General features: G+C 43.1%; 12 protein-coding genes, 2 long non-coding RNA genes and 82 other non-coding genes across 128 annotated transcripts; 86 read left to right on the forward strand and 10 right to left on the reverse strand.

The window, feature by feature from the left end:
* Positions 1-311: 311 nt before the first annotated feature.
* cenpj (centromere protein J) lies at positions 312-15,182 on the reverse strand. Of its 2 annotated transcripts, XM_048978272.1 has the most exons (18): positions 15,065-15,156; positions 14,793-14,852; positions 14,336-14,707; positions 13,964-14,084; positions 11,390-11,689; positions 11,039-11,210; positions 8,593-8,698; positions 6,802-8,386; positions 6,231-6,363; positions 4,402-4,567; positions 4,006-4,257; positions 3,645-3,729; positions 3,397-3,494; positions 3,161-3,265; positions 2,859-2,999; positions 2,516-2,600; positions 776-896; positions 312-660 (listed from the first exon to the last, which is right to left on the reverse strand). In XM_048978272.1, the coding sequence occupies exons 3-18, from the start codon at positions 14,678-14,680 to the stop codon at positions 468-470; spliced, it is 4,008 nt and encodes a 1,335-aa protein (XP_048834229.1). In that variant the 5' UTR covers positions 14,681-14,707; positions 14,793-14,852; positions 15,065-15,156; the 3' UTR covers positions 312-467. The 2 variants fall into 2 exon arrangements, with proteins under 2 accessions (XP_048834229.1, XP_048834230.1); XM_048978273.1 differs by lacking the exon at positions 14,793-14,852 and having other exon boundaries at positions 15,065-15,182.
* Positions 15,183-15,605: 423 nt separating this feature from the next.
* LOC125709638 (zinc finger protein 184-like) lies at positions 15,606-58,220 on the reverse strand. The gene is made up of 3 exons (XM_048978293.1): positions 58,071-58,220; positions 55,925-56,811; positions 15,606-19,456 (listed from the first exon to the last, which is right to left on the reverse strand). The coding sequence occupies exons 2-3, from the start codon at positions 56,668-56,670 to the stop codon at positions 16,789-16,791; spliced, it is 3,414 nt and encodes a 1,137-aa protein (XP_048834250.1). The 5' UTR covers positions 56,671-56,811; positions 58,071-58,220; the 3' UTR covers positions 15,606-16,788.
* On the reverse strand, positions 23,681-68,079 carry LOC125709635 (zinc finger protein ZFP2-like). 17 transcript variants are annotated; one of them, XM_048978276.1, is made up of 4 exons: positions 67,840-68,076; positions 63,164-64,126; positions 53,458-55,858; positions 23,681-24,298 (listed from the first exon to the last, which is right to left on the reverse strand). In XM_048978276.1, the coding sequence occupies exons 2-4, from the start codon at positions 63,976-63,978 to the stop codon at positions 23,912-23,914; spliced, it is 3,603 nt and encodes a 1,200-aa protein (XP_048834233.1). In that variant the 5' UTR covers positions 63,979-64,126; positions 67,840-68,076; the 3' UTR covers positions 23,681-23,911. The 17 variants fall into 17 exon arrangements, with proteins under 17 accessions (XP_048834233.1, XP_048834232.1, XP_048834235.1 ...); XM_048978275.1 differs by lacking the exon at positions 23,681-24,298 and adding an exon at positions 31,644-32,671; XM_048978280.1 differs by lacking the exon at positions 23,681-24,298 and adding an exon at positions 41,678-44,372 and having other exon boundaries at positions 55,426-55,858; positions 67,840-68,075.
* Positions 24,305-82,680, reverse strand: LOC125709641 (zinc finger protein 571-like). 8 transcript variants are annotated; one of them, XR_007382787.1, is made up of 3 exons: positions 82,532-82,647; positions 81,368-81,462; positions 80,036-81,265 (listed from the first exon to the last, which is right to left on the reverse strand). XR_007382787.1 is itself a non-coding variant. In XM_048978299.1 (2 exons), exon 2 carries the CDS (start codon positions 27,394-27,396, stop codon positions 24,967-24,969), a length of 2,430 nt encoding a protein of 809 aa, XP_048834256.1. In that variant the 5' UTR covers positions 27,397-27,410; positions 82,386-82,630; the 3' UTR covers positions 24,305-24,966. The 8 variants fall into 8 exon arrangements, 2 of the variants coding, with proteins under 2 accessions (XP_048834256.1, XP_048834257.1); XR_007382785.1 differs by having other exon boundaries at positions 82,386-82,637; XM_048978299.1 differs by lacking the exons at positions 80,036-81,265; positions 81,368-81,462 and adding an exon at positions 24,305-27,410 and having other exon boundaries at positions 82,386-82,630.
* Positions 69,524-71,488, reverse strand: LOC125710284 (gastrula zinc finger protein XlCGF7.1-like; the record flags this gene model as incomplete). The annotated part of the gene is given in 2 exon segments (XM_048979851.1): positions 69,524-70,876; positions 70,879-71,488. Coding segments are annotated over 2 exon segments (744 nt in total), but the record flags the coding sequence as incomplete, so codon positions are not given.
* Positions 71,486-76,147, reverse strand: LOC125709643 (zinc finger protein 345-like). The gene is made up of 2 exons (XM_048978301.1): positions 75,937-76,147; positions 71,486-74,428 (listed from the first exon to the last, which is right to left on the reverse strand). The coding sequence occupies exon 2, from the start codon at positions 74,287-74,289 to the stop codon at positions 72,142-72,144; it is 2,148 nt and encodes a 715-aa protein (XP_048834258.1). The 5' UTR covers positions 74,290-74,428; positions 75,937-76,147; the 3' UTR covers positions 71,486-72,141.
* Positions 82,681-83,919: 1,239 nt separating the features above from the next.
* Positions 83,920-88,678, reverse strand: LOC125709639 (zinc finger protein 471-like). The gene is made up of 2 exons (XM_048978295.1): positions 88,338-88,678; positions 83,920-87,384 (listed from the first exon to the last, which is right to left on the reverse strand). Exon 2 carries the CDS (start codon positions 87,223-87,225, stop codon positions 84,367-84,369), a length of 2,859 nt encoding a protein of 952 aa, XP_048834252.1. The 5' UTR covers positions 87,226-87,384; positions 88,338-88,678; the 3' UTR covers positions 83,920-84,366.
* A 27,482-nt stretch (positions 88,679-116,160) lies between these two features.
* On the reverse strand, positions 116,161-124,978 carry LOC125709651 (serine/threonine-protein kinase pim-1-like). Its single transcript, XM_048978313.1, has 6 exons — positions 124,823-124,978; positions 124,303-124,397; positions 124,113-124,157; positions 123,651-124,029; positions 116,404-116,580; positions 116,161-116,312 (listed from the first exon to the last, which is right to left on the reverse strand). The coding sequence occupies exons 1-6, from the start codon at positions 124,935-124,937 to the stop codon at positions 116,215-116,217; spliced, it is 909 nt and encodes a 302-aa protein (XP_048834270.1). The 5' UTR covers positions 124,938-124,978; the 3' UTR covers positions 116,161-116,214.
* An 18,090-nt stretch (positions 124,979-143,068) lies between these two features.
* LOC125709650 (serine/threonine-protein kinase pim-1-like) lies at positions 143,069-354,997 on the forward strand. Of its 5 annotated transcripts, none has more exons than XR_007382795.1 (7): positions 143,069-143,230; positions 143,664-143,758; positions 143,904-143,948; positions 144,032-144,410; positions 150,867-151,043; positions 151,135-151,451; positions 354,984-354,997. XR_007382795.1 is itself a non-coding variant. In XM_048978312.1 (6 exons), the coding sequence occupies exons 1-6, from the start codon at positions 143,116-143,118 to the stop codon at positions 151,230-151,232; spliced, it is 909 nt and encodes a 302-aa protein (XP_048834269.1). In that variant the 5' UTR covers positions 143,069-143,115; the 3' UTR covers positions 151,233-151,600. The 5 variants fall into 5 exon arrangements, 1 of the variants encoding a protein (XP_048834269.1); XR_007382794.1 differs by lacking the exon at positions 354,984-354,997 and adding an exon at positions 218,108-218,121; XR_007382796.1 differs by lacking the exon at positions 354,984-354,997 and adding an exon at positions 151,550-151,647 and having other exon boundaries at positions 151,135-151,313.
* Positions 159,649-175,878, reverse strand: LOC125709653 (uncharacterized). Of its 2 annotated transcripts, none has more exons than XR_007382798.1 (4): positions 175,770-175,878; positions 166,949-167,073; positions 165,554-165,772; positions 159,649-160,370 (listed from the first exon to the last, which is right to left on the reverse strand). It is a non-coding gene; the product is annotated as an uncharacterized LOC125709653 (long non-coding RNA). The 2 variants fall into 2 exon arrangements; XR_007382797.1 differs by lacking the exon at positions 159,649-160,370 and adding an exon at positions 161,710-161,838.
* LOC125709633 (uncharacterized) lies at positions 167,636-174,729 on the forward strand. Of its 2 annotated transcripts, XR_007382782.1 has the most exons (3): positions 167,636-167,834; positions 168,048-174,386; positions 174,600-174,729. XR_007382782.1 is itself a non-coding variant. In XM_048978271.1 (2 exons), exon 2 carries the CDS (start codon positions 168,251-168,253, stop codon positions 174,137-174,139), a length of 5,889 nt encoding a protein of 1,962 aa, XP_048834228.1. In that variant the 5' UTR covers positions 167,636-167,834; positions 168,048-168,250; the 3' UTR covers positions 174,140-174,589. The 2 variants fall into 2 exon arrangements, 1 of the variants encoding a protein (XP_048834228.1); XM_048978271.1 differs by lacking the exon at positions 174,600-174,729 and having other exon boundaries at positions 168,048-174,589.
* On the reverse strand, positions 233,878-443,253 carry LOC125709654 (uncharacterized). Its single transcript, XR_007382799.1, has 4 exons — positions 442,893-443,253; positions 234,504-234,996; positions 234,322-234,414; positions 233,878-234,191 (listed from the first exon to the last, which is right to left on the reverse strand). It is a non-coding gene; the product is annotated as an uncharacterized LOC125709654 (long non-coding RNA).
* Positions 247,950-248,031, forward strand: trnal-aag (transfer RNA leucine (anticodon AAG)). The gene has a single exon. It is a non-coding gene; the product is annotated as a tRNA-Leu (tRNA).
* trnal-uag (transfer RNA leucine (anticodon UAG)) lies at positions 249,494-249,575 on the forward strand. Its single transcript has one exon. It is a non-coding gene; the product is annotated as a tRNA-Leu (tRNA).
* Positions 250,729-250,810, forward strand: trnal-uag (transfer RNA leucine (anticodon UAG)). Its single transcript has one exon. It is a non-coding gene; the product is annotated as a tRNA-Leu (tRNA).
* trnal-uag (transfer RNA leucine (anticodon UAG)) lies at positions 251,656-251,737 on the forward strand. The gene has a single exon. It is a non-coding gene; the product is annotated as a tRNA-Leu (tRNA).
* On the forward strand, positions 252,889-252,970 carry trnal-uag (transfer RNA leucine (anticodon UAG)). The gene has a single exon. It is a non-coding gene; the product is annotated as a tRNA-Leu (tRNA).
* Positions 253,507-253,588, forward strand: trnal-uag (transfer RNA leucine (anticodon UAG)). The gene has a single exon. It is a non-coding gene; the product is annotated as a tRNA-Leu (tRNA).
* trnal-uag (transfer RNA leucine (anticodon UAG)) lies at positions 254,125-254,206 on the forward strand. The gene has a single exon. It is a non-coding gene; the product is annotated as a tRNA-Leu (tRNA).
* trnal-uag (transfer RNA leucine (anticodon UAG)) lies at positions 254,743-254,824 on the forward strand. The gene has a single exon. It is a non-coding gene; the product is annotated as a tRNA-Leu (tRNA).
* On the forward strand, positions 255,052-255,133 carry trnal-uag (transfer RNA leucine (anticodon UAG)). Its single transcript has one exon. It is a non-coding gene; the product is annotated as a tRNA-Leu (tRNA).
* On the forward strand, positions 255,670-255,751 carry trnal-uag (transfer RNA leucine (anticodon UAG)). Its single transcript has one exon. It is a non-coding gene; the product is annotated as a tRNA-Leu (tRNA).
* trnal-uag (transfer RNA leucine (anticodon UAG)) lies at positions 257,524-257,605 on the forward strand. The gene has a single exon. It is a non-coding gene; the product is annotated as a tRNA-Leu (tRNA).
* trnal-uag (transfer RNA leucine (anticodon UAG)) lies at positions 258,142-258,223 on the forward strand. Its single transcript has one exon. It is a non-coding gene; the product is annotated as a tRNA-Leu (tRNA).
* Positions 259,688-259,769, forward strand: trnal-uag (transfer RNA leucine (anticodon UAG)). The gene has a single exon. It is a non-coding gene; the product is annotated as a tRNA-Leu (tRNA).
* trnal-uag (transfer RNA leucine (anticodon UAG)) lies at positions 260,306-260,387 on the forward strand. The gene has a single exon. It is a non-coding gene; the product is annotated as a tRNA-Leu (tRNA).
* trnal-uag (transfer RNA leucine (anticodon UAG)) lies at positions 261,852-261,933 on the forward strand. Its single transcript has one exon. It is a non-coding gene; the product is annotated as a tRNA-Leu (tRNA).
* trnal-uag (transfer RNA leucine (anticodon UAG)) lies at positions 262,470-262,551 on the forward strand. The gene has a single exon. It is a non-coding gene; the product is annotated as a tRNA-Leu (tRNA).
* trnal-uag (transfer RNA leucine (anticodon UAG)) lies at positions 263,398-263,479 on the forward strand. Its single transcript has one exon. It is a non-coding gene; the product is annotated as a tRNA-Leu (tRNA).
* trnal-uag (transfer RNA leucine (anticodon UAG)) lies at positions 264,635-264,716 on the forward strand. The gene has a single exon. It is a non-coding gene; the product is annotated as a tRNA-Leu (tRNA).
* On the forward strand, positions 265,253-265,334 carry trnal-uag (transfer RNA leucine (anticodon UAG)). Its single transcript has one exon. It is a non-coding gene; the product is annotated as a tRNA-Leu (tRNA).
* Positions 266,799-266,880, forward strand: trnal-uag (transfer RNA leucine (anticodon UAG)). The gene has a single exon. It is a non-coding gene; the product is annotated as a tRNA-Leu (tRNA).
* On the forward strand, positions 267,417-267,498 carry trnal-uag (transfer RNA leucine (anticodon UAG)). Its single transcript has one exon. It is a non-coding gene; the product is annotated as a tRNA-Leu (tRNA).
* Positions 269,581-269,662, forward strand: trnal-uag (transfer RNA leucine (anticodon UAG)). The gene has a single exon. It is a non-coding gene; the product is annotated as a tRNA-Leu (tRNA).
* trnal-uag (transfer RNA leucine (anticodon UAG)) lies at positions 270,199-270,280 on the forward strand. The gene has a single exon. It is a non-coding gene; the product is annotated as a tRNA-Leu (tRNA).
* Positions 271,744-271,825, forward strand: trnal-uag (transfer RNA leucine (anticodon UAG)). The gene has a single exon. It is a non-coding gene; the product is annotated as a tRNA-Leu (tRNA).
* Positions 273,598-273,679, forward strand: trnaq-uug (transfer RNA glutamine (anticodon UUG)). Its single transcript has one exon. It is a non-coding gene; the product is annotated as a tRNA-Gln (tRNA).
* On the forward strand, positions 274,216-274,297 carry trnal-uag (transfer RNA leucine (anticodon UAG)). Its single transcript has one exon. It is a non-coding gene; the product is annotated as a tRNA-Leu (tRNA).
* Positions 275,762-275,843, forward strand: trnal-uag (transfer RNA leucine (anticodon UAG)). The gene has a single exon. It is a non-coding gene; the product is annotated as a tRNA-Leu (tRNA).
* On the forward strand, positions 276,380-276,461 carry trnal-uag (transfer RNA leucine (anticodon UAG)). Its single transcript has one exon. It is a non-coding gene; the product is annotated as a tRNA-Leu (tRNA).
* Positions 277,616-277,697, forward strand: trnal-uag (transfer RNA leucine (anticodon UAG)). The gene has a single exon. It is a non-coding gene; the product is annotated as a tRNA-Leu (tRNA).
* On the forward strand, positions 278,234-278,315 carry trnal-uag (transfer RNA leucine (anticodon UAG)). The gene has a single exon. It is a non-coding gene; the product is annotated as a tRNA-Leu (tRNA).
* Positions 279,471-279,552, forward strand: trnal-uag (transfer RNA leucine (anticodon UAG)). Its single transcript has one exon. It is a non-coding gene; the product is annotated as a tRNA-Leu (tRNA).
* trnal-uag (transfer RNA leucine (anticodon UAG)) lies at positions 280,089-280,170 on the forward strand. Its single transcript has one exon. It is a non-coding gene; the product is annotated as a tRNA-Leu (tRNA).
* On the forward strand, positions 280,707-280,788 carry trnal-uag (transfer RNA leucine (anticodon UAG)). The gene has a single exon. It is a non-coding gene; the product is annotated as a tRNA-Leu (tRNA).
* On the forward strand, positions 281,944-282,025 carry trnal-uag (transfer RNA leucine (anticodon UAG)). Its single transcript has one exon. It is a non-coding gene; the product is annotated as a tRNA-Leu (tRNA).
* On the forward strand, positions 284,109-284,190 carry trnal-uag (transfer RNA leucine (anticodon UAG)). The gene has a single exon. It is a non-coding gene; the product is annotated as a tRNA-Leu (tRNA).
* On the forward strand, positions 285,655-285,736 carry trnal-uag (transfer RNA leucine (anticodon UAG)). The gene has a single exon. It is a non-coding gene; the product is annotated as a tRNA-Leu (tRNA).
* Positions 286,582-286,663, forward strand: trnal-uag (transfer RNA leucine (anticodon UAG)). Its single transcript has one exon. It is a non-coding gene; the product is annotated as a tRNA-Leu (tRNA).
* trnal-uag (transfer RNA leucine (anticodon UAG)) lies at positions 287,201-287,282 on the forward strand. Its single transcript has one exon. It is a non-coding gene; the product is annotated as a tRNA-Leu (tRNA).
* On the forward strand, positions 288,129-288,210 carry trnal-uag (transfer RNA leucine (anticodon UAG)). Its single transcript has one exon. It is a non-coding gene; the product is annotated as a tRNA-Leu (tRNA).
* Positions 289,056-289,137, forward strand: trnal-uag (transfer RNA leucine (anticodon UAG)). The gene has a single exon. It is a non-coding gene; the product is annotated as a tRNA-Leu (tRNA).
* On the forward strand, positions 289,675-289,756 carry trnal-uag (transfer RNA leucine (anticodon UAG)). Its single transcript has one exon. It is a non-coding gene; the product is annotated as a tRNA-Leu (tRNA).
* Positions 290,912-290,993, forward strand: trnal-uag (transfer RNA leucine (anticodon UAG)). The gene has a single exon. It is a non-coding gene; the product is annotated as a tRNA-Leu (tRNA).
* On the forward strand, positions 291,839-291,920 carry trnal-uag (transfer RNA leucine (anticodon UAG)). Its single transcript has one exon. It is a non-coding gene; the product is annotated as a tRNA-Leu (tRNA).
* Positions 292,458-292,539, forward strand: trnal-uag (transfer RNA leucine (anticodon UAG)). The gene has a single exon. It is a non-coding gene; the product is annotated as a tRNA-Leu (tRNA).
* On the forward strand, positions 294,004-294,085 carry trnal-uag (transfer RNA leucine (anticodon UAG)). Its single transcript has one exon. It is a non-coding gene; the product is annotated as a tRNA-Leu (tRNA).
* On the forward strand, positions 294,623-294,704 carry trnal-uag (transfer RNA leucine (anticodon UAG)). Its single transcript has one exon. It is a non-coding gene; the product is annotated as a tRNA-Leu (tRNA).
* Positions 295,241-295,322, forward strand: trnal-uag (transfer RNA leucine (anticodon UAG)). Its single transcript has one exon. It is a non-coding gene; the product is annotated as a tRNA-Leu (tRNA).
* On the forward strand, positions 295,550-295,631 carry trnal-uag (transfer RNA leucine (anticodon UAG)). The gene has a single exon. It is a non-coding gene; the product is annotated as a tRNA-Leu (tRNA).
* Positions 295,859-295,940, forward strand: trnal-uag (transfer RNA leucine (anticodon UAG)). The gene has a single exon. It is a non-coding gene; the product is annotated as a tRNA-Leu (tRNA).
* Positions 297,095-297,176, forward strand: trnal-uag (transfer RNA leucine (anticodon UAG)). The gene has a single exon. It is a non-coding gene; the product is annotated as a tRNA-Leu (tRNA).
* On the forward strand, positions 298,022-298,103 carry trnal-uag (transfer RNA leucine (anticodon UAG)). Its single transcript has one exon. It is a non-coding gene; the product is annotated as a tRNA-Leu (tRNA).
* On the forward strand, positions 298,639-298,720 carry trnal-uag (transfer RNA leucine (anticodon UAG)). Its single transcript has one exon. It is a non-coding gene; the product is annotated as a tRNA-Leu (tRNA).
* On the forward strand, positions 299,257-299,338 carry trnal-uag (transfer RNA leucine (anticodon UAG)). The gene has a single exon. It is a non-coding gene; the product is annotated as a tRNA-Leu (tRNA).
* trnal-uag (transfer RNA leucine (anticodon UAG)) lies at positions 299,875-299,956 on the forward strand. Its single transcript has one exon. It is a non-coding gene; the product is annotated as a tRNA-Leu (tRNA).
* trnal-uag (transfer RNA leucine (anticodon UAG)) lies at positions 300,493-300,574 on the forward strand. The gene has a single exon. It is a non-coding gene; the product is annotated as a tRNA-Leu (tRNA).
* On the forward strand, positions 302,347-302,428 carry trnal-uag (transfer RNA leucine (anticodon UAG)). Its single transcript has one exon. It is a non-coding gene; the product is annotated as a tRNA-Leu (tRNA).
* On the forward strand, positions 302,656-302,737 carry trnah-aug (transfer RNA histidin (anticodon AUG)). Its single transcript has one exon. It is a non-coding gene; the product is annotated as a tRNA-His (tRNA).
* On the forward strand, positions 303,583-303,664 carry trnal-uag (transfer RNA leucine (anticodon UAG)). Its single transcript has one exon. It is a non-coding gene; the product is annotated as a tRNA-Leu (tRNA).
* On the forward strand, positions 303,892-303,973 carry trnah-aug (transfer RNA histidin (anticodon AUG)). The gene has a single exon. It is a non-coding gene; the product is annotated as a tRNA-His (tRNA).
* On the forward strand, positions 305,128-305,209 carry trnal-uag (transfer RNA leucine (anticodon UAG)). Its single transcript has one exon. It is a non-coding gene; the product is annotated as a tRNA-Leu (tRNA).
* trnal-uag (transfer RNA leucine (anticodon UAG)) lies at positions 305,437-305,518 on the forward strand. Its single transcript has one exon. It is a non-coding gene; the product is annotated as a tRNA-Leu (tRNA).
* On the forward strand, positions 307,600-307,681 carry trnal-uag (transfer RNA leucine (anticodon UAG)). The gene has a single exon. It is a non-coding gene; the product is annotated as a tRNA-Leu (tRNA).
* trnal-uag (transfer RNA leucine (anticodon UAG)) lies at positions 308,838-308,919 on the forward strand. Its single transcript has one exon. It is a non-coding gene; the product is annotated as a tRNA-Leu (tRNA).
* trnal-uag (transfer RNA leucine (anticodon UAG)) lies at positions 310,074-310,155 on the forward strand. The gene has a single exon. It is a non-coding gene; the product is annotated as a tRNA-Leu (tRNA).
* Positions 310,692-310,773, forward strand: trnal-uag (transfer RNA leucine (anticodon UAG)). Its single transcript has one exon. It is a non-coding gene; the product is annotated as a tRNA-Leu (tRNA).
* On the forward strand, positions 311,001-311,082 carry trnal-uag (transfer RNA leucine (anticodon UAG)). Its single transcript has one exon. It is a non-coding gene; the product is annotated as a tRNA-Leu (tRNA).
* trnal-uag (transfer RNA leucine (anticodon UAG)) lies at positions 311,928-312,009 on the forward strand. The gene has a single exon. It is a non-coding gene; the product is annotated as a tRNA-Leu (tRNA).
* trnal-uag (transfer RNA leucine (anticodon UAG)) lies at positions 312,562-312,643 on the forward strand. Its single transcript has one exon. It is a non-coding gene; the product is annotated as a tRNA-Leu (tRNA).
* LOC125709646 (uncharacterized) lies at positions 337,111-342,758 on the forward strand. Of its 3 annotated transcripts, none has more exons than XR_007382791.1 (10): positions 337,111-337,451; positions 338,040-338,226; positions 338,801-338,912; positions 339,312-339,502; positions 339,761-339,853; positions 339,935-340,090; positions 340,247-340,464; positions 340,765-340,902; positions 341,509-341,648; positions 342,657-342,758. XR_007382791.1 is itself a non-coding variant. In XM_048978308.1 (10 exons), the coding sequence occupies exons 1-10, from the start codon at positions 337,431-337,433 to the stop codon at positions 342,672-342,674; spliced, it is 1,296 nt and encodes a 431-aa protein (XP_048834265.1). In that variant the 5' UTR covers positions 337,115-337,430; the 3' UTR covers positions 342,675-342,758. The 3 variants fall into 3 exon arrangements, 2 of the variants coding, with proteins under 2 accessions (XP_048834264.1, XP_048834265.1); XM_048978308.1 differs by having other exon boundaries at positions 337,115-337,451; positions 340,743-340,902; XM_048978307.1 differs by lacking the exon at positions 342,657-342,758 and having other exon boundaries at positions 337,113-337,451; positions 340,743-340,902; positions 341,509-342,323.
* Positions 387,313-387,394, forward strand: trnal-uag (transfer RNA leucine (anticodon UAG)). The gene has a single exon. It is a non-coding gene; the product is annotated as a tRNA-Leu (tRNA).
* Positions 390,094-390,175, forward strand: trnal-uag (transfer RNA leucine (anticodon UAG)). The gene has a single exon. It is a non-coding gene; the product is annotated as a tRNA-Leu (tRNA).
* Positions 391,639-391,720, forward strand: trnal-uag (transfer RNA leucine (anticodon UAG)). The gene has a single exon. It is a non-coding gene; the product is annotated as a tRNA-Leu (tRNA).
* trnal-uag (transfer RNA leucine (anticodon UAG)) lies at positions 393,802-393,883 on the forward strand. The gene has a single exon. It is a non-coding gene; the product is annotated as a tRNA-Leu (tRNA).
* trnal-uag (transfer RNA leucine (anticodon UAG)) lies at positions 394,420-394,501 on the forward strand. The gene has a single exon. It is a non-coding gene; the product is annotated as a tRNA-Leu (tRNA).
* trnal-uag (transfer RNA leucine (anticodon UAG)) lies at positions 395,965-396,046 on the forward strand. Its single transcript has one exon. It is a non-coding gene; the product is annotated as a tRNA-Leu (tRNA).
* On the forward strand, positions 397,510-397,591 carry trnal-uag (transfer RNA leucine (anticodon UAG)). Its single transcript has one exon. It is a non-coding gene; the product is annotated as a tRNA-Leu (tRNA).
* On the forward strand, positions 399,055-399,136 carry trnal-uag (transfer RNA leucine (anticodon UAG)). Its single transcript has one exon. It is a non-coding gene; the product is annotated as a tRNA-Leu (tRNA).
* Positions 402,145-402,226, forward strand: trnal-uag (transfer RNA leucine (anticodon UAG)). Its single transcript has one exon. It is a non-coding gene; the product is annotated as a tRNA-Leu (tRNA).
* On the forward strand, positions 404,308-404,389 carry trnal-uag (transfer RNA leucine (anticodon UAG)). Its single transcript has one exon. It is a non-coding gene; the product is annotated as a tRNA-Leu (tRNA).
* Positions 404,926-405,007, forward strand: trnal-uag (transfer RNA leucine (anticodon UAG)). The gene has a single exon. It is a non-coding gene; the product is annotated as a tRNA-Leu (tRNA).
* trnal-aag (transfer RNA leucine (anticodon AAG)) lies at positions 405,544-405,625 on the forward strand. Its single transcript has one exon. It is a non-coding gene; the product is annotated as a tRNA-Leu (tRNA).
* On the forward strand, positions 405,853-405,934 carry trnal-uag (transfer RNA leucine (anticodon UAG)). The gene has a single exon. It is a non-coding gene; the product is annotated as a tRNA-Leu (tRNA).
* Positions 443,254-461,259: 18,006 nt separating the features above from the next.
* trnal-uag (transfer RNA leucine (anticodon UAG)) lies at positions 461,260-461,341 on the forward strand. The gene has a single exon. It is a non-coding gene; the product is annotated as a tRNA-Leu (tRNA).
* A 10,374-nt stretch (positions 461,342-471,715) lies between these two features.
* On the forward strand, positions 471,716-482,030 carry LOC125709649 (serine/threonine-protein kinase pim-1-like). The gene is made up of 6 exons (XM_048978311.1): positions 471,716-471,952; positions 472,380-472,474; positions 472,622-472,666; positions 472,750-473,128; positions 481,412-481,588; positions 481,680-482,030. The coding sequence occupies exons 1-6, from the start codon at positions 471,838-471,840 to the stop codon at positions 481,775-481,777; spliced, it is 909 nt and encodes a 302-aa protein (XP_048834268.1). The 5' UTR covers positions 471,716-471,837; the 3' UTR covers positions 481,778-482,030.
* Positions 482,031-496,701: the final 14,671 nt, after the last annotated feature.

Here is a 496,701-nt window from a genome sequence, read left to right on the forward strand (position 1 = left end):
TATTGGTTTAAAAAGTCAGTGACAGATTGACTAGCTGTATGAGTTGTGCTAGCGGGCAAGTCAAAAAATACATGGCTGCACTGGACGGTCGCTGCAAATACTACGATGATTTTAGCAGAGGTTCTGAAATGGCGAAGCTGACACACTTTGACAGGCATCATATCATAGTTTTACACCAACACGAGGATAATCTAAACATCATTTTCTTTGCCTGCCTAAGACTTTTGCACAGTACTGTATGTACTAAAATAAATGGGATCACCTACAAACAGAAAGTTCACATGCATTCAGCAATATTAGAAAACTCCGCACATTGTTCAAAGTTTTTATTTTACACAATGTACACTAAATAATTTAATATTTGTTATGTACACATAATTATAAAAAAGGTAGATATACACACACATTTTCCACAAAGACCACTCCAAGGGGAGGCGAATCCAATCACGTGCAGAACGGGCTAGGGTCTATGTCATGGTATCCATGACGACGTGTCCGTCTTTATCCTTGACGCGCAGCCGGCCTGTGGGATAGCTGGTTTCCTGACGGCCGTCTGCATAAATGGTCTTGGCTGTGCCATCTGGGTACTCTCTCCGCTTGAACGCGGCTGTGTGTACCTCCCGCTGCCCGTTGTTAAACCGGATGACCTTGGAACCATCCCTGAATGGGTGGGGTGGGGGGAGCATTATCATTGCTGTCTATTCACCACTTATGTCATCATGTCATTGTAGTAGTTGCCAAAGTTCACTGACCAAAATACTAAAAGGCAACTTACGGTTCTGCTTCTATGACGGTTCCGTCAGGGAATATGCTCTCCTCCTTCCCATCCGGAAACAGGTTCTTCACTGTCTGATCGGGAAAAGTGATTTCCTTTCGACCATCTGGAAAATGCTTTTCTGTTAAAAGGGGGAAGAAGAGTTTTTTTTATTGATGCATATACAGATTAACCATTGAGAGTCTATGTGGTTACAGACAATGTGCACACAGCACAATCTCTTGGATACAGCCTCACAATTTACCACCAAAGTCAACTTATGCTGTGATCAGAAATATTATTCAATGTCCAATTTAGGGCTGCAAAGAATCGATTAGTTGGGCCTAAACTGGGTTTAAAAGAAAGGGCAAAAGCTTTATTTAAATAAAAAAAAGAAAAAGGTATTTTTTAAGTCACAGTTGCAATAACTCTGCGCAGTGTACAGAATCTCTGTGGTATAGAAGCAAAGATCTGCCGAGTGCACCATATTTAGATACATGCTTTAGATTGTACTTTATACTGTGGTATACAGAACTCATTTAAAAGCAAGAGTATTCTATCCAAATGTGTGTGTGTGTGTGGGGGGGGGGAGGGGGATCCTTGCTAATTTTAGCGCCAAAATTTCAAAATACCACTGTTTACTGTATTACCATTATACCACTCAGGCCTAGTATCAACATTGCAACTGTTCATAATCGTTTAGCCATTACAGTACACATTGTGCCAGGTGTTTCCTGGCTGAATAAGTGGTTACAGAAAACCGATGAATGGAAGGATACAATGAATTTCTAAAGCTCCAATTGGACGGGATTAGTTACCTGGGGACGTAATGTAAATGAACCAATTAACCATGAGGTCCATAATTTCAATCCAGTCCGAATGTGCCACGTCTGTAATCATTACAAGCCTCCACAGTACAAATTCAGGAGTGAATCTCCTTCTGTATTTCAGCAAACATGGACTTCTTTCAGTAACAGCGGTCCAGTGTGAGCTGTCATCTCATATTCAAGGCAGAAGCAGCATTTATATGCTAAAAACGCAGCTTGAATGGGTACCAAGTTTTCTAGCATAAATGCCTAATAACCTACACCTGCAGCTTCTTCTGCGTCAAGGTTTTCTGCAGGTGCAGACCAGTGCAACACTACGGAATACACCAATTTGTAAGATACTGTATGGTCGGGAGTAAAAAGTTCTGTTTATATTTTGTTTGATTAGTATGTTAAAGTGATAGGTCACCCAAAAATGAAAATTCTGCTATTTGCTTTCTAGACATTTCATTTCATCTCTGTAATTTGGGAAATTACACAGGCTTCTTATCCAGGCCAAACAAAACACTTTATCAGCCACATACTGAACCTCCATATGTAAAATTAATCCTGTCTGAACAGGGCTTAAGACTCTAGTCTTAGTAAAAATGCATAATTTGAAACTTTATAGCCGGGCGAGTGGAGCGCTCCTATACTCTTGAGCATATAGTTTGAATCTCTCAAGTATAATATTCAGCAGCATAAATGTAGCAAACTAGGAAGAAAAGAAATTAAAACAGGCTGTCGTAAAATGTAGGAAACAAATAAAAACTTATGTTGGATTTTATATAATTAGACCAAAATGCACTGAAGTTTAATTTACTAATTTACAAAAACTCCACACACATTTTTCCTTTCAAGTTCTTGGTGGATTGCATCAATTCATGGAAAAAAAAAAACCTTAAATTTATATAAAATATTCCACTTAAATGTATACTTGGGTAGGTCTACTCACCAATTTGGTTATTGGGGAACCTTAGCACCTCCATGCCATCTGGGTATGTGGTGTGAGTGGTTTGGGCCTCTGCATAGTAGTAAATCTGAACACATTGAGATCCAGGATCAACTTAGCATTCATCGCTGACTAAACCAGAATTACATGAAGGCATCGGAATTCAGGAAAATTAAGTATATTAGAAGCCATGCACAATTAATCCTTGATTCACACTTTCATTCTTAGGATGGAAAGCTGGCAATCGTAAAAAAATCACATTGCTGAAAGTAAAGTTCAAGCTTTTAGGATTTAATGTCATAGACATGCGAAACCAGAACAGGGTCCAGACGCCAAGACTCCTCACCACCTGCTGGTCATCTGTGACCTGCTTGACATCCCCATTGAAGAAGGTGATCTTCACTGTTCGTCCATCAGCTGATACTTCTTTACGGGTTCCATTCGGGAAAAGTATAAGTCGTCCCCCCCAGCGAAGCACATGCTCTATCTGAGGGACAGGGACACACGCCCTCTTAGCACGGGGAATCACCTTTATTCTGAGCAGTAGCTTCAGGTGATTACTTACACAAACATTTATGGTCAGTTAGGCAAGACCCAGTATAACAGCAGACTCACCGATGACCTACTCCATACCTGTACTTTTCTTACCTTTCCATCAGGGTGGGTAATTGTCTCCTGGCTTTCCACTTCATCCTGTCTCCGATCTTCTTCATTCTCATCCCCACAGCGTTCCCTTACCAATGCTCCAGAGTTCTGTACAAAGCGGAGACAAGCTTCGGTTTAAAGCAGAACTCCAACAATACCTACCCGAGTAATGACTGCCACTTCCAAACTCATTATCTGCAAATCTAAGCAGTTCAGCTCCAGCTGGTTCATCTACTCACACGAGGGAGACAATCAGGTGACACTGAATTCTCCACCACAGTCCCTCTGCCAAGATCCGAGGCTTTTTTCCCTTCTGCCCAGTGGACAGAGGGTTTACCTGTAATAATAAAGACCAAATCAAAACAGGTTTAACAACAGACATCTTGAGAGGGAAGAACTCCTTCTCATTATAATTTTACAAAAGTCACACTCAACTGAAAATATACCAAACTTAATAAAAACTGTAAATAAAGTCTCATGAAAATACCTGTGCCAGGAGGATTATGGCCCTGTACGCTCCCCCTAGTGGATGAGGGCAGTAATGTAGTGTCACATGTCGTACCTGTGGGACTCTTAACACCAGAAGATACACAAAGAAATACTATTTAAAACTCACAAACCTGCTAAGCAGAAAGGAAACAAACCCTTGGCCAACCTTGAAATAAAGTTTGTCATAGTATTGAAATGTCCATTAGACTTATTTTACGAATATCAGCAGTGTCAAGCAGATCACCCAACCTCACTGACAAAGGTCATTCAACAGAGCAAACGAAAAATTGACAAAAAAAAAATGTATACAGCTGAAAAAGTATTAATACTAGCAATAATACAAATACAAGCTGACTCACGTCAGATTTGGACCTCCTAGAGCTAGCCTGGAAGCTTTCACTAGTCTGCACTGTGCTTTTCTCCTTCTCCCCTTCCGCCTTCTTCCAGGTCGCTACTCGCAACTTCTCCAGAACCCGGACCTCATCCCGCAGGGCGGCATTCTCCGCGCTGACAGTCTCCAGTTGCTTCCGGAGACGGCTGTGAGTGTTGGACCAGCGGGCCTCTCGGCGCCGGAGCTCGTCCTGCAGGGAGCTCAGCTGCTGCTTCAAGGCCTGGGGGAGCAGGTCGGGTCAAGATGGGACAGGTACCAAGCAAGCAAGAGCAAGCGCATAAAATGTTAATGTTTTATCATTAAATGATAAGGTCTTCCACAGTTTCACTCCAGAGATGTCTGAAGAACAATGTAAGTGTCTCACCTGGATCTCCTCGCGCTCCTTCTTGTCAGGCATGGCTCTGGCGGCAGAAGCGTGTCTTTCAAACACCTTCCGCTCTCGCTGCAGCTTCTGCGCCTCCCCTTTCTTCACCTCCTCTAGGTCAGCTAGCTCCTTCGCTTTCCTCTGCTCAAAGGCCACCACGTCCTTCCTGTCACGCATCCACACACTGACGTTTATTTTTCTGACATCGAAGGAGACTCCGTTGTGGGTAGAGCTACCGGAAAGATCTCAGCACATACAATCGGGGTATGTATACTGCCCAATCCACCAAGCAACCTCACCAGACCAAAGACAATATATATACAGTGCATATCTAATCAATACGGTGTTAGGGCCGCGATATACTTCATGCAAGGCGCATGGAACGCAAGCAGTATGGAACACCAAACAGGTCAAAAACACATGAATTTTAACATGTAGAATACATGTTAGTGATACACTAACAACACGTAGTTAACGTGTTCTTAATGTTTATTCTACACATTGATTTTTCACACGTAGAATATACGTTGACAGCACATGTTTTTACGTGCTTTTGACCTGTTTTGCGTTCCATACACCTACGACGTGTGGAATGATGGCAGAAAACGCGTGGTGGCCATGATGCGTGCGCGTATTCATTGTGGACCTCAAGTATAATTCAGCCCTTATCCATCCTTCCATCCATGTCAGGTCAGATCCTATCCCAGGTAGGCCTGTCACGATTATTATCATACTGACTTATCGCACAATACATAGATATAACCTCAATCACTTTTTTCTGACCTTGATATTGGCCTTCACAAACCTGGCCAGGCAGTGTAATGCCTGTTAAGGAACAAATGACTCTCTATACCCCTGTACCAAATGTTTAATATACAATACAGTTTCTGTTAACAGAGCCTAAGAGTACATTTTATGTTTCTTTTTGGTTGTGTGATTTTTATGTATGTTTTATTTATTTAGGATATTTATTTTTTCCAGTTCCACTGTACTTGTAAGAATTAAAATGTCATTGCTTTTTAGAAGGGTGTAGCTGCATTATTATGCTATTATGTTATCACTATATCAGTGGTAAAAAATTATCTTAGAAGGAAAATAATATCACTTATCACAATTATTTCTGGACAATATGTTGTCCAACAAAAGTAGTTATCAGACATGCCTAATCCCAGGAAGCACTGGGTACAAAGCAGGAATACACCCTTGATGGGATGCCAGATCATTGCAGTTTTGACACATGCAGACCCAAACGTATAACAATTGGTGCAATTAGACCACAGAATATGTTGCAGATTAGCGAGTCAGTTGCGTTCTTTCCATTCCTCAGATGTTCTGCGTTTGTTTTTAGTTATTTAGCAGAAGCTTTTATGCAAAGTGACATACAACTGAGAATGCAGGGGCAGCCAGTTCTACAAGCATTTAAGATTAAGGGTCTTGCTGAAGGGTCCAATGGTGAAATCAATCTGACAAGCCGGGGACTTGACCTGGCGACCTTCTGATCAGGCACAGAGTCCTAATCCACAGAGCTACACACTGCCACTCTCTTATATACAATGTAATATTGTTTTATGGCGGCTGATTTTGAATTTCTGACAGTGACAGACTATGAATTGTCCAGGAGAGTCACAATCTACAGATTCTCTTGGCCTTGGAACCAACCCAGCTCTGGCTATTGTCATGTTGCATCCCATCTTATCCTGTGCTACATATACAGACACTGCCTATGTGTCTGTGTCCATAGTGAATGTCATCCTGCACCACAGGCCAAGGCCTCCGTCTACCCCAAAGCCCACATGCCTAAGTATCTCCACATCATGAACAATGCTCACCTAAGCGCCTCCAAGCCAGCCTCCCTCTGCTGCTTCAGGTGGGCCAGCTTAGCATTCTCTTCCTTAAAGCGCTCGATCTCAGTCTCCAGCTCAACCAGACGTTCCCTCAGCTGTCGTGACAAGGGATTAGGCCCTACATGGGGACAGGAATGCATACATTAAGAGGCAAGTCAAAGAGATATGATGGACATGCGGGCAATGGGGGAAGTGCATAGAGAGGGCCCCCAAATTGCTCATAGGCAACAGTCATCAGAACTGGAAAGGAGCGAGCATGTTATACTCAATACTGCTGTTTTCATTGAAAATATACACAAACCTTATTTATGAATTATTCTGAAACATTTTTCTTTCTGGACTGAAGAAAATTAGTATTGAAATGAATAATCTTAGGTCAAACTGTACTTAAAAGGTACCAGGGGTTTGACCTTGCTGCTGCTCAGTATGACAGTTTCCTTTAAACATTTCCCATTAACTTATTTGCCCATTAACAGCACAATAATTGCTTGGGTTTTTCCATAGACCTGACTATAATGATTCACAGATATGGCCAATCCATGGCATGATGCCTCACCTGCCACCTGCTCAGCCACAGCCTTTGGAGGCTCCACAGCTGCTGCTGGGCCAAGCTTCACCTTGGGCTTTACAGACGGGAACAGTTTAGCTACCAGCTGGGAAGTCGGGGGAGGGGATGAAACCTGGTCTCCCTCTTTGGGGTACAAACCCCGGTCCTCCCCCTTCACAGCAGCAACCTTCCTTTTAAGTGCCCCATCCGATGGGACATGGCTTATAGCTTCTATGCTGACATGGTCTGAATCTCCCATTCTGGTTTCATCATCATCATCATCATCACCATCTTCATCATCTCCAGCAGTCTCTTCCTCTTCCTCCAAGTCTCCAGCATCCTCCACATCATTCCACGTGTCGTCATCGTCAAACACAATGTGATCTGCAGTCCTAGTCTCTCCATTCTCAGTGAGGATTGTACCTGCATGCTGACTGAATTCAACCTCACAGCTCTCCTTTCCTTTACTGTGGTTTAAATCGATGTCTCTGTCCTGGTAGGACATCCTGTCATATAGGGCAGCAGAAGGTACAGGAAAGCAGAGATGTCCATGCAATGCTAGCTCAGCTGGGGCTACTTCTACCTCCCGGACAGTGTCATCTGGGTCCCCAAATTCCAAGCTACTGTGACTCGATGCTCTGGTGGCAGCCGTGTTTGTCGCGGCCTGCGCCTCCTTCACTTTCAGGTTATCACTCTTCTTCTGCCCTGCCGTTCCAGGCTGAGGGCCTCCAGGCTTTAGCCTGGCTGCACCCGTGCAAATGGGTGGGCGACATCCTTTTTCAGCAGACTGCCTTCTTTCTAGGCTCTTGATAGGAGTAGAGGATAGCCTGCGGTTATGGTGGCCTCCTCTGCTGTTCTGGCGGTCGAGCTGCAGCACCTTCATGACGAAGGAGGAATTGCTGGAGAAGGACAGCTCCTCAGCAGCCTGTTCCAGCAGCTCAAACTCACCCAGCTCCGCATTCTCCTGCAGCTTCTCCGAGGCCCAGCGCTCCAGCTTCTCCTGGAAGGACAGCTCAAAGGAGTGCTCTGGTGGGGGTTGGGGTGCTACTGGCGTAGGCCTCATCTGCATCTGCCTCTGGACTCCACTTATCTCCTCCCCACTCACGTACTTTGTTACCAGCACAGCCTTTGACGTCGGTGGACGAGAAAGCGGAACTAGCCTTCTGCCTTGCAATCCACTGCTAGTCGTCTCTTTTCCATTTCGCTCTAGTGTTTCCCCAGCCTTAGACCTCCCCAAATCTGGAGCCCCTATATTCTGCCTTTGATTTCTGCCGAGGACCTTGGTTTGTGGTTGGACAGCACCCTTGGTCTGCGGTCTTCTGGGTTCTTGGCCCACAGGCTGGTGTTCTGGGCGGTTCTCCTTGTTCAGGACAGTAGTCTTGCGCTGGATGGCAGGGCGCTGGGAAACTTTGTTTTTCTGAATGTTTCTGCTGGGTCCTGTATCATTGGAAGTGCTGGACTTGGGGGACATGTGGATGACAGCATCTTTATCTCTCCTTTTTGGAAGGGCAGCTTTTCCCCTAGTGAAGCGAGCAAGGCCCTCTCCCCGCCGTAGAAAGGTTCTCTTTGGGGGGGCTTTTACTTCCACTGTAGTCTAGGGAAACAAACAGGGAAAAACAGCAAATAACTTATTCACGAATTATTCATACTACAAACTGTTCAGATCATCTTAATACATGGTGACAACACAAACTGGATTGGGATACATGTCCATTAAGAATGCTGGATAAAGCCTGTTTACCTGCATGAGGTTCACTGCTGGTCTAATTCCAGTGAAGCAAACTTAACACAAGTACAGACCTGCCCCAGCCGGAAAGCCTTCATCCTCTGCTCCTCCAGCTGCAGTTGCTCTTCTAGAAGCTCCTCAAAGGTCTGCTTCTTGCTCCCAACCCCTGGTTTGATGGGCCTATGCCATTTCAGCGAGTAGAAGCAAAATTACAAACCAGCTGGCAGCTGCTAACCTGCTAAAGCAGTATAACATACTAGAGATGCACTGATTCTGATATCAGTATCAGCACCAATCCAGACCCATCTGATGCATCGGGTATCAGCCATACATGATTGATCCAATTCCGATGTAGTTTTTGGCAGTATGTAAAAACATAGCTCCTGTTTTGTGTTAAATCTGTTTGAACAATCATTCGCGTGACATTTGACATCTGTGACATCATGCGCATACCCTCTGCAGTAGGAGGAGCATAAGAATATTAGATAAGAGGGTGACGATCTGGAAGCATTTTATGCTTTTTACAACAAATAGCAGCATGGTGATTTGCAATCTTTGTAAAGGTTTTGAGAGGTGGAAGTAGTGTTTAGTGGAAAATCCCACTAAACAAAGTGTATGCAATTGTGCAAGACAGCACGAGTAACATGAGAAAAGCAATGGATGATTTGGGAGTCACTGGCTTGGGCTGTTTTGCACATTTGCCACAGCTTGTGATATATGAGGGACTGCTATCAGAACAAAGTGTTCTGTTGCCAGGGGGAGAAAAATTGTGGGGCATTTTATGCATTCATCACATGCGTATCCTCGCTTGGGAGATATTCAAATTGAACCGCAAAATGGCTTAAAAACACTTAATTCAACATGTACAAATGAGGCTTAACAGTCCGTTGTGTATATTTCTAGTAGCCTAATTAAAGATTTTTTGCCATACATTTTTTCATTTGAATTTACTAGCTTAAAAACATCGGTAATATCCATCCATCCATCCATTTTCCAAACCGCTTATCCTACTGGGTCGCGGGGGGTCCGGAGCCTATCCCGGAAGCAATGGGCACGAGGCTGGGAACAACCCAGGATGGGGGGCCAGCCCATCGCAGGGCACACTCACACACCATTCACTCTCACATGCATTCCTACGGGCAATTTAACAAGTCCAATTAGCCTCAACATGTTTTTGGACTGTGGGGGGAAACCGGAGTACCCGGAGGAAACCTCACGACGACATGGGGAGAACATGCAAACTCCACACACATGTGACCCAGGCGGAGATTCGAACCCGGGTCCCAGAGGTGTGAGGCAACAGTGCTAACCACTGCACCACCATGCCGCCCCCCACACCGGTAATATACAAAGTATAAATATACACTCGGTGACAAAAAAAGTCAAGAAAGATCGGGGGACCTGTCTGGCCACAGGAGGATCTCAACATGACACAGACAGTCCATAGACACACATGCAGTGTGAACGGGCATTGCTTTGTTGAAAGACTATACCAGGGTGCTGTCTCAGGATGGGCAAGACATGCAGATGCAGGATGTCGCTGACGTAGCACTGGTCCATCAGAGCCCCCCAAATCACTATCAGAGATGACCTGAAGTCATACCCTATGGCTCCCCACAGCATGATGTCATACCCTATGGCTCCCCACAGCATGATGTCATACTGTGCCAGTCATTGAGACACGGTGCGGGATGACACGGGGTGTTGTAGAGAGTCCAACACCTGTGTCACCGTGACAGCCCCAGATTTCATGGGGTTCTGTAATGCCAGGCGCACAATACGATGATCCTCCCTTGGCGTGGTCTGTCTTGAGCGACCAGAACCTTCACGACGTGTGTGGGTGCCCTTATGTGCCCGGTTCCAACATCGGGCGACTGTGACATCTGCATGCCCCACATGCCGGGCAATTGCTCGAAACGACCACCCAGCCTCATGCAAACCCACAATGTGACCCCTATCAAACTCCGTCAAGTGCTGGTAATGCTGTCTAATGCATCTACGAGGCGTCCTGTGTCTGGTGACTAGACATGCCAGCTCTTAGCAAATCGAATCATTTACATACCCACTGCTACTCTGCACGTATACCAAATTACAACCAATTTGGACCATTACTTCCGGATGCTTAACTTCTTTTGTCACTCAATGTATATGATATTAAAACATTAAAGTAAATAGAGCTCTTGTATCAGAATCTGTATCAGAATGGGCAGTTGCGTATCACAATCAATTGGAACTAAAAAAATGTGGATTGGTCCGTCACTATTACATATTCATTGGCCCATATTTGGTTACACCTGGTCCCAGAGCTGCCTCACAGGTCGGTTATACATTTGGAGAAGCCAGTCTGCATACTACTGTTGTACAGAGCTGATATTTTTTGCACTTGTAGTCATACTTTCATCTTTAAAAAGATCTGACTCCTCCTCTGATCTCTCTCATTAACAAGGCATTTTTGGCAATTATATAATAGCCTAAGACCCTGAACTCCACATATCTGCCCCGCTAGGCTGACGTGTTTACCTGTCTTCTGAGGGTGGGACACTCTGTTCATCTTCTCTGCCAGGGCTCGGGAGCTGGTCGTTGCTCGTAGAGGTTGTCAATTCTCGATCATCATTATCGCTTTCAGCATTTTTGTAGCTTCTGTCGGCACTATGCTGGTCACGGTTGTAACTCTGTTCCCACACATCTGCTCCTGTTAAATTGTGACTGATTTTACAAGCGCCTTCCAAACAACGCACAGGCTGTTGTACCGGAGAGCAGTGAACTTATCCAAAATTTATTGTGGGCTATACTCAAAACACTTATTCACTAAAAGCACTTTGGTTGAAAGCTACAGTTACTAATATATGTACAAATCAGGAATATTCCTACCCAGGGTGGTATCAGAGGCTGCCTCTCCTTTTTGTGAGTACAGGTTTGTCTCTGGGTACTGTTGGGAATGGGGGCTTTCCTGTTCCCCCACAACATCCAGGGATGCCCTACCAGGGACGGTATTTGGATCCCACTGAAGAGATTGGACAGGCAAAAGTGGCAATCCAGGTCTGACTGCTGGCGGATTGCTTATGGTCTGCGGGGGAGTGGAAATTCCAACACAGCCAGCCAACAGCGCCCACTGAGAGGGCTCCTCAGTCACAGAGCCTTCTCCTGCCAGCGATGAGGACCCCGCAAAATCTGAACAACATTAAAAACAACCGATGGACAGTCCATATCATGTCTACAAAGACAGAATTGGCATTACATCTGAAAAGAAACATAGACATTCCTAAAGAGGTTACTGGAAATGTTTTTCCCATTATTTAGTTAAAAAGGACAGATGACACAATGCTGAGGTTAAAACCAAATAAACACTGCTGAGCTTATCAGACATAAAATGAAAATGTAGATGATTATACCCAATGAACAGATACCATATGTAAGAACACAGGTAATGACACAATGGCAGAATGCAAGCAGCAATAGCAGAATGTCTAAACCTCTTGACTCATAAACCCACCATATAAATACGCATATAAAACTAGGACATGTGAAATTGTAATTAATTAGCCATTCCAAAAACGTTGGAACTAATTCTCACTTATACAAGCATGTAGTAGGCATTAAAGTACAGGTCGAGAGCAGCAACATTATAATTCATGAATTATGAAACCATGAAACTTAAGAACACAAGAAATTTACCAACGAGAGGAGGCTATTCGGCCCATCAGACTCATTTGGGGAGAACTTAACTAATAGCTCAGAGTTGTTAAAATCTTATCTAGTTCTGATTTAAAGGAACCCAGGGTTTTAGCTTGCGCTACACTAACAGGAAGACTATTCCATACGCTAACTACATGCTGGGTAAAGGAGTATTTTCTCAAATACAGTTCAAAATGTTCTCCCACTAATTTCCACCTATGGCCATGAGTTTTAGTATTTAAACTAATATTAAAAGTAGCCACTTATTCTGCTGAACAGTATCAAGACCTGTTAGAATCTTATATACCTGGAACATGTCCCCCCTTAGTCTCCTTTGCTCGAGGCTAAACAGATTCAGCTCAGCTAACCTCTCCTCATAAGACCAGGAATCATTCTTGTAGCCCTACATTGAACCTTTTCCAAGGCAGCCCTGTATAGCTTAATTCTTTCCCTGTTCCACCACAAATGATTCAGCTCAAGAGCTGTGTGGTGATTAGCACAAGGAGTTGAATCAGGTGTGTTAAATGAGGGGAAACCCAAAAATGTGCAGGATTCCAGCCCCCTAGGACTGGAGTTTGACATCCCTGGCATAGAGCACAAAAGTTTAACTATTTAAGGGTCAGTCCATGCCAAATCAACCAGGGGCTCCTTTGGCATCATTCCTGATTTTGATGAAAACTTAGTATTTTGATCCTTATAGAGAACACTGAAAATTCCCCAAGTTTTACTGAAAATTCTGATGCAGTCCAAAGCCCTTTCAAATTTGGGTGCCACGCCCCTTTTTGCACTCGCGAATTGAACATATAATTTGTAAGGGTTTTCAGGAGATCATATCTTCAAAGTTCAAAGTTATGGACCTGAAAAATCAGCTGTGGGGTCACCACCACACCTACATCCAATATTCTTCTATATTTTTGTTATTTGAGGAAGATACTGTAAGCAGATGCAAATTCATTCTAAATAACCATTTATTCTTTGATATATTGCTATCTGAAAATGGTCACAGGTGAGAAATCCCCCACAGGACTGTGTGGTTGACTGTGTAGATAGTTAGTGATGGGAATGTAGCTTATACAGTTGAAAGAAGCATATCTGAACTATAAATGCTGAAAATATAACTATCTCAACTCAACTCCTTCAATATAAACTCCCAGGATCAAATATGACATTTTCAAGTCTTTCCGTTCAGCTGCCAAGAAGTCATTTTTGAGAATACACCTCTTGAAATGTGAATCTAATGAGAAGGAGCACTGTCAGACAGAGATACTTAAATCAGATCTTAAATTTGAAAAACCTAATAGTAGCATCATTGAATTAATGAGAAGCCATGTTCACAGTTCTTAGATATTCTTTGGTCAATCCAATCCAGATTCTGAAAGAGCAGGGAAAAGCATGCCAGGAAAGCAATTTTCAGCTCTCTAGCATGCTTAGAAACCAAGATATGAGCTCCTGAAAACTCTTACAAATTATATGCGCTATTCGCGAGTGCAAAAAAGGGCGTGGCACCCAAATTTGAAAGGGCCATAACTTTGGACTGCATCAGAATTTTTCAATAAAACTTGGGGAATTTTCAGTGTTCTCTATAAGGATCAAAATACCAAGTTTTCATCAAAATCAGGAATGATGCCCATGGAACTTTTCTGGACATTGGTTGATTTGGCACGGACTGACCCTTAACTCAGCACAAATGACTTTTGTTTGCTGAGCACTAATATGCAAGTCATAACTGACCTTAAGGAGAACACTCAGAAGTGAAAGAAGTGACCATACCTGTACTGCTATGCTGGCCAACTGTACCCAGGAACCTCTGAGGCTCCGGCAGTGGCTGGTGGAGCTGCTCCATCCGATGGGATTTCAGCTGCTCCTGCATGGCTCTCTGCAACTCCTTTAACTGCAATCAAATGTGACCGTGAGCTTTTACCAAACTGGCTATGTACTTAACACACTAATTTGTGTCATGTCCATATTACACACCCAATTATTTTCTAAATAAACATACTATCCCATAGTTAGGCAAAACATATGTCTAGCTTAGACTACGACTGATTTTTTTTTACAATGTTTTATATGGATTTGTGGTTACTACACGTTTTTAACAAAGTTTGACAGTTGAAAATTAGACTCGTTAGAATGGATAGTTACTTCCTCTAGTTTCTGCGCTATTGGACAATCGCTGGTCTTTCTGTCAGCGGCATCCAAGCACACCCTCTCCACAGCGATCCCGTGTGCGTCCAGCAGCTTCATTTTCCCCTGCTGGTCCGGGTCTCCAGTGTCCGCCAGCACCAGAGAATCAAGGCTTACGCAGCTGCTGCTGTTTGACGCGGGCAGGGGGACGAACTGCGAGGCGAAGGAATCGTCCCAACTGTCCCTCGGCGAGCCGACTCCGTCCAGAGAAGGACTCAGAATGACTCCGGCTCGGTGTCTGCTCGGTATCCAGCGAGCGAGGATGCTGATTTCCGACGGCTGCACGCCAGCTGAAGATGACATGACGGCTTACCCTCTCGGATGTTAATCCTGGTTAGGTGGATTTAGAAACCATAGACGCAGCAGTTATTATTAGCCTCTAACTTCAAATGGCCCTTTAATTAAAGTTGCTTACTTTCTGAAATCGGTCCACGGACAAAGTTGACACTTCACCGCTCAGTTGTAATTCGCTGTACTAGTCATGATGAAAACTACCTCAGTGACATGGGAACAAGATGAAGCCCAGCACCAAGTGAACTGTGGCATTAGCTAAACTTCCATTGTTACCTACATTACGCATCGATCTTAAGTCTTAATTGTACTACACTACAAAATATTTAGCTTAAGTAATTAGGCGTACCAAAGCCTGAATAAATGGCTGCAATTCACATAACACGTATCACGTACCTCTGACATGACTGTAAACTGCCGTGGAGGTATTTAAAGTTGGTGTTGAAAACGGACAACACAAACTTCCAAATGTACCGCCACAACAAAACAAAGCCCGCGAGAGAGAGGAAGTTCGCGCTAACGCTATGCATTATGGTCAGAGTAGTTCTTAAAATGTTAACATGGATGTTTGTGTTCGCTAGGGTTCGGTTTAGAACTACATCACTAACAAGGCAATGCAATTGTTCGAATGTACACGGCGATAATTATTTTTCACGCTTCTGTCATGTAGCGGTACGGTCACAGGTTGTGTTTCCGCGTTCTTCTTAAACACAAAACAGCCACGCGTATGCTGGCACTTATTTACAAAGGACCAACAGCGTAAAATAAAATGGCTGCAGGGCCGGACTGCGAGGCTTGATGAGGCCAGGAAGCTGGGGTAGGGGGACAATGACATTTTCCAAGCGGTACGAAACGATGCTGGTTCCAACCGCGACATACCCTTGTGTTTCAATGCGGGATGATTGAAAAATAGTGATGTTACAAGAAATGAAATCAATTTAAGGTGAAAACGTAGTTTATTTTATATGTCACTTTAAAGTACCGTGAAGTGAGATACACGGGGCGGGACCATTTTACACTACAGCATCTGGTTTGTTTCAGAGGGAAATATCCCGGTATTCCCAATGGCCAGCTCGGACCTGGATGGATGTATAAGCCATTAGGGAAGATGAAAGACAATTTAAGTGTCCAGAATCAGTTGGCACTAAGATGCTTAATTTAGAAAAAAATACATGAGATTTTATCTAACATTCTCTTACTAAGTTATGTGTACTTTATAGTGACGTAACGTTTGTACTCATTGATCTAACCAAAAATAAAATAATTTTTAAAAAGACGTTTAATCTAGCCTCATTTTAATTAAATGACAAGAATGCAATAAAAAAAGCATCATCATAAGGCAGTTCAAAAACGAAAATACAACATTCCCCAAGTGTTATTGAAATGTATTCATTTTTATGGGAAAACTAGCGTTTTGAGTGAAAGAAAATGCAGTGGAAAATCTTAGCTGTGCAACTCTATATTTCATATGACTGCAGATTCACAAGTAATGCATCACGACATGACCCGTTTGGCATGAAATTGACAGTCACTTCTTCCTGCAATGGCACTAAAAAGTCACAGAATTTTCTAACTATTTGTACAACAGAATGAATAATAATAATAATAATAATAATACATATTTCACTTTAAAATCTCCCATATCTGACACCACTATAACCGTACTGTCCGAAAAACCCTAAATAAAATTAAGGGAAATTAACATTGCAGCAAAACCCTCCAAAATACATATCAATACATAATTACAATTATCCAAACTACCCATTAGAAGAACAAATACAGGGTAACAATATAAAAGTATATCATTCATAAAAGTTAAAATGCCCATTTTAAGTGCATGTAACTACCATATGAAACATTAGCAGGTTAAATGAACATCCTTCAGTAATGTTGTAATGCTAAATGACACACCAGCATGTTAGCAATACTCCTCAAGTCTTTGTGAACATGACTACATTGCACAAAATACCATTTAGTATACACAAATAATGTTATATGTTTTAAAATTAATCTAATTTTAAAGTGTCACTCAAAACTCTTATTTTATTGACAATAAATAATTTTATTGACAATAATGAAAATGATTTCTCTAAAGTGGGTTGGATTTCATTATCATCTTTTTAGTGTCCTTTTAAGAGATTATCTGTAGTTAGACTGCAATGTTCACTGTGACAGTGAGTTGCCTGATGTTTCTTTAAGTTACTGGTGTCTGCAAACCTCTTTCCACAGGAAGCACAAACATGTGGTTTATCTCCTGAGTGAACCTTAAGGTGCCTTTTTAAGTAGGACATAGCCTTAAAACGTTTCCCGCAATGAATACAAATGTTTGGTCTTTCTCCCGAATGAATCCTCATGTGTACCGTTAAGCCACTTAACTGCGTAAAACATTTTCCACACAGAGTACAAGTGTATGGTTTTTCACCAGAATGAACTCTCTTATGTACTTTTAAGTTCATAGCTTGGCTAAAACTTTTCCCACATTCAGAGCAGCTATAAGGTTTTTCACCTGTATGAACTCTCTTGTGTACAGTTAAGCGAAATGATCTGGTAAAACTCTTTCCACATTCATTACAAATGTATGGCCTTTCGGAGTGACAATGTCTTCTTAAGGCTGCTGCATTTTTAAAACCTCTACCACATTGAGCACAGACATTTGGTCTTTCTCCAGAATGAATTAAAACATGGTTCTTGTAGGTTGCTCGGGTATAAAACCTCATCCCACACTCAATGCAGTGATATGGTTTTTCGCCAGTATGAAATCTCATGTGCACTTTTAAAGAATCTGCTACTGTAAACCTTTGTCCACATTCAGAGCACATATAGGGTTTTTCACCTGAGTGAATCCTCTGGTGCTTTCTCAAGTATGACTGACTTGTGAACCCCTTCCCACACTGATCACAGATGAATACTTTTTCAGTTAAATGTGTTTCTTTGTGTTTTGATAAGTAAGTGGGATTTGCAAAACTCTTACCACATTCCCTACAAGTGTACGGCTTTTCACCAGAGTGAACTGAAACGTGGGTCTTGAATGATGATCGACTGAAAAACCTCATATCGCATTCAGGGCAATGGTACGGTTTCTGACCAGAATGAACCCTCATTGTGTGAACCTTTAAGGAATCTGCCACTGCGAACTTTTTGCCACACTCTGAACAGCTATGAGGTTTCTCCCCCAAGTGAACCCTATGGTGTTTTTTCAAGTACGATGGCTTAGTAAAGCTTTTCCCGCACCAATCACAGATGTGTGTTTTTTCAGATGAATGGGTTTTTTTGTGTTTTGCCAAATAAGTGGTTTTTGCAAAACTCTTTCCACACTCATTACAACTGTGAGGTTTTTCATTCAAACAAATTGCATTGTGCTCTTTAAGGCTTGAAAAAGGTGGTCCATTTTCAGAGCCTGCACTTGAATCTGATATTTGGGAATTAAGGGGATGGTGGTGTTTCATGGTTTGTGTCTCAGGTAAAATCATTCCAGGCAGCATGGAAACCAAGCAATCGGCGTCTTCATGATCGACATTCTCACCCTGCTGGGAGTCAGACGATGGCTGTTTTGCATCTTGAGTTGATAAACCTCTTTCAGATCCCTCTTCCTGACTCTCCACACACCCCTCTATCTCACTATTAGCTAGAAGCCGTCCAAAACCCCCCATCTCATGACTTGATTCAGAGCTCACGTCTGCTGCTTCACCTTCAAAGCACTGCATAGCAATTTGCCGTCCCACCAGAACATCTTCTGGATCAACAATCCTAGTTTTAACTTCTTCCGATTCCTGACTGACTCCTGATTCTATATCATCAACAATATTTTTTTGCACTGTAGGAATATCCACTGCTTGGGAGTAGATTTCCATTCCACTCCCTGAAATACATTTTATTTTGTTAATTACTATTTTGTTACCAATAACGTGCCGTGCCTCAGTGTTTTGCTGCTGCTGAAAGTTGTCTGGATCCATAATCTCAGTTTTGTGTTCAAAATTTGAATATAATGCTGACTCCAAGGCATCATTATTAAGATCCTGTTCCATAGAATCTAGAGTATAGTTAGGGTTACGTCCATTTGACTCACAGTTCATTTTGTCAACATGCAGTGCCACAACAGTATAGCTTGGGTCAGTCTTTTCCATTTTTATTTCTTCATAGTTTAGACATAGTCTTGATTCAATCTCATCTATGGTGAAATTATGCATCGTGGCTGAATCCACTCTGCTGTAAAACCCCAGATGAGATTCATTTTTAACTGTTACACCCATAACACTATTTACATATTTTTCTCCAGAATGAACTTTAAGGTGCCTTTCTAAATATGACGAACGCTTAAAGCATTTCCCACAATGATTACAGATGCTTGGCTTTTTTTCTGCATGAGTTTTCATGTGCCCTGTTAATCCGCTCGACTGTGTAAAGCTTTTCTCACAAAAGGTACAGCTGTATGGCTTCTCACCAGAATGAATTCTCATATGTATCTTTAAGTTTGCTGCTTGAGTAAAACTCTTTCCACATTCAGAACAGCTATACGGTTTATCGTCAGAGTGAACTCTCTTGTGTGTAGTTAAGCGAAATAGACGAGTAAAACCCTTTCCACATTCAGTACAACTGTACGGTTTTTCAGCTAAATGAATTTCACTATGTCTTCTTAAAGAGGCTGCATCCTTGAAACCCTTTCCGCATTGACCACAGACATTTGGTCTTTCTCCAGAATGGTTTAAAATGTGGTTCTTGTAGGTTGCTCGGGTAAAAAACCTCATTCCACATTCGGTGCACTGATATGGTTTTTCACCAGAATGAAACCTCATGTGCACTTTTAAAGAATCTGCTACAGTAAACCTCTGTCCGCATTCCGAACATACATGGGGCTTTTCACCCGTGTGAACTCTCTGGTGTTTCTTCAAGTATGCTGGATGGGTGAAACCTTTTCCACAATGTCCACAAATGAATTTTTTTTCAGTTGAATGTGTTTTTGTGTGTCTTGTTAAGGCAGCTATATTCGTAAATATCTTTCCACATTCATTACAGCTGTGTGTTTTTTCACCCAAATAAGGATCCCTGTCTCTCCTTGTAGTCCAAAATCTTCCATTACTCAAATCAATTCCATTCAAGTAAAGATGCTGGTGCTGTTTCTTATCAAATGCATTATTGGAACTTACAAACTGCAAAGAGCCTAACCAATCAGTATGAATGTCTTTCCTCTGAGATGAAGGAATGGGCTGCTCCTCTTGATGTGCTCCTTTTGATCTCTCTTTACAATCCCATTCTAGTCGTGCCTCTGATTTCTCCTCTATAAATCCACTGGAAACTACTATATCTCCACTTGATTCAGACTTTATTTGGTCGACTGTAATTTCACCCCCATTAGTGCACTGAGAGTCATTGTACTGTGATGAACAAACTGAATCAGGACCAGTCCCTCTCTCCGTTTGATGATACTCCAGGCAAACTCCCAATCCCATCTTCTCAGTCCCGGGATTCTGCATAGCAGCAACATCCCCTGTATGGGCGCAGCCCAGATCAGATTCATTTTTAACACACAAGGCCATGATTCCTCACTTCACAGGCCAGGGCGTCAAGTGTAACATGCTCAGTCCCTCACTACGCTGTTCTCTCAGCTCCTCTTCCTTGTACGTTGTTTTGCTTGTGATAGTCTCTGTGAGCTGCTGTGAATATACACTGTGATTCACCTGTGATGGAGGAGGATTCATTTTACATAGAGCCCCACACTCACCAGAGACTCATCAACCCACACAGCAGTGTTCAAGTCCCTGCCACTGAAGCCTATGCTGAATCAGAAAAAGGTTAGCGTTTTCATCATTATTCTTTTTTTTGACCAACGTAGTTAGATACTTGAAGAATAGTAGCAGTTTAGTACCAAAATATATCCCTGATCTTAAAAAAGGGAACTTGTCACGATCTTTCCTGTGAACATTAGTTGCATTAAAAATCATACAAATGCAACTATTTGTGTACAACTTTGGGGGTATTCATTCCAATTTTTGCTGTATATGCAAATATATACTAATTACTATTAAAATACTGAAGAAAAGTATATACTGAATGCAATCCAAATTTAACTTAAATAAATTGAACACGGTCTCAAACAGGGAAAGAGCTGATTATTGTGAGTGACAGGCTTCCGTATTGTAATTTTTTAGAATGAACTCCTATTGAAAAAAAGAGGTTTATTCTCTCATTTATGATCCGAAGCATCTTTACTCAGTAAACACAACGACCGTGGATATTAAACATTTTGAAATTCCGTTGCGCTCACTAGAAGCTGAGTTGTTTGTCCCAGTAATGTCTTACTAAATTCTGACAGATCTTTACCGCTAAACTTTAAAGGTACCTTTAAAATGGTCAAGGCACAATATCCATGTAACAATTAATATTAGGATATATTTAAATAGAATTATAATTTTATTAACTAAGCATTTCAATTATTTTAAAATATAACACTCAGGAAATTACATATAAAATTGTTAAACATGTTCAGTATTCTGTTTGCTAAAAATTGCTGAAATTTGGAAATAGCCTAACGCATATTAACTGCATAAAAATAGTTTAGATATCGTGGAACGTGACAGTTGTCTACGAAGTGTAGCCCTGTACGGTTCTTACAAATAAAAAGCGCAGCTAGATACTGGAGCAGCGGCTTTGCACCTCCTGTAACTCATGGCATAAATGCAAAAGCCCTCAGACTGATAATGCTGCTGAAAATCTGTCCGCTTCACCATAAACATTTCCTAGCGGATTCCCGGACTGATACTTAATTTTTAACCTTAAACTAATCATTTAGATATTCATGTAGCATTTGCAGTCGGGAAATGATTTAATAACAAAAACATGCAAAATTTACCTTTAGAATAAAGAACGTGATCCCCTTCTTAAAAACTGTATGGGAGAACAATGTCACGACAAAAAAATAAAGGCAAAATGTGTAAGTAAGCAATTACGGCCAGTACCATAAAAATTGACAAGCATTTGTTTTACATTTGAATCGCCTGTACCCTTAGAATTAAGTGGTATTGTAGTAATTCTGCGCATAAACTTCCGCAGATAATATACCACAGAACGTAACTTCTTCCTCCTTATTCTGGTAGAGGGCGCCAACGATAACTAGGTGCATTACCGCCACCCAGCGGCGTGGAGAGTGAACTAAGAACTGACAATGAACTGCGCTCTAACTCAGGGGTGCTCAGTTGTTTTGGATTCAAATTGCATCATTGACACAAAAGATGGTCCCTCGCTGGGATTTCGCTAACCGAAGGTAGTTTATGAAACGCGAGAGGAGATCAATCACATGACCTATCTTGTTCTCTAACTGTTCTGTACGTATACTCATCCATTCATACATGTATGTCCACTGTAGCACACACATAGACACTTCCTTGTTAAATACAATAAAACCTTACTCAACGGGGCTCCATGTTAGGATTGGAAAATTTAGGGATTAACGATGCTTGATATAATCAAGCAGTTCATTACATTACAATGCAATCGACAGACCAGCGGATGACATGAACGCAGCACAAGAGAAACAGAACAGAAACTGAAGCTTAATATAAAATTCTAAACAGTAACACATGCATGCTTTGAAAACGTTACATGGTCTCTTGAGCAATGAGGAGGAAAAAATAATATACATTTTCTCTCTCTGCTGTTTCGACCAATTTACCTGTCTGCAAATGCCACTGTCAGGTATGACGACCGGCAAAGGAGGACACTTGCGCAGATACAAGGGGGTAATAGCGGAATTTATTCAAGAGCAATCAAAGCCATAGTCCACAGCCCTAGTTGAAACCAGCGAATGCCAAAGCAGGATCCAAATCACAAACGAAGCCGTGGTCAAAGAACTTGTGAGGATCGGGCGATGAGCGTCAGACAGTTGGAGGTCGAGAGAGAATCAGGACTCAGGCGATGGACGTAATCAGGCAAGAAGAACTGGATGGTCTCGTGGTCTGAATACAGGCGGGCACAACTAAGATATAGGAGGACTGAGATACAGCAAAACTGAGATATAGCAGGACCGAGATATTTCAGGACTGGGATATAGCAGGACTGAGATAAAGGAAAACGCTCGAACTCTGGAAAAATTAGAAAGATCTCGTGTCTTAGCGCAAGATATGACAGTCTTCACTGATAAGAACAATTAGAATCAGCTGTGAGAGGGTAGCTACCCAAATCCGAAAAAATATCGATGCAGACACACGTAACCTGGGCGGGCACCGAATTCAGGAGGGTCAGACCAGTCGGGGTTTCCCTGGGGGCGTGGACTTCGTGACATTATCCGGGGGTCCCCGGGGCTGATCCGTCACAGTTACAACCCGCCCAACCCCAATAGAATGCTTTAACATCTCAGCGTTTACTTACCTATTTTAGATAACTGACTAACAAGAAATGAAACCAGTCAAACACATCATTATCGATTGGAATAGAGTCCCAAACTTTAACGACAAACTTACAGTTTACTACTAAAGGTTTTCACCTTTCACCTTTATGCTTGCCTTGCCTGTTTCCTGCCTGTGTGCATTACCCGCGCCGTGGATCGTGACACCAATGACAACAAAGTTAAGTCAGTACTAAGAATTTAGTGTATTAAGATGGATTAAAAAATAAAACAATGAATGATAGGAAAGTTTAGGTCTTAAATTCAAAAATTAAACGTTCAAAAATACAAATTGATATAAAAAGTAAATTATATAATTGCATTGCGTAAAACATAAAATTGATATCTCCCCTTAAAAAATGCCTATATTCTCATCCCCGAACTGTACCGGTTTTGTGTAAGATTCCAGAGAGAAAAAACAGTTGAAAGGGGCCCACTGGGTGATACTTAATGCGTGTGCTCAGGTGCTTAAGTGGCATGAATGTTTAATGAAATACATACCAGTCACCATGACATGTATGATACAGACAAAATCCATGCGAAAACCTTTCCAGCAGCAAATAGAAAAGCATTTAGGTTCTTTACAAAAATATAAAGACATATGAACTTTTTTTTTATTGACAGATTAACAAATTAAACATTTACAAGTTCATGATTATTGTTTGTGAAAATGTTATAATTGTAATTCCATCTTCATCTGTGGAAGAGGTAGTACACAAAAATATCTGAACATATTTCAAATACGATAAATTTAAGTTTCACAAATTTCTAGTCCCCATTTACATAACAGTATGTGTGATGCATGTGTTCATTTTCTTTTCTTCAAGAGTTGAGGTCTAAAATCTGTTTTTCCTACATCACCTTTGTCAATTGAATGGATTCTCATGTTTTTTTAAGTTACTAATATTGGAAAATTTCTTTCCGCACACAGTGCAACAATGATGTCTTTCCCCCGAGGTCACTTTAAGATGTCTTCTTAAATATGATACATCGGTAAAACATCTTTTCACATGTTTTTTTAAGTTACTAATGTCAGAAAAACTCTTTCCACATACTGTACAAGTGAACGGTTTTTCACCAGAATGAATCCTTTTGTGCACTGTTAGGTGAATTGCTCGAGTAAAACTCTTACCACATTCAGTACAAGTGTAAGGTCTCTCAGAGTGACAGTGTCGTCCTAAGGATGCAGCATCCTTAAAACTCTTCCCACATTTGCCACAGATACTTGGCCTTTCTTCAGAATGCTTTAAAAGGTGTTTTTTAAAAGTTGCTCAGGTGTAAAACCTCATGTCACACTCAGCACACTGATATGGTTTTTCACCTGAATGAAATCTCATGTGAACTTTTAAGGAATAAGCTACAGTAAACCTCTGTCCGCACTCAGAACAAATGTGGGGCTTTTCACCTGAGTGAACCCTCTGGTGTTTCTTTAAGTAGAATCTGGTTGTGAATCCTTTTCCACACTGGTCACAAATGTATGTTTTTCTGTTAAATGAGTTTCTTCGTGTTTAGCCAAATGAGTCTGATTTGCAAAGGTCTTCTCAAATTCATTATAACTGTGCATGTTTTCACCTGAATGTGTTCTGTAGTGGATATTTAAGCTAGAAGAGCTTTTAAAACTCTTTCCACAATCCAAACAACCATGCTTATTCATATTTGAATTATCCTGCTGGTGCTGCTCTATTTGGAATGAGTCGACACAATAACTTTCTTGATTATTGTGATCACTTCTGGAAAATCACAACTGTCCAGTATCTGGAGTTAATAAATCCCCTTTACATCTCTCTTCTTCATCCTCTTTACACAGCTCAGGCTCAGAAATAATTGCAAACTCAATGAAATCTGTTAGCTGTCACTAAGTTCACACTTCACGCCTGTTATTTTGTCACCACCATCAAACTGTGACAACCTTATGTCTCACCTAATCATAGCCTGGATCAACTGTTTCAGTTTTGATTTGTTCAGATTCCAGAAATTCTTCTAATCCCACCTTGACAATACGGAGATCCTGCTTTGCATTTGAATTTTCTATGTTCTTGAAAATTGCTAGACATCCTCTTGACTCAGGTTTGGATTCTATAAATTTCTCACTATCGACACACTGTGTATTGGGGTCTTCTGCCATCTGAACATAATCTGGATCAATATGCTCAGATTTCATTTGTCTTGCATTTGGAAAGACTTCATCAGTATCACCATTCTGTATAATGGTTGTATTTGCTGTGTTTGCACAAACCGAATCAGATTCAGTCTTATCAGTCATTAACAATCTGCCTTGTGATTTTTTACGAAAATGAACTTTAAGGTGTCTTTTTAAGTAAGACATACACTTAAAATGTTTCCCACAATGGTCACACTTGCTTGGTTTTTCTTCTGAATGAGTTCTCATATGTACTGTTAATCCGCTTCCTTGAGCAAAACTTTTCTCACACATTGTGCAACTATACGGCTTCTCACCAGAATGAATTCTCATGTGTATATTTAAGTGCACTGCCTGGGCAAAACTTTTTCCACATTCGGTACAGATGTATGGTTTTTCCCCAGAGTGAACCCTCTTGTGTACTTTTAAGCTAGAAGGGCTTTTAAAACGCTTTCCACAATCCAAACAACCATATTTATTCATATTTGAGTTATCCTGCTGGTGCTGTTCTATTTGGAATGAGTTGACACAATAACTTTTTTGATTATTGTGATCATTTCGGGAAAATGACAACTGCTTGGTATCTGGAGTTAATAAATCCATTTCAAATGTCTCTTCATCCTCATTACACACCTCAGTTGTAGAATTAGTTGCAAAATCATTTAAATCTGTTACGCCTTCACTAAATTCACATTTCACACCTGTTCTGTCACAATCAGCAAACTGTGACACAACATTATGTCTCTGGTCACAGGATGGATCAGTCGTTTCGATTTTGATTTCCTCAGAATCCAGACATTCTTCTAGTCCCACCTTGACAATACTGAGATCCTGCATTGCATTTGAATTTTCTATGTGCTTGAAAATTGCTAGACGTCTTCTTGACTCAAGATTGGCTTCAGTAAATTTCTCACTATCGATACACTGTGTATTGGGGTCTTCTGCCACCTGAATATAATCTGGATCAATATGCTCAGATTTCATTTGTCTTGCATTCAGAGAAACATCATTCATATCTGCATTCTGTATGATGGTTGTATATGCTGTGTTGGCACAATCCGTAACAGATTCAGTCTTAACAGTTCTTGTCAATCTGCCTTGTGATTTTTCACCAGAATGAACTTTAAGGTGTTTTTTTAAGTAATATGTACACTTGAAATGTTTCCCACAATGGTCACACTTGCTTGGTTTTTCTTCTGAATGAGTTCTCATATGTACTGTTAATCCGCTTCTTTGTGCAAAACTTTTCTCACACAATGTACAACTATATGGCTTCTCACCTGAATGAATTCTCTTATGCATATTTAAGTGTGTTCTGTTAGTAAAACTCTTTCCACATTCAGTACAGCTGTACGGTTTTTCCCCAGAGTGAACTCTCTTGTGCACAGTTAAGTGGAATAACGTGGTAAAACTCTTTCCACATTCACTACAGCTGTAAGGTTTCTCAGAGTGACAATGTCTTCGTAGAGAGACTGCATTCTTAAAACTCTTTCCACACTGACCACAGACATTTGGTCTTTCTCCAGAATGGTTTAAAATGTGGTTCTTGTAGGTTGCTCGGGTAAAAAACCTCATTCCACATTCGGTGCACTGATATGGTTTTTCCCCAGAATGAAACCTCATGTGGACCTTTAAAGATCCTGCTACAGTAAACCTCTGTCCGCATTCCGAACATACATGGGGCTTTTCACCTGTATGAACACTCTGGTGTTTCTTCAAATACTCTGAACGGGTGAAACCTTTTCCACACTGTCCACAAATGTATTTTTTTTCAGCTGAATGCATTTTCATGTGTTTCGTAACGGCAGCTACATTGGGAAATATCTTTCCACATTCATTGCAACCATATCTTTGTTCAACCGAATAAGGGTTACTGTCTGTCCTTGTAGTCAAAAGTCCTCCATTGCTCAAATCAATTCCATTCCTCGGAGATGAAGGAATGGGCTGCTCCTCTTGATGAGCTCCGTTTGATCTCTCTTTACAATCCCATTCTAGTCGTGCCTCTGATTTCTCCTCTACAAATCCACTGGAAACTACTATATCTCCACTTGATTCAGACTTTATTTGGTCGACTGTAATTTCACCCCCATTAGTGCACTGAGAGTCATTGTACTGTGATGAACAAACTGAATCTGGACCAGTCCCTTTCTCCGTTTGATGATACTCCAGGCAAACTCCCAATCCCATCTTCTCAGTGCCGGGATTCTGCATAGCAGCAACATCCCCTGTATGGGTGCAGCCCAGATCAGATTCCTTTTTAACACACAAGGCCATGATTCCTCACTTCGCAGGCCAGGGTGTCAAGTGTAACATGCTCAGTCCCTCACTACGCTGTTCTCTGAGCTCCTCTTCTTTGTATGTTGTTTATACGTTGTACGTTGTTCGTCTCTGTGAGCTGCTGTGAATATACACTGTGATTCACCTGTGATGGAGGAGGATTTATTTTACATAGAGCCCCACACTCACCAGAGACTCATCAACCCACACAGCAGTGTTCAAGTCCCTGCCACTGAAGCCTATGCTGAATCAGAAAAAGGTTAGCTTTTTCATCATTATTCACGTTTTTTGACAAACATAATTAGGTACTTGAAGAACAGTAACAGTTCAGTACTGGTGAAGTTGAAAAAGACATATTTAACAATATCCATTTAAAAACAAAAGATTACCCGAATATATCCCTATCATTAAAAAGGAAACTTGTGACGATCTTTCCTGTGAACATTAGCTACATTAAATGTCACATAAATGTAATTATTCATGTATCATCTTGGAGGTATTAATTCCATCTGCATTTTGCTATAGCTTGCAAGTATGCGAATTACTATTAAGATATTGAAGAAAAACGTTATATATGCTGAATGATTGAATCCAATTTTAACATTCACATTATATAAACTAAACACGGTTTCAAAAAGTAGTCGTAACTAATTATTTGTTAGTATTGTGAGTCACTAGCTTTAGAATTGTCATCTTTTAGAAGTCAAAAAGTCAAACTGATGAAAAAGGTTTATTTCTGATGCGAAGCATTTTTACTCAGTAAACACAAAGACCGTGGATATTAAACATTTTGAAATTCCATTGCGCTCACTAGAAGCTGAGTTGTTTGTCCCAGTAATGTCTTACTAAATTCTGACAGATCTTTACCGCTAAACTTTAAAGGTACCTTTAAAATGGTCAAGGCACAATATCCAAGTAACAGTTAATATTAGGATATATTTAAATACAATTATTTTCATTGCTTTAACACAGCATTTCAATGCTGAAAACTTCTTGATCATGAAAAATTTTAATAATTAGAAAGTTTTGTTGTTTATAAAACTCAGGACATCATAAATAAATTTTTAAAAATATTTCCAGTAACGTGTTTGCTTAAAATGGCTGAAATTTGGAAATAACACATATTACACCGTATGTAAATAATTTAGATATCGTGGAACGTGACAGTTGTCTACGAAGTGTAGCCCTGTACGGTTCTTACAAATAAAAAGCGCATCTAGATACCGAAACAGCGGCTTTGCACCTCCTGTAACTCATGGCATAAATGCAAAAGCCCTCAGACTGATAATGCTGCTGAAAATCTGTCCGCTTCACCATAAACATTTCCTAGTGGATTCCCAGACAGATGCTTAATTTTGAACCTTAGACTAACAATTCGGATTTTAGTAGCATTTTTAATCGGGAAACGAGTTCAATAACGAAAACATGCAAAATTTACCTTTAGAATAAAGAATTCGATCCCTTTCTTAAAAACTGTATAGAAGAACAATGTCCGGAGAAAAAATACAGACAAAATGTGCAAGCTCAATGTTATAAAAATGAACAAGCTTATGTTTTACATTTCGCCCGTATCCCTATCATTAATGGTTTTGTAGTGATTCTGCCCATAAATTTCCGCAGACAATATACCACAGAACATAACTTCTTCCTCTTTATTCTAGTAAGGGCGCCAACAATAACTAGGTGCATTACCGCCACCCAGCGGCGTGGAGAGTGAACTAACAACTGACAATGAACTGCGCTTTAACTCAGGGGTACTCAGTTATTTTGGATTCAAATTGCATCATTGACACAAAACATGGTCCCCTCGCTGGGATTTCGCTAACCGAAGATAGTTTATGAAACGAGAGGGGGGATCAATCACATGACTCATCTTGCTTTCTAACTGAATATACACTGTTTCTGTACGTATACTCATCTATTCATACATGTATGTCCACATTACAGCCCATAATTAAAATATAAAAGGAAACAGAAAACTGATATTTTGTATCATTATCTTCTTTATAGAGTGGCAGGATGGTGCAGTGGTTGCACTGTTGCCTCACACCTCTGTAACCTGGGTAGGAGTCTCTGCCAGGGTTCCATGTGTGTGGAGTTTGCATGTTCTCCCCATGCTGTCGTGGGGTTTCCTCAGCGTGGTTTGGTTTTGCCCAATTGTTCAAAAACATGCTGATGCTGATTGCAGTTGCCCGTAGGTGTGTGCGTGTGAGTGAGTATGCTCTGTGATGGGTTGTTGCCCCATCCTGGGTTGTTCCCTGCCTTGCGCCTGTAGCCTCTGGGATAGTCTCTGGACCCCCTGTGACCCTAAACATGATAAGCGCTATAAGAAAATGGATGAATGGATATCCTTTTTTATCCCCCCCCCCCCCCCCACAGCACCCCTGATTATGTGTAATGCTGTCTTCTGAGGACTGTGGAATATTTTCATCTGAAGCTTAATGTAAATTTATAAAAAAGTAACACATACATGTTTGAAAACTCTACATGGCCTCTTGAGCAATGAGGAAGGAAAAATGGTATAAAACTCGCAATGGTATCTATGTTCTCTCTGTACTGTTTGGATCAATTTATCCGTCTACAAATGTCACTGTCAGGTATGATGACCAGCAAAGGTGGTCACTTGTGTGGATACAGGGTAGAAAAGCGGAGTTTATTCAGGAGCAATCAAAGCCATAATCCACAGCCTGAGTCGACACCAGCGAATGCCAAAGCAGGATCCAAATCACAAACGAAGCCGTGGTCGAGTAACATGCGAGTAACGGGTGATGACTGTCAGATAGTTGGAGGGCGACAGAGAATCAGGACTCAGGCGATGGACGGTCTCGTGCTCTGAAGACAAAAGGCAGGGTCAGGAAGCAGGCAGGCAGGCAGGTACTGAGATATAGGAAAACACTCAAACTCCAGGAAAATGAGGAAGACCTTGTGTATGAACACAACATCAGGTGAACTAAAATAGTCTCCACTCATGAGAAAAATTAGTATCACGTGAGGGCGTAGCTACCCAAAACCGGAAAAATACCAATGCAGACACATGTAACCTGGGCGGGCACCGTATTCAGGAGGGTCAGACCGATCAGGGCATCCCTGGGGGTGTGGGTTTCATGACATCATCCAGGGATCCCAAGGGTTGATCATGTGTCACATTATGGGCAAAGGCAGGTATAAGGAAAATCGAAAGGGGCTTTATTACACAAGACTACAAGCAAGGCCAAAGGAAAGGGACCACAGGGGGCCAAAATGGGGTAGGATCAGACCAGAACACAGGGCACACTGGGGAGCATAAGCAGGCAACAACATCAATCACTGGACTGGGGAGCTCAAGACAGGGAGGCACTATATACACCACTGACGAGGGAGCAGACGAGAGGCACCTGGGGTGATCCACACAAAGGCTGTACCGAGAGGAAAGATTAAACAAGTAACAGGTGTGGCTCAAATGAGCGGAGAGAACAGAGGGGAAAGGAATGCAGAGCGTGACACCGTGACAGACCTCATACAATGTTTTCACACCTAAGAGATTACTTACCTGTTCATGTTAATAGAAAATGAAACAAACACATGATTATTGATTGGAATACAGTCCCAGACATTAATGACAAATTAACAGTTTACTACTAAAGGTTTTCACCTCTAACACTAATTCAAATGTTATTCACAAATAAGACACCATAGGCAAAAATCCAAGTCAGGACCCAATGAAAACAAAGTTAAGTCAGTACTAAGAATGATAATTTAGTGTATTAAGATGGATTAAAAAAATAAAACAATGAATGATAATAGGAAAGTTTAGGTCTTAAAAAAAAATCAAAAATCAAATTAATAGCAAACGTAAATAACTGCACTGAGCAAAATGTATAAGTGGCATCTCCCCTCTCTGTGAAATTGCTGGTAAAAATGCCTATATTCTCATCCCCGAACTGTACTGGTTTTCTGTAAGACTCCAGAGAGAAAAAACAGTTGAAAGGGGCCCACTGGGTGATGCGTAATGCATGTGCTCAGATGCTTGAATGCTTAATGAAATACATACCAGTCACCATGACATGTATGATACAGACAAAATCCATGCAAAACCCTTTCCAGCAGCAAACAGAAAAGCATTTAGGTTCTTTACAAAAATATAAAGACATATAAACTTAAAAAACCAAAGAATAAAAGTAAGGACAATATATATATATATAAAATGTATATAGGTAAAATAAGTATTTATTAATAAATTAACAAATTGAGCAGTTACAAATTCATGATTATGCATGAATTATAATTTTATAATTCTAATTCCACCTTGATCACTGTTTACAAAAGGCTAGTGGACTTCACTTACACAGAAAAACATTCTGAGGGTAGTACACAAAAATATCTAAACATAATTCAAATATGATAAATTTAAGTTTCACAAATTTGTAGTCCCCTTTTACATAACAGTATGTGTGATACATGTGTTCATTTTCTTTTCTTCAAGAGTTCAGGTCTAAAATCTGTTTTTACTATATCACCTTTGTCAATTGAATAGATTCTCTCATGTTTTTTTAAGTTACTAATATAGGAAAATTTCGACAGATTAACAAATTAAGGCGTTACAAATTCATGGAAATCTTTTGTAATTTCTAATTCCACCTTCATCTGTGGAAGAGGTGACCGCTATTTACAAAATGCTAGAGGACTTCACTCACACAGAAAAAAATTCTGAATAAAGTACACAAAAATAGTTGAACAAATTTGAAATGTGTTAAAGTTCTCCATTTACACAACAGTATGTCCGATGCATGTGTTCATTTTCTTATCTTCAACAAATCCCAGTTTTTACTATATCACCGTTGTCAACTGAATGGATTCTCTCATGTTTTTTTAAGTTACTAATATTGGAAAATTTCTTTCCGCACACAGTGCAACAATGATGTCTTTCCCCTGAGGTCACTTTAAGATGTCTTCTTAAATATGATACATCGGTAAAACATCTTTTCACATGTTTTTTTAAGTTACTAATGTCAGAAAAACTCTTTCCACATACTGTACAAGTGAACGGTTTCTCACCAGAATGAATCCTTTTGTGCACTGTTAGGTGAATTGCTCGAGTAAAACTCTTTCCACATTCAGTACAAGTGTAAGGTCTCTCAGAGTGACAGTGTCGTCCTAAGGATGCAGCATCCTTAAAACTCTTCCCACATTTGCCACAGATACTTGGCCTTTCTTCAGAATGCTTTAAAAGGTGTTTTTTAAAAGTTGCTCGGGTGTAAAACCTCATTTCACACTCAGCACACTGATATGGTTTTTCGCCTGAATGAAATCTCATGTGAACTTTTAAGGAATAAGCTACAGTAAACCTCTGTCCGCACTCAGAACAAATGTGGGGCTTTTCACCTGAGTGAACCCTCTGGTGTTTCTTTAAGTAGAATCTGGTTGTGAATCCTTTTCCACACTGGTCACAAATGTATGTTTTTTCTGTTAAATGAGTCTCTTTGTGTCTTGCCAAATGGGTCCGATTTGCAAAGGTCTTCCCACATTCATTACATCTGTGTGTTTTTTCACCTGAATGAGTTTTTTTGTGTATTTTTAAGGTAGAAGGGTTTTTCAAACTCTTTCTACAATGCAAACTACCATGCTTATTCATATTTGAATTATCCTGCTGGTGCTGCTCTATTTGGAATGAATCTAAACAATCACTTTTTTGATTACTGTGATCATTTCTGGAAAATGACACCTGCATGGTATCTGAATTTAACTGTGACTCAACAATATGTCTCACCTGATTATAGCATGACTCAATTGTTTCAGTTTTGATTTGCTCAGATTCCAGACATTCTTCTAATCCCACCTTGACAATACGGAGATCCTGCATTGCATTTGAATTTTCTATGTTCTTGAAAATTGCTAGACGTCCTCTTGACTTAGGTTTGGATTCGGTATATTTCTCACTATTGACACACTTTGTATTGGGGTCTTCTGCCATCTGAACATAATCTGGGTCAATATGTTCAGATTTTATTTGTCTAGCATTTGGAAAGACTTCATCAGTATCACCATTCTGTATAATGGTTGTATTTGCTGTGTTTGCACAAACCGAATCAGATTCAGTCTTATCAGTCATTAACAATCTGCCTTGTGATTTTTTACAAAAATGAACTTTAAGGTGTCTTTTTAAGTAAGACATACACTTAAAATGTTTCCCACAATGGTCACACTTGCTTGGTTTTTCTTCTGAATGAGTTCTCATATGTACTGTTAATCCGCTTCCTTGAGCAAAACTTTTCTCACACATTGTGCAACTATACGGCTTCTCACCAGAATGAATTCTCATATGTATGTTTAAGTGCACTGCCTGGGCAAAACTCTTTCCACATTTGGTACAGCTGTATGGTTTTTCCCCAGAGTGAATTCTCTTGTGTACTTTTAAGCTAGAAGGGCTTTTAAAATGCTTTCCACAATCCAAACAACCATGCTTATTCATATTTGAGTTATCCTGCTGGTGCTGCTCTATTTGGAATGAGTTGACACAATAACTTTTTTGATTATTGTGATCATTTCTGGAAAATGACAACTGCTTGGTATCTGGAGTTAATAAATCCATTTCAAATGTCTCTTCACCCTCATTACACACCTCAGTTGTAGAATTAGTTGCAAAATCATTTAAATCTGTTACGCCTTCACTAAATTCAAATTTCACACCTGTTCTGTCACAATCAGCAAACTGTGGCTCAATAATATGTCTCAACTGATTAGAGCCTGCATCAATCAATTCAGTTTTAATTTGCTCAGAATCCAGACATTCTTCTAGTCCCACCTTGACAATACTGAGATCCTGCATTGCATTTGAATTTTCTATGTGCTTGAAAATTGCTAGACGTCTTCTTGACTCAAGATTGGCTTCAGTAAATTTCTCACTATCGACACACTGTGTATTGGGGTGTTTTGCCATCTGAACATAATCTGGATCAATATGCTCAGATTTCATTTGTCTTGCATTCAGAGAAACATCATTCATATCTGCATTCTGTATGATGGTTGTATATGCTGTGTTGGCACAATCCGTAACAGATTCAGTCTTAACAGTTCTTGTCAATCTGCCTTGTGATTTTTCACCAGAATGAACTTTAAGGTGTTTTTTTAAGTAATATGTACACTTGAAATGTTTCCCACAATGGTCACACTTGCTTGGTTTTTCTTCTGAATGTGTTCTCATATGTACTGTTAATCCGCTTCTTTGTGCAAAATTTTTCTCACACAATGTGCAACCATATGGCTTCTCACCCGAATGAATTCTCATATGCATATTTAGGTTTGTTCCGTTAGTAAAACTCTTCCCACATTCAGTACAGCTGTACGGTTTTTCCCCAGAGTGAACTCTCTTGTGCACAGTTAAGTGGAATAACGTGGTAAAACTCTTTCCACATTCACTACAGCTGTAAGGTTTCTCAGAGTGACAATGTCTTCGTAGAGAGACTGCATTCTTAAAACTCTTTCCACACTGACCACAGACATTTGGTCTTTCTCCAGAATGGTTTAAAATGTGGTTCTTGTAGGTTGCTCGGGTAAAAAACCTCATTCCACATTCGGTGCACTGATATGGTTTTTCCCCAGAATGAAACCTCATGTGGACCTTTAAAGATCCTGCTACAGTAAACCTCTGTCCGCATTCCGAACATACATGGGGCTTTTCACCTGTATGAACACTCTGGTGTTTCTTCAAATACTCTGAACGGGTGAAACCTTTTCCACACTGTCCACAAATGTATTTTTTTTCAGCTGAATGCATTTTCATGTGTTTCGTAATGGCAGCTACATTGGGAAATATCTTTCCACATTCATTGCAACCATATCTTTGTTCACCTGAATAAGGGTTACTGTCTGTCCTTGTAGTCAAAAGTCCTCCATTGCTCAAATCAATTCCATTCCTCTGAGATGAAGGAATGGGCTGCTCCTCTTGATGAGCTCCGTTTGATCTCTCTTTACAATCCCATTCTAGTCGTGCCTCTGATTTCTCCTCTATAAATCCACTGGAAACTACTATATCTCCACTTGATTCAGACTTTATTTGGTCGACTGCAATTTCACCCCCATTAGTGTACTGAGAGTCATTGTACTGTGATGAACAAACTGAATCTGGACCAGTCCCTTTCTCCGTTTGATGATACTCCAGGCAAACTCCCAATCCCATCTTCTCAGTCCCGGGATTCTGCATAGCAGCAACATCCCCTGTATGGGCGCAGCCCAGATCAGATTCATTTTTAACACACAAGGCCATGATTCCTCACTTCGCAGGCCAGGGCGTCAAGTGTAACATGCTCAGTCCCTCACTACGCTGTTCTCTGAGCTCCTCTTCCTTGTATGTTACTTTGTTTCTTATTGAAAAAGGGAACTTGTGACGATCTTTCCTGTGAACATTAGCAGCATTAGAAATCACATCGCAATTATTTATCTATCACTTTTGAAGGTATTCATTCCAAGTGCATTTTGCTATAGCTTGCGAGTATGCAAATTTATATAAAAATATTGAATAAAACGTTATATATACTGAATTATTGAATTCAATTTTAACATTCACATCATATAAACTAAATACGGTCTCAAACAGTAGTCGTAAACGCAACGAATCGTCAGTTTTTACAATGAAGTCTAATTGAAAAAAAAAAAACGATTCGCTCAATTATAATCCGAAGATTTTTACTCCGTAAACACAACCACCGTGGATATTAAACGTTTGGAAATTCCGATGCTCACTAGTTGAGTTGTTTGTCCCATTAATCTTACTAAACTTTGACAGATCTGTAAGTCGCTCTGGCTAAGGGCGTCTGCCAAATCCTGTAAATGTAAATGTAGATCTCTAACTAGAAACAGCTAAACTTGAAAGGTATTTTTAAAATGGTCAAGACGCAATATCCAGGAAAAAAATTATATTAGGATATATTTAAATATAATTATGGTTTCATTATTTTAACACAGCATTTCAATTTTTTAAAATTCTTCATAACTTCAAATTTTAATAAAGCAAAAAGTTTTTGGTTTCTTATATATAATGTCCTGACTTTTACATTTTAACAATGTTAAATATTTCCAGTAACGTGTTTGCCTAAAATGGCTGAAATTTGGAATTTGCGAGTATTACACCGTATGTGAATAGTTTACATATCGTGGAACGTGACAGTTGTCTACGAAGTGTAGCCCTGCAAGGTTCTTACAAATAAAAAATGCATCCTGATACTGGAGCAGCGCCTTTGCACCTCCTGTAACTCATGGCATAAATGCAAAAGCCTTCAGACTGATAATGCTGCTGAAAATCTGTCCGCTTCACCATAAACATTTCCTAGTGGATTCCCAGATGCTTAGTTTTTAACCTTAGTCGGGAAAATAGTTTAATAACAAAAACATGCAAAATTTACCTTAAGAATAAAGAACACGGTCCTCTTCGAAAATAATGTGTAGAAGAATAATGTCACCACAAAAACGCAGCCCACATATATAAGTAAGCAAACTATTTCAGTGCTACAGAAAACCAACAAGCTTGTGTTTTACATTTGAACCATTCGTATCCCCACCATTAATGGTTTTGTAGTAATTCTGCCCATAGACTTCCGCAGACAATATACCACAGAACGCAACTTCTTCCTGTTTTACAGGGTAAGATGGCGCAGATATCAACTATGTGCATTACCGCCACCTAGCGGCGTGGAGAGTGAACTAAAAACTGATAATGCACTAGGGCAGGGGTGGCCAATCTTATCCGCAAAGAGCCGGTGTGTATGCAGGTTTTCGCTGCAACTCCCTAATTAGATAACTAATTAGAGGATTGATTGGCTGAAGAGTCCTCACACCTGGGTTTGAATAGCTGACTTAAAGGTTATCCTTAAAACCTGCATACACACCGGCCCTTTGTGGATAAGATTGCCCACTCCTGCACTAAACTCTAACTCAGCGGTACTCAGTTATTTTTATCACGAGATTAAAATTCCATCACTGACCCAAAAACCATGGTCCTCTCGCTTTCGACGACCGGGGGTGGTTTGTGAAACGGGAGAGGGGATCAGTCGCACGATCGGCTCTACTTTCTAACTGGATATTCACTAGTTCTGTACGTATACCCATCCATTCATATATCCATTCATTTTATCCATGTCCAGTGTAGCACACACATAGATAATTCCTCGTTAAAGTACAATAAAACCTTACTCAACGGGGCTCCGTATTAGGATTGGACAATTTAGGGATTAACGATGCTTAATATAATCAAGCAGTTAATTACATTACAATACAATCGCCAGACCAGTGGATGACATGAACACAGCACAAGAGAAACAGAACAGAAGCAAAAACCATCACAGCCCACAGGAAACAGAAAACAAATATTTTGTATTTTGAATCATTATATCCTTTTATATCCTTGGCACTCAGTATATCATGTGTAATGCTGTCTTCTGAAGACTGGATTATTTTCACCTGAAGCTTAATGCAAAATTTTAGTAATAGATGCATGTTCTGAAAACATTTTGAAAACTCTGCAATTCTTGAGCAATGAGAAGTAAAAAAAATGGTATTCTTTCAACTTTCAATGGTATCTGGATCAACTATGTATTGTTATGTATTGTTATGACACGCAGGGCAGGGACAACCAACAGTGCAGCTTCTTGCTGAAAAATCCCACAAAGACGACTTTATTCAGGGAAGCGAAAACAGGAACTGAAACACAGACAAACAACAATGACCAAACTAGTGAGTACCGGACGAGGGAGCACTCAAATATACAAGCCATACGAGGTCTAACACACGGCAGCTGGGAGTAATTAACTACAGGGGCAGGTACACTAACAAAGAGACTGACACACCCCAGGTGTGGTCCGAGCTAGGAGAACCGAGAACCAAGGACAAGGCTGACAGGAAGGGCAGGACATGATATATATAAGGTTCTCAAATTAGCAAAAAAATGATGCCGCAGTGGGGTGGCATGGTGGTGCAGTGGTTAAGATAAGATAAGATAAGAAAAAACTTTATTTATCCCGAGGGAAATTCTTTTGTCCTTTACATGCTCAGTGCAACAATAGGAGTAAAGGTAAGGTGAAGAAAAAAATAGTGCAAAATAGCTATGAGTGATACTGTATTGAATGAGTGATACTGTATTGAATGAGTGATACTGTACTGTATTGTTAGCACTGTTGCCTAAAAATATCATTATTTATCCATCCTCAGACTGGCAGAAATACACTATATTGCAAAAAGTATTGAGACACCTGCCTTTACACACATGAATTTTAATGAAATTCAATTCTTAATACACAGGCTTTAATATGGCCCCACCCATTGCAACTACAACAGCTTCAACCCATTCTGCGATTTTACATGGCCTACCACTTCGTGGCTGAGTTGCTGTTGTTCCCTATTGCACCTACTTGGGTAAAATACCACTAACAGTTGACTGTGGAATATTTAGCAGCGAGGAAATTTCACAAATGGACAGGTGGCATCCTATCAGGGAACCACGTTTGAACTCACTGAGCTCCTGAGAGCGACCCATTCTTTCACAAATGATTGTAGAAGCAATCCGCATGCCTAAGTGCTTGATTTTATACACACCTTTGGCTGTGGATGTGATTGGAACACCTGAATTCACTGATTTGGAATGGTGACCCAATACTTCTGGCAATATAGTGTATAACTACCCAGAAAAAAATACTTTTATTTTAAAGGCAACATATTTGATGTGTCACAGGTACATCTCAAAATTTGTGGAAGATTTTTAAGAAAAAATCCTGTAGGTTGTGAGTTCAAATCTTCCACCTGTTTTTGTATTTATTAGTTTTCTTGTTTTCTTAGTTTCCTTGTTCTAGGTTTCTCCCTACTTGTGTTCCATTTTGTTCTTTTATAGTTTTGTTTAATTATCCTTGTTTTCTGTTCCTTGTGTTTTATTCCCAGTTAATGTTTTCTAGTTTTTGGTATTTGTAAAGATCCCTGGTTTCCATCCATCCATTTTCCAAACCGCTTATCCTACTGGGTCGCGGGGGTCTGGAGCCTATCCCGGAAGCAATGGGCACGAGGTAGGGAACAACCCAGGATGGGGGGGCAGCCCATCGCAGGGCACACTCACACACCATTCACTCACACTTCCTTGTTAACCCTGTGTATTTAACTACCTGATTCTGCTCTGTTCCCCATGGAATCATTGACTGTGGTTTTTGACTCTGTTAGTTTTACTTCATACCCCTTTTTTATAAGTGAATGAGTTGTGACCCCCAGTGGTCCATTTTGTTTACAGTGCTTCCAGTGTTTTCAGTTTCTGTAATAAAACCCTTGTGTTCCTGTGGAGCCGCAAGTGGATCGTTCCCTTCCATTCCTGCCTGTACCGAGTCCGTCATAGAAACCCTTGAGTTCCTGACAAAAACCATATTTCAAATGAGCTAACCAGCTGAACTTGGATCACTTCAATATGACATAGAGAGCAAGACGGAGAGAAATGTCTTGTATGCAACACACATAGAGAACCTGGGTTTTACAGTGCAATATAGTTGAACTATATAAAATAATCAATTACAGCGTAAGTGCAGTGCAAAAAAATTTAACTGCAGTGTAATTGTGCAACTGAATATGATGTGTTACCCACCCAGCTATTGTATCCTATTCTGTTGCTGACAGCAGCATGGAACCATAAAAACAATACCTATCTTCTACTGGCTAGTCTTTCCTGTCTAGAAATTAGATCAGAGTTGATCTTTTGTCTGAAATACGTTAAAGTGTCACAAAATAGTTCAAAATGACAGTAAATACGAATGTGATATAGTAAATATGAATTGCAATGCTGTAAAATATGGGACAGCAAAGCTACTGCCATTCAGCAGAGCAGGTGGCATTGTGGTCTGACATGAAACTGTTGGGCTGAATGACAAAAGCGTGATAGTGAAGGACGGATTTCATACGTAATCATACCTAACACGCAGTTCCTTGGCCACCTATATCTAGTGATGACCTTGACCTAATAAGATTATCCAAAATTCTCATACTTAACATTTTATAACATTAAAAGTAGGTTTTCTGTGTTGTGTCTCTGTTCCAATGGTTACCACCGTGTAAAAATGTAAAATCGTCAAATATTTGAGAGAGATTTACTCACGTCAGCACATAAACACAAGGTCTCCAAGGGGTCCTCTTTGTGATGTCACATACTGCCACGTTACCATCCTGATATGCATTGAATGGTTTTTTTTTTAACCTTTGTTACACTGAATGAGATCGATGAATGGCAAAAGTTGGGAAAAACGTTATTCAAGTTTTAAGATGTTTTTTTAGATACAGCTTATAGCCCATCATTCGATGTACTCTAACAGTATATCACTAACAGTATTGTGCCGTAGGTGTTCATTTACATTTTAATTTCAAAAACACTTCTGTCATTACATTTTTAATCAGGACAGTTATGCTGAAGGACATTTTGACACTTGAGCTTATTAATTCCTTAATTTAATAGTTTGCAACACAAATACATCTGAGTCAACAAATGTTATGAGTTGAGAGATTTAATATTATATTTATATCTTTTTATGTTAAGTTAATGGCCTTGGAACAACAAATTAACATTGTGTCTTTGACCCCTCTATGTTTTCTCTCTGCTGTCTGGACCAAGTCACCTGCAAATGCACCAGTACATAACTTTCACCCAAACCTCGCATACCTTTTCATGCTAACTAATTAACAGGAAGTGGCACAATCTAACATAGCATTATCTATTGGAATAGAGTCCCAAACATTAAGTACCAAAAATGAAAATACACTAAATAAAGATGGATTAAAAAATAAAATATTGAATGTGGACAAGAAAATACAGGGTTTAAATTTAAAAATCAAACATTCAAAAGTATGAATGAAATTAATAGCAAACGTAAATAACTGCACTGAGTAAAACATAAAAGTGAAATCTCCCCTTTGTGAAATTGCTGGTAAAAATGCCTATATTCTCATTCCCGAACTGTACTGGTTTTCTGTAAGACTCCAGAGAGAAAGAAACAGTTGAAAGGGGCCCACTGGGTGATGTATAATGCGTGTGCTCAGGTGCTTAAGTGGCATGAATGCTTAATGATATACATACCAGTCACCATGACATGTATGATACAGACAAAATCCATGCAAAAACCTTTCCAGCAGCAAACAGAAAAGCATTTAGGTTCTTTACAAAAATATAGACATATGAACTTAAAAAAACGAAGGATAAAAGTAATAACAAAATAATAAAATGTAAATAGGTCAAATAAGTATTTATTGATAGATTAACAAATTAAACAGTTACAAGTTCATGATTATTCTTTCTGAAAATTTTATTTTAATTCCACCTTCATTTGTGGAAGAGGTGATCGCTGTTTACAAAATGCTAGTGGACTTCACTCACACAGAAAAAAATTCTGAATAAAGTACACAAATTGCAAATGTGTGAAATTTAAGTTCTCCATTTACACAACAGTGTGTTCATTTACTTTTCTTCAAAAGTTCAGCAAATCCCTGTTTTTACTACCTTTGTCAATTGAATGGATTCTCTCATATTTTTTTAAGTTACTAATATTGGAAAATTTCTTTCTGCACACAGTGCAACAATGATGTCTTTCCCCCGAGGTCACTTTAAGATGTCTTCTAAAATATGACACATCGGTAAAACATATTTTTACATGTTTTTTAAAGTTACTAATGTCAGAAAAACTCTTTCCACATACTGTACAAGTGAACGGTTTCACACCAGAATGAATCCTTTTGCGCACTGTTAGGTGAATTGCACGCGTAAAACTCTTTTTTTAATTAATTGATACTTTATCGATCCCTCTGTGGGGAAATTGTCTTTACGCCTCCCTCAGCTTCCTCCATGTAGAGTAAGCTGTCGGCAAAGGGCTGCCACCCGCAATGGCGCCCAGGGAGCTGGGGGTTACAGGCCTTGCTCAAGGACCCACAGACATGCTGTGGCTGGGTTTGAACCTGTGACCTGCTGCTTACAGGAACACAGGCTTAGCCGACTGCGCTACCACATTCAGTACAAGTGTAAGGTCTCTCAGAGTGACAGTGTCGTCCTAAGGATGCAGCATCCTATAAACTCTTCCCACATTTGCCACAGATACTTGGCCTTTCTTCAGAATGCTTTAAAAGGTGTTTTTTAAAAGTTGCTCAGGTGTAAAACCTCATGTCACACTCAGCACACTGATATGGTTTTTTGCCTGAATGAAATCTCATGTGAACTTTTAAGGAATAAGCTACAGTAAACCTCTGTCCGCACTCAGAACAAATGTGGGGCTTTTCACCTGAGTGAACCCTCTGGTGTTTCTTTAAGTAGGATCTGGTTATGAATCCTTTTCCACACTGGTGACAAATGTATGTTTTTTCCATTAAATGAGTTTCTTCGTGTTTAGCCAAATGAGTCTGATTTGCAAAAGTCTTCCCACATTCATTATAACTGTGCATGTTTTCACCTGAATATGTTCTGTAGTGGACATTTAAGATAGATGGGCTTTTAAAACTCTTTCCACAATCCAAACAACCATGCTTATTCATATTTGAATTATCCTGCTGGTGCTGCTCTATTTGGAATGAATTGACACAATAACTTTCTTGATTACTGTGATCATGTCTCACCTGATTTTAGCATGAATCAATTGTTTCAGTTTAAATTTGCTCAGATTCCAGACATTCTTCTAATCCCACCTTGACAATATGGAGATCCTGCATTGCACCTGAATTTTCTACGTCCTCTTGATTCATATTTGGCTTCAGTAAATTTCTCACTATGGACACACTGTGTATTGGGGTCTTCTGCCACCTAAACATAATCTGGATCAATATGCTTAGATTTGCCTTGCATTCGGAGAGACTTCATCAATATCAGTTTTCTGTATGATGGTTGTATATGCTGGGTTGGCACAATTCAAATCAGATTGATTGTCACCAGTCATTAACAATCTGCATGGTGATTTTTCGTGAGAATGAACTTTAAGGTGTCTTTTTAAGTAAGACATACACTTAAAATGTTTCCCACAATGGTCACACTTGCTTGGTTTGTCTTCTGAATGAGTTCTCATATGTACTGTTAATCCGCTTCCTTGTGCAAAACTTTTCTCACACAATGTGCAACTATACGGCTTCTCACCAGAATGAATTCTCATATGTATCTTTAAGTTTGGTGCCTGAGTAAAACTCTTTCCACATTCGGTACAGATGTATGGTTTTTCCCCAGAGTGAATTCTCTTGTGTACTTTTAAACTAGAAGGGCTTTTAAAACTCTTTCCACAATCCAAACAACCATATTTATTCATGTTTAAATTATCCTGCTGGTGCTGTTCTATTTGGAATGAATTGACAAAATCACTTTCTTGATTGTTGTGATCATTTCTGGAAAATGACAACTGCTTGGTATCTGGAGTTAATGAATCCCTTTCAAATGTCTCTTCTTCATCCTCATTACACACCTCAGTCTCAGAAGTAGTTGCAAAATCAATTAAATCTGTTAAGCCATCATTAACTTCACACTTCACACCTGTTCTGTCACAATCAGCAAACTTTGACTCAACATTATGTCTCAACTGATCATAGCCTGGATCAATCAATTCAGTTTTAATTTGCTCAGATGCCAGACATTCTTCTAGTCCCAATTTGACAATACGGAGATCCTGCATTGCATTTGAATTTTCTGTGTGCTTGAAAATTGCTAGACGTCCTCTTGACTCAGGTTTGGATTTGGTAAATTTCTCACTATCGACACACTGTGTATTGGGGTCTTCTGCCACCAGAATATAATCTGGATCAATATGCTCAAATTTGATTTGTCTTGCATTCGGATAGACTTCATCAGTATCAGCATTCTGTATGATGGTTGTACATGCTGTGTTGGCACAATCCGAATCAGATTTAGTCTCAACAGTTAATCTGTCTTGTGATTTTTCACCAGAATGAATTTTCAGGTGTTTTTTTAAGTAATAGATACACTTAAAATGTTTCCCACAATGGTCACAAATGCTTGATTTTTCTCCTGAATGTGTTCTCATATGTACTGTTAATCCGCTTCCTTGTGCAAAACTTTTCTCACACAGCGTGCAACTATATGGCTTCTCACCAGAATGAATTCTCATGTGTATGTTTAAGTGTGCTGCCTGAGTAAAACTCTTTCCACATTCAGTACAGCTGTACGGTTTTTCCCCAGAGTGAACTCTCTTGTGTCTAGTTAAGCGAAATAAACAAGTAAAACCCTTTCCACATTCAGTGCAACTGTACGGTTTTTCAGTTAAATGAATTTCACAATGTCTTCGTAAATAGATTGCATCCTTAAAACTCTTTCCGCAATGACCACAGACATTTGGTCTTTCTCCAGAATGGTTTAAAATGTGGTTCTTGTAGGTTGCTCGGGTAAAAAACCTCATTCCACATTCGGTGCACTGATATGGTTTTTCACCAGAATGAAACCTCATGTGCACTTTTAAAGAATCTGATGCAGTAAACCTCTGTCCGCATTCCGAACATACATGGGGCTTTTCACCCGTGTGAACTCTCTGGTGTTTCTTCAAACACTCTGAACGGGTGAAACCTTTTCCACACTGTTCACAAATATATTTTTTTTCAGGTGAATGCATTTTCATATGTCTTGTTAAGGCAGCTACATTGGGAAATATCTTTCCACATTCATTGCAACCATGTGTTTGTTCACCTGAATAAGGGTTACTGTCTGTCCTTGTCAAAAGTCCTCTATTGCTCAAATCAATTCCATTCAAGTAAAGATGCTGGTGCTGTTTCTTATCAAATGCATTAGTGGAACTTGTTACAAACTGCAAAGAGCCTAACCAATCAGTATGAATGTCTTTTCTCCGAGATGAAGGAATGGGCTGCTCCTCTTGATGAGCTCCGTTTGATCTCTCTTTACAATCCCATTCTAGTAGCGTGTCTGATTTCTCCTCTATAAATCCACTGGAAACGACTATATCTCCACTTGATTCAGACTTTATTTGGTCGACTGTAATTTCACCCCCATTAGTGTACTGAGAGTCATTGTACTGTGATGAACAAACTGAATCTGGACCGGTCCCTTTCTGTGTTTGATGATACTCCAGGCAAACTCCCAATCCCATCTTCTCAGTCCCGGGATTCTGCATAGCAGCAACATCCCCTGTATGGGTGCAGCCCAGATCAGATTCATTTTTAACACACAAGGCCATGATTCCTCACTTCGCAGGCCAGGGCGTCAAGTGTAACATGCTCAGTCCCTCACTACGCTGTTCTCCGAGCTCTTCTTCCTTGTACGTTGTTTTGTTTGTGATCGTCTCTGTGAGCTGCTGTGAATATACACTGTGATTCACCTGTGATGGAGGAGGATTCATTTTACATAGAGCCCCACACTCACCAGAGACTCATCAACCCACACAGCAGAGTTCAAGCCCCTGCTACTGAAGCCTATGCTGAATCAGAAAAAGGTTAGTTTTTTCATCATTATTCACAGTTTTGACAAACGTAATTAATTGCTTGAACAATATTAGCAGTTTAGTACTGGTGAAGAAGAAATAATCTAGCAATATCCATTTAAAAACAACAGAATACCAAAATATATCCCTGTTATTAAAAAAGTAAACTTGGGGCGATCTTTCCTGTGAACATTAGCTGCATTAAAAGTCACACAAATGTAACTATTTCCAACTCCATTTTGTTATATCTAGCTTGCAAATATGTGAATTATTAAAATATTAAAGAAAAACGTCATATATACTGAATGACTGAATCCAGTTTTAACATTCACATTATATAAACTAAACACGGTCTCAAACAGGAGTCGTTATCGATTATTTGTTAGTATTGCGAGTTAGTATACTTTCGAATCGTCATGTTTTACAATGAAGTCCAACTGGGGAAAAAAGGAATATTCGCTCATTTATGATGCGAAGCATTTTTACTCAGTAACCCCAACGACCGTAGATATAAAACGTTTGGAAATTCACTAGAAGCTGAGTTGTCTGTTCCACTAATTTATCTTACTAAACTCCGACAGATCGTTAGAAACAGTTGAACTTCAAAGGCATTTATAAAATGGCAAAGGCGCAACATCCAGGTAATAATTAATATTAGGCTATATTCTAATAAAACAATGAAAATGATAATTGTAACACAGCATTTCAATGCTGAAAACTTCTTGATCAGGTCGTTTTAATAATGCAAAAGTTTCGTTTTTCATAAAATAAAATATAAAATATAAAACTCAGGACATCATATATAAAATTGTTAATTATTTTCAGTAATGTGTTTACTTAAAAAGGCGTAAATTTGGAAATAACGCATATTACACCGCATGTAAATAATTTAGAAATGGTGGTACATATATTACTGCACGATTTAAGGAAAATATCTAATCGCAATTTTTTGACAGACTTTGCGATTACGATTTGAGATTAAAATTTTTCATGTCATGATTCAGTTCAATATTCAGTGTGTAGTAATTTTCAAACATATGACGCAGCATGAGATACGATCAATATTAATTGATCTACATTCTAATGCAAGGATGACAATTTAAAGATGTGGTGTGTCAAGTTAAATAAAGTAATAATGAAAACATTTGGGGGCGACATTACATGTGTTTGGAGTTTGCATGTTCTCCTCATGTCGTCGTGGGGTTTCCTCTGGGTACTCCGGTTTCCCTCTACAGTCCAAAAACATGCTGAGGCTAATTGGACTTGCTGAATTGCCCATAGGTGTGCATGTGTGAGCGAATGGTGTGTGAGTGTGCCCTGCGATGGGCTGGCCCCCCATCCTGGGTTGTTCCCTGCCTCGGATAAGCTCCGGACCCCCCGCGACCCAGTAAGGATAAGCGGTTTGGAAAATGGATGGATGGATGAAAACATTTGCAAAGGAAAAAGAAAAATCTTCGAATCTTGCAGGTAACGGTGATTAGCCCCTATTAACAACAGCAGCTAACAACACTCGAAAAGCCGTAATGTTCATAACAGAGTGGCTGTTCTGTCCGTAAAGCTGGAAATTTTTAGTATGCATTTTATAAAATGCTGAATAAATAGAAGTCGTTTATTGGTAATTTCATGTCACTTCAGGTAGAAGTTTCTGCTTTTTAACAACTGTATACTGTTATTTTTTACGTGTTCAATGTTGCAAACTTTTTCAGACTTTCAGACTCAAGAAATCTTACAGAAAATCTATGTTCCATTCTGAACTTAAAATTAGCAGCATCAAAAACGTTACGGCAGTCTGCAAACCCTACGGACTATTTACAAGATAATTAAACTTACATACATGTAAATGTATGTGCAGAACAGAGAACATAAAATCTCACTCCATTCAGCTGACCAAAGTTGCCAGCCCGGCATTTTATTTAAACTGCAGTTTTCGACTGAATCGGCGTATCATTCCTTTGCTTTTTTACTCGGACAAATGTAAAACGAATGAATAAACATTATATGCGTCTCTTCTCGTACCTTTTTTAAATAAGACCGTGTGCCCATATCCAACTGTAATAGCTATCTATTCTTTTAGTATTTATGTTAAAGCAAGGCTTTTTTTATCACTGTCGTGGGATTAAAATTAATATTTGGAAATACTTAAATTAATAAGCACACAAACATATGACATTCTGCTTCCGACATTACGTCTCACTCCGTCACAATTTGAGGTTGCCGTTCATACAGTCTATGCTTTCGTTCGCCCCTGGTAGTTGGCTGACTTTTGGTTGAGAAAGGGCTCGATTTGACATGCAACAGAGGAGAGAAATGTTAATATCACCGACGATCATCTTAATTTAACTTAATTGTGGCAGCCAAAATCGTGATCGTGATTAAAATTCCATTAATTGTGCAGCCTTAGTGGTACGTGACAGCTGTCTACGAAGTGTAGTCCTGCATGGTTCTTACAAATAAAAAGCGCATCTGGATACTGGAGCAGCGGCTTTGCATCTACTGTAACTCACGGCATACATGCAAAAGCCCTCAGACTGATAATGCTGCTGAAAATCTGTGCGCTTCACCACAAACATTTCCCAGTGGATTCCCGGACTGATGCTTAAGACCTTAGACTAACCATTGGGATTTTCAAGTAACATTTGCAGTCGGGAAAACATGTTACATTTACCTTAAGGATAAAGAACACGGTCCTCTTCGGAAAAACTGCGTAGAAGTATCACAAAAAATGCAGACAAAATTTTTAAGTGAGCAACTTAAAAAAATAACAAGCTTGTGTTTTATATTTTAATCGTCCCTACCTTTACCATTAATGGTTTTGTAGTGATTCTGTCCAGAAATTTCCGCAGACAATATACCACAGAACCAAACTCCTTCCTCTTCATTCTGGGTAAAAGGGCGCAGACGAAAACTAGGTGTATTACCGCCACCCAGTGGCCTGGAGAATGAACTAAGGACTGGCAATGAATTTCGCTCTAACTCAGGTACTCGATTATTTTACCCCGAGATTCAAAATCCATCCCTGACACAAAATCATGGTCCCCTCACTTTCGCCAAGCGGGAGGGGGGATCGATCGTATGACCTGTCCTGCTCTCTAACTGAATATAAACTGGTTCTGTATGTATACTCATCCATTCATACATCTATTCCTTTTTTCATGTCCATTGTATTGCACACACAGATACTTCCTCAATAAAGTACAATAAAACTTTATAAAACGGGGCTCCAAAGTAGGATTGGACATTTAAGGGATTTACGATGCTTGATATAATCAAGTAATTCATCACATTACAATACAATCCCCAGATCAGAGGATATGAACACACAGCACAATAGAAACAGAACAGAAACAAACACATTACAGCCCATAATTAAAATATAAAAGGAAACAGAAAACTGATATTTTGTATCATTATCTTCTTTATAGAGTGGCAGGATGGTTGCCTCACACCTCTGTAACCTGGGTAGGAGTCTCTGCCAGGGTTCCATGTGTGTGGAGTTTGCATGTTCTCCCCATGCTGTCGTGGGGTTTCCTCAGCGTGGTTTGGTTTTGTCCAATTGTCCAAAAGCATGCTGATGCTGATTGCAGTTAACAAATTGCCCATAGGTGTATGTGTGTGTGTGAGTGAGTGACCCCTGTGATGGGTTTGCACCCCATCCTGGGTTGTTCCCTGCCTTGCGCCTGTAGCCTCTGGGATAGGCTCTGGACCCCCTGTGACCCTAAACATGATAAGCGCTATAAGAAAATGGCCGGATGGATGGATATCCTTCTTACCCCATCCCCCCTCCCTCTCCCCTATAAGGCGCCCCTGATTATGTGTAATGCTGTCTTCTGAGGACTGTGGATTATTTTCATCTGAAGCTTAATATAAAGTTATAAAAAGTAACACATGTATGTTTGAAAACTCTGCATGGCCTCTTGAGCAATGAGGAGGAAAAAATGGTATGAAACTCACAATGGTATCTATGTTCTCCATGTGCTGTTTGGACCAATTTATCTGTCTGCAAATGTCACTGTTAGGTATGATGACCAACAAAGGTGGTCACTTGTGCAGATAGAATAGTAGAGTTTATTCAGAAGCAATCCAAGGCGTATTCCACAGCATGAGTCCAAACCAGTGAAAGCCAAAACTGGGTCCAAATCACAAACGAAGCCGTGGTCGAGTGACGTGTGAGTGTCAGGTGATGAGCGTCAGACAGTACGAGGGGGAGATGGACTTGGGACTCAGGTTATGGACATAATCAGGCAACAAGGGCTGGACGGTCTCGTGGTCTGAAGACAAAAGGCAGGGTCAGGAAACGGGTAGGCAGGCAATCAGGTAGAAGTGAGATATAGGAAAACACTCAAACTCCAGAAAAATCAGGAAGATCTCACCTCTGAGCAGAACATTAGATTAACTAAAATAGTCTCCTCTCAGGAGATCAGTTGGAATCAGCTGTGAGGGCATAGCTACCAAAAACCGGAAAAATACCAATTTAGACACACATATCCTGGGCAGGCACCGTATTCAGGAGGGTCAGACCAGTTGGGGTTTCCCTGGGGGCGTGGGCTTTGTGACATCCAAGGATCCCTGGGGTTGATCCATGACAGTCACAGTATGCCCAAACCTCATAGAATGCTTTAACACCTTAGAGCAGGGTTGGCTAATCTTATCCGTATGCAGGATTTCGCCGCAACTCCCGAATTAGATAACTAATTAGAGGAGTGATTGGCTGAAGAGTCCTCACACCTGGGTTTGAACAGCTGACCTATAGGTTATCCCAAAAACGTCCATACACACCGGCCCTTTGTGGATAAGATTGGCCACCCCTGCCTTAGAGCTTACTTACCTTTTCAAGCTAACTGATTAACAGAAAATGAAACAAACACATGGCTATCGACTGGAATACAGTCCCAAACTTTAATGATACATTTACAGTTCACTAATTCAGGTTTTCACTTTCAACACTAGATCAAATGTCATTCACAGATAAGACACCTAAGGCAAAACATCAACCCAGCTGTCATGCCCCGCATTCCTCTCCCTTTGTTCTCTCCATTATGTGGTTCTAACAAGTCACACCTGTTATTCGTTTAACTCTTCCTCTCGGTATAACCTTTGTGTGGATCACCCCAGGTGCCTCTCGTCTGCTCCCTTGTCAGTGATGTACATAGTGCCTCCCTGTCTTGAGCTCCCAAGTCTGGTCAACTTTGCCACCTGTGTGTGCTCCCTAGTTTACCCTGAGTTCTGGACTAATTGTTTCTACCCCATTTTGACCCCCCGTGGTCCCTTTCCTTTCGCCTTGCTTGTTGATTTAGTTGAATAAAGCCCCTTTTGATTTTTCCCATGCCTGTCTTTGCCTCCCTTTCACCGTGACATGACAGAATGACCTGACAAACTGACAAAGCCATGTCAGCTCCCCAGCTCTCTTGCCGTTCGACAGTCCTTTCATTCCGTGAATGATCCCAAAGAACAATGTGTTGTGTAATCCCTGTTTATACTGGAGAGACGTCAACCCGAGACCAGAACTCGAGGACCGCGGTGTACCTCGAACGATGGCTCACTCTTCAGTTTCATCAACACAGACCCTGGCAAAGTTGGACTTCACTCTCCAGGATCTGTACTGGCGGATGCAGGATGATCCAGGGGTTCTTCCTCCTGTCCCCAGGAGGAGTGGAGTTCCACCCAATCCCAGAGCTCCACCTGCCTCCAAAGACTCCTGTCGTGCTTAGCCCATTTCCCGAGGTACCTGAACTCCTCCTGTTCTCTAAGATGTTAGAGTTCCCTCCGTCTACAGAGATTCCTGTCATGCATGACCCGTCGCCCAAGAAGCCTGAACGCCACCTGCTTCCTGAGGTGTCGGATGTCCGCCTGTCCCCAGAGGTGTGCCTGTCCAGGCCTACCAACCCTGATGAGGCCTCTGCAGTTCTGTGAAGTCTTGGCTTCGCTATGACCTCCGTCTTCCCACAAGTGCCCTGCTTTGCTGGTTCTCGAAAGCTCTGGTTCTGGTCTGCTCTCCGCCTGATGCCCAGGTTGTGCCCTATTTACAGACGGCAGCCCCTGCCTGCGGGCGGGCTGCAACCATCGCAACCTGACTTCCGGGTTGCTGCTAGCTCCAAGGAGGGGTATACAGGGAACGACCCTCTGGATGACCTAGAGTGGGAACGTCTAGGTCTGGCCCTGAGTTCTGCACTAAGATTCCCAGTTCCTGCCCCAGACTCAAGCTACCCAGTTCTCCCATCCTGAAAGAGCCTCTGGTGTACACAGGGATCCAGAAAGGGGGCCAGCTGAGTCTCGATCTCCCAGAGAGAGAGACTGGGGCACACTATCCTTGGCCACTACTTCGGTGCCTTTGGGCCCTCTTGCCCTGCTCGCCACTCGGGTCCCTCTGGTTCCTGTTCCTGCCGCCACTCCTGTTCTAGCCCTACAGGTTCCCCCTCAGTAACAAGTCCCTGCCCCAGCACCCAATGACAATGCAGTTAAGCCAGTACCAAAAATGATAATACACTAAAGATGGATTAAAAATAAAATATTGAATGTGGACAAGAAAATATGTTTTAAAATTAAAAAATCAAACATTCAAAACTATGAATGAAATTAATACCAAACGTAAATTATATAACTGCGCTGAGCGAAACATATAAGTCTCCCCCCTTGTGAAATTACTGGTAAAAATACCTATATTTCTCATTCCCGAACTGTACTGGTTATCTGTAGGATTCCAGAGAAAAAAAACTCTTCAATGTGTGTGCTCAAGTGGCATGAATGCTTAATGAAATACATAAGTCATCATTACTTGTATGATACAGACAAAATCCATGCAAAAACCCAGCAGCAAACAGAATAGCATTTAGGTTCTTTACAAAAATATAAAGACATATAAACTTAAAAACCGAAGGATAAAATTAATGACAATATTATAAAACATGTGTAGGTAAAATAAGTATTTATTGACAGATTAACAAATTAAACCGCTACAAGTTCATGACAATCTTTTGTGAAAATTTTATATTTCTAATTCCACCTTCATCTGTGGAAGAGGTGATAGCTATTTACAAAATGCTAGTGGACTTCACTTACACAGAAAGACATTCTGAATAAAGTACACAAAAACAGTTGAACAAATTTCAAATGTGTTCAATTTAAGTTCTCCATTTACACAACAGTATGTGCGATGCATGTGTTCATTTTCTTTTCTTCAACAAATCACAGTTTTTACTATATCACCTTTGTCAACTGAATGGATTCTCTCATGTTTTTTTAAGTTACTAATATTGGAAAATTTCTTTCCGCACACAGTGCAACAATGATGTCTTTCCCCCGAGGTCACTTTAAGATGTCTTCTTAAATATGATACATCGGTAAAACATCTTTTCACATGTTTTTTTAAGTTACTAATGTCAGAAAAACTCTTTCCACATACTGTACAAGTGTACGGTTTCTCACCAGAATGAATCCTTTTGTGCACTGTTAGGTGAATTGCTCGAGTAAAACTCTTTCCACATTCAGTACAAGTGTAAGGTCTCTCAGAGTGACAATGTCGTCCTAAGGATGCAGCGTCCTTAAAACTCTTCCCACATTTGCCACAGATACTTGGCCTTTCTCCAGAATGCTTTAAAAGGTGTTTTTTAAAAGTTGGTCGGGTGTAAAACCTCATGTCACACTCAACACACTGATATGGTTTTTCGCCGGAATGGAATCTCATGTGAACTTTTAAGGAATAAGCTACAGTAAACCTCTGTCCGCACTCAGAACAAATGTGGGGCTTTTCACCTGAGTGAACCCTCTGGTGTTTCTTTAAGTAGAATCTGGTTGTGAATCCTTTTCCACACTGGTCACAAATGTATGTTTTTTCCGTTAAATGAGTCTCTTTGTGTCTTGCGAAATGAGTCCGATTTGCAAAGGTCTTCCCACATTCATTACAACTGCGCATTTTTTCACTTGAAGAAGTGCTTTTGTGAACTTTTAAGGTAGAAAGGCTTTTCAAACTCTTTCCATAATCCAAACTACCATGCTTATTCATATTTGAATTATCCTGCTGGTGCTGCTCTATTTGGAGTGAGTCGACAAAATCACTTTCTTGATTATTGTGATCATTTTTGGAAAATGACAACTGCTTGGTATCTGGAGTTAATAAATCCATTTCAAAGCTCTCTTCTTCATCCTCTTTAGACAGCTGAATCTTAGAATTAGCTGCAATCTCAATGAAACCTGTTACGCTGTTGCTAAGTTCACGCTTCACACCTGTTTTCTCACCATGTGACTCAACCTTATGCCTTACCCGATATCCTGGATCAATGGTTTCAGTTTTAATTTGCTCAGATGCCAAACATTCTTCTAATCCCACTTTGACAATATTGTGATTCTGCATTGCATCTGTATTTTCTATGTGCTTGAAAATTGCTAGACGTCCTCTTGATTTAAATTTGGCTTCAGTAAATTTCTCACTATCGACACACTGTGCATTGGGCTCTTCTGCCACCTGAAAATAACCTGGATCGATATGTTCAGATTTGATTTGTCTTGCATTTGGAAAGACTTCATCAGTATCAGCATTCTGTATGATGGTTGTATTTGCTGTGTTGGCACAATCCGAATCAGATTTTTCACGAAAATGAACTTTAAGGTGTCTTCTTAAATATGTTATACACTTAAAATATTTCTCGCAATGGTCACACTTGTTTGGTTTTTCTTCTGAATGAGTTCTCATATGTACTGTTAATCCGCTTCCTTGTGCAAAACTTTTCTCACACAATGTGCAACTATACGGCTTCTCACCAGAATGAATTCTCATGTGTATTTTTAAGTGTATTCCCTGAGTAAAACCCTTTCCACATTCGGTACAGATGTACGGTTTTTCCCCAGAGTGAACTCTCTTGTGTACTTTTAAGCGAGAAGGGTTTTTAAAATGCTTTCCACAATCCAAACAACCATATTTATTCATGTTTGAATTATCCTGCTGATGCTGCTCTATTTGAAATGAGTCCATACAATCACTTTCTCGATTATTGTGATCATTACTGGATAATGACAACTGCTTGGTATCTGGAGTTAATAAATCCCTTTGAAATTTCTCTTCTTCATCCTCATTACACACCTCAGTCTTAGAATTAGTTGCAAAATCAATTAAATCTGTTAAGCCATCATTAACTTCACACTTCACACCTGTTCTGTCACAATCAGCAAACTTTGACTCAACATTATGTCTCAACTGATCATAGCCTGGATCAATCAATTCAGTTTTAATTTGCTCAGATGCCAGACATTCTTCTAGTCCCAATTTGACAATACGGAGATCCTGCATTGCATTTGAATTTTCTGTGTGCTTGAAAATTGCTAGACGTCCTCTTGACTCAGGTTTGGATTTGGCAAATTTCTCACTATCGACACACTGTGTATTGGGGTCTTCTGCCACCAGAATATAATCTGGATCAATATGCTCAAATTTGATTTGTCTTGCATTCGGATAGACTTCATCAGTATCAGCATTCTGTATGATGGTTGTACATGCTGTGTTGGCACAATCCAAATCAGATTTAGTCTCAACAGTTAATCTGTCTTGTGATTTTTCACCAGAATGAATTTTCAGGTGTTTTTTTAAGTAATAGATACACTTAAAATTTTTCCCACAATAGTCACAAATGCTTGATTTTTCTCCTGAATGAGTTCTCATATGTACTGTTAATCCGCTTCCTTGTGCAAAACTTTTCTCACACAGCGTGCAACTATATGGCTTCTCACCAGAATGAATTCTCATGTGTATGTTTAAGTGTGCTGCCTGAGTAAAACTCTTTCCACATTCAGTACAGCTGTACGGTTTTTCCCCAGAGTGAACTCTCTTGTGCCTAGTTAAGCGAAATAAACAAGTAAAACCCTTTCCACATTCAGTGCAACTGTATGGTTTTTCAGCTAAATGAATTTCACAATGTCTTCGTAAATAGATTGCATCCTTGAAACTTTTTCCACACTGACCACAGACATTTGGTCTTTCTCCAGAATGGTTTAAAATGTGGTTCTTGTAGGTTGCTCGGGTAAAAAATCTAATTCCACATTCGGTGCACTGATATGGTTTTTCACCAGAATGAAACCTCATGTGCACTTTTAAAGAATCTGCTGCAGTAAACCTCTGTCCGCATTCCGAACATACATGGGGCTTTTCACCCGTGTGAACTCTCTGGTGTTTCTTCAAATACTCTGAACGGGTGAAACCTTTTCCACACTGTTCACAAATATATTTTTTTTCAGCTGAGTGCATTTTCATGTGTCTTGTTAAGGCAGCTACATTGGGAAATATCTTTCCACATTCCTTGCAACCATGTGTTTGTTCATCTGAATAAGGGTTCCTGTCTGTCCTTGTCAAAAGTCCTCCATTGCTCAAATCAATTCCATTCAAGTGAAGATGCTGGTGCTGTTTCTTATCAAATGCATTATTGGAACTTCTTACAAACTGCAAAGAGCCTAACCAATCAGTATGAATGTCTTTCCTCTGAGATGAAGGAATGGGCTGCTCCTCTTGATGAGCTCCGTTTGATCTCTCTTTACAATCCCATTCTAGTCGTGCCTCTGATTTCTCCTCTATAAATCCACTGGAAACTACTATATCTCCACTTGATTCAGACTTTATTTGGTCGACTGTAATTTCACCCCCATTAGTGCACTGAGAGTCATTGTACTGTGATGAACAAACTGAATCTGGACCAGTCCCTTTCTCTCTTTGATGATACTCCAGGCAAACTCCCAATCCCATCTTCTCAGTGCCGGGATTCTGCATAGCAGCAACATCCCCTGTATGGGTGCAGCCCAGATCAAATTCATTTTTAACACACAAGGCCATGATTCCTCACTTCACAGGCCAGGGCGTCAAGTGTAACATGCTCAGTCCCTCACTACGCTGTTCTCCGAGCTCTTCTTCCTTGTACGTTGTTTTGTTTGTGATCGTCTCTGTGAGCTGCTGTGAATATACACTGTGATTCACCTGTGATGGAGGAGGATTCATTTTACATAGAGCCCCACACTCACCAGAGACTCATCAACCCACACAGCAGAGTTCAAGCCCCTGCTACTGAAGCCTATGCTGAATCAGAAAAAGGTTAGCTTTTTCATCATTATTCACAGTTTTGACAAACGTAATTAATTGCTTGAACAATATTAGCAGTTTAGTACTGGTGAAGAAGAAATAATCTAGCAATATCCATTTTAAAACAACAGAATACCAAAATATATCCCTGTTATTAAAAAAGTAAACTTGGGGCGATCTTTCCTGTGAACATTAGCTGCATTAAAAGTCACACAAATGTAACTATTTCCAACTCCATTTTGTTATATCTAGCTTGCAAATATGTGAATTATTATTAAAATATTAAAGAAAAACGTTATATATACTGAATGACTGAATCCAGTTTTAACATTCACATTATATAAACTAAACACGGTCTCAAACAGGAGTCGTTATCGATTTTTTGTTAGTATTGCGAGTTACTATACTTTCGAATCGTCGTGTTTTACAATGAAGTCTAACTGGGGAAAAAAGGAATATTCGCTCATTTATGATGCGAAGCATTTTTACTCAGTAACCCCAACGACCGTAGATATAAAACGTTTGGAAATTCATTAGAAGCTGAGTTGTCTGTTCCACTAATTTATCTTACTTAACTCCGACAGATCGTTAGAAACAGTTTTTAAAATAGCAAAGGCGCAATATATAGGTAACAATTAATATTAGGCTATATCCTAATACGATTATCATTTTCATTGTTTTAACACAGCATTTCAATGCTGAAAATTTCTTGATCATGTCATGTTTTAATAATGCGAAAGTTTCGTTTTTCATAAAATATAAAACTCAGGACATCATACATAAAATTGTTAATTTTCAGTGACGTGTTTACTTAAAAAGGCTGAAATTTGGAAATAACGCATCCTGCACTATATGTAAATAATTTAGAAATGGTGGTACGTGACAGTTGTCTACGAAGTGTAGCCCTGTACGGTTCTTACAAATAAAAAGCGCATCTGGATACTGGAGCAGCGGCTTTGCACTTCAAGTAACTCATGGCATAAATGCAAAAGCCCTCACACTGATAATGCTGTTGAAAATCTGAACGCTTCACCATAAACATTTCCTAGTGGATTCCCGGAGTGATGCTTAATTTTTAACCTTAGAGTTAGACTCGAATTTTCAAGTAGCATTTGCAGTCGGGAAAAGAACTTTCCCGAAAAACATGCTAAATTTACCTTAAGAATAAAGCAGAGTCCTCTTCGAAAAAACTGCGCAGGAGAAGTATCACAAAAAATGCAGATAAAATCTGCAAGTGAGCAATTACTTTCAGAGCTATAAAAAATAACAAGCTTGTGTTTTATATTTGAATCGTCCCTACCTTTACCATTAATGGTTTTGTAGTGATTCTGCCCAGAAATTTCCGCAGACAATATACCACAGAACCAAACTCCTTCCTCTTCATTCTGGGTAAAAGGGCGCAGACGATAACTAGGTGCATTACCGCCACCCAGTGATCTGGAGAGTGAACTAAGGACTGGCAATGAATTTAGCTCTAACTCAGGTACTCGATTATTTTACCCCGAGATTCAAATTCCATCACTGACACAAAATCATGGTCCCCTCACTTTCGCCAAGCGGGAGGGGGGATCGATCGCATGACCTGTCCTGCTCTCTAACTGAATATAAACTGGTTCTGTATGTATACTCATCCATTCATACATCTATTCCTTTTTTCATGTCCATTGTATTGCACACATAGATACTTCCTCAATAAAGTACAATAAAACTTTATAAAACGGGGCTCTATAGTACAATTGGACATTTAAGGGATTTACGATGCTTGAGATAATAGTAATTCATCACATTACAATACAATCCCCAGACCAGAGGATATGAACACACAGCACAATAGAAACAGAACAGAAACAAACACATTACAGCCCATAATTAAAAGATAAAAGGAAACAGAAAACTGATATTTTGTATCTTTATCTCCTTTATAGAGTGGCAGGATGGTGCAGTGGTTGCACTGTTGCCTCACACCTCTGTAACCTGGGTAGGAGTCTCTGCCAGGGTTCCATGTGTGTGGAGTTTGCATGTTCTCCCCATGCTGTCGTGGGGTTTCCTCAGCGTGGTTTGGTTTTGTCCAATTGTCCAAAAGCATGCTGATGCTGATTGCAGTTAACAAATTGCCCATAGGTGTGTGTGTGTGTGTGTGCCCTGTGATGGGTTTGCACCCCATCCTGGGTTGTTCCCTGCCTTGCGCCTGTAGCCTCTGGGATAGGCTCTGGACCCCCTGTGACCCTAAACATGATAAGCGCTATAAGAAAATGGCCGGATGGATGGATATCCTTCTTACCCCATCCCCCCTCCCTCTCCCCTATAAGGCGCCCCTGATTATGTGTAATGCTGTCTTCTGAGGACTGTGGATTATTTTCATCTGAAGCTTAATATAAAGTTATAAAAAGTAACACATGTATGTTTGAAAACTCTGCATGGCCTCTTGAGCAATGAGGAGGGAAAAATGGTATGAAACTCACAATGGTATCTATGTTCTCCATGTGCTCTTTGGATCAATTTATCTGTCTACAAATGCCACTGTCAGGTATGATGACCAACAAAGGTGGTCACTTGCGTGGATACAGGGTAGAAAAGCAGAGTTTATTCAGGAGCAATCAAAGCCATAATCCACAGCCTGAGTCGACACCAGCGAATGCCAAAGCAGGATCCATATCACAAGCGAAGTCGTGGTCGAGTGACGTGTGAGTGTCAGGTGATGAGCGTCAGACAGTACGAGGGGGAGATGGACTTGGGACTCAGGTTTTGGACATAATCAGGCAACAAGGGCTGGACGGTCTCGTGGTCTGAAGACAAAAGGCAGGGTCAGGAAACGGGTAGGCAGGCAATCAGGTAGAACTGAGATATAGGAAAACACTCAAACTACAGAAAAATCAGGAAGATCTCACTTCTGAGCAGAACATTAGGTGAACAAAAATAGTCTCCACTCAGGAGATTAGTTAGAATCAGCTGTGAGGGCGTAGCTACCAAAAACCGGAAAAATACCAATGCAGACACACGTAACCTGGGCTGGCACCGTATTCAGGAGGGTCAGACCGGTTGGGGCATCCCTGGGCCATGGGCTTTATGACATCATCCAGGGCTCCCCGGGACTGATCCGTGACTGTCACAGTACACCCAAACCTCTTAGAATGCAATGAAACTCTACTTACTCACTTACTTTTGGTCTGCTCTCCGCATGGTACCCCAATTGTGCCCTATTTACGGACAGCAGCCCCTGCCTGCGGGTGGGCTGCAACCATCGTAACCTGACTTTCGGGCTGCTGCTGGCTCCGAGGAGGGGTATCCAAGGAACGACCCTCTGGATGACCTAGAGTGGGACCCTCTAGGTCTGGCCCTGAGTTCTGCACTAGGATTCCTAGTTCCTGTCCCAGACTCAAGCTACCCAGTTCTCCCATCCTGAAAGAGCCTCTGGTGTACACAGGGATCCAGAAAGGGGGCCAGCTGAGTCTTGATCTCCCAGAGAGAGAGACTGGGGCACACTATTCTTGGCCACTACTTCGGTGCCTTTGGGCCCTCTTGCCCTGCTCGCCACTTGGGTCCCTCCGGTTCCTGTTCCTGCCGCCACTCTCCTGTTCTCGCCCTACAGGTTCCCCCTCAGTAACAAGTCCCTGCCCCAGCACCCAATGACAATGCAGTTAAGCCAGTACCAAAAATGATAATAAAGATGGATTAAAAATAAAATATTGAATGTGGACAAGAAAATATGTTTTAAAATTAAAAAATCAAACATTCAAAACTATGAATGAAATTAATACCAAACGTAAATTATATAACTGCACTGAGCAAAATGTATAAGTCTTCCCCCTTGTGAAATTACTGGTAAAAATACCTATATTTCTCATTCCCGAACTGTACTGGTTATCTGTAGGATTCCAGAGAAAAAAAACTCTTCAATGTGTGTGCTCAAGTGGCATGAATGCTTAATGAAATACATAAGTCATCATTACTTGTATGATACAGACAAAATCCATGCAAAAACCCAGCAGCAAACAGAATAGCATTTAGGTTCTTTACAAAAATATAGAAATATAAACGTAAAAACCAAAGGATAAAATTAATGACAATATCATACAACGTATGTAGGTAAAATAAGTATTTATTGACAGATTAACAAATTAAACCGCTACAAGTTCATGACAATCTTTTGTGAAAATTTTATATTTCTAATTCCACCTTCATCTGTGGAAGAGGCGATTGCTGTTTACAAAATGCTAGCGGACTTCACTTACACAGAAAGACATTCATGCATTCATTCATTTTCCAAACCGCTTATCCTACTGGGTTGCGGGGGGTCCGGAGCCTATCCTGAAAGCAATGGCCATGAGGCAGGAAACAACCCAGGATGGGGGGCCATCCCATCGCAGGGCACACTCACACACCAATCACTCACACATGCACATCTACGGGCAATTTAGCAAGTTCAATTAGCCTCAGCATGTTTTTGGAATGTGGGGGGAAACCGGAGTACCCGGAGAAAACCCCACGACAACATGGGGAGAACATGCAAACTCCGCACACATGTGACCCAGGCGGAGACTCGAACCTGGGTCCCAGAGGTGTGAGGCAACAGTGCTAACCACTGCACCACCATGCTGCCCCTACACAGAAAAACATTCTGAATTAAGTACACAAAAACAGTTGAACAAAATTTCAAATGTGTTAAATTTAAGTTCCCCATTTACATAACAGTGTATGTGTTCATTTTCTTTTCTTCAAATTTCAACAAATCCCTGCTTTTACTACATCACCTTTGTCAGCTGAATGGATTCTCTCATGTTTTCTTACGTTACTACTGGTGGAAAATTTCTTTCCGCACACAGTGCAACAATAAGGTCTTTCCCCCGAGGTCACTTTAAGATGTTTTCTTAAATATGTTATACACTTAAAACGTTTCCCACAATGGTCACACTTGTTTGGTTTGTCTTCTGAATGAGTTCTCAAATGTACTGTTAATCCGCTTCTTTGTGCGAAACTTTTCTCACACAATGTGCAACTATACGGCTTCTCACCAGAATGAATTCTCTTGTGTACTTTTAAGTGTATTCCCTGAGTAAAACCCTTTCCACATTCGGTACAGATGTGCGGTTTTTCCCCAGAGTGAACTCTCTTGTGTACTTTTAAGCGAGAAGGGCTTTTAAAACTCTTTCCACAATCCAAACAACTATATTTATTCATGTCTGAATTATCCTGCTGATGCTGCTCTATTTGAAATGAGTTGACACAATCACTTTTTTGATTATCATGATCATTTCTGGAAAATGACAACTGCTTGGTATCTGGAGTTAATAAATCCCTTTGAAATTTCTCTTCTTCATCCTCATTACACACCTCAGTCTTAGAATTAGTTGCAAAATCAATTAAATCTGTTAAGCCATCATTAACTTCACCCTTCACACCTGTTCTCTCACAATCAGCAAACTGTGACTCAACATTATGTCTCACCTGATCATAGCCTGGATCAATCAATTCAGTTTTAATTTGCTCAGATGCCAGACATTCTTCTAGTCCCAATTTGTCAATACGGAGATCCTGCTTTGCATTTGAATTTTCTGTGTGCTTGAAAATTGCTAGACCTCCTCTTGACTCAAGATTGGCTTCAGTAAATTTCTCACTATCAACACACTGTGTATTGGGGTCTTCTGCCACCTGAATATAATCTGGATCAATATTCTCAGGTTTAATTTGCCTTGCATTGACTTCATCAATATCGGCATTCTGTTTGATGGTTGTACATGCTGTGTTGGCACAATCTGTATCAGATTCAGTCTTAACAGTTAATCTGTCTTGTGATTTTTCACCAGAATGAAGAGTCAGGTGTTTTTTTAAGTAAGACATACACTTAAAATGTTTCCCACAATGTTCACAAATGCTTGGATTTTCTCCTGAATGTGTTCTCATATGTACTGTTAATCCACTTCCTTGTGCAAAACTTTTCTCACACAGCGTGCAACTATATGGCTTCTCACCAGAATGAATTCTCATATGTATCTTTAAATTTGCTGCCTGAGTAAAACTCTTTCCACATTCAGTACAGCTGTACGGTTTTTCCCCAGAGTGAACTCTCTTGTGCCTAGTTAAGCGAAATAAAGAAGTAAAACCCTTTCCACATTCATTGCAATTGTACGGTTTTTCAGTTAAATGAATTTCACAATGTCTTCGTAAATAGATTGCATCCTTAAAACCCTTTCCGCAATGACCACAGACATTTGGTCTTTCTCCAGAATGGTTTAAAATGTGGTTCTTGTAGGTTGCTCGGGTAAAAAACCTCATTCCACATTCGGTGCACTGATATGGTTTTTCACCAGAATGAAACCTCATGTGCACTTTTAAAGAATCTGATGCAGTAAACCTCTGTCCGCATTCCGAACATACATAGGGCTTTTCACCCGTGTGAACTCTCTGGTGTCTCTTCAAGTATACTGGATGGATGAAACCTTTTCCACACTGTTCACAAGTGTTTTTTTTTTCAGGTGAATGCATTTTCATATGTCTTTTTAAGCCAGCTACTTTAGGAAATATCTTTCCACATTCCTTGCAACCATGTGTTTGTTCACCTGAATAAAGGTTACTGGCTCTCCTTGTACGGCAAAGCCTTCTATTGCTCAAATCAGTTCCATTCAAGTGAAGATGCTGGTGCTGTTTCTTATCAAATGCATTAGTGGAACTTGTTACAAACTGCAAAGAGCCTAACCAATCAGTATGAATGTCTTTCCTCTGAGATGAAGGAATGGGCTGCTCCTCTTGATGAGCTCCGTTTGATCTCTCTTTACAATCCAATTCTAGTCGTGCCTCTGATTTCTCCTCTACAAATCCACTGGAAACTACTATATCTCCACTTGATTCAGACTTTATTTGGTCGACTGCAATTTCACCCCCATTAGTGCACTGAGAGTCATTGTACTGTGATGAACAAACTGAATCAGGACCAGTCCCTTTCTGTGCTTGATGATACTCCAGGCAAACTCCCAATCCCATCTTCTCAGTGCCGGGATTCTGCATAGCAGCAACATCCCCTGTATGGGTGCAGCCCAGATCAGATTCATTTTTAACACACAAGGCCATGATTCCTCACTTCGCAGGCCAGGGCGTCAAGAGTAACATGCTCAGTCCCTCACTACGCTGTTCTCTGAGCTCCTCTTCCTTGCACGTTGTTTATACGTTGCACGTTGTTCGTCTCTGTGAGCTGCTGTGAATATACACTGTGATTCACCTGTGATGGAGGAGGATTCATTTTACATAGAGCCCCACACTCACCAGAGACTCATCAACCCACACAGCAGTGTTCAAGTCCCTGCTACTGAAGCCTATGCTGAATCAGAAAAAGGCTAGCTTTTTCACGATTAATATTTCACGAACATTATTCACGATTCTGACAAACGTAGCTAGTTACTTCAACAATATTAGCAGTTTAGTACTGGTGAAGAAATAATCTAGCAATATCCATTTAAAAACAACAGAATACCAAAATATATCTCTGTTATTAAAAAAGTGAACTTGTGGCGATCTTTCCTGTGAACAACAAATGTATTAAAAGAACATAAATTTATAAATGAGAGGAGACCAATCTGCCTACCAAGCTCATTTGGGAAGAAATTAACTAATAGCTCAGAGTTGTTAAAATATTATCTAGCTCTGATTTAAAGGAACCCAGGGTTTTAGCATAAGAACACACAAATGTAACTATACATCAATTTGGAGGTATTCATTCCAACTACATTTTATTATATGTAGCTTGCAAATATGCAAATTACTATTAAAATATTGAAGATAAACCTTATATACTGAATGATTAAGTCAAATTTCAACATTCAGATTATATAAACTAAACATGATCTCAAACAGGAGTCGTTACCGATTATGTGTTAGTATTCAGGACTGCTAACTTTTCAGTGGTATGTTTAGAATGAACTATAATTTATTTGCTCATTCATGATCTGAAGCATTTTTACTCAGTAAACGCAACGACCTTGGATTAAACATTTGGAAATTCCGTTGTGCTCATAGAAGCAGAGTTGTTTGTCCCAATAATTTATCTTATTATACGTCGACAGATCTTTAAAAATAGCTACACTTTAAAGGTGTTATTAAAATTGACATGCCGCCATATCCAGGTAACAGTTATATTAACTGTTACCTGGATATGGCAGCATGTCAATTATAATAAAATATATATTATTATGTATATATTTCAACACAATTATTTTCATTGTTTTAACACAGCATTTCAATGTTGAAAACGTCTTGATCGTGTCAAATTTTGATAATGTGAAAGTTTTGATTGTCAAAATATAAAACTCAGGACAGTATATATAAAACTTAAATATTTTCAGCAACATGTGTACTTAAAAAGGCTAATGTAGCTGCAAAGGAAAGCAGAATGTTATTTGACGATATTAGGATTATGAGTAACAAAAATGATGTGGTGGTTATGGGTGATTTTAATTTACCTAGGATACAGTGGGACATGGCTCTGGCTCTTCTGTAAATGAACTTGAGATGGTGGAATTAGTACAGGATCATTTTTCTTTCTCAGTTTGTTAACACCCCTACCAGGGGAGAAGCCCTTCTTGATCTTGTTTTCTCTAATAACCAAGATAGGATTGGAAAATTAGAGGTTTTAGAACCGCTGGATGGTAGTGATCACAGCGTGGTTAAATTTGAGGTTAATTTTAGTGTCTGAAGAACAAAGTCCAAAACAAAAATATACAATGTTAGGAAGGTTAACTTTAATGGAGTGAGACTGAAACTAGATACTGTAAACTGGATGGAGTTAAATAGCAAAACTGTTAAATGGATTTTTTAAAAAGCACATTATTGCAAGTGCAAGAGGACTTCATACCTGTTTCCAGCAGAATTAAATCTAGGAAACTCTAACCAAGGTGGTTTACTACGGAAATTAAGTGAGGAGAAAAAGTGCTCTGTTCCACAAATGGAAAATAATTAATGATTTTAAAATAAACCAGGAGTATCCAAGTCTACAGGCTGAGTTAAAAAATAAACTCTCCAAGAGGAATATAGATTGACTGCATTGGAGGCTAAGAATGACAATAAAAGTTTCTTCTAATATTTTAACTCCAAAAGAGCTCTTAAAGCTGAAGTCACTAATTTGCAGGATAGTAAGGGCCTTATAACTGAAAATCAAATTGATATAGTAAATAACTTACCACCATTTAGTACGAATACAGAGTTTATGACCTCTATATATATATATATATATATATATATAAAAAACTGTGGCTGATGTGGTACAAAGCCTAGCTAAGTTCAAAAGAAATAAATCGCACGGCCCTGATGGCATCTTATCTATAGTTTTAAAAGAGATGAGGGAAATTATTAGCCAACCTTTAACTTTACTATTCCAAAAATCACCAAAATGGATTTAGGAGCAGTAGATCCTGTTTAACTAATTTACTTCAGTTGAGGAAGCCAGAACAGAAATTGATCACAAAAAGGCCTACAATGCGATCTACTTAGATTTCCAGAAGGCCTGTGTTGTCCCCCACAAACGGCTCTTGCTTATGTTCAAAACTTCAGGGATTTTAGGAACTGTAGCAGAAACTGGTTAACAGACAGAAATTAGTGAGCAGTTATTAGAGGCACAATGTCACAGTGGGCCTGCGTTCATAGTGGGGTACCTCAGGGTACAATTTTAGGACCACTATTGTTCCTAATTTACATTAATGATATTGATACCAATACATACAGCAAACTGGTTAAATTTGCAGATGACACCAAGGTGGGTGGTGTAGCAGATACTGATCTAGCAGCATAGAGGCTACAATGGGATCTGGATTTAATTAGCGACTGAGCTGATACCCGTCATATTTAATTTAACATAGAGGTAATCCTTGTAAGGTAATCCATGCAGGGAGCAGAAATATACAGTACAGATATTTTATGGGTTCCTCTGAAATAAAGGTAGCTGATTACGCGAAAGACCTCAGTGTGTATGTTGATGCTTCCATGTTCCACTCTCATAAGTGTGGGGAAGCAATAAAAAAGGCCAATAGGATGTTGGATTACATCACTAGGTCTGTGGAGTTTAAGTCAAGGGAGGTTATGCTACGATTATATAATTCCTTGGTAAGACCCCACCTAGAATATTGTGTGCAGGTTTAGTCACCATTCCTTAAGAAGGACATTGCTGCCTTGGAAAAGGTTCAACGTAGGGCTACGGGAATGACTCCTGGTCTTAGAGGAGTGTCTTATGAGGAGAGGTTAGCTGAGCTGAATCTGTTTAGCCTCGAGCAAAGGAGACTAAGGGGGGACATGATCCAGGTATGTACAGTAAGATTCTAATAGGTCTGGATGCTATTCAGCCAAATAGCTATTTCAATATTAGTTTAAATACTAGAACTCGTGGCCATGAGCGGAAATTAGCGGGAGAAAGAAATTTGAGGAAGCACTTCTTCACACAGCGTGTAGTTAGCGTATGGAATAGTCTTCCTGTTAGTGTAGCGCAATCTAAAACACTGGGTTCCTTTAAATCAGAGCTAGATAAGATTTTAACAACTCTGAGCCATTAGTTAAGTTCTCCCAAAAGGAGCTTGATGGCCTCCTCTCGTTTGTAAATTTCTTGTGTTCTTATTTGGAAATTTACGCAAATTACACCGTATGTAGTAAATAATTTAGATATCGTGGAACGTGATAGTTTTCTACGAAGTGGAGCCCTGTACGGTTCTTACAAATAAAAACAGCATCTAGATACTGGGCCAGCGGCTTTGCACCTCCTGTAACTCATGGCATAAATGCAAAAGCCCTCAGACTGATAATGCTGCTGAAAATCTGTCCGCTTCACCATAAAAATTTCCTAGTGGATTCCCGGACTGATGCTTAATTTTTAACCCCAGACTAACAATTCGGATTTCAAGTAGCATTTTCAGTCGGGAAAACAATTTAATAACAAAAACATGCAAAATTTACCTTAAGAATAAAGAACACGGTCCTCTTCGAAAAAAATGTGTAGAAGAATAATGTCACCACAAAAACTCAGCCCACATATATAAGTAAGCAAACTATTTCAGTGCTACAGAAAACCAACAAGCTTGTGTTTTACATTTGAACCATTCGTATCCCCACCATTAATGGTTTTGTAGTAATCCTGCCCATAGACTTCCGCAGACAATATACCACAGAACGCAACTTCTTCCTCTTTGTTCTGGGTAAGATGGCGCAGATATCAATGGTATGTGCATTACCGCCCCCTAGCGGCGTGGAGAGTGAAATAAGAATTGACAATGAACTGCGCTCTAACTCAGGGGTACTCAGTTATTTTATCCCGAGATTAAAATTCCATCACTGACACAAAACCATGGTCCTCTCGCTTTCGCCGACCGGGGGTGGTTTGTGAAACGGGAGAGGGGATCAATCGCACGATCGGCTCTACTTTCTAACTGGATATTCACTGGTTCTGTACGTATACTCATCCATTCATATATCCATTCATTTTATCCATGTCCACTGTAGCACACACATAGATAATTCCTCGTTAAAGTACAATAAAACCTTACTCAACGGGGCTCCGTATTAGGATTGGACAATTTAGGGATTAACGATGCTTGATATTATCAAGCAGTTCATTACATTACAATGTAATCGCCAGACCAGCGGATGACATGAACACAGCACAAGAGAAACAGAACAGAAGCAAAAACCATCACAGCCCATCATTAAAAGATAAAGGGAAACAGAAAACTAATATTTTGTGCTTTTAATCATTATATCCTTTTATATCCTTGGCACTCAGTATATCGTATATTGCCGTCTTCTGAAGACTGGATTATTTTCATCTGAAGGTTAATGTAGAATTAAAAAAAAAAGATGTTTTCAAAAGTTTACATGGCCACTTGAGCAATGAGGAGTAAAAATGGTGTAGAACTTCCAATGGCATCTACAACCTCTATGTGCTGTTTGGACCAATTTGCCAGTCTGCAAATGGCAAAGCAGGGCCAAACTGCATAGAATGCTTAAACATCTCCGAGTTTACTTACCTTTTTATGATAATTGAGTAACAGTAAATGAAACAGTCAAACCCATAATTATCGACTGGAATACAATCCCAAACATTAATGACAAATTACAATGTACAAACTGAGTTTTCACCTCCAACACTAATTCAAATGTTATTCACAAATAACAATACACCTTAAGCAGAAAATCAAAGCAGTACCCAATGACAACAAATTTATGCCAGTACTAACAATGATAATACACTAAATTAAGATGGATTAAAAATGTAAAATACCGAATGTTGACAAGAAAGTTTAAGATTAAGGTTAGCTTTAAGGTTTATGTTAAGTTTTAAAATTAAAAAATCTGACGATCAAAACTATGAATTAAATTAATATGACAAGTAAATTATACAAACACACTGAGTAAAACATAAAAGTGACATCTCCTCTCTTTGTAAAATTACTGATAAAAAATACTTATATTTCTCATCCCCGAACTGTACTGGATTTCTGTAAGATTCCAAAGAGAAAATAACAGTTGAAAGGGACCCACTGGGTGATGCTTAATGCGTGTGCTCAGGTGATATGAGTGCCTAATGAAATAGTATATATCTGTCATGGCCAGACATGTCAAAAGGGAATGAAAATCCACAGAGTGGCTCCAAAAAGGGGTTTATTAAGAAACAGAACAGAACGTCAAGAAGAAACCAGAACATAAAGGGACCGTAAGGCGTAAAAACCAAAGCAGGTGATACAAAACACTAACTAAATGAATTATAAAGAAAACAAACTACAACTAGACAGGGAGCAATACCAGGAATAACAAAACCACAGATACGTAGGAAAGCAAAGGGAGGGGGGGAAAAAGCACATCTACAAACACGCAGAACAACTACAATGACTGACTAAAGAACAGAATGAGGGCAAGCACTTAAATATACACACTAAGAAGGGTCAACAAAGGGCAGGTGTGGACCATAACCAAAATCAACCAATCAGTTAAGGCACTAGGGAAAAACAAGCAGGTGGAATGAATTACAATTAACGAGTACTGGATAATATGAGCAGAACATGATTACACAAGGCACGGGCAGGGTAGACCATGAACAGGGACACAAAGCAAAGGCATAGACAAACAATACTAAGTGCTAAGGATGAAATAAAACCAATATATTAAAAAGGTGAGGCTCCCCTCAAGCTAATCTCAAACTCATGACTGGAGGAACGGCAGACCCTGAGGCACACAGTGAATCCATTAAGCTACAAGGGGGCTGAGAGAGCAGGCAAACACAGTAGAGAAACTGGGAAAAGACATATGGGACAGAGCCGGACAGGCACCGATCCAGACATATACCAGTTGACATTAAAAGTACAATACAGACAAAATCTATGCAAATATAACCTACCCAGCAGCAAATATAAAAGTATTTAGGTTCTTTATAAAAATATTAACGCTCTAAAAAAAAAAAAAAAAAAAAAAAAGGGAAAAAAACTAAATATAAAAAAAACATATATACAAGATCATGATTATCATTTGTGAACATTTTATAATTCTAATTACACCTTCATCTGTGTAAGAGGTGATCACTATTTACAAAAGGCTAGTGAACTTCATTTACACAGGAAAACATTTTGAATAAAGTACACAAAAATATTTCTATAATTTTCAAATAATTTAAATTCAAGTTTTACAAATTTCTGTAGTCTCCATTTACATAACAGTACGTGCAATGCATGTTTTAATTTTTTTCTTCAAGAATTCAGTCCTTAAGTATTTTTTTACTACTAAGTGAATGGGTTCTCTCATGTATTTTTATGTTACTAATGTAAAAAAAACATTCTTTCTGCACACAGTTCAACGATGAGATCTTTCCCTCAGGTCAACTTTGAGATGTTTGAGATGAAAAATATTTTCCAATGTTCACAGCAGTTGGGTCTTTCACCTGAATGTACCATCAAGTATTTTTTAAAGTAGTTTACTTCTGTAAAACCTTCCCCACAAAAGGTCAGCTGTATGTTTTGTCACCAGAATGAATCCACAAGTGATTTGTTAAGCAGTTTGCCTGCCTAAAACATTTACCACATACTGTACAAGTGTATGGTTTCTCACCAGAATGAATCCTTTTGTGCACTGTTAGGTGAATTGCTCGAGTAAAACTCTTTCCACATTCAGTACAAGTGTAAGGTCTCTCAGAGTGACAGTGTTGTCCTAAAGATGCAGCATCCATAAAACTCTTCCCACATTTGCCACAGATATTTGGCCTTTCTCCAGAATGATTTAACAGATGGTTTTTAAAAGTTGCTCGGGTGTAAAACCTCATGTCACACTCAGCACACTGATACGGTTTTTCACCTGAATGGAATCTCATGTGAACTTTTAAGGAATAAGCTACAGTAAACCTCTGTCCGCACTCAGAACAAATGTGGAGCTTTTCATCTGAGTGAACCCTCTGGTGTTTCTTTAAGTAGAATCTGGTTGTGAATCCCTTTCCACACTGGTGACAAATGTATGAATTTTCCGTTAAATTAGTGTCTTGGTCTCTTGCCAAATGGGTCCGATTTGCAAAGGTCGTCCCACATTCATTACAACTGTGTGTTTTCACTTGAATTAGTTCTTTTGTGCATTTTTAAGCTAGAAGGGCTTTTAAAACTCTTTCCACAATCCAAACAACCATGCTTATTCATATTTGGATTATCCTGCTGGTGCTGCTCTATTTGGAATGAGTCGACACAGTAACTTTCTTGATTATTTTGATCATTTCTGGAAAATGAAAATCGGTGGATCTGAAGACACTATATCCCTTTCACACTTCTCTTCTTCATGCTCCTTACACAGCCCAGTCACAGAATTAGGTGCAAAAAAATTTGAATCTGTTACGCCCTCACTAAATTCAGCCATTATTTTGTCACCATCACCAAATTGTGAATTGACATGATGCCTCATCGGGTCACAGCCTGGATCAATTGTTTCAGTTTAGATTTGCTCAGATTCCAGACATTCTTCTAATTCCACCTTGACAATATTGAGGTTCTGCATTACACCTGAATTTTCCATGTTCTTGAAAATTGGTAGACGTCCTCTTGATTCAAATTTTGCTTTGGTAAGTTTCTCACTATCAACGCATTGCGTATTGGGGTCTTCTGCCATCTGAACATAATCTGGATCAATATGTTCAATTTTGATTTATTTTGTATTCGGAAAGACTTCATCAGTATCAGCATTCTGTATGATGGTTGTATTTGCTGTGTTTGCACAAACCGAATCAGATTCAGTCTAATCAGTCATTAACAATCTGCCATGTGATTTTTCACCAAAATGAACTTTAAGATGTCTTTTTAAGTAAGGCATACACTTAAAATGTTTCCCACAATGGTCACACTTGCTCGGTTTTTCTCCTGAATGAGTTGTCATATGTACTGTTAATGCACTTCCTTGTGCAAAACTTTTCTCACACAGCGTGCAACTATATGGCTTCTCACCTGAATGAATTCTCATATGTATCTTTAAATTTGCTGCCTGAGTAAAACTTTTTCCACATTCAGTACAGCTGTATGGTTTTTCCCCAGAGTGAACTCTCTTGTGTATTTTTAAACTATAAGGCCTTTTAAAACTCTTTCCACAATCCAAACAACCATATTTATTCATATTTGAATTATCCTGCTGGTGCTGTTCTATTTGAAATGAGTCGATACAATCACTTTCTCGATTATTGTGATCATTACTGGATAATGACAACTGCTTGGTATCTGGAGTTAATAAATCCCTTTCAAATGTCTCTTCCTCATCCTCATTACACACCTCAGTCTTAGAATTAGTTGCAAAATCAATTAAATCTGTTAAGCCATCATTAAGTTCACACTTCACACCTGTTCTGTCACAATCAGCAAACTGATGATAGCTTGGATCAATCGTTTCAGTTTTAATTTGCTCAGATGTCAGACATTCTTCTAATCCCACTTTGACAATATTGTGATTCTGCATTGCATCTGTATTTTCTATGTGCTTGAAAATTGCTAGACGCCCTCTTGATTTAAATTTGGCTTCAGTAAATTTCTCACTATCGACACACTGTGCATTGGGCTCTTCTGCCACCTGAAAATAACCTGGATCAATATGCTCAGATTTGATTCGTCTTCCATTCAGAGAAACATCATCAGTATCTGCATTCTGTATGATGGTTGTACATGCTGTGTTGGCACAATCCGAATCAGATTCAGTTTTAACACTTAACCTGCCTTGTGATTTTTCACCAGAATGAACTTTAAGGTGTTTTTTTAAGTAATATGTACACTTGAAATTTTTCCCACAATGGTCACACTTGCTTGGTTTTTCTTCTGAATGAGTTCTCATATGTACTGTTAATCCGCTTCTTTGTGTGAAACTTTTCTCACACATTGTGCAACTATATGGCTTCTCACCAGAATGAATTCTCATATGCATATTTAAGTTTGCTGTCTGAGTAAAACTCCTTCCACATTCAGTACAGCTGTACGGTTTTTCCCCAGAGTGAACTCTCTTGTGTCTAGTTAAGCGAAATAAACAAGTAAAACCCTTTCCACATTCAGTGCAACTGTATGGTTTTTCAGCTAAATGAATTTCACAATGTCTTCGTAAATAGATTGCATCCTTGAAACCCTTTCCGCACTGACCACAGACACTTGGTCTTTCTCCAGAATGGTTTAAAATGTGGTTCTTGTAGGTTGCTCGGGTAAAAAACCTCATTCCACATTCGGTGCACTGATATGGTTTTTCACCAGAATGAAACCTCATGTGCACTTTTAAAGAATCTGATGCAGTAAACCTCTGTCCGCATTCCGAACATACATGGGGCTTTTCACCCGTGTGAACTCTCAGGTGTTTCTTCAAATACTCTGAACGGGTGAAACCTTTTCCACACTGTTCACAAATATATTTTTTTTCAGTCAAATGCATTTTCATGTGTCTTGTTAAGGCAGCTACATTGGGAAATATCTTTCCACATTCCTTGCAACCATGTGTTTGTTCACCTGAATAAGGGTTACTGTCTGTCCTTGTAGTCAAAAGTCCTCCATTGCTCAAATCAATTCCATTCCTCTGAGATGAAGGAATGGGCTGCTCCTCTTGATGAGCTCTTTTTAATCTCTCTTTACAATCCCATTCTAGTTGTGTGTCTGATTTTTCCTCCACAAATTCATCAGAAAGTACTATATCTCCACTTGATTCAGACTTTATTTGGTGGATTGTAATTTCAACCCCATTAGTGCACTGAGAGTCATTGTACTGTGATGAACAAACTGAATCTGGACCAGTCCCTTTCTCTCTTTGATGATACTCCAGGCAAACTCCCAATCCCATCTTCTCAGTCCCGGGATTCTGCATAGCAGCAACATCCCCTGTATGGGTGCAGCCCAGATCAGATTCATTTTTAACACACAAGGCCATGATTCCTCACTTCGCAGGCCAGGGCATCAAGTGTAACATGCTCAGTCCCTCACTACGCTGTTCTCCGAGCTCCTCTTCCTTGTGCGTTGTTTTGCTTGTGATCGTCTCTGTGAGCTGCTGTGAATATACACTGATTCACCTGTGATGGAGGAGGATTCATTTTACATTGAGCCCCACACTCACCAGAGACTCATCAACCCACACAGCAGTGTTCAAGTCCCTGCCACTGAAGCCTATGCTGAATCAGAAAAAGGTTAGCTTTTTCATCATTATTATTCATTTTTTGGTTAATATAATGAGTTACTTGAAGAATATTAACAGTTTATTACTAGTGAAGACCAAGAAGAAAAAAGACTATTCAGTCATATCCATTTAATAATCTCAGAATACTCCAGTATATCCCTATCATTAAAAAAGGGACCTCGTGATAATCTTTCTTGTGAACATTAGCTGCATTAAAAAGTGACATAATTATTCATGTATCACATTGGAGGTATTCAAATTGCATTTATTATAGGTTGTAAATATGCGAATTACTATTAAAATATTGTAGAAAAACGTTATATATATTGAATGACTGAATCCAATTTTAATATTAAAATTAAATGGGCAGTGGTGGCTTGATGGTTAGGGAAGCGCACTTATAATTGAAAGATTGCAGGTTTGACTCCCTGACCAGCAAGGCACCACTGAGGTACCCTGAGCAAGGTACCGCCCCCAAACACTGCTCCCCGGTCGCTGAATTAGCTACCCTCTGCTATGCCACATATGGGTTAAATGCAGAGGACACATTTCGTTGTTGTGTGTCAACACTGATCACCAAATTCTAAATAAACTAAACAGGAGTAGTCGCTGATTCTTTGTTAGCATAATGTTACTAGCTTTTCAATCATATTTTTTTAGAATGAACTATTATTGAAAAAAGCTTTATTCGCGTATTTATGATTCAAAGCATATTTATTCAGTAAACACGACAACCGTGGATATTAAACATTTGGTAATTCCGTTGCGCTCACTAGAAGCTGAGTTTTGTGTCCCACTAATTTACCTTAAGATAGCTTTTTACAAACAGCTAAACTTTAAAAGTATTTTTAAAATGGTCAAGGCGGGATATTCAAATAACAATTAATATTAAGATATTTTAAATACAATTATTTTCACACTTTTAATACAACATTTCAATGTTGAAAGCTTCACGATTATGTCAAATTTTAATGATGCTGAAGTTTTGTTTTTCTTATGTATAATATCCTCAATTTTGTATTTTAACAACGCTAAATATTTTCAGTAACGTGTTTGCTTAGATTTGCTGAAATTTGGAAATAACGCATCCTGCACTATATGTAAATAATTAAAAAACGGTGGTACGTAACAATTTAACAAAAGAAGCGTAGCCCTGCATGGTTCTTACAAATAAAAACCGCATCTGGATACTGGAGCAGCGGCTTTGCATCTCCTGTAACTCATGGCATACATGCAAAAGCCCTCAGACTGATAATGCTGCTGAATCTGTCCGCTTCGCCACAAACATTTCCTAGTGGATTCCTAGTGATGCTTCATTTTTAACCTTAGACTAACCATTCAGATATTCACGTAGCATTTGCAGTTGGAAAAAAGAGTTTAATAACAAAAGCATGCAAAATTTACCTTAAGAATAAAGAACACGGTCCCCTTCGAAAAAACTGTATAGTAGAACAATGTCAATACAGACAAAATGTGTAAGTGAGGAAACTAATTTTAAGTCCTAGAAAAATCAACAAGCTTCTGTTTTATATTTAAATAGCCCGTATCCCTACCATTAATGGTTTTGTTACATTTCTGCCCACAGACTTCCGCAGAAAATACACCGCAGAATGCAACTTCTTCCTGTTTATTTGGGGTAAGAGGGGGCAGACGATAACTAGGTGCATTACCGCCACCTAGCGGCGTGGAGAGTGAACTAAGAGCTTTCAATGAACTGCGCTCTAACTGATGGGCACTCGGCAGTGCTGCCAGATTGGGCAGGTCGCAGTCCATCCATCCATCCATTTTCCAAACCGCTTATCCTACTGGGTCGCGGGGGGTCCGGAGCCTATCCCGGAAGCAATGGGCACGAGGCAGGGAACAACCCAGGATGGGGGGCCAGCCCATCGCAGGGCACACTCACACACCATTCACGCACACATGCACACCTACGGGCAATTTAGCAAGTCCAATTAGCCTCAGCATGTTTTTGGACTGTGGGGGGAAACCGGAGTACCCGGAGGAAACCCCACGACAACATGGGGAAAACATGCAAACTCCACACACATGTGACCCAGGCGGAGACTCGAACCTGGGTCCCAGAGGTGTGAAGCAACAGTGCTAACCACTGCACCACCATGCCGCCCCCGGTCCCAGTCCAATTCGGCTTCTTTTTATTTCCTTCAGCGGGTAAAAATTGACTTTGGAAATGTGGAAATGAAATTTTGGGCTATTTTGCTTAGCTTGAGTTTTCATTTTTATACAAATCATTGGGGGAAGTATTTGACTGGAATTGGTGGATATTCTTAATCTCGTGGATTTTGGAGAAAGTTAAGAAAGTGAGAAATAGAGAATTATAAAGCATACCAAAGTGTGTGTGTGTGTGTGTGTGGGGGGGGGGGGGGTTGGGAGCACAAGAAATATGGATTAGGAAACAAACCCAGAACTTAAAATGTTGATCATCCCCGTGGCCAATGATGGATGTAAGGCAAATTGTAATTATTGTAATACTGAAATCAGAACTCAGCTCAATGACTTAGAAGTGTGTGCAGCCACAAAGAAACAAGCATCTTGTTACATCAGGGTTGTCAACTCTCATGGGTCTGGCCTGACACTCACTAAGACCTTAAGACTGTCATGCTCATGTAAGTAATCTAACGGCAAATCAGTATTCTTGCATTATAACCCAAAATTAGCTACATTGAATGCGTTGGGGTAGTTTGCAAACCCTGCTGACTGCTTACAAAGTAACAGTGTAACATATGTGTAAATGACAGAATGACAGAATGCAGAATGGTCTCGAATTTAAAATCTGCCAGTCAGCTGAGTAAAGTTGGCAATTGGAAAAAGTGCATCTGTCTACGTGATGTCATTGGAAACATGGCATTTTGATTATTTGAACTGATTAAGAAGCAGCATTTTCAACCGGGATTTGGGGGGGGGGTCTTATTCATCTTGGCCCATGCAAATGTATAGTATATAGTACATAGCAGATAGGCCTCTGTTAGGAAACACTGAAATTAGCTTGACCAAGGTTGACTGGATTGGTTTTCTACCCGAAAAACAGCTGAAAATGTGGCGATTTCAGTATTTCAGTTGAATAAGAAGTCACGTTTCCAATTGGATTTGAGAATCTTGCTGATCTTGGGCTACACAAATGTGAATTACATAGCAGGTAGACTTATGTTAGGAAACACTGAAATTAGTCTGGCCAAGGTTGGATTTGTGCCTGAAAAACAACAGGAAAACATGGCATGCTGGGAAATTGTGAACATTGATTTGAATAAGAAGCCATGTATCCAACTAGATTTGGGTGACATTCATCTCGAGCCAGACTAAATTCAGTGTTTCCTAACAGAAGTCTTCCTGCTATCTACAACCGAGGGAATTCTCAGTTGTGTTTTTGGCTGCTGTTTACATCCCGCCGCGAGCTAACTCCACAGCAGCGCTCGGAAAACTCCACGACATCATCGGTGTGTTAGAGACGACTCATCCAGATGCTGTTTTCATTGTTGCTGGTGACTTCATCCAGTATAACTTACGGACTGTACACCCCAAACATCACTAACACATGGACATTCCCAACTGTGAATGGACCATCGTTTACATTAACATACACGGCACATACAGGTCTGCACCCTGCCCCCACTTCGGACAGTCAGAACACATTTCTCTGTTCTTGTTCCCGGCTTACAGAGACTAAAACAATCAAACCTTGTCACCAAACTTGTGAAACGATGGACCCCAGAGACTGAGAGCATCCTGCAGGACTGATTTGCTCAGACAGACTGGAATGTGTTCAAAACTGCAGCCATTATGGAGGACTATTCTGTCAGCATACAGGACTATGCTGAGTACGTGACTGGGTACATTAGCACTTATGTTGACAGTATTATGCCCACCACAAAAGTCAGGAAGTTCACCCAACACTGTGTCACTTCCCACAAAGACATCATCATTCTGAAGTTTGCGGATGACACCGCAGTGATCGGTCGCATCACTGGAGGGGACGAAGCGGCCTACAGGAGAGAGGTGGCCGGTCTGGTGTCATGGTGTGAGGATCACAACCTCACCCTCAACACGGACAAGACAAAGGAGATGATAGTGGACATGAGGAAGAGGAGGAGGCCTCATCAGCCACTGTTCATCTGGGAACTTGAAGTGGAGAATGTGAGGAGCTTTAAGTACCTGGGCGTCCACATCAGTGAGGACCTCACCTGGGCACTGAACACCACACAACTGGTCAAGAAGGCTCAACAGTGACTGTACATCCTGAGGAGGCTGAAGAAGTTTGGTATGTCAACCAAGATCCTCAACAACTTCTACAGCTGCATTGTGGAGAGCACACTGATCAGCTGCATCACCGCATGGTACGACAGCACTACAGCTATGAACTGTAATCACCTGAGAGATGAAGACTGCGAAGAAGATCATCAGGACTCCGCTGCCCTCTTTACAGAGCATCTACATTGACAGCTGTCTCCATCCTCAAAGACCCCACACACCCCCAACACGGACTGTTCACACTTCTGCCCTCAGGACGGAGGTACAGAAGTGTGAAATCTAAAACCTCCCGGTTTAACAACTTCTTCCCCACTGTCATCATACTCCTTAACAGCTGACAGGAGTATGATTAACGGACACCATACTACCATACTACACTACCTCATACTGTAATTTTTTGCACATTAAGCTCTTTTGCACATTACACTTAAAAGTATTTTTTATTTTTTCTATTATATTGTACCTTGGCATTTCGTGTGGACAGCAAAGTAAGAATTTCACTGCATAGAGAAATGCACTTTTCTACTGTACATATGACATTGAATCTTGAATCTATGCAGTATTTCACATTTGCCTCATGCAAGGTGAATAAGACCCCCAATTCCAAATGTAAACGTGCCTTCTTATTCAATTAAAATGATCAAAATGCCATCTTTTTCCTAGGTACCAAGCCACTCTGGGCCATGCTAATTTTAGTGTTTCCTAATACAGATCAACCTGCTATGTATTATGCATTTCACATTTGCCTGGTCCAAGATGAGTAACATTCCCAAATCCCAACTGGAAATGTGGCATCTTATTCAATTAATGTTTCCACATGCTCACCATGCCATGCTGTCAGTTGACTATCATGAAAGAAAAAATATCACCCTATGCCTGGGTAATCCTTCCATTAACATTACAGGGAGACATGGGAAATACATTTGTGAAATAAATAAAGGCATTACAGCTTAAATTTTATTGTTGTTTTATTTTGTGTTTTCAAAATGAACACTCTGCGCTATGGAAGTTGTGAATAAGCTAAATTCAGCCTTGTCTAGTTCTGTATATATACTAATCCATTCATTTTGTCCATGTATAGTTGTGGCTGCTCACTGGCCGGCGTAACGGGTGGAGACAGTGAAAGGATGTGACTACACCACCGTGGGAGTATCACCCAAGGAAATATTTAAGTTCCGAAACAAGAGCTCAACTCACTCAGTAAGGACACAAGTTCCTCGCGAAAAAGGCAGAGAGGTGGTTACCAGATATAAATAATCAAATTTATTTAACAATTAAAAACCAAATCAATCTCTGGCTGCTGTCTTGCATAAAACTGGCTGGGAATATATTACCAAAAGTAAATAGTTAAGCACAAGAGGTACCCAAACCAGAAACAAGCATGCAGTGTTCCACACATTTACAATAGCACTCATGTTAAAAACGATTACGTTGCGACTTTATGGCGTGGATTGGCATCACGAATCGCCACTGAACCTGGCTAACCAGGCACGGGACAACTCTGAGCTGTTCAGTCCAACCCATCATTAAAGGATAAACAGAAAATAAATATTTTGTATTTTGAATCATTATATCCAAATGATAATACACTAAATTACAGTCATGGCCAAAAATATTGGCACTTCCGCATTTACATCAGAAAACGCATCACTTCTCCCAGAAAATTGTTGCAATTACAAATACTTTGGTAGTGTCATATTTATTTCTCCTGTTGACACTGGAAGAACACAAAAAGCAGAGGGAAAAAAACGAATCAGACATTCCACACGAAACATGAAAAATGGCCTGGGCAAAATTATTGGCACCCTCAATACTTGGCAGCAAACCTTTTGGAACAAAAATCTGATTTTAATCACTTTCTGTAACAATCAATGAGTCTTTTACACCTCTGTACTAGGATTTTGGACTACTCTTCCTTTGCCAGGTCTCTCATATTTGAAGGGTTCCTTCTCCCAAATGCTGTTTTTAGATCCCTGTACAGGATTTAGACTCATTGCTGGACACTTCTGAACTATTCAATATTTTGTAAGATGGATTGAAAAATAAAATACTGAATGTTGACATGAAAATTTAGGTCTTAAAAAAATAAAAATTTAAAATATCAAAAGTAAATCAGTACAACCTGTTATAAACTGCAAAGAGCCTAACCAATCAGTATGAATGTCTTTCCTCTGAGATGAAGGAATGGGCTGCTCCTCTTGATGAGCTCCGTTTGATCTCTCTTTACAATCCAATTCTAGTCGTGCCTCTGATTTCTCCTCTATAAATCCACTGGAAACTACTATATCTCCACTTGATTCAGACTTTATTTGGTCGACTGTAATTTCACCCCCATTAGTGCACTGAGAGTCATTGTACTGTGATGAACAAACTGAATCTGGACCAGTCCCTTTCTCTCTTTGATGATACTCCAGGCAAACTCCCAATCCCATCTTCTCAGTGCCGGGATTCTGCATAGCAGCAACATCCCCTGTATGGGTGCAGCCCAGATCAGATTCATTTTTAACACACAAGGCCATGATTCCTCACTTCACAGGCCAGGGCGTCAAGTGTAACATGCTCAGTCCCTCACTATGCTGTTCTCTGAGATCCTCTTCCTTGTACGTTGTTTATACGTTGCACGTTGTTCGTCTCTGTGAGCTGCTGTGAATATACACCGTGATTCACCTGTGATGGAGGAGGATTCATTTTACATAGAGCCCCACACTCACCAGAGACTCATCAACCCACACAGCAGTGTTCAAGTCCCTGCCACTGAAGCCTATGCTGAATCAGAAAAAGGTTAGTTTTTTCATCATTTTTTTTTTGACCAACGTAGTTAGTTACTTGAAGATTATTAACACTGTATATTAACTATATTAACACAATGTTTATTCGTTCATTTATGCTCGGAAGCATTTTTACTCGCAACGACCGTGGACATTTATTAAACGGTTGGAAATTCTGATGCGCTCACTAAAAGCTGAGTTGCTTGTCCCACTAATTTATCTTACTAAACTTTGACAGATCTTTAGAAACAGCTAAACTTAAAAGGTGTTTTTGAAATGGTCAAGGCGCAATATACAGATAAATAATATCAGGATATATTTAAATACAATTATTTTCATTATTTTAATACAGCATTTCAATGTTTGAAAACCTCTTGATCATGTCAAATTGTAATAAAGCTAAAATTTTGTTTTTCATAAAATATAAAATTCAGGACATCATATATAAAACTGTTAATTTTCAGTAACGTGTTTACTGAGATTTGGCTAAAATTTGGAAATAACGCATATTACATTATTATGTAAATAACTTAGAAATGGTGGTACGCGACAGTTGTCGACGAAGTGTAGCCCTGTACGGTTCTTACAAATAAAAAGCGCATCTAGATACCGAAACAGCGGCTTTGCACCTCCTGTAACTCATGGCATAAATGCAAAAGCCCTCAGACTGATAATGGTGCTCAAATCTGTCCGCTTCACCATAAACATTTCCTAGTGGATTCCCAGACAGATGCTTAGTTTTTAACCTTAGACTAACAATTCGGATTTACAAGTAGCATTTGCAGTGGGGAAAGGACCTTTCCCGAAAAACGTTACATTTACCTTAAGAATACACAACACGGTCCACTTCGAATAAACTGCGTACACACGATTCGTCACAAAAATGCAGACAAAATCTGCAAGTGAGCAATTACTTTCAGAGCTATAAAAAATAACAAGCTTGTGTTTTACATTTGAATCGTCCCTACCTTTACCACTAATGGTTTTGTAGTAATTCCGCCCAGACTTCCGCAGACAATATACCACAGAATCGAAACCCTTCTTCTTTATTCTGGGTAAAAGGGCGCAGACAATAATTAGCTGCAGTACCGCCACCTAGCGGCGTAGAGAGTGAACTAAGAACTGATAATGCACTAGGGTCTAACTCAGGGGTACTCAGTTATTTTAATCACGAGATACAAATTCCATCACAAACACAAAACCATGGTCCCTTCGCTTTTTGCCGACCGGTTGTGGTTTGTGAAACGGGAGGAGGGATCAATCGCATGATCTGTCTTAATCTCTAGCTGAATATACACTGGTTCTGTATAAAACCAACATACCTTTGCCACAATCACACACATTTTTTGGATGGGTATATTTTCACCATCAAATCATTGTTTGGAGCACCGGAACATCTAGGATTAGTAATATCTTTTTTAACACTGGGGCTCAGTATATGTGTAATACTGTCTTCTAAGGACTGCACATTATTTTCAGCTGAAGCTTAATGTAAAATTATAAAAAGTCATAGATTAATGTTTTGAAAACTCTGCATGGCCTCTTGAGCAATGAGGAAAAAATGGTATAAAAACGTTTGATGGTATCTATGTTCTCCTGTGCTTTTTGGACCTTTTGCCTTTCTGCAAATGCCACAGTACGTAACTTTCGCACAAACCTCACAAAATACTTAAAAACCTCAGAAATTACCATTTTATGTTAATGTTAACAGGAATTAGAACAAACACATGATTATCTATAGAAATAGAATCCCAAACTTTAATGACAAATTACAGTTTACCAAGTCAGGTTTTGACCACCAATATTATTCACAAATAAGACACCTTAGGCAAAAAACCAAGCCAGTACTGAATGACAACAAAGTTAAGTCTGTACTAACAATGATAATACATTAAATTAAGATGGACCAAAAATAAAACAATGAACGATGATAGGAAAGTTTAGGTCTTAAAAAAATTCAAAAATCAAACGTTCGAAAATACAAATTGATATAAAAAGTAAATTATATAACTGCATTGAGTAAAACATAAAAGTGAAATCTCCCCTTTGTGAAATTGCTGGTAAAAATGCCTATATTCTCATCCCCGAACTGTACTGGTTTTGTGTAAGACTCCAGAGAGAAAAAACAGTTGAAAGGGGCCCACTGGGTGATGCTTAATGCATGTGCTCAGGTGCTTATGTGGCATGAATGTTTAATGATATACATACCAGTCACCATGACATGTATGATACAGACAAAATCCATGCAAAAACCTTTCCAGCAGCAAACAGAAAAGCATTTAGGTTCTTTACAAAAATATAAAGACATATGAACTTAAAAAATTGAAGGATAAAAGTAATGACCATAAAATGAATATAGGAAAATAAGTATTTATTAATAGATTAACAAATCAAACAGTTACAAATTCATGATTAACCTTTGTGAAAATTTTATCATTTTAATTCCACCTTTATCTGTGGAAGAGGTGATCACTTAAACTTAAAAAAATTAAACAAACGATGAAAACAATGACAATGTAAACATACATAGGTAGAATAAGTATACATTGATAAACAGATTAAATAGTCACAAGTTCATGATTAGCATTATAAAATTTTCACAAAGAATAATTAATTTATCTGTGCAAGAGGTGATCACTCTTTACAAAAGGCTAGCAGACTTCACTTACACAGAAAAATGTTGAATAATTTAAAACACTTAAAATATTTGAACATATTTCAAATGTGTTAAATTTAAGTTTTAGAAATTTCTAGGGTATCCATTTACATAACAGTGTGTGATGCATGTTTTTAATTTTTTTCTTCAAGAGTTTAGGCCTAAAATCTCTATATCACCTTTTTCAATTGAATGGATCCTCTCATGTTTTTTTAAGTTACTGATGTCAGAAAATTTCTTTCCACACACAGTGCAACAATGATGTCTTTCCCCCAAGTGCACTTTAAGATGTCTTCTTAAATATGACACATCCGTAAAACATTTTCCACAATATTCACAGCAGTTGGGTCTTTCACCAGAATGTACCCTCAAATGTTTTTTTAAGCAGTTTACTTGTGTAAAACCTTTCCCACAAAGAGTGCAGCTATATGGTTTTTCACCAGAATGAATCCACAAGTGATTTGTTAAGCAGTTTGCCTGCCTAAAACATTTACCACATACTGTACAAGTGTACGGTTTCTCACCAGAATGAATCCTTTTGTGCACTGTTAGGTGAATTGCTCGAGTAAAACTCTTTCCACATTCAGTACAAGTGTAAGGTCTCTCAGAGTGACAATGTCGTCTTAAAGATGCAGCATCCTTAAAACTCTTCCCACATTTGCCACAGATATTTGGCCTTTCTCCAGAATGATTTAACAGATGGTTTTTAAAAGTTGCTCGGGTGTAAAACCTCATGTCACACTCAGCACACTGATACGGTTTTTCACCTGAATGGAATCTCATGTGAACTTTTAAGGAATAAGCTACAGTAAACCTCTGTCCGCACTCAGAACAAATGTGGGGCTTTTCTCCTGAGTGAACCCTCTGGTGTTTCTTTAAGTAGGATCTGTTCGTGAATCCTTTTCCACACTGGTGACAAATGTATGTTTTTTCTGTTAAATGAGTTTCTTCGTGTTTAGCCAAATAGGTCCGATTTGCAAAGGTCTTCCCACATTCATTACATCTGTGTGTTTTTTCACTTGAATGAGTTTTTTTGTGTATTTTTAAGGTAGAAGGGCTTTTAAAACTCTTTCCACAATCCAAACAACCATGCTTATTCATATTTGAGTTATCCTGCTGGTGCTGCTCTATTTGGAATGAATCGACACAATAACTTTCTTGATTATTGTGATCATTTCTGGAAAATGACAACTGTCCAGTATCTGGAGTTAATAAATCCCTTTTACATCTCTCTTCTTCGTCCTCTTTACACAGCTCAGGCTCAGAATTAGTTGCAAACTCAACGAAATCTGTTACACTGTCACTAAGTTCACACTTCACATCTGATATTTTGTCACCATCAAACTGTGAATCAACATTGACTCTCACCTGATCATAGCCTGGATCAATCGTTTCAATTTTAATTTGCTCAGATGCCAGACATTCTTCTAGTCCCACCTTGACAATACGGAGATCCTGCATTGCATCTGAATTGTCCATTTTCTTGAAAATTGCTAGACGTCCTCTTGACTCAAGTTTTGCTTCAGTAAATTTCTCACTATCGACACACTGTGTATTGGGGTCTTCTGTCACCTGAACATAATCTGGATCAACATGTTCAGATTTGATTTGTCCTGCATTCAGATAGAGTTCATCAACATTGGCACTTTGTATGATGGCTGTACATGCTGTGTTGGCACAATCTGAATCAGATTCAGTTTTAACAGTCATTGCCAATCTGCCTTGTGATGTTTCACCAAAATGAACTTTAAGGTGTCTTTTTAAGTAAGACATATACTTAAAATGTTTCCCACAATGGTCACACATACTTGGTTTTTCTCCTGAATGAGTTCTCATATGTACTGTTAATCCGCTTCCTTGTGTAAAACTTTTCTCACACAAAGTGCAACTGTACGGCTTCTCACCGGAATGAATTCTCATATGTATCTTTAAATTTGCTGCCTGAGTAAAACTCTTTCCACATTCAGTACAGTTGTACGGTTTTTCCCCAGAGTGAACCCTCTTGTGTATAGTTAAGCGGAATAACCTGGTAAAACTCTTTCCACATTCACTACAGCTGTAAGGTTTCTCAGAGTGACAATGTCTTCGTAAAGAGGCTGCATCCTTAAAACTCTTTCCACACTGACCACAGACATTTGGTCTTTCTCCAGAATGGTTTAAAATGTGGTTCTTGTAGGTTGCTCGGGTAAAAAACCTCATTCCACAGTCGGTGCACTGATATGGTTTTTCACCAGAATGAAACCTCATGTGCACTTTTAAAGAATATGACACAGTAAATCTCTGTCCACATTCCGAACATACATGGGGCTTTTCACCTGTGTGAACTCTCTGGTGTTTCTTCAAGTATGACTGATTAATAAATCCTTTGCCACACTGAGCACAGATGCATTTTTTTTCAGTCGAGTGTGTTTTCGTGTGTCTCGTTAAGGCAGCGGTATTTGTGAAACTCTTTCCACACTCATTACAACTGTATGTTTTTTCACCCGATAGGGTTTTCCTCGATTTTGCTGAGGTCAAATATGATCCATAGCTTACAAAATCCGAAGCAGAGAGAATTCCATTTGAGCTATGTTGCGTGTATAATTTTATATTAAATGCATCAATAGAACTACTTCTGGATTGGGTAGAGCCTGACCAATCAGATTCTTCATGAGTGCAATTCTTATTCAGAAAGGAAAAAGCAGGCTGATCATCATGAAATAATGCATCTGCTTCTGATCTCTCTTTGTGATCCTGTTCACAGAGATGCACCGCACTTTTTTCAGCTGTAAATCCGCGTGTGACACAATTGTTTTGGTGGATGGCAACTTCATCTCCATCAGTGTACTGAGAGTCAGCATGTTGTGATGTCCAGATAGTGTCATGGTCAATAATCCTTGTCTGTGCATGTTGAGATTCCACACACAATCCCAAGCGAATTTTCTCAGTATCAAGATTCTGCATGGCAGCTGTATCCGCTGGACGGATGAAGCAAAGTTCAGGTTCACTTTTAATACACAGGGCCATGACCTCTGAAGTCAAGTCAATCTGTCACCTGTGGCATTTCACTCCCTTATTTGGGTCAACTGCTGTCCGCTAACTGTCTTCTTTCTATCTGATTCTGTGTTACTTGTCGATTTCCTTTGTGAGCCACCGAGACCCTCTAAGCATGTGACCATGCTTACCCTAGAATGGAAAAGATTTTACACAGAGCATCAGACAAAAATAACCTATTCTACAGAGCAGATTTCAAATACAGATTCCAAAATGTAGAAAAATTTTAGGTTTTCTTTTATTGTGTTTTTCATTTACGGATTTTTGTTTCCTTTAGCAGAGCACTAGTAACCTGGAAGTCGAGAGTTCCAAAGTTCCAAAAGAGATAGAGATGTAGGCCTAGTGTCTCTAAATAATGCACTTCCACCTCATTAAAATATACAGCTGTGCAAATGGATAAAAGCAAAATATTGTGAATACTAAGCTTAATATTGCAGACATCAGTGCTATGTCAAATACCACAATGCATCATTCTAACACTGGCAATCAAGCCTGGTTAATACAATGCATTGTAAACAGCATTCCAAAGGGAATGCTACAAAATTATAAAACATTACTAATGTAACTAGGCTATTCCAATACATCACACTTATTACTGTGATTCAAATCAAAGCGTAACACTCGCTAGTCGTTAAGCACACAGCTATCACTTTGAGTTCAGTATAAAGCATCTGTAAACTCCCTAACAGGGCGCAACAAAACATATACGCTTATTAACAGAAAATCCACGATGTTAAAATGACCTGGACACACGTTAGTTTGAGTATTATTGTTACTGTTATTATTATTTTATAAAGAGGTTAACGGTTTCTTTGCATGTAGTACAAAATTAACACTGCTTCTCGCATTCAACAGCTGGTTATAAAAGAGACCAACCTTGCACGTTGTACCATCTGGTTGATGGCTACCGTAATTAATAACACATTTTCATTACTGCTACAACCGATATGAAAATGCACAACGTACGTCTCAGCGCCAGTCTTTTCAAATGGAGTTGCATATTAACGCCTGATCTCAATCGCGGTGTTAAGTCTGCAGATGCGCATCTTAGCGGCTGGATAATAACCAAAACATGCCTCATTTACCTTGGGAAGCCATGAAAGAGCCCGTTGTTCGAAAACGGTGGTGATGGGCATCATCAGAAAAAGCACAGAAGTGCCAACCAACAGGGTTACTACTGCCAGTCGAAACTGCCCAACATACTACGCCGTTTTACGGAATCGCCATACCTGCCCTTTAGATCAAGTGGTTATTAATAATCCGGGACATAAAATTGCACAACAAATTAAAAAAAAAATCTAAATAAATAAAATCACACGAGATGCAGAGTCTTGCTCCAAACAATATGACCGAGTATCTTGGCGACTTGTGAAAGATTTACTGCCGCCTACAGCACTGGAGGACGGACATTGGCAGCCTATTATTTACACCCCTCATCCCGGGATTGCTTTTTGGGGAAATTTTTACTTTACTTTTCCGTCACAGTGAAATTACACAAGACCTAGTACTGCAGCGCTTTTATAAAAGCAGTTTTCGCAATAATTCCTCTGTAATACTGTGCTCAGAAACACCAGAAGCTAAATCTAAATATGCTTTGCTTGTTAAATCTCGCATCTCTCGGACGCCCTACTAATCCATTAATGGTAATAGAAATAACGTGGAGGTATATAGAAATAGTGTCTTTTCAGCAGTGTCGCCCCAGTGGTGAATGGCTGCAATTACAAACAACGCAAATAGACGCGCAATCCTACTCCACCTGCAGGGACCTTACTTACTTATTACATGTGCCATTACTGGGAATCACACCCCAAGAGGTGTAAATCAACACCGCTAACTACAGAGCAATCTGCATCATTCGATTAAAATATGAGCAATTTAAAAACACGAAACAATTGCTGCTCTCCATCTTTCAACCGCTTGTTGTGGGGTGGCAGTGGCGCAAAAATGTGGTATGCAGTATATGCGGTGCATATGGGCCGGGGTGGGCGCCAAAACAAGGGAGGGAGAAAAAAAAATATCATTAACATGTATGTTTTAAAACTGTTCTTGTGCTTTTAACTCATGACTATGCTCTAAATATGCTGTTTAAAATATTTAAGAAACTGGCAGTAGATGTTATGAGCAGCGATGTTGCTGCGACTGGCACTGTCTCCTTTACTTCCCTCAGTGCTTGGGGGGCGGAAGGGGGGCGTGGATCGTGAATGAAACGTATCGTTAACTTCGGTCGGACTGGCACCTGATCATGTAATCATCGTTCATGGATAGCTAGCTAACACATGGCTGACAGAAAGTCGGATGAAAGTAATACGTAGCATATTGGCTAGGCTGACCAGATAATCCACGTCAGGGAGGAAACTTTAATCTACTCCAGGTTTTACAAACTACTTTAAAACTGAAAGGCACCTGTGCTTCGCCAAATAGCTCACTTCTTCTTGTGCTTTGACTGCTTTAATTGAAAAACTCATCCAGCTGTTACACATTAACATTAGTGGCATATGCATGATTATAGGAGACTGACCAATCAGTACGCAGCAAGAACTCTAGGTTCTTTTAATTAAAATGGTATTTTAAAAATCTTGTTCTAGCTCAATATGTCCTCCCTGACATGGATTATCTCGTCACCATAATTTTGGTAGACTTTGTACTCCACTTTCTTACTTTTTTCCCTTTTTAATGGTGAAAATGTGAAATCTGTTTAAATAGGTTTCAGTAAGCGAATTGTAAAACAAGCATGTTTTTTATACCTTTGTTTTGGGTGGGTAGTGGCGCCCCTGACTCTGAGGAATTCAGACTACAAATTATTAACCTACATCTTTGCCTCTCGTCTTCAGACAGAGATTTCAAATCTTATTGCAGAATCACAATCTGGATTTTTAAAAGGCAGATTAATTCACAGTAATATGACTGGTAATAGATATTATTGAATACCGAAAATTGATTGAAGATAATGGCTTCATCTTCTTCTTGAACTTTTATAAAGCCTTCGACTCGGTGGAACATCCATTTATTCTGTCAGTACTTGAATATTTTGGTTTTGGGGCCAGATTTACAAACCTGGTTTGCGGTGTGTATCAGAATATTAGCAGTTGTGTTATTCTTCCTAATGACACCACTCCAAGCTTTAAGACTGATGTGGGAATCCCTCAAGGATGCCCCATCTCACCATACCTGTTCATATTAGTCACTGAAACGTTAGCCATATATCTTAAAAACTGTAATGAAATCCATCCATCCATTTTCCAAACCGCTTATCCTACTGGGTCGCGGGGGTCCGGAGCCTATCCCAGAAGCAATGGGCACAAGGCAGGGAACAACCCAGGAAGGGGGGCCAGCCCATCGCAGGGCACACTCACACACCAATCTGTAATGAAATAAAAAAAAAAATGAAATCATCATTAGCCAGCTGGCTGACGACACAACATTATTTCTAAAAGATGAAAATGAAATTCCATCGACTATTTAAAAAATAAAATAATTTTCCAAAGCCTCAGGGTTTAAACCAAAAAACCAACTTTAAACCAAAAAAATGTGAATTATTAGCTGTTCATGAGACACCATTAAAAGAAATCTGCCACATTCCTATTAAATCAGAAAGCAAATACCTGAGTATTCATATTACTAACGACCAGAAACTGAGCCAATTAATTAATATAGAAAAGAAACTTCATGAGTGCAAGTCAAAGTTAAATTTATGGCTACAAAGAGATCTTTCAATTCTAGGTCGGATTTATCTGACAAAAATGGAAAGTTTGTCGAGATGCATTTACCCAACTTATTCTAATGCTATCCCGAATAAAATAATAAAATCCATCAACCAAATTAATCTGAACTTTATTTACTCACTATATGAGAAAAAGTGATATGGTTAAAGAAATAAAGGATGGTGGTATGAAGGCTAGGGGTGGCATGGTGGAGCAGTGGTTAGCAGTGTTGCCTCACACCTCTGAGACCCAGGTTTGAGTCTCTGCCTGGGTCACATGTGTGTGGAGTTTGCATGTTCTCCCCATGTCGTCGTGGGGTTTCCTCTGGGTACTCCGGTTTCCTCCACAGTCCAAAAACATGCTGAGGGTAACTGCCCGTAGGAGTGCATGTGTGAGTGAATGGTGAGTGAGCAAAATAAAATTTGTTTATGGAACTCCGATAATGTTATAGGAAGCTTGTATAAATTCCATAAATAAATTTTATTATATTGGAAAATGTTGTATGTACATAATTTCTCACCACACTCTATTATAATTTGGAACAACAGATATATACTGCATTGCAACAAATCCTTATTTTATAGGGAATGGTTTGAGAGAAATATATGGTTGGTGACTGATGGATGTTGATGGAGAATTGTTACAAAACACAATTTTAATCCCCCCATCTCAGAATTCTTAAAACTACGTAACGCTCTTCCCCTAGAATTTGTGTTTCTAACTAAAAACATAATGATACACCAAATTAGACAACCACAATTGGCCCCGTTATCAATTCAAGACATTTCTCTCCTGGACATAAAATGTAATAACCCTGTGACGCCCGCTCCGTCCGCTCCTCGTGTGTGCCACGCCCCCTGATTACCCACGTGTGCTTACCTGATCGTCTCCATCTTTGTCCACTTACTTTGCTTGGTCCTGTCTTATTTAAGTCCTGGTCTTACCTGTTTGCCTTGTCTGTCATTGGTGTTAGTCGGCGTGCCATGTTCCCGAGTCCGCGTCATCCCAATAAATCCCCGTTTGCCCTGATTCTGCCTGCTCGCCTGCTTCCTGCCCGCTCGCCCCGTCCGTGCGCCTCACCCGCAGACGCCGGGCGTGACAGAATGACAGACCTTAAAGAAGCAGCTTCCGTGACTGTGGAGGACTACCGCGGTTACGTCGATCAGCTGCTATTTTGGATCGCCCAGCCCGGCATCCGGGAAGATCCCCCGGCCTGGGATCTCATCAGCCGGAGCTGGGACATCCTGGACCGGCTGTCCCTGGAAAGGGACGCGCACCTCGCGGAGGAGGTGCGCGATAACTTCCAGCGGGTGGCCAAGCTCCGTAAAGAGCGGTGGGTTGCGCTACACGAACCGGGGACCATCCTCCCGCCGTCCGCTTTCTCGTACAGTGCGCAGCCTACCTCCCCGACGGTGAAGCGGAGAAGGAGGAAGAAGCAGACGGTCGCCCGGACGATCGTCCTAGGGGCGTGCGCTCTCGTCCCCGCCTCCTTTCCAGCTGGTGAGCTGGAGGACTCCCTGAACGACACGGAGGCCCTCAGCGCTGCCAAGCTGCCTTCCCAAGCAGCTTCCCCGGTCCGGAGAACACGCCGGGTCACGGTACAGCTGGGACAGCCGCCTCCGCGACGAGCGGCAAAAGCCGAGTCTGAGGAGCTCCCTCTGCTCTTGCCGCCCACGCAGCCGCCGCCCTCGGACTTTGCTACCACGCGGCCGCCTACGCCGCCTGCGCGGCCGACTGCGCCGCTCGCGCAGCCGCCTGCGCCGCTCACGCAGCCGCTCCCGTCTTCGCCTGCTACAGCCGCTTCCGAGGCGCCCCCACTGCAGTCACCTGCAGTGCCCGGGCCGGCGCCCCCACTGCAGCAGCCTGCAGCTCCCGGGCCGGCGCCCCCACTGCAGCAGCCTGCAGCTCCCGGGCCGGCGCCCCCACTGGAGCAGCCTGACCGTGTTCCTGTCCCGGCGCCCCCACTGGAGCAGCCTGACCGTGTTCCTGTCCCGGCGCCCCCACTGGAGCAGCCTGACCGTGTTCCTGTCCCGGCGCCCCCACTGCAGCAGCCTGACCGTGTTCCTGTCCCGGCGGCCCCGCAGCCTGACCGTGTTCCTGTCCCGGCGGCCCCGCAGCCTGCAGCAGCTCCAGAGGCGCCCCCGCACCCTGCGCAGCCCGGGGCGCTCCCCGTGCCGGCAGCAGCTCCAGCACCCACGCCCGAGACGCTCCCCGTGCCTGCAGCGGCTCCAGCGCCCACGCCCGAGACGCCCCTCTTGCCTGCAGCTCCAGTCCATGACCTCACTCCAGTCCCTTCTGCCCTAGTCCCCGAGGAGGTCCCAGAGGACTCCATCTTAGCTCCTCCCTCTTCGGAGGTGGAGGAGCTTGAATGGGACCCCTCGGGGACCCTACTTGTGACTCCTTCACCCTCACCCCGGCGACATCGACCCCGACCGGGGGTCGGTATGTCTGTGTCCCGCAAGGGGAGGGGGCACAGACGTCGGACTGGGGTCCCTCCCACCCAACCCCCTGGCTCGTCCTCGCTCGCCGGCGCTATGGCTGGGTCGGCGCCTGCGGGTCCTGGTCCGCCTGGTCGGCGTCCGCCTGCGGGTTCCTCGTCCCGGCCTCGTCGCCCTGCCTCGCTCCCTCCGCTGGTTCCTCGGCGGTCGCCTGCGGGTCCCCTGAGGGCGGCTCCTCGGTCGCGTCCGGGTCCTCCCGCTCCGGCGCGGCGGACGACGTCGCCGCCTGCAGCGGCTCCCCCCCTCTCCTTGCCTTCGCCAGGGGCCCTTCCTGCTCCCTCGTCCCCTTCCCTGGTCTCCCCTCCGGCTCCCTCCCTCGTCCCTGCGTCGGTCCCTCGCCCTGTCTCCTCTGCCCCTCCGAGATCCCCTCCAGCTCCGGCCTCCCGGCCGCCTGCGGCCCCTCCGGCTGCCTCCCGTCGCCCGCTGGGGCTCCCTCGGGCTCCCCTTAGTTCCCCCTCCTTCTCTCCCTTCTTTCCTGCCCCGGTCCTGCCTGTGTTTGTTCCTCCTCCTGCCTCTGTCCCGCTGTCCTCTGTTCCTCGTTCCTTTGGTCTGCCCCGCTCCGCTCCTGGTTTCCCGTCGTTCCCTCCCGTCACTCCCACTCCTTTTGTCCCGCCTGTTCCCTCTATGTCCCCGTTTCTGGTCTGTCTGTCGGCCTTTCCTGTCCTGTGTGGTGTCCTGTCCTGGCTCCTGCCACTTTGTCAGTTTTGCCTGTCTGTCTTGTTCCCTGTTCCCCGTTGATTTGGTTTTGCTTTTGTCTTTCAGGTTCTGGTTTCCCGGTCTCGTCCCGTCCTTCGCCTCCTCCCGGGCGCGCCCGGTGTAGCGCGCCTTTGGGGGGGGGTTCTGTGACGCCCGCTCCGTCCGCTCCTCGTGTGTGCCACGCCCCCTGATTACCCACGTGTGCTTACCTGATCGTCTCCAGCTTTGCCCACTTTGCTTGGTCCTGTCTTATTTAAGTCCTGGTCTTACCTGTTTGCCTTGTCTGTCATTGGTGTTAGTCGGCGTGCCTTGTTCCCGAGTCCGCGTCATCCCAATAAACCCCTGTTTGCCCTGATTCTGCCTGCTCGCCTGCTTCCTGCCCGCTCGCCCCGTCCGTGCGCCTCACCCGCAGACGCCGGGCGTGACAAACCCTCTTATCAGAAAATGTTTTACCGAAAGGATATTTCCTGCACGACAAAATAAAAATAATATATTGCATAAATTTGACAAAAACAGTTACTAAATTAAGGTCTATGTATATAAAATTCCCTATACCCCCGAAAGCAAAAGAAACACACTTCAGAATTATGAACAATATCTATCCTTCGAAAGAGTTACCTATCCTTAATGTTAAAGCGCAGTTTAACAACTGTTCATTTTGAGAAGACAACATTGAGGACACCAAACATTTATTCTTCTCATGTATTGCAGTTCAAATCTTCTGGCTGGATGTGCACAAATGGTTAAAAAATGAATTCCCATCCCATTGAACTTCCTTCTCAAAAGATGACATAACATTTGGCTTAATATTGGAGAATAAGGAAGATGAACTCTGTATTAATGTTGTTTTATGTTTAGCTAAGTTTTTATACATAAAAACAGAATTCAAAAATGTCCCCCCGGCTTTGTTTCTTTTAGAAACGAGTTCAATATGTACATACAATCCCTGAAGTTTGTTAATGGATGTAATGCCCAGAAATATGATGAGTAACCATCACAACAATTAGAAAACTGAACTTACATCATATTTGTCATGCCCGGCTCGTCCGATCCTCGTGTGTGCCACGCCCCCTGATTATCCACGTGTGCTTCCCCAAACATGCCCAGCTGTATCTTATTTCGCCCTGTCTTTTGTCTATATCAGTCCACATCTTGCCCTCTCCGATGTCCGTCATTGATGTTAGCTAATGTTAGATGATGTTAGTGATGTCCTGTTCTGCCCGTAGCCGTCTTCCCCTTAATAAATCACCAGTTTTCCCTGTCTTTTGCCCACCTGCCTCGTCCTTCCCTGCCTCCTGCCCGTCCACACCCGCAAAACCTGACAATATTCTCCTTGTATTCTATTTGTGTCATGCCTGGCTCGTCCGATCCTCGTGTGTGCCACGCCCCCTGATTATCCATGTGTGCTTCCCTGATCTTGCCCAGCTGTGTCCGATTATTTTCGCCCAGTCTCGTCTATTTCAGTCCATGTCTTGCCTTGGTTTTGGTCCGTCATTGATGTTAGTCTATGTCAGATGTTTCCTGGTCCCTGTTACCTACTATTAAATTCCTGTTTACCCTGACTTCGCCTCCTTGCCTGCTTCCTGCCCACTTGCCTGCCCACTTGCCTGCCCGTGTGCTTACCCGCTTTACCTTGCGAATCCCGACAGAATGACGGACCCGAAAAAAGAGGTAAAGCAGCAGACCGAGGACCAGCGTCTCGGTCTGCTGCATGAGGTATACTACTGACTGAACCAGCCCGACGTCCAGGAGGACCCAGTCGCGCTGGATCTGGCCAGCGAAAGCTGCAATATCCTGATGACGATCTCCCCACCTGAGGGCAGGCACAGCCTGGGAGAGGTGCGCGCCATCCTCCATCAGCTGGTTCAGTGCCTGACAGCACGGAGGTTGGGGCTGGACACACCGTGCGTCGCGGAGGTTGTTTCCCAGTCGTCCGTCCTGTCGGACGTGGAGCAGCCTCCCGCGGCACCAGTGACCCGAAGGTGGAGGAGAAGGAAGAAATCGGCGATCGCCCCGACGATCGACCTGGGGGCGTGCGCTCTCGTCCCCACTTCCCTCTCAACCGGTGAGCGGGAGGACTCCCCGGCCGAGCCTGTTGAGCGGTACTTCTTCCGGCCAGCGCGGCTGGCCAACAAAGGGGGCAGCGCAGTCAGGGACGCTATCCCAAGAGTACCCAGGACTCTTAAAGGGGCCACGCCCATCTTGCCTACGCGGGACCTGCCAGTCCCGCCACCTGCTCCCTTCGTCTCTGCCTGCTGCAGCTGCCGGCCCCGAGGCGCTCCCTTCACCTCTGCCTGCTGCAGCTGCCCGGCCTGAGCAGCCGCCTCTACCTCCGGCACCTAAGCCTGAGCAGCCGCCTCTGCCTCCGGCACCTGAGCCCGAGCAGCCACCTCTGCCTCCTCTGCCTGCTGCAGCTACGCCCGAGGCTCCTCTGCCTCTGCCAGCGGCTCCGTCCGCACCAGTGACTGTAACCCCTCCAACTCCTGTCCCTGTCCCCACTCCGGTCCTTCCAGCCCCAGTCCCTGAGGAGGTCCCAGAGAGCCCGACCACCGCTCCTCCCTCTGTTGAGATAGAGGAGCTTGAGTGGGACCCCTCGGGGACCTCCCTGCTGTCTCCTCCACCCTCGCCCTGGCGAGATCGACCCAAGCCTAGACCCCGCATGTCTGTGTCCCGGAAGGGGAGAGGACACAGACGCGGGGTTAGGGTCCCACCCGCCCTGCCCCCTGGCTCGCCCTCGCTCACCTTGACCAGGGCTCGGGGGGTGCCTACTGGTCCTGGTACTCCAGGCCAGCGGTCGCCTGCAGGTCCCCCTCCGAAGCTTCGTGACCCTGCCTCGGTCCTGCCTCCGACTCCTCGTCGGACGCCTGAGGGTTCCCCCACCGCGGCTCCTCCATCGCCTGTGGATTCCCTCACTCCGGTGCATCGGAAGACGTCACCTAGGCCGGCTGTGGCATTGCCTTCGCCTGCTGCTACCCCTCCTTCCTTGCCTTCCCCGGGTTCCCCTTCAGCTCCCTCGGCACCTCCCCTGGTGCCCCCTCCGACTTCCTCTTCATCCCCTGTGTCTGTCCCTCGCCCTGCCTCCTCAGCCCCTCCGAGGCCACCTGCGGCCCCTCGGCTGCTTCCCGTCACCCGCTGGGGCTCCCTTGGGCTCCCCTTTATTCCCCCTCCTTCTCTCCCTGGTCTCCTGTCTCTGTTCCTCCTCTCTTTGTTCCTCGTCCCTTTGTTCCTCCCGTCTCTGCTCCTCGTCCCCCAGTTTCCCCTCCATTCACTCCTGGCCCTTTCGTCCCGCCTGTTCCCTCCATGTTGGGGGAGGGTTCTTTCATGCCCGGTTTGTCCGATCCTCATGTATGTCACGCCCCCTGATTATCCACGTGTGCTTCCCTGATCTTGCACAGCTGTGTCCGATTTATTTTCACGCAGTCTCGTCTATTTCAGTCCATGTCTTGCCTTGGTTTTGGTCCGTCATTGATGTTAGTCTATGTCAGATGTTTCCTGGTCCCTGGTACCTACTATTAAATTCCCGTTTACCCCAACTTCGCCTCCTTGCCTGCTTCCTACCCGCTTGCCAGCTTACCCGCTTTACCCAGCGAACCCCGACAATTTGTTTGTTTACCTTTTTTTTTTTTTTAAGGTCTTCCCGATGTTTTCTGACGCTGCTATTGTTATGCACTGCTAGTTGACACTGCCATGTTTGTCCTTTACTTTGTATGCATGTGTTAAAGTACATAAAGCATTGAAAAAAAATTTTAAATTAAAGCAATGCATCATGGTTAGAAACCCTCACATGGTACAAAAAACTTGCGAGAGCCAAACTTAGGAGAGAAAAGAAAATTTAACAAAACACTGGGGAACAGAAAAGCAAATAATTTAAATAGATAAGGCTGGTTTACGGCCTCAGACTCATGACAGGAGGGTTACAGCTTCTGTGCTACACGCTCAAGCCATACGGCAGTCTAGGGAGCAGGGAAAACACACAAGGGTCTGGCACGAAAACACAGGTGGGAACAGAATGGCCAGCAACACCTGCTGGCCGAATGGAGAAGAGACATGAAGGGCAGGGTCATATGGGCGCTGACCCTGACAGTGGCCACCATAGTTTTTTGCTACTACATGTCATGTGTTGACAAGGAGTTTATCCGCTACAACTAAACAGAAAAAGTTTGTGTTGACATTTGGGAAATTTTAGCATCAAACAATGTTTCTATTGCCCGCTTTTTAGCATTAGTGTTTTTGTGCATAAAATCTCTTGAATAGAAACCTGCTTACTGGGGAAGGAAACAGAAGCACTCGCTAGCGAGAGCGTGACAAAAGGCAGGTAATGTACCTTAATATCAGTGAGAAATCTATAGTATCACAAATACAAACACAGTGAGATGGCCTGACATTGTATACTGTATGTCAGAATCGGAGATTTCTTGTTGAGTCCTGTGTGAGATTTTCCAGGTGCATTTGCTAGTACAGGGGCCATCATTCAATCAGGGGGTGCCAAAGTGCACATGAAAAAAACTGAGGAAATACCTAGGGTTGCTTTCCATGACATTACAGTTATTTACACTGTGGAAATAGTGACATATATTGATGGGATAATCACCTGCAGGTCCCTGTTAAATATCAGAATAATACGTCATTCCTCAATTACTGAACTGGCAAGAAAATGAAACGCTTAAAACTATCTGGGCCTCAGGGGGAAAAAACACACATATATTAAAACAATAAAGAGGTGTTTTGTTATTGCAGCTAGTTAAGATTTTTAATTAAAAGAATCTAATTGGTTTTAATATTTCACTACATCTCATGTGAAGCAGACGCAACCTATTTAGTTAGCAGCCAGATACCCAGGGCTAATAAAATCTTTCTTAAATAATTGAACTAACTCTGTATGTTGATGTTCATTTCACCCTGCAGTGTATAAACATACCATACAAGTATATAGAGAAATACATGGAGCATACGGTTAGATTCCATCCATCCATTTTCCAAACTGCTTATCCTACTGGGTCGCGGGGGGTCCGGAGCCTATCCCGGAAGCAATGGCCACGAGTCAGAGAACAACCCAGGATGGGGGGCCAGCCCATCGCAAGGCACACTCACACACCATTCACTCTCACACGCATACCTACGAGCAATTTAGCAACTCCAATTAGCCTCAGCATGTTTTTGGACTGTGGGGGAAACCGGAGTACCCGGAGGAAACCCCACGACGACATGGGGAGAACATGCAAACTCCGCACACATGTAAACAAGGCGGAGACTCGAACCTGGGTCCCAGAGGTGTGAGGCAACAGTGCTAACCACTGCACCACCATGCCACCCACGTCTAATTTATACAGCATTTTTGTATTGGTAATTTAGTATTTGCATAGTGACGGACATGTATCCATTCTAACTACAGTGATCCCCCGCTTTATCGCGGTTCAGCTGTCGCGCCCCCACTATATCGCAGATTTTTTCCCCGAGGCATTACAGTTCTCTTCGATGTGCGTGTGTGTGAGTGTGGGAAGGGTATTTTAAGGCTCCAGCTCTCAGGTGGGCCTGGAAGATTTTTTTTTTGGGGGGGGGGGGGCAATTACATATTAAACAAACGGATGTTTGAGACAGAAGTCCTATGACAGCAAAGAATTCTATGGGGCTCCTAATTTCGATGCATGTACACCCTAAAGCTATCTGGCATCTTACCCACTGTGTGAATGTGTGCAGATGCGTATGAGTGTAGTTATGTGAGTATGTGTGTATGTTTGTATGCATGCATGCATGGGTCTGTGTGTGTGCGCACCTGTGTATGTAGCTTAGGTGTCTGTGTGCATGCATGTATGTGCGTGTGTGTGGATCAACCTCCATCATATATACTTTAAGTAGTACACAACATATCTACTAAAACAGAATATTTCAGACAGAAAAAACTTCTGCACAAAATGCTGCCTAACTTGGCTACTTTATTGGCTACTTTTAAGCTATATTATACACAGAATACAACTAAACCTTAAATACTGCTTGTCATGACATGCGGGACTACTAAATACCCATCAGGGAGAGCAAAAGCAAGCATCTTTTTTGAAGGAATATTCAAGCCAGGGTCTAGACTTACACCATGTAGCAGAGAAACATCTCTCTCTACCACCGATTTCTCGCCGCGGATAACTTTTTACAACCGGCTGGCTTGGAGATTGTCTGTTCAAATAACCGGCAACACCGCCATCACAGCGAGACGGACCAGCAACATCATCACTGCAAGAAACATCAACCGAACTGGAGTGAGAGTCCGATCCACTAAGATGAACATTAAAGGCTCTCACACTATCTGTGGTAGCTTTTTTCGGTACCAGAAATCTACACATTTCTAGCTTGTAAATTTAGGCTAAACTCATGTGACTAGCTAGCTAACTAGTGTGTTCAGCTAACCAATATAGTTAGCTAGCAACCTATCAAAATGTCTAAATGTTTAGCTGAATAATAGATCTAAAACTGGTACAATTAATTCAGATGACAAATAAGATGGAAAATATTGTTGATATTATGTTCAGTTAATGTACAGACAGCAAAGTCTCTTTGTAGACACACTTACAGAAATGCACATAGCAAACTGGGTGACCGCCGAAATGTGAAGGTTAGACTCCAACGTCAAATAAAAATATCAAGGTTAACACTGACTGGATGATCGTCTCTGTTCGTATGAATGGTAACTGTATGTACAGAGTCCAAGAATATTTCTATTTTTGTTACATCCATCCATTTTCCAAACTGCTTATCCTCCTGGCTCCCGGCTATGGTGGGAGGTTGAGCATCAATATCATTATTACTGCTTTTAAAAGTAACTCATAGATATAGGAATTGAAATATATGTGTATGATCACATGTGTGCATGCTACATAAATATAATACCTACTTGTAATATTATTACTATTGTTTTAACTTTTTATTGTTGTCATCATTATCCTGCTATTCCTGTTTTGTTGTTTGATGTCCTTGTAATGGGTGTTGTGTGTGTTATGGTTGTTTGTACTCTGCATTCCCCTACACCTTTTCTCCATCCCACCTTTATTATTATTATTTGTATTTTTTTTCTCTCTCCCCATGGTGATTAAAGTCTGTTATTGTTATAATTGTTGTTTCTGTGTGGTCCTTGTCATGCCCGGCTCGTCCGCTCCTCGTGTGTGCCACGCCCCCTAATTACCCACGTGTGATTTCCTGATCGTGCCCAGTCGTGTCTTGTTTCCTGCTGCCTTGTTCCATGTATTTAAGTTCCTGTTTTGTACTAACCCGTGGTCTGTCATTGATGTTTGTTTGCGTGAGATCCCCGGTCTTGTTATTAAATTCCTGGTTTACCCCGACTTCTGCCTGTCCGCCTGCTTCCTGCCCGTTCGATCGCCGCTCTGCCCGCGATCGCAGCGTATCTCCTGTGACAGTCCTCCCCTTTTTTTTAAATTTAATTATTTTATTTATCTTAGTTTTTTTTGTATAATCACTGTAGTAGGGCAGGTGAGTTCGGAGTGGCCACCCTGGAATTGAATATCTCTATACTGTAACTTTAAAATAAAGGGGTGGGGGTGGTAGTGGCCTGAAAAAAAGAATAAAAAAAGAGATAAGGCAGAATCTGCAGGTGTAGGTTTGTGCCCTCTTCTATACCATGTGTTATGAACAGTGGTGTACATTTGGGTATAGACAGTAGGGACATGTCCCTACCAATATTGTGGGAGTACTGCATTGGTTTAGGGCAGCGGTGGTCAGTCTTATCCGCAAAGGGCTGGTGTGTGTGCAGGTTTCTGGGATAACCTATAGGTCAGCTGTTCAAACCCAGGTGTGAGGACTCTTCAGCCAATCAGTCCTCTAATTACGAATCTAATTACGGAGTTGCAGCGAAGACCCGCATACACACCGAACTTTTGGGAATAACATTGGCCACCCCTGGTTTAGGGGGTTAGGGTGGTTTGGGGCTGATTTTGTCACTACCAGTTTTACATCCAAACCTACACCCTTGATGACGAGTGACTGTTAACTCCTTTGCATTGTCTGCATGTTATTTTTCCTCATTCAACAGTAAGCAAATGCTGAAAGCTGTGGACTGGACCGATGATGACTACTGGGCAGCCTGGGACAAGTGGTATGAAGTCATTGACTGGGAAGATAACACTGAGGAGTGCTCCCCAGAAAGACCCCCCTCTGACCAGGCTCACAGTAACACCTCCTCGACACAAATTTCATAGAGGTGTGCAACCTTGCAAAGACGATGTCTGTGTCAGTAATGTGCTTTGGCCGCATCTCTGCTAGACATGGTGATGAAATGTACGGCAGATTATCATTGCTGTACCGCTGGCTGTTGGAATGGTTGGAAGTTTTAATGGCTAAATTGTGTTTTCTGCGCCTTTTTCAGACAGGAGGAGATTTGTGTGGCTATGCCTAGAAAACAACGTTGTTACCAGTGTGGAGACCGTCAGAGTTTTACCAAGGACAAAAATTCCACCTCCAGCTGCCTGCCCATCTCATCCATTTCTGTTGCAGAAATGACAGTGTATTGTCTAAGTGAACAGGGTATAGGTTAAATAGTGTGCATGCGCCGTCTCTCTCATTCTCATAATGCGTCCATGCATCCGGGTATAGCCCATTCAGATGTCATGTAGCCTAACTTTTTATACAATTTAGACAGCAGAAAATCATTAACCTGCTTTAACGCATTTATTTGTACAACCACATATTTCCCACATTTTGACATGAGTGATGCAGTGAAGATACAGTCTCTTTATTTCCCTCCCCATTAATCCGGGCTTGGGACCGGCACCTAATTGAGCTGGCTTGCTCCGTTAAGTGGCTGGGATAGGCTAAACTATATACATATTTACAAAGACAACAATAAAATATCCCGAAATATGTAGTCTAACAAAACGCACTGTAAAGAAGGTAGCCTACCTGGCGAAAATGCAAACAAACAAATTAAAAGGCCCGTGGCATATCCAACAAAAACCAAAAACTGCAAGCAAACAGAAGGCCTGCGGCATATAATAGCCTATTAGAACAGAACTTGCTCAAAGTTTTTTTTCTTTTCCTTCCTCTTTTGTGCCCCACTTTCACTTTCGAACATGTTGAATTACTTTCTGGAACAACAAACGCAACCAGGCATGAACATTACGCACCTTCCTATTCTTGATGGATGTCGTCAGACGGATGAGGAGGTGAGGCAGCCATTAGGTCCTACCCATCATGCACTGCAGGTTTTTGCAAATTCCATTTAATACAAAAGGAAGAACTTAGTGTCACGCCCGGCTCGTCCGCTCCTCGTGTGTGCCACGCCCCCTGATTATCCACGTGTGCTTCCCTTATTGTACCCAGCTGTGTCTAGTTATTTTGCGCCGTCTTGTGTATTTCAGTCCGCGTCTTGCCCTGGTTCCTTGTCTGTCATTGATGTTAGTCAGCGTCTGATGTTTCCTGCCCCGAGTCCTTTTAATAAACCCCTAGTTACCCCGTGTTCTGCCTGCCTGCCTGATCCATGCCAGCCTGCCTGTCCGTGCGCCTTACCCGCGATCAGCGAACATAACAGAATGACAGACCCTAAAGGAAGAGCAGCTTCCGTCACTGAGGAGGACTACAGCAGTTACAGTACGTTGACCAGTTGCTATTTTGGATAGCCCATCCTGGCATCCGGGAGGATCCCCTGGCATGGGGTTTCATTAGCGGGAGCTGGGATATCATGGACCGGCTCTCCCTGGAAGAGGGACGTGCACCTCACGGAGGAAGTGTGCGCGAACTTCCAGCGAGTGGCTGAGCTGCAGACAGAGCGGTACGTTGCGCCAAGCGAACCAGGGACTATCCTCCCACCATCCGACTTTACGGACTTCGCGCCGCCTCCCGCCACCGCCGTGCGCCAGAGGAGGAGGAAGAAGAGACTGGCGATCGCCCCGACGATCACCCTGGGGGCGTGCACCCTCGTCCCCGCTTCTCTTCCTGGAGGTGATCAGGAGTGCATCCCGATTACCACGGAAGTCCCCAGCGCTGCTAAGCTGTCTCCCCGGGCAGCTTCCCCTGTCCGGAGAACATGCCGGTCCGCTGCGCAGCTTGAGTAGCCGCCTCCGCTGCTCGCTGCAACCTCCTGGCCTGAGGAGCTCCCTCCGCTCCTGCTGCCTGCGCAGCCCGAGCAGCCGCCTGCGCAGCCCGAGCAGCCGCCCCCTCTGCTTGTGGCTCCAGCGCCCGTGCAGGTGCCCCCTCTGCCTGCGGCCCCAGAGCCCGTGCAGGCGCTCCCTCTGCCTGCAGTTCCCGCGCCCACGCCCGAGGCGCTCCCTCTGTTTATGACTGTGCCCCCTGTGACCCCTGCCCATGACCCCACTCCAGTCCCTTCTGCCCCAGACCCCATCCTTGTGACTCCTCTGCCCTCGCCCCGGCGAGCTCAACCCCAAACGAGGGTCTATTGTCTGTGTCCCGGAAGGGGAGAGGACACAGACGCAGGGCTGGGGTCCCTCCCACCCTGCCCCCTAGCTCGCCCTCTCTCGCCGGTGCTGAGGCTCGTTCGGCGCCTGCGGGTCCTGGCCCTCCGGGTCGGCTGTCGCCTGCAGGTCCCCCTTCACAGCCTCGTCGCCATACCTCGCTCCCTCCTCCAGCATCTCGTCGGTCGCCTGCGGGCTCCCCAATGGCAGCTCCTCAGTCGCTTGCTAGTCCCCCAACTCCAGCGCGTCGGAGGACGTCGCCGCCTACTGCGGCTTCCCCCCTCTCCTTGCCCTCGCCTAGGTCCCCTCCAGCTCCTTTGTCCCCTTCCCTGGGTCTCCCTCCAACTCCCTCCTCGGCCCCTCCGTCGGTCCCTCGCCCTACCTCCTCGGCCCCCTCCAGCTCTGGCCTCCCGGCCGCTGCCCGTCGCCCGCTGGGGCTCCCTCGGGCTCCCCTTTATTCCCCTTCCTTCTCGCCCTTGTCTCTCCCTCCTTTTTTTTGCTCCAGCTTTGTCTCTCCTGTTTCCATTCCTCGTCCCTTTGTTTCCCCTCCATTCACTCCCGACCCTTTTGTTCCGCCTGTTCCCTCTATGACAAAATAAGCTATAAGGACTAGCGTATTCCTCAAAAGTTGGCATAAGCATGGCAGACGCACTTGTCAAGAATTCTGAAAAAAAAACTTGGTTCGCTGGACAGTTAACGTGCCATAATGGCGCTTGAAAATTTGAAATTACATGAAAACTCCTTAACATTCGCTAAAAAAACTGTTTACTTCGTGCGGAGGCCAATATTGAACTAAATGTCAAATACAGAAGATGGCGTATTTCACCATTTGATCACGGCTTTAGAACCCAAGTCGGAAGTCCGAACTGTAAATTAGGCTATGTACTGAAATTAAGAGATTACTACCTATATACATATTCATGTACTGAATCCAAAGAAGGTTTTTGGTCGGCCGACATTTCAGTGCACTGTGACCTTCAAAAATGGCTTTATGCAATAACGATCGCGAGAATGGTGAAATTCCTGCCTTTCCAAGGTTGGAACAGATGCGCTGTACATAAATTATGATAATGTATAGGTCGTACGCAGTTTAATAGTGTCAGGAATCGACTAGAAGCGCCTAAGAGGTATAGGTCGGCATTAACAGGAACTAATTGATGGAATCGTTAAAATTCTAAGACTTAATTATTATCAGTTCTAAATGCACATTAAATCATTTTCTGTTAATATCATTTGATGGAATGTTAGTGTAATATTTTGCCACTCAAGCTTCTGACGTCGACCTAAACCTTCCAAATTCGCTTCCTTACAAACACTTTCATCTACGATCTGTAGTTTCCTTTGTTACGTTTTATCTACGATTTATTGATTTGTGAACGAGGCAAGATATTTTCAAGAGAGCACACACTGAGAAGAGAATGCACCTTCTAAACTCCGGTGATGTTAGCATTCCAGCCACAAACAAATTTCGAGTTCAACAAACGTAAATCTGTCAATCAAAAGGCTAGGCCCAAACAAACTGAAGACTATAAATTTAACATATTAACGTCTGAGGTCTGAATAAGGTCACTGAAAAACACCTACTCAGCGGCCTCGTCAGCTGCCTCCTCCCAAGGCCACCGGAGGGCATCAAATATGTTTCGGTAGACCGCAGGGGTGGGGGCAGGGGCTGGTTGTTCCATAGGGATGGGGTCTGACTCTGATTCCAATTCCTCTATGCCGACAGGTGTGCTAGTGTCTTCGTCTTCTTGCTCAAGATAAGCCTCCACATACAGGCAACCTCCACCGCGACGATGACGTGTAACAGCAGCCTTAGATGGAAAATAAATATGACATTTCTTGCACACTCAGCTTTCAATTTCCTTCACTATAGTTGGACAGTAACTGTCGTAAGGTATTTCTCGATACTTCATTTGAAGAGTGTCAGGAATTCTCCTTTCAAGAGCAGGTCTTTGCCAGAGGTTTACGAATCTGTCAGTTGGGCGAACATCCTTCCCCAACCGCAGGAAGGAAGCGGTTCGGGAATATTTCATTCCATGACGTACGCATCTCACCACAGCAGGCGTCTGAGCTGCATTTGACTATTTGTAAACAATACTGCGTTACCCTACAGTGCCTCATTACCCATTCGCTTCATCGATTGGACCGAGTTCCAGGGACTGATTTACAACATACTCCGCTGTAACAGGGAAATTGTCCAGGGTCATACTTCCCCATATGCGCGACAGAACCTCTCCAGTGTTTTGAAAGTTCTCACGTTCCAGATTATCATCTACGGTGATACCACATGCGTCCAGATGGGAACCGCATGTGTCATATGGCAATATTACTTCGGCAAGCTCTTTACTAAGAGGGACCATCCTTCTTTCTACGTAGTTAAAGGCAGACATGCCTGGGACAAGCGTAAGTGAAATATAAACGTCAAGGTTGTAATGCTTCAAATGGTGGATGGCAACATCCAACGTCTTCGGGAATCTCGGATTCTCGTCCGGACCACCATCAGTGAGAACGAATACAATAGGTTTTACATCATCACCGATCTCTCGAAATGAATCCAATGAAAGTAGCCTATCCATATCTTTGCCATCGGTATATGCAGTGCTGCTTTCGTGTTTGGTGCTTCGTATGGCAATGTACATCGGACCTGAATATGAAACCTCATAATCTGCCCTGGCTGATGGCTTGCGAATGGCACAACCAGCGTACACGGAGGGAGTAAGTTTGTGGTTACCGGCAATCATAAAGTCATGGTTGGCCAAGGGAATTTCGTACTCAAGACACATCAACAGTGGTGCTTGTTTGGTGGCAGCAGTCAGGCCAATCAGTACCTTCGCTTTGTCATCCACTGAGACGACGAAGACGGATTCTGGCCCGAACACAGATGCAATGTTCTTCAGAAATTCTCTAGAAGCAAATGTAAAATCAGCATTCTCATGCTTTTTACGGAGGGTATTTGCTGCCTGCTTAAGTTTGACGGGGACAGTTCGTACATGTTTCACCCCTTCAGTACTGTCAACTCTTCTGGGAATAAGCCTGAGATAGAGGGCCGTGCGACTAAGGTTGTAGCCCATTTTTTTAAGTTCTGCTTGAAGATCATCTAATGTGGTACAGCTGTTAAGAATTTCGGTTCTGCGCCGATGGTCCGCGCCAGCATTATGGGACACAATTTGAAGAATGACGTCATGTAGATCTTGGAAATCTGCCTCTAGTGGGGGTCGGCCAGTTTTTCCTCGGTAAAAACATTTAAAAACAGGATGTCTCCGTCTTCTGAGAGTTCTCTCATCGTGTCTTTCAAATCTGCTTCTCTCTTCCTCTGTCTCTCTGCCTCGCTCTTCTTTCGTTTAAGGCTCATCTCATCTGTACGCAGTTTCTTGCTCGCTTTTTCAAGCTGCTCTGTAGTTTCCTTTGTTGCCAGACCGAAATCCTTCAGCTCAGACAGCTTTACAATCAGCGCCTTGTTTTTCTCGATTGATGTAAGGAGTTTATCCTGAGCTGGGGTTTCACGTGTGGTCAACGATTGGGTGGCGTCCATGGCATTAAACTTAACATCCACGGCCATCTGCATCGCATCACCGGAAGGAGTGCCTTGAACGGCAGCTGGCTCGTCATCCAAGTGAACTTGGCCGGCAGTGGCTAAAGGGAAGAAATTTGGCCCTCAATATATTATCATATAATGCATTTAATTTAATATTTAATTATTATATATATATATATATATATATATATATATATATATATATATATATTTAAACTAATGGGAGTGAACTGCTCTGATTCATGCAGGGTGACATTAGCAGGGGGTACTCCACTTCATAACAATAGTCTCGCTTCGGGGTTAAAGGCGAAGCGTTATGGCTGATATCTCATAAAATGCAGAGCACCACAGTCTGTGTGATATTTATTTAACCAGGAAATAAAATCTGGCCATGAAAAAATGGAAAATTAGACCATTAAATACTATCCCTAATTTTGTGCTGGTGCAATCAGCCCGAAGGCAACATTTCAGCCGGCTGACCAAGTTCCCCATTAGTGTCAACTTTCATATTACAATGGCAAAACTTTACTACTCGTTCCTTGACAATTTTATGGTGCACCCTGTATAAGTTTTCAGGACTAGCTAGTTTCACATACACCCGCTAGATGGTGAAAGTGTCAACAAATGCCACAGGCACACACTGTGTGCAGACGTCCTGTGTAAACAATATAAACGTTGTTTATGAAGCCTAATAAATGGGTTAAATTAGGCAGAGATTATAACCACAATCGATGCTACGTAAATTCATTATTTTTATCACAAAACATGTTTTAAAATTATCGTGAGACAAATGCAAAAAACAGCAGTTAATACCTGTCTCACCTGACTTGGATTTTGAAGGCAACGTCGCCCAGAAATTGATCAACGTAGATTTATTTTTTTGTTCAAGTGATTTCAGCTCTAAAATTCGCTTTTTGTAAGCGCTATCATCGTCTTTCAGCTCTTTCCACTCCTTAGCAGCTATGAATTGTACATCTGCTGGTCTCTTGGAAGGATGTTGTCATGCCCGGCTCGTCCGCTCCTCGTGTGTGCCACGCCCCCTGATTACCCACGTGTGCTTCCCTGATCGTCTCCAGCTTTGTCCGCTTACTTTGATTAGTCTCGTCCTATTTAAGTCCTGGTCTTACCTCTTCCCCTTGTCCTTCATTGTGGTTAGTTGTGGTTTGGTGATGGTGTTCTGCCTGTTCCCTGCTCCTAGTCCTCGTTCCCCGAATAACCCCCTGTTTTGCCCCGATCTTTGCCTGTTCTGCCTGATCCTTGCCAGCCAGCCAGTCCGCACGATCGCCCTTTACCCGCCAGTGATCGTGATAGATGTATCGCCTGTAGATGTTTTAAAAGGACGGAGTATTTGTCATACTTTGGACACGACGCCATCTTGAGAAATTGGGGGGGGGACGTGAAAAAAGTGTGTCACGCGAAAACGGGTCACCATTTCCATAATGTTACAGCGCCTTTTAAACCAGATATTTCGGAGGTCCGTGGTGCATTGCAAACCTGTTTTTTTAGATCGTTTATGAGATATTGTTTAAACAGACACTGATCGTCCTAAAAAACTCACGTCGCACTCAGGAGCTGTGGCCGTGTAAAAGCTAGACGTGATGTGGGGAAGCCCTGACCATGGTCGTTTTTTCTGACGGCGTTTGCACTTCCCGCCTTAAAGTCTTAAACTCGGCCCCATTGTCATTTGTTACGTTGCATTCAGGGGCGATGGGGCGTGGCTGTAAGAGAGTGGTCATTTATAACAGACTAAAAATAACGTTAAACTTTCTATTCAACTTGGATTTATTTGAATATGTATGTCAGGCGAACAGTTGTTACAGACATTAATAATAATGGTTAGTGTTGCATGCTTATAACTCTACTTGCGTGTTGATTCGATGTTGATGGACTATCCGCCGGCCGGCCGGCTGATGATCGGGAGATGAACTAAAGACGTTTTGAGTTATATGCACGTATGGAATGCAGTCCAGCAGGTCGGGTACACTTAATTTTGAAATTTCTCAAGTTTATTCACCCCCCCCCCCTTCCATGCGTACGTACTAAGAGTATGGCCTCTAACTCAAAGGTGGAAATTTTAGCTTCATAAAGTACAAATGCAGACTGTAATTTAGTTTCAACCAACCTTTTGAGTATAAAGACACACAAAGTACTCCACTGGTTGGTTGAAACAAAATCCTAGTCTGGATTTGTACTTTTTGGACCTGAAACTTCTACCTCTGGTATAACTTTGTGTGTGTTTAGTATATGGGAGGGGCTTCTTATGGCTCAGGGGAGGGCCCAGGGGATGATGGCCCTGCCCACCCTGCCCTTATCTCCTGCCTTCAACCTTATATCTGAAGCCTCATGTGAAAGTGAACTTGAACCGGTAACTGTGAACAAGGTGAAATCCTTTCGAAGCATTCTAGATCTTGTAACTCCACTTAACAAAATTAAACATAGAGTTGAGAAACCTGCCCCCAGATACTCTGAACTTAATCATGTTTTGCACAAGCTAGAGCACAGCTACCAACCTTCTACTAGTCCTGTTCCTACTGATATTGACAGTTTTGAATCTTTCTGTCCTAAAAAAACAATCAGAACTTTTGAGCTTGGTTTTGAGCACGACCCTGTTAAACTTGTTAAACTCATCTCTTAGGCTTGGATATATTACGAAACTTATTTCCTATTACTATTAAAATAGCTGTTATTAGACCTGTTCTAAAGAAACCAAATCTAGAACCTAGTGATTTAGGAAAATATAGACCCACCCCAGGATCGCAAATCTTCCTTTCATTTCAAAGATCTTACAAAAAGTTGTTCATCAGCTGTCTTCTTTTCTACTGAAAAATAATAATAATAATGAATTATATCAGTCTGGCTTTAGACCAAACCATAGCAAAGACAGCTTTAATCAAAGTAATAAATGATTTGCTTATGGCTTCTGACCGTGGCTAGATACCTTTGTTGGTATTACTAGATCTAACTGCAGCATTTGATACTGTGGACGATAATATTCCCTTGGACCACCTAGAAGCTGTGGTTGATATTAATGGAACAGCTCTCTCTTGGTTTCACTCTTATTTAACTGATTATTAAAAGTTTGCCCATGCAATATAATTTCCTTCCAGACAAGTAAAGAATTATTAACACTCATGTCTCATGCATAGTAAAATTAGCTTTAGCTTACACAAACCTTAAGACAAGCTAAGCATGAGTGACCTTGGGTCTAAGGCAGACGCAAAGCCATTGATGTGCAAATCATTGTAGCTCTTGCAGAATATGGTACTCAGCAAAAGTGCTACTTATAATATATAACAGACTCTGAGTCTCAGTCATGCTCAGTCCAAGGTAAGGTATCCAACACTTGACACCTCAAGATTTTTGGCCCAGCCCTCGTCTTAATTAAGGTCAAATCATTATGATATGACTTGGATATTCTGGGAACCTGAATTTGGTGCATCAACTAACCACTGTTACTGAGAAACCAGAACAAATGAAAAACACATATACAGAGCATCTGCATAAATAAATCTGTATTTTAATAACAGATAATAATAATAAAAAAATAATAATACATGTATTTTATATAGTGCTTTTCTAGATACTCAAAGTCACTTTACAAAGGCAAATCAGAGAAAAAGAAACACACACACATTAGGCAAACAAACAGGACAAAGTTCTATGAACAATTACAGGCTATTTTGAAAAGAGGCTCTTAAGAGAGTCTTTAAATGATAAGAGAGATGAGGAGTTCCTAATGTCACTAGGAAGGGAGTTCCATAGAGAGGGGGCAGTAACAGAAAAGGTCCTGTCATGCCAATAGTAGTAATTAGTGATTTTAGGAGATTACTGGAGATTACTGTCAGCAGAATGAAGGCAATGTTTGGGGGAATGTCTATGTAGTAGATCAGTTAGATATGATGGGGTAGGGTAAGCGGTTTGGAAAATGGATGGATGGATGGGGCCAGATAGTGAAGAGATTTGCAGATAAAGAGCAAAACCTTAAACGAAATGCGCTGCCAGATAGGAAGCCAGTCATACATCTGCTGTGCGATGTGTAAGGGAGTAAGAGAGCACAGCAGATGTGTGACCTCTAGGTCTGTTCCCTCTGCAAATATTCCCCAATCTGTAGTGTCAAAACAGCCTTATACAGTAGGGCTCCGGCGCGGCTTCCTCAGTCCACACCTCAATAAGAGAGCACAAGTTCTCAAGGACATATAGACTGGCAGACTCCACCGGAGAGCCAGTGACATCATCAAAGACTCCTCACACCCTGGATACTACCTTTTCTCCCCCTTCTCCTCTGGCAGATGATATGGGTCAATCAAAGCAAGAACAAAGAGACTGAACAAACTTTTACCCACAGGCAGTTAAATACATCCATCCCCCTGAATGACTGTATGCAATTTTTCTTTTTATGTGCTGTTCTTATTTATTATTTATTACTTTAACTTATGCTACTAAACTGATAGCTGCTAAATTGTTTTTTACTGTTTTTGTAATAGAGATCTATCTTATCTAATCTGATCTTATGTTATATAATCTTCCATCCATCCATCATCTCCAACTTATCCGAGGTCAGGACACAGGGGCAGCAGTCTCAGCAGGGAAACCCAGACTTCCCTCTCCCCGGCCACTTCAGTCAGCTCCTCCGGGGGAATCCCGAGGTGTTCCCAGGCCAGCCGAGAGACATAGTCCATCCAGCGTGTCCTGGGTCTTCCCCTGGGCCTCCTCCCAGTAGGACATGCCCGGAACACATAACCAGGGAGGCATCCTAAGCAGATGCCTGAGCCACCTCATCTGGCTCTTCTCAATATGGAGGAGCAGCGGTTCTACTCCGAGTCTCTCCCGAATGACCGAGCTCTTCACCCTAAGGGAGAGCCCAGCCACCCTGCGGAGAAAACTCATTTTGGCCGCTTGTACTCGCGATCTAGTTCTTTCGGTCGCTACCCATAGCTCATGACCATAGGTGAGGGTAGGAACGTAGATTGACTGCTAAAGCGAGAGCTTTGCCTTTTAGCTCAGCTCTTTCTTCATCACGACAGGCCGATGCAGTGCCCGCATCACTACTGACGCCGTACCGATCCGCCTGTCGATCTCTCTTTCCATCCATCCCTCACTCGTGAACAAAACCCCGAAATACTTAAACTCCTCCACTTGGGGAAGGACCCCCTTCCCGACAAGGAAAGAGCATTCCACCCTTTTCCAGCTGAGGACCATGGTCTCAGACTTGGAGGTGCTGATTCTCATCCCATCCGCTTAACACTCAGCTGCGAACTGTCCCAGTGAGAGCCGAAGGTCACGGTTCGATGAAGCCAACAAGAACCACATCATCTGCGAAAAGCAGAGACCTAATCCTGAGGTCACCAAACCGGATACCCTCAAAGCCCTGGCTGTGCCTAGAAATTCCATCCATAAAAGCTATGAACAGAATCGGTGACAAAGGACAGCCCTGACGGAGTCCAACCCTCACCGGAAATGAGTCAAACTTATTGCCGACCATGCGGACCAAGCTCTGACACATATAGGGACCGAACAGCCCTCATAAGAAAGCCCGGCACCCCATACTCCCGGAGCACTCCCCACAGGACTCCCTGAGAGAGACAGTCAAATGCCTTCTCCAAGTCCAGAAAACACATCTAACTGGTTGGGCAAACTCCCATGAACCCTCCAAGACCCTGCTGAATATATAGAGCTGGTCCACTGTTCCACGGCCAGGCCGAAAACCACACAGCTTCTCCTGAATCTGAGGTTCGACAGTCCGACAGACCATCCTCTCCGGAACCCCCGAATAGACCTTACCAGGGAGGCTAAGGAGTGTGATCCCCCATAGTTGGAATACACTCTCCGGTCCCCTTTCTTGAAGAGGAGGACCACCACCCCGGTCTGCCAATCCAGAGGCACCGCCTCCGATGTCCACGCAATGCTGCAGATGCGTGTCAACCAAGACAGCCCCTCAACATCCAGAGCCTTAAGGAACTCCGGGCGGATCTCATGTACCCCCAGGGCCCAGCCACTGAGGAGCTTTTTAACCACCTCAGCAACCTCCGCCCCAGAGATACGGGAGCCCTAGTCCCCAGACTCTGCCTCCTCATTGGAAGGCATGTCAGTGGGATTGAGGAGGTCTTTCAAGTATTCCCTCCACCAACCCAAAACGTCCTGAGTTAAGGTCAGCAGTGCCCCATCCCCACCATAAACAGTGTTGATGTTGCACCGCTTTCCAATCCTGAGACGTCGGATGGTGGACCAGAATCTCCTTAAAGCCATCCGGAAGTCGTTTTCCATGGCCTCGCCAAACTCCTCCCACACCCAAGTTTTTGCCTTGGCGACCGCCGGTACCCGTCAGCTGCCTCTGGAGTCCCACAGGCCAAAAAGGTCCGATAGAACTCCTTCTTCAGCTTAATGACATCCCTCACCACCGGTGTCCACCAACGGTTCAGGGATTGTCGCCACGACAGGCACCGACCACCTTATGGCTACAGCTCCGGTCACCTGCCTAAACAATTGAGGCGCGGAACATAGCCCATTCGGACTCAATGTCCCCCGCCAGCCCCAGGACATGGGAGAAGTCCTGCCGGAGGTAGGAGTTGAAGCTCCTCCTGACAGGGGATTCCGCCAGACGTTCCCAGCAGACCCTCACTATACGCTTGGGCCTGCCAGGCCTGGACGGCTTCCTCCCCCACTAGCGGAGCCAACCCACCACTAGGTAGTGATCAGTTGACAGCTTTTCACCTCTCTTCACCCGAGTGCCCAAGACATGCCTACAAGACTACAAAGCCGATCATCGAACTGTGGCTTAGAGTGTCCTGGTGCCAAGTGCACATATGGACACCCTTATGCCTGAACATGGTGTTCATTATGGACAATCTGTGATGAACACAGAAGTCCAATAACAAAACACCGCTCAGGTTCAAATCAGGGGGGCCGTTCCTCCCAATCGCGCCCCTCCAGGTCTCACTGTCATTGCCCAAGTGAGCATTGAAGTCCCCCAGTAGAACAAGAGTGTCCCCAGGAGGAGTGCTCTCCAACACCCCTTCCAAGGACTCCCAAAAGGGTGTGGGTATTCTGAACTGCCACTTGGCGCATAAGTGCAAACAACAGTCAGGACCCGTCCCCCCACCTGAAAGCGAAGGGAGGCTACCCTCTCGTCCACTGCGGTAAACCCCAATGTACAGGCACCAAGCCAGGGGGCAATAAGTATGCCCACCCCTGCTCGGCGCCTCTCCCCGCGAGCAACTCCAGAGTGGAGGAGGGTCCAAGCCCCCTCAAGCAGACTGGTTCCAGAGCCCAAGCCGTGCGTCGAGGTGAGCCCGACTATATCTAGTCGGAACCTCATAACCTCATGCACCAGCTCAGGCTCCTTCCCCGTCAGAGAGGTGACATTCCATGTCCATAGAGCTAGCTTCTGCAGCCGAGGATCGGATCGCCAAGTCCCCCGCCACTGCTCAACTCGCACTGCACCTGACCCCTATGACCCCTCCTACGGGTGATGAGCCCATTGATGTACTTTGTGCCTGACCAGGCTGCATGGGTGCAGGCCTGGCCACCAGGCGCTCGCCATCGAGCCCCACCCTCAGAACTGGCTCCGGGGGGGGGGGGGGGTCCTCCTTACCATAAGGTGTCTAGTGAGCCGCACTTTGTCTGGTTCCTCACCCTGGACCTGTTTGCCTTGGGTGACCCTACCAGGGGCATAAAGCCCCGGACAACATAGCTCCTGGGATCATTGGAACATGCAAACCCCTCCAACACGATAAGGTGTCGGCTCAAAGACATCTTATCTTATCCAATCATATCTTAACTAATCTTATCTTTTATAACCTTATCTTAACTTATATAAACTTAACTTATATAAACTTATCTTAACTTATGTAATTTTATCGTATATAATTTTATCTTATATAACCTTATCTTAACATATATAATCTTATCGTACATAATCTTATCTTATATAACCTTATCTTATATAACCTTATCGTATATAACCTTATCTTATATAAATGTATTTTATATAATGTTAACTTATATAACCTTATCTTATATAACCTTATCTTATCTTGTATAACCTTATCTTACATAACCTTATCTAATCAATCTTAATCAAAACAATAAGAAAATAATTGACAAGACCCAATAATAGTCAGCAGTCACTTCTGCTGCAGCCAAAGATGGCGCTGAATCTGCTCCAAGCTCCGCCGGTTCGACGCCTTGCGTCTCAGGCACCCGCGAATTAGATTGCAGCAGCCTGTCAGAGAATAATTTGGCACATAGTTAGTCAGAAAAGAACACTCCCCGTCAGGAGACTCAAGTTACGGGACAAAAAGTAAGCTGCTCACCAGATGAGACCCATGGGGGGAATTTCAGGCGGCCTGAAATGATTGCCGTCTGGTTGTGGAAGGGTAGGTAGCCGCACACTAGATTAAATAGTGTAACCCCCACAGACCAGACTGTGGCGGGGCCAGCCAGATACTCTCTGCTCAGGAACCACTCTGGGGAAGCGAAGATCTTTGTGCCTGAAACAACAAAGCAAAATCTTTCATAAACTCACAAAATCTTTCATAAACCTATATTTTTACTGAAACGAGTTAGATTAGGACTCATGAACACAAATCCAACTCCCCTGCAGGAAGTTTGATCACATGTCCAGATTTGTTGATCACTGCAGTGTTTCCCCTGGGTTTGCAGCTATTTTTTTTTTGTTTTGGGGGGGGGCAAACGGTCACCGACAGGATTCATGGTCTTCATGTGTTTCTTTTAATGACAGCAGTCTATTGACATCTGAACTAAACATCAGAACATTTCTTTTTATGACAATTATCTATAAAATGTCACTGCAGTGTATCTTTCTGGGCTTCTGGAAGGACATTTCTAGAGCCTCTTGATATGGGAAGTCAGAAACGTCCGGCCCATTTATTCCCGATCTGCAGGCAGGCTGCAAGATGGTCTTCCTTGCAACCTATTGCGGATGTTTGTCCTCCACCCTGGGAGCAGATATTTTTGTCTGCTTTTCAGGTGGTTGACGCGACATATTTTCCAACGTGTGCTCCCTGTCTGCTGGTGGGAGTGTGCTCACCTGTGTGCGTGCACGTGTCTGTGTGTGTGCATCGGGGCAGAACTCCGCCATGCGCGATACAGAGAGCAGAGGACAATTGTAAACGCAAGACCGTGTGGAGACAAAAATGACAAGCTGTTGTGTAAATAAGATGAATAACATAAGGCTATTTACTTTTAATAAAGGCACAATGTATAGCCCTGTTCTATAGGAAAGGTAACCTTAAATGACTTCTGTTGTGATCTGGAGCTATATAGAAAATAAAATTCAATAAAATTTAACGGGGGGTGGGAGGTGCCCCTCTAATATAATGGTAGACCTGCGTGAAGTTGGTCCCCCATATGCTTCAGATACTGGTCTCAATCGTATGTGCCACGTTTGTGCCGTTAAAATTTTTTTTTGTGCTGTTTTATTTTCTGACATATAAATGTTTGTTTACATGTTGACGTCATCAGTTTGAAGTTTGCCCCCCATTTCCAGCAGACCAATTGCAATCGTGTGTGTTGCATTTGTGCTGGTTTGTGCCATTAAAACTGTCCTTTGTGCTGCTTCAGTGCAGAGATATTTATTTACATGGTCACATGACTCTGCCGTTAACTTAGCCCCCCATTTGCTTCCGAACCGGTCTCAGTAGTGCCCTTTAAAAATTCTGTACTATTTTTTCTGAGTTATACCTCTTAGTTTATGCCTTTACATGATTGCGTTTGATGACTCCGCGACAAAGCTGGACATAGACTTAGTCAGCCCCACCAGCCAGATACTGCATTTCAGGATCCTGCTGAATAAATTCAGATTTTCAGCGACTGACAGCCATATGCATTTCATATGTAGCACTTTTGTGCTGCTATTTAATAAGGGAACGCTGAATTTTCACATGAGCAATGCCATTTTAGAAATAGGGGGGGGAGCGTTAATATTTGTGAGGTCTATACGTGTGCATTAACTATACACACACACACAGACACATATATAGTCAAGCCCAAAATTATTCATACACCTGGCAAATTTTGACTTTAAGTTACTTTTATTCAACCAGCAAGTTTTTTCTTGATTGGAAATGACACAGGCGTCTCCCAGAAGATAATAAGACATGTACAAGAGGCATCATTGTGGAAAAGAAATATTTCTCAGCTTTTACTTACATTTGAACAAAAAGTGGCATGTCCAGAATTGTTCCTACTGTACCTTTTGCAAACTTGGCTAAAGAGCAGATAAAAATATCAGCGTCTTATTCGCGTTGCGTACCATGTGATAAGAAGGGACCCCGATGGAAAGAAATTACAGATGTGGTGACATTTCATATCGCCAAAGATATGGTGCCCATTTGCACTATTGAAAAACGGGGTTTTCCAGAAGCTAAAAACAATCGACCCCAAATATTAGCTCCCAAGCCGAAAGTATTATACCGAAGTAGCCCTACCACGTTTATATAGCAGTACAGTGAAAAAAATCGCACAGCTGCTGGAGAATGTGCTGTGTTACTCAACTACCTCAGACCTGTGGTCCAGCCGAAACATGCAGCCATACATGAGTTTGTATGCTAGTCTTTCGTATACATTAATGAAATGTAAAGAGGGGAAGTATTTAGGCATCCTATAAGTAAACAAATGTCTGTGCTGTACAGTGTGTAATTGTAGTTCGCCTTTTTGCTGTACAGAGAATGGTGTAAAGGACCCAAGAATTGACGAGCCACTGGTGTTTCTAAAAAGGCTGTCAGTGCCTCACATTCAGCTGGACAAGAAGAAGAGATATGGCTGTGGTACAAGCCGAGCTCGGCCTCCCCACCCACCAGCTTATCACAGAGGGCCCAACAAGGTGGGCTTCAAGGCAAAGGATGGTAGAGCGAGTTCTGGAACAGGAAAAAGCCATAGCCCGGATCTTGGGGTCTGAGAAGAAAACTCGGCACCTCATGCCGACATGGCAAGACATAGATATTTTATAATCAGTAAACAAAGCTGTGAAACCACACCAAGAATTCACTGAGGCCCAGTCTGGGGAGACTTATGTCAGTGTCTCTTACCTCAAACCGATGCTTCATCTGTTCAGAAGCAGTCTCTTACAGCCAGATGAGGGAGATACTGAACTAACAAAACTAAACAAAAACAACATACTGGGGTACCTTAATAGAAGATGAACTGTCACAGATGAACCCTTGGACATGTCTTCACTAATGGAGCCCAGATTCCGGATGACTTACACTGAACATAACAAGGTGGATCAAATTAAGGAAAGAGCTGTTATGGAGCTGAAGTTTCTCCTTGCTGACGAAGCCACACCACAACCTGACCCTACTTTGCAGGAGCAAGATGAAGAAGCAGCACAGCCTGAGCTGAAGAAGAAAAAGACATTGGCAAGCTTCTTCAAGAAGAAAGTGCCTTCTACCTCCCAGTCCAAGTCAGAAAAAGTCAAAAATGAGTTGGCAGCCTATATGCTGTCCCCTGACATAGACCCAGACACAGATACAAGTAAAAAAATCGGAGATTTTAGCTTTAGACAATATCGCCCAGCCCAACATACAGACATACGTATTTTTCGCTGTATTTTTACAAAGAAAGTAAAACTTCATTATTGGACATTTTTATTTAACCGCCATGTACAACAAGTAAGAGGGTCCATGGGAACCAATTTTCCCCTCCAAGGCGGCTGCCTGCCAAAAGCCAGCCAAAGGGAGTAACCCCCCTCCTTCTGGGGGTGTGCCTAAATTCTCGTCTAAACCCACCCATCTGTTCACTTGCAGGGTGTTACCATGAGATGGCGCTTTCTTTACTAAAACACAATTTAGTTGTGGTCACAAGTTTACACACACAGGTACAACAGGTATCAACCAGAATCTTTTGGTATCCATTAGCAAGCTTCTGGCATAATTCTGGCTGAATATTTGACCACTCTTCTTTGCAGATTTTCTAGTTAAATTAAACTAGCTGGGTTCCTGGCACGGACCCGGCTTTTAAGCATAACCCACAAATTTTCAATAGGGTTGAGATCGGGGGTATTTCACAAAGCAGGATTTCTTGCTTAGCCGAATAACTTGTTGTAGTTAAGGTGAACTGAAGACACAGCCGAAGTTTTTACACCAGAGACAAACAGGGTTAGGTACTTGGCTAGCGCTCATGCTGGTACATACTAATCCAGTGCTATGATATTGTACAGTACATACAAAAACCCCTCGGAAGTGCAAAGCATGTGCTTTCAATCTCTGCCTTCAACCAGACAGGAACTGTTTTGAAGCTTGGCATCTTGATCAGGAGTGAAAATTTGTTGTTCTAATATTCATTTATTGTTTTGTATTAGTCCTGTAATATAATGTGATTGCATATTTTATTTATCAACGTTTAATCTGTTGCATGTTATAAACTGTAAAAAGGCTAGTATTGTGTCTTTTCTTACAGTTTTTTTCAATCGCTAAAACAGAGTAGAATCTAGGGTAGTATCTCTTCACATGCCTGATCCATCCTTGGCATTTCTCTGGAGAAATATCTTGGCATCCAGCATTCATTGTTTGGTCTTGCGTCAATTTTTTAATATTATGTGGCTTTTACCATCTATTTTAGAAAGGGTCTTGATAGTAATTTAAGAAAATTACATATTTCAGTTTTGACAGTCTTGTTAGCAGTTTTAGGGTCAGTATGTTGGTATCTGCAAAATGGCCTCTGAAAATTTTATGTTGTGAGTGACACAGGAATCCATGACTTTTAGTCATGACTGCATTTAGTCATTGATTGCATTTTGTATAAGATAATGTTGTGGTGACTGTTTGAAGAGTTTTGAGAAAGCAACTCCAGTATTGCAGTATCTGTCTTAGCAATTGAAAAAAACTGTAAAATTCACACTGCCTTTCCAAACTGATTGGTGTGAGGAGCAGTGACAGACATTCCATGGGCCATTGACAGTATGCAAAGGTGTGGTGACTCCAAAGTCACTTCAAAGTTGTAACACTTTAGTAATCACACCAAATACAATTTTGTTTGTGTAGCCAGCCCCAATGTCTATAAGCCTCAGAGCTCAAAAGTCTTGGCTAAAAATGTTTATGATGTGATTTTTTACAATTTGTCAGCACCACTGAAAATAGGTTTTAACAAAAAGATAGAATAATCACTCTCTAAATGATCTCCGATTATTGGTGCTGAATAAAAGTATTTGTAGCAATTTGGGATAAATGTTTTTTTAGATAGGTGAAATATTTTAGTTTTTCCAAATTGTTGAAATAATAAAAATCATTTTGGGAACGAAACTGCCAATTGCCAAAAGTCATTTATTGAATCAGTCACTTGTTTGATGAAACTTTAAACCTTTCTCACCTAGTTAGACACAACTTGCAGACTTGTAACTTGGCTTCTGATGAGCCACACCTGTTCCTGATATTTACCTGAGGACAGGTGTGGCTCATCAGAAGCCAGGTAGGATAGAAAACCTGCTGGGCAGTAGCCCTCCAGGACCGGAGTTGGAGACCTCTGCACTAAGGAATGTGTCTGTTTTATTCAAGCACCGTACAGAACCATATGTTTTTTTTAATTTCATTTTCCACTCTGTCCACCTTTATTCTCCACAATCATCCTTATTACTTTGTTTAGGCCTGTAATTAGTCTGTTACACACATCTTGGGTCACTCTCCTTTTCCAAAACTACTCTATTGCTTGGACACGCTGCTACTTTGTACCTGGCTTGGCCTCCTTGCGCATGAAGTATTTCATCATGTGCCAAACAAGCTTGATGGGCTTCAAATCTGTTTCATTGTCATATACCACACTGTCCCTCATTGCTCGATATCAGTTTATTACTTTGTTTAGGCCTATTATTATTGTATTGCACACATTTTGGGTCCACCTCAAGTAAAATACAAAATTCTATTTTCATATATATGACTTAAAACAAATATTGGTAGTTATAGGCCGTCTTTGCCTCACAACAGAAACAATTTCTTGAATTTCACAGGCCATTTATTACAGCGTAGTCAGTTTATTAATGAAATTGGAATTTTGTCTAAATATAAGAAAATTATACTTGCTTAGATTTTCATTTTCTGCAGTGGAGTTACAATACCTGATTTCAGGCATCTTACCTGATTTCTAGTAAGTCACTTCAGCTTTCATAATCACTGCTCTCCCTGGTGGATGGATAAATCATTGCAAGTACTTTACGGACAGAGGTAAGGGGCAGATCATGCCGGCCCCCTTGTTCATTACATCATCGTGGGGGATCTCATTACAGTCAATGTCCCACCCAGGACCCAGCAGGGGCCAGTCATGGACCAGCCAAGGCCCCATCATGGAAACAGGGGAAAATTCAAGTGGCTACATCTGTAGACATTGCAACACACAGTGCAGGCAAAATGACAAGAGTTTATTATACACTGTTGTACAGTATTAAGCATTAACTGGTCGCATTTGCTGCCGTGGCGTTCACTAGCTACCTTGTAGCAAAACGCTATGTACGTCTGCACGTAATTTAGAGTTATGTGATGTGCTTTACCACTGTAAATGGCACACAATCGCTTTTCACACCGCAAGAGCCACTTTACATATTGTCGTTTTGCTTTTTCACTCCCACAACTCAAGAAATGGACGTCCTGTGCTGTGCTGAGTTGGTAGAACACATGATAACCTGGGTCAAGCCTGCAAGTAACGAGGCAGTATGTAACGGTCGGTCATTTGTGAAAATATCTAGCAGGATCCTGAAATGCGGTATCTGGCTGGTGGGGCTGACGAAGTCTACGTCCAGCTTTGACACGGAGTCATCAAACGCTCCACCTTCTGTTCACATGAGAAACACGAGCCTGAGCACTATACGGCGATCATGTGAAGGCGTAAAGTAAGAGGTATAACTCAGAAAAATAACAGCACAGACAATTTTTAAACGGCACAAACTACTGAAGCAGGCACAAAGGATAGTTTTAATGGCACAAACGCAGCAAACGGGATTGCGATCGGTCTGGTGGAAATCAGACGCAAATGGGGCACCAACTTCACGCTGATGACGTCACCATGTACACAGACATTAATATCTCAGAAACTAAAACAGCACAAAGGATAGTTTTAATGGCACAAGCCAGCACAAATGCAACACACACAGTTGCGATCGGTCTGGAGGAAATCAGAGAATAATGGGGCGCAACTTCATGCTGATGATGTCACCATGTAAACAGACATTAATATCTCAGAAACTAAAACAGCACAAAGGATAGTTTTAATGGCACAACCCATCACAAATGCAACACACACAATTGCGATCGGTCTGGTGGAAATCAGAGGAAAATGGGGGGCCAACTTTGCGCTGATGATGTCATCATGTAAACAGACATTAATATCTCAGAAACTAAAACAGCACAAAGGATCGTTTTAATGGCCCAATCTGGCACAAGCGCGGCACATACGATTGAGAGTTTGGCTGAAACCTGAAACATATGGGGGGCAACTTCACGCAGGTTAATGGTAGGGGAAACACTGCACTGGAAAACACTGCACTGGACTACCCGCCACTTGCTATTGAACCAGGGGTTAGTTTGACAGGTTTTAATTAGCCTCTCTCACTGACCTGAATATTTTGTGTAGTGGGAATCTGTCCAGATATCGCCACAGCCAAAGTCGATGAGCTTGACCTCCAGAGTGTCTGTCCTGATCAAAAGGTTCTCTGACTTCAGGTCTCGATGGAGGACGCCTGAGTCCTGGCAGTGACGCAAGGCATGGAGGACCTGCACCATCACGTGCCTGGCAACACCTTCTGACAGGAGGCCTCCTTTCCTTTTGCAAAAATCAAAGAGATCTTCGCATGGGTCCGGTCTTTCCAGGATCATAATATAATCCTGTGGTCCATCAAACCAGTTGATGAGCTTGAGCACGTTGGCACAAGATGACTCATTGCTAACAAGCTTCATCAGCGCCACCTCCAATGGCATGGGCCCGTCAAGTCCAGGCTATGAATGGGAGGGAAGGATATACATATATTTAGACAGAAATTCTTCCAAATAAACCCAGCTCTATGACTGTAAACACTTACCAGTTCTAGCTTCTTTTCAGTCTTTCTGGCATATTTGATTGCCACCTAGAGGTAAAAAAAACCACAAATTTAGTGTAGGATTTATTGAGAAAGCATCACCTTTTATAGGTGCCTGTAACAGGTGCAATAAAAGGGATCCCTATGAGAGATATTACTACGCATGTCGCGGCTACACCATTTGGTCACTTACTGGGAAGCCATCTGCCTTGCGAATGCCGGCGAAAACTGCCCCATAGCCACCCTTTCCAAGTAGATGGCCCTGGAGGTACAGGTCCTCCAAATGTTCTACAACATTAAGCAGGTACACTTCAGAAAAAGAGTCCATACAGCATTTTCTACAGGATAACACAGTTGAAGACACTTCACTAATAACTTTAAATAGCATGCATTAATATTTCTTTACCACATGTCAATCCTAAACTTGGCTTTTAAATTCAGTATTATCATTAGTTTGCCTTTTAGATGCTGCAGTCAGAGTAAGATCGGGTTCAGAATCAAAACGTATTGAATCAATTTGGGTATGTTTGCTTTTCAAACGTTCAGCGACATTTTTTTTATCAATCAATGAATCAATTGTTGCATTTATTTGTTTAATCTATAAGTCCAGTACACTGTTCGCATCTGCTTTTGCAGCAAGCCTTATGAAAGAGATTTACATGGCTTTCTTAGGTGTCATTTTCATTCTCTATCAAAAGACTTCAACTTCCAACCTTTGCGGGGAGTTTTGGACCCGACTTCGCCGGTACTCCGGACTTCCGTACTCTCTCTCCTTCTTTTCGCAGGAGATTCATCAGCGGAATCGGAGTGGGAGCGTTTTTTACCCATTTTTACTAATATGAGTAATAGATCATGAAAGAGTAAAGACGTCCTTCTGCAATGCTAAGCAAGAAGCAATTAAATGATGCTTTTGTGGCTGACCAGTTACGGATGGATGGATGAGCATCATTCAAATATTGTTGATTTTTGAACAACAGACGGCATCATGCACGGGGTTACATGGGCTGAAGCCCAGAGGTCCCTCACTCCCCCCCCCCCCCCTACCCCCCCCCCCCCCGTCGTACAATTGAAAAAAAAGAAGAGACATTTAAATATATTATTTAGCAATAATATAATTAGTTTTTAATTTGCATATTCTCCCCCTGTCATCGTGGTGTTTCTTCCGAGTTCTCCGGTTTCCCTGTATTTGAAGAACATGCTGAGGCTAATTGGACTAGCTAAATTGCCCGTAGCTATGCATGTGTGAGTGAATGGTGTGTGAGTGTGCCCTGCGATGGGCTGCCCCCCCATCCTGGGTTGTTCCCTGCCTCGTGCCCATTGCTTGTGGGATAGGTTCTGGACCCCCGCGACCCAGTAGGATAAGCGGTTTGGAAAATGGATGGATGGATAATTAGTTGTGAATTTGCATATTGGTGATTCTTCCGGGTTCTCTGGTTTCCCCGTAGTCCAAAATCATGCACGATTATTGAATATGGATGAATTGTTAATTGTTCTGTGATAAGCTGTGGTTCATTCGTTCTAAAGCTCAAAATATCTCCAAGTAGTACATCAGAAATCACGGAGTGACAAGGAATCTGCCATTACGATTAAAACGCAGAAACAACTTAACCGATCACATAGGAAATGCAGTCTAAAGTTTCTGACTCAGTCATAAACAGCGTGGCTGGTTTGTGGGAATATTTAACAAAAATGATTAAGGAGAAAAAAGCGAACCAGATCACCGAAAGGCAGTCGTATTCCGCTGAATGGGAATACACTGGGCACCGCATCTAATGATCACGTTTGTCTGGGAGAAATTGATCATTATATATGCGGATGATGGTTATTACCGCTTTTTTCTGCTTCTTAATTATGTCTCAGACAGATTACCATCTGATTCACATCTGTATATTTATTATATTAAAATACGGACAGCGTCGCTATTTACTTCATTTTATTGACGATTTAAAACTACAGTTGTTGTCTCAAACGCTTTTCAAATTACAGTACCTTACCAATTAAATTTCTGAAGTGCGTATAATGCCAATACGTTATAACACAATACAGTACTGTACATAATATTCAATTCAATTTTATGTATACAGCGCATCTTCGTAACCTTACGTTGTCTCAAAGCATGATATGTTCCCAAGGCAGTCTGTGTTTCTCATCTTTCTGGCTCTTTACTGTAGGCTGTGAAAACGATCGTTTCTATTTATGTAAGCTCCTGAAACGTATGTAATATATTACCTATATTGTTAAAATACAGAAAACAACACACAGACAAATAAAAAAAGGTCATGGATCTTAAAATGGTTTGTTACTTAATACTCAGGCGCTTGTTAATATTGATTCAAAAGTTCAAAACAACAGACATGAACTTGGCACTTGCTACATTATAAGTGTGTATCAGATGTATAGTAACACTACGGAGCCCCTGTGTCTCCAAATCTCTGCATCGGAAAATTAGATGAATAAGCAATACACTTTTGTCCAATATTGCCGGTGCCAGCCCAGAAATTAGCCAGAGCTTATTAGCGAAATAACGTTACATCATGTATTATTCTGTGGGAAACAAAAGATCGATCTGCTGAATATTTCATCTGCGCTCTCGATTCTGGGTCGGTGCAGCGTGGGCGAGGGACGTGGATTTTGAATCCCTCCCTTTTAAAGGACTGTATTGTTAGTGATAGGGTCTCGGCGATGCAAGATGAGCTGGCTCTCCTCTCTGAGCGGGGGTATGCTGGGGTGGCACTGCGGAGTGGGGTGCGTTTTGTCACCCTGGGAGAACTCTCCCCCCGCTATTTTAAGGCGTTGGAGGAGTCCAGGGGTGCTGCATGGCTGCTCCGGTCGGTGCGCTGCCCTGATGGCCTTCTGGTGACTGACACGCCCGGTGTTCTGCGCGCAGTGCATGATTACTGGGCTGCCATGTTTACCAGCGAGTGCCCTGATTTGGATGCCCTCTCCCCCCTTATGGACCTGCTGGAGGGGCGCCTCACTCCGGAGTGATGCCCCCTTTTCCTCGGATGTGATTGGGGCAGCCATAGACCGGCTTCAGCCGCGTAAGTGTCCTGGCTCTGATGGTCTGATGGCAGACTTCTACAGGGCCTTTAAGGGTGTTATTGTGCCTGTGTTGCAGGCCGTTTATAGCGCCGTTCTCGCCCGTGGTGAGATCTGTGGCTCCATGCGGCTGGGGTTGGTAAAGCTGCTTTTTAATCATACGGGAGACAGGGGGCATCTAGCAAATTACCGGCCCCTCACCATGCTCAATACCGATTACAAGGTGTTGGCATCGGTCTTGGCCTCCCGACTCAGTCGGGTGGTGCTGTCTCTCATCCGCACCACCCAGACGTACGGAGTGATGGGACGCAGCATCCTGGACACCATCCGGGATGTGCAGGCGGCAGTGGGTTACATGGAGACGGCAGGTACGCCTGGTTACTTGGTGAAGCTGAACTTCGCCAAGGCTTTTGACAGGGTCGAGCACCCATACCTTCTGCGTGTGCTGGAGGTATTTGGTTTCGGCCCAGGCTTCCTCACCTGGATGCGCCTCTTGTGTGGTTCCGCCATGTCCGCAGTCGCCTGTAATGGCTATGTGACAGCCTCCTTCCGAATGACGCGGTCAGTGCGGCAGGGCTGCCCCCTGTCGGCCGCCTTGTATACCTTGGCGGTCGAACCCCTCGGCCTCCTGGTGGCCTCTGCCCTTGGTGCTGCTAGGGTGCCCATCGGCCTAACATGTACTGCCCCCCCTGTCTTTCAGTACGCTGATGACACCACCCTACTCGTGCCCAATGCGGCCAGTGTGGGGGCTGCGTTGCGCAGCGTTCAGCGGTACTGTGACGTCACTGGGGCCAGGGTTAACCTGCATAAGTCGGTCTACCTGCGTCTGGGCTCGGCTGAGCGTCTGCCCGCTGAGCTGGGCCTGACTGAGGCTGTGGGGGAGGTGCGCCTCCTGGGCGTCCTGCTCGGGGGGAGCACTGAGGTTGCTATGGGGAGGATGTGGGACGACCTGACGGGTGATGTGGAGCGGCGGCTGGCCGGGTGGTCAGGCCGCATCCTCTCTCTGCAGCAGAAGGTGTTCCTGCTCAATGCTTTGGTGTTATCAGTCCTGTGGTATCACCTGAGTGTTACTCCCCTGCCCCACGTACATTACGCCAGGTTGCGGAAAGTCATCCTGCACTTCCTCTGGGGGGGTGGGGTAGAGTCATGGTGGCTTACGCGGCCTTGATTGGCCCCCGGACAGGGGTGGACTGGGCCTCCTGGACCCCATGGTTCGGTCGAAGGCCCTGTGTGTGCGGATGCTACAGGCCTTTCTGGACGAGGGTCGCCCCTCCCTTTGGAAGGAGGTGCTCTCGCTCCGTCTGGTACAGTGTGCTGGGAGTGAGCTGGCTGAAGACGCCCTATGGATGCGCCTCCAGCCCGGCATGATGCATGGCATCCCCTCCCATTATGAGAAGCTCTTGCTGGCGTGGGGTGAGTTCCAGGAGCACACTGTTGTGGTGCCTGAGGGGCGGCAGCTTCTTCTACGGCAGCCGCTGCTGCTGAACCCGCGCATCCTCTCCGGGGGGCGGCCCCTCAACTTCCGACACTGGTGGGCGGCCGGAGCGCGTCAGGTGAGAGACCTCTTCTATGAGGTGCGCCCTGGCTTCTTACCGCACGCAGCGATTTACGACCAGGTTGAGGTGGTGTTCGGGAGGGCCTCTAGGGTCACTGTCACCAGGTAGTGTCTGACTGCTCGGGCTGCCCTCCCTCCTGACTGGGTGCGCGCCATTGAGCGCATTAGTGGACCCCGCGATGTGGCCCCTCGTTTTCCCACGGTGTATGTGAGGCGGATGGCCGGGTCTCTAGTCCCTCTAGGGGCGTGTGTGACCCACGATTTCAGCCACCTCTGCAGGGAGCGTGCTTTTGTCCCTCCGGTGGCACAGGAGTTTTGGAGCACCCGCTTCCCCGCCCTGGAGCCTGTCCTGCTGTGGGGTAATGTGCTGGCCTGCCCAGTGGACCCAGCCCTCGCCTATTTTGATTACAGACAGAGGCACAATGCCCTACTGACAATGTGGAGCCTGCATAGACTGGGCTTCGCCGCGTCTCCGCTCTGCCCAGTGTGCCGGGACGTGGAGGAGGGCCTCACACACATGTTCTTTGGCTGTAAACAGTTAGTGGATTTTATTGTCTGGGCTCTGGGAGTGGTGGACAAGGTTGCCGGGCGGTGGGGCCTGTGCCTGCTTTTACTGAGGCGGGGTGGCAAGTCATGTTTTTATTTGGAATGGAAAAGTGTCACCCCGCCAGCACCTTTTTAAATTTGTTTTTAACCGTAGCCAAATACGCTGTGTGGCTGCGGCGTAACAAGGCTCGCTACGCTGGTGTTGTTTTAGACCCTGTTTTGATTTGTAAGCGACGGTTGCGGATGGTTTTAACTAAGGTGCTTTTATTATCTGCCGGGCCTCATGACTTGCCCCGGTTTTTGCATGATTATGTAAACCGGGTTCTTTTTCTTTCTTTTGTGGGTGGGCGTTTGGTTTGGGATGTTTTTTAGGTTTTTTTTTCTGTCTGTATTCTTTTACTATTTGTTTTGCTTAATTTGGTAAATTGGTAAATTGGCTTTTCATTGGATTATTTAATTATGGTTTTATTCATTGACTTTTTTTTATTAAAGCACGCCTCCATGATGAAGACTGCTGCACCCTGTGAGTGGGGTTCTGGGCGGTAGGCTTGCCCCTGTCCCGACCCTGCCTCCCTGTACTGCCCTTTGCTGGTGGCATATGTGCAGCGCTGTCTGTCTGAGTGTTTAATAAAAAAAAAAGAAAAAAAAGGCGCTGGATTAAGGCTCCAGTCTCTTCGGAGGCGTGGGTTCGAATCCCAGCGCTGCTATATTTAACTTCTAAGAAGCCTGGTTGCCTGTATTTGTCTAGAGAAAGTTTCCTTGCACTAGAAACGCATGTGGGTGTCTAATGTGACTTTCTCTTGTGGTCGACTCATTGGAGTTCGACCACGGTTCAACACAAATCAGCATACAAGACCTCTTAGGATACCTATTGTATATGAAGGTTCTTTGTATGAGCCGAAACGTAAAACAAAGAATGACGTGGGTAGTGTGGCGGAGCTGTCCAAGGTGCTGGATTTAGCTTACAGTCTCTTCGTAGGTGTGGGTTAGAATCCCACGACTGCCATATTTACAACATCGTGTTCTCGCTTCACCAGCAGAAGGAGAAGATGCAGTCTGCGGCAGTGCTGCAAGCTCGGGTCCGGACGATGGCGATGACTTTTAACTGAATGCTTTGTGGTTTTCTGTTTCCTTTTTTTTGATGTATGTTTCTTGTCTATTTATTTTGTTTGGTTTATTTTTATGATTTACCATCATCCCTTAGCGCCCCATCCCCTGTTTTATGTTTTTGTTGTCTGCGGGTATACTTATTTCTTGATCATTTATTTATCAGTTTTATTGTTTTATTTCCTTTTTATCCGGTGCGCTCTGTGTCTTTTATCCCTGACGTCGCCCGCTCATTGAGTTGGGTGGCAGGTGGTGGTGCTGGCGGTTTTATCTGGTGTGGGGACGTCTCGCTTTCAGTGCTTTTGTGTGTCTTTTAGCTCCGTGCCCCGGTTTCACTGCTTTTATCGTGTCTCCTTGTGCCTGCTTTTAAAATGACTCTTTTATTGACATCCTTGAATGCCCGGGGGCTGTGCTCCTGGGCGAAGGTGCAGGCTATTTTAACAATGTGCAAAGACACTACCGTTTTATGTCTGCAGGAGACTGGGTGGGATGGGGCTTTTATTGATCGGGTGCGAGACGTATGGGTGGGCGACGTCTTCTTCTCCACCGCCTCCGTTAGGCCGGGTATCATTGGTTGGGGAGTCACGCTGCTCTGTCGTGGCCCCAAGTCGAGTCAGCATCACTGCTGTACTTGGACGGTGGGGGTAAGTGCCTGGCAGTCAGACTGCTTTTAGGGGGCGGCTTCGCCTGTAGTATAGTAGTCGTGCACGCGCTGACTGATGGGGCCCGTTGTGCCTCCTATTTTGACTGTCTGGCTGTGCGTGTAGCACAGTGGCCCTGTCCTCTCGTCATCGGGATTTTTATTTATTTTTTATTTTTTTTCCCTCCACCACCCCCGCTCTGCGGAGGACTACTTTATTTCTATTTATTTATTTTTATTTATTTCCTCATGAGAGGGAGAAAGAGGGGGAAAGAAGGACGAAAACTGAGAAGAAGGGAAATAGAGAGGGAGGGAAAAGAGGAAAAAAAAACACAGACAATCTGCTTCAATACCTGCTGATGAGAGAAAACAACCAACATCTGTACGAATCACAATGACCATGTTAAGAAGCAACAGCCGAGACAGTGTGTGTCTGTGAGTACCAGTTTGTACACCTGTGTGCACACCTGTGTGTGTGAGCGCGCTGGTGTTCAAAAGGTTTCTCCATGTAAATGTCTAGTAGTGTGTGTGGGGAGCCACAGCCCCACCCCTCAGGACATGAAGCAGACACAGAGGAGACCCGGGCCCCAGACATGCAGAGGCCCCCCAGGGCATGGGAGCCCCCGGAGGACCACCACAGGGAGAATAGCAGCCCTCACCCAGAAAAGGGCAGAGGAGAGCTCCGGAGGGAGGCCATCCGGCAGCCACAGTGCAGGAGCCCCAGGGGGTCTGGAGGCGAGCCCGCAGGCTCCACCAGCGGCCGGCCCCACCAGGGCAGACCGGGCCCCGAGCCCAGAGATCCAAGGGCGCCCCAACCCGCCAGCAAGGGCCCGACCGAGCCAGGAGGGCAAGACCCCGCCAGGCAACCGCTGAAGGTGAAACCAGCACCCACCCGAGCACCCAGTCCCGGACATCGAGAACCACCAACGCACCAGCGGCCGGGGGCCCCATCCACCAGCAGGGAGTGTGGCGGGGGGGAATAGAGTCCGAGATGTTATTTCAGGTGGAGTCTAGGACCCAACCTGACATGTGCGTATATCAAACAGGCACACACATATACAAGCATACGTTCCCACCCTCATGCACACATAAACAAATATTTACACATTCACCCAACATTTAGACACACAGAAATGAATGCTGTACACATACTCTCACTCCCCATATATACGCTATGTGGACCCCTATTGTTTCCTCTGGCGAGGAGACCAGAAGACCACCCAGGACCCCGCAGCAGCCGAGAAGCCCACCAACCCAGACCCAGGCCAGACGGCCAGGTCTTCCTCTCAGCCCCCAGCTCCAAATGGCGAACAGAGAATGGGGGTGTGAAAAGACCCCATGCCCCCCTTCACCCGCTCAAATGTGGTGTTGGTGCATGTTGTTCTAAAGGGCTTTTAAAACAGGTGAAAGGCATGGCGCTAACCACCCCCTGCCGCGCAACAGCTGGTGAGATGCTGAGATGTGGGGCTTGGCACTAGAGGTAAGGCTGAATGAACAGACCGCCCTCTGGATGCCATTCTGTGTTCTCACCCCCAAGGCCCTAACAGGAATAATCCTAAAAGATGATCACTTCTAGTTTCAGAAGCACCGTCAGAATAGAATGCAATCAGTTTATTATATAAAAAAACCCTGACAAATCCATCCATCCATCCATTTTCCAAACTGCTTATCCTACTGGGTCGCGGGGGGTCCGGAGCCTATCCAGGAAGCAATGGGCACAAGGCAGGGAACAACCCAGGATGGGGGGCCAGCCCATCGCAGGGCACACTCACACACCATTCACTCACACACACACACCTATGGGCAATTTAGTAACTCCAATTAGCCTCAGCATGTTTTTGGACTGTGGGGGAAACCGGAGTACCCAGAGGAAACCCCACGAGGACATGGGGAGAACATGCAAACTCCACACACATGTGACCCAGGCTGAGACTCAAACCTGGGTCCCAGAGATATGAGGCAACAGTGCCAACCACTGCATCACCATGCCGACCCTGAGAAATGCTCATCAGTTTTAGTTTAAGGTCTGGATCCTGCTGCATCCTCTGTTCCAGACTTAGTTGATGATGGTCTTGCAGGAGCAGCAGACCTTCGTCAATGCCTAGGTCCAACAACTTAGCCCAAGACCAATAATGATTTTTTGTTGATCAAACACCATCTCAAGTTTCATAAGAACTTCCCTAAGCAATGCTATGAAAAAGAAGTTTAATATATTAAAATGAAACGCATACACACACCATAATGCCCTATGATAGCCGTCATCTTAAAGTACAGTCAGCCCAGCAATGTCTAGGCAAATAAAACTGCAACAAAATCCATTTAGTTGTATAGAATACATGCTTATACCGTGTGTCCCCTGGCCAGTGGATATGTAAAAGAGGTGGGGTAACAAAACAATCTGGCCAAGATGACAGAAGCTAATGGCTTGGCAACATGCAGCATGAAAACATTTAGAGTACATGTTGGAAAGCTATCTGGGAGACCAAGTTTGTCTACGTCAACACTGACTACTGTTTATATGTTACATTACATTAAATGAAGAGAAACAGACCTCTGTACATCTTCATTTAGGTACTCAAGCTTTTGAGCTGACTGACAGGCCACCCACTAATGTTATATGACGGACTGATAGCCGAGAATCACTGCAATCCAAAACAACATAGTCATCGATGGCAACGGCTATTTGTTATTGATTTGTTAATTGATGGCTTCTAATTAGTTTATTTCCTTATCAAACATAGAATCGAAATTATGTGTTATTTTCCTTCATCCATCGATTTATTTTCTTCACATTTAAAAATTTCATGAGGTTAACTTATTCGCTACTGGTGGTCAGTCGGCACAAAGATTTCTGGTTGACATGTATCTTTGCTTTATGGCCTCATTAAATAACGTCCGAAAGACGTTATGAACTTGTAGCTGCCTAATTCATCTATATCAACAAAGTGTCCATGAATTCCAGCAGTGCAGTGCGGTTATACCGAATGGTTGGTTCCTCCAAACTCAACTGTGAATTTCCGTGAGTTTGCAAATGTGAGACTTAAATGGGATTTACCAATTACCAATATCACTTAGTAACCTGTATTAGAATGCACGTCCAGTGAGCTGCATTACCAGATCATGTAAATGATTGGCAGCAAAGTTCCCCTCATGGCTGTTGAGAGAGTCTCGTGATATTTCAGGCGAGTTTGAGGTTTCAGAGCGTAACAGCCAGTTCGCACAGAGGCAGTGAGCACTCAATGAACGGAGGCTGAAGTTGTGTAAAAAACATGCATTTATTCTGAACTAACACGACAACTAACATGACAGATGTAGTATATGGATCTGTTTCTTTAGGTGGATGACAGTAGGTTGTAGAGGTGATGAGCTGAGGGAATGGTAGCACTCCAGAAGGTGCGGTGTTTTGAGCGGTTGTTGGAGTGGAGCCCCTTTGAATTTCTCTCTTTGTGAAGGTTTAAGGTGAAAGGTTTTGTCTTGGGGTTGCAGTTCACTGTTGGGTAGCAGGTCTTCACCAGCAGGCTTCAGGACTGGTTTCTTTACTGGGCTTTGCGGTGGTCTGGCGATTTCTTGATGGTATTCTCATCAAGTTCATGAATAGGGATGACCAGGAATCCAACACCTGAACCAATGGCTGGCCATCTAGTTGCCGGGCAGATCAACATCAAACACACAAATACCACACTAGTAACAAACTGTGTATTTTAATAGGGGTTATATCAAAGGTCACATGACCGAACCAGAAACCAGGTCTCATTACATCCACTTGTCTGAGAAGGAGAAAGCTATTGGTTTTTATTGTTGGCATTTTATTGGATTTAAATATCCAAATGTTAGTGAGAAGAAGAAAATGTACTTGTCATGACCAGTAAAGTTCTAGAAGTGGGACAATCCTAGCAGTGATTTCTGCTGTATATTATAATGCACAAAATCAAGGAATTTCAACCATAAGTTTCCATCACATGAAATCTTTGGATATTATGGATATATAATGTGAGACATGAATTTATAAATAGGGGAGAACCACAAATATGCCATAAAGAACCATAATATTATTAGTCAAGGGGGCCGGGTCATGATCACTGATCATTCTACTCCTACTTATATCCTGAGACGCTTGATAAATACTGTCCCTGAACTGGAACAGACTGAGAACTCCAACAGAACACTCAACACATCCCTAAAGTTACTCTCAGGCTGTGTGGCTTCCTCATAGCCATGTGACAGGCCAGGCTGCCCAGGTGCTAACATCACCACTCAGCCTGTCTTTGTATGATACTGGGGGAAAATAAGCGACAGCAAGACTATGAAGCTCAAATAGCTAACAATAAGAAATCAGAAATTTGCAGAGAGTTCTCTATCGGTTAAGATTAACTTGTTGGTGTTCGATTGCTATCGTACTGAATTATCCCCATTCAGGACTACTAACGTTAGCTAACATAAGCAGATACATTCCCTTGTAGTTGCTTATGTATGAGGAAGCGTATAGCTTAAAGCCCTTATCCATTTTGGTGGCAGGAGTTTTAGATGTCAACCTGCACCCATCTTTGGTAGCTTGTGAAAGCATCTCTTGAATAAAACAGCAGCATATTCAACTTAGATCGTAGCGCAGACCTGCCCTGGAAGCAATGTGACCTGTTTTACAGAATAAGAAAGTCTGTTGTGCCTAAACCCCATACCTATTATATTAGAGTAGACCAGTGGTTCTCAGACTGGGGGGTGCACCCCAGGTATTGCAGGGGGGCAGACCAATAGGATAGCCTACGCTCCACTCGAACACTGCTAGCAAAAACATGGACAAGTTTGTGCACCCAGCCAAGCCTCCAGCAGAGGCTGACTCTTCATCAGCTGCAACTTCAAGCTCCAAAGCAAAGAAGAGAAAATATGATGAGTCATATCTGGCCCTTGGTTTCACAACGACAATGGTGGGTAACCAGGAGAGACCACAGTGTGTTGTGTGTCTGAAAATACTCGCTGCTGACAGTCTGAAGACAAACAAATTAAGACGTCATCTGGAGACAACAAACCCTAAGCATAAAGATAAGCCAGTTGGTTTCTTTAAAGGAAAACTCACAAACCGCCGTGCACAACAAAGCATCATTACTAAAGTTATACAGTATCTTTGCCTAAAAACGCTCAACTGGCATCATATAAAGTTGCCTACTGAATTGCTCACTGTCAAACACCACACACAATAGCTGAGGAATTAATATTTCCCTCCACCATTGATATGGTTGCAACTATGATTGATGAAGCAACAGCCAGCAAGTAAAAGGTAATTCCGTTATAAAACAATATGATCGCGAGCTGCATTCATGACATGTCAGAAGACATAGAGGAGCAGCTGACTGACAAGGTGCGGGACAGACGCCACTTCGCGCTGCAGGTGGATGAAGCTACTGACAGTGACAGAGACTGTTTATTCATAACATACATCAGATGTATCGATGCTGAGGATTTCAAGCTGCAAATTTCAAGGATTCTGTAAGCAAATTACTGGCAGAGCCACTGCAGAATAAATGCTTAAAATCATAAACACCGACGGGGCTCAGGCTATGGCTGGGAAACGGGGCGGACTGCAAGCACTCGTGAAGCGCATCTCCCCCAATGTGCGATGGACACACTGTATGATCCACTGAGAAGCGTCGTGTCTAAACAGCTGAGTCCCGAGCTAAACGATGTAATGACGGATGTCATCGCTACAGTAAACTGCATTAAAACACGCCCCATCAAAGCCTGGATTTTTCCTGCCCTGTGCGAGGAAATGGGCTCCAACCACACAGCTGCTTTGTTTCACAGTGAGGCTCGTTGTCTGTCACGCGGGAAAGTTTTTACCAGAATATTTGAGCTCCGAGATTGTCATGCCCTGCTCGTCGGCTCCTCCTGTGTGCCACGCCCCCTGCCTACCCACGTGTGTTTCCCGGATTGTACCCAGCTGTGTCTGATTCTTTTCAATCAGTCCTGTGTATTTCAGTCCGTGTCTTACCCGAGTCCTGTGTCCGTCATTGATGTTCATTGATGTTTGTGTGCGTGAGATCCCCGTATTCCCGATTAAACCCTGTTCGTCCCGTATCCTGCCTGCCTGCTTCCTCCTTCCGCACCTTCGCCGCTCTCCGCCGCGCTCGCGCACCACGACCCGTGACAGAATGACGGACCTTAAAAAGAAAAGTAAGCGGCGAAGAAGGAGGATCCCGGAGGAGCCGATCCGCCTGGGAGCCTGCTCGCTCTCCAGGCTTTGGATCGCGCCGGAGGAAGAGGTACCCGTCCGGTCTCCAGCCCGGGGGCCGCTCCCGCGAGGTACCTGCCCAGTCTCGATGTTCTGGCCCTCGAGTGAGGACGAGGAGGAAGAGCCCTTCCTCTTCCCTTACCTGGAGCGGGAGCCGGTGTTTTCACCGTCTGTCTTGGCAGACTTTGCGCCACCTCCCGCTGCCACCAGGCGCCAGAAGCGCAAGGAGGAGTCCATCGAATACCCGGACCCACTGCTCATCCCCCCTGCAGCAGCCACCCCGGAGGCGCCGTCCGCGCCTCAACCAGGGAAGACGGCCGACTGCATCTCCCAGTTCTTCGCCCTCCAGGGGCTATTCTGGAGGGTCTGGGAGGGACTGGGTACTCCAGTGAGTCCGGAGGCTGAGGACATTATAACGCGGCTCCAGAAAGACTTTGCCGCGTTTACTCCCGCCTCCGACCGGGGGGATCTGGAGAAAATGGCAGAGGGAGTTCGGCAGCTCCTCCAGCTCCAGAGGGCTGCGGACCCCGCTCCCGTGCAGCCGCCATTGCCGGCGGACCCCGCTCCCGTGCAGCCGCCATTGCCGGCGGACCCCGCTCCCGTGCAGCCGCCATTGCCGGCAGACGCCGCTCCCGCGCAGCCGCCTGCGCAGCCGCCTTCGCAGCCGCCGCCGCCTGCGCAGCCGCCTTCGCCGCCTGCTGCAGCTCTCGGGCCGGCGCCCCCACTGCAGCAACCTGCAGCTCCCGGGCCGGCGCCCCCACTGCAGCCGCCTCCTGTTCCTGACCGCGCTCCAAGTCCTGACCGCGCTCCAAGTCCTGACCGCGCTCCTGTTCCTTCTCCCCCAGTGACAGTTTCTCCCTCGCCCCGGCGAACTCGACCCCGACCTGGGGTCATGTCTGTGTCCCGTAAAGGGAGGGGACACAGACGCAGGGCTGGGGTCCCGCCCGCCCTGCCCCCTGGCTCGCCCTGCCTCGCCTGCGCTGGGGCTCGGTTGGCGCCTGCGGGTCCTGGCCCTCCGGGTCGGCTGCCGCCTGCGGGTCCCTCTCCGGTGCCTCGTCGCCCTGCCTCGCTCCCCCCTCCGGTGCCTGGTCGGTCGCCTGCGGGGCCCCTACCTGCGGCCCGTCGGAGGACGTCGCTGCCTGCGGCGGCTCCCCCCCTCGCCTTGCCTTCGCCCTGGCCCCTTCCAGCTCCCTCGTCCCCTTCCCTGGTGCTCCCTCCTGCTCCCTCCCTGGCCCCTCCGCGGGTCCCTCGCCCTGTCTCCTCTGCCCCTCCGTGGTCCCCTCCGGCTCCGGCCTCCCGGCCGCCTGCGGCCCCTCCGGCTGCCTCCCGTCGCCCGCTGGGGCTCCCACGGGCTCCCCTTTGTTCCCCCGCCTTCTCTCCCTTCTTTCCTGTCTCCGTCCCGCCTGTCTTTGTTCCTCCTGCCTTTGTCCCGCCGTCCTCTGTTCCTGGTCCTTTTGTTCTGCCCCGCTCTGTTCCTGGTTTCCCGCCGTTCCCTCCCATCACTCCCGCTCCTTTTGTTCCGCCTGTTCCCTCTGTTTCTCCCTTCCTGATTTGTCTGTCTGCCTTCCCGTCCCTTTGTCAGCTCCTGTCGCACGTCCTGTCACTTGCCCTGTTTTGTGCCTCGGTCCTGTTTCCCGTCTCTTGTTGATTCTGTTTTTTTTTTTGCTCCAGGTCCCGGTTCCCGTGTCCCGTCTGTCGCCTCCTCCCTGGCGCGCCCGGTGAAGCGCGCCTTTGGGGGGGGGTTCTGTCATGCCCTGCTCGTCGGCTCCTCCTGTGTGCCACGCCCCCTGCCTACCCACGTGTGTTTCCCGGATTGTACCCAGCTGTGTCTGATTCTTTTCAATCAGTCCTGTGTATTTCAGTCCGTGTCTTACCCGAGTCCTGTGTCCGTCATTGATGTTCATTGATGTTCGTGTGCGTGAGATCCCCGTATTCCCGATTAAACCCTGTTCGTCCCGTATCCTGCCTGCCTGCTTCCTCCTTCCGCACCTTCGCCGCTCTCCGCCGCGCTCGCGCACCACGACCCGTGACAGAGATGAGATCAGCGCTTTCATGGAGGAAGAGGGTCACGAGTTTGCCAAGAAGTTTAAAAATGACAAATTCCTCCTGAAAGTTGCATACTTGAGTAACATGTCTCAGAAACTCAGTGAGCTAAATCTACAGATGCAAGGCACCGATACACACCTTCCACATCGGGCAGATAAAATCACATCATTCACAAGAAAACTGGAGATGTGGGATCAGCGAGTTACTGAGGGAAATATAGACTCATTTGGGAACCTGAAAACATTCATTGAGCTCAACAAACTTCAGAACACAATGATCCCATGCATGAAAGCTCACCTCTCCACTCTACAAAAACGTTTCCAGGAGCCTAAAATATTTGACTGGATCGGAGACCCCTTCAGTGCTACACCAGATGAGGATTTCAGCACTGCAGAGGAGGAACAGTTCATTGCAGTTTCAGGCTGCAGTTTAAGTCTAAAACACTGGCTGCATTTTGAATTGGAGTGGAGAAGGATTACTCAGTGCTAGGAGGGAAAGCTGTGGGCACACTCCTTCCTTTTGCTACATCCTACCTGTAAGCTTTTCTGCTGTGGTCTCTATTAAGACAAAATACAGATCAAAGCTGCACATTGAAAAGGAACTAAGAGTGACTGTTTCCCAGCTGCAACCCTGAATTGAGAAGATGTGCAGCACAAAGCAAGTCCACACCAGCCACGGAAAAGTGTGAGACTTGAGATGATCCCCTTTTACGTTTTCTTCTGACTGGGAGCTGGTTAATTTCCCAGCCATTCGTGTGGAGACAGCTGTTTATTCTTCTTTATAACTTCACTATGCTCTTTATTTCTCCCACAGTGATGAAATTGCACCATTTGTAATTGCATTTGTTTCGCTCGATTAGAAAACTTTATTAAATAAAGTTTGATTCTGAACCTGTGTAGATTGAATGGGGGGGGGGGGATCAATAATGTTCCTATCTGGGAAAGGGGGGCCCTGCAGAGAGAGTTTGGGATCCACTGGACTAGACAATGTTATATTAGACAATGGCTTGGCTAATGATGCAGCTGTAGATCTAGACTCTAGATCTTTCTTGGGCTAAACGATAAGGTTTCAAGGGACAATAAATAAGACATTCTACTTTTAAAATGTTCAATTAAATCAAGACTGACATTTCTGAGTAAACTCATAATCTACGTGCTATATCTACTGCATCATGGGCTACAGTGTGAGACGATAATAGCCAAAATATATACTAAAATAATGAATATTGAATATATAATTGATTTTTTATTAGATAGTTTTATTATTTATCAAATTATTTATCAATAGCAAATTGAATATAAATATGAGTAACAGTGTTTTTTGGTTTGGTTTTTGGGTTGTGGGTGAGCTTCAAGTTCAGCCATGTCTTTGGCATGGAGCTGGGTAATCTCAACATTTACATGCTAAAAGATCACGTGTTCCTATTACAGTAATGTAGTTCACTGCATTCATTAGCCGTCAAACTGTCAGAAATATTCTTACAATATTCTTCTCTTACAATATCGCAACACAGTTTCTATTACACTATACATCCATTTTCTGAAACCACTTGTCTTATTTAGGGTCGCGGAGGGGGGGAACTGACCTGTCAGTCAGAAACGTATTAGCCAATGGGGACGCGACCCTGAAAAAAAAACCCGCCCACGCGAGACGTTTATGTCAGAACTATAAACAAAAAAGTCGGGGAGCGAGAGCGAGTAAGCTTGCAACGTAAACAAATGAAAACATAATCAAAAGACCAATCATGTGTTTGAAAGTTATAATTTTTACTTTTGAGATGACATTTTTTTTTGCTTCAGTTAGTTTTTTTCTTTAGCCTTGTTTTTGCTTGATGTCAAAAAAGTTTGCTTGATAATATTGGCACAAATCTGATTCCATATGTAAGGCGCTTTCACAGCGAAGTTACGGAACCTGGTCCCGGTTTACAAGTTCCTGGGTTGTCATGCCTTTTGTAACTCCTGGTCACTTTCATGTATCACACCGCACAATAGAAACAGGGAACTTTAAGATCGTAGCTTAAACTCCAGACATAATTACACCGCCAAGCCGAAACAACGGAGGATAAATAAGTCAATCACTTTGTTAGTTAATAATTTATTAGTTATTTGGGGGATCAATTGATCAAAACGGAACACAGTCTTTTATTTATATTTTACTTTACTTATAATACATGATGTAACGTTATTTCGCTAAAAAGCTCTGGCTAATTTCTGGGCTGGCACCGGCAATATTGGACAAAAGTGTATTGCTTATTCATCTAATTTTCCGATGCAGAGATATGGAGACACAGGGGCTCCGTAGTGTTACTATACATCTGATACACACTTATAATGTAGCAAGTGCCAAGTTCATGTCTGTTGTTGTGAACTTTTGAATCAATACTAACAAGCGCCTGAGTATTAAGTAACAAACCATTTTAAAATCCATGACCTTTTTTTATTTGTCTGTGTGTTGTTTTCTGTATTTTAACAATATAGGTAATATATTACATACGTTTCAGGAGCTTACATAAATAGAAACGATCGTTTTCACAGCCTACAGTAAAGAGCCAGAAAGATGAGAAACACAGACTGCCTTGGGAACATATCATGCTTTGAGACAACGTAAGGTTATGAAGATGCGCTGTATACATAAAATTGAATTGAATATTATGTACAGTACTGTATTGTGTTATATCGTACTGGCATTATACGCACTTCAGAAATTTAATTGGTAAGGTACTGTAATTTGAAAAGCCTTTGAGACAACTACTGTAGTTTTAAATCGTCAATAAAATGAAGTAAATAGCGACGCTGTCCTTATTTTAATATAATAAATATACAGATGTGAATCAGATGGTAATCTGTCTGAGACATAATTAAGAAGCAGAAAAAAAGCGGTAATAACCATCATCCGCATATATAATGATCAATTTCTACCAGACAAACGTGATCATTAGATGCGGTGGCCAGTGTATTCCCATTCAGCGGAATACGACTGCCTTTCGGTGATCTGGTTCGCTTTTTTCTCCTTAATCATCTTTGTTAAATATTCCCACAAACCAGCCACGCTGTTTATGACTGAGTCAGAAACTTTAGACTGCATTTCCTATGTGATCGGTTAAGTTGTTTCTGCGTTTTAATCGTAATGGCAGATTCCTTGTCACTCCGTGATTTCTGATGTACTACTTGGAGATATTTTGAGCTTTAGAACGAATGAACCACAGCTTATTACAGAACAATTAACAATTCATCCATATTCAATAATCATGCATGATTTTGGACTACGGGGAAACCAGAGAACCCGGAAAAAACACCAATATGCAAATTCACAACTAATTATCCATCCATCCATTTTACAAACCGCTTATCCTACTGGTTCGCGGGGGTCCGGAGCCTATCCCGCAAGCAATGGGCACGAGGTAGGGAACAACCCAGGATGGGGGGGCAGCCCATCGCAGGGCACACTCACACACCATTCACTCACACATGCATAGCTACGGGCAATTTAGCTAGTCCAATTAGCCTCAGCATGTTCTTGAAATACAGGGAAACCGGAGAACCCGGAAGAAACACCACGATGACAGGGGGAGAATATGCAAATTAAAAACTAATTACATTATTGCCAAATAATATATTCAAATGTATCTCTTTTTTTCAATTTTACGACGGGGGGAGTGAGGGACCTCTGGGCTTCAGCCCATGTAACCCCGTGCATGATGCCGTCTGTTCTAAAATCAACAATATTTGAATGATGCTCATCCATCCATCCGTAACTGGTCAGCCACAAAAGCATCATTTAATTGCTTCTTGCTTAGCATTGCAGAAGGACGTCTTTACTCTTTCATGATCTATTACTCATATTAGTAAAAATGGGTAAAAAACGCTCCCACTCCGATTCCGCTGATGAATCTCCTGCGAAAAGAAGGAGAGAGAGTACGGAAGTCCGGAGTACCGGCGAAGTCGGGTCCAAAACTCCCCGCAAAGGTTGGAAGTTGAAGTCTTTTGATAGAGAATGAAAATGACACCTAAGAAAGCCATGTAAATCTCTTTCATAAGGCTTGCTGCAAAAGCAGATGCGAACAGTGTACTGGACTTATAGATTAAACAAATAAATGCAACAATTGATTCATTGATTGATAAAAAAAAATGTCGCTGAACGTTTGAAAAGCAAACATACCCAAATTGATTCAATTCTGTAGCTGTTTTGATTCTGAACCCGAGCTTACTCTGACTGCAACATCTAAAAGGCAAACTAATGATAATACTGAATTTAAAAGCCAAGTTTAGGATTGGCATGTGGTAAAGAAATATTAATGCATGCTATTTAAAGTTATTAGTGAAGTGTCTTCAACTGTGTTATCCTGTAGAAAATGCTGTATGGACTCTTTTTCTGAAGTGTACCTGCTTAATGTTGTAGAACATTTGGAGGACCTGTACCTCCAGGGCCATCTACTTGGAACGGGTGGCTATGGGGCAGTTTTCGCCGGCATTCGCAAGGCAGATGGCTTCCCAGTAAGTGACCAAATGGTGTAGCCGCGACATGCGTAGTAATATCTCTCATAGGGATCCCTTTTATTGCACCTGTTACAGGCACCTATAAAAGGTGATGCTTTCTCAATAAATCCTACACTAAATTTGTGTTTTTTTTTACCTCTAGGTGGCAATCAAATATGCCAGAAAGACTGAAAAGAAGCTAGAACTGGTAAGTGTTTTCAGTCATAGAGCTGGGTTTATTTGGAAGAATTTCTGTCTAAATATATGTATATCCTTCCCTCCCATTCATAGCCTGGACTTGACGGGCCCATGCCATTGGAGGTGGCGCTGATGAAGCTTGTTAGCAATGAGTCATCTTGTGCCAACGTGCTCAAGCTCATCGACTGGTTTGATGGACCACAGGATTATATTATGATCCTGGAAAGACCGGACCCATGCGAAGATCTCTTTGATTTTTGCAAAAGGAAAGGAGGCCTCCTGTCAGAAGGTGTTGCCAGGCACGTGATGGTGCAGGTCCTCCACGCCTTGCGTCACTGCCAGGACTCAGGCGTCCTCCATCGAGACCTGAAGTCAGAGAACCTTTTGATCAGGACAGACACTCTGGAGGTCAAGCTCATCGACTTTGGCTGTGGCGATATCTGGACAGATTCCCACTACACAAAATATTCAGGTCAGTGAGAGAGGCTAATTAAAACCTGTCAAACTAACCCCTGGTTCAATAGCAAGTGGCGGGTAGTCCAGTGCAGTGTTTTCCAGTGCAGTGTTTCCCCTACCATTAACCTGCGTGAAGTTGCTCCCCATATGTTTCAGATTTCAACCAAACTGGTCTCAATCGTATGTGCCGCGCTTGTGCCAGATTGGGCCATTAAAACGATCCTTTGTCCTGTTTTAGTTTCTGAGATATTAATGTCTGTTTACATGGTGACGTCATCAGTGTGAAGTTGGTGCCCCATTTGCGTCTGATTTCCACCAGACCGATCGCAATTGTGTGTGTTGCATTTGAGCTGGCTTGTGCTGTTAAAACTATCCTTTGTGCTGTTTTGGTTTCTGAGATATTGCTTATTTACATGGTCACGTGACTCTGCTGTTAAGTTAGCCCCCCATTTGCCTCCGAATCGGTCTCAGTAGTTTGTGCCGTTTAAAAATTGTCTGTGCTGTTATTTTTCTGAGTTATACCTCTTACTTTACGCCTTCACATGATTGCCGTATAGTGCTCAGGCTCGTGTTTCTCATGTGAACAGAAGGTGGAGCGTTTGATGACTCCGTGTCAAAGCTGGACGTAGACTTAGTCAGCCCCATCAGCCAGATACCGCATTTCAGGATCCTGCTAGATATTTTCACAAATGACCGACCATTACATACTGCCTCGTTACGTGCAGGCTTGACCCAGGTTATCATGTGTTCTACCAACTCAGCACAGCACAGGACGTCCATTTCTTGAGTTGTGGGAGTGAAAAAGCAAAACGACAATATGTAAAGTGGCTCTTGCGGTGTGAAAAGCGATTGTGTGCCATTTACAGTGGTAAAGCACATCACATAACTCTAAATTACGTGCAGACGTACATAGCGTTTTGCTACAAGGTAGCTAGTGAACGCCACGGCAGCAAATGCGACCAGTTAATGCTTAATACTCTACAACAATGTATAATAAACTCTTGTCATTTTGCCTGCACTGTGTGTTGCAATGTCTACAGATGTAGCCACTTGAATTTTCCCGTTTGCATGATGGGGCCTTGGCTGGTCCATGACTGGCCCCTGCTGGGTCCTGGGTGGGACATTGACTGTAATGAGATCCCCCACGATGATGTAATGAACAAGGGGGCCGGCATGATCTGCCCCTTACCTCTGTCTGTAAAGTACTTGCAATGATTTATCCATCCACCAGGGAGAGCAGTGATTATGAAAGCTGAAGTGACTTACCAGAGTAAGTCTTACCAGTAGTTTTGGAAAAGGAGAGTGACCCAAGATGTGTGTAACAGATTAATTACAGGCCTAAACAAAGTAATAAGGATGATTGTGGAGAATAAAGGTGGACAGAGTGGAAAATGAAAATAAAAAAAACATATGGTTCTGTACGGTGCTTGAATAAAACAGACACGTTCCTTAGTGCAGAGGTCTCCAACTCCGGTCCTGGAGGGCTACTGCCCAGCAGGTTTTCTATCCTACCTGGCTTCTGATGAGCCACACCTCTCCTCACGTAACTATCAGGAACAGGTGTGGCTCATCAGAAGCCAAGTTGCAAGTCTGCAAGTTGTGTCTAACTAGGTGAGCAAGGTTTAAAGTTTCATCAAACAAGTGACTGATTCAATAAATGACTTTTGGCAATTGGCAGTTTCGTTCCCAAAATGATTTTTATTATTTCAACAATTTGGAAAAACTAAAATATTTCACCTATCTAAAAAAAACATTTATCCCAAATTGCTACAAATACTTTTATTCAGCACCAATAATTGGAGATCATTTAGAGAGTGATTATTCTATCTTTTTGTTAAAACCTATTTTCAGTGGTGCTGACAAATTGTAAAAAATCACATCATAAACATTTTTAGCCAAGACTTTTGAGCTCTGAGGCTTATAGACATTGGGGCTGGCTACACAAACAAAATTGTATTTGGTGTGATTACTAAAGTGTTACAACTTTGAAGTGACTTTGGAGTCACCACACCTTTGCATACTGTCAATGGCCCATGGAATGTCTGTCACTGCTCCTCACACCAATCAGTTTGGAAAGGCAGTGTGAATTTTACAGTTTTTTTCAATTGCTAAGACAGATACTGCAATTCTGGAGTTGCTTTCTCAAAACTCTTCCACAAAATTATCTTATACAAAATGCAATCAATGACTAAATGCAATCATGACTAAAAGTCATGGATTCCTGTCTCACTCACAACATTAAATTTTCAGAGGCCATTTTGCACATACCAACATACTGACCCTAAAACTGCTAACAAGACCGTCAAAACTGAAATATGTAATTTTCTTAAATTACTATCAAGGCCCTTTCTAAAATAGATGGTAAAAGCCATATAATATAAACAAACTGACACAAGACCAAACAATGAATGCTGGATGCCAAGATATTTCTCCAGAGAAATGCCAAGGATGGATCAGGCATGTAAAGAGATACTACCCTAGATTCTACTCTGTTTTAGCGATTGAAAAAAACTGTAAGAAAAGACACAATACTAGCCTTTTTACAGTTTATAACATGCAACAGATTAAACGTTGATAAATAAAATGTGCAATCACATTATATTACAGGACTAATACAAAACAATAAATGAATATTAGAACAACAAATTGTCGCTCCTGATCAAGATGCCAAGCTTCAAAACAGTTCCTGTCTGGTTGAAGGCAGAGATTGAAAGCACATGCTTTGCACTTCCGAGGGGTTTTTGTATGTACTGTACAATATCATAGCGCTGGATTAGTATGTACCAGCATGAGCGCTAGCCAAGTACCTAGCCCTGTTTGTCTCTGGTGTAAAAACTTCGGCTGTGTCTTCAGTTCACCTTAACTACAAGAAGTTATTCGGCTAAGCAAGAAATCCTGCTTTGTGAAATACCCCCGATCTCAACCCTATTGAAAATTTGTGGGTTATGCTTAAAAGCCGGGTCCGTGTCAGGAACCCAGCTAGTTTAATTTAACTAGAAATTCTGCAAAGAAGAGTGGTCAAATATTCAGCCAGAATTATGCCAGAAGCTTGCTAATGGCTACCAAAAGATTCTGGTTGATACCTGTTGTACCTGTGTGTGTAAACTTGTGACCACAACTAAATTATGTTTTTGTAAAGAAAGCGCCATCTCATGGTAACACCCTGCAAGTGAACAGATGGGCGGGTTTAGACGAGAATTTAGGCACACCCCCAGAAGGAGGGGGGTTACTCCCTTTGGCTGGCTTTTGGCAGGCAGCCGCCTTGGAGGGGAAAATTGGTTCCCATGGACCCTCTTACTTGTTGTACATGGCGGTTAAATAAAAATGTCCAATAATGAAGTTTTACTTTCTTTGTAAAAATACAGCGAAAAATACGTATGTCTGTATGCTGGGCTGCGCGATATTGTCTAAAACTAAAATCTCCGATTTTTTTACTTGTATCTGTGTCTGGGTCTATGTCAGGGGACAGCATATAGGCTGCCAACTCATTTTTGACTTTTTCTGACTTGGACTGGGAGGTAGAAGGCACTTTCTTCTTGAAGAAGCTTGCCAATGTCTTTTTCTTCTTCAGCTCAGGCTGTGCTGCTTCTTCATCTTGCACCTGCAAAGTAGGGTCAGGTTGTGGTGTGGCTTCGTCAGCAAGGAGAAACTTCAGCTCCATAACAGCTCTTTCCTTAATTTGATCCACCTTGTTATGTTCAGTGTAAGTCATCCGGAATCTGGGCTCCATTAGTGAAGACATGTCCAAGGGTTCATCTGTGACAGTTCATCTTCTATTAAGGTACCCCAGTATGTTGTTTTTGTTTAGTTTTGTTAGTTCAGTATCTCCCTCATCTGGCTGTAAGAGACTGCTTCTGAACAGATGAAGCATCGGTTTGAGGTAAGAGACACTGACATAAGTCTCCCCAGACTGGGCCTCAGTGAATTCTTGGTGTGGTTTCACAGCTTTGTTTACTGATTATAAAATATCTATGTCTTGCCATGTCGGCATGAGGTGCCGAGTTTTCTTCTCAGACCCCAAGATCCGGGCTATGGCTTTTTCCTGTTCCAGAACTCGCTCTACCATCCTTTGCCTTGAAGCCCACCTTGTTGGGCCCTCTGTGATAAGCTGGTGGGTGGGGAGGCCGAGCTCGGCTTGTACCACAGCCATATCTCTTCTTCTTGTCCAGCTGAATGTGAGGCACTGACAGCCTTTTTAGAAACACCAGTGGCTCGTCAATTCTTGGGTCCTTTACACCATTCTCTGTACAGCAAAAAGGCAAACTACAATTACACACTGTACAGCACAGACATTTGTTTACTTATAGGATGCCTAAATGCTTCCCCTCTTTACATTTCATTAATGCATATGAAACACTAGCATACAAACTCATGTATGGCTGCATGTTTCGGCTGGAACACAGGTCTGAGGTAGTTGAGTAACACAGCACATTCTCCAGCAGCTGTGCAATTTTTTTCACTGTACTGCTATATAAACGTGGTAGGGCTACTTCGGTATAATACTTTCGGCTTGGGAGCTCATATTTGGGGTCGATTGTTTTTAGCTTCTGGAAAACCCCGTTTTTCAATAGTGCAAATGGGCACCATATCTTTGGCGATATGAAATGTCACCGCATCTGTAATTTCTTTCCATCGGGGTCCCTTCTTATCACATGGTACGCAACACGAATAAGACGCTGATATTTTTATCTGCTCTTTAGCCAAGTTTGCAAAAGGTACAGTATGAACAATTCTGGACATGCCACTTTTTGTTCAAATGTAAGTAAAAGCTGAGAAATATTTTTTTCCACAATGATGCCTCTTGTACATGTCTTATTATCTTCTGGGAGACGCTTGTGTCATTTCCAATCAAGAAAAAACTTGCTGGTTGAATAAAAGTAACTTAAAGTCAAAATTTGCCAGGTGTATGAATAATTCTGGGCTTGACTATATATATGTCTCTCTGTGTGTGTGTATAGTTAATGCACATGTATAGACCTCACAAATATTAACGCTCCACCCCCTATTTCTAAAACGGCATTGCTCATGTGAAAATTCAGTGCTCCCTTATTAAATAGCAGCACAAAAGTGCTACATATGAAATGCATATGGCTGTTAGTCGCTGAGAATCTGAATTTATTCAGCAGAATCCTGAAATGCAGTATCTGACTGGTGGGGCTAAGTCTATGTCCAGCTTTGTCACGGAATCATCAAACACAATCATGTAAAGGCATAAACTAAGAGGTATAACTCAGAAAAAAAAGTACAGAATTTTTAAAGGGCACTACTGAGACCGGTTTGGAAGCAAATGGGGGGCTAAGTTAACGGCGGAGTCACGTGACCATGTAAATAAATAATATCTCAGCACTGAAGCAGCACAAAGGACAGTTTTAATGGCACAAACCAGCACAAACGCAACACACACGATTGCAATTGGTCTGCTGGAAATGGGGGGCCAACTTCAAACTGCTGACGTCAACATGTAAACAAACATTTATATGTCAGAAACTAAAACAGCACAAAAAAAATTTTAACGGCACAAACGCGGCACATACTATTGAGACCAGTATCTGAAGCATATGGGGGACCAACTTCACGTAGGTCTACCATTATATAAGGGGGGCACCCCACCTCTCCAACAGCACCTCCCACCCCCCGTTGAAGGTCAAGTTAATTTTATTTAATTTTATTTTCTATATAGCTCCAGATCACAACAGAAGTCATTTAAGGTTACCTTTCCTATAGAACAGGGCTATACATTGTGCCTTTATTAAAAGTAAATAGCCTTATGTTATTCATCTTATTTACACAACAGCTTGTCATTTTTGTCTCCACACGGTCTTGCGTTTACAATTGTCCTCTGCTCTCTGTATCGCGCATGGTCGGAGTTCTGCCCCGATGCACACACACAGACACGTGTGCGCACACAGGTGAGCACACTTCCACCAGCGGACAGGGAGCACACGTTGGAAAATATGTCGCGTCAACCACCTGAAAAGCAGACAAAAATATCTGATCCCAGGGTGGAGGACAAACATCCGCAACAGGCTGCAAGGAAGACCATCTTGCAGCCTGCCTGCAGATCGGGAATAAATGGGCCGGACGTTTCTGACTTCCCATATCAAGAGGCTCTAGAAATGTCCTTCCAGAAGCCCAGAAAGATACACTGCAGTGACATTTTATGGATAATTGTCATAAAAAGAAATGTTCTGATGTTTAGTTCAGATGTCAATAGACTGCTGTCATTAAAAGAAACACATGAACACCATGAATCCTGTCGGTGACTGTTTGCCCCCCCCAAAACAAAAAAAAAAAAAAGCTGCAAACCCAGGGGAAACACTGCAGTGATCAAGAAATCTGGACATGTGATCAAACTTCCTGCAGGGGAGTTGGATTTGTGTTCATGAGTCCTAATCTAACTCGTTTCAGTAAAAATATGTAGGTTTATGAAAGATTTTGTGAGTTTATGAAAGATTTTGCTTTGTTGTTTCAGGCACAAAGATCTTCGCTCCCCCAGAGTGGTTCCTGAGCAGAGAGTATCTGGCTGGCCCCGCCACAGTCTGGTCTGTGGGGGTTACACTATTTAATCTAGTGTGCGGCTACCTACCCTTCCACAACCAGACGGCAATCATTTCAGGCCGCCTGAAATTCCCCCCATGGGTCTCTTCTGGTGAGCAGCTTATTTTTTGTCCCGTGACTTGAGTCTCCTGACGGGGAGTGTTTTTTTCTGACTAACTATGTGCCAAATTATTCTCTGACAGGCTGCTGCAATCTAATTCGTGGGTGCCTGAGACGCAAGGCGGCGAACCGGCGGAGCTTGGAGCAGATTCAGCGCCATCTTTGGCTGCAGCAGAAGTGACTGCTGACTATTATTGGGCCTTGTCAATTATTTTCTTCTTGTTTTGATTAAAATTGATTAGATAAGGTTATATAAGATAAGGTTATATAAGATAAGATAAGGTTATATAAGATAAGGTTATATGAGATAAGATAAGGTTATATAAGATAAGACTTTTTAAGTTAAGGTTATATGTTAAGATTATATAAGATACGTTTATATAAGATAAGATTATATAAGGTAAGATAAGGTTACTGTATATAAGATAAGATTGTATACGATAAGATTATGTGTTAAGATGAGTTTATATAAGATAAGTTTATATAAGTTAAGATAAGGTTATATAAGATAAGATAAGGTTATATAAGATAAGATAAGGTTATATAAGATAAGACTTTTTAAGTTAAGGTTATATGTTAAGATTATATAAGATACGTTTATATAAGATAAGATTTTATAAGTTATGATAAGGTTACTGTATATAAGATAAGATTGTATACGATAAGATTATGTAAGATTAGTTAAGATATGTTTGGATAAGATAAGATGTCTTTGAGCCGACCCCTTATCGTGTTGGATGGGTTTGTGTGTTCCAATGATCCCAGGAGCTATGTTGTCCGGGGCTTTATGCCCCTGGTAGGGTCACCCAAGGCAAACAGGTCCAGGGTGAGGAACCAGACAAAGTGCGGCTCACTAGACACCTTATGGTAAGAAAATCATTGGATCCACGATTTCCCTTGCCTGGACGCAGGTCACCGAGGCCCCCCCCCCCGGAGCCAAGTCTGAGGGTGGGGCTCCATGGCGAGCGCCTGGTGGCCAGGCTTACACCCATGGGACCTGGTCAGGCACAGCCTGAACAAAGCACATCAATTGGCTCATCACCCGTAGGAGGGGTCACAGGGGTCAGGTGAAGTGCGAGTTGAGCAGTGGCCAAAGGCGGGGACCTTGGCGGTCCGATCCTCGGCTGTAGAAGCTAGCTCTAGGGACATGGAATGTCACCTCTCTGACGGGGAAGGAGCCTGAGCTGGTGTGTGAGGTTATGAGGTTCCGAATAGACATAGTCGGGCTCACCTCGACACCTGACTTGGGCTCTGGCACCAGTCTGCTTGAGGGGGCTTGGACCCTCCTCCACTCTGGAGTTGCTCGCGGGGAGAGGCGCCGAGCAGGCGTGGGCATATTTATTGCCCCCTGGCTGGGCGCCTGTACATTGGGGTTTACCGCAATGGACGAGAGGGTAACCTCCCTTCGCTTTCAGGTGGGGGGATGGGTCCTGACTGTTGTTTGCACTTATGCGCCAAGTGGCAGTTCAGAATACCCACACCCATTTTGGAGTCCTTGGAAGGGGTGTTGGAGAGCACTCCTCCTGGGGACACTCTTGTTCTGCTGGTGGACTTCAATGCTCACTTGGGCAATGACAGTGAGACCTGGAGGGGCGCGATTGGGAGGAACGGCCCCCCTGATTTGAACCTGAGCGGTGTTTTGTTATTGGACTTCTGTGTTCGTCACAGATTGTCCATAATGAACACCATGTTCAGGCATAAGGGTGTCCATATGTGCACTTGGCACCAGGACACCCTAAGCCACAGTTCGATGATCGACTTTGTAGTCGTGTAGGCATGTCTTGGACACTCGGGTGAAGAGAGGGGCAAAGCTGTCAATTGATCACCACCTAGTAGTGGGTTGGCTCCGCTAGTGGGGGAGGAAGCCGGCTAGGCCTGGCAGGCCCAAGCATATAGTGAGGGTCTGCTGGGAATGTCTGGCGGAATCCCCTGTCAGGAGGAGCTTCAACTCCTACCTCTGGCAGGACTGCTCCCATGCCCTGGGGCAGGCGGGGGACATTGAGTCCGAATGGGCTATGTTCCGTGCCTAAATTGTTTAGGCAGGTGACCGGAGCTGTAGCCATAAGGTGGTCGGTGCCTGTCGTGGCAACTATCCCCGAACCGTTGGTGGAAACCGGTGGTGAGGGATGTCGTCAAGCTGAAGAAGGAGTCCTATCGGGCCTTTTTGGCCTGTGGGACTCCAGAGGCAGCTGACGGGTACCGGCAGGCCAAGAAGAATGCGGCTTTGGCGGTCGCCAAGGCAAAAACTTGGGTGTGGGAGGAGTTTGGTGAGGCCATGGAAAACGACTTCCGGATGGCTTTAAAGAGATTCTGGTCCACCATTCCGACGTCTCAGGATGGGAAAGCGGTGCAACATCAACACTGTTTATGCTGGGGATGGGGCACTGCTGACCTCAACTCGGGACGTTTTGGGTTGGTGGAGGGAATACTTAAAAGACCTCCTCAATCCCACTGACATGCCTTCCAATGACGAGGCAGAGTCTGGGGACTTGGGCTCCCGTATCTCTGGGGCGGATGTCGCTGAGGTGGTTAAAAAGCTCCTCAGTGTCCGGGCCCTGGGGGTGCATGAGATCTGCCCGGAGTTCCTTAAGGCTCTGGATGTTGAGGGGCTGTCTTGGTTGACACGCATCTGCAGCATCGCATGGACATCGGGGGTGGTGCCTCTGAATTGGCAGACCAGGGTGGTGGTCCTCCTCTTCAAGAAAGGGGACTCCTTAGCCTCCCTGGTAATGTTTATTCGGGGGATCCGGAGAGGAAGGTCTGTCGGATTGTCGAACCTCAGATTCAGGAGGAGCAGTGTGATTTTCGCCCTGGCCGTGGAACAGTGGACCAGCTCTATACTTTCAGCAGGGTCTTGGAGGGTACACGGGAGTTTGCCCAACCAGTTACATGTGGTTTCTGGACTTGAAGAAGGCATTTGGCTCTCTCTCGGGGAGTCCTGTGGGGAGTGCTCCGGGCATATGGGGTGCCGGGCTTCCTTATAAGGGCTGTTCGGTCCCTGTATGACTGGTGTCAGAGCTTGGTCCGCATGGTCGGCAATAAGTTTGACTCATTTCCGGTGAGGGTTGGACTCCGTCAGGGCTGTCCTTTGTCACCAATTCTGTTCATAGCTTTTATGGATGGAATTTCTAGGCGCAGCCAGGGTGTTGAAGGTGTCAGGTTTGGTGACCTCAGGATTAGGTCTCTGCTTTTCGCAGATGATGTGGTTCTGTTGGCTTCATTGGACCGTGACCTTCGGCTCTCACTGGGACAGTTCGCAGCTGAGTGTGAAGCGGCTGGGATGAGAATCAGCACCTCCAAGTCTGAGACCATGGTCCTCAGCCGGAAAAGGGTGGAATGCTCTCTCCTGGTCGGGGAGGGGGTCCTTCCCCAAGTGGAGGAGTTTAAGTATTTCGGGGTTTTGTTCACGAGTGAGGGATGGATGGAACGAGAGATCGACAGGCGGATCGGTACGGCGTCAGTAGTGATGCGGGCACTGCATCGGCCTGTCGTGATGAAGAAAGAGCTGAGCCAAAAGGCAAAGCTCTCGCTTTACCAGTCAATCTACGTTCCTACCCTCACCTATGGTCTTGAGCTATGGGTAGCGACCGAAAGAACTAGATCGCGAGTACAAGCGGCCAAAATGAGTTTTTTCCGCAGGGTGGCTGGGCTCTCCCTTAGAGATAGGGTGAAGAGCTCGGTCATTCGGGAGAGACTCAGAGTAGAACCGCTGCTCCTCCACATTGAGAGGAGCCAGATGAGGTGGCTCAGGCATCTGCTTAGGATGCCTCCCTGGTTATGTGTTCCGGGCATGTCCTACTGGGAGGAGGCCCAGGGGAAGACCCAGGACACGCTGGAGGGACTGTGTCTCTCGGCTGGCCTGGGAACACCTCGGGATTCCCCCAGAGGAGCTGGCTGAAGTGGCCGGGGAGAGGGAAGTCTGGGTTTCCCTGCTGAGACTGCTGCCCCCGTGACCTGACCTCGGATAAGCGGGAGATGATGGATGGATGGAAGATTATATAACATAAGATCAGATTAGATAAGATAGAGGAGAGGGTGGAGAAAAGGTAGTATCCAGGGTGTGAGGAGTCTTTGATGATGTTGCTGGCTCTCCGGTGGAGTCTGCCAGTCTAGATGTGCTTGAGAACTTGTGCTCTCTTATTGAGGTGTGGACTGAGGAAGCCGCGCCGGAGCCCTACTGTATAAGGCTGTTTTGACACTACAGATTGGGGAATATTTGTAGAGGGAACAGACCTAGAGGTCACACATTTGCTGTGCTCTCTTACTCCCTTACACATCGCACAGCAGATGTATGACTGGCTTCCTATCTGGCAGCGCATTTCGTTTAAGGTTTTGCTCTTAATCTGCAAATCTCTTCACTATCTGGCCCCATCCATCCATCCATCCATTTTCCAAACCGCTTACCCTACCCCATCATATCTAACTGATCTACTACACAGACATTCCCCCAAACATTGCCTTCATTCTGCTGACAGTAATCTCCAGTAATCTCCTAAAATCACTAATTACTACTATTGGCATGAGAGGACCTTTTCTGTTACTGCCCCCTTTCTATGGAACTCCCTTACTAGTAACATTAGGAACTCCTCAACTCTCTTATCTTTTAAAGACTCTCTTAAGAGCCATATTTTCAAAATAGCCTGTAATTGTTCATAGAACTTTGTCCTGTTTGTTTGCCTAATGTGTGTGTGTTTCTTTTTCTCTGATTTGCCTTTGTAAAGTGACTTTGAGTATCTAGAAAAGCACTATATAAAACACATGTATTATTATTTTTTTATTATTATTATCTTTTATTAAAATACAGATTTATTTATGCAGATGCTCTGTATATGTGTTTTTCATTTGTTCTGGTTTCTCAGTAACAGTGGTTAGTTGATGCACCAAATTCTGGTTCCCAGAATATCCACGTCATATCATAATGATTTGACCTTAATTAAGACGAGGGCTGGGCCAAAAATCTTGGGGTGTCAAGTGTTGGATACCTTACCTTGGACTGAGCATGATTGAGACTCAGAGTCTGTTACATATTATAAGTAGCACTTCTGCTGAGTACCACATTCTGCAAGAGCTTCAATGATTTGCACATCAATGGCTTTGCGTCTGCCTTAGACCCAAGGTCACTCATGCTTAACTTGTATGTCTTAGGGCAGGGGTCTCAAACTCAAATTGGCTGGGGTCCATTGCTGTGACTGATATTTCATAGGAGGGCCATTTTACCATTCATGGTAATTTCTGGAAATTTACTTTAGTTGCTGAGTTGTTAACTTTCTTTTATATTACATTACTAACATATTTCTGTTATAATTAACAAAAATATAAACAACAGTGTCTGTGTATTATGTTACATATTTTTTACTTTTTAATTAACAGTTACCTAATTTATTTTAACTATTTATAACAAACAACCTTACACTGAACAAATGCAATACATTTGCAAACTATGCTATTTCCTGCCAGACACCTGGCAGCGCTTTCGCTCTCACAACTGCGCCACATTGGCCCTGATGGTGTTCACAGTTGAAACCCTTAGTACAGCTTCAAGATGAGCATCACTAAGCCTGGACCTGAACTTGCATTTGTTAAAGTTCATAGCTGAGAAAAGCTTCTCACACAGATATGTGCTTCCAAAAAGGCACATTAACCGACTGAACACTTTGGACAGCTCTGGGAAGCGTGGAGGTAATTCTCTCAAAAACTGTGCAGTCTTGTCTGCATTTCCCTGTGCCTCTCTGAATTTAGTTTTTAGCTCACTGTTGCACTGCAAGTCAATAAGTTCCATTTGCAAAAAATTTGGGACACTCTCCACATCAGCTGGGAAGGGGTCTGCAAACAGCTGGAAAGTGTCACGGTGTGCCTTGAAGTCTGCAAAACACTTATCAAATTCCTGAAGTAGGTTTTCAACAGCAGATGCATATTAATCACCATTGAATGCTATGTCCTCCTCCACAAGAGATCTGCATGTTGTGTAATGACTGAGGCTTTTTGCAGAAAGCTGAGTTTTCCACAATCTTAATTTTGTGGAGAAGGCTTTCACACTTTCATACGCTGCTGTGATAAGCTGACCAGGGCCCTGGAGCTTCAGGTTAAGGATGTTCAGTTCCTGTGTAATGTCCACTAGGAATGCAAGGTCCATGACCCATTTAGGATCATCAAATTCAGGAACATCCATTCTGCCATCTTCCATGAATCTCTTCACCTCTGTTCTTAGCTCAAAAAATCTCTTCAAGACATTTCCCCTGCTGAGCCAGCGCACCTCAGTGAAGTAAAGTACATCGCCATATGTTGCCTCAATTTCTTCTAAAAAGGCACGAAACTGGCGGTGCTGTAAACTCCTTGACCTGATGTAATTGATGCATTTTAGGACAACAGACATGACATGTTCATATTTCAAGCATTTGCTACACAGTGCCTGTTGGTGTATAATGCAGTGCAGAACAACCGCTGGATCTGCATGTTCCTCTTCTAACTTTCTTTGCACCAGCGCCACCAGTCCATTTTTTTTACCTGTCATAGACGGGCCGCCATCGGTAGTAATGCCTACTAGTCTGTTCCAAGGTAAACCAGCGCGTTCAATCGCGTCGCCCAACTGCTGAAATATATCTTTGGCTGTTGTCCGGCCGTGCATTGGACACAAACTCAGCAATTCTTCTGTCACCTCAAACTTTTCATTAATTTTCAGTGAAAACCCCCGCTTTCCCGCGTAGCTGATCGTAAATGTCACTCCATAATTCAGTAATCCGCTCTGCCACTGTATTTGCCGATAAAGAGAGATTGTTGAACATGTTCGTCTTTTCTGGACATAAAATATCAGCGACCTTCAACATACAGTCCTTCATAAACTGCCCTTCAGTGAATGGCTTTCCTGCTTTAGCGATCATCTCACTCACCACATAACTCGCTTCAACTGCAGCATCAACATCCTTTTTGGCTTTGTAGAAAAGAGTTTGCTGGGACGTTAGCTCTCCCTACAACTGGGGGGCTCGTTTTTTTCTTTCGTCTTCCTAGTACTTCTCATACTGGTCTCCATGTTTAGTAGAGTAATGACGCTTGAGATTGTATTCCTTTAGAACGGCAACTTTTTCTTTGCATATTAGACAGGTGGCATTTCCATTAAACTCCACAAAAAATACTGCAGTGTCCATCTTTCCTGAAACTGTCTGTGTTCATCATCCACTTTCCTTTTCGGTTTGGAATAAGACATTTTCGTTCACAGCCAAACAAAAATAAACTGCTAAAGCCCCGAAACTAGCTCTCTTCTTAGCATGTCTGCTGGCACACGTAGGTTTTTTACGCTATCACCGTATTCATTTTTTTCACCGTGTTTTTGTTTGTGTTGTTTTTGTATATTGAATGATATTGAATTGCTATAAAATAACTACAAAAATGATCATTAATATTAATATTAAATATTGTTAAAATATTTTGCGGGTCGGATTGCGTTATATTTTTAACGTCAGTTGCGGGCCGGAGGGAAGGAGAGGGAGGGCCGTAAATGGCCCGCGGGCCGGCAGAGTGAGACCCCTGTCTTACGGTTTATGTAAGCTAAAGCTAATTTTACTATGCATGGGAAATGCTAAGTGTGCTGACAGAAGTAAACTTTGTTTTAAATTGTAATCTGGTTTAATTTGTTATTACCATTAGCTGGCATTACTACTTCATTTTCAATAGATTCATCTGTTTTTGATTAATTTCATATGTGTTATATTTATATTTAATATTATTTACATTGCAGAATGCAAGGGGATTTTATTTGATTAAGGGTTGTTTCCTTTAAATATTTTGCATATATTTTAACTGTTTCGGACGTATATTTTATACGTCATTTCCTGTGTGCTGGCGGGAGAGGAATAAGTTTTGCGAGCGGCGCTGGAGTTTTAGACTGCATAAGAAATTAAGAGAATATCCATAAGCAAGGATTTTCAAACATTCCCTCTTAGCTCACAAGCAGGCAAAAGTGGTATGTTGTACTTTGAGTTTATCGTTGTATGTATGTTATTGTTAGCGAATATGTAATATGTATTTTCTTTGTATTTGTCCTGTATCTTTAGTTCTACGGTGTTTACGTCAGTGCTAAGTGTGCTGTAAATAAACATCAGTGTGCAAGACGCTTGGAACTTCGCATTGTGACTAAGAGCGGCATACTAAGTGTTAATAATTCTGGACTTGTCTGGAAGGAAATTATATTGCATGGGCAAACTTATAATAATCAGTTAAATAAGAGTGAAACCACACTGTAAAAAATAAACCGTAAATTTTACGGTAAAAAACCGGCAGCTGTGGTTGCCAGAACTTTACCGTAAAAAATACAGTAGCACCGTTATTGGTTTTACAGGATTGCACCCACTGTACTGTATATTTTACAGATTTTAATTGTTTTTTTTACGGTTTATAACTGTCTAATTTACATATTTATGATGCTATAAAAACAGTTTATACCTGTCAAATTCCAGCGTTTACACTGTAATAATTACGGTTCATGACCATCTTTTCTACAGTTCAGAACTGTTTAATTTATAGGTTTATGTTGTAACAAATACGGTTCATTACTATCTTTTTTACAGTTCAGAACTGTCTAAATTATAGGTTTATGGTGTAACAAATTCGGTTAAAACCTATAGTTATTTCACAAAGCAGACAGAAAACTATTTAAACTAAGGAAAAAACATTAAATATGTAAATGCTGTTGAATTATTTTTAATATAAATCAACTGAACATGAGTGAATTCATTCAGCAATTCCGTGAAAGCACCATTTTATCACATTAGCTGGGAGCAAGAAGAGATAGAAGTTACACTGCTAAACATTCAGATTTTACCTTTAAGAAACTATTAAGAATACTTGTATACAAACCTAAATCAAATAATCAAAACCCATCAAAATCTAATAAAGACTTACACATCAGTGTGGTCCCAAGTATTTTTAATAAAGATTGGCAGGCATTTAAAATAACATTAGTGTTTTTTTCTTGTGTTTTATCATAAGTATACAATGGCTTAAGATTAGTCTTAAAATCAGACAAGAATCAGTCGGTCAAGACTATGCATTTAAAATTTAGATTCCACTATCCAACTGCCACTTTAAACTGAGCTAGAGAAGATAAACTTTACCTAAGTCGAACATTTACAATAATAACTACTAAGGCAGAACAAGGAACAAAAGTTGCTGGGCACCTTTGCAGGCCATTTACAATGTCTCTCGCCACTCATAATCAGAAAGGTCAGAGATTAAGGTGAAGACTCTTAGGTTCACAGGGAGTCGTTTTTTGTTCTTCTTTTCCACTACCTTTGTGCCCTTTTCAGGATTTATGATGAACAAACACCTTGAAAAGAAAAAACAACATTGAAAACCTCTGTTAATGAAGCCACAGTCTCACAAAAGTGACTCCACCCCTCACATTTCAGCAATTATTTTAGTATATCTTTTTAAGGGACAAAAATATACAAATGAAATATGGATATTTTTTAGAGCAGTAAAGGTGCTGTTTGTATAGCAGTGTATATTTCCTTCCCTCTGAAAATAACTTACAGCCATCATTGTCAAAATAGCCGGCAACAAAAGTGAGTACACCTTATGTTTTACCAGATGTATGATGTTCAAACATGCAAAGCCACATGTCCTATTCATCATGTTCATGTTTTTGTCTGCTTGACAGGACCATACAAGTTTGTGTATCTTGTATTAGAGCAGTTAAAATTTGGTGATTTGAGTACAATTCTCTCATACAGACCACTGGATGTTCAACATGGCACCTTATAGCAAAGAACTCTATGATGATTTGAGAATTACAATTGTTGCTCTCCACTAAGATGGCCTATAGGCTATAAGAAGATCACCGAGATACAGTACAATGGCCAGGGTCATACAGAGGTTTTGCAAGGTGGTTTACTCTCGGAACAAGCCTCACAAGGGTTGATCAAAGAAGCCGAGTCCTCATCCAGAGATTGCAGAAGCAGTCAGCTTGTCAGTGCACAGACCATATGCTGCACACTGCAACAAGTCACCTGACTCAAAGGATGATGAGCTTCTTTGATCAACCCTTGTGAGGCTTGTTCCGAGTGTAACCTGCCTTGGAAAACCCTCTCTATGACCCTGACCACTGTACTGTAAATCGGTGTCAGAGTGTTACCGATCTTATAGCCTATAGGCCATCTTTGTGGAGAACAACAATTGTAATTCCCAAATCCTCAGTGAGTTCTTTGCTATAAGGTGCCATGTTGAACATCCAGTGGTCAGTATGAGAGAATCGTACTAAAAGCACCAAATTTTAACTGCTCTAATACAAGATACACAAACTTGTATGGTCCTGTCAAGCAGACAAAAACATGACCATGATAAATAGGACACGTGGCTTTGCATGGTTCAACATACATCTGGTATAATATAAGGTGTACTCACTTTTGTTGCCGGCTACTTTATATTAATGGATGTATGTTAAGTTATTTTCAGTGGACAGGACATATATACTGCAATACAAACACCACACTGACTACTCTGAAATATACCTATATTTTAGTATTTTCCCGTTGGAAGATATACTAAAATAATTGGTGAAATGTAAGGGTTGTACTCACTTTTGTGAGGAACTGTAAAGTGAACCTCCCTAGGTGTCTTTACATATCTTTGCAAAAATTCAAGCACTGATGCCAGTTCAGTAGGGTAGTGAATGTTAAAACAGTAATAACTGCCGAACATTAGGCTAACAGCAGCGATGAATGTAGTGATGTCATCATTCACAATCTTGCGGTCCACACTGAGCATGAATCGATCAGCAGCATAGCAGGAGGGTCCTGTGGATACATTTCAATGCAATGAAGCTATGTACATGTAGCAAGGTAATTGTGTATTTACATATATGTGTCATGCCCGGCTCGTCCGCTCCTCGTGTGTGCCACGCCCCCTGATTACCCACGTGTGTTTCCCGAATTGTACCCAGCTGTTTCCGTTTGCTGTCATTCAGTCTGGTGTATTTAAGTCCTGGTCTCCCCTGTTTGCTTTGTCTGTCATTGATGTTAGTTGGCGTTACATGTCTCCTGCTCCCAGTTTGTATATTAAACCCTCGTTAATCCCCGACTTCCGCCTGCCTGCATCCTTCTTGCCCGTTCGCCTCGAACGATCGCCGCTCTGCCCGCGATCCCCGAGCGTTCCCGTGACAGAATGACAGACCACAAAAAGAAGCGGAGAGGGAGGAAGAGGCTCCCACAAGAGCCGATCTCTCTCGGCGCCTGCTCGCTCTCCAGGCTTTGGCTTCCGGCGGAGGACGAGAGGGAGGTACCTGCCCTACCTCCAGCCCGGGGGCCGACCACACGCGTCCCCGATCCTGCGTGGAAGTACTGGCTCTCTAGTGAGGACGAGGAGCCCTTCCACTACCCGGAGCCAGAAGCCTTTCTTCCACCGTCCGTTTTCACGGACATCGCGCCACCTCCCGCAACCGCCAGGCGCCAGCGAGGGAGACGGAGGAGAACGGCGATCGCCAGTACGGAGGACCTCCCTCCGTCATTGCCGGCGGACCCCGCTCCCGTGCGGCCGCCATTGCCGGCGGACCCCGCTCCCGTGCGGCCGCCATTGCCGGCGGACCCCGCTCCCGTGCGGCCGCCATTGCCGGCGGACCCCGCTCCCGTGCGGCCGCCGCCGCCTGCGCAGCCGCCTTCGCTGCCGCCGCCGCCCGAGGACCCCGCTCCCGTGCGGCCGCCGCCGCCTGCGCAGCCGTCTTCGCTGCCGCCGCCACCCGCAGTCCTCGCTGACCGATACTTCACCCTCCAGGGGCTTTATTGGAGGGTGATAGGAGAACCGGCCCCACAGGCCCCCCTGGAGGGGGAAAGACTCGCCACACAGCTGGGGCAGGACTTGGCCTCCTTCACTCCAGAATCCCCTTACTCAGATCTGGAGAGAATTGCTGAGGACCTCCGGAGGCTAATCAAACTCCGGAGAGCCTCGGCTGCGACTTCCGAGTCGCCGCCATTGCCGGCGGACCCCGCTCCCGTGCAGCCGCCGCCTGCGCAGCCACCTTCGCTGCCCCCTTCGCCTGCTGCAGCTTCCGGGCAGGCGCCCCCACTGCAGCAGCCTGCAGCTTCCGGGCAGGCGCCCCCACTGCAGCAGCCTGCAGCTTCCGGGCAGGCGCCCCCACTGCAGCAGCCTGCAGCTTCCGGGCAGGCGCCCCCACTGCAGCCAGCTCCTGTTCCTGACCGCGCTCCTGTTCCTGACCCGGCGCCCCCTGACCGCGCTGCAGCAGCTCCCGAGGCGCCCCCTGACCGCGCTTCTGTTCCTGACCGCGCTCCTGTTCCTGTCCTGGCGCCCCCACTGCCTGCAGCTTCCGGGCAGGCGCCCCCACTGCAGCAGCCTGCAGCTCCCGGGCAGGCGCCCCCACTGCAGCCACCTGCAGCTCCAGGGCAGGCGCCCCCACTGCAGCCACCTGCAGCTCCAGGGCAGGCGCCCCCACTGCAGCCACCTGCAGCTCCAGGGCAGGCGCCCCCACTGCAGCCACCTGCAGCTCCAGGGCAGGCGCCCCCTGACCGTGCTGCTTCAGCCCCAGAGGCGCTCCCTCCGCCTGCTGCAGCTCCCGGGCCAGCGCCCCCACTGCAGTCACCTCCAGTTCCTGACCGCGCTCCAGTTCCTGACCGCGCTCCAGTTCCTGCAGAGGCGCCCCCTCTGCAGCCGCCTGCTGCAGCTCCCGGGCAGGCGCCCCCTCTGCAGCCGCCTGCTGCAGCTCCCGGGCCGGCGCCCCCACTGCAGCCACCTCCTGTTCCTGACCGCGCTCTAGTGCCTGACCACGCTCCAGTTCCTGCAGAGGCGCCCCCTCTGCAGCCGCCTGCTGCAGCTCCCGGGCAGGCGCCCCCTCTGCAGCCGCCTGCTGCAGCTCCCGGGCAGGCGCCCCCACTGCAGTCACCTGCAGCTCCCGTCAGCGCTCCAGTTCCTGACCGCGCTGCAGCAGCTCCAGCTCCTGTCCCTTCTTCCCCAGTGACTTTTTCTCCCTCGCCCCGGCGAACTCGACCCCGACCGGGGGTCATCATGTCTGTGTCCCGTAAAGGGAGGGGACACAGACGCAGGGCTGGGGTCCCGCCCGCCCTGCCCCCTGGCTCGCCCTGCCTCGCCTGCGCTGGGGCTCGGTTGGCGCCTGCGGGTCCTGGCCCTCCGGGTCGGCTGTCGCTTGCGGGTCCCTCTCCGATGCCTCGTCGCCCTGCCTCGCTCCCCCCTCCGGTGCCTGGTCGGTCGCCTGCGGGCTCCCCGACGGCGGCTCCTTGGTTGCCTGCGGGGCCCCTACCTCCGACCCTCCGCCGGACGTCGCCGTGGGCCCCTCCTGCTCCCTCGTCCCCTTCCCCGGTGCTCCCTCCTGCTTCCTCCCTGGCCCCTCCGCGGGTCCCTCGCCCTGTCTCCTCGGCCCCTCCGGGGTCCCCTCCGGCTCCGGCCTCCCGGCCGCCTGCGGCCCCTCCGGCTGCCTCCCGTCGCCCGCTGGGGCTCCCTCGGGCTTCCCCTGGTTCCCCCTCCTTGTCTCCCTACGCCCCTGCCTTTGTCCCGCCTGTCTCTGCCCCTCTGTTTTCTGCTCGCCCTTTCGTTCCGCCCGTCTCTGTTCCTTGTGCCCCGGTGTACCCGCCTTGCACTCCTGGCCCCTTTGTTCCGCCCGTTCCTTCTGTGTCTCCCTTCCTGGTTTGCCTGTCTGCCTTCCCGACCCTCTGTCAGGTTTTGTCTTTTGTCTTGTCCCTCGCTCTGTTTTGTGCCTCGGTCCTGTTCCCTGTCCTGCGTTGATTCTGTTCTTGTTTTTCAGGTCCTGTTTTGCCTCGTCCCGTCCGTCGCCCCCTTCCTTGGCGCGCCCGGAGTAGCGCGCCTTTGGGGGGGGGTTCTGTCATGCCCGGCTCGTCCGCTCCTCGTGTGTGCCACGCCCCCTGATTACCCACGTGTGTTTCCCGAATTGTACCCAGCTGTTTCCGTTTGCTGTCATTCAGTCTGGTGTATTTAAGTCCTGGTCTCCCCTGTTTGCTTTGTCTGTCATTGATGTTAGTTGGCGTTACATGTCTCCTGCTCCCAGTTTGTATATTAAACCCTCGTTAATCCCCGACTTCCGCCTGCCTGCATCCTTCTTGCCCGTTCGCCTCGAACGATCGCCGCTCTGCCCGCGATCCCCGAGCGTTCCCGTGACAATATGACTGTCAGACAAATTGCAGTTTTAGTAACAAACGTAATATATATGTCTGCCCATTACAGGGATAGTTCACCCAAAAATGAAAATTCTGTCATCCTTTCTCGCCCTCAGATTGTTCCAAACATGTATACATTTTGTTGTTCTGCTAAACACAAAGGAGGATATTTGTAAGAAAGTCAGTAACCAAACAGGCAGTAAATAGGAATGAGATCTGCTTGGTTACTGACATTCTGCCAAATATCTTCCTTTGTGTTTAGCAGAACAATGTATACACGTTTTGGAACAATCTGAGAGTGAGTACATGACAGAATTTTCATTTTAATATTAAACTATCCCTTTTTGTAATGGAAACAAATACACGGACTTACTGGTCTCCTTTAGAACAGACATAAATTTCCTGGCTTGAATGGGCTTCAGTACAGCTGTCAGATCTGATTCCTGAAGAAATCTGAAATCTTCTGAGGACTCCACTCCAAGTGACTTTAAAGTGTCCTCAAGAGATTTTTTAGTTGCAATTGGGAGTTCAGGTAGTACTGCATCAATGGCATTGCTGATGTTTGAAGTGTTTAGCTCTGAATCACCCATTTCTGAAAAACAACCAAAATAATAATTCACATAAATTATAAATTAACCAAAATTTTTGAAAATATAGATCACCAATCATGTTCAGTGTGACATCACGCTGTGCTTTAATGGAATGACCCTTTTTCCATTCATCATATATGATGTTAAAGGATAGAAATCTGCCAGGTCATTGGTTTTCACACAATGCATTATTTCAGTCTGATTTTTCAATTCATGCAAATGGTATGCAGGAATGAACTCTGCTACATACTTTCTCAGCAGAAAATGAACAACTTCATCTTTTATGAGAATAAGTGCAAGTTCTCCAAACTGTATTGAGTCCATATTATTTGTCACAAGGAACTGGCCCTTTTTGTATAACGTACCCCTGTACATTACTTCTGCTGAGACTTTGGTATTGTTCTCTGTAAATCCAAACTGCCTCACTGCATCTTTAACAGAATCACCATACAGCTCTGGGTAAAATGCAGTGCTGATTTTTTCCCTCAAAGTTAGATGACACATTGACCCTTCTGAAAGATAGGCCTGGTACATTTGATGCCTTTCAGAGAGAGTGAAGCACAGGTTTTTGAAATTCTTTAAGTTCCTAGCACATCTTTTAAAGTAACTGTGCTTACTTTCAAATCGCATTGTCCACAACCTGATCAAAGGACCAAACTTTAAAATCAGTGCAGGGTAGTGTCGCAAGTAGTGATGCTTAGGCTTTAACCTATGTCCTGGAAAGAGAGAAAATCTACAAGCAAGGATAAGAACGTCAAGGTATGCAACCTCTGGCAATGAAATTTTCTGTGCACAAATCAGCTCCACAATGTCTTTTAGCTGAAGGGTCAACTGCCAAACATCATCTGTGGGCTCTTTCACCTTGTCACACATGATCACAGGAAGAAGTCTTAGAAAATTCCAGTTCTGAATAGCCTGACCAGAAAGCTTTACTCCATTGGAGTTTACTGCACATGGCTTACTCAACGCATCAGAGCCACTGTACTTAAATTTCTTAATGCGTCTATTCAGAATTGAATAAGTGAACCACTTTTTCTGCTTGATGAAGTACTTCAGGTAAAGGGCTAAATCATAGGAAAGGATACCCTCAAAAATGTCATGGCCTAAACAAGGTGGCAGGCCAGGCATACAAACATCGAAGTAATTCAATGAATTAAAAATGGACTCAGATATTATACCTTCAACGTTTTGTTGTTCCTCAGACTGTAAAATGTCTACTGCAGATTTGTAGTGCTCAGGAGTGCGCTGAGGTCCACATGCATTTGGATCTGTTTGAAAATCTGTTCGGGTTATCCGGCAATACCTGCAGAAATATTCAGAAAAACTAAAATTTTCTGTAAATCCACCGATATTATGAGACCCCAAATTGTCCCCTGCAATGCACAAAACCGTCCCTTTAACTTTTTCCTCTGCCACCGTTATTCCATTGTCTTCCAGGTATTTTAAGTCTGCAATGAGCCTTGAGAAAACTTTGTCATGGCCAAAGTGTTTGAAGTCTTTTTCTTGACACAGCATTACAAGTGACATGTGGTCTGTACTTGATCTTATATGAGGTGGTAAATTAGCCAGAGACAAATATACAGCTACTACTTTGTGCTTGCTTTTTGCTGAACCTAATGGGTTCACCACCTCAAAAGAATCTTGATATAGAATTAGTTTTAGACATGATGGGTTTTGAGAAAAGAACTCATTGTTTTTATATACCTGACCATCACTGACATCACAAAGTACATCAGTGCATGGTATGTATGTATGTATGTGCAGCACAATTCTGCCATAAGTCAGACTCCAGTAAATGTCTCAAAGTGTCTTTCAATGGAACATAGTAGGCAAACCTCTGTGACCTTGTTTCATCCCTTCTGTGCTGTTCTATTGAGATAGTCACATTTAACCTTGTATAGAGTTGCAGTTTAGTGCCACCTTCTGGACAAAGATTGGTACTACACTTAGCGTTAGTGTCCTTGTTTGATGACGTTAAAAATGTGAGTCTAGCAGTAATACCAAAGAGCACATGGTCATGGCTGTTATCGCTCCCTGATTTAAGTTGATTTGAAGGCACATTCGGTATGTATACATTGTACAATTATTATTTTACTTATGTCTACGTATACATATGTTATATCCATGTTAATTTACATGTTGGATATATAACTTTATTCTTTATTTAAATGATTGTATTACCTTTATGATTTAGGGAAGCAGGTCCCAGTCGTGCTTGTATGTGTACATATCATTATTTTTGTATACTTACCGTTCTGTAATTTGTATATTTTGCAGTTTTACGTCATTCCATAAGCAACAGTAAAGGATAAACATTAACGTCTGAGTCTGTTGTCTTTTGGGAAACGTTATCTGACTGCCGAGTCAAGCAAGGCGTTTGACGCAGAGGGCAGAACAGTAAAACGAATATCTTTAGCGATCAACTTCCGGTTTATGACTCCACGGCGGGGAGCACGTCAGCTCATGAGCGTCTGTCAACAATGTCTGATCCAAGCTCCAAGTCTGGATCACGGAAGCGGGCATCGAAGGCATCATGTTCGTCACATTACTCACGTGGCTCGGCAGCGGTAATCACGGCTGCTGTAATGGCTAGAGCAGAGGCTGAAGCAACTAAGGCGGAGATAGCTTTTGCTGAAAGAGAAAGTGAGCTAAAAATACAACAAGCGCAACTTGAGGCTTCATTAAAAGCTTTACAACTGGAGAAGAGAGCTGCTGCTATACAAGCGAAGGCAGAGGCTTTAGAAACAGCTGCAGAATTAGGAAACACAAGAAAATCCAGTTTAATGGAACTATCTACAGAGGATGCAACAGAACGCACGCAGGATTACATATTAAAACAGATAGTTGATGTTGAGGAAGCTGAGATGCCAGTCCTGGATGGCCCGTTTTATGATAACAAGGACAAAAGGGTTTCAGGAAAGCAACAATCACAGTCTACTCCATTCTATGTGCCGCAGGAAGGCCAGAGTGCTTTATATGCCACACCATCCAGTTTTCAGGCTGTTAATGTGGAGAGCATACAGAACCCTGCCTTTTCTCAGTCTATTGGTATGCCTCTTACACTCCCAAGTCGACGTAAGGCATTCCCACAGCCACCAAAGGATGTTCCTCACACATATGCTGCAGCAGGTCAAGATAGTGGAGAGAGGAACAGAGACAGACAGGTACCACATGACTATTTTCAAACAACACCAAGTACTCACTTGTATGCAAATAATCAAATGTCTGATGTGGTCAGGTTCATTGCAAGACGTGAATTAGTGTCTACTGGCCTTACACAGTTTAACGATCAACCAGAGAACTTCAGAGCATGGAGAGCATCATTCTTGAATGTTACTAAAGACCTTGACCTTTCTCCAAGCGAAGAAATGGACTTGCTGGTAAGATGGCTGGGATGTGAGTCAGCTGAGCAGGCAAGACGCATCAGAGCTGTCCACATTAACTACCCAGCACAAGGGCTCAAACTTATCTGGAAAAGGCTTTATGAAACATATGGCTCACCGGAAATGGTAGAAAGTTCTCTCTTCAGGAAACTGGAGAATTTCCCAAAAATATCAAACAGAGACAATTGCAGATTGCGTGAGCTTGGAGATTTGCTTATGGAGGTTCAAGCAGCTATGCAGGATGGGGATCTGATGGGTCTTTCCTATCTAGATACAGCACGAGGCGTAAATCCAATTATACAAAAACTGCCATTTAACTTACAAGAGAAGTGGCTGACAGTGGGATCTAAATACAAAGAGGACTATAGTGTTTCTTTTCCACCTTTCGAGTTCTTAGTAGATTTTGTATGCCAGCAAGCAAAAATGCGCAATGATCCAAGTTTCTCCCTTACAACTGTGCAGGAAGAGTCGCGCAGACCAAACAAACAGTTAAATAAATCAGTTTTTCCCAGAGCTGTTGCGACACACAAAACCCAGGTCTCTTCTGAGATTTCATCAGCTGCCACTGAACCCAAAAATAAGATAAATCCTGCTAAACATTGCTTTTTGCATGAGAAGCCCCATCCACTGTCCAGATGTAGAGGATTCCGGATGAAATCTATGGAACAGAGAAAATTGTTGCTCAAACAGCAAGGCATATGCTTCAAATGTTGCAGCTCCATTTCACACATGGCAAAGAACTGCGACGAAGTCATTAAATGTTCAGAATGTGGAAGCACTACCCACATAGCAGCGCTTCATCCAGGCCTAGCACCATGGGCGACTGTTCCAAAACACCCGGGAGTGGAGATTCAAACAATGAATGAAGACATTCCTGTGGTACCAGAGGTATCTTCAGCTTGTACAGAGGTATGTGGAAATAGTCAACTTCCACGTTCTTGCTCAAAGGTTTGTCTTGTGAAAGTCTATCCTAAAAATCATCCAGAGAAAGCGGTCAAAGCATATGTTATACTAGATGACCAAAGCAACAGGTCACTCGCAAGACCAGAATTCTTCGATTTGTTTGATATTACAGAATGTAACATAGCCTATACCCTCAAAACATGTGCAGGCACGATGGTAACTGAAGGCAGACTAGCTCAAGGCTTTCAAGTGGAATCTTTTGATGGAAGCGTAGTCTTACCCTTACCTGTGCTTCTAGAGTGCAATGAAATTCCAGACAATCGCTCGGAAATTCCCAGTCCAGAAGTGATCAGTAGGCACAGGCACTTAAGACATCTTGCAAGGTACATTCCACGGCCTGACCATCATGCTCCGATTCTTCTGCTATTAGGCAGAGACATTATCAGGGTCCACAAAGCCCATAAACAAGTAAATGGTCCACCAAATGCCCCCTTCGCCCAAAAGTTGGACTTAGGGTGGGTAATTATTGGGGATATGTGCCTTGGGAAAATTCACAAACCTAACTTTGTCCAAGCTTATCACACCAACATTCTGGAAAATGGACAGTGTACGCATTTTTATCCATGTCCTAATAATTTTAACATAAAGGAGAAATCGCAGAAGGTGTCACCTTCTGAGCCTCGGTTCAGGGAGAGCATTCAAGGTCTAAAGGAATGGGATGTATTTCAGAGAACAAAAGATGATGAGAAAGTAGCTCTATCTATCGAGGACAAACTATTTCTCCAGATTATGGACAGTGAAGTCTACCAAGATGATGAAAATTCATGGGTTGCCCCACTCCCATTCAAGCAGCCAAGACAATATCTACCAAACAACCGTCCACAAGCTGTGGAACGTCTTAATGCGCTTAAGCGTTTTTTCAGAAAGAAGCCAGAAATGGAAAAGGACTTTGTAGCTTTTATGGAAAGTCTATTCCAAAATGATCATGCAGAGACAGCTGCTCCGGTCAGTCCTAAAGAACAGTGTTGGTATTTGCCTTCTTTTGGAGTTTACCATCCCAGAAAGCCATCCCAGATTCGAGTAGTCTTTGACTCAAGTGCTCAATATAAAGGCGTCTCGTTAAATGGGGTTCTTTTGTCAGGTCCAGACCTCAATAATAGTCTCCTTGGAGTTCTCATGCGATTCCGCAAAGACCCAGTCGCTTTCATGGTAGACATAAAACAAATGTTCTACTGCTTCAAAGTTCGACCTGCAGATAGGGACTACCTCAGATTCCTTTGGTTTCGTGAGAATAACCCAGAGAATGAACCCGCCGAATACCGTATGAAGGTACATGTATTTGGCAACAGCCCATCTCCAGCAGTGGCCATTTACTGTCTTCGACGTGCAGCTCAAGCAGGAGAAAAGGAGTTCGGACAAGATGTCAGACAGTTCGTAGAGCAAGACTTCTATATGGATGATGGACTGAAATCCTTAGCCACTCCAGAAATGGCCATCAGCTTGCTAAAACGGACACAGGACATGCTGGCCAATTCCAATTTGAAGTTGCATAAGTTGGCTTCAAACAGTAAGGAAGTCATGAGAGCGTTTCCGTCTGAGGATTATGCCAACGCATTAAAGGATCTGGATATAGGCGTCAATTCACTTCCCACGCAGCGCAGTCTTGGCCTACTTTGGAATTTGGATACGGATTGTTTCAACTTCCAAGTTCAGAATGATAAGAAACCTTGTACGAGACGTGGACTGCTTTCGGTGATAAACAGCTTGTACGATCCGTTAGGATTCGTAGCTCCTGTTACAGTTCAGGGCAAAGTACTATTGAGGGAATTGACCGGAAACTTTACTGACTGGGATTCACCCTTGCCTGTGAGCAATCAAGAGCTATGGGAGTCATGGAAAAACTCTCTGCAAGATTTGCAACATGTGCAAGTGCCAAGAAGTTATGGATCAACATCACTGTCAGATGCCAAATTCACAGAGCTCTCTGTGTTTTCTGATGCTTCAGAGAAAATAATTGCAGCAGTCGCTTACCTAAAAACAGTTGACTCAGATGGTAACTGTCATATAGGGTTCATCGCAGGCAAAGCAAGGTTAGCTCCACGACCAGAGCTCACTATACCGCGACTGGAATTATGTGCGGCAGTGTTGGCTGTGAACATAATGGAAACCATTACTGAGGAGACTGCTGTTAAGTTTGACAAGATAAACTTCTACACAGATAGTCGAGTTGTTCTTGGCTATATCTACAATGAGGAACGCAGATTTCATGTCTATGTGAGCAACCGAATACAGAGAATTCGGAGAAGCACTACTCCAGATCAGTGGCATTATGTAAGTTCAGAGCATAACCCTGCGGATATTGCAACACGGCCCATAGCACCCATGAAGTTGCAAAACACAATCTGGTTCAGTGGACCTGCATTTTTGCATCGACCAAAGACAGAGACTGTCGCTGAAGCTCCCTATGCACTTGTCGATCCTGAGCAGGATGTAGAAATTCGTACACATGTAACAGTGTTGAACACCACTGTCTCAAAACGCTTTGAACGATTTTCTGATTGGAGTCGTTTGATCAGAGCTATAGGCAAGTTGATTCACATTGCATGCTCTTACAAGCAGGACCCGAACAGCAGCACTCCAACGTGCAAGGGTTGGCACTGTTGTGAGTTGCCCCTCAGTACTGACACAATACATCAGAGCAAAGTTGTTGTTGTGAAAGCCATACAACGGGAAATGTACGCTGAAGAGTTGCAGTGTCTGAAACAGAACAAATCGCTTCCAAAAACTAGCACGCTTCAGAAACTAGACCCTTTCGTGGATGAAAGTGGTCTCTTAAGGATTGGTGGTCGTCTGCTCAATGCCGATTTAAGCTCTGGAGAAAAGAGGCCTCTCATCATACCTGGTAAGAGCCATGTAGCCTTACTCCTGATACGACACTTTCATGAGCAAACTCATCACCAAGGTCGTCACCTTACAGAGGGTGCGATAAGATCTGCCGGCTATTGGATAATAGGAGGTAAAAGACGGGTGAGCAGTCTCATCCATTCCTGTGTTGTATGTCGTAGACTCAGGCGGGGTTGTGAAACTCAAAAGATGGCAGATCTGCCCAAAGACAGACTCAGTGCAGAGCCTCCTTTCACACATGTGGGAATAGATGTGTTCGGGCCCTGGTCAGTGTCTGCTCGAAAAACAAGAGGTGGCATAGCAGAAAATAAAAGATGGGCAGTGTTATTCACGTGTCTAAGTATCAGGGCCATTCACATAGAGGTGATTGAATCTCTGAGTACTTCTAGCTTTATTAATGCCTTAAGGAGGTTCTTGGCAATCCGGGGTCCAGTGAAACAGATTCGCTCAGATAGAGGAACTAATTTCATTGGAGCTTGTAAAGATCTACAGATATCTTCTAATGTGGATGAAAAGGCAGTGGAACGTTTCCTGTCAGATCAGGGGTGTGTGTGGACATTCAACCCTCCCCATTCATTGCATATGGGTGGCGCGTGGGAAAGGATGATTGGACTCACTCGTAAGATCTTGGATTCTATGCTCCTTCAGACGACGTCCTCCAAACTCACTCATGAGGTACTTTCCACCTTTATGGCCGAAGTCACTGCCATTATAAACAACAGACCTTTGATACCTGTGTCGACTGATCCGGCGGATCCTTTCATCTTAACACCAGCAACATTACTTACCCAAAAGTCTGGTACCGACTTACTTCCTCCTGGGAATTTTGAGAAGCCTGGTCTATACAAACAACAGTGGCGTATGGTTCAAAGCCTTGCAAGTATGTTTTGGGACAGATGGCGTAAACAGTACCTCGCTACACTACAGTACAGGCGGAAGTGGCAACATCAACAACCCAACGTCTCCAAAGGATGTATAGTCCTGCTCAAAGACTCTCAGTCCAAACGGAATGACTGGCCCTTGGGTATCATAACGGAAACTTACCCTGGTCAGGATGGACGAGTCAGGAAAGTACAAGTGAGGATCATTGGGAAAGATGGTCCCAAATTATTTCTCAGACCAATTAATGAGATGATACTACTCCTCCATGACGATCCTAAACAGGATGTTAAAAATTAAAAGGAAGAGAGAGTTTGGTATTTTTAGAATACCAGACGGGGAGTGTGCTGTTCTATTGAGATAGTCACATTTAACCTTGTATAGAGTTGCAGTTTAGTGCCACCTTCTGGACAAAGATTGGTACTACACTTAGCGTTAGTGTCCTTGTTTGATGACGTTAAAAATGTGAGTCTAGCAGTAATACCAAAGAGCACATGGTCATGGCTGTTATCGCTCCCTGATTTAAGTTGATTTGAAGGCACATTCGGTATGTATACATTGTACAATTATTATTTTACTTATGTCTACGTATACATATGTTATATCCATGTTAATTTACATGTTGGATATATAACTTTATTCTTTATTTAAATGATTGTATTACCTTTATGATTTAGGGAAGCAGGTCCCAGTCGTGCTTGTATGTGTACATATCATTATTTTTGTATACTTACCGTTCTGTAATTTGTATATTTTGCAGTTTTACGTCATTCCATAAGCAACAGTAAAGGATAAACATTAACGTCTGAGTCTGTTGTCTTTTGGGAAACGTTATCTGACTGCCGAGTCAAGCAAGGCGTTTGACGCAGAGGGCAGAACACCTTCCTAAGTACAACTTTACAGGTTCTGTGTATCTAAACATCTGTTTAAAAGCCCTAGTTCTTGAAAAATTGGTTCTCATTGGTCCTTCATGACTAATGGTGAAAAGGTCAGATTCCTTCACAACATCACATATACTACCAATAACCTCATCTGTTAATTCAGTTAAGTCACTTTTCAGGAATGCACTTAATTTATTCAAAGTATATGTCTGTCCTAGTTCATGTATGCTTAGCATCTCTTCAACAATATTTTGTATAGTTGATGCTGGCAGAAGAAACTGCCCATGTAATTTCAAGTAGAAAAGAGAAATATTTCTAAGAAAAAGGTCACTGAAATTTTCTGTAAGATGGACTTCACCTTCATCAGTCTCACTAAATCTCTCTGTAGGGCCTGTAACTAACGGTTCAGTTTCAAGAAACTGAGAAACTGTCTCCTTATAAAGATCTCTTATACTGTCCACAGAACATTGTCTGTGTTTCCTGGACATGTGGGCTGTAAACGACGACCTTACAGTGAACGTATGGTCGCATCCTGTCACCGGACATGTCACAACACGTCCTTCGGCTATATGTTCCTTTAGGTGAGCTGTTAGAGATCTGACATCGCTACATTGGCGCTGGCACATAGACATATTACACGTAAACACCGTAAGGGCATTTGTAGTATCAACATATGAATCTGTGTTATGTTTACGGTAAAAATGAGCCTTAAATGCCCCATATGAACGAAACGTATTGTGGCAATCTGTAGCGCCACACTTGAACACGCATCGTGGTTCATTACGGTGAAGTTTGACATGTAAAACATGTTCCCTAAGGGTTTGCACTGATGTTCCACAGAAATAACAACTAAACATTGTAACTGCGTGAACAAACTCGCACTCTATTGCTGTTTTAAACACCTAAATGCTGTTTCACATCCCGCTTGCAAATCTAAGTTTTACATGTGCTGCCAAGATATGTTCATGCGCCGTCAACACGGTACATGCTACTCGTGTTTAAAACCACACACTGCTTAACACTGCTTAAAACGATTTAATTTAACTTACCAATTTGCCCAGACACATTTATTTTATATTCCCACTAGATTATAGTTCTGTTCCGTCAATGCAATAATCGTTCACCACTTCTCCACTTCCAACGTGCTGAAACGCAAACGCTCCCGCCAATGAGAACTCAGCCAATCAAATTATTTGCCCAATGCGCAATGTTTATCATGATTGGATGATGCTTAACGATTGTCTTTTTCAAATGCTTAAAACTAATTTCTGAGAGTAGAGACAAAACAGAGCATTAAATTTCACATATTTCGTTTAGCACACCCTAAAAAGTAAAACTACTGCTGAATTACAGCAAAACAATACATTGGACACAGGCAGAACGTATCAAAACACAGAAAATGTGTTATTAGTATGTTGACTAAAGGCTGCGTTGTACTCTAAGCATATTTACTGTTCTTTAAAACACTACAATACAATATTTTATGATAACAACTAAGTATACATTTCCAATTTGTACATTACAAAAAACTCAAGGCATGAATATGTTGAAATGCTTTTCTCCAGGACGTTTTTAGAGAGCATTGACTGAAATCAACACAAGCAGGTTTAATTTTTAACAAAATAATAGCATCATGTTATCTCGTGGCTTTTCACATGTGATCCCATGGGTTTCACACAAAAATGGTCCAAAAACACATTTTTGCACATTTAAAAAACATGTGAAATTCATGTCTTTTCTGTAAGGGATAATACAGTATATTGTTAATTTTACTGCAATAAACCGTATTTTCAAACGTTTTTAACCGTTAAATGTAAGGTCTTACTCTGTAAAACTAATTACGTTTTTTCACTGTAAATCCCACGGTTATCGCATGTTTTGTGGAATACGGTATTATCCTGTAGCATTTATACGGTATTTCACTGTTAAATTTACGGACATTTTTTACAGTGCAAGAGAGAGCTGTTCCATTAATATCAACCACAGCTTCTAGGTGGTCCAAGGGAATATTATCGTCCACAGTATCAAATGCTGCAGTTAGATCTAGTAATACCAACAAAGGTATCCAGCCACGGCCAGAAGCCATAAGCAAATCATTTATTACTTTGATTAAAGCTGTCTTTGCTATGGTTTGGTCTAAAGCCAGACTGATATAATTTATTATCATTATTTTTCAGTAGAAAAGAAGACAGCTGATGAACAACTTTTTGTAGGATCTTTGAAATGAAAGGAAGATTTGCGATCCTTGGGTGGGTCTATATTTTCCCAAATCACTAGGTTCTAGATTTGGTTTCTTTAGAACAGGTCTAATAACAGCTATTTTAAAAGGTTTCTGAATATATCCAAGCCTAAGAGATGAGTTTAACAAGTTTAACAGGGTCGTGCTCAAAACCAAGCTCAAAAGTTCTGATTGTTGTTTTAGGACAGAAAGATTCAAAAGTGGCAATATCAGTAGGAACAGGACTAGTAGAAGGCTGGTAGCTGTGCTCTAGCTTGTGGAAAAGGTGATTAAGTTCAGAGTATCAGGGGGCAGGTTTCTCAACTCTATGTTTAATTTTGTTAAGTGGAGTTACAAGATCTAGAATGCTGCGAAAGGATTTCACCTTGTTCACAGTTACCTGTTCAAGTTCACTTTCACACGAGGCTTCAGATATAAGGTTGAAGGCAGGAGATAAGGGCAGGGTGGGCAGGGCCATCACCCCCTGGGCCCTCCCCTGAGCCATAAGAAGCCCCTCCCATATACTAAATACACACAAAGTTATACCAGAGGTGGAAGTTTCAGGTCCAAAAAGTACAAATCCACACTAGGATTTTGTTTCAACCAACCCTGTGACTCACAGTACCCTGTGAGTCTTTATACTCAAAAGGTTGGTTGAAACTAAATTACAGTCTGGATTCGTAGTTTATGAAGCTGAAATTTCCACCTATGAATTAAATTGACATAACTTCTCCCAAAATTTTAACAGCTCAATTGAACCACTTATGTATTAAGGGTGACTTGCGATTTTATATAACTTTCATTTTTCATATACATTCTTATTATGGTGGGTGTACGGTGTAATTTTTTTAAAGATAAATCTGTAGAATCCCTACAACAAACTTAAAATATGATACTTAGTAATGTTTTGAAGTCAAACTAAGCTGTTCCTTTGTATTAAATGGTTTTCCGCTTGAGGAATTAGCAAAAACCTGCAGTGCATGATGGGTAGGATCTAATGGCTGCCTCACCTCCTCATCCGTCTGACGACATACATGAAGAATAGGAAGGTGCGTAATATTCATGCCTGGTTGCGTTTGTTGTTCCAGAAAGTGATTCAGCATGTTCAAAAGTGAAAGTGGGGCACAAAAGAGGAAGGAAAAGAAAAAAAACTTTGAGCAAGTTCTGTTCTAATAGGCTATTATATGCCGCAGGCCTTCTGTTTGCTTGCAGTTTTTGGTTTTTGTTGGATATAGCCTGATTATATGCCACGGGCCTTTTAATTTGTTTGTTTGCATTTTCGCCAGGTAGGCTACCTTCTTTAAAGTGCGTTTTGTTAGACTACATATTTCGGGATATTTTATTGTTGTCTTTGTAAATATGTATATAGTTTAGCCTAACCCAGCCAATTAACGGAGCAAGCCAGCTCAATTAGGTGCCGGTCCCAAGCCTGGATTAATGGGGAGGGTTGACGTCAAGAAATAAAGAGACTGTATCTTCACTGCATCACTCATGTCAAAATGTGGGAAATATGTGGTTGTATAAATAAATGCGTTAAAGCAGGTTAATGATTCTCTGCTGTCTAAATTGTATTAGGCTACATGACATTTGAATGGGCTATACCCGGATGCATGGACGCATTATGAGAATGAGAGAGACGGCGCATGCACACTAATTAACCTATACCCTGTTCACTTAGACAATACACTGTCATTTCTGCAACAGAAATGGATGAGATGGGCAGGCAGCTGGAGGTGGAATTTTTGTCCTTGGTAAAACTCTGACGGTCTCCACACTGGTAACAACGTTGTTTTCTAGGCATAGCCACACAAATCTCCTCCTCCATAGAAAATGCAATTTAGCCATTAAAACTTCCAACCATTCCAACAGCCAGCGGTACAGCAATGATAATCTGGTTTGAACAGCCGACCTATAGGTTATCCCAAAAACCTGCACACACACCAGCCCCTTGCAGATAAGACAGGCCACCCCTGCCCTAAACCAATAAAGTACTCCCACAATATTGGTAGGGACATGTCCCTACTGTTTATACCCAAATGTACACCACTGTTCATAACACATGGTATAGAAGAGGGCACAAACCTACACCTGCAGATTCTGCCTTATCTCTTTTTTTATTCTTTTTTTCAGGCCACTACCACCACCCCCCCCCCTTTATTTTAAAGTTACAGTATAGAGATATTCAATTCCAGGGTGGCCACTCCGAACTCACCTGCCCTACTACCGTGATTATACAAAAAAAACTAAGATAAATAAAATAATCAATTAAACAAAAAAAAAGGGGAGGACCACACAGAAACAACAATTATAACAATAACAGACTTTAATCACCATGGGGAGAGAGAAAAAAAATATAAACAATAATAATAAAGATGGGATGGAGAAAAGGTGTAGGGGAATGCAGAGTACAAAGAACCATAACACACACAACACCCATTACAAGGGTGTTTATTTATTAACTGAAATAAATAAAAATGACAAAAGAAAAAACGATAACTAACTGAAACTGTATTGTGCATTGACAAAACTAACTAAAACGTACTGAAACTATAGATGAAAGGTCCTTCGTTTTCGTCTGTCAATTTATCTATAAGCCTTTTGGATTGATATGAAATCGATTTATTTCACTCTAGCAGTTTTACGTGAGCTGGTGGCACCATACACATCTCTGTCCCTCAGTTCTGGTTTACAGTCGGCTTGTGCTCCATTACCTGGAAAAATGGCGACGACAAAAGTTGGGAGAAGGTGGCAGAGTCTTCTCTGGAATTTCTTTGACTATGACAGAGAGACAGATAAGAGCAGGTGCATTGTAGAAACAGGTGACAAAATATGTGGGATACGTTTGAATGTCCACTTGAGAAGCTCGCATAAAACGCCTAATCGCGAGTACCTTGACCAAGTAGCCTCTCTGATTAGCTCCCCCAAAAGAGAAGCAACATCCTGGCCAGGTAGCACCAGGAAGGAGGAGACAACCATAATGGACTGCTTTCACCGACGATCAAACAGCTGCTGGTTAGTAAATACGCAGGAACACCACAAGCGGGAGGATGCATCGGTAAACATGTTTATTGAGACTGGGATGTCTACACGATTATGTGACTCAGTTGCTTTCAAAAAGTCCAGCTATTCTCTCGAACCAAAATTCAAATCACCCGGTGCTGCAAGAGTGAATAACCTTATTGGAGCTAAGATGGATGAAGCAAAGCACAAATTGAGAGAGATCATAAAGGACGTGAGGAAGCTGACTCTTTGTGTAGATGGTTGGAAAAAGAGAGGATTAACAGCATCTTTCATGGGTGTGTCAGCATGCTTTTATCATCCACCCAGAGGCCAGGTTTACCATGCTCTGCTTAACCTACACCGAATGGAGCACCCACATACTGGGGAGTCCATTGCTCGCTGTATTGACGAGACATTGGATGCATGGGGTATAGGAGAAGACAAGGTGCTACTCATTGTGACAGATAATGGGTCCAACATCATCAAAGCTGTGCGGCTGCTTAGGGACAGAGGCCAAGAACAAAGTGAGGAGTCCACAGATGGTTCACGGGCTCAGCCAGGAGGTGCTGGAGAAGGTCTGGATGAATTGTGGATCGAATCAGAGTCAGAGGACACAGACGAGGAGGATGAGGAGATTGGAGAGACTGGAGACCTTGGTGAGTGAGGTTATAATGCCAAATACATTAGTCTTATTGATTTATTATTTTATTTATGTATATATATATATATATATATATATATATATATATATATATATATATATGTCACAATGATATAACCAGCATTGTAAGCTTTAATTGATATTAACTCCATAGAGTTAATAATTCACTTGCTCTCATTTACTCACTTCTATTCAAATCTAAAATGTCCATGCCAAATGGTATACATCTGTTAAAACTAAAAAACTAAAAAAAAACATCATAGTTATTGTTGTCATAATTTCATTATCTTATATTAAGATTCGTTATAAAGATATTTACATATATTAATATATATATATATATACATATATACAGTCAGTTCCATAAATATTGGGACATCGACACAATTCTAATCTTTTTGGCTCTATACACCACCTCAATGGATTTAAAATGGAATGAACAAGATGTGCTTTAACTGCAGACTTTCAGCTTTAATTTGAGGGTATTTACATACAAATCAGGTGAACGGTGTAGGAATTACAGCAGTTTGTATATCTGCCAAGCACTATTTAAGGGACCAAAAGAAATGGGACAAATTAACAACCATAAATCAAACTTTCACTTTTTAATACTTGGTTGCAAATCCTTTGCAGTCAATTACAGCCTGAAGTCTGGAATGCACAGGCATCATCAAACGCTGGGTTGCATCCCTAGTGATGCTCTGCTAGGCCTCTACTGCAACTGTCTTCTGTTCCTGCTTGTTCTTGGGGCATTTCCCCTTCAGTTTTGTCTTTAGCAAGTGAAATACACGCTGAATCGGATTCAGGTCAGATGATTGACTTGGCCATTGCATAATATTCCACTTCTTTGCCTTAAAAAACTCTTTGGTTGCTTTCGCAGTATGCTTCAGGTCATTGTCCATCTGCACTATGAAGCACCGTCCAATGAGTTCTGAAGCATTTGGCTGAATATGAGCAGATAATATTGCCCGAAACACTTCAGAATTCATCCTGCTGCTTTTGTCAGCAGGCACATCATCAATAAATACAAGGGAACCAGTTCCAGTGGCAGCCATACATGCCCACGCCATGACACAACAACACCACCATACTTCACTGATGATGTGGTATGTTTTGGATCGTGAGCAGTTCCTTTCCTTCTCCATACTCTTCTCTTCCCATCACTCTGGTACAAGTTGATCTTTGTCTCATCTGTCCATAGGATGTTGTTCCAGAACTGTAAAGGCTTTTTTAGATGTTCTTTGGCAAACTCTAATCTGGCCTTCCTGTTTTTGAGGCTCACCAATGGTTTTCATCTTTAGTTGAACCCTCTGTATTCACTCTGGTGAAGTCTTCTCTTGATTGTTGACCTTGACACACATACACCTACTTCCTGGAGAGTGTTCTTGATCTGGCCAACTGTTCTGAAGGGGTTTTTCTTCACCAGGGAAAGATTTCTTCGGTCATCCACCACAGTTGTTTTCCGTGGTCTTGCAACTCTTTTGGTTGCTTGCTTGCTATCTCTCTGATGGGTTTGTTTTTATTTTTCAGCCTAATGACGGCTTGCTTCACTGATAGTGACAGCTCTTTGCATCTCATCTTGAGAGTTGACAGCAACGGATTCCAAATGCAAATAGCACACTTGAAATGAACTCTAGACCTTTTATCTGCTCCTTGTAAATTAGATAATGAGGGAATGACACACACTTGGCCATGGAACAGCTGAGCAGCCAATTGTCCCATTACTTTTGGTCCCTTAAAAAGTGGGTGGCAGATATACAAACTGCTGTAATTCGTACACCGTTCACCTGATTTGTATGTAAGTACCCTCAAATTAAAGCTGAAAGTCTGCAGTTAAAGCACATCTTGTTCGTTTCATTCGTTTCAAATCCATTGTGGTGGTGTATAGAGCCAAAAAGATTAGAATTGTGTCGATGTCCCAATATTTATGGACCTGACTGTGCATATATATATATATATATATATTAAATGTGTTATCCAGTGGAAACAAATTTAGGACAATAAACAGACAAAGTCCTAATTAATAAATAATTCTTTATTAAACGGTACCATTCCTATGTGTGTTTTACATTTAATGATAATCAATTATCTATTTGTTTGTCTGCTCTCTCTCTGCTAGATGCCAGATGATGGGGAGAACAACAAGTTCCAGAGAATGCCATGCCTGGTCCACACCCTTCAGCTCACCCTGAAAGATACCATTAAGCACCCAAATGCTGATTTGCTCATATCACGAGCAAGAAAGCTGGAGCACGCAGTGAGGAAATCGTCAGTGACAAATGAAGCAACGATCAAAAAGTGTGGCAAAACTCTGGTCCGAGATTGTAGTACACGATGGAACAGCACTTTTGATATGCTGAGAAGACTGCAGGAGATCAGAACTGAACTAAACCAAGTGCTTGAGGAGTTGGGCATGGACACACTTCTCACAAGCAATTGGGCTAAGCTAGAGAACCTGGTCAAGCTACTTGAGCCCTTTGCCATTCACACAGACCAGCTTCAGAGTGACAGTTAGTCACTCTCACAAGTAGTGCCATGCCTGCTCAACCTTGAGGTACATCTACTGACAACTACTGCTGCTGGGAAGCAGTTAGCTCAAATGCTGCTGAAGTCCTTGCGAGAACGTTTTGCTGCCATTCTTAGCCCTGATTCCCCTCAGTTTGATGCTACACCAGCAGCAGCCTGCCTACTCAATACAAGTGTTTCACTGATTCTTCAAACACCAGACATGCTGTCACTGAGGAGGGCAGCACAGTCTTTAGTACAGAACCTGGCAGCTCAGTATAACCCAGCAACTCCTTCTCAGTATAACCCTCCAACTCCTTCTCAGAGTATATTTAATGAGACATCGTTGCAGTTCTGGAGTTCGAGAGGCTGTTTATCCAAAAACTTGCCCCTGTGGCCCTGGGTCTCGTTAGTGCCCCTGCGTCACAAGCCTTTGTGGAGCACATCTTCTCTGTGTGTGGACTGTTGTCATCTGGCCTGAGGAACAGAACAACCACATCTCTGGATCAGTGTGTTTTCCTCAACATCAACAAGAAATTGTTGCTTGACTGAAGTATACCCATTGCTCTCTCTCTCTCTCTCTCTCTCTCACACACACACACACACACACATACACACACACCAGTTCTTTTGCAGCCAAAAAGGGGAAAAAATGAATCAGTCCTGTTGTGCAATGGTTTTTAAGTTTCTTAATTTTTTTCTCAGATTGAGCTGATTGGGTTTAAGAACATAAGAACATAAGAACTATACAAACGAGAGGAGGCCATTCGGCCCATCAAGCTCGCTTGGGGAGAACTAAACTAATAGCTCAGAGTCGTTAAAATCTTATCTAGCTCTGATTTAAAGGAACCCAAGGATTCAGCTTGCACTACATTATCAGGAAGGCTATTCCATACTCTGACTACACGCTGCGTAAAGAAGTGCTTCCTTAAATCCAGCTTGAAATGTTCTCCCGCTAATTTCCACCTATGGCCACGAGTTCGTGTATTTAAACTAATGCTGAAGTAACTATTTGGTTGAACAGCATCCAAACCTGTTAGAATCTTATATACCTGGATCATGTCCCCCCTCAATCTCCTTTGCTTGAGACTGAACAGATTTAGCTCAAGTAACCGTTCCTCGTATGACATTCCTCTAAGACCAGGAATCATTTTTGTGGCCCTACGCTGCACCTTTTCTAAGGCCACAATGTCCTTTTTAAGATATGGTGACCAAACCTGCACACAATATTCTAGGTGAGGTCTCACCAAGGAATTGTATAATCTTAGCATTACCTCCCTTGACTTAAACTCCACACACCTGGAGATATACCCCAACATCCTATTGGCCTTTTTTATTGCTTCCCCACACTGGCGAGAATGGGACATGGAAGCATCAACATACACACCAAGGTCTTTCTCATGATGAGCTACCTTTATTTCAGTGACACCCATGAAATACCTGTACTTTATATTTCTGCTCCCTAGATGGAGTACCTTACATTTATCGACGTTAAATTTCATCTGCCAGGTATCGGCCCAGTCACTAATTAAATCAAGATCCCGCTGTAGCTGCTGAGCCACTAATTCAGTATCTGCTACACCACCCACCTTGGTGTCATCTGCAAATTTCACCAGTTTACTGTATATATTGGTATCCATATCATTTATGTAAATTAGGAACAATAGTGGTCCTAAAATCGAACCCTGCGGTACCCCACTATGAACGCAAGCCCACTGTGACATTGTGCCTCTTATAACTACTCGCTGTTTCCTATCTGTTAACCAGTTATCAATCCAGGTCGCTACGGTACCTAAAATACCAGTCGCTTTGAGTTTAAGTAGGAGCCTCTTGTGGGGGACAACATCAAAAGCCTTTTGGAAATCTAAGTAGATGACATCATAGGCCTTCTTATCATCAACTTCCTGAGTAGCTTCCTCAAAAAACTCCAACAGATTTGTTAAACAGGATCTACCTCTCCTAAATCCATGCTGGCTATCCCGCAAAATGTTATTGGAGTCCAGGTAATCTATCATTTTCTCTTTGATTAAAGCCTCCATAACTTTACCAGTTATACAAGTTAGACTGATTGGCCTATAGTTAGACAAATTACTTCTATCCCCTTTTTTGAAAATAGGCGTTATGAAGGCGTGCTTCCAATCAGAAGGTACCACACCTTCAGATAAGGATTTTTGAAACAGTAAAGTTAAGGGTCGGCAAATAATATCCCTCATCTCTTTTAACACTATAGGTAAGATGCCATCAGGGCCCTGTGATTTATTTATTTTGAGCTTAGCTAGGCTTTGCAAAACATCTGCTTCAGTTATATATATATTAGCTATAGACAATGCTGGATAGGTAATAACTGGTAAATTACTAAGGTCCTCAACAGTGAATACCCGTGCAAAACTATCATTGAACTCATTTGCTATATCAATGTCGTTTACTATTATAAGACCCTTACTATCCTGCAGATTAGTAATTTCAGGTTTTAGAGCTCTTTTAGAGTTAAAATACTGGAAGAAACTTTTAACGTCATCCTTAGCTTCCAATGCAACCATCCTTTCGACATTTCTTTTAGCTCGTCTAATATCATTTTTTAACTCAGCCTGTAGACTTAGATATTCCTGCTTAATTCTGTCATCATCAGTTATTTTCCATTGCTGGAACAAAGCCCTTTTCCTCCTTACTTTATGCTTTATTTCCCTAGTAAACCACCTAGGTTGCAATTTCCTAGATTTATTCTTGCTGGAAACAGGTATGAAGTCCTCTTGCACTTGCAATAATGTGCTTTTAAAAAATTCCCAGGCCTCTTCAACAGTTTTGTTATTTAACTCCATCCAGTTCACAGTTTCTAGTTTTAGTCTCATACACTTAAAGTCAGCCTTCCTAACATTATATATTTTTGATTTGGACTTAGCTCTTCGAACACTAAACTTAACCTCAAATTTGACCATGTTATGATCGCTACTGTCAAGTGGTTCTAAAACGTTTATATTCTTATGTTCATGTGTGTCTTTAGTCTACTGGCTATTTTGATTTGTATCAGGCACACTACCTGTATCCAACATCAGAAGCAGTATTACACACATTTTGCACTTAAGCTGCTATCTTGTAGACTGTTGGTTGTTGTGGATAGTTGGTTGTTTAAAAGTAACTGGATACATTTTTTTTAATGGTATCCTTTGTTGAGTTTTATTAAACAATACTCACTGATCTTTTTGAATCCTGCACCTGACAACCCAGAGTATGAAAAAACGAAAACTAATACTAAAACTAATAAAAACTAAAATAAAACAAAGCATTTAGAAAAAATGTAAACTAAATAAAACTAGCAAACCTGCTCTAAAAACTAATTAAAACTAACTAAATTAAAGGGGAAAAAAAGGTCAAAATGAAATAAAACTAAACTATAATTAAAAATCCAAAACTATTATAACCTTGATCTGCACACATTCACACACTCCATAAGATGTCAGATAAATGTAGGATGTACATGCTTGGAAATTAGGATTTCCCATAGAATTCTTTGCTGTCATAGGACTTCTGTCTCAAACATCCATTTTTTTTTTTAGACATAATTGCCCCCCCAAAAAAATCTTTCTGGCCCACCCTCTTACTGAGAGCTGGAACCAGACCTTAAAATACCTCTCCCACACGCTTTAAACACACTTAAACTTATATGTAGCGGGGGATCACTGTATTTAGAATGGGTGCATGTCCGTCACCATGCAAATACCAAATTACCAATACAAAAAAAAAAATTAGACGTGCTTCATTATTTTCAAGTGCAAGAACTTCAAGACATATATAAATAATCATCAACAAAAAGTAATCTAATCAATTATCAGCAATCTAAATGTTCTTTCAGTTACAGTGTGTGCTTAATTCTGACAATGCACTTGAAAGGTATTTTAATGATAGTTTGTTCTTTACTTAATATATATTGTTTTTCTTTTGCCGTTTTATTGAACATCATGATTACATGAAAGGACCAGTTATAATCTATAGTGAGACGTATAGAACTGAAATACAATAAAATAACAAAATATCATTAGTGCACTCCGAACATGTCAGTAATGAGCGACATGCACCCACACCGTTTAATAATGTGCCACCGAATTTAGACAGGGTTTTTGTTGGTCTAAAAAGAGCAACACGCCCACTCAATACTACAATTTTCAAACATAAATATTCAGATTGCAGACTGCATGTCATGGGTTATTTACTGCATACAGGATATATACCTTTCAAAACAAGTTTTAACAAAATATATTACAACCACTGCAGAATGTAGATGTATATACATAGATGTCTGGCCATTCATACTAGACCTGCATGAGACCAGGAAAATCTGCGATGTGCGATAACGTTATTCAGTATTGCGATGACGATATGACCTGCGATAAATACTTAAGTGCGTATACAGTTCCTATGTTTCTGCTTTAATAGGTTCTACTAACACAAACCACAAACATTCTATAACCGAAGCCCATTGAACAAAGCAAAATAAATTCTGAGCATGTTTTTATTGAACATAGATTACCTAAACAATTAAACAGAACATTAATACAATTAATACTATAATGTAATATAGTTTTCTCTTATTCCTTTTAAAATCTCTCCTAAACAAAAATATCTATGGGAAAACAAACAAATTATAAATAAATATGAATAAAACATGACAAATTATATCCTATTACAGTAATCAAACCACTTCACTCTACTCAACAAGGTGCACTGATTTATGAAGAGGAAAACAAACAGATTAAGGCCACTAAATCAAGAAAAATGAAGACAAAATCATTAGAAAAAAATATCCCCCAATTGATAATTTACTGCTATAGTTATTCCCTTAGGGCAAGTTCTTGGCCAAGAAAACCAGCATATTAACTTTGCTAGGTTTCAAACAGACCCTCTGACATGTTACCACATTCCCTGATGTGCTAAAGAGCCTCTCAGAGGGTGAGCTAGTGGCAGGTATACAAAGATATTTCTGAGCTAGTTTGCTTAGCTTTGGGTAGGTGACCTGGTGGAGTTTCCACCAAGGCAAAGGGTCTGCCTCACTGTCAATGGTCGGGGACAGCAAGTAGCTGTTCAGTTCAGCTTCAACAGCTTGCCCCAGCTGCATGGAAGATGGAGTGGGAGTGGAGCCTGGATTTGTTTTCAGCAAACTGCCCAGTGATCGCTTTGCCTTCTTGTCACTTGGTGGATCCATGCTTTGGGCCTCAGTGTTGTCAGAAAGTGTTCCCTCCTAAAACAGAGAGGCAGTTTAGAATACAATAAAAAAATAGATATGTTCCATCCACATTCAGATAATGCAACATGCGATTACAGTATTCGGGCATGTCATAAAATGTGTAACCTAATTACTTTCTGTGCTGTTTCTTCCATTTCTGACATCACCCTTGTCTTGATGTCTTTGACTTTTTCTTTGCTAATGTAGTTGCCCTTGAACCTGGAGTCAATGAAAGATGCAATGTCCAGTAGTTCTTGTGTTGCTGCGTCATCATACTTTGTAATCATATAATCCAAGATATTTGCTTTTATAGTTTTGGTTAAATCAGAGTCATCTACCTTTGAAATGAGGTCTTCAAAAGATGAAGTACAGGTTTAACATATGAAACACTTACATAGTTTTCCCCGGAAAGAGCATCAGTGAATTCTTGCAAAGGGTGTAACGCCAAGGTTACAGACTCAAGCACATCTAGGTCCTGCCATGAGGGAACCAGATGCCGTGTTTTACGCTCTGCCAAGAGGACATCAGATAGGGCCTGCCGCTGCTCCAAGACCCTCTCCATCATCTTTTGCCTTGAGCCCCACCTGGTTTTGCATTCTGTGATGAGTAAATGCTCTGGGAGGTCATGCTCTTGTTGTGCTTCTTTCAGTGCCACCTTCTGCTTCCAGTCGTGTGAAAAATGTCCCACCAATTTTTTGCAAAGTCCAGTAGCATGGGCAATATGCTGATCATCCTTAGTAGCATTTTCTGGGAAGACATGAACACACGTAAAACAGCTAAAACCAACCAAGACATATTGTATTGTTATCAGTTGTTATGTTAATTACAAAATTGAGATCACTCAGTCATGTCCGTTTTACCAATAGTAGGCTAGTTTCAGAGCTGACAGAGTAATGGGGAAAACAAATAATAACTGCCATATTTATACGTGCATATTGCATGTGCTATTTTTTATTCAGATTAATAATATTCAGACAGTTGCCTAAATGTCATCAGATGCTCATAAAAAGAGCCTTTTCAGATGTACAAACTGAATGACACACTTGCATGGCCCAGACAACATAAACCAGACGTTTCTTTGTCTATAGAAAATCCCGCGAAACTTCAACTAATGTTCCCGTTAGGCTATAACCCCCTCTGGTGGTACACAATGGAATAGCAATTCTAGTATTGCTTTTGAACAAAATACCCATTAAACAATCAAATTGTCACAAAATTCTTGTGTGCGTCACATTCACAGAAGAGGCTCAGTTTTCTTAAAACACTTCCATAGTTTATCTATGCAATCAAACCTTATCTCTAAAAATTAAAGCATAGACTTGTCTGTAGGGACTTTAAAGACATTTTGGTAAATTGGTTCCATATGTGTTCTGTAGATTTGTTGCATTTCATAGTTCGTTTGATCTTTAAATCCAGTAAACTGTTACAAGATCATTTCTCCTCATAGATTCAAAGATGGACTTTCAACTCTGCAGTTTTTGACCGCGCTGCAACAGCATTCAAGAGTGTTAGTTCCGGTCTTGTACCACTCTGCTAAGAAGCTGACTGCTGCAGATTTGGAAAGCATGTTCAGACCATATACATATTAAATACACTAAAACACAGTAAATGTTGATGTGATCCACTTAAAGCAGCCTATAAAAATGGTTCATTCATTTTGGTTATATATCTGAATTCTATGTCACTTTTAGGTTTGTTCAGATCTTCCTGTCCAGTAGATGGCAGTGTGTCGTATTGAGGGAGGAGGTCAGATTTGCGGTTAGAGCGAGCAGGAAGAAGAAGAGAAATAATACCGCGAGCGGTGGAACGTTAGTGAGTTGGAGATTTAGAAAATTAATAAATAGCGAACTGTCTTTTTTTAAGCATTGAGCATAGTATACGTAGAAAGTCGGACAGGGATATTGTTTTCTTTTCTCTGGTGAGTTCATTTGGTGATCGCCATGTGCAACTCTAACTATCCATCCATTTTCAAAACCGCTTATCCTACTGGGTCGCGGGGGTCCGGAGCCTATCCCGGAAGCAATGGGCACGAGGCAGGGAACAACCCAGGACGGGGGGCCAGCCCATCGCAGGGCACACTCACAGACCATTCACGCACACATGCGCACCTACGGGCAATTTAGCAACTCCAAGTAGCCTCAGCATGTTTTTGGACTGTGGGGGGAAACCGGAGTACCCGGAGGAAACCCCACGACGACATGGGGAGAACATGCAAACTCCACACACATGTGACCCAGGCGGAGACTCGAACCCGGGTCGCAGAGGTGTGAGGCAACAGTGCTAACCACTGCACCACCATGCCGCCCCGCAACTCTAGCTAGCATGGTTTTAAACTATATGTTGTAGCATGAAAAGGATGTATATCTAATGACGTTCATATTCCTAATTTTGCTGTTAACTCGGATGGTTGCTGTATAAATGAGGAAAATTGAGGTAATAATCACATTTGTGAAAACCCAATTGTCGTTTTTCGTAATTTAGCTTAACTATAGTGCTACGGAAAGCCAGGTTGAAGCCATATTAACCGAGAGAAATGCTATGCTAGTATGCAGCCAGTAAGGTTTAGTAAATTTTAATTCTAAATTGAAGGGGGGCCAAGCTTTGTGCTAAACTTTGTCACACTAAAAAATAGGAACCAACTTGCAGGCAGGCAGGGGAGGAGGCCTCACCCTAGACTGGTGTAGCAGAAAAAGCAGAAGGTGTGTGTTGCAGGGTTGTTGTGACATTATGCTTACTCTTGACCTACTGGGCCTAACAAGGGAAGGGGTTGCTGACGCCCCAGGCGGGCTATATAAGCCAGACACAGACAATAGAGTTTGAGCTTCCTCGGGTATGTACTGTTTGTGCATCTGAGCGGCTCCCGGATCGCGGTCTGTGCAAGGAATAAAGAGAGCGGACTTACAACCATCCTTCGCCTCACGTATGCATCTCTTTCCTCATCAACGGACTCGGCGGAGTCTAACTCCAACAAAACTACTGTGTGTTCAACGAATATGGGTTTTCGAGTAAGATTTTCTCCAGATCTGATAGCTTAATTTTGAGAGAATAATTGGGTATTACGCTGCTATGTAGCTTGTTTTTTTTTCTACATTGGATGGAAACTTGTCGATCGGACGGACGAGCGGCGGCTACGAAGGAGAAGACTGAAGAGGAGCGTCTGCCGACCGAAGCGGACCTTTCCGTGCCTTGTGCCTTCGTCCCATGTTACAGATAAGCGCCGAGACCTCATCTCACCTTGAAAGCAAACATATGCTACGCGGGTGGATTGGACAATTTGCTTTGGGGTTTTGAAAGAGCTCCGAGTATATTTTGTATGTTTCGGTTATGTTTTGTAATTGCAACTGTGGGGAAAAGCCTTAAGAGGTACACTTTGTTTGTATCTGTTTTTGAGAATAAATGCCGGCTGTTCATTTCGGTGAGGTCCTGTTGCTCTTATTACTCCTATTGGAAAAGTTCCTTAGAAAGAGGGCACTGACCTGTCGTAGTAACATTCTGTACTACATAGTGTGCCCCCTTACATTGACTGACTTTTATCCTTTCAGAACGAGTGACTGCCCTGTCCTTAGAGGATGTGTTGATGTTTGCCAGAGGGCTATAGCATCATTTCCACCTGCAGGAATGACACCACTACCATGCATTCAGTTTTTGACTGATTATCTTTCCCCAATGTCAAGACCTGTGCTAATTAGAGCTGCTCCGATCAGCATTTTTAGAGCCGATTACCGATCACTGCCGATCACAGAATGGCAGGGGAATGGGAATCTTTTATCTATAATCTAGCAGAGTTTGCACCATTTGTAGAAATGAAGCTAACTCTAAATTAACTATATTGAAAAAAAAAACTGTAGAAATAGGCTACAGTCAAGATCTTGAAGAACCACCAAGTGTTTATTTTAGAAAATGAGAACTTAAGGCTACTGTAGGCCATCTTTCCCAAATAAGGCAGAGTAACTTAAAATTATTCGTGGATCAAGGCAGCTTAGCAGGCGACGGAACCCTTTATCCTCCACAACGGATAGAGGTTGTTCATCGAGGCAGATGAATTCCATAATTCTGAACGTGATGTCTTTCCACCACATACTATCCCTGCTGTATGGTTCACGTCGTTTAAATGCATCACTCACAGTCGGCTGGTTGAGGGATGGGGATGTTGTTGGCTTCGGCTGGTTTAGTTTCTCATACTCGGCATATTCAGTTGTATGGCGTGTTCTAAGTTGCCTAATCATGTTAGTGGTGTTAAAATACCGTTGCTTGCTTCCACCTCGAGGGATTTCATCACGACATACATTGCAAACGACAAACTTTACTTCTTTATCGGACACTTTGAAAAACTTCCAGACGGGAGAACTCATGTTGCCACTGGTAAGCTCCGCTCTGCTGTTATTTACCTGTGCGCCATGCAAGCACGTGTGGGAAAAAGTCGCGCAAGTAATTTACGTCAAGTGATCGGCGCTTTTGATCGGCGCTTTTGGGGTTTGCCGATCAAGCTATTTTTTTGCCAATATCGGCCGATCATGATCGGTGGCCGATCAATCGGAGCATCACTAGTGCAAATACACTAAAGCTGCCACTCTTAGAATCATACAGTGACTTTAAGACAAACATGGTGTTTGAGATTCAGAATTCTCCAGGCTTTTTGCTGCTTTTAAAACTTGACTATGCTGAGTCTGAATTTTAGAAGCCACAGAAAAGTTGGCTTATAAACATACCTAAACATGCAATAATCCAAATGTTTGTCCTCTAACAAGTTTATTTGTTTCATCCTACATGCCGTGTACATTTTGGACGACATGTAGTTTTGAGTTGGCCTGTGTGTCATCATCTCCTGCATGTTCTGAGATCCGTCCCTTCGTAATTCATTCAGAGTAGATGTTTTTGTTAGTGCTCATAGCCTTGTATTATTATTATTTGGTTAAATTTGTTTTAGCCTTGACCACTTTGACCATTTGTCTATCAAGTAAGAAAAGAGCTTCATGTGTTACCTATCGGTCTATTGACAAATGTGGATTCTTGATTCTTGTCCATAAAGATGAACAGCTTTACACGTTGGCTTTTTATCAAACTGAATCAAAACTAAAAATGTTTGAGACCAAGTAGAACACGACTGTAAGATGTCATCTTTTTGTTTTGGTATGACTTCATATCCTGTTTGTCAAATGGCCGCAGTCAGCAGACTGTAAAAGTGCCTCCATTCTTCACAGGGACAACATGTAAGTACATGATTATTCATGATCAATATGCATTGGATGGTTATGGCTGATTATATGAGTGGTGCTGCTTGTCACTGTGCTATAAATGTTTTCCAGGTGCTTTCTGTGTTTTAATCTCTTGACCTGAATCTAATTGCAGTGTGATAAATGACCCCCTGGTGATTTTTTTTAAAACATTAACCCAGTAAAAGTATAAAACATTAGTATAATCTTTTACGACAGTTTTTTCCTAAATATGTTTTTAATTGTCCAGAGTGTGAGAACTTGTGTTAAAGCTCCCACTGCACAAAAGCAATAGTACATGACATTACATCTTGCTGGTAATCAGTGAGATTTCCCAGTTTGGAATAAGCAGAACCTTTTGAGCACATTAGAATAATTCTGTTTTATCATCAATGAAAACTCTTCATGGGGTTTTTGTGTCAGTGAACAATTTAGGATTTAGTAGAATTTCACGAAAGAGGTACTTTTATAAGCCCACAAATTGTCACTTCTGCATGTTTGTAAACCTATATTTTGATAAAGCAGGAAAATTTGTCTTACTACTGTGAATTGTAATGTTGACAAGTGATTTTTGATAATAGCGGGCCTCTGACAGTGGGCTGTAGTAATACGTATTAGTCAATACTTACAGCCCAGCTATTGCCTGTAGAGTAAAATATGGTTCTGAGTCTGACTCCCAGTCGTGTGGCTGCTGGAGTCCGTTTTGTTCCACAGCCTGTTTTTTCTTTCTCACGTTAAATTGGTTTTGTATGTTTGAAAAGTAACGTCAGTGAATCCTGGCTAACCTGTCATGTGATGTATGGGCTCTCTGGTGAATGCCGGACTAATTTACTTGCTTATGCTTACTTGTTTAAGGTTCATATTAACTAGCTAACATTAAAGTTAGCTAGCGTTAACCCGCTACAAGTTTTAACTTTGGCCTAACATGACGCTGTGACAACGCTATTGCCTGTACCTGTAAATATGCGATTGTAAATTGTGAAATTTAACCTAATAAATTTAAACATTCATGTCGAACAACTTACCTAGAAAAGCTTATGCTCCCAGACTGCCAAGTCCACGTGGAAGGTTCTAGTCAATGGAAACTCCTGCTACATCACTGCACATGTGCAAAGCTCGACTCGGCTTTTTCTCTCCAGCAGTGCAACGTTACAAGTCCACTTTACTCACCTAACTTAGTATTAGAATTATATCATGTAAAAGGAGACCATTACTCATTATTTTAATTAATTTAACAGGATAATGACATACAAGTAAAGGACACTGATATATTTTAATAGAGAACAAGTGTTACCTTCTACAGTGTAAAGTAAAATTTAAATAAAAGCCGGATCAACCTCAGGGAGGGTGAAAACTGCGGAACTGAGCTGCTTTGAATGTTCAAATCAAAACTGTAAATGCAGTTACAATTGTTATGATGCACGTGGAAGTGCTGCAGATCCTTTCTCAATACAGTTGTGAAGTTTTTGGGTGACAATGAAACAAGACGGACCAATTTTTGAATGTTTACAGAGTATCAATATACTGTATTATCAAAACAAGATATGTAATGACATAATACAGGTTACATCAGTAAGATTAAGTCGATTATTTTTTTTTAATTCAGAATCTTGGAGAGACCAATACTATTCCTTCCTTGTTGTAATGTAAGGTACTGTCTCTTTGGAGAATCCTTGGGTATCGCTGGTTTGACTTTGTGATGAAGGAGCAGTTGCTAGAGGAGTCCCGAATGAGGCACGTTACCTGCTTTGTGATGGAGCGTCAGTTACGGCGCTATGGTGTTTCTCTGAGGATGATCCGGCTCATGGGATCCTCATTGCTGATAACCTGAGTGGCTGGACCAGGCCGAGGGGACGCCCACGTAACACATGGCTGCGGCAGATGGATGGCCATCTCCAGAGGGTGGGACTGGACCGTGTGGCTGCCTGGGGGGTCGCCAGCCGAGATCCCAAGGAGTTTCCCCATGTGGTGGGTGCGGCGACATGCTGCATCAGCACACACTCTCCGCCCTGACCTGACCTGACCTGACCTGACCTGTTCAGGATTTATTAGTTTAGCTATTATCGATTAAAGGTAAGCTAACACCTTCTCCAGCAGCTTCACATCTGAATTCATTAAGGACAGGTGACGATAACTGGAACAATCAGCAGGGTTCTTGCCATGTTTTAAAAGTAACGAAATTATCACAGAGTTTATAGAGTAATAGAGTTGAGAAGACCTCATGACCAAGGACAGCATACGAAACAGAGGATGGGCTAACAGTGGCCAATAGGATATTGCAACACTTCAGCTTGAATTCTTGGGAGCCTTATTTTTTGCAATCATTGATTTCATAAGTTTTATTGGTTATAGTACCATATTTGGATTTCACACATGAAATAGTAGCAAAGGAGTTGCACTGAAGGAGCTTGAGCGCTATCAACTTACTAGGCTTTGCTCCATTAACATACCGTGTCCTGAGTGGGTGAACATGTACTGTAGCCTTACACATTAGCAGACCATTAAGTTTGCCCTGCACTCTGGAGATCTGAGACTCTGGCTCCAGCTGCTGAGATTGCAGACTCCAAACCATTCAGTCGTTCCAAACACATGGATATTTAAACACACCAGGTTCAGCAGGGACCTTCTGGTTTCCCTGTCTTCTGACATCATTATACCGCTTTCAGCACTGAACGGATGGTCTGCTGATGTCAGAAAACGAGGACATACTCGCTGCTACATCCCATACCTGTTTCACCTTGGAAGGCTGAGCTGGAACAGTGGTCCTCCCATAAATGATGTGCTCCAGTAGGAGCAGGTCTGTTTTCACAGATGAAAACCGATCAGGCTTGGCAGGCAAAGGCACCATTGTAATAGCAATCCGCTGTAGCTCATGCACTGCTGCCTTCTAAAGCTGAGGTGGTTCATTGCATGTTACGCCTAAACATACCTCTGAAACATTAAGACAGTCAGGACAACCTTTTAGTGTCTTGGACTGATGCAAAGTTTTTTTTTTCGCTGTCAAAATAGCAAAATGGATTTGGATACAACCATAAAGTAGCTTAAAAAGCTCTGTTATATTTTCTGAAAATATTTTATGTGAAACTTTTGCACTAATGTACTGTAACAGACTTACACATACACAGTATTAGTACTCCTTGTGTGTTGTGATAAGTACCATTAGTGAGCTGTGCCCCTTCAGAGTTGCTGTAGGTTGGGAGTATTTTGAATCCGTGCATAATATGTGTATCGTTCATTCTTTGAATTTTCCATTTCAAAACCAAATCGGAAAAACCAAAAAAACAGACGACAGCTTCATGAAGCATTCATAATGCACAAAACACATGGCCATAATGTATTATGTCTTTTTTGAAACATTTAGACCCATGTTTGTAATGCTTTTTCAATGCACAACAGAAAATAGAAAGTCTACTTGCATTTTCAGTGATGTCAAGAAACATTAAAAATTGTCAAAATGCAACCAGGAACAAATGAGTTCTCATACCACAAAATGTTGAGGTTTTTTAAAGCTCATCTCAATCACAGATATTATTTTTGCCCAATTCCTGAAATCCCGTTCACTTTCCTCTTAGGCTTTTTTCCGAGGGAAGCGGATGATCTAAAATGCTAGAAAACCACAACTACAAAATGACATCAGACTTGCACTTGGCCATACCTCCACTCCATACCCAGAAGCAGGATCTGCTCTGCACAAGTTCAAAAGTCAGTGGGTGAATCTCTGTACCAGGAATTCAAAGACTGTACTTGTGATCTTGCCATAATTGGTCTGTTAACTTGCCTTCCAAGAACGAACTTGGGGCGCAATGAATCATGTAATTGTTCTCTTTTGGCAAGGATGCATCCAATGTATGCTTGACATTTGGGGTGGAGCAAGACCAACATTTACCGTCCTCATGTACTTGTGTTCTTAGTCTTGGAACTGCTCTTCAGCAATGGAAGATGAGGTAAAACAGGTACATGAGTACACAAGTACGGTCAAGTACATATACTGCCTTTTACCAAGTATGTGCAGGATACGACACTGCCTGATCTGTTCCACGTATGCATACATTTTTATGCTGCTTCAAATCTAGCTTAGCAATTACAGACCTGACTTACATTCCATTTTTGGCAAAAGTTCTGGAGAAGACAATCACTGCTCAACTTCAGTCATACTTGGAGACACACAACATACTGGATTGATTCCAGTCGGTCTTCCGCCAGTGACACAGCATTAAAACTGCCTTTCCTAAAATAAGTAGCCCTGTTGTGATCCATGCTTACATGATTGGCTGATCATGGTAAACAGCACTCTATTATGTGTACATATTCAGCAAGTAATCGTTTCAGTTACACAGCATTACATCACAAAGCATTATGTCATACACAGCATTGTCAAATGGCAATACATCATCCTCATATAGGGCATGTTCAGACGTTCATTCTAACCATAATGACTGCAACAGAAATAACCCTTTTTTTCTTTCTTTTTTTTGTAAAAAAGTGCAGGTAGTGTGGCCGAGCTCACCTCACCTCAGATGCCTGTCTCCCAGCCCTTGATCCCGGAGCCCCTTCCCCAGTCTTCCCCTGTGACTGACTCTGTGCTCGCCGCTCGGGCTGCGGGTGGAGTGTGCCAGGCGTCACACCTGGCCGAGGGACGGTCTGATGCTGCCCCCCCTCCCCCGTCTCCCTCTATCTCCCCATCAGCTGCGTCCTGGGCGACGCCCTCCATGGGAAGCGAGACTTACCGCCTTTTAGATGCCCTAGACCGGGGCTCACCTACGATTTCAACAGTACTGAATGCAACGCCTGTGGAGGCCTGGAAAGACCCTAGCTAAGACTAAGCATTCAGAATCGCCCCGGTCTGGGGCTCTTCGTCAGCACCCCCTGCCTGACATCACGGCTGCGCTTCGAAGGCAGAAGGAGAGGAGGCAGTCTGCGGCAGCTCACGCGGCCCTGCGTGCTGCGAGCTCGGGTATGGATGATGACGATGGCTTTTAACTGAATAGTTGTGGTTATTGTGTTTGGATTATTTTTTTGTTTTGCCATCGTCCCTTAGCGCCCCATCCCATGTTTTTAGTTTTTTTTTTTTGTTTGGTGTTGTACTTATTTATTGATGGTTTATTTATGAGTTTTATTGTTTTATTTCCTTTTTATCCGGTGAGATATTATTGGTTTATCCCTGACGTCGCCCGCTCATTGGGTTGGGTGGCGGGTGATGGTGCTGCGGTTTTTTTTTACTTGGTGTGGGGACGTCTTGCTTTTAGTGGGTTTGTGTCTTTTAGGTCCATGTCCTGGTTTTACTGGTTTTATCGTGTCTCTTTGTGCCTGTTTTTTATTTAAATGACTTTTATTGACATCCTTGAATGCCCGGGGGCTGTGCTCCTGGGCGAAGGTGCAGGCTATTTTAACAATGTGCAAAGACACTACCGTTTTATGTCTGCCGGAGACTGGGTGGGATGGGGCTTTTATTGATCGGGTGCGAGACGTATGGGTGGGCGACGTCTTCTCCACCGCCTCCGTAAGACCGGGTATCAACGGTTGGGGAGCCACGCTGCTCTGTCGTGGCCCCCTAGTCGAGTCAGCATCACTGCTGTACTTGGACGGTGGGGGTAAGTGCCTGGCAGTCAGACTGCTTTTAGGGGGCGGCTTCGCCTGTAGTATAGTAGTCGTGCACGCGCTGACTGATGGGGCCCGTTGTGCCTCCTATTTTGACTGTCTGGCTGTGCGTGTAGCACAGTGGCCCTGTCCTCTCGTCATCAGGGATTTTTATTTATTTATTTATTTTTTTCCCTCCACCACCCCCGCTCTGCGGAGGACTACTTTATTTCTATTTATTTATTTTTATTTATTTCCTCATGAGAGGGAGAAAGAGGGGGAAAGAAGGACGAAAACTGAGAAGAAGGGAAATAGAGAGGGAGGGAAAAGAGGAAAAAAAAACACAGATAATCTGCTTCAATACCTGCTGATGAGAGAAAACAACCAACATCTGTACGAATCACAATGACCATGTTAAGAAGCAACAGCCGAGACAGTGTGTGTCTGTGAGTACCAGTTTGTACACCTGTGTGCACACCTGTGTGTGTGAGCGCGCTGGTGTTCAAAAGATTTCTCCATGTAAATGTCTAGTAGTGTGTGTGGGGAGCCACAGCCCCACCCCTCAGGACATGAAGCAGACACGGAGGAGACCCGGGCCCCAGACATCCAGAGGCCCCCCAGGGCATGGGAGCCCCCGGAGGACCACCACAGGGAGAATAGCAGCCCTCACCCAGAAAAGGGCAGAGGAGAGCTCCGGAGGGAGGCCATCCGGCAGCCACAGTGCAGGAGCCCCAGGGGGCCTGGAGGCGAGCCCGCAGGCTACACCAGCGGCCGGCCCCACCAGGGCAGACCGGGCCCCCGGCCCAGAGATCCAAGGGCGCCCCAACCCGCCAGCAAGGGCCCGACTGAGCCAGGAGGGCAAGACCCCGCCAGGCAACCGCTGAAGGTGAAACCAGCACCCACCCGAGCACCCAGTCCCGGACATCGAGAACCACCAACGCACCAGCGGCCGGGGGCCCCATCCACCAGCAGGGAGTGTGGCGGGGGGGAATAGAGTCCGAGATGTTATTTCAGGTGGAGTCTAGGACCCAACCTGACATGTGCGTATAGACCAACAGGCACACACATATACAAGCATACGTTCCCACCCTCATGCACACATAAACAAATATTTACACATTCACCCAACATTTAGACACACAGAAATGAATGCTGTACACATACTCTCACTCCCCATATATACTCTATGTGGACCCCTATTGTTTCCTCTGGCGAGGAGACCAGAAGACCACCCAGGACCCCGCAGCAGCCGAGAAGCCCAGCAGCTCAGACCCCGGCCAGGCGGCCAGCTCTTCCTCTCAGCCCCCAGCTCCAAATGGCGAACAGAGAATGGGGGTGTGAAAAGACCCCATGCCCCCCTTCGCCCGCTCAGATGTGGTGTTGGTGCATGTTGTTCTAAAGTGCTTTTAAAACAGGTGAAAGGCATGGCGCTAACCACCCCCTGCCGCGCAACAGCTGGTGAGATGCTGAGATGTGGGGCTTGGCACTAGAGGTAAGGCTGAATGAACAGACCGCCCTCTGGATTCCATTTTGTGTTCTCACCCCCAAGGCCCTAACAGGAATAATCCTAAAAGATGATCACTTCTAGTTTCAGAAGCACCGTCAGAATAGAATGCAGTCTGTTTATTATATAAAAAAAACCCTGAGAAATCCATCCATCCATCTATTTTCCAAACCGCTTATCCTACTGGGTCGCGGGGGGTCCGGAGCCTATCCAGGAAGCAATGGGCACGAGGCAGGGAACAACCCAGGATGGGGGGCCAGCCCATCGCAGGGCACACTCACACACCATTCACTCACACACACACACCTATGGGCAATTTAGTAACTCCAATTAGCCTCAGCATGTTTTTGGACTGTGGGGGAAACCGGAGTACCCAGAGGAAACCCCACGAGGACATGGGGAGAACATGCAAACTCCACACGCATGTGACCCAGGCTGAGACTCAAACCTGGGTCCCAGAGATATGAGGCAACAGTGCCAACCACTGCATCACCATGCCGACCCTGAGAAATGCTCATCAGTTTTAGTTTAAGGTCTGGATCCTGTTGCATCCTCTGCTCCAGACTGAGTTGATGAAGGTCTTGCAGGGGCAGCAGACCTTCGTCAATGCCTAGGTCCAACAACTTAGCCCAAGACCAATAATGATTTTTTGTTGATCAAACACCATCTCAAGTTTCATAAGAACTTCCCTAAGCAATGCTATGAAAAAGAAGTTTAATATATTAAAATGAAACGCATACACACACCATAATGCCCTATGATAGCCGTCATCTTAAAGTACAGTCAGCCCAGCAATGTCTAGGCAAATAAAACTGCAACAAAATCCATTTAGTTGTATGGAATACATGCTTATACCGTGTGTCCCCTGGCCAGTGGATATGTAAAAGAGGTGGGGTAACAAAACAATCTGGCCAAGATGACAGAAGCTAATGGCTTGGCAACATGCAGCATGAAAACATTTAGAGTACATGTTGGAAAGCTGTCTGGGAGACCAAGTTTGTCTACGTCAACACTGACTACTGTTATATGTTACATTACATTAAATGAAGAGAAACAGACCTCTGTACATCTTCATTTAGGCACTCAAGCTTTTGAGCTGACTGACAGGCCACCCACTAATGTTATATGACGGACTGATAGCTGAGAATCACTGCAATCCAAAACAACATAGTCATCGATGGCAACGGCTATTTGTTATTGATTTGTTAATTGATGGCTTCTAATTAGTTTATTTTCTTATCAAACATAGAATCGAAATTATGTGTTATTTTCCTTCATCCATCGATTTATTTTCTTCACATTTAAAAATTTCATGAGGTTAACTTATTCGCTACTGGTGGTCAGTCGGCACAAAGATTTCTGGTTGACATGTATCTTTGCTTTATGGCCTCATTAAATAACGTCCGAAAGACGTTATGAACTTGTAGCTGCCTATTTATATCTATATCAACAAAGTGTCCATGAATTCCAGCAGTGCAGTGCGGTTATACCGAATGGTTGGTTCCTCCAAACTCAACTGTGAATCTCCGTGAGTTTGCAAATGTGAGACTTAAATGGGATTTACCAATTACCAATATCACTTAGTAACCTGTGTTAGAATGCACGTCCAGTGAGCTGCATTACCAGATCATGTAAACGATTGGTAGCAAAGTTCCCCTCATGGCTGTTGAGAGAGAGAGTCTCATGATATTTCAGGCGAGTTTGAGGTTTCAGAGCGTAACAGCCAGTTCGCACAGAGGCAGTGAGCACTCAATGAACGGAGGCTGAAGTTGTGTAAAAAAACATGCATTTATTCTGAACTAACACGACAACTAACATGACAGATGTAGTATATGAATCTGTTTCTTTAGGTGGATGACAGTAGGTTGTAGAGGTGATGAGCTGAGGGAATGGTAGCACTCCAGAAGGTGCGGTGTTTTGAGCGGTTGTTGGAGTGGAGCCCCTTTGAATTTCTCTCTTTGTGAAGGTTTAAGGTAAAAGGTTTTGTCTTGGGGTTGCAGTTCACTGTTGGGTAGCAGGTCTTCACCAGCAGGCTTCAGGACTGGTTTCTTTACTGGGCTTTGCGGTGGTCTGGCGATTTCTTGATGGTATTCTCATCAAGTTCATGAATAGGGATGACCAGGAATCCGACACCTGAACCAATGGCTGGCCATCTAGTTGCCGGGCAGATCAACATCAAACACACAAATACCACACTAGTAACAAACTGTGTATTTTAATAGGGGTTATATCAAAGGTCACATGACCGAACCAGAAACCAGGTCTCATTACATCCACTTGTCTGAGAAGGAGAAAGCTATTGGTTTTTATTGTTGGCATTTTATTGGATTTAAATATCCAAATGTTAGTGAGAAGAAGACCAGTAAAGTTCTAGAAGTGGGACAATCCTAGCAGTGATTTCTGCTGTATATTATAATGCACAAAATCAAGGAATTTCAACCATAAGTTTCCATCACATGAAATCTTTGGATATTATGGATATATAATGTGAGACATGAATTTATAAATAGGGGAGAACCACAAATATGCCATAAAGAACCATAATATTATTAGTCAAGGGGGCTGGGTCATGATCACTGATCATTCTACTCCTACTTATATCCTGAGAAGCTTGATAAATACTGTCCCTGAACTGGAACAGACTGAGAACTCCAACAGAACACCCAACACATCCCTAAAGTTACTCTCAGGCTGTGTGGCTTCCTCATAGCCATGTGACAGGCTGCCCAGGTGCTAACATCACCACTCAGCCTGTCTTTGTATGATACTGGGGGAAAATAAGCAACAGCAAGACTATGAAGCTCTAATAGCTAACAATAAGAAATCAGAAATTTGCAGAGAGTTCTCTATCGGCTAAGATTAACTTGTTGGTGTTAGATTGCTAGTGACGTACTGAATTATCCCCATTCAGGACTACTAACGTTAGCTAACATTATAAAATCCAATTTTTCTTAAGGCTCTATCCTAATAACATTAGATAACATAAGCAGATACATTCACTTGTAGTTGCTTATGTATGAGGAAGCGTATAGCTTAAAGCCCTTATCCATTTTGGTGGCAGGAGTTTTAGATGTCAACCTGCACCCATCTTTGGTAGCTTGTGAAAGCATCTCTTGAGTAAAATAGCAGTATATTCAACTTAGATTGTAGCGCAGACCTGACCTGGAAGCAATGTGACGTGTTTTACAGAATAAGAAAGTCTGTTGTGCCTAAACCCCATACCCATTATATTAGAGTAGACCAGTGGTTCTCAGACTGGGGGGTGCACCCCAGGTATTGCAGGGGGGCACGCCAATAGGATAGCCTACGTTCCACTCGAACACTGCTAGCAAAAACATGGACAAGTTTGTGCACCCAGCCAAGCCTCCAGCAGAGGCTGACTCTTCATCAGCTGCAAGTTCAAGCTCCAAAGCAAAGAAGAGAAAATATGATGAGTCATATCTGGCCCTTGGTTTCACAACGACAATGGTGGGTAACCAGGAGAGACCACAGTGTGTTGTGTGTCTGAAAATACTCGCTGCTGACAGTCTGAAGCCAAACAAATTAAGACGTCATCTGGAGACAACAAACCCTAAGCATAAAGATAAGCCAGTTGGTTTCTTTAAAGGAAAACTCACAAACCGCCGTGCACAACAAAGCATCATTACTAAAGTTATACAGTATCTTTGCCTAAAAACGCTCAACTAGCATCATATAAAGTTGCCTACTGAATTGCTCACTGTCAAACACCACACACAATAGCTGAGGAATTAATGCTTCCCTCCGCTATCGATATGGTTGCAACTATGATTGATGAAACAACAGCCAGCATGTAAAAGGCAATTCCATTATAAAACAATATGATTGCGATGTGCATTCATGACATGTCAGAAGACATAGAGGAGCAGCTGACTGACAAGGTGCGGGACAGACGCCACTTCACGCTGCAGGTGGATGAAGCTACTGACAGTGACAGAGACTGTTTATTCATAACGTACATCAGATGTATCGATGCTGAGGATTTCAAGCAGCAATTTTCAAGGATTCTGTAAGCAAATTACTGGCAGAGCCACTGCAGAATAAATGCTTAAAATCATAAACACCGACGGGGCTCAGGCTATGGCTGGGAAACGGGGCGGACTGCAAGCACTCGTGAAGCGCATCTCCCCCAATGTGCGATGGACACACTGTATGATCCACTGAGAAGCGTCGGTGTCTAAACAGCTGAGTCCCGAGTTAAACGATGTAATGACGGATGTCATCGCTACAGTAAACTGCATTAAAATACGCGCCATCAAAGCCCGGATTTTTCCTGCCCTGTGCGAGGAAATGGGCTCCAACCACACAGCTGCTTTGTTTCACAGTGAGGCTCGTTGTCTGTCACGCGGGAAAGTTTTTACCAGAATATTTGAGCTCCGAGATGAGATCAGCGCTTTCATGGAGGAAGAGGGTCACGAGCTTGCCAATAAGTTTAAAAATGACAAATTCCTCCTGAAAGTTGCATACTTGAGTAACATGTTTCAGAAACTCAGTGAGCTAAATCTGCAGATGCAAGGCACCGATACACACCTTCCACATCGGGCAGATAAAATCACATCATTCACAAGAAAACTGGAGATGTGGGAGCAGCGAGTTACTGAGGGAAATATAGACTCATTTGGGAACCTGAAAACATTCATTGAGCTCAACAAACTTCAGAACACAATGATCCCATGCATGAAAGCTCACCTCTCCACTCTACAAAAACGTTTCCAGGAGCCTAAAATATTTGACTGGATCGGAGACCCCTTCAGTGCTACACCAGATGAGGATTTCAGCACTGCAGAGGAGGAACAGTTCATTGCAGTTTAAGTCTAAAACACTGGCTGCATTTTGAATTGGAGTGGAGAAGGATTACTCAGTGTTAGGAGGGAAAGCTGTGGGCACACTCCTTCCTTTTGCTACATCCTACCTGTAAGCTTTTCTGCTGTGGTCTCTATTAAGACAAAATACAGATCAAAGCTGCACATTGAAAAGGAACTAAGAGTGACTGTTTCCCAGCTGCAACCCTGAATTGAGAAGATGTGCAGCACAAAGCAAGTCCACACCAGCCACGGAAAAGTGTGAGACTTGAGATGATCCCCTTTTACGTTTTCTTCTGACTGGGAGCTGGTTAATTTCCCAGCCATTCCTGTGGAGACAGCTGTTTATTCTTCTTCATAACTTCACTATGCTCTTTATTTCTCCCACAGTGATGAAATTGCACCATTTGTAATTGCATTTGTTTTGCTCGATTAGAAAACTTTATTAAATAAAGTTTGATTCTGAACCTGTGTAGATTGAATGGGGTGGGGGGGATCAATAATGTTCCTATCTGGGAAAGGGGGGCCCTGCAGAGAGAGTTTGGGATCCACTGGACTAGACAATGTTATATTAGACAATGGCATGGCTAATGATGCAGCTGTAGATCTAGACTCTAGATCTTCCTTGGGCTAAACGATAAGGTTTCAAGGGACAATAAATAAGACATTCTACTTTTAAAATGTTCAATTAAATCAAGACTGACATTTCTGAGTAAACTCATAATCTATGTGCTATATCTACTGCATCATGGGCTACAGTGTGAGACGATAATAGCCAAAATATATACTAAAATAATGAATATTGAACATATAATTGATTTTTTATTAGATAGTTTTATTTTTTATCAAATTATTTATCAATAGCAAATTGAATATAAATATGAGTAACAGTGTTTTTTGGTTTGGTTTTTGGGTTGTGGGTGAGCTTCAAGTTCAGCCATGTCTTTGGCATGGAGCTGGGTAATCTCAACATTTACATGCTAAAAGATCACGTGTTCCCATTACAGTAATGTAGTTCACTGCATTCCTTAGCCGTCAAACTGTCAGAAATATTCTTACAATATTCTTCTCTTACAATATCGCAACACAGTTTCTATTACACTATACATCCATTTTCTGAACCCACTTCTTATTTTTATTTAGGGTCGCGGTGGGGGGGAACTGACCTGTCAGTCAAAAACGTATTAGCCAATGGGGACGCGACTCTGAAAAAAAAACCCGCCCACGCGAGACGTTTATGTCAGAACTATAAACAAAAAAGTCGGGGAGCGCGAGCGAGTAAGCTTGCAACGTAAACAAATGAAAACATAATCAAAAGACCAATCATGTGTTTGCAAGTTATAATTTTTACTTTTGAGATGACATTTTTTTTTTGCTTCAGTTAGTTTTTTTCTTTAGCCTTGTTTTTGCTTGATGTCAAAAAAGTTTGCTTGATAATATTGGCACAAATCTGATTCCATATGTAAGGCGTTTTCACAGCGAAGTTACGGAACCTGGTCCCGGTTTACAAGTTCCTGGGTTGTCATGCCTTTTGTAACTCCTGGTCACTTTCATGTGTCACACCGCACAATAGAAACTGGGAACTTTAAGATCGTAGCTTAAACTCCACACATAATTACACCGCCAAGCCGAAACAACGGAGGATAAATAAGTCAATCACTTTGTTGGTTAATAATTTATTAGTTATTTGGGGGATCAATTGATCAAAACGGAACACAGTCTTTTATTTATATTTTACTTTACTTACGATCTGCATTGTTTATGATTCTTATTACATCTGGCCAGCAGATCGATCTTTCGTTTCCCACAGAATAATACATGATGTAACGTTATTTCGCTAATAAGCTCTGGCTAATTTCTGGGCTGGCACCGGCAATATTGGACAAAAGTGTATTGCTTATTCATCTAATTTTCCGATGCAGAGATATGGAGACACAGGGGCTCCGTAGTGTTACTATACATCTGATACACACTTATAATGTAGCAAGTGCCAAGTTCATGTCTGTTGTTTTGAACTTTTGAATCAATATTAACAAGCGCCTGAGTATTAAGTAACAAACCATTTTAAAATCCATGACCTTTTTTTATTTGTCTGTGTGTTGTTTTCTGTATTTTAACAATATAGGTAATATATTACATACGTTTCAGGAGCCTACATAAATAGAAACGATCGTTTTCACAGCCTACAGTAAAGAGCCAGAAAGATGAGAAACACAGACTGCCTTGGGAACATATCATGCTTTGAGACAACGTAAGGTTACGAAGATGCGCTGTATACATAAAATTGAATTGAATATTATGTACAGTACTGTATTGTGTTATATCGTATTGGCATTATACGCACTTCAGAAATTTAATTGGTAAGGTACTGTAATTTGAAAAGCGTTTGAGACAACTACTGTAGTTTTAAATCGTCAATAAAATGAAGTAAATTGCGACGCTGTCCGTATTTTAATATAAATATACATATGTGAATCAGATGGTAATCTGTCTGAGACATAATTAAGAAGCAGAAAAAAGCGTTAATAACCATCATCCGCATATATAATGATCAATTTCTCCCAGACAAACGTGATCATTAGATGCGGTGCCCAGTGTATTCCCATTCAGCGGAATACGACTGCCTTTCGGTGATCTGGTTCGCTTTTTTCTCCTTAATCATTTTTGTTAAATATTCCCACAAACCAGCCACGCTGTTTATGACTGAGTCAGAAACTTTAAACTGCATTTCCTATGTGATCGGTTAAGTTGTTTTAATCGTAATGGCAGATTCCTTGTCACTCCGTGATTTCTGATGTACTACTTGGAGATATTTTGAGCTTTAGAACGAATGAACCACAGCTTATTACAGAACAATTAACAATTCATCCATATTCAATAATCGTGCATGATTTTGGACTACGGGGAAACCAGAGAACCCGGAAGAAACACCAATATGCAAATTCACAACTAATTATCCATCCATCCATTTTCCAAACCGCTTATCCTACTGGGTCGCGGGGGTCCGGAGCCTATCCCGCAAGCAATGGGCACGAGGTAGGGAACAACCCAGGATGGGGGGGCAGCCCATCTCAGGGCACACTCACACACCATTCACTCACACATGCATAGCTACGGGCAATTTAGCAAGTCCAATTAGCCTCAGCATGTTCTTGAAATACAGGGAAACCGGAGAACCCGGAAGAAACACCACGATGACAGGGGGAGAATATGCAAATTAAAAACTAATTATATTATTGCTAAATAATATATTCAAACGTCTCTTCTTTTTTTCAATTTTACGACGGGGGGGGGGAGTGAGGGACCTCTGGGCTTCAGCCCATGTAACCCCGTGCATGATGCCGTCTGTTGTTCAAAAATCAACAATATTTGAATGATGCTCATCCATCCATCCGTAACTGGTCAGCCACAAAAGCATCATTTAATTACTTCTTGCTTAGCATTGCAGAAGAACGTCTTTACTCTTTCATTATCTATTACTCATAGCAGTAAAAATGGGTAAAAAACGCTCCCACTCCGATTCCGCTGATGAATCTCCTGCGAAAAGAAGGAGAGAGAGTACGGAAGTCCGGAGTACCGACGAAGTCGGGTCCAAAACTCCCCGCAAAGGTTGGAAGTTGAAGTCTTTTGATAGAGAATGAAAATGACACCTAAGAAAGCCATGTAAATCTCTTTCATAAGGCTTGCTGCAAAAGCAGATGCGAATAGTGTACTGGACTTATAGATTAAACAAATAAATGCAACAATTGATTCATTGATTGATAAAAAAAAAATGTCGCTGAACGTTTGAAAAGCAAACATACCCAAATTGATTCAATACGTTTTGATTCTGAACCCGATCTTACTCTGACTGCAGCATCTAAAAGGCAAACTAATGATAATACTGAATTTAAAAGCCAAGTTTAGGATTGGCATGTGGTAAAGAAATATTAATGCATGCTATTTAAAGTTATTAGTGAAGTGTCTTCAACTGTGTTATCCTGTAGAAAATGCTGTATGGACTCTTTTTCTGAAGTGTACCTGCTTAATGTTGTAGAACATTTGGAGGACCTGTACCTCCAGGGCCATCTACTTGGAACGGGTGGCTATGGGGCAGTTTTTGCCGGCATTCGCAAGGCAGATGGCTTCCCAGTAAGTGACCAAATGGTGTAGCCGCGACATGCGTAGTAATATCTCTCATAGGGATCCCTTTTATTGCACCTGTTACAGGCACCTATAAAAGGTGATGATTTCTCAATAAATCCTACACTAAATTTGTGTTTTTTTTTTACCTCTAGGTGGCAATCAAATATGCCAGAAAGACTGAAAAGAAGCTAGAACTGGTAAGTGTTTTCAGTCATAGAGCTGGGTTTATTTGGAAGAATTTCTGTCTAAATATATGTATATCCTTCCCTCCCATTCATAGCCTGGACTTGACGGGCCCATGCCATTGGAGGTGGCGCTGATGAAGCTTGTTAGCAATGAGTCATCTTGTGCCAACGTGCTCAAGCTCATCGACTGGTTTGATGGACCACAGGATTATATTATGATCCTGGAAAGACCGGACCCATGCGAAGATCTCTTTGATTTTTGCAAAAGGAAAGGAGGCCTCCTGTCAGAAGGTGTTGCCAGGCACGTGATGGTGCAGGTCCTCCACGCCTTGCGTCACTGCCAGGACTCAGGCGTCCTCCATCGAGACCTGAAGTCAGAGAACCTTTTGATCAGGACAGACACTCTGGAGGTCAAGCTCATCGACTTTGGCTGTGGCGATATCTGGACAGATTCCCACTACACAAAATTTTCAGGTCAGTGAGAGAGGCTAATTAAAACCTGTCAAACTAACCCCTGGTTCAATAGCAAGTGGCGGGTAGTCCAGTGCAGTGTTTTCCAGTGCAGTGTTTCCCCTACCATTAACCTGCGTGAAGTTGCCCCCCATATGTTTCAGATTTCAACCAAACTTGTCTCAATCGTATGTGCCGCGCTTGTGCCAGATTGGGCCATTAAAACGATCCTTTGTGCTGTTTTAGTTTCTGAGATATTAATGTCTGTTTACATGGTGACGTCATCAGCGTGAAGTTGATGCCCCATTTGCGTCTGATTTCCACCAGACCGATCGCAATTGTGTGTGTTGCTTTGTGCTGGCTTGTGCTGTTAAAACTATCCTTTGTGCTGTTTTAGTTTCTGAGATATTAATGTCTGTTTACATGGTGACGTCATCAGCGTGAAGTTGATGCCCCATTTGCGTCTGATTTCCACCAGACCGATCGCAATTGTGTGTGTTGCTTTGTGCTGGCTTGTGCTTTGAAAACTATCCTTTGTGCTGTTTTAGTTTCTGAGATATTTATGTCTGTTTACATGGTGACGTCATCAGCGTGAAGTTGATGCCCCATTTGCGTCTGATTTCCACCAGACCGATCGCAATTGTGTGTGTTGCTTTGTGCTGGCTTGTGCTGTTAAAACTATCCTTTGTGCTGTTTTAGTTTCTGAGATATTAATGTCTGTTTACATGGTGACATCATCAGCGTGAAGTTGATGCCCCATTTTCCTCTGATTTCCACCAGACTGATCGCAATTGTGTGTGTTGCATTTGTGCTGGCTTGTGCTGTTAAAACTATCCTTTGTGCTGTTTTAGTTTCTGAGATATTAATGTCTGTTTACATGGTGACATCATCAGTGTGAAGTTGGTGCCCCATTTGCGTCTGATTTCCACCAGACCGATTGCTATTGTGTGTGTTGCATTTGTGCTGGCTTGTGCCGTTGAAACTATCCTTTGTGCTGTTTTAGTTTCTGAGATATTAATGTCTGTTTACATGGTGACATCATCAGTGTGAAGTTGGTGCCCCATTTTTCTCTGATTTCCACCAGACCGATCGCAATTGTATGTGTTGCATTTGTGCTGGCTTGTGCTGTTAAAACTATCCTTTGTGCTGTTTTAGTTTCTGCGATATTAATGTCTGTTTACATGGTGACGTCATCAGCGTGAAGTTGATGCCCCATTTGCGTCTGATTTCCACCAGACCGATCGCAATCCCGTTTGCTGCATTTGTGCCATTAAAACTATCCTTTGTGCTGCTTCAGTGCAGAGATATTGCTTATTTACATGGTCACGTGACTCTGCTGTTAAGTTAGCCCCCCATTTGCCTCCGAACCGGTCTCAGTAGTTTGTGCCGTTTAAAAATTGTCTGTGCTGTTATTTTTCTGAGTTATACCTCTTACTTTACGCCTTCACATGATCGCCGTATAGTGCTCAGGCTCGTGTGAACAGAAGGTGGAGCGTTTGATGACTCCGTGTCAAAGCTGGACGTAGACTTAGTCAGCCCCACCAGCCAGATACCGCATTTCAGGATCCTGCTAGATATTTTCACAAATGACCGACCGTTACATACTGCCTCGTTACTTGCAGGCTTGACCCAGGTTATCATGTGTTCTACCAACTCAGCACAGCACAGGACGTCCATTTCTTGAGTTGTGGGAGTGAAAAAGCAAAACGACAATATGTAAAGTGGCTCTTGTGGTGTGAAAAGCGATTGTGTGCCATTTACAGTGGTAAAGCACATCACATAACTCTAAATTACGTGCAGACGTACATAGCGTTTTGCTACAAGGTAGCTAGTGAACGCCACGGCAGCAAATGCGACCAGTTAATGCTTAATACTCTACAACAATATATAATAAACTCTTGTCATTTTGCCTGCACTGTGTGTTGCAATGTCTATAGATGTAGCCACTTGAATTTTCCCCTGTTTCCATGATGGGGCCTTGGCTGGTCCATGACTGGCCCCTGCTGGGTCCTGGGTGGGACATTGACTGTAATGAGATCCCCCACGATGATGTAATGAACAAGGGGGCCGGCATGATCTGCCCCTTACCTCTGTCTGTAAAGTACTTGCAATGATTTATCCATCCACCAGGGAGAGCAGTGATTATGAAAGCTGAAGTGACTTACCAGAGTAAGTCTTACCAGTAGTTTTGGAAAAGGAGAGTGACCCAAGATGTGTGTAACAGACTAATTACAGGCCTAAACAAAGTAATAAGGATGATTGTGGAGAATAAAGGTGGACAGAGTGGAAAATGAAAATTAAAAAAAACATATGGTTCTGTACGGTGCTTGAATAAAACAGACACATTCCTTAGTGCAGAGGTCTCCAACTCCGGTCCTGGAGGGCTACTGCCCAGCAGGTTTTCTATCCTACCTGGCTTCTGATGAGCCACACCTGTCCTCAGGTAAATATCAGGAACAGGTGTGGCTCATCAGAAGCCAAGTTACAAGTCTGCAAGTTGTGTCTAACTAGGTGAGCAAGGTTTAAAGTTTCATCAAACAAGTGACTGATTCAATAAATGACTTTTGGCAATTGGCAGTTTCGTTCCCAAAATGATTTTTATTATTTCAACAATTTGGAAAAACTAAAATATTTCACCTATCTAAAAAAACATTTATCCCAAATTGCTACAAATACTTTTATTCAGCACCAATAATTGGAGATCATTTAGAGAGTGATTATTCTATCTTTTTGTTAAAACCTATTTTCAGTGGTGCTGACAAATTGTAAAAAATCACATCATAAACATTTTTAGCCAAGACTTTTGAGCTCTGAGGCTTATAGACATTGGGGCTGGCTACACAAACAAAATTGTATTTGGTGTGATTACTAAAGTGTTACAACTTTGAAGTGACTTTGGAGTCACCACACCTTTGCATACTGTCAATGGCCCATGGAATGTCTGTCACTGCTCCTCACACCAATCAGTTTGGAAAGGCAGTGTGAATTTTACAGTTTTTTTCAATTGCTAAGACAGATACTGCAATTCTGGAGTTGCTTTCTCAAAACTCTTCAAACAGTCACCACAACATTATCTTATACAAAATGCAATCAATGACTAAATGCAATCATGACTAAAAGTCATGGATTCCTGTCTCACTCACAACATTAAATTTTCAGAGGCCATTTTGCACATACCAACATACTGACCCTAAAACTGCTAACAAGACCGTCAAAACTGAAATATGTAATTTTCTTAAATTACTATCAAGACCCTTTCTAAAATAGATGGTAAAAGCCATATAATATAAACAAATTGACACAAGACCAAACAATGAATGCTGGATGCCAAGATATTTCTCCAGAGAAATGCCAAGGATGGATCAGGCATGTAAAGAGATACTACCCTAGATTCTACTCTGTCTTAGCGATTGAAAAAAACTGTAAGAAAAGACACAATACTAGCCTTTTTACAGTTTATCACATGCAACAGATTAAACGTTGATAAATAAAATATGCAATCACATTATATTACAGGACTAATACAAAACAATAAATGAATATTAGAACAACAAATTTTCACTCCTGATCAAGATGCCAAGCTTCAAAACAGTTCCTGTCTGGTTGAAGGCAGAGATTGAAAGCACATGCTTTGCACTTCCGAGGGGTTTTTGTATGTACTGTACAATATCATAGCGCTGGATTAGTATGTACCAGCATGAGCGCTAGCCAAGTACCTAGCCCTGTTTGTCTCTGGTGTAAAAACTTCGGCTGTGTCTTCAGTTCACCTTAACTCCAAGAAGTTATTCGGCTAAGCAAGAAATCCTGCTTTGTGAAATACCCCCGATCTCAACCCTATTGAAAATTTGTGGGTTATGCTTAAAAGCCGGGTCCGTGTCAGGAACCCAGCTAGTTTAATTTAACTAGAAATTCTGCAAAGAAGAGTGGTCAAATATTCAGCCAGAATTATGCCAGAAGCTTGCTAATGGATACCAAAAGATTCTGGTTGATACCTGTTGTACCTGTGTGTGTAAACTTGTGACCACAACTAAATTGTGTTTTAGTAAAGAAAGCGCCATCTCATGGTAACACCCTGCAAGTGAACAGATGGGCGGGTTTAGACGAGAATTTAGGCACATCCCCAGAAGGAGGGGGGTTACTCCCTTTGGCTGGCTTTTGGCAGGCAGCCGCCTTGGAGGGGAAAATTGGTTCCCATGGACCCTCTTACTTGTTGTACATGGCGGTTAAATAAAAATGTCCGATAATGAAGTTTTACTTTCTTTGTAAAAATACAGCGAAAAATACGTATGTCTGTATGTTGGGCTGGGCGATATTGTCTAAAGCTAAAATCTCCGATTTTTTTACTTGTATCTGTGTCTGGGTCTATGTCAGGGGACAGCATATAGGCTGCCAACTCATTTTTGACTTTTTCTGACTTGGACTGGGAGGTAGAAGGCACTTTCTTCTTGAAGAAGCTTGCCAATGTCTTTTTCTTCTTCAGCTCAGGCTGTGCTGCTTCTTCATCTTGCTCCTGCAAAGTAGGGTCAGGTTGTGATGTGGCTTCGTCAGCAAGGAGAAACTTCAGCTCCATAACAGCTCTTTCCTTAATTTGTTCCACCTTGTTATGTTCAGTGTAAGTCGTGCGGAATCTGGGCTCCATTAGTGAAGACATGTCCAAGGGTTCATCTGTGACAGTTCATCTTCTATTAAGGTACCCCAGTATGTTGTTTTTGTTTAGTTTTGTTAGTTCAGTATCTCCCTCATCTGGCTGTAAGAGACTGCTTCTGAACAGATGAAGCATCGGTTTGAGGTAAGAGACACTGACATAAGTCTCCCCAGACTGGGCCTCAGTGAATTCTTGGTGTGGTTTCACAGCTTTGTTTACTGATTATAAAATATCTATGTCTTGCCATGTCGGCATGAGGTGCTGAGTTTTCTTCTCAGACCCCAAGATCCGGGCTATGGCTTTTTCCTGTTCCAGAACTCGCTCTACCATCCTTTGCCTTGAAGCCCACCTTGTTGGGCCCTCTGTGATAAGCTGGTGGGTGGGGAGGCCGAGCTCGGCTTGTACCACAGCCATATCTCTTCTTCTTGTCCAGCTGAATGTGAGGCACTGACAGCCTTTTTAGAAACACCAGTGGCTCGTCAATTCTTGGGTCCTTTACACCATTCTCTGTACAGCAAAAAGGCGAACTACAATTACACACTGTACAGCACAGACATTTGTTTACTTATAGGATGCCTAAATGCTTCCCCTCTTTACATTTCATTAATGCATATGAAACACTAGCATACAAACTCATGTATGGCTGCATGTTTCAGCTGGATCACAGGTCTGAGGTAGTTGAGTAACACAGCACATTCTCCAGCAGCTGTGCAATTTTTTGTTTTGCTATATAAACGTGGTAGGGCTACTTCGGTATGATACTTTCGGCTTGGGAGCTCATATTTGGGGTCGATTGTTTTTAGCTTCTGGAAAACCCCGTTTTTCAATAGTGCAAATGGGCACCATATCTTTGGCGATATGAAATGTCACCGCATCTGTAATTTCTTTCCATCGGGGTCCCTTCTTATCACATGGTACGCAACGCGAATAAGACGCTGATATTTTTATCTGCTCTTTAGCCAAGTTTGCAAAAGGTACAGTATGAACAATTCTGGACATGCCACTTTTTGTTCAAATGTAAGTAAAAGCTGAGAAATATTTTTTTTCCACAATGATACCTCTTGTACATGTCTTATTATCTTCTGGGAGACGCCTGTGTCATTTCCAATCAAGAAAAAACTTGCTGGTTGAATAAAAGTAACGTAAAGTCAAAATTTGGCAGGTGTATGAATAATTCTGGGCTTGACTATATATATATGTGTGTGTGTGTGTGTGTGTGTGTGTATAGTTAATGCACACATATAGACCTCACAAATATTAACGCTCCCCCCCCCTTTCTAAGATGGCATTGCTCACGTGAAAATGCAGCGCTCCCTTATTGCTATTACTACCTTATTACTACCTAATTCCATGCTACATATGAAATGCATATGGCTGTCAGTCGCTGAGAATCTGAATTATTCAGCAGGATCCTGAAATGCAGTATCTGACTGGTGGGGCTGACTAAGTCTATGTCCAGCTTTGTCGCGGAATCATCAAACACAATCATGTAAAGGCATAAACTAAGAGGTATAACTCAGAAAAAATAGTACAGAATTTTTAAAGGGCACTACTGAGACCGGTTCGGAAGCAAATGGGGGGCAAAGTTAACGGCGGAGTCACGTGACCATGTAAATAAATAATATCTCTGCACTGAAGCAGCACAAAGGACAGTTTTAACGGCACAAACCAGCACAAACGCAACACACACGATTGCAATTGGTCTGCTGGAAATGGGGGGCCAACTTCAAACTGCTGACGTCAACATGTAAACAAACATTTATATGTCAGAAACTAAAACAGCACAAAAAAAATTTTAACGGCACAAACGCGGCACATACAATTGAGACCAGTATCTGAAGCATATGGGGGACCAACTTCACGCAGGTCTACCATTATATAAGGGGGGCACCCCGCCTCTCCAACGGCACCTCCCACCCCCCGTTGAAGGGCAAGTTAATTTTATTTAATTTTATTTTCTATATAGCTCCAGATCACAACAGAAGTCATTTAAGGTTACCTTTCCTATAGAACAGGGCTATACATTGTGCCTTTATCAAAAGTAAACAGCCTTATGTTATTCATCTTATTTACACAACAGCTTGTCATTTTTGTCTCTACACGGTCGTGCGTTTACAATTGTCCTCTGGTCTCTGTATCGCACATGGATTTCTGCCCCGATGCACACACACAGACACGTGCACGCACACAGGTGAGCACACTCCCACCAGCGGACAGGGAGCACACGTTGGAAAATATGTCGCGTCAACCACCTGAAAAGCCGACAAAAATATCTGCTCCCAGGGTGGAGGACAAACATCCGCAATAGGTTGCAAGGAAGACCATCTTGCAGCCTGCCTGCAGATCGGGAGTAAATGGGCCGGACGTTTCTGACTTCCCATATCAAGAGGCTCTAGAAATGTCCTTCCAGAAGCCCAGAAAGATACACTGCAGTGACATTTTATGGATAATTGTCATAAAAAGAAATGTTCTGATGTTTAGTTCAGTTGTTATATTGACTGCTGTCATTAAAAGAAACACATGAAGACCATGAATCCTGTCGGTGACTGTCTGCCCCCCCAAAACAAACAAAAAAAAAAGCTGCAAACCCAGGGGAAACACTGCAGTGATCAAGAAATCTGGACATGTGATCAAACTTCCTGCAGGGGAGTTGGATTTGTGTTCATGAGTCCTAATCTAACTTGTTTCAGTAAAAATATAGGTTTATGAAAGATTTTGTGAGTTTATGAAAGATTTTGCTTTGTTGTTTCAGGCACAAAGATCTTCGCTCCCCCAGAGTGGTTCCTGAGCAGAGAGTATCTGGCTGGCCCCGCCACAGTCTGGTCTGTGGGGGTTACACTATTTACTCTAGTGTGCGGCTACCTACCCTTCCACAACCAGACGGCAATCATTTCAGGCCGCCTGAAATTCCCCCCATGGGTCTCTTCTGGTGAGCAGCTTATTTTTTGTCCCGTGACTTGAGTCTCCTGACGGGGAGTGTTTTTTTCTGACTAACTATGTGCCAAATTATTCTCTGACAGGCTGCTGCAATCTAATTCGCGGGTGCCTGAGACGCAAGGCGGCGAACCGGCGGAGCTTGGAGCAGATTCAGCGCCATCTCTGGCTGCAGCAGAAGTGACTGCTGACTATTATTGGGCCTTGTCAATTATTTTCTTACTGTTTTGATTAAGGTTGATTAGATAAGGTTATATAAGATAAGTTTTTTTAAGTTGTTATATAAGTTAAGATTATATAAGATACGTTTATATAAGATAAGATTATATAAGTTAAGATAAGGTTATATAAGTTAAGGTTATGTAAGTTAAGGTTATATAAGATAAGTTTATATAAGATAAGTTTATATAAGTTAAGATAAGGTTATATAAGAAGATTATATAAGTTAAGGTTATATAAGTTAAGGTTATATAAGTTAAGGTTATATAAGATAAGTTTATATAAGATAAGTTTATATAAGTTAAGATAAGGTTATATAAGATAAGATTATATAAGTTAAGATAAGTTTATATAAGACTAAGATAAGGTTATAAAAGATAAGTTTATATAAGATTAGTTAAGATATGATTGGATAAGATAAGATGTCTTTGAGCCGACCCTTTATCGTGTTTGAGGGGTTTGCGTGTTCCTATGATCCCAGGAGCTATGTTGTCCGGGGCTTTATGCCCCTGGTAGGGTCACCCAAGGCAAACAGGTCCAGGGTGAGGAACCAGACAAATTAGGCTCACTAGACACCTTATGGTAAGAAAATCATTGGATCCACGATTTCCCTTGCCCGGACGCGGGTCACCGAGGCCCCCCCTGAGCCAGGTCTGAGGGTGGGGCTCGATGGCGAGCGCCTGGTGGCCAGGCCTGCACCCATGGAGCCTGGTCAGGCACAGCCTGAACAAAGCACATCAATGGGCTCATCACCTGTAGGAGGGGTCATAGGGGTCAGGTGCAGTGCGAGTTGAGCAGTGGCCAAAGGCGGGGACCTTGGCGGTCCGATCCTCGGCTGCAGAAGCTAGCTCTAGGGACATGGAATGTCACCTCTCTGACGGGGAAGGAGCCTGAGCTGGTGCATGAGGTTATGAGGTTCTGACTAGATATGGGTCGGCTTGGGCTCTGGAACCAGTCTGCCTGAGGGGGCTTGGACCCTCCTCCACTCTGGAGTTGCTCGCGGGGAGAGGCGCCGAGCAGGGGTGGGCATACTTATTGCCCCCTGGCTGGGCGCCTGTACATTGGGGTTTACCGCAGTGGACGAGAGGGTAACCTCCCTTCGCTTTCAGGTGGGGGGATGGGTCCTGACTGTTGTTTGCACTTATGCGCTCTGAAGTGGCAGTTCAGAATACCCACACCCATTTTGGAGTCCTTGGAAGGGGTGTTGGAGAGCACTCCTCCTGGGGACACTCTTGTTCTGCTGGGGGACTTCAATGCTCACTTGGGCAATGACAGTGAGACCTGGAGGGGTGTGATTGGGAAGAACGGCCCCCCCCCCCCGATTTGAACCTGAGTGGTGTCTTGTTATTGGACTTCTGTGTTCATCACGGATTGTCCATAATGAACACCAAGTTCAAGCATAAGGGCGTCCATATGTGCACTTAGCACCAGGACACCCTAAGCCGCAGTTCGATACTTGACTTTGTAGTCGTGTAGGCATGTCTTGGACACTCGGGTGAAGAAAGGGGCAAAGCTGTCAACTGATCACTACCTAGTGGTGGGTTGGCTCCGCTAGTGGGGGAGGAAGCCGGCCAGTCCTGGCAGGCCCAAGCATATAGTGAGGGTCTGCTGGGAACGTCTGACGGAATCCCCTGTCAGGAGGAGTTTCAACTCCTACCTCCGGCAGGACTTCTCCCATGTCCTGGGGCAGGCGGGGGACATTAAGTCCGAATGGGCCATGTTCCACGCCTCAATTGTTTAGGCAGGTGACTGGAGCTGTAGCCATAAGGTGGTCGGTGCCTGTCGTGACAACAATCCCCGACCTGTTGGTGGACACCGGTGGTGAGGGATGTCGTCAAGCTGAAGAAGGAGTCCTATCGGGCCTTTTTGGCCTGTGGGACTCCAGAGGCAGCTGACGGGTACCGGCAGGCCAAGAGGAATGCAGCTTTGGTGGTCGCCAAGGCAAAAACTTGGGTGTGGGAGGAGTTTGGCGAGGCCATGGAAAACGACTTCCGGATGGCTTTAAGGAGATCCTGGTCCACCATCCGACGTCTCAGGAAGGGAAAGCGGTGCAACATCAACACTGTTTATGGTGGTGATGGGGCACTGCTGACCTCAACTCGGGACATTTTGGGTCGGTGGAGGGAATACTTCAAAGACCTCCTCAATCCCACTGACACGCCTTCCAATGAGGAGGCAGAGTCTGGGGACTTGGGAGTGGACTCTCCTATCTCTGGGGCGGAGGTCACTGAGGTGGTTAAAAAGCTCCTCAGTGGCCGGGCCCTGGGGGTGCATGAGATCCGCCTGGAGTTCCTTAAGGCTCTGGATGTTGTGGGGCTGTCTTTGTTGACACGCATCTGCAGCATTGCGTGGACATCGGGGGCGGTGCCTCTGGATTGGCAGACCGGGATGGTGGTCCCCCTCTTCAAGAAAGGGGACCGGAGGGTGTGTTCCAACTATATGGGGATCACACTACTTAGCCTCCCTGGTAAGGTCTATTTGGGGGTTCTGGAGAGGAAGGTCTGTCGGATTGTCAAACCTCAGATTCAGGAGGAGCAGTGTGGTTTTCGCCCTGGCCGTGGGACAGTGGACCAGCTATATACTCTCAGCAGGGTCTTTGAGCGTTCATACGATTTTGCCCAACCAGTCTAAATGTGTTTTGTGGACTTGGAGAAGGCATTCGACTGTCTCTCTCGGGGAGTCCTGTTGGGAGTGCTCCGGAAGTATGGGGTGCCGGGCTTCCTTATAACAGCTGTTCGGTCCCTGTATGACTGGTGTTATAGCTTGGTCCGCATGGTCGGCAATAAGTTGGACTCGTTTCCGGTGAGAGTTGGACTCCGTCAGGGTTGTCCTTTGTCACCGATTCCGTTTGTAGCTTTTATGGATGGAATTTCTAGGCGCAGCCAGGGCGTTGAAGGTGTCAGGTTTGGTGACCTCAGGATTAGGTCTCTGCTTTTCGCAGATGATGTGGTTCTGTTGGCTTCATTGGACCGTGACCTTCGGCTCTCACTGGGACAGTTCGCAGCTGAGTGTGAAGCGGCTGGGATGAGAATCAGCACCTCCAAGTCTGAGACCATGGTCCTCAGCTGGAAAAGGGTGGAATGCTCTCTCCTGGTCGGGGAGGGGGTCCTTCCCCAAGTGGAGGAGTTTAAGTATTTCGGGGTTTTGTTCACGAGTGAGGGATGGATGGAACGAGAGATCGACAGGCGGATCGGTACGGCGTCAGTAGTGATGCGGGCACTGCATCGGCCTGTCGTGATGAAGAAAGAGCTGAGCCGAAAGGCAAAGCTCTCGCTTTACCAGTCAATCTACGTTCCTACCCTCACCTATGGTCTTGAGCTATGGGTAGCGACCGAAAGAACTAGATCGCGAGTACAAGCGGCCAAAATGAGTTTTTTCCGCAGGGTGGCTGGGCTCTCCCTTAGAGATAGGGTGAAGAGCTCCGTCATTCGGGAGAGACTCAGAGTAGAACCGCTGCTCCTCCACATTGAGAGGAGCCAGATGAGGTGGCTCAGGCATCTGCTTAGGATGCCTCCCTGGTTATGTGTTCCGGGCATGTCCTACTGGGAGGAGGCCCAGGGGAAGACCCAGGATACGCTGGAGGGACTATGTCTCTCGGCTAGCCTGGGAACACCTCTGGATTCCCCCAGAGGAGCTGGCTGAAGTGGCCGGGGAGAGGGAAGTCTGGGTTTCCCTGCTGAGACTGCTGCCCCCGTGACCTGACCTCGGATAAGCGGGAGATGATGGATGGATGGAAGATTATATAACATAAGATCAGATTAGATAAGATAGAGGAGAGGGGGGAGAAAAGGTAGTATCCAGGGTGTGAGGAGTCTTTGATGATGTTGCTGGCTCTCCGGTGGAGTCTGCCAGTCTAGATGTCCTTGAGAACTTGTGCTCTCTTATTGAGGTGTGGACTGAGGAAGCCGCGCCGGGGCCCTACTGTATAAGGCTGTTTTGACACTACAGATTGGGGAATATTTGCAGAGGGAACAGACCTAGAGGTCACACATCTGTTGTGCTCTCTTACTCCCTTACACATCGCACAGCAGATGTATGACTGGCTTCCTATGTAGCAGCGCATTTCGTTTAAGGTTTTGCTCTTCATCTGCAAATCTCTTCACTGTCTTGCCCCATCCATCCATCCATCCATTTTCCAAACCGCTTACCCTACCCCATCATATCTAACTGATCTACTATATAGACATTCCCCCAAACATTGCCTTCATTCTGCTGACAGTAATCTCCTGTAATCTCCTAAAATCACTAATTACTGACAGCATGACAGGACCTTTTCTGTTACTGCCCCCTCTCTATGGAACTCCCTTCCTAGTGACATTAGGAACTCCTCATCTCTCTTATCTTTTAAAGACTCTCTTAAGAGCCTCTTTTCAAAATTGCCTGTAATTGTTGATAGAACTTTGTCCTGTTTGTTTGCCTAATGTGTGTGTGTGTGTTTGTTTTTCCCTGATTTGCCTTTGTAAAGTGACTTTGAGTATCTAGTATAAAAGCACTATATAAAATAAATGTATTATTATTATTATTTCTTTTTATTATCTGTTATTAAAATACAGATTTATTTATGCAGATGCTCTGTATATGTGTTTTTCATTTGTTCTGGTTTCTCAGTAACAGTGGTTAGTTCTGGTTCTCCCAATATCCAAGTCATATCAGAATGATTTGATCTTAATTAAGACGAGGGCTGGGCCAGAGGGAATCCAAAAATCTTGGGGTGTCAAGTGTTGGATACCTTACCTTGGACTGAGCATGATTGAGACTCAGAGTCTGTTACATATTATAAGTAGCACTTTTGCTGAGTACTACATTCTGCAAGAGCTACAATGATTTGCACATCAATGGCTTTGCATCTGCCTTAGACCCAAGGTCACTCATGCTTGGCTTGTATGTCTTAAGGGTTGTGTAAGCTAAAGCTAATTTTACTATGCATGAGAAATGAGTGTTAATTCTGGACTTGTCTGGAAGGAAATTATATTTCATGGTAAACTTATAATAATCAGTTAAATAAGAGTGAAACCAAGAAAGAGCTGTTACATTAATGTCAACCACAGATGCTAGGTGGTCCAAGGGAATATTATCGTCCACAGTATCAAAAGCTGAGGTTAGATCTAGTAATACCAACAAAGATATCCAGCCACGGTCAGAAGCCATAAGCAAATCATTCAATACTTTGATTGAAGCTGTCTTCCCTGTGGTTTGATCTAAAGCCAGACTGATATAATTCATTAGCATTAGTTTTCCATAGAAAAGAAGACAGTTGATGAACAACGTTTTCTAGGATTTTTGAAATGAAAGTGTATTAAAATGGATGTGAGAGGGATGTAGGCCTCTCGAAGGAACAAACAGGCACGCTTAGGTTCACTCAAAAACGCTTTAATAAGTAATACAAAATAACCTCACACTGACATCAATACCAAACTATCATATTGAAAGCAATGCAAAATAACCTCGTACTACAAGGGATATAGAATAGTATATATTATACGAAGAAGTATATATAGAAAAGAAACAATAAAATATAGTAAATGTGAATTATTATAACGAGCGGTGATAGTTAATCCCCATGATCAATTAAACGCATAAGCTGCTGCAAAACTATTCACACTCGGATGTGCCATCATCACCTACCTTCACTCTTAGACTGGGGAGCCCCTTTTAGTCCTGGCAGGAAACCAAGATGTAAGTCCCCAGAAAGTGCCGGGCGATGCGCGCTCTATCCCACGGCTCAGCTTCGGTCAACACTGAGTTTTCCTCTTCCTTTATACTAAATTTAGCGTTGCGTGAGGGCAGGGGATGAGCTGGCCAGGCTCACCCCTTCCCCTCAGGCAATATGTTCTCCAATTCCCCCTTTTGACCGAGTGATGCTGCTTGCGGTAACATTGTACAATAGGCATCCTTGTGCCAGGTGTCTTTGCGCAATGCCTCCCTGTTCCCCCTAAAGGGAATATAAGGTGCTGTATAACGACCCTCCCCTGTCTCCCAAAACCAAGATAAGCATACTGCATGCCGATCTAATGGCTTAGATAAGCAACCTGGTTTCTTTTTATGAGACTCAAGGTATATATGACAAAATAGGTGTTACAGGTGATTGGTAAAAAACAACGTTTGTGCAGTTCAATAATATTCTGGGTGAATCATGGATGATTTATCTGAATTTCAGGATGATCTGTCCACACAATCACAGAATTAATCCACAATTATGACTTCCCAGAATATTACAGTAGAAGGGTTAATTCCATGCCACGTGGGCGACGTAATCGTCCGCAAATTCATCCTAATACATTAAGGAAGATTTGCAATCCTGGCGTGGGTCTATAGTTTCCTAAATCACTAGGTTCAAGACTTGGTTTCTTTAGAACAGGTCTAATAACTGCTATTTTAAAAGGTTTCGGAATATATCCAAGCCTAAGAGATGAGTTTAACAAGTTTAACAGGATCGTGCTCAAAACCAAGCTCAAAAGTTCTGATTGTTTTTAGGACAGAAAGATTTAAAAGTGTCAATATCAGTAGGAACAGGACTAGTAGAAGGCTGGTAGCTGTATGTGGCCACAGAAGTGATGGTCTTTCTAATCTTAGTTATTTTACCATTAAAAAATGTAATAAAGACATCACTCCTAAGAGCCTGTGGGACTTGCGAGTTTAGGGTTGAAGAATTCTGTGTTAACCTAGACACAGATTCAGACTGGAAGTTAGAATTGTTTTTGTTCTCTTCTATTTATCTGGAAAGATACACAGACCTAGCAGTCACTAGTGCTTATCTGTACTTGGAGAGACTCTCTTTCCAGACTGATCAGAAAACTACTAGTTTAGTTGAGCACGAAGTGAAGTTCAGAATACCAGGGTGCAGCTTTCTTATCTCTATCTCTTTGTTTAAAGTGGAGTTACAAGACCTAGAGTGCTGCGAAAGGATTTTACCATGTTCACAGATACCTGTTCAAGTTCATTTTCACATGAGGCTTCAGATGTAAGGTTGAAGGACTATGGAAGTTGGTCAAGAACATTGTTGTTGATAATGGGGTGATGGGACGTCTGATATTGTACTTTGCAGCTGGGGCCGAAGGGAGGCTGTACTATATTAATGATCTGAAAGTAGAGGATTCTGAGGGATAATAGATGTGTGTTCCACCCAAATACCATGGCTAATAATCAAATCCAGGCAGGGACGGATTACGGACCGGGCCAGGGGGGCCGCTGCCCAGGGGCCCTTGGGGTGCAGGGGGCCCGTGGGGCCCCTAGCCCAAAACAATTTGCAACACTTATCAACAATGTATTTTCGTTTGTCTATTTTAGAGGGCCTACATTCTTTGATCCTCTGTCTACAAGGGCCCCTGACCCTATAGGGAGGGCGTTTGGCTGCCAAGGGCCCTTGAATTGTGGTGGTTGTGGTGGTGGTGCTGGTGGTGGTGGGGGGGCCCTCGCGAACGTTTTGCCCAGGGGCCCACACAACCCATAATCCGTCCCTGAATCCAGGGTATGGTTACAGGCAGGGGCGTTGCTAAAGATTTTGTGCCCCACAAAAGCATTTCATATTGGGAAAAAGTCCAGACCAATCCAGTTATTTTCCAAATTTTTTAGGGCTTCTGTCACTCCGGGGTCCTTGAATCATCTTAACATCCTTACGAGGTCCTGGGTTACAGGCATGAATAGGCCCGACTACATTCTGACATACATCTACAGAGTCAAGAATAGCAGCAAACGTTGTTGTTAAAGGATCACTGTCATTCTCCATGTGAATACTAAAATCATCAACAATCATGGCTTTGTCAGTAGTGACCACCAGATTTGTTAAAAAAAAACTCTGTATGGACCAGGTGGTGTTTACACAATGATGATGACTGGAGGTGAAGGACCACAAGGAGATGAGCCAGCAAAACTAAGAACAAGAATTTCAAATGTTCAGAAGCTATAACCACTTTTCTTGGACACTCCTAGATTAGACTGAAATATTGCAGCAACACCACCACCTTTGCCATTTGGTCGAGGGTTATGCTTATAACTGTATTCAGCTGAAGTAGATTCATTTAATGCCATGAATTCATTTGGTTTAACCCAGGTCTCAGTAAAGTATAACGCACCAAGACTAAAATCAGTAATCATTTCATTTATTAGTAATGCCTTAGTGCCTGTGATCTTACATTTAAAAGTCCAGGATTTTAGGCTCACATTACACCTATTATCTAACAATGGATTTGGTTCAGTTTTCATTAAAGTTATTATGACATCCACTATGGTGGAATACACCTCCACGATTAGAAGTGCAGGAAACAGACACAGTCTCAATAACATGAACCCTGGGTGACGACTCTAAGCGACTAGCAGACGGTCAGTTATGCCGGTTTGCCTGCCGCCTGGACTTGGATCTGGCTTGTCAGCGACTGGCCTTGAGACCATGAGCAATGCTTTTGGACAGGAGATCAGCACCATCCCACAAGGGGTGATTACCTTCCTTCTTCAAAAGCCCAGGCCTACCCCAGAACGTCGGCCAATTGTCTTTAAATCCCACACCATTTATCGGGCACCATTCTGACAGCCAGCGGTACAGCAATGATAATCTGCTGTACATTTCATCACCACGTCTAGCAGAGATGTGGCCAAAGCACATTACTGACACAGACATCGTCTTTGCAAGGTTGCACACCTCTATGAAATTTATCTTAGGTATCTCCAAATGCCTCAATCAGACATCATTAGTGCCAACGTGGATAATAATCTGAGAATATTTACACTTACTGTTAGCCAGCACTTTTAAATTTGCTGAGAAAATATGTCTTTTGGCATTTTTAGTTTTTTGATTGCAGTCAGATGGCTCAAAATTTGGCTTCCCAAAGCATTTGAAAATTGCAAAAATACCTATGAACTGTACACATTTGATAAAAGTGTCACTACTACAAAACTAATAATTAGACAGGATAAGATGGAATATATTACTCAGGTGCGCTTACAGTCAGCTTTTAATGTACTTTTAATGTTTCTGAACTTATGGTTCTCTTTCCATCTCTCCGCTATTGCCTGTACGCAGCCTCTTTCCTCAGCTGTCACTCATATCTGGAGAAAGCCAGTCATTGGTTTAACTTGAGATGATCTCGTTCACATTTCAACCAATCCATGCGGTAGGTTGAACTCAGTGTGAGACCTCAGAGTAGTTTCAGTAGAAAAGTGCATGCAACACGCATGATGAATATTTATCGGTAACATCAGTAAATTAAAAGGACGATTACAATTATTGAACATGTGATGGATATTGGCTCTAATTATCGACAGAACAGATGATGTTGATCCCTATAGTGTTCAGCTTCTCTGGAGTAGTTCCGTTTAAAATAATAGGTAGTAGTTATATTTAGAGGAGACTGGGGACAGGTGGTGCCCATTATAGTGTCCAGACATTACACCCTGGTCTACTGTATTTGAATAGCATTCTTAAAAGCAACACTATTCCAGCGTGTTTAAATCTGGTGACAGCATTTCTGATGGTAGCTACCAGCTAGGTACTTGTTGAAATCACGTGATCCCATTATAATGGTTTATAATATAAACCAATATAAAAGGTTTGTTTAAAATAAGTAAGCCATTTAAAAGTATATTGTATCAGAATAAGTAGAAACTGCTACATATTGTACCATTCTGTCGTGGCCAGCGCCTGGACATATGCTGTCTCTTGCTGGGGAGGCAATATAAAAAGGAGGAGGAAGCTCAGACGAGCAGGATCAGTAAGAAGGCCGGCGCCGTCACGGGTCTTTAAAAGACTTTTTATACCATCTGCTACTTATGGCGCAGATTTCGTGCCGCCTTGGAATGCAAACCCGAGTTTGGCTTTTGGGGGAAAACAGTCAACGCGATATATTGTTTTACAGTGCACAGCATGCAGACACCGTGCTATGTGGAAATGCGACGGACAAGAGGCATTGCTTTTCGTGGGTGTCGTGAAGAGAACGCGACACAATGAAAACAAAACAATCATTTAATTGACCGTGTTCAACTACCCTCCAGAAAAAGAAGGGTTTACATTACACACATTTTAATAATGAAATTGTGCCACATCACTCCGAAAAGCAGTGACCATCTTTGCTCTGCTACATTGGCTCATTTTTGAAAAGTACTTGCCGAAACTGTGCCACCAGGAAATGTAATCGCTGTCCAATCGCAGCTCTCAAGCTCTCAAAGGGGTGTGGTCACGGAAAAAGGACTGAGACAATCCTGTAAGATCTAACCAATGATGCGACAGCCGCTACACGACAGGCTATGGCCACCGCCATTACACCCCAGCTGTGCCCCTGTTAATACGCTACTACCTCACTTCAGAATGTCTTTTAAAGCAATATTTAGGCAAGAAGTATATTCTTTGCTGCAGCAGGTAGAAAGTGAAGCTGTGAGCAATGATTTTGTCATTTATAAAGTAGAGTGGCTCCTAGAAAACTTGCCACAGGCGGTGGCTGTAACTGCAGTGGTGGTTACAGAAATGTTTACATGGGGTGGCAAGAGATTTTGGGAGGGTGGCATCAAGAGCGGAATGTGGGAGTTCTCATACAGAAATACAAATGTACTTGTATAGGTAAATGTACTCAACAAAAGTCCCACAAATATATTCCTACAATATTTATTTTGACATAATGTTACAGTTTTTCCTCACATGACAATTAACATTTACAAAACAACAAGAGTAATCCCTACACCATAATGCACGTCTGCACAACATTACATCATTTCTCATTGCTTTACACAAATTTCCAAATATTTTAGTACATAGATGCAAATGGTTTTATACAATTGTCATCATTTGGTACAATTTTAATCACTTTCATCTAGTCAGTCAAAATAGATCACGTAGTGTGATAACTTAAATAAGCAATATTTTTCATAAAATGATAACACATGCAAAAACAGATTAAAATATAGTCTAAATAATTTTTACATAATTTGTCAAAGATTATTTAACAAAAGTGTTTTCAAGGTATGTTCCACTCAATATAACAAAAAATTATTAATCCTAATAAAATCTGTTTTTATGTGATATTTCAAATTAATTTACACGTACATATGCTCCAAATGGATTAAATACTTAAAATATTTCGAACTCTTTTATGGTTACACCATTTAGCATTTTCAGACACATTCAGTCTTAATTTGTAAAAAAAAACTAAAACTAAACTAAAACTAAAAAAATGGTGTCGTTTCAAATGATATGAAACAAACATGAATGTGAAACCTGATACATACTCCAATTTAGCAGGGGAGTATTAAACAACATACAAAGTCTGAGATACTGACATTTACAAGAGGCTTCTGTACTTCCTGTAGCCTGTCTTTGGTTAACTAAATAAATATTCTCATCGAAAAAAAATAAAATAAAAATCACAGGGCTCCAAATTCATTACCAGTGGAGGGCAGTGTTCCATTAATCTGCCTACAGCTAATTAGCGAAGCTACATTTTTCATTAGATTAGCTTTTCTGCCAACTCTGAAAACTGTCAGCAGACCATTTAGCTTCTTCTGGACTTTCTTTGTTCAGATACATTTAGCTCAGACTACCCTAAATCCAACAAGTACTTCGGCTAAGTGAGAAATCCTGCTCTGTCATACAAGCCCCTGGTTGTATTTTCCAGGTTCTGATTGACAGAACAATAGACCAATACAGAGCTGAGACCTTCCTTCGTAGTTCAGGGTAAATGGCACCATGTTTGTAGTCCCTAAGTTCTTCACTAAAAACAAAATGGCCAATTGTGAAATAACAAACAAAAATGCTTACATCCTGTGAATAGAATATCACTTAAAATTTCAACACAGAATAATCCCAAACTCCAAGTTATAAATATCACCTGTTAATCACTCTAGTCCGACAGACTGGACTTCAGTGTTAAATTTTAGCTCTCTAGGTATGTTTTTAAGGGTTCAGACGTCAAAAACTAAACCAAAGCTATATTCATATAATAAAATGGCAATGGCAGTTTATTTATATAGCACATTTAAAACAGCAACCTCAATGCCGTAGTCAGAGTGCTTCTCAATCAGCAACATATAAAATGAAATAAAACCAGAACCTAACAAATTATAAACAGTGAAAAGCACCATTAAAATACAATTAAAAAGAAAAATAAATAAAACAAAAACCAGTAGCATAAAAAACACACGCATGTGCAATAAAAGTTAGCGGTTAGTGCTAATTGTTAGCTTCTGCTAAATTTTTAGTGGTTTACAGGTTTAGCGTTATCAAACTGAACTTTGGAGTTGGCAGATTAGAGGGTATTGAAGCTAACTTTTCGGTTGGCTCTGCCCACCACTGTTCATCACAAACAACACATGTACAAGCTCCTCAGCCTGCTATTTGGAGTTCTTGCCCTTGTAAAAAAATAGTATACTTAAATATATATCCAGTATACTAAAAGTATATGGCACATACTTAAAACATGCTATCATTTTCCTTATTACAGTAAGTACACTTGAAATATACTTTAGAGATGCTAGATATAGCTTTCAGCAGTATACTTAAAACAGTATAGTAATTAGTTTTGTGTAATACACATTAAATGTATTTTTTTGTTTCTTAAAATATACATAAAATAAATTAAGAAAGTCATATATACTTCAATTACTGTATATTTATTTCATTCTTCAAAGTCGCTAACCAAAATTTGTGAAAACAAAAATAGCACAGTATTTAAAATATTAGAAAATACATTTTAAGTATGTCAGCAGTTCCCACTCATTTCCACAAAAACACAAAACACATTTCCACTCATTTCTAGACACACACTTATATGTATTTAATTTACTTTTCACAGCTATTTGTACTAATGCACTTCACAAGTTATAACACAAATAGGAGCTACTGTGCACAATGGTTTATTTGAAAAAAATGTACGTATGAGTGTGTCTATATAAAGAACAAACACATACATGCTAAATCAATCTACATTTTCACTTGAAATTCTTCTACCCTTTTAAAATGCCTAAAGTAATTACAAAATTTGCAAACACAAAGATAACCATAACTGCAATGCATTGCAATGACTGGACGAATATACCTTTCAGGTTTTCTCAAAATAGCCCTATCAGTAAGACAAACGTATCTGTTCATGTTTAAACTCCACCATGGAAATTTTATGAACAGCGCTAAAGAGACAGCATATCTAATCCCGTTCAATATTATTTGGCAGAGGAATTGCAAATGCTCTGGCTTTCAAACAGATCACAACACATTTCCTTTTGAAAGAACTTGGATGAACAGCAATTACATTGTCTGATCGTGTGACCTCATGAATAAATTCGCTGGATATATTTAGCTGAGAGTCTCTGCACAAATGCCCCCTTTTTTTTTTTTTTACCAATTCCTGTACTAAAACACAGCACCTTCTATTGCAGTCACACATTGCACAGTCATGCATGCATTGGGGCTTGGCTAGTACAAGACTTATGATGCTACATAGCATTCCATCTTTGAGCTCTACAACAGAGTTGTTTCTTTTGCGTAATTTAGAGGATTCTGCGTGACAAACTATTCCATTGACAATAAAGCGGTTATAATAGCAGTAGGAATTTACTTTAAAGCCCAGTAACTGCTCTACTGCAATCCTGTGTGTAACAGGTACATTTTCTTGGGCAAAAGGACTACCAAAGACTCTAACGAGTTCGTTAATTCGCTGTGAACTTGCTAATAATACATTGGCATTTTGCAGTTCATTAAACAAGCATTGCACGTTTTCATTAGCATCCTTCATGCATCTTTCACCATGTTCTCTCAAGCTCTTCCACCGTAAGAACTGCTTTACAATCTGCTGTGGTACATGTGTAATTCCATTGAAAAATTTCAGGAGTGTTCCATTGAAGGATTCAAAAGAAAATGTAGATGTTGCCCAAAGGGGCCCCCAGTTTCTGACGCTTGTAGCAATATGGGTTAACAAATGAACATTGAATGTTACATTTTCTGTGCATACAATCTTTCGAATTCAGTGACAAACTTTTTCAGTGAGAGCTCTGCAAAGTCAAGGCTGCATATTTCCACTTTCTCTTGAAGCAATGCGTAAATTCCAAAAACTAAAAGAAAAAGATGATTCCAGAATTTTTTTGGCAGAACATCTTTAAAAACTGGTAATGCATAAAACAAAAGAAAAGCCCTCCATTCTGATGCCTTCCAGAATTTGCAATCTTGTACAGAACGAGGTGTTCTTGTCACCTCTACTGGAGGCTGGATTGCAGTTAACTGTTTATCAACAACATCAGTTTTAGTTCCAATGTACCACTCTTTTTCATGATTACATGAATCAAACCACAGAGATGCAAGCTGTCTTGTAACACCCAGACACACACTGTGTTGATATTCAGGTACAAAGCCTTTTATCATTTGGAACTTACTGAGCTTCATTAGTGGGGAGGGCCCCTTGACACCAAATCGAGGTTCTTTTGGTGTTGCTGCCATTGCATGGATATAATGCTCTTCCTCTGATCTCAGAGAGGGCTCAGGAGTACAAGATGCGTATGGACCTCCTCCTTTATGGTAGCAAAAATCACATCCATAAGTACCATTAAACTGCTTAGTATTTCTGAGGAGAGGTCGAGCAACAGAATCAGAACTACAGAGCAGAACATGGACTCTTGAAACCTGATCTCTGTTTTGTGCGTCCTTCCATTTGATTCCATCTTTCTCAAGTACAAGAGCTTCACTCACAAAGGGGTGTAGCAATGTGAACATGTTGGGTTTATTTTTCCCAAACCAAAGACAAGGGACACAAATATTATTCTTTCTCTGTTGTGGGTCTAGCTCAATTATTTGACACTGAATAGGCCAAATCTGACATTTGGAACTCTTGAACACAGGGATTCCATCACAATTCCATAACAAGCTGATGTCATTCTCACCAAGATCCCCACTGCATACAAGTTTTTGATATTCCATTCCATATTGTATATCACAAAGTTTACCTTCTGATCTGACTTTTTTGCGCCATGAAAGATTAGGATTTTCTAAAACATCCATAATTTGTGACGCCAAGTTAAGAACCAGAAAATACGAGCCGTTCAATAGGCTTTCATTGACATTAAATTCAGCCCTACACAAAATACAATGCTTTGGACTATTGTGACTCATCCCAATATAGCCTGAACAGGAGGAACAGTAGAAATGAGGTTCATAATGTCCATACTCTCCATATGCTTTGTGAAAGAGATAAACTGTTGAAGGCACCAGTCCTGGGAAATGTTCATTAAACAACCTTAGGATATGTTCAAGCCCTCCGGGTCGGCTGTCGCCTGCGGCCCCTCCGGTCGCCCCCCGTCGCCCGCTGGGTCTCCCTCGGGCTCCCCTTAGTTCCCCCTCCTTGTCTCCCTACGCCCCTGCCTTTGTCCCGCCTGTCTCTGCCCCTTCGTTTTCTGCTCGCCCTTTCGTTCCGCCCGTCTCTGTTCCTTGTGCCCCGGTGTACCCGCCTTGCACTCCTGGCCCCATTGTTCCGCCCGTTCCTTCTGTGTCTCCCTTCCTGGTTTGCCTATCTGCTTTCCCGACCCTCTGTCAGGTTTTGTCTTTTGTCTTGTCCCTCGCTCTGTTCTGTGCCTCGGTCTTGTTTCCCGTCCTGCGTTGATTTTGTTTTTCAGGTCCTGTTTTGCCTCGTCCCGTCCGTCGCCCCCTTCCTTGGCGCGCCCGGTGAAGCGCGCCTTTGGGGGGGGGTTCTGTCATGCCCGGCTCGTCCGCTCCTCCTGTGTGCCACGCCCCCTGATTACCCACGTGTTTTCTCCCGATTGTACCCAGCTGTATCTAGTTAATTTGCTCAGTCCTGTGTATTTCAGTCCGTGTCTTACCTGAGTCCAGTGTCTGTCATTGATGTTTGTATGCGTGAGATGTTTCCCCGTCCACGCTTCCCAATTAAACTCCCGTTTTGCCCCGTTTTTACCTGTCCGCTTGCTCCTTGCACGCCTTGCCTGCACGATCGCCTACCTGCTTATACCCGATCGTGACACTTACTAATGTGCATTTTTCTTCCTGTAACTGTACGACATCTGTTTGATTTTCATCATGTACATCAGGGCCATGGGCTTCAAATAATTCATCTGAAATCTTAAAATGTACAGTCAGACTATTATATGTTTCCATTCATGCAGAATATCTACTTATCTTAAATGTATTTTATTTACCTTCAGTTGCTTTGTCTCTTGTCCAAGAAATCCCACACCTTCTTGCTCAGATTCATTAGCTGTTTCAGAATGCTCAACTGAGCGCTAAAAAAACACGTTTTAATGTTTCACATACACCACTAATTCAGTCAAATTTATATTATACAATACATATTTAAATGATTTCACTTTGAATAAATATAACAAGTCGGTACATTTTAAAAATAAGACTTACGTTGCTTTGTTTTTTCCTGTAAGCACTTTTCCTAGGAATAGGGATTCCGGATTCAATATATGACTTATAATGGGTCTTGTTAGTCTGTTGTACCTCCAGAACAAAACATGGAATTATCTTAAATATTCAGTAACATTACACAGTATAATAAATGAAATTGCTAATTAACTCAGATGTAATACCTTTGTCACCTTGCGTCTGTATTTAGTCTTTATCGGTACTCGCGAATCATCCTCCTCCAAGAATCTCTTATATCTTCCTCTTTTTTTGCCATTCTCACACCATTCATCCATCCTCAGATATTGATGTTTATGAATATAAAAATTCAAGAGAAAATCAGAATCTGCAAGTTACATCTGATTATCAGTATCATAAGAACATAAGAACTATACAAACGAGAGGAGGCCATTCGGCCCATCAAGCTCACTTGGGGAGAACTAAACTAATAGCTCAGAGTCGTTAAAATCTTATCTAGCTCTGATTTAAAGGAACCCAAGGATTCAGCTTGCACTACATTATCAGGAAGGCTATTCCATACTCCGACTACACGCTGTGTAAAGAAGTGCTTCCTTAAATCCAGCTTGAAGTGTTCTCCCGCTAATTTCCACCTATAGCCACGAGTTCGTGTATTTAAACTAATGCTGAAGTAACTATTTGGTTGAACAGCATCCAAACCTGTTAGAATCTTATATACCCGGATCATGTCCCCCCTCAGTCTCCTTTGCTTGAGACTGAACAGATTTAGCTCAAGTAACCGTTCCTCATATGACATTCCTCTAAGACCAGAAATCATTTTTGTGGCCCTACGCTGCACCTTTTCTAAGGCCACAATGTCCTTTTTAAGATATGGTGACCAAACCTGCACACAATATTCTAGGTGAGGTCTCACCAAGGAATTGTATAATCTTAGCATTACCTCCCTTGACTTAAACTCCACACACCTGGAGATATACCCCAACATCCTATTGGCCTTTTTTATTGCTTCCCCACACTGGCGAGAATGGGACATGGAAGCATCAACATACACACCAAGGTCTTTCTCATGATCAGCTACCTTTATTTCAGTGACACTCATGAAATACCTGTACTTTATATTTCTGCTCCCTAGATGGAGTACCTTACATTTATCGACGTTAAATTTCATCTGCCAGGTATCGGCCCAGTCACTAATTAAATCAAGATCCCGCTGTAGCTGCTGAGCCACTAATTCAGTATCTGCTACACCACCCACCTTGGTGTCATCTGCAAATTTCACCAGTTTACTGTATATATTGGTATCCATATCATTTATGTAAATTAGGAACAATAGTGGTCCTAAAATCGAACCCTGCGGTACCCCACTATGAACGCAAGTTATCGTAACACTTCATCGTCTATATTTTGAGGATCAGGCAACTTGCTATTAACACTAAATATTATATGTCACGATGGTAATAGAATATTAAACCAGCAAACGTCTTTTCCATTGGCTGATCTAAGCAGCGCTTGCGCGCCAAGTGTGACCAATGACAGCGCGACAATGCAATTTTTCAAACTGATAATCGGTAAAAAGGTGTGCAATTAGTTCCTTGATTTACCAGATTGTTCTCTGCTAATTAATAAGCAACGCATAGCGGCATAGATGTCTGAAAAATACAATTTAGCATTATTTTATTTTCAGGATAGGTCTGTAGAGGTGGAACGCTTAGATATTGTAGACAAATCAGACAAGAAGGACATAACCCAGGTTACAAAATGCCCCGATTTAGAGTCTGAAGACGGTTGGGTGGAAGTTCTTTGGCCATCAAAAAAAGGCGGGAAGAAAGAACTCGGTATTGCTGCAAAGATATTGCTTCTTGGAGGTAAGCTAATCTGAAGATTAATTACACTAGTTTGTCTAGTTAATAATAATTACATTAGTCTGGTTTAGTAGCTAGTAGATGCGGTTAGCATGTCTGTTGTCCATGTCTAAATTTGCCACCGAGTCTACGTTAGCTCATTGCTTTGAGATAAAAGTGCATGGAGTGTGCTAAACTGCAAAATTTTTCATTTCATTTTAACAAGTTAGAAAACTAACAGCACAATCGAAACACATTGGCAGGTCAAAAAACAGAATGGCCAAGAAAAATGCAATCGGTGCAACTGTACAGTAAAGGTGCATATGCTAAATAGTGTGCATTATCCTTCTTTAATGTCGTTATTACAGATGACTGGAAAATCATGGCTGAAAAAAGAGACAAGTTCATTCGTGGAGAGGATATTTGGAATACTGTGAATGTGAAGAGACAGAGAAAAGTAAATAGCAGATTTCTTGTTGAAAATGTCAATGAAAAAAAGAAGGTAAGCAAACAATCACTATTGTTAGATTTGTCAGAAATGTGAATCTCTGAAATGTTTCCAACCATTGAAGGCATGGTAAATGCAAATGATCTGGTAGTTGTAAAACAATGTTATTTACTGGAAGTGTAATCAAATTACCAGGACCATATGTTATTATTGCAAAAATGCATTCATGTTATAAAATAAATATATATTTTTTTACCATTTTTAACCCTGACCATTTTAATTTGAATATAGGAAAAGAACCCCACCCTAAACAAGGATGCTGCCATTGCAATGGCAGAAAGGCTAAAGAAAGAAATTCGGAAAAAAAGGTCTGTAATTCCCACAGAGGTGTGTTATGATTCTGAAGAAAGTGACTGTGCCCGACGTCAAAGGAGTATGTCAAAACGCCTGGTAAGAATATATTTTGTTGAATTATAAATTAAAGCTGTTCAATACAAATACAAGTTTATTTGTCAGTAAATTATAAATTTGCATTTATTAACTAACTTTACAGCACATAATATAGTGCAGTGTGCAGCCTTCTTCCCAGGGTTTCCCAAACATGCTTCCAGAGTTCTATGGCTCTGCACATTAGTGGATACCCGCACTCGTCTGAAGACTGAGAAAGGTAACAACTTAATGTTTTCTTTTCTTTTTATTTTAGTTGGTAAGTGATTCAGAGGATGACGGCTATATCAAACCAAGTACAACCCAAAGTGCCAGCTGTTGTCTTGACATGGAGACCATAAAGGCTCTTAAAGGTATGTTTTCTATGGTACATACAACCATCACATGCATATTAACTGTTTTAATTGTGGTAAAAGAAAAACACATGAAATGATTGGCCGAGCATCCTGCCAGTCATAAATTGCTGCCCCTCCAACCAAGGGTGTAGAATTAACATGGACATGTCCCCACCAATATCCAATGATTATAGTGTTGATAAGCTTATGGGGGGTGGGTTTAGGTGGGTGTTAGATTTATATGTCCCCCACCAATATCAAAACCAAATTTACGCTCTTGCCCCCAACTAAAGTCACCACTTGTGCACTCCGGTCATGCCCACCAAGCGAGTGTGAGTCTGCGAGAGTGCCACCGTTGTGGTACTCAAAAAAATTTCCTATGGTTGGCAGGTCTGTAAATGGCTTTATGGTTCAAATATAAATCATCCAATAATTTTGTATTGTTACCACAGAAGGCACAAAGCGTTGTTGGTGATGCTCAAAGTTATGCATGTTCAGTAGCATATTTATGAAATAGCATATGACTTTATATTAATTCTATGTATTTAAATGAAATATTCACCTTCATACACAGCACTAACCAAAACATTGCAAAACACCATTTCTCTTCAGAGCTACCTGCAATTGTCAAAACCCTAAAAGACGTAGTGTCAAAATTACCACTGGCTGGCCACACCCCCCAGCTGGAGCACTCCAAGCAGCGAATCAGCAGGACCTTCAAGCTCTGGTACAGCAGCTTCAGCAAGTTCACCAGTCATGGTATTAAGCCCTTTCTTGTAATTATTTTGTTACAGATTGCAGATGACCTTTAATAGTTCCTTACAAAATAGGCAGTAACTGCATCTAACTCATGTTATTGTCATATTTTTAAATTTTAATTATTCATTTAACTAACTTTCTTTCAGTTTATATAGCTATCCTTGTTTGATGCATCAGGAGTATTAGATTTCAAAGAGCATAGCCCACTTCTACATGATATTCAGCTAAGGTTATCCACATAATACTCCAGGTGAGGCAAGCAGGATGCTGAAAGAACAGAAACAGTCTTTGCCTCACATCAGCTGGTGATGGGCAGTGGTAGCCTAACGGTTAGGGAGTTGTTCTTGTGATCACAGGGTTGCTAGTTCAATTCCTAGGCTAGTAATGTGGCGCTGATCAAGGTATCGTCCCACATCACTACTGCCGCTGCATTCCCTACTGCTCCTACATGGATGGGTTACATAATCACAAATGCTGTAGCTACTATTGTGTATTCGGTGGTTGGTTCACTACCAGAACTTTCAATTTGGTACGGTTCCTGGCATGGTAGATTGGTATTAGTTCTGTACCATCCATCCATTTTCCAAACCGCTTATCCTACTGGGTCGCGGGGGATCCGGAGCCTATCCCAGAAGCAATGGGCACGAGGCAGGGAACAACCCAGGATGGGGGGCCAGCCCATCACAGGGCACACTCACACACCATTCACACCTATGGGCAATTTAGCAACTCCAATTAGCCTCAGCATGTTTTTGGACTGTGGGGGGAAACTAGAGTACCCAGAGGAAACCCCACGACGACATGGGGAGAACATGCAAACTCCACACACATGTGATCCAGGCGGAGACCCGAACCCGGGTCCCAGAGGTGTGAGGCAACAGTCCTAACCACTGCACCACCATGCCGCCCTAGTTCTGTACCAATGAAACAAAATTAAATAAGCATGTACATCAACTGAGAAATTTTGTAAACATCAAACAAGTGTAAATGTTTGTACATTGCATTAAATGAGCAAAAATGGCAAGTTGGTAATTTTTGTATTACTTCTCATTTTCAAAACATTAATGGTTATAATAAAGGTCCGCTATCCTTATATGATAAGTTCTAAAGATGGGAAATATTGTTAATTAGCACATAGATAGGTTACCCATATTATGTTTTACGCAGCATCTTAACCTTTGTTGGACATGGTATTGTAGGTCTGAAGTACATGACTAAAAGGAAGTTAATCATAAAGAAAAATTAAGCATAACATTTTACTTTCAGGTAACATTGCCTAACTCCAGCATTCAAGTCCAGAAAAGGCTCTTTGATCGTTTGAGCAAAACCAGGATGTCACTTTATACACAAGAGCTGGCACTACTGCTTTTCGGGAAGGAGACATTGGCATCCTCATCGATCACAGGGAAGCATGCAAGCAATCATAAGGACCTGCCAGAGAAAGACTAGCTGGACCCTGAAAAGGTCGAAGCATTAATAGGTATGTTCTGTGCACAATTTAGGCAAGTTGCCCATTAGTTTAGTAATTTTTGTAAAGTTTGCATTTCCGCAAAGATTTATTGTGTCTTTTAAACAAATCTATTCTCAATCATATCAGTTCTATGGCACTGAAACTTTAGAAAAGCTTTATAAATGTGAAAAGAGAGGGATCTCAACCAAACTCCTGATCACTCCAATGATGTGTGGAATTACATTATGCAGATGTTAGGGAAGGGATGTCCAGAAAGCCCCTTTGTGTGTGCAGGTTACTATTGCAACTCTAATTAGGGGACTGGTTGTGAGCAAAGGGTAACCTGCGTACACACGGGTTTTGCAGATGAGATTTCAAATTTTTGGTTTGCCTTCATTTGAAACTCTTGATTTACAGTAATGCTCACCATTTGTCTGGTTCAGTAAAAGTGATCTGAAATTTTATCAACAGATTGCATCATCGCACAATTCCCAGGGACCTCTTCCCAAGAGGTGAAGAATATCTTGAGGAGAAAGTGCAATAACGAGAGCTTTGCAAAACAAACAAACAGCAAGTAAAGTGTTGATGCTGATTGTTCTTTTGTTGGTTTGATTTATATGTTGTGGTTGATACACATAATAAAAAAACTTTTCTTAATGTTGTCTCGAGTTTTCTTCCCAGTTTTAACGGAATAACTCTTCCATATTAATATGCATACTTAATGTCTGTAGTAGAATGCAGAAACATTTAAATTGCAGTAAAATTAGACTATTAATGCTTACATATCATGTAAATAGTATATGGGCAATATATTTGCAGCATCTTACAAGTACGTTTAAAAGTACATTCCATTAAATATATTTAAAGTATATTTAAGTATGAAATAAGCTCGGTCAAAAAAGTATGAAGTCAATACACTGAATATATTTTTAATATATTAAATTAATATCATTATCACAACTTTAGTATATTAAATATACTTAAAGCTGGGTCAAAAAAGTCTGATAGAAGTATTCTCTAAATAGGGTGTGCTTAAATATGTTAATGGCATACTATTTTTTCACAAGGGCCCACATTCCCTGATGTGCTAAAGAGCTTCTCAGAGGGTGAGCTAGTGGCAGGTATACAAAGATATTTCTGAGCTAGTTTGCTTAGCTTTGGGTAGGTGACCTAGTGGAGTTTCCACCAAGGCAAAGGGTCTGCCTCACTGTCAATGGTCGGGGACAGCAAGTAGCTGTTCAGTTCAGCTTCAACAGCTTGCCCCAGCTGCATGGAAGATGGAGTGGGAGTGGAGCCTGGATTTGTTTTCAGCAAACTGCCCAGTGATCGCTTTGCCTTCTTGTCACTTGGTGGATCAATGCTTTGGGCCTCAGTGTTGTCAGAAAGTGTTCCCTCCTAAAACAGAGAGGCAGTTTAGAATACAATAAAAAAATAGATATGTTCCATCCACATTCAGATAATGCAACATGCCATTACAGTATTCGGGCATGTCATAAAATGTGTAACCTAATTACTTTCTGTGCTGTTTCTTCCATTTCTGACATCACCCTTGTCTTGATGTCTTTGACTTTTTCTTTGCTAATGTAGTTGCCCTTGAACCTGGAGTCAATGAAAGATGCAATGTCCAGTAGTTCTTGTGTTGCTGCGTCATCATACTTTGTAATCATATAATCCAAGATATTTGCTTTTATAGTTTTGGTTAAATCAGAGTCATCTACCTTTGAAATGAGGTCTTCAAAAGATGAAGTACAGGTTTAACATATGAAACACTTACATAGCTTTCCCCGGAAAGAGCATCAGTGAATTCTTGCAAAGGGTGTAACGCCAAGGTTACAGACTCAAGCACATCTAGGTCCTGCCATGAGGGAACCAGATGCCGTGTTTTACGCTCTGCCAAGAGGACATCAGATAGGGCCTGCCGCTGCTCCAAGACCCTCTCCATCATCTTTTGCCTTGAGCCCCACCTGGTTTTGCATTCTGTGATGAGTAAATGCTCTGGGAGGTTATGCTCTTGTTGTGCTTCTTTCAGTGCCACCTTCTGCTTCCAGTCGTGTGAGAAATGTCCCACCAATTTTTTGCAAAGTCCAGCAGCATGGGCAATACGCTGATCATCCTTAGTAGCATTTTCTGGGAAGAAGACATGAACACACTTAAAACAGCTAAAACCAACCAAGACATATTGTATTGTTATTAGTTGTTATGTTAATTACAAAATTGAGATCACTCAGTCATGTCCGTTTTACCAATAGTAGGCTAGTTTCAGAGCTGACCGAGTAATGGGGAAAACAAATAATAAAATGCCATATTTATACGTGCATATTGCATGTGCTATTTTTTATTCAGATTAATAATATTCAGACAGTTGCCTAAATGTCATCAGATGCTCATAAAAAGACCTGTTCAAGAAAGAGCCTTTTTCAGATGTACAAACTGAATGACACACTTGCATGGCCCAGACAACATAAACCAGACGTTTCTTTGTCTATAGAAAATCCCGCGAAACTTCAACTAATGTTCCCGTTAGGCTATAACCCCCTCTAGCGGTAAACAATGGAATAGCAATTCTAGTATTGCTTTTGAACAAAATGCCCATTAAACACACAAATTGTGGCAAAATTCTTGTGTGCGTCACATTCACAGAAGAGGCTCGGTTTTCTTAAAACACTTCCATAGTTTATCTATGCAATCAAACCTTATCTCTAAAAATTAAAGCATAGACTTGTCTGTAGGGACTTTAAAGACATTTTGGTAAATTGGTTCCATATGTGTTCTGTAGATTTGTTGCATTTCATAGTTCGTTTGATCTTTAAATCCAGTAAACTGTTACAAGATCATTTCTCCTTATAGATTCAAAGATGGACTTTCAACTCTGCAGTTTTTGACCGCGCTGCAACAGCATTCAAGTGTGTTAGTTCCGGTCTTGTACCACTCTGCTAAGAAGCTGACTGCTGCAGATTTGGAAAGCATGTTCAGACCATATACATATTAAAGACACTAAAACACAGTAAATGGTGATGTGATCCACTTAAAGCAGCCTATAAAAATGGTTCATTGATTTTGGTTATATATCTGAATTCTATGTCACTTTTAGGTTTGTTCAGATCTTCCTGTCCAGTAGATGGCAGTGCGTCGTATTGAGGGAGGAGGTCAGTATTGCGGTTACAAGCGAGCGGGAAGAAGAAGAAAAATAATATCGCGAGCGGTGGAACGTTAGTGAGTTGGAGATTTAGCTCATGTGAAGGAAACTAATAAATAGCACAACAATGTTTAATAGCGAACCGTTTCTTTTTTTAAGCATTGAGCATAGTATACGTAGAAAGTCGGACAGGGATATTGTTTTCTTTTCTCCGGTGAGTTCATTTGGTGATCGCTATGTGCAACACTAGCTAGCATGGTCTTAAACTATATGTTGCACAGGCGTAGCATGAAAATGATGTATATCTAATGACGTTCATATTCCTAATTTTGCTGTTAACTCAGATGGTTGCTGTATAAATGAGGAAAATTGAGGTAATAATCACATTTGTGAAAACCCAATTGTCGTTTTTCGTAATTTAGCTTAACTATAGTGCTACGGAAAGCCAGGTTGAAGCCATATTAACCGAGAGAAATGTTATGCTAGTATGCAGCCAATAAGGTTTAGTAAATTTTAATTCTAAATTGAAGGGGGGGCCAAGCTTTGTGCTAAACTTTGTCACACTAAAAAATAGGAACCAACTTGCAGGCAGGCAGGGGAGGAGGCCTCACCCTAGACTGGTGTAGCAGAAAAAGCAGAAGGTGTGTGTTGCAGGGTTGTTGTGACATTATGCTTACTCTTGACCTACTGGGCCTAACAAGGGAAGGGGTTGCTGACGCCCCAGACGGGCTATATAAGCCAGACACAGACAATAGAGTTTGAGCTTCCTCGGGTATGTACTGTTTGTGCATCTGAGCGGCTCCCGGATCGCGGTCTGTGCAAGGAATAAAGAGAGCGGACTTACAACCATCCTGCGCCTCACGTATGCATCTCTTTCCTCATCAACGGACTCGGCGGAGTCTAACTCCAACAAAACTACTGTGTGTTCAACGAATATGGGTTTTCGAGTAAGATTTTCTCCAGATCTGATAGCTTAATTTTGAGAGAATAATTGGGTATTACGCTGCTATGTAGCTTGTTTTTTTTTCTACATTGGATGGAAACTTGTCGATCGGACGGACGGACGAGCGGCGGCTACGAAGGAGAAGACTGAAGAGGAGCGTCTGCCGACCGAAGCGGACCTTTCCGTGCCTTGTGCCTTCGTCCCATGTTACAGATAAGCGCCGAGACCTCATCTCACCTTGAAAGCAAATGTATGCTACGCGGGTGGATTGGACATTTTGCTTTGGGGTTTTGAAAGAGCTCCGAGTATATTTTGTATGTTTCGGTTATGTTTTGTAATTGCAACTGTGGGGAAAAGCCTTAAAAGAGGTACACTTTGTTTATATCTGTTTTTGAAAATAAATGCCGGCTGTTCATTTCGGCGAGGTCCTGTTGCTCTTATTACTCCTATTGGAAAAGTTCCTTAGAAAGAGGGCACTGACCTGTCGTAGTAACATTCTGTACTACATAGTGTGCCCCCTTACATTGACTGACTTATCCTTTCAGAACGAGTGACTGCCCTGTCCTTAGAGGATGTGTTGATGTTTGCCAGAGGGCTATAGCATCATTTCCACTTGCAGGAATGACACCACTACCATGCATTCAGTTTTTGACTGATTATCTTTCCCCAATGTCAAAGACCTGTGCAGATACGCTAAAGCTGCCACTCTTAGAATCATACTGTGACTTTGAGACAAACATGGAGTTTGATATTCAGAATTCTCCAGGCTTTTTGCTGCTTTTAAAACTTGACTATGCTGAGTCTGAATTTTAGAAGCCACTGAGAAGTTGGCTTATAAACATACCTAAACATGCAATAATCCAAATGTTTGTCCTCTAACAAGTGTTCCAAAGGTTCAGTTTATTGTTTCATCCTACATGCCGTGTATATTTTGGATGACATGTAGTTTTGAGTTGGCCTGTGTGTCATCTCCTGCATGTTCTGAGATCCGTCCCTTCGTAATTCATTCAGAGTAGAGGTTTTTGTTAGTGCTCATAGCCTTGTATTATTATTTGGTTAAATTTGTTTTAGCCTTGACCACTTTGACCATTTGTCTATCAAATAAGAATTATAATTTAAGAAGAAAAGAGCTTCATGTGTTACCTGTCAGTCTATTGACAAATGTCGATTCTTGATTCTTGTCCATAAAGATGAACAGCTTTACACGTTGGCTTTTTATCAAACTGAATCAAAACAAAAAATGTTTGAGAGCAAGTAGAACACGACTGTAAGATGTCACCTTCTTTTTTGTTTTTTGTATGACTTCATACTTCACTGTTTAAGGTTCATGTTAACTAGCTAACATTAAAGTTAGCTAGCGTTAAAACTTGTAGCGGGTTAACTTTGGCCTAACATGACGCTGTGACAACGCTATTGCCTGTACCTGTAAATATGCGATTGTAAATTGTGAAATTTAACCTAATAAATTTAAACATTCATGTCGAACAACTTACCTAGAAAAGCTTATGCTCCCAGACTGCCAAGTCCACGTGGAAGGTTCTAGTCAATGGAAACTCCTGCTACATCACTGCACATGTGCAAAGCTCGACTCGGCTTTTTCTCTCCAGCAATGCAACGTTACAAGTCCACTTTACTCACCTAACTTAGTATTAGAATTATATCATGTAAAAGGAGACCATTACTCATTATTTTAATTAATTTAACAGGATAATGACATACAAGTAAAGGACCCTGATATATTTTAATAGAGAACAAGTGTTACCTTCTACAGTGTAAAGTAAAATTTAAATAAAAGCCGTATCAACCTCAGGGAGGGTGAAAACTGCGGAACTGAGCTGCTTTGAATGTTCAAATCAAAACTGTAAATGCAGTTACAATTGTTATGATGCACGTGGAAGTGCTGCAGATCCTTTCTCGATACAGTTGTGAAGTTTTTGGGTGACAATGAAACAAGACGGACCAATTTTTGAATGTTTACAGAGTATCAATATACTGTATTATCAAAACGAGATATGTAATGACATAATACAGGTTACATCAGTAAGATTAAGTCGATTATTTTTTTTTAATTCAGAATCTTGGAGAGACCAATACTATTCCTTCCTTGTTGTAATGTAAGGTACTGTCTCTTTGGAGAATCCTTGGGTATCGCTGGTTTGACTTTGTGATGAAGGAGCAGTTGCTAGAGGAGTCCCGAATGAGGCACGTTACCTGCTTTGTGATGGAGCGTCAGTTACGGCGCTATGGTGTTTCTCTGAGGATGATCCGGCTCATGGGATCCTCATTGCTGATAACCTGAGTGGCTGGACCAGGCCGAGGGGACGCCCACGTAACACATGGCTGCGGCAGATGGATGGCCATCTCCAGAGGGTGGGACTGGACCGTGTGGCTGCCTGGGGGGTCGCCAGCCGAGATCCAAGGAGTTTCCCCATGTGGTGGGTGCGGCGACATGCTGCATCAGCACACACTCTCCGCCCTGACCTGACCTGACCTGTTCAGGATTTATGAGTTTAGCTATTATCGATTAAAGGTAAGCTAACACCTTCTCTAGCAGCTTCACATCTGAATTCATTAAGGACAGGTGACGATAGCTGGAACAATCAGCAGGGTTCTTGCCATGTTTTAAAAGTAACGAAATTATCACAGTTTATAGAGTAATAGAGTTGAGAAGACTTCATGGCCAAGGACAGCATACGAAACAGAGGATGGGCTAACAGTGGCCAATAGGATATTGCAACACTTCAGCTTGAATTCTTGGGAGCCTTATTTTTTGCAATCATTGATTTCATAAGTTTTATTGGTTATAGTACCATATTTGGATTTCACACATGAAATAGTAGCAAAGGAGTTGCACTGAAGGAGCTTGAGCGCTATCAACTTACTAGGCTTTGCTCCATTAACATACCGTGTCCTGAGTGGGTGAACATGTACTGTAGCCTTACACATTAGCAGACCATTAAGTTTGCCCTGCACTCTGGAGATCTGAGACTCTGGCTCCAGCTGCTGAGATTGCAGACTCCAAACCATTCAGTCGTTCCAAACACATGGATATTTAAACACACCAGGTTCAGCAGGGACCTTCTGGTTTCCCTGTCTTCTGACATCATTATACCGCTTTCAGCACTGAACGGATGGTCTGCTGATGTCAGAAAACGAGGACATACTCGCTGCTACATCCCATACCTGTTTCACCTTGGAAGGCTGAGCTGGAACAGTGGTCCACCCATAAATGATGTGCTCCAGCAGGAGCAGGTCTGTTTTCACAGATGAAAACCGGTCAGGCTTGGCAGGCAAAGGCACCATTGTAATAGCAATCCGCTGTAGCTCATGCACTGCTGCCTTCTAAAGCTGAGGTGGTTCATTCTCATTGGTTCATTACCTGTTACGCCTAAACATACCTCTGAAACATTAAGACAGTCAGGACAACCATTTAGTGCCTTGCACTGATGCAAAGTTTTTTAAGAAGCCTGGTTGTCTGTATTTGTCTAGAGAAAATTTCCTCACGCTAAAAATGCATGTGGGTGTCTATTGTGACTTTCTCTTGTGGCCGACTCATTGGAGTTCGACAACGATTCAACACAAATCAGCATACAAGACCTGCCTGTTTCTCTTAGGATACCTATTGTATATAAAGGTTCTTCATATGAACCGAACTGCAAAATAAGGAATAACACGGGTAGTGTGGCCGAGCGGTCCAAGGCGCTGGATTTAGGCTCCAGTCTCTTCGGAGGCGTGTGTTGGAATCCCACCGCTGCCATATTTAACTTCTAAGAAGCCTGGTTGTCTGTATTTGTCTAGAGAAAGTTTCCTCACACTAAAAATGCATGTGGGTGTCTAATGTGACTTTCTCATGTTGCCGACTCATTGGAGTTCGACCACGGTTCAACACAAATCAGCAGACAAGACCTGACTGTTTGTCTTAGAATACCTATTGTATATAAAGGTTCTTCATATGAACCGAACTGCAAAATAAGGAATAACACGGGTAGTGTGGCCGAGCGGTCCAAGGCGCTGGATTTAGGCTCCAGTCTCTTCGGAGGCGTGTGTTGGAATCCCACCGCTGCCATATTTAACTTCTAAGAAGCCTGGTTGTCTGTATTTGTCTAGAGAAAATTTCCTCACACTAAAAATGCATGTGGGTGTCTAATGTGACTTTCTCATATTGCCAACTCATTGGAGTTCGACCGCGGTTCAACACAAATCAGCAGACAAGACCTGCCTGTTTGTCTTAGGATACCAATTGTGTATAAAGCTTCTTCATATGAGCCGAACTGTAAAACAAAGACTGACATGGGTAGTGTGGCCGAGCGGTCCAAGGCGCTGGATTAAGGCTCCAGTCTCTTCGGAGGCGTGGGTTCGAATCCCACCGCTGCCATATTTGACTTCTCAGAAGCCTGGTTGTTTGTATTTGTCTAGAGAAAGTTTCCTCACACTAAAAATGCATGTGGGTGTCTAATGTGACTTTCTCATGTTGCGACTCATTGGAGTTCAACCGCGGTTCAACACAAATCAGCAGACAAGACCTGACTGTTTGTCTTGGAATACCTATTGTATATAAAGGTTTTTCATATGAGCCGAACTGCAAAATAAGGACTAACACAGGTAGTGTGGCCGAGCGGTCCAAGGCGCAGGATTTAGGCTCCAGTCTCTTCGGAGGCGTGGGTTCGAATCCCACCGCTGCCATATTTAACTTCTAAGAAGCCTGGTTGTCTGTATTTGTCTAGAGAAAGTTTCCTCACACTAAAAATGCATGTGGGTGTCTAATGTGACTTTCTCTTGTTGCCGACTCATTGGAGTTCGACCGCGGTTCAACACAAATCAGTGTACAAGACCTGCCTGTTTCTCTTAGGATACCTATTGTGTATAAAGCTTCTTCATATGAGCCGAACTGTGAAACAAAGACTGACATGGGTAGTGTGGCCGAGCGGTCCAAGGCGCTGGATTAAGGCTCCAGTCTCTTCGGAGGCGTGGGTTCGAATCCCAGCGCTGCCATATTTAACTTCTAAGAAGCCTGGTTGTCTGTATTTGTCTAGAGAAAATTTCCTCACGCTAATAATGCATGTGGGTGTCTAATGTGACTTTCTCTTGTGGCCGACTCATTGGAGTTCGACAACGATTCAACACAAATCAGCAGACAAGACCTGCCAGTTTCTCTTAGGATACCTATTGTATATAAAGGTTCTTCATATGAGCCGAACTGTAAAACAAAGACTGACATGGGTAGTGTGGCCGAGCGGTCCAAGCCGCTGGATTAAGGCTCCAGTCTCTTTGGAGGCGTGTGTTAGAATCCCACCGCTGCCATATTTAACTTCTAAGAAGCCTGGTTGTCTGTATTTGTCTAGAGAAAGTTTCCTCACACTAAAAATGCATGTGGGTGTCTAATGTGACTTTCTCATGTTGCCGACTCATTGGAGTTCGACCACGGTTCAACACAAATCAGCAGACAAGACCTGCCTGTTTGTCTTAGAATACCAATTGTATATAAAGCTTCTTCATATGAGCCGAACTGCAAAATAAGGAATAACACGGGTAGTGTGGCCGAGCGGTCCAAGGCGCTGGATTTAGGCTCCAGTCTATTCTGAGGCGTGGGTGCGAATCCCAGCGCTGCCATATTTAACTTCCAAGAAGCCTGGTTGTCTGTATTTGTCTAGAGAAAGTTTCCTCACACTAAAAATGCATGTGGGTGTCTAATGTGACTTTCTCATATTGCCGACTCATTGGAGTTCGACCGCGGTTCAACACAAATCAGCAGACAAGACCTGCCTGTTTCTCTTAGGATAACTATTGTATATAAAGGTTCTTCATATGAGCCGAACTGCAAAATAAGGAATAACATGGGTAGTGTGGCCGAGCGGTCCAAGGCGCTGGATTTAGGCTCCAGTCTCTTTGGAGGCGTGGGTTCGAATCCCAGCACTGCCATGTTTAACTTCTAAGAAGCCTGGTTGTCTGTATTTGTCTAGAGAAAATTTCCTCACGCTAAAAATGCATGTGGGTGTCTAATGTGACATTCTCATGTTGCCGACTCATTGGAGTTCGACCGCGGTTCAACACAAATCAGCAGACAAGACCCGCCTGTTTCTCTTAGGATAACTATTGTATATGAAGGTTCTTCATATGAGCCGAACTGCAAAATAAGGAATAACATGGGTAGTGTGGCTGAGCGGTCCAAGGCGCTGGATTTAGGCTCCAGTCTCTTCGGAGGCGTGGGTTCGAATCCCACCGCTGCAATATTTGACTTCTAAGAAGCCTGGTTGTTTGTATTTGTCTAGAGAAAGTTTCCTCACACTAAAAATGCATGTGGGTGTCTAATGTGACTTTCTCATGTTGCGACTCATTGGAGTTCGACCGCGGTTCAACACAAATCAGCAGACAAGACCTGACTGTTTGTCTTAGAATTCCTGTTGTATATAAAGGTTTTTCATATGAGCCGAACTGCAAAATAAGGACTAACACAGGTAGTGTGGCCGAGCGGTCCAAGGTGCAGGATTTAGGCTCCAGTCTCTTCGGAGGCGTGGGTTCGAATCCCACCGCTGCCATATTTAACTTCTAAGAAGCCTGGTTGTCTGTATTTGTCTAGAGAAAGTTTCCTCACACTAAAAATGCATGTGGGTGTCTAATGTGACTTTCTCTTGTTGCCGACTCATTGGAGTTCGACCGCGGTTCAACACAAATCAGTGTACAAGACCTGCCTGTTTCTCTTAGGATACCTATTGTGTATAAAGCTTCTTCATATGAGCCGAACTGTGAAACAAAGACTGACATGGGTAGTGTGGCCGAGCGGTCCAAGGCGCTGGATTAAGGCTCCAGTCTCTTTGGAGGCGTGGGTTCGAATCCCAGCGCTGCCATATTTAACTTCTAAGAAGCCTGGTTGTCTGTATTTGTCTAGGGAAAGTTTCCTCACACTAAAAATGCATGTGGGTGTCTAATGTGACTTTCTCATGTTGCCGACTCATTGGAGTTCGACCACGGTTCAACACAAATCAGCAGACAAGACCTGCCTGTTTGTCTTAGAATACCTATTGTATATAAAGCTTCTTCATATGAGCCGAACTGCAAAATAAGGAATAACATGGGTAGTGTGGCCGAGCGGTCCAAGGCGCTGGATTTAGGCTCCAGTCTCTTCGGAGGCGTGGGTTCGAATCCCACCCCTGCCATGTTTAACTTCTAAGAAGCCTGGTTGTCTGTATTTGTCTAGAGAACGTTTCTTCACACTAAAAATGCATGTGGGTGTCTAATGTGACTTTCTCAAGTTGCCGACTCATTGGAGTTCGACCGCGGTTCAACACAAATCAGCAGACAAGACCTGACTGTTTCTCTTAGGATACCAATTGTATATAAAGCTTCTTCATATGAGCCGAACTGCAAAATAAGGAATAACACGGGTAGTGTGGCCGAGCGGTCCAAGGCGCTGGATTTAGGCTCCAGTCTATTCTGAGGCGTGGGTGCGAATCCCAGCGCTGCCATATTTAACTTCCAAGAAGCCTGGTTGTCTGTATTTGTCTAGAGAAAGTTTCCTCACACTAAAAATGCATGTGGGTGTCTAATGTGACTTTCTCATATTGCCGACTCATTGGAGTTCGACCGCGGTTCAACACAAATCAGCGTACAAGACCTGCCTGTTTCTCTTAGGATACCTATTGTATATAAAGCTTCTTCATATGAGCCGAATTGTAAAACAAAGACTGACATGGGTAGTGTGGCCGAGCGGTCCAAGGCGCTGGATTTAGGCTCCAGTCTCTTCGGAGGCGTTGGTTCAAATCCCACCGCTGCCATGTTTAACTTCTAAGAAGCCTGGTTGTCTGTATTTGTCTAGAGAAAGTTTCCTCACACTAAAAATGCATGTGGGTGTCTAATGTGACTTTCTCTTGTTGCCGACTCATTGGAGTTCGACCGCGGTTCAACACAAATCAGCAGACAAGACCTGCCTGTTTCTCTTAGGATAACTATTGTATATAAAGGTTCTTCATATGAGCCGAACTGCAAAATAAGGAATAACATGGGTAGTGTGGCCGAGCGGTCCAAGGCGCTGGATTTAGGCTCCAGTCTCTTTGGAGGCGTGGGTTCGAATCCCAGCACTGCCATGTTTAACTTCTAAGAAGCCTGGTTGTCTGTATTTGTCTAGAGAAAATTTCCTCACGCTAAAAATGCATGTGGGTGTCTAATGTGACATTCTCATGTTGCCGACTCATTGGAGTTCGACCGCGGTTCAACACAAATCAGCAGACAAGACCTGCCTGTTTCTCTTAGGATAACTATTGTATATGAAGGTTCTTCATATGAGCCGAACTGCAAAATAAGGAATAACATGGGTAGTGTGGCTGAGCGGTCCAAGGCGCTGGATTTAGGCTCCAGTCTCTTCGGAGGCGTGGGTTCGAATCCCACCGCTGCAATATTTGACTTCTAAGAAGCCTGGTTGTTTGTATTTGTCTAGAGAAAGTTTCCTCACACTAAAAATGCATGTGGGTGTCTAATGTGACTTTCTCATGTTGCGACTCATTGGAGTTCGACCGCGGTTCAACACAAATCAGCAGACAAGACCTGACTGTTTGTCTTAGAATTCCTATTGTATAAAGGTTTTTCATATGAGCCGAACTGCAAAATAAGGACTAACACAGGTAGTGTGGCCGAGCGGTCCAAGGTGCAGGATTTAGGCTCCAGTCTCTTCGGAGGCGTGGGTTCGAATCCCACCGCTGCCATATTTAACTTCTAAGAAGCCTGGTTGTCTGTATTTGTCTAGAGAAAGTTTCCTCACACTAAAAATGCATGTGGGTGTCTAATGTGACTTTCTCTTGTTGCCGACTCATTGGAGTTCGACCGCGGTTCAACACAAATCAGTGTACAAGACCTGCCTGTTTCTCTTAGGATACCTATTGTGTATAAAGCTTCTTCATATGAGCCGAACTGTGAAACAAAGACTGACATGGGTAGTGTGGCCGAGCGGTCCAAGGCGCTGGATTAAGGCTCCAGTCTCTTTGGAGGCGTGGGTTCGAATCCCAGCGCTGCCATATTTAACTTCTAAGAAGCCTGGTTGTCTGTATTTGTCTAGGGAAAGTTTCCTCACACTAAAAATGCATGTGGGTGTCTAATGTGACTTTCTCATGTTGCCGACTCATTGGAGTTCGACCACGGTTCAACACAAATCAGCAGACAAGACCTGCCTGTTTGTCTTAGAATACCTATTGTATATAAAGCTTCTTCATATGAGCCGAACTGCAAAATAAGGAATAACATGGGTAGTGTGGCCGAGCGGTCCAAGGCGCTGGATTTAGGCTCCAGTCTCTTCGGAGGCGTGGGTTCGAATCCCACCCCTGCCATGTTTAACTTCTAAGAAGCCTGGTTGTCTGTATTTGTCTAGAGAACGTTTCTTCACACTAAAAATGCATGTGGGTGTCTAATGTGACTTTCTCAAGTTGCCGACTCATTGGAGTTCGACCGCGGTTCAACACAAATCAGCAGACAAGACCTGCCTGTTTCTCTTAGGATACCTATTGTATATAAAGTTTCTTCATATGAGCCGAACTGCAAAATAAGGACTAACACGGGTAGTGTGGCCGAGCGGTCCAAGGCGCTGGATTTAGGCTCCAGTCTCTTCGGAGGTGTTGGTTCGAATCCCACCGCTGCCATGTTTAACTTCTAAGAAGCCTGGTTGTCTGTATTTGTCTAGAGAAAGTTTCCTCACACTAAAAATGCATGTGGGTGTCTAATGTGACTTTCTCTTGTTGCCGACTCATTGGAGTTCGACCGCGGTTCAACACAAATCAGCAGACAAGACCTGCCTGTTTCTCTTAGGATAACTATTGTATATAAAGGTTCTTCATATGAGCCGAACTGCAAAATAAGGAATAACATGGGTAGTGTGGCCGAGCGGTCCAAGGCGCTGGATTTAGGCTCCAGTCTCTTTGGAGGCGTGGGTTCGAATTCCACCGCTGCCATATTTAACTTCTAATAAGCCTGATTGTCTGTATTTGTCTAGAGAAAGTTTCCTCACACTAAAAATGCATGTGCGTGTCTGATGTGATTTTCTCATGTTGCCGACTCATTGGAGTTCGACCTCGGTTCAACACAAATCAGCAGACAAGACCTGCCTGTTTCTCTTAGGATACCTATTGTATATAAAGTTTCTTCATATGAGCCGAACTGTGAAATGAAGGCTGACATGGGTAGTGTGGCAGAGCGGTCCAAGGCGCTGGATTAAGGCTCCAGTCTATTCTGAGGCGTGGGTGCGAATCCCAGCGCTGCCATATTTAACTTCCAAGAAGCCTGGATGTCTGTATTTGTCTAGAGAAAATTTCCTCACACTAAAAATGCATGTGGGTGTCTAATGTGACTTTCTCTTGTTGCCGACTCATTGGAGTTCGACCGCGGTTCAACACAAATCAGCAGACAAGACCTGCCTGTTTCTCTTAGGATAACTATTGTATATAAAGGTTCTTCATATGAGCCGAACTGCAAAATAAGGACTAACATGGGTAGTGTGGCCGAGCGGTCCAAGGCGCTGGATTTAGGCTCCAGTCTCTTTGGAGGCGTGGGTTGGAATCCCACCGCTGCCATATTGAACTTCTAAGAAGCCTGGTTGTCTGTATTTGTCTAAAGAAAATTTCCTCACACTAAAAATGCATGTGGGTGTCTAATGTGACTTTCTCATGTTGCCGACTCATTGGAGTTCGACCGCGGTTCAACACAAATCAGCAGACAAGACCTGCCTGTTTGTCTTAGGATACCTATTGTGTATAAAGCTTCTTCATATGAGCCGAACTGTAAAACAAAGACTGACATGGGTAGTGTGACCGAGCGGTCCAAGGCGCTGGATTAAGGCTCCATTCTCTTTGGAGGCGTGGGTTCGAATCCCAGCACTGCCATGTTTAACTTCTAAGAAGCCTGGTTGTCTGTATTTGTCTAGAGAAAATTTCCTCACGCTAAAAATGCATGTGGGTGTCTAATGTGACATTCTCATGTTGCCGACTCATTGGAGTTCGACCGCGGTTCAACACAAATCAGCAGACAAGACCTGTCAGTTTCTCTTAGGATAACTATTGTATATGAAGGTTCTTCATATGAGCCGAACTGCAAAATAAGGAATAACATGGGTAGTGTGGCCGAGCGGTCCAAGGCGCTGGATTTAGGCTCCAGTCTCTTCGGAGGCGTGGGTTCGAATCCCACCGCTGCCATGTTTAATTTCTAAGAAGCCTGGTTGTCTGTATTTGTCTAGAGAAAGTTTCCTCACACTAAAAATGCATGTGGGTGTCTAATGTGACTTTCTCATGTTGCCGACTCATTGGAGTTCGACCACGGTTCAACACAAATCAGCAGACAAGACCTGCCTGTTTGTCTTAGAATACCTATTGTATATAAAGCTTCTTCATATGAGCCGAACTGCAAAATAAGGAATAACATGGGTAGTGTGGCCGAGCGGTCCAAGGCGCTGGATTTAGGCTCCAGTCTCTTCGGAGGCGTGGGTTCGAATCCCACCCCTGCCATGTTTAACTTCTAAGAAGCCTGGTTGTCTGTATTTGTCTAGAAAACGTTTCTTCACACTAAAAATGCATGTGGGTGTCTAATGTGACTTTCTCAAGTTGCCGACTCATTGGAGTTCGACCGCGGTTCAACACAAATCAGCAGACAAGTCCTGCCTGTTTCTCTTAGGATACCTATTGTATATAAAGTTTCTTCATATGAGCCGAACTGCAAAATAAGGACTAACACGGGTAGTGTGGCCGAGCGGTCCAAGGCGCTGGATTTAGGCTCCAGTCTCTTCGGAGGCGTTGGTTCGAATCCCACCGCTGCCATGTTTAACTTCTAAGAAGCCTGGTTGTCTGTATTTGTCTAGAGAAAGTTTCCTCACACTAAAAATGCATGTGGGTGTCTAATGTGACTTTCTCTTGTTGCCGACTCATTGGAGTTCGACCGCGGTTCAACACAAATCAGCAGACAAGACCTGCCTGTTTCTCTTAGGATAACTATTGTATATAAAGGTTCTTCATATGAGCCGAACTGCAAAATAAGGAATAACATGGGTAGTGTGGCCGAGCGGTCCAAGGCGCTGGATTTAGGCTCCAGTCTCTTTGGAGGCGTGGGTTCGAATTCCACCGCTGCCATATTTAACTTCTAATAAGCCTGATTGTCTGTATTTGTCTAGAGAAAGTTTCCTCACACTAAAAATGCATGTGCGTGTCTGATGTGATTTTCTCATGTTGCCGACTCATTGGAGTTCGACCTCGGTTCAACACAAATCAGCAGACAAGACCTGCCTGTTTCTCTTAGGATACCTATTGTATATAAAGTTTCTTCATATGAGCCGAACTGTGAAATGAAGGCTGACATGGGTAGTGTGGCCGAGCGGTCCAAGGCGCTGGATTAAGGCTCCAGTCTCTTCGGAGGCGTGGGTTCGAATCCCAGCGCTGCCATATTTAACTTCTAAGAAGCCTGGTTGTCTGTATTTGTCTAGAGAAAATTTCCTCACGCTAAAAATGCATGTGGGTGTCTAATGTGACTTTCTCTTGTGGCCGACTCATTGGAGTTCGACCGCGGTTCAACACAAATCAGCAGACAAGACCTGCCTGTTTCTCTTAGGATACCTATTGTATATAAAGCTTCTTCATATGAGCCGAACTGTGAAACGAAGACTGACATGGGTAGTGTGGCCGAGCGGTCCAAGGCGCTGGATTAAGGCTCCAGTCTCTTCGGAGGCGTGGGTTCGAATCCCAGCGCTGCCATATTTAACTTCTAAGAAGCCTGGTTGTCTGTATTTGTCTAGAGAAAATTTCCTCACGCTAATAATGCATGTGGGTGTCTAATGTGACTTTCTCTTGTGGCCGACTCATTGGAGTTCGACAACGATTCAACACAAATCAGCAGACAAGACCTGCCAGTTTCTCTTAGGATACCTATTGTATATAAAGGTTCTTCATATGAGCCGAACTGTAAAACAAAGACTGACATGGGTAGTGTGGCCGAGCGGTCCAAGCCGCTGGATTAAGGCTCCAGTCTCTTTGGAGGCGTGTGTTAGAATCCCACCGCTGCCATATTTAACTTCTAAGAAGCCTGGTTGTCTGTATTTGTCTAGAGAAAGTTTCCTCACACTAAAAATGCATGTGGGTGTCTAATGTGACTTTCTCATGTTGCCGACTCATTGGAGTTCGACCACGGTTCAACACAAATCAGCAGACAAGACCTGCCTGTTTGTCTTAGAATACCAATTGTATATAAAGCTTCTTCATATGAGCCGAACTGCAAAATAAGGAATAACACGGGTAGTGTGGCCGAGCGGTCCAAGGCGCTGGATTAAGGCTCCAGTCTATTCTGAGGCGTGGGTGCGAATCCCAGCGCTGCCATATTTAACTTCCAAGAAGCCTGGATGTCTGTATTTGTCTAGAGAAAATTTCCTCACACTAAAAATGCATGTGGGTGTCTAATGTGACTTTCTCTTGTGGCCGACTCATTGGAGTTCGACCTCGGTTCAACACAAATCAGCGTACAAGACCTGCCTGTTTCTCTTAGGATACCTATTGTGTATAAAGCTTCTTCATATGAGCCGAACTGTGAAACAAAGACTGACATGGGTAGTGTGGCCGAGCGGTCCAAGGCGCTGGATTTAGGCTCCAATCTCTTCGGAGGCGTTGGTTCGAATCCCACCGCTGCCATGTTTAACTTCTAAGAAGCCTGGTTGTCTGTATTTGTCTAGAGAAAGTTTCCTCACACTAAAAATGCATGTGGGTGTCTAATGTGACTTTCTCTTGTTGCCGACTCATTGGAGTTCGACCGCGGTTCAACACAAATCAGCAGACAAGACCTGCCTGTTTCTCTTAGGATAACTATTGTATATAAAGGTTCTTCATATGAGCCGAACTGCAAAATAAGGAATAACATGGGTAGTGTGGCCGAGCGGTCCAAGGCGCTGGATTTAGGCTCCAGTCTCTTTGGAGGCGTGGGTTGGAATCCCACCGCTGCCATATTGAACTTCTAAGAAGCCTGGTTGTCTGTATTTGTCTAAAGAAAATTTCCTCACACTAAAAATGCATGTGGGTGTCTAATGTGACTTTCTCATGTTGCCGACTCATTGGAGTTCGACCGCGGTTCAACACAAATCAGCAGACAAGACCTGCCTGTTTGTCTTAGGATACCTATTGTGTATAAAGCTTCTTCATATGAGCCGAACTGTAAAACAAAGACTGACATGGGTAGTGTGGCCGAGCGGTCCAAGGCGCTGGATTAAGGCTCCATTCTCTTTGGAGGCGTGGGTTCGAATCCCAGCACTGCCATGTTTAACTTCTAAGAAGCCTGGTTGTCTGTATTTGTCTAGAGAAAATTTCCTCACGCTAAAAATGCATGTGGGTGTCTAATGTGACATTCTCATGTTGCCGACTCATTGGAGTTCGACCGCGGTTCAACACAAATCAGCAGACAAGACCTGCCAGTTTCTCTTAGGATAACTATTGTATATGAAGGTTCTTCATATGAGCCGAACTGCAAAATAAGGAATAACATGGGTAGTGTGGCCGAGCGGTCCAAGGCGCTGGATTTAGGCTCCAGTCTCTTCGGAGGCGTGGGTTCGAATCCCACCCCTGCCATGTTTAACTTCTAAGAAGCCTGGTTGTCTGTATTTGTCTAGAGAAAGTTTCCTCACACTAAAAATGCATGTGGGTGTCTAATGTGACTTTCTCATGTTGCCGACTCATTGGAGTTCGACCGCGGTTCAACACAAATCAGCAGACAAGACCTGACTGTTTGTCTTAGAATACCTATTGTATATAAAGGTTCTTCATATGAACCGAACTGCAAAATAAGGAATAACACGGGTAGTGTGGCCGAGCGGTCCAAGGCGCTGGATTTAGGCTCCAGTCTCTTCGGAGGCGTGGGTTCGAATCCCCCCGCTGCCTTGTTTAACTTCTAAGAAGCCTGGTTGCCTGTATTTGTCTAGAGAAAGTTTACTCACACTTAAAATGCATGTGGATGTCTAATGTGACTTTCTCATGTTGCCGACTCATTGGAGTTCGACCACGGTTCAACACAAATCAGCAGACAAGACCTGACTGTTTGTCTTAGAATACCTATTGTATATAAAGGTTCTTCATATGAACCGAACTGCAAAATAAGGAATAACACGGGTAGTGTGGCCGAGCGGTCCAAGGCGCTGGATTTAGGCTCCAGTCTCTTCGGAGGCGTGTGTTGGAATCCCACCGCTGCCATATTGAACTTCTAAGAAGCCTGGTTGTCTGTATTTGTCTAAAGAAAATTTCCTCACACTAAAAATGCATGTGGGTGTCTAATGTGACTTTCTCATGTTGCCGACTCATTGGAGTTCGACATCGATTCAACACAAATCAGCAGACAAGACCTGCCAGTTTCTCTTAGGATAACTATTGTATATAAAGGTTCTTCATATGAGCCGAACTGTAAAACAAAGACTGACATGGGTAGTGTCGCCGAGCGGTCCAAGGCGCTGGATTTAAGGCTCCAGTCTATTCTGAGGCGTTGGTGCGAATCCCAGCGCTGCCATACTTAACTTCTAAGAAGCCTGGTTGTCTGTATTTGTCTAGAGAAAGTTTCCTCACACTAAAAATGCATGTGGGTGTCTAATGTGACTTTCTCATGTTGCCGACTCATTGGAGTTCGACCGCGGTTCAACACAAATCAGCGTACAAGACCTGCCTGTTTCTCTTAGGATACCTATTGTGTATAAAGCTTCTTCATATGAGCCGAACTGTGAAACAAAGACTGACATGGGTAGTGTGGCCGAGCGGTCCAAGGCGCTGGATTTAGGCTCCAATCTCTTCGGAGGCGTTGGTTCGAATCCCACCGCTGCCATGTTCAACTTCTAAGAAGCCTGGTTGTCTGTATTTGTCTAGAGAAAGTTTCCTCACACTAAAAATGCATGTGGGTGTCTAATGTGACTTTCTCTTGTTGCCGACTCATTGGAGTTCGACCGCGGTTCAACACAAATCAGCAGACAAGACCTGCCTGTTTCTCTTAGGATAACTATTGTATATAAAGGTTCTTCATATGAGCCGAACTGCAAAATAAGGAATAACATGGGTAGTGTGGCCGAGCGGTCCAAGGCGCTGGATTTAGGCTCCAGTCTCTTTGGAGGCGTGGGTTGGAATCCCACCGCTGCCATATTGAACTTCTAAGAAGCCTGGTTGTCTGTATTTGTCTAAAGAAAATTTCCTCACACTAAAAATGCATGTGGGTGTCTAATGTGACTTTCTCATGTTGCCGACTCATTGGAGTTCGACCGCGGTTCAACACAAATCAGCAGACAAGACCTGCCTGTTTGTCTTAGGATACCTATTGTGTATAAAGCTTCTTCATATGAGCCGAACTGTAAAACAAAGACTGACATGGGTAGTGTGGCCGAGCGGTCCAAGGCGCTGGATTAAGGCTCCATTCTCTTTGGAGGCGTGGGTTCGAATCCCAGCACTGCCATGTTTAACTTCTAAGAAGCCTGGTTGTCTGTATTTGTCTAGAGAAAATTTCCTCACGCTAAAAATGCATGTGGGTGTCTAATGTGACATTCTCATGTTGCCGACTCATTGGAGTTCGACCGCGTTTCAACACAAATCAGCAGACAAGACCTGCCAGTTTCTCTTAGGATAACTATTGTATATGAAGGTTCTTCATATGAGCCGAACTGCAAAATAAGGAATAACATGGGTAGTGTGGCCGAGCGGTCCAAGGCGCTGGATTTAGGCTCCAGTCTCTTCGGAGGCGTGGGTTCGAATCCCACCGCTGCCATGTTTAACTTCTAAGAAGCCTGGTTGTCTGTATTTGTCTAGAGAAAGTTTCCTCACACTAAAAATGCATGTGGGTGTCTAATGTGACTTTCTCATGTTGCCGACTCATTGGAGTTCGACCACGGTTCAACACAAATCAGCAGACAAGACCTGACTGTTTGTCTTAGAATACCTATTGTATATAAAGGTTCTTCATATGAACCGAACTGCAAAATAAGGAATAACACGGGTAGTGTGGCCGAGCGGTCCAAGGCGCTGGATTTAGGCTCCAGTCTCTTCGGAGGCGTGGGTTCGAATCCCCCCGCTGCCTTGTTTAACTTCTAAGAAGCCTGGTTGCCTGTATTTGTCTAGAGAAAGTTTACTCACACTTAAAATGCATGTGGATGTCTAATGTGACTTTCTCATGTTGCCGACTCATTGGAGTTCGACCACGGTTCAACACAAATCAGCAGACAAGACCTGACTGTTTGTCTTAGAATACCTATTGTATATAAAGGTTCTTCATATGAACCGAACTGCAAAATAAGGAATAACACGGGTAGTGTGGCCGAGCGGTCCAAGGCGCTGGATTTAGGCTCCAGTCTCTTCGGAGGCGTGTGTTGGAATCCCACCGCTGCCATATTGAACTTCTAAGAAGCCTGGTTGTCTGTATTTGTCTAAAGAAAATTTCCTCACACTAAAAATGCATGTGGGTGTCTAATGTGACTTTCTCATGTTGCCGACTCATTGGAGTTCGACATCGATTCAACACAAATCAGCAGACAAGACCTGCCAGTTTCTCTTAGGATAACTATTGTATATAAAGGTTCTTCATATGAGCCGAACTGTAAAACAAAGACTGACATGGGTAGTGTCGCCGAGCGGTCCAAGGCGCTGGATTTAAGGCTCCAGTCTATTCTGAGGCGTTGGTGCGAATCCCAGCGCTGCCATACTTAACTTCTAAGAAGCCTGGTTGTCTGTATTTGTCTAGAGAAAGTTTCCTCACACTAAAAATGCATGTGGGTGTCTAATGTGACTTTCTCATGTTGCCGACTCATTGGAGTTCGACCGCGGTTCAACACAAATCAGCGTACAAGACCTGCCTGTTTCTCTTAGGATACCTATTGTGTATAAAGCTTCTTCATATGAGCCGAACTGTGAAACAAAGACTGACATGGGTAGTGTGGCCGAGCGGTCCAAGGCGCTGGATTTAGGCTCCAATCTCTTCGGAGGCGTTGGTTCGAATCCCACCGCTGCCATGTTTAACTTCTAAGAAGCCTGGTTGTCTGTATTTGTCTAGAGAAAGTTTCCTCACACTAAAAATGCATGTGGGTGTCTAATGTGACTTTCTCTTGTTGCCGACTCATTGGAGTTCGACCGCGGTTCAACACAAATCAGCAGACAAGACCTGCCTGTTTCTCTTAGGATAACTATTGTATATAAAGGTTCTTCATATGAGCCGAACTGCAAAATAAGGAATAACATGGGTAGTGTGGCCGAGCGGTCCAAGGCGCTGGATTTAGGCTCCAGTCTCTTTGGAGGCGTGGGTTGGAATCCCACCGCTGCCATATTGAACTTCTAAGAAGCCTGGTTGTCTGTATTTGTCTAAAGAAAATTTCCTCACACTAAAAATGCATGTGGGTGTCTAATGTGACTTTCTCATGTTGCCGACTCATTGGAGTTCGACCGCGGTTCAACACAAATCAGCAGACAAGACCTGCCTGTTTGTCTTAGGATACCTATTGTGTATAAAGCTTCTTCATATGAGCCGAACTGTAAAACAAAGACTGACATGGGTAGTGTGGCCGAGCGGTCCAAGGCGCTGGATTAAGGCTCCATTCTCTTTGGAGGCGTGGGTTCGAATCCCAGCACTGCCATGTTTAACTTCTAAGAAGCCTGGTTGTCTGTATTTGTCTAGAGAAAATTTCCTCACGCTAAAAATGCATGTGGGTGTCTAATGTGACATTCTCATGTTGCCGACTCATTGGAGTTCGACCGCGGTTCAACACAAATCAGCAGACAAGACCTGCCAGTTTCTCTTAGGATAACTATTGTATATGAAGGTTCTTCATATGAGCCGAACTGCAAAATAAGGAATAACATGGGTAGTGTGGCCGAGCGGTCCAAGGCGCTGGATTTAGGCTCCAGTCTCTTCGGAGGCGTGGGTTCGAATCCCACCGCTGCCATGTTTAACTTCTAAGAAGCCTGGTTGTCTGTATTTGTCTAGAGAAAGTTTCCTCACACTAAAAATGCATGTGGGTGTCTAATGTGACTTTCTCATGTTGCCGACTCATTGGAGTTCGACCACGGTTCAACACAAATCAGCAGACAAGACCTGACTGTTTGTCTTAGAATACCTATTGTATATAAAGGTTCTTCATATGAACCGAACTGCAAAATAAGGAATAACACGGGTAGTGTGGCCGAGCGGTCCAAGGCGCTGGATTTAGGCTCCAGTCTCTTCGGAGGCGTGTGTTGGAATCCCACCGCTGCCATATTGAACTTCTAAGAAGCCTGGTTGTCTGTATTTGTCTAAAGAAAATTTCCTCACACTAAAAATGCATGTGGGTGTCTAATGTGACTTTCTCATGTTGCCGACTCATTGGAGTTCGACATCGATTCAACACAAATCAGCAGACAAGACCTGCCAGTTTCTCTTAGGATAACTATTGTATATAAAAGTTCTTCATATGAGCCGAACTGTAAAACAAAGACTGACATGGGTAGTGTCGCCGAGCGGTCCAAGGCGCTGGATTTAAGGCTCCAGTCTATTCTGAGGCGTTGGTGCGAATCCCAGCGCTGCCATACTTAACTTCTAAGAAGCCTGGTTGTCTGTATTTGTCTAGAGAAAGTTTCCTCACACTAAAAATGCATGTGGGTGTCTAATGTGACTTTCTCATGTTGCCGACTCATTGGAGTTCGACCGCGGTTCAACACAAATCAGCATACAAGACCTGCCTATTTCTCTTAGGATAACTATTGTATATGAAGGTTCTTCATATGAGCCGAACTGCAAAATAAGGAATAACATGGGTAGTGTGGCCGAGCGGTCCAAGGCGCTGGATTTAGGCTCCAGTCTCTTCGGAGGCATGGGTTCGAATCCCACCGCTGCCATGTTTAACTTCTAAGAAGCCTGGTTGTCTGTATTTGTCTAGAGAAAGTTTCCTCACACTAAAAATGCATGTGGATGTCTAATGTGACTTTCTCATGTTGCCGACTCATTGGAGTTCGACCACGGTTCAACACAAATCAGCAGACAAGACCTGACTGTTTGTCTTAGGATACCTATTGTGTATAAAGCTTCTTCATATGAGCCGAACTGTAAAACAAAGACTGACATGGGTAGTGTGGCCGAGCGGTCCAAGGCGCTGGATTAAGGCTCCATTCTCTTTGGAGGCGTGGGTTCGAATCCCAGCACTGCCATGTTTAACTTCTAAGAAGCCTGGTTGTCTGTATTTGTCTAAAGAAAATTTCCTCACACTAAAAATGCATGTGGGTGTCTAATGTGACTTTCTCATGTTGCCGACTCATTGGAGTTCGACATCGATTCAACACAAATCAGCAGACAAGACCTGCCAGTTTCTCTTAGGATAACTATTGTATATAAAGGTTCTTCATATGAGCCGAACTGTAAAACAAAGACTGACATGGGTAGTGTCGCCGAGCGGTCCAAGGCGCTGGATTTAAGGCTCCAGTCTATTCTGAGGCGTTGGTGCGAATCCCAGCGCTGCCATACTTAACTTCTAAGAAGCCTGGTTGTCTGTATTTGTCTAGAGAAAGTTTCCTCACACTAAAAATGCATGTGGGTGTCTAATGTGACTTTCTCATGTTGCCGACTCATTGGAGTTCGACCGCGGTTCAACACAAATCAGCGTACAAGACCTGCCTGTTTCTCTTAGGATACCTATTGTGTATAAAGCTTCTTCATATGAGCCGAACTGTGAAACAAAGACTGACATGGGTAGTGTGGCCGAGCGGTCCAAGGCGCTGGATTTAGGCTCCAATCTCTTCGGAGGCGTTGGTTCGAATCCCACCGCTGCCATGTTTAACTTCTAAGAAGCCTGGTTGTCTGTATTTGTCTAGAGAAAGTTTCCTCACACTAAAAATGCATGTGGGTGTCTAATGTGACTTTCTCTTGTTGCCGACTCATTGGAGTTCGACCGCGGTTCAACACAAATCAGCAGACAAGACCTGCCTGTTTCTCTTAGGATAACTATTGTATATAAAGGTTCTTCATATGAGCCGAACTGCAAAATAAGGAATAACATGGGTAGTGTGGCCGAGCGGTCCAAGGCGCTGGATTTAGGCTCCAGTCTCTTTGGAGGCGTGGGTTGGAATCCCACCGCTGCCATATTGAACTTCTAAGAAGCCTGGTTGTCTGTATTTGTCTAAAGAAAATTTCCTCACACTAAAAATGCATGTGGGTGTCTAATGTGACTTTCTCATGTTGCCGACTCATTGGAGTTCGACCGCGGTTCAACACAAATCAGCAGACAAGACCTGCCTGTTTGTCTTAGGATACCTATTGTGTATAAAGCTTCTTCATATGAGCCGAACTGTAAAACAAAGACTGACATGGGTAGTGTGGCCGAGCGGTCCAAGGCGCTGGATTAAGGCTCCATTCTCTTTGGAGGCGTGGGTTCGAATCCCAGCACTGCCATGTTTAACTTCTAAGAAGCCTGGTTGTCTGTATTTGTCTAGAGAAAATTTCCTCACGCTAAAAATGCATGTGGGTGTCTAATGTGACATTCTCATGTTGCCGACTCATTGGAGTTCGACCGCGGTTCAACACAAATCAGCAGACAAGACCTGCCAGTTTCTCTTAGGATAACTATTGTATATGAAGGTTCTTCATATGAGCCGAACTGCAAAATAAGGAATAACATGGGTAGTGTGGCCGAGCGGTCCAAGGCGCTGGATTTAGGCTCCAGTCTCTTCGGAGGCGTGGGTTCGAATCCCACCGCTGCCATGTTTAACTTCTAAGAAGCCTGGTTGTCTGTATTTGTCTAGAGAAAGTTTCCTCACACTAAAAATGCATGTGGGTGTCTAATGTGACTTTCTCATGTTGCCGACTCATTGGAGTTCGACCACGGTTCAACACAAATCAGCAGACAAGACCTGACTGTTTGTCTTAGAATACCTATTGTATATAAAGGTTCTTCATATGAACCGAACTGCAAAATAAGGAATAACACGGGTAGTGTGGCCGAGCGGTCCAAGGCGCTGGATTTAGGCTCCAGTCTCTTCGGAGGCGTGGGTTCGAATCCCCCCGCTGCCTTGTTTAACTTCTAAGAAGCCTGGTTGCCTGTATTTGTCTAGAGAAAGTTTACTCACACTTAAAATGCATGTGGATGTCTAATGTGACTTTCTCATGTTGCCGACTCATTGGAGTTCGACCACGGTTCAACACAAATCAGCAGACAAGACCTGACTGTTTGTCTTAGAATACCTATTGTACATAAAGGTTCTTCATATGAACCGAACTGCAAAATAAGGAATAACACGGGTAGTGTGGCCGAGCGGTCCAAGGCGCTGGATTTAGGCTCCAGTCTCTTCGGAGGCGTGTGTTGGAATCCCACCGCTGCCATATTGAACTTCTAAGAAGCCTGGTTGTCTGTATTTGTCTAAAGAAAATTTCCTCACACTAAAAATGCATGTGGGTGTCTAATGTGACTTTCTCATGTTGCCGACTCATTGGAGTTCGACATCGATTCAACACAAATCAGCAGACAAGACCTGCCAGTTTCTCTTAGGATAACTATTGTATATAAAGGTTCTTCATATGAGCCGAACTGTAAAACAAAGACTGACATGGGTAGTGTCGCCGAGCGGTCCAAGGCGCTGGATTTAAGGCTCCAGTCTATTCTGAGGCGTTGGTGCGAATCCCAGCGCTGCCATACTTAACTTCTAAGAAGCCTGGTTGTCTGTATTTGTCTAGAGAAAGTTTCCTCACACTAAAAATGCATGTGGGTGTCTAATGTGACTTTCTCATGTTGCCGACTCATTGGAGTTCGACCGCGGTTCAACACAAATCAGCGTACAAGACCTGCCTGTTTCTCTTAGGATACCTATTGTGTATAAAGCTTCTTCATATGAGCCGAACTGTGAAACAAAGACTGACATGGGTAGTGTGGCCGAGCGGTCCAAGGCGCTGGATTTAGGCTCCAATCTCTTCGGAGGCGTTGGTTCGAATCCCACCGCTGCCATGTTTAACTTCTAAGAAGCCTGGTTGTCTGTATTTGTCTAGAGAAAGTTTCCTCACACTAAAAATGCATGTGGGTGTCTAATGTGACTTTCTCTTGTTGCCGACTCATTGGAGTTCGACCGCGGTTCAACACAAATCAGCAGACAAGACCTGCCTGTTTCTCTTAGGATAACTATTGTATATAAAGGTTCTTCATATGAGCCGAACTGCAAAATAAGGAATAACATGGGTAGTGTGGCCGAGCGGTCCAAGGCGCTGGATTTAGGCTCCAGTCTCTTTGGAGGCGTGGGTTGGAATCCCACCGCTGCCATATTGAACTTCTAAGAAGCCTGGTTGTCTGTATTTGTCTAAAGAAAATTTCCTCACACTAAAAATGCATGTGGGTGTCTAATGTGACTTTCTCATGTTGCCGACTCATTGGAGTTCGACCGCGGTTCAACACAAATCAGCAGACAAGACCTGCCTGTTTGTCTTAGGATACCTATTGTGTATAAAGCTTCTTCATATGAGCCGAACTGTAAAACAAAGACTGACATGGGTAGTGTGGCCGAGCGGTCCAAGGCGCTGGATTAAGGCTCCATTCTCTTTGGAGGCGTGGGTTCGAATCCCAGCACTGCCATGTTTAACTTCTAAGAAGCCTGGTTGTCTGTATTTGTCTAGAGAAAATTTCCTCACGCTAAAAATGCATGTGGGTGTCTAATGTGACATTCTCATGTTGCCGACTCATTGGAGTTCGACCGCGGTTCAACACAAATCAGCAGACAAGACCTGCCAGTTTCTCTTAGGATAACTATTGTATATGAAGGTTCTTCATATGAGCCGAACTGCAAAATAAGGAATAACATGGGTAGTGTGGCCGAGCGGTCCAAGGCGCTGGATTTAGGCTCCAGTCTCTTCGGAGGCGTGGGTTCGAATCCCACCGCTGCCATGTTTAACTTCTAAGAAGCCTGGTTGTCTGTATTTGTCTAGAGAAAGTTTCCTCACACTAAAAATGCATGTGGGTGTCTAATGTGACTTTCTCATGTTGCCGACTCATTGGAGTTCGACCACGGTTCAACACAAATCAGCAGACAAGACCTGACTGTTTGTCTTAGAATACCTATTGTATATAAAGGTTCTTCATATGAACCGAACTGCAAAATAAGGAATAACACGGGTAGTGTGGCCGAGCGGTCCAAGGCGCTGGATTTAGGCTCCAGTCTCTTCGGAGGCGTGGGTTCGAATCCCCCCGCTGCCTTGTTTAACTTCTAAGAAGCCTGGTTGCCTGTATTTGTCTAGAGAAAGTTTACTCACACTTAAAATGCATGTGGATGTCTAATGTGACTTTCTCATGTTGCCGACTCATTGGAGTTCGACCACGGTTCAACACAAATCAGCAGACAAGACCTGACTGTTTGTCTTAGAATACCTATTGTATATAAAGGTTCTTCATATGAACCGAACTGCAAAATAAGGAATAACACGGGTAGTGTGGCCGAGCGGTCCAAGGCGCTGGATTTAGGCTCCAGTCTCTTCGGAGGCGTGTGTTGGAATCCCACCGCTGCCATATTGAACTTCTAAGAAGCCTGGTTGTCTGTATTTGTCTAAAGAAAATTTCCTCACACTAAAAATGCATGTGGGTGTCTAATGTGACTTTCTCATGTTGCCGACTCATTGGAGTTCGACATCGATTCAACACAAATCAGCAGACAAGACCTGCCAGTTTCTCTTAGGATAACTATTGTATATAAAGGTTCTTCATATGAGCCGAACTGTAAAACAAAGACTGACATGGGTAGTGTCGCCGAGCGGTCCAAGGCGCTGGATTTAAGGCTCCAGTCTATTCTGAGGCGTTGGTGCGAATCCCAGCGCTGCCATACTTAACTTCTAAGAAGCCTGGTTGTCTGTATTTGTCTAGAGAAAGTTTCCTCACACTAAAAATGCATGTGGGTGTCTAATGTGACTTTCTCATGTTGCCGACTCATTGGAGTTCGACCGCGGTTCAACACAAATCAGCGTACAAGACCTGCCTGTTTCTCTTAGGATACCTATTGTGTATAAAGCTTCTTCATATGAGCCGAACTGTGAAACAAAGACTGACATGGGTAGTGTGGCCGAGCGGTCCAAGGCGCTGGATTTAGGCTCCAATCTCTTCGGAGGCGTTGGTTCGAATCCCACCGCTGCCATGTTTAACTTCTAAGAAGCCTGGTTGTCTGTATTTGTCTAGAGAAAGTTTCCTCACACTAAAAATGCATGTGGGTGTCTAATGTGACTTTCTCTTGTTGCCGACTCATTGGAGTTCGACCGCGGTTCAACACAAATCAGCAGACAAGACCTGCCTGTTTCTCTTAGGATAACTATTGTATATAAAGGTTCTTCATATGAGCCGAACTGCAAAATAAGGAATAACATGGGTAGTGTGGCCGAGCGGTCCAAGGCGCTGGATTTAGGCTCCAGTCTCTTCGGAGGCGTGTGTTGGAATCCCACCGCTGCCATATTGAACTTCTAAGAAGCCTGGTTGTCTGTATTTGTCTAAAGAAAATTTCCTCACACTAAAAATGCATGTGGGTGTCTAATGTGACTTTCTCATGTTGCCGACTCATTGGAGTTCGACATCAATTCAACACAAATCAGCAGACAAGACCTGCCAGTTTCTCTTAGGATAACTATTGTATATAAAGGTTCTTCATATGAGCCGAAATGTAAAACAAAGACTGACATGGGTAGTGTGGCCGAGCGGTCCAAGGCGCTGGATTAAGGGTCCAGTCTATTCTGAGGCGTTGGTGCGAATCCCAGCGCTGCCATATTTAACTTCTAAGAAGCCTGGTTGTCTGTATTTGTCTAGAGAAAGTTTCCTCACACTAAAAATGCATGTGGGTGTCTAATGTGACTTTCTCATGTTGCCGACTCATTGGAGTTCGACATCGATTCAACACAAATCAGCAGACAAGACCTGCCAGTTTCTCTTAGGATAACTATTGTATATAAAGGTTCTTCATATGAGCCGAACTGCAAAATAAGGAATAACATGGGTAGTGTGGCCGAGCGGTCCAAGGCGCTGGATTTAGGCTCCAGTCTCTTCGGAGGCATGGGTTCGAATCCCACCGCTGCCATGTTTAACTTCTAAGAAGCCTGGTTGTCTGTATTTGTCTAGAGAAAGTTTCCTCACACTAAAAATGCATGTGGATGTCTAATGTGACTTTCTCATGTTGCCGACTCATTGGAGTTCGACCACGGTTCAACACAAATCAGCAGACAAGACCTGACTGTTTGTCTTAGGATACCTATTGTGTATAAAGCTTCTTCATATGAGCCGAACTGTAAAACAAAGACTGACATGGGTAGTGTGGCCGAGCGGTCCAAGGCGCTGGATTAAGGCTCCATTCTCTTTGGAGGCGTGGGTTCGAATCCCAGCACTGCCATGTTTAACTTCTAAGAAGCCTGGTTGTCTGTATTTGTCTAGAGAAAATTTCCTCACGCTAAAAATGCATGTGGGTGTCTAATGTGACATTCTCATGTTGCCGACTCATTGGAGTTCGACCGCGGTTCAACACAAATCAGCAGACAAGACCTGCCAGTTTCTCTTAGGATAACTATTGTATATGAAGGTTCTTCATATGAGCCGAACTGCAAAATAAGGAATAACATGGGTAGTGTGGCCGAGCGGTCCAAGGCGCTGGATTTAGGCTCCAGTCTCTTCGGAGGCGTGGGTTCGAATCCCACCGCTGCCATGTTTAACTTCTAAGAAGCCTGGTTGTCTGTATTTGTCTAGAGAAAGTTTCCTCACACTAAAAATGCATGTGGGTGTCTAATGTGACTTTCTCATGTTGCCGACTCATTGGAGTTCGACCACGGTTCAACACAAATCAGCAGACAAGACCTGACTGTTTGTCTTAGAATACCTATTGTATATAAAGGTTCTTCATATGAACCGAACTGCAAAATAAGAAATAACACGGGTAGTGTGGCCTAGCGGTCCAAGGCGCTGGATTTAGGCTCCAGTCTCTTCGGAGGCGTGGGTTCGAATCCCCCCGCTGCCTTGTTTAACTTCTAAGAAGCCTGGTTGCCTGTATTTGTCTAGAGAAAGTTTACTCACACTTAAAATGCATGTGGATGTCTAATGTGACTTTCACATGTTGCCGACTCATTGGAGTTCGACCACGGTTCAACACAAATCAGCAGACAAGACCTGACTGTTTGTCTTAGAATACCTATTGTATATAAAGGTTCTTCATATGAACCGAACTGCAAAATAAGGAATAACACGGGTAGTGTGGCCGAGCGGTCCAAGGCGCTGGATTTAGGCTCCAGTCTCTTCGGAGGCGTGTGTTGGAATCCCACCGCTGCCATATTGAACTTCTAAGAAGCCTGGTTGTCTGTATTTGTCTAAAGAAAATTTCCTCACACTAAAAATGCATGTGGGTGTCTAATGTGACTTTCTCATGTTGCCGACTCATTGGAGTTCGACATCGATTCAACACAAATCAGCAGACAAGACCTGCCAGTTTCTCTTAGGATAACTATTGTATATAAAGGTTCTTCATATGAGCCGAACTGCAAAATAAGGAATAACATGGGTAGTGTGGCCGAGCGGTCCAAGGCGCTGGATTTAGGCTCCAGTCTCTTCGGAGGCGTGGGTTGGAATCCCACCCCTGCCATGTTTAACTTCTAAGAAGCCTGGTTGTCTGTATTTGTCTAGAGAACGTTTCTTCACACTAAAAATGCATGTGGGTGTCTAATGTGACTTTCTCAAGTTGCCGACTCATTGGAGTTCGACCGCGGTTCAACACAAATCAGCAGACAAGACCTGCCTGTTTCTCTTAGGATACCTATTGTATATAAAGTTTCTTCATATGAGCCGAACTGCAAAATAAGGACTAACACGGGTAGTGTGGCCGAGCGGTCCAAGGCGCTGGATTTAGGCTCCAGTCTCTTCGGAGGCGTTGGTTCGAATCCCACCGCTGCCATGTTTAACTTCTAAGAAGCCTGGTTGTCTGTATTTGTCTAGAGAAAGTTTCCTCACACTAAAAATGCATGTGGGTGTCTAATGTGACTTTCTCTTGTTGCCGACTCATTGGAGTTCGACCGCGGTTCAACACAAATCAGCAGACAAGACCTGCCTGTTTCTCTTAGGATAACTATTGTATATAAAGGTTCTTCATATGAGCCGAACTGCAAAATAAGGAATAACATGGGTAGTGTGGCCGAGCGGTCCAAGGCGCTGGATTTAGGCTCCAGTCTCTTTGGAGGCGTGGGTTCGAATTCCACCGCTGCCATATTTAACTTCTAATAAGCCTGATTGTCTGTATTTGTCTAGAGAAAGTTTCCTCACACTAAAAATGCATGTGCGTGTCTGATGTGATTTTCTCATGTTGCCGACTCATTGGAGTTCGACCTCGGTTCAACACAAATCAGCAGACAAGACCTGCCTGTTTCTCTTAGGATACCTATTGTATATAAAGTTTCTTCATATGAGCCGAACTGTGAAATGAAGGCTGACATGGGTAGTGTGGCCGAGCGGTCCAAGGCGCTGGATTAAGGCTCCAGTCTCTTTGGAGGCGTGGGTTGGAATCCCACCGCTGCCATATTGAACTTCTAAGAAGCCTGGTTGTCTGTATTTGTCTAAAGAAAATTTCCTCACACTAAAAATGCATGTGGGTGTCTAATGTGACTTTCTCATGTTGCCGACTCATTGGAGTTCGACCGCGGTTCAACACAAATCAGCAGACAAGACCTGCCTGTTTGTCTTAGGATACCTATTGTGTATAAAGCTTCTTCATATGAGCCGAACTGTAAAACAAAGACTGACATGGGTAGTGTGGCCGAGCGGTCCAAGGCGCTGGATTAAGGCTCCATTCTCTTTGGAGGCGTGGGTTCGAATCCCAGCACTGCCATGTTTAACTTCTAAGAAGCCTGGTTGTCTGTATTTGTCTAGAGAAAATTTCCTCACGCTAAAAATGCATGTGGGTGTCTAATGTGACATTCTCATGTTGCCGACTCATTGGAGTTCGACCGCGGTTCAACACAAATCAGCAGACAAGACCTGCCAGTTTCTCTTAGGATAACTATTGTATATGAAGGTTCTTCATATGAGCCGAACTGTAAAACAAAGACTGACATGGGTAGTGTGGCCGAGCGGTCCAAGCCGCTGGATTAAGGCTCCAGTCTCTTTGGAGGCGTGTGTTAGAATCCCACCGCTGCCATATTTAACTTCTAAGAAGCCTGGTTGTCTGTATTTGTCTAGAGAAAGTTTCCTCACACTAAAAATGCATGTGGGTGTCTAATGTGACTTTCTCATGTTGCCGACTCATTGGAGTTCGACCACGGTTCAACACAAATCAGCAGACAAGACCTGCCTGTTTGTCTTAGAATACCAATTGTATATAAAGCTTCTTCATATGAGCCGAACTGCAAAATAAGGAATAACACGGGTAGTGTGGCCGAGCGGTCCAAGGCGCTGGATTAAGGCTCCAGTCTATTCTGAGGCGTGGGTGCGAATCCCAGCGCTGCCATATTTAACTTCCAAGAAGCCTGGATGTCTGTATTTGTCTAGAGAAAATTTCCTCACACTAAAAATGCATGTGGGTGTCTAATGTGACTTTCTCTTGTGGCCGACTCATTGGAGTTCGACCTCGGTTCAACACAAATCAGCGTACAAGACCTGCCTGTTTCTCTTAGGATACCTATTGTGTATAAAGCTTCTTCATATGAGCCGAACTGTGAAACAAAGACTGACATGGGTAGTGTGGCCGAGCGGTCCAAGGCGCTGGATTTAGGCTCCAATCTCTTCGGAGGCGTTGGTTCGAATCCCACCGCTGCCATGTTTAACTTCTAAGAAGCCTGGTTGTCTGTATTTGTCTAGAGAAAGTTTCCTCACACTAAAAATGCATGTGGGTGTCTAATGTGACTTTCTCTTGTTGCCGACTCATTGGAGTTCGACCGCGGTTCAACACAAATCAGCAGACAAGACCTGCCTGTTTCTCTTAGGATAACTATTGTATATAAAGGTTCTTCATATGAGCCGAACTGCAAAATAAGGAATAACATGGGTAGTGTGGCCGAGCGGTCCAAGGCGCTGGATTTTGGCTCCAGTCTCTTTGGAGGCGTGGGTTGGAATCCCACCGCTGCCATATTGAACTTCTAAGAAGCCTGGTTGTCTGTATTTGTCTAAAGAAAATTTCCTCACACTAAAAATGCATGTGGGTGTCTAATGTGACTTTCTCATGTTGCCGACTCATTGGAGTTCGACCGCGGTTCAACACAAATCAGCAGACAAGACCTGCCTGTTTGTCTTAGGATACCTATTGTGTATAAAGCTTCTTCATATGAGCCGAACTGTAAAACAAAGACTGACATGGGTAGTGTGGCCGAGCGGTCCAAGGCGCTGGATTAAGGCTCCATTCTCTTTGGAGGCGTGGGTTCGAATCCCAGCACTGCCATGTTTAACTTCTAAGAAGCCTGGTTGTCTGTATTTGTCTAGAGAAAATTTCCTCACGCTAAAAATGCATGTGGGTGTCTAATGTGACATTCTCATGTTGCCGACTCATTGGAGTTCGACCGCGGTTCAACACAAATCAGCAGACAAGACCTGCCAGTTTCTCTTAGGATAACTATTGTATATGAAGGTTCTTCATATGAGCCGAACTGCAAAATAAGGAATAACATGGGTAGTGTGGCCGAGCGGTCCAAGGCGCTGGATTTAGGCTCCAGTCTCTTCGGAGGCGTGGGTTCGAATCCCACCGCTGCCATGTTTAACTTCTAAGAAGCCTGGTTGTCTGTATTTGTCTAGAGAAAGTTTCCTCACACTAAAAATGCATGTGGGTGTCTAATGTGACTTTCTCATGTTGCCGACTCATTGGAGTTCGACCACGGTTCAACACAAATCAGCAGACAAGACCTGACTGTTTGTCTTAGAATACCTATTGTATATAAAGGTTCTTCATATGAACCGAACTGCAAAATAAGGAATAACACGGGTAGTGTGGCCGAGCGGTCCAAGGCGCTGGATTTAGGCTCCAGTCTCTTCGGAGGCGTGGGTTCGAATCCCCCCGCTGCCTTGTTTAACTTCTAAGAAGCCTGGTTGCCTGTATTTGTCTAGAGAAAGTTTACTCACACTTAAAATGCATGTGGATGTCTAATGTGACTTTCTCATGTTGCCGACTCATTGGAGTTCGACCACGGTTCAACACAAATCAGCAGACAAGACCTGACTGTTTGTCTTAGAATACCTATTGTATATAAAGGTTCTTCATATGAACCGAACTGCAAAATAAGGAATAACACGGGTAGTGTGGCCGAGCGGTCCAAGGCGCTGGATTTAGGCTCCAGTCTCTTCGGAGGCGTGTGTTGGAATCCCACCGCTGCCATATTGAACTTCTAAGAAGCCTGGTTGTCTGTATTTGTCTAAAGAAAATTTCCTCACACTAAAAATGCATGTGGGTGTCTAATGTGACTTTCTCATGTTGCCGACTCATTGGAGTTCGACATCGATTCAACACAAATCAGCAGACAAGACCTGCCAGTTTCTCTTAGGATAACTATTGTATATAAAGGTTCTTCATATGAGCCGAACTGTAAAACAAAAACTGACATGGGTAGTGTCGCCGAGCGGTCCAAGGCGCTGGATTTAAGGCTCCAGTCTATTCTGAGGCGTTGGTGCGAATCCCAGCGCTGCCATACTTAACTTCTAAGAAGCCTGGTTGTCTGTATTTGTCTAGAGAAAGTTTCCTCACACTAAAAATGCATGTGGGTGTCTAATGTGACTTTCTCATGTTGCCGACTCATTGGAGTTCGACCGCGGTTCAACACAAATCAGCGTACAAGACCTGCCTGTTTCTCTTAGGATACCTATTGTGTATAAAGCTTCTTCATATGAGCCGAACTGTGAAACAAAGACTGACATGGGTAGTGTGGCCGAGCGGTCCAAGGCGCTGGATTTAGGCTCCAATCTCTTCGGAGGCGTTGGTTCGAATCCCACCGCTGCCATGTTTAACTTCTAAGAAGCCTGGTTGTCTGTATTTGTCTAGAGAAAGTTTCCTCACACTAAAAATGCATGTGGGTGTCTAATGTGACTTTCTCTTGTTGCCGACTCATTGGAGTTCGACCGCGGTTCAACACAAATCAGCAGACAAGACCTGCCTGTTTCTCTTAGGATAACTATTGTATATAAAGGTTCTTCATATGAGCCGAACTGCAAAATAAGGAATAACATGGGTAGTGTGGCCGAGCGGTCCAAGGCGCTGGATTTAGGCTCCAGTCTCTTTGGAGGCGTGGGTTGGAATCCCACCGCTGCCATATTGAACTTCTAAGAAGCCTGGTTGTCTGTATTTGTCTAAAGAAAATTTCCTCACACTAAAAATGCATGTGGGTGTCTAATGTGACTTTCTCATGTTGCCGACTCATTGGAGTTCGACCGCGGTTCAACACAAATCAGCAGACAAGACCTGCCTGTTTGTCTTAGGATACCTATTGTGTATAAAGCTTCTTCATATGAGCCGAACTGTAAAACAAAGACTGACATGGGTAGTGTGGCCGAGCGGTCCAAGGCGCTGGATTAAGGCTCCATTCTCTTTGGAGGCGTGGGTTCGAATCCCAGCACTGCCATGTTTAACTTCTAAGAAGCCTGGTTGTCTGTATTTGTCTAGAGAAAATTTCCTCACGCTAAAAATGCATGTGGGTGTCTAATGTGACATTCTCATGTTGCCGACTCATTGGAGTTCGACCGCGGTTCAACACAAATCAGCAGACAAGACCTGCCAGTTTCTCTTAGGATAACTATTGTATATGAAGGTTCTTCATATGAGCCGAACTGCAAAATAAGGAATAACATGGGTAGTGTGGCCGAGCGGTCCAAGGCGCTGGATTTAGGCTCCAGTCTCTTCGGAGGCGTGGGTTCGAATCCCACCGCTGCCATGTTTAACTTCTAAGAAGCCTGGTTGTCTGTATTTGTCTAGAGAAAGTTTCCTCACACTAAAAATGCATGTGGGTGTCTAATGTGACTTTCTCATGTTGCCGACTCATTGGAGTTCGACCACGGTTCAACACAAATCAGCAGACAAGACCTGACTGTTTGTCTTAGAATACCTATTGTATATAAAGGTTCTTCATATGAACCGAACTGCAAAATAAGGAATAACACGGGTAGTGTGGCCGAGCGGTCCAAGGCGCTGGATTTAGGCTCCAGTCTCTTCGGAGGCGTGGGTTCGAATCCCCCCGCTGCCTTGTTTAACTTCTAAGAAGCCTGGTTGCCTGTATTTGTCTAGAGAAAGTTTACTCACACTTAAAATGCATGTGGATGTCTAATGTGACTTTCTCATGTTGCCGACTCATTGGAGTTCGACCACGGTTCAACACAAATCAGCAGACAAGACCTGACTGTTTGTCTTAGAATACCTATTGTATATAAAGGTTCTTCATATGAACCGAACTGCAAAATAAGGAATAACACGGGTAGTGTGGCCGAGCGGTCCAAGGCGCTGGATTTAGGCTCCAGTCTCTTCGGAGGCGTGTGTTGGAATCCCACCGCTGCCATATTGAACTTCTAAGAAGCCTGGTTGTCTGTATTTGTCTAAAGAAAATTTCCTCACACTAAAAATGCATGTGGGTGTCTAATGTGACTTTCTCATGTTGCCGACTCATTGGAGTTCGACATCGATTCAACACAAATCAGCGTACAAGACCTGCCTGTTTCTCTTAGGATACCTATTGTGTATAAAGCTTCTTCATATGAGCCGAACTGTGAAACAAAGACTGACATGGGTAGTGTGGCCGAGCGGTCCAAGGCGCTGGATTTAGGCTCCAATCTCTTCGTAGGCGTTGGTTCGAATCCCACCGCTGCCATGTTTAACTTCTAAGAAGCCTGGTTGTCTGTATTTGTCTGGAGAAAGTTTCCTCACACTAAAAATGCATGTGGGTGTCTAATGTGACTTTCTCTTGTTGCCGACTCATTGGAGTTCGACCGCGGTTCAACACAAATCAGCAGACAAGACCTGCCTGTTTCTCTTAGGATAACTATTGTATATAAAGGTTCTTCATATGAGCCGAACTGCAAAATAAGGAATAACATGGGTAGTGTGGCCGAGCGGTCCAAGGCGCTGGATTTAGGCTCCAGTCTCTTTGGAGGCGTGGGTTGGAATCCCACCGCTGCCATATTGAACTTCTAAGAAGCCTGGTTGTCTGTATTTGTCTAAAGAAAATTTCCTCACACTAAAAATGCATGTGGGTGTCTAATGTGACTTTCTCATGTTGCCGACTCATTGGAGTTCGACCGCGGTTCAACACAAATCAGCAGACAAGACCTGCCTGTTTGTCTTAGGATACCTATTGTGTATAAAGCTTCTTCATATGAGCCGAACTGTAAAACAAAGACTGACATGGGTAGTGTGGCCGAGCGGTCCAAGGCGCTGGATTAAGGCTCCATTCTCTTTGGAGGCGTGGGTTCGAATCCCAGCACTGCCATGTTTAACTTCTAAGAAGCCTGGTTGTCTGTATTTGTCTAGAGAAAATTTCCTCACGCTAAAAATGCATGTGGGTGTCTAATGTGACATTCTCATGTTGCCGACTCATTGGAGTTCGACCGCGGTTCAACACAAATCAGCAGACAAGACCTGCCAGTTTCTCTTAGGATAACTATTGTATATGAAGGTTCTTCATATGAGCCGAACTGCAAAATAAGGAATAACATGGGTAGTGTGGCCGAGCGGTCCAAGGCGCTGGATTTAGGCTCCAGTCTCTTCGGAGGCGTGGGTTCGAATCCCACCGCTGCCATGTTTAACTTCTAAGAAGCCTGGTTGTCTGTATTTGTCTAGAGAAAGTTTCCTCACACTAAAAATGCATGTGGGTGTCTAATGTGACTTTCTCATGTTGCCGACTCATTGGAGTTCGACCACGGTTCAACACAAATCAGCAGACAAGACCTGACTGTTTGTCTTAGAATACCTATTGTATATAAAGGTTCTTCATATGAACCGAACTGCAAAATAAGGAATAACACGGGTAGTGTGGCCTAGCGGTCCAAGGCGCTGGATTTAGGCTCCAGTCTCTTCGGAGGCGTGGGTTCGAATCCCCCCGCTGCCTTGTTTAACTTCTAAGAAGCCTGGTTGCCTGTATTTGTCTAGAGAAAGTTTACTCACACTTAAAATGCATGTGGATGTCTAATGTGACTTTCTCATGTTGCCGACTCATTGGAGTTCGACCACGGTTCAACACAAATCAGCAGACAAGACCTGACTGTTTGTCTTAGAATACCTATTGTATATAAAGGTTCTTCATATGAACCGAACTGCAAAATAAGGAATAACACGGGTAGTGTGGCCGAGCGGTCCAAGGCGCTGGATTTAGGCTCCAGTCTCTTCGGAGGCGTGTGTTGGAATCCCACCTCTGCCATATTGAACTTCTAAGAAGCCTGGTTGTCTGTATTTGTCTAAAGAAAATTTCCTCACACTAAAAATGCATGTGGGTGTCTAATGTGACTTTCTCATGTTGCCGACTCATTGGAGTTCGACATCGATTCAACACAAATCAGCAGACAAGACCTGCCAGTTTCTCTTAGGATAACTATTGTATATAAAAGTTCTTCATATGAGCCGAACTGTAAAACAAAGACTGACATGGGTAGTGTCGCCGAGCGGTCCAAGGCGCTGGATTTAAGGCTCCAGTCTATTCTGAGGCGTTGGTGCGAATCCCAGCGCTGCCATACTTAACTTCTAAGAAGCCTGGTTGTCTGTATTTGTCTAGAGAAAGTTTCCTCACACTAAAAATGCATGTGGGTGTCTAATGTGACTTTCTCATGTTGCCGACTCATTGGAGTTCGACCGCGGTTCAACACAAATCAGCATACAAGACCTGCCTATTTCTCTTAGGATAACTATTGTATATGAAGGTTCTTCATATGAGCCGAACTGCAAAATAAGGAATAACATGGGTAGTGTGGCCGAGCGGTCCAAGGCGCTGGATTTAGGCTCCAGTCTCTTCGGAGGCATGGGTTCGAATCCCACCGCTGCCATGTTTAACTTCTAAGAAGCCTGGTTGTCTGTATTTGTCTAGAGAAAGTTTCCTCACACTAAAAATGCATGTGGATGTCTAATGTGACTTTCTCATGTTGCCGACTCATTGGAGTTCGACCACGGTTCAACACAAATCAGCAGACAAGACCTGACTGTTTGTCTTAGGATACCTATTGTGTATAAAGCTTCTTCATATGAGCCGAACTGTAAAACAAAGACTGACATGGGTAGTGTGGCCGAGCGGTCCAAGGCGCTGGATTAAGGCTCCATTCTCTTTGGAGGCGTGGGTTCGAATCCCAGCACTGCCATGTTAAACTTCTAAGAAGCCTGGTTGTCTGTATTTGTCTAGAGAAAATTTCCTCACGCTAAAAATGCATGTGGGTGTCTAATGTGACATTCTCATGTTGCCGACTCATTGGAGTTCGACCGCGGTTCAACACAAATCAGCAGACAAGACCTGCCAGTTTCTCTTAGGATAACTATTGTATATGAAGGTTCTTCATATGAGCCGAACTGCAAAATAAGGAATAACATGGGTAGTGTGGCCGAGCGGTCCAAGGCGCTGGATTTAGGCTCCAGTCTCTTCGGAGGCATGGGTTCGAATCCCACCGCTGCCATGTTTAACTTCTAAGAAGCCTGGTTGTCTGTATTTGTCTAGAGAAAGTTTCCTCACACTAAAAATGCATGTGGATGTCTAATGTGACTTTCTCATGTTGCCGACTCATTGGAGTTCGACCACGGTTCAACACAAATCAGCAGACAAGACCTGACTGTTTGTCTTAGGATACCTATTGTGTATAAAGCTTCTTCATATGAGCCGAACTGTAAAACAAAGACTGACATGGGTAGTGTGGCCGAGCGGTCCAAGGCGCTGGATTAAGGCTCCATTCTCTTTGGAGGCGTGGGTTCGAATCCTAGCACTGCCATGTTTAACTTCTAAGAAGCCTGGTTGTCTGTATTTGTCTAGAGAAAATTTCCTCACGCTAAAAATGCATGTGGGTGTCTAATGTGACATTCTCATGTTGCCGACTCATTGGAGTTCGACCGCGGTTCAACACAAATCAGCAGACAAGACCTGCCAGTTTCTCTTAGGATAACTATTGTATATGAAGGTTCTTCATATGAGCCGAACTGCAAAATAAGGAATAACATGGGTAGTGTGGCCGAGCGGTCCAAGGCGCTGGATTTAGGCTCCAGTCTCTTCGGAGGCGTGGGTTCGAATCCCACCGCTGCCATGTTTAACTTCTAAGAAGCCTGGTTGTCTGTATTTGTCTAGAGAAAGTTTCCTCACACTAAAAATGCATGTGGGTGTCTAATGTGACTTTCTCATGTTGCCGACTCATTGGAGTTCGACCACGGTTCAACACAAATCAGCAGACAAGACCTGACTGTTTGTCTTAGAATACCTATTGTATATAAAGGTTCTTCATATGAACCGAACTGCAAAATAAGGAATAACACGGGTAGTGTGGCCTAGCGGTCCAAGGCGCTGGATTTAGGCTCCAGTCTCTTCGGAGGCGTGGGTTCGAATCCCCCCGCTGCCTTGTTTAACTTCTAAGAAGCCTGGTTGCCTGTATTTGTCTAGAGAAAGTTTACTCACACTTAAAATGCATGTGGATGTCTAATGTGACTTTCTCATGTTGCCGACTCATTGGAGTTCGAGCACGGTTCAACACAAATCAGCAGACAAGACCTGACTGTTTGTCTTAGAATACCTATTGTATATAAAGGTTCTTCATATGAACCGAACTGCAAAATAAGGAATAACACGGGTAGTGTGGCCGAGCGGTCCAAGGCGCTGGATTTAGGCTCCAGTCTCTTCGGAGGCGTGTGTTGGAATCCCACCGCTGCCATATTGAACTTCTAAGAAGCCTGGTTGTCTGTATTTGTCTAAAGAAAATTTCCTCACACTAAAAATGCATGTGGGTGTCTAATGTGACTTTCTCATGTTGCCGACTCATTGGAGTTCGACATCGATTCAACACAAATCAGCAGACAAGACCTGCCAGTTTCTCTTAGGATAACTATTGTATATAAAGGTTCTTCATATGAGCCGAACTGTAAAACAAAGACTGACATGGGTAGTGTCGCCGAGCGGTCCAAGGCGCTGGATTTAAGGCTCCAGTCTATTCTGAGGCGTTGGTGCGAATCCCAGCGCTGCCATACTTAACTTCTAAGAAGCCTGGTTGTCTGTATTTGTCTAGAGAAAGTTTCCTCACACTAAAAATGCATGTGGGTGTCTAATGTGACTTTCTCATGTTGCCGACTCATTGGAGTTCGACCGCGGTTCAACACAAATCAGCATACAAGACCTGCCTATTTCTCTTAGGATAACTATTGTATATGAAGGTTCTTCATATGAGCCGAACTGCAAAATAAGGAATAACATGGGTAGTGTGGCCGAGCGGTCCAAGGCGCTGGATTTAGGCTCCAGTCTCTTCGGAGGCATGGGTTCGAATCCCACCGCTGCCATGTTTAACTTCTAAGAAGCCTGGTTGTCTGTATTTGTCTAGAGAAAGTTTCCTCACACTAAAAATGCATGTGGATGTCTAATGTGACTTTCTCATGTTGCCGACTCATTGGAGTTCGACCACGGTTCAACACAAATCAGCAGACAAGACCTGACTTTTTGTCTTAGAATACCTATTGTATATAAAGGTTCTTCATATGAACCGAACTGCAAAATAAGGAATAACACGGGTAGTGTGGCCGAGCGGTCCTAGGCGCTGGATTTAGGCTCCAGTCTCTTCGGAGGCGTGTGTTGGAATCCCACCGCTGCCATATTGAACTTCTAAGAAGCCTGGTTGTCTGTATTTGTCTAAAGAAAATTTCCTCACACTAAAAATGCATGTGGGTGTCTAATGTGACTTTCTCATGTTGCCGACTCATTGGAGTTCGACATCAATTCAACACAAATCAGCAGACAAGACCTGCCAGTTTCTCTTAGGATAACTATTGTATATAAAGGTTCTTCATATGAGCCGAACTGTAAAACAAAGACTGACATGGGTAGTGTGGCCGAGCGGTCCAAGGCGCTGGATTAAGGCTCCAGTCTATTCTGAGGCGTTGGTGCGAATCCCAGCGCTTCCATATTTAACTTCTAAGAAGCCTGGTTGTCTGTATTTGTCTAGAGAAAGTTTCCTCACACTAAAAATGCATGTGGGTGTCTAATGTGACTTTCTCATGTTGCCGACTCATTGGAGTTCGACCGCGGTTCAACACAAATCAGCATACAAGACCTGCCTGTTTCTCTTAGGATAACTATTGTATATGAAGGTTCTTCATATGAGCCGAAACTGCAAAATAAGGAATAACATGGGTAGTGTGGCCGAGCGGTCCAAGCCGCTGGATTTAGGCTCCAGTCTCTTCGGAGGCGTGGGTTCGAATCCCACCGCTGCCATGTTTAACTTCTAAGAAGCCTGGTTGTCTGTATTTGTCTAGAGAAAGTTTCCTCACACTAAAAATGCATGTGGATGTCTAATGTGACTTTCTCATGTTGCCGACTCATTGGAGTTCGACCACGGTTCAACACAAATCAGCAGACAAGACCTGACTGTTTGTCTTAGAATACCTATTGTATATAAAGGTTCTTCATATGAACCGAACTGCAAAATAAGGAATAACACGGGTAGTGTGGCCTAGCGGTCCAAGGCGCTGGATTTAGGCTCCAGTCTCTTCGGAGGCGTGGGTTCGAATCCCCCCGCTGCCTTGTTTAACTTCTAAGAAGCCTGGTTGCCTGTATTTGTCTAGAGAAAGTTTACTCACACTTAAAATGCATGTGGATGTCTAATGTGACTTTCTCATGTTGCCGACTCATTGGAGTTCGAGCACGGTTCAACACAAATCAGCAGACAAGACCTGACTGTTTGTCTTAGAATACCTATTGTATATAAAGGTTCTTCATATGAACCGAACTGCAAAATAAGGAATAACACGGGTAGTGTGGCCGAGCGGTCCAAGGCGCTGGATTTAGGCTCCAGTCTCTTCGGAGGCGTGTGTTGGAATCCCACCGCTGCCATATTGAACTTCTAAGAAGCCTGGTTGTCTGTATTTGTCTAAAGAAAATTTCCTCACACTAAAAATGCATGTGGGTGTCTAATGTGACTTTCTCATGTTGCCGACTCATTGGAGTTCGACATCGATTCAACACAAATCAGCAGACAAGACCTGCCAGTTTCTCTTAGGATAACTATTGTATATAAAGGTTCTTCATATGAGCCGAACTGTAAAACAAAGACTGACATGGGTAGTGTCGCCGAGCGGTCCAAGGCGCTGGATTTAAGGCTCCAGTCTATTCTGAGGCGTTGGTGCGAATCCCAGCGCTGCCATACTTAACTTCTAAGAAGCCTGGTTGTCTGTATTTGTCTAGAGAAAGTTTCCTCACACTAAAAATGCATGTGGGTGTCTAATGTGACTTTCTCATGTTGCCGACTCATTGGAGTTCGACCGCGGTTCAACACAAATCAGCATACAAGACCTGCCTATTTCTCTTAGGATAACTATTGTATATGAAGGTTCTTCATATGAGCCGAACTGCAAAATAAGGAATAACATGGGTAGTGTGGCCGAGCGGTCCAAGGCGCTGGATTTAGGCTCCAGTCTCTTCGGAGGCATGGGTTCGAATCCCACCGCTGCCATGTTTAACTTCTAAGAAGCCTGGTTGTCTGTATTTGTCTAGAGAAAGTTTCCTCACACTAAAAATGCATGTGGATGTCTAATGTGACTTTCTCATGTTGCCGACTCATTGGAGTTCGACCACGGTTCAACACAAATCAGCAGACAAGACCTGACTTTTTGTCTTAGAATACCTATTGTATATAAAGGTTCTTCATATGAACCGAACTGCAAAATAAGGAATAACACGGGTAGTGTGGCCGAGCGGTCCTAGGCGCTGGATTTAGGCTCCAGTCTCTTCGGAGGCGTGTGTTGGAATCCCACCGCTGCCATATTGAACTTCTAAGAAGCCTGGTTGTCTGTATTTGTCTAAAGAAAATTTCCTCACACTAAAAATGCATGTGGGTGTCTAATGTGACTTTCTCATGTTGCCGACTCATTGGAGTTCGACATCAATTCAACACAAATCAGCAGACAAGACCTGCCAGTTTCTCTTAGGATAACTATTGTATATAAAGGTTCTTCATATGAGCCGAACTGTAAAACAAAGACTGACATGGGTAGTGTGGCCGAGCGGTCCAAGGCGCTGGATTAAGGCTCCAGTCTATTCTGAGGCGTTGGTGCGAATCCCAGCGCTGCCATATTTAACTTCTAAGAAGCCTGGTTGTCTGTATTTGTCTAGAGAAAGTTTCCTCACACTAAAAATGCATGTGGGTGTCTAATGTGACTTTCTCATGTTGCCGACTCATTGGAGTTCGACCGCGGTTCAACACAAATCAGCATACAAGACCTGCCTGTTTCTCTTAGGATAACTATTGTATATGAAGGTTCTTCATATGAGCCGAAACTGCAAAATAAGGAATAACATGGGTAGTGTGGCCGAGCGGTCCAAGCCGCTGGATTTAGGCTCCAGTCTCTTCGGAGGCGTGGGTTCGAATCCCACCGCTGCCATGTTTAACTTCTAAGAAGCCTGGTTGTCTGTATTTGTCTAGAGAAAGTTTCCTCACACTAAAAATGCATGTGGATGTCTAATGTGACTTTCTCATGTTGCCGACTCATTGGAGTTCGACCACGGTTCAACACAAATCAGCAGACAAGACCTGACTGTTTGTCTTAGAATACCTATTGTATATAAAGGTTCTTCATATGAACCGAACTGCAAAATAAGGAATAACACGGGTAGTGTGGCCGAGCGGTCCAAGGCGCTGGATTTAGGCTCCAGTCTCTTCGGAGGCGTGGGTCCGAATTCCACCGCTGCCATGTTTAACTTCTAAGAAGCCTGGTTGTCTGTATTTGTCTAGAGAAAGTTTCCTCACACTAAAAATGCATGTGGGTGTCTAATGTGACTTTCTCATGTTGCCGACTCATTGGAGTTCGACCGCGGTTCAACACAAATCAGCATACAAGACCTGCCTGTCTCTCTTAGGATAACTATTGTATATGAAGGTTCTTCATATGAGCCGAACTGCAAAATAAAGAATAACATGGGTAGTGTGGCCGAGCGGTCCAAGGCGCTGGATTTAGGCTCCAGTCTCTTCGGAGGCGTGGGTTCGAATCCCACCGCTGCCATGTTTAACTTCTAAGAAACCTGGTTGTCTGTATTTGTCTAGAGAAAGTTTCCTCACACTAAAAATGCATGTGGATGTCTAATGTGACTTTCTCATGTTGCCGACTCATTGGAGTTCGACCACGGTTCAACACAAATCAGCAGACAAGACCTGACTGTTTGTCTTAGAATACCTATTGTATATAAAGGTTCTTCATATGAACCGAACTGCAAAATAAGGAATAACACGGGTAGTGTGGCCGAGCGGTCCAAGGCGCTGGATTTAGGCTCCAGTCTCTTCGGAGGCGTGTGTTGGAATCCCACCGCTGCCATATTGAACTTCTAAGAAGCCTGGTTGTCTGTATTTGTCTAAAGAAAATTTCCTCACACTAAAAATGCATGTGGGTGTCTAATGTGACTTTCTCATGTTGCCGACTCATTGGAGTTCGACATCAATTCAACACAAATCAGCAGACAAGACCTGCCAGTTTCTCTTAGGATAACTATTGTATATAAAGGTTCTTCATATGAGCCGAACTGTAAAACAAAGACTGACATGGGTAGTGTGGCCGAGCGGTCCAAGGCGCTGGATTAAGGGTCCAGTCTATTCTGAGGCGTTGGTGCGAATCCCAGCGCTGCCATATTTAACTTCTAAGAAGCCTGGTTGTCTGTATTTGTCTAGAGAAAGTTTCCTCACACTAAAAATGCATGTGGGTGTCTAATGTGACTTTCTCATGTTGCCGACTCATTGGAGTTCGACCGCGGTTCAACACAAATCAGCAGACAAGACCTGCCTGTTTCTCTTAGGATAACCATTGTATATGAAGGTTCTTCATATGAGCCGAACTGCAAAATAAGGAATAACACGGGTAGTGTGGCCGAGCGGTCCAAGGCGCTGGATTTAGGCTCCAGTCTCTTCGGAGGCGTGGGTTCGAATCCCACCGCTGCCATGTTTAACTTCTAAGAAGCCTGGTTGTCTGTATTTGTCTAGAGAAAGTTTCCTCACACTAAAAATGCATGTGGGTGTCTAATGTGACTTTCTCTTGTTGCCGACTCATTGGAGTTCGACCGCGGTTCAACACAAATCAGCAGACAAGACCTGCCTGTTTCTCTTAGGATAACTATTGTATATAAAGGTTCTTCATATGAGCCGAACTGTAAAACAAAGACTGACATGGGTAGTGTGGCCGAGCGGTCCAAGGCGCTGGATTTAAGGCTCCAGTCTATTCTGAGGCGTTGGTGCGAATCCCAGCGCTGCCATACTTAACTTCTAAGAAGCCTGGTTGTCTGTATTTGTCTAGAGAAAGTTTCCTCACACTAAAAATGCATGTGGGTGTCTAATGTGACTTTCTCATGTTGCCGACTCATTGGAGTTCGACCGCGGTTCAACACAAATCAGCATACAAGACCTGCCTGTTTCTCTTAGGATAACTATTGTATATGAAGGTTCTTCATATGAGCCGAACTGCAAAATAAGGAATAACATGGGTAGTGTGGCCGAGCGGTCCAAGGCGCTGGATTTAGGCTCCAGTCTCTTCGGAGGCGTGGGTTCGAATCCCACCGCTGCCATGTTTAACTTCTAAGAAGCCTGGTTGTCTGTATTTGTCTAAAGAAAATTTCCTCACACTAAAAATGCATGTGGGTGTCTAATGCGACTTTCTCATGTTGCCGACTCATTGGAGTTCGATATCAATTCAACACAAATCAGCAGACAAGACCTGCCAGTTTCTCTTAGGATAACTATTGTATATGAAGGTTCTTCATATGAGCCGAAACTGCAAAATAAGGAATAACATGGGTAGTGTGGCCGAGCGGTCCAAGCCGCTGGATTTAGGCTCCAGTCTCTTCGGAGGCGTGGGTTCGAATCCCACCGCTGCCATGTTTAACTTCTAAGAAGCCTGGTTGTCTGTATTTGTCTAGAGAAAGTTTCCTCACACTAAAAATGCATGTGGATGTCTAATGTGACTTTCTCATGTTGCCGACTCATTGGAGTTCGACCACGGTACAACACAAATCAGCAGACAAGACCTGACTGTTTGTCTTAGAATACCTATTGTATATAAAGGTTCTTCATATGAACCGAACTGCAAAATAAGGAATAACACGGGTAGTGTGGCCGAGCGGTCCAAGGCGCTGGATTTAGGCTCCAGTCTCTTCGGAGGCGTGGGTCCGAATTCCACCGCTGCCATGTTTAACTTCTAAGAAGCCTGGTTGTCTGTATTTGTCTAGAGAAAGTTTCCTCACACTAAAAATGCATGTGGGTGTCTAATGTGACTTTCTCATGTTGCCGACTCATTGGAGTTCGACCGCGGTTCAACACAAATCAGCATACAAGACCTGCCTGTTTCTCTTAGGATAACTATTGTATATGAAGGTTCTTCATATGAGCCGAACTGCAAAATAAAGAATAACATGGGTAGTGTGGCCGAGCGGTCCAAGGCGCTGGATTTAGGCTCCAGTCTCTTCGGAGGCGTGGGTTCGAATCCCACCGCTGCCATGTTTAACTTCTAAGAAGCCTGGTTGTCTGTATTTGTCTAGAGAAAGTTTCCTCACACTAAAAATGCATGTGGATGTCTAATGTGACTTTCTCATGTTGCCGACTCATTGGAGTTCGACCACGGTTCAACACAAATCAGCAGACAAGACCTGACTGTTTGTCTTAGAATACCTATTGTATATAAAGGTTCTTCATATGAACCGAACTGCAAAATAAGGAATAACACGGGTAGTGTGGCCGAGCGGTCCAAGGCGCTGGATTTAGGCTCCAGTCTCTTCGGAGGCGTGTGTTGGAATCCCACCGCTGCCATATTGAACTTCTAAGAAGCCTGGTTGTCTGTATTTGTCTAAAGAAAATTTCCTCACACTAAAAATGCATGTGGGTGTCTAATGTGACTTTCTCATGTTGCCGACTCATTGGAGTTCGACATCAATTCAACACAAATCAGCAGACAAGACCTGCCAGTTTCTCTTAGGATAACTATTGTATATAAAGGTTCTTCATATGAGCCGAAATGTAAAACAAAGACTGACATGGGTAGTGTGGCCGAGCGGTCCAAGGCGCTGGATTAAGGGTCCAGTCTATTCTGAGGCGTTGGTGCGAATCCCAGCGCTGCCATATTTAACTTCTAAGAAGCCTGGTTGTCTGTATTTGTCTAGAGAAAGTTTCCTCACACTAAAAATGCATGTGGGTGTCTAATGTGACTTTCTCATGTTGCCGACTCATTGGAGTTCGACCGCGGTTCAACACAAATCAGCAGACAAGACCTGCCTGTTTCTCTTAGGATAACTATTGTATATGAAGGTTCTTCATATGAGCCGAACTGCAAAATAAGGATTAACACGGGTAGTGTGGCCGAGCGGTCCAAGGCGCTGGATTTAGGCTCCAGTCTCTTCGGAGGCGTGGGTTCGAATCCCACCGCTGCCATGTTTAACTTCTAAGAAGCCTGGTTGTCTGTATTTGTCTAGAGAAAGTTTCCTCACACTAAAAATGCATGTGGGTGTCTAATGTGACTTTCTCTTGTTGCCGACTCATTGGAGTTCGACCGCGGTTCAACACAAATCAGCAGACAAGACCTGCCTGTTTCTCTTAGGATAACTATTGTATATAAAGGTTCTTCATATGAGCCGAACTGTAAAACAAAGACTGACATGGGTAGTGTGGCCGAGCGGTCCAAGGCGCTGGATTTAAGGCTCCAGTCTATTCTGAGGCGTTGGTGCGAATCCCAGCGCTGCCATACTTAACTTCTAAGAAGCCTGGTTGTCTGTATTTGTCTAGAGAAAGTTTCCTCACACTAAAAATGCATGTGGGTGTCTAATGTGACTTTCTCATGTTGCCGACTCATTGGAGTTCGACCGCGGTTCAACACAAATCAGCATACAAGACCTGCCTGTTTCTCTTAGGATAACTATTGTATATGAAGGTTCTTCATATGAGCCGAACTGCAAAATAAGGAATAACATGGGTAGTGTGGCCGAGCGGTCCAAGGCGCTGGATTTAGGCTCCAGTCTCTTCGGAGGCGTGGGTTCGAATCCCACCGCTGCCATGTTTAACTTCTAAGAAGCCTGGTTGTCTGTATTTGTCTAAAGAAAATTTCCTCACACTAAAAATGCATGTGGGTGTCTAATGCGACTTTCTCATGTTGCCGACTCATTGGAGTTCGATATCAATTCAACACAAATCAGCAGACAAGACCTGCCAGTTTCTCTTAGGATAACTATTGTATATAAAGGTTCTTCATATGAGCCGAACTGTAAAACAAAGACTGACATGGGTAGTGTGGCCGAGCGGTCCAAGGCGCTGGATTAAGGCTCCAGTCTATTCTGAGGCGTTGGTGCGAATCCCAGCGCTGCCATATTTAACTTCTAAGAAGCCTGGTTGTCTGTATTTGTCTAGAGAAAGTTTCCTCACACTAAAAATGCATGTGGGTGTCTAATGTGACTTTCTCATGTTGCCGACTCATTGGAGTTCGACCGCGGTTCAACACAAATCAGCATACAAGACCTGCCTGTTTCTCTTAGGATAACTATTGTATATGAAGGTTCTTCATATGAGCCGAAACTGCAAAATAAGGAAAAACATGGGTAGTGTGGCCGAGCGGTCCAAGCCGCTGGATTTAGGCTCCAGTCTCTTCGGAGGCGTGGGTTCGAATCCCACCGCTGCCATGTTTAACTTCTAAGAAGCCTGGTTGTCTGTATTTGTCTAGAGAAAGTTTCCTCACACTAAAAATGCATGTGGATGTCTAATGTGACTTTCTCATGTTGCCGACTCATTGGAGTTCGACCACGGTTCAACACAAATCAGCAGACAAGACCTGACTGTTTGTCTTAGAATACCTATTGTATATAAAGGTTCTTCATATGAACCGAACTGCAAAATAAGGAATAACACGGGTAGTGTGGCCGAGCGGTCCAAGGCGCTGGATTTAGGCTCCAGTCTCTTCGGAGGCGTGGGTCCGAATTCCACCGCTGCCATGTTTAACTTCTAAGAAGCCTGGTTGTCTGTATTTGTCTAGAGAAAGTTTCCTCACACTAAAAATGCATGTGGGTGTCTAATGTGACTTTCTCATGTTGCCGACTCATTGGAGTTCGACCGCGGTTCAACACAAATCAGCATACAAGACCTGCCTGTTTCTCTTAGGATAACTATTGTATATGAAGGTTCTTCATATGAGCCGAACTGCAAAATAAAGAATAACATGGGTAGTGTGGCCGAGCGGTCCAAGGCGCTGGATTTAGGCTCCAGTCTCTTCGGAGGCGTGGGTTCGAATCCCACCGCTGCCATGTTTAACTTCTAAGAAGCCTGGTTGTCTGTATTTGTCTAGAGAAAGTTTCCTCACACTAAAAATGCATGTGGATGTCTAATGTGACTTTCTCATGTTGCCGACTCATTGGAGTTCGACCACGGTTCAACACAAATCAGCAGACAAGACCTGACTGTTTGTCTTAGAATACCTATTGTATATAAAGGTTCTTCATATGAACCGAACTGCAAAATAAGGAATAACACGGGTAGTGTGGCCGAGCGGTCCAAGGCGCTGGATTTAGGCTCCAGTCTCTTCGGAGGCGTGTGTTGGAATCCCACCGCTGCCATATTGAACTTCTAAGAAGCCTGGTTGTCTGTATTTGTCTAAAGAAAATTTCCTCACACTAAAAATGCATGTGGGTGTCTAATGTGACTTTCTCATGTTGCCGACTCATTGGAGTTCGACATCAATTCAACACAAATCAGCAGACAAGACCTGCCAGTTTCTCTTAGGATAACTATTGTATATAAAGGTTCTTCATATGAGCCGAAATGTAAAACAAAGACTGACATGGGTAGTGTGGCCGAGCGGTCCAAGGCGCTGGATTAAGGGTCCAGTCTATTCTGAGGCGTTGGTGCGAATCCCAGCGCTGCCATATTTAACTTCTAAGAAGCCTGGTTGTCTGTATTTGTCTAGAGAAAGTTTCCTCACACTAAAAATGCATGTGGGTGTCTAATGTGACTTTCTCATGTTGCCGACTCATTGGAGTTCGACCGCGGTTCAACACAAATCAGCAGACAAGACCTGCCTGTTTCTCTTAGGATAACTATTGTATATGAAGGTTCTTCATATGAGCCGAACTGCAAAATAAGGATTAACACGGGTAGTGTGGCCGAGCGGTCCAAGGCGCTGGATTTAGGCTCCAGTCTCTTCGGAGGCGTGGGTTCGAATCCCACCGCTGCCATGTTTAACTTCTAAGAAGCCTGGTTGTCTGTATTTGTCTAGAGAAAGTTTCCTCACACTAAAAATGCATGTGGGTGTCTAATGTGACTTTCTCTTGTTGCCGACTCATTGGAGTTCGACCGCGGTTCAACACAAATCAGCAGACAAGACCTGCCTGTTTCTCTTAGGATAACTATTGTATATAAAGGTTCTTCATATGAGCCGAACTGTAAAACAAAGACTGACATGGGTAGTGTGGCCGAGCGGTCCAAGGCGCTGGATTTAAGGCTCCAGTCTATTCTGAGGCGTTGGTGCGAATCCCAGCGCTGCCATACTTAACTTCTAAGAAGCCTGGTTGTCTGTATTTGTCTAGAGAAAGTTTCCTCACACTAAAAATGCATGTGGGTGTCTAATGTGACTTTCTCATGTTGCCGACTCATTGGAGTTCGACCGCGGTTCAACACAAATCAGCATACAAGACCTGCCTGTTTCTCTTAGGATAACTATTGTATATGAAGGTTCTTCATATGAGCCGAACTGCAAAATAAGGAATAACATGGGTAGTGTGGCCGAGCGGTCCAAGGCGCTGGATTTAGGCTCCAGTCTCTTCGGAGGCGTGGGTTCGAATCCCACCGCTGCCATGTTTAACTTCTAAGAAGCCTGGTTGTCTGTATTTGTCTAAAGAAAATTTCCTCACACTAAAAATGCATGTGGGTGTCTAATGCGACTTTCTCATGTTGCCGACTCATTGGAGTTCGACATCAATTCAACACAAATCAGCAGACAAGACCTGCCAGTTTCTCTTAGGATAACTATTGTATATAAAGGTTCTTCATATGAGCCGAACTGTAAAACAAAGACTGACATGGGTAGTGTGGCCGAGCGGTCCAAGGCGCTGGATTAAGGCTCCAGTCTATTCTGAGGCGTTGGTGCGAATCCCAGCGCTGCCATATTTAACTTCTAAGAAGCCTGGTTGTCTGTATTTGTCTAGAGAAAGTTTCCTCACACTAAAAATGCATGTGGGTGTCTAATGTGACTTTCTCATGTTGCCGACTCATTGGAGTTCGACCGCGGTTCAACACAAATCAGCATACAAGACCTGCCTGTTTCTCTTAGGATAACTATTGTATATGAAGGTTCTTCATATGAACCGAAACTGCAAAATAAGGAATAACATGGGTAGTGTGGCCGAGCGGTCCAAGCCGCTGGATTTAGGCTCCAGTCTCTTCGGAGGCGTGGGTTCGAATCCCACCGCTGCCATGTTTAACTTCTAAGAAGCCTGGTTGTCTGTATTTGTCTAGAGAAAGTTTCCTCACACTAAAAATGCATGTGGATGTCTAATGTGACTTTCTCATGTTGCCGACTCATTGGAGTTCGACCACGGTTCAACACAAATCAGCAGACAAGACCTGACTGTTTGTCTTAGAATACCTATTGTATATAAAGGTTCTTCATATGAACCGAACTGCAAAATAAGGAATAACACGGGTAGTGTGGCCGAGCGGTCCAAGGCGCTGGATTTAGGCTCCAGTCTCTTCGGAGGCGTGTGTTGGAATCCCACCGCTGCCATATTGAACTTCTAAGAAGCCTGGTTGTCTGTATTTGTCTAGAGAAAATTTCCTCACACTAAAAATGCATGTGGGTGTCTAATGTGACTTTCTCATGTTGCCGACTCATTGGAGTTCGACATCAATTCAACACAAATCAGCAGACAAGACCTGCCAGTTTCTCTTAGGATAACTATTGTATATAAAGGTTCTTCATATGAGCCGAAATGTAAAACAAAGACTGACATGGGTAGTGTGGCCGAGCGGTCCAAGGCGCTGGATTAAGGGTCCAGTCTATTCTGAGGCGTTGGTGCGAATCCCAGCGCTGCCATATTTAACTTCTAAGAAGCCTGGTTGTCTGTATTTGTCTAGAGAAAGTTTCCTCACACTAAAAATGCATGTGGGTGTCTAATGTGACTTTCTCATGTTGCCGACTCATTGGAGTTCGACCGCGGTTCAACACAAATCAGCAGACAAGACCTGCCTGTTTCTCTTAGGATAACTATTGTATATGAAGGTTCTTCATATGAGCCGAACTGCAAAATAAGGATTAACACGGGTAGTGTGGCCGAGCGGTCCAAGGCGCTGGATTTAGGCTCCAGTCTCTTCGGAGGCGTGGGTTCGAATCCCACCGCTGCCATGTTTAACTTCTAAGAAGCCTGGTTGTCTGTATTTGTCTAGAGAAAGTTTCCTCACACTAAAAATGCATGTGGGTGTCTAATGTGACTTTCTCTTGTTGCCGACTCATTGGAGTTCGACCGCGGTTCAACACAAATCAGCAGACAAGACCTGCCTGTTTCTCTTAGGATAACTATTGTATATAAAGGTTCTTCATATGAGCCGAACTGTAAAACAAAGACTGACATGGGTAGTGTGGCCGAGCGGTCCAAGGCGCTGGATTTAAGGCTCCAGTCTATTCTGAGGCGTTGGTGCGAATCCCAGCGCTGCCATACTTAACTTCTAAGAAGCCTGGTTGTCTGTATTTGTCTAGAGAAAGTTTCCTCACACTAAAAATGCATGTGGGTGTCTAATGTGACTTTCTCATGTTGCCGACTCATTGGAGTTCGACCGCGGTTCAACACAAATCAGCATACAAGACCTGCCTGTTTCTCTTAGGATAACTATTGTATATGAAGGTTCTTCATATGAGCCGAACTGCAAAATAAGGAATAACATGGGTAGTGTGGCCGAGCGGTCCAAGGCGCTGGATTTAGGCTCCAGTCTCTTCGGAGGCGTGGGTTCGAATCCCACCGCTGCCATGTTTAACTTCTAAGAAGCCTGGTTGTCTGTATTTGTCTAAAGAAAATTTCCTCACACTAAAAATGCATGTGGGTGTCTAATGCGACTTTCTCATGTTGCCGACTCATTGGAGTTCGACATCAATTCAACACAAATCAGCAGACAAGACCTGCCAGTTTCTCTTAGGATAACTATTGTATATAAAGGTTTTTCATATGAGCCGAACTGTAAAACAAAGACTGACATGGGTAGTGTGGCCGAGCGGTCCAAGGCGCTGGATTAAGGCTCCAGTCTATTCTGAGGCGTTGGTGCGAATCCCAGCGCTGCCATATTTAACTTCTAAGAAGCCTGGTTGTCTGTATTTGTCTAGAGAAAGTTTCCTCACACTAAAAATGCATGTGGGTGTCTAATGTGACTTTCTCATGTTGCCGACTCATTGGAGTTCGACCGCGGTTCAACACAAATCAGCATACAAGACCTGCCTGTTTCTCTTAGGATAACTATTGTATATGAAGGTTCTTCATATGAGCCGAACTGCAAAATAAGGAATAACATGGGTAGTGTGGCCGAGCGGTCCAAGGCGCTGGATTTAGGCTCCAGTCTCTTCGGAGGCGTGGGTTCGAATCCCACCGCTGCCATGTTTAACTTCTAAGAAGCCTGGTTGTCTGTATTTGTCTAGAGAAAGTTTCCTCACACTAAAAATGCATGTGGATGTCTAATGTGACTTTCTCATGTTGCCGACTCATTGGAGTTCGACCACGGTTCAACACAAATCAGCAGACAAGACCTGACTGTTTGTCTTAGAATACCTATTGTATATAAAGGTTCTTCATATGAACCGAACTGCAAAATAAGGAATAACACGGGTAGTGTGGCCGAGCGGTCCAAGGCGCTGGATTTAGGCTCCAGTCTCTTGGGAGGCGTGGGTTCGAATTCCACCGCTGCCATGTTTAACTTCTAAGTAGCCTGGTTGTCTGTATTTGTCTAGAGAAAGTTTCTTCACACTAAAAATGCATGTGGGTGTCTAATGTGACTTTCTCTTGTTGCCGACTCATTGGAGTTCGACCGCGGTTCAACACAAATCAGCAGACAAGACATGCCTGTTTCTCTTAGGATAACTATTGTATATGAAGGTTCTTCATATGAGCCGAACTGCAAAATAAGGAATAACATGGGTAGTGTGGCCGAGCGGTCCAAGGCGCTGGATTTAGGCTCCAGTCTCTTTGGAGGCGTGGGTTCGAATCCCACCGCTGCCATGTTTAACTTCTAAGAAGCCTGGTTGTCTGTATTTGTCTAGAGAAAATTTCCTCACGCTAAAAATGCATGTGGGTGTCTAATGTGACTTTCTCTTGTGGCCGACTCATTGGAGTTCGACAACGATTCAACACAAATCAGCATACAAGACCTGCCTGTTTCTCTTAGGATACCTATTGTATATAAAGGTTCTTCATATGAACCGAACTGCAAAATAAGGAATAACACGGGTAGTGTGGCCGAGCGGTCCAAGGCGCTGGATTTAGGCTCCAGTCTCTTCGGAGGCGTGTGTTGGAATCCCACCGCTGCCATATTTAACTTCTAAGAAGCCTGGTTGTCTGTATTTGTCTAGAGAAAGTTTCCTCACACTAAAAATGCATGTGGGTGTCTAATGTGACTTTCTCATGTTGCCGACTCATTGGAGTTCGACCACGGTTCAACACAAATCAGCAGACAAGACCTGACTGTTTGTCTTAGAATACCTATTGTATATAAAGGTTCTTCATATGAACCGAACTGCAAAATAAGGAATAACACGGGTAGTGTGGCCGAGCGGTCCAAGGCGCTGGATTTAGGCTCCAGTCTCTTCGGAGGCGTGTGTTGGAATCCCACCGCTGCCATATTTAACTTCTAAGAAGCCTGGTTGTCTGTTTTTGTCTAGAGAAAATTTCCTCACACTAAAAATGCATGTGGGTGTCTAATGTGACTTTCTCATATTGCCAACTCATTGGAGTTCGACCGCGGTTCAACACAAATCAGCAGACAAGACCTGCCTGTTTGTCTTAGGATACCTATTGTGTATAAAGCTTCTTCATATGAGCCGAACTGTAAAACAAAGACTGACATGGGTTGTGTGGCCGAGCGGTCCAAGGCGCTGGATTAAGGCTCCAGTCTCTTTGGAGGCGTGGGTTCGAATCTCAGCGCTGCCATGTTTAACTTCTAAGAAGCCTGGTTGTCTGTATTTGTCTAGAGAAAATTTCCTCACGCTAAAAATGCATGTGGGTGTCTAATGTGACATTCTCATGTTGCCGACTCATTGGAGTTCGACCGCGGTTCAACACAAATCAGCAGACAAGACCTGCCTGTTTCTCTTAGGATAACTATTGTATATGAAGGTTCTTCATATGAGCCGAACTGCAAAATAAGGAATAACATGGGTAGTGTGGCCGAGCGATCCAAGGCGCTGGATTTAGGCTCCAGTCTCTTCGGAGGCGTGGGTTCGAATCCCACCGCTGCCATATTTGACTTCTAAGAAGCCTGGTTGTTTGTATTTGTCTAGAGAAAGTTTCCTCACACTAAAAATGCATGTGGGTGTCTAATGTGACTTTCTCATGTTGCCGACTCATTGGAGTTCGACCACGGTTCAACACAAATCAGCAGACAAGACCTGACTGTTTGTCTTAGAATACCTATTGTATATAAAGGTTCTTCATATGAACCGAACTGCAAAATAAGGAATAACACGGGTAGTGTGGCCGAGCGGTCCAAGGCGCTGGATTTAGGCTCCAGTCTCTTCGGAGGCGTGTGTTGGAATCCCACCGCTGCCATATTTAACTTCTAAGAAGCCTGGTTGTCTGTTTTTGTCTAGAGAAAATTTCCTCACACTAAAAATGCATGTGGGTGTCTAATGTGACTTTCTCATATTGCCAACTCATTGGAGTTCGACCGCGGTTCAACACAAATCAGCAGACAAGACCTGCCTGTTTGTCTTAGGATACCTATTGTGTATAAAGCTTCTTCATATGAGCCGAACTGTAAAACAAAGACTGACATGGGTTGTGTGGCCGAGCGGTCCAAGGCGCTGGATTAAGGCTTCAGTCTCTTTGGAGGCGTGGGTTCGAATCTCAGCGCTGCCATGTTTAACTTCTAAGAAGCCTGGTTGTCTGTATTTGTCTAGAGAAAATTTCCTCACGCTAAAAATGCATGTGGGTGTCTAATGTGACATTCTCATGTTGCCGACTCATTGGAGTTCGACCGCGGTTCAACACAAATCAGCAGACAAGACCTGCCTGTTTCTCTTAGGATAACTATTGTATATGAAGGTTCTTCATATGAGCCGAACTGCAAAATAAGGAATAACATGGGTAGTGTGGCCGAGCGGTCCAAGGCGCTGGATTTAGGCTCCAGTCTCTTCGGAGGCGTGGGTTCGAATCCCACCGCTGCCATATTTGACTTCTAAGAAGCCTGGTTGTTTGTATTTGTCTAGAGAAAGTTTCCTCACACTAAAAATGCATGTGGGTGTCTAATGTGACTTTCTCATGTTGCGACTCATTGGAGTTCGACCGCGGTTCAACACAAATCAGCAGACAAGACCTGACTGTTTGTCTTAGAATACCTATTGTATATAAAGGTTTTTCATATGAGCCGAACTGCAAAATAAGGACTAACACAGGTAGTGTGGCCGAGCGGTCCAAGGCGCAGGATTTAGGCTCCAGTCTCTTCGGAGGTGTGGGTTCGAATCCCACCGCTGGCATATTTAACTTCTAAGAAGCCTGGTTGTCTGTATTTGTCTAGAGAAAGTTTCCTCACACTAAAAATGCATGTGGGTGTCTAATGTGACTTTCTCTTGTTGCCGACTCATTGGAGTTCGACCGCGGTTCAACACAAATCAGTGTACAAGACCTGCCTGTTTCTCTTAGGATAACTATTGTATATGAAGGTTCTTCATATGAGCCGAACTGCAAAATAAGGAATAACATGGGTAGTGTGGCCGAGCAGTCCAAGGCGCTGGATTTAGGCTCCAGTCTCTTCGGAGGCGTGGGTTCGAATCCCACCGCTGCCATGTTTAACTTCTAAGAAGCCTGGTTGTCTGTATTTGTCTAGAGAAAGTTTCCTCACACTAAAAATGCATGTGGGTGTCTAATGTGACTTTCTCATGTTGCCGACTCATTGGAGTTCGACCACGGTTCAACACAAATCAGCAGACAAGACCTGACTGTTTGTCTTAGAATACCTATTGTATATAAAGGTTCTTCATATGAACCGAACTGCAAAATAAGGAATAACACGGGTAGTGTGGCCGAGCGGTCCAAGGCGCTGGATTTAGGCTCCAGTCTCTTCGGAGGCGTGGGTTCGAATTCCACCGCTGCCATGTTTAACTTCTAAGAAGCCTGGTTGTCTGTATTTGTCTAGAGAAAGTTTCCTCACACTAAAAATGCATGTGGGTGTCTAATGTGACTTTCTCTTGTTGCCGACTCATTGGAGTTCGACCGCGGTTCAACACAAATCAGCAGACAAGACATGCCTGTTTCTCTTAGGATAACTATTGTATATGAAGGTTCTTCATATGAGCCGAACTGCAAAATAAGGAATAACATGGGTAGTGTGGCCGAACGGTCCAAGGCGCTGGATTTAGGCTCCAGTCTCTTCGGAGGCGTGGGTTCGAATCCCACCGCTGCTATGTTTAACTTCTAAGAAGCCTGGTTGTCTGTATTTGTCTAGAGAAAGTTTCCTCACACTAAAAATGCATGTGGGTGTCTAATGTGACTTTCTCTTGTTGCCGACTCATTGGAGTTCGACCGCGGTTCAACACAAATCAGCAGACAAGACCTGCCTGTTTCTCTTAGGATACCTATTGTTTATAAAGCTTCTTCATATGAGCCGAACTGTGAAACGAAGACTGACATGGGTAGTGTGGCCGAGCGGTCCAAGGCGCTGGATTAAGGCTCCAGTCTATTCTGAGGCGTTGGTGCGAATCCCAGCGCTGCCATATTTAACTTCTAAGAAGCCTGGTTGTCTGTATTTGTCTAGAGAAAGTTTCCTCACACTAAAAATGCATGTGGGTGTCTAACGTGACTTTCTCATGTTGCCGACTCATTGGAGTTCGACCGCGGTTCAACACAAATCAGCATACAAGACCTGCCTGTTTCTCTTAGGATAACTATTGTATATGAAGGTTCTTCATATGAGCCGAACTGCAAAATAAGGAATAACATGGGTAGTGTGGCCGAGCAGTCCAAGGCGCTGGATTTAGGCTCCAGTCTCTTCGGAGGCGTGGGTTCGAATCCCACCGCTGCCATGTTTAACTTCTAAGAAGCCTGGTTGTCTGTATTTGTCTAGAGAAAGTTTCCTCACACTAAAAATGCATGTGGGTGTCTAATGTGACTTTCTCATGTTGCCGACTCATTGGAGTTCGACCACGGTTCAACACAAATCAGCAGACAAGACCTGACTGTTTGTCTTAGAATACCTATTGTATATAAAGGTTCTTCATATGAACCGAACTGCAAAATAAGGAATAACCCGGGTAGTGTGGCCGAGCGCTCCAAGGCGCTGGATTTAGGCTCCAGTCTCTTCGGAGGCGTGGGTTCGAATTCCACCGCTGCCATGTTTAACTTCTAAGAAGCCTGGTTGTCTGTATTTGTCTAGAGAAAGTTTCCTCACACTAAAAATGCATGTGGGTGTCTAATGTGACTTTCTCTTGTTGCCGACTCATTGGAGTTCGACCGCGGTTCAACACAAATCAGCAGACAAGACATGCCTGTTTCTCTTAGGATAACTATTGTATATGAAGGTTCTTCATATGAGCCGAACTGCAAAATAAGGAATAACATGGGTAGTGTGGCCGAGTGGTCCAAGGCGCTGGATTTAGGCTCCAGTCTCTTCGGAGGCGTGGGTTCGAATCCCACCGCTGCCATGTTTAACTTCTAAGAAGCCTGGTTGTCTGTATTTGTCTAGAGAAAGTTTCCTCACACTAAAAATGCATGTGGGTGTCTAATGTGATTTTCTCTTGTTGCCGACTCATTGGACTTCGACCTCGGTTCAGCACAAATCAGCGTACAAGACCTGCCTGTTTCTCTTAGGATACCTATTGTGTATAAAGCTTCTTCATATGAGCCGAACTGTAAAACAAAGACTGGCATGGGTAGTGTGGCCGAGCGGTCCAAGGCGCTGGATTAAGGCTCCAGTCTCTTTGGAGGCGTGGGTTCGAATCCCAACGCTGCCATGTTTAACTTCTAAGAAGCCTGTTTGTCTGTATTTGTCTAGAGAAAATTTCCTCACGCTAAAAATGCATGTGGGTGTCTAATGTGACATTCTCATGTTGCCGACTCATTGGAGTTCGACCGCGGTTCAACACAAATCAGCAGACAAGACCTGCCTGTTTCTCTTAGGATAACTATTGTATATGAAGGTTCTTCATATGAGCCGAACTGCAAAATAAGGACTAACACAGGTAGTGTGGCCAAGCGGTCCAAGGCGCAGGATTTAGGCTCCAGTCTCTTCGGAGGCGTGGGTTCGAATCCCACCGCTGCCATATTTAACTTCTAAGAAGCCTGGTTGTCTGTATTTGTCTAGAGAAAGTTTCCTCACACTAAAAATGCATGTGGGTGTCTAATGTGACTTTCTCTTGTTGCCGACTCATTGGAGTTCGACCGCGGTTCAACACAAATCAGTGTACAAGACCTGCCTGTTTCTCTTAGGATACCTATTGTGTATAAAGCTTCTTCAAATGAGCCGAACTGTGAAACAAAGACTGACATGGGTAGTGTGGCCGAGCGGTCCAAGGCGCTGGATTAAGGCTCCAATCTCTTCGGAGGCGTGGGTTCGAATCCCCCCGCTGCCTTGTTTAACTTCTAAGAAGCCTGGTTGCCTGTATTTGTCTAGAGAAAGTTTACTCACACTTAAAATGCATGTGGATGTCTAATGTGACTTTCTCATGTTGCCGACTCATTGGAGTTCGACCATGGTTCAACACAAATCAGCAGACAAGACCTGACTGTTTCTCTTAGGATACCTATTGTATATAAAGGTTCTTCATATGAACCGAACTGCAAAATAAGGAATAACACGGGTAGTGTGGCCGAGCGGTCCAAGGCGCTGGATTTAGGCTCCAGTCTCTTCGGAGGCGTGTGTTGGAATCCCACCGCTGCCATATTTAACTTCTAAGAAGCCTGGTTGTCTGTATTTGTCTAGAGAAAATTTCCTCACACTAAAAATGCATGTGGGTGTCTAATGTGACTTTCTCATATTGCCGACTCATTGGAGTTCGACCGCGGTTCAACACAAATCAGCAGACAAGACCTGCCTGTTTGTCTTAGGATACCTATTGTGTATAAAGCTTCTTCATATGAGGCGAACTGTAAAACAAAGACTGACATGGGTAGTGTGGCCGAGCGGTCCAAGGCGCTGGATCAAGGCTCCAGTCTCTTTGGAGGCGTGGGTTCGAATCCCAGCGCTGCCATGTTTAACTTCTAAGAAGCCTGGTTGTCTGTATTTGTCTAGAGAAAATTTCCTCACGCTAAAAATGCATGTGGGTGTCTAATGTGACATTCTCATGTTGCCGACTCATTGGAGTTCGACCGCGGTTCAACACAAATCAGCAGACAAGACCTGCCTGTTTCTCTTAGGATAACTATTGTATATGAAGGTTCTTCATATGAGCCGAACTGCAAAATAAGGAATAACATGGGTAGTGTGGCCGAGCGGTCCAAGGCGCTGGATTTAGGCTCCAGTCTCTTCGGAGGCGTGGGTTCGAATCCCACCGCTGCCATGTTTAAATTCTAAGAAGCCTGGTTGTCTGTATTTGTCTAGAGAAAGTTTCCTCACACTAAAAATGCATGTGGGTGTCTAATGTGACTTTCTCTTGTTGCCGACTCATTGGAGTTCGACCGCGGTTCAACACAAATCAGCAGACAAGACCTGCCTGTTTCTCTTAGGATACCTATTGTATATAAAGCTTCTTCATATGAGCCGAACTGTGAAACGAAGACTGACATGGGTAGTGTGGCCGAGCGGTCCAAGGCGCTGGATTATGGCTCCAGTCTCTTCGGAGGCGTGGGTTCGAATCCCAGCGCTGCCATATTTAACTTCTAAGAAGCCTGGTTGTCTGTATTTGTCTAGAGAAAATTTCCTCACGCTAATAATGCATGTGGGTGTCTAATGTGACTTTCTCTTGTGGCCGACTCATTGGAGTTCTACAACGATTCAACACAAATCAGCAGACAAGACCTGCCAGTTTCTCTTAGGATACCTATTGTATATAAAGGTTCTTCATATGAGCCGAACTGTAAAACAAAGACTGACATGGGTAGTGTGACCGAGCGGTCCAAGCTGCTGGATTAAGGCTCCAGTCTCTTTGGAGGCGTGTGTTAGAATCCCACCGCTGCCATATTTAACTTCTAAGAAGCCAGGTTGTCTGTATTTGTCTAGAGAAAGTTTCCTCACACTAAAAATGCATGTTGGTGTCTAATGTGACTTTCTCTTGTGGTCGACTCATTGGAGTTCGACAACGATTCAACACAAATTAGCATACAAGACCTGCCTGTTTCTCTTAGGATACCTATTGTATATAAAGTTTCTTCATATGAGCCGAACTGTAAAACGAAGACTGTCATGGGTAGTGTGGCCGAGCGGTCCAAGGCGCTGGATTAAGGCTCCAGTCTCTTCGGAGGCGTGGGTTCGAATCCCACAGCTGCCATATTTAACTTCTAAGACGTCTGGTTGTCTGTATTTGTCTAGAGAAAGTTTCCTCACACTAAAAATGCATGTGGGTGTCTAATGTGACTTTCTCATGTTGCCGACTCATTGGAGTTCGACCGCGGTTCAACACAAATCAGCAGACAAGACCTGCCTGTTTCTCTTAGGATAACTATTGTATATGAAGGTTCTTCATATGAGCCGAACTGCAAAATAAGGAATAACATGGGTAGTGTGGCCGAGCGGTCCAAGGCGCTGGATTTAGGCTCCAGTCTCTTCGGAGGCGTGGGTTCGAATCCCACCGCTGCCATGTTTAAATTCTAAGAAGCCTGGTTGTCTGTATTTGTCTAGAGAAAGTTTCCTCACACTAAAAATGCATGTGGGTGTCTAATGTGACTTTCTCTTGTTGCCGACTCATTGGAGTTCGACCGCGGTTCAACACAAATCAGCAGACAAGACCTGCCTGTTTCTCTTAGGATACCTATTGTATATAAAGCTTCTTCATATGAGCCGAACTGTGAAACGAAGACTGACATGGGTAGTGTGGCCGAGCGGTCCAAGGCGCTGGATTATGGCTCCAGTCTCTTCGGAGGCGTGGGTTCGAATCCCAGCGCTGCCATATTTAACTTCTAAGAAGCCTGGTTGTCTGTATTTGTCTAGAGAAAATTTCCTCACGCTAATAATGCATGTGGGTGTCTAATGTGACTTTCTCTTGTGGCCGACTCATTGGAGTTCTACAACGATTCAACACAAATCAGCAGACAAGACCTGCCAGTTTCTCTTAGGATACCTATTGTATATAAAGGTTCTTCATATGAGCCGAACTGTAAAACAAAGACTGACATGGGTAGTGTGACCGAGCGGTCCAAGCTGCTGGATTAAGGCTCCAGTCTCTTTGGAGGCGTGTGTTAGAATCCCACCGCTGCCATATTTAACTTCTAAGAAGCCAGGTTGTCTGTATTTGTCTAGAGAAAGTTTCCTCACACTAAAAATGCATGTTGGTGTCTAATGTGACTTTCTCTTGTGGTCGACTCATTGGAGTTCGACAACGATTCAACACAAATTAGCATACAAGACCTGCCTGTTTCTCTTAGGATACCTATTGTATATAAAGTTTCTTCATATGAGCCGAACTGTAAAACGAAGACTGTCATGGGTAGTGTGGCCGAGCGGTCCAAGGCGCTGGATTAAGGCTCCAGTCTCTTCGGAGGTGTGGGTTCGAATCCCACAGCTGCCATATTTAACTTCTAAGACGTCTGGTTGTCTGTATTTGTCTAGAGAAAGTTTCCTCACACTAAAAATGCATGTGGGTGTCTAATGTGACTTTCTCATGTTGCCGACTCATTGGAGTTCGACCGCGGTTCAACACAAATCAGCAGACAAGACCTGCCTGTTTGTCTTAGGATAACTATTGTATATAAAGGTTCTTCATATGAGCCGAACTGCAAAATAAAGATTAACATGGGTAGTGTGGCCGAGCGGTCTAAGGCGCTGGATTTAGGCTCCAGTCTCTTCGGAGGCGTGAGTTCGAATTCCACCGCTGCCATATTTAACTTCTAAGAAGCCTGGTTGTCTGTATTTGTCTAGAGAAAGTTTCCTCACACTAAAAATGCATGTGGGTGTCTAATGTGACTTTCTCATGTTGCCGACTCATTGGAGTTCGACCGCGGTTCAACACAAATCAGCAGACAAGACCTGCCTGTTTCTCTTAGGATAACTATTGTATATAAAGGTTCTTCATATGAGCCGAACTGCAAAATGAGGAATAACATGGGTAGTGTGGCCGAGCGGTCCAAGGCGCTGGATTTAGGCTCCAGTCTCTTTGGAGGCGTGGGTTGGAATCCCACCGCTGCCATATTGAACTTCTAAGAAGCCTGGTTGTCTGTATTTGTCTAGAGAAAGTTTCCTCACACTAAAAATGCATGTGGGTGTCTAATGTGACTTTCTCTTGTTGCCGACTCATTGGAGTTCGACCTCGGTTCAACACAAATCAGCAGACAAGACCTGCCTGTTTCTCTTAGGATAACTATTGTATATAAAGGTTCTTCATATGAGCCGAACTGCAAAATAAGGAATAACATGGGTAGTGTGGCCGAGCGGTCCAAGGCGCTGGATTTAGGCTCCAGTCTCTTTGGAGGCGTGGGTTCGAATTCCACCGCTGCCATATTTAACTTCTAATAAGCCTGATTGTCTGTATTTGTCTAGAGAAAGTTTCCTCACACTAAAAATGCATGTGCGTGTCTGATGTGACTTTCTCATGTTGCCGACTCATTGGAGTTCGACCTCGGTTCAACACAAATCAGCAGACAAGACCTGCCTGTTTCTCTTAGGATACCTATTGTATATAAAGTTTCTTCATATGAGCCGAACTGTGAAACAAAGACTGACATGGGTAGTGTGGCCGAGCGGTCCAAGCAGCTGGATTAAGGCTCCAGTCTCTTTGGAGGCGTGTGTTAGAATCCCACCGCTGCCATATTTAACTTCTAAGAAGCCTGGTTGTCTGTATTTGTCTAGAGAAAGTTTCCTCACACTAAAAATGCATGTGGGTGTCTAATGTGACTTTCTCATGTTGCCGACTCATTGGAGTTGGACCGCGGTTCAACACAAATCAGCAGACAAGACCTGCCTGTTTGTCTTAGAATACCTATTGTATATAAAGCTTCTTCATATGAGCCGAACTGCAAAATAAGGAATAACACGGGTAGTGTGGCCGAGCGGTCCAAGGCGCTGGATTAAGGCTCCAGTCTATTCTGAGGCGTGGGTGCGAATCCCAGCGCTGCCATATTTAACTTCCAAGAAGCCTGGATGTCTGTATTTGTCTAGAGAAAATTTCCTCACACTAAAAATGCATGTGGATGTCTAATGTGACTTTCTCATGTTGCCGACTCATTGGAGTTCGACCACGGTTCAACACAAATCAGCAGACAAGACCTGACTGTTTGTCTTAGAATACCTATTGTATATAAAGGTTCTTCATATGAACCGAACTGCACAATAAGGAATAACACGGGTAGTGTGGCCGAGCGGTCCAAGGCGCTGGATTTAGGCTCCAGTCTCTTCGGAGGCGTGGGTTCGAATCCCCCAGCTGCCTTGTTTAACTTCTAAGAAGCCTGGTTGCCTGTATTTGTCTAGAGAAAGTTTACTCACACTTAAAATGCATGTGGGTGTCTAATGTGACTTTCTCATGTTGCCGACTCATTGGAGTTCGACCACGGTTCAACACAAATCAGCAGACAAGACCTGACTGTTTGTCTTAGAATACCTATTGTATATAAAGGTTCTTCATATGAACCGAACTGCAAAATAAGGAATAACACGGGTAGTGTGGCCGAGCGGTCCAAGGCGCTGGATTTAGGCTCCAGTCTCTTCGGAGGCGTGTGTTGGAATCCCACCGCTGCCATATTGAACTTCTAAGAAGCCTGGTTGTCTGTATTTGTCTAAAGAAAATTTCCTCACACTAAAAATGCATGTGGGTGTCTAATGTGACTTTCTCATGTTGCCGACTCATTGGAGTTCGACATCGATTCAACACAAATCAGCAGACAAGACCTGCCAGTTTCTCTTAGGATAACTATTGTATATAAAGGTTCTTCATATGAGCCGAACTGTAAAACAAAGACTGACACGGGTAGTGTGGCCGAGCGGTCCAAGGCGCTGGATTAAGGCTCCAGTCTATTCTGAGGCGTGAGTTCGAATTCCACCGCTGCCATATTTAACTTCTAAGAAGCCTGGTTGTCTGTATTTGTCTAGAGAAAGTTTCCTCACACTAAAAATGCATGTTGGTGTCTAATGTGACTTTCTCTTGTGGTCGACTCATTGGAGTTCGACAACGATTCAACACAAATTAGCATACAAGACCTGCCTGTTTCTCTTAGGATACCTATTGTATATAAAGTTTCTTCATATGAGCCGAACTGTAAAACGAAGACTGTCATGGGTAGTGTGGCCGAGCGGTCCAAGGCGCTGGATTAAGGCTCCAGTCTCTTCGGAGGCGTGGGTTCGAATCCCACAGCTGCCATATTTAACTTCTAAGACGCCTGGTTGTCTGTATTTGTCTAGAGAAAGTTTCCTCACACTAAAAATGCATGTGGGTGTCTAATGTGACTTTCTCATGTTGCCGACTCATTGGAGTTCGACCGCGGTTCAACACAAATCAGCAGACAAGACCTGCCTGCTTGTCTTAGGATAACTATTGTATATAAAGGTTCTTCATATGAGCCGAACTGCAAAATAAGGAATAACATGGGTAGTGTGGCCGAGCGGTCCAAGGCGCTGGATTTAGGCTCCAGTCTCTTCGGAGGCGTGGGTTCGAATCCCACCGCTGCCATGTTTAACTTCTAAGAAGCCTGGTTGTCTGTATTTGTCTAGAGAAAGTTTCCTCACACTAAAAATGCATGTGGGTGTCTAATGTGACTTTCTCATGTTGCCGACTCATTGGAGTTGGACCGCGGTTCAACACAAATCAGCAGACAAGACCTGCCTGTTTGTCTTAGAATACCTATTGTATATATGAAGCTTCTTCATATGAGCCGAACTGCAAAATAAGGAATAACACGGGTAGTGTGGCCGAGCGGTCCAAGGCGCTGGATTAAGGCTCCAGTCTATTCTGAGGCGTGGGTGCGAATCCCAGCGCTGCCATATTTAACTTCCAAGAAGCCTGGATGTCTGTATTTGTCTAGAGAAAATTTCCTCACACTAAAAATGCATGTGGATGTCTAATGTGACTTTCTCATGTTGCCGACTCATTGGAGTTCGACCACGGTTCAACACAAATCAGCAGACAAGTCCTGACTGTTTGTCTTAGAATACCTATTGTATATAAAGGTTCTTCATATGAACCGAACTGCAAAATAAGGAATAACACGGGTAGTGTGGCCGAGCGGTCCAAGGCGCTGGATTTAGGCTCCAGTCTCTTCGGAGGCGTGTGTTGGAATCCCACCGCTGCCATATTGAACTTCTAAGAAGCCTGGTTGTCTGTATTTGTCTAAAGAAAATTTCCTCACACTAAAAATGCATGTGGGTGTCTAATGTGACTTTCTCATGTTGCCGACTCATTGGAGTTCGACATCGATTCAACACAAATCAGCAGACAAGACCTGCCAGTTTCTCTTATGATAACTATTGTATATAAAGGTTCTTCATATGACCCGAACTGTAAAACAAAGACTGACATGGGTAGTGTGGCCGAGCGGTCCAAGGCGCTGGATTAAGGCTCCAGTCTATTCTGAGGCGTTGGTGCGAATCCCAGCGCTGCCATATTTAACTTCTAAGAAGCCTGGTTGTCTGTATTTGTCTAGAGAAAGTTTCCTCACACTAAAAATGCATGTGGGTGTCTAATGTGACTTTCTCATGTTGCCGACTCATTGGAGTTCGACCGCGGTTCAACACAAATCAGCATACAAGACCTGCCTGTTTCTCTTAGGATAACTATTGTATATGAAGGTTCTTCATATGAGCCGAACTGCAAAATAAGGAATAACATGGGTAGTGTGGCCGAGCGGTCCAAGGCGCTGGATTTAGGCTCCAGTCTCTTCGGAGGCGTGGGTTCGAATCCCACCGCTGCCATGTTTAACTTCTAAGAAGCCTGGTTGTCTGTATTTGTCTAGAGAAAGTTTCCTCACACTAAAAATGCATGTGGATGTCTAATGTGACTTTCTCATGTTGCCGACTCATTGGAGTTCGACCACGGTTCAACACAAATCAGCAGACAAGACCTGACTGTTTGTCTTAGAATACCTATTGTATATAAAGGTTCTTCATATGAACCGAACTGCAAAATAAGGAATAACACGGGTAGTGTGGCCGAGCGGTCCAAGGCGCTGGATTTAGGCTCCAGTCTCTTCGGAGGCGTGTGTTGGAATCCCACCGCTGCCATATTGAACTTCTAAGAAGCCTGGTTGTCTGTATTTGTCTAAAGAAAATTTCCTCACACTAAAAATGCATGTGGGTGTCTAATGTGACTTTCTCATGTTGCCGACTCATTGGAGTTCGACATCGATTCAACACAAATCAGCAGACAAGACCTGCCAGTTTCTCTTAGGATAACTATTGTATATAAAGGTTCTTCATATGAGCCGAACTGTAAAACAAAGACTGACATGGGTAGTGTGGCCGAGCGGTCCAAGGCGCTGGATTAAGGCTCCAATCTATTCTGAGGCGTTGGTGCGAATCCCAGCGCTGCCATATTTAACTTCTAAGAAGCCTGGTTGTCTGTATTTGTCTAGAGAAAGTTTCCTCACACTAAAAATGCATGTGGGTGTCTAATGTGACTTTCTCATGTTGCCGACTCATTGGAGTTCGACCGCGGTTCAACACAAATCAGCATACAAGACCTGCCTGTTTCTCTTAGGATAACTATTGTATATGAAGGTTCTTCATATGAGCCGAACTGCAAAATAAGGAATAACATGGGTAGTGTGGCCGAGCGGTCCAAGGCGCTGGATTTAGGCTCCAGTCTCTTCGGAGGCGTGGGTTCGAATTCCACCGCTGCCATGTTTAACTTCTAAGAAGCCTGGTTGTCTGTATTTGTCTAGAGAAAGTTTCCTCACACTAAAAATGCATGTGGGTGTCTAATGTGACTTTCTCTTGTTGCCGACTCATTGGAGTTCGACCGCGGTTCAACACAAATCAGCAGACAAGACATGCCTGTTTCTCTTAGGATAACTATTGTATATGAAGGTTCTTCATATGAGCCGAACTGCAAAATAAGGAATAACATGGGTAGTGTGGCCGAGCGGTCCAAGGCGCTGGATTTAGGCTCCAGTCTCTTCGGAGGCGTGGGTTCGAATCCCACCGCTGCCATGTTTAACTTCTAAGAAGCCTGGTTGTCTGTATTTGTCTAGAGAAAGTTTCCTCACACTAAAAATGCATGTGGGTGTCTAATGTGATTTTCTCTTGTTGCCGACTCATTGGACTTCGACCTCGGTTCAGCACAAATCAGCGTACAAGACCTGCCTGTTTCTCTTAGGATACCTATTGTATATAAAGCTTCTTCATATGAACCGAACTGCAAAATAAGGAGTAACACGGGTAGTGTGGCCGAGCGGTCCAAAGCGCTGGATTTAGGCTCCATTCTCTTCGGAGGCGTGGGTTCGAATTCCACCGCTGCCATGTTTAACTTCTAAGAAGCCTGGTTGTCTGTATTTGTCTAGAGAAAGTTTCCTCACACTAAAAATGCATGTGGGTGTCTAATGTGACTTTCTCTTGTTGCCGACTCATTGGAGTTCGACCGCGGTTCAACACAAATCAGCAGACAAGACATGCCTGTTTCTCTTAGGAAAACTATTGTATATGAAGGTTCTTCATATGAGCCGAACTGCAAAATAAGGAATAACATGGGTAGTGTGGCCGAGCGGTCCAAGGCGCTGGATTTAGGCTCCAGTCTCTTCGGAGGCGTGGGTTCGAATCCCACCGCTGCCTTGTTTAACTTCTAAGAAGCCTGGTTGTCTGTATTTGTCTAGAGAAAGTTTCCTCCCACTAAAAATGCATGTGGGTGTCTAATGTGATTTTCTCTTGTTGCCGACTCATTGGACTTCGACCTCGGTTCAGCACAAATCAGCGTACAAGACCTGCCTGTTTCTCTTGGGATACCTATTGTATATAAAGCTTCTTCATATGAGCCGAACTGCAAAATAAGGTATAACATGGGTAGTGTGGCCGAGCGGTCCAAGGTGCTGGATTTAGGCTCCAGTCTCTTCGGAGGCGTGGGTTCAAATCCCACCGCTGCCATGTTTAACTTCTAAGAAGCCTGGTTGTCTGTATTTGTCTAGAGAAAATTTCCTCACGCTAAAAATGCATGTGGTTGTCTAATGTGACTTTCTCTTGTGGTCGACTCATTGGAGTTCGACAACGATTCAACACAAATCAGCGTACAAGACCTGCCTGTTTCTCTTGGGATACCTATTGTATAGAAAGGTTCTTCATATGAGCCGAACTGCAAAATAAAGATTGACATGGGTAGTGTGGCCGAGCGGTCCAAAGCGCTGGATTAAGGCTCCAGTCTCTTCGGAGGTGTGTGTTCGAATCCCACCGCTGCCATATTTAACTTCTAAGAAGCCTGGTTGTCTGTATTTGTCTAGAGAAAGTTTCCTCACACTAAAAATGCATGTGGGTGTCTAATGTGACTTTCTCATGTTGCCGACTCATTGGAGTTCGACCGCTGTTCAACACAAATCAGCAGACAAGACCTGCCTGTTTCTCTTAGGATACCTATTGTATATAAAGCTTCTTCATATGAGCCGAACTGCAAAATAAAGATCAACATGGGTAGTGTGGCCGAGCGGTCCAAAGCGCTAGATTAAGGCTCCAGTCTCTTCGGAGGCGTGTGTTCGAATCCCACCGCTGCCATATTTAACTTCTAAGAAGCCTGGTTGTCTGTATTTGTCTAGAGAAAGTTTCCTCACACTAAAAATGCATGTGGGTGTCTAATGTGACTTTCTCATGTTGCCGACTCATTGGAGTTCGACCACGGTTCAACACAAATCAGCAGACAAGACCTGACTGTTTGTCTTAGAATACCTATTGTATATAAAGGTTCTTCATATGAACCGAAATGCAAAATAAGGAATCACACGGGTAGTGTGGCCGAGCGGTCCAAGGCGCTGGATTTAGGCTCCAGTCTCTTTGGAGGCGTGGGTTCGAATCCCACCGCTGCCATGTTTAACTTCTAAGAAGCCTGGTTGTCTGTATTTGTCTAGAGAAAGTTTCCTCACACTAAAAATGCATGTGGGTGTCTAATGTGACTTTCTCTTGTTGCCGACTCATTGGAGTTCGACCTCGGTTCAACACAAATCAGCGTACAAGACCTGCCTGTTTCTCTTAGGATACCTATTGTATATAAAGCTTATTGTATATAAAGGTTCTTCATATGCGCCGAACTGCAAAATAAAGATTGACATGGGTAGTGTGGCCGAGCGGTCCAAAGCGCTGGATTAAGTCTCCAGTCTCTTCGGAGGCGTGTGTTCGAATCCTACCGCTGCCATATTTAACTTCTAAGAAGCCTGGTTGCCTGTGTTTGTCTAGAGAAAGTTTCCTCACACTAAAAATGCATGTGGGTGTCTAATGTGACTTTCTCATGTTGCCAACTCATTGGAGTTCGACCGCGGTTCAACACAAATCAGCAGACAAGACCTGCCTGTTTCTCTTAGGATAACTATTGTATATGAAGGTTCTTCATATGAGCCGAACTGCAAAATAAGGAATAACATGGGTAGTATGGCCGAGCGGTCCAAGGCGCTGGATTTAGGCTCCAGTCTCTTCGGAGGCGTGGGTTCGAATCCCACCGCTGCCATGTTTAACTTCTAAGAAGCCTGGTTGTCTGTATTTGTCTAGAGAAAGTTTCCTCACACTAAAAATGCATGTGGGTGTCTAATGTGACTTTCTCATGTTGCCGACTCATTGGAGTTCGACCACGGTTCAACACAAATCAGCAGACAAGACCTGACTGTTTGTCTTAGAATACCTATTGTATATAAAGGTTCTTCATATGAACCGAACTGCAAAATAAGAAATAACACGGGTAGTGTGGCTGAGCGGCCCAAGGTGTTGGATTTAGGCTCCAGTCTCTTCGGAGGCGTGGGTTCGAATCCCACCGCTGCCATGTTTAACTTCTAAGAAGCCTGGTTGTCTGTATTTGTCTAGAGAAAGTTTTCTCACACTAAAAATGCATGTGCGTGTCTGATGTGACTTTCTCATGTTGCCGACTCATTGGAGTTCGATCGCGGTTCAACACAAATCAGCGTAAAAGACCTGCCTGTTTCTCTTCGGATACCTATTGTATATAAAGCTTCTTCATATGAGCCGAATTGTAAAACAAAGACTGACATGGGTAGTGTGGCCGAGCGGTCCAAGGCGCTGGATTAAGGCTCCAGTCTCTTTGGAGGCGTGGGTTCGAATCCCAGCGCTGCCATATTTAACTTCTAAGAAGCCTGGTTGTCTGTATTTGTCTAGAGAAAATTTCCTCACGCTAAAAATGCATGTGGGTGTCTAATGTGACTTTCTCTTGTGGCTGACTCATTGGAGTTCGACAACGATTCAACACAAATCAGCAGACAAGACCTGCCAGTTTCTCTTAGGATAACTATTGTCTATAAAGGTTCTTCATATGAGCCGAACTGTAAAACAAAGACTGACATGGGTAGTTTGGCCGAGCGGTCCAAGCCGCTGGATTAAGGCTCCATTCTCTTTGGAGGCGTGTGTTAGAATCCCACCGCTGCCATATTTAACTTCTAAGAAGCCTGGTTGTCTGTATTTGTCTAGAGAAAATTTCCTCACGCTAAAAATGCATGTGGGTGTCTAATGTGACATTCTCTTGTGGTCGACTCATTGGAGTTCGACAACGATTCAACACAAATTAGCAGACAAGACCTGCCTGTTTGTCTTAGAATACCTATTGTATATAAAGGTTCTTCTTATGAGCCGAACTGCAAAATAAAGAATAACACGGGTAGTGTGGCCGAGCGGTCCAAGGCGCTGGATTAAGGCTCCAGTCTATTCTGAGGCGTGGGTGCGAATCCCAGCGCTGCCATATTTAACTTCTAAGAAGCCTGGATGTCTGTATTTGTCTAGAGAAAATTTCCTCACGCTAAAAATGCATGTGGGTGTCTAATGTGACTTTCTCTTGTTGCCGACTCATTGGAGTTCGACCTCGGTTCAACACAAATCAGCGTACAAGACCTGCCTGTTTCTCTTAGGATACCTATTGTGTATAAAGCTTCTTCATATGAGCCGAACTGTGAAACAAAGACTGACATGGGTAGTGTGGCCGAGCGGTCCAAGGCGCTGGATTAAGGCTCCAGTCTCTTTGGAGGCGTGGGTTTGAATCCCAGCGCTGCCATGTTTAACTTCTAAGAAGCCTGGTTGTCTGTATTTGTCTAGAGAAAATTTCCTCACGCTAAAAATGCATGTGGGTGTCTAATGTGACATTCTCATGTTGCCGACTCATTGGAGTTCAACCGCGGTTCAACACAAATCAGCAGACAAGACCTGCCTGTTTCTCTTAGGATACCTATTGTATATAAAGGTTCTTCATATGAGCCGAACTGTGAAATAAAGACTGACATGGGTAGTGTGGCCGAGCGGTCCAAGGCGCTGGATTAAGGCTCCAATCTCTTCGGAGGCGTGGGTACGAATACCACCGCTGCCATGTTTAACTTCTAAGAAGCCTGGTTGCCTGTATTTGTCTAGAGAAAGTTTCCTCACACTAAAAATGCATGTGGGTGTCTAATGTGACTTTCTCTTGTTGCCGACTCATTGGAGTTCGACCACGATTCAACACAAATCAGCGTACAAGACCTGCCTGTTTCTCTTAGGATACCTATTGTGTATAAAGCTTCTTCATATGAGCCGAACTGCAAAACAAAGATTAACATGGGTAGTGTGGCTGAGCGGTCCAAAGCGCTGGATTAAGGCTCCAGTCTCTTCGGAGGCGTGTGTTCGAATCCCAGCGCTGCCATATTTAACTTCTAAGAAGCCTGGTTGTCTGTATTTGTCTAGAGAAAGTTTCCTCACACTAAAAATGCATGTGGGTGTCTAATGTGACTTTCTCTTGTTGCCGACTCATTGGAGTTCGACCGCGGTTCAACACAAATCAGCATACAAGACCTGCCTGTTTCTCTTAGGATACCTATTGTATATAAAGCTTCTTCATATGAGCCGAACTGCAAAATAAGGTATAACATGGGTAGTGTGGCCGAGCGGTCCAAGGCGCTGGATTTAGGCTCCAGTCTCTTCGGAGGTGTGGGTTCGAATCCCAGCGCTGCCATATTTAACTTCTAAGAAGCCTGGTTGTCTGTATTTGTCTAGAGAAAATTTCCTCACGCTAAAAATGCATGTGGGTGTCTAATGTGACTTTCTCTTGTTGCCGACTCATTGGAGTACGACAACGATTCAACACAAATCAGCAGACAAGACCTGCCAGTTTCTCTTAGGATAACTATTGTATATAAAGGTTCTTCATATGAGCCGAACTGTAAAACGAAGACTGACCTGGGTAGTGTGTCCGAGCGGTCCAAGGCGCTGGATTTAGGCTCCAGTCTCTTTGGAGGCGTGGGTTCGAATCCCAGCGCTGCCATATTTAACTTCTAATAAGCCTGATTGTCTGTATTTGTCTAGAGAAAGTTTCCTCAAACTAAAAATGCATGTGCGTGTCTGATGTGACTTTCTCATGTTGCCGACTCATTGGAGTTCGATCGCGGTTCAACACAAATCAGCGTACAAGACCTGCCTGTTTCTCTTCGGATACCTATTGTATATAAAGCTTCTTCATATGAGCCGAATTGTAAACCAAAGACTGACATGGGTAGTGTGGCCGAGCGGTCCAAGGTGCTGGATTTAGGCTCCAGTCTCTTCGGAGGCGTGGGTTCGAATCCCAGCGCTGCCATATTTAACTTCTAAGAAGCCTGGTTGTCTGTATTTGTCTAGAGAAAATTTCCTCACGCTAAAAATGCATGTGGGTGTCTAATGTGACTTTCTCTTGTGGCTGACTCATTGGAGTTCGACAACGATTCAACACAAATCAGCAGACAAGACCTGCCAGTTTCTCTTAGGATAACTATTGTATATAAAGGTTCTTCATATGAGCCGAACTGTAAAACAAAGACTGACATGGGTAGTGTGGCCGAGCGGTCCAAACCGCTGGATTTAGGCTCCAGTCTCTTTGGAGGCGTGTGTTAGAATCCCACCGCTGCCATATTTAACTTCTAAGAAGCCTGGTTGTCTGTATTTGTCTAGAGAAAATTTCCTCACGCTAAAAATGCATGCGGGTGTCTAATGTGACATTCTCTTGTGGTCGACTCATTGGAGTTCGACAACGATTCAACAGAAATTAGCAGACAAGACCTGCCTGTTTGTCTTAGAATACCTATTGTATATAAAGGTTCTTAATATGAGCCGAACTGCAAAATAAGGAATAACACGGGTAGTGTGGCCGAGCGGTCCAAGGCGCTGGATTAAGGCTCCAGTCTATTCTGAAGCGTGGGTGCGAATCCCAGCGCTGCCATATTTAACTTCTAAGAAGCCTGGATGTCTGTATTTGTCTAGAGAAAATTTCCTCACGCTAAAAATGCATGTGGGTGTCTAATGTGACTTTCTCTTGTTGCCGACTCATTGGAGTTCGACCTCGGTTCAACACAAATCAGCGTACAAGACCTGCCTGTTTCTCTTAGGATACCTATTGTATATGAAGGTTCTTCATATGAGCCGAACTGTAAAACAAAGACTGACATGGGTAGTGTGGCCGAGCGGTCCAAGCCGCTGGATTAAGTCTCCAGTCTCTTTGGAGGCGTGTGTTAGAATCCCACCGCTGCCATATTTAACTTCTAAGAAGCCTGGTTGTCTGTATTTGTCTAGAGAAAGTTTCCTCACACTAAAAATGCATGTGGGTGTCTAATGTGACTTTCTCATGTTGCCGACTCATTGGAGTTCGACCGCGGTTCAACACAAATCAGCAGACAAGACCTGCCTGTTTGTCTTAGAATACCTATTGTATATAAAGGTTCTTCATATGAGCCGAACTGCAAAATAAGGAATAACACGGGTAGTGTGGCCGAGCGGTCCAAGGCGCTGGATTAAAGCTCCAGTCTATTCTGAGGCGTGGGTGCGAATCCCAGCGTTGCTATATTTAACTTCTAAGAAGCCTGGTTGTCTGTATTTGTCAAGAGAAAGTTTCCTCACACTAAAAATGCATGTGGGTGTCTAATGTGACTTTCACTTGTTGCCGACTCATTGGAGTTCGACCGCGGTTCAACACAATTCAGCGTACAAGACCTGCCTGTTTCTCTTAGGATACCTATTGTGTATAAAGCTTCTTCATATGAGCCGAACTGTGAAACAAAGACTGACATGGGTAGTGTGGCCGAGCGGTCCAAGGCGCTGGATTAAGGCTCCAATCTCTTCGGAGGCGTGGGTTCGAATCCCACCGCTGCCATGTTTAACTTCTAAGAAGCCTGGTTGCCTGTATTTGTCTAGAGAAAGTTTCCTCACACTAAAAATGCATGTGGGTGTCTAATGTGACTTTCTCTTGTTGCCGACTCATTGGAGTTCGACCACGGTTCAACACAAATCAGCAGACAAGACCTGCCTGTTTCTCTTAGGATACCTATTGTATATAAAGGTTCTTCATATGAGCCGAACTGTGAAATAAAGACTGACATGGGTAGTGTGGCCGAGCGGTCCAAGGCGCTGGATTAAGGCTCCAATCTCTTCGGAAGCGTGGGTTCGAATCCCACCGCTGCCATGTTTAACTTCTAAGAAGCCTGGTTGCCTGTATTTGTCTAGAGAAAGTTTCCTCACACTAAAAATGCATGTGGGTGTCTAATGTGACTTTCTCTTGATGCCGACTCATTGGAGTTCGACCACGGTTCAACACAAATCAGCGTACAAGACCTGCCTGTTTCTCTTAGGATACCTATTGTGTATAAAGCTTCTTCATATGAGCCGAACTGCAAAACAAAGATTAACATGGGTAGTGTGGCTGAGCGGTCCAAAGCGCTGGATTAAGGCTCCAGTCTCTTCGGAGGCGTGTGTTCGAATCCCAGCGCTGCCATATTTAACTTCTAAGAAGCCTGGTTGTCTGTATTTGTCTAGAGAAAGTTTCCTCACACTAAAAATGCATGTGGGTGTCTAATGTGACTTTCTCTTGTTGCCGACTCATTGGAGTTCGACCGCGGTTCAACACAAATCAGCATACAAGACCTGCCTGTTTCTCTTAGGATACCTATTGTATATAAAGCTTCTTCATATGAGCCGAACTGCAAAATAAGGTATAACATGGGTAGTGTGGCCGAGCGGTCCAAGGCGCTGGATTTAGGCTCCAGTCTCTTCGGAGGTGTGGGTTCGAATCCCAGCGCTGCCATATTTAACTTCTAAGAAGCCTGGTTGTCTGTATTTGTCTAGAGAAAATTTCCTCACGCTAAAAATGCATGTGGGTGTCTAATGTGACTTTCTCTTGTGGCTGACTCATTGGAGTTCGACAACGATTCAACACAAATCAGCAGACAAGACCTGCCAGTTTCTCTTAGGATAACTATTGTATATAAAGCTTCTTCATATGAGCCGAACTGTGAAACAAAGACTGACATGGGTAGTGTGGCCGAGCGGTCCAAGGCGCTGGATTAAGGCTCCAATCTCTTCGGAGGCGTGAGTTCGAATCCCACCGCTGCCATGTTTAACTTCTAAGAAGCCTGGTTGCCTGTATTTGTCTAGAGAAAGTTTCCTCACACTAAAAATGCATGTGGGTGTCTAATGTGACTTTCTCTTGTTGCCGACTCATTGGAGTTCGACTACGGTTCAACACAAATCAGCAGACAAGACCTGCCTGTTTCTCTTAGGATACCTATTGTATATAAAGGTTCTTCATATGAGCCGAATTGAAAAGCAAAGAATGACATCGGAAGTGCGGCTGAGCGGTCCAAGGCGCTTGATTAATGCTCCAGTCTCTTCGAAGGCGTGGGTTCGAATCCCAGTGCTGCCATGTTTAACTTCTAAGAAGCCTGGTTGTCTGTATTTGTCTAGAGAAAGTTTCCTCACACTAAAAATGCATGTGGGTGTCTAATGTGACTTTCTCATGTTGCCGACTCATTGGAGTTCGACCACGGTTCAACACAAATCAGCAGACAAGACCTGCCTGTTTGTCTTAGAATACCTATTGTATATAAAGGTTCTTCATATGAGCCGAACTGCAAAATAAGGAATAACACGGGTAGTGTGGCCGAGCGATCCAAGGCGCTGGATTTAGGCTCCAGTCTCTTTGGAGGCGTGGGTTCGAATCCCAGCGCTGCCATGTTTAACTTCTAAGAAGCCTGGATGTCTGTATTTGTCTAGAGAAAATTTCCTCACGCTAAAAATGCATGTGGGTGTCTAATGTGACTTTCTCTTGTGGTCGACTCATTGGAGTTCGACAACGATTCAACACAAATTAGCATACAAGACCTGCCTGTTTGTCTTAGAATACCTATTGTATATAAAGGTTCTTCATATGAGCCGAACTGCAAAATAAGGAATAACACGGGTAGTGTGGCCAAGCGGTCCAAGGCGCTGGATTAAGGCTCCAGTCTATTCTGAGGCATGGGTGCGAATCCCAGCGCTGCCATATTTAACTTCTAAGAAGCCTGGATGTCTGTATTTGTCTAGAGAAAATTTCCTCACGCTAAAAATGCATGTGGGTGTCTAATGTGACTTTCTCTTGTGGCCGACTCATTGGAGTTCGACCTCGGTTCAACACAAATCAGCGTACAAGACCTGCCTGTTTCTCTTAGTATACCTATTGTGTATAAAGCTTCTTCATATGAGCCGAACTGTGAAACAAAGACTGACATGGGTAGTGTGGCCGAGCGGTCCAAGGCGCTGGATTAAGGCTCCAATCTCTTCGGAGGCGTGGGTTCGAATCCCACCGCTGCCATGTTTAACTTCTAAGAAGCCTGGTTGCCTGTATTTGTCTACAGAAAGTTTACTCACACTAAAAATGCATGTGGGTGTCTAATGTGATTTTCTCTTGTTGCCGACTCATTGGAGTTCGACCTCGGTTCAACACAAATCAGCGTACAAGACCTGCCTGTTTCTCTTAAGATACCTATTGTATATAAAGCTTCTTCATATGAGCCGAACTGCAAAATAAAGATTAACATGGGTAGTGTGGCCGAGCGATCCAAGGCGCTGGATTAAAGCTCCAGTCTATTCTGAGGCGTGGGTGCGAATCCCAGCGTTGCTATATTTAACTTCTAAGAAGCCTGGTTGTCTGTATTTGTCTAGAGAAAGTTTCCTCACACTAAAAATGCATGTGGGTGTCTAATGTGACTTTCTCTTGTTGCCGACTCATTGGAGTTCGACCGCGGTTCAACACAATTCAGCGTACAAGACCTGCCTGTTTCTCTTAGGATACCTATTGTGTATAAAGCTTCTTCATATGAGCCGAACTGGGAAACAAAGACTGACATGGGTAGTGTGGCCGAGCGGTCCAAGGCGCTGGATTAAGGCTCCAATCTCTTCGGAGGCGTGGGTTCGAATCCCACCGCTGCCATGTTTAACTTCTAAGAAGCCTGGTTGCCTGTATTTGTCTAGAGAAAGTTTCCTCACACTAAAAATGCATGTTGGTGTCTAATGTGATTTTCTCTTGTTGCCGACTCATTGGAGTTCGACCTCGGTTCAACACAAATCAGCGTACAAGACCTGCCTGTTTCTCTTAGGATACCTATTGTGTATAAAGCTTCTTCATATGAGTCGAACTGTAAAACAAAGACTGACATGGGTAGTGTGGCCGAGCGGTCCAAGGCGCTGGATTAAGGCTCCAGTCTCTTCGGAGGCGTGGGTTCGAATCCCAGCGCTGCCATGTTTAACTTCTAAGAAGCCTGGTTGTCTGTATTTGTCTAGAGAAAATTTCCTCACGCTAAAAATGCATGTGGGTGTCTAATGTGACATTCTCATGTTGCCGACTCATTGGAGTTCAACCGCGGTTCAACACAAATCAGCAGACAAGACCTGCCTGTGTCTCTTAGGATAACTATTGTATATGAAGGTTCTTCATATGAGCCGAACTGTAAAACAAAGACTAACACGGGTAGTGTGGCCGAGCGGTCCAAGGCGCTGGATTTAGGCTCCAGTCTCTTTGGAGGCGTGGGTTTGAATCCCAGCGCTGCCATGTTTAACTTCTAAGAAGCCTGGATGTCTGTATTTGTCTAGAGAAAATTTCCTCACGCTAAAAATTCATGTGGGTGTCTAATGTGACATTCTCTTGTGGTCGACTCATTGGAGTTCGACAACGATTCAACACAAATTAGCATACAAGACCTGCCTGTTTCTCTTAGGATACCTATTGTATATAAAGCTTCTTCATATGAGCCGAACTGCAAAATAAAGATTAACATGGGTAGTGTGGCCGAGCGGTCCAAGGCGCTGGATTAAATCTCCAGTCTATTCTGAGGCGTGGGTGCGAATCCCAGCGTTGCTATATTTAACTTCTAAGAAGCCTGGTTGTCTGTATTTGTCTAGAGAAAGTTTCCTCACACTAAAAATGCATGTGGGTGTCTAATGTGACTTTCTCTTGTTGCCGACTCATTGGAGTTCGACCGCGGTTCAACACAATTCAGCTTACAAGACCTGCCTGTTTCTCTTAGGATACCTATTGTGTATAAAGCTTCTTCATATGAGCCGAACTGTGAAACAAAGACTGACATGGGTAGTGTGGCCGAGCGGTCCAAGGCGCTGGATTAAGGCTCCAATCTCTTCGGAGGCGTGAGTTCGAATCCCACCGCTGCCATGTTTAACTTCTAAGAAGCCTGGTTGCCTGTATTTGTATAGAGAAAGTTTCCTCACACTAAAAATGCATGTTGGTGTCTAATGTGACTTTCTCTTGTTGCCGACTCATTGGAGTTCGACCTCGGTTCAACACAAATCAGCGTACAAGACCTGCCTGTTTCTCTTAGGATACCTATTGTGTATAAAGCTTCTTCATATGAGCCGAACTGGGAAACAAAGACTGACATGGGTAGTGTGGCCGAGCGGTCCAAGGCGCTGGATTAAGGCTCCAATCTCTTCGGAGGCGTGGGTTCGAATCCCACCGCTGCCATGTTTAACTTCTAAGAAGCCTGGTTGCCTGTATTTGTCTAGAGAAAGTTTCCTCACACTAAAAATGCATGTTGGTGTCTAATGTGATTTTCTCTTGTTGCCGACTCATTGGAGTTCGACCTCGGTTCAACACAAATCAGCGTACAAGACCTGCCTGTTTCTCTTAGGATACCTATTGTGTATAAAGCTTCTTCATATGAGTCGAACTGTAAAACAAAGACTGACATGGGTAGTGTGGCCGAGCGGTCCAAGGCGCTGGATTAAGGCTCCAATCTCTTCGGAGGCGTGGGTTCGAATCCCACCGCTGCCATGTTTAACTTCTAAGAAGCCTGGTTGCCTGTATTTGTCTAGAGAAAGTTTCCTCACACTAAAAATGCATGTTGGTGTCTAATGTGATTTTCTCTTGTTGCCGACTCATTGGAGTTCTTCCTCGGTTCAACACAAATCAGCGTACAAGACCTGCCTGTTTCTCTTAGGATACCTATTGTGTATAAAGCTTCTTCATATGAGTCGAACTGTAAAACAAAGACTGACATGGGTAGTGTGGCCGAGCGGTCCAAGGCGCTGGATTAAGGCTCCAGTCTCTTCGGAGGCGTGGGTTCGAATCCCAGCGCTGCCATGTTTAACTTCTAAGAAGCCTGGTTGTCTGTATTTGTCTAGAGAAAATTTCCTCACGCTAAAAATGCATGTGGGTGTCTAATGTGACATTCTCATGTTGCCGACTCATTGGAGTTCAACCGCGGTTCAACACAAATCAGCAGACAAGACCTGCCTGTGTCTCTTAGGATAACTATTGTATATGAAGGTTCTTCATATGAGCCGAACTGTAAAACAAAGACTAACACGGGTAGTGTGGCCGAGCGGTCCAAGGCGCTGGATTTAGGCTCCAGTCTCTTTGGAGGCGTGGGTTTGAATCCCAGCGCTGCCATGTTTAACTTCTAAGAAGCCTGGATGTCTGTATTTGTCTAGAGAAAATTTCCTCACGCTAAAAATTCATGTGGGTGTCTAATGTGACATTCTCTTGTGGTCGACTCATTGGAGTTCGACAACGATTCAACACAAATTAGCATACAAGACCTGCCTGTTTCTCTTAGGATACCTATTGTATATAAAGCTTCTTCATATGAGCCGAACTGCAAAATAAAGATTAACATGGGTAGTGTGGCCGAGCGGTCCAAGGCGCTGGATTAAATCTCCAGTCTATTCTGAGGCGTGGGTGCGAATCCCAGCGTTGCTATATTTAACTTCTAAGAAGCCTGGTTGTCTGTATTTGTCTAGAGAAAGTTTCCTCACACTAAAAATGCATGTGGGTGTCTAATGTGACTTTCTCTTGTTGCCGACTCATTGGAGTTCGACCGCGGTTCAACACAATTCAGCTTACAAGACCTGCCTGTTTCTCTTAGGATACCTATTGTGTATAAAGCTTCTTCATATGAGCCGAACTGTGAAACAAAGACTGACATGGGTAGTGTGGCCGAGCGGTCCAAGGCGCTGGATTAAGGCTCCAATCTCTTCGGAGGCGTGAGTTCGAATCCCACCGCTGCCATGTTTAACTTCTAAGAAGCCTGGTTGCCTGTATTTGTATAGAGAAAGTTTCCTCACACTAAAAATGCATGTTGGTGTCTAATGTGACTTTCTCTTGTTGCCGACTCATTGGAGTTCGACCTCGGTTCAACACAAATCAGCGTACAAGACCTGCCTGTTTCTCTTAGGATACCTATTGTGTATAAAGCTTCTTCATATGAGCCGAACTGGGAAACAAAGACTGACATGGGTAGTGTGGCCGAGCGGTCCAAGGCGCTGGATTAAGGCTCCAATCTCTTCGGAGGCGTGGGTTCGAATCCCACCGCTGCCATGTTTAACTTCTAAGAAGCCTGGTTGCCTGTATTTGTCTAGAGAAAGTTTCCTCACACTAAAAATGCATGTTGGTGTCTAATGTGATTTTCTCTTGTTGCCGACTCATTGGAGTTCGACCTCGGTTCAACACAAATCAGCGTACAAGACCTGCCTGTTTCTCTTAGGATACCTATTGTGTATAAAGCTTCTTCATATGAGTCGAACTGTAAAACAAAGACTGACATGGGTAGTGTGGCCGAGCGGTCCAAGGCGCTGGATTAAGGCTCCAGTCTCTTCGGAGGCGTGGGTTCGAATCCCAGCGCTGCCATGTTTAACTTCTAAGAAGCCTGGTTGTCTGTATTTGTCTAGAGAAAATTTCCTCACGCTAAAAATGCATGTGGGTGTCTAATGTGACATTCTCATGTTGCCGACTCATTGGAGTTCGACCTCGGTTCAACACAAATTAGCATACAAGACCTGCCTGTTTCTCTTAGGATACCTATTGTATATAAAGCTTCTTCATATGAGCCGAACTGCAAAATAAAGATTAACATGGGTAGTGTGGCCGAGCGGTCCAAGGCGCTGGATTAAATCTCCAGTCTATTCTGAGGCGTGGGTGCGAATCCCAGCGTTGCTATATTTAACTTCTAAGAAGCCTGGTTGTCTGTATTTGTCTAGAGAAAGTTTCCTCACACTAAAAATGCATGTGGGTGTCTAATGTGACTTTCTCTTGTTGCCGACTCATTGGAGTTCGACCGCGGTTCAACACAATTCAGCTTACAAGACCTGCCTGTTTCTCTTAGGATACCTATTGTGTATAAAGCTTCTTCATATGAGCCGAACTGTGAAACAAAGACTGACATGGGTAGTGTGGCCGAGCGGTCCAAGGCGCTGGATTAAGGCTCCAATCTCTTCGGAGGCGTGAGTTCGAATCCCACCGCTGCCATGTTTAACTTCTAAGAAGCCTGGTTGCCTGTATTTGTATAGAGAAAGTTTCCTCACACTAAAAATGCATGTTGGTGTCTAATGTGACTTTCTCTTGTTGCCGACTCATTGGAGTTCGACCTCGGTTCAACACAAATCAGCGTACAAGACCTGCCTGTTTCTCTTAGGATACCTATTGTGTATAAAGCTTCTTCATATGAGTCGAACTGTAAAACAAAGACTGACATGGGTAGTGTGGCCGAGCGGTCCAAGGCGCTGGATTAAGGCTCCAGTCTCTTCGGAGGTTTAGGTTCGAATCCCACGACTGCCTTATTTACAACATCGTGTTCTCGCTTCACCAGCAGAAGGAGAAGATGCAGTCTGCGGCAGTGCTGCAAGCTCGGGTCCGGACGATGGCGATGACTTTTAACTGAATGCTTTGTGGTTTTCTGTTTCCTTTTTTTTGATGTATGTTTCTTGTCTATTTATTTTGTTTGGTTTATTTTTATGATTTACCATCATCCCTTAGCGCCCCATCCCCTGTTTTATGTTTTTGTTGTCTGCGGGTATACTTTTTTCTTGATCATTTATTTATGAGTTTTATTGTTTTATTTCCTTTTTATACGGTGGGCTCTGTGTCTTTTATCCCTGACGTCGCCCGCTCATTGAGTTGGGTGGCGGGTGGTGGTGCTGGCGGTTTTATCTGGTGTGGGGACGTCTCGCTTTCAGTGGTTTTGTGTGTGTTTTAGCTCCGTGCCCCGGTTGTACTGGTTTTATCGTGTCTCCTTGTGCCTGCTTTTAAAATGACTCTTTTATTGACTTCTTTGAATGCCCTGGGGCTGTGCTCCTGGGCAAAGGTGCAGGCTATTTTAATAATGTGCAAAGACACTACCGTTTTATGTCTCCAGGAGACTGGGTGGGATGGGGCTTTTATTGATCGGGTGCGAGACGTATGGGCGGGCGACGTCTTCTTCTCCACTGCTTCCGTTAGGCCGGGTATCATTGGTTGGGGCGTCGCGTTGCTCTGTCGTGGTCCCCTAGTCGAGTCAGCATCACTGCTGTACTTGGACGGTGGGGGTAAGTGCCTGGCAGTCAGACTGCTTTTAGGGGGCGGCTTCGCCTGTAGTATAGTAGTCGTGCACGCGCTGACTGATGGGGCCAGTTGTGCCTCCTATTTTGACAGTCTGGCTGTGCGTGTAGCACAGTGGCCCTGTCCTCTCGTCATCAGGGATTTTTATTTATTTTTTATTTTTTTTCCCTCCACCACCCCCGCTCTGCGGAGGACTACTTTATTTCTATTTATTTATTTTTATTTATTTCCTCATGAGAGGGAGAAAGAGGGGGAAAGAAGGACGAAAACTGAGAAGAAGGGAAATACAGAGGGAGGGAAAAGAGGAAAAAAAAACACAGATAATCTGCTTCAATACCTGCTGATGAGAGAAAACAACCAACATCTGTACGAATCACAATGACCATGTTAAGAAGCAACAGCCGAGACAGTGTGTGTCTGTGAGTACCAGTTTGTACACCTGTGTGCACACCTGTGTGTGTGAGCGCGCTGGTGTTCAAAAGATTTCTCCATGTAAATGTCTAGTAGTGTGTGTGGGGAGCCCCACCCCTCAGGACATGAAGCAGACACAGAGGAGACCCGGGCCCCAGACATGCAGAGGCCCCCCAGGGCATGGGAGCCCTGGAGGACCACCACAGGGAGAATAGCAGCCCTCACCCAGAAAAGGGCAGAGGAGAGCTCTGGAGGGAGGCCATCCGGCAGCCACAGTGCAGGAGCCCCAGGGGGCCTGGAGGCGAGCCCGCAGGCTCCACCAGCGGCCGGCCCCACCAGGGCAGACCGGACCCCGGGCCCAGAGATCCAAGGGCGCCCCAACCCACCAGCAAGGGCCCGACCGAGCCAGGAGGGCAAGACCCTGCCAGGCAACCGCTGAAGGTGAAACCAGCACCCACCAGAGCACCCAGCCCCGGACATCGAGAACCACCAACGCACCAGCGGCCGGGGGCCCCATCCACCAGCAGGGAGTGTGGCGGGGGGGAATAGAGTCCGAGATGTTATTTCAGGTGGAGTCTAGGACCCAACCTGACATGTGCGTATAGACCAACAGGCACACACATATACAAGCATACGTTCCCACCCTCATGCACACATAAACAAATATTTACACATTCACCCAACATTTAGACACACAGAAATGAATGCTGTACACATACTCTCACTCCCCATATATACTCTATGTGGACCCCTATTGTTTCCTCTGGCGAGGAGACCAGAAGACCACCCAGGACCCCGCAGCAGCCGAGAAGCCCAGCAGCTCAGACCCCGGCCAGGCGGCCAGCTGTTCCTCTCAGCCCCCAGCTCCAAATGGCGAACAGAGAATGGGGGTGTGAAAAGACCCCATGCCCCCCTTCGCCCGCTCAAATGTGGTGTTGGTGCATGTTGTTCTAAAGTGCTTTTAAAACAGGTGAAAGGCATGGCGCTAACCACCCCCTGCCGCGCAACAGCTGGTGAGATGCTGAGATGTGGGGCTTGGCACTAGAGGTAAGGCTGAATGAACAGACCGCCCTCTGGATGCCATTTTGTGTTCTCACCCCCAAGGCCCTAACAGAAATAATCCTAAAAGACGATCACTTCTAGTTTCAGAAGCACCATCAGAATAGAATGCAATCTGTTTATTATATAAAAAAAACCCTGAGAAATCCATCCATCCATCTATTTTCCAAACCGCTTATCCTACTGGGTCGCGGGGGGTCCGGAGCCTATCCAGGAAGCAATGGGCACGAGGCAGGGAACAACCCAGGATGGGGGGCCAGCCCATCGCAGGGCACACTCACACACCATTCACTCACACACACACACCTATGGGCAATTTAGTAACTCCAATTAGCCTCAGCATGTTTTTGGACTGTGGGGGAAACCGGAGTACCCAGAGGAAACCCCACGAGGACATGGGGAGAACATGCAAACTCCACACGCATGTGACCCAGGCTGAGACTCAAACCTGGGTCCCAGAGATATGAGGCAACAGTGCCAACCACTGCATCACCATGCCGACCCTGAGAAATGCTCATCAGTTTTAGTTTAAGGTCTGGATCCTGCTGCATCCTCTGCTCCAGACTGAGTTGATGAAGGTCTTGCAGGGGCAGCAGACCTTCGTCAATGCCTAGGTCCAACAACTTAGCCCAAGACCAATAATGATTTTTTGTTGATCAAACACCATCTCAAGTTTCATAAGAACTTCCCTAAGCAATGCTATGAAAAAGAAGTTTAATATATTAAAATGAAACGCATACACACACCATAATGCCCTATGATAGCCGTCATCTTAAAGTACAGTCAGCCCAGCAATGTCTAGGCAAATAAAACTGCAACAAAATCCATTTAGTTGTATGGAATACATGCTTATACCGTGTGTCCCCTGGCCAGTGGATATGTAAAAGAGGTGGGGTAACAAAACAATCTGGCCAAGATGACAGAAGCTAATGGCTTGGCAACATGCAGCATGAAAACATTTAGAGTACATGTTGGAAAGCTGTCTGGGAGACCAAGTTTGTCTACGTCAACACTGACTACTGTTATATGTTACATTACATTAAATGAAGAGAAACAGACCTCTGTACATCTTCATTTAGGCACTCAAGCTTTTGAGCTGACTGACAGGCCACCCACTAATGTTATATGACGGACTGATAGCTGAGAATCACTGCAATCCAAAACAACATAGTCATCGATGGCAACGGCTATTTGTTATTGATTTGTTAATTGATGGCTTCTAATTAGTTTATTTTCTTATCAAACATAGAATCGAAATTATGTGTTATTTTCCTTCATCCATCGATTTATTTTCTTCACATTTAAAAATTTCATGAGGTTAACTTATTCGCTACTGGTGGTCAGTCGGCACAAAGATTTCTGGTTGACATGTATCTTTGCTTTATGGCCTCATTAAATAACGTCCGAAAGACGTTATGAACTTGTAGCTGCCTATTTATATCTATATCAACAAAGTGTCCATGAATTCCAGCAGTGCAGTGCGGTTATACCGAATGGTTGGTTCCTCCAAACTCAACTGTGAATCTCCGTGAGTTTGCAAATGTGAGACTTAAATGGGATTTACCAATTACCAATATCACTTAGTAACCTGTGTTAGAATGCACGTCCAGTGAGCTGCATTACCAGATCATGTAAACGATTGGTAGCAAAGTTCCCCTCATGGCTGTTGAGAGAGAGAGTCTCATGATATTTCAGGCGAGTTTGAGGTTTCAGAGCGTAACAGCCAGTTCGCACAGAGGCAGTGAGCACTCAATGAACGGAGGCTGAAGTTGTGTAAAAAAACATGCATTTATTCTTAACTAACACGACAACTAACATGACAGATGTAGTATATGAATCTGTTTCTTTAGGTGGATGACAGTAGGTTGTAGAGGTGATGAGCTGAGGGAATGGTAGCACTCCAGAAGGTGCGGTGTTTTGAGCGGTTGTTGGAGTGGAGCCCCTTTGAATTTCTCTCTTTGTGAAGGTTTAAGGTAAAAGGTTTTGTCTTGGGGTTGCAGTTCACTGTTGGGTAGCAGGTCTTCACCAGCAGGCTTCAGGACTGGTTTCTTTACTGGGCTTTGCGGTGGTCTGGCGATTTCTTGATGGTATTCTCATCAAGTTCATGAATAGGGATGACCAGGAATCCGACACCTGAACCAATGGCTGGCCATCTAGTTGCCAGGCAGATCAACATCAAACACACAAATACCACACTAGTAACAAACTGTGTATTTTAATAGGGGTTATATCAAAGGTCACATGACCGAACCAGAAACCAGGTCTCATTACATCCACTTGTCTGAGAAGGAGAAAGCTATTGGTTTTTATTGTTGGCATTTTATTGGATTTAAATATCCAAATGTTAGTGAGAAGAAGAAAATGTACTTGTCATGACCAGTAAAGTTCTAGAAGTGGGACAATCCTAGCAGTGATTTCTGCTGTATATTATAATGCACAAAATCAAGGAATTTCAACCATAAGTTTCCATCACATGAAATCTTTGGATATTATGGATATATAATGTGAGACATGAATTTATAAATAGGGGAGAACCACAAATATGCCATAAAGAACCATAATATTATTAGTCAAGGGGGCTGGGTCATGATCACTGATCATTCTACTCCTACTTATATCCTAAGAAGCTTGATAAATACTGTCCCTGAACTGGAACAGACTGAGAACTCCAACAGAACACCCAACACATCCCTAAAGTTACTCTCAGGCTGTGTGGCTTCCTCATAGCCATGTGACAGGCTGCCCAGGTGCTAACATCACCACTCAGCCTGTCTTTGTATGATACTGGGGGAAAATAAGCAACAGCAAGACTATGAAGCTCTAATAGCTAACAATAAGAAATCAGAAATTTGCAGAGAGTTCTCTATCGGCTAAGATTAACTTGTTGGTGTTAGATTGCTAGTGACGTACTGAATTATCCCCATTCAGGACTACTAACGTTAGCTAACATTATAAAATCCAATTTTTCTTAAGGCTCTATCCTAATAACATTAGATAACATAAGCAGATACATTCACTTGTAGTTGCTTATGTATGAGGAAGCGTATAGCTTAAAGCCCTTATCCATTTTGGTGGCAGGAGTTTTAGATGTCAACCTGCACCCATCTTTGGTAGCTTGTGAAAGCATCTCTTGAGTAAAATAGCAGTATATTCAACTTAGATTGTAGCGCAGACCTGACCTGGAAGCAATGTGACGTGTTTTACAGAATAAGAAAGTCTGTTGTGCCTAAACCCCATACCCATTATATTAGAGTAGACCAGTGGTTCTCAGACTGGGGGGTGCACCCCAGGTATTGCAGGGGGGCACGCCAATAGGATAGCCTACGTTCCACTCGAACACTGCTAGCAAAAACATGGACAAGTTTGTGCACCCAGCCAAGCCTCCAGCAGAGGCTGACTCTTCATCAGCTGCAAGTTCAAGCTCCAAAGCAAAGAAGAGAAAATATGATGAGTCATATCTGGCCCTTGGTTTCACAACGACAATGGTGGGTAACCAGGAGAGACCACAGTGTGTTGTGTGTCTGAAAATACTCGCTGCTGACAGTCTGAAGCCAAACAAATTAAGACGTCATCTGGAGACAACAAACCCTAAGCATAAAGATAAGCCAGTTGGTTTCTTTAAAGGAAAACTCACAAACCGCTGTGCACAACAAAGCATCATTACTAAAGTTATACAGTATCTTTGCCTAAAAACGCTCAACTAGCATCATATAAAGTTGCCTACTGAATTGCTCACTGTCAAACACCACACACAATAGCTGAGGAATTAATGCTTCCCTCCGCTATCGATATGGTTGCAACTATGATTGATGAAACAACAGCCAGCATGTAAAAGGCAATTCCATTATAAAACAATATGATTGCGATGTGCATTCATGACATGTCAGAAGACATAGAGGAGCAGCTGACTGACAAGGTGCGGGAAAGACGCCACTTCACGCTGCAGGTGGATGAAGCTACTGACAGTGACAGAGACTGTTTATTCATAACGTACATCAGATGTATCGATGCTGAGGATTTCAAGCAGCAATTTTCAAGTATTCTGTAAGCAAATTACTGGCAGAGCCACTGCAGAATAAATGCTTAAAATCATAAACACCGACGGGGCTCAGGCTATGGCTGGGAAATGGGGCGGACTGCAAGCACTCGTGAAGCGCATCTCCCCCAATGTGCGATGGACACACTGTATGATCCACTGAGAAGCGTCCGTGTCTAAACAGCTGAGTCCCGAGCTAAACGATGTAATGACGGATGTCATCGCTACAGTAAACTGCATTAAAATACGCGCCATCAAAGTCCGGATTTTTCCTGCCCTGTGCGAGGAAATGGGCTCCAACCACACAGCTGCTTTGTTTCACAGTGAGGCTCGTTGTCTGTCACGTGGGAAAGTTTTTACCAGAATATTTGAGCTCCGAGATGAGATCAGCGCTTTCATGGAGGAAGAGGGTCACGAGCTTGCCAATAAGTTTAAAAATGACAAATTCCTCCTGAAAGTTGCATACTTGAGTAACATGTTTCAGAAACTCAGTGAGCTAAATCTGCAGATGCAAGGCACCGATACACACCTTCCACATCGGGCAGATAAAATCACATCATTCACAAGAAAACTGGAGATGTGGGAGCAGCGAGTTACTGAGTTAAATATAGACTCATTTGGGAACCTGAAAACATTCATTGAGCTCAACAAACTTCAGAACACAATGATCCCATGCATGAAAGCTCACCTCTCCACTCTACAAAAACGTTTCCAGGAGCCTAAAATATTTGACTGGATCGGAGACCCCTTCAGTGCTACACCAGATGAGGATTTCAGCACTGCAGAGGAGGAACAGTTCATTGCAGTTTAAGTCTAAAACACTGGCTGCATTTTGAATTGGAGTGGAGAAGGATTACTCAGTGTTAGGAGGGAAAGCTGTGGGCACACTCCTTCCTTTTGCTACATCCTACCTGTAAGCTTTTCTGTTGTGGTCTCTATTAAGACAAAATACAGATCAAAGCTGCACATTGAAAAGGAACTAAGAGTGACTGTTTCCCAGCTGCAACCCTGAATTGAGAAGATGTGCAGCACAAAGCAAGTCCACACCAGCCACGGAAAAGTGTGAGACTTGAGATGATCCCCTTTTACGTTTTCTTCTGACTGGGAGCTGGTTAATTTCCCAGCCATTCCTGTGGAGACAGCTGTTTATTCTTCTTCATAACTTCACTATGCTCTTTATTTCTCCCACAGTGATGAAATTGCACCATTTGTAATTGCATTTGTTTCGCTCGATTAGAAAACTTTATTAAATAAAGTTTGATTCTGAACCTGTGTAGATTGAATGGGGTGGGGGGGATCAATAATGTTCCTATCTGGGAAAGGGGGGGCCCTGCAGAGAGAGTTTGGGATCCACTGGACTAGACAATGTTATATTAGACAATGGCATGGCTAATGATGCAGCTGTAGATCTAGACTCTAGATCTTCCTTGGGCTAAACGATAAGGTTTCAAGGGACAATAAATAAGACATTCTACTTTTAAAATGTTCAATTAAATCAAGACTGACATTTCTGAGTAAACTCATAATCTATGTGCTATATCTACTGCATCATGGGCTACAGTGTGAGACGATAATAGCCAAAATATATACTAAAATAATGAATATTGAACATATAATTGATTTTTTATTAGATAGTTTTATTTTTTATCAAATTATTTATCAATAGCAAATTGAATATAAATATGAGTAACAGTGTTTTTTGGTTTGGTTTTTGGGTTGTGGGTGAGCTTCAAGTTCAGCCATGTCTTTGGCATGGAGCTGGGTAATCTCAACATTTACATGCTAAAAGATCACGTGTTCCCATTACAGTAATGTAGTTCACTGCATTCCTTAGCCGTCAAACTGTCAGAAATATTCTTACAATATTCTTCTCTTACAATATCGCAACACAGTTTCTATTACACTATACATCCATTTTCTGAACCCACTTCTTATTTTTATTTAGGGTCGCGGTGGGGGGGAACTGACCTGTCAGTCAAAAACGTATTAGCCAATGGGGACGCGACTCTGAAAAAAAAACCCGCCCACGCGAGACGTTTATGTCAGAACTATAAACAAAAAAGTCGGGGAGCGCGAGCGAGTAAGCTTGCAACGTAAACAAATGAAAACATAATCAAAAGACCAATCATGTGTTTGCAAGTTATAATTTTTACTTTTGAGATGACATTTTTTTTTGCTTCAGTTAGTTTTTTTCTTTAGCCTAGTTTTTGCTTGATGTCAAAAAAGTTTGCTTGATAATATTGGCACAAATCTGATTCCATATGTAAGGCGCTTTCACAGCGAAGTTACGGAACCTGGTCCCGGTTTACAAGTTCCTGGGTTGTCATGCCTTTTGTAACTCCTGGTCACTTTCATGTGTCACACCGCACAATAGAAACTGGGAACTTTAAGATCGTAGCTTAAACTCCACACATAATTACACCGCCAAGCCGAAACAACGGAGGATAAATACGTCAATCACTTTGTTGGTTAATAATTTATTAGTTATTTGGGGGATCAATTGATCAAAACGGAACACAGTCTTTTATTTATATTTTACTTTACTTACGATCTGCATTGTTTATGATTCTTATTACATCTGGCCAGCAGATCGATCTTTCGTTTCCCACAGAATAATACATGATGTAACGTTATTTCGCTAATAAGCTCTGGCTAATTTCTGGGCTGGCACCGGCAATATTGGACAAAAGTGTATTGCTTATTCATCTAATTTTCCGATGCAGAGATATGGAGACACAGGGGCTCCGTAGTGTTACTATACATCTGATACACACTTATAATGTAGCAAGTGCCAACCCAGACAGCAGCTGACTCCGATCCGGATCCGCATCTAAGCCGGCAAATCCGCGTTACAGTCAAATCCGTTTTACAGCTGCGATACGGACAAGGGCCGGACCTAGGCTTCAGTGGCGGGCACGCAATAATGTCAGCAGAATCAAAGCAGCTACGGGCCGGATCCGGGGAACGAGCGCGCGAATTTTCATTTTCTGGAATCTGACAGGATAACCGCAGCTTGGGTCGAGGCGCAGGAAAAGTTTGAGGAAACAGTTTTATTCCGGTACGTACAAGACACACAGTGCGGTTAAACTGTGTTAGAAGTAAATTAATACCTTTTTGATTATGGTGGGTCGTTAATTGTTAAGTTAATCTTAAAATGTGTGACTTTTGTCGCTATATAGTTTGTTAACCGGCAACTGATCTGACTGTTAGCTATAGCTCTTACTAAAATAAGCGTGGGTCGGTTAATAAAAGGTAACTGAGAGTTATAATACCATGAAATATGTTATGTATTTCAATTAATTGTGTTCTTCGGGTGATTTAGTAGATTAATCGAGAGAAAGTGCAGACATTTGACATTCAATAGCATACTCTCTCCGTTTTAGGTTCGACCACATGTCCAAGGGTAAGTGTTTTTTTTATTGTAATATTCTAGCTATCTGGAAAAATTTGAAATACCACCGTGTAAAACTGTTGTCTGATAATTATACAATACAAATTAGGGGGGAAACGTTTAAACGTTAATGAATAGGTCAGAATCTCAGTGCACGGTCAGTGTCTCAGTGTCATTTGGTTTTTGTTTTGATTATTATTGGCTAGATTCGCCTGTGAATCAAACCGATGCTCCACTCGCATATACCTTCAGAAATCATACAGACATGTATTGAAGGCTGTATTTATACTGAACATTATAAATTAGCGTTTCGAGGCAGAATCGTGAGAGAATTGTGATATCAGTTCTGAGTGAAAAAGCCATTCACGTTCTTTCTGTAACTGTACCATAGTTGTATATTTCATGCTTTCTATTCTTCATATTTCTTTGCTCATTTAGTTGAATGTGAAAAATTTTTTTAGAGTAAAAATGACTTCAGTCATTGAGATATATATCACACACACACACGCATTAAAGGCACGTGCAGCTAAATTATACTGGCTAGTGGCAACATATTCCTGCAGTACATATGCACTGTAAAGCTGTTTTTCTTAAATCTTTTTAGAGACAATGAAAAGGAGGGAATCTCCATTAACAAGCTCTGGAGTCAGGCGGAGGGCTCGCATTTCTTTAGAAAAACGACTGCATGACATTGCAGAAGACTGTCTGATAGAATCAGAGCAAACAACAGCTGACAGAGTTGACTCTCAGTTCACCACCAATGACACTGATAGCTGCAGTGACTCAAGTCTCTCTCCGATAGATGACCATTTAGATGCACTTTGCACAGATGATACTGGAGGAGAGGCAGAGAGACTAGATGCTTCAGAGTCTGATTCTGAGTCAGAGTCTCAGTTTGTTGACAAGCCAGTCAGCCTTGTTGCAAGCTTAGCCAATTGGTCTGTACAGTTTGGAGTTTCTTTAGTAGCACTCACAGCCCTCCTTAGTTTGTTGAGAGTGTACCACCCAGAACTGCCCAAGGATGCTCGAACCATCCTTCAAACAAACACTGAATATAAAATCCAACAAAAATGTGGTGGTTTGTATCATTATAGAGGTATCTTGACAGCACTGCATGACACACTAACCCAGCTAATTAAGAAAGTTGCAGATGGCTTTACTTTTAGATTACAGATAAATATTGATGGCTTGCCATTGTTCAAGAGCACAAATATACAGTTATGGCCCATTTTAGGACTTTTGTTAAGTGTCCCGATGAAGGAACCCATTGTTATTGGCCTTTTTTGTGGTACAAAAAAACCAAATGCCCCTGATGAATTTTTAAGTGATTTTACCCATGAGCTAAAGCAGCTGCAGGAAGGATTTAATTTTAGAGGGAAAAAGGTCTTCATTGAACTGGCTTCGGTTGTATGTGATACCCCTGCTAGGGCATTTGTAAAAAACACAAAGGCTCACAATGCATATCATGGATGTGACAAGTGTTGCCAGCCAGGTGTTTACGTTAACAACAGAATGACATACCCCATAAATAATTTTGTATTGCGCAATGATTCATCATTTTCAGACAGAGTTGACAAGGACCATCACCACAATGGACCACATGGATTTTCTGGTCTAGATGTTGGTATGGTAACTAGATTCCCTCTAGATTACATGCACCTCGCATGTTTAGGTGTCACACGTAGATTGTTAAATGTTTGGCTGAGGGGGCCTTTGAAATTTCGCTTATCCTCTAATGTCGTTGATAGAATTTCTCAAAGTCTGATTCAGATGCGTACATATATACCAGTGGAGTTTGCAAGGAAGCCAAGGTCTCTAAGAGAGATAGACCGTTGGAAAGCAACTGAACTAAGGCAGTTTCTGTTGTATACTGGCTCTATTGCTCTGGCACCACATTTAGATAGTAATTTATATAACAATTTCGTGTTATTTTATACAGGTATTTGCATCCTTGTCAGTCCTCAGCTGTGCTCCTTGTACTGTAACTATGCAAACACATTACTTACAACATTTGTAAGTCATTTTGGGGAACTTTATGGCAAGGATGCCTTAGTGTATAATGTCCATGCATTGGTCCACCTATCTGCAGATGCCCAACTGCATGGTTGTTTGGACTCTGTCTCAGCTTTTCCATATGAAAATTATCTCCGTAAATTGAAGAGGTTTGTACGAAAGCCAGAATTTCCCCTTGCACAAATTATAAGAAGGTTATCTGAGGTTAAAAAGATCAGTATTATTGAGATGCCCTGTAGGAATTTAAGGATGCAACATTATGTTGGACCTGTTCCTGATGGCCTTCAAGCAACAGCACAGTACAGGGAGCTGCAGACTGAGCAATGGTCAATGAAAGTTTCCACAGGTGATAATGTTTTTGCTATAGATGGAGACATTTGTGTCATACATAACATCATTCAGTCTGTGGACGGAATATATGTAGTAATTAAAGTTTTTACACAAATGGAAACTTTCTTCAACTACCCGATGAGCTCTGATTTTCTCAGAATATTTATTGTGTCTCAACCTACAGGGCCATTGAAGGTGGCCAAAGCATCACAGGTCTCTCATAAGTGTGTGCTTTTGCCTTATAAAGAGAGGTTTGTTGTCATGCCCCTCTTACATATCAACAGTTCTAGTACTAGGTTATAGGTGGAGTTGTGGAAAGTTTATGTTTGGGAGCAGAGTAGTGGGCGACAAAATTTATGTTGACTGACAACTGACTTAACTTTTTGAAGAACTGAAGATTAACTGTTTTTTTCCACAAAAGTTTCTGTATGTATGTGCATTTTGATGATGTGAGTATACCCAGTGAATAATAATAAAAGTGGTGCCAAAACTAGCTGCTGCAGCCCATTTGAAACATTTTCAATTAATATATGTTAAATCTTATACATAATAATATATGTAAATCTTGTTGATCATGTTGAAACATTATGGGGCTGGGTAATATTGTGCAAAATCAATATTATTAATTGCACTTCATACATTTATTAATCAACCATATCTTTAGTACAGGAGGAGGTCTTGATGTGAGAGTAAGCTGGTGCTATTTGTTAGCCCATTCTCCATTTTTTACTTTTACTGTACCTTAACCCTGTTGTGACTGAAAGACAGCAAGTGATAAAGATTTCTAACCATAAGATTAAATTATGTACCATAACACTGGATTACACTGTACAATTCCTTGTACGTGTGCATTTTGAATGTTTTGCAACAAAAGGCAGACTCTGCTTGTAATAGAATTCATCACAGAATGTAAAGACATGAAATGACTATTGAAAGAAAATGTTGAGGTTTGGTCAAAAAGGTTTGAGCATAGATTCAAAAGGGGTAGTAATATTTTATGGATTGTGTATTTAAATGTATAACAATTTCTTTTTCAGATGTTTTTGGTTGTTGAATTTCTGGAAACCAAGACTGTTAATATTATAGCCGAGTCATGGTTTGAGGATGGTGTCACTTGGTGGCCAAATTATAGTAATGATGAACGCATAAACAGAGCTGTACAAAAGTGTGAGGAACCAAGAACAGGCTGGAAACAGTATGATGTTCGAGTCCTCTCAAGAACTGGTAAGGATCTCTTGTAGAGACAAAATTCAACCCAACTGTGTTCTGAAATATACGGACTCCATTATGAACACAATTAAAATTCTAATTATGAATTTGCTTTACCAAGATTTGCTTACTTGCTTTATACAAATGTCTGTTACTATGTTAATGTATCCCTTAATTTACATAAATTTAAGTCTGCATTTGGTTGAGTTGGAACACATACTATTTTTTTTGCTATAAACTTGGCATTAGTTTCTTTTCAAAGAAGAGAAAAGGACAGCAGTGTAAATTATTTCTTAAATGGAATCTTAAAAATGTACTCTGCTTAATAAACTACTTAGCTAGTATAGTGACCAATAGGAAATAATAGTTCAACTAGAGCTCAGTGTGTAAATAATCTGCTTTGCAAGACACAACAGCAGGTAAGGTTGTAGCCTTCATGTTGGAGTTCGCATGCATGAAAACAGCATTACTTAAAGGGCCAGATCATGCCACAAAATGGAACTGCTTGTGTATTTTGTGTAAAGTGATACATTTAAGCATTTCTTATGTGTGAGTTTGCATTTATTGACATTTTGTGAATTCTGATCAGGTGATTATCGAAAGGCAAGAGAGAAACTGAGGGCCTCACTGACCTGTAACACGTCTGAGTTACAAACAGACGACGAGGAAGAAGTGATTAGGAAAAGAAAAATTAAGCCAAGGTTTGATATGTGAGACATAGGCAACATTTGAAAATATAAGAACATTTAGGCAGATATATTTAACCAGAGAGGACATACTAGGTGTTGCAAAACTGATATGTTGTGCTGCTATGGTAATTTTCCCTAATTATCAAATACGTAAAAGGTAGTTTGTAGTGTGGTTATTACTTCTGCACAACTTCAAATGACACAGGGATTCATTGACAAGATCTATAGAGTAGACTGAATATTTAGTGCCTGGTTGAATTTAAGCAATTCTTACTCATTTTAATGTAGTTTATTGATGTAGTTTAAACAAACTGAACACAGTCTGATACAAGGAGTCTCTGTCGGTTTTGACTGTTTTTAGTCGTGCCAAAAAATTAACTGTGCTTGATTTTGATTTGTTTTGTTTGTTAGGCACGTTTTTGGTGATACAGACTCGGACAATGAACTAGAAGTGGGTAAAAAGAGGAGATGCAGCAGTATCTCCTCTGCACCAGCACCACCTATTCCTCCACCTACTCCTGACATACCCTCTGATTCAGCTTGCCAGACCTCTACTGGACCTCTGCTAAACCTGAGGCATACTGAATATCCCTGTTTTACGAGTATGTTCCTCTGTTGTCTTTGAATTATTCTGTAAGCACCGGTTATGCTAATATCCACCTATTAAACATTAATATTACTATTCAGTCAGCTTAGTTCTGAAGGACTGACAGTTACTGTAATTTCATGTGCTTAGCAGAACTCAGTCAGATGAGTCATTGAAACTTAATTTACTGCTATGATAGTGAATTATTTTATATACGAATAGCTGTGTTTATTTCTAATATTCACATAAAAATAATGATTGTCATTTTTCCCAGCTGTGCCACCTGCCCCCATTACGACACTTGGCATGCCTTCCAGTCCTCTTCACCACTTCTCCATTAGACATTCTGAACACGGCCGTTACACAGGTACTATACTTTTATGATTACTTTATAAGGCTTTGCTCATGAAAGCGATCACTTACATGCATTCTGCTTTCCTTTCTCCAGCTCCAGTGCATGCAGTTACCACCCCCATCTCTCACATGCCCTCAAGCTCTATGAGCCAGGTCTCTGCTACACCTATTTCTGAAGAACATCAAGACCATTCATTTAACCCCAGGTTTAGACTGGGGAGGACAGGCACTGGACCTATTCCTTGCTCTGGTAAAATTCTTTTAATTTGGAAACTGAGTCTGTGACTAAACGATGTTTAAAATAATAAATATTGAGAACTTGGTAGATAATATTGACCTTGTGACCACATTATAAAAAATATGTAAATCAACTATTTTAATTAAATACTTTCCCAACTCTTTGTAGCCGCTCAACTGCACATCCTAACATTGTTGGAACATATCAAGGAACAGCAGATGCAGCTTGCTGCTATCGTTAATAATCTTGCTGCACGTATGGCGACAGACACTGTTGTTGCTGAAATGCCTCCCAATATCAGTTTGCCACTGGCCACCATGTCTGAAGTTGAGGAGTTGGAGGAGTGGCTTAAAGATTCAAGAAACTCGCATGCTAAGCAAAACATGGTATTGTAACTTTTTAAATTTTAATTTTAAATAAAACAATCATTGCTGGGCCAATATACTGCTTATTGTATCAGATCTCTGAAAACTGACTTCTTACATCGATTAACTTTAACATAGTTAATGAAAACAGCAAAACCGAATAATAAATTAGGTTTAATAAACCCTGAATTGTTTGTATGACATGATTTGATGTACGATCAGGATCTTCTACAGTTGGTTTTCAGTTAGTATGTATACTTATCTTTGCCTTTTTATATGAAATATTTTTGTCTTTTCAGATTTCTGCTCTGGGTGCTACAGGAGGACAAAACGCTAAACGAGTCACATGGAACATACTTTCAAGGCTTTTCTCAGATGCAGTAGCCAAAAAAATAAACTGGAAAGGAGTTAATGGGAAAAAGTGCTTTAAAGAAATGCATACAAGAAGTTTGTTGATCAGTAAGTATGGTATATACAGAGAAGCTGGGTATTAGACACCTTTCTTGCAGGACTGTTATAAAAGATGTGAATTTCATGGTACATGGGGCAAAGATGCTACTTTTTTAAAACAGTTTTTTTAACTATGCAAGTTAGTATTTCTTTTAAACATTTCAACATTGCAAGAACTCAAATAATTGGACAATTGGTTATAAATGTTTCTTGGGCAGCTCTGTTTTGTCTCAGCATTAGGTTATGCATGTCTTTGAGTTGACTGATGGTTGAGAGTTTCTATTTCTATACAGAGTTTCTGTACAGGTAAAATATAGTGAACCAACTCATTGCCAAAAGAATTAGCCCTGGAGAGCAAAACAACCCGAGTCCATAAACCTCTAACTCTGTCCTTGCAAACAGAAAGGCACAGCATGTAGTAATTCATCATGTGTAGTATTTCCTCAAGTTGCGCATCATGTGATCAATTTTGATCAATTAAAATTTATATTTTAATCACTGACATAGCTGTTTTTTCCTTACCTGATCTACATCACACCAGAGCTTTCAATCAAGGCCTTATTAGCTTGGGGTTTTGGGGATGCTTCTCAAGTGCTGCATGTTTTCTTTCAACAGGAGCTGTAAGGAAGAACCAGTCTTCCTCCGGTGTAGCAGATAGTGAGGTCGATTCTTACACCATCCGTTGGTTTAACCTGGCGTCTGACCGTGGAGGTGGCCGGAAAGAACGTGCAAGAGCCAAAGAGGCATCAACTGAGGTGAAATTTCTATGGAAGAAGCATTATGGCAGTGTGTGTTTTTTTAGCTTTGATTTTTGCACTTGGTTCAATTTTAAAAATGTAACTTGGGTTGTCTTGGTTATTCTGAGACTTAGACTTGACTCGTGTTCACAACATAGTACAGTTAGTATGTGGAATCATATTCTGAGCAATAGGTGCTGACCTCCAAAAGGAAAAGGACATTTAGCATTTAATGTCATACCCTGCTACAATAACAGTGCTCCCTGAATGCAGCTGCAGCACATTTGTATGGCAAGATATAATATTACAGTATAACCATACAAAATGTATTTCCTAAACGGCTGTCTGTAGCTGGGTCATGCAGCCACTTGACACTGAGCGAAACTTTAGCCTACCGTAAATTGTATTCTGGACCAGCAAAATGCACCGTTATCTTGGGCCCGGGTGACAAAGCAACACCAGTGCTCTACCTTGCTGCCATGGTTAATGCGCTTTGATGTTTTATGTTTCAATGAGAGGAAGTGCCATGTGAATGCAGTGCACAGTGCAGGATTCAAGTGTGGCTGCCTGAATTAGCTCACAGGTGTCACGTCATTTAATGCAACATTATAGAGGTAAAGTTTACATAACATTAAAAAGCATGTTCGTAAGACATGATCAATACATTTAAGAACTATAAAAATAAGATATTTTAAGACTTAAGGACCCGCGTAAACCCTTTTAGAAACAGGAGCTGGACGACATAAAAACTTCATTTACCTGAAATGATTGAACATCGGTTAATCACCCACCTCTCCCTCATGTCACCTATAAATCAAATTTGATTAAAACTTCAGATCACTTTTGTTTCATAGCCTTTGTACTTTTTTGCCAGTATGAATGTGAAATGTCTCCAAAGAGGTCTAAAGAGATCTTAGTCTTAAATTTAACTTTTTGAAACTTAAGAAGCCCTGAAATTTTATTGTTTTTGGCTGAAATCTTTAATATTCAACTAACAGCTTTTTTTCTTGGTCTTTTTGTTTGCAGATGCCTCTTGAGGATTAAGCACTACGTTGGGAAACAAAATGTTTATGTAAAACCATTGTAATTTTGTATAGTTTTGTTTGTAATAAATTTCAAATGTTCAAATTTCTTGAGTCATATTTCATAATGCCAGAAATGCTACGTTTCCAATCTGAAATATAAATGTATTTTAACAAGGTGGTGCTGTCATGTTGCTAAATTCCCAGAATTGCCACTTTATTGTCGTAAAGGAGTTTGTTCCTCAAGCATCTAGTTCCTAGTGGTGATTTAGTTACTAATTTGAATTAGTGGCATAATAAAATTAGCTTGACATTCAGCAAATGTATGCTACTACTTGCTTTACTAGTAATATTAAGTATTTATAAAATCCACGAAATGAGCTGGTCCAGATTCAATACGGATCTGGACCAGACTTGCCCTGGACTGTCCCAAATGTGGACCAGATTCACTACAGAACTGGTCCACATTTGGCCCAGATTTGGGCCAAATCACTATAAAAGAATCCTCATCTGGTCTGGAGCTGGCCCAGTTCTGGTCCAGATAAAGAAAACCGGATCCGCGCCGGTATTGGCCCGTTGTGCCAAAGGACACCGGCCCAAGTCCGTTGTGCGGATCTGGCCCAGAACTTAGGAAGGATCTGGGCCAGATCTGGGCCAAATGATTTTTGCTATCTGGGAAGTTCATGTCTGTTGTTTTGAACTTTTGAATCAATATTAACAAGCGCCTGAGTATTAAGTAACAAACCATTTTAAAATCCATGACCTTTTTTTATTTGTCTGTGTGTTGTTTTCTGTATTTTAACAATATAGGTAATATATTACATACGTTTCAGGAGCCTACATAAATAGAAACGATCGTTTTCACAGCCTACAGTAAAGAGCCAGAAAGATGAGAAACACAGACTGCCTTGGGAACATATCATGCTTTGAGACAACGTAAGGTTACGAAGATGCGCTGTATACATAAAATTGAATTGAATATTATGTACAGTACTGTATTGTGTTATATCGTATTGGCATTATACGCACTTCAGAAATTTAATTGGTAAGGTACTGTAATTTGAAAAGCGTTTGAGACAACTACTGTAGTTTTAAATCGTCAATAAAATGAAGTAAATTGCGACGCTGTCCGTATTTTAATATAAATATACATATGTGAATCAGATGGTAATCTGTCTGAGACATAATTAAGAAGCAGAAAAAAGCGGTAATAACCATCATCCGCATATATAATGATCAATTTCTCCCAGACAAACGTGATCATTAGATGCGGTGCCCAGTGTATTCCCATTCAGCGGAATACGACTGCCTTTCGGTGATCTGGTTCGCTTTTTTCTCCTTAATCATTTTTGTTAAATATTCCCACAAACCAGCCACGCTGTTTATGACTGAGTCAGAAACTTTAGACTGCATTTCCTATGTGATCGGTTAAGTTGTTTCTGCGTTTTAATCGTAATGGCAGATTCCTTGTCACTCCGTGATTTCTGATGTACTACTTGGAGATATTTTGAGCTTTAGAACGAATGAACCACAGCTTATTACAGAACAATTAACAATTCATCCATATTCAATAATCGTGCATGATTTTGGACTACGGGGAAACCAGAGAACCCGGAAGAAACACCAATATGCAAATTCACAACTAATTATCCATCCATCCATTTTCCAAACCGCTTATCCTACTGGGTCGCGGGGGTCCGGAGCCTATCCCGCAAGCAATGGGCACGAGGTAGGGAACAACCCAGGATGGGGGCCAGCCCATCACAGGGGACACTCACACACCATTCACTGTCACATGCATAGCTACGGGCAATTTAGCAAGTCCAATTAGCCTCAGCATGTTCTTGAAATACAGGGAAACCGGAGAACCCGGAAGAAACACCACGATGACAGGGGGAGAATATGCAAATTAAAAACTAATTATATTATTGCTAAATAATATATTCAAACGTCTCTTCTTTTTCTTCAATTTTACGACGGGGGGGAGGTGGAGTGAGGGACCTCTGGGCTTCAGCCCATGTAACCCCGTGCATGATGCCGTCTGTTGTTCAAAAATCAACAATATTTGAATGATGCTCATCCATCCATCCGTAACTGGTCAGCCACAAAAGCATCATTTAATTACTTCTTGCTTAGCATTGCAGAAGAACGTCTTTACTCTTTCATTATCTATTACTCATAGCAGTAAAAATGGGTAAAAAACGCTCCCACTCCGATTCCGCTGATGAATCTCCTGCGAAAAGAAGGAGAGAGAGTACGGAAGTCCGGAGTACCGACGAAGTCGGGTCCAAAACTCCCCGCAAAGGTTGGAAGTTGAAGTCTTTTGATAGAGAATGAAAATGACACCTAAGAAAGCCATGTAAATCTCTTTCATAAGGCTTGCTGCAAAAGCAGATGCGAATAGTGTACTGGACTTATAGATTAAACAAATAAATGCAACAATTGATTCATTGATTGATAAAAAAGAAATGTCGCTGAACGTTTGAAAAGCAAACATACCCAAATTGATTCAATACGTTTTGATTCTGAACCCGATCTTACTCTGACTGCAGCATCTAAAAGGCAAACTAATGATAATACTGAATTTAAAAGCCAAGTTTAGGATTGGCATGTGGTAAAGAAATATTAATGCATGCTATTTAAAGTTATTAGTGAAGTGTCTTCAACTGTGTTATCCTGTAGAAAATGCTGTATGGACTCTTTTTCTGAAGTGTACCTGCTTAATGTTGTAGAACATTTGGAGGACCTGTACCTCCAGGGCCATCTACTTGGAACGGGTGGCTATGGGGCAGTTTTTGCCGGCATTCGCAAGGCAGATGGCTTCCCAGTAAGTGACCAAATGGTGTAGCCGCGACATGCGTAGTAATATCTCTCATAGGGATCCCTTTTATTGCACCTGTTACAGGCACCTATAAAAGGTGATGATTTCTCAATAAATCCTACACTAAATTTGTGTTTTTTTTTTTACCTCTAGGTGGCAATCAAATATGCCAGAAAGACTGAAAAGAAGCTAGAACTGGTAAGTGTTTTCAGTCATAGAGCTGGGTTTATTTGGAAGAATTTCTGTCTAAACATATGTATATCCTTCCCTCCCATTCATAGCCTGGACTTGACGGGCCCATGCCATTGGAGGTGGCGCTGATGAAGCTTGTTAGCAATGAGTCATCTTGTGCCAACGTGCTCAAGCTCATCGACTGGTTTGATGGACCACAGGATTATATTATGATCCTGGAAAGACCGGACCCATGCGAAGATCTCTTTGATTTTTGCAAAAGGAAAGGAGGCCTCCTGTCAGAAGGTGTTGCCAGGCACGTGATGGTGCAGGTCCTCCACGCCTTGCGTCACTGCCAGGACTCAGGCGTCCTCCATCGAGACCTGAAGTCAGAGAACCTTTTGATCAGGACAGACACTCTGGAGGTCAAGCTCATCGACTTTGGCTGTGGCGATATCTGGACAGATTCCCACTACACAAAATTTTCAGGTCAGTGAGAGAGGCTAATTAAAACCTGTCAAACTAACCCCTGGTTCAATAGCAAGTGGCGGGTAGTCCAGTGCAGTGTTTCCCCTACCATTAACCTGCGTGAAGTTGCCCCCCATATGTTTCAGATTTCAACCAAACTGGTCTCAATCGTATGTGCCGCGCTTGTGCCAGATTGGGCCATTAAAACGATCCTTTGTGCTGTTTTAGTTTCTGAGATATTAATGTCTGTTTACATGGTGACGTCATCAGCGTGAAGTTGATGCCCCATTTGCGTCTGATTTCCACCAGACCGATCGCAATTGTGTGTGTTGCTTTGTGCTGGCTTGTGCTGTGAAAACTATCCTTTGTGCTGTTTCAGTTTCTGAGATATTTATGTCTGTTTACATGATGACGTCATCAGCGTGAAGTTGATGCCCCATTTGCGTCTGATTTCCACCAGACCGATCGCAATTGTGTGTGTTGCTTTGTGCTGGCTTGTGCTGTTAAAAGTATCCTTTGTGCTGTTTTAGTTTCTGAGATATTAATGTCTGTTTACATGGTGACATCATCAGCGTGAAGTTGATGCCCCATTTTCCTCTGATTTCCACCAGACTGATCGCAATTGTGTGTGTTGCATTTGTGCTGGCTTGTGCTGTTAAAACTATCCTTTGTGCTGTTTTAGTTTCTGAGATATTAATGTCTGTTTACATGGTGACATCATCAGTGTGAAGTTGGTGCCCCATTTGCGTCTGATTTCCACCAGACCGATCGCAATTGTGTGTGTTGCATTTGAGCTGGCTTGTGCTGTTAAAACTATCCTTTGCGCTGTTTTAGTTTCTGCGATATTAATGTCTGTTTACATGGTGACGTCATCAGCGTGAAGTTGATGCCCCATTTTTATCTGATTTCCTCCAGACCGATCGCAATTGTGTGTGTTGCATTTGTGCTGGCTTGTGCCGTTAAAACTATCCTTTGTGCTGTTTTAGTTTCTGAGATATTGTCTGTGTACATGGTGACGTCATCAGCGTGCAGTTGGTGCCCCATTTCCGTCTGATTTCCACCAGACCGATGGCAATTGTGTGCGTTGCATTTGTGCTGGGTTGTGCCATTAAAACTATCCTTTGTGCTGTTTTAGTTTCTGAGATATTAATGTCTGTTTACATGGTGACGTCATCAGTGTGAAGTTGGTGCCCCATTTGCGTCTGATTTCCACCAGACCTATCGCAATTGTGTGTGTTGCTTTGTGCTGGCTTGTGCCGTTAAAACTATCCTTTGTGCTGTTTTAGTTTCTGCGATATTAATGTCTGTTTACATGGTGACATCATCAGTGTGAAGTTGGTGCCCCATTTTTCTCTGATTTCCTCCAGACCGATCGCAATTGTGTGTGTTGCATTTGTGCTGGCTTGTGCCGTTAAAACTATCCTTTGTGCTGTTTTGATTTCTGAGATATTAATGTCTGTGTACATGGTGACGTCTTCAGCGTGAAGTTGGTGCCCCATTTGCATCTGATTTCCACCAGACAGATCACAATTGTGTGTGTTGCATTTGTGCTGGCTTGTGCTGTTAAAAGTATCCTTTGTGCTGTTTTAGTTTCTGAGATATTTATGTCTGTTTACATGGTGACGTCATCAGCGTGAAGTTGATGCCCCATTTGCGTCTGATTTCCACCAGACCAATCGCAATTGTGTGTGTTACATTTGTGCTGGCTTGTGCCGTTAAAACTATCCTTTGTGCTGTTTTGGTTTCTGAGATATTAATGTCTGTTTACATGGTGGCGTCATCAGCGTGAAGTTGATGCCCCATTTGCGTCTGATTTCCACCAGACCGATCGCAATCCCGTTTGCTGCATTTGTGCCATTAAAACTATCCTTTGTGCTGCTTCAGTGCAGAGATATTGCTTATTTACATGGTCACGTGACTCTGCTGTTAAGTTAGCCCCCCATTTGCCTCCGAACCGGTCTCAGTAGTTTGTGCCGTTTAAAAATTGTCTGTGCTGTTATTTTTCTGAGTTATACCTCTTACTTTACACCTTCACATGATCGCCGTATAGTGCTCAGGCTCGTGTTTCTCATGCGAACAGAAGGTGGAGCGTTTGATGACTCCGTGTCAAAGCTGGACGTAGACTTAGTCAGCCCCACCAGCCAGATACCGCATTTCAGGATCCTGCTAGATATTTTCACAAATGACCGACCATTACATACTGCCTCGTTACTTGCAGGCTTGACCCAGGTTATCATGTGTTCTACCAACTCAGCACAGCACAGGACGTCCATTTCTTGAGTTGTGGGAGTGAAAAAGCAAAACGACAATATGTAAAGTGGCTCTTGCGGTGTGAAAAGCGATTGTGTGCCATTTACAGTGGTAAAGCACATCACATAACTCAAAATTATGTGCAGACGTACATAGCGTTTTGCTACAAGGTAGCTAGTGAATGCCACGGCAGCAAATGCGACCAGTTAATGCTTAATACTCTACAACAATGTATAATAAACTCTTGTCATTTTGCCTGCACTGTGTGTTGCAATGTCTACAGATGTAGCCACTTGAATTTTCCCCTGTTTCCATGATGGGGCCTTGGCTGGTCCATGACTGGCCCCTGCTGGGTCCTGGGTGGGACATTGACTGTAATGAGATCCCCCACGATGATGTAATGAACAAGGGGGCCGGCATGATCTGCCCCTTACCTCTGTCTGTAAAGTACTTGCAATGATTTATCCAACCACCAGGGAGAGCAGTGATTATGAAAGCTGAAGTGACTTACCAGAGTAAGTCTTACCAGTAGTTTTGGAAAAGGAGAGTGACCCAAGATGTGTGTAACAGACTAATTACAGGCCTAAACAAAGTAATAAGGATGATTGTGGAGAATAAAGGTGGACAGAGTGGAAAATGAAAATAAAAAAAAACATATGGTTCTGTACTGTGCTTGAATAAAACAGACACATTCCTTAGTGCAGAGGTCTCCAACTCCGGTCCTGGAGGGCTACTGCCCAGCAGGTTTTCTATCCTACCTGGCTTCTGATGAGCCACACCTGTCCTCAGGTAACTATCAGGAACAGGTGTGGCTCATCAGAAGCCAAGTTGCAAGTCTGCAAGTTGTGTCTAACTAGGTGAGAAAGGTTTAAAGTTTCATCAAACAAGTGACTGATTCAATAAATGACTTTTGGCAATTGGCAGTTTCGTTCCCAAAATGATTTTTATTATTTCAACAATTTGGAAAAACTAAAATATTTCACCTATCTAAAAAAAACATTTATCCCAAATTGCTACAAATACTTTTATTCAGCACCAATAATTGGAGATCATTTAGAGAGTGGTTATTCTATCTTTTTGTTAAAACCTATTTTCAGTGGTGCTGACAAATTGTAAAAAATCACATCATAAATATTTCTAGCCAAGACTTTTGAGCTCTGAGGCTTATAGACATTGGGGCTGGCTACACAAACAAAATTGTATTTGGTGTGATTACTAAAGTGTTACAACTTTGAAGTGACTTTGGAGTCACCACACCTTTGCATACTGTCAATGGCCCATGGAATGTCTGTCACTGCTCCTCACACCAATCAGTTTGGAAAGGCAGTGTGAATTTTACAGTTTTTTTCAATTGCTAAGACAGATACTGCAATTCTGGAGTTGCTTTCTCAAAACTCTTCAAACAGTCACCACAACATTATCTTATACAAAATGCAATCAATGACTAAATGCAATCATGACTAAAAGTCATGGATTCCTGTCTCACTCACAACATTAAATTTTCAGAGGTCATTTTGCAGATACCAACATACTGACCTTAAAACTGCTAACAAGACCGTCAAAACTGAAATATGTAATTTTCTTAAATTACTATCAAGACCCTTTCTAAAATAGATGGTAAAAGCCATATAATATAAACAAATTGACACAAGACCAAACAATGAATGCTGGATGCCAAGATATTTCTCCAGAGAAATGCCAAGGATGGATCAGGCATGTAAAGAGATACTACCCTAGATTCAACTCTGTCTTAGCGATTGAAAAAAACTGTAAGAAAAGACACAATACTAGCCTTTTTACAGTTTATAACATGCAACAGATTAAACGTTGATAAATAAAATATGCAATCACATTATATTACAGGACTAATACAAAACAATAAATGAATATTAGAACAACAAATTGTCGCTCCGGGGCGGCATGGTGGTGCAGTGGTTAGCACTGTCGCCTTGCACCTCTGGGACCCGGGTTCGAGTCTCCGCCTGGGTCACATGTGTGCGGAGTTTGCATGTTCTCCCCGTGTCGTCGTGGGGTTTCCTCCGGGTACTCTGGTTTCCCCCCACAGTCCAAAAACATGCTGAGGCTAATTGGAGTTGCTGAATTGCCCGTAGGTGTGAATGGTGTGTGAGTGTGCCCTGCGATGGGCTGGCCCCCCATCCTGGGTTGTTCCCTGCCTCGTGCCCATTGATTCCGGGATAGGCTCCGGGCCCCCGCGACCCAATAGGATAAGCGGTTTGGAAAATGGATGGATGGATGGAAATTGTCGCTCCTGATCAAGATGCCAAGCTTCAAAACAGTTCCTGTCTGGTTGAAGGCAGAGATTGAAAGCACATGCTTTGCACTTCCGAGGGGTTTTTGTATGTACTGTACAATATCATAGCGCTGGATTAGTATGTACCAGCATGAGCGCTAGCCAAGTACCTAGCCCTGTTTGTCTCTGGTGTAAAAACTTCGGCTGTGTCTTCAGTTCACCTTAACTCCAAGAAGTTATTCGGCTAAGCAAGAAATCCTGCTTTGTGAAATACCCCCGATCTCAACCCTATTGAAAATTTGTGGGTTATGCTTAAAAGCCGGGTCCGTGTCAGGAACCCAGCTAGTTTAATTTAACTAGAAATTCTGCAAAGAAGAGTGGTCAAATATTCAGCCAGAATTATGCCAGAAGCTTGCTAATGGATACCAAAAGATTCTGGTTGATACCTGTTGTACCTGTGTGTGTAAACTTGTGACCACAACTAAATTGTGTTTTAGTAAAGAAAGTGCCATCTCATGGTAACACCCTGCAAGTGAACAGATGGGCGGGTTTAGACGAGAATTTAGGCACACCCCCAGAAGGAGGGGGGTTACTCCCTTTGGCTGGCTTTTGGCAGGCAGCCGCCTTGGAGGGGAAAATTGGTTCCCATGGACCCTCTTACTTGTTGTACATGGCGGTTAAATAAAAATGTCCGATAATGAAGTTTTACTTTCTTTGTAAAAATACAGCGAAAAATACGTATGTCTGTATGTTGGGCTGGGCGATATTGTCTAAAGCTAAAATCTCCGATTTTTTTACTTGTATCTGTGTCTGGGTCTATGTCAGGGGACAGCATATAGGCTGCCAACTCATTTTTGACTTTTTCTGACTTGGACTGGGAGGTAGAAGGCACTTTCTTCTTGAAGAAGCTTGCCAATGTCTTTTTCTTCTTCAGCTCAGGCTGTGCTGCTTCTTCATCTTGCTCCTGCAAAGTAGGGTCAGGTTGTGATGTGGCTTCGTCAGCAAGGAGAAACTTCAGCTCCATAACAGCTCTTTCCTTAATTTGTTCCACCTTGTTATGTTCAGTGTAAGTCGTGCGGAATCTGGGCTCCATTAGTGAAGACATGTCCAAGGGTTCATCTGTGACAGTTCATCTTCTATTAAGGTACCCCAGTATGTTGTTTTTGTTTAGTTTTGTTAGTTCAGTATCTCCCTCATCTGGCTGTAAGAGACTGCTTCTGAACAGATGAAGCATCGGTTTGAGGTAAGAGACACTGACATAAGTCTCCCCAGACTGGGCCTCAGGGAATTCTTGGTGTGGTTTCACAGCTTTGTTTACTGATTATAAAATATCTATGTCTTGCCATGTCGGCATGAGGTGCTGAGTTTTCTTCTCAGACCCCAAGATCCGGGCTATGGCTTTTTCCTGTTCCAGAACTCGCTCTACCATCCTTTGCCTTGAAGCCCACCTTGTTGGGCCCTCTGTGATAAGCTGGTGGGTGGGGAGGCCGAGCTCGGCTTGTACCACAGCCATATCTCTTCTTCTTGTCCAGCTGAATGTGAGGCACTGACAGCCTTTTTAGAAACACCAGTGGCTCGTCAATTCTTGGGTCCTTTACACCATTCTCTGTACAGCAAAAAGGCGAACTACAATTACACACTGTACAGCACAGACATTTGTTTACTTATAGGATGCCTAAATGCTTCCCCTCTTTACATTTCATTAATGCATATGAAACACTAGCATACAAACTCATGTATGGCTGCATGTTTCAGCTGGATCACAGGTCTGAGGTAGTTGAGTAACACAGCACATTCTCCAGCAGCTGTGCAATTTTTTGTTTTGCTATATAAACGTGGTAGGGCTACTTCGGTATGATACTTTCGGCTTGGGAGCTCATATTTGGGGTCGATTGTTTTTAGCTTCTGGAAAACCCCGTTTTTCAATAGTGCAAATGGGCACCATATCTTTGGCGATATGAAATGTCACCGCATCTGTAATTTCTTTCCATCGGGGTCCCTTCTTATCACATGGTACGCAACGCGAATAAGACGCTGATATTTTTATCTGCTCTTTAGCCAAGTTTGCAAAAGGTACAGTATGAACAATTCTGGACATGCCACTTTTTGTTCAAATGTAAGTAAAAGCTGAGAAATATTTTTTTTCCACAATGATACCTCTTGTACATGTCTTATTATCTTCTGGGAGACGCCTGTGTCATTTCCAATCAAGAAAAAACTTGCTGGTTGAATAAAAGTAACGTAAAGTCAAAATTTGGCAGGTGTATGAATAATTCTGGGCTTGACTATATATATATGTGTGTGTGTGTGTGTGTGTGTGTGTGTGTGTGTATAGTTAATGCACACATATAGACCTCACAAATATTAACGCTCCCCCCCCCTTTCTAAGATGGCATTGCTCACGTGAAAATGCAGCGCTCCCTTATTGCTATTACTACCTTATTACTACCTAATTCCATGCTACATATGAAATGCATATGGCTGTCAGTCGCTGAGAATCTGAATTTATTCAGCAGGATCCTGAAATGCAGTATCTGACTGGTGGGGCTGACTAAGTCTATGTCCAGCTTTGTCGCGGAATCATCAAACACAATCATGTAAAGGCATAAACTAAGAGGTATAACTCAGAAAAAATAGTACAGAATTTTTAAAGGGCACTACTGAGACCGGTTCGGAAGCAAATGGGGGGCAAAGTTAACGGCGGAGTCACGTGACCATGTAAATAAATAATATCTCTGCACTGAAGCAGCACAAAGGACAGTTTTAACGGCACAAACCAGCACAAACGCAACACACGATTGCAATTGGTCTGCTGGAAATGGGGGGCCAACTTCAAACTGCTGACGTCAACATGTAAACAAACATTTATATGTCAGAAACTAAAACAGCACAAAAAAAATTTTAACGGCACAAACGCGGCACATACAATTGAGACCAGTATCTGAAGCATATGGGGGACCAACTTCACGCAGGTCTACCATTATATAAGGGGGGCACCCCGCCTCTCCAACGGCACCTCCCACCCCCCGTTGAAGGGCAAGTTAATTTTATTTAATTTTATTTTCTATATAGCTCCAGATCACAACAGAAGTCATTTAAGGTTACCTTTCCTATAGAACAGGGCTATACATTGTGCCTTTATCAAAAGTAAACAGCCTTATGTTATTCATCTTATTTACACAACAGCTTGTCATTTTTGTCTCTACACGGTCGTGCGTTTACAATTGTCCTCTGGTCTCTGTATCGCACATGGAGTTCTGCCCCGATGCACACACACAGACACGTGCACGCACACAGGTGAGCACACTCCCACCAGCGGACAGGGAGCACACGTTGGAAAATATGTCGCGTCAACCACCTGAAAAGCAGACAAAAATATCTGCTCCCAGGGTGGAGGACAAACATCCGCAATAGGTTGCAAGGAAGACCATCTTGCAGCCTGCCTGCAGATCGGGAGTAAATGGGCCGGACGTTTCTGACTTCCCATATCAAGAGGCTCTAGAAATGTCCTTCCAGAAGCCCAGAAAGATACACTGCAGTGACATTTTTGGATAATTGTCATAAAAAGAAATGTTCTGATGTTTAGTTCAGTTGTTATATTGACTGCTGTCATTAAAAGAAACACATGAAGACCATGAATCCTGTCGGTGACTGTCTGCCCCCCCAAAACAAACAAAAAAAAAAGCTGCAAACCCAGGGGAAACACTGCAGTGATCAAGAAATCTGGACATGTGATCAAACTTCCTGCAGGGGAGTTGGATTTGTGTTCATGAGTCCTAATCTAACTTGTTTCAGTAAAAATATAGGTTTATGAAAGATTTTGTGAGTTTATGAAAGATTTTGCTTTGTTGTTTCAGGCACAAAGATCTTCGCTCCCCCAGAGTGGTTCCTGAGCAGAGAGTATCTGGCTGGCCCCGCCACAGTCTGGTCTGTGGGGGTTACACTATTTACTCTAGTGTGCGGCTACCTACCCTTCCACAACCAGACGGCAATCATTTCAGGCCGCCTGAAATTCCCCCCATGGGTCTCTTCTGGTGAGCAGCTTATTTTTTGTCCCGTGACTTGATTCTCCTGACGGGGAGTGTTTTTTTCTGACTAACTATGTGCCAAATTATTCTCTGACAGGCTGCTGCAATCTAATTCGCGGGTGCCTGAGACGCAAGGCGGCGAACCGGCGGAGCTTGGAGCAGATTCAGCGCCATCTCTGGCTGCAGCAGAAGTGACTGCTGACTATTATTGGGCCTTGTCAATTATTTTCTTACTGTTTTGATTAAGGTTGATTAGATAAGGTTATATAAGATAAGTTTTTTAAGTTGTTATATAAGTTAAGATTATATAAGATACGTTTATATAAGATAAGATTATATAAGTTAAGATAAGGTTATATAAGTTAAGGTTATGTAAGTTAAGGTTATATAAGATAAGTTTATATAAGATAAGTTTATATAAGTTAAGATAAGGTTATATAAGAAGATTATATAAGTTAAGGTTATATAAGATAAGTTTATATAAGATAAGTTTATATAAGATAAGTTTATATAAGTTAAGATAAGGTTATATAAGAAGATTATATAAGTTAAGGTTATATAAGATAAGTTTATATAAGATAAGTTTATATAAGATAAGTTTATATAAGATAAGTTTATATAAGTTAAGATAAGGTTATATAAGATAAGATTATATACGATAAGATTATATAAGTTAAGATAAGTTTATATAAGACTAAGATAAGGTTATAAAAGATAAGTTTATATAAGATTAGTTAAGATATGATTGGATAAGATAAGATGTCTTTGAGCCGACCCTTTATCGTGTTTGAGGGGTTTGCGTGTTCCTATGATCCCAGGAGCTATGTTGTCCGGGGCTTTATGCCCCTGGTAGGGTCACCCAAGGCAAACAGGTCCAGGGTGAGGAACCAGACAAATTAGGCTCACTAGACACCTTATGGTAAGAAAATCATTGGATCCACGATTTCCCTTGCCCGGACGCGGGTCACCGAGGCCCCCCCTGAGCCAGGTCTGAGGGTGGGGCTCGATGGCGAGCGCCTGGTGGCCAGGCCTGCACCCATGGAGCCTGGTCAGGCACAGCCTGAACAAAGCACATCAATGGGCTCATCACCTGTAGGAGGGGTCATAGGGGTCAGGTGCAGTGCGAGTTGAGCAGTGGCCAAAGGCGGGGACCTTGGCGGTCCGATCCTCGGCTGCAGAAGCTAGCTCTAGGGACATGGAATGTCACCTCTCTGACGGGGAAGGAGCCTGAGCTGGTGCATGAGGTTATGAGGTTCTGACTAGATATGGGTCGGCTTGGGCTCTGGAACCAGTCTGCCTGAGGGGGCTTGGACCCTCCTCCACTCTGGAGTTGCTCGCGGGGAGAGGCGCCGAGCAGGGGTGGGCATACTTATTGCCCCCTGGCTGGGCGCCTGTACATTGGGGTTTACCGCAGTGGACGAGAGGGTAACCTCCCTTCGCTTTCAGGTGGGGGGATGGGTCCTGACTGTTGTTTGCACTTATGCGCTCTGAAGTGGCAGTTCAGAATACCCACACCCATTTTGGAGTCCTTGGAAGGGGTGTTGGAGAGCACTCCTCCTGGGGACACTCTTGTTCTGCTGGGGGACTTCAATGCTCACTTGGGCAATGACAGTGAGACCTGGAGGGGTGTGATTGGGAAGAACGCCCCCCCCCCGATTTGAACCTGAGTGGTGTCTTGTTATTGGACTTCTGTGTTCATCACGGATTGTCCATAATGAACACCAAGTTCAAGCATAAGGGCGTCCATATGTGCACTTAGCACCAGGACACCCTAAGCCGCAGTTCGATACTTGACTTTGTAGTCGTGTAGGCATGTCTTGGACACTCGGGTGAAGAAAGGGGCAAAGCTGTCAACTGATCACTACCTAGTGGTGGGTTGGCTCCGCTAGTGGGGGAGGAAGCCGGCCAGTCCTGGCAGGCCCAAGCATATAGTGAGGGTCTGCTGGGAACGTCTGACGGAATCCCCTGTCAGGAGGAGTTTCAACTCCTACCTCCGGCAGGACTTCTCCCATGTCCTGGGGCAGGCGGGGGACATTAAGTCCGAATGGGCCATGTTCCACGCCTCAATTGTTTAGGCAGGTGACTGGAGCTGTAGCCATAAGGTGGTCGGTGCCTGTCGTGACAACAATCCCCGACCTGTTGGTGGACACCGGTGGTGAGGGATGTCGTCAAGCTGAAGAAGGAGTCCTATCGGGCCTTTTTGGCCTGTGGGACTCCAGAGGCAGCTGACGGGTACCGGCAGGCCAAGAGGAATGCAGCTTTGGTGGTCGCCAAGGCAAAAACTTGGGTGTGGGAGGAGTTTGGCGAGGCCATGGAAAACGACTTCCGGATGGCTTTAAGGAGATCCTGGTCCACCATCCGACGTCTCAGGAAGGGAAAGCGGTGCAACATCAACACTGTTTATGGTGGTGATGGGGCACTGCTGACCTCAACTCGGGACATTTTGGGTCGGTGGAGGGAATACTTCAAAGACCTCCTCAATCCCACTGACACGCCTTCCAATGAGGAGGCAGAGTCTGGGGACTTGGGAGTGGACTCTCCTATCTCTGGGGCGGAGGTCACTGAGGTGGTTAAAAAGCTCCTCAGTGGCCGGGCCCTGGGGGTGCATGAGATCCGCCTGGAGTTCCTTAAGGCTCTGGATGTTGTGGGGCTGTCTTTGTTGACACGCATCTGCAGCATTGCGTGGACATCGGGGGCGGTGCCTCTGGATTGGCAGACCGGGATGGTGGTCCCCCTCTTCAAGAAAGGGGACCGGAGGGTGTGTTCCAACTATATGGGGATCACACTACTTAGCCTCCCTGGTAAGGTCTATTTGGGGGTTCTGGAGAGGAAGGTCTGTCGGATTGTCAAACCTCAGATTCAGGAGGAGCAGTGTGGTTTTCGCCCTGGCCGTGGGACAGTGGACCAGCTATATACTCTCAGCAGGGTCTTTGAGCGTTCATACGATTTTGCCCAACCAGTCTAAATGTGTTTTGTGGACTTGGAGAAGGCATTCGACTGTCTCTCTCGGGGAGTCCTGTTGGGAGTGCTCCGGAAGTATGGGGTGCCGGGCTTCCTTATAACAGCTGTTCGGTCCCTGTATGACTGGTGTTATAGCTTGGTCCGCATGGTCGGCAATAAGTTGGACTCGTTTCCGGTGAGAGTTGGACTCCGTCAGGGTTGTCCTTTGTCACCGATTCCGTTTGTAGCTTTTATGGATGGAATTTCTAGGCGCAGCCAGGGCGTTGAAGGTGTCAGGTTTGGTGACCTCAGGATTAGGTCTCTGCTTTTCGCAGATGATGTGGTTCTGTTGGCTTCATTGGACCGTGACCTTCGGCTCTCACTGGGACAGTTCGCAGCTGAGTGTGAAGCGGCTGGGATGAGAATCAGCACCTCCAAGTCTGAGACCATGGTCCTCAGCTGGAAAAGGGTGGAATGCTCTCTCCTGGTCGGGGAGGGGGTCCTTCCCCAAGTGGAGGAGTTTAAGTATTTCGGGGTTTTGTTCACGAGTGAGGGATGGATGGAACGAGAGATCGACAGGCGGATCGGTACGGCGTCAGTAGTGATGCGGGCACTGCATCGGCCTGTCGTGATGAAGAAAGAGCTGAGCCAAAAGGCAAAGCTTTCGCTTTACCAGTCAATCTACGTTCCTACCCTCACCTATGGTCTTGAGCTATGGGTAGCGACCGAAAGAACTAGATCGCGAGTACAAGCGGCCAAAATGAGTTGCAGGGTGGCTGGGCTCTCCCTTAGAGATAGGGTGAAGAGCTCCGTCATTCGGGAGAGACTCAGAGTAGAACCGCTGCTCCTCCACATTGAGAGGAGCCAGATGAGGTGGCTCAGGCATCTGCTTAGGATGCCTCCCTGGTTATGTGTTCCGGGCATGTCCTACTGGGAGGAGGCCCAGGGGAAGACCCAGGATACGCTGGAGGGACTATGTCTCTCGGCTAGCCTGGGAACACCTCTGGATTCCCCCAGAGGAGCTGGCTGAAGTGGCCGGGGAGAGGGAAGTCTGGGTTTCCCTGCTGAGACTGCTGCCCCCGTGACCTGACCTCGGATAAGCGGGAGATGATGGATGGATGGAAGATTATATAACATAAGATCAGATTAGATAAGATAGAGGAGAGGGGGGAGAAAAGGTAGTATCCAGGGTGTGAGGAGTCTTTGATGATGTTGCTGGCTCTCCGGTGGAGTCTGCCAGTCTAGATGTCCTTGAGAACTTGTGCTCTCTTATTGAGGTGTGGACTGAGGAAGCCGCGCCGGGGCCCTACTGTATAAGGCTGTTTTGACACTACAGATTGGGGAATATTTGCAGAGGGAACAGACCTAGAGGTCACACATCTGTTGTGCTCTCTTACTCCCTTACACATCGCACAGCAGATGTATGACTGGCTTCCTATGTAGCAGCGCATTTCGTTTAAGGTTTTGCTCTTCATCTGCAAATCTCTTCACTGTCTTGCCCCATCCATCCATCCATCCATTTTCCAAACCGCTTACCCTACCCCATCATATCTAACTGATCTACTATATAGACATTCCCCCAAACATTGCCTTCATTCTGCTGACAGTAATCTCCTGTAATCTCCCAAAATCACTAATTACTGACAGCATGACAGGACCTTTTCTGTTACTGCCCCCTCTCTATGGAACTCCCTTCCTAGTGACATTAGGAACTCCTCATCTCTCTTATCTTTTAAAGACTCTCTTAAGAGCCTCTTTTCAAAATTGCCTGTAATTGTTGATAGAACTTGCCTAATGTGTGTGTGTGTTTGTTTTTCCCTGATTTGCCTTTGTAAAGTGACTTTGAGTATCTAGTATAAAAGCACTATATAAAATAAATGTATTATTATTATTATTTCTTTTTATTATCTGTTATTAAAATACAGATTTATTTATGCAGATGCTCTGTATATGTGTTTTTCATTTGTTCTGGTTTCTCAGTAACAGTGGTTAGTTCTGGTTCTCCCAATATCCAAGTCATATCAGAATGATTTGATCTTAATTAAGACGAGGGCTGGGCCAGAGGGAATCCAAAAATCTTGGGGTGTCAAGTGTTGGATACCTTACCTTGGACTGAGCATGATTGAGACTCAGAGTCTGTTACATATTATAAGTAGCACTTTTGCTGAGTACTACATTCTGCAAGAGCTACAATGATTTGCACATCAATGGCTTTGCATCTGCCTTAGACCCAAGGTCACTCATGCTTGGCTTGTATGTCTTAAGGGTTGTGTAAGCTAAAGCTAATTTTACTATGCATGAGAAATGAGTGTTAATTCTGGACTTGTCTGGAAGGAAATTATATTTCATGGTAAACTTATAATAATCAGTTAAATAAGAGTGAAACCAAGAAAGAGCTGTTACATTAATGTCAACCACAGATGCTAGGTGGTCCAAGGGAATATTATCGTCCACAGTATCAAAAGCTGAGGTTAGATCTAGTAATACCAACAAAGATATCCAGCCACGGTCAGAAGCCATAAGCAAATCATTCAATACTTTGATTGAAGCTGTCTTCCCTGTGGTTTGATCTAAAGCCAGACTGATATAATTCATTAGCATTAGTTTTCCATAGAAAAGAAGACAGTTGATGAACAACGTTTTCTAGGATCTTTGAAATGAAAGTGTATTAAAATGGATGTGAGAGGGATGTAGGCCTCTCGAAGGAACAAACAGGCACGCTTAGGTTCACTCAAAAACGCTTTAATAAGTAATACAAAATAACCTCACACTGACATCAATACCAAACTATCATATTGAAAGCAATGCAAAATAACCTCGTACTACAAGGGATATAGAATAGTATATATTATACGAAGAAGTATATATAGAAAAGAAACAATAAAATATAGTAAATGTGAATTATTATAACGAGCGGTGATAGTTAATCCCCATGATCAATTAAACGCATAAGCTGCTGCAAAACTATTCACACTCGGATGTGCCATCATCACCTACCTTCACTCTTAGACTGGGGAGCCCCTTTCAGTCCTGGCAGGAAACCAAGATGTAAGTCCCGAGAAAGTGCCGGGCGATGCGCGCTCTATCCCACGGCTCAGCTTCGGTCAACACTGAGTTTTCCTCTTCCTTTATACTAAATTTAGCGTTGCGTGAGGGCAGGGGATGAGCTGGCCAGGCTCACCCCTTCCCCTCAGGCAATATGTTCTCCAATTCCCCCTTTTGACCGAGTGATGCTGCTTGCGGTAACATTGTACAATAGGCATCCTTGTGCCAGGTGTCTTTGCGCAATGCCTCCCTGTTCCCCCTAAAGGGAATATAAGGTGCTGTATAACGACCCTCCCCTGTCTCCCAAAACCAAGATAAGCATACTGCATGCCGATCTAATGGCTTAGATAAGCAACCTGGTTTCTTTTTATGAGACTCAAGGTATATATGACAAAATAGGTGTTACAGGTGATTGGTAAAAAACAACGTTTGTGCAGTTCAATAATATTCTGGGTGAATCATGGATGATTTATCTGAATTTCAGGATGATCTGTCCACACAATCACAGAATTAATCCACAATTATGACTTCCCAGAATATTACAGTAGAAGGGTTAATTCCATGCCACGTGGGCGACGTAATCGTCCGCAAATTCATCCTAATACATTAAGGAAGATTTGCAATCCTGGCGTGGGTCTATAGTTTCCTAAATCACTAGGTTCAAGACTTGGTTTCTTTAGAACAGGTCTAATAACTGCTATTTTAAAAGGTTTCGGAATATATCCAAGCCTAAGAGATGAGTTTAACAAGTTTAACAGGATCGTGCTCAAAACCAAGCTCAAAAGTTCTGATTGTTTTTAGGACAGAAAGATTTAAAAGTGTCAATATCAGTAGGAACAGGACTAGTAGAAGGCTGGTAGCTGTATGTGGCCACAGAAGTGATGGTCTTTCTAATCTTAGTTATTTTACCATTAAAAAATGTAATAAAGACATCACTCCTAAGAGCCCGTGGGACTTGCGAGTTTAGGGTTGAAGAATTCTGTGTTAACCTAGACACAGATTCAGACTGGAAGTTAGAATTGTTTTTGTTCTCTTCTATTTATCTGGAAAGATACACAGACCTAGCAGTCACTAGTGCTTATCTGTACTTGGAGAGACTCTCTTTCCAGACTGATCAGAAAACTACTAGTTTAGTTGAGCACGAAGTGAAGTTCAGAATACCAGGGTGCAGCTTTCTTATCTCTATCTCTTTGTTTAAAGTGGAGTTACAAGACCTAGAGTGCTGCGAAAGGATTTTACCATGTTCACAGATACCTGTTCAAGTTCATTTTCACATGAGGCTTCAGATGTAAGGTTGAAGGACTATGGAAGTTGGTCAAGAACATTGTTGTTGATAATGGGGTGATGGGACGTCTGATATTGTACTTTGCAGCTGGGGCCGAAGGGAGGCTGTACTATATTAATGATCTGAAAGTAGAGGATTCTGAGGGATAATAGATGTGTGTTCCACCCAAATACCATGGCTAATAATCAAATCCAGGCAGGGACGGATTACGGACCGGGCCAGGGGGGCCGCTGCCCAGGGGCCCTTGGGGTGCAGGGGGCCCGTGGGGCCCCTAGCCCAAAACAATTTGCAACACTTATCAACAATGTATTTTCGTTTGTCTATTTTAGAGGGCCTACATTCTTTGATCCTCTGTCTACAAGGGCCCCTGACCCTATAGGGAGGGCGTTTGGCTGCCAAGGGCCCTTGAATTGTGGTGGTTGTGGTGGTGGTGCTGGTGGTGGTGGGGGGGCCCTCGCGAACGTTTTGCCCAGGGGCCCACACAACCCATAATCCGTCCCTGAATCCAGGGTATGGTTACAGGCAGGGGCGTTGCTAAAGATTTTGTGCCCCACAAAAGCATTTCATATTGGGAAAAAGTCCAGACCAATCCAGTTATTTTCCAAATTTTTTAGGGCTTCTGTCACTCCGGGGTCCTTGAATCATCTTAACATCCTTACGAGGTCCTGGGTTACAGGCATGAATAGGCCCGACTACATTCTGACATACATCTACAGAGTCAAGAATAGCAGCAAACGTTGTTGTTAAAGGATCACTGTCATTCTCCATGTGAATACTAAAATCATCAACAATCATGGCTTTGTCAGTAGTGACCACCAGATTTGTTAAAAAAAAACTCTGTATGGACCAGGTGGTGTTTACACAATGATGATGACTGGAGGTGAAGGACCACAAGGAGATGAGCCAGCAAAACTAAGAACAAGAATTTCAAATGTTCAGAAGCTATAACCACTTTTCTTGGACACTCCTAGATTAGACTGAAATATTGCAGCAACACCACCACCTTTGCCATTTGGTCGAGGGTTATGCTTATAACTGTATTCAGCTGAAGTAGATTCATTTAATGCCATGAATTCATTTGGTTTAACCCAGGTCTCAGTAAAGTATAACGCACCAAGACTAAAATCAGTAATCATTTCATTTATTAGTAATGCCTTAGTGCCTGTGATCTTACATTTAAAAGTCCAGGATTTTAGGCTCACATTACACCTATTATCTAACAATGGATTTGGTTCAGTTTTCATTAAAGTTATTATGACATCCACTATGGTGGAATACACCTCCACGATTAGAAGTGCAGGAAACAGACACAGTCTCAATAACATGAACCCTGGGTGACGACTCTAAGCGACTAGCAGACGGTCAGTTATGCCGGTTTGCCTGCCGCCTGGACTTGGATCTGGCTTGTCAGCGACTGGCCTTGAGACCATGAGCAATGCTTTTGGACAGGAGATCAGCACCATCCCACAAGGGGTGATTACCTTCCTTCTTCAAAAGCCCAGGCCTACCCCAGAACGTCGGCCAATTGTCTTTAAATCCCACACCATTTATCGGGCACCATTCTGACAGCCAGCGGTACAGCAATGATAATCTGCTGTACATTTCATCACCACGTCTAGCAGAGATGTGGCCAAAGCACATTACTGACACAGACATCGTCTTTGCAAGGTTGCACACCTCTATGAAATTTATCTTAGGTATCTCCAAATGCCTCAATCAGACATCATTAGTGCCAACGTGGATAATAATCTGAGAATATTTACACTTACTGTTAGCCAGCACTTTTAAATTTGCTGAGAAAATATGTCTTTTGGCATTTTTAGTTTTTTGATTGCAGTCAGATGGCTCAAAATTTGGCTTCCCAAAGCATTTGAAAATTGCAAAAATACCTATGAACTGTACACATTTGATAAAAGTGTCACTACTACAAAACTAATAATTAGACAGGATAAGATGGAATATATTACTCAGGTGCGCTTACAGTCAGCTTTTAATGTACTTTTAATGTTTCTGAACTTATGGTTCTCTTTCCATCTCTCCGCTATTGCCTGTACGCAGCCTCTTTCCTCAGCTGTCACTCATATCTGGAGAAAGCCAGTCATTGGTTTAACTTGAGATGATCTCGTTCACATTTCAACCAATCCATGCGGTAGGTTGAACTCAGTGTGAGACCTCAGAGTAGTTTCAGTAGAAAAGTGCATGCAACACGCATGATGAATATTTATCGGTAACATCAGTAAATTAAAAGGACGATTACAATTATTGAACATGTGATGGATATTGGCTCTAATTATCGACAGAACAGATGATGTTGATCCCTATAGTGTTCAGCTTCTCTGGAGTAGTTCCGTTTAAAATAATAGGTAGTAGTTATATTTAGAGGAGACTGGGGACAGGTGGTGCCCATTATAGTGTCCAGACATTACACCCTGGTCTACTGTATTTGAATAGCATTCTTAAAAGCAACACTATTCCAGCGTGTTTAAATCTGGTGACAGCATTTCTGATGGTAGCTACCAGCTAGGTACTTGTTGAAATCACGTGATCCCATTATAATGGTTTATAATATAAACCAATATAAAAGGTTTGTTTAAAATAAGTAAGCCATTTAAAAGTATATTGTATCAGAATAAGTAGAAACTGCTACATATTGTACCATTCTGTCGTGGCCAGCGCCTGGACATATGCTGTCTCTTGCTGGGGAGGCAATATAAAAAGGAGGAGGAAGCTCAGACGAGCAGGATCAGTAAGAAGGCCGGCGCCGTCACGGGTCTTTAAAAGACTTTTTATACCATCTGCTACTTATGGCGCAGATTTCGTGCCGCCTTGGAATGCAAACCCGAGTTTGGCTTTTGGGGGAAAACAGTCAACGCGATATATTGTTTTACAGTGCACAGCATGCAGACACCGTGCTATGTGGAAATGCGACGGACAAGAGGCATTGCTTTTCGTGAGTGTCGTGAAGAGAACGCGACACAATGAAAACAAAACAATCATTTAATTGACCGTGTTCAACTACCCTCCAGAAAAAGAAGGGTTTACATTACACACATTTTAATAATGAAATTGTGCCACATCACTCCGAAAAGCAGTGACCATCTTTGCTCTGCTACATTGGCTCATTTTTGAAAAGTACTTGCCGAAACTGTGCCACCAGGAAATGTAATCGCTGTCCAATCGCAGCTCTCAAGCTCTCAAAGGGGTGTGGTCACGGAAAAAGGACTGAGACAATCCTGTAAGATCTAACCAATGATGCGACAGCCGCTACACGACAGGCTATGGCCACCGCCATTACACCCCAGCTGTGCCCCTGTTAATACGCTACTACCTCACTTCAGAATGTCTTTTAAAGCAATATTTAGGCAAGAAGTATATTCTTTGCTGCAGCAGGTAGAAAGTGAAGCTGTGAGCAATGATTTTGTCATTTATAAAGTAGAGTGGCTCCTAGAAAACTTGCCACAGGCGGTGGCTGTAACTGCAGTGGTGGTTACAGAAATGTTTACATGGGGTGGCAAGAGATTTTGGGAGGGTGGCATCAAGAGCGGAATGTGGGAGTTCTCATACAGAAATACAAATGTACTTGTATAGGTAAATGTACTCAACAAAAGTCCCACAAATATATTCCTACAATATTTATTTTGACATAATGTTACAGTTTTTCCTCACATGACAATTAACATTTACAAAACAACAAGAGTAATCCCTACACCATAATGCACGTCTGCACAACATTACATCATTTCTCATTGCTTTACACAAATTTCCAAATATTTTAGTACATAGATGCAAATGGTTTTATACAATTGTCATCATTTGGTACAATTTTAATCACTTTCATCTAGTCAGTCAAAATAGATCACGTAGTGTGATAACTTAAATAAGCAATATTTTTCATAAAATGATAACACATGCAAAAACAGATTAAAATATAGTCTAAATAATTTTTACATAATTTGTCAAAGATTATTTAACAAAAGTGTTTTCAAGGTATGTTCCACTCAATATAACAAAAAATTATTAATCCTAATAAAATCTGTTTTTATGTGATATTTCAAATTAATTTACACGTACATATGCTCCAAATGGATTAAATACTTAAAATATTTCGAACTCTTTTATGGTTACACCATTTAGCATTTTCAGACACATTCAGTCTTAATTTGTAAAAAAAAACTAAAACTAAACTAAAACTAAAAAAATGGTGTCGTTTCAAATGATATGAAACAAACATGAATGTGAAACCTGATACATACTCCAATTTAGCAGGGGAGTATTAAACAACATACAAAGTCTGAGATACTGACATTTACAAGAGGCTTCTGTACTTCCTGTAGCCTGTCTTTGGTTAACTAAATAAATATTCTCATCGAAAAAAAATAAAATAAAAATCACAGGGCTCCAAATTCATTACCAGTGGAGGGCAGTGTTCCATTAATCTGCCTACAGCTAATTAGCGAAGCTACATTTTTCATTAGATTAGCTTTTCTGCCAACTCTGAAAACTGTCAGCAGACCATTTAGCTTCTTCTGGACTTTCTTTGTTCAGATACATTTAGCTCAGACTACCCTAAATCCAACAAGTACTTCGGCTAAGTGAGAAATCCTGCTCTGTCATACAAGCCCCTGGTTGTATTTTCCAGGTTCTGATTGACAGAACAATAGACCAATACAGAGCTGAGACCTTCCTTCGTAGTTCAGGGTAAATGGCACCATGTTTGTAGTCCCTAAGTTCTTCACTAAAAACAAAATGGCCAATTGTGAAATAACAAACAAAAATGCTTACATCCTGTGAATAGAATATCACTTAAAATTTCAACACAGAATAATCCCAAACTCCAAGTTATAAATATCACCTGTTAATCACTCTAGTCCGACAGACTGGACTTCAGTGTTAAATTTTAGCTCTCTAGGTATGTTTTTAAGGGTTCAGACGTCAAAAACTAAACCAAAGCTATATTCATATAATAAAATGGCAATGGCAGTTTATTTATATAGCACATTTAAAACAGCAACCTCAATGCCGTAGTCAGAGTGCTTCTCAATCAGCAACATATAAAATGAAATAAAACCAGAACCTAACAAATTATAAACAGTGAAAAGCACCATTAAAATACAATTAAAAAGAAAAATAAATAAAACAAAAACCAGTAGCATAAAAAACACACGCATGTGCAATAAAAGTTAGCGGTTAGTGCTAATTGTTAGCTTCTGCTAAATTTTTAGTGGTTTACAGGTTTAGCGTTATCAAACTGAACTTTGGAGTTGGCAGATTAGAGGGTATTGAAGCTAACTTTTCGGTTGGCTCTGCCCACCACTGTTCATCACAAACAACACATGTACAAGCTCCTCAGCCTGCTATTTGGAGTTCTTGCCCTTGTAAAAAAATAGTATACTTAAATATATATCCAGTATACTAAAAGTATATGGCACATACTTAAAACATGCTATCATTTTCCTTATTACAGTAAGTACACTTGAAATATACTTTAGAGATGCTAGATATAGCTTTCAGCAGTATACTTAAAACAGTATAGTAATTAGTTTTGTGTAATACACATTAAATGTATTTTTTTGTTTCTTAAAATATACATAAAATAAATTAAGAAAGTCATATATACTTCAATTACTGTATATTTATTTCATTCTTCAAAGTCGCTAACCAAAATTTGTGAAAACAAAAATAGCACAGTATTTAAAATATTAGAAAATACATTTTAAGTATGTCAGCAGTTCCCACTCATTTCCACAAAAACACAAAACACATTTCCACTCATTTCTAGACACACACTTATATGTATTTAATTTACTTTTCACAGCTATTTGTACTAATGCACTTCACAAGTTATAACACAAATAGGAGCTACTGTGCACAATGGTTTATTTGAAAAAAATGTACGTATGAGTGTGTCTATATAAAGAACAAACACACACATGCTAAATCAATCTACATTTTCACTTGAAATTCTTCTACCCTTTTAAAATGCCTAAAGTAATTACAAAATTTGCAAACACAAAGATAACCATAACTGCAATGCATTGCAATGACTGGACGAATATACCTTTCAGGTTTTCTCAAAATAGCCCTATCAGTAAGACAAACGTATCTGTTCATGTTTAAACTCCACCATGGAAATTTTATGAACAGCGCTAAAGAGACAGCATATCTAATCCCGTTCAATATTATTTGGCAGAGGAATTGCAAATGCTCTGGCTTTCAAACAGATCACAACACATTTCCTTTTGAAAGAACTTGGATGAACAGCAATTACATTGTCTGATCGTGTGACCTCATGAATAAATTCGCTGGATATATTTAGCTGAGAGTCTCTGCACAAATGCCCCCTTTTTTTTTTTTTTACCAATTCCTGTACTAAAACACAGCACCTTCTATTGCAGTCACACATTGCACAGTCATGCATGCATTGGGGCTTGGCTAGTACAAGACTTATGATGCTACATAGCATTCCATCTTTGAGCTCTACAACAGAGTTGTTTCTTTTGCGTAATTTAGAGGATTCTGCGTGACAAACTATTCCATTGACAATAAAGCGGTTATAATAGCAGTAGGAATTTACTTTAAAGCCCAGTAACTGCTCTACTGCAATCCTGTGTGTAACAGGTACATTTTCTTGGGCAAAAGGACTACCAAAGACTCTAACGAGTTCGTTAATTCGCTGTGAACTTGCTAATAATACATTGGCATTTTGCAGTTCATTAAACAAGCATTGCACGTTTTCATTAGCATCCTTCATGCATCTTTCACCATGTTCTCTCAAGCTCTTCCACCGTAAGAACTGCTTTACAATCTGCTGTGGTACATGTGTAATTCCATTGAAAAATTTCAGGAGTGTTCCATTGAAGGATTCAAAAGAAAATGTAGATGTTGCCCAAAGGGGCCCCCAGTTTCTGACGCTTGTAGCAATATGGGTTAACAAATGAACATTGAATGTTACATTTTCTGTGCATACAATCTTTCGAATTCAGTGACAAACTTTTTCAGTGAGAGCTCTGCAAAGTCAAGGCTGCATATTTCCACTTTCTCTTGAAGCAATGCGTAAATTCCAAAAACTAAAAGAAAAAGATGATTCCAGAATTTTTTTGGCAGAACATCTTTAAAAACTGGTAATGCATAAAACAAAAGAAAAGCCCTCCATTCTGATGCCTTCCAGAATTTGCAATCTTGTACAGAACGAGGTGTTCTTGTCACCTCTACTGGAGGCTGGATTGCAGTTAACTGTTTATCAACAACATCAGTTTTAGTTCCAATGTACCACTCTTTTTCATGATTACATGAATCAAACCACAGAGATGCAAGCTGTCTTGTAACACCCAGACACACACTGTGTTGATATTCAGGTACAAAGCCTTTTATCATTTGGAACTTACTGAGCTTCATTAGTGGGGAGGGCCCCTTGACACCAAATCGAGGTTCTTTTGGTGTTGCTGCCATTGCATGGATATAATGCTCTTCCTCTGATCTCAGAGAGGGCTCAGGAGTACAAGATGCGTATGGACCTCCTCCTTTATGGTAGCAAAAATCACATCCATAAGTACCATTAAACTGCTTAGTATTTCTGAGGAGAGGTCGAGCAACAGAATCAGAACTACAGAGCAGAACATGGACTCTTGAAACCTGATCTCTGTTTTGTGCGTCCTTCCATTTGATTCCATCTTTCTCAAGTACAAGAGCTTCACTCACAAAGGGGTGTAGCAATGTGAACATGTTGGGTTTATTTTTCCCAAACCAAAGACAAGGGACACAAATATTATTCTTTCTCTGTTGTGGGTCTAGCTCAATTATTTGACACTGAATAGGCCAAATCTGACATTTGGAACTCTTGAACACAGGGATTCCATCACAATTCCATAACAAGCTGATGTCATTCTCACCAAGATCCCCACTGCATACAAGTTTTTGATATTCCATTCCATATTGTATATCACAAAGTTTACCTTCTGATCTGACTTTTTTGCGCCATGAAAGATTAGGATTTTCTAAAACATCCATAATTTGTGACGCCAAGTTAAGAACCAGAAAATACGAGCCGTTCAATAGGCTTTCATTGACATTAAATTCAGCCCTACACAAAATACAATGCTTTGGACTATTGTGACTCATCCCAATATAGCCTGAACAGGAGGAACAGTAGAAATGAGGTTCATAATGTCCATACTCTCCATATGCTTTGTGAAAGAGATAAACTGTTGAAGGCACCAGTCCTGGGAAATGTTCATTAAACAACCTTAGGATATGTTCAAGCCCTCCGGGTCGGCTGTCGCCTGCGGCCCCTCCGGTCGCCCCCTGTCGGCCGCTGGGTCTCCCTCGGGCTCCCCTTAGTTCCCCCTCCTTGTCTCCCTACGCCCCTGCCTTTGTCCCGCCTGTCTCTGCCCCTTCGTTTTCTGCTCGCCCTTTCGTTCCGCCCGTCTCTGTTCCTTGTGCCCCGGTGTACCCGCCTTGCACTCCTGGCCCCATTGTTCCGCCCGTTCCTTCTGTGTCTCCCTTCCTGGTTTGCCTATCTGCTTTCCCGACCCTCTGTCAGGTTTTGTCTTTTGTCTTGTCCCTCGCTCTGTTCTGTGCCTCGGTCTTGTTTCCCGTCCTGCGTTGATTTTGTTTTTCAGGTCCTGTTTTGCCTCGTCCCGTCCGTCGCCCCCTTCCTTGGCGCGCCCGGTGAAGCGCGCCTTTGGGGGGGGGTTCTGTCATGCCCGGCTCGTCCGCTCCTCCTGTGTGCCACGCCCCCTGATTACCCACGTGTTTTCTCCCGATTGTACCCAGCTGTATCTAGTTAATTTGCTCAGTCCTGTGTATTTCAGTCCGTGTCTTACCTGAGTCCAGTGTCTGTCATTGATGTTTGTATGCGTGAGATGTTTCCCCGTCCACGCTTCCCAATTAAACTCCCGTTTTGCCCCGTTTTTACCTGTCCGCTTGCTCCTTGCACGCCTTGCCTGCACGATCGCCTACCTGCTTATACCCGATCGTGACACTTACTAATGTGCATTTTTCTTCCTGTAACTGTACGACATCTGTTTGATTTTCATCATGTACATCAGGGCCATGGGCTTCAAATAATTCATCTGAAATCTTAAAATGTACAGTCAGACTATTATATGTTTCCATTCATGCAGAATATCTACTTATCTTAAATGTATTTTATTTACCTTCAGATGCTCAACTGAGCGCTAAAAAAACACGTTTTAATGTTTCACATACACCACTAATTCAGTCAAATTTATATTATACAATACATATTTAAATGATTTCACTTTGAATAAATATAACAAGTCGGTACATTTTAAAAATAAGACTTACGTTGCTTTGTTTTTTCCTGTAAGCACTTTTCCTAGGAATAGGGATTCCGGATTCAATATATGACTTATAATGGGTCTTGTTAGTCTGTTGTACCTCCAGAACAAAACATGGAATTATCTTAAATATTCAGTAACATTACACAGTATAATAAATGAAATTGCTAATTAACTCAGATGTAATACCTTTGTCACCTTGCGTCTGTATTTAGTCTTTATCGGTACTCGCGAATCATCCTCCTCCAAGAATCTCTTATATCTTCCTCTTTTTTTGCCATTCTCACACCATTCATCCATCCTCAGATATTGATGTTTATGAATATAAAAATTCAAGAGAAAATCAGAATCTGCAAGTTACATCTGATTATCAGTATCATAAGAACATAAGAACTATACAAACGAGAGGAGGCCATTCGGCCCATCAAGCTCACTTGGGGAGAACTAAACTAATAGCTCAGAGTCGTTAAAATCTTATCTAGCTCTGATTTAAAGGAACCCAAGGATTCAGCTTGCACTACATTATCAGGAAGGCTATTCCATACTCCGACTACATGCTGTGTAAAGAAGTGCTTCCTTAAATCCAGCTTGAAGTGTTCTCCCGCTAATTTCCACCTATAGCCACGAGTTCGTGTATTTAAACTAATGCTGAAGTAACTATTTGGTTGAACAGCATCCAAACCTGTTAGAATCTTATATACCCGGATCATGTCCCCCCTCAGTCTCCTTTGCTTGAGACTGAACAGATTTAGCTCAAGTAACCGTTCCTCATATGACATTCCTCTAAGACCAGAAATCATTTTTGTGGCCCTGCGCTGCACCTTTTCTAAGGCCACAATGTCCTTTTTAAGATATGGTGACCAAACCTGCACACAATATTCTAGGTGAGGTCTCACCAAGGAATTGTATAATCTTAGCATTACCTCCCTTGACTTAAACTCCACACACCTGGAGATATACCCCAACATCCTATTGGCCTTTTTTATTGCTTCCCCACACTGGCGAGAATGGGACATGGAAGCATCAACATACACACCAAGGTCTTTCTCATGATCAGCTACCTTTATTTCAGTGACACTCATGAAATACCTGTACTTTATATTTCTGCTCCCTAGATGGAGTACCTTACATTTATCGACGTTAAATTTCATCTGCCAGGTATCGGCCCAGTCACTAATTAAATCAAGATCCCGCTGTAGCTGCTGAGCCACTAATTCAGTATCTGCTACACCACCCACCTTGGTGTCATCTGCAAATTTCACCAGTTTACTGTATATATTGGTATCCATATCATTTATGTAAATTAGGAACAATAGTGGTCCTAAAATCGAACCCTGCGGTACCCCACTATGAACGCAAGTTATCGTAACACTTCATCGTCTATATTTTGAGGATCAGGCAACTTGCTATTAACACTAAATATTATATGTCACGATGGTAATAGAATATTAAACCAGCAAACGTCTTTTCCATTGGCTGATCTAAGCAGCGCTTGCGCGCCAAGTGTGACCAATGACAGCGCGACAATGCAATTTTTCAAACTGATAATCGGTAAAAAGGTGTGCAATTAGTTCCTTGATTTACCAGATTGTTCTCTGCTAATTAATAAGCAACGCATAGCGGCATAGATGTCTGCAAAATACAATTTAGCATTATTTTATTTTCAGGATAGGTCTGTAGAGGTGGAACGCTTAGATATTGTAGACAAATCAGACAAGAAGGACATAACCCAGGTTACAAAATGCCCCGATTTAGAGTCTGAAGACGGTTGGGTGGAAGTTCTTTGGCCATCAAAAAAAGGCGGGAAGAAAGAACTCGGTATTGCTGCAAAGATATTGCTTCTTGGAGGTAAGCTAATCTGAAGATTAATTACACTAGTTTGTCTAGTTAATAATAATTACATTAGTCTGGTTTAGTAGCTAGTAGATGCGGTTAGCATGTCTGTTGTCCATGTCTAAATTTGCCACCGAGTCTACGTTAGCTCATTGCTTTGAGATAAAAGTGCATGGAGTGTGCTAAACTGCAAAATTTTTCATTTCATTTTAACAAGTTAGAAAACTAACAGCACAATCGAAACACATTGGCAGGTCAAAAAACAGAATGGCCAAGAAAAATGCAATCGGTGCAACTGTACAGTAAAGGTGCATATGCTAAATAGTGTGCATTATCCTTCTTTAATGTCGTTATTACAGATGACTGGAAAATCATGGCTGAAAAAAGAGACAAGTTCATTCGTGGAGAGGATATTTGGAATACTGTGAATGTGAAGAGACAGAGAAAAGTAAATAGCAGATTTCTTGTTGAAAATGTCAATGAAAAAAAGAAGGTAAGCAAACAATCACTATTGTTAGATTTGTCAGAAATGTGAATCTCTGAAATGTTTCCAACCATTGAAGGCATGGTAAATGCAAATGATCTGGTAGTTGTAAAACAATGTTATTTACTGGAAGTGTAATCAAATTACCAGTACCATATGTTATTATTGCAAAAATGCATTCATGTTATAAAATAAATATATATTTTTTTACCATTTTTAACCCTGACCATTTTAATTTGAATATAGGAAAAGAACCCCACCCTAAACAAGGATGCTGCCATTGCAATGGCAGAAAGGCTAAAGAAAGAAATTCGGAAAAAAAGGTCTGTAATTCCCACAGAGGTGTGTTATGATTCTGAAGAAAGTGACTGTGCCCGACGTCAAAGGAGTATGTCAAAACGCCTGGTAAGAATATATTTTGTTGAATTATAAATGAAAGCTGTTCAATACAAATACAAGTTTATTTGTCAGTAAATTATAAATTTGCATTTATTAACTAACTTTACAGCACATAATATAGTGCAGTGTGCAGCCTTCTTCCCAGGGTTTCCCAAACATGCTTCCAGAGTTCTATGGCTCTGCACATTAGTGGATACCCGCACTCGTCTGAAGACTGAGAAAGGTAACAACTTAATGTTTTCTTTTCTTTTTATTTTAGTTGGTAAGTGATTCAGAGGATGACGGCTATATCAAACCAAGTACAACCCAAAGTGCCAGCTGTTGTCTTGACATGGAGACCATAAAGGCTCTTAAAGGTATGTTTTCTATGGTACATACAACCATCACATGCATATTAACTGTTTTAATTGTGGTAAAAGAAAAACACATGAAATGATTGGCCGAGCATCCTGCCAGTCATAAATTGCTGCCCCTCCAACCAAGGGTGTAGAATTAACATGGACATGTCCCCACCAATATCCAATGATTATAGTGTTGATAAGCTTATGGGGGGTGGGTTTAGGTGGGTGTTAGATTTATATGTCCCCCACCAATATCAAAACCAAATTTACGCTCTTGCCCCCAACTAAAGTCACCACTTGTGCACTCCGGTCATGCCCACCAAGCGAGTGTGAGTCTGCGAGAGTGCCACCGTTGTGGTACTCAAAAAAATTTCCTATGGTTGGCAGGTCTGTAAATGGCTTTATGGTTCAAATATAAATCATCCAATAATTTTGTATTGTTACCACAGAAGGCACAAAGCGTTGTTGGTGATGCTCAAAGTTATGCATGTTCAGTAGCATATTTATGAAATAGCATATGACTTTATATTAATTCTATGTATTTAAATGAAATATTCACCTTCATACACAGCACTAACCAAAACATTGCAAAACACCATTTCTCTTCAGAGCTACCTGCAATTGTCAAAACCCTAAAAGACGTAGTGTCAAAATTACCACTGGCTGGCCACACCCCCCAGCTGGAGCACTCCAAGCAGCGAATCAGCAGGACCTTCAAGCTCTGGTACAGCAGCTTCAGCAAGTTCACCAGTCATGGTATTAAGCCCTTTCTTGTAATTATTTTGTTACAGATTGCAGATGACCTTTAATAGTTCCTTACAAAATAGGCAGTAACTGCATCTAACTCATGTTATTGTCATATTTTTAAATTTTAATTATTCATTTAACTAACTTTCTTTCAGTTTATATAGCTATCCTTGTTTGATGCATCAGGAGTATTAGATTTCAAAGAGCATAGCCCACTTCTACATGATATTCAGCTAAGGTTATCCACATAATACTCCAGGTGAGGCAAGCAGGATGCTGAAAGAACAGAAACAGTCTTTGCCTCACATCAGCTGGTGATGGGCAGTGGTAGCCTAACGGTTAGGGAGTTGTTCTTGTGATCACAGGGTTGCTAGTTCAATTCCTAGGCTAGTAATGTGGCGCTGATCAAGGTATCGTCCCACATCACTACTGCCGCTGCATTCCCTACTGCTCCTACATGGATGGGTTACATAATCACAAATGCTGTAGCTACTATTGTGTATTCGGTGGTTGGTTCACTACCAGAACTTTCAATTTGGTACGGTTCCTGGCATGGTAGATTGGTATTAGTTCTGTACCATCCATCCATTTTCCAAACCGCTTATCCTACTGGGTCGCGGGGGATCCGGAGCCTATCCCAGAAGCAATGGGCACGAGGCAGGGAACAACCCAGGATGGGGGGCCAGCCCATCACAGGGCACACTCACACACCATTCACACCTATGGGCAATTTAGCAACTCCAATTAGCCTCAGCATGTTTTTGGACTGTGGGGGGAAACTAGAGTACCCAGAGGAAACCCCACGACGACATGGGGAGAACATGCAAACTCCACACACATGTGATCCAGGCGGAGACCCGAACCCGGGTCCCAGAGGTGTGAGGCAACAGTCCTAACCACTGCACCACCATGCCGCCCTAGTTCTGTACCAATGAAACAAAATTAAATAAGCATGTACATCAACTGAGAAATTTTGTAAACATCAAACAAGTGTAAATGTTTGTACATTGCATTAAATGAGCAAAAATGGCAAGTTGGTAATTTTTGTATTACTTCTCATTTTCAAAACATTAATGGTTATAATAAAGGTCCGCTATCCTTATATGATAAGTTCTAAAGATGGGAAATATTGTTAATTAGCACATAGATAGGTTACCCATATTATGTTTTACGCAGCATCTTAACCTTTGTTGGACATGGTATTGTAGGTCTGAAGTACATGACTAAAAGGAAGTTAATCATAAAGAAAAATTAAGCATAACATTTTACTTTCAGGTAACATTGCCTAACTCCAGCATTCAAGTCCAGAAAAGGCTCTTTGATCGTTTGAGCAAAACCAGGATGTCACTTTATACACAAGAGCTGGCACTACTGCTTTTCGGGAAGGAGACATTGGCATCCTCATCGATCACAGGGAAGCATGCAAGCAATCATAAGGACCTGCCAGAGAAAGACTAGCTGGACCCTGAAAAGGTCGAAGCATTAATAGGTATGTTCTGTGCACAATTTAGGCAAGTTGCCCATTAGTTTAGTAATTTTTGTAAAGTTTGCATTTCCGCAAAGATTTATTGTGTCTTTTAAACAAATCTATTCTCAATCATATCAGTTCTATGGCACTGAAACTTTAGAAAAGCTTTATAAATGTGAAAAGAGAGGGATCTCAACCAAACTCCTGATCGCTCCAATGATGTGTGGAATTACATTATGCAGATGTTAGGGAAGGGATGTCCAGAAAGCCCGTTTGTGTGTGCAGGTTACTATTGCAACTCTAATTAGGGGACTGGTTGTGAGCAAAGGGTAACCTGCGTACACACGGGTTTTGCAGATGAGATTTCAAATTTTTGGTTTGCCTTCATTTGAAACTCTTGATTTACAGTAATGCTCACCATTTGTCTGGTTCAGTAAAAGTGATCTGAAATTTTATCAACAGATTGCATCATCGCACAATTCCCAGGGACCTCTTCCCAAGAGGTGAAGAATATCTTGAAGAGAAAGTGCAATAACGAGAGCTTTGCAAAACAAACAAACAGCAAGTAAAGTGTTGATGCTGATTGTTCTTTTGTTGGTTTGATTTATATGTTGTGGTTGATACACATAATAAAAAAACTTTTCTTAATGTTGTCTCGAGTTTTCTTCCCAGTTTTAACGGAATAACTCTTCCATATTAATATGCATACTTAATGTCTGTAGTAGAATGCAGAAACATTTAAATTGCAGTAAAATTAGACTATTAATGCTTACATATCATGTAAATAGTATATGGGCAATATATTTGCAGCATCTTACAAGTACGTTTAAAAGTACATTCCATTAAATATATTTAAAGTATATTTAAGTATGAAATAAGCTCGGTCAAAAAAGTATGAAGTCAATACACTGAATATATTTTTAATATATTAAATTAATATCATTATCACAACTTTAGTATATTAAATATACTTAAAGCTGGGTCAAAAAAGTCTGATAGAAGTATTCTCTAAATAGGGTGTGCTTAAATATGTTAATGGCATACTATTTTTTCACAAGGGCCCACATTCCCTGATGTGCTAAAGAGCTTCTCAGAGGGTGAGCTAGTGGCAGGTATACAAAGATATTTCTGAGCTAGTTTGCTTAGCTTTGGGTAGGTGACCTAGTGGAGTTTCCACCAAGGCAAAGGGTCTGCCTCACTGTCAATGGTCGGGGACAGCAAGTAGCTGTTCAGTTCAGCTTCAACAGCTTGCCCCAGCTGCATGGAAGATGGAGTGGGAGTGGAGCCTGGATTTGTTTTCAGCAAACTGCCCAGTGATCGCTTTGCCTTCTTGTCACTTGGTGGATCAATGCTTTGGGCCTCAGTGTTGTCAGAAAGTGTTCCCTCCTAAAACAGAGAGGCAGTTTAGAATACAATAAAAAAATAGATATGTTCCATCCACATTCAGATAATGCAACATGCGATTACAGTATTCGGGCATGTCATAAAATGTGTAACCTAATTACTTTCTGTGCTGTTTCTTCCATTTCTGACATCACCCTTGTCTTGATGTCTTTGACTTTTTCTTTGCTAATGTAGTTGCCCTTGAACCTGGAGTCAATGAAAGATGCAATGTCCAGTAGTTCTTGTGTTGCTGCGTCATCATACTTTGTAATCATATAATCCAAGATATTTGCTTTTATAGTTTTGGTTAAATCAGAGTCATCTACCTTTGAAATGAGGTCTTCAAAAGATGAAGTACAGGTTTAACATATGAAACACTTACATAGCTTTCCCCGGAAAGAGCATCAGTGAATTCTTGCAAAGGGTGTAACGCCAAGGTTACAGACTCAAGCACATCTAGGTCCTGCCATGAGGGAACCAGATGCCGTGTTTTACGCTCTGCCAAGAGGACATCAGATAGGGCCTGCCGCTGCTCCAAGACCCTCTCCATCATCTTTTGCCTTGAGCCCCACCTGGTTTTGCATTCTGTGATGAGTAAATGCTCTGGGAGGTTATGCTCTTGTTGTGCTTCTTTCAGTGCCACCTTCTGCTTCCAGTCGTGTGAGAAATGTCCCACCAATTTTTTGCAAAGTCCAGCAGCATGGGCAATACGCTGATCATCCTTAGTAGCATTTTCTGGGAAGAAGACATGAACACACTTAAAACAGCTAAAACCAACCAAGACATATTGTATTGTTATTAGTTGTTATGTTAATTACAAAATTGAGATCACTCAGTCATGTCCGTTTTACCAATAGTAGGCTAGTTTCAGAGCTGACCGAGTAATGGGGAAAACAAATAATAAAATGCCATATTTATACGTGCATATTGCATGTGCTATTTTTTATTCAGATTAATAATATTCAGAAAGTTGCCTAAATGTCATCAGATGCTCATAAAAAGACCTGTTCAAGAAAGAGCCTTTTTCAGATGTACAAACTGAATGACACACTTGCATGGCCCAGACAACATAAACCAGACGTTTCTTTGTCTATAGAAAATCCCGCGAAACTTCAACTAATGTTCCCGTTAGGCTATAACCCCCTCTAGCGGTAAACAATGGAATAGCAATTCTAGTATTGCTTTTGAACAAAATGCCCATTAAACACACAAATTGTGGCAAAATTCTTGTGTGCGTCACATTCACAGAAGAGGCTCGGTTTTCTTAAAACACTTCCATAGTTTATCTATGCAATCAAACCTTATCTCTAAAAATTAAAGCATAGACTTGTCTGTAGGGACTTTAAAGACATTTTGGTAAATTGGTTCCATATGTGTTCTGTAGATTTGTTGCATTTCATAGTTCGTTTGATCTTTAAATCCAGTAAACTGTTACAAGATCATTTCTCCTTATAGATTCAAAGATGGACTTTCAACTCTGCAGTTTTTGACCGCGCTGCAACAGCATTCAAGTGTGTTAGTTCCGGTCTTGTACCACTCTGCTAAGAAGCTGACTGCTGCAGATTTGGAAAGCATGTTCAGACCATATACATATTAAAGACACTAAAACACAGTAAATGGTGATGTGATCCACTTAAAGCAGCCTATAAAAATGGTTCATTGATTTTGGTTATATATCTGAATTCTATGTCACTTTTAGGTTTGTTCAGATCTTCCTGTCCAGTAGATGGCAGTGCGTCGTATTGAGGGAGGAGGTCAGTATTGCGGTTACAAGCTAGCGGGAAGAAGAAGAAAAATAATATCGCGAGCGGTGGAACGTTAGTGAGTTGGAGATTTAGCTCATGTGAAGGAAACTAATAAATAGCACAACAATGTTTAATAGCGAACCGTTTCTTTTTTTAAGCATTGAGCATAGTATACGTAGAAAGTCGGACAGGGATATTGTTTTCTTTTCTCCGGTGAGTTCATTTGGTGATCGCTATGTGCAACACTAGCTAGCATGGTCTTAAACTATATGTTGCACAGGCGTAGCATGAAAAGGATGTATATCTAATGACGTTCATATTCCTAATTTTGCTGTTAACTCAGATGGTTGCTGTATAAATGAGGAAAATTGAGGTAATAATCACATTTGTGAAAACCCAATTGTCGTTTTTCGTAATTTAGCTTAACTATAGTGCTACGGAAAGCCAGGTTGAAGCCATATTAACCGAGAGAAATGTTATGCTAGTATGCAGCCAATAAGGTTTAGTAAATTTTAATTCTAAATTGAAGGGGGGGCCAAGCTTTGTGCTAAACTTTGTCACACTAAAAAATAGGAACCAACTTGCAGGCAGGCAGGGGAGGAGGCCTCACCCTAGACTGGTGTAGCAGAAAAAGCAGAAGGTGTGTGTTGCAGGGTTGTTGTGACATTATGCTTACTCTTGACCTACTGGGCCTAACAAGGGAAGGGGTTGCTGATGCCCCAGACGGGCTATATAAGCCAGACACAGACAATAGAGTTTGAGCTTCCTCGGGTATGTACTGTTTGTGCATCTGAGCGGCTCCCGGATCGCGGTCTGTGCAAGGAATAAAGAGAGCGGACTTACAACCATCCTTCGCCTCACGTATGCATCTCTTTCCTCATCAACGGACTCGGCGGAGTCTAACTCCAACAAAACTACTGTGTGTTCAACGAATATGGGTTTTCGAGTAAGATTTTCTCCAGATCTGATAGCTTAATTTTGAGAGAATAATTGGGTATTACGCTGCTATGTAGCTTGTTTTTTTTTCTACATTGGATGGAAACTTGTCGATCGGACGGACGGACGAGCGGCGGCTACGAAGGAGAAGACTGAAGAGGAGCGTCTGCCGACCGAAGCGGACCTTTCCGTGCCTTGTGCCTTCGTCCCATGTTACAGATAAGCGCCGAGACCTCATCTCACCTTGAAAGCAAATGTATGCTACGCGGGTGGATTGGACATTTTGCTTTGGGGTTTTGAAAGAGCTCCGAGTATATTTTGTATGTTTCGGTTATGTTTTGTAATTGCAACTGTGGGGAAAAGCCTTAAAAGAGGTACACTTTGTTTATATCTGTTTTTGAAAATAAATGCCGGCTGTTCATTTCGGCGAGGTCCTGTTGCTCTTATTACTCCTATTGGAAAAGTTCCTTAGAAAGAGGGCACTGACCTGTCGTAGTAACATTCTGTACTACATAGTGTGCCCCCTTACATTGACTGACTTATCCTTTCAGAACGAGTGACTGCCCTGTCCTTAGAGGATGTGTTGATGTTTGCCAGAGGGCTATAGCATCATTTCCACTTGCAGGAATGACACCACTACCATGCATTCAGTTTTTGACTGATTATCTTTCCCCAATGTCAAAGACCTGTGCAGATACGCTAAAGCTGCCACTCTTAGAATCATACTGTGACTTTGAGACAAACATGGAGTTTGATATTCAGAATTCTCCAGGCTTTTTGCTGCTTTTAAAACTTGACTATGCTGAGTCTGAATTTTAGAAGCCACTGAGAAGTTGGCTTATAAACATACCTAAACATGCAATAATCCAAATGTTTGTCCTCTAACAAGTGTTCCAAAGGTTCAGTTTATTGTTTCATCCTACATGCCGTGTATATTTTGGATGACATGTAGTTTTGAGTTGGCCTGTGTGTCATCTCCTGCATGTTCTGAGATCCGTCCCTTCGTAATTCATTCAGAGTAGAGGTTTTTGTTAGTGCTCATAGCCTTGTATTATTATTTGGTTAAATTTGTTTTAGCCTTGACCACTTTGACCATTTGTCTATCAAATAAGAATTATAATTTAAGAAGAAAAGAGCTTCATGTGTTACCTGTCAGTCTATTGACAAATGTGGATTCTTGATTCTTGTCCATAAAGATGAACAGCTTTACACGTTGGCTTTTTATCAAACTGAATCAAAACAAAAAATGTTTGAGAGCAAGTAGAACACGACTGTAAGATGTCACCTTCTTTTTTGTTTTTTGTATGACTTCATACTTCACTGTTTAAGGTTCATGTTAACTAGCTAACATTAAAGTTAGCTAGCGTTAAAACTTGTAGCGGGTTAACTTTGGCCTAACATGACGCTGTGACAACGCTATTGCCTGTACCTGTAAATATGCGATTGTAAATTGTGAAATTTAACCTAATAAATTTAAACATTCATGTCGAACAACTTACCTAGAAAAGCTTATGCTCCCAGACTGCCAAGTCCACGTGGAAGGTTCTAGTCAATGGAAACTCCTGCTACATCACTGCACATGTGCAAAGCTCGACTCGGCTTTTTCTCTCCAGCAATGCAACGTTACAAGTCCACTTTACTCACCTAACTTAGTATTAGAATTATATCATGTAAAAGGAGACCATTACTCATTATTTTAATTAATTTAACAGGATAATGACATACAAGTAAAGGACCCTGATATATTTTAATAGAGAACAAGTGTTACCTTCTACAGTGTAAAGTAAAATTTAAATAAAAGCCGGATCAACCTCAGGGAGGGTGAAAACTGCGGAACTGAGCTGCTTTGAATGTTCAAATCAAAACTGTAAATGCAGTTACAATTGTTATGATGCACGCGGAAGTGCTGCAGATCCTTTCTCGATACAGTTGTGAAGTTTTTGGGTGACAATGAAACAAGACGGACCAATTTTTGAATGTTTACAGAGTATCAATATACTGTATTATCAAAACGAGATATGTAATGACATAATACAGGTTACATCAGTAAGATTAAGTCGATTATTTTTTTTTAATTCAGAATCTTGGAGAGACCAATACTATTCCTTCCTTGTTGTAATGTAAGGTACTGTCTCTTTGGAGAATCCTTGGGTATCGCTGGTTTGACTTTGTGATGAAGGAGCAGTTGCTAGAGGAGTCCCGAATGAGGCACGTTACCTGCTTTGTGATGGAGCGTCAGTTACGGCGCTATGGTGTTTCTCTGAGGATGATCCGGCTCATGGGATCCTCATTGCTGATAACCTGAGTGGCTGGACCAGGCCGAGGGGACGCCCACGTAACACATGGCTGCGGCAGATGGATGGCCATCTCCAGAGGGTGGGACTGGACCGTGTGGCTGCCTGGGGGGTCGCCAGCCGAGATCCCAAGGAGTTTCCCCATGTGGTGGGTGCGGCGACATGCTGCATCAGCACACACTCTCCGCCCTGCCCTGACCTGACCTGTTCAGGATTTATAAGTTTAGCTATTATCGATTAAAGGTAAGCTAACACCTTCTCTAGCAGCTTCACATCTGAATTCATTAAGGACAGGTGACGATAGCTGGAACAATCAGCAGGGTTCTTGCCATGTTTTAAAAGTAACGAAATTATCACAGTTTATAGAGTAATAGAGTTGAGAAGACTTCATAGCCAAGGACAGCATACGAAACAGAGGATGGGCTAACAGTGGCCAATAGGATATTGCAACACTTCAGCTTGAATTCTTGGGAGCCTTATTTTTTGCAATCATTGATTTCATAAGTTTTATTGGTTATAGTACCATATTTGGATTTCACACATGAAATAGTAGCAAAGGAGTTGCACTGAAGGAGCTTGAGCGCTATCAACTTACTAGGCTTTGCTCCATTAACATACCGTGTCCTGAGTGGGTGAACATGTACTGTAGCCTTACACATTAGCAGACCATTAAGTTTGCCCTGCACTCTGGAGATCTGAGACTCCAGCTGCTGAGATTGCAGACTCCAAACCATTCAGTCGTTCCAAACACATGGATATTTAAACACACCAGGTTCAGCAGGGACCTTCTGGTTTCCCTGTCTTCTGACATCATTATACCGCTTTCAGCACTGAACGGATGGTCTGCTGATGTCAGAAAACGAGGACATACTCGCTGCTACATCCCATACCTGTTTCACCTTGGAAGGCTGAGCTGGAACAGTGGTCCACCCATAAATGATGTGCTCCAGCAGGAGCAGGTCTGTTTTCACAGATGAAAACCGGTCAGGCTTGGCAGGCAAAGGCACCATTGTAATAGCAATCCGCTGTAGCTCATGCACTGCTGCCTTCTAAAGCTGAGGTGGTTCATTCTCATTGGTTCATTGCCTGTTACGCCTAAACATACCTCTGAAACATTAAGACAGTCAGGACAACCATTTAGTGCCTTGCACTGATGCAAAGTTTTTTAAGAAGCCTGGTTGTCTGTATTTGTCTAGAGAAAATTTCCTCACGCTAAAAATGCATGTGGGTGTCTAATGTGACTTTCTCTTGTGGCCGACTCATTGGAGTTCGACAACGATTCAACACAAATCAGCAGACAAGACCTGCCTGTTTCTCTTAGGATACCTATTGTATATAAAGGTTCTTCATATGAACCGAACTGCAAAATAAGGAATAACACGGGTAGTGTGGCCGAGCGGTCCAAGGCGCTGGATTTAGGCTCCAGTCTCTTCGGAGGCGTGTGTTGGAATCCCACCGCTGCCATATTTAACTTCTAAGAAGCCTGGTTGTCTGTATTTGTCTAGAGAAAATTTCCTCACACTAAAAATGCATGTGGGTGTCTAATGTGACTTTCTCATGTTGCCGACTCATTGGAGTTCGACCACGGTTCAACACAAATCAGCAGACAAGACCTGACTGTTTGTCTTAGAATACCTATTGTATATAAAGGTTCTTCATATGAACCGAACTGCAAAATAAGGAATGACACGGGTAGTGTGGCCGAGCGGTCCAAGGCGCTGGATTTAGGCTCCAGTCTCTTCGGAGGCGTGTGTTGGAATCCCACCGCTGCCATATTTAACTTCTAAGAAGCCTGGTTGTCTGTATTTGTCTAGAGAAAATTTCCTCACACTAAAAATGCATGTGGGTGTCTAATGTGACTTTCTCATATTGCCAACTCATTGGAGTTCGACCGCGGTTCAACACAAATCAGCAGACAAGACCTGCCTGTTTGTCTTAGGATACCTATTGTGTATAAAGCTTCTTCATATGAGCCGAACTGTAAAACAAAGACTGACATGGGTAGTGTGGCCGAGCGGTCCAAGGCGCTGGATTAAGGCTCCAGTCTCTTTGGAGGCGTGGGTTCGAATCCCAGCGCTGCCATGTTTAACTCCTAAGAAGCCTGGTTGTCTGTATTTGTCTAGAGAAAATTTCCTCACGCTAAAAATGCATGTGGGTGTCTAATGTGACATTCTCATGTTGCCGACTCATTGGAGTTCGACCACGGTTCAACACAAATCAGCAGACAAGACCTGCCTGTTTCTCTTAGGATAACTATTGTATATGAAGGTTCTTCATATGAGCCGAACTGCAAAATAAGGAATAACATGGGTAGTGTGGCCGAGCGGTCCAAGGCGCTGGCTTTAGGCTCCAGTCTCTTCGGAGGCGTGGGTTCGAATCCCACCGCTGCCATGTTTAACTTCTAATAAGCCTGATTGTCTGTATTTGTCTAGAGAAAGTTTCCTCACACTAAAAATGCATGTGCGTGTCTGATGTGACTTTCTCATGTTGCCGACTCATTGGAGTTCGACCTCGGTTCAACACAAATCAGCAGACAAGACCTGCCTGTTTCTCTTAGGATACCTATTGTATATAAAGTTTCTTCATATGAGCCGAACTGTGAAATGAAGGCTGACATGAGTAGTGTGGCCGAGCGGTCCAAGGCGCTGGATTAAGGCTCCAGTCTCTTCGGAGGCGTGGGTTCGAATCCCCCCGCTGCCTTGTTTAACTTCTAAGAAGCCTGGTTGCCTGTATTTGTCTAGAGAAAGTTTACTCACACTTAAAATGCATGTGGATATCTAATGTGACTTTCTCATGTTGCCGACTCATTGGAGTTCGACCACGGTTCAACACAAATCAGCAGACAAGACCTGACTGTTTCTCTTAGGATACCTATTGTGTATAAAGGTTCTTCATATGAACCGAACTGCAAAATAAGGAATAACACGGGCAGTGTGGCCGAGCGGTCCAAGGCGCTGGATTTAGGCTCCAGTCTCTTCGGAGGCGTGTGTTGGAATCCCACCGCTGCCATATTTAACTTCTAAGAAGCCTGGTTGTCTGTATTTGTCTAGAGAAAGTTTCCTCACACTAAAAATGCATGTGGGTGTCTAATGTGACTTTCTCATGTTGCCGACTCATTGGAGTTCGACCACGGTTCAACACAAATCAGCAGACAAGACCTGCCTGTTTCTCTTAGGATACCTATTGTGTATAAAGCTTCTTCATATGAGGCGAACTGTAAAACAAAGACTGACATGGGTAATATGGCCGAGCGGTCCAAGGCGCTGGATCAAAGCTCCAGTCTCTTTGGAGGCGTGGGTTCGAATCCCAGCGCTGCCATGTTTAACTTCTAAGAAGCCTGGTTGTCTTTATTTGTCTAGAGAAAATTTCCTCACGCTAAAAATGCATGTGGGTGTCTAATGTGACATTCTCATGTTGCCGACTCATTGGAGTTCGACCACGGTTCAACACAAATCAGCAGACAAGACCTGCCTGTTTCTCTTAGGATAACTATTGTATATGAAGGTTCTTCATATGAGCCGAACTGCAAAATAAGGAATAACATGGGTAGTGTGGCCGAGCGGTCCAAGGCGCTGGCTTTAGGCTCCAGTCTCTTCGGAGGCGTGGGTTCGAATCCCACCGCTGCCATGTTTAACTTCTAATAAGCCTGATTGTCTGTATTTGTCTAGAGAAAGTTTCCTCACACTAAAAATGCATGTGCGTGTCTGATGTGACTTTCTCATGTTGCCGACTCATTGGAGTTCGACCTCGGTTCAACACAAATCAGCAGACAAGACCTGCCTGTTTCTCTTAGGATACCTATTGTATATAAAGTTTCTTCATATGAGCCGAACTGTGAAATGAAGGCTGACATGGGTAGTGTGGCCGAGCGGTCCAAGGCGCTGGATTAAGGCTCCAGTCTCTTCGGAGGCGTGGGTTCGAATCCCAGCGCTGCCATATTTAACTTCTAAGAAGCCTGGTTGTCTGTATTTGTCTAGAGAAAATTTCCTCACGCTAAAAATGCATGTGGGTGTCTAATGTGACTTTCTCTTGTGGCCGACTCATTGGAGTTCGACAACGATTCAACACAAATCAGCAGACAAGACCTGCCAGTTTCTCTTAGGATAACTATTGTATATAAAGGTTCTTCATATGAGCCGAACTGTAAAACAAAGACTGACATGGGTAGTGTGGCCGAGCGGTCCAAGGCGCTGGATTAAGGCTCCAGTCTATTCTGAGGCGTTGGTGCGAATCCCAGCGCTGCCATACTTAACTTCTAAGAAGCCTGGTTGTCTGTATTTGTCTAGAGAAAGTTTCCTCACACTAAAAATGCATGTGGGTGTCTAATGTGACTTTCTCATGTTGCCGACTCATTGGAGTTCGACCGCGGTTCAACACAAATCAGCATACAAGACCTGCCTGTTTCTCTTAGGATAACTATTGTATATGAAGGTTCTTCATATGAGCCGAACTGCAAAATAAGGAATAACATGGGTAGTGTGGCCGAGCGGTCCAAGGCGCTGGATTTAGGCTCCAGTCTCTTCGGAGGCGTGGGTTCGAATCCCACCGCTGCCATGTTTAACTTCTAAGAAGCCTGGTTGTCTGTATTTGTCTAGAGAAAGTTTCCTCACACTAAAAATGCATGTGGATGTCTAATGTGACTTTCTCATGTTGCCGACTCATTGGAGTTCGACCACGGTTCAACACAAATCAGCAGACAAGACCTGACTGTTTGTCTTAGAATACCTATTGTATATAAAGGTTCTTCATATGAACCGAACTGCAAAATAAGGAATAACACGGGTAGTGTGGCCGAGCGGTCCAAGGCGCTGGATTTAGGCTCCAGTCTCTTCGGAGGCGTGTGTTGGAATCCCACCGCTGCCATATTGAACTTCTAAGAAGCCTGGTTGTCTGTATTTGTCTAAAGAAAATTTCCTCACACTAAAAATGCATGTGGGTGTCTAATGTGACTTTCTCATGTTGCCGACTCATTGGAGATCGACATCAATTCAACACAAATCAGCAGACAAGACCTGCCAGTTTCTCTTAGGATAACTATTGTATATAAAGGTTCTTCATATGAGCCGAACTGTAAAACAAAGACTGACATGGGTAGTGTGGCCGAGCGGTCCAAGGCGCTGGATTAAGGCTCCAGTCTATTCTGAGGCGTTGGTGCGAATCCCAGCGCTGCCATATTTAACTTCTAAGAAGCCTGGTTGTCTGTATTTGTCTAGAGAAAGTTTCCTCACACTAAAAATGCATGTGGGTGTCTAATGTGACTTTCTCATGTTGCCGACTCATTGGAGTTCGACCGCGGTTCAACACAAATCAGCATACAAGACCTGCCTGTTTCTCTTAGGATAACTATTGTATATGAAGGTTCTTCATATGAGCCGAACTGCAAAATAAGGAATAACATGGGTAGTGTGGCCGAGCGGTCCAAGGCACTGGATTTAGGCACCAGTCTCTTCGGAGGCGTGGGTTCGAATCCCACCGCTGCCATGTTTAACTTCTAAGAAGCCTGGTTGTCTGTATTTGTCTAGAGAAAGTTTCCTCACACTAAAAATGCATGTGGATGTCTAATGTGACTTTCTCTTGTGGCCGACTCATTGGAGTTCGACAACGATTCAACACAAATCAGCATACAAGACCTGCCTGTTTCTCTTAGGATACCTATTGTATATAAAGGTTCTTCATATGAACCGAACTGCAAAATAAGGAATAACACGGGTAGTGTGGCCGAGCGGTCCAAGGCACTGGATTTAGGCTCCAGTCTCTTCGGAGGCGTGTGTTGGAATCCCACCGCTGCCATATTTAACTTCTAAGAAGCCTGGTTGTCTGTATTTGTCTAGAGAAAGTTTCCTCACACTAAAAATGCATGTGGGTGTCTAATGTGACTTTCTCATGTTGCCGACTCATTGGAGTTCGACCGCGGTTCAACACAAATCAGCAGACAAGACCTGCCTGTTTCTCTTAGGATACCTATTGTGTATAAAGCTTCTTCATATGAGGCGAACTGTAAAACAAAGACTGACATGGGTAATATGGCCGAGCGGTCCAAGGCGCTGGCTCAAAGCTCCAGTCTCTTTGGAGGCGTGGGTTCGAATCCCACCCCTGCCATGTTTAACTTCTAAGAAGCCTGGTTGTCTGTATTTGTCTAGAGAAAGTTTCCTCACACTAAAAATGCATGTTGGTGTCTAATGTGACTTTCTCTTGTGGTCGACTCATTGGAGTTCGACAACGATTCAACACAAATTAGCATACAAGACCTGCCTGTTTCTCTTAGGATACCTATTGTATATAAAGTTTCTTCATATGAGCCGAACTGTAAAACGAAGACTGTCATGGGTAGTGTGGCCGAGCGGTCCAAGGTGCTGGATTAAGGCTCCAGTCTCTTTGGATGCGTGGGTTCGAATCCCACAGCTGCCATATTTAACTTCTAAGACGCCTGGTTGTCTGTATTTGTCTAGAGAAAGTTTCCTCACACTAAAAATGCATGTGGGTGTCTAATGTGACTTTCTCATGTTGCCGACTCATTGGAGTTCGACCGCGGTTCAACACAAATCAGCAGACAAGACCTGCCTGTTAGTCTTAGGATAACTATTGTATATAAAGGTTCTTCATATGAGCCGAACTGCAAAATAAAGATTAACATGGGTAGTGTGGCCGAGCGGTCCAAGGCGCTGGATTTAGGCTCCAGTCTCTTCGGAGGCGTGAGTTCGAATTTCACCGCTGCCATATTTAACTTCTAAGAAGCCTGGTTGTCTGTATTTGTCTAGAGAAAGTTTCCTCACACTAAAAATGCATGTGGGTGTCTAATGTGACTTTCTCATGTTGCCGACTCATTGGAGTTCGACCGCGGTTCAACACAAATCAGCAGACAAGACCTGACTGTTTGTCTTAGAATATCTATTGTATATAAAGGTTCTTCATATGAGCCGAACTGCAAATTAAGGACTAACACGGGTAGTGTGGCCGAGCGGTCCAAGGCGCTGGATTTAGGCTCCAGTCTTTTCGGAGGCGTTGGTTCGAATCCCACCGCTGCCATGTTTAACTTCTAAGAAGCCTGGTTGTCTGTATTTGTCTAGAGAAAGTTTCCTCACACTAAAAATGCATGTGGGTGTCTAATGTGACTTTCTCTTGTTGCCGACTCATTGGAGTTCGACCGCGGTTCAACACAAATCAGCAGACAAGACCTGCCTGTTTCTCTTAGGATAACTATTGTATATGAAGGTTCTTCATATGAGCCGAACTGCAAAATAAGGAATAACATGGGTAGTGTGGCCGAGCGGTCCAAGGCGCTGGATTTAGGCTCCAGTCTCTTTGGAGGCGTGGGTTGGAATCCCACCGCTGCCATATTGAACTTCTAAGAAGCCTGGTTGTCTGTATTTGTCTAAAGAAAATTTCCTCACACTAAAAATGCATGTGGGTGTCTAATGTGACTTTCTCATGTTGCCGACTCATTGGAGTTCGACCGCGGTTCAACACAAATCAGCAGACAAGACCTGCCTGTTTGTCTTAGGATACCTATTGTGTATAAAGCTTCTTCATATGAGCCGAACTGTAAAACAAAGACTGACATGGGTAGTGTGGCCGAGCGGTCCAAGGCGCTGGATTAAGGCTCCATTCTCTTTGGAGGCGTGGGTTCGAATCCCAGCACTGCCATGTTTAACTTCTAAGAAGCCTGGTTGTCTGTATTTGTCTAGAGAAAATTTCCTCACGCTAAAAATGCATGTGGGTGTCTAATGTGACATTCTCATGTTGCCGACTCATTGGAGTTCGACCGCGGTTCAACACAAATCAGCAGACAAGACCTGCCAGTTTCTCTTAGGATAACTATTGTATATGAAGGTTCTTCATATGAGCCGAACTGCAAAATAAGGAATAACATGGGTAGTGTGGCCGAGCGGTCCAAGGCGCTGGCTTTAGGCTCCAGTCTCTTCGGAGGCGTGGGTTCGAATCCCACCGCTGCCATGTTTAACTTCTAAGAAGCCTGGTTGTCTGTATTTGTCTAGAGAAAGTTTCCTCACACTAAAAATGCATGTGGGTGTCTAATGTGACTTTCTCATGTTGCCGACTCATTGGAGTTCGACCTCGGTTCAACACAAATCAGCAGACAAGACCTGCCTGTTTCTCTTAGGATACCTATTGAATATAAAGCTTCTTCATATGAGCCGAACTGCAAAATAAGGAATAACATGGGTAGTGTGGCCGAGCGGTCCAAGGCGCTGGATTTAGGCTCCAGTCTCTTCGGAGGCGTGGGTTGGAATCCCACCCCTGCCATGTTTAACTTCTAAGAAGCCTGGTTGTCTGTATTTGTCTAGAGAAAATTTCCTCACACTAAAAATGCATGTGGGTGTCTAATGTGACTTTCTCATATTGCCGACTCATTGGAGTTCGACCGCGGTTCAACACAAATCAGCAGACAAGACCTGCCTGTTTGTCTTAGGATACCTATTGTGTATAAAGCTTCTTCATATGAGGCGAACTGTAAAACAAAGACTGACATGGGTAATATGGCCGAGCGGTCCAAGGCGCTGGATCAAGGCTCCAGTCTCTTTGGAGGCGTGGGTTCGAATCCCAGCGCTGCCATGTTTAACTTCTAAGAAGCCTGGTTGTCTGTATTTGTCTAGAGAAAATTTCCTCACGCTGAAAATGCATGTGGGTGTCTAATGTGACATTCTCATGTTGCCGACTCATTGGAGTTCGACCGCGGTTCAACACAAATCAGCAGACAAGACCTGCCTGTTTCTCTTAGGATAACTATTGTATATGAAGGTTCTTCATATGAGCCGAACTGCAAAATAAGGAATAACATGGGTAGTGTGGCCGAGCGGTCCAAGGCGCTGGATTTAGGCTCCAGTCTCTTCGGAGGCGTGGGTTCGAATCCCACCGCTGCCATGTTTAACTTCTTAGAAGCCTGGTTGTCTGTATTTGTCTAGAGAAAGTTTCCTCACACTAAAAATGCATGTGGGTGTCTAATGTGACTTTCTCTTGTTGCCGACTCATTGGAGTTCGACCGCGGTTCAACACAAATCAGCAGACAAGACCTGCCTGTTTCTCTTAGGATACCTATTGTATATAAAGCTTCTTCATATGAGCCGAACTGTGAAACGAAGACTGACATGGGTAGTGTGGCCGAGCGGTCCAAGGCGCTGGATTAAGGCTCCAGTCTCTTCGGAGGCGTGGGTTCGAATCCCAGCGTTGCCATATTTAACTTCTAAGAAGCCTGGTTGTCTGTATTTGTCTAGAGAAAATTTCCTCACGCTAATAATGCATGTGGGTGTCTAATGTGACTTTCTCTTGTGGCCGACTCATTGGAGTTCGACAACGATTCAACACAAATCAGCAGACAAGACCTGCCAGTTTCTCTTAGGATACCTATTGTATATAAAGCTTCTTCATATGAGCCGAACTGCAAAATAAGGAATAACACGGGTAGTGTGGCCGAGCGGTCCAAGGCGCTGGATTAAGGCTCCAGTCTATTCTGAGGCGTGGGTGCGAATCCCAGTGCTGCCATATTTAACTTCCAAGAAGCCTGGATGTCTGTATTTGTCTAGAGAAAATTTCCTCACACTAAAAATGCATGTGGGTGTCTAATGTGACTTTCTCTTGTGGCCGACTCATTGGAATTCGACCTCGGTTCAACACAAATCAGCGTACAAGACCTGCCTGTTTCTCTTAGGATACCTATTGTGTGTAAAGCTTCTTCATATGAGCCGAACTGTGAAACAAAGACTGACATGGGTAGTGTGGCCGAGCGGTCCAAGGCGCTGGATTAAGGCTCCAATCTCTTCGGAGGCGTGGGTTCGAATCCCCCAGCTGCCTTGTTTAACTTCTAAGAAGCCTGGTTGCCTGTATTTGTCTAGAGAAAGTTTACTCACACTTAAAATGCATGTGGATGTCTAATGTGACTTTCTCATGTTGCCGACTCATTGGACTTCGACCGCTGTTCAACACAAATCAGCAGACAAGACCTGCCTGTTTGTCTTAGGATACCTATTGTGTATAAAGCTTCTTCATATGAGCCGAACTGTAAAACAAAGACTGACATGGGTAGTGTGGCCGAGCGGTCCAAGGCGCTGGATTAAGGCTCCATTCTCTTTGGAGGCGTGGGTTCGAATCCCAGCACTGCCATGTTTAACTCCTAAGAAGCCTGGTTGTCTGTATTTGTCTAGAGAAAATTTCCTCACACTAAAAATGCATGTGGGTGTCTAATGTGACTTTCTCATGTTGCCGACTCATTGGAGTTCGACCGCGGTTCAACACAAATCAGCAGACAAGACCTGCCTGTTTGTCTTAGGATAACTATTGTATATAAAGGTTCTTCATATGAGCCGAACTGCAAAATAAAGATTAACATGGGTAGTGTGGCCGAGCGGTCCAAGGCGCTGGATTTAGGCTCCAGTCTCTTCGGAGGCCTGAGTTCGAATTCCACCGCTGCCATATTTAACTTCTAAGAAGCCTGGTTGTCTGTATTTGTCTAGAGAAAGTTTCCTCACACTAAAAATGCATGTGGGTGTCTAATGTGACTTTCTCATGTTGCCGACTCATTGGAGTTCGACCGCGGTTCAACACAAATCAGCAGACAAGACCTGACTGTTTGTCTTAGAATATCTATTGTATATAAAGGTTCTTCATATGAGCCGAACTGCAAAATAAGGACTAACACGGGTAGTGTGGCCGAGCGGTCCAAGGCGCTGGATTAAGGCTCCAGTCTATTCTGAGGCGTGGGTGCGAATCCCAGCGCTGCCATATTTAACTTCCAAGAAGCCTGGATGTCTGTATTTGTCTAGAGAAAATTTCCTCACACTAAAAATGCATGTGGGTGTCTAATGTGACTTTCTCTTGTTGCCGACTCATTGGAGTTCGACCTCGGTTCAACACAAATCAGCGTACAAGACCTGCCTGTTTCTCTTAGGATACCTATTGTGTATAAAGCTTCTTCATATGAGTCGAACTGTAAAACAAAGACTGACACGGGTAGTGTGGCCGAGCGGTCCAAGGCGCTGGATTTAGGCTCCAGTCTCTTTGGAGGCGTGGGTTCGAATCCCAGCGCTGCCATGTTGAACTTCTAAGAAGCCTGGTTGTCTGTATTTGTCTAAAGAAAATTTCCTCACACTAAAAATGCATGTGGGTGTCTAATGTGACTTTCTCATGTTGCCGACTCATTGGAGTTCGACCGCGGTTCAACACAAATCAGCAGACAAGACCTGCCTGGTTGTCTTAGGATACCTATTGTGTATAAAGCTTCTTCATATGAGCCGAACTGTAAAACAAAGACTGACATGGGTAGTGTGGCCGAGCGGTCCAAGGCGCTGGATTAAGGCTCCATTCTCTTTGGAGGCGTGGGTTCGAATCCCAGCACTGCCATGTTTAACTTCTAAGAAGCCTGGTTGTCTGTATTTGTCTAGAGAAAATTTCCTCACGCTAAAAATGCATGTGGGTGTCTAATGTGACATTCTCATGTTGCCGACTCATTGGAGTTCGACCTCGGTTCAACACAAATCAGCGTACAAGACCTGCCTGTTTCTCTTAGGATACCTATTGTGTATAAAGCTTCTTCATATGAGTCGAACTGTAAAACAAAGACTGACACGGGTAGTGTGGCCGAGCGGTCCAAGGCGCTGGATTTAGGCTCCAGTCTCTTTGGAGGCGTGGGTTCGAATCCCAGCGCTGCCATGTTGAACTTCTAAGAAGCCTGGTTGTCTGTATTTGTCTAAAGAAAATTTCCTCACACTAAAAATGCATGTGGGTGTCTAATGTGACTTTCTCATGTTGCCGACTCATTGGAGTTCGACCGCGGTTCAACACAAATCAGCAGACAAGACCTGCCTGTTTGTCTTAGGATACCTATTGTGTATAAAGCTTCTTCATATGAGCCGAACTGTAAAACAAAGACTGACATGGGTAGTGTGGCCGAGCGGTCCAAGGCGCTGGATTAAGGCTCCATTCTCTTTGGAGGCGTGGGTTCGAATCCCAGCACTGCCATGTTTAACTTCTAAGAAGCCTGGTTGTCTGTATTTGTCTAGAGAAAATTTCCTCACGCTAAAAATGCATGTGGGTGTCTAATGTGACATTCTCATGTTGCCGACTCATTGGAGTTCGACCACGGTTCAACACAAATTAGCATACAAGACCTGCCTGTTTCTCTTAGAATACCTATTGTATATAAAGTTTCTTCATATGAGCCGAACTGTAAAACGAAGACTGTCATGGGTAGTGTGGCCGAGCGGTCCAAGGCGCTGGATTAAGGCTCCAGTCTCTTTGGAGGCGTGGGTTCGAATCCCAGCGCTGCCATATTTAACTTCTAAGAAGCCTGGTTGTCTGTATTTGTCTAGGGAAAGTTTCCTCACACTAAAAATGCATGTGGGTGTCTAATGTGACTTTCTCATGTTGCCGACTCATTGGAGTTCGACCACGGTTCAACACAAATCAGCAGACAAGACCTGCCTGTTTGTCTTAGAATACCTATTGTATATAAAGGTTCTTCATATGAGCCGAACTGCAAAATAAAGATTAACATGGGTAGTGTGGCCGAGCGGTCCAAGGCGCTGGATTTAGGCTCCAGTCTCTTCGGAGGCGTGAGTTCGAATTCCACCGCTGCCATATTTAACTTCTAAGAAGCCTGGTTGTCTGTATTTGTCTAGAGAAAGTTTCCTCACACTAAAAATGCATGTGGGTGTCTAATATGACTTTCTCATGTTGCCGACTCATTGGAGTTCGACCGCGGTTCAACACAAATCAGCAGACAAGACCTGACTGTTTGTCTTAGAATATCTATTGTATATAAAGGTTCTTCATATGAGCCGAACTGCAAAATAAGGACTAACACGGGTAGTGTGGCCGAGCGGTCCAAGGCGCTGGATTTAGGCTCCAGTCTCTTCGGAGGCGTTGGTTCGAATCCCACCGCTGCCATGTTTAACTTCTAAGAAGCCTGGTTGTCTGTATTTGTCTAGAGAAAGTTTCCTCACACTAAAAATGCATGTGGGTGTCTAATGTGACTTTCTCTTGTTGCCGACTCATTGGAGTTCGACCGCGGTTCAACACAAATCAGCAGACAAGACCTGCCTGTTTCTCTTAGGATAACTATTGTATATAAAGGTTCTTCATATGAGCCGAACTGCAAAATAAGGAATAACATGGGTAGTGTGGCCGAGCGGTCCAAGGCGCTGGATTTAGGCTCCAGTCTCTTTGGAGGCGTGGGTTGGAATCCCACCGCTGCCATATTGAACTTCTAAGAAGCCTGGTTGTCTGTATTTGTCTAGAGAAAATTTCCTCACACTAAAAATGCATTTGGGTGTCTAATGTGACTTTCTCATGTTGTCGACTCATTGGAGTTCGACCGCGGTTCAACACAAATCAGCAGACAAGACCTGCCTGTTTGTCTTAGGATACCTATTGTGTATAAAGCTTCTTCATATGAGCCGAACTGTAAAACAAAGACTGACATAGGTAGTGTGGCCGAGCGGTCCAAGGCGCTGGATTAAGGCTCCATTCTCTTTGGAGGCGTGGGTTCGAATCCCAGCACTGCCATGTTTAACTTCTAAGAAGCCTGGTTGTCTGTATTTGTCTAGAGAATATTTCCTCACGCTAAAAATGCATGTGGGTGTCTAATGTGACATTCTCATGCTGCCGACTCATTGGAGTTCGACCGCGGTTCAACACAAATCAGCAGACAAGACCTGCCAGTTTCTCTTAGGATAACTATTGTATATGAAGGTTCTTCATATGAGCCGAACTGTAAAACAAAGACTGACATGGGTAGTGTGGCCGAGCGGTCCAAGGCGCTGGATTAAGGCTCCATTCTCTTTGGAGGCGTGGGTTCGAATCCCAGCACTGCCATGTTTAACTTCTAAGAAGCCTGGTTGTCTGTATTTGTCTAGAGAAAATTTCCTCACACTAAAAATGCATGTGGGTGTCTAATGTGACTTTCTCATGTTGCCGACTCATTGGAGTTCGACCGCGGTTCAACACAAATCAGCAGACAAGACCTGCCTGTTTGTCTTAGGATAACTATTGTATATAAAGGTTCTTCATATGAGCCGAACTGCAAAATAAAGATTAACATGGGTAGTGTGGCCGAGCGGTCCAAGGCGCTGGATTTAGGCTCCAGTCTCTTCGGAGGCGTGAGTTCGAATTCCACCGCTGCCATATTTAACTTCTAAGAAGCCTGGTTGTCTGTATTTGTCTAGAGAAAGTTTCCTCACACTAAAAATGCATGTGGGTGTCTAATGTGACTTTCTCATGTTGCCGACTCATTGGAGTTCGACCGCGGTTCAACACAAATCAGCAGACAAGACCTGACTGTTTGTCTTAGAATATCTATTGTATATAAAGGTTCTTCATATGAGCCGAACTGCAAAATAAGGACTAACACGGGTAGTGTGGCCGAGCGGTCCAAGGCGCTGGATTAAGGCTCCAGTCTATTCTGAGGCGTGGGTGCGAATCCCAGCGCTGCCATATTTAACTTCCAAGAAGCCTGGATGTCTGTATTTGTCTAGAGAAAATTTCCTCACACTAAAAATGCATGTGGGTGTCTAATGTGACTTTCTCTTGTTGCCGACTCATTGGAGTTCGACCTCGGTTCAACACAAATCAGCGTACAAGACCTGCCTGTTTCTCTTAGGATACCTATTGTGTATAAAGCTTCTTCATATGAGTCGAACTGTAAAACAAAGACTGACACGGGTAGTGTGGCCGAGCGGTCCAAGGCGCTGGATTTAGGCTCCAGTCTCTTTGGAGGCGTGGGTTCGAATCCCAGCGCTGCCATGTTGAACTTCTAAGAAGCCTGGTTGTCTGTATTTGTCTAAAGAAAATTTCCTCACACTAAAAATGCATGTGGGTGTCTAATGTGACTTTCTCATGTTGCCGACTCATTGGAGTTCGACCGCGGTTCAACACAAATCAGCAGACAAGACCTGCCTGTTTGTCTTAGGATACCTATTGTGTATAAAGCTTCTTCATATGAGCCGAACTGTAAAACAAAGACTGACATGGGTAGTGTGGCCGAGCGGTCCAAGGCGCTGGATTAAGACTCCATTCTCTTTGGAGGCGTGGGTTCGAATCCCAGCACTGCCATGTTTAACTTCTAAGAAGCCTGGTTGTCTGTATTTGTCTAGAGAAAATTTCCTCACGCTAAAAATGCATGTGGGTGTCTAATGTGACATTCTCATGTTGCCGACTCATTGGAGTTCGACCACGGTTCAACACAAATTAGCATACAAGACCTGCCTGTTTCTCTTAGAATACCTATTGTATATAAAGTTTCTTCATATGAGCCGAACTGTAAAACGAAGACTGTCATGGGTAGTGTGGCCGAGCGGTCCAAGGCGCTGGATTAAGGCTCCAGTCTCTTTGGAGGCGTGGGTTCGAATCCCAGCGCTGCCATATTTAACTTCTAAGAAGCCTGGTTGTCTGTATTTGTCTAGGGAAAGTTTCCTCACACTAAAAATGCATGTGGGTGTCTAATGTGACTTTCTCATGTTGCCGACTCATTGGAGTTCGACCACGGTTCAACACAAATCAGCAGACAAGACCTGCCTGTTTGTCTTAGAATACCTATTGTATATAAAGGTTCTTCATATGAGCCGAACTGCAAAATAAAGATTAACATGGGTAGTGTGGCCGAGCGGTCCAAGGCGCTGGATTTAGGCTCCAGTCTCTTCGGAGGCGTGAGTTCGAATTCCACCGCTGCCATATTTAACTTCTAAGAAGCCTGGTTGTCTGTATTTGTCTAGAGAAAGTTTCCTCACACTAAAAATGCATGTGGGTGTCTAATATGACTTTCTCATGTTGCCGACTCATTGGAGTTCGACCGCGGTTCAACACAAATCAGCAGACAAGACCTGACTGTTTGTCTTAGAATATCTATTGTATATAAAGGTTCTTCATATGAGCCGAACTGCAAAATAAGGACTAACACGGGTAGTGTGGCCGAGCGGTCCAAGGCGCTGGATTTAGGCTCCAGTCTCTTCGGAGGCGTTGGTTCGAATCCCACCGCTGCCATGTTTAACTTCTAAGAAGCCTGGTTGTCTGTATTTGTCTAGAGAAAGTTTCCTCACACTAAAAATGCATGTGGGTGTCTAATGTGACTTTCTCTTGTTGCCGACTCATTGGAGTTCGACCGCGGTTCAACACAAATCAGCAGACAAGACCTGCCTGTTTCTCTTAGGATAACTATTGTATATAAAGGTTCTTCATATGAGCCGAACTGCAAAATAAGGAATAACATGGGTAGTGTGGCCGAGCGGTCCAAGGCGCTGGATTTAGGCTCCAGTCTCTTTGGAGGCGTGGGTTGGAATCCCACCGCTGCCATATTGAACTTCTAAGAAGCCTGGTTGTCTGTATTTGTCTAGAGAAAATTTTCTCACACTAAAAATGCATGTGGGTGTCTAATGTGACTTTCTCATGTTGTCGACTCATTGGAGTTCGACCGCGGTTCAACACAAATCAGCAGACAAGACCTGCCTGTTTGTCTTAGGATACCTATTGTGTATAAAGCTTCTTCATATGAGCCGAACTGTAAAACAAAGACTGACATAGGTAGTGTGGCCGAGCGGTCCAAGGCGCTGGATTAAGGCTCCATTCTCTTTGGAGGCGTGGGTTCGAATCCCAGCACTGCCATGTTTAACTTCTAAGAAGCCTGGTTGTCTGTATTTGTCTAGAGAAAATTTCCTCACGCTAAAAATGCATGTGGGTGTCTAATGTGACATTCTCATGCTGCCGACTCATTGGAGTTCGACCGCGGTTCAACACAAATCAGCAGACAAGACCTGCCAGTTTCTCTTAGGATAACTATTGTATATGAAGGTTCTTCATATGAGCCGAACTGCAAAATAAGGAATAACATGGGTAGTGAGGCCGAGCGGTCCAAGGCGCTGTCTTTAGGCTCCAGTCTCTTCGGAGGCGTGGGTTCGAATCCCACCGCTGCCATGTTTAACTTCTAAGAAGCCTGGTTGTCTGTATTTGTCTAGAGAAAGTTTCCTCACACTAAAAATGCATGTGGGTGTCTAATGTGACTTTCTCATGTTGCCGACTCATTGGAGTTCGACCGCGGTTCAACACAAATCAGCAGACAAGACCTGCCTGTTTGTCTTAGGATACCTATTGTGTATAAAGCTTCTTCATATGAGCCGAACTGTAAAACAAAGACTGACATGGGTAGTGTGGCCGAGCGGTCCAAGGCGCTGGATTAAGGCTCCAGTCTCTTTGGAGGCGTGGGTTCGAATCCCAGCGCTGCCATATTTAACTTCTAAGAAGCCTGGTTGTCTGTATTTGTCTAGGGAAAGTTTCCTCACACTAAAAATGCATGTGGGTGTCTAATGTGACTTTCTCATGTTGCCGACTCATTGGAGTTCGACCACGGTTCAACACAAATCAGCAGACAAGACCTGCCTGTTTGTCTTAGAATACCTATTGTATATAAAGCTTCTTCATATGAGCCGAACTGCAAAATAAGGAATAACATGGGTAGTGTGGCCGAGCGGTCCAAGGCGCTGGATTTAGGCTCCAGTCTCTTCGGAGGCGTGGGTTCTAATCCCACCCCTGCCATGTTTAACTTCTAAGAAGCCTGGTTGTCTGTATTTGTCTAGAGAACGTTTCCTCACACTAAAAATGCATGTGGGTGTCTAATGTGACTTTCTCAAGTTGCCGACTCATTGGAGTTCGACCGCGGTTCAACGCAAATCAGCAGACAAGACCTGCCTGTTTCTCTTAGGATACCTATTGTATATAAAGTTTCTTCATATGAGCCGAACTGCAAAATAAGGACTAACACGGGTAGTGTGGCCGAGCGGTCCAAGGCGCTAGATTTAGGCTCCAGTCTCTTCGGAGGCGTTGGTTCGAATCCCACCGCTGCCATGTTTAACTTCTAAGAAGCCTGGTTGTCTGTATTTGTCTAGAGAAAGTTTCCTCACACTAAAAATGCATGTGGGTGTCTAATGTGACTTTCTCTTGTTGCCGACTCATTGGAGTTCGACCTCGGTTCAACACAAATCAGCAGACAAGACCTGCCTGTTTCTCTTAGGATAACTATTGTATATAAAGGTTCTTCATATGAGCCGAACTGCAAAATAAGGACTAACATGGGTAGTGTGGCCGAGCGGTCCAAGGCGCTGGATTTAGGCTCCAGTCTCTTTGGATGCGTGGGTTCGAATTCCACCGCTGCCATATTTAACTTCTAATAAGCCTGATTGTCTGTATTTGTCTAGAGAAAGTTTCCTCACACTAAAAATGCATGTGCGTGTCTGATGTGACTTTCTCATGTTGCCGACTCATTGGAGTTCGACCTCGGTTCAACACAAATCAGCAGACATGACCTGCCTGTTTCTCTTAGGATACCTATTGTATATAAAGTTTCTTCATATGAGCCGAATTGTGAAATGAAGGCTGACATGGGTAGTGTGGCCGAGCGGTCCAAGGCGCTGGATTAAGGCTCCAGTCTCTTCGGAGGCGTGGGTTCGAATCCCAGCGCTGCCATATTTAACTTCTAAGAAGCCTGGTTGTCTGTATTTGTCTAGAGAAAATTTCCTCACGCTAAAAATGCATGTGGGTGTCTAATGTGACTTTGTCTTGTGGCCGACTCATTGGAGTTCGACAACGATTCAACACAAATCAGCAGACAAGACCTGCCAGTTTCTCTTAGGATAACTATTGTATATAAAGCTTCTTCATATGAGCCGAACTGCAAAATAAGGAATAACACGGGTAGTGTGGCCGAGCGGTCCAAGGCGCTGGATTAAGGCTCCAGTCCATTCTGAGGCGTAGGTGCGAATCCCAGCGCTGCCATATTTAACTTCCAAGAAGCCTGGATGTCTGTATTTGTCTAGAGAAAATTTCCTCACACTAAAAATGCATGTGGGTGTCTAATGTGACTTTCTCATGTTGCCGACTCATTGGAGTTCGACCGCGGTTCAACACAAATCAGCAGACAAGACCTGCCTGTTTGTCTTAGGATACCTATTGTGTATAAAGCTTCTTCATATGAGCCGAACTGTAAAACAAAGACTGACATGGGTAGTGTGGCCGAGCGGTCCAAGGCGCTGGATTAAGGCTCCAGTCTCTTTGGAGGCGTTGGTTCGAATCCCAGCGCTGCCATATTTAACTTCTAAGAAGCCTGGTTGTCTGTATTTGTCTAGGGAAAGTTTCCTCACACTAAAAATGCATGTGGGTGTCTAATGTGACTTTCTCATGTTGCCGACTCATTGGAGTTCGACCACGGTTCAACACAAATCAGCAGACAAGACCTGCCTGTTTGTCTTAGAATACCTATTGTATATAAAGCTTCTTCATATGAGCCGAACTGCAAAATAAGGAATAACATGGGTAGTGTGGCCGAGCGGTCCAAGGCGCTGGATTTAGGCTCCAGTCTCTTCGGAGGCGTGGGTTCGAATCCCACCCCTGCCATGTTTAACTTCTAAGAAGCCTGGTTGTCTGTATTTGTCTAGAGAATGTTTCCTCACACTAAAAATGCATGTGGGTGTCTAATGTGACTTTCTCAAGTTGCCGACTCATTGGAGTTCGACCGCGGTTCAACGCAAATCAGCAGACAAGACCTGCCTGTTTCTCTTAGGATACCTATTGTATATAAAGTTTCTTCATATGAGCCGAACTGCAAAATAAGGACTAACACGGGTAGTGTGGCCGAGCGGTCCAAGGCGCTGGATTTAGGCTCCAGTCTCTTCGGAGGCGTTGGTTCGAATCCCACCGCTGCCATGTTTAACTTCTAAGAAGCCTGGTTGTCTGTATTTGTCTAGAGAAAGTTTCCTCACACTAAAAATGCATGTGGGTGTCTAATGTGACTTTCTCTTGTTGCCGACTCATTGGAGTTCGACCTCGGTTCAACACAAATCAGCAGACAAGACCTGCCTGTTTCTCTTAGGATAACTATTGTATATAAAGGTTCTTCATATGAGCCGAACTGCAAAATAAGGCCTAACATGGGTAGTGTGGCCGAGCGGTCCAAGGCGCTGGATTTAGGCTCCAGTCTCTTTGGATGCGTGGGTTCGAATTCCACCGCTGCCATATTTAACTTCTAATAAGCCTGATTGTCTGTATTTGTCTAGAGAAAGTTTCCTCACACTAAAAATGCATGTGCGTGTCTGATGTGACTTTCTCATGTTGCCGACTCATTGGAGTTCGACCTCGGTTCAACACAAATCAGCAGACATGACCTGCCTGTTTCTCTTAGGATACCTATTGTATATAAAGTTTCTTCATATGAGCCGAACTGTGAAATGAAGGCTGACATGGGTAGTGTGGCCGAGCGGTCCAAGGCGCTGGATTAAGGCTCCAGTCTCTTCGGAGGCGTGGGTTCGAATCCCAGCGCTGCCATATTTAACTTCTAAGAAGCCTGGTTGTCTGTATTTGTCTAGAGAAAATTTCCTCACGCTAAAAATGCATGTGGGTGTCTAATGTGACTTTCTCTTGTGGCCGACTCATTGGAGTTCGACAACGATTCAACACAAATCAGCAGACAAGACCTGCCTGTTTCTCTTAGGATAACTATTGTATATAAAGCTTCTTCATATGAGCCGAACTGCAAACTAAGGAATAACACGGGTAGTGTGGCCGAGCGGTCCAAGGCGCTGGATTAAGGCTCCAGTCCATTCTGAGGCGTAGGTGCGAATCCCAGCGCTGCCATATTTAACTTCCAAGAAGCCTGGATGTCTGTATTTGTCTAGAGAAAATTTCCTCACACTAAAAATGCATGTGGATGTCTAATGTGACTTTCTCATGTTGCCGACTCATTGGAGTTCGACCACGGTTCAACACAAATCAGCAGACAAGACCTGACTGTTTGTCTTAGAATACCTATTGTATATAAAGGTTCTTCATATGAACCGAACTGCAAAATAAGGAATAACATGGGTAGTGTGGCCGAGCGGTCCAAGGCGCTGGATTTAGGCTCCAGTCTCTTCGGAGGCGTGTGTTGGAATCCCACCGCTGCCATATTGAACTTCTAAGAAGCCTGGTTGTCTGTATTTGTCTAAAGAAAATTTCCTCACACTAAAAATGCATGTGGGTGTCTAATGTGACTTTCTCATGTTGCCGACTCATTGGAGTTCGACATCGATTCAACACAAATCAGCAGACAAGACCTGCCAGTTTCTCTTAGGATAACTATTGTATATAAAGGTTCTTCATATGAGCCGAACTGTAAAACAAAGACTGACATGGGTAGTGTGGCCGAGCGGTCCAAGGCGCTGGATTAAGGCTCCAGTCTATTCTGAGGCGTTGGTGCGAATCCCAGCGCTGCCATATTTAACTTCTAAGAAGCCTGGTTGTCTGTATTTGTCTAGAGAAAGTTTCCTCACACTAAAAATGCATGTGGGTGTCTAATGTGACTTTCTCATGTTGCCGACTCATTGGAGTTCGATCGCGGTTCAACACAAATCAGCATACAAGACCTGCCTGTTTCTCTTAGGATAACTATTGTATATGAAGGTTCTTCATATGAGCCGAACTGCAAAATAAGGAATAACATGGGTAGTGTGGCCGAGCGGTCCAAGGCGCTGGATTTAGGCTCCAGTCTCTTCGGAGGCGTGGGTTCGAATCCCACCGCTGCCATGTTTAACTTCTAAGAAGCCTGGTTGTCTGTATTTGTCTAGAGAAAGTTTCCTCACACTAAAAATGCATGTGGATGTCTAATGTGACATTCTCTTGTTGCCGACTCATTGGAGTTCGACCTCGGTTCAACACAAATTAGCGTACAAGACCTGCCTGTTTCTCTTAGGATACCTATTGTATATAAAGCTTCTTCATATGAGCCGAACTGCAAAATAAAGATTAACATGGGTAGTGTGGCCGAGCGGTCCAAAGCGCTAGATTAAGGCTCCAGTCTCTTAGGAGGCGTGTGTTCGAATCCCACCGCTGCCATATTTAACTTCTAAGAAGCCTGGTTGTCTGTATTTGTCTAAAGAAAGTTTCCTCACACTAAAAATGCATGTGGGTGTCTAATGTGACTTTCTCATGTTGCCGACTCATTGGAGTTCGATCGCGGTTCAACACAAATCAGCATACAAGACCTGCCTGTTTCTCTTAGGATAACTATTGTATATGAAGGTTCTTCATATGAGCCGAACTGCAAAATAAGGAATAACATGGGTAGTGTGGCCGAGCGGTCCAAGGCGCTGGATTTAGGCTCCAGTCTCTTCGGAGGCGTGGGTTCGAATCCCACCGCTGCCATGTTTAACTTCTAAGAAGCCTGGTTGTCTGTATTTGTCTAGAGAAAGTTTCCTCACACTAAAAATGCATGTGGATGTCTAATGTGACTTTCTCATGTTGCCGACTCATTGGAGTTCGACCACGGTTCAACACAAATCAGCATACAAGACCTGCCTGTTTGTCTTAGAATACCTATTGTATATAAAGCTTCTTCATATGAGCCGAACTGCAAAATAAAGATTAACATGGGTAGTGTGGCCGAGCGGTCCAAGGCGCTGGATTAAAGCTCCAGTCTATTCTGAGGCGTGGGTGCGAATCCCAGCGTTGCTATATTTAACTTCTAAGAAGCCTGGTTGTCTGTATTTGTCTAGAGAAAGTTTCCTCACACTAAAAATGCATGTGGGTGTCTAATGTGACTTTCTCTTGTTGCCGACTCATTGGAGTTCGACCGCGGTTCAACAAAATTCAGCGTACAAGACCTGCCTGTTTCTCTTAGGATACCTATTGTGTATAAAGCTTCTTCATATGAGCCGAACTGTGAAACAAAGACTGACATGGGTAGTGTGGCCGAGCGGTCCAAGGCGCTGGATTAAGGCTCCAATCTCTTCGGAGGCGTGGGTTCGAATCCCACCGCTGCCATGTTTAACTTCTAAGAAGCCTGGTTGCCTGTATTTGTCTAGAGAAAGTTTCCTCACACTAAAAATGCATGTTGGTGTCTAATGTGACTTTCTCTTGTTGCCGACTCATTGGAGTTCGACCTCGGTTCAACACAAATCAGCGTACAAGACCTGCCTGTTTCTCTTAGGATACCTATTGTGTATAAAGCTTCTTCATATGAGTCGAACTGTAAAACAAAGACTGACACGGGTAGTGTGGCCGAGCGGTCCAAGGCGCTGGATTTAGGCTCCAGTCTCTTTGGAGGCGTGGGTTCGAATCCCAGCGCTGCCATGTTTAACTTCTAAGAAGCCTGGATGTCTGTATTTGTCTAGAGAAAATTTCCTCACGCTAAAAATTCATGTGGGTGTCTAATGTGACATTCTCTTGTGGTCGACTCATTGGAGTTCGACAACGATTCAACACAAATTAGCATACAAGACCTGCCTGTTTCTCTTAGGATACCTATTGTGTATAAAGCTTCTTCATATGAGCCGAACTGCAAAATAAAGATTAACATGGGTAGTGTGGCCGAGCGGTCCAAGGCGCTGGATTAAATCTCCAGTCTATTCTGAGGCGTGGGTGCGAATCCCAGCGTTGCTATATTTAACTTCTAAGAAGCCTGGTTGTCTGTATTTGTCTAGAGAAAGTTTCCTCACACTAAAAATGCATGTGGGTGTCTAATGTGACTTTCTCTTGTTGCCGACTCATTGGAGTTCGACCGCGGTTCAACACAAATCAGCGTACAAGACCTGCCTGTTTGTCTTAGAATACCTATTGTATATAAAGGTTCTTCATATGAGCCGAACTGCAAAATAAGGAATAACATGGGTAGTGTGGCCGAGCGGTCCAAGGCGCAGGATTTAGGCTCCAGTCTCTTCGGAGGCGTGGGTTCGAATCCCAGTGCTGCCATGTTTAACTTCTAAGAAGCCTGGTTGTCTGTATTTGTCTAGAGAAAGTTTCCTCACACTAAAAATGCATGTGGGTGTCTAATGTGACTTTCTCATGTTGCCGACTCATTGGAGTTCGACCGCGGTTCAACACAAATCAGCATACAAGACCTGCCTGTTTGTCTTAGAATACCTATTGTATATAAAGGTTCTTCATATGAGCCGAACTGCAAAATAAGGAATAACATGGGTAGTGTGGCCGAGCGGTCCAAGGCGCAGGATTTAGGCTCCAGTCTCTTCGGAGGCGTGGGTTCGAATCCCACCGCTGCCATATTTAACTTCTAAGAAGCCTGGTTGTCTGTATTTGTCTAGAGAAAATCTTCTCACACTAAAAATGCATGTGGGTGTCTAATGTGACTTTCTCATGTTGCCGACTCATTGGAGTTCGAGAACGATTCAACACAAATCAGCATACAAGACCTGCCTGTTTCCCTTAGGATACCTATTGTATATAAAGGTTCTTCATATGAACCGAACTGCAAAATAAGGAATAACACGGGTAGTGTGGCCGAGCGGTCCAAGGCGCAGGATTTAGGCTCCAGTCTCTTCGGAGGCGTGGGTTCGAATCCCACCGCTGCTATATTTAACTTCTAAGAATCCTGGTTGTCTGTATTTGTCTAGAGAAAAGTTCCTCGCACTAAAAATGCATGTGGGTGTCTAATGTGACTTTCTCATGTTGCCGACTCATTGGAGTTCGACCGCGGTTCAACACAAATCAGCAGACAAGACCTGCCTGTTTCTCTTAGGATACCTATTGTATATAAAAGTTCTTCATATGAGCCGAACTGCAAAATAAGGAATAACATGGGTAGTGTGGCCGAGCGGTCCAAGGCGCTGGATTTAGGCTCCAGTCTCTTCGGAGGTGTAGGTTCGAATCCCACGACTGCCTTATTTACAACATCGTGTTCTCGCTTCACCAGCAGAAGGAGAAGATGCAGTCTGCGGCAGTGCTGCAAGCTCGGGTCCGGACGATGGCGATGACTTTTAACTGAATGCTTTGTGGTTTTCTGTTTCCTTTTTTTTGATGTATGTTTCTTGTCTATTTATTTTGTTTGGTTTATTTTTATGATTTACCATCATCCCTTAGCTCCCCATCCCCTGTTTTATGTTTTTGTTGTCTGCGGGTATACTTTTTTCTTGATCATTTATTTATGAGTTTTATTGTTTTATTTCCTTTTTATACGGTGGGCTCTGTGTCTTTTATCCCTGACGTCGCCCGCTCATTGAGTTGGGTGGCGGGTGGTGGTGCTGGCGGTTTTATCTGGTGTGGGGACGTCTCGCTTTCAGTGGTTTTGTGTGTGTTTTAGCTCCGTGCCCCGGTTGTACTGGTTTTATCGTGTCTCCTTGTGCCTGCTTTTAAAATGACTCTTTTATTGACATCCTTGAATGCCCTGGGGCTGTGCTCCTGGGCAAAGGTGCAGGCTATTTTAATAATGTGCAAAGACACTACCGTTTTATGTCTCCAGGAGACTGGGTGGGATGGGGCTTTTATTGATCGGGTGCGAGACGTATGGGCGGGCGACGTCTTCTTCTCCACTGCTTCCGTTAGGCCGGGTATCATTGGTTGGGGCGTCGCGTTGCTCTGTCGTGGTCCCCTAGTCGAGTCAGCATCACTGCTGTACTTGGACGGTGGGGGTAAGTGCCTGGCAGTCAGACTGCTTTTAGGGGGCGGCTTCGCCTGTAGTATAGTAGTCGTGCACGCGCTGACTGATGGGGCCAGTTGTGCCTCCTATTTTGACAGTCTGGCTGTGCGTGTAGCACAGTGGCCCTGTCCTCTCATCATCAGGGATTTTTATTTATTTTTTATTTTTTTTCCCTCCACCACCCCCGCTCTGCGGAGGACTACTTTATTTCTATTTATTTATTTTTATTTATTTCCTCATGAGAGGGAGAAAGAGGGGGAAAGAAGGACGAAAACTGAGACGAAGGGAAATACAGAGGGAGGGAAAAGAGGAAAAAAAACACAGATAATCTGCTTCAATACCTGCTGATGAGAGAAAACAACCAACATCTGTACGAATCACAATGACCATGTTAAGAAGCAACAGCCGAGACAGTGTGTGTCTGTGAGTACCAGTTTGTACACCTGTGTGCACACCTGTGTGTGTGAGCGCGCTGGTGTTCAAAAGATTTCTCCATGTAAATGTCTAGTAGTGTGTGTGGGGAGCCCCACCCCTCAGGACATGAAGCAGACACAGAGGAGACCTGGGCCCCAGACATGCAGAGGCCCCCCAGGGAATGGGAGCCCTGGAGGACCACCACAGGGAGAATAGCAGCCCTCACCCAGAAAAGGGCAGAGGAGAGCTCTGGAGGGAGGCCATCCGGCAGCCACAGTGCAGGAGCCCCAGGGGGCCTGGAGGCGAGCCCGCAGGCTCCACCAGCGGCCGGCCCCACCAGGGCAGACCGGGCCCCGAGCCCAGAGATCCAAGGGCGCCCCAACCCGCCAGCAAGGGCCCGACCGAGCCAGGAGGGCAAGACCCCGCCAGGCAACCGCTGAAGGTGAAACCAGCACCCACCCGAGCACCCAGTCCCGGACATCGAGAACCACCAACGCACCAGCGGCCGGGGGCCCCATCCACCAGCAGGGAGTGTGGCGGGGGGGAATAGAGTCCGAAATGTTATTTCAGGTGGAGTCTAGGACCCAACCTGACATGTGCGTATAGACAAACAGGCACACATATATACAAGCATACGTTCCCACCCTCATGCACACATAAACAAATATTTACACATTCACCCAACATTTAGACACACAGAAATGAATGCTGTACACATACTCTCACTCCCCATATATACTCTATGTGGACCCCTATTGTTTCCTCTGGCGAGGAGACCAGAAGACCACCCAGGACCCCGCAGCAGCCGAGAAGCCCAGCAGCTCAGACCCCGGCCAGGCGGCCAGCTGTTCCTCTCAGCCCCCAGCTCCAAATGGCGAACAGAGAATGGGGGTGTGAAAAGACCCCATGCCCCCCTTCGCCCGCTCAGATGTGGTGTTGGTGCATGTTGTTCTAAAGTGCTTTTAAAACAGGTGAAAGGCATGGCGCTAACCACCCCCTGCCGCGCAACAGCTGGTGAGATGCTGAGATGTGGGGCTTGGCACTAGAGGTAAGGCTGAATGAACAGACCGCCCTCTGGATGCCATTTTGTGTTCTCACCCCCAAGGCCCTAACAGAAATAATCCTAAAAGACGATCACTTCTAGTTTCAGAAGCACCATCAGAATAGAATGCAATCTGTTTATTATATAAAAAAAACCCTGAGAAATCCATCCATCCATCTATTTTCCAAACCGCTTATCCTACTGGGTCGCGGGGGGTCCGGAGCCTATCCAGGAAGCAATGGGCACGAGGCAGGGAACAACCCAGGATGGGGGGCCAGCCCATCGCAGGGCACACTCACACACCATTCACTCACACACACACACCTATGGGCAATTTAGTAACTCCAATTAGCCTCAGCATGTTTTTGGACTGTGGGGGAAACCGGAGTACCCAGAGGAAACCCCACGAGGACATGGGGAGAACATGCAAACTCCACACGCATGTGACCCAGGCTGAGACTCAAACCTGGGTCCCAGAGATATGAGGCAACAGTGCCAACCACTGCATCACCATGCCGACCCTGAGAAATGCTCATCAGTTTTAGTTTAAGGTCTGGATCCTGCTGCATCCTCTGCTCCAGACTGAGTTGATGAAGGTCTTGCAGGGGCAGCAGACCTTCGTCAATGCCTAGGTCCAACAACTTAGCCCAAGACCAATAATGATTTTTTGTTGATCAAACACCATCTCAAGTTTCATAAGAACTTCCCTAAGCAATGCTATGAAAAAGAAGTTTAATATATTAAAATGAAATGCATACACACACCATAATGCCCTATGATAGCCGTCATCTTAAAGTACAGTCAGCCCAGCAATGTCTAGGCAAATAAAACTGCAACAAAATCCATTTAGTTGTATGGAATACATGCTTATACCGTGTGTCCCCTGGCCAGTGGATATGTAAAAGAGGTGGGGTAACAAAACAATCTGGCCAAGATGACAGAAGCTAATGGCTTGGCAACATGCAGCATGAAAACATTTAGAGTACATGTTGGAAAGCTGTCTGGGAGACCAAGTTTGTCTACGTCAACACTGACTACTGTTATATGTTACATTACATTAAATGAAGAGAAACAGACCTCTGTACATCTTCATTTAGGCACTCAAGCTTTTGAGCTGACTGATAGGCCACCCACTAATGTTATATGACGGACTGATAGCTGAGAATCACTGCAATCCAAAACAACATAGTCATCGATGGCAACGGCTATTTGTTATTGATTTGTTAATTGATGGCTTCTAATTAGTTTATTTTCTTATCAAACATAGAATCGAAATTATGTGTTATTTTCCTTCATCCATCGATTTATTTTCTTCACATTTAAAAATTTCATGAGGTTAACTTATTCGCTACCGGTGGTCAGTCGGCACAAAGATTTCTGGTTGACATGTATCTTTGCTTTATGGCCTCATTAAATAACGTCCGAAAGACGTTATGAACTTGTAGCTGCCTATTTATATCTATATCAACAAAGTGTCCATGAATTCCAGCAGTGCAGTGCGGTTATACCGAATGGTTGGTTCCTCCAAACTCAACTGTGAATCTCCGTGAGTTTGCAAATGTGAGACTTAAATGGGATTTACCAATTACCAATATCACTTAGTAACCTGTATTAGAATGCACGTCCAGTGAGCTGCATTACCAGATCATGTAAACGATTGGTAGCAAAGTTCCCCTCATGGCTGTTGAGAGAGAGAGTCTCATGATATTTCAGGCGAGTTTGAGGTTTCAGAGCGTAACAGCCAGTTCGCACAGAGGCAGTGAGCACTCAATGAACGGAGGCTGAAGTTGTGTAAAAAAACATGCATTTATTCTTAACTAACACGACAACTAACATGACAGATGTAGTATATGGATCTGTTTCTTTAGGTGGATGACAGTAGGTTGTAGAGGTGATGAGCTGAGGGAATGGTAGCACTCCAGATGGTGCGGTGTTTTGAGCGGTTGTTGGAGTGGAGCCCCTTTGAATTTCTCTCTTTGTGAAGGTTTAAGGTGAAAGGTTTTGTCTTGGGGTTGCAGTTCACTGTTGGGTAGCAGGTCTTCACCAGCAGGCTTCAGGACTGGTTTCTTTACTGGGCTTTGCGGTGGTCTGGCGATTTCTTGATGGTATTCTCATCAAGTTCATGAATAGGGATGACCAGGAATCCGACACCTGAACCAATGGCTGGCCATCTAGTTGCCGGGCAGATCAACATCAAACACACAAATATCACACTAGTAACAAACTGTGTATTTTAATAGGGGTTATATCAAAGGTCACATGACCGAACCAGAAACCAGGTCTCATTACATCCACTTGTCTGAGAAGGAGAAAGCTATTGGTTTTTATTGTTGGCATTTTCTTGGATTTAAATATCCAAATGTTAGTGAGAAGAAGGAAATGTTCTTGTCATGACCAGTAAAGTTCTAGAAGTGGGACAATCCTAGCAGTGATTTCTGCTGTATATTATAATGCACGAAATCAAGGAATTTCAACCATAAGTTTCCATCACATGAAATCTTTGGATATGATGGATATATAATGTGAGACATGAATTTATAAATAGGGGAGAACCACAAATATGCCATAAAGAACCATAATATTATTAGTCAAGGGGGCTGGGTCATGATCACTGATCATTCTACTCCTACTTATATCCTAAGAAGCTTGATAAATACTGTCCCTGAACTGGAACAGACTGAGAACTCCAACAGAACACCCAACACATCCCTAAAGTTACTCTCAGGCTGTGTGGCTTCCTCATAGCCATGTGACAGGCTGCCCAGGTGCTAACATCACCACTCAGCCTGTCTTTGTATGATACTGGGGGGAAATAAGCAACAGCAAGACTATGAAGCTCTAATAGCTAGCAATAAGAAATCAGAAATTTGCAGAGAGTTCTCTATCGGTTAAGATTAACTTGTTGGTGTTAGATTGCTAGTGACGTACTGAATTATCCCCATTCAGGACTACTAACGTTAGCTAACATTATAAAATCCAATTTTTCTTAAGGCTCTATCCTAATAACATTAGATAACATAAGCAGATAGGAGTTTTAGATGTCAACCTGCACCCATCTTTGGTAGCTTGTGAAAGCATCTCTTGAGTAAAATAGCAGTATATTCAACTTAGATTGTAGCGCAGACCTGACCTGGAAGCAATGTGACGTGTTTTACAGAATAAGAAAGTCTGTTGTGCCTCAACCCCATACCCATTATATTAGAGTAGACCAGTGGTTCTCAGACTGGGGGGTGCACCCCAGGTATTGCAGGGGGGCACGCCAATAGGATAGCCTACGTTCCACTCGAACACTGCTAGCAAAAACATGGACAAGTTTGTGCACCCAGCCAAGCCTCCAGCAGAGGCTGAATCTTCATCAGCTGCAAGTTCAAGCTCCAAAGCAAAGAAGAGAAAATATGATGAGTCATATCTGGCCCTTGGTTTCACAACGACAATGGTGGGTAACCAGGAGAGACCACAGTGTGTTGTGTGTCTGAAAATACTCGCTGCTGACAGTCTGAAGCCAAACAAATTAAGACGTCATCTGGAGACAACAAACCCTAAGCATAAAGATAAGCCAGTTGGTTTCTTTAAAGGAAAACTCACAAACCACCGTGCACAACAAAGCATCATTACTAAAGTTATACAGTATCTTTGCCTAAAAACGCTCAACTAGCATCATATAAAGTTGCCTACTGGATTGCTCACTGTCAAACACCACACACAATAGCTGAGGAATTAATGCTTCCCTCCGCTATCGATATGGTTGCAACTATGATTGATGAAACAACAGCCAGCATGTAAAAGGCAATTCCATTATAAAACAATATGATTGCGATGTGCATTCATGACATGTCAGAAGACATAGAGGAGCAGCTGACTGACAAGGTGCGGGACAGACGCCACTTCACGCTGCAGGTGGATGAAGCTACTGACAGTGACATCCATCCATCCATCCATTTTCCAAACCGCTTATCCTATTGGGTTGCGGGGGGTCCGGAGCCTATCCCGGAATCAATGGGCACGAGGCAGGGAACAACCCAGGATGGGGGGCCAGCCCATCGCAGGGCACACTCACACACCATTCACCCACACATGCACACCTACGGGCAATTCAGCAACTCCAATTAGCCTCAGCATGTTATTGGACTGTGGGGGGAAACCGGAGTACCCGGAGGAAACCCCACGACGACACGGGGAGAACATGCAAACTCCGCACACATGTGACCCAGGCGGAGACTCAAACCTGGGTCCCAGAGGTGGGAGGCGACAGTGCTAACCACTGCACCACCATGCCGCCCCTCTGACAGTGACAGAGACTGTTTATTCATAACGTACATCAGATGTATCGATGCTGAGGATTTCAAGCAGCAAATTTCAAGGATTCTGTAAGCAAATTACTGGCAGAGCCACTGCAGAATAAATGCTTAAAATCATAAAACGGGGCGGACTGCAAGCACTCGTGAAGCGCTTCTCCCCCAATGTGCGATGGACACACTGTATGATCCACTGAGAAGCATCGGTGTCCCGAGCTAAACGATGTAATGACGGATGTCATCGCTACAGTAAACTGCATTAAAATACGCACCATCAAAGTCCGGATTTTTCCTGCCCTGTGCGAGGAAATGGGCTCCAACCACACAGCTGCTTTGTTTCACAGTGAGGCTCGTTGTCTGTCACGCGGGAAAGTTTTTACCAGAATATTTGAGCTCCGAGATGAGATCAGCGCTTTCATGGAGGAAGAGGGTCACGAGCTTGCCAATAAGTTTAAAAATGACAAATTCCTCCTGAAAGTTGCATACTTGAGTAACATGTTTCAGAAACTCAGTGAGCTAAATCTGCAGATGCAAGGCACCGATACACACCTTCCACATCGGGCAGATAAAATCACATCATTCACAAGAAAACTGGAGATGTGGGAGCAGCGAGTTACTGAGGGAAATATAGACTCATTTGGGAACCTGAAAACATTCATTGAGCTCAACAAACTTCAGAACACAATGATCCCATGCATGAAAGCTCACCTCTCCACTCTACAAAAACGTTTCCAGGAGCCTAAAATATTTGACTGGATCGGAGACCCCTTCAGTGCTACACCAGATGAGGATTTCAGCACTGCAGAGGAGGAACAGTTCATTGCAGTTTCAGGCTGCAGTTTAAGTCTAAAACACTGTCTGCATTTTGAATTGGAGTGGAGAAGGATTACTCAGTGCTAGGAGGGAAAGCTGTGGGCACACTCCTCCCTTTTGCTACATCCTACCTGTAAGCTTTTCTGCTGTGGTCTCTATTAAGACAAAATACAGGTCAAAGCTGCACATTGAAAAGGAACTAAGAGTGACTGTTTCCCAGCTGCAACCCTGAATTGAGAAGATGTGCAGCACAAAGCAAGTCCACACCAGCCACGGAAAAGTGTGAGACTTGAGATGATCCCCTTTTACGTTTTCTTCTGCTGGGAGCTGGTTAATTTCCCAGCCATTCATGTGGAGACAGCTGTTTATTCTTCTTTATAACTTCACTATGCTCTTTATTTCTCCCACAGTGATGAAATTGCACCATTTGTAATTGCATTTGTTTCGCTCGATTACAAACCTTTATTAAATAAAGTTTGATTCTGAACCTGTGTAGATTGAATGGGGTGGGGGGGATCAATAATGTTCCTATCTGGGAAAGGGGGGCCCTGCAGAGAGAGTTTGGGATCCACTGGACTAGACAATGTTATATTAGACAATGGCATGGCTAATGATGCAGCTGTAGATCTAGACTCTAGATCTTCCTTGGGCTAAACGATAAGGTTTCAAGGGACAATAAATAAGACATTCTACTTTTAAAATGTTCAATTAAATCAAGACTGACATTTCTGAGTAAACTCATAATCTATGTGCTATATCTACTGCATCATGGGCTACAGTGTGAGACGATAATAGCCAAAATATATACTAAAATAATGAATATTGAACATATAATTGATTTTTTATTAGATAGTTTTATTATTTATCAAATTTTTTATCAATAGCAAATTGAATATGAATATGAGTAACAGTGTTTTTTGGTTTGGTTTTTGGGTTGTGGGTGAGCTTCAAGTTCAGCCATGTCTTTGGCATGGAGCTGGGTAATCTCAACATTTACATGCTAAAAGATCACGTGTTCCCATTACAGTAATATAGTTCACTGCATTCCTTAGCCGTCAAACTGTCAGAAATATTCTTACAATATTCTTCTCTTACAATATCGCAACACAGTTTCTATTACACTATACATCCATTTTCTGAACCCACTTCTTATTTTTATTTAGGGTCGCGGTGGGGGGGAACTGACCTGTCAGTCAAAAACGTATTAGCCAATGGGGACGCGACCCTGAAAAAAAAAAACCGCCCACGCGAGACGTTTATGTCAGAACTACAAACAAAAAAGTCGGGGAGCGCGAGCGAGTAAGCTTGCAACGTAAACAAATGAAAACATCATCAAAAGACCAATCATGTGTTTGAAAGTTATAATTTTTACTTTTGAGATGACATTTTTTTTTGCTTCAGTTAGTTTTTTTCTTTAGCCTTGTTTTTGCTTGATGTCAAAAAAGTTTGCTTGATAATATTGGCACAAATCTGATTCCATATGTAAGGCGCTTTCACAGCGAAGTTAGGGAACCTGGTCCCGGTTTACAAGTTCCTGGGTTGTCATGCCTTTTGTAACTCCTGGTCACTTTCATGTGTCACACCGCACAATAGAAACAGGGAACTTTAAGATCGTAGCTTAAACTCCAGACATAATTACACCGCCAAGCCGAAACAACGGAGGATAAATAAGTCAATCACTTTGTTAGTTAATAATTTATTAGTTATTTTGGGGATCAAACGAAACGAAACGAAACGGAACACAGTCTTTTATTTATATTTTACTTTACTTACGATCTGCATTGTTTATGATTCTTATTACATCTGGCCAGCAGATCGATCTTTCGTTTCCCACAGAATAATACATGATGTAACGTTATTTCGCTAATAAGCTCTGGCTAATTTCTGGGCTGGCACCGGCAATATTGGACAAAAGTGTATTGCTTATTCATCTAATTTTCCGATGCAGAGATATGGAGACACAGGGGCTCCGTAGTGTTACTATACATCTGATACACACTTATAATGTAGCAAGTGCCAAGTTCATGTCTGTTGTTTTGAACTTTTGAATCAATATTAACAAGCGCCTGAGTATTAAGTAACAAACCATTTTAAAATCCATTACCTTTTTTTATTTGTCTGTGTGTTGTTTTCTGTATTTTAACAATATAGGTAATATATTACATACGTTTCAGGAGCTTACATAAATAGAAACGATCGTTTTCACAGCCTACAGTAAAGAGCCAGAAAGATGAGAAACACAGACTGCCTTGGGAACATATCATGCTTTGAGACAACGTAATGTTACGAAGATGCGCTGTATACATAAAATTGAATTGAATATTATGTACAGTACTGTATTGTGTTATATCGTATTGGCATTATACGCACTTCAGAAATTTAATTGGTAAGGTACTGTAATTTGAAAAGCGTTTGAGACAACAACTGTAGTTTTAAATCGTCAATAAAATGAAGTAAATTGCGACGCTGTCCGTATTTTAATATAATAAATATACAGATGTGAATCAGATGGTAATCTGTCTGAGACATAATTAAGAAGCAGAAAAAAGCGGTAATAACCATCATCCTCATATATAATGATCAATTTCTCCCAGACAAACGTGATCATTAGATGCGGTGCCCAGTGTATTCCCATTCAGCGGAATACGACTGCCTTTCGGTGATCTGGTTCGCTTTTTTCTCCTTAATCATTTTTGTTAAATATTCCCACAAACCAGCCACGCTGTTTATGACTGAGTCAGAAACTTTAGACTGCATTTCCTATGTGATAGGATCCGGTTAAGTTGTTTCTGCGTTTTAATGCGTTGTAATGGCAGATTCCTTGTCACTCCGTGATTTCTGATGTACTACTTGGAGATATTTTGAGCTTTAGAACGAATGAACCACAGCTTATTACAGAACAATTAACAATTCACCCATATTCAATAATCGTGCATGATTTTGGACTACGGGGAAACCAGAGAACCCGGAAGAAACACCAATATGCAAATTCACAACTAATTATCCATCCATCCATTTTCCAAACCGCTTATCCTACTGGGTCGCGGGGGTCCGGAGCCTATCCCGCAAGCAATGGGCACGAGGTAGGGAACAACCCAGGATGGGGGGGCAGCCCATCGCAGGGCACACTCACACACCATTCACTCACACATGCATAGCTACAGGCAATTTAGCTAGTCCAATTAGCCTCAGCATGTTCTTGAAATACAGGGAAACCGGAGAACCCGGAAGAAACACCACGATGACAGGGGGAGAATATGCAAATTAAAAACTAATTATATTATTGCTAAATAATATATTCAAACGTCTCTTCTTTTTTTTCAATTTTACGACGGGGTGGGGGGGGGGGGAGTGAGGGACCTCTGGGCTTCAGCCCATGTAACCCCGTGCATGATGCCGTCTGTTGTTCAAAAATCAACAATATTTGAATGATGCTCATCCATCCATCCGTAACTGGTCAGCCACAAAAGCATCATTTAATTACTTCTTGCTTAGCATTGCAGAAGAACGTCTTTACTCTTTCATTATCTATTACTCATAGCAGTAAAAATGGGTAAAAAACGCTCCCACTCCGATTCCGCTGATGAATCGAAAAGAAGGAGAGAGAGTACGGAAGTCCGGAGTACCGACGAAGTCGGGTCCAAAACTCCCCGCAAAGGTTGGAAGTTAAAGTCTTTTGATAGAGAATGAAAATGACACCTACGAAAGCCATGTAAATCTCTTTCATAAGGCTTGCTGCAAAAGCAGATGCGAATAGTGTACTGGACTTATAGATTAAACAAATAAATGCAACAATTGATTCATTGATTGATAAAAAAAATGTCGCTGAACGTTTGAAAAGCAAACATACCCAAATTGATTCAATACGTTTTGATTCTGAACCCGATCTTACTCTGACTGCAGCATCTAAAAGGCAAACTAATGATGATACTGAATTTAAAAGCCAAGTTTAGGATTGGCATGTGGTAAAGAAATATTAATGCATGCTATTTAAAGTTATTAGTGAAGTGTCTTCAACTGTGTTATCCTGTAGAAAATGCTGTATGGACTCTTTTTCTGAAGTGTACCTGCTTAATGTTGTAGAACATTTGGAGGACCTGTACCTCCAGGGCCATCTACTTGGAACGGGTGGCTATGGGGCAGTTTTTGCCGGCATTCGCAAGGCAGATGGCTTCCCAGTAAGTGACCAAATGGTGTAGCCGCGACATGCGTAGTAATATCTCTCATAGGGATCCCTTTTATTGCACCTGTTACAGGCACCTATAAAAGGTGATGATTTCTCAATAAATCCTACACTAAATTTGTGGGGTTTTTTTACCTCTAGGTGGCAATCAAATATGCCAGAAAGACTGAAAAGAAGCTAGAACTGGTAAGTGTTTTCAGTCATAGAGCTGGGTTTATTTGGAAGAATTTCTGTCTAAATATATGTATATCCTTCCCTCCCATTCATAGCCTGGACTTGACGGGCCCATGCCATTGGAGGTGGCGCTGATGAAGCTTGTTAGCAATGAGTCATCTTGTGCCAACGTGCTCAAGCTCATCGACTGGTTTGATGGACCACAGGATTATATTATGATCCTGGAAAGACCGGACCCATGCGAAGATCTCTTTGATTTTTGCAAAAGGAAAGGAGGCCTCCTGTCAGAAGGTGTTGCCAGGCACGTGATGGTGCAGGTCCTCCACGCCTTGCGTCACTGCCAGGACTCAGGCGTCCTCCATCGAGACCTGAAGTCAGAGAACCTTTTGATCAGGACAGACACTCTGGAGGTCAAGCTCATCGACTTTGGCTGTGGCGATATCTGGACAGATTCCCACTACACAAAATTTTCAGGTCAGTGAGAGAGGCTAATTAAAACCTGTCAAACTAACCCCTGGTTCAATAGCAAGTGGCGGGTAGTCCAGTGCAGTGTTTTCCAGTGCAGTGTTTCCCCTACCATTAACCTGCGTGAAGTTGCCCCCCATATGTTTCAGATTTCAACCAAACTGGTCTCAATCGTATGTGCCGCGCTTGTGCCAGATTGGGCCATTAAAACGATCCTTTGTGCTGTTTTAGTTTCTGAGATATTAATGTCTGTTTACATGGTGACGTCATCAGCGTGAAGTTGATGCCCCATTTGCGTCTGATTTCCACCAGACCGATCGCAATTGTGTGTGTTGCTTTGTGCTGGCTTGTGCTGTGAAAACTATCCTTTGTGCTGTTTTAGTTTCTGAGATATTTATGTCTGTTTACAAGGTGACGTGATCAGCGTGAAGTTGATGCCCCATTTGCGTCTGATTTCCACCAGACCGATCGCAATTGTGTGTGTTGCTTTGTGCTGGCTTGTGCTGTTAAAACTATCCTTTGTGCTGTTTTAGTTTCTGAGATATTAATGTCTGTTTACATGGTGACATCATCAGCGTGAAGTTGATGCCCCATTTGCGTCTGATTTCCACCAGAATGATCGCAATTGTGTGTGTTGCATTTGTGCTGGGTTGTGCCATTAAAACTATCCTTTGTGCTGTTTTAGTTTCTGAGATATTAATGTCTGTTTACATGGTGACATCATCAGTGTGAAGTTGGTGCCCCATTTGCGTCTGATTTCCATCAGACCGATCGCAATTGTGTGTGTTGCATTTGAGCTGGCTTGTGCTGTTAAAACTATCCTTTGCGCTGTTTTAGTTTCTGAGATATTAATGTCTGTTTACATGGTGACATCATCAGTGTGAAGTTGGTGCAACATTTGCGTCTGATTTCCACCAGACCGATCGCAATTGTGTGTGTTGCATTTGTGCTGGCTTGTGCTGTTAAAACTATCCTTTGTGCTGTTTTAGTTTCTGAGATATTTATGTCTGTTTACATGGTGACGTCATCAGCATGAAGTTGATGCCCCATTTGCGTCTGATTTCCACCAGACCGATCGCAATTGTGTGTGTTGCATTTCTGCTGGCTTGTGCTGTTAAAACTATCCTTTGTGCTGTTTTAGTTTCTGCGATATTAATGTCTGTTTACATGGTGACGTCATCAGCGTGAAGTTGATGCCCCATTTGCGTCTGATTTCCACCAGACCGATCGCAATCCCGTTTGCTGCATTTGTGCCATTAAAACTATCCTTTGTGCTGCTTCAGTGCAGAGATATTGCTTATTTACATGGTCACGTGACTCTGCTGTTAAGTTAGCCCCCCATTTGCCTCCGAACTGGTCTCAGTAGTTTGTGCCGTTTAAAAATTGTCTGTGCTGTTATTTTTCTGAGTTATACTTCTTAATTTACGCCTTCACATGATCGCCGTATAGTGCTCAGGCTCGTGTTTCTCATGTGAACAGAAGGTGGAGCGTTTGATGACTCCGTGTCAAAGCTGGACGTAGACTTAGTCAGCCCCACCAGCCAGATACCGCATTTCAGGATCCTGCTAGATATTTTCACAAATGACCGACCGTTACATACTGCCTCGTTACTTGCAGGCTTGACCCAGGTTATCATGTGTTCTACCAACTCAGCACAGCACAGGACGTCCATTTCTTGAGTTGTGGGAGTGAAAAAGCAAAACGACAATATGTAAAGTGGCTCTTGCGGTGTGAAAAGCGATTGTGTGCCATTTACAGTGGTAAAGCACATCACATAACTCTAAATTATGTGCAGACGTACATAGCGTTTTGCTACAAGGTAGCTAGTGAACGCCACGGCAGCAAATGCGACCAGTTAATGCTTAATACTCTACAACAATGTATAATAAACTCTTGTCATTTTGCCTGCACTGTGTGTTGCAATGTCTACAGATGTAGCCACTTGAATTTTCCCCTGTTTCCATGATGGGGCCTTGGCTGGTCCATGACTGGCCCCTGCTGGGTCCTGGGTGGGACATTGACTGTAATGAGATCCCCCACGATGATGTAATGAACAAGGGGGCCGGCATGATCTGCCCCTTACCTCTGTCTGTAAAGTACTTGCAATGATTTATCCATCCACCAGGGAGAGCAGTGATTATGAAAGCTGAAGTGACTTACCAGAGTAAGTCTTACCAGTAGTTTTGGAAAAGGAGAGTGACCCAAGATGTGTGTAACAGACTAATTACAGGCCTAAACAAAGTAATAAGGATGATTGTGGAGAATAAAGGTGGACAGAGTGGAAAATGAAAATAAAAAAATCAAATGGTTCTGTACGGTGCTTGAATAAAACAGACACATTCCTTAGTGCAGAGGTCTCCAACTCCGGTCCTGGAGGGCTACTGCCCAGCAGGTTTTCTATCCTACCTGGCTTCTGATGAGCCACACCTGTCCTCAGGTAAATATCAGGAACAGGTGTGGCTCATCAGAAGCCAAGTTACAAGTCTGCAAGTTGTGTCTAACTAGGTGAGCAAGGTTTAAAGTTTCATCAAACAAGTGACTGATTCAATAAATGACTTTTGGCAATTGGCAGTTTCGTTCCCAAAATGATTTTTATTATTTCAACAATTTGGAAAAACTAAAATATTTCACCTATCTAAAAAAAACATTTATCCCAAATTGCTACAAATACTTTTATTCAGCACCAATAATTGGAGATCATTTAGAGAGTGGTTATTCTATCTTTTTGTTAAAACCTATTTTCAGTGGTGCTGACAAATTGTAAAAAATCACATCATAAACATTTTTAGCCAAGACTTTTGAGCTCTGAGGCTTATAGACATTGGGGCTGGCTACACAAACAAAATTGTATTTGGTGTGATTACTAAAGTGTTACAACTTTGAAGTGACTTTGGAGTCACCACACCTTTGCATACTGTCAATGGCCCATGGAATGTCTGTCACTGCTCCTCACACCAATCAGTTTGGAAAGGCAGTGTGAATTTTACAGTTTTTTTCAATTGCTAAGACAGATACTGCAATTCTGGAGTTGCTTTCTCAAAACTCTTCAAACAGTCACCACAACATTATCTTATACAAAATGCAATCAATGACTAAATGCAATCATGACTAAAAGTCATGGATTCCTGTCTCACTCACAACATAAAATTTTCAGAGGTCATTTTGCAGATACCAACGTACTGACCCTAAAACTGCTAACAAGACCATCAAAACTGAAATATGTAATTTTCTTAAATTACTATCAAGACCCTTTCTAAAATAGATGGTAAAAGCCATATAATATAAACAAATTGACACAAGACCAAACAATGAATGCTGGATGCCAAGATATTTCTCCAGAGAAATGCCAAGGATGGATCAGGCATGTGAAGAGATACTACCCTAGATTCTACTCTGTCTTAGCGATTGAAAAAAACTGTAAGAAAAGACACAATACTAGCCTTTTTACAGTTTATAACATGCAACAGATTAAACGTTGATAAATAAAATATGCAATCACTTTATATTACAGGACTAATACAAAACAATAAATGAATATTAGAACAACAAATTGTCGCTCCTGATCAAGATGCCAAGCTTCAAAACAGTTCCTGTCTGGTTGAAGGCAGAGATTGAAAGCACATGCTTTGCACTTCCGAGGGGTTTTTGTATGTACTGTACAATATCATAGCGCTGGATTAGTATGTACCAGCATGAGCGCTAGCCAAGTACCTAGCCCTGTTTGTCTCTGGTGTAAAAACTTCGGCTGTGTCTTCAGTTCACCTTAACTCCAAGAAGTTATTCGGCTAAGCAAGAAATCCTGCTTTGTGAAATACCCCCGATCTCAACCCTATTGAAAATTTGTGGGTTATGCTTAAAAGCCGGGTCCGTGTCAGGAACCCAGCTAGTTTAATTTAACTAGAAATTCTGCAAAGAAGAGTGGTCAAATATTCAGCCAGAATTATGCCAGAAGCTTGCTAATGGATACCAAAAGATTCTGGTTGATACCTGTTGTACCTGTGTGTGTAAACTTGTGACCACAACTAAATTGTGTTTTAGTAAAGAAAGCGCCATCTCATGGTAACACCCTGCAAGTGAACAGATGGGCGGGTTTAGACGAGAATTTAGGCACACCCCCAGAAGGAGGGGGGTTACTCCCTTTGGCTGGCTTTTGGCAGGCAGCCGCCTTGGAGGGGAAAATTGGTTCCCATGGACCCTCTTACTTGTTGTACATGGCGGTTAAATAAAAATGTCCGATAATGAAGTTTTACTTTCTTTGTAAAAATACAGCGAAAAATACGTATGTCTGTATGCTGGGCTGGGCGATATTGTCTAAAGCTAAAATCTCCGAATTTTTTTAATTGTATCTGTGTCTGGGTCTATGTCAGGGGACAGCATATAGGCTGCCAACTCATTTTTGACTTTTTCTGACTTGGACTGGGAGGTAGAAGGCACTTTCTTCTTGAAGAAGCTTGCCAATGTCTTTTTCTTCTTCAGCTCAGGCTGTGCTGCTTCGTCAGCAAGGAGAAACTTCAGCTCCATAACAGCTCTTTCCTTAATTTTTTCCACCTTGTTATGTTCAGTGTAAGTCGTGCGGAATCTGGGCTCCATTAGTGAAGACATGTCCAAGGGTTCATCTGTGACAGTTCATCTTCTATTAAGGTACCCCAGTATGTTGTTTTTGTTTAGTTTTGTTAGTTCAGTATCTCCCTCATCTGGCTGTAAGAGACTGCTTCTGAACAGATGAAGCATCGGTTTGAGGTAAGAGACACTGACATAAGTCTCCCCAGACTGAGCCTCAGTGAATTCTTGGTGTGGTTTCACAGCTTTGTTTACTGATTATAAAATATCTATGTCTTGCCATGTCGGCATGAGGTGCCGAGTTTTCTTCTCAGACCCCAAGATCCGGGCTATGGCTTTTTCCTGTTCCAGAACTCGCTCTACCATCCTTTACCTTGAAGCCCACCTTGTTGGGCCCTCTGTGATAAGCTGGTGGGTGGGGAGGCCGAGCTCGGCTTGTACCACAGCCATATCTCTTCTTGTCCAGCTGAATGTGAGGCACTGACAGCCTTTTTAGAAACACCAGTGGCTCGTCAATTCTTGGGTCCTTTACACCATTCTCTGTACAGCAAAAAGGCAAACTACAATTACACACTGTACAGCACAGACATTTGTTTACTTTTAGGATGCTTAAATGTTTCCCCTCTATACATTTCATTAATGCATATGAAACACTAGCATACAAACTCATGTATGGCTGCATGTTTCGGCTGGATCACAGTTCTGAGGTAGTTGAGTAACACAGCACATTCTCCAGCAGCTGTGCAATTTTTTTCACTGTACTGCTATATAAACATGGTAGGGCTACTTCGGTATAATACTTTTGGCTTGGGAGCTCATATTTGGGGTCGATTGTTTTTAGCTTCTGGAAAAACCCGTTTTTCAATAGTGCAAATGGGCACCATATCTTTGGCGATATGAAATGTCACCACATCTGTAATTTCTTTCCATCTGGGTCCCTTCTTATCACATGGTACGCAACGCGAATAAGACGCTGATATTTTTATCTGCTCTTTAGCCAAGTTTGCAAAAGGTACCGTATGAACAATTCTGGACATGCCACTTTTTGTTCAAATGCAAGTAAAAGCTGAGAAATATTTTTTTCCACAATGATGCCTCTTGTATATGTCTTATTATCTTCTGGGAGACGCTTGTGTCATTTCCAATCAAGAAAAAACTTGCTGGTTGAATAAAAGTAAATTAAAGTCAAAATTTGGCAGGTGTATGAATAATTCTGGGCTTGACTATATATATGTGTCTGTGTGTGTGTGTGTGTGTATAGTTAATGCACACATATAGACCTCACAAATATTAACGCTCCCCCCCCCCTTTCTAAGATGGCATTGCTCACGTGAAAATGCAGCGCTCCCTTATTGCTATTACTACCTTATTACTACCTAATTCCATGTTACATATGAAATGCATATGGCTGTCAGTTGCTGAGAATCTGAATTTATTCAGCAGGATCCTGAAATGCAGTATCTGGCTGGTGGGGCTGACTAAGTCTATGTCCAGCTTTGTCGCAAAGTCATCAAACGCAATCAAGTAAAGGCATAAACTAAGAGGTATAACTCAGAAAAAATAGTACAGAATTTTTAAAGGGCACTACTGAGACCGGTTCGGAAGGAAATGGGGGGCTAAGTTAACGGCGGAGTCACGTGACCATGTAAATAAATAATGTCTCTGCACTGAAGCAGCACAAAGGACAGTTTTAACGGCACAAACCAGCACAAACGCAACACACACGATTGCAATTGGTCTGCTGGAAATGGGGGGCCAACTTCAAACTGCTGACGTCAACATGTAAACAAACATTTATATGTCAGAAACTAAAACAGCACAAAAAAAAATTTATCGGCACAAACGCGGCACATACAATTGAGACCAGTATCTGAAGCATATGGGGGACCAACTTCACGCAGGTCTACCATTATATAAGGGGGGCACCCCGGCTCTCCAACGGCACCTCCCACCCCCCGTTGAAGGTCAAGTTAATTTTATTTAATTTTATTTTCTATATAGCTCCAGATCACAACAGAAGTCATTTAAGGTTACCTTTCCTATAGAACAGGGCTATACATTGTGCCTTTATCAAAAGTAAACAGCCTTATGTTATTCATCTTATTTACACAACAGCTTGTCATTTTTGTCTCTACACGGTCGTGCGTTTACAATTGTCCTCTGGTCTCTGTATCGCACATGGAGTTCTGCCCCGATGCACACACACAGACACGTGCACGCACACAGGTGAGCACACTCCCACCAGCGGACAGGGAGCACACGTTGGAAAATATGTCGCGTCAACCACCTGAAAAGCAGACAAAAATATCTGCTCCCAGGGTGGAGGACAAACATCCGCAATAGGCTGCAAGGAATACCATCTTGCAGCCTGCCTGCAGATCGGGAATAAATGGGTCGGACGTTTCTGACTTCCCATATCAAGAGGCTCTAGAAATGTCCTTCCAGAAGCCCAGAAAGATACACTGCAGTGACATTTTATGGATAATTGTCATAAAAAGAAATGTTCTGATGTTTAGTTCAGTTGTTATATTGACTGCTGTCATTAAAAGAAACACATGAAGACCATGAATCCTGTCGGTGACTGTCTGCCCCCCCCCCCCAAAACAAACAAAAAAAAAAGCTGCAAACCCAGGGGAAACACTGCAGTGATCAAGAAATCTAGACATGTGATCAAACTTCCTGCAGGGGAGTTGGATTTGTGTTCATGAGTCCTAATCTAACTTGTTTCAGTAAAAATATAGGTTTATGAAAGATTTTGTGAGTTTATGAAAGATTTTGCTTTGTTGTTTCAGGCACAAAGATCTTCGCTCCCCCAGAGTGGTTCCTGAGCAGAGAGTATCTGGCTGGCCCCGCCACAGTCTGGTCTGTGGGGGTTACACTATTTAATCTAGTGTGCGGCTACCTACCCTTCCACAACCAGACGGCAATCATTTCAGGCCGCCTGAAATTCCCCCCATGGGTCTCTTCTGGTGAGCAGCTTATTTTTTGTCCCGTGACTTGAGTCTCCTGACGGGGAGTGTTTTTTTCTGACTAACTATGTGCCAAATTATTCTCTGACAGGCTGCTGCAATCTAATTCGCGGGTGCCTGAGACGCAAGGCGGCGAACCGGCGGAGCTTGGAGCAGATTCAGCGCCATCTCTGGCTGCAGCAGAAGTGACTGCTGACTATTATTGGGCCTTGTCAATTATTTTCTTACTGTTTTGACTAAGGTTGATTAGATAAGGTTATATAAGATAAGTTTTTTTAAGTTGTTATATAAGTTAAGATTATATAAGATACGTTTATATAAGATAAGATTATATAAGTTAAGATAAGGTTATATACGATATGATTATATAAGTTAAGATAAGGTTATATAAGTTAAGGTTATGTAAGTTAAGGTTATATAAGATAAGTTTATATAAGTTAAGATAAGGTTATGTAAGTTAAGGTTATATAAGATAAGTTTATATAAGTTAAGATAAGGTTATATAAGATAAGATTATATACGATAAGATTATATAAGTTAAGGTTATATAAGTTAAGGTTATATAAGATAAGTTTATATAAGATAAGTTTATATAAGTTAAGATAAGGTTATATAAGATAAGATTATATACGATAAGATTATATAAGTTAAGATAAGTTTATATAAGACTAAGATAAGGTTATAAAAGATAAGTTTATATAAGATTAGTTAAGATATGATTGGATAAGATAAGATGTCTTTGAGCCGACCCTTTATCGTGTTTGAGGGGTTTGCGTGTTCCAATGATCCCAGGAGCTATGTTGTCCGGGGCTTTATGCCCCTGGTAGGGTCACCCAAGGCAAACAGGTCCAGGGTGAGGAACCAGACAAATTAGGCTCACTAGACACCTTATGGTAAGAAAATCATTGGATCCACGATTTCCCTTGCCCGGACGCGGGTCACCGAGGCCCCCCCTGAGCCAGGTCTGAGGGTGGGGCTCGATGGCGAGCGCCTGGTGGCCAGGCCTGCACCCATGGAGCCTGGTCAGGCACAGCCTGAACAAAGCACATCAATGGGCTCATCACCTGTAGGAGGGGTCATAGGGGTCAGGTGCAGTGCGAGTTGAGCAGTGGCCAAAGGCGGGGACCTTGGCGGTCCGATCCTCGGCTGCAGAAGCTAGCTCTAGGGACATGGAATGTCACCTCTCTGACGGGGAAGGAGCCTGAGCTGGTGCATGAGGTTATGAGGTTCTGACTAGATATGGGTCGGCTTGGGCTCTGGAACCAGTCTGCCTGAGGGGGCTTGGACCCTCCTCCACTCTGGAGTTGCTCGCGGGGAGAGGCGCCGAGCAGGGGTGGGCATACTTATTGCCCCCTGGCTGGGCGCCTGTACATTGGGGTTTACCGCAGTGGACGAGAGGGTAACCTCCCTTCGCTTTCAGGTGGGGGGATGGGTCCTGACTGTTGTTTGCACTTATGCGCTAAGTGGCAGTTCAGAATACCCACACCCATTTTGGAGTCCTTGGAAGGGGTGTTGGAGAGCACTCCTCCTGGGGACACTCTTGTTCTGCTGGGGGACTTCAATGCTCACTTGGGCAATGACAGTGAGACCTGGAGGGGTGTGATTGGGAAGAACGCCCCCCCCCCGATTTGAACCTGAGTGGTGTCTTGTTATTGGACTTCTGTGTTCATCACGGATTGTCCATAATGAACACCAAGGTTAAGCATAAGGGCGTCCATATGTGCACTTAGCACCAGGACACCCTAAGCCGCAGTTCGATACTTGACTTTGTAGCCGTGTAGGCATGTCTTGGACACTCGGGTGAAGAAAGGGGCAAAGCTGTCAACTGATCACTACCTAGTGGTGGGTTGGCTCCGCTAGTGGGGGAGGAAGCCGGCCAGTCCTGGCAGGCCCAAGCATATAGTGAGGGTCTGCTGGGAACGTCTGACGGAATCCCCTGTCAGGAGGAGTTTCAACTCCTACCTCCGGCAGGACTTCTCCCATGTCCTGGGGCAGGCGGGGGACATTAAGTCCGAATGGGCCATGTTCCACGCCTCAATTGTTTAGGCAGGTGACTGGAGCTGTAGCCATAAGGTGGTCGGTGCCTGTCGTGACAACAATCCCCGACCTGTTGGTGGACACCGGTGGTGAGGGATGTCGTCAAGCTGAAGAAGGAGTCCTATCGGGCCTTTTTGGCCTGTGGGACTCCAGAGGCAGCTGACGGGTACCGGCAGGCCAAGAGGAATGCAGCTTTGGTGGTCGCCAAGGCAAAAACTTGGGTGTGGGAGGAGTTTGGCGAGGCCATGGAAAACGACTTCCGGATGGCTTTAAGGAGATCCTGGTCCACCATCCGACGTCTCAGGAAGGGAAAGCGGTGCAACATCAACACTGTTTATGGTGGTGATGGGGCACTGCTGACCTCAACTCGGGACGTTTTGGGTCGGTGGAGGGAATACTTCAAAGACCTCCTCAATCCCACTGACACGCCTTCCAATGAGGAGGCAGAGTCTGGGGACTTGGGAGTGGACTCTCCTATCTCTGGGGCGGAGGTCACTGAGGTGGTTAAAAAGCTCCTCAGTGGCCGGGCCCTGGGGGTGCATGAGATCCGCCTGGAGTTCCTTAAGGCTCTGGATGTTGTGGGGCTGTCTTTGTTGACACGCATCTGCAGCATTGCGTGGACATCGGGGGCGGTGCCTCTGGATTGGCAGACCGGGATGGTGGTCCCCCTCTTCAAGAAAGGGGACCGGAGGGTGTGTTCCAACTATATGGGGATCACACTACTTAGCCTCCCTGGTAAGGTCTATTTGGGGGTTCTGGAGAGGAAGGTCTGTCGGATTGTCAAACCTCAGATTCAGGAGGAGCAGTGTGGTTTTCGCCCTGGCCGTGGGACAGTGGACCAGCTGTATACTCTCAGCAGGGTCTTGGAGCGTTCATACGATTTTGCCCAACCAGTCTAAATGTGTTTTGTGGACTTGGAGAAGGCATTCGACTGTCTCTCTCGGGGAGTCCTGTTGGGAGTGCTCCGGAAGTATGGGGTGCCGGGCTTACTTATAAGGGCTGTTCGGTCCCTGTATGACTGGTGTTATAGCTTGGTCCGCATGGTCGGCAATAAGTTGGACTCGTTTCCGGTGAGAGTTGGACTCCGTCAGGGTTGTCCTTTGTCACCGATTCCGTTTGTAGCTTTTATGGATGGAATTTCTAGGCGCAGCCAGGGCGTTGAAGGTGTCAGGTTTGGTGACCTCAGGATTAGGTCTCTGCTTTTCGCAGATGATGTGGTTCTGTTGGCTTCATTGGACCGTGACCTTCGGCTCTCACTGGGACAGTTCGCAGCTGAGTGTGAAGCGGCTGGGATGAGAATCAGCACCTCCAAGTCTGAGACCATGGTCCTCAGCTGGAAAAGGGTGGAATGCTCTCTCCTGGTCGGGGAGGGGGTCCTTCCCCAAGTGGAGGAGTTTAAGTATTTCGGGGTTTTGTTCACGAGTGAGGGATGGATGGAACGAGAGATCGACAGGCGGATCGGTACGGCGTCAGTAGTGATGCGGGCACTGCATCGGCCTGTCGTGATGAAGAAAGAGCTGAGCCAAAAGGCAAAGCTCTCGCTTTACCAGTCAATCTACGTTCCTACCCTCACCTATGGTCTTGAGCTATGGGTAGCGACCGAAAGAACTAGATCGCGAGTACAAGCGGCCAAAATGAGTTTTTTCCGCAGGGTGGCTGGGCTCTCCCTTAGAGATAGGGTGAAGAGCTCGGTCATTCGGGAGAGACTCAGAGTAGAACCGCTGCTCCTCCACATTGAGAGGAGCCAGATGAGGTGGCTCAGGCATCTGCTTAGGATGCCTCCCTGGTTATGTGTTTCGGGCATGTCCTACTGGGAGGAGGCCCAGGGGAAGACCCAGGACACGCTGGAGGGACTATGTCTCTCGGCTAGCCTGGGAACACCTCGGGATTCCCCCAGAGGAGCTGGCTGAAGTGGCCGGGGAGAGGGAAGTCTGGGTTTCCCTGCTGAGACTGCTGCCCCCGTGACCTGACCTCGGATAAGCGGGAGATGATGGATGGATGGAAGATTATATAACATAAGATCAGATTAGATAAGATAGAGGAGAGGGTGGAGAATAGGTAGTATCCAGGGTGTGAGGAGTCTTTGATGATGTTGCTGGCTCTCCGGTGGAGTCTGCCAGTCTAGATGTCCTTGAGAACTTGTGCTCTCTTATTGAGGTGTGGACTGAGGAAGCCGCGCCGGAGCCCTACTGTATAAGGCTGTTTTGACACTACAGAATGGGGAATATTTGTAGAGGGAACAGACCTAGAGGTCACACATCTGCTGTGCTCTCTTACTCCCTTACACATCGCACAGCAGATGTATGACTGGCTTCCTATCTGGCAGCGCATTTCGTTTAAGGTTTTGCTCTTTATCTGCAAATCTCTTCACTATCTGGCCCCATCCATCCATCCATCCATTTTCCAAACCGCTTACCCTACCCCATCCTATCTAACTGATCTACTACACAGACATTCCCCCAAACATTACCTTCATTCTGCTGACAGTAATCTCCTAAAATCACTAATTACTACTATTGGCATGAGAGGACCTTTTCTGTTACTGCCCCCTCTCTATGGAACTCCCTTCCTAGTAACATTAGGAACTCCTCAACTCTCTTATCTTTTAAAGACTCTCTTAAGAGCCATATTTTCAAAATAGCTTGTAATTGTTGATAGAACTTTGTCCTGTTTGTTTGCCTAATGTGTGTGTGTTTCTTTTTCTCTGATTTGCCTTTGTAAAGTGACTTTGAGTATCTAGAAAAGCACTATATAAAATACATGTATTATTATTTTTTTATTATTATTATCTTTTATTAAAATACAGATTTATTTATGCAGATGCTCTGTATATGTGTTTTTCATTTGTTCTGGTTTCTCAGTAACAGTGGTTAGTTGATGCACCAAATTCTGGTTCCCAGAATTTCCACGTCATATCATAATGATTTGACCTTAATTAAGACGAGGGCTGGGCCAAAAATCTTGGGGTGTCAAGTGTTGGATACCTTACCTTGGACTGAGCATGATTGAGACTCAGAGTCTGTTACATATTATAAGTAGCACTTTTGCTGAGTATCACATTCTGCAAGAGCTGCAATGATTTGCACATCAATGGCTTTGCGTCTGCCTTAGACCCAAGGTCACTCATGCTTAACTTGTATGTCTTAAGGCAGGGGTCTCAAACTCAAATTGGCTGGGGGCCATTGCTGTGACTGATATTTCATAGGAGGGCCATTTTACCATTCATGGTAATCTCTGAAAATTTACTTTAGTTGCTGAGTTGTTAACTTTCTTTTATATTACATTACTAACATATTTCTGCTATACTTAACAAAAATATAAACAACAGTGTCTGTGTATTATGTTATATATTTTTTACGTTTTAATTAACAGTTACCTACTTTATTTTAACTATTTATAACAAACAACCTTACACTGAACAAATGCAATACATTTGCAAACTATGCTATTTCTTGCCAGACACCTGGCAGCGCTTTCGCTCTCACAACTGCGCCACATTGGCCCTGATGGTGTTCACAGTTGAAACCCTTAGTACAGCTTCAAGATGAGCATCACTAAGCCTGGACCTGAACTTGCATTTGTTAAAGTTCATAGCTGAGAAAAGCTTCTCACACAGATATGTGCTTCCAAAAAGGCACATTAACCGACTGAACACTTTGGACAGCTCTGGGAAGCGTGGAGGTAATTCTCTCAAAAACTGTGCAGTCTTGTCTGCATTTCCCCGTGCCTCTCTGAATTTAGTTTTTAGCTCACTGTTGCACTGCAAGTCAATAAGTTCCATTTGCAAAAAATTTGGGACACTCTCCACATCAGCTGGGAAGGGGTCTGCAAACAGCTGGAAAGTGTCACGGTGTGCCTTGAAGTCTGCAAAACGCTCATCAAATTCCTGAAGTAGGTTTTCAACAGCAGATGCATATTCATCACCATTGAATGCTATGTCCTCCTCCACAAGAGATCTGCATGTTGTGAAATGACTGAGGCTTTTTGCAGAAAGCTGAGTTTTCCACAATCTTAATTTTGTGGAGAAGGCTTTCACACTTTCATACGCTGCTGTGATAAGCTGACCAGGGCCCTGGAGCTTCAGGTTAAGGATGTTCAGTTCCTGTGTAATGTCCACTAGGAATGCAAGGTCCATGACCCATTTAGGATCATCAAATTCAGGAACATCCATTCTGCCATCTTCCATGAATCTCTTCACCTTTGTTCTTAGCTCAAAAAATCTCTTCAAGACATTTCCCCTGCTGAGCCAGCGCACCTCATTGAAGTAAAGTACATCGCCATATGTTGCCTCAATTTCTTCTAAAAAGGCACGAAACTGGCGGTGCTGTAAACTCCTTGACCTGATGTAATTGATGCATTTTAGGACAACAGACATGACATGTTCATATTTCAAGCATTTGCTGCACAGTGCCTGTTGGTGTATAATGCAGTGCAGAACAACCGCTGGATCTGCATGTTCCTCTTCTAACTTTCTTTGCACCAGCGCCACCAGTCCATTTTTTTTTACCTGTCATAGACGGGCCGCCATCGGTAGTAATGCCTACTAGTCTGTTCCAAGGTAAACCAGCGCGTTCAATCGCGTCGCCCAACTGCTGAAATATATCTTTGGCTGTTGTCCGGCCGTGCATTGGACACAAACTCAGCAATTCTTCTGTCACCTCAAACTTTTCATTAATTTTCAGTGAAAACCCCCGCTTTCCCACGTAGCTGATCGTAAATGTCACTCGATAATTCAGTAATCCGCTCTGCCACTGTATTTGCCGATAAAGAGAGATTGTTGAACATGTTCGTCTTTTCTGGACATAAAATATCAGCGACCTTCAACATACAGTCCTTCATAAACTGCCCTTCAGTGAATGGCTTTCCTGCTTTAGCGATCATCTCACTCACCACATAACTCGCTTCAACTGCAGCATCAGCATCCTTTTTGGCTTTGTAGAAAAGAGTTTGCTGGGACGTTAGCTCTCTCTACAACTGGGGGGCTCGTTTTTTTCTTTCGTCTTCCTAGTACTTCTCATACTGGTCTCCATGTTTAGTAGAGTAATGACGCTTGAGATTGTATTCCTTTAGAACGGCAACTTTTTCTTTGCATATTAGGCAGGTGGCATTTCCATTAAACTCCACAAAAAAATACTGCAGTGTCCATCTTTCCTGAAACTGTCTGTGTTCATCATCCACTTTCCTTTTCGGTTTGGAATAAGACATTTTCGTTCACAGCCAAACAAAAATAAACTGCTAAAGCCCCGAAACTAGCTCTCTTCTTAGCATGTCTGCTGGCACACGTAGGTTTTTTACGCTATCACCGTATTCATTTTTTTCCACCGTGTTTTTGTTTGTGTTGTTTTTGTATATTGAATGATATTGAATTGCTATAAAATAACTACAAAAATGATCATTAATATTAATATTAAATATTGTTAAAATATTTTGCGGGCCGGATTGCGTTATATTTTTAACGTCAGTTGCGGGCCGGAGGGAAGGGGAGGGAGAGCCGTAAATGGCCCGCGGGCCGGCAGAGTGAGACCCCTGTCTTAAGGGTTATGTAAGCTAAAGCTAATTTTACTATGCATGGGAAATGCTAAGTGTGCTGACAGAAGTAAACTTTGTTTTAAATTGTAATCTGGTTTAATTTGTTATTACCATTAGCTGGCATTACTACTTCATTTTCAATAGATTCATCTGCTTTTGATTAATTTCATATGTGTTATATTTATATTTAATATTATTTACATTGCAGAATGCAAGGGGATTTTATTTGATTAAGGGTTGTTTCCTTTAAATATTTTGCATATATTTTAACTGTTTCGGACGTATATTTTTTTTTACGTCATTTCCTGTGTGCTGGCGGGAGAGGAATAAGTTTTGCGAGCGGCGCTGGGGTTTTAGACTGCATAAGAAATTAAGAGAATATCCATAAGCAAGGATTTTCAAACATTCCCTCTTAGCTCACAAGCAGGCAAAAGTGGTATGTTGTACTTTGAGTTTATCGTTGTATGTATGTTATTGTTAGCGAATATGTAATATGTATTTTCTTTGTATTTGTCCTGTATCTTTAGTTCTACGGTGTTTACGTCAGTGCTAAGTGTGCTGTAAATAAACATCAGTGTGCAAGACGCTTGGAACTTCGCATTGTGACTAAGAGCGGCATACTAAGTGTTAATAATTCTAGACTTATCTGGAAGGAAATTATATTGCATGGGCAAACTTATAATAATCAGTTAAATAAGAGTGAAACCAAGAGAGAGCTGTTCCATTAATATCAACCACAGCTTCTAGGTGGTCCAAGGGAATATTATCGTCCACAGTATCAAATGCTGCAGTTAGATCTAGTAATACCAACAAAGGTATCCAGCCACGGTCAGAAGCCATAAGCAAATCATTTATTACTTTGATTAAAGCTGTCTTCCCTGTGGTTTGATCTAAAGCCAGACTGATATAATTCATTATTATTATTATTTTTCAGTAGAAAAGAAGACAGCTGATGAACAACTTTTTGTAGGATCTTTGAAATGAAAGGAAGATTTGCGATCCTTGGGTGGGTCTATATTTTCCCAAATCACTAGGTTCTAGATTTGGTTTCTTTAGAACAGGTCTAATAACAGCTATTTTAAAAGGTTTCTGAATATATCCAAGCCTAAGAGATGAGTTTAACAAGTTTAACAGGGTCGTGCTCAAAACCAAGCTCAAAAGTTCTGATTGTTGTTTTAGGACAGAAAGATTCAAAAGTGGCAATATCAGTAGGAACAGGACTAGTAGAAGGCTGGGAGCTGTGCACTAGATTGTGGAAAAGGTGATTAAGTTCAGAGTATCAGGGGGCAGGTTTCTCAACTCTATGTTTAATTTTGTTAAGTGGAGCTACAAGATCTAGAATGCTGCGAAAGGATTTCACCTTGTTCACAGTTACCTGTTCAAGTTCACTTTCACACGAGGCTTCAGATGTAAGGTTGAAGGCAGGAGATAAGGGCAGGGTGGGCAAGGCCATCACCCCCTGGGCCCTCCCCTGAGCCATAAGAAGCCCCTCCCATATACTAAATACACACAAAGTTATACCAGAGGTGGAAGTTTCAGGTCCAAAAAGTACAAATCCACACTAGGATTTTGTTTCAACCAACCCTGTGACTCACAGTACCCTGTGAGTCTTTATACTCAAAAAGTTGGTTGAAACTAAATTACAGTCTGGATTCGTATTTTATGAAGCTGACATTTCCACCTATGAATTAAATTGACATAACTTCTCCCAAAATTTTGACAGCTCAACTGAACCACTTATGTATTTAGAGTGACTTGCGATTTTATATAACTTTCATTTTTCATATACATTCTTATTATGGTGGGTGTACGGTGTAATTTTTTAAAAGATAAATCTGTAGAATCCCTACAACAAACTTAAAATATGATACTTAGTAATGTTTTGAAGTCAAACTAAGCTGTTCCTTTGTATTAAATGGTTTTCCGCTTGAGGAATTAGCAAAAACCTGCAGTGCATGATGGGTAGGATCTAATGGCTGCCTCACCTCCTCATCCGTCTGACGACATACATGAAGAATAGGAAGGTGCGTAATATTCATGCCTGGTTGCGTTTGTTGTTCCAGAAAGTAATTCAGCATGTTCAAAAGTGAAAGTGGGGCACAAAAGAGGAAGGAAAAGAAAAAAAACTTTGAGCAAGTTCTGTTCTAATAGGCTATTATATGCCGCAGGCCTTCTGTTTGCTTGCAGTTTTTGGTTTTTGTTGGATATAGCCTGATTATATGCCACGGGCCTTTTAATTTGTTTGTTTGCATTTTCGCCAGGTAGGCTACCTTCTTTAAAGTGCGTTTTGTTAGACTACATATTTCGGGATATTTTATTGTTGTCTTTGTAAATATGTATATAGTTTAGCCTAACCCAGCCAATTAACGGAGCAAGCCAGCTCAATTAGGTGCCGGTCCCAAGCCCGGATTAATGGGGAGGGTTGACGTCAAGAAATAAAGAGACTGTATCTTCACTGCATCACTCATGTCAAAATGTGGGAAATATGTGGTTGTACAAATAAATGCGTTAAAGCAGGTTAATGATTTTCTGCTGTCTAAATTGTATAAAAAGTTAGGCTACATGACATCTGAATGGGCTATACCCGGATGCATGGACGCATTATGAGAATGAGAGAGACGGCGCATGCACACTAATTAACCTATACCCTGTTCACTTAGACAATACACTGTCATTTCTGCAACAGAAATGGATGAGATGGGCAGGCAGCTGGAGGTGGAATTTTTGTCCTTGGTAAAACTCTGACGGTCTCCACACTGGTAACAACGTTGTTTTCTAGGCATAGCCACACAAATCTCCTCCTCCATAGAAAATGCAATTTAGCCATTAAAACTTCCAACCATTCCAACAGCCAGCGGTACAGCAATGATAATCTGGTTTGAACAGCCGACCTATAGGTTATCCCAAAAACCTGCACACACACCAGCCCCTTGCAGATAAGACAGGCCACCCCTGCCCTAAACCAATAAAGTACTCCCACAATATTGGTAGGGACATGTCCCTACTGTTTATACCCAAATGTACACCACTGTTCATAACACATGGTATAGAAGAGGGCACAAACCTACACCTGCAGATTCTGCCTTATCTCTTTTTTTATTCTTTTTTTCAGGCCACTACCACCCCCCCCCCTTTATTTTAAAGTTACAGTATAGAGATATTCAATTCCAGGGTGGCCACTCCGAACTCACCTGCCCTACTACCGTGATTATACAAAAAAAACTAAGATAAATAAAATAATCAATTAAACAAAAAAAAAGGGGAGGACCACACAGAAACAACAATTATAACAATAACAGACTTTAATCACCATGGGGAGAGAGAAAAAAAATATAAATAATAATAATAAAGATGGGATGGAGAAAAGGTGTAGGGGAATGCAGAGTACAAAGAACCATAACACACACAACACCCATTACAAGGGTGTTTATTTATTAACTGAAATAAATAAAAATGACAAAAGAAAAAACGATAACTAACTGAAACTGTATTGTGCATTGACAAAACTAACTAAAACGTACTGAAACTATAGATGAAAGGTCCTTCGTTTTCATCTGTCAATTTATCTATAAGCCTTTTGGATTGATATGAAATCGATTTATTTCACTCTAGCAGTTTTACGTGAGCTGGTGGCACCATACACATCTCTGTCCCTCAGTTCTGGTTTACAGTCGGCTTGTGCTCCATTACCTGGAAAAATGGCGACGACAAAAGTTGGGAGAAGGTGGCAGAGTCTTCTCTGGAATTTCTTTGACTATGACAGAGAGACAGATAAGAGCAGGTGCATTGTAGAAACAGGTGACAAAATATGTGGGATACGTTTGAATGTCCACTTGAGAAGCTCGCATAAAACGCCTAATCGCGAGTACCTTGACCAAGTAGCCTCTCTGATTAGCTCCCCCAAAAGAGAAGCAACATCCTGGCCAGGTAGCACCAGGAAGGAGGAGACAACCATAATGGACTGCTTTCACCGACGATCAAACAGCTGCTGGTTAGTAAATACGCAGGAACACCACAAGCGGGAGGATGCATCGGTAAACATGTTTATTGAGACTGGGATGTCTACACGATTATGTGACTCAGTTGCTTTCAAAAAGTCCAGCTATTCTCTCGAACCAAAATTCAAATCACCCGGTGCTGCAAGAGTGAATAACCTTATTGGAGCTAAGATGGATGAAGCAAAGCACAAATTGAGAGAGATCATAAAGGACGTGAGGAAGCTGACTCTTTGTGTAGATGGTTGGAAAAAGAGAGGATTAACAGTATCTTTCATGGGTGTGTCAGCATGCTTTTATCATCCACCCAGAGGCCAGGTTTACCATGCTCTGCTTAACCTACACCGAATGGAGCACCCACATACTGGAGAGTCCATTGCTCGCTGTATTGACGAGACATTGGATGCATGGGGTATAGGAGAAGACAAGGTGCTACTCATTGTGACAGATAATGGGTCCAACATCATCAAAGCTGTGCGGCTGCTTAGGGACAGAGGCCAAGAACAAAGTGAGGAGTCCACAGATGGTTCACGGGCTCAGCCAGGAGGTGCTGGAGAAGGTCTGGATGAATTGTGGATCGAATCAGAGTCAGAGGACACAGACGAGGAGGATGAGGAGATTGGAGAGACTGGAGACCTTGGTGAGTGAGGTTATAATGCCAAATACATTAGTCTTATTGATTTATTATTTTATTTATGTATATATATATATATATATATATATATATATATATATATGTCACAATGATATAACCAGCATTGTAAGCTTTAATTGATATTAACTCCATAGAGTTAATAATTCACTTGCTCTCATTTACTCACTTCTATTCAAATCTAAAATGTCCATGCCAAATGGTATACATCTGTTAAAACTAAAAAACTAAAAAAAAACATCATAGTTATTGTTGTCATAATTTCATTATCTTATATTAAGATTCGTTATAAAGATATTTACATATATTAATATATATATATATATATACATATATACAGTCAGTTCCATAAATATTGGGACATCGACACAATTCTAATCTTTTTGGCTCTATACACCACCTCAATGGATTTAAAATGGAATGAACAAGATGTGCTTTAACTGCAGACTTTCAGCTTTAATTTGAGGGTATTTACATACAAATCAGGTGAACGGTGTAGGAATTACAGCAGTTTGTATATCTGCCAAGCACTATTTAAGGGACCAAAAGAAATGGGACAAATTAACAACCATAAATCAAACTTTCACTTTTTAATACTTGGTTGCAAATCCTTTGCAGTCAATTACAGCCTGAAGTCTGGAATGCACAGGCATCATCAAACGCTGGGTTGCATCCCTAGTGATGCTCTGCTAGGCCTCTACTGCAACTGTCTTCTGTTCCTGCTTGTTCTTGGGGCATTTCCCCTTCAGTTTTGTCTTTAGCAAGTGAAATACACGCTGAATCGGATTCAGGTCAGATGATTGACTTGGCCATTGCATAATATTCCACTTCTTTGCCTTAAAAAACTCTTTGGTTGCTTTCGCAGTATGCTTCAGGTCATTGTCCATCTGCACTATGAAGCACCGTCCAATGAGTTCTGAAGCATTTGGCTGAATATGAGCAGATAATATTGCCCGAAACACTTCAGAATTCATCCTGCTGCTTTTGTCAGCAGGCACATCATCAATAAATACAAGGGAACCAGTTCCAGTGGCAGCCATACATGCCCACGCCATGACACTACCACCACCATACTTCACTGATGATGTGGTATGTTTTGGATCGTGAGCAGTTCCTTTCCTTCTCCATACTCTTCTCTTCCCATCACTCTGGTACAAGTTGATCTTTGTCTCATCTGTCCATAGGATGTTGTTCCAGAACTGTAAAGGCTTTTTTAGATGTTGTTTGGCAAACTCTAATCTGGCCTTCCTGTTTTTGAGGCTCACCAATGGTTTTCATCTTTAGTTGAACCCTCTGTATTCACTCTGGTGAAGTCTTCTCTTGATTGTTGACCTTGACACACATACACCTACTTCCTGGAGAGTGTTCTTGATCTGGCCAACTGTTCTGAAGGGGTTTTTCTTCACCAGGGAAAGATTTCTTCGGTCATCCACCACAGTTGTTTTCCGTGGTCTTGCAACTCTTTTGGTTGCTTGCTTGCTATCTCTCTGATGGGTTTGTTTTTATTTTTCAGCCTAATGACGGCTTGCTTCACTGATAGTGACAGCTCTTTGCATCTCATCTTGAGAGTTGACAGCAACGGATTCCAAATGCAAATAGCACACTTGAAATGAACTCTAGACCTTTTATCTGCTCCTTGTAAATTAGATAATGAGGGAATGACACACACTTGGCCATGGAACAGCTGAGCAGCCAATTGTCCCATTACTTTTGGTCCCTTAAAAAGTGGGTGGCAGATATACAAACTGCTGTAATTCGTACACCGTTCACCTGATTTGTATGTAAGTACCCTCAAATTAAAGCTGAAAGTCTGCAGTTAAAGCACATCTTGTTTGTTTCATTCGTTTCAAATCCATTGTGGTGGTGTATAGAGCCAAAAAGATTAGAATTGTGTCGATGTCCCAATATTTATGGACCTGACTGTGCATATATATATATATATATATATATATATATATATATATATTAAATGTGTTATCCAGTGGAAACAAATTTAGGACAATAAACAGACAAAGTCCTAATTAATAAATAATTCTTTATTAAACGGTACCATTCCTATGTGTGTTTTACATTTAATGATAATCAATTATCTATTTGTTTGTCTGCTCTCTCTCTGCTAGATGCCAGATGATGGGGAGAACAACAAGTTCCAGAGAATGCCATGCCTGGTCCACACCCTTCAGCTCACCCTGAAAGATACCATTAAGCACCCAAATGCTGATTTGCTCATATCACGAGCAAGAAAGCTGGAGCACGCAGTGAGGAAATCGTCAGTGACAAATGAAGCAACGATCAAAAAGTGTGGCAAAACTCTGGTCCGAGATTGTAGTACACGATGGAACAGCACTTTTGATATGCTGAGAAGACTGCAGGAGATCAGAACTGAACTAAACCAAGTGCTTGAGGAGTTGGGCATGGACACACTTCTCACAAGCAATTGGGCTAAGCTAGAGAACCTGGTCAAGCTACTTGAGCCCTTTGCCATTCACACAGACCAGCTTCAGAGTGACAGTTAGTCACTCTCACAAGTAGTGCCATGCCTGCTCAACCTTGAGGTACATCTACTGACAACTACTGCTGCTGGGAAGCAGTTAGCTCAAATGCTGCTGAAGTCCTTGCGAGAACGTTTTGCTGCCATTCTTAGCCCTGATTCCCCTCAGTTTGATGCTACACCAGCAGCAGCCTGCCTACTCAATACAAGTGTTTCACTGATTCTTCAAACACCAGACATGCTGTCACTGAGGAGGGCAGCACAGTCTTTAGTACAGAACCTGGCAGCTCAGTATAACCCAGCAACTCCTTCTCAGTATAACCCTCCAACTCCTTCTCAGAGTATATTTAATGAGACATCGTTGCAGTTCTGGAGTTCGAGAGGCTGTTTATCCAAAAACTTGCCCCTGTGGCCCTGGGTCTCGTTAGTGCCCCTGCGTCACAAGCCTTTGTGGAGCACATCTTCTCTGTGTGTGGACTGTTGTCATCTGGCCTGAGGAACAGAACAACCACATCTCTGGATCAGTGTGTTTTCCTCAACATCAACAAGAAATTGTTGCTTGACTGAAGTATACCCATTGCTCTCTCTCTCTCTCTCTCTCTCTCTCACACACACACACACACACATACACACACACCAGTTCTTTTGCAGCCAAAAAGGGGAAAAAATGAATCAGTCCTGTTGTGCAATGGTTTTTAAGTTTCTTAATTTTTTTCTCAGATTGAGCTGATTGGGTTTAAGAACATAAGAACTATACAAACGAGAGGAGGCCATTCGGCCCATCAAGCTCGCTTGGGGAGAACTAAACTAATAGCTCAGAGTCGTTAAAATCTTATCTAGCTCTGATTTAAAGGAACCCAAGGATTCAGCTTGCACTACATTATCAGGAAGGCTATTCCATACTCTGACTACACGCTGCGTAAAGAAGTGCTTCCTTAAATCCAGCTTGAAATGTTCTCCCGCTAATTTCCACCTATGGCCACGAGTTCGTGTATTTAAACTAATGCTGAAGTAACTATTTGGTTGAACAGCATCCAAACCTGTTAGAATCTTATATACCTGGATCATGTCCCCCCTCAATCTCCTTTGCTTGAGACTGAACAGATTTAGCTCAAGTAACCGTTCCTCGTATGACATTCCTCTAAGACCAGGAATCATTTTTGTGGCCCTACGCTGCACCTTTTCTAAGGCCACAATGTCCTTTTTAAGATATGGTGACCAAACCTGCACACAATATTCTAGGTGAGGTCTCACCAAGGAATTGTATAATCTTAGCATTACCTCCCTTGACTTAAACTCCACACACCTGGAGATATACCCCAACATCCTATTGGCCTTTTTTATTGCTACCCCACACTGGCGAGAATGGGACATGGAAGCATCAACATACACACCAAGGTCTTTCTCATGATCAGCTACCTTTATTTCAGTGACACCCATGAAATACCTGTACTTTATATTTCTGCTCCCTAGATGGAGTACCTTACATTTATCGACGTTAAATTTCATCTGCCAGGTATCGGCCCAGTCACTAATTAAATCAAGATCCCGCTGTAGCTGCTGAGCCACTAATTCAGTATCTGCTACACCACCCACCTTGGTGTCATCTGCAAATTTCACCAGTTTACTGTATATATTGGTATCCATATCATTTATGTAAATTAGGAACAATAGTGGTCCTAAAATCGAACCCTGCGGTACCCCACTATGAACGCAGGCCCACTGTGACATTGTGCCTCTTATAACTACTCGCTGTTTCCTATCTGTTAACCAGTTATCAATCCAGGTCGCTACGGTACCTAAAATACCAGTCGCTTTGAGTTTAAGTAGGAGCCTCTTGTGGGGGACAACATCAAAAGCCTTTTGGAAATCTAAGTAGATGACATCATAGGCCTTCTTATCATCAACTTCCTGAGTAGCTTCCTCAAAAAACTCCAACAGATTTGTTAAACAGGATCTACCTCTCCTAAATCCATGCTGGCTATCCCGCAAAATGTTATTGGAGTCCAGGTAATCTATCATTTTCTCTTTGATTAAAGCCTCCATAACTTTACCAGTTATACAAGTTAGACTGATTGGCCTATAGTTAGACAAATTACTTCTATCCCCTTTTTTGAAAATAGGCGTTATGAAGGCGTGCTTCCAATCAGAAGGTACCACACCTTCAGATAAGGATTTTTGAAACAGTAAAGTTAAGGGTCGGCAAATAATATCCCTCATCTCTTTTAACACTATAGGTAAGATGCCATCAGGGCCCTGTGATTTATTTATTTTGAGCTTAGCTAGGCTTTGCAAAACATCTGCTTCAGTTATATATATATTAGCTATAGACAATGCTGGATAGGTAATAACTGGTAAATTACTAAGGTCCTCAACAGTGAATACCCGTGCAAAACTATCATTGAACTCATTTGCTATATCAATGTCGTTTACTATTATAAGACCCTTACTATCCTGCAGATTAGTAATTTCAGGTTTTAGAGCTCTTTTAGAGTTAAAATACTGGAAGAAACTTTTAACGTCATCCTTAGCTTCCAATGCAACCATCCTTTCGACATTTCTTTTAGCTCGTCTAATATCATTTTTTAACTCAGCCTGTAGACTTAGATATTCCTGCTTAATTCTGTCATCATCAGTTATTTTCCATTGCTGGAACAAAGCCCTTTTCCTCCTTACTTTATGCTTTATTTCCCTAGTAAACCACCTAGGTTGCAATTTCCTAGATTTATTCTTGCTGGAAACAGGTATGAAGTCCTCTTGCACTTGCAATAATGTGCTTTTAAAAAATTCCCAGGCCTCTTCAACAGTTTTGTTATTTAACTCCATCCAGTTCACAGTTTCTAGTTTTAGTCTCATACACTTAAAGTCAGCCTTCCTAACATTATATATTTTTGATTTGGACTTAGCTCTTCGAACACTAAACTTAACCTCAAATTTGACCATGTTATGATCGCTACTGTCAAGTGGTTCTAAAACGTTTATATTCTTATGTTCATGTGTGTCTTTAGTCTACTGGCTATTTTGATTTGTATCAGGCACACTACCTGTATCCAACATCAGAAGCAGTATTACACACATTTTGCACTTAAGCTGCTATCTTGTAGACTGTTGGTTGTTGTGGATAGTTGGTTGTTTAAAAGTAACTGGATACATTTTTTTTAATGGTATCCTTTGTTGAGTTTTATTAAACAATACTCACTGATCTTTTTGAATCCTGCACCTGACAACCCAGAGTATGAAAAAACGAAAACTAATACTAAAACTAATAAAAACTAAAATAAAACAAAGCATTTAGAAAAAATTTAAACTAAATAAAACTAGCAAACCTGCTCTAAAAACTAATTAAAACTAACTAAATTAAAGGGGAAAAAAGGTCAAAATGAAATAAAACTAAACTATAATTAAAAATCCAAAACTATTATAACCTTGATCTGCACACATTCACACACTCCATAAGATGTCAGATAAATGTAGGATGTACATGCTTGGAAATTAGGAGCCCCATAGAATTCTTTGCTGTCATAGGACTTCTGTCTCAAACATCCATTTTTTTTTTTAGACATAATTGCCCCCCCAAAAAAATCTTTCTGGCCCACCCTCTTACTGAGAGCTGGAACCAGACCTTAAAATACCTCTCCCACACGCTTTAAACACATTTAAACTTATTTGTAGCGGGGGATCACTGTATTTAGAATGGGTGCATGTCCGTCACCATGCAAATACCAAATTACCAATACAAAAAAAAAAATTAGACGTGCTTCATTATTTTCAAGTGCAAGAACTTCAAGACATATATAAATAATCATCAACAAAAAGTAATCTAATCAATTATCAGCAATTTAAATGTTCTTTCAGTTACAGTGTGTGCTTAATTCTGACAATGCACTTGAAAGGTATTTTAATGATAGTTTGTTCTTTACTTAATATATATTGTTTTTCTTTTGCCGTTTTATTGAACATTATGATTACGTGAAAGGACCAGTTATAATCTATAGTGAGACGTATAGAACTGAAATACAATAAAATAACAAAATATCATTAGTGCACTCCGAACATGTCATTAATGAGCGACATGCACCCACACCGTTTAATAATGTGCCACCGAATTTAGACAGGGTTTTTGTTGGTCTAAAAAGAGCAACACGCCCACTCAATACTACAATTTTCAAACATAAATATTCAGATTGCAGACTGCATGTCATGGGTTATGTACTGCATACAGGATATATACCTTTCAAAACAAGTTTTAACAAAATATATTACAACCACTGCAGAATGTAGATGTATATACATAGATGTCTGGCCATTCATACTAGACCTGCATGAGACCAGGAAAATCTGCGATGTGCGATAACGTTATTCAGTATTGCGATGATGATATGACCTGCGATAAATACTTAAGTGCGTATACAGTTCCTATGTTTCTGCTTTAATAGGTTCTACTAACACAAACCACAAACATTAAATAACCGAAGCCCATTGAACAAAGCAAAATAAATTCTGAGCATGTTTTTATTGAACATAGATTACCTAAACAATTAAACAGAACATTAATACAAGACATAAAATTGGTTATAATGTAATTTAGTTTTCTCTTGTTCCTTTTAAAATCTCTCCTAAACAAAAATATCTATGGGAAAACAAACAAATTATAAATAAATATAAATAAAACATGACAATTTATATCCTATTACAGTAATCAAACCACTTCACTCTACTCAACAAGGTGCACTGATTTGTGAAGAGGAAAACAAACAGATTAAGGCCACTAAATCAAGAAAAATGAAGACAAAATCATTAGAAAAAAATATCCCCCAATTGATAATTTACTACTATAGTTATTCCCTTAGGGCAAGTTCTTGGCCAAGAAAACCAGCATATTAACTTTGCTAGGTTTCAAACAGACCCTCTGACATGTTACCACATTCCCTGATGTGCTAAAGAGCCTCTCAGAGGGTGAGCTAGTGGCAGGTATACAAAGATATTTCTGAGCTAGTTTGCTTAGCTTTGGGTAGGTGACCTGGTGGAGTTTCCACCAAGGCAAAGGGTCTGCCTCACTGTCAATGGTCGGGGACAGCAAGTAGCTGTTCAGTTCAGCTTCAACAGCTTGCCCCAGCTGCATGGAAGATGGAGTGGGAGTGGAGCCTGGATTTGTTTTCAGCAAACTGCCCAATGATCGCTTTGCCTTCTTGTCACTTGGTGGATCCATGCTTTGGGCCTCAGTGTTGTCAGAAAGTGTTCCCTCCTAAAACAGAGAGGCAGTTTAGAATACAATAAAAAAATAGATATGTTCCATCCACATTCAGATAATGCAACATGCGATTACAGTATTCGGGCATGTCATAAAATGTGTAACCTAATTACTTTCTGTGCTGTTTCTTCCATTTCTGACATCACCCTTGTCTTGATGTCTTTGACTTTTTCTTTGCTAATGTAGTTGCCCTTGAACCTGGAGTCACTGAAAGATGCAATGTCCAGTAGTTCTTGTGTTGCTGCGTCATCATACTTTGTAATCATATAATCCAAGATATTTGCTTTTATAGTTTTGGTTAAATCAGAGTCATCTACCTTTGAAATGAGGTCTTCAAAAGATGAAGTACAGGTTTAACATATGAAACACTTACATAGCTTTCCCCGGAAAGAGCATCAGTGAATTCTTGCAAAGGGTGTAACGCCAAGGTTACAGACTCAAGCACATCTAGGTCCTGCCATGAGGGAACCAGATGCCGTGTTTTACGCTCTGCCAAGAGGACATCAGATAGGGCCTGCCGCTGCTCCAAGACCCTCTCCATCATCTTTTGCCTTGAGCCCCACCTGGTTTTGCATTCTGTGATGAGTAAATGCTCTGGGAGGTCATGCTCTTGTTGTGCTTCTTTCAGTGCCACCTTCTGCTTCCAGTCGTGTGAGAAATGTCCCACCAATTTTTTGCAAAGTCCAGCAGCATGGGCAATACGCTGATCATCCTTAGTAGCATTTTCTGGGAAGAAGACATGAACACACTTAAAACAGCTCAAACCAACCAAGACATATTGTATTGTTATTAGTTGTTATGTTAATTACAAAATTGAGATCACTCAGTCATGTCCGTTTTACCAACAGTAGGCTAGTTTCAGAGTTGACCAAGTAATGGGGAAAACAAATAATAACTGCCATATTTATACGTGCATATTGCATGTGCTATTTTTTATTCAGATTAATAATATTCAGAAAGTTGCCTAAATGTCATCGGATGCTCATAAAAAGACCTGTTCAAGAAAGAGCCTTTTCAGATGTATAAACTGAATGACACACTTGCATGGCCCAGACAACATAAACCAGACGTTTCTTTGTCTATAGAAAATCACGCGCAACTTCAACTAATGTTCCCGTTAGGCTATAACCCCCTCTAGCGGTACACAATGGAATAGCAATTCTAGTATTGCTTTTGAACAAAATACCCATTAAACAATCAAATTGTCACAAAATTCTTGTGTGCGTCACATTCACAGAAGAGGCTCAGTTTTCTTAAAACACTTCCATAGTTTATCTATGCAATCAAACCTTATCTCTAAAAATTAAAGCATAGACTTGTCTGTAGGGACTTTAAAGACATTTTGGTAAATTGGTTCCATATGTGTTCTGTAGATTTGTTGCATTTCATAGTTCGTTTGATCTTTAAATCCAGTAAACTGTTACAAGATCATTTCTCCTTATAGATTCAAAGATGGACTTTCAACTCTGCAGTTTTTGACCGCGCTGCAACAGCATTCAAGAGTGTTAGTTCTGGTCTTGTACCACTCTGCTAAGAAGCTGACTGCTGCAGATTTGGAAAGCATGTTCAGACCATATACATATTAAATACACTAAAACACAGTAAATGTTGATGTGATCCACTTAAAGCAGCCTATAAAAATGGTTAATTCATTTTGGTTATATATCTGAATTCTATGTCACTTTTAGGTTTGTTCAGATCTTCCTGTCCAGTAGATGGCAGTGTGTCGTATTGAGGGAGGAGGTCAGTATTGCGGTTACCAGCGAGCAGGAAGAAGAAGGGAAATAATACCGCGAGCGGTTGAACGTTAGTGAGTTGGAGATTTAGAAAATTAATAAATAGCGCAACAAGGTTCAATAGCGAACTGTCTTTTTTTTTAAGCATTGAGCATAGTATATGTAAAAATTCGGACAGGGATATTGTTTTCTTTTCTCCGGTGAGTTCATTTGGTGATCGCCATGTGCAACTCTAACTAGCATGGTTTTAAACTATATGTTGCACAGGCGTAGCATGAAAAGGATGTATATCGTTCATATTCCTAATTTTGCTGTTAACTCGGATGGTTGCTGTATAAATGAGGAAAATTGAGGTAATAATCACATTTGTGAAAACCCAATTGTCGTTTTTCGTAATTTAGCTTAACTATAGTGCTACGGAAAGCCAGGTTGAAGCCATATTAACCGAGAGAAATGCTATGCTAGTATGCAGCCAGTAAGGTTTAGTAAATTTTAATTCTAAATTGAAGGGGGGCCAAGCTTTGTGATAAACTTTGTCACACTAAAAAATAGGAATCAACTTGCAGGGGAGGAGGCTTCACCCTAGACTTGTGTAGCAGAAAAAGCAGAAGGTGTGTGTTGCAGGGTTGTTGTGACATTATGCTTACTCTTGACCTACTGGGCCTAACAAAGGAAGGGGTTGCTGACGCCCCAGACGGGCTATATAAGCCAGACACAGACAATAGAGTTTGAGCTTCCTCGGGTATGTACTGTTTGTGCATCTGAGCGGCTCCCGGATCGCGGTCTGTGCAAGGAATAAAGAGAGCGGACTTACAACCATCCTTCGCCTCACGTATGCATCTCTTTCCTCATCAACGGACTCGGCGGAGTCTAACTCCAACAAAACTACTGTGTGTTCAACGAATATGGGTTTTCAAGTAAGATTTTCTCCAGATCTGATAGCTTAATTTTGAGAGAATAATTGGGTATTACGCTGTTATGTAGCTTGTTTTTTTTTTCTACATTGGATGGAAACTTGTCGATCGGACGGACGGACGAGCGGCGGCTACGAAGGAGAAGACTGAAGAGGAGCGTCTGCCTGCCGAAGCAGACCTTTCCGTGCCTTGTGCCTTCGTCCCATGTTACAGATAAGCGCCGAGACCTCATCTCACCTTGAAAGCAAACATATGCTACGCGGGTGGACTGGACATTTTACTTTGGGGTTTTGAAAGAGCTCTGAGTATATTTTGTATGTTTCGGTTATGTTTTGTAATTGCAACTGTGGGGAAAAGCCTTAAAAGAGGTACACTTTGTTTGTATCTGTTTTTGAGAATAAATGCCGGCTGTTCATTTCGGTGAGGTCCTGTTGCTCTTATTACTCCTATTGGAAAAGTTCCTTAGAAAGAGGGCACTGACCTGTCGTAGTAACATTCTGTACTACATAGTGTGCCCCCTTACATTGACTGACTTTTATCCTTTCAGAACGAGTGACTGCCCTGTCCTTAGAGGATGTGTTGATGTTTGCCAGAGGGCTATAGCATCATTTCCACCTGCAGAAATGACACCACTACCATGCATTCAGTTTTTGACTGATTATCTTTCCCCAATGTCAAGACCTGTGCTAATTAGAGATGCTCCGATCAGCATTTTTGGAGCCGATTACCGATCACTGCCGATCACAGAATGGCAGGGGAATGGGAATCTTTTATCTATAATCTAGCAGAGTTTGCACCATTTGTAGAAATGAAGCTAACTCTAAATTAACTATATTGAAAAAAAAAACTGTAGAAATAGGCTACAGTCAAGATCTTGAAGAACCACCAAGTGTTTATTTTAGAAAATGAGAACTTAAGGCTACTGTAGGCCATCTTTCCCAAATAAGGCAGAGTAACTTAAAATTATTCGTGGATCAAGGCAGCTTAGCAGGCGACGGAACCCTTTATCCTCCACAACGGATAGAGGTTGTTCATCGAGGCAGATGAATTCCATAATTCTGAACGTGATGTCTTTCCACCTCGTACTATCCCTGCTGTATGGTTCACGTCGTTTAAATGCATCACTCACAGTCGGCTGGTTGAGGGATGGGGATGTTGTTGGCTTCGGCTGGTTTAGTTTCTCATACTCGGCATATTCAGTTGTATGGCGTGTTCTAAGATGCCTAATCATGTTAGTGGTGTTAAAATACCGTTGCTTGCTTCCACCTCGAGGGATTTCATCACGACATACATTGCAAACGACAAACTTTACTTCTTTATCGGACACTTTGAAAAACTTCCAGATGGGAGAACTCATGTTGCCACTGGTAAGCTCCGCTCTGCTGTTGTTTACCTGTGCGCCATGCAAGCACGTGTGGGAAAAAGTCGCGCAAGTAATTTACGTCAAGTGATCGGCTTTTTTGATCGGCGCTTTTGGGGTTTGCCGATCAAGCTATTTTTTTTGCCAATATCGGCCGATCATGATCGGTGGCCGATCAATCGGAGCATCACTAGTGCAAATACACTAAAGCTGCCACTCTTAGAATCATACAGTGACTTTAAGACAAACACAGGGACAACATGTAAGTACATGATTAGTCATGATCAATATGCATTGAATGGTTATGGCTGATTATATGAGTGGTGCTGCTTGTCACTGTGCTATAAATGTTTTCCAGGTGCTTTCTGTGTTTTAATCTCTTGACCTGAATCTAATTGCAGTGTGATAAATGACCCCCTGGTGATTTTTTTAAAACATTAACCCAGTAAAAGTATAAAACATTAGTATAATCTTTTACGACAGTTTTTTCCTAAATATGTTTTTAATTGTCCAGAGTGTGAGTACTTGTGTTAAAGCTCCCACTGCACAAAAGCAATAGTACATGACATTACATCTTGCTGGTAATCAGTGAGATTTCCCAGTTTGGAATAAGCAGAACCTTTTGAGCACATTAGGATAATTCTGTTTTATCATCAATGAAAACTCTTCATGGGGCTTCGTGTGTCAGTGAACAATTTAGGATTTAGCAGAATTTCACGAAAGAGGCACTTTTATAAGCCCACAAATTGTCACTTCTGCATGTTTGTAAACCTATATTTTGATAAAGCAGGAAAATTTGTTTTACTACCGTGAATTGTAATATTGACAAGTGATTTTTGATAATACCGGGCCTCTGACAGTGGGCTGTAGTAATACGTATTAGTCAATACTTACAGCCCAGCTATTGCCTGTAGAGTAAAATATGGTTCTGAGTCTGACTCCCAGTCGTGTGGCTGCTGGAGTCCGTTTTGTTCCACAGCCTGTTTTTTCTTTCTCACGTTAAATTGCTTTTGTATGTTTGAAAAGTAACGTCAGTGAATCCTGGCTAACCTGTCATGTGATGTATGGGCTCTCTGGTGAATGCCGGACTGATTTACTTGCTTATGCTTACTTGTTTAAGGTTCATATTAACTAGCTAACATTAAAGTTAGCTAGCGTTAACCCGCTACAAGTTTTAACTTTGGCCTAACATGATGCTGTGACAACGCTATTGCCTGTACCTGTAAATATGCGATTGTAAATTGTGAAATTTAACCTAATAAATTTAAACATTCATGTCGAACAACTTACCTAGAAAAGCTTATGCTCCCAGACTGCCAAGTCCATGTGGAAGGTTCTAGTCAATGGAAACTCCTGCTACATCACTGCACATGTGCAAAGCTCGACTCGGCTTTTTCTCTCCAGCAATGCAACGTTACAAGTCCACTTTACTCACCTAACTTAGTATTAGAATTATATCATGTAAAAGGAGACCATTACTCATTATTTTAATTAATTTAACAGGATAATGACATACAAGTAAAGGACCCTGATATATTTTAATAGAGAACAAGTGTTACCTTCTACAGTGTAAAGTAAAATTTAAATAAAAGCCGGATCAACCTCAGGGAGGGTGAAAACTGCGGAACTGAGCTGCTTTGAATGTTCAAATCAAAACTGTAAATGCAGTTACAATTGTTATGATGCACGCGGAAGTGCTGCAGATCCTTTCTCGATACAGTTGTGAAGTTTTTGGGTGACAATGAAACAAGACGGACCAATTTTTGAATGTTTACAGAGTATCAATATACTGTATTATCAAAACGAGATATGTAATGACATAATACAGGTTACATCAGTAAGATTAAGTCGATTTTTTTAAATTCAGAATCTTGGAGAGACCAATACTATTCCTTCCTTGTTGTAATGTAAGGTACTGTCTCTTTGGAGAATCCTTGGGTATCGCTGGTTTGACTTTGTGATGAAGGAGCAGTTGCTAGAGGAGTCCCGAATGAGGCACGTTACCTGCTTTGTGATGGAGCGTCAGTTACGGCGCTATGGCGTTTCTCTGAGGATGATCCGCCTCATGGGATCCTCATTGCTGATAACCTGAGTGGCTGGACCAGGCCGAGGGGACGCCCACGTAACACATGGCTGCGGCAGATGGATGGCCATCTCCAAAGGGTGGGACTGGACCGTGTGTCTGCCTGGGTGGGTCACCAGCCGAGATCCCAAGGAGTTTCCCCATGTGGTGGGTGCGGCGACATGCTGCATCAGCACACACTCTCCGCCCTGCCCTGACCTGACCTGACCTGTTCAGGATTTATAAGTTTAGCTATTATCGATTAAAGGTAAGCTAACACCTTCTCCAGCAGCTTCACATCTGAATTCATTAAGGACAGGTGACGATAGCTGGAACAATCAGCAGGGTTCTTGCCATGTTTTAAAAGTAATGAAATTATCACAGAGTTTATAGAGTAATAGAGTTGAGAAGACCTCATGGCCAAGGACAGCATACGAAACAGAGGATGGGCTAACAGTGGCCAATAGGATATTGCAACACTTCAGCTTGAATTCTTGGGAGCCTTATTTTTTGCAATTATTGATTTAATAAGTATTATTGGTTATAGTACCATATTTGGATTTCACACATGAAATAGTAGCAAAGGAGTTGCACTGAAGGAGCTTGAGCGCTAACAACTTACTAGGCTTTGCTCCATTAACATACCGTGTCCTGGGTGGGTGAACATGTACTGTAGCCTTACACATAAGCGGACCATTAAGTTTGCGCTGCACTCTGGAGATCTGAGACTCTGGCTCCAGCTGCTGAGATTGCAGACTCCAAACCATTCAGTCGTTCCAAACACATGGATATTTAAACACACCAGGTTCAGCAGGGACCTTCTGGTTTCCCTGTCTTCTGACATCATTATACCGCTTTCAGCACTGAACGGATGGTCTGCTGATGTCAGAAAACGAGGACATACTCGCTGCTACATCCCATACCTGTTTCACCTTGGAAGGCTGAGCTGGAACAGTGGTCCTCCCATAAATGATGTGCTCCAGCAGGAGCAGGTCTGTTTTCACAGATGAAAACCGATCAGGCTTGGCAGGCAAAGGCACCATTGTAATAGCAATCCGCTGTAGCTCATGCACTGCTGCCTTCTAAAGCTGAGGTGGTTCATTCTCATTGGTTCATTGTCTGTTACGCCTAAACATACCTCTGAAACATTAAGACAGTCAGGACAACCTTTTAGTGCCTTGGACTGATGCAAAGTTTTTTTTTTCGCTGTCAAAATAGCAAAATGGATTTGGATACAACCATAAAGTAGCTTAAAAAGCTCTTATATTTTCTGAAAATATTTTATGTGAAACTTTTGCACTAATGTACTGTAACAGACTTACACATACACAGTATTAGTACTTCTTGTGTGTTGTGATAAGTACCATTAGTGAGCTGTGCCCCTTCAGAGTTGCTGTAGGTTGGGAGTATTTTGAATCCGTGCATAATATGTGTGTCGTTCATTCTTTGAATTTTCCATTTCAAAACCAAATCGGAAAAACCAAAAAAACAGACGGCAGCTTCATGAAGCATTCATAATGCACAAAACACATGGCCATAATGTATTATGTCTTTTTTTGAAACATTTAGACCCATGTTTGTAATGCTTTTTCAATACACAACAGAAAATAGAAAGTCTACTTGCATTTTCAGTGATGTCAAGAAACATTAAAAATTGTCAAAATGCAACCAGGAACAAATGAGTTCTCATACCACAAAATGTTGAGGTTTTTAAACGCTCATCTCAATCACAGATATTATTTTTGCCCAATTCCTGAAATCCCGTTCACTTTCCTCTTAGGCTTTTTGCCGAGGGAAACGGATGATCTAAAATGCTAGAAAACCGCCTACAAAATGACATCAGACTTGCACTTGGCCATACCTCCACTCCATACCCAGAAGCAGGATCTGCTCTGCACAAGTTAAAAAGTCAGTGGGTGAATCTCTGTATCAGGAATTCAAAGACTGTACTTGTGATCTTGCTATAATTGGTCTGTTAACTTGCCTTCCAAGAACGAACTTAGGGCGCAATGAATCATGGAATTGTTTTCTTTTGGCAAGGATGCATCCAATGTATGCTTGACATTTGGGGTGGAGCAAGACCAACATTTACCGTCCTCATGTTCTTGTGTTCTTAGTCTTGGAACTGCTCTTCAGCAATGGAAGATGAGGTAAAACAGGTACATGAGCACACAAGTACAGTCAAGTACATATACTTCCTTTTACCAAGTATGTGCAGGATACGACACTGCCTGATCTGTTCCACGTATGCATACATTTTTATGCTGCTTCAAATCTAGCTTAGCAATTACAAACCTGACTTACATTCCATTTTTGGCAAAAGTTCTGGAGAAGACAGTCACTGCTCAACTTCAGTCATACTTGGAGACACACAACATACTGGATTGATTCCAGTCGGTCTTCCGCCAGTGACACAGCATTAAAACTGCCTTTCCCAAAATAAGTAGCCCTGTTGTGATCCATGCTTACATGATTGGCTGATCATGGTAAACAGCACTCTATTATGTGTACATATTCAGCAAGTAATCGTTTCAGTTACACAGCATTGCATCACAAAGCATTATGTCATACACAGCATTGTCACATGGCAATACATCATCCTCATATAGGGCATGTTCAGACGTTCATTCTAACCATATTGACTGCAACAGAAATAACCCTTTTTTTTCTTTCTTTTTTTTGTAAAAAAGTGCAGGTAGTGTGGCCGAGCTCACCTCACCTCAGATGCCTGTCTCCCAGCCCTTGATCCCGGAGCCCCTTCCCCTGTCTTCCCCTGTGACTGACTCTGTGCTCGCCGCTCGGGCTGCGGGTGGAGTGTGCCAGGCGTCACACCTGGCCGATGGACGGTCTGATGCTGCCCCCCCTCCCCCGTCTCCCTCTCCCTCCCCATCAGCTGCGTCCTGGGCGACGCCCTCCATGGGAAGCGAGACTTACCGCCTTTCAGATGCCCTAGACCAGGGCTCACCTACGATTTCAACAGTACTGAATGCAACGCCTGTGGAGGCCTGGAAAGGCCCTAGCTAAGACTAAGCATTCAGAATCGCCCCGGTCTGGGGCTCTTCGTCAGCACCCCCTGCCTGACATCGCGGCTGCGCTTCGAAGGCAGAAGGAGAGGAGGCAGTCTGCGGCAGCTCACGCGGCCCTGCGTGCTGCGAGCTCGGGTCTGGATGATGGCGATGGCTTTTAACTGAATAGTTGTGGTTATTGTGTTTGGATTATTTTTTTGTTTTGCCATCGTCCCTTAGCGCCCCATCCCATGTTTTTAGTTTTTTTTTTTGTTTGGTGTTGTACTTATTTATTGATGGTTTATTTATGAGTTTTATTGTTTTATTTCCTTTTTATCCGGTGAGATATTATTGGTTTATCCCTGACGTCGCCCGCTCATTGGGTTGGGTGGCGGGTGGTGGTGCTGGGGTTTTTTTTTACTTGGTGTGGGGACGTCTTGCTTTTAGTGGGTTTGTGTCTTTTAGGTCCGTGTCCTGGTTTTACTGTTTTTATCGTGTCTCTTTGTGCCTGTTTTTTATTTAAATGACTTTTATTGACATCCTTGAATGCCCGGGGGCTGTGCTCCTGGGCGAAGGTGCAGGCTATTTTAACAATGTGCAAAGACACTACTGTTTTATGTCTGCAGGAGACTGGGTGGGATGGGGCTTTTATTGATCGGGTGCGAGACGTATGGGTGGGCGACGTCTTCTCCACCGCCTCCGTAAGACCGGGTATCATTGGTTGGGGAGTCACGCTGCTCTGTCGTGGCCCCCTAGTCGAGTCAGCATCACTGCTGTACTTGGATGGTGGGGGTAAGTGCCTGGCAGTCAGACTGCTTTTAGGGGGCGGCTTTGCCTGTAGTATAGTAGTCGTGCACGCGCTGACTGATGGGGCCCGTTGTGCCTCCTATTTTAACTGTCTGGCTGCGCGTCTAGCACAGTGGCCCTGTCCTCTCGTCATCGGGGATTTCAACGTATCCCTGACTCACCTGGACATGCGGGGCGGGGGCTGCCATGCGGCCTGTTATGGGGCGAGCTGCACTCCTCTGTATGATGCGTGCCTGTCAGCTTGCGGATCTGTGGATGGATCGCAACCCCGGCGTGCGTGTTCTCTCCAGGACAGGCGTCAGGGGAGTATTGCAGGGAAACAGGCTGGATTACGCTTTAGTGTCCCCTGCTGTCGCTGCCCGCGTCCGTGCTTTGTATTATCGGGAGTGCGCTTTAAGCGATCATGAATATTTCATCTGCGCTCTCGATTCTGGGTCGGTGCAGCGTGGGCGAGGGACGTGGATTTTGAATCCCTCCCTTTTAAAGGACTGTATTGTTAGTGATAGGGTCTCGGTGCTGCAAGATGAGCTGGCTCTCCTCTCTGAGCGGGGGTATGCTGGGGTGGCACTGCGGAGTGGGGTGCGTTTTGTCGCCCCGGGAGAACTCTCCCCCCGCTATTTTAAGGCGTTGGAGGAGTCCAGGGGTGCTGCATGGCTGCTCCAGTCGGTGCGCTGCCCTGATGGCCTTCTGGTGACTGACACGCCCGGTGTTCTGCGCGCAGTGCATGATTACTGGGCTGCCATGTTTACCAGCGAGTGCCCTGATTTGGATGCCCTCTCCCCCCTTATGGACCTGCTGGAGGCGCGCCTCGCTCCGGAGGATGTGGCCCTGTGTGATGCCCCCTTGTCCGAGGATGAGATTGGGGCAGCCATAGACCAGCTTCAGCCGCGTAAGTGTCCTGGCTCTGATGGTCTGACGGCAGACTTCTACAGGGCCTTTAAGGGTGTTCTTGTGCCTGTGTTGCAGGCCGTTTATAGCGCCGTTCTCGCCCATGGTGAGATCTGTGGCTCCATGCGGCTGGGGTTGGTAAAGCTGCTTTTTAATCATACGGGAGACAAGGGGCATCTAGCAAATTACCGGCCCCTCACCATGCTCAATACCGATTACAAGGTGTTGGCATCGGTCTTGGCCTCCCGCCTCAGTTGGGTGGTGCCGTCTCTCATCCGCACCACCCAGACGTACGGAGTGATGGGCCGCAGCATCCTGGACACCATCCGGGATGTGCAGGCGGCAGTGGGTTACATGGAGACGGCAGGTACGCCTGGTTACTTGGTGAAGCTGAACTTTGCCAAGGCTTTTGACAGGGTCGAGCACCCATACCTTCTGCGTGTGCTGGAGGTATTTGGTTTCGGCCCAGGCTTCCTCACCTGGATGCGCCTCTTGTGTGGTTCCGCCATGTCCGCAGTCGCCTGTAATGGCTATGTGACAGCCTCCTTCCGAATGGCGCGGTCAGTGCGGCAGGGCTGCCCCCTGTCGGCCGCCTTGTATACCTTGGCGGTCGAACCCCTCGGCCTCCTGGTGGCCTCTGCCCTTGGTGCTGCTAGGGTGCCCATCGGCCTGACATGTACTGCCCCCCTTGTCTTTCAGTACGCTGATGACACCACCCTACTCGTGCCCAATGCGGCCAGTGTGGGGGCTGCGTTGCGCAGCGTTCAGCGGTACTGTGACGTCACTGGGGCCAGGGTTAACCTGCATAAGTTGGTCTACCTGCGTTTGGGCTCGGTTGAGCGTCTGCCCGCTGAGCTGGGCCTGACTGAGGCTGAGGGGGAGGTGCGCCTCCTGGGCGTCCTGCTCGGGGTGAGCACTGAGGTTGCTATGGGGAGGATGTGGGACGACCTGACGGGTGATGTGGAGCGGCGGCTGGCCGGGTGGTCGGGCCGCATCCTCTCTCTGCAGCAGAAGGTGTTCCTGCTCAATGCTTTGGTGTTATCAGTCCTGTGGTATCACCTGAGTGTTACTCCCCTGCCCCACGTACATTACGCCCGGTTGCGGAAAGTCATCCTGCGCTTCCTCTGGGGGGAGGGGGCAGAGTCATGGTGGCTTACGCAGCCTTGATTGGCCCCCGGACAGGGGTGGACTGGGCCTCCTGGACCCCATGGTTCGGTCGAAGGCCCTGTGTGTGCGGATGCTACAGGCCTTTCTGGACGAGGGTCGCCCCTCCCTTTGGAAGGAGGTGCTCTCGCTCCGTCTGGTACAGTGTGCTGGGAGTGAGCTGGCTGAAGACGCCCTATGGATGCGCCTCCGGCCCGGCATGATGCATGGCATCCCCTCCCATTATGAGAAGCTCTTGCTGGCGTGGGGTGAGTTCCAGGAGCACACTGTTGTGGTGCCTGAGGGGCGGCAGCTTCTTCTACGGCAGCCGCTGCTGCTGAACCCGCGCATCCTCTCCGGGGAGCGGCCCCTCGACTTCCGGCACTGGTGGGCGGCCGGAGTGCGTCAGGTGAGAGACCTCTTCTATGAGGTGCGCCCTGGCTTCTTGCCGCCCGCAGCGATTTACGACCAGGTTGAGGTGGTGTTCGGGAGGGCCTCTAGGGTCACTGTCACCAGGCAGTGTCTGACTGCTCGGGCTGCCCTCCCTCCTGACTGGGTGCGCGCCATTGAGCGCATTGGTGGACCCTGCGATGTGGCCCCTCGTTTTCCCACGGTGTATGTGAGGCGGATGGCCGGGTCTCTAGTCCCTCTAGGGGCGTGTGTGACCCGCGATTTCAGCCGCCTCTGCAGGCAGCGTGCTTTTGTCCCTCCGGTGGCACAGGAGTTTTGGAGCACCCGCTTCCCCGCCCTGGAGCCTGTCCTGCTGTGGGGTAATGTGCTGGCCTGCCCAGTGGACCCAGCCCTCGCCTATTTTGATTACAGACAGAGGCACAATGCCCTTCTGACAATGTGGAGCCTGCATAGACTGGGCTTCGCCGCGTCTCCGCTCTGCCCAGTGTGCCGGGACGTGGAGGAGGGCCTCACACACATGTTCTTTGGCTGTAAACAGTTAGTGGATTTTATTGTCTGGGCTCTGGGAGTGGTGGACAAGGTTGCCGGGCGGTGGGGCCTGTGCCTGCTTTTACTGAGGCGGGGTGGCAAGTCATGTTTTTATTTGGAATGGAAAAGTGTCACCCCGCCAGCACCTTTTTAAATTTGTTTTTAACCGTAGCCAAATACGCTGTGTGGCTGCGGCGTAACAAAGCTCGCTACGCTGGTGTTGTTTTAGACCCTGTTTTGATTTGTAAGCGACGGTTGCGGATGGTTTTAACTAAGGTGCTTTTATTATCTGCCGGGCCTCATGACTTGCCCCGGTTTTTGCATGATTATGTAAACCGGGTTCTTTTTCTTTCTTTTGTGGGCGGGCGTTTGGTTTGGGATGTTTTTTAGGTTTTTTTTTCTGTCTGTATTCTTTTACTATTTGTTTTATTTAATTTGCGGGGTGGGATTTATTAACTTTTTTTCGGGTTTGTGTTGTTTGTCTTTCGGTAAATTGGCTTTTAATTGGATTATTTAATTATGGTTTTATTCATTGACTTTTTTTATTAAAGCACGCCTCCATGATGAAGACTGCTGCACCCTGTGAGTGGGGTTCTGGGCGGTAGGCTTGCCCCTGTCCCGACCCTGCCTCCCTGTACTGCCCTTTGCTGGTGGCATATGTGCAGCGCTGTCTGTCTGAGTGTTTAATAAAAAAAAAAGAAAAAAAAGGCGCTGGATTAAGGCTCCAGTCTCTTTGTAGGTGTGGGTTTGAATCCCACCACTGCCATATTTAACTTCTAAGAACCCTGGTTGCCTGTATTTGTCTAGAGAAAGTTTCCTCACACTAAAAATGCATGTGGGTGTCTAATGTGACTTTCTCTTGTTGCCTACTCATTGGAGTTCGACCTCGGTTCAACACAAATCAGCGTACAAGACCTGCCTGTTTCTCTTGGGATACCTATTGTGTATAAAGGTTTTTCATAAGGGCCAAACTGTAAAACAAGAACCGACAAGGGTAGTGTGGCTGAGCGGTCCAAGGCGCTGGATTTAGGCTCCAGTCTCTTTGTAGGTGTGGGTTTGAATCCCACCACTGCCATGTTTAACTTCTAAGAAACCTGGTTGTCTGTATATGTCTAGAGAGAGTTTCCTCACGCTAAAAATGCATGTGGGTGTCTAATGTGACTTTCTCTTGTTGCCGACTCATTGGAGTTCGACCACGGTTCAACACAAATCAGCAGACAAGACCTGCCTGTTTCTCTTAGGATACCTATTGTATATAAAGGTTCTTCATATGAGCCGAACTGCAAAATAAGGATTGACATGGGTAGTGTGGCCGAGCGGTCCAAGGCGCTGGATTTAGGCTCCAGTCTCTTCGGAGGCGTGGGTTCGAATCCCACCGCTGCCATGTTTAACTTCTAAGAAGACTGCTTGTCTGTACTTGTCTAGAAAAAATTGCCTCGCCCTAAAAGTGCATGTGGGTGTCTAATGTGACTTTCTCTTGTGGCCGACTCATTGGAGTTCAACCACGGTTCAACACAAATCAGCGTACTTATTTATTGATGGTTTATTTATGAGTTTTATTGTTTTATTTCCTTTTTATCCGGTGAGATATTATTGGTTTATCCCTGACGTCGCCCGCTCATTGGGTTGGGTGGCGGGTGGTGGTGCTGGGGTTTTTTTTTACTTGGTGTGGGGACGTCTTGCTTTTAGTGGGTTTGTGTCTTTTAGGTCCGTGTCCTGGTTTTACTGGTTTTATCGTGTCTCTTTGTGCCTGTTTTTTATTTAAATGACTTTCATTGACATCCTTGAATGCCCGGGGGCTGTGCTCCTGGCCGAAGGTGCAGGCTATTTTAACAATGTGCAAAGACACTACTGTTTTATGTCTGCAGGAGACTGGGTGGGATGGGGCTTTTATTGATCGGGTGCGAGACGTATGGGTGGGCGACGTCTTCTCCACCGCCTCCGTAAGACCGGGTATCAACGGTTGGGGAGTCACGCTGCTCTGTCGTGGCCCCCTAGTCGAGTCAGCATCACTGCTGTACTTGGACGGTGGGGGTAAGTGCCTGGCAGTCAGACTGCTTTTAGGGGGCGGCTTCGCCTGTAGTATAGTAGTCGTGCACGCGCCGACTGATGGGGCCTGTTGTGCCTCCTATTTTGACTGTCTGGCTGTGCGTGTAGCACAGTGGCCCTGTCCTCTCGTCATCAGGGATTTTTATTTATTTATTTATTTTTTTCCCTCCACCACCCCCGCTCTGCGGAGGACTACTTTATTTCTATTTATTTATTTTTATTTATTTCCTCATGAGAGGGAGAAAGAGGGGGAAAGAAGGACGAAAACTGAGAAGAAGGGAAATAGAGAGGGAGGGAAAAGAGGAAAAAAAAACACAGATAATCTGCTTCAATACCTGCTGATGAGAGAAAACAACCAACATCTGTACGAATCACAATGACCATGTTAAGAAGCAACAGCCGAGACAGTGTGTGTCTGTGAGTACCAGTTTGTACACCTGTGTGCACACCTGTGTGTGTGAGCGCGCTGGTGTTCAAAAAATTTCTCCATGTAAATGTCTAGTAGTGTGTGTGGGGAGCCACAGCCCCACCCCTCAGGACATGAAGCAGACACGGAGGAGACCCGGGCCCCAGACATCCAGAGGCCCCCCAGGGCATGGGAGCCCCCGGAGGACCACCACAGGGAGAATAGCAGCCCTCACCCAGAAAAGGGCAGAGGAGAGCTCCGGAGGGAGGCCATCCGGCAGCCACAGTGCAGGAGCCCCAGGGGGCCTGGAGGCGAGCCCGCAGGCTCCACCAGCGGCCGGCCCCACCAGGGCAGACCGGGCCCCCGGCCCAGAGATCCAAGGGCGCCCCAACCCGCCAGCAAGGGCCCGACCGAGCCAGGAGGGCAAGACCCCGCCAGGCAACCGCTGAAGGTGAAACCAGCACCCACCCGAGCACCCAGTCCCGGACATCGAGAACCACCAACGCACCAGCGGCCGGGGGCCCCATCCACCAGCAGGGAGTGTGGCGGGGGGGAATAGAGTCCGAGATGTTATTTCAGGTGGAGTCTAGGACCCAACCTGACATGTGCGTATAGACCAACAGGCACACATATATACAAGCATACGTTCCCACCCTCATGCACACATAAACAAATATTTACACATTCACCCAACATTTAGACACACAGAAATGAATGCTGTACACATACTCTCACTCCCCATATATACTCTATGTGGACCCCTATTGTTTCCTCTGGCGAGGAGACCAGAAGACCACCCAGGACCCCGCAGCAGCCGAGAAGCCCAGCAGCTCAGACCCCGGCCAGGCGGCCAGCTCTTCCTCTCAGCCCCCAGCTCCAAATGGCGAACAGAGAATGGGGGTGTGAAAAGACCCCATGCCCCCCTTCGCCCGCTCAGATGTGGTGTTGGTGCATGTTGTTCTAAAGTGCTTTTAAAACAGGTGAAAGGCATGGCGCTAACCACCCCCTGCCGCGCAACAGCTGGTGAGATGCTGAGATGTGGGGCTTGGCACTAGAGGTAAGGCTGAATGAACAGACCGCCCTCTGGATGCCATTTTGTGTTCTCACCCCCAAGGCCCTAACAAGAATAATCCTAAAAGATGATCACTTCTAGTTTCAGAAGCACCGTCAGAATAGAATGCAGTCTGTTTATTATATAAAAAAAACCCTGAGAAATCCATCCATCCATCTATTTTCCAAACCGCTTATCCTACTGGGTCGCGGGGGGTCCGGAGCCTATCCAGGAAGCAATGGGCACGAGGCAGGGAACAACCCAGGATGGGGGGCCAGCCCATCGCAGGGCACACTCACACACCATTCACTCACACACACACACCTATGGGCAATTTAGTAACTCCAATTAGCCTCAGCATGTTTTTGGACTGTGGGGGAAACCGGAGTACCCAGAGGAAACCCCACGAGGACATGGGGAGAACATGCAAACTCCACACGCATGTGACCCAGGCTGAGACTCAAACCTGGGTCCCAGAGATATGAGGCAACAGTGCCAACCACTGCATCACCATGCCGACCCTGAGAAATGCTCATCAGTTTTAGTTTAAGGTCTGGATCCTGCTGCATCCTCTGCTCCAGACTGAGTTGATGAAGGTCTTGCAGGGGCAGCAGACCTTCGTCAATGCCTAGGTCCAACAACTTAGCCCAAGACCAATAATGATTTTTTGTTGATCAAACACCATCTCAAGTTTCATAAGAACTTCCCTAAGCAATGCTATGAAAAAGAAGTTTAATATATTAAAATGAAACGCATACACACACCATAATGCCCTATGATAGCCGTCATCTTAAAGTACAGTCAGCCCAGCAATGTCTAGGCAAATAAAACTGCAACAAAATCCATTTAGTTGTATGGAATACATGCTTATACCGTGTGTCCCCTGGCCAGTGGATATGTAAAAGAGGTGGGGTAACAAAACAATCTGGCCAAGATGACAGAAGCTAATGGCTTGGCAACATGCAGCATGAAAACATTTAGAGTACATGTTGGAAAGCTGTCTGGGAGACCAAGTTTGTCTACGTCAACACTGACTACTGTTATATGTTACATTACATTAAATGAAGAGAAACAGACCTCTGTACATCTTCATTTAGGCACTCAAGCTTTTGAGCTGACTGACAGGCCACCCACTAATGTTATATGACGGACTGATAGCTGAGAATCACTGCAATCCAAAACAACATAGTCATCGATGGCAACGGCTATTTGTTATTGATTTGTTAATTGATGGCTTCTAATTAGTTTATTTTCTTATCAAACATAGAATCGAAATTATGTGTTATTTTCCTTCATCCATCGATTTATTTTCTTCACATTTAAAAATTTCATGAGGTTAACTTATTCGCTACTGGTGGTCAGTCGGCACAAAGATTTCTGGTTGACATGTATCTTTGCTTTATGGCCTCATTAAATAAAGTCCGAAAGACGTTATGAACTTGTAGCTGCCTATTTATATCTATATCAACAAAGTGTCCATGAATTCCAGCAGTGCAGTGCGGTTATACCGAATGGTTGGTTCCTCCAAACTCAACTGTGAATCTCCGTGAGTTTGCAAATGTGAGACTTAAATGGGATTTACCAATTACCAATATCACTTAGTAACCTGTGTTAGAATGCACGTCCAGTGAGCTGCATTACCAGATCATGTAAACGATTGGTAGCAAAGTTCCCCTCATGGCTGTTGAGAGAGAGAGTCTCATGATATTTCAGGCGAGTTTGAGGTTTCAGAGCGTAACAGCCAGTTCGCACAGAGGCAGTGAGCACTCAATGAACGGAGGCTGAAGTTGTGTAAAAAAACATGCATTTATTCTTAACTAACACGACAACTAACATGACAGATGTAGTATATGAATCTGTTTCTTTAGGTGGATGACAGTAGGTTGTAGAGGTGATGAGCTGAGGGAATGGTAGCACTCCAGAAGGTGCGGTGTTTTGAGCGGTTGTTGGAGTGGAGCCCCTTTGAATTTCTCTCTTTGTGAAGGTTTAAGGTAAAAGGTTTTGTCTTGGGGTTGCAGTTCACTGTTGGGTAGCAGGTCTTCACCAGCAGGCTTCAGGACTGGTTTCTTTACTGGGCTTTGCGGTGGTCTGGCGATTTCTTGATGGTATTCTCATCAAGTTCATGAATAGGGATGACCAGGAATCCGACACCTGAACCAATGGCTGGCCATCTAGTTGCCGGGCAGATCAACATCAAACACACAAATACCACACTAGTAACAAACTGTGTATTTTAATAGGGGTTATATCAAAGGTCACATGACCGAACCAGAAACCAGGTCTCATTACATCCACTTGTCTGAGAAGGAGAAAGCTATTGGTTTTTATTGTTGGCATTTTCTTGGATTTAAATATCCAAATGTTAGTGAGAAGAAGGAAATGTTCTTGTCATGACCAGTAAAGTTCTAGAAGTGGGACAATCCTAGCAGTGATTTCTGCTGTATATTATAATGCACAAAATCAAGGAATTTCAACCATAAGTTTCCATCACATGAAATCTTTGGATATTATGGATATATAATGTGAGACATGAATTTATAAATAGGGGAGAACCACAAATATGCCATAAAGAACCATAATATTATTAGTCAAGGGGGCCGGGTCATGATCACTGATCATTCTACTCCTACTTATATCCTAAGAAGCTTGATAAATACTGTCCCTGAACTGGAACAGACTGAGAACTCCAACAGAACACCCAACACATCCCTAAAGTTACTCTCAGGCTGTGTGGCTTCCTCATAGCCATGTGACAGGCTGCCCAGGTGCTAACATCACCACTCAGCCTGTCTTTGTATGATACTGGGGGAAAATAAGCAACAGCAAGACTATGAAGCTCTAATAGCTAACAATAAGAAATCAGAAATTTGCAGAGAGTTCTCTATCGGCTAATATTAACTTGTTGGTGTTAGATTGCTAGTGACGTACTGAATTATCCCCATTCAGGACTACTAACGTTAGCTAACATTATAAAATCCAATTTTTCTTAAGGCTCTATCCTAATAACATTAGATAACATAAGCAGATACATTCACTTGTAGTTGCTTATGTATGAGGAAGCGTATAGCTTAAAGCCCTTATCCATTTTGGTGGCAGGAGTTTTAGATGTCAACCTGCACCCATCTTTGGTAGCTTGTGAAAGCATCTCTTGAGTAAAATAGCAGTATATTCAACTTAGATTGTAGCGCAGACCTGACCTGGAAGCAATGTGACGTGTTTTACAGAATAAGAAAGTCTGTTGTGCCTAAACCCCATACCCATTATATTAGAGTAGACCAGTGGTTCTCAGACTGGGGGGTGCACCCCAGGTATTGCAGGGGGGCACGCCAATAGGATAGCCTACGTTCCACTCGAACACTGCTAGCAAAAACATGGACAAGTTTGTGCACCCAGCCAAGCCTCCAGCAGAGGCTGACTCTTCATCAGCTGCAAGTTCAAGCTCCAAAGCAAAGAAGAGAAAATATGATGAGTCATATCTGGCCCTTGGTTTCACAACGACAATGGTGGGTAACCAGGAGAGACCACAGTGTGTTGTGTGTCTGAAAATACTCGCTGCTGACAGTCTGAAGCCAAACAAATTAAGACGTCATCTGGAGACAACAAACCCTAAGCATAAAGATAAGCCAGTTGGTTTCTTTAAAGGAAAACTCACAAACCGCCGTGCACAACAAAGCATCATTACTAAAGTTATACAGTATCTTTGCCTAAAAACGCTCAACTAGCATCATATAAAGTTGCCTACTGAATTGCTCACTGTCAAACACCACACACAATAGCTGAGGAATTAATGCTTCCCTCCGCTATCGATATGGTTGCAACTATGATTGATGAAACAACAGCCAGCATGTAAAAGGCAATTCCATTATAAAACAATATGATTGCGATGTGCATTCATGACATGTCAGAAGACATAGAGGAGCAGCTGACTGACAAGGTGCGGGAAAGACGCCACTTCACGCTGCAGGTGGATGAAGCTACTGACAGTGACAGAGACTGTTTATTCATAACGTACATCAGATGTATCGATGCTGAGGATTTCAAGCAGCAATTTTCAAGGATTCTGTAAGCAAATTACTGGCAGAGCCACTGCAGAATAAATGCTTAAAATCATAAACACCGACGGGGCTCAGGCTATGGCTGGGAAATGGGGCGGACTGCAAGCACTCGTGAAGCGCATCTCCCCCAATGTGCGATGGACACACTGTATGATCCACTGAGAAGCGTCCGTGTCTAAACAGCTGAGTCCCGAGCTAAACGATGTAATGACGGATGTCATCGCTACAGTAAACTGCATTAAAATACGCGCCATCAAAGTCCGGATTTTTCCTGCCCTGTGCGAGGAAATGGGCTCCAACCACACAGCTGCTTTGTTTCACAGTGAGGCTCGTTGTCTGTCACGCGGGAAAGTTTTTACCAGAATATTTGAGCTCCGAGATGAGATCAGCGCTTTCATGGAGGAAGAGGGTCACGAGCTTGCCAATAAGTTTAAAAATGACAAATTCCTCCTGAAAGTTGCATACTTGAGTAACATGTTTCAGAAACTCAGTGAGCTAAATCTGCAGATGCAAGGCACCGATACACACCTTCCACATCGGGCAGATAAAATCACATCATTCACAAGAAAACTGGAGATGTGGGAGCAGCGAGTTACTGAGGGAAATATAGACTCATTTGGGAACCTGAAAACATTCATTGAGCTCAACAAACTTCAGAACACAATGATCCCATGCATGAAAGCTCACCTCTCCACTCTACAAAAACGTTTCCAGGAGCCTAAAATATTTGACTGGATCGGAGACCCCTTCAGTGCTACACCAGATGAGGATTTCAGCACTGCAGAGGAGGAACAGTTCATTGCAGTTTAAGTCTAAAACACTGGCTGCATTTTGAATTGGAGTGGAGAAGGATTACTCAGTGTTAGGAGGGAAAGCTGTGGGCACACTCCTTCCTTTTGCTACATCCTACCTGTAAGCTTTTCTGTTGTGGTCTCTATTAAGACAAAATACAGATCAAAGCTGCACATTGAAAAGGAACTAAGAGTGACTGTTTCCCAGCTGCAACCCTGAATTGAGAAGATGTGCAGCACAAAGCAAGTCCACACCAGCCACGGAAAAGTGTGAGACTTGAGATGATCCCCTTTTACGTTTTCTTCTGACTGGGAGCTGGTTAATTTCCCAGCCATTCCTGTGGAGACAGCTGTTTATTCTTCTTCATAACTTCACTATGCTCTTTATTTCTCCCACAGTGATGAAATTGCACCATTTGTAATTGCATTTGTTTCGCTCGATTAGAAAACTTTATTAAATAAAGTTTGATTCTGAACCTGTGTAGATTGAATGGGGTGGGGGGGATCAATAATGTTCCTATCTGGGAAAGGGGGGCCCTGCAGAGAGAGTTTGGGATCCACTGGACTAGACAATGTTATATTAGACAATGGCATGGCTAATGATGCAGCTGTAGATCTAGACTCTAGATCTTCCTTGGGCTAAACGATAAGGTTTCAAGGGACAATAAATAAGACATTCTACTTTTAAAATGTTCAATTAAATCAAGACTGACATTTCTGAGTAAACTCATAATCTATGTGCTATATCTACTGCATCATGGGCTACAGTGTGAGACGATAATAGCCAAAATATATACTAAAATAATGAATATTGAACATATAATTGATTTTTTATTAGATAGTTTTATTATTTATCAAATTATTTATCAATAGCAAATTGAATATAAATATGAGTAACAGTGTTTTTTGGTTTGGTTTTTGGGTTGTGGGTGAGCTTCAAGTTCAGCCATGTCTTTGGCATGGAGCTGGGTAATCTCAACATTTACATGCTAAAAGATCACGTGTTCCCATTACAGTAATGTAGTTCACTGCATTCCTTAGCCGTCAAACTGTCAGAAATATTCTTACAATATTCTTCTCTTACAATATCGCAACACAGTTTCTATTACACTATACATCCATTTTCTGAACCCACTTCTTATTTTTATTTAGGGTCGCGGTGGGGGGGAACTGACCTGTCAGTCAAAAACGTATTAGCCAATGGGGACGCGACTCTGAAAAAAAAACCCGCCCACGCGAGACGTTTATGTCAGAACTATAAACAAAAAAGTCGGGGAGCGCGAGCGAGTAAGCTTGCAACGTAAACAAATGAAAACATAATCAAAAGACCAATCATGTGTTTGCAAGTTATAATTTTTACTTTTGAGATGACATTTTTTTTTGCTTCAGTTAGTTTTTTTCTTTAGCCTTGTTTTTGCTTGATGTCAAAAAAGTTTGCTTGATAATATTGGCACAAATCTGATTCCATATGTAAGGCGCTTTCACAGCGAAGTTACGGAACCTGGTCCCGGTTTACAAGTTCCTGGGTTGTCATGCCTTTTGTAACTCCTGGTCACTTTCATGTGTCACACCGCACAATAGAAACTGGGAACTTTAAGATCGTAGCTTAAACTCCAGACATAATTACACCGCCAAGCCGAAACAACGGAGGATAAATAAGTCAATCACTTTGTTGGTTAATAATTTATTAGTTATTTGGGGGATCAATTGATCAAAACGGAACACAGTCTTTTATTTATATTTTACTTTACTTACGATCTGCATTGTTTATGATTCTTATTACATCTGGCCAGCAGATCGATCTTTCGTTTCCCACAGAATAATACATGATGTAACGTTATTTCGCTAATAAGCTCTGGCTAATTTCTGGGCTGGCACCGGCAATATTGGACAAAAGTGTATTGCTTATTCATCTAATTTTCCGATGCAGAGATATGGAGACACAGGGGCTCCGTAGTGTTACTATACATCTGATACACACTTATAATGTAGCAAGTGCCAAGTTCATGTCTGTTGTTTTGAACTTTTGAATCAATATTAACAAGCGCCTGAGTATTAAGTAACAAACCATTTTAAAATCCATGACCTTTTTTTATTTGTCTGTGTGTTGTTTTCTGTATTTTAACAATATAGGTAATATATTACATACGTTTCAGGAGCCTACATAAATAGAAACGATCGTTTTCACAGCCTACAGTAAAGAGCCAGAAAGATGAGAAACACAGACTGCCTTGGGAACATATCATGCTTTGAGACAACGTAAGGTTACGAAGATGCGCTGTATACATAAAATTGAATTGAATATTATGTACAGTACTGTATTGTGTTATATCGTATTGGCATTATACGCACTTCAGAAATTTAATTGGTAAGGTACTGTAATTTGAAAAGCGTTTGAGACAACTACTGTAGTTTTAAATCGTCAATAAAATGAAGTAAATTGCGACGCTGTCCGTATTTTAATATAAATATACATATGTGAATCAGATGGTAATCTGTCTGAGACATAATTAAGAAGCAGAAAAAAGCGGTAATAACCATCATCCGCATATATAATGATCAATTTCTCCCAGACAAACGTGATCATTAGATGCGGTGCCCAGTGTATTCCCATTCAGCGGAATACGACTGCCTTTCGGTGATCTGGTTCGCTTTTTTCTCCTTAATCATTTTTGTTAAATATTCCCACAAACCAGCCACGCTGTTTATGACTGAGTCAGAAACTTTAGACTGCATTTCCTATGTGATCGGTTAAGTTGTTTCTGCGTTTTAATCGTAATGGCAGATTCCTTGTCACTCCGTGATTTCTGATGTACTACTTGGAGATATTTTGAGCTTTAGAACGAATGAACCACAGCTTATTACAGAACAATTAACAATTCATCCATATTCAATAATCGTGCATGATTTTGGACTACGGGGAAACCAGAGAACCCGGAAGAAACACCAATATGCAAATTCACAACTAATTATCCATCCATCCATTTTCCAAACCGCTTATCCTACTGGGTCGCGGGGGTCCGGAGCCTATCCCGCAAGCAATGGGCACGAGGTAGGGAACAACCCAGGATGGGGGGGCAGCCCATCGCAGGGCACACTCACACACCATTCACTCACACATGCATAGCTACAGGCAATTTAGCTAGTCCAATTAGCCTCAGCATGTTCTTGAAATACAGGGAAACCGGAGAACCCGGAAGAAACACCACGATGACAGGGGGAGAATATGCAAATTAAAAACTAATTATATTATTGCTAAATAATATATTCAAACGTCTCTTCTTTTTTTTCAATTTTACGACGGGGGGGGGGGGGGGGGGGGGGGGTGGAGTGAGGGACCTCTGGGCTTCAGCCCATGTAACCCCGTACATGATGCCGTCTGTTGTTCAAAAATCAACAATATTTGAATGATGCTCATCCATCCATCCGTAACTGGTCAGCCACAAAAGCATCATTTAATTACTTCTTGCTTAGCATTGCAGAAGAACGTCTTTACTCTTTCATTATCTATTACTCATAGCAGTAAAAATGGGTAAAAAACGCTCCCACTCCGATTCCGCTGATGAATCTCCTGCGAAAAGAAGGAGAGAGAGTACGGAAGTCCGGAGTACCGACGAAGTCGGGTCCAAAACTCCCCGCAAAGGTTGGAAGTTGAAGTCTTTTGATAGAGAATGAAAATGACACCTAAGAAAGCCATGTAAATCTCTTTCATAAGGCTTGCTGCAAAAGCAGATGCGAATAGTGTACTGGACTTATAGATTAAACAAATAAATGCAACAATTGATTCATTGATTGATAAAAAAGAAATGTCGCTGAACGTTTGAAAAGCAAACATACCCAAATTGATTCAATACGTTTTGATTCTGAACCCGATCTTACTCTGACTGCAGCATCTAAAAGGCAAACTAATGATAATACTGAATTTAAAAGCCAAGTTTAGGATTGGCATGTGGTAAAGAAATATTAATGCATGCTATTTAAAGTTATTAGTGAAGTGTCTTCAACTGTGTTATCCTGTAGAAAATGCTGTATGGACTCTTTTTCTGAAGTGTACCTGCTTAATGTTGTAGAACATTTGGAGGACCTGTACCTCCAGGGCCATCTACTTGGAACGGGTGGCTATGGGGCAGTTTTTGCCGGCATTCGCAAGGCAGATGGCTTCCCAGTAAGTGACCAAATGGTGTAGCCGCGACATGCGTAGTAATATCTCTCATAGGGATCCCTTTTATTGCACCTGTTACAGGCACCTATAAAAGGTGATGATTTCTCAATAAATCCTACACTAAATTTGTGTTTTTTTTTTTACCTCTAGGTGGCAATCAAATATGCCAGAAAGACTGAAAAGAAGCTAGAACTGGTAAGTGTTTTCAGTCATAGAGCTGGGTTTATTTGGAAGAATTTCTGTCTAAACATATGTATATCCTTCCCTCCCATTCATAGCCTGGACTTGACGGGCCCATGCCATTGGAGGTGGCGCTGATGAAGCTTGTTAGCAATGAGTCATCTTGTGCCAACGTGCTCAAGCTCATCGACTGGTTTGATGGACCACAGGATTATATTATGATCCTGGAAAGACCGGACCCATGCGAAGATCTCTTTGATTTTTGCAAAAGGAAAGGAGGCCTCCTGTCAGAAGGTGTTGCCAGGCACGTGATGGTGCAGGTCCTCCACGCCTTGCGCCACTGCCAGGACTCAGGCGTCCTCCATCGAGACCTGAAGTCAGAGAACCTTTTGATCAGGACAGACACTCTGGAGGTCAAGCTCATCGACTTTGGCTGTGGCGATATCTGGACAGATTCCCACTACACAAAATTTTCAGGTCAGTGAGAGAGGCTAATTAAAACCTGTCAAACTAACCCCTGGTTCAATAGCAAGTGGCGGGTAGTCCAGTGCAGTGTTTTCCAGTGCAGTGTTTCCCCTACCATTAACCTGCGTGAAGTTGCCCCCCATATGTTTCAGATTTCAACCAAACTGGTCTCAATCGTATGTGCCGCGCTTGTGCCAGATTGGGCCATTAAAACGATCCTTTGTGCTGTTTTAGTTTCTGAGATATTAATGTCTGTTTACATGGTGACGTCATCAGCGTGAAGTTGATGCCCCATTTGCGTCTGATTTCCACCAGACCGATCGCAATTGTGTGTGTTGCTTTGTGCTGGCTTGTGCTGTGAAAACTATCCTTTGTGCTGTTTCAGTTTCTGAGATATTTATGTCTGTTTACATGATGACATCATCAGCGTGAAGTTGATGCCCCATTTTCCTCTGATTTCCACCAGACTGATCGCAATTGTGTGTGTTGCATTTGTGCTGGCTTGTGCTGTTAAAACTATCCTTTGTGCTGTTTTAGTTTCTGAGATATTAAGGTCTGTTTACATGGTGACATCATCAGTGTGAAGTTGGTGCCCCATTTGCGTCTGATTTCCACCAGACCGATCGCAATTGTGTGTGTTGCATTTGAGCTGGCTTGTGCTGTTAAAACTATCCTTTGCGCTGTTTTAGTTTCTGCGATATTAATGTCTGTTTACATGGTGACGTCATCAGCGTGAAGTTGATGCCCCATTTTTATCTGATTTCCTCCAGACCGATCGCAATTGTGTGTGTTGCATTTGTGCTGGCTTGTGCCGTTAAAACTATCCTTTGTGCTGTTTTAGTTTCTGAGATATTGTCTGTGTACATGGTGACGTCATCAGCGTGCAGTTGGTGCCCCATTTCCGTCTGATTTCCACCAGACCGATGGCAATTGTGTGCGTTGCATTTGTGCTGGGTTGTGCCATTAAAACTATCCTTTGTGCTGTTTTAGTTTCTGAGATATTAATGTCTGTTTACATGGTGACGTCATCAGTGTGAAGTTGGTGCCCCATTTGCGTCTGATTTCCACCAGACCTATCGCAATTGTGTGTGTTGCTTTGTGCTGGCTTGTGCCGTTAAAACTATCCTTTGTGCTGTTTTAGTTTCTGCGATATTAATGTCTGTTTACATGGTGACATCATCAGTGTGAAGTTGGTGCCCCATTTTTCTCTGATTTCCTCCAGACCGATCGCAATTGTGTGTGTTGCATTTGTGCTGGCTTGTGCCGTTAAAACTATCCTTTGTGCTGTTTTGATTTCTGAGATATTAATGTCTGTGTACATGGTGACGTCTTCAGCGTGAAGTTGGTGCCCCATTTGCATCTGATTTCCACCAGACAGATCACAATTGTGTGTGTTGCATTTGTGCTGGCTTGTGCTGTTAAAAGTATCCTTTGTGCTGTTTTAGTTTCTGAGATATTTATGTCTGTTTACATGGTGACATCATCAGCGTGAAGTTGATGCCCCATTTGCGTCTGATTTCCACCAGACCGATCGCAATTGTGTGTGTTGCTTTGTGCTGGCTTGTGCTGTTAAAACTATCCTTTGTGCTGTTTTAGTTTCTGAGATATTAATGTCTGTTTACATGGTGACATCATCAGCGTGAAGTTGATGCCCCATTTTCCTCTGATTTCCACCAGACTGATCGCAATTGTGTGTGTTGCATTTGTGCTGGCTTGTGCTGTTAAAACTATCCTTTGTGCTGTTTTAGTTTCTGAGATATTAATGTCTGTTTACATGGTGACATCATCAGTGTGAAGTTGGTGCCCCATTTGCGTCTGATTTCCACCAGACCGATTGCTATTGTGTGTGTTGCATTTGTGCTGGCTTGTGCCGTTGAAACTATCCTTTGTGCTGTTTTAGTTTCTGAGATATTAATGTCTGTTTACATGGTGACATCATCAGTGTGAAGTTGGTGCCCCATTTTTCTCTGATTTCCACCAGACTGATCGCAATTGTATGTGTTGCATTTGTGCTGGCTTGTGCTGTTAAAACTATCCTTTGTGCTGTTTTAGTTTCTGCGATATTAATGTCTGTTTACATGGTGACGTCATCAGCGTGAAGTTGATGCCCCATTTGCGTCTGATTTCCACCAGACCGATCGCAATCCCGTTTGCTGCATTTGTGCCATTAAAACTATCCTTTGTGCTGCTTCAGTGCAGAGATATTGCTTATTTACATGGTCACGTGACTCTGCTGTTAAGTTAGCCCCCCGTTTGCCTCCGAACCAGTCTCAGTAGTTTGTGCCGTTTAAAAATTGTCTGTGCTGTTATTTTTCTGAGTTATACCTCTTACTTTACGCCTTCACATGATCGCCGTATAGTGCTCAGGCTCGTGTTTCTCATGTGAACAGAAGGTGGAGCGTTTGATGACTCCGTGTCAAAGCTGGACGTAGACTTAGTCAGCCCCACCAGCCAGATACCGCATTTCAGGATCCTGCTAGATATTTTCACAAATGACCGACCGTTACATACTGCCTCGTTACTTGCAGGCTTGACCCAGGTTATCATGTGTTCTACCAACTCAGCACAGCACAGGACGTCCATTTCTTGAGTTGTGGGAGTGAAAAAGCAAAACGACAATATGTAAAGTGGCTCTTGCGGTGTGAAAAGCGATTGTGTGCCATTTACAGTGGTAAAGCACATCACATAACTCTAAATTACGTGCAGACGTACATAGCGTTTTGCTACAAGGTAGCTAGTGAACGCCACGGCAGCAAATGCGACCAGTTAATGCTTAATACTCTACAACAATGTATAATAAACTCTTGTCATTTTGCCTGCACTGTGTGTTGCAATGTCTACAGATGTAGCCACTTGAATTTTCCCCTGTTTCCATGATGGGGCCTTGGCTGGTCCATGACTGGCCCCTGCTGGGTCCTGGGTGGGACATTGACTGTAATGAGATCCCCCACGATGATGTAATGAACAAGGGGGCCGGCATGATCTGCCCCTTACCTCTGTCTGTAAAGTACTTGCAATGATTTATCCATCCACCAGGGAGAGCAGTGATTATGAAAGCTGAAGTGACTTACCAGAGTAAGTCTTACCAGTAGTTTTGGAAAAGGAGAGTGACCCAAGATGTGTGTAACAGACTAATTACAGGCCTAAACAAAGTAATAAGGATGATTGTGGAGAATAAAGGTGGACAGAGTGGAAAATGAAAATAAAAAAATCAAATGGTTCTGTACGGTGCTTGAATAAAACAGACACATTCCTTAGTGCAGAGGTCTCCAACTCCGGTCCTGGAGGGCTACTGCCCAGCAGGTTTTCTATCCTACCTGGCTTCTGATGAGCCACACCTGTCCTCAGGTAAATATCAGGAACAGGTGTGGCTCATCAGAAGCCAAGTTACAAGTCTGCAAGTTGTGTCTAACTAGGTGAGCAAGGTTTAAAGTTTCATCAAACAAGTGACTGATTCAATAAATGACTTTTGGCAATTGGCAGTTTCGTTCCCAAAATGATTTTTATTATTTCAACAATTTGGAAAAACTAAAATATTTCACCTATCTAAAAAAACATTTATCCCAAATTGCTACAAATACTTTTATTCAGCACCAATAATTGGAGATCATTTAGAGAGTGATTATTCTATCTTTTTGTTAAAACCTATTTTCAGTGGTGCTGACAAATTGTAAAAAATCACATCATAAACATTTTTAGCCAAGACTTTTGAGCTCTGAGGCTTATAGACATTGGGGCTGGCTACACAAACAAAATTGTATTTGGTGTGATTACTAAAGTGTTACAACTTTGAAGTGACTTTGGAGTCACCACACCTTTGCATACTGTCAATGGCCCATGGAATGTCTGTCACTGCTCCTCACACCAATCAGTTTGGAAAGGCAGTGTGAATTTTACAGTTTTTTTCAATTGCTAAGACAGATACTGCAATTCTGGAGTTGCTTTCTCAAAACTCTTCAAACAGTCACCACAACATTATCTTATACAAAATGCAATCAATGACTAAATGCAATCATGACTAAAAGTCATGGATTCCTGTCTCACTCACAACATTAAATTTTCAGAGGCCATTTTGCACATACCAACATACTGACCCTAAAACTGCTAACAAGACCGTCAAAACTGAAATATGTAATTTTCTTAAATTACTATCAAGACCCTTTCTAAAATAGATGGTAAAAGCCATATAATATAAACAAATTGACACAAGACCAAACAATGAATGCTGGATGCCAAGATATTTCTCCAGAGAAATGCCAAGGATGGATCAGGCATGTAAAGAGATACTACCCTAGATTCTACTCTGTCTTAGCGATTGAAAAAAACTGTAAGAAAAGACACAATACTAGCCTTTTTACAGTTTATAACATGCAACAGATTAAACGTTGATAAATAAAATATGCAATCACATTATATTACAGGACTAATACAAAACAATAAATGAATATTAGAACAACAAATTGTCGCTCCTGATCAAGATGCCAAGCTTCAAAACAGTTCCTGTCTGGTTGAAGGCAGAGATTGAAAGCACATGCTTTGCACTTCCGAGGGGTTTTTGTATGTACTGTACAATATCATAGCGCTGGATTAGTATGTACCAGCATGAGCGCTAGCCAAGTACCTAGCCCTGTTTGTCTCTGGTGTAAAAACTTCGGCTGTGTCTTCAGTTCACCTTAACTCCAAGAAGTTATTCGGCTAAGCAAGAAATCCTGCTTTGTGAAATACCCCCGATCTCAACCCTATTGAAAATTTGTGGGTTATGCTTAAAAGCCGGGTCCGTGTCAGGAACCCAGCTAGTTTAATTTAACTAGAAATTCTGCAAAGAAGAGTGGTCAAATATTCAGCCAGAATTATGCCAGAAGCTTGCTAATGGATACCAAAAGATTCTGGTTGATACCTGTTGTACCTGTGTGTGTAAACTTGTGACCACAACTAAATTGTGTTTTAGTAAAGAAAGCGCCATCTCATGGTAACACCCTGCAAGTGAACAGATGGGCGGGTTTAGACGAGAATTTAGGCACACCCCCAGAAGGAGGGGGGTTACTCCCTTTGGCTGGCTTTTGGCAGGCAGCCGCCTTGGAGGGGAAAATTGGTTCCCATGGACCCTCTTACTTGTTGTACATGGCGGTTAAATAAAAATGTCCGATAATGAAGTTTTACTTTCTTTGTAAAAATACAGCGAAAAATACGTATGTCTGTATGTTGGGCTGTATATTGTCTAAAACTAAAATCTCCGATTTTTTTACTTGTATCTGTGTCTGGGTCTATGTCAGGGGACAGCATATAGGCTGCCAACTCATTTTTGACTTTTTCTGACTTGGACTGGGAGGTAGAAGGCACTTTCTTCTTGAAGAAGCTTGCCAATGTCTTTTTCTTCTTCAGCTCAGGCTGTGCTGCTTCTTCATCTTGCTCCTGCAAAGTAGGGTCAGGTTGTGGTGTGGCTTCGTCAGCAAGGAGAAACTTCAACTCCATAACAGCTCTTTCCTTAATTTGTTCCACCTTGTTATGTTCAGTGTAAGTCATCCGGAATCTGGGCTCCATTAGTGAAGACATGTCCAAGGGTTCATCTGTGACAGTTCATCTTCTATTAAGATACCCCAGTATGTTGTTTTTGTTTAGTTTTGTTAGTTCAGTATCTCCCTCATCTGGCTGTAAGAGACTGCTTCTGAACAGATGAAGCATCGGTTTGAGGTAAGAGACACTGACATAAGTCTCCCCAGACTGGGCCTCAGTGAATTCTTGGTGTGGTTTCACAGCTTTGTTTACTGATTATAAAATATCTATGTCTTGCCATGTCGGCATGAGGTGCTGAGTTTTCTTCTCAGACCCCAAGATCCGGGCTATGGCTTTTTCCTGTTCCAGAACTCGCTCTACCATCCTTTGCCTTGAAGCCCACCTTGTTGGGCCCTCTGTGATAAGCTGGTGGGTGGGGAGGCCGAGCTCGGCTTGTACCACAGCCATATCTCTTCTTCTTGTCCAGCTGAATGTGAGGCACTGACAGCCTTTTTAGAAACACCAGTGGCTCGTCAATTCTTGGGTCCTTTACACCATTCTCTGTACAGCAAAAAGGCGAACTACAATTACACACTGTACAGCACAGACATTTGTTTACTTATAGGATGCCTAAATGCTTCCCCTCTTTACATTTCATTAATGCATATGAAACACTAGCATACAAACTCATGTATGGCTGCATGTTTCAGCTGGATCACAGGTCTGAGGTAGTTGAGTAACACAGCACATTCTCCAGCAGCTGTGCAATTTTTTGTTTTGCTATATAAACGTGGTAGGGCTACTTCGGTATGATACTTTCGGCTTGGGAGCTCATATTTGGGGTCGATTGTTTTTAGCTTCTGGAAAACCCCGTTTTTCAATAGTGCAAATGGGCACCATATCTTTGGCGATATGAAATGTCACCGCATCTGTAATTTCTTTCCATCGGGGTCCCTTCTTATCACATGGTACGCAACGCGAATAAGACGCTGATATTTTTATCTGCTCTTTAGCCAAGTTTGCAAAAGGTACAGTATGAACAATTCTGGACATGCCACTTTTTGTTCAAATGTAAGTAAAAGCTGAGAAATATTTTTTTTCCACAATGATACCTCTTGTACATGTCTTATTATCTTCTGGGAGACGCCTGTGTCATTTCCAATCAAGACAAAACTTGCTGGTTGAATAAAAGTAACGTAAAGTCAAAATTTGGCAGGTGTATGAATAATTCTGGGCTTGACTATATATATGTGTGTGTGTGTGTGTGTGCGTGTTTAGTTAATGCACACATATAGACCTCACAAATATTAACGCTCCCCCCCCCCCTTTCTAAGATGGCATTGCTCACGTGAAAATGCAGTGCTCCCTTATTGCTATTACTACCTTATTACTACCTAATTCCATGCTACATATGAAATGCATATGGCTGTCAGTCGCTGAGAATCTGAATTTATTCAGCAGGATCCTGAAATGCAGTATCTGACTGGTGGGGCTGACTAAGTCTATGTCCAGCTTTGTCGCGGAATCATCAAACACAATCATGTAAAGGCATAAACTAAGAGGTATAACTCAGAAAAAATAGTACAGAATTTTAAAGGGCACTACTGAGACCGGTTCGGAAGCAAATGGGGGGCAAAGTTAACGGCGGAGTCACGTGACCATGTAAATAAATAATATCTCTGCACTGAAGCAGCACAAAGGACAGTTTTAACGGCACAAACCAGCACAAACGCAACACACGATTGCAATTGGTCTGCTGGAAATGGGGGGCCAACTTCAAACTGCTGACGTCAACATGTAAACAAACATTTATATGTCAGAAACTAAAACAGCACAAAAAAAATTTTAACGGCACAAACGCGGCACATACAATTGAGACCAGTATCTGAAGCATATGGGGGACCAACTTCACGCAGGTCTACCATTATATAAGGGGGGCACCCCGCCTCTCCAACGGCACCTCCCACCCCCCGTTGAAGGGCAAGTTAATTTTATTTAATTTTATTTTCTATATAGCTCCAGATCACAACAGAAGTCATTTAAGGTTACCTTTCCTATAGAACAGGGCTATACATTGTGCCTTTATCAAAAGTAAACAGCCTTATGTTATTCATCTTATTTACACAACAGCTTGTCATTTTTGTCTCTACACGGTCGTGCGTTTACAATTGTCCTCTGGTCTCTGTATCGCACATGGAGTTCTGCCCCGATGCACACACACAGACACGTGCACGCACACAGGTGAGCACACTCCCACCAGCGGACAGGGAGCACACGTTGGAAAATATGTCGCGTCAACCACCTGAAAAGCAGACAAAAATATCTGCTCCCAGGGTGGAGGACAAACATCCGCAATAGGTTGCAAGGAAGACCATCTTGCAGCCTGCCTGCAGATCGGGAGTAAATGGGCCGGACGTTTCTGACTTCCCATATCAAGAGGCTCTAGAAATGTCCTTCCAGAAGCCCAGAAAGATACACTGCAGTGACATTTTATGGATAATTGTCATAAAAAGAAATGTTCTGATGTTTAGTTCAGTTGTTATATTGACTGCTGTCATTAAAAGAAACACATGAAGACCATGAATCCTGTCGGTGACTGTCTGCCCCCCCAAAACAAACAAAAAAAAAAGCTGCAAACCCAGGGGAAACACTGCAGTGATCAAGAAATCTGGACATGTGATCAAACTTCCTGCAGGGGAGTTGGATTTGTGTTCATGAGTCCTAATCTAACTTGTTTCAGTAAAAATATAGGTTTATGAAAGATTTTGTGAGTTTATGAAAGATTTTGCTTTGTTGTTTCAGGCACAAAGATCTTCGCTCCCCCAGAGTGGTTCCTGAGCAGAGAGTATCTGGCTGGCCCCGCCACAGTCTGGTCTGTGGGGGTTACACTATTTACTCTAGTGTGCGGCTACCTACCCTTCCACAACCAGACGGCAATCATTTCAGGCCGCCTGAAATTCCCCCCATGGGTCTCTTCTGGTGAGCAGCTTATTTTTTGTCCCGTGACTTGAGTCTCCTGACGGGGAGTGTTTTTTTCTGACTAACTATGTGCCAAATTATTCTCTGACAGGCTGCTGCAATCTAATTCGCGGGTGCCTGAGACGCAAGGCGGCGAATCGGCGGAGCTTGGAGCAGATTCAGCGCCATCTCTGGCTGCAGCAGAAGTGACTGCTGACTATTATTGGGCCTTGTCAATTATTTTCTTACTGTTTTGATTAAGGTTGATTAGATAAGGTTATATAAGATAAGTTTTTTTAAGTTGTTATATAAGTTAAGATTATATAAGATACGTTTATATAAGATAAGATTATATAAGTTAAGATAAGGTTATATAAGTTAAGGTTATGTAAGTTAAGGTTATATAAGATAAGTTTATATAAGATAAGTTTATATAAGTTAAGATAAGGTTATATAAGAAGATTATATAAGTTAAGGTTATATAAGTTAAGGTTATATAAGTTAAGGTTATATAAGATAAGTTTATATAAGATAAGTTTATATAAGATAAGTTTATATAAGTTAAGATAAGGTTATATAAGATAAGATTATATACGATAAGATTATATAAGTTAAGATAAGTTTATATAAGACTAAGATAAGGTTATAAAAGATAAGTTTATATAAGATTAGTTAAGATATGATTGGATAAGATAAGATGTCTTTGAGCCGACCCTTTATCGTGTTTGAGGGGTTTGCGTGTTCCTATGATCCCAGGAGCTATGTTGTCCGGGGCTTTATGCCCCTGGTAGGGTCACCCAAGGCAAACAGGTCCAGGGTGAGGAACCAGACAAATTAGGCTCACTAGACACCTTATGGTAAGAAAATCATTGGATCCACGATTTCCCTTGCCCGGACGCGGGTCACCGAGGCCCCCCCTGAGCCAGGTCTGAGGGTGGGGCTCGATGGCGAGCGCCTGGTGGCCAGGCCTGCACCCATGGAGCCTGGTCAGGCACAGCCTGAACAAAGCACATCAATGGGCTCATCACCTGTAGGAGGGGTCATAGGGGTCAGGTGCAGTGCGAGTTGAGCAGTGGCCAAAGGCGGGGACCTTGGCGGTCCGATCCTCGGCTGCAGAAGCTAGCTCTAGGGACATGGAATGTCACCTCTCTGACGGGGAAGGAGCCTGAGCTGGTGCATGAGGTTATGAGGTTCTGACTAGATATGGGTCGGCTTGGGCTCTGGAACCAGTCTGCCTGAGGGGGCTTGGACCCTCCTCCACTCTGGAGTTGCTCGCGGGGAGAGGCGCCGAGCAGGGGTGGGCATACTTATTGCCCCCTGGCTGGGCGCCTGTACATTGGGGTTTACCGCAGTGGACGAGAGGGTAACCTCCCTTCGCTTTCAGGTGGGGGGATGGGTCCTGACTGTTGTTTGCACTTATGCGCTAAGTGGCAGTTCAGAATACCCACACCCATTTTGGAGTCCTTGGAAGGGGTGTTGGAGAGCACTCCTCCTGGGGACACTCTTGTTCTGCTGGGGGACTTCAATGCTCACTTGGGCAATGACAGTGAGACCTGGAGGGGTGTGATTGGGAAGAACGGCCCCCCCCCCGATTTGAACCTGAGTGGTGTCTTGTTATTGGACTTCTGTGTTCATCACGGATTGTCCATAATGAACACCAAGTTCAAGCATAAGGGCGTCCATATGTGCACTTAGCACCAGGACACCCTAAGCCGCAGTTCGATACTTGACTTTGTAGTCGTGTAGGCATGTCTTGGACACTCGGGTGAAGAAAGGGGCAAAGCTGTCAACTGATCACTACCTAGTGGTGGGTTGGCTCCGCTAGTGGGGGAGGAAGCCGGCCAGTCCTGGCAGGCCCAAGCATATAGTGAGGGTCTGCTGGGAACGTCTGACGGAATCCCCTGTCAGGAGGAGTTTCAACTCCTACCTCCGGCAGGACTTCTCCCATGTCCTGGGGCAGGCGGGGGACATTAAGTCCGAATGGGCCATGTTCCACGCCTCAATTGTTTAGGCAGGTGACTGGAGCTGTAGCCATAAGGTGGTCGGTGCCTGTCGTGACAACAATCCCCGACCTGTTGGTGGACACCGGTGGTGAGGGATGTCGTCAAGCTGAAGAAGGAGTCCTATCGGGCCTTTTTGGCCTGTGGGACTCCAGAGGCAGCTGACGGGTACCGGCAGGCCAAGAGGAATGCAGCTTTGGTGGTCGCCAAGGCAAAAACTTGGGTGTGGGAGGAGTTTGGCGAGGCCATGGAAAACGACTTCCGGATGGCTTTAAGGAGATCCTGGTCCACCATCCGACGTCTCAGGAAGGGAAAGCGGTGCAACATCAACACTGTTTATGGTGGTGATGGGGCACTGCTGACCTCAACTCGGGACATTTTGGGTCGGTGGAGGGAATACTTCAAAGACCTCCTCAATCCCACTGACACGCCTTCCAATGAGGAGGCAGAGTCTGGGGACTTGGGAGTGGACTCTCCTATCTCTGGGGCGGAGGTCACTGAGGTGGTTAAAAAGCTCCTCAGTGGCCGGGCCCTGGGGGTGCATGAGATCCGCCTGGAGTTCCTTAAGGCTCTGGATGTTGTGGGGCTGTCTTTGTTGACACGCATCTGCAGCATTGCGTGGACATCGGGGGCGGTGCCTCTGGATTGGCAGACCGGGATGGTGGTCCCCCTCTTCAAGAAAGGGGACCGGAGGGTGTGTTCCAACTATATGGGGATCACACTACTTAGCCTCCCTGGTAAGGTCTATTTGGGGGTTCTGGAGAGGAAGGTCTGTCGGATTGTCAAACCTCAGATTCAGGAGGAGCAGTGTGGTTTTCGCCCTGGCCGTGGGACAGTGGACCAGCTATATACTCTCAGCAGGGTCTTTGAGCGTTCATACGATTTTGCCCAACCAGTCAAAATGTGTTTTGTGGACTTGGAGAAGGCATTCGACTGTCTCTCTCGGGGAGTCCTGTTGGGAGTGCTCCGGAAGTATGGGGTGCCGGGCTTCCTTATAACAGCTGTTCGGTCCCTGTATGACTGGTGTTATAGCTTGGTCCGCATGGTCGGCAATAAGTTGGACTCGTTTCCGGTGAGAGTTGGACTCCGTCAGGGTTGTCCTTTGTCACCGATTCCGTTTGTAGCTTTTATGGATGGAATTTCTAGGCGCAGCCAGGGCGTTGAAGGTGTCAGGTTTGGTGACCTCAGGATTAGGTCTCTGCTTTTCGCAGATGATGTGGTTCTGTTGGCTTCATTGGACCGTGACCTTCGGCTCTCACTGGGACAGTTCGCAGCTGAGTGTGAAGCGGCTGGGATGAGAATCAGCACCTCCAAGTCTGAGACCATGGTCCTCAGCTGGAAAAGGGTGGAATGCTCTCTCCTGGTCGGGGAGGGGGTCCTTCCCCAAGTGGAGGAGTTTAAGTATTTCGGGGTTTTGTTCACGAGTGAGGGATGGATGGAACGAGAGATCGACAGGCGGATCGGTACGGCGTCAGTAGTGATGCGGGCACTGCATCGGCCTGTCGTGATGAAGAAAGAGCTGAGCCAAAAGGCAAAGCTCTCGCTTTACCAGTCAATCTACGTTCCTACCCTCACCTATGGTCTTGAGCTATGGGTAGCGACCGAAAGAACTAGATCGCGAGTACAAGCGGCCAAAATGAGTTTTTTCCGCAGGGTGGCTGGGCTCTCCCTTAGAGATAGGGTGAAGAGCTCCGTCATTCGGGAGAGACTCAGAGTAGAACCGCTGCTCCTCCACATTGAGAGGAGCCAGATGAGGTGGCTCAGGCATCTGCTTAGGATGCCTCCCTGGTTATGTGTTCCGGGCATGTCCTACTGGGAGGAGGCCCAGGGGAAGACCCAGGATACGCTGGAGGGACTAGGTCTCTCGGCTAGCCTGGGAACACCTCTGGATTCCCCCAGAGGAGCTGGCTGAAGTGGCCGGGGAGAGGGAAGTCTGGGTTTCCCTGCTGAGACTGCTGCCCCCGTGACCTGACCTCGGATAAGCGGGAGATGATGGATGGATGGAAGATTATATAACATAAGATCAGATTAGATAAGATAGAGGAGAGGGGGGAGAAAAGGTAGTATCCAGGGTGTGAGGAGTCTTTGATGATGTTGCTGGCTCTCCGGTGGAGTCTGCCAGTCTAGATGTCCTTGAGAACTTGTGCTCTCTTATTGAGGTGTGGACTGAGGAAGCCGCGCCGGGGCCCTACTGTATAAGGCTGTTTTGACACTACAGATTGGGGAATATTTGCAGAGGGAACAGACCTAGAGGTCACACATCTGTTGTGCTCTCTTACTCCCTTACACATCGCACAGCAGATGTATGACTGGCTTCCTATGTAGCAGCGCATTTCGTTTAAGGTTTTGCTCTTCATCTGCAAATCTCTTCACTGTCTTGCCCCATCCATCCATCCATCCATTTTCCAAACCGCTTACCCTACCCCATCATATCTAACTGATCTACTATATAGACATTCCCCCAAACATTGCCTTCATTCTGCTGACAGTAATCTCCTGTAATCTCCTAAAATCACTAATTACTGACAGCATGACAGGACCTTTTCTGTTACTGCCCCCTCTCTATGGAACTCCCTTCCTAGTGACATTAGGAACTCCTCATCTCTCTTATCTTTTAAAGACTCTCTTAAGAGCCTCTTTTCAAAATTGCCTGTAATTGTTGATAGAACTTTGTCCTGTTTGTTTGCCTAATGTGTGTGTGTGTGTGTTTGTTTTTCCCTGATTTGCCTTTGTAAAGTAACTTTGAGTATCTAGTATAAAAGCACTATATAAAATAAATGTATTATTATTATTATTTCTTTTTATTATCTGTTATTAAAATACAGATTTATTTATGCAGATGCTCTGTATATGTGTTTTTCATTTGTTCTGGTTTCTCAGTAACAGTGGTTAGTTCTGGTTCTCCCAATATCCAAGTCATATCATAATGATTTGATCTTAATTAAGACGAGGGCTGGGCCAGAGGGAATCCAAAAATCTTGGGGTGTCAAGTGTTGGATACCTTACCTTGGACTGAGCATGATTGAGACTCAGAGTCTGTTACATATTATAAGTAGCACTTTTGCTGAGTACTACATTCTGCAAGAGCTACAATGATTTGCACATCAATGGCTTTGCATCTGCCTTAGACCCAAGGTCACTCATGCTTGGCTTGTATGTCTTAAGGGTTGTGTAAGCTAAAGCTAATTTTACTATGCATGAGAAATGAGTGTTAATTCTGGACTTGTCTGGAAGGAAATTATATTTCATGGTAAACTTATAATAATCAGTTAAATAAGAGTGAAACCAAGAAAGAGCTGTTACATTAATGTCAACCACAGATGCTAGGTGGTCCAAGGGAATATTATCGTCCACAGTATCAAAAGCTGATGTTAGATCTAGTAATACCAACAAAGATATCCAGCCACGGTCAGAAGCCATAAGCAAATCATTCAATACTTTGATTGAAGCTGTCTTCCCTGTGGTTTGATCTAAAGCCAGACTGATATAATTCATTAGCATTAGTTTTCCATAGAAAAGAAGACAGTTGATGAACAACGTTTTCTAGGATCTTTGAAATGAAAGTGTATTAAAATGGATGTGAGAGGGATGTAGGCCTCTCGAAGGAACAAACAGGCACGCTTAGGTTCACTCAAAAACGCTTTAATAAGTAATACAAAATAACCTCACACTGACATCAATACCAAACTATCATATTGAAAGCAATGCAAAATAACCTCGTACTACAAGGGATATAGAATAGTATATATTATACGAAGAAGTATATATAGAAAAGAAACAATAAAATATAGTAAATGTGAATTATTATAACGAGCGGTGATAGTTAATCCCCATGATCAATTAAACGCATAAGCTGCTGCAAAACTATTCACACTCGGATGTGCCATCATCACCTACCTTCACTCTTAGACTGGGGAGCCCCTTTCAGTCCTGGCAGGAAACCAAGATGTAAGTCCCGAGAAAGTGCCGGGCGATGCGCGCTCTATCCCACGGCTCAGCTTCGGTCAACACTGAGTTTTCCTCTTCCTTTATACTAAATTTAGCGTTGCGTGAGGGCAGGGGATGAGCTGGCCAGGCTCACCCCTTCCCCTCAGGCAATATGTTCTCCAATTCCCCCTTTTGACCGAGTGATGCTGCTTGCGGTAACATTGTACAATAGGCATCCTTGTGCCAGGTGTCTTTGCGCAATGCCTCCCTGTTCCCCCTAAAGGGAATATAAGGTGCTGTATAACGACCCTCCCCTGTCTCCCAAAACCAAGATAAGCATACTGCATGCCGATCTAATGGCTTAGATAAGCAACCTGGTTTCTTTTTATGAGACTCAAGGTATATATGACAAAATAGGTGTTACAGGTGATTGGTAAAAAACAACGTTTGTGCAGTTCAATAATATTCTGGGTGAATCATGGATGATTTATCTGAATTTCAGGATGATCTGTCCACACAATCGCAGAATTAATCCACAATTATGACTTCCCAGAATATTACAGTAGAAGGGTTAATTCCATGCCACGTGGGCGACGTAATCGTCCGCAAATTCATCCTAATACATTAAGGAAGATTTGCAATCCTGGCGTGGGTCTATAGTTTCCTAAATCACTAGGTTCAAGACTTGGTTTCTTTAGAACAGGTCTAATAACTGCTATTTTAAAAGGTTTCGGAATATATCCAAGCCTAAGAGATGAGTTTAACAAGTTTAACAGGATCGTGCTCAAAACCAAGCTCAAAAGTTCTGATTGTTTTTAGGACAGAAAGATTTAAAAGTGTCAATATCAGTAGGAACAGGACTAGTAGAAGGCTGGTAGCTGTATGTGGCCACAGAAGTGATGGTCTTTCTAATCTTAGTTATTTTACCATTAAAAAATGTAATAAAGACATCACTCCTAAGAGCCCGTGGGACTTGCGAGTTTAGGGTTGAAGAATTCTGTGTTAACCTAGACACAGATTCAGACTGGAAGTTAGAATTGTTTTTGTTCTCTTCTATTTATCTGGAAAGATACACAGACCTAGCAGTCACTAGTGCTTATCTGTACTTGGAGAGACTCTCTTTCCAGACTGATCAGAAAACTACTAGTTTAGTTGAGCACGAAGTGAAGTTCAGAATACCAGGGTGCAGCTTTCTTATCTCTATCTCTTTGTTTAAAGTGGAGTTACAAGACCTAGAGTGCTGCGAAAGGATTTTACCATGTTCACAGATACCTGTTCAAGTTCATTTTCACATGAGGCTTCAGATGTAAGGTTGAAGGACTATGGAAGTTGGTCAAGAACATTGTTGTTGATAATGGGGTGATGGGACGTCTGATATTGTACTTTGCAGCTGGGGCCGAAGGGAGGCTGTACTATATTAATGATCTGAAAGTAGAGGATTCTGAGGGATAATAGATGTGTGTTCCACCCAAATACCATGGCTAATAATCAAATCCAGGCAGGGACGGATTACGGACCGGGCCAGGGGGGCCGCTGCCCAGGGGCCCTTGGGGTGCAGGGGGCCCGTGGGGCCCCTAGCCCAAAACAATTTGCAACACTTATCAACAATGTATTTTCGTTTGTCTATTTTAGAGGGCCTACATTCTTTGATCCTCTGTCTACAAGGGCCCCTGACCCTATAGGGAGGGCGTTTGGCTGCCAAGGGCCCTTGAATTGTGGTGGTTGTGGTGGTGGTGCTGGTGGTGGTGGGGGGGCCCTCGCGAACGTTTTGCCCAGGGGCCCACACAACCCATAATCCGTCCCTGAATCCAGGGTATGGTTACAGGCAGGGGCGTTGCTAAAGATTTTGTGCCCCACAAAAGCATTTCATATTGGGAAAAAGTCCAGACCAATCCAGTTATTTTCCAAATTTTTTAGGGCTTCTGTCACTCCGGGGTCCTTGAATCATCTTAACATCCTTACGAGGTCCTGGGTTACAGGCATGAATAGGCCCGACTACATTCTGACATACATCTACAGAGTCAAGAATAGCAGCAAACGTTGTTGTTAAAGGATCACTGTCATTCTCTATGTGAATACTAAAATCATCAACAATCATGGCTTTGTCAGTAGTGACCACCAGATTTGTTAAAAAAAAACTCTGTATGGACCAGGTGGTGTTTACACAATGATGATGACTGGAGGTGAAGGACCACAAGGAGATGAGCCAGCAAAACTAAGAACAAGAATTTCAAATGTTCAGAAGCTATAACCACTTTTCTTGGACACTCCTAGATTAGACTGAAATATTGCAGCAACACCACCACCTTTGCCATTTGGTCGAGGGTTATGCTTATAACTGTATTCAGCTGAAGTAGATTCATTTAATGCCATGAATTCATTTGGTTTAACCCAGGTCTCAGTAAAGTATAACGCACCAAGACTAAAATCAGTAATCATTTCATTTATTAGTAATGCCTTAGTGCCTGTGATCTTACATTTAAAAGTCCAGGATTTTAGGCTCACATTACACCTATTATCTAACAATGGATTTGGTTCAGTTTTCATTAAAGTTATTATGACATCCACTATGGTGGAATACACCTCCACGATTAGAAGTGCAGGAAACAGACACAGTCTCAATAACATGAACCCTGGGTGACGACTCTAAGCGACTAGCAGACGGTCAGTTATGCCGGTTTGCCTGCCGCCTGGACTTGGATCTGGCTTGTCAGCGACTGGCCTTGAGACCATGAGCAATGCTTTTGGACAGGAGATCAGCACCATCCCACAAGGGGTGATTACCTTCCTTCTTCAAAAGCCCAGGCCTACCCCAGAACGTCGGCCAATTGTCTTTAAATCCCACACCATTTATCGGGCACCATTCTGACAGCCAGCGGTACAGCAATGATAATCTGCTGTACATTTCATCACCACGTCTAGCAGAGATGTGGCCAAAGCACATTACTGACACAGACATCGTCTTTGCAAGGTTGCACACCTCTATGAAATTTATCTTAGGTATCTCCAAATATCTCAATCAGACATCATTAGTGCCAACGTGGATAATAATCTGAGAATATTTACACTTACTGTTAGCCAGCACTTTTAAATTTGCTGAGAAAATATGTCTTTTGGCATTTTTAGTTTTTTGATTGCAGTCAGATGGCTCAAAATTTGGCTTCCCAAAGCATTTGAAAATTGCAAAAATACCTATGAACTGTACACATTTGATAAAAGTGTCACTACTACAAAACTAATAATTAGACAGGATAAGATGGAATATATTACTCAGGTGCGCTTACAGTCAGCTTTTAATGTACTTTTAATGTTTCTGAACTTATGGTTCTCTTTCCATCTCTCCGCTATTGCCTGTACGCAGCCTCTTTCCTCAGCTGTCACTCATATCTGGAGAAAGCCAGTCATTGGTTTAACTTGAGATGATCTCATTCACATTTCAACCAATCCATGCGGTAGGTTGAACTCAGTGTGAGACCTCAGAGTAGTTTCAGTAGAAAAGTGCATGCAACACGCATGATGAATATTTATCGGTAACATCAGTAAATTAAAAGGACGATTACAATTATTGAACATGTGATGGATATTGGCTCTAATTATCGACAGAACAGATGATGTTGATCCCTATAGTGTTCAGCTTCTCTGGAGTAGTTCCGTTTAAAATAATAGGTAGTAGTTATATTTAGAGGAGACTGGGGACAGGTGGTGCCCATTATAGTGTCCAGACATTACACCCTGGTCTACTGTATTTGAATAGCATTCTTAAAAGCAACACTATTCCAGCGTGTTTAAATCTGGTGACAGCATTTCTGATGGTAGCTACCAGCTAGGTACTTGTTGAAATCACGTGATCCCATTATAATGGTTTATAATATAAACCAATATAAAAGGTTTGTTTAAAATAAGTAAGCCATTTAAAAGTACATTGTATCAGAATAAGTAGAAACTGCTACATATTGTACCATTCTGTCGTGGCCAGCGCCTGGACATATGCTGTCTCTTGCTGGGGAGGCAATATAAAAAGGAGGAGGAAGCTCAGACGAGCAGGATCAGTAAGAAGGCCGGCGCCGTCACGGGTCTTTAAAAGACTTTTTATACCATCTGCTACTTATGGCGCAGATTTCGTGCCGCCTTGGAATGCAAACCCGAGTTTGGCTTTTGGGGGAAAACAGTCAACGCGATATATTGTTTTACAGTGCACAGCATGCAGACACCGTGCTATGTGGAAATGCGACGGACAAGAGGCATTGCTTTTCGTGAGTGTCGTGAAGAGAACGCGACACAATGAAAACAAAACAATCATTTAATTGACCGTGTTCAACTACCCTCCAGAAAAAGAAGGGTTTACATTACACACATTTTAATAATGAAATTGTGCCACATCACTCCGAAAAGCAGTGACCATCTTTGCTCTGCTACATTGGCTCATTTTTGAAAAGTACTTGCCGAAACTGTGCCACCAGGAAATGTAATCGCTGTCCAATCACAGCTCTCAAGCTCACAAAGGGGTGTGGTCACGGAAAAAGGACTGAGACAATCCTGTAAGATCTAACCAATGATGCGACAGCCGCTACACGACAGGCTATGGCCACCGCCATTACACCCCAGCTGTGCCCCTGTTAATACGCTACTACCTCACTTCAGAATGTCTTTTAAAGCAATATTTAGGCAAGAAGTATATTCTTTGCTGCAGCAGGTAGAAAGTGAAGCTGTGAGCAATGATTTTGTCATTTATAAAGTAGAGTGGCTCCTAGAAAACTTGCCACAGGCGGTGGCTGTAACTGCAGTGGTGGTTACAGAAATGTTTACATGGGGTGGCAAGAGATTTTGGGAGGGTGGCATCAAGAGCGGAATGTGGGAGTTCTCATACAGAAATACAAATGTACTTGTATAGGTAAATGTACTCAACAAAAGTCCCACAAATACATTCCTACAATATTTATTTTGACATAATGTTACAGTTTTTCCTCACATGACAATTAACATTTACAAAACAACAAGAGTAATCCCTACACCATAATGCACGTCTGCACAACATTACATCATTTCTCATTGCTTTACACAAATTTCCAAATATTTTAGTACATAGATGCAAATGGTTTTATACAATTGTCATCATTTGGTACAATTTTAATCACTTTCATCTAGTCAGTCAAAATAGATCACGTAGTGTGATAACTTAAATAAGCAATATTTTTCATAAAATGATAACACATGCAAAAACAGATTAAAATATAGTCTAAATAATTTTTACATAATTTGTCAAAGATTATTTAACAAAAGTGTTTTCAAGGTATGTTCCACTCAATATAACAAAAAATTATTAATCCTAATAAAATCTGTTTTTATGTGATATTTCAAATTAATTTACACGTACATATGCTCCAAATGGATTAAATACTTAAAATATTTCGAACTCTTTTATGGTTACACCATTTAGCATTTTCAGACACATTCAGTCTTAATTTGTAAAAAAAAACTAAAACTAAACTAAAACTAAAAAAATGGTGTCGTTTCAAATGATATGAAACAAACATGAATGTGAAACCTGATACATACTCCAATTTAGCAGGGGAGTATTAAACAACATACAAAGTCTGAGATACTGACATTTACAAGAGGCTTCTGTACTTTCTGTAGCCTGTCTTTGGTTAACTAAATAAATATTCTCATCGAAAAAAAATAAAATAAAAATCACAGGGCTCCAAATTCATTACCAGTGGAGGGCAGTGTTCCATTAATCTGCCTACAGCTAATTAGCGAAGCTACATTTTTCATTAGATTAGCTTTTCTGCCAACTCTGAAAACTGTCAGCAGACCATTTAGCTTCTTCTGGACTTTCTTTGTTCAGATACATTTAGCTCAGACTACCCTAAATCCAACAAGTACTTCGGCTAAGTGAGAAATCCTGCTCTGTCATACAAGCCCCTGGTTGTATTTTCCAGGTTCTGATTGACAGAACAATAGACCAATACAGAGCTGAGACCTTCCTTCGTAGTTCAGGGTAAATGGCACCATGTTTGTAGTCCCTAAGTTCTTCACTAAAAACAAAATGGCCAATTGTGAAATAACAAACAAAAATGCTTACATCCTGTGAATAGAATATCACTTAAAATTTCAACACAGAATAATCCCAAACTCCAAGTTATAAATATCACCTGTTAATCACTCTAGTCCGACAGACTGGACTTCAGTGTTAAATTTTAGCTCTCTAGGTATGTTTTTAAGGGTTCAGACGTCAAAAACTAAACCAAAGCTATATTCATATAATAAAATGGCAATGGCAGTTTATTTATATAGCACATTTAAAACAGCAACCTCAATGCCGTAGTCAGAGTGCTTCTCAATCAGCAACATATAAAATGAAATAAAACCAGAACCTAACAAATTATAAACAGTGAAAAGCACCATTAAAATACAATTAAAAAGAAAAATAAATAAAACAAAAACCAGTAGCATAAAAAACACACGCATGTGCAATAAAAGTTAGCGGTTAGTGCTAATTGTTAGCTTCTGCTAAATTTTTAGTGGTTTACAGGTTTAGCGTTATCAAACTGAACTTTGGAGTTGGCAGATTAGAGGGTATTGAAGCTAACTTTTCGGTTGGCTCTGCCCACCACTGTTCATCACAAACAACACATGTACAAGCTCCTCAGCCTGCTATTTGGAGTTCTTGCCCTTGTAAAAAAATAGTATACTTAAATATATATCCAGTATACTAAAAGTATATGGCACATACTTAAAACATGCTATCATTTTCCTTATTACAGTAAGTACACTTGAAATATACTTTAGAGATGCTAGATATAGCTTTCAGCAGTATACTTAAAACAGTATAGTAATTAGTTTTGTGTAATACACATTAAATGTATTTTTTTGTTTCTTAAAATATACATAAAATAAATTCAGAAAGTCATATATACTTCAATTACTGTATATTTATTTCATTCTTCAAAGTCGCTAACCAAAATTTGTGAAAACAAAAATAGCACAGTATTTAAAATATTAGAAAATACATTTTAAGTATGTCAGCAGTTCCCACTCATTTCCACAAAAACACAAAACACATTTCCACTCATTTCTAGACACACACTTATATGTATTTAATTTACTTTTCACAGCTATTTGTACTAATGCACTTCACAAGTTATAACACAAATAGGAGCTACTGTGCACAATGGTTTATTTGAAAAAAATGTACGTATGAGTGTGTCTATATAAAGAACAAACACACACATGCTAAATCAATCTACATTTTCACTTGAAATTCTTCTACCCTTTTAAAATGCCTAAAGTAATTACAAAATTTGCAAACACAAAGATAACCATAACTGCAATGCATTGCAATGACTGGACGAATATACCTTTCAGGTTTTCTCAAAATAGCCCTAACAGTAAGACAAATGTATCTGTTCATGTTTAAACTCCACCATGGAAATTTTATGAACAGCGCTAAAGAGACAGCATATCTAATCCCGTTCAATATTATTTGGCAGAGGAATTGCAAATGCTCTGGCTTTCAAACAGATCACAACACATTTCCTTTTGAAAGAACTTGGATGAACAGCAATTACATTGTCTGATCGTGTGACCTCATGAATAAATTCGCTGGATATATTTAGCTGAGAGTCTCTGCACAAATGCCCCCTTTTTTTTTTTTTACCAATTCCTGTACTAAAACACAGCACCTTCTATTGCAGTCACACATTGCACAGTCATGCATGCATTGGGGCTTGGCTAGTACAAGACTTTTGATGCTACATAGCATTCCATCTTTGAGCTCTACAACAGAGTTGTTTCTTTTGCGTAATTTAGAGGATTCTGCGTGACAAACTATTCCATTGACAATAAAGCGGTTATAATAGCAGTAGGAATTTACTTTAAAGCCCAGTAACTGCTCTACTGCAATCCTGTGTGTAACAGGTACATTTTCTTGGGCAAAAGGACTACCAAAGACTCTAACGAGTTCGTTAATTCGCTGTGAACTTGCTAATAATACATTGGCATTTTGCAGTTCATTAAACAAGCATTGCACGTTTTCATTAGCATCCTTCATGCATCTTTCACCATGTTCTCTCAAGCTCTTCCACCGTAAGAACTGCTTTACAATCTGCTGTGGTACATGTGTAATTCCATTGAAAAATTTCAGGAGTGTTCCATTGAAGGATTCAAAAGAAAATGTAGATGTTGCCCAAAGGGGCCCCCAGTTTCTGACGCTTGTAGCAATATGGGTTAACAAATGAACATTGAATGTTACATTTTCTGTGCATACAATCTTTCGAATTCAGTGACAAACTTTTTCAGTGAGAGCTCTGCAAAGTCAAGGCTGCATATTTCCACTTTCTCTTGAAGCAATGCGTAAATTCCAAAAACTAAAAGAAAAAGATGATTCCAGAATTTTTTTGGCAGAACATCTTTAAAAACTGGTAATGCATAAAACAAAAGAAAAGCCCTCCATTCTGATGCCTTCCAGAATTTGCAATCTTGTACAGAACGAGGTGTTCTTGTCACCTCTACTGGAGGCTGGATTGCAGTTAACTGTTTATCAACAACATCAGTTTTAGTTCCAATGTACCACTCTTTTTCATGATTACATGAATCAAACCACAGAGATGCAAGCTGTCTTGTAACACCCAGACACACACTGTGTTGATATTCAGGTACAAAGCCTTTTATCATTTGGAACTTACTGAGCTTCATTAGTGGGGAGGGCCCCTTGACACCAAATCGAGGTTCTTTTGGTGTTGCTGCCATTGCATGGATATAATGCTCTTCCTCTGATCTCAGAGAGGGCTCAGGAGTACAAGATGCGTATGGACCTCCTCCTTTATGGTAGCAAAAATCACATCCATAAGTACCATTAAACTGCTTAGTATTTCTGAGGAGAGGTCAAGCAACAGAATCAGAACTACAGAGCAGAACATGGACTCTTGAAACCTGATCTCTGTTTTGTGCGTCCTTCCATTTGATTCCATCTTTCTCAAGTACAAGAGCTTCACTCACAAAGGGGTGTAGCAATGTGAACATGTTGGGTTTATTTTTCCCAAACCAAAGACAAGGGACACAAATATTATTCTTTCTCTGTTGTGGGTCTAGCTCAATTATTTGACACTGAATAGGCCAAATCTGACATTTGAAACTCTTGAACACAGGGATTCCATCACAATTCCATAACAAGCTGATGTCATTCTCACCAAGATCCCCACTGCA

This window comes from Brienomyrus brachyistius, chromosome 16, assembly GCF_023856365.1.
Source record: "Brienomyrus brachyistius isolate T26 chromosome 16, BBRACH_0.4, whole genome shotgun sequence".
NCBI lineage: Eukaryota > Metazoa > Chordata > Actinopteri > Osteoglossiformes > Mormyridae > Brienomyrus > Brienomyrus brachyistius.

Coding starts and splice junctions, on each gene's coding strand:
- cenpj (XM_048978273.1), bottom strand. CDS start 14,680: ATGTCATCTTCAGCTGGCGTGCAGCCGTCGGAAATCAGCATCCTCGCT. Junction 8,699..11,038: donor GTCCCACCCTCAGAAGACAG/GTAAACACGTCA, acceptor GAAATGGCATAG/GCCCATCAAACCAGGGGTTG. Junction 4,258..4,401: donor AGGAGCGCGAGGAGATCCAG/GTGAGACACTTA, acceptor CTGCTCCCCCAG/GCCTTGAAGCAGCAGCTGAG.
- LOC125709641 (XM_048978299.1), bottom strand. CDS start 27,396: ATGCAGAATCCCGGCACTGAGAAGATGGGATTGGGAGTTTGCCTGGAG.
- LOC125709638 (XM_048978293.1), bottom strand. CDS start 56,670: ATGGCCTTGTGTGTTAAAAATGAATTTGATCTGGGCTGCACCCATACA. Junction 19,457..55,924: donor TCTTTAAAAGTGCACATGAG/GTTTCATTCTGG, acceptor AGTGCACATGAG/GTTTCATTCTGGTGAAAAAC.
- LOC125709635 (XM_048978275.1), bottom strand. CDS start 63,978: ATGGCCTTGTGTGTTAAAAATGAATCTGATCTGGGCTGCACCCATACA. Junction 55,859..63,163: donor AGGTTTTTTACCCGAGCAAC/CTACAAGAACCA, acceptor TACCCGAGCAAC/CTACAAGAACCACATTTTAA. Junction 32,672..53,457: donor GACCAACTTTTAAAAAACAC/CTTTTAAAGCAT, acceptor TTTAAAAAACAC/CTTTTAAAGCATTCTGAAGA.
- LOC125709643 (XM_048978301.1), bottom strand. CDS start 74,289: ATGGCCTTGTGTGTTAAAAATGAATCTGATCTGGGCTGCACCCATACA.
- LOC125709639 (XM_048978295.1), bottom strand. CDS start 87,225: ATGGCCCTGTGTATTAAAAGTGAACCTGAACTTTGCTTCATCCGTCCA.
- LOC125709651 (XM_048978313.1), bottom strand. CDS start 124,937: ATGGGTAAAAAACGCTCCCACTCCGATTCCGCTGATGAATCTCCTGCG. Junction 124,158..124,302: donor GCAAGGCAGATGGCTTCCCA/GTAAGTGACCAA, acceptor TTTTACCTCTAG/GTGGCAATCAAATATGCCAG. Junction 116,313..116,403: donor CCCCCCATGGGTCTCATCTG/GTGAGCAGCTTA, acceptor ATTCTCTGACAG/GCTGCTGCAATCTAATTCGC.
- LOC125709650 (XM_048978312.1), top strand. CDS start 143,116: ATGGGTAAAAAACGCTCCCACTCCGATTCCGCTGATGAATCTCCTGCG. Junction 143,949..144,031: donor CTGAAAAGAAGCTAGAACTG/GTAAGTGTTTTC, acceptor TCCCATTCATAG/CCTGGACTTGACGGGCCCAT. Junction 144,411..150,866: donor CCACTACACAAAATATTCAG/GTCAGTGAGAGA, acceptor TTGTTGTTTCAG/GCACAAAGATCTTCGCTCCC.
- LOC125709633 (XM_048978271.1), top strand. CDS start 168,251: ATGTCTGATCCAAGCTCCAAGTCTGGATCACGGAAGCGGGCATCGAAG.
- LOC125709646 (XM_048978307.1), top strand. CDS start 337,431: ATGTATGTGCATTTTGATGAT. Junction 338,913..339,311: donor AAAAGAAAAATTAAGCCAAG/GTTTGATATGTG, acceptor TTTGTTTGTTAG/GCACGTTTTTGGTGATACAG. Junction 339,503..339,760: donor TGAATATCCCTGTTTTACGA/GTATGTTCCTCT, acceptor CATTTTTCCCAG/CTGTGCCACCTGCCCCCATT.
- LOC125709649 (XM_048978311.1), top strand. CDS start 471,838: ATGGGTAAAAAACGCTCCCACTCCGATTCCGCTGATGAATCTCCTGCG. Junction 471,953..472,379: donor GTCCAAAACTCCCCGCAAAG/GTTGGAAGTTGA, acceptor TTAATGTTGTAG/AACATTTGGAGGACCTGTAC. Junction 472,667..472,749: donor CTGAAAAGAAGCTAGAACTG/GTAAGTGTTTTC, acceptor TCCCATTCATAG/CCTGGACTTGACGGGCCCAT.